The sequence below is a fragment of the Chaetodon trifascialis genome, chromosome 2, assembly GCF_039877785.1.
Source record: "Chaetodon trifascialis isolate fChaTrf1 chromosome 2, fChaTrf1.hap1, whole genome shotgun sequence".
NCBI classification, from domain to species: Eukaryota; Metazoa; Chordata; class Actinopteri; order Chaetodontiformes; family Chaetodontidae; genus Chaetodon; species Chaetodon trifascialis.
Genome location: NC_092057.1, coordinates 21,132,589 through 21,691,758, shown reverse-complemented (window position 1 = coordinate 21,691,758; position 559,170 = coordinate 21,132,589). Strand labels below are relative to the sequence as shown.

Here is a 559,170-nt window from a genome sequence, read left to right as displayed (position 1 = left end):
TCAGGTTTAACACCCCGTCCCTGTCGTTAACCCAAACACTGGCTCATCACTCATTCCCGCCACACTTCAGTTAGAGAGCAAAGGGGGGGAGGAAAGGAGGGGGACAATGGGGGACAATGGAGATGTCACTGCGGGTGGGGGTGTGGTAGTGGTTGGGTGACGTTTGGGTATCAGAGACGGTGAGAGTTTGTATCAGTAGTGTTTTGACAGCAATTCTAAACATTATAGACATGATCTGATATAACTAACCAGTCTGTAATTTACCTTGCAGGGAGCTTCCACTGAGGAAAGCTGGCATCAGTGTTTCATTAAAGAGCTTGAGTGAGAGCAGTTACATTATTAAGCTCCTGTCCCAGATGTTTCATCAAATAAAGCCTACAACACTTTCTACTACAGCATTGTTTGAGCCAGAGCAGGAGCATGTGCGAGATGAGACGTGACTCCTGTGCTAGCAGCAGTTGTTCATAGTGATAGAGGGTGCAGATGGGTTACAGATCAAGTGTCGTAGTAAAAAACTAGAAGTGAAATCTACTCTGGGGATGAACAGCAAATTATGTTCCCTGGTGTGGTGTTTGGAGGACGAAGGAGAGCGCAGACTGAAGGCTCCTTTACACACTGCAACTTCGGGCTGTCTGAGACAAAAGTTGACAATCATGAGGGAAAAGTGGTGAAATCTTTGCTCACCAGTGCAGAACAGCACTCCTACATTGCTCTGTGAGACGGCCCATTTGGAGCTTTAGTGACCAAGAACAGACCAGGTCAGAAGTCTGACAGCGTCACAAATTTAGGATTCTCAACCCACTTTTAGAAATCAGCTAATCTGAATTTGACACCATTCATTGCAGGCCTTACACTGACACCGCACAGTCTGCACAGGCCCATTTTGTGACATGAAATAAAGTCACGTGATCATTGTTGTCGCACAGTCTAAAGAAGAAGACCTTGTCCAAAATGTCCCACTGATGTTCCATTGGGTTGAGATCTGGTCTTTACAAAGGCAGTTCACATGTTCTTAATACCATCAATCCCTTCAGTGACCCCTCCCGTACTGTGTGGACACATCTGCATTCACTGAAGGCCCCTGAAAATCAATTTTCTCTGTCAGCTCCTCGTTCTGATCAGGTCACATGAAAACAGTTTTGGTGAGAGGTGAGAGATTTCTGTACTTGTGTTTTTCTCCTCGCTCTTCTCATTAGTGTGAAGCTCAGATTGTGTTTCCATGCATGTATCAGACTCTCAGAAGTATGATGATAGTTGTGGGGTTGTATGAGTTTGTTGGCTGCTGTCAGTAAAATCTGAAAAATCAAACAACACCCACTCATTCCTGATAAAGCAAATGATTTATTTAGTAAACTCTTACTAAATATAACCTAACGATAACTTTGATTGCTGCTTATTTTGGTTTTCCCTTTTATTTGTCCCCTGTCTGTATGTGATATTAACATTAGATCCAAATGGAGTCGGGGGTGGGAAAGGAAACACTCGCATCAGAGCAGGGGCATCTGGCCTCCACGTCATTGTCTTTACACAAAAACAGAAATGATTTGTTCCGTTAGTCAAAAAAAGAGGGAAATTACACTTGAAGGTGCTGTTATTTGTTAATTTAAACACATAAGATGAAAAAAATCTCAAAGAATAGACACTAAGAGAGAAAATGAACGCACTATTCTCTTACCACGGTTGTTCATGCATTGGTGACTCTGGTCATCTGAGGGAGGAACTGCTTCTGCCTGCAGTGTAATGGATTCTCACACCACTAGATAGCAGTAGTTTACACCACTGACAACTTAACCAGTCCACTCAGTTAATACACAGCACTCCACACCAACCGCTTAATGAATGAATAAATGAATGAACTTTAAGAGGTTTTAAAGAGCCTCAAAGAGAGAGGGTTTGTACATTACCTTACTCAACTAAATCAGCAAAATTAACAAAAATGTAATTCGTTAAAAAAAAATAAATAAATAAATAATGAGGTTTAAGTAATTTGATGTGTTACTCTGATTGAATGCTTGTAGTAACTATGAAAGTATAAAAAATGAATCATCTTACATGGTCTGAGAAGCCTAATCATGCTCATAGACTCCACATTATTACATTTATTAGTCAAGTTGCCAAATAATACTAATGTGACTTGAAGTGTCTTTGCTAATATTACAAAATGAAATGATAACAGGTAGGAAACGGTTTCTAGTTTTTAAAAAGCCACTATTCATAAAGGGCTTACAAGCAGAAACTAATGGCTGTGTTAACATCAATAATTGATATATTAGTGTTCTATTCATCACTTTAATAATTTGAAATTTTGTGTTGTCGTGTTGTGAAACATTTCACTGGGAGGTGTTCACCTTTTCTATTTTGTCATTATAATTGCAATTTTAAATGTTGCCAATTCATTAATAAATATTTATGGATTTCTGACTTTCTAAAAAGCCACTGAATCTGCAGTTGAAACTATTAGTAAGTCGTAAATAACTCAATTTTGGTCCAAATTGTCTGCAGTCCTTTTCTAGAAATGAACAGTCTAACCTGTGAAATGTAGTTTTCACAATCTGGTGACCCAAAGTTGAAGGTATTAATGGCTAAGAACTGATCTATAAAGCATCACTAAATTATTTATAAATCATTAAAAAAATCATTAGATACATTGGTCACACACTACTGTATGATTGTAATAATTATTGCAATAAAAAAATTAATTATTCCATTTTCTAAATGCAGCTGTCCAACTAAAGAAGTGTTTGTGTTAGCAAAGCAGCGTTAAAGCTGAGCAAAGGCTAGCGTCTGTCTCACCACCGCACATGAGGCAGGTGTTTGTGCAGGTTTACATGTTGTTCTTACAGCTATAGTGCAGCGATAATAAAGTGAACTGGGGACTGTAAACAAGTAAATTAATCAACTGAGCCACATTTCAGTGTTCTTTTGACTTTGTCTACCATAATTAAAATTAGCCATGGCAGATGTTAGCAAAACAGGTTTATAGTCTAATTTTGGTATTCCCACAGATTCATTAATGATAGAGCAGTTTTTGTTGCCATGTTGTCGTGTGTCTGTATTATTGTGCAGGTTTGGTGAGACGGAGCTGGCGCCCATGATGCAGTCTTTCCATTAGCCATTAGCCCATTAGCCCGTTAGCGCTCAGGCTGTTGGAACAGCTTGAATGTGTGATGCTAATGCTTCAGGGATCCAACCCAAACTGGAGCCTTGGCAAAAGGCCAAATAGGAGGAGTGGTGCAACAACTTCCTGTACCTATCTTCCCCGGCTCTCTCATATTATCACCTCACACTCCTCTCTCATTGTTCTGTCTTGTTTGTCTGCTGTGAATTCCTTTAAGATGCGAGTGCTTTAGCATCTTTAAGCTACACTTTTCATGGGACGAGCAGCTCTGTTTCATCCTCATGCCATATGTTAGTAAGCAAGACTAATGAACATGTCTATCCAAATGTGGTGGAGACATTTTTCTCCTTCAGTTCACTCGCCGTTGCCCACTGCAGTTTATCCCCGGTTTGTTTTCCGAGCATTTCTCATAAAAGTGATTTATCAAAAACACTTAATACCGAACTGCCGATGTTTCATCCTGAATGATTCCAAAGGCTGCTGAAGCCGGTGGTTTTTATGGCCTGTGCTGAAAAGGGTACCTCTCGGGGGCAGGTTGTGTTAGCTTCTTGTAAAGTAGTAAGACACACACACTCTCACACACAAACATACACATACACTCTACCCCCGTTGGTGTTGACTGGGGATGGGCGGTGGGGAAATGTCAGGAGGAATGGAGGTCATTGCCTTCCAAAGGGATAAACACACATTCCACATGGCTCCCTACTGTGTTATCATTTACTGCCCTATCAGACACGTTTTGCCGCCTCTGAATGTATTTATATTTATAAACATATTCTTTATTTATTTTCTCCGAGGCCACTGGGCGGAGGAAATGATTCTGAAATCTAACATTTGGAGAGCCATCGTGACTGCCAGGATGCAATTTGTGTTCTATCTCCGTGGAAGAAAGGGGGCCGTGACGCCCCGGGGCGGCCATTTCCTTCCCTGCAGTGACATTTTTAACAGGGTGCCTGCAGGACACTGGGGCGCAGCCTGAGCCACGCGCTCCTCGTCATGGCAGACGGCCTGCGCACCGCACCGTGGACACACTGACTGTCTTTCTGAGGCCCTTACTCTGACTCAATATGCTGGACCCAAGTTGGCTTCAAAAGGCTAAGGATGCAGCAAAGAATCTCTATGGGTTTAAAGGATTTGCAGGTCATTCTGTGTGTGTGAGTGCATTTTGTGGGCGGTTTATAAGTTTCGTGAGCTTGTTAGAAGTATAAAACGAATGTCAAGTGAGTTCTGTTCACACAGGTAGGTCAAAAACTCATCGAATCCATGAAAACGAGTGCCCCCGTCGCCCCGTCTGATTTTCTCGCCAGCTCAGGACGCTTCATTCGTTTTCTTTGTCACCTCGCCGTGTTCCCCGTCTGTAAACAGACCTCCATCAGCGGCCAGGAGACTTTAATGGCCGCAGTTGCTTCTTTTCATTAACAATGATATATGCCAGTTTTGTGTGAGTTCCCTGTTCCTGCCTATATTTATCAAAGCAACATTAGGAGTGTATCAGCATCAATTTGCCATCATGAAGCATGGAGCTGCATTCCACTCATGTGTGACCATTATACTAATGAGGTTAATGGTTCAGCTGTGCTTACCATAAGATGGATGCCCCCCAGTGGAACCTGCCCCTTTGTGCGCGTGTTGTTGTGTGCATCTGCGAGCTTGTCGCTGTGTGTCTTTGCTTTCGCGGTGCATAGAATGCGATAAAATGAGAAGGCAACTTTTTATTCTTTTCCCACAAACATTTCATTTCCATCAGCACCTCAGCTCTCTTAGCTGGAGCCTCATTATCAGTCAGAGGTATGTATGGCGCTCTCCATCGTCCGGAATTATCTTTGAACTTTGCTAACTAATGTGATGAACTAATGACTTCTTGCAGACTATTACAAGGGGGCGAATTACTGGTGTCTATTTTTTGCTAATTACAAATGGTAAAACCAGTGAAGCCTTTTATAAGCTAGGATACTGTTTATGTCCTGCCACATGCTATTCAGTCTAAAAGTGAAACAACCCTCAGGATTGAGATTGCACCATTTCTTTAACAGATGGGATGCCCCAGCCATCTGTATTTTTTTTTTCTCCAGCATTTTAAGTGTGTTTAGGTTGACAAATGCTCTATCTGACTCAACACAGTCTACCTGCTAACTCTTCCTCAGCTGCTTTAAAGCTACATGAGGGGTATTGAGAGATATGAGCCCCACAGTTCAAACAAAATGAGCAGAAAGTGATTAAACTAATAAACACGTTTGTTATTGATTTTAACATCTTGACATAAACAATTATGAGGGCTCAGATTCGTTTGTTTTCGTTTGTTTGTAATTTCAATTTCTGCATCCACAATGGTATCGTGGGCCAAGACTTGTTTGCACACAACCCCAAAACCACAGTATTGCTTCTTAATTAGATTTACAGGATATTAAAAACACAGTAGGTGCTCCTAAACGATGATCATTGGAGACAGAGAAGAAATAGCAGGCTATCATACATCTTTTTTATATTGCTAGTCGAACCGTGGCAATATCTGTTTTTGTTTTTATAAATGTATTCAATTACCACCACCAATCTCCCAAAATATGAAAAATGTCAAATTAAGAGCGCAAATTTGGAAATACATGCCGCTGACTGTTATCAGTTTTATCATCTTCAGAATGGTGCTTTAATGAACAAAACGAAGTTGGCCTCATTTACTGTTAATGCAGTCAAATGCTTTTTCTCAGTGGGTGCTGCCCAATAAGCTGAGGAGAGGAAGGGCATTGGGTCTCTGGAGGGGTACAACTTTAATTGGATGATCTGAAAGTCCTTTTTCCCAATTCCAAATGTAAACAATGCGTGTCATGGCACATCTACCACCAAATGAAGAAAGCTCCTGAAAATGCCTCTCAGAAGTTTAACAGTCTTATTTCTTTTTGGTATTTTTTTTTTATGTTGGTTTTTTTTTTTTTCCTGTCTTTTTATAGAAACACACATCCATGTGTTTTGTCTTGTTGTCTGGAAAATGGCAAAGCAGGTAGAGAACAAGAGGCAGGACCCGGCCCACTCACTCAATCAGTTAACACGTCTGCAGGTCTTTAGCCTACGGTTGGACGACTGAGTGTTTTGACGTATGTGGATCTTTTTGGATACATCAGTTGGGGAATGAGGAGGATGAACAGGAACATGGGCTGCAGCCAGTGTTTATTTTTACTACTGATTAACCTGCAGAGGATTTTATTTATTTATCAATTTGTCATTAAGGTCTGTGAAATGCCTAAAAATTGTGGAAAAATGACCACCACAGCTCTCCAGAGCCCTGAGTGATGTCCTCAATCTGTTTTGTCCTACCAACAGCCTAAAACCCAAAGACATTCAATTCACAGTGACTTAAAAAGAAAAGCTGTAAATCCTCACAAGAAGCTGGAACATGCAGAAAAATAATGAATAAAATAAAATAAATAAATAAATAAATAAATAAATAAATAAATAAATAAATAAATAAATAAATAAATAAATAGCTCATCAAATGATTTTAATTAAATTGATAAACAATTGATTGACTATTACTACAAGCTCTATTTGCTTAACTTTTTTCTTTTTATTTTGTCTTTTTTTTTTATTCCATTAATATTCCCTTTTGTGGGAAGACTTGGATTACTGCATGAGTCAGTGTTTGGAAGCACTGAATTATTGATTAGATTCACCAATAGCAGTTTTGTTCTGTATAGCCTATAAAAATAATACAAATAATAATACATCATTATTATTATTGTTAGAATTATTATTATTATTATTATTGGTGACACCAATAAGAATTGGAGTTAAGTTATATTAAGATTGATATTAACCGAATGTAAGATATTATAGTGAAAAAGATGTAAAAGCTACATGTTAAGTGTAAAACCACATACATACATTCACTGAGAGAAGAGAAAATTGTCTGAGATCTGAGATATTAGATTTACCTCACTGATATCTCATATTACAGATTTAAATGAACTTTTCTTATTCTATAGCATCACAAAATTATTTTTAAAATGTCCTGATTGGGGAGCTTTGGTTTGAAAGTGACATAAACATGAATTGGCTACAGAAATGTGTGTGAAAATATATAGTTATCATCAGTCAGTGGTAAAGGTTAATCTTATTTGTGCATATACATGCATGCACATATACATATTCTACATGCTGCAATGTATATTAAAAACTGCCTTAAATTTACTGTATCTTGTGTTTACACAGCTACTTTAGCTTTAGTAATGTTTACACAAATTATCTTCTTAGAATTCCTCTTATTTTACATCTAGAAGTATAAATCCATCATTTCCTGAACATACCTCCTGTAATAAAATAACAAAAATGGAAAGCCAATTTTCAAGTTCCTGTGGCTTAAAATTGTGTATTTCATTGTGGCCCTTTAAATGGAAATCAATGAAAAAATGGGAAACCATTGTTGAAGGTGCATCCTGTCAATTTTATAAGGCAACTTGTCCACTGATGGCAGAAGAGACAAAACAGGAGAAAATGCTCTATAATCAGTTAACTACCAGCTGCAGCTGCTGTCTCAAACCTTCATTTGCATTTTTCTCTTCATGTTATGCAGGCTGAACACATACTTGAGCACCACAGCCAAGAATCAAACCCTGAGCCAAATAAAGATGAACAACACGAACAGTCTCTATATGAATGCATTTTGAAATTCAAAGTGTGGATTTGAGATCTCAGCACCTACGTTTGCTGTGCTGTGGGACGATTCAGCTTCACAGACTCTTCTCCTCCGGCTTCTCAAGGGCTGGAAACTTTGTGCCAGCTGGAATGCAACGCCAAAGCGGATAAATTATAGAATACAGACAGAAAAAAAAGCAATGCGCAGACATTTAAAAAAACCTTCATGTTCAACATTGTACTATAAAATCATAGCTAGATGTATGAGTAGCTATTGTGAAGAAAAAGACGTGTTCGTTCGCAGAAAAACACTGGTTTCACTGAGGATAACAACAAATGTCTCCTGTGCTGATGTGTTGCTCTCCTTGTCTACATATGGGTGATAATATTGGGCCTTTAAGTTTGTTTCCCAGTGCCTCAGCGAATGTGTTGAGGAGCTGAGCTAAAGAGTGCTGAGGCAGTGAGTTAGCTTAGCCGACCCTTGGGCCTTTAAAGCTGCTGAGCGCAGCACAGCACTTTGTGCACACACACACACACACACACACACACACACACACACGCATACACACGGCCCTGATAGCACATAAAAAGTTTTCAACCCCTGAAAACACTCGTGTATGCACAGCTCTATCTCAGCTGAGTAATTTAACAAGACTTATATCAACGTCTCAAGGATGTGAAATATGCAATCGACAGACAACCAATTGTACAGGAAGAAAAGTGTTCCATAAAGTTCACACTGGTGCCTGCTTTATTGGCTCTTCTAGGATCAGTGAAACTCATAGCCAATGGGAGCGCTGGAACACAGACGGCATATTAATTCATCGCTATTCGTTAGGACCTCCGCATGTGCTAAAGATGGTAATCTTAAGTAATTTGTTAGTGCTGCATCGGCGCTTTGACTTTTTAGAAAGCTACTTGACAGCAGCGTTAGCCCCTGGGCTCCCGTCTCGGAAAAAAACGATGCTCCAATTTGCAATTCATACACATTGGGGGAAATGTTTAATTCCATGGCCGTTATTCAACTCAGTTCATTAATTAAAGAAAAAACGCTACCATTCTCTTCCCTGCTTTCCCGCCATCTTTTTGATGAGCTTTCTTCAGGAGTAATTGAGTCCGTTAATTAGACAGAATTAGGCTCTAATTATTCCAAAGGCCCAGTGCCGGGGGAGAGAAGAAACCAAATGTGCCATATTTCACTGCCTCGCCACTCCAACAGCTCTCACTGAATCCCCTTTAACTCTCTTTGATGTCCCCTACACCGCCGGTTTCACAGGAAATGGATTAGATATCAGGCCCCTTAATTCTGCCGCTCTGCTCAACAGGAGAGCTCTTTTGACATTTGTGCTCACTTCTGCCTGATTTCAAGCCTGTGCTGCAGTAAATGCATTTCATTACAATGGGGTGTTTTATTTTCTCCAGCTCACTCTTTATGTTATATTAAAGGGGACGGGCATCCGTCTTGTTTATGTCCTCGCTCAGCCTCTCAGTCAGTGGCAGTCCTTTGCTATATCACATTTTTACGACCTTACCTTTAAGCGGCTCTTTGTCACGCCGAGCCTTGGATTTAAAGATACTGAATTAATCCTTTGCAGCAATATTCAAAAGATAAGCCCTCTACTGTATGTGCATCACATATTGCTGCCGTTCTAGGAAAAACCTGGTCTGCTTAATAGATGCTCTCAACACCTAAGCGAGATTGTCAAGCTAAAAATAAACCATTTTCTTCTTTTTTTCATAATTTTTCCGCAAGATCGGTGTCCTGCTTGTGCAAATAAAATCATGCGCACACAAATTCTGGAGTCTGAAGCAGCCTTATGTCCGCCTAACTTCTTCTAAAGGTTCACACCTGTTGTAGTTATCAAACTAAAAAGAAACTTTCTTCTCTTAATTTGGGAAAATCTGACATTTTTCAGTGGGGTTATTCCCATTTTTATGCTCTATGTTCACAGCTGGATGTGTAAACACTCACAGCCCAGAACCCTTGAAATGCCTTGAAGTCAGTCAGCCTTTGCTTTAATGTAATTATTGATTTTCATTATCATTAATTGAAAGATCCCAGAAAAAAACAAGACACTGCAGTCTCCACTCGCTCTTCTTCCTGCGTTAATCTAAGCAGTGCTTTATTAATGGTGTAATATCATCTCTGCTCTCTGCCCATTCAAAGGCCAGACAGTAACAATGCAGCACTTTAACACCAAAACAACCAGGACACACACACACACACACACACACACACACACACACACACACACACACACACACACACACACACACACACACACACAGGAGCCAACCCACACACAGCTGCTCTGCTGGAGTCTCATGCAGATGTTGAATTGGACAGACCACCCTGAAGTGCAGGGGCAGACAGTACCACGAGTTACACTGCCGCCAAACCTGCCGTGATGGATCGGCCCGCTCTCATGCCAACTACGATGAGCAAGACATGGCTCGCTCCCATTGGTCCATCTCTGAGCGTTAATGGTGGTTCCCAGATTGTAGCATGAAAAGGCCCTTTAGCTGCTCTCATAAATATGGTAAAGAGGTAAAAAAAAAGAAAGAAAATAAGACTGATCCATCACAGGCGTTATGAAGGTTTGCACACACAGGCTCAGAATATAACCGCCAGTGATATTGTAACCAGGAAGAATATAATAATAATGGTTATTGATGGAATAAAGTACACGTTTGATATTATACGTTTTCTGATTCAGAAAAGGTGCGATCCTTCCTCCAGAGTCAAAAGTCTACAGTGAAGCTTGTATATCAGCCTTTTATAGTGCTTTGGCTCTCTGATCCAAGCTTTCCCTTATGTTCAAGGGTAAAACTGTCGCCCAGTATGAAAACAGCCATAAACCAAGCATTGTTCAGAGGTATTTTCCTCCATTTTCAGATGCCAGATGCTGCATGCTATATGAAATGCCCCCGTCGTATTTTTCACTGTGACAGCGCCATAGCTTACTCTAAGGGGACTGGGGTTAGTTTATCCTCAACTGGTGTATTACTCTTTGAATGTCTCTAAGTTAAACTGCTGGTGACAGCTTATCAGTCAATGTAATGCACAATGCCTCTATGTGTGGGGAGCAGGGGAGTAATTCAATATCCCTATATGATTCAAGGCAAAAAGAGGGAAAAAGAGATTTATGCCTCCAACGGTGGCGAGGGACATTAATGTTGGCGGAGTCTGAACTTCCCGCAAGAAAAATCTATCCCAGGCATCACTCTTCCATTTGTAATTTATTCTAATATTAAATTGTGTTTACCAGCAAAGACAAATGGAGAACTCAAACAGATGCAAATCTGGGGGAGCACGGGGATAGGAAAATAAGGACAGTAAATAATATTAATATTTTTACTTTTTTTGTGCGCTTTGTGCTGAACACAGTTCTTTTCTGTTTAGTCTGCTGAGATTTCTTGGTTTGGACTTTTCTTCACTGACAGACAGAACATACGGGCTCTCTTTTCTCCATGAAGTTGTCCCTTGTTGTTCCTCTCTGTTTGTTCATTTTGTATTCACTTTGTTTTTGCAACTTTGCGAGGCCATGCTCTTTCACAAGTGGCCCCCATCTCTGCATTAGCCATGAAATCCCACTGCCATGACCTCTGACCCGCAGCTAAGCCCTTTCCCCAACACCAGCCACATAATAAACATGAGTATCGGGGAGCACATCGCTGTGGAGCTTCGAGTTCATGTGCTGCTGCATGCCTGCACAACTTAACAATTCTCCGTATGTGTTTTCTCTGTCCTGCTGCATGTAATCCGATTCAAAACTTTGCATGTGCATCCACCAAAAACTGACAGTGGACTGAAATAGCGCACGGAGGCCGACGGCACATACCGACACACAGCACACCAGACTTCTCCATCACTTCCAAACGTGAATTTCTGACATTTTTTTTAATCCGCCACACCTCCGAGTTTATGAGCCGGGTCAAGATTGTTCGTCTCATTGGAGTGACCTTCTCGCCTCTCACGATTTCTGACTCACAGGGAGTCAGAAGCGATAAGAATGGGTCCGTTTGAAAAGCTGCACCTGTTCCACCACATGTACGAGCAAGACGGCCTGATAATCTATTTTTACATACAACTTAGGCATAATTGGAATAACAGTGCAAAACTAGACAACAGCACAGGATATGTCTACATGCTTTAACATGAGCATGATGAACTTAAAATTTAGTTCATTGGTCTGCTGTCGTTTGTTGATGATAACCCCTTAAATCTTTCTGTCTCAATCATTCATATTTGAATCAATGGAAAATAATTCACTCATATAAAGGATTTCATGGCCCCACCTTCTATTAAGGCCCTCCAAAGTGTTTATTAGACAGTGGATGAGTCATTGATTAAGGGTCATGATCAGGTCTGCAGTTCGTGATCACCTGGTGATATTCTATTTTTCTTATTGTCATGAGATCTTATGAAAAGACCAAAACCACCAACGATTTGATCACTAACAAGTACTGTCCATGTATCCAAGACAAGAAATATCTAATTCCTCCACTGTTTTCCAAAAACTATTAAAAAGACATCGCTGCGAAACACTGCTGCACCGGGTGAAATGTTCCCTCATTACAGTGAACACAGGCACTGTAGTTCATTTTGAGCCAAGCCCACACAGTCACTACAGCACCAAATGTGTATTTATCCACAGTTGAAAATAGTCCCCAACAAATGCACTAGTTATTGTCACTAGTGTTGTCCGCTCAGGTCTTGATAGTGTTGGGCTTTTCCCGGCAAAAATAAAAACCTTGTCTTAGCCTCATCTTTTATCCTTTACTTAATTGTCCAGACGCTACAATAATGAAGGGATTGAAAGGGTTTTTGGTCAGGATGCACTAGAGCGGTCAAACAATCCAGAAGAAGTCTTCCTGATCAGATAAAGAGCTAAAACCTGGCTGCCGTACACAAGCCCAGCCAGAAGACCACACAAAGTTGTGAGGTGTGTTTTATATCAAAGTACACATACACATTTCATTATGTGAATCTACATTCATTCAGTGTCCTGAAAAACACGAAACACTCACAAACCCAACAGCAGGATAAAGAAAGTAGGCTGAGATACTCAAATGATACAGCTAGACACACATGCAAAAACACACTCAGACGCGCGCACACACAACCTACTCAGTGAGTATACAGGTGTTTGTAAGCAGAGCAACATAAGCTGTGCGGTCCCTCTCAGCAGCTGATGAAACACAGCCAGCCTCCGCCTTTGAGAGTCAGAGATGAACTCCACATAATCAGATTAACTAGCTTTCCTTATCTAAACATCTACAAGTGTTACTGACCTAAACTAATGCCACCTTATAGCCTGAGAAAAATCAACACCCGGGCTCATGCTCTTTAAAGTGGCCATTGTCCATTTACAGGCCATTTAAAATAATCGTGGTTAATACAGATTGTTTCCAGAGGACTTTCTGTCGAGCATGCCTGGAAGGAAAGCAGATACTCTCTTAATCCAGCTGCCACAGAAGCATCATTAATTCCCTTAATGAACCTGTAACCTGAGAGATGTTAACCTGTGAACTTGTCATCCTGAACACACATTTTGCGGTGAATCACAAAAACAGGCTTATCTCTCCTTCGTAAGGAGCTGGCTTTGTTTTCCGGGGAGATATGAGCACGCTGCGGTCACGGCCGTTAGTGAAGGCATTAGCAGAGTGCTGCAGCCAAGCTGCTTCCTGCCACGCAGGGTTACGGTGTCACGCCTTGAGCTCTGATTGAGTTACAGTCCAGAGAGAGAAGGTCACGGTGCCTCTCCTACACGGCTGCCACTCACATTTGCCCAGACTCCAGAGGAACAAACACTCTCATATGTGGAAATTACACTCGCACACACCTTATACTCCCTCAAGAAAACCTGAGGTCATTTGAAACTGGTTTGTGTGTATAGGTTGCTTGTTCGGGGGTGTTTTACAATGGTGCCATGTTAGATCAGAGTGGAGTTATTGCAGTTATTTTGAATACTGAGTAAAATGTGTCCATAGCAGCCATTATCTTCAATCTACTATTTCTAGATTTGTACTCTTGTATGCTTATTCTTTGAGTTAAGGAAATGCTCTAGTCAAAACTGCACTCTTCACACTATAAAACAACGCTCACAGTTTTTGCCTGGAAAGGAAAGGTAGCTCTGTGAAGTTCATAGCTTGCTTTACAAAGACACAGTGAACCACACTGAAAAAACAATTTCCTTAGAAACTTCCCAAATTCTAACGTTCGTCTCTGTAATAAGTATATTCAACGGTAATGGTGCGTTCACGTCACTTCAGATCATAATTACAAGCAGCCAAGTGGGAATAACCGTCCTCCTCCAAGTTGTAATTACAAGTCAGAGGCATCTTCAGTTTTTGACAGAGATAACATTTCCCACTCTGCTAAAAGCACAAGTGTTAGCAAACCGCTGGCAACATGGCGGCAAAGCCTCCATCACTGGCAGTCATGTTTAAATAAAATCCAGCATTAGAGCACAAGAGTTAGTTTGGCTAATTTCAAAGGAGCTACACTACTACAAATGTAAGACAACAAAAGAAGCTAATTTATGCTACTAAATGATGTCACTGCAACATTTGGAATGATAAAGAGTCAGAATATGTTCTGCTCGCTCATTGTGTGCATGCAGCTTACAGCTTCGGTTTGTGGCGAGCACTAACTGTGGTTGGACTCAACGTTTCCTAACGTTGGTTGTCACTGGTTAATCACACGAGTGGGACAAAGAAGCTGTATGAAGCCATGTCCTGGCTGAAATATTGGAACATACCAAGCATGTGAGTAGACAGAGAAGTGGATGCTGTGGTAACAGTTTGAGGAGTTTCTGGAGATATTTTGATTTTCAGGGTGAAATTAGTTGCTAAACCAAATTGGAGCTGACAGCTACGAAAGCAAATTTTGTAGAGTCACCTCGTCAGCCCACAGACAGTGAACGTTCGATACTGAAAACAGATTTTTGGTGAAATATTCACTTTAATAGTAATTCTGCTAATGTTATACTGTTTTTTTACTTAGCAAAGTTATGTAGCTGCTTCTGATTACACATCATTGGCATTTGAAAAATGTGGCTGAGCTTATTTTGATAAATGAAAATAAAGGGTTTGCAGAAAAATACATCTACTATATATATTCCTCAAAGTAAGGTATTGAAAAAAGTATGTATATTATAAGGGCCATGAAGATAAAGCTTGGTGATAAAAGCCACCAGTGGCACGGCTCTGCAGTTCAGCTCCGTGAGAATTATTATTATTAGGAAAAATAGCAGGAGAAGCGTGACATTGTCACCTCGTAGGAACTGGGTCAGAGTGGAAAGAACGATAAACACAGCTTCCAGTTTCCCACCAACAATCAATGGTTAATTCTTTTAACCATGATATTTCCCTAACCTAAACTAAGTAGCTCTTTTAGCAATGATGTTTCCCGTATTTTAATGAAGCTGTTGTGCCTACACCTTACCAATCCACAGAGGTGGCAGATCTCAAAACATCATACGAATCATTTTTCCAATGGTTATATGTGTTTTGGGCCGCAGTGACAAACAACATATTATCATTTTATTTGGAGGATTTGTTTGTTGGTCGTTGTGTGAGGACCTGGGCCTCCACGTTAAAATAAAGCTGTCAGCAAACATTGGTTTACTCCGCGGTCGAACAAATACGCCATAAAACATCTGCATGTGCTCACACAGAAAAGAGGCCTGCAAATTCTCACACTCGCATAGCTGTACCTGCACATGCGCACCCACACAAATACGCCCACACACAATCAGATGATTGAGTTCTCTTCCCTTAATAAACCACTGATTCAGCATAAGTATAACCATTGATTGGTGACTTAATTCCCAATTCAAATTATCATCCTGGGTCCCTATCCAAGGTTGACATGAGCCTTGAGCTTTGGTGCGACTAAATTATACTCCACTCCCTGTTAGCCACCCCCACCCGACTCTCTCTCTCTCTCTCTCTCTCTCTCTCTCTCACACACACACACACACACACACACACACAGGCTCCCAGTTCCCCCATCTTTCTTCCCTGTATACCTCTCTCTCAGTGCAGCCCAGGTGCTGATACAAGCAGAAATCCTCCACGCCCCATCGCTCCCAGAACACATACGCACTTACAGACACACACACATACAAAGTAAGCACACACAAATACACACACACACACACACACACACACACACACACACACACACACACACACCCCTCCATTCACTATACCTCTCCAGAAAAGCCGAGGGGAGGCAGCATTCGTCTCCTCTCTATTTGCTGTGTTAGCATGGACGCAATATGAAACACGGGCACACTGTAGTTTTTCTGTAGAGGGACGGTGCTGCTGCTGCTGCATGCTGGCTGGAGTGTGTGTGTGGTGGTGACAGGGAGGAAATAAGAGATTATCACAGTGATGCATTGGTGGCTGTAGTCTTAAGTCACCCAAGGTTGTGGCCCTTCTCTCTCAATGAGGATGTAGTGGCGAATAACAGCGCTTTGTCAGTCCAAAGACAGAGAGGGGTGAAGGAGACAGAGGAGAAAAGACAAGCAGAGGAAGAGTGAAAAGTAGTAAACAAGAGAAAGGAGGCAAAAGAGGAAGAGGAGGAGTGGATTGAGTCTGCTATTGTCTCTGCTTCATCAATATCCTCTTATATAAATGTCAGCTGTACCATTTCCCTCATCACTGTTTCACCACCCCACTGGCTTTATCCTCTGGTACAAGGGGAGGGACATCACTCTCTCTCATCTCTCTTTATCGTTTTTCTCCCACCCCACTCCCTAAATCGCTTTACTTTCTCCCCGTTTTTCCCTTCGTTTCTCTCCGCCGTGCTTCTTTCCCTCCTTTCCCTCTCTCCCTCTCCATGTGCTTTCTCTCTTTCTCATTCTTTATCTCTCCTTCCCTCCCTCCCTCCCTCCCTCCTGTCTCTTTGCCTCTCATGGCGATGCGTCACTAGCCTGCCCCCATGAAACAAGTCAATTTTCTGCCAGCTCGGCGGATGAATAAATCTCCCTGGCTCTGCTCAGAGCGATGGGGATATTTATCTAAGTGGAGTGTGTCCTCTTCGGCTCAACGCCACCGACTTCTCGTCTAAGGCCCCCCTTTTTTTAACAGGGGCAGAAGGAGATGGAGAAAGCAATTGCTAAGGAGGGATGTGAAAGGTAAAAGAGGTAAATGAAAGCACAAGAGAGAGGGAGAAAGAGGTAGAAGTGGGTGATTAGAGGGCAGAAACAAAGAGATCACAGCATGGAGAGAGAGGGGGAGAGAATTAAGGGGTGAGAAATATGAAAACGATAGATAGAGGGGGGAAATAAAGGAGCTGCCTCGAACAAAGCCTATAAAGCAGCAGTGCGGCGGAGAAGTGAGGCAGGGGCATTAGTCGAGCCTGCTCGGGTTTAAACGGCAGGAACAGGCACAGATCTGGATGAATGGCAGCCCTCTTCCTTCAGGCCACTCTCATCTGTTCTGGAGAGAGAGAGAGACAGAAGCAGGTTATTGGGCTCACCAGTGAAAAACACCGCACGGTGAGACGGAGAGGAAGACACAACAACAGCAGGACATGAAAGAAAGGATGAGTGTGAGCTTCAAAGCTATGACTGACAGATGAGGGAGATTTTTCCTCCATAATAATAGTGGGAAAAAGAGTGAGGGTGCATGGCAGGCAGCAGCAGTAGAAAGCTGCATGTGTTGCACTGATTAGCAGGATAATCAGCGCGAGGTGAACCCGTCTGGGCTCAACTCATATCTCTTAAATTTTTAATGCAGTGTTGTATTTTGCAGTGTAACAAGTCTGAAGATTTAAAAAGCTTTGGGCAGCAGCAGGCGTATTTGCAGGAAGGAGGGGGGTCTTTCTAGCTACTTGCCACAGCATTAAAGCAAAGTAAATAGCTGTTGTGTCTCATTACCATTCATTTTTAAAGGGGACTGTTAGTATAATGAATGCCTGTGCTATCTACTCGGGGTCCTCCTCCTCCTTCAGTATTAAGAAGAGTAATACTATCTTTCATGCTAGATAAAGTGCAAGCAAATATTTCTCTTGCAATTAAAATGGTCAATTTTGCTTATGCACAACGGGCACCATGCAACACCAAGTTTTGGACTTAATTACCTACGATAACAGTGTGATATATTGGGTATACGGTTCTTTGCTGGGAGAGCATGATACAAAACAAGACGCTTTTAATAAACTCATAAAGACAAGCCCAGGCCCTGTGGAGCATATAATGTGTGTGTGTGGGGGAGTGTGCAGTCTTTAATTTGTTTGCACACAAAAAGACTCAAGATGAGCACCTGCATCTACACGGTCACACACAAAAAGTCACAAAGAGGGATTTTTGAATGTGAAACGAGCTCTCAGTTCTGAATGTTCATATCTTTTTCCCTTTTTTTATGTTTTAGTGTCACTCAACCATTTTGAATCCTTGTGTAACCAACCAACGCTGACACGGTTTTCAATTATATCAGGGTTAAAGGTTGAGAACCCGCCTCGCCCTTCTTGCCGCAGGTTTTCTGTTGTTTATGTTCTTACCAATGATTGTCGCCATCAGTGCTTTTATGGAGGATGCCATCAAGTCCTTTTTAAATTGCTTGTAAAATTAGTGCTGATTCTGTTGAATCTGTCATGGCAAATGCTGGATAATCTGCCGTTTCTCACAGATCAATTCTTTTTCTCACATTAGATAGAATACAAGCACATTTCCCCATTAATTGTTTAAAGGACCGGTTCACCAGAATTACAAAAAGACAAATTTGCTATCATTTATTTCTAGTGGAATTACACCATGCACATATATTTATTTGTTGAGGGTTTTTCTCTTAATTTTTTGCCTCTGTACCAATAAAATGAAGGTGTATGGAATTGTGCTTAAAGCTCTGAAAGACTACATTAAAAAAATTCTCTCTTGAAGTTATTTCTCAGTTGCTCTGTATCTGTTTTCATTGGAACTATTTTCAACCAAAGAAATAGTCCCTACGAAACTGTTGGCGGCTTGTTTAGTTGATTATCCAGAGACACTGTTTCTTGAGATGAATGAATTTTTTTAAACATGATTTTTCAAAGCTGTGATCGTCACAGTTTAAGTTCCCTTCACCTCCATTTTAGAGAGTGGTGTCAGAATATCTCGAAACCTTGACAAATAAAACCAAAACTGGCTGCGTGTCTTGATGTCACCAGCTGTAAGTGAGAAAATATGTTTTTTGTAATTTAATTTTTACACATCAAAGTGAAATTATTTATTATCATGCGGGCACACCCAGGCAGCACATATGTTTCCTCATGGTACATGTTTAAGAGGGCACTATAGGTTGCCATGTGTAATATTTATGGTGTCACTGCATTAGCATGATGAATGCAGGCACTTTTTATTAGAGACAAATGGAAGCTATTGTGACACAATTATGGCAGAAACAATAACAGCGCTGTGTGAGTCACTCCATGATTGATAATACATCAGGGGGGATTCAGTGGTGTTGGGTTTAACCAGGCTTTCCCTGAGGGGTTTTCCATTGGCATTAGTCAGGCAAATCCCTTTGTCAGCCTCTCCCCTTGCCATTTTTATTCATAAGCATTTGGCCCTAAGAAAGACATCAAACCAAGAATACAACGAGAGGTCAACATCGTCTTTGCGCAATGTTAACCTCTGCATTGATGAAGCTAATTCACATTTCCTCAGTCCAGCCTACGGGGGTTCAGGAGAGGAGGGGGAGCAGAGGGAGGCAGCAGGGTGTGTGTGTGCATGTGTGTGTGTGTGTGTGTGTGTGTGTGTGTGTGTGTGTGTGTATATGCATGCATGTATGTGTGTCTGCTTGTGCCTCTCTGTGTGTCAGCGGCCACTTTGCAGTGAGTCATCCTGTTGACCTGGGCCCCTCCACATGGGGTTTGCATTGATAGCGTTTGCTGAAAGGAGGGGAAAGTGAATGTTGTCCGAGCTCATTGAAATGACAATGGGGGCATATGGTTGTGTGTGTGCTGGTGTATGGTCATGGCAGCCACCATATTCCTCTGTGCAGGGTTGCCAGGTGCTTCATGAACGGACCCACTGAGAGTCGACAAATCATACACATTTGCAACAGACTGGCTTGTGGCTCTTCAGCCCACCGGGGGGTTCTCTGTGGCTGTCGGCCTCTTTTGCTTTCTTTCTTTCCGTCTGTGCTTTCTCCTCTCTACCTCTGATCAAAATTATGCAACAAACCATAACAATTAAAAAAAAGAAGAAAACACACTTGAGATGACTGTCAAGCAGAGCCACCATTCATTATCTGTTTATCCTCCTAATCAGAGCCCCCTACTTTGAACACTGTAAAAACCCCACAGAGAACAAGAGAATAAAGATAACCTGATGTAGTAGCATCCCCTCCCACACAAAGCCACTTCTTCTGTCATGAATAGTCAGCTCCACCCTAATGACTATTCAATACAGTCTGCAGGCTGCAGATGAACGGCCAATCCACAGCAGCATCTGCTGCGGGCCTAACTCGCCAGACGCCAGCCTTGTAAGAGGGCCATTGCAGGCTAATTGAAAGACAGAGGCCATCTCTCAAAGACAATGTTTGTGTGTGTGTGCGTGTGTGTGTGTGTGTGTGTGTGTGTGTTGACAGAAAGAGGAGTGAGAGAGAGAAACGAAAAGACACTTGACAAAGGATGGAGAGAATGAAGAAGAGGGGCTGAGGAGGAGAAAGAGAGACATTCCTCTCCTCACAGAAAGAACAGCTGACCTGTCAGCATTTGTTCCCAGGCGGCCATATTGGAAAAACCCCTGTGGGCATTGAATTAACACAACCCAAACCCACTTCATGTAATTAGAGTGGCCTTGTGGTCTTATCTTATTTTAAATACATGTTTGAGTCTTAGAGGCTGTGATTTGGTTCAGAAAAACAGACGCCAGACGAAGCTCCTTTTTCAAACGATTAAAGCTTGAACTGATATCTTGGATGGATCACAGGCCAGAAAATGTTGAGCGGGTAATTGCGGCCTGCAATAAACAGTTGGTGATAAATAATAACATCCAGCTTGATCTATAATTTTACATACAAGTAATCAACAGAAATGCAGCTGGTATTTACACGTCTGAAGGTGACAAATTGGATTTTCTGTTGTTTTTCACCTCAAGGTCTCTTTATCCTCCTTTGCAAGTCTTTGCGTCAACAAAAAAAAAAAAAAAAACAGCCTCTACAAACGAAAACCGAGGGATTGCTGTCATAATTCTCCCCAGTTCTCCTCGGGCAGTTTTTATTACCAAAGGCAGTGAATAATCTTTTCCACCCTGGCCATCCCAAATAACACAATCCTTCAGCATCACTGCTTACTGTGCTTTATGGTGAAGTGTAGATGAGAAAGGAAGAACATTCAGATGAAGCACTATCTACTGCTGCTCTGTGGCATTCATAGTGCAGTGGAGGGATTCATCAGCAGCCTGTGAACGCAGAGAAGCAAAAGGGGAAAGTGTTCACAGTGGCTGCTGTATAATTGTTAAACTGGTGGCTTTTTAAATGAAGAGAACAGATTGAGGGAGGACGAACAAAAAGGAGGTGAGAGCGGTTGAAATTGGCGTGGCGTGGACTCATATCTGATGGCCACATATGTGCCGTTTCAAAGCGTGCTTTCTGTAAATTAGGAATGCTTATGTTCAAGCTGCGCCAACAAGTGTACAGGCCCCAAACCACACCAGTATGATCAGGGGCATGCAGCCAGTCTGTTACTGGCTGGCAGGGCAGGCGAGTGCAAGAGGAGCAACTGCTCCACCAGGTAAGACACAGAAAACAGATCTGATGGGGTGCAGGTTCAGTTTTTATTGTCATCATGAGGGGAAAAGAATGTTGCCATGCTCTTGGCATTAAAACACTGGTGTCAAACTATTTATTGAGTGAATGCTTCTGTATAGAGTCCACAGCAGTGAGTGTGTTTTGCATTACTTCAGCCACAGACCCATGAAAAGGTTTCTTTAAGGAGAGAGTAGCTCTGCATTAGACACTCCCCATGGGGTAACTTCAGCACTTCTTGTGTTTCTTTGGAGACTGTGCACCTGTTTTTGCTTTTCCTTGCATGAGGATAATGTCATGACTTGTTAATTTATTGAGTGCTGTGTTGGACTCAATTTTTCTGTTTCTTTTTATTTATTTTGCAGTTTGTGTGGGTTTGAAAGCAGAGTCGACCTTTTTTCTAACAATCAAACCTTATGAAAGACAACAATTTTCTTTTTAGTTTGCTGACAGGCAGAGTGCAGCTGATCGTTTGTTTTTTAAGGGTTAGTTCACCAAAAATAAACATATGTAGGTATATTTGTCAGTGGTTAAAAGTTAGTAAGTGCAGTATAATTTTGAGGTACTTTGGTTTTTCTGTTTCTTCCTGCTTTACCATTTAGAGGGAAATATTGTCTCTTCTGTATGCTATCACAATATTATCTCTAACTATCTATTATGATAATGAAGACTGAACAAATATTGAACAAATTAGTTAAAATTAGTTCCGCCACAGCTGGCTACAACATTAAAATGCTGCATCATGTTAATGCAGTAATGAGTACTTTTACTTTTAATATTTCAAGTACAATTTGATGATAACATTTGAATTATTTCAGCTGAGTCAAATTTGGAATGCAGACAGTTAGTTTTGGGTTTATCCTCTGAGGTCGTCTCACAGATTTCTGCCTCTTACTAAATACAATGGAAATTAAGAAAATTTTGTTTGTGGTGCCAATAAATGAAAATTTGCAATTAAAATAACAGAAATAGAACACAACATGTTTGTCCCAGTACCAGAGCCTGATCTCACGCTGAGCAGTTATTATTGTGTCTATTTCTTTGGTAGAAACTTGTTCCAGAATAATAGACATATTTGCCAAAGTACCATTCAAGCCGTTCATCTATGTTTCAGCTGATTTAACCTTAAGTTATGTTTTGCCTCTGTTAAAGCAATGTTTAACATTGTGTAACTTTTGCAAAACAGTGGCCACAAGTACCGATTATGAGATGGAGGTGATGATGTTAATAAGTGCTAAAATGTTGTGTAATAGTCACAGAAGAAGAGAAAAGTCAGCAAAGTGACCCTATGATGTTACAGCTAACATTAGCCGCGATAAGCTACTGCGTCATACCAGACCAAGTTTGGCTGCAGCTGCAAAACCCTGAGTGCGTGTCCAAAGGTGAGTTTCATTGCTTATGACTGACTTTTCATTTGTCAGAAGGTGAATGAGTTATTTATTCTTTCAAAAGTGACATAGTCTCTCTTTAAAGTATTTTTTTGTGTTTCATTCCTGCTCGCCGCCATTATTTTGCTTGTATTCCGAACCATGTAATTATGGTACTGAATATCATATAGCTGCACACATAGCTGCATGGCACTGGAAGTAAATCAGAGAAATTTTTTTTTGGATTTGGTTGAACTAACCCTTTAACCAGACAGCAAAGCCCTCTAAACCCTGGAGAAAACAGTTTGCTGAGGTGCACAGTGCCGTCCACGTGTATCACAGTGATAATGGTGCTGCTTATGATCTGCTGTTCCAGCAGCACTGGCACTGGGAGGCAGGGAAAGCCGGGCCGTCAGGGATTTGTCAGAGGCCTGTTATTACATCTCTAGTCACATAAAATATGGCTGCCTCTCCAGAGATCCAACAGCTAGATAAATCCACTCTCTTCCAACCAGACTGGCCCCCGCGACAAAACCAGCCAATGGTGTACCTCAGCCAGTGACCTCTGGTAATGACATGTGATTTATACAGTATATGTTTTAAACTGAGAGACACATCTGACACATCTCACCCCCCCTCTCTGTATCTATATCTGGTGTCATGTGAGATAACAGGCAGGCCTTTGGGAGAGGGGAGACATGACACCCATCTTTGGGGTCTCACAAAATGGCTACAATGTGGATAGTTTCCCCTGCAGCTGTCTAAACGCAGTCTAAGCCTGCAGTGAGCGCTGTGTCTCCTCCTGCATGAGGTCACTAACACATATTGCAGGATGGCACTTTAAGCTAAGATACCGCAGCGTGGACGGCCTAAATCAACACCTGGTTGTGAAGAGAAAAGGGGCTCTTGTGTTCTTTAAATGCATTTAAGTGGCAGATTATGGGCATTGTAAAAATGGAAACGAACACTGGTGGATGATGATTAACCAGAGCTTCTCAGGGTTCATTAATCATAACTACAAACAAACAAAAAAAAAGCCAAATAAACACCAGAAGGCATTAGTATGAGAGTGAATACTGTATCAGAGAGTCATTTTCCAGACAGGCAGTGATGTGTCTGTACTGTCCCCTGCCAGGAAACGTCCCCTGCACAGTCTAGTAGCTTAAGAGATTAAGTTCTGTGGCTAAAGGAGAGCTGAGAGGCAGGCCGTGTCGTTGACCTTGGCAAGCGAGACACAGAGATGATGACACCACCACAAATATCTGTCTTTAATAAACAAGCACTGAACCTCAGCACCGCTGGCTGGAAACAAACACCTTTGACGTTAAAGTGAAAACATGTTGTTTTAGATAAGATGGACCAACCTCTGTGCCATTTAATGCAATTTACTGTTTGGTTATTTAGAACATTTGCCAAATTCTAAAGCAATACTGTATATAATGTTAATGCTCTTTCATCTGTATCTTTGTTACTGTGTTATAAATGTGTTTGAATGATGAAACATTATCTGTTTATTAGCATTCAGTAAGGTAGGCTGTAATACAATTGTTTAAATACAACATGAAGTGTTTTTTTTATTATTATTTCAGTTTTTTCATGCAGCCACATTTTATTTTCCCTCATAAATCCTAATGTATGCATTCATGGAATGTCATTTTGAGAGCATCTATGTAAGCTTTTTAAATTATACTATTAATTTGTTGGATTTTGGTGTTTCCTCCTTTCTTTCTGGCCTCCTCCAGTGTGTTTTTAATCCTGTTACCTTCTCTTGAAAATGGCTTTATAAAAATAATTTGGGAGTCGAAAGAAACTCCTGGCTAAATAGAGAGAAACATGCTCCAAAGTTGGTCATATTTCAACACAACACCCACAGAGCAGTTACCTCTGAAATTAGATCTGACCCCCACCAGCAGCAAATATAAACTGCTTGCTTTTTTCCCCTCATAACCCAATAAAATTCACCCGGACACATAACTTCAGAAGACCTTTGCAAACTGACATTCAGAGATCTTTCTTCGCTTTTTTCAAATTAAAACTCAAATAAATACATGAACGTTTGGGTGAAATCCAGGTGTCACTCTGTCTGTCTGCTCTATTAAAAGGAATGTGATGCGGAGGAAAGCTGATAGCAGGCTGTGGTATAAATCAAATGTCTTTTTTTCCGTTGTTTTCAGTCCTGTCTCATATGAGCCACTGAAGTCTGTACATGATGTTAAGGCTGAATGGCTTAAGCAGCGTGACATCACTGGACTGATTAAATACAGTCAATAAAAAAACAACAGAATAATATAGGAGGCATTTAAATACCTAACCAGGCTAAATACAAATAGTGGAATAGTGGTGACCATGCATTTATTTACCCACCCACCCCACACACACACACTCACTATCTCTCATCATCATCATCATCATCATCATCATCATCATCACTGATGGGTCCATTAGTGACGTGAAGCTAATCTTTACATTATTAACTTAAAACATCGTGAACATTCATTCGTTCATTCATTGAGGTGAATAAATATATAGTAAAAAAACGCATTATTATATCAGTATCTACAACAACAACCACAACAAAATACCATAATAATAATAATAATAATAATAATAATAATAATAATATAGGGCTTAAAAATTGCCTTTTCCACAGTATAATTATTGGCAACTCTATAAATATAAAGACAAAATTAAAACTCAATTGTCATGATACGAAAAACTCCCATTTTCCTTTCTCTTGAACGGCATTTACTTTGTTTTTTCCTCAGATTAAAAAAATCCTCGGCGTAAATTCGGTTCTTTTATGCAAATCGCCCGTCGCCAAATTTTTTCCCCCGACCAGCAGCAAAATAAACTCATCATGTCTAACCTGGAGGACGCGGGGAAATTTGAGAGGAGATGAAATATTTCTCGGATGATATAAAAGGAGCCCTTTCGCCTGAGTTATGGCCCGGTTTTGGCGTTGCTGAGAGGGATGCATGCTGCTCCTTCTCCTCCGCCCCAGAGGAGGTATCATCAGAGCTGATATATGGCCCAGCTCTACATTACCTTTACAAAAACAAAGGATCATCCACGCTTTGGGTCGAGGAAAATATCCTTCTGACATCTAACACAACACCTGAGCCGACTTGTCTTTTTGGCAACATCCGGATAATCCAAATACTTTTCAAATAAAAGACTAGCAACTCCTGCGGAACTAAAACCAAAGTTTTACGCATAAAAACGCTTAAACGGGCTGCGGATTGTAATCTCTCTCCCCCTCATCTCCCTCTTTCTCAATCTCTCTCTCTCTCTTTCTCTCTCTCTCTCTCTCTCTCTCTCTCTCTCTCTCTCTGCTTCCCCTCATTTACCCCACATACCTATTCTGGTATCTCACCACACGACTAAATTAGACCAAAGATGATAAGAGCACAAAGCATTATAATTCCTCCGGGCTCCTCCTCCTTCCAGCCATGCGTCCTAATTAATGGGACACCCCCAGTCGCAAAAAGCCCCGCACTGGACTGCAACATAGTCAAAGAGTGAAAGGGAAGAGGGCGAAAGTGCCACTGGAGATAATTGATTACCTACCAATCAATGATAACTTGTTAGTAATCGTCAACTCTTTGGACCTCGCCATTTTCAGAGAGGCATCTCACTCCTGCGGACTTGCTGCTCCCGAGGATCGACACTTTGAAGACATCCCATTTTGGAATAAGATTTTCTTTTCTTCGTCCTCTCCTCCGTGTCTTTGTTTTTGTTTTCACCTCCTCACTGTTATGTGAGTTTTTTTTTTTTTTTCCTCAATAGCCTCCCTCGTTTTTAACCTGAGTATTTCAACGAAGTCCTGCATAAAACTCTGCACACAACCGATGATGACATCCAAAGAAGTGGCCAAATGTGATGCAGTGGAAAACAGGAGGCGAAGTCCGCTGGACCACTTGCCGCCTCCTGCCAACTCCAACAAGCCGCTGACCCCCTTCAGCATCGAGGACATCCTCAACAAACCGTCTGTGAAACGAAGTTACACAATTTGCGGCACGGCTCATCTAATTTCGTCCTCTGAGAAGCACCGTCCGTCCAGCATCCCTCTGTCCAGCCGGGCTCTCCTCACCCAAACCTCCCCGCTCTGCGCGCTAGAGGAGCTGGCCAGCAAGACCTTCAAAGGGCTGGAAGTCAGCGTTTTACAGGCTGCGGAAGGTACATCCACACGCCAAGAAACACAACTGAAATACACCTTTTCATAATTTCATATTGGGCATTTTCTCTTTCTCTCTCTCGTTTAATTCATTGGCCTGCACCTGCCAGAAAATCACCGTTTGGTTCCACATTACATTTTGCACCTTGACATGCAATCCATTCATTAAACGTGCTTGTTTAACAGTAGGAGCAAAACATTTCTTTTCTATTCGCGAATGAATATTTTTCCTCTAAAAATGCCCCATCGAACAAAGGCGTGTTGATGTTCTGGGCTGCTCCCAAACGAAATAAATCCCCACCGCTTTTCTTTAATATTAGGGTCTCGTGTGTGTGGTGCTCAATATTTCCCAGTGGTGTCTGTGTAATATTCTTGTAATTGCCCGTTCCCACACGAGCTGGAGGCTTTACTGTTTCATATATAGTGTCACTTTCATTGTTATTTTTGCGTTAGGATCACCTTTACGCGCACGCTGCAGCGGTGCGGAGGAAGCCCCGCACCTGCAGGATTCAATGATTTTCACTCAGCCTCTGTCTCTCCCTCACAGGCCGGGACGGGATGACTCTGTTCGGCCAGAGGAGCACCCCGAAGAAGCGTCGGAAGTCTCGAACGGCTTTCACCAATCACCAAATCTACGAGCTGGAGAAGCGCTTCCTGTACCAGAAGTACCTGTCCCCGGCCGACCGGGACCAGATCGCACAGCAGCTGGGCCTGACAAACGCGCAGGTCATCACGTGGTTTCAGAACCGGAGGGCCAAGCTAAAACGGGACCTGGAGGAGATGAAGGCCGACGTGGAGTCGGCAAAGGCCATCGGCCAGGTCCCCTTGGACAAGCTCGCCAAGCTGGCGGACCTGGAGAAATGCGCCAACGGCACGCTGGGCCACCCGCGAGGCGAGTCCCCCGCGCGGGGCGGCCAGCAGGAGCACGAGCTCGCTCAGAAACTGCGGACGTCGCCGCTGTCTCCGTTCTCAGACCACACAACTAGTAAAGAGTGCTCAGAGGACGAGGACGTGGAGATTGATGTGGATGACTGATGGCGCAGCATGGGGCTGGAAGGTCGACAAACACAAAAAGACGTTGAAAAAATCCCACCGAGGACTTGTAACTTACTGCTTATATTGTATACCATATCTCAGAACATGTACCAAAATGTATGACTTTTATATCGGCACAGATAGACCTATTCATAGTGAAGCATGAACACAGAACAAGAAATATGCAGTGGTATTTTACAATGCATTCATTAGCAAACTGTTACTTCTTGCAATCAAAGCAATATGGTCTAAAAGGACATGAGTAACTTATTTTTTTTATACTATAGGCCAACACACACACACACACACACACACACACACACACACACACACACACACACACACACACACACACACACACACACACCTGTTCCATCGCTTTTCCCGGAAGGCCTATACCCTCACACGCCACTATGAAAGTGCTCCAGTTTTTCATATTGTTTGCATGTAGATGCATGATTTGATTTGTGATCATTATCTATTTATTTTTACCTTATTATTTTTTTTTATTTAATTGTTTTTTGTGTTTTCTGTGAGCCAAATCGCCATTAAGTCACTTTGTCACTGCCGTCTCTCCTCCTCTTCCTCCTCCTCCTCATATGACTGTGACCCTCGACTTCAGCTCATATTCTGCGTCCCTATGCTGCAGTGCATGATGATGATGATGATGATGATGATGATCGGAAAGGCAAACTCGGACATTCACAGTTATGCGTTTTATGGGAATGCTCAAAACGATGGCGACAAACAAAAATGAACATTGCGGTGATTTTGACGAGCTATATGCTACTTTTTAGATTTATTGTTTGGATACAATAGATTTACAGTTATAAATTTGTTATGTTTTGTACACCTGTAAGTGCCTTTCTAAAATCAGGACATTATTTGAAAACCAATGCACAGACTGTAATGTATATAGGCTACATGGGAATAAAATGGCTTTTCTGAATATATCTTTTATGTTGTAATTCTTGAATTAATATCGAGGTTTTGACTGTGGATATAATAGCCCGAGCTTTTTTCTCTCCTTTTTTTTCTACTCAAGACTTTAATCATTTCAGAAACACGCTCTGGTTGCCAGATCTGGGCGTGTATAAGCCGATGAAAAGCGGCCTATTTAGAGTTATTATACTGAACTATTTTGTCCCTTTGTGTCCTTTTCTATTAGGATGCTCTAAACATTTTGTGGCCCGGAATCTCACATCTCCTTTCACATCCTAAATGCGTATCGTGGCTTCTTGACCCTTAGACGTGTTTCTCCATTCGTGGCAAAAATTTATGTGAGAAACACAAATCTGGTGCCGGGGGGAAAAAGACGAGGATGCCACAAAAACACAAAGTTTTGGGCCAGTTTCTCCGGGCTTTTATAGACCTTTTTTGTTCTGCGGGACTGGGCCGTAATTTTGAGCGTAAAGCATGAAAAGTGGGGACAAATGAGCAGCGTTCCCTGATGGGACGAGCCACAAAGGAGCAGGGCCGGTCCCCCGCAGGCAGCAATACTGAGACAAGTGTGTCCCACCGCACAAAAAGGACGCAAACGTTTGGAGGCCATATGGTTTTTGAAATTTCCTCACAATTTCAGACAATTTGATGGATTGAGTTAACCCTCCTTTTAAACAGTTTAACTGGGCGCGAACAAAGGCCATAATGCCTACATAGACTCTCCCTTCATGAGGGCATCTGCGGCTGTTAATGTCTAGCCCTTTTCTTTGCCTGGCGTTTTGAACAAGTCAATGAATTACAATGAAACTGCCCCTTTTTTGTGAGCCGCTTGTGTTTCTCCGCTTTTTAGCTCTGGAAGAATATGTTTGACTTCTGTCCAAGAAGGTTTTCTAAACAAGAAATGGATTTTGTTGGAAGTGTTTTTAATGTTAAGTAGGGAGCCATAAAGAGTTTCGACTGTGACATTTATGCCAAAGTCTGGTTAGGGAGTCCTTTGTTTGTTTTCTTCTCATCTCTTTTTTTTACCCACTTCTTCTTCTGCCTCTTTATTTCTTTTGTCTTTAAGGAGTTTAATGAAGCTGAAAACATGGCGATGTGAGAAAGAGAGGAACTCTAAAGGCTAGCTCCCGTTTAACTCTCTTTGTTCAAAGAAATGATAAGTAGGCCTGTCGTCCTGTGACTTCTCTAACACTGATGCCTTATTTTATTTTCTGCTTCTTTTTTTTTCTTTTTTAGTGAAGACAACCTGAATAAGTTTACAGACCTGTAAGCTGTTAATATGGCTGAAGCTATTGTTGAGTCTCTGTAGGAAAATTTGTCCTAATAAAATGTAAAATTCACTTACACTTTACCTTTACCCCACTTTAGCATTCATAAGCAGTGTATTGCTCAGTATATTTCAGTACATTATTATGAATAAATGGTTTATAACATATAATGCGTTAGAAGGCAGATAAAAGTGTTTCTTCATGCATTTTTCAACAACTCTAACCCCTGTGGACACCTCTGAGTGGGTGCTGCCGGATGAACAGTTGTTATAATACAGAATATGTCTTCATAGGAGAAGTTATAATTGTTGACAAATACTGTACATCAATAAACGCTTAAAATGCCCTCAGATCTGCTTAAAACTGCGTTGCAGTGTGTTTATACAGTAATTTATTAGAGTGGTTATGTATTGCCGGTAAATGCTGTGAATCGAAGCTAAGCCTTGATTTTTAGGGTATCCCCAAATATGAAGATGTCGATTTAAAAGGTATTCCAAAAAAACGGATCCTTTGTTTTTGAGACGTATATCACAACACTGTGCGTGCGCGCGCGCGCGTGTGTGTTCGTGCGTACGGTTGTGCGTCCTTCTGTCTTCAGCCTCTTCTGAATCAAGCATATTTATGAAGGGAGAGAGTGTTAAGGCAGACTAAGTTTATGGATTTCACTTGCTTATTTTATGAGGGCTTGTCAGGCGGGCCCGGTGATAAGTAATACTACAGTCTGTGGGACCACTTCGTGGTAATTAATCTGGAGGTCTTAAGTGTATTTCAGTATTTCACTTCAAGATGGAAAAAAAAAAATCACTACTTCAATCGTCCGGAAAATTGAAGTTTGATGCATGAGTCCCTACTGAAACAATAGTACAGCCCTCTCTCTTTTCATCTGTTCCCCTCCCCTATTTTATCCCTCTCTCTCTCTCCCTTTCTCTCTCTCTCTCTCTCTCTCTCTGTGTGTGTGTGTGTCTGTGTGTGTGTCTCTTGTTGTTTGCACCTTGTGGAAAACAGTCTCAGGTGCCAAATGTGAAGTAATATTTGAGACACTGTTGGAGTGACAGCATTTAAGACAAGCCATAAAATAAATTAATTAGGTTAGTGCTTCTAGTTTGTCTTCTCAAACATAGAAGATATATGGCCCATCAGTGTATTATTGTTATTATCATATTATCATTATTATTATAATTATTACTGAATAAGTATAAAAAGGAGATCAGTGAATTATATTTGCCTGGATTGCCTGAATTGTAGAGTTTTAATCATAGCCTTCCTGTGGAGCCAGTTAATACTTCAAACTTCAATTTTACGGGCGATTGAACTAAGCATGTTCCTGACAGAATTGATGTATGTATTAATTTCCTTTAAGTGTTGATTAATTAGGCTGTGCTGAAGGCTCAAATGGAACAGTTTGTTCGGAAATTTGCATATTAATCAAATTCTAGTTGATCATTCAAATAATCTGGGCTGTGTGATTTTTGGGGATATATCTTGGAAACATATCAGTAAACATGTGCATGTATTTATATTCTCTATTACTGCTGCTGCTTCTGCAAACCCTCAGGAAGAGTCTCACTGACCATTTGGACCAAATTGTTCGTCCAGTTTTGTGGATCCAGAACAAGAGAGGCGAAAGGGAAACAGATTAATTATTCTATTTTGAACATTTTTGCACTTTTAATTAGATTTAAAAATAAAAAGGAATAAATAAACAGGCAGGAAGATTCCAGACTGTCTTTAATCTGCCTTGCTGCTACAGTCTTGGCATCAGTAGGCTTCAGATTACTGACAGATTGAGTTTGAGGGATGATAAACACTCGTTAGGCTGCACAATGATGAGAATGATTTTTATAAATGTTAAAGTAGCTTCTAACTAGACACTGTGAGAAGTCAGAGAGGCAAACCAAAGGCTGAAGGTGCACAGTCTGCAGGTTTGAGGGATTAAATGAATCTTTAAATATTTTTGATGATAAGCATCATCCTTTGCTGGTTAAGATCTACAGTGAATATGGTCAAAACTGCACCAGCATTGTAAAATTAGTATTTGTCATCAGGGATGTAATGTGACAGAAAATCCTGCAGATATAATCCTACATACACAAGTCATTAGCAGCACATAAATATTATTCCAAATAAATATTCTGGGTAAATATGGGTGTAGGGTGTAGACAAGAAATAAAGAAGGCAAACATGTTACAATTATGAGGTAACATTACTAAATATAAGCGATGGGGAATTAGTTGCAGAGCAAACACACCAAAATAAACAGACAAATGGATGAATAAAGTGAAATGAAGCTGAGGAGTCCCTGATGGCACTCATCTGAAAGCACATCTAAAGCTGATGGAGTCATTCTTTAAATCATGCGTCAGACCAAAACATACTGGATATGACAAACTGTTAATGTTCAGACTGTGACGTGAAATTCTGAAGAACATAAACGAGAAAAACAGGAAGGAGCTGGAAAAGGAAGTAATGCAGTGCAGATGCTGACAAGCTTCAAACTCCAGTCAGCTGCTTGGCCATGGAGGAGAGAGATAAGCAGAGACACCTGCTGGTGATCACGAGACACTGGAATCCACTACAGTGAGCAGTTAACCAGCCATGGTGTGTGTGTGTGTGTGTGTGTGTGTGTGTGTGTGTGTGTGTGTGTGTGTGTGTGTGTGTGTGTGTGTGTGTGTGTGTGTGTGTGTGTGTGTGTGTGTGTGTGTGTGTGTGTGTGTGTGCATGTGTGTCACACTGTGGGGACTCACCTTCCTTATGGGGACAAACTGCAGGTCCCTGTAATGTAAATCATTACATTTTAGGGTGGAGACCAAGGTTAAGGACAAGGTAAGGGTTAGGATAGGGCAGGTGGTGGTTATGGATATGGTTAGGTTAAGTGTCCAAGGAATGAATGTATGTCTAGGTAATGTTCCCAAAAATGGTGGAAACAACACTGTGTGTGCATGTGTGTGTATGAATTTTGAAAAATGAAATACATTTAACTTAAATACATTTTATACACAATCCTCAACACACATTTTGATTTTCCTTTCTCTCTCTGTCGCTCTCTCTCAAATTTGCTTTATTTGCCGGTCATATGTACGATAATTAGACAGATTGTACAAGATGTACAATGTAACAATCTAAGGGAAATGTAACATAAGTATAAAGACAAAAAACAGTTTGCACATAAGTTACAAAGGAAAAACAAGAACAAGATCTTATTTTACTTACTTGGACAGCTCTGACAGATTTCATTGCTCCCATGTCAGTTTTTTATCAACGAAAATACTGAATTTTGTTTTGATAAAAATTCTCAGTAAGTGGATGTGGGTAATAATTTGGTTCTTACTTCTTAATGCAGGCTCCAGTAAAGATATGTCAGTCTGTTTCCGCTATTGCTCTCTCTGTAAAAAAGCGGAAAAGAAAAGGTTTATTAGACTTCTCATAAACCTATTATAGGGTCAATAATGCCATGTTCAGGATAGTAACAGTTCTCTGCTCTTACTTTCCACCCATACTGTGCCACATTAAATTACACATATGGACCCATAATGAAACCTTCTGCACTCATAGTGGACCCTCACAAGCTCCATGCAACATTTACACATTTGCATATTTCAAGTTCTAACCTACTATCAAGCTGTGTTTGAAAAAAGTACTAACTGAAGTAAAATTACCCCACATTACTCCACAAGTACAAGCTCTTTATTTATATGTCATTTAAACCTTAATTAAAAGTGAGAGGGCAGAGATATTATCACCAAAATGTAGTAAAAGTATAAAAGATAATGCACAGAATGTTTCAGAATGTTACAGTATTGGATTATTATTAATGCAACTTGTAAGCAGAACGTTAAGGCTGTAGCTGGGTGAGAATGAGCTCATTTTGACTTTGGTACTTTATATGCTGGGTAAGTTAGCTCTGTAACAAAATAATTTAAAAGATGATGATATGCTTTTGTGTATAAAATACTGAGCTTTAAAGTAGGCTTTCAGTGAGTACAGCTGTCAAATAAATGAAGTGGGGATAAAAGCAGTGTAATGGAAAAAAGTCCAATATTTCCCTCTGACATGTATTGAAGCAGTAAAGCACCAGTACCTCAGAATTATACATAAGAACACTTTGTGTATTCATTTTTTTTATTATTCAAAACACCAACATTATGACTGTCTTCAGCTTGGTTGGAAATGCTTCTCTGCTGAAGAGAGAAAGCAATAAACAGTGTAAGAAGATTGCGTCTTAATTGCTGCAGGGTTTGTGCATCTCTTTGAGGAAGCTTCATGTTTTCAGACTGATCAGCACACAACAGAGAGGAGCAACAGTGTTTCCCCGATACAATAAAAGCAGTGTTTTGAGAGCCTGAGCTGCATGTGTGCAGTCACAGCTCTGAACACCTAACCTGCGCAGAGCTCATAGACGACAGTCAGGGCACATGCGCATTCTCGCGCAACATCAGCGCTCCTCGGCACTCTTCCGTCACAGTCGTGACGTCATCAATGTTGGCGGTATTTTGAAAACGAAGCGACTGTTGTGGTGGTCCGCGTCGTGGAAAAAACACGGTGAAAAATACAAATTATGGTAAGACTACACGTCCTTTGACTAACTCTCGGAGTGCAGATAACTACACAATAATGAAGAGTGCGATGTTTTCAAAGAATATCGACCCTGCTAACGAAAACTAGCTAGCTAGCTAAAGTTTTCATTTCCCAGTCACGAGCCGTTTAGCTGACAGGTAGTGAGAGCTAACGTTAACTCATGCACTGCGCCAACTTTATCTGAGCTGTACTCACTTTTCAAAGACGTACCCAAATCAAAGTCGAAAGCTTTTTACCTTTTATGTGTCCGTGTTCAGGCTGAGGTGAAGCTCGGTTGTCAGGAGGCAGCGGAGCTGTCAGAGGCCGCTCGGAGCGAGCTGTTCGACCTGTGTGAGGACCAGTTTGCTCAGCTGGAAAAGGTAAAACCATGTTTGGACGTGACCCTTCCTTTCCAACCAGTCACTGGATGTACACAGATGGTACAAACTGCAGACTGTGTCTCTCTTACTGTGTGTGTTGCAGCTCCAGAATGAGATTATACTGTGTGAACCAGATTTCTGTGAGAATCCGCAAGAGCAGGTGAGATGATCCCAGCGTTACTGATATACACGGAAAACTCAAAAGTGGAAAATGTCAAGAAAGTTTAAATGTCCTTATTTGCTCTTTTTAAGGTATCGTGGTCACACGAGATGAGAGATGACAAAATTATTCAAATAAATGACCTAGACAACACTTTTCAGTTGCAAAGTTACAAACCATAAACGTTATCTTCAAAACTTCAAGTTGTTTCATTTATATATCCCTCAACATGTAAACAAGCACAATAAACAACACAGTAATACAATTGAAAACAATAGAAGTATTGATACTAGTATAGTATTGATAGAACACAATAAAAAGTTAATGTGAAAAGAAAAAACAAACAGGAACACAAGAAAGGAGAGCAGTGAAGGGGTAACATGAAGGGCTGTACAGGAAGCATAGAGCCAGTTTACGATGAAGGATGTTTCAGTTATTATCTTAAGCATAATGTTGATCAGAGGCATTTATAGAGGCAAGCAAGACTACATGTTTATCTGACGAATGAATGATGACGATGGAATTCCGGACAGAATACAAAAAGCTCATCAGACTTCGCTGTTCAAACACCACCACGCTGAAACCCTCTGTGCATTAAGGGAAAACACCATAAAGCAAAATGGGAGAGAGCTGTCAAACGTCTCCCAGTGGTGCTGCAAATGTCAATAATGAGCAATAAATGTGTTTCATCTGTTAACAACACAGTATTTCAGTGTTGGTTCATCCATAAGCATCAGATACTACCACACAGCTTCACTCTGACTCGTACCTCATCTCCACTGGCCAGAGTTTAGCTGAACCTGTCCTCAAGCCGACCGAATTTTTGCTCTTAAAAATGTTGTCAGGCACGTTGTTTTTCATTTATACAACGTGATATTTGTGCATGTAAAGAACTTCATTCAATAAGCAATCAGAAACATAAATATCCTTCTCAAGCGTGTTGTGTGTCTAATCTGTGCATTTTGAATATTCGTCTCTAATAGTCAGTAAACCGGCTGATGGCAACAGAAGCTGAGCTGAAGCAGTGGCTGACAGTGGAGCCAAAATGTAAGTCCTTCATTCACACTGTGATAAAAGCTGTAACCGTAATGTAATACAAGTGCTTACGGCTGAAGTATGAATATCACAAATCAGCACCATAGCTTTATGCCACAGTTACAGTTTAATGCCAGAAGAAACGATTTAGACTGGTGTGACAAACATTACTGTTTAATCAAGGTTTTATTCTGTGACTGGTTCAAATTGTGATTTCAGTGTTTCGAATAAAATTGTATTTGTTATATCTGCTGTATCTCATGTTTGTTGGTGAAAAGTTGCGTTTGTAAAATGCATACAGAATATTTGTTTATTTATTTTGTCCCATCCAGTACTGGCAGCAAATTCAGAAGTTTTGCTTCAAGCTGGAAAAGAGGAGGTATGTCTGTGTGAAATACAGCATGGCTTACTGAAGCTCCTTATTTTACTGCCTTGCTCTACTTATGCAGTCTATTTTTCCATGTTGTTGTCCACAGATGTTGAAGCTATGCTCTGAACTTGAGATGATTGTTTCCTGCTATGAAGCAAAGAGAGACAAACTGAGAGAAACCAAAAAACTGTACGTAACCTTTTAGTCAAAGTGCATTTGTTTTCTTCTGTATTGTTCTGAAGTTGATGTTTTTCAGTGAGCAGAAGTGGCTGGAAGAGAAGACACAGGCGCTGATGGCTGCCAGTGATCATGTTGAACGGCTTAAAATGGAAAAGGAGAAATTATCAGAGCACAGGTGAGTTTGAAGGCAAAGTCGCGCTAAACCAGAGCAGTTCAAGTTTTGAGGTGTATCACAGAAATGTGGAACGAGGGAAAAAATGAAGTTCTACAAACATTAACAAAATGTGAATGTACTCAAACTTTTAAAGCATGAAAAAATGTGTGTATGAACCAAGATTGTGTGTGTGTGTGTGTGTGTGTGTGTGTCTGTCTGTCTGTCTGTCTGTCTGTCTGTCTGTCTGTCTGTCTGTCTGTCTGTGTAGACTGTGTGTATTACTAATGTTGTGTGGACATAAATGGCACATTGTGGGGACTCGCCTTCCTTATGAGGCCAAAAATGTCAATATTTAATTTTTACAACATCCATTGGGGGCCATAATGATGCTAGTTGCAGTTGGTTTTCCAGGTTTGGGTCCGTCAGACTTTAGGGGGACAGAATCTTTGCAAGAGTTGGTTTTGAAAAGGACTGCTTAGAAGTTGTTGCTTTGCAGCTCAATGGTTTTGTGTTGTACATTGCATGTGAGCCAGTTCCACATTGAACAGCTGCAAACATGCTCAGTTCCTTTTAGTTACTTTTCATGTCCTGAAACCTCTCACGAAATAAATGAAGGGATTTTCACACTTAGCATCATATCCAGCTTAGCACGTTGGCAGCTTGAGATTGGCCTCTGTCATCACTGTGAGTGAGTCCCCACAGACTAACGTAGGCACACTTGCTTCCTTTTTCCTTCAACAAAAAAATAATCATTTGCTGATTTCTCTTGGAAAGCGTGACAGTCACTATGATGCACTGACGTGACATCAACCACTATGTGCATTTTGCTTTCAGGGAGCACCTGGAAGGACATTCCTGACATTTTCTTTATCACTGAAAAAAATGGTTGTATAGAGAATTTTAAGTAGCTTTTTTTTTTATTTATGATTTTCCTTGCGGGCCAGATGAAATGGTCTTGCAGGCCAGATACGGCCCGGAAGCCAGAGGTTTCCCAACCATGATGTAAGTCATTAAAATTTTAGGGTGAAAACTCTGGTTAAGGTTAGGGCTAGTTACTGGTTATGTTTATGTTTATGGTTATGATTATGTTAAGTCTCCAGGAAATGAGTCTATGACTATGTAATGTCTTCAAAAGTGACATGGGACCCTGTTTGTATGTGGGTGTGTTTGTTTCCACAGTGTATTGCAGGACACCAAGGAGAAAATCCATAAAATGAAGGTCTATGGGGAAAGGTTGATGGAATCTCTCGGGGACATACTGGAGAACCACATCCCTCTCCCACAGGATAAATCCAGCACAAACAACAACAAGAAGAAGAAGGTGCGCTGACCTGCATTTTGTGTTTGATGATCGTCTGTGCTTTTGCAGCCTGTTTAGTCATCTGTGCTGTTTCTACTTCAGTGCAGTTTACCATCTTTTATTTTCACTTTCAGAACGTGACCCAGGAGTTAGATGAAGACTTGATTTCACTTAATGAAATTCTTGAGGTGGGTTTTGATGCACTACATACTTAGCTTTGATAACCAATAAATTGTCCTTGCTTTGAGTGAAAGTAGTCAATATCAGAAATCAGAATCAGAAAGTTTCATAGGAAAGTAGCTTTTCATATACAATGGATTTGTCTTTGTGTTGTGGTGCATCATGGTCAAAATACACAAAGTACAGTGGCCTGCAAATGCTTGGTCATAATTTCTGTTCCTGCGAACAGCTACACAAGTAAACAATGACCTGATTGACCTATTCTTCCTTGCGAAAGGCTCGAGTTCTGTGAGATTCTTGGGTCGTCTTGCTTGCACTGCTCTTTTGAGGTCCATCCACAGATTTTCAGCTATGTTTAGGTCGGAGGACTATGAAGGCCAGAGCAAAACCTTTCCCTCGAGATACAATGTAATTCAATAATTATGGCTTAAATAGGACAGATATCATTAAAAACTGTTAAAAAAGCCTAAACTTCACATAACAGTGAACATTCATGGATGCATCTGCACAGGCCATGTCCTTTGAAAGACAGGACGCAGGTCCTTTTTCACTGCAGATATTTTGACATAAGTTTGCATGTTCTTCCCGTGCATGCGTGGGTTCTCTCCGGGTACTCCGGCTTCCTCCCACAGACCAAAAACATGCTCATTAGGTTAATTGATGACTCTAAATTGTCCGTAGGTGTGAGTGTGAGTGTGAATGGTTGTTTGTCCTTGCATGTGGCCCTGCAATCGGCTGGCGACCGGTTCAGGGTGTACCCCGCCTCTCGCCCATTGTAGCTGGGATAGGCTCCAGCCCCCCGCAACCCCGAAAGGGATAGGCGGTATAGATAATGGATGGATATTTTGACATACAGTCAGTCAATATGTCTACAGGGAAAGGGGTCTGCAGGGATGCAGAAACTGTCCGGTCCACATGTACTGTATCTGACAAAGAAGGTGCTCCTTCATGTGTTTGTCGTTGCTATATTATTGCTGTAATGCCAGATATAACCACCAAGACTATACTATAACTAACTGCATTTTTGATTGGAGTGAATTGTTATATATCACAGTCCCCATCCCTCTCATTCCCATACAGTATGTTAATGTTCTGCTGGCCATGGTAAATATCATGTGCACAAAACATGCAGAATTTAAGTGTGGGGCAGTACTTTTGTTACATCATCTCTGTCCTTGCATCTCTTTCCAGAGTGTTTCGAGTGTAGACAGAAATACAAACCAAAATCTATTAAACTATCTGTGTAAATGCCTGCCTGCATATTTTATAAATTGCATTATCTTGCACCTCTACTTAACCAGTGTCCCACTGTTTTCTGTACCCTGGCAGCTTCTTATGAACAAGGTCTTGAACACACCACACGACCCCTATGTGACGATAGACAGCACATTCTGGCCACCGTACATAGAAATGCTGCTCCGCTATGGTATTGCAGTGAGGCACCAAGAGAATAACTTCAAGATTCGCCTGGAAACCTTTTATTGAGAAGGCTGTGGTGCATTAGGCATCTCAAGCACCACTTATCTGCTAGTGTTTCTAATTTCAGTACTATTATATATATATTTATGTTTGCTGATATGAGGACTAACTGTGCTGGGAAAGCAGTTGGGCTAGTGATTTACTGTAATGCATATGTGTATTACATTTAGGCTTCGCATACATATTTGTTGGGTTAGGAACTGTTTGTTTGTACAGAGTAACCATAGTCCTTTGAAAATTCACAGAACAAATTCAAGTTATGAGAGTATTCAAATGTGTTATTAAGTAGTTTTTTTTGTTTTTTGGGGGGGTGTTCTTGGACAAATTCATGTTTTTTCATGTAAACTCACTAACTTTCAGAGTTAAAGTCCTCTGAACTGCAAACTGTATTTGATCCTATTTTCATTGGCAAGGTTTAATCTGCAATGAGCAATGTGTGTCAATATTTATCTGTGTTCTTCAACTTGACTTTCTGATGCCATCACATACCCCAGCGCTGTTCTGTAAATATGTACATTTTGTTTCTTTTTTTTTTTTTTTCTTGTATATATTTTCCTTGTTCATGTTCAATAAACTGGGGAACTGCAGATGTTGTGTTCAGAGACAAAATCCATGTAATCAATGATTATTGGTTATCCAGGCAATGAGGAGTCATCTCTCCAGTCCAAATTATTTCCGGGGAGTGATGTGTAAACCTTTGGCATAGATAATTACTTTTTTTTTATTTTTTTTATGAAAATGTGAAAGTTAATTCATAAGAATGTACGTCAGAGCTGTCGTCCAATCCGGTGCGGCCGCCGCGTCAGCGTTAGAATGCCTGTGGGCGGAGAGGGGATTCCGGTTCCGGGTGTTTTCATATCCCACTCGGAGGCGTTCAACCTTCTGATTATGGTCTTTTATCGGAAACTTCTTTCGACTAACGACTGATTGAAGTAGAGTTGCTTTTATTAAGGAAGTCCATCTTAAGCCGCGAATATGACGACCCGTTCGGAGAGGGAGAAGGCCCAGAAACTGAACGAGCAGCACCAGGCCATCCTGTCCAAAATGCTGAGAGAGGAAGACAACAAGTACTGCGCCGACTGCGAGGCGAAAGGTGCGACATTCACACTATCGAAAATATCACATTTTACCACACAAAACTAATATTTTCACTCATAATTCGCCGCTAACGGTGATAAACAACGTAGCATATGCGGTAGTTAGCTTAGCAAAGCTAACTCGCTAGTGTGGAACTGGCTCAGGCGAGTCAGCTGACACCTCTTCCCCTTCAGCTAAACTAAGTGGCTAACCAGGAAGCTAACTTCTCTAAATCTATATAAGCTCCCCACGGTGCCTCTCCCTCACCACCGCCTTCAGCGCAGCTGTCGGCGCCTACAAGGGTGAAACAAAGCGTGGCAGCTCCCTCAAATGGTCCCAACTCTTATGTTCATGTCAGCTCATTGTTAAAGAATGCAGACCTTGCTTTTGGCACTTAAAGTCACTACAGGATCGTGTATGTTTTCATGTTATGGTTTTCCGTCAGACGTCTTTCCGCGTTCAAATCATAGTCTGCTTTTATGGCTTTCTCAGGTCCAAGATGGGCGTCCTGGAATCTGGGAGTATTTATCTGCATCCGGTGTGCTGGCATCCACAGGAACCTGGGAGTACACATATCCAGAGTTAAATCAGTCAACCTGGACCAATGGACCTCGGAACAAATCCAGGTACTGTTTCCATGTTGATGCACTTCAGTGGTTCAATTCCAGAAGAAGACGATGCCTCTTATCACATGAATATTAAATCAGTAGTTCTTATTTGTATGCGACACAAGGAGACTGATTTCATCTTCCTTTTACTTGTGCTTAGTTGTCCTCTACTGACAGCCAGCCTTTCTATTTTGTGCCTCATACCTGTGAAAATATTGCAAAATTCCACTTTTTCCTCGTTTTACTCCCAATGATTTAGCTCTCACTAGGCTTCAAACACACTGGATTCAACACTTCCCATAATGCAAATTGACAGTGTCTGTCAGTATGCTGCATTGATGTCATGTAGAAGTCACCATGATTACCAGGGTTCAATTTGGAAATGACTGTTAACATGAATATCCAAGTCAACTGCAACTACAACACTTTTCTGAAAGCCCCTCCACACACACCCCCACCCACCCATATTCTGCTTGACATACACAAACTCCACACCCCCAGGTTGTAACACAGGCTTTCGATTAAATGTTTCTAACTCCTAAACCCAATCCAAGACAGCCATGATGACATCATACACCTCCCATACCCAACAAAAGCTTCACTCGAGCCCAGACGACAGCCTACCACTGCTCACAGACTGAGTAGTCCTCCCCAAGATAAGCAAAGGAATCCCCATGTTTAAATTCAATGGAGGGCCCCTTGAAATATTTCAGTATCTAAATATGAACAGCGTCTGTCCTTTTTCAGAGTATACAGGATATGGGTAACACCAAGGCCAGGCAGCTTTATGAGGCCAACCTTCCAGAAAGCTTCAGAAGACCTCAAACAGACCAGTATCCTTCACTATCAGCACTATTATATATGTGTGTGTGTGTGTGTGTGTGTGTGTGTGTGTGTGTGTGTGTGTGTGTGTGTGTGTGTGTGTGTGTGTGTGTGTGTGTGTGTGTAAAGGATATTTGTTTTGGCCTGTTTGTTGTTTTCCCTTAACTCTGACCTTAGAGCTGTGGAATTCTTCATCAGGGATAAATATGAGAAGAAGAAATACTACAGCAAGAATGTGACCAATGGGAACAGTGTATGTATCACTTCATTTTTCTCATACTATAAAAGCCTGTAAAAGCAGCACACACACTTTAACAGAAGGGTGGTCCAGGATTTCTGTTGTTCGGTAATTACTGTTTTGTTTTTTATGTTTTTTTATGTTGTTATGTTATGTTTTCCTCCGCTGCGTCTCTGATGTCTGCCGCCCCTCTCGCTCCTTTCCTGATATTTTATTTTGATCAATCCAGACATTTTGGAACAGTGGAAAGACTGGCCGAGAAGGTTTTATTAAGTTTTATTTTATATTCAATATCGCAGCAGTTTCTGGTTTTGAAAAAGGATCTTACAATTTAACAAAAAGGTCTCTCTCTCTGATTGGATCCATAATGCTGTCAAACACTTAGAATAACAATCTGAGCCTGTCAGCGGCTGCAGCAAACCCTTTTAGTGGACGTAGTTTGCCGGTGTGCAAACACCTGGAGGGATCACATTGCAGCCTATTTCACAGCTGCCTGCTGTTGCACTCAGTTTCAAACACTGTTGTGCCCTTTAGTCACCGAACACCCAAAAACATGGAAAAATAGGGTCCATAATCACAGATGATATTTGAGAAGAATTTGTCCTGTTTGTCTGGGACGTGGAAATCTTCCAGGACACGTTGACCGGCACCGGGAAACTCTGGATGGGTTTAAGCTGGCGTCAGTTCTTCTGTTTGTCACGTTGAGTGTCTTTTGTTTTTTTCAGCCCAAAGATGGTAAGAAGGAGAGGGAGCCAGACAGAGTGAGCAAGGTGTCATCCTACACGAAGGTAAGTGTCTCACATTCACTCCTTTGTGAGTTGTAGAAACATGACGTCCAGCATTGTTTTCAGTGCTTTTTTAAAACAAATTTCTGTTTTTATAGAGTGAAGAGTCGAGGCCACTTCCCAAAATCAGCCCTGCTAAGGCTTCAGAACCCTCTGTGAACCTGCTAGGCCTCGGTGAGAGTCTTCATGCTTCTTGTATCACTGTATAATAAAAGTCATCTGAAATGTGTCACATGAATGGTGCTGACTGAGATATTCAGGGAATCAGGCTAAATAAGGTTTCAGCTTGTAATCGTTTTCTTTTTATTGCCACTTCTGCAGATCTAATAAATGATTGAATGACTATGAACGCATCCAGCTGGGAGTTTTGAGTTGTTATGGGCTCACGGTGCCGTGTAATTCTTGATTACTGATATTCACACTGATATTTAGTATGTATATAACATTTATGAACCACAGACTATTGGAATTTTGCTGTATACACGATGAGCGCGGGGTGCCTGCAGCTGGCTTGGTGTAGCATGCTGGTGCTGTGGCACGTCATGGCAGTGATGTAAACCTTTTCAAGGCGTCATCACAGCAGGGGGGAGCTGTACTGAACTGAGATGTTGTGGTCCAGCGTGGACAAACCATGACAGTCTCATCTTCAGCTGGTGTCACCTCTGTAAACTTGTCCCTGTGTGTAAAGCGTCGGGTTTTCAAAGGCTCACCGTGTTCCCCTTTTTCAGTTTGTAGCGTCTGTGTGACATAGAGGACCTTTACAAGTTATTTTTTTCAAAGATAGCTGGAGGAAATGCTAAAGCTGCTGACTCTGTGGTTTGCTACCAAGATTTGCGACTGACTAGCAACTTCTTGTTTTGTACATTTAAGTTTTTGGAGGATCAGTGTTTAATGTTACCAGGAAAATCAGTGAACTGGTTCGATGAAGAGGGACAAGCGCCAGTTTGATGCATTATTGAAGGAGGAGGCGTCTGATCACAGCTGAGTGATTCCTCTGAGCTCATTCTGGTTTTCAGGTCTGGCTTTGCTCGTGGATCCGTCGCTGGATCACTTGCAGCAGTGTACAAGTAGCAGTTATGTGGATGTTTCTGCCTTGACACGCATGCAGTTGTGCTTCTATTCAAGTGTTCTCATGGTCAAATGGTGGTGTAGAGCAATATGTTATTGCCTGTGTGTGCATCTGTGTACGTGTCCGTCTGTCTTTTCAACGAGAGAGAGCTCTGATATAATTGAACATCGTAGGAATAATGTTTTTGTTTACAGTGTAAAAGAAAACGATACGTTTATGGTACTGATTGGCATCGAGGAGCTTTACATTATTTGGATTCATTGTTTTTTGTGGTCAATGAGCTGATAAGGGTAAGCTGATTAATTCTTTATTGTTCAAACGTTACACTTACTGTGTGGGCAGATCTGCAGCTCTGGGAGGGCACCGCAGTTCAACGAATATACAGACAGCACATATTCTCTCATTAACAAACACAAGCAGTTACTTATTGTAGAAGGATTTTATTCATGGTCTTTCATCAGTTCTCAGTGAATTCAGGTAGAATATTATTGGAACTCATCTGTGAGTTAAGCTCTGTTCTGAAATAGTCCCACAGGGTTGTTTGTTCTCACAGTGTAAGCATATTTTCTACCTCTAAAACCGTCTTTTTCACCGTTCTGTCACAGACGCACCGGCAGCTGCATCAACTAACAATGGTAGCACGAGCACAAGCCAGAACAACAACGACCTGGATATATTTGGCCCCATGGTGTCCAACCCCCTCCCTGCGTCCACATCCGCAGCTCAGTTTTCTCAGGTAAAACCATGCAAGAGGCCCCTCGTCCAGACTTGGTGCTAACTTCTTAATATTGCTAAGTAGAGCTTGACTGTAATGGCTGTCTAGCTGTGAAACTGAAACGAAGCGTGCAGTAAAAAATCTAAAGTGAAATGATAACCATCAACATCAATAGCACACAAGACAGCAACAGCAGTGCTGAGAGAACATGAAGATGAACGCAGCTAATGAGGCAATCATTATAAACAGGGCTGCGACCAGTCATCATTGTCAGCGGCAATTCATTTGTTATTGGTTTGATTAATCGTTCAACGTACAGCGGTGATAAATGACCTTCATCGGGGTCTTCATAACCCGTAAGTGATGTCTTGTGTTTATAAACATGAACCCAAAGATATTTTACAGTGTTATGGATTCACCTTCTGATAATTGACTCTTCAATTAGTAGAGTAATTGTTTGCTTTTTAATATTGTTCGCTGTGCTCTCAAAAGCCTTGTCCAGCTTTTCTTTATTTACTGCATCTACTCAACGAAAACGGCTCTGCATGAAGTTGCCTTTTGTCTGCTGTAACTTACCCTGCTGCTGCATTACCAAGCAAGTCTGAATTTAGTTATTTATGCAAACCATAAAAATACGTTTCTATTACATAAAATATCCACTGGTGACACCACTTTGTCACTGCTGTGTCATGGCACGGATAGTATTGGAAAATAACTTTCTGTCAGGTGTAGAGCATTTAATCACCACCTCACCGCCTCATGGCTGCACCAGCTGCTAACATCCTGCCAACAGGCCGCAACTGAAAGGTGCAGCGTCATTATGCAGGCCAGGCCATTATCGCCCCATTTCTAAATGAATAAAACATGACAACAACAGCTGACGGCTGTTTGCCGTTGTGGTAACCAGGTCGTAAACTTGCTCTCATGTCATGCTGTGCACTCTCACAGCTATGTGAGAAGTGTCTCGTATTTAATCATCAAAGCTTTGTTGATGGTAATTTGCTGGTTCAGTTTGCTGGGTCGTGTCAGGGCAGCACACAGGGAGTCAAAGCAGATGTGTGAGGACTATTTTCTTATTTCATGAGTAAAACGGCCAAAGTTTAAGCTGCTGATGTTTCATCTTAAACAAGTTATTTCACACTTTCTCTGTTATTTCATGCTTTCATCAACAATTTTTCAGAAAGTGGACTTGTGTTTCCTCCTCTCAGGTGAGCTCCAGTAACGTGGCCAGTACTCCCACACAAGCTCCAGCAGCTCCAGCAGCAGCAGGAGGAGTCAGCTCAGGGTCAGGACAGGGAGACCTGGACTTGTTCAGTGACAGCAGTAGCACCACTAAAACTGACGACATGGCCAAGAAGCCCCTGTCCAAGGACTCCATCCTGTCCCTGTATGGAACCAACAGCATGTCCCAACAGGCCCCCGCTGGTGAGGACGCTGTACTGTGAAATGCTGCATAAGTCCTTTTTTTGTGCTGTTGTCTTGTTCATAAGACATAATAATTTTCTGATTGTTGAATCTCATCTTATCTACATTACTTCTCTCGATACATTGAGAAATGAAATGATTTTTTTTATGTTAAATACTGTCTAAACATAAGATATTTGATTTAAATCAGGAACTATCTGATCAAAGTCTGAGCCAGAGAGATTATGAGTGGTCTGTACCAAAACATATTGAGGTTTGATAACAAACCCTACCTCCTTCACAAATGAACGTAGAAATTATAGAAAACACATGTTCCTTGTAACTCCAGAGCTGCTTGATGAGCCACTGTTTGGTAGTTTGGTGTGTGTGACATGGTGACTGCTGGGAATCTCATACCTTGGCTCCAGTTCACTGACAAGACGCTGAAATCCCATATTATATAAATAATACGGCTGGTCACTAAAAGCAGTGTGCTGGGTCAGAGCTCCTGTTAGTGCAGTGTTTCCCCTGTAGTTTTACAGGCTGCGTGGGACCCCAGTCAGGCCAAAAGAATCACGTTTTTAAGCCTTAAATTACCGCCTCTGTGTGGCGCTGCTCCAAAACATGAGTCAACCTCAGCGGTGTTGCCTGACGTGATGAGAGTGCCACGACCAGCGTTTCCCTGACATTCATCCTGCAGTGCCGTCAGTGCCACACAGTCATGAGTACCCTCTGCAGCGAGCCGTCGCAAACTCCTTCAACTCTGCGTTGTGTTGTTTTTTTTCAGACATTTGATCACATTGCTTGTGTTAAAGGAGCTACTTTTCACTCCCCTTGACAATTACACAGAGCGTAGTTTGCAGCCTGCTCTACTTTTCTCATCATCACTCATCCTAAAATATCTCCAAACTGCTGACATTACTGCACGCTCAGCTGACGAGGTTAATGCCATGTTGCCGTGAAGCGGTATCGGGTGCGGTAATGTCAGAGTGGTTTTATAAGTACAAGTACATGTGCAAAGTATCAGTCCTGCTGCTGGCATCGGGTCATCCATACTTTTCATTAAGCTAACCTCCCAAAATATGAACAAATGTAGGCTAAAAGTCCCAGCTCAAGGTGTAGCCCACGGCTAACTCACATAACATTTTCTGTTTACATCCCCCCAAAACCTCCAGATTATGGAACCTGAAAATGAACGCTGAGATCTGTGGATGTGGTGAACAGAATCCACAAGGATCCAGTAGATGCTTGTTTGTCCTAACACTGTCCTACAGAGCTTTCCTAACTTCCTGCCTGACAAACAGGCGCTTTAAACACAGCTCAGTATTTAACTTTAAAAAGCATTCGTTTTGGAAATCCACGGCTCACATTAAAATACTGAAGGTTAGATTTGTACCCATAACATTCTTTCCTCCGTCCTCCTCTCCCCTCAGCTGGCATGTTCATGGGCCCCTCCCAGATGCAGTTTCCTGTCCAGGCCACTGCTGGTTATCAGGCCTTCCCTGGCATGGGCACGGCCATGCCGCCTACAACCGTCATGGGTGCCATGATGGCTCAGAGCGGGGCAGCCATGATGGGGCCCAGTCCGGGTATGATGGTTGGGATGACAATGCCTAATGGTTTCATGGGGAACGCCCCAGCCACCGGCGTGATGGGCATGGCGCCAAGGATGATGGGACCGCAGGCCGGTGCGATGCCTGCGGGCATGATGCCTGCTCAGGGCATGTACGCCATCCAGCCCGGGCAACAGGCTCCATGGAACATGGGTCAGGTATGTTGACATCGTAAGAGATCATTTAAAAAGCAGCTGCACGCTAATAATAAACTGACGTTGAGCGTCCTGCTCGAGTCTGTGGCACATGTGTGCTTAATTTCACACCCAGCATAGTGCTTTACTATGCAGGGCGTGGACCGAGCATCCACCAGCCACCAGATGGCAGCACATGTAGGGCTTTGAAACAGAGGCTGTGCCCCAAACTCTTACTGTATAATGATAGTATGCTCTAATGTTAATTGTCTCTCTGTCGTCCTCAGGTGAATCAGCAGATGTCAGGGTTGACTCTGAACGGTGCAGGTGGCCAGATGGCCTTCGGGCAGCCTCCATCAGCTATGGGTGGGTGGGCCGCCACTGGATCTGGCCAGACTCTGAGCACGCAGCTATGGAAGTGAACCTTCGAGCAGGTTGATGGTCGGGCAGAGTAAGAGTCGAGGTTGCAGAAAGTGCAAAATATATCTTGCGCTGCTCTGCGCCTCGCTATGAACTGATGCCCTTTTCCATCACGGACCAGCCTTCAGAACATGAAAATTGTATCTCTTTTTTCCCATCTCCCTTTCTCTGTCTCTCTTTCTCTCTATTGTGTGAGTGAATTGGGAGTCATACAGGATTACAGCCTGGCAGTTTCTGCCTGTCGTATGGTTTTTGATCATAACTCTTATTTTCCTTTTTTGGAAAAAAATTACAAGGAAATAACAGTCCCAACAAAAATGATATCGACATATCAGAAAAGCTGCAGGACCAGTTACACAAGCTTTTATTGTATCACTGTATCATTATAAGATTATAGTACATTTAAATGAATAGTATTTAACGGGAGAAGATATGACTATCAAGTCTGTCAGTACTACTCCCAAATGTACAGCGCTGTATAACCTTCTTTTAAAGTACTTGTGGTTCCCCTGTAAAATTAAAGTGATAATAAATGACTTGCTTTGATGTGTCTTCTATGATTTAAGTGCAGCACAGCTGTTAAAGACTCAGTATGAAATTTTATGTTTGAGGTTTGGTGTTAAACCTTTCAAAGGCCATTAGAGGGCTTTCACTTGCATCTCACGCTCGTTAGCAGGCAGCAGATTTTACATTTTAGTGTCAAGTTATTTGTGTCAACCACAACAAACTGAACAGAGGGAATGAATAGTGCGTCTTTTTTATGTCATTGTAATGCTCAATCCTGTGTTGGTAGAGAATGTAGATCAAACCATTATGAAAGGACGAGTCATGTATTTGTGCCGGTGTAATGACCGAAACACACCTTTATCTTTGACACCTGATCGAGGTTTCTGTTGAGGCGCTGGCTAACTGGCGCAGTGAGTGTTGTTATCTGAACAACAGATCAATTGTTAAACAGAACTCTTCCTCTTTAGTCTGCAGAAAAGGGATCTGAACATTCACTTTTATTGTTTCAAATGGCACAGTACACAAGATCTTGGTTAATGAACAAGGTCTACAGATAACACAATGTATTTGTTGTTAGCAGAAAGTGAAAACACAACATGAAGCAAACTAAACGTGAGCCACTACAAATCATGAGGAGAACCTCATTTGAAACTCCATGTTGAAGTGCAGCTTCTGAGGTTTGATGGTGAGCACAGCCACAGCGTACTGAAAGCATGTCGTTTCTATGCTGAAGAAAGTCCATTACTGCTGCTGCCCTCTAGATGGCAGCATACTCCTGGGAAAAGCCTATCAGCACAGAAAAGCCGCATACTACAAATATGATCCCACAGAATTGATTTGCAGAAGTTGCTCATTTAAGAGTTTTGTGGATCGAGATGACACACCCACCCAGTGAGTTCCTGTGCCGTCACACTCTGTTTGTGGAGAACAGTGGCCTCTTTAGGGTTAACTGATGTCAGAGTTGCTTATTTGCTCTTTGTGCACTCTTGTTGAGTTGAGTAGTGTACCATCATTGTTCCCCCTGCCAGCATTCGTCCCTCTGACATCACTTCGAAAGGTTTTGCTTGGCATTGTCCTTAAATTTAAAATATACAGCACCACACAGCAACACCTGCATTAAATACCATGTCATAACTCATGATGTCAACACAAAACTGAGCTTTTTTTGTGCTATTAAGAGATTCTCAAATACATGTTTTAAACGCAGCAGTCCTTAACCTGTTAGCCAACTTTTTTACTGGGTGTTTTCATCAAACTGACTAACTGATTGACTATTGAGAAAGAGTCCTGATTTATGATGCTCATTTTGGAAGGCGTCTGCGTACAGAGATGATTTCAGATGTGAAAAATGTCCTTGTGGTTTTGGTTTTCACAAGGTGCAGCAAATGTCTTTCTATGGGTTTGAAAATGAGTCTCAGCTGTTGTTACAATGTGACACTCATTCACATAAATGATGCGCTCATTCTTAAATGTGCAGGAAACCAGCACATGATGGCAGTATGGCATTAACTTTTAGAAGAAAAAGGGAGTTGCCCAGTTGAGACTGTGACCATCTTGAATGCTGTCTATACCATATTTTACATATCTGCTTTAGTTCTCCTGATTTGAATTCGTTTTCTCTCGTTCTTTTGGAGCTTTTTCCTCTTCCTGACATTTGTTAGAAAGTTGTGCGCACAGAACATCAAGTTTTATTATCACTGCTGTCCTTTTTTTTTCTTTTTTATGGCTGGTGCAATGAATGCTCTTTTGTTCAAGTTAATTGTGAGTCTTTGAGGCACATTCACACAAACTTTAAGAATTTGGAAAATTGGAGTCAGACTACGTGTTTACAGTCCAGTAGCAGTTTTGCAGGGAAAATGTGCCTCACTGTGCCTCCGAGCAGCAGAGCTTTCACTGGGCTGTTGCCCTGTGAGCTCTGGGTATCTTGATTGGGATTTCAACAGAATATGTTTCTTTAAACTCATACTCTATCAAACTTTGGGTTTCTCCACCCAGTGCATAGTGGGATATGGTCCAGTGCACATCCACCCAGCCCATGGGAAGCCTTATGAGAGGATGTGATCACTTTTACAGTCACTTCAGAAAAATGCAACAGGGTTAAACCTATTGTTTGTATGAGCTCACTCTGTTGTGGTGATGTGGGTTGTATATACATTGAATGCTCCTGTAAACACTTTGCCCTGCCCAAGCAGCTCTATCTGGGACTACGTGCTCTTGGAATTGTATGTAGGGTGTGGTTCCTTAAACCAGCCCTACCTGTTAAACCCCCACCTTTCAGCCATCCTGCACTGCCCAGGCGGAACCGGATGCTTTCTTATTAAAACAGGAGATGGTACTCTGTAATTTAACACTGGGAATGGACTGACAGTGTGCTTACACAGGAGGACCAAACTCAAAGCCATGCAAATGGGGGAAAAATTTCATCTCTCTCATGCTTGGCAGGGCCTGAGAGCCCCTGAAGTGTATTTGGTCTTGTTCCACTCTCTACATCTCAACTGCTCCTACGCCTCGCTGCAGCTCCAGCACAGTTTGAAAAGTTTCACAGTAAGGTTTGATGCCATACAGCGTCTGAGACCTTTAGCAAAGAGGTTAGGCATTCCTCTCCGCTTGTGTGTCAAACCTAACACTGCTCCAGAATAGAGTCCGCCAGCCGAGTGAAGAATGTTCCTTCTCTCTGCAGCCCCGTAATGGACTTTTTGACCCTGAGACATCAACATTCCTGCAGATACCGACATCAGCCTCCGGTCTTACTGTTACAGACATGACTTATAACTAAACACTTCACTGATATGAAAGCTTAATGTTCACTCTGAAATACAGCAGGCCCACATTCAAGGGGAATTTTCTGAGTAGTCTTTTTACATGCTTTGATTGAATCAATAATACTTTAAATTGGCTTACTAGCAGAAATAGCTGATACCGATATATGATTCACTCCCTTGCGGCTGTAGATTAGAAGACTAATGCCACTCTAATATCTGTACACTAAATATGACGCTACTGTCAGCAGCTGCTTATCTTATCAGATCACAAAGGCTGGAATGTGTGGGACACACCTGTCTCTGTCCAGATGTATCAAAATCCACCTACTATACAAACTAACACTAAATATGTTCCCAAAAAGCCCAAATATTCCCATCACCATTCTGCTTTTTTCTGTGTAATTCCGAAGCTCACTGCACTGAATAAATTGTCAACATACTGTGACAGTGTTTACAGATGAGGGATTTAGTTGGAAGAAAAGCAAAGAGGGAAAGTCCCTGCTGCTTCCACAGTATCAATGTCAAGGCAGACAGAGTCCAAACTGTCCAAACGACGGCGCTTTTATGTTCAAACCGTGAACTTGTCATTAACCGATCAATGAACTCTCTATATGGCAATTATCTAATGACATCAAACCAGTGACATCTTCTTTTCCTCTCTGCTCTCACTCTTCGCTGGCCTCAGGCTAGCCATGGATGGCAGACAGCCATGAAAGGGAGAATATGCAGACATGATTACTGGCAACTTGGCACCATCATTTATTCCTTTGTGCGACCACATGCAGACAGTTGGCATATTTATGCTGCAGTAATAAACTGACAACTACTTAGTGTCAGCCTTGTTGCTTTCTTGTCAGCCACCCCATCTCCTCTTATCTATAAATGCATTGTCAACCAGTATTTCCTTATAGTTTATTGTTTTGTGATGACAGCAATTAAAGTGAACCAAATCCTCCAGCCACTCCCTCTTCCAGTTAAGATTTAGCATGACACACAAGACAATAATCAGACCATCATATTGTAGATTCAATAAAAGGAAAAAAGCAGGTCTGGTGTTTCTGAAATCCATCACTAGCTCATTCGTTTTGTCCGGGCTGAGCTGCTCTCAAACAGACTTGGATTGGGAAAAATCGCACAGCAACCTCCACATCTGAAAACTGAAGCTTACACAAAGAGCCAAAAAATGTAGTTCGTCAAATGGCCACTTGAGGCTGCCTTTAAAGACGAGTCAATCCCCATAGACCCCCATGTTAAAATGTCCAACGTTTTGGTCTCTATAGCTGATTTCCCTGTTCTTGACAACTGTACACGGGGAATTTTTATACAACTCATTGAAATTATTGTGAGGGTGAACATTTTGCTTAATTATGGGCGTGGTTGCATTGATGGACAGCTAGCTGCTAGGTTTCAGCAACCAGGCTTCATTCAGCTCACCCCCGCTCCTCCCACGCTCCACCTCTTTGCCCATTTTTGGTTTAGCGGCGAGTTTGGCGGAGTCAGGCACTGCCAAGATGGTGTCGGCTCATTTACAGAGAGCCTAATATTGGCTCTTCACAAACCTGTGGGTGACATCACAAAGAAAGTGCCCATGTTTGCACGGTCATGAAGGTGAGTGATAAAAAAGGAAGCATCATGGCACATTTTAAACATGGGAAAATACTTAAAAAGACAAAATAATACATATATCTCAAATGTCAGAAAGTGATACCACTGATGAACTCACAGGGTTTGACATTGGTTTGCACATAATCATATGTTTAGTTATTGTTTTGCACATTCTGTCTTGACAGGCCCGCTGGGTTTAACACTGATCCCTTGAAAATGGTTCACCATGTCTTTTTATGATATTTGCTTTGGGTTTTCATGTCAAATATTGAGCTCAACTCGAAGGCCTTTGTCATCAGCTATTATAACTACTATTATAACAGTGTGGGGGGGATGCTGATGTGCAACAAAATGAGTCCAAATATGGGTGAGTGAAGCTCCTCAGAGGGGGTTGGATTTTGCAATTTGATCTTCACTCTAATCTCTCTCCTCTCCAAAACCAACATGACACCATCATTTAAGAATTATGATCTCTTGACAGGATTTCACTGTAATTTCAGAGGCTGTAACTGCTGACCTGTACAGAGTGCAAAGACTCTTCCTCTCTGCCTCTCTATCTTCCACAAGCAAACAAATGCCACATGAGCAGAACTATGTCCTGCCTCTCATCAGAACATACGTGAAGGCACCAGCAGCCGAGGAGCCCCATCCTTCATGACACGTTATCATAACGGCTCATTGGTCATTTGCTATCAGTCAAAGTTCATAAAAGCGGCCAAAGTGCCGTACAGATAGCACCTGTCTCCACAATGACCCTCTTTGTTTGCTTGGTTAGCGTTTGCATTCTCACTCAGTATTTCCATCCTGGGCTATGTGTTCTTGTTACTAAGTGACAGGAGCTACACAGACACGGCTTCATGTAACACAGTGTTGAAAGCCTCCAGGGCAAAGATTAGTCAACCTTTGGGTGTGCCTTATTTGAAAAAACCTCCTCAGGCAAACCCTGAGGTCATTCTCTGTATTTGTTCACATAATCGGTCCTTCTCATCAAGTTCTCTTTCTTTGAGCCCTCAGAGCATCAAGTTCAGCACGGCTTTCTCAGCGCTCTTTTCTCTCAATCCTAATGCTTTCCACACTGGAGCTGTTAACCATTGTTCACCCTTTCCTGACAACAGCCCTCTTACATAACACACATTTCCGCAACTCCACATCCCACCTCCCGGAATGTAATGCAGTTGCCATGACAGCCATGTAAACAGAGTGATGTTATTGAAAAAGATGGAGGCACTCAAAAAGACCACTAAGTCCCAAAACAACACAACTTGTAGTCACCAGCAGTTTTATTTTTCAGACGGGTCATACACAGATAAACACACACACACACAGGTCAGCCATTTATTCCACATAATGTTTCATATCTAAACTTTAGCACAGCTTCACTTTCAACAGTCTCAGTTTTCTCATTCTCAGGGTTTTTTTCTTTTCAGTACAGTTTCACTCATCTTGTGTAACAGCTTTTATTGGTCAAACTGTGTGTGCGTGTGTGTGTGTGTGTGTGTGTGTGTGTGTGTGTGTGTGTGTGTGTGTGTGTGTGTGTTTGTGTGTGTGTGCGTCTGAGAACAGCCTGTCCTGCCAGTTGGATCTCCTAGCTGGAAGTGCGCACAGTGGTGGTTGTGACTGTGGTCTTTGAGCCCCCTGTAAAAAAGAAGGAAAAAAACATGATGACCGAGCCTGAAGCTTTTATTACACTGCCTGCACTTTTGTTATGTAATGTCTGTTTTAAAACATATGGCACTTACCTGTACTAAGGGTTCTATAGTGAGGAAGAGGGAAGAGAAAAATAGAGAAAACAATCAGCGAGAAGGCATGTGCATCATTTTCTTTTTTTAAAAAAGAGTGCATTTGGTCTCATAATGGCCTCATAAATCCATGACTCTGTGTCATTGTCTCTACCTGGACTCCTCTGTCTCCAGCAGGCTCCTGTAGGTTGCGATCTCCTGCTCTAGCCTGGTCTTGATGTCCAGCAGCATCCTGTAGTCCTGGCCCTGCTGCTCGATGCTTGAGCGCACGTTGGCGAGTTCTGCCTCAAGCATGTTGATCGTGTTCTGGAAGCCGGCGAGCATGGCGCTGTATCGAGCCTCAGTTTCTGCCAGTGTGTTCTCCAGAGCCCCTTTCTGTTAGAGATGGGGAGGGAAAGGGAGCTGAATTCATGCTTGTGTCACATACAGTTTGTTGTTCATACATGCAAAGCAGTTTACGTTTGTACATCCTTTGTGATGGTTCTAACAATTTAAAGCTATAGTCTGGAACCACCGGCCACACCCTGGATTATATACGTCACACAGACACAAAGGGTGCCTGTGTTTGCATAGCATTTTCCATTCATTTATGAGGAGATAATTAGATGAGACGTTACGTATAAGGTTTTGAATGTATGAGCCTTTCAGCTGCTCCGCCATTGTTACACAGCAGCAGTGTGCTGTTCTTGCAGGGAGTGTTAAATGATTTGCTCCAGCTGGGCACAGATAATCCATGGGAGTACAACCTTTGGGTCATCCAGTTCAGCATTCCTTCAGCTTTCTTCGAGCTCTTTTATGTCTTCCAGAGTTTGAGCAGATGTCTGTGAAATGCTTTCTTCAGCAAGAGCCCTTCCCTCCCTTCTCCAAAGCGCCCATCACGCTTATCTTTCCCCCCCCTTCATTCTTTCAATGAAGTCCCCCCCCCACCCTCCCTTCTTTCTCCCTCTACTTCTGTCTGCTTTTTTCTTTTTCCCCTGACAAGACAGCGATCTGGGAATTTTGCTCTTATAAGGCAAGAGCAGTGAGATGTGAACAGATGTTTTGTTTTGTTTTTTCTCACCATGCTGAGCTGAGACTGCAGCTCTATCTCCAGGCCCTGCAGTGTGCGCCGCAGGTCACTGATCTCTGTCTTGGATGTCTGGATTGACTCTGTGCTGCTGGCCACCTCCTTGGTCAAAACTGCCGACTAGAGCGAGAAACAAAGACACACTTGTGAAGAAGAAGTCTTGGTGATTACTCATCTTAGTTTCAAAGAAAATTATGTTTAATTGCAGGTTAGACTCTTGACGAAGTAAACCCAGTCATTTGCAACGTGTGGGATATGATGCCATTGTTTATGGAAAAACCTTCTCACCTTCTCATTGAACCAGGATTCTTGGTCGCGACGATGTTTTTCAGTGATGGATTCGTACTGGGCGCGGATGTCCTCCAGGACTTTGTTGAGGTCTTGCTGGGGTGCGGCATCTACCTCCACGTTGACTGTGCCAGTAAGCTGAGCGCGCATTGCTGCCAGCTCCTGAACATCCAAGGGGAGAAAGAAGTCAGCATGAAGATTTATTTGCAGGCTTTTGAACAGTTCTACAGGTGTGATGAAGCTGCTATTGTCATAGCAAACGGTATTTATCCTAGCTAGAGGATGTGCATCAGTCACCTCTGCATGATTCTTCTTGAGGTAAGCCAGCTCATCCTGCAGGCCCTCGATCTGCATCTCCAGGTCAGCCTTAGTCAGAGTGGTCTGGTCCAGCAGCCGGCGCAGGTTGGCGATGTCAGCCTCAACTGACTGGCGCATCATCAGCTCGTGATCATATCTAATTAGTTTGGGGAGTCGAGAAGACTGATATGAGACAAGTTTAACCCTCAAGCCCTCCTGTCTGACATTAATGAGGTGAAGATAGGTCCAAGGATGAAGATTCATACTTACTTGGTTTTGAAGTCATCGGCAGCCAGTTTAGAGTTGTCGATCTGAAGGAGGATGTTGGCATTGCCAATGGTGGCGGCAGCGATCTTCAGAGAAGAACAACAATGGGAATTAGTCAGTAGGCAAAAGTCTCAGTTAATAGTGCAGTTAGATACAGCAGCATAGACTGGTTTTGATTTACATCTGTTGCTAGAATTACACACAAATCTATCAGTTAGTGGCTTCCCATGCAGAGCTGCATCAGCAGCATCAGCCTTTGAAGTCATATTACCATTAACAGTATTCCCCTTCACACTTGACAACCGTTTCTTGGTTTGGTCATTTACAACTCATAAACCATTAACTGTTCATCAGAAGACCAAGGATTCAGGAGCGCATGGGATCATGCAGACACTAGTTATGTCTCTACCCTTTTAAATCTCTCTCTTGGTAATCATTAACAGCACAGCAAACATCTGACTTGTCTGGTATTTAAACTGTTGAAGCAATCATCCACTATACCTTGTCCTTCAGGTCATTGATAATGGCCCAGTAGTTGCTGTAGTCTCTCTCTGCTGCAGGGCCCTTCTGCTCGTAGTACTCTCTGATCTGAGTCTCCAGCTTGGCGTTGGCTGCCTCCAGAGAGCGGACCTTTTCCAGGTAGGATGCCAGGCGGTCATTCAGGTTTTGCATGGTGGCCTTCTCGTTCAGGTGCACGTTGCTCTGGTCCACAGCACTGGACAAATCGAACCCACCGCTGCTGAACCCCATGCCACCTCCAAACCCGGAGGAGACGGTGCGGATGGAGGAAGAGGAGATACGGGGGGCTCCTCTTACACCGAATGCTGACACACTGTGAGCCTTGTGCGGAGCAGCACTTGATGTGTAGCTACGGCTCTGCCTGGTGATCATGCTGGGACCACTGATGGTGCTCTGGCTGTAAAACATGATGGCTGGTTGTCTGCTGGTCAAGACAGGACACGAGGAGAGAAGACCGTTATACAGCTGTAGACTCTAGCAGGACTGTGGAGCTTGATAGAGGGAGGCAGGCTCTTGATATAGTGCTGGACCTGGGGCGGGCCTCGCTGGGAGGAGGGAAGTGGAGAGGGAAGGAGGGAGTTTTCCTTTTCAGTTCAGCCACTGGCTTGGCAGAACCCCCATTTGTTTTCCTTTGAGGACCAGGGTTCGGTTTCTTTCCACTCCTGTGAGGAAACTGTTATGGAATGTGTGTGTGTGTGTGTGTGTGTGTGTGTGTGTGTGTGTGTGTGTGTGTGTGTGTGTGTGTGTGTGTGTGTGTGTGTGTGTGCGTACGTGCGTGCATGCGTGCGTGCGTGTGTGTGTGCCCATCTGCATGCATGATTTGTGGATTTCTTCATAAATACCTGAGGATCTAGTCTTGATCTCACTAGTAATTTGGTATCTTTGAGCAAGCAGAAAAGGCCTGCAGTTATTGTTTTAGCGTCCCGTCATAAGTCCACATAAGCACTTTTCAGATAACAAATTTCGTCAGCGCTCTTTTGTTAGAAATCACCCATGATTATAAGATCACATTACTGTCGGCTTAATAAAGACAAAACATTTAATTTCAAAGTGATTATGTATCTTAATCAATATATACAGACATACTGGCTTAAAGAATTACTTGTCGTCTTGTGAAATAACTATGTGTTGCAGCATTAGGGTTAGGGTCTGGGTTGTTGCTTCATGTTAGCAGCAACATGGTGTTACAGAGTGAGCAATTATGTTAAGTTATTGAGAAATGCTAATTAATAGAAGACAGTTGAAATTACAACCTTTGCTGTTTAATTAGGTGCTAATTTTATGTGAATGGTATTGCGGTCAACCAGATAAAATAAGCCTGTAATTAATTAAGTCGTTATGCACTGACTGCTGCATGAAGACTTTGTAGCCTCGAACAACGAACCAGCAGTGTTTTCCATATTTTCAGTCAAACCCATTTAAGGATTCCTCAGCCCCCATTGTTCACCATATCACACACATCACATCCCCCCTCAGTCCTGTATCCTGTGTGTGTGTGTGTGTGTGTGTGTGTGTGTGTGTGTGTGTGTGTGTGTGTGTGTGTGTGTGTGTGTGTGTGTGTGTGTGTGTGTGTGTGCGTGTGTGTGCGCGCGCATGCGTGTGTGTGTGTGTCTTTAGTTCTTTTTGTTGGTTTTGGCCCGTGTCATGGGCTGTGTGAGGGAAGAGGCAGACTGCCTCAAGGGATTCTGTGTGGTTTCTGTGTTCACATACACAAGCAAACGTGTGGGTGGTTGGGTGTGCATGCATGTGTGTTTTGTGTGTGTGTCCTTATCTCAGTGTTGAGCTTTGGTCTATTTCCATGCTCTTATAGCGTAACATCTGGTGTCAGTTGGGGGGAGGCGAGGTAGGTACGCTGGGTCAGCTCTCAGTCAGAGGGAGAAGTGAATCATGCTTCTTACATGTATGTACAGTGTGTATACCTCACTGCTTTACATAATGTAGGCCTACCAAAGACCATTTGGGATTTTGATTATAGATATGTGTACACAAATCAGAGGACTGTTTCTTTTAATAAGATAAACTGAAGCCCATTTCACATTTAAACTTCTTGTCTGCAAGCCAGAAACACATATTGTTGACTTTTCCTGTACTTTTAACTATGGTGTACTGTCTGCAAATACTTTCTTCAGTTAATCACTTGGATCACTGTACTGCAACTTTTCTAAGTAACAACTAAGTTTTATGTAATATTCATTTAATATAATACAGTAGGATTATTGAAAAAGATGTTTGCTCCGAGGCGATTTATCGCAATGACACTGAGCTGTATATCCAATACTGTCTGATATGACTTAAGACATTATGCAGAGAGCTGGAGGACAGTGTTTTTCTGAACTGACCCACACACCAAAGAATTAGGGAAGATTCTCTGATGATAGAACAGTAAAAGAGAAATGTATCTTCATTTTATTAGCAAGATGCTATGTTTGTATGAATTTTCATGATGGATGTCGTGTCAGATTTTGGAAGGAGGTTAGGTTGCTTCAAGCTTTCCTGCTTGTTAATAAACTCTGCTGTACAGTCTGCTGGTACTTTTTCCAAAGACATTTGGTTTCTTCATTGTTTACCTCCTTCTGCAGTATAACAAGCTAACAAGGATGCCAAACTGACGGCTTCAGCTGCCTTCGTCGGTCACTTGACATTCGCTTTGGCGGTCATAGTGGGCCTCTGAGAGTCTCCCACAATGAGCTTTGTGCCAGGTGATGCTTAGCTTAGCATAAAGATTGGAAGTCGAAGGAAATAGTTAGCCTGGCTCTGTTGAAAGGTCCTGGAGTTTGGTCGACACTGTGAGACCGCCAAGCAACCGGTGGAGAATTCAGTGGTAACTGCAACTGACCAAAACTGCTTCCTGTCTTTATGCTATGCTAAACTAAGCTAACCGGTTACAGGTTACAGGCTCTAGCTTCATATTTAGCATACAGTCATGAGAGTGGTAAGAAAGTGTAATGACGTTTCCCAAATTGCCCAACTATTCCCTTAAGCAGCCCACACAAGTCGAAGTATGTGTGTGCACTGCAGCCAAACTCATTCCTGTCAAGACCTTTTTAGACTTCTGAACATAGCTTGCTTCACTGAACGTCTTTTTAAGGGAAACCATTTTTCTAACAGGACATAAATAATTGCAAAAGGTTTTGCTTTTGTGATTTGAAGAGTTGAAACAGTCAAATATCTTATAAATATTACCGAAGACCAAAATGTTCAATATGTGGGTCCCAGGTTGCTCTTGCCTTGGTTGGAGTTAAAAACAAGTCAAGTTTATTTGTGTAGCCCTTCATCACTGTTATGTATGGTTTCTGTGGGCCTGTGAGCACCCACATTATGAAAACAGTGACTGAAAAATGACTCCTCTAAACTAAGACCCTCGCTGAGAACAAGACAAAACTCCCACCAGGAGCTCAGAGGGGGAAAATAAACAAAGCCATTTGAGGTGCAGTCAGGTGTCCTGTTGGTGCAGAAAGGGACAAAGACCTTGGAGACCTTAGTACAATGTTTACTGCTTGACGTCCACAACAGAAGATTAAGTACGACGATCCAGGATCCAGCAAAAGAATTCATCACAGGTCGAACAAACCTTTTTGTGCTGAGACTTCCTTGTGTGGCAGCTGAATCTGTGCCAGTCATATCACATGTGCTGAGAAATACCTGGCTTCCTGGGTTGTCAGCTGTAAAATATATTGCCTGACTTTATCACTGTGTCAAAGCAGAGCAGATGTCACTGGACACCATAGATGGGTGTTTTCACTGAAACGATCCTTCTGACTCATACATACGGTTGACTGAAATCTTCTCTACAATCTTACAAGAAACTCTACCACTTTTTCCTTTTCAGATCTTTTATTTGTAGCAATGCAACCATTTTCAGTTATATTGTAATTACAATGGTGAGTGAGTAAGACATGTAATGACTGTGTGTTTACAGCTTCTCATGAGAGCTTCAAGCCCATATTAAGGTACTTTTTGGTGCCTGGACAGAGTCTATGATACTGAATACAGTGAGAATAAATGTATCATTTATTTATTTTGTCTAATCATTGATGTAGACTGTTAAATCCAATTATTTTTTTAAGCCTGTCCATCATCTGAGTTTCTTGTGTGTTATGAGAAATAATCTCCCCCCTTCTGAAGATAAAGATAAGATAAACTGAATGTAAGGACGCTCAATAAACAGACTTCAACCTTTAGTGAAGGAGGTTGCATGACACTTTTTGCACTTCGATGGTGCAACTCATTAATTCTTGTGTAATGTGTACTCGTAAATCAGTAACAGGTTCTTTATGACAAGGTGGCACTGAATTATTCATTATACTGAGATACACACACACACACACATATATATATATATATATATATATATATATACACACACACACACACACACACACACACACACACACACACACACACACACCACATATACTTTATCTGTGATCATCTGTTCTGGTCTGAGTTTCCTTCTGTCATTAGTAAAGAATAGAGGGATTGTTTCCATTCAATGCAAAAACAAAGAGGAGACATTTCAGGAAGTCCACTCTTCTTTTTTCTTTCCCCCTTGGACATACAGACCGCTTTAAAGTTACCATAGTCTCAAAACAACTTCAAAATAATCCACTGTTTGTTTACCACGTAGCAACTGGCAGATTGTAGGTGTCACCATTCATACTTGAATCTCGTCTATTGTCTTGAGGTCAGGATGGTCTGGATTCCTGCAGCTGAGCGCAGATGAACTCACCATGCTCGCCATCAGTTTAGAGGTGCAGTGGGAATGAGAGTTGGCTGGTGTTCCATGTCTTTCGCAAACTGGTTGGTACATCATTTCACGTCAAGATAACACATCAGCACATCTTTGTTCTTTGTTTTAGCACCTTGATGTTTGTCAGTGCTGCTGGCACATGTAGAGCTCATGCACCGACCAGCAATATGCAGCTGTCAAGTCCACATGTTAAATTAGGCGTAAGAGCTGTACTGTTACTTCATTATCCATTTGTTTTTCATCAGTTTGTTTTTCATAGTGCAAGTTTTGTTCATTTAAGGGGATTGTGCATAAAAAATTAGCAACAATTAAGTGCTTTTTTACTGAGTTTGGGTGTCCAACCAATTCATTTTGACGAATTTTAATGGACTGACAAATGCTGAAACATTTTTTTGTCCTCATCAACGACCTCAAAGTTTTTAGCCATGCTAGCGGCACGGCTTCAGAGATGGCAATGTCAGGGTGTCAGACCAAATTTGAATTGGTCCAATTACTTGGTTTCCTTTCCAGTACCTGCAAAAAAGGGACATTTCCATCATCAGCCTCAGCTGTACTTTGTGGTTAGCACTACTTATCAAATGTTAGCATGCTAACATGTTAAACTAAGACAATGAACATGGTAAACATTATACCAGCTTAACATCAGGACATTAGTATCGTGACATTAGCATTTAGCTAAGCATAAGTAAATTAAAGAAATAAGTTATGAGATTTTTAGGTTTTTCTATTTCCCATGGAGAACTGTCTTGTTTATTGTCTCTGTTTCAGGGAAAACAAACAACAAACAGCACTGTACTTTTTCAGTAACCACTAAGCAGCCCGTAGCACCACATTCTGGAAAAACTGGCTCAGGAGTTAACCAGGACTGACCTCTGTTACTCTGTACATTTGTCTGGGCCAATAAAAGACCTCAATAAAAGAGAGCTTGCACTCTCTGAGTGTTTGATAGTGTTCAGTGAATCAATTCCAAAGTTACACAACTTTTAATGAAAAGCTAAATTCACCCTGTTGCTCAATAATCAACCATTTAAGAAAGTTTTAAGAAACTTTTTGAAAAGTGCAGCTTACAGACCGACAGATGTAATGGTGCACTGCAAGAGCAGCTCTGTGCAGAGTTAGTAACAATGAATCACAGATGTGAGCCTGTATGGAGTAACACGCTCCTGGGAGCCTCCTCTCAATGTACCACACCCCACCACAGGCATTATCTCATCCTCTGTGTGTGTGTGTGTGTGTGTGTGTGTGTGTGTGTCTGTGTGTGTGTGTGTCTGTGTGTCTGTGTGTCTGTGTGTGCATGTGTCATGGTGTGACATATTGATGTTGGATGTTGGTTCTATCGATGTGGGAACAGTTCCTGTGGAGAGAGTTAAACATTGACCTGCACATTAAATGAGCAGCTGTTGGTATTGACTCTTTGTAGACTCTGTGAACATTTAGAAGTTTGTTGTGTCAGTAAACCTACCGTTGCTCATTTCAACAGTACCATATATAAGGATGTATTAGAAGAAAGCTCAAGTAGTAGTAAATCAAGTAGTGATGGGCAGTGCTAAAGGGTGTATGTGCTAAAGAAAGGTGTCATATTATGGCGTTACTTTATGGGATTTCACACAGCACAAATAAATACCACATTTAGAATAAAAGTTCCTCAAGTAAACGCTGTCAGTATGTAACCTGGGCTGCTCTGCAGTTGTTCCACTTAATTCGAACTTTAAACCGTTCATTAAGTATGTAAAGAACAATAACAGTTACTGAAGAATAAACCATTTCCTCCACACACTTTTAAAAACCATCAGCAAGCATGTTCTGAGCCGACCAACTATGTGCTACAGACAAGTGAGGTTTAGATATGGAAAGAAACTGCTAGAAATGAAAAAAGAATAAAAACATAATGCAATAAATAGGGCTTGATATATGACAGATTATCACACAGCCACACCCTTCCTGCACAGCAGATTTCTGAGCTCTGCAGGTGAGATTCAAAGCCAAAGTGCACCATCTAGTGATAGTCACTGCAAAAACTGCTTACCGTGGACATGGAGCCTGTATTCTGTGCAGGAGTCACAAGTGAATCACCATGCCACACCCAAGGGAGCTGTGAAAGTTGTGCAAACTGAGACCTCATATATATGACCTCATCAGATCGTCACAGTGTAGAAAAAAAGAAGTACTTTACTCCGGTACTGTGCCTAAGTACAAATATACTTCTACTCCACCAGATCTCAGAGGAAAATATTGTATTTTCACTCCATTTCCTTTGTATGGTGGCTTTAGTTACTAGTTACTTAACAGGTCACATTTTTTCATAGCCTTCTTGTCCAGAGAAAACTGTGTAGCTCCAAATTTGTGATTTTGAATGCAAATGTTTCTGAAGGATTAAGTGTTTCCTTAAGGCTTGAGAAAAGTCTCCTTTTTCAGCTAAGTAAAGTATTCAAAATCCTCTTGGATTAGCTGGAAAATGCATCGTCACAAAGCTGAAAACAGGCTGTTTTTCGGAGCTCATGAAAAGTTGACTTGTTAGAGATACGTGGTTCTCATGGGACAGCAACAATACAAACACGATGATCTTACAGAAAATGATGCACTGCTGTAGAATAAACTACCCAACAGCCTTCAACATCTACAGCAGCAAAATGCCACATACACATGGATGCAGCATGCATACATACATAACATACGTAATGAGTACTTTTACTTTGATACTTTAAGTACATTTTGCTGATAATACCTACGTGCTTTTAATTTGTAGTGGAATGTATTCACAGTGTGACACAAAGGATCTGAATACTTGTTCCACCACTTAATGTCAACAGGTTACAAGGCTTTTTAAACTCAACTGAATGTTCCCAGATGTGTTACACACACACACACACACACACACACACACACACACACACACACACACACACACAGAGGATGAGATAATGCCTGTGGCTGTCCAGTACACACAACTGCACATGCATGCAACACGCATGAAAGCAAACAGCTGCAGAATGTGTGTGTGAATTGCTGAAGCGGTATGGACTGAGGGAGTGAGCAAAAAAAGAGAGACACTGCAGCCATTCTTGTACTTGTTCTTGTACTCAGCAGCAGATCATTTTCGGTCCACTTCGATGCCTCTGCCTGCTGTTCCATTTTCAAAGTCAAAGGAAGTGGGCGTGGAGAGCTGACGGGAGGTGGTGAGTGTGTGCTTGGTCCGGATTGGTCCGAGTGTTGTAACTTTCTTGGGTCATATATCCTGGGCTATTTTTCCTTTAGCGCACATGCATCTCTAAACGCTGGTGACATTTTAAGCACATTTTCACCACTGCAGGATAAACGAAACCCAGTTTATAAGATAATATGGCAGCAACACACTGACTGACAGCGTAACCTGCCCTCTTTTATTTCATCACAGAACTAAACACCAGTTTAGTTCTGTGCCTCATGGACCACACCTTTTTCTTCAACTGCTTTCATTGTGATCTGAGGGATCATCTCTTTGATTCATCTGTGATTACCTTAAATGAGGACTGATAACATTGTCAATAATACAGAGGTTCATTTTTTCACCTAGGCATCAAATTATTTGAACTATGAGATAAAGTTCATTCATGACAGTGCATCAATGGAGAGTGAGCAACAGGTCCATGCTACTTGTATAATAAACTGCTTGTTTACTGTCTGTGTACACTAGTTTTGTGCATGTATTTGTCTTGCATAGAAAGTGACTACTAACCTGAGCATTTTTATACATATTATCAATTTAGGTATATTAGTAAAATTGCTTTCACATTGACATTAATGTACTTTTTATTAATCTGTGTAAAAATTCTCCACTCCAAGTCTCCACTGTTATTTAATGTTTAAATATAATAATAGGCAGAAAATGTAACAAAATGCCCTAAAATACAGTTACCTGAAGCATATGTCATTATATTGACCCTGTTTGCACCATCATTAGTACATAAGGAAGTGTTACTACACCAGAAGTTCTTCTCACTAAACATATCATCACCCCTGATTATCTTGAACAGAGCATTTCCGCCAGTATGCCGGTGTGGCACAGAGGAGGCAGGTGGAGCAACATTTCTGAGAGAACAAAAGACCTGAGGTGAGGAAAATGTTTTGGGTAACAGTTGTTTTACAAGCCAGTCGTGACTATCAGTTCACGGCACTGCTGTGAGGCCCACACGGCTTTGGAGAAAGAATGCGAAACTTGCAAAACTCTCAAGGACACGCTGGTTTGGGTTGAACAGCTATGAAAAAAATGATTCTGGTCAAAGAATTGGTTCTGAGGCGATACTTTTGCTCCAGTACAGGGAGGTCACAACAGTGGACGTGTTTGGCTCTGATAATTAACAAATGTCTTAAAACGAAACATAAATCTTAAATCTTACAAGCCAGTCTTGTGGAATAGCTCTCATATTTATATGGTTATACGTGGTATTCAGAGAACCATAGTTATTACCACAAACTAAACTGCCATTCACTGACCATTTAAGCTAATGCATCTCATGACACAGCGATGAATTCACAAACACAAAAAGGGAAATACATAAAGGTACCCAGATATATTGACAAGTCATAATGCAGTAACTAGCTGAACTCAGTCAACACCAACCACATTTTGGATACATATACACATGTTGGTTTGTGGAGGGCTTCTGCAATCTTTCTCATTTTTCCTTTTGTCTCTACATTTATGAACAGGACTCATTCTGGATGAATGTCAGTTTTTCACACTGGTGCTCACTTTCAAGAGGAAAGGAGGATGCATGCGATGCAATGTTTGCATATTGGACCCTCACCTGGCATGAAATCCACATTACAAAAAAACAACATCTTTATAGTGGACAGCAAACAACACTGCAACAACCAATCAAAAAATTATTCTCAGCATTAGCTACAACCCTGGCTGCCTCAGGGAACAGAGCCCTCGGTAATGTGGCTGCTGAGTAAAAGGTCTATTTGATTTTTGCCCCCTATAAGTCATGATAATCATTTAATATTTTGTCTTGCCTTTTTGTCATCACAGCTCAGTATCTCTAAGTCAAGTCAAGGACTTGAAACAGGCAATTTTCAGGAATTAAATGTGTCACATCCTGCAGATGCAATCAAACCATCAGTCATCGTATTTTTTCAAGCCTCACAGTGCATGTCAGCATGACAGCTGACTGATGAAGCTGCTAAATGATGACAGAGGACAGCAGTCAGGCAGTCTGGCTATGTTGTTCAAAGAGATAAGCAGCAAAAACAACAACAAGGTGATCATTTTCTGCTGGCATGGAGAGGTGCTTCTGTCATGAGCAATTCTCGTCACAAAGCAATGTTAGAACATTTGAATAAATTGATGTCAGACTTTTATAAGTTGAGATAGATTATCATGGATGGTTTCACAGTATTTCCATAGATTGCCAGATTTAAAGAAAGGTCTGGGACAGCAGTGAGTGCAGGTTTACCAGTGAAACATGTTGGGTTTGTCAGGAACTTGTCAGGCTTGTCTTGGGAGGGACTCCCCCCCTTGAAAAACAACTATGCTTTCTGTTGTACTGATTAAATCTCAGTGTCCAAGTAGGCTATTGGACAATCAGAGAATTGTTTCTTTTGTGTGAAGAACAATGAATGAATAAAAATGGCCTCCGCTGAGAGAGAAGCTTTTCCAGTCGTCAGTTTAATTATTTCATTTATTCATCACAAATATAAATAATGCTGTAGACACTGTAAGTTTAGGCAGTTCTGTGTTTTTGTAATGTTAATTGTATGTAAAAACACAACGATGTGCAGGCTTTTAAGCTCGTCTAATTAAGCGGTATGTTCACAGATTTCACAGGTTGCTTGCATGAGGTGCGTGTGATGAAAATATTACCCAACAAAGTTGTATTTCCTACACACCTTGAAGTATGTGGTGGTGCAGCCATGTGACGTTAGACCAAGGAATGACATGATGTGATGGTGGAATAGGTTAGTTAACGTGCCTGCCAACAGACAAGGTAGTTCAAATAACTATCCATGCACATGGGAGCTAGCAGAGATATGTTTTTAGTTTGTTGTTAGTATGTAATGTGTAGAATTGTTCCTTCTAACAGGATCTTTGTGTTCAGCTTCTCCTGTTTGATGTGAAAGATGAATGTAGATTACAGAACATGATTACGTACAATCTGTCTGACTTCAGTCACTTTTTAGGTTAGATTAGATTCAACTGAGTTATTTCAGACATGCCGTTAGCATCAAACCAGAAGGGCAAGAACAGATAGTATTATTTACAGGTAGTAGTGGACAGTGGAGAGCAGCATGTAAACAAATTATTATATCTGTGTGTACATGTACAGTATACTGTATCAGATATGTTACATAGAGGTGAAGTGAGCAGAGTTACTAACACAGCATGGAATATGTTTCCTTACTGTATGTTAATATCTGATGTGTGTCGGTACATGTAGATGCAGCACAGTGTGTTCTGCATACTTTTTGTTTCCTCTCACCTCTCCGGGTATGATTAGAGTAGTTTCTTGTAAGACTGGGCACTGTTGGGTGTTGAATAAAGATATACATTCCTTCATTAATACAAGTATACTGTGTAATTCTGGATCAACCCAATGTTGAATGTCTTCCCTAAAGCTTATGTGGCAAAAATAACCCTTGGCCCCTCAAGTTTCACTGAGGTGAAACTGTCACTGGTATGTGCCATTTCTGTCACTGCTGTGAGTGCACATTTTACAAGATGGTTACACATTGCAGTTTCTTCTATAGGAACACTGGCAGGAAATCAATATATATTTGTGTCTCCAAACCTGCTTTCAAGCAACAAAGAAGGCACTAATCACTAGCTGCTTCAGGTTTAAGACTCCAGAGAGTAATACACTGAGGAGTATTCAAAGAATGTCCTGTCATTGAGAAACAGTAAAAAGTGGAATCACAAGTTCAACCTGAAAAAAGGTGGACGAGCCCCTATTAACCATTCACCTCGCCCATGCTGATGGAGAGATTGCATTGAGGAGTAGGGGGTAGTCTGTCAGCCACATTCTTCTCTTTCAGCTACCCCTCCTGGCCCTTCCCACTTATTCATGTGTGACCACTATATAACCAAGGAGACCAAAGTGATGCTTACAACTGCAGGTTAGCTCCTCGAATCCTACCTCATCCAGATCCAGACCTCCCAGCATGTCTTTCAGCAGCAGATCCTATGGTCAGAAGACCCTGAGTGTCTACGGCGGGGCAGGCGGCCGTGGCACACGCATCTCCTCATCTCAGATGGGCTACGCATCGGCCCCCGGAGGCTTCAACCTGTCCGATGGCCTGGACCTCCATGTTGGGGCCAATGAGAAGGCCACCATGCAGAACCTGAATGACCGTCTGTCCTCCTACCTGGAGAAGGTGCGCACCCTGGAGAAGGAGAATGACCGCCTGGACAAGCAGATCAGAGACTGGTACCAGACCAGAACTGTCATCTGCCACGACTACACCCACTACTTTGCCATCATCGATGACCTAAAGGACAAGGTAAGAGGAAGGAGACAGATATGTGTGTTATAACTTCCTTTTAACTCCCTGTTCTCATCTGTCTGATGTTAACGTTCAGAACTAAGAGTGTGTATGTGCTGGGCAGTGAAAGCTGACATTTGAGTAGGCTCTTATCCTTTCAAGAAGCTCATAACACAGAGAGCAGGGAAGAGGAAATTATTGTGACTGACACACTAGATTCATTCCAACTGTGCATCACATCCAGCCGTGTTACGGTGAGAATTACAAAAGGATGTACTGACAGTTTACAGCTGAGTCTGACTGCATCTTTCAGCTATTTGGTATCACAAGCCAATGTCTCACAGTTTCAATTTTGCGCAGTTTCTTTGCAGTTTTGCTGCATGTGTATTTTTTCTTCTTTTAAGATTAAAAAATGTTCTACATATGATTCTGTTGATGTATATGCTCACATTTTTGTGTCATGAGTAATGTTACATTCCAACTCTTTAAGCACCAAACAATGGTTTGCTTTTCTCCTCCTCAGATTCGTATTGCCTCCAGGCTCAATGCCAAGACCATCCTGGACATTGACAATGCAAAACTGGCTGCCGATGATTTTAAAATGAAGTTAGTGCGTTCTCTGCATGCTTACGCCCCTGTCCCTCTCTGCCCCGCCACATAAGTGAAACTTCACATGTGCATCAGAGCATGAACTCATGCCTAACGACAACTTCAAATCTTGACAATGCACTGAAACCTCTCTGACCTGCGGTCCCCTCAGGTATGAGAACGAGCTGGCCATGAGGATGGCTGTGGAGGGAGACATCGCCGGACTGAAGAAGGTGCTGGACGAGATGAACCTGGCCAGAATGGATCTGGAGAGTCAGTACGAGGGCCTGAAGGAAGAGATCATCATGCTCAAGAGGAATCACGAAGAGGTGAGAGCGTAGATGAGCGTTCAATGCAGTTTCACAAGCAGCAAAATTAATCAGTTTGCATCTGTCAACACCCCAATACACACAGGCCAACACCCACTCTGTGTATGCACATAACATATATGTTACTACACTGGTGACTGATCAAACACTGCTCCTCATCATCCATCTTTTCAGCAGCAGGGAGCTAAACACAACAGCTCTTCACTGTAAGACAAAGTTGTCACCATTCATCATGGCCATATATCATGGCCTCAGCGGGTCAGAATTGGCACACATGACCTCTGCCTGACCTCTAATAACACTGAGGAAATTCCATGTTTGGTTAATGTTTTCATAAACGGGTCCACTGCCTTCTCCCTTGTCCCAGCACTGCACCCCTTCTCTCTGCACACTTCCTTGTATTCTTCTCTCTCCATTAGCTCATTGCTTCTGTTTGTCTTATACACACTCAGGCACGCTGAACTCCACCACCCCACACACAATTCACACAGATCAAAGAACCAAAACCATGCAAGCAAAGCAGTACAAAAAGAATTCATTGGATATTCTTGTTGTAATATTAAAAAACTAGTGACTGATTTTAAGTTACTGCACCGGCTGACTGAGGCTTTGTCCTTCACCCCTGCAGGACTTGGCACTGCTGAGGAGTCAGATGGGCGGCCAGGTCAATGTGGCCGTGGATGCCCCTCCCTCTACAGACCTGAACCAGGTTATGTCAGATATCAGGGAACACTACGAGAGCGCAATCTGCAAGAACCGCAAAGACCTTGAGGCGTGGTACCAGAACAAGGTGAGTTACAACTGCTTGGACGACAGCCACTTCAGCAGCCTTTAGGGTTCAGCTGCACCCATTTATCTTAATAGCGTGTCAGTAATGATTGTTGGGTAATGCTTTGTTGTCTGTAATGTTTTTCTGATCTGTCCAGGTCGCTGCAGTCGAGCAGGATGTGATCACACAGTCAGAGAGTCTGTTGACGACCCGCACAGAGATTAAGGACCTGAAGAGCACCCTCCAGAGGCTTCAGATTGAACTGCAGTCCCATTTGAGCATGGTATGTCTATTACATTTGACACCATGATGCTGTTATACATATTTACAACACTGAAAGAACTTAATAATCAAATAATTTTATAGAAATTCAATAATTCACTCTCTTGCCAAGAAGATTGATATTGGCCATGCACATAAGGGTAATCCCAAAGCACACAGAACACATGATGCTAGTTACACGCTCACACCAGCAGGCCTCGCAGCAGATTTGGAATGAAGAAATTACATCTCTGCATTTTAATCACTGTTTTAATCACTGACTGCCTTCTCACCTAACGACTTTGTCCTCTGACCACAACAGAAAGCATCTTTGGAGGGCACCCTAGCAGAAACTCAGGCACGCTACTCTGCTCAGCTGGCAAGCCTACAGAACATGGTCACAAGCCTGGAGACTCAGCTGTCCCAGCTCCACGCCAACATCGCCAGCAACAAGCAGGAATACGACATACTGCTGGACCTCAAGACCCGCCTGGAGATGGAGATCGCAGAGTACAGGAGGTTGCTGGATGGGGAGGATGACAGGTGAGGCACCGACTGGACAGGGGATTAGAGATTACAGAGAAAAAACATTTAAACGAACATTTACAGACAATGCACAGTAGATGTGTTCTGGACTAATGATTTCTTCTTTCTTTTTCTCTCCTCTGCCAGTTCAAAACAAGGTAGGACATTTTTCATGTGAATATAATTCTCAGTTTATCATCAAAACAACAGATTTCAACTTGATTTAAAACATGTGATTTGCTCATGATTGCTGTTGCATTTCTTTTCCTCAGTGGTCACAAAGGTCATCACACTGGTGCAGACAGTTGTGGATGGAAGGGTGGTCGAGAGCAGCAAGACTGTTGACGTGGACGTGGATCAGATTGAGTCATAAATTGGCAGCATTAGCAAAAATTAATAAAGATCCTGCAGTTGAATTAAACTTCTTTGTGTGTTGTAATTTTATAATGAATAGAATATTCACTGGTGAATGGGTGTTTTTGTATCCTACACATCAGATCTGGTTGCCATGAGCTTTAACATATTCATCAATGTATTGTTAAAATTGCATTAATTTTAGTTATTAGTTTTTTAGTTATACAACAAATTGTAAGAATGGTTAAGAACATCTAGAATCTCATCTAGTAGACTTAGACTGATAAGGTGGCTATAGGCTATAGGCTATAGCAGGCATGTCAAACTCATTCCACAAAGGGCCGTGTGGCTGCAGGTTTTCCTCCAACCAATTAAGAGCACACAGTCTGACCAATCAGCTGTCTGAAGACTGAGATCAGCTAATAAAATGAGTCAAGTCTGGTGTGCTGCTGCTCGGTTGGAAAGAAAACCTTCAGCCACTCGGCCCTTTGTGGAATGAGTTTGACATGCCTGGGCTATAGGCTATAGGCGTGGCAAGTCAACCTTCCTGCCAATTTGTCTTGTGGCCAACTACGGTACTGCAACCAAAAAAATCTCCATTGGTTCAGAAACCGAGACCGCCATTATAAAAGAGAGGTCAGAGAAACTATTGATAAGACTCATCAAAGTACAAACAAAGTCTTTAGACCACTAATTTTTTTAAAACCCTCACATTTTAATATTGTTTGTACTATAGCCTATAAAAGCTAAACACTCACTGGGCTCCGTCTGGTATCAGTTTAATGTGTGTGGCCAAACGTTAGCTGATGTAGCTTCATTGAGTGTAAGAAGATAAGGAAAAAAAAATGGCAGTAGGGACTGGGACCTATCCCAAAATGCATTTGATGAAAATCAAGCAAACCCTACTGACAAGTTGTCAGTCCAGTCTGACAACTTGTCAACACCCAGACAGTCAAGTTCATGTTCACATATTGCACATATGTGAGCATGAACGTGGTCCACAGGAGAAAGCAGATTCTAACCCAGGACAGTTGTTGTGAAGCACTAAGGCTACAGTTACACATTGTAGGTACACTGGCACTCTTCAATTTTTTGAAATGGTTTTGAATCTTTAGTTATTAGAGAGAGAAAAAAATCCTGCGAGCGTACAGTTTGTGAACACATGCTCTGCTTCAGAGCTGTTCAAGTGTGGTGGTGTATTGCTGAACACTGTGTAGCCTCCTGAGCTTCCTGGTGTCTCAGAGAAAATTCTTCTAAAGTCACAGCCTCAATTTCTCTGTCTTTTTACATCAAGGACATACAGTAATGTGGCTGGCACTGCTGCAGCCTCTAGCTTTTATGATTTCAGGTTTTACACACATAAGATAATGTCAGATAATCATATTGCAGACCTACCAAACACTTAAAACAACTTTTGTCAGGATGAAGGTGAAATATGTAATTCCAAAAGACCTTTGGTTCATGCCAAAACAATGCCCTATAATGACATTATCTGGAATTAAGACACAAATGAGTCAAACAAATAGGACAAAAAAAGGTAGTTAGCACACTATGAGACTTTTATTGCATTCACATGTGTATGTGAAGGAATTATTGGGTTCAGATATTGTGCTTGTGGCCCTCAGTTGTTGCTTCTTGTGTTGCGTGAGGCCAGTTATGAGGTGGTGGTGGAAGAGGAGGACACCACTTTGCCGTCCTTCAGTTCCTGTGTGACCACTATCACCTTGGAAGAGGTGGTGGAACTTGAACTGCTGTTGATACTGTGGAGCGAGAGAGTGCTTGCATTAAAAAATCAGTGTTATGCTTCAATTTACAGACCTAGTTATTAGTTTGTGATGAAAGGACAAAATTGTTCTTTTCAGGCAAATTACCTGCCGCCTCCGTCCAGAAGCCTCCTGTATTCTGCAATCTCCATCTCCAGTCGTGTCTTGATGTCGAGCAGCATTTTGTACTCTTGGCTCTGGTTTTCTATGTCAGCACGCAGGCATGACAGCTGTTCCTCCAGGCCTGTCACCTGCATCTGGAGGGCTTGGAGCTGCATGGAATACCGTGCCTCTGTGTCAGCCAGAGTGCCCTCCAGGGCCGCTTTCTGGAGGAGGAAGGTGAAGAAAAGAGTGACAGAGAAGAGAAAGCATGAATAAAGTGAAAAATAATGGACATATCACTTGTACTTCACTGAGGATGGGATAGGTAGAGGATGTAAAGGAAAAGATTTGCATCATCATTTACCATGCTAAGCTGTGACTGTAGCTCGATCTCCAGGCCCTGCAATGTGCGACGGATCTCAGAGATTTCTGACTTGGACGTTTGGAGATTTTCTGTGCTGACTGCCACCTCCTTGTTCAGCTCATCACTCTGCAGTAGACATGGAAAAATATCAGTGTCATGAATAATGATACACATTTGAGTCTATAGGCAATGAGAAATCAGGCAATAGATATCACCACCAGGGTTTAGTCCAGTCTTACCTTGGCTTGGAACCAGGCTTCAAGTTCTTTGTTGTTCTTGGCAGCCAGGGCCTCATATTGTTCACGGACCTCAGCCAAAATTGCGGATAAGTCTTGCTGTGGTGCTGTATCCACCTCCACGTTGATCTGTCCACTCATCTGGCTCCTCATGGCTGCTAGTTCCTGTTGAATAAGAGGAGTTTGGTAAAAGGTGGATGGTTGCTGAGTTGTTTGAGTAGATTTTATTCTACATCCGAGACAGCAAATACATTGCAAATCCACTCAGAGGGCCGTTAAGGCTTCGCTACCCACCTCCTCGTGGTTCTTTTTGAGGAAGATCAGCTCCTCCTTCAGGCCTTCTATCTGCATCTCTAGGTCTGATCTGGCCAGTGTCAGCTCATCCAACAGTCTCTTCAGACCGGCGATATCTGCCTCCACTGATTGACGCATGGCTAGCTCATTCTCATACCTGTGAGGTAGCAAAAAGTCAGACATTTGCACATCTGCCATGTACTGCTTCAAAGTAGTTGTTCAGTTTTTCCATATTGCTATCAGACACTTTTTCTCTCATCCTGTTACTTACTTTGTTCTGAAGTCGTCTGCAGCCAGTTTTGCGTTGTCAATGGCCAGATAGATGCCTCCATTTACACGAGTGGCATCCTGGATCTGTGTGATGAGGCAATGTTTCATTTTACATGATTAGTATAATTATTTCATCAAACACTTTCCAACTGCAAGCAGACTTTGTAAATATTAAATTATGCTGTCAAACACACTTCACAAAGACAGTAATGGTGCCTCTTACAATCACTACCTACAAAATCATGTATATGTATTGTCGCTTGGGCTAAGTTCAAGTTCCAATGCATCATTTTAAACATATTCATCTGATCGTTGCATTATCTGATAAACTGCAGTGTGACATGCTTTGATATCTCATTCAGGAATCAGCAGTCTTGTGACATACCTTTCCCTGCAGGTCAGCAATGGTGGCCTCATAAGCTGAGTAGTCACGGGTGGTGGGGGAGGTCTTGCTCTCCAAGAACTGGCGGATCTTGAGCTCCAGCTCAGCGTTGGCCTTCTCAAGGCTGCGCACCTTCTCCAGGTAGGAGGCCAGGCGGTCGTTCAGGTTCTGCATGGTGGCCTTCTCATTGACTGAAATATCAACGCCTGCACCGGCACAGCCGCCTGCACCCCCTCCCATGACGAAAGAATAACTGCTGCCTGCACCACCGCCATAACCACCGCCATAACCACCGCCATATCCACCGCCATAACAACCAGAACCAACAGAGGCAATGGAAACTTTTGATCCAATGCCACCTGCGCCACCATGTATACTTCTAGCATATGACCTTTGCACACCTCCAACTGAACCAACGATTCCACTGCCTCCGAAGGAACGTCCGGAAGTCATGGTGCCTACTCTCATTGACATTGTGAGGACTTCTGAGAAGATCTGTCTGCCTTGGAGAGCGTGAGATGGACTGAGATGCACAGATCTGCCTCTGTCCCCTTTTTATCCTGCACAAGGCGGCTGCTGCTGCCTCTGCAGTGGGTGGGGGCATGCATGAAGAGAGGCGGAAGGGAGGAGCATTACCTTAAGTGGCTCCTCTGCCCCACCCATCACAAACTGTTCAGGTTCGTTTCAAGGAAAAAGCCGGATTAAACTTGATCCTATTTTGTTTGGTACTTTACTGAATTCAAACCTCACAACTACCTGCAAACATTATAGCTTCATTATCCATTCATCCATTATTCCCATGCTCCACATTAATGTGTATGAAGACAGGGCATCCATGTGAACTTTTATCTTTTATTCCTACAACGTATAATGGAAATTGTACAGCAGCCACGCCCGTTACTGTACTGCTTTGGGTTACTTATCCAGTCAAATCCCTCAGGCTTTCAACTTTGTCAGTATTCTGACATGTCTTTATTGAATTTCTGTCATAACTGTTGAGCAACACTGTCATACATGCTGGCCAAACCTGTTACATCACCAAGGCAACAAGCATTGCAAACAGTGTGAAATAGATGTTTGATTTTTTTTCACTTGACTCTCTGCCAGCACGTCTTCTGACACACATCTTTGTCATATCTCTTTTTATTGTCTTGCATGAAGTATTGGCGGTTTTGTTTTTCATAGTTTCAGTTGTTTTCCCCATCTTATAGTTAAAATCATAAACGTTTTCTTACGTTTTGCTCAACAACAGCCTGCAGGGTTGCCAGTTAGAAGCGTTTTTTATAGCCTGGCATGATGTCAGCCAATACCTGGCCTTATTCAAGTGTGGGCAGAGCAATGCTTGAAAGCTCACCACAGATGTGCCTGCATGTTCTTTATTTTGCTTGGAAGTGTACTTTGGCATGTGCATCATAGCCAAACAAGAACAAGCTCTCACTTGTTTGCGTCTTTTCATTTCATCAGTATTTCTTAGACTGTTCCCAGAGGAATCTGCACAACCGTCTGCCATGAAGCATATGGACTGATTGATTAAATGACAAAAAAGCACAGGCACTTTTTTTACTCCTTCAACTGCTGTTTTGGATTCATTTTCAAATACTGACAATTATAAGAATGATTTATATATTATTTCAGACATTTTGCTTGTGGCTGTGTCAAGTAAAGAGTTGTTTTAGCTCAAACTAAGAAGTGACTATTACAAAATGTGCACTTACTATCCACAGCTTTGTGTAGGACAAACCATTTCTTTGATTTTACTGTTGCTTTTCACTTTGAGGTTCAAAACTCATCTTGTGCATGTGCTAAACATGCCAATACTGAAGTAAAGCTGGGTAAGTAATGTCCCAGATATTGATTGGTTTGAGACCCCAGTAATACATGAGTGAAGACATTTTTGTCTCTTTGGATAATTTTCACCCCAACACAACTTCTTGTGCGTACACACTGTAGTAAAGCTCTGTACAGCTCAGTTGCACTTCATTCAGTCTCACTGTTCCATTTGAAGATGCCCACACTCATTCTTTTTGGATTCATGCATAAGTTTTCCTGCTGGTATTTCACAGCTCAGCTGAGTTGCAAAAAATGAAACCCTGCCCTTTAACTTTACAGTAGCACTACAAAGAGGTGAACATCATTGTCTCTTAACATTTGGACTATTTCAAACACTTAGCTCCCAGTCTAACTTAGCAAATATATACACTTTGCAAGACTAGCAGAGTCAAGTAACACTGTGAGTATGCGTTCCCATAATACAGCGTAATGCAACACAGTCTGTGCACATTTCTGTAACCAGACATTCTTGTGATAGAATAAGGGTGCGGCACTCGTGGAAAGGTTTAAACAGAGCACATAACTGCAAAACACTCTGGTTGAGTTACTTAATGTTTAATTTGCTTTAAGTTCATGTCAGAACCAAAAGAATTATTATAAATGACATGTTAATGTGTGAGAGACCTCAGACACACAACACTGTGAAAGAGGAAAGAAGAAGAAAGAGTGGGTCATGTTTCATGAGATTTGATGCAACTTGTAAATTGCTAAGTCAGAAAAATAAAAAAGAATCTCTGAAAGTATAAAGAGCATTATTGAAATACACTTTATTAGTTACTGGCTGTTCAGAGATTATGCAAAGCATGACTGAATCATTTTTCCTCAGGCAAGAGGCAACAATAGCAACAGCCCAGCCAAAATATCTCACGCTGTCAGTGAGGCTTCTCACACTGCTCTGCAGGTCATACATGAACTGCATGATTTGCTTTTCCTGAAGTTAAATTTATGACATTGTCTAAAAGAACATTAAAAGTTAAAATGTGTTTTTAGCTATTTTCTTTGATTGAACTGATATCTGCTCAGCACAAAGGTCCTGAAATAAACAAGGCTTCTTTTTTCAGTGACACTAGCAAAATGCATCTGCTTGGGCGGCTGTGGCTCAGGAGGTGGTCGTCATCTTCAGAGGGTCAGTGGTTTGATCCCTGACCTCGGCAGTCTGTATGTCAAAGTATCCCTGGGCAAGATCCTGAACCCCACATTGCCCCCGATGCTGTGCCATCGGTGGGTGAAATGGGTCCATGCAGACTTGTGTTGTAAATGCACTTGAAGTGGTCGTCAGACTAGAAAAGCACTATATAAATACAGTCCATTCAGCATTTAAAATCATATCATGCACTTAATTAGTAGTATGCAACAGTTGGCATGTTAGCATTAGTACATGCCAACTTTAGTGTTTGCTGTTAACATACTAAGGTTCAGCATGTAATGATTAGCATGTTCGTGATGTCAACACTGAGATGTGGTAAAGCTTTAATGCAGGTGTCAGGCAGTTGCCATGGCATTTTCACAGACATTTATGGTCCACAGAGGATGAATCCTCCTTGGGTTTAATCACTGCCAGGAGAGGAACGCCATTGGCCCGCAGGCCACACTTTGAGACACTATGATATTAAGTTCAATAAGATGACCTGTGCTTTCTGTATAGCTCTGAATTGTACAAGTGGCAAAGATCATTTCAGTTCGCACCAGTTACTCAAAGGGACACATTCACAGTCTTTCCCTGTTTTTCACACTGAGGTTACCAAACCAACACGTGATAGCACTGGTTTCAACTGACTGAATGAAAGAAGTTTAGCACATTTTCAAAAGAGTCATCAACATTAAAACTTCTGAACTTCTTTAAGAAAATAATGTCGGGTTTGCCTTTTTATTAATAAAATCAGTGTAAATATTTGCTGCAGGACTGCTGTCACAGGCCCCCTTTAATGATGGTAGGAGCAAGAGAAGCAGGATTCCTGCCAAAGTCAATGAACATCTCTTTGGTCTTAGACATGTTCAGTTGTGTCAAAGACTGTTCACACCAACTGGCAAATTCCTCCACTGACTCTGTTCCTGATTGTGCAAAATCTTAACCATTACTAAGTCTTCCACATACAATCATTTGTATCCAAGACAGATGAAAGTGGGGAAAGGACACAGGCCTGAAGAGTCCCTGTGGAAGATGAGAGTGTACTAAAAAGAGAGCCCTTTACTCAATCTCTCAAAACATCACTTGAACAATCTTGTGGGCTCCAATTTGTCCTGTGTCATAACTAAAATCTTGCTTTTAACAACTGGTTCACAGGTTTTCATTACAGGGAGGCTTGAGCCAGGGAGCCATAATCATTGAATGACCATGGTGATCTGACTTTAGCCGCTACAGTAGATTCCTTCCATCTGCTGGTCCAAAGGCAGACTGGAGATTACCCCCACTGCAGTCAGGACCAGGACTTTTCCTCTCCTTGATAAGGCTGAAGATTCACCTGCTGTGTCTTCATCAGTCTGTGACTTACAGCCCTCTATGCTGCCTCGCAACTCAGAGAGTTCATGATTAAAATTGTGTGCATCAAACCTTAAATAAAGCGTATTTAACTCCTCTGCCAGTTCAGTGTCAGACACACCGGAGCGCTCCATGTTTCTCTTGCTGTTCTGCATTCCAGTAATGGATGCGTGCCTTTCCAGGCTGCATGTCAGCTGCCATTTCTCAGCTCCACTTTATACTTCAGTTTAGCTAATTTTAGCAGGATTGGGCTTGCTGCTCAGGCACCTTCAGGTGAGACTGTGGTTGTACAGCACTGAGTGTGATGCAGGGCAGTGGTGTTTCATTCACCAGCTCGGCATTTATATTCTTCTCTTGTTTCAGGATTTTTGAGGTAAAGCATGAAAGTGTTGCAGACTTTATATGTATGTTGTTTCTGCACTGTTACCTGTGTAACACATTGCCTTACAGGCTTTTCTTCGTCAGTATGCTCCCTTGGTGTAATCAACATACATTTCATATATAAAATAGATGTAAATTCATTTAAAAAGAAAATGAATTTATTCCTACAATATTCTGCAACAAACGCATAGCATGCACGCTTTTGTGCTCTTGCAAAAAAGAGGAACAGAGTGGTGCTTTATGTGAGCGATTAATGATGATTGTGTGGGTGTGGGATGTGTGGTGTTGAGTAAGGTGTGACTGCCTTTCATGTGTGAAGCAAAGAATGAATGAGGTATTCAGGCTTTTAATTGAGAAACTCCTCCAACGTCTTTATTTTCCATTCACCAAAAGACACTATCAGCTTTCCAGAATATGGGATTTAAAAATCTATTCAAACCTCAGTGAGGCTAACTGATTTATGCTCTGTATCTTGCAGATAACAGTCTGCTATGCAGGGAACATGGTGTGTGTGGGAGCTGTGCTTGCAGTTCAACTTGTAGGGCTTTTGGCAAAAAACCATATCAGCAATTGTCATAAGTCTTTTTTGTCACTTTTATTGTGTCACACACCCCATCTCACTTTCCATGCGAATGGAAATGACTTCTCAGAAGGCCCGTTCAGTTCTGAGTATGAAGTGCCACGCAGGCACAAATAAGAATGCAGCTTGAGGTGAAAGCTAGAACAGTATGCTCAAAATGTGCTGTGACAAGAAAAATAGCTTGCAGTGCTTTTACCTGGGCGTGTAACTGGCTTGCATGGGCCAGCGTACAACACCATCCCACTTTCTATGTCACGTAGGTGAGGGAATTAGAGCAGCCATGACTCACTGCAGCATCAGGTGCCTCAGTGTTTATTTTATTTCAGGCCCGGGCTGGTTTCTGTCTTGCTCTGCCCTGCAGGTATTGGCCACACCCTTTACTGCCAGGTATGACTGAGAGAGCTGGAAAGTTACAGCAGAGAGTTCGAGAAGAACTCTGCAGAGCAGCAGAGCAGCACAGTTAGTGTGCATGCGCCGACCGTGCATGCAGCCTGTTGCAGTTGCTCCTGTTTGTTTCCTTAGTTTTACAAACTTTTTTGCTCTATTCTTTATTTCAAACTGTACATTTCCTCCCTCTGAATGGCCCTTCTCTCAGTTTATATATTTGGTTATCTGCATATATATTTTGTATATATATTTTGTTTTTTTCTCTTTTAATTGCATATACATGTTTATCTCTTGTTACATGTTTATGTCTTCATTCTCTTCTATATCTCTTCTATCTCTTCTTCATCTCTTCTACTTCTTCTATTCTTTTAAAGAGCACTGTAACGAAAACAATTTCCCCTGTGATCAATAAAGTGTATCTGATTCTGATTCTGATTCAGCTTTTCTGTCCGCAACAAGATAAAAGTAACTGATATGCTAAATCAAAAACTTTGATACTCTGAGTGAACTTAACCGAACTGAATGAAGAGCCTATGTGCACACATTAAGCACTCAATTGCTTGAGGTTCGGTCATCATTAAGATAATTGAGGTCAGATAATTGAGGTCATCTGGGGGAAAACTTACTTTTCCTCATGTGATACTCACAACCATAAGGCCACATGCCCTACTGTCTTTTCTGTTCGTGACTCAATTATCTACCCTGTAACTGCAATAGCAAAAAGCACCATAGAGGAATTTTCCCCTCCTATATGTCAACATTTTACTTTTACAATTAAGCATGAAGTTCGACGTCAGGGTTTCACCTTAAAATGTGACTTTCTGTATGTATGTTCGGTAAGTGCAAGTTGAAAGGGTCCAACAATGATACACACTGTTTTCTTTAAACTGATTTTGTCCTGTCTAGTCATGCAGAATGATTAAGATTGTCAAGTCTAGACAGTGAGTCAAATGAATCCAGTCCTCTTTGCCTAAACTTGATATTGCTTTGCTGCACAAAGCTGCTGAAACTGTGTATTTCAGAGTCAGTAATTACATGTAACAACACTGATGATGAATAGCAACATTGTGTTCACAGGGTGCAGCACAAAAGCAGAGAATGGATGGTGAGTCATTCTGACCAAGAGATTAAATTCCTGGGCAGGTGAATCGCTGATGTTTGGATGATTGGAGATCTCAAGTCTCCCCTCAGTTGAACCTCATCTCAACGGTGACTATAAACCTCATCCAACCAAATCTGTGCTTATATGGAGAAAACATTCTGTTCTTCTCTGCATGTTTCTGTGAAAACCACACACTATCACACATGATTATCTTTTCGACAATGCTCAACATGGTGTTAATATTGTGCCTTAATTTGATGGTATTTGCAGACCATTGTTCATTGTCCTGTTAGTTAGTTAAAATTATTGCGATTCTAAATGTATCTTGTGCAGCAACAATATGTTTCCACTTAAGCTAAGTAAAGTTACACAAACCAGTAAAGCTGCATGGAGACTTCTCTTCATAGAGAAGGACAAAGTGACACCTGCTGGTCATGAGTGAAAATACATTGTAAATAAGACATGCCACTTAATGATTGTGCTTTATTGTAGAGTATCATTTTGAGTTTTGCCAGTGTCAGCACAGGAAAAATACAGGAGACAGCAACTTTGAGCTCATCCAATGAAAATATCATCGAGTTTTTATCATTTTCACAACCCCTGTTTCATTTGTATGTCCAAAAGTGATGCTTTTAGCGACTGAGTTTTGCTTTGATTAGCTTTTGCTAACAAAAAATCCACGTATCCAATCAACTTTTCTGAACTGTAACACACATTTACAATTAAGAATGCACACCTTCCTCCTTGATTTCTTGCTTTTAATCGTATATTTATCAGAGGGAGCATAAAAAGAAGGAAAGAGCATCACTTGCAGGCTTGCAACATGATTGGAATCAAAAGGAAAGACAGAACATGCCACAGTAACCCCCTAAAAAAGCCACTGACTCTTGTAAATCATTCATTAGGCAGGCATTATAGGGCTCAATCAAGAACATTTGAGTGCCAAATCAGTGCAAAAATGTAAGTTTAGTGGCAGCAGAGGTGAGCAGAGGTGTTACTGAATGTCCTCCACTTGGGTGTCAACGCTGGAGGACACCACCTTTCCATCAATAATCTCCTCCACGATGGTCTTCACCCTCCTCTCGACGTGGGGTTTACGCTCTGCAGAGGTGGAGGGCAGACATGATGCATCATGTGATTCAATGCAAGGAGCCTAATTCATTTTGTTTGATTAATGAATGATTTGGGATTCTTACCTTCCACGACCTTCTGGATGACGACGGCCCTGTGGAGAGAGGAAACATCATTTTAAAACGGACTTCATTGTTGGCCAGTGACTTTCACTTTAAATGGTTGGGGTTAGAGTTAGAAATGAAACACTTAATGTCTGACTTTTTGTGTTCATATTGCAGCTCTCCATCCAGCAGCCTCCTGTACTCTGCGATCTCCAGTTCCAGCCTCATCTTGATGTCCAGCAGCAGGTTGTAGTCGGTTCGCTGCTGCTCCAGGGAAGCTCTCAGCTGCTGCAGCTCTGTCTCCAGCGTGTTGATGCTCAGCTGCAGCTGGCTGAGCTGAATGCTGTATCGACTCTTGGCTTCCTCCACACTCTGCTGCAAGCACTGAATCTGCAGGACAGATGGGAATGATGTTAGGAAAGCTGTGAGCTTCAGAGAAAGGAAGTGCCCTGACAGGAAATTATAAAGCTGCGATCATTTCTCCTGTTCATTCTGGCCATTGAAACACAACAGGAAAAGCCACAGTTATTCTGTGCAAAAGTTAATATGAGGCTTCAGCAGATTTAGTCAAATCCAGTCTTTATCTTCCAAAGTTACAGTCCAATTTGCACTAAAAAGACAGCAATTTTGGAAGACATCCACTTGACTTGATTAAGGCTGCATTCAGAGTTACTTGAACCCAGTGTGGAAAAAACACAGCCCTCTCATTGACTTGAATGGAGCCAGTCCATCGACGGTCAGCCGGTAACAAAGTTGAACCGAGGTCAGCTTTTTACTGCAACACAAGGGGCTGAGCTGCCCAATCAAATGTGTGCAAGCACACATTCATGGCAGACTACTTTGAAACTTATTTTTTACTGTTTGCCTGGTGATCGTCATGACAAAAAGAAACTTTCCTAATGTGCATTAACCCTACAAGGTGAAAGTGTGCATTCCCCCATTTCGTCTCCGGCCTACCTCTGTGAGGACACTTTGACGATTGATCTCTAAGCTCTGGTAGGTCCTCTTCAGCTCTGACAGCTCTGAGTGAAACGTCTTCACCTCTGTTGAACTTGAGATGATTTGTGTCTGGAGAGTACCCGCCTTTACACACACACACACACACACACACACACAGACACACACACACACACACACACACACACACACACACACAATAAATCCAGTGGCATTGTCATCTGTCAATCTTTTCATTGTAGTTTTTATTCAATCGTTTGTTTTTGAATTTCCCATCTCACCTTAGCTTTGTACCATTTCTCCAGCTCCCCCTTGCTCTTCATCGCCGCAGCTTCATACTCCTCCCTCATCTCCTCCAGGACCTTCAACAGGTCTTCAGACTCTCCGCTGTCCACCTCTACATTAACTGAGCCAGTCTGCTGGAGCCTCAGCAGGCGCATCTCCTGCAATGAGGACAAGGGGTGCACCTTTCAGTCTCCACCAATAGGTGGCAACATTGTACTTGAAAACAGATGACAACGGAGCAATCCCTCCGCAGCTGAGTGCTTCTCACCTCCTCATGGTTGCTCTTGACGAACGCCAGGTCCTCTTTCAGACCCTCTACCTGCATCTCCAGGTCACTGATGGCGAGAGTCATGCTGTCCCGGACCCCTCGGAGACGAGTCACATCAGCCTCCACATTCACGCGCATGTTCAACTCTGTCTCATACCTACAGTGGGAAGCAAGGTGCAGTTAACAATTACATCTTCAGTCTTTGTGCTTTTCAGACCATAGTTGTGTTCAGATTTGGTTGATGTGAAGCAAAATAAAATGATTGGAGGGTGTGAATGTGGATTTTAGCTTGAACCTACTTCATTTTAAAGTCCTCTGCAGCCAGTTGAGCATTGTCAATCTGCAGGAGGACACTCTGGTTCTCTGAACGCTTCCTCTGGATCTAAATGGAGAGAAATGAGAAAACAGGTCTCCATTCATGATGTCTGATATAATCACTGCCATCCCCAACTGAGCAACTGAGAATTATGACTAATAAAATCTCAGCAGTAAACCGTCCTCGTTTGCAGGCCACATATATGTCTTTCAATGTGTTTCTGGTTGACTGTAAATTGTAAAATGTGAGCGGTACCTGAGCAGCAAGATCATGGATGGTGGCGAAGTAGGAGGTGTAGTCCCTGGCGACACTGGGAGACATCTTCTCATAGAACTCTCTGATCTGCAACTCCAGCTTCCTGTTGGCTGCCTCCAGGGAGCGCACCTGTACACACAACCAGAGGGTGGCGTCATGCCATGACAGGTGACACATGAGAGGTGACAGAATGTGACGGCCACATAAAGTACCTCAGTTCTGCCGGCTGGCACTTGGAAACAAATTTCTTTTTCTTTTCTTTTTTTTCATTGTTCCATTTTCTTTCTTTCTTTCTTTCTTTCTTTCTTTCTTTCTTTCTTTCTTTCTTTCTTTCTCTGTGAGTAAGTATGCTGACACGTGAGGTTACTGCAGCTTTATGTTAAGGAGGTAATGGGTCATATCTTTAGTGACTGGTAAGTAGGTTAGCTCTGGAGTTCACTTATTCATTTGTTGTCATTGTTTTGGCTGTTGTAGACCACACACACACACACACACACACACACACACACACACACACACACACACACACACACACACACACACACACACACACACACACACACACACACACTAACCCAAGTCTTCACCCTGAAAATATAACGATTTCATTTATTTGATTTATGGGGACTTGCCTTTTGTCCCCATAAGGAATCCTAACAATGTAACGTAATGCACACATGTTATTGTCTACTTCCTGTCGTGAAGTCTATTGACTGCATCCTATCCGACCTGATTCTTTGTTAGTGATGGAAAAATACTCAGATCCTTTCGCTAATGCTTTACTGTGTTTAAAAAGAAGTTATGTAAGTAAAATCAACCAAATGTACCTAAAGAATCAAAAGTCTTGGTGCTTTATCTTAAACTAAAATGATGGTTCGTGTAAGATGGATGGATGGATGGATGGATGGATGGATGGATGGATGGATGGATGGATGGATGGATGGATGGATGGATGAGTTTCTGTGGATTTTGTCTCTCATCACTTCCACCGAAAATGCATTCGGACAGGGTTTTTAAATGAAGAAAACATCTTTCAGTGTTCTTACTGGTGTCTGACTATTGTTTTAAGACAGACTTGAAAAATGATGAAGACCCTTTGAAGTTTACCATTTGTGGGTGTGTCCCTGTATATACAAGGTATGAACGTATGCGTGCGTTTAAAGAGAGATCATGTAATGTCCTGCGCATTCATCAGGTGGAGGCAGCAGTTTGATGAGAAGCAAACTGAGTCACTGCTAAAATGTGTTTGCACTTATTTTGATGAAGGTTAATCAGCATTTTTCCTATAATCACACTGCAGGTCTAACAAAGATTCAGAGGGTTGAGCAGCGCCGGCAAGAGTGTGTGTTCAAGGCTTAAAGAAAAGCACAATATAGTTTGAGTGTTGCAGAGCAGCAGATTATACATATAGTCATCATCATCATCATCATCATCATCATCATGTCTTACCTTGTTCAGGTAGGAGGCCAGGCGGTCGTTGAGGTTTTGCATGGTCACCTTCTCGTTGTTGATCACCGCACTCTCGCCGTAGGACATTGACCCGGAGGAGAAGACTGACTGGGAGATGCGGGTCCCGCTGCCTCCCGCGCCTCCGTACACGCTGCCCGCGCGCTTCTGGAAGGTCCCGGTGGAGATGCGGGTCTGGCCGGACCCGACCAGCTGCAGCCCTCCGGTCACGTTGAGGGTGCTGGCGCTGGAGACGCTGCGGGCGCTGGAGATGCTGCGCGCGCTGTAGCTGCTGCTTTTGCGAGAGACAGACATGATGAGAGCTGGAGGTGGAGTTGAGCTGCAGGTGATGAGCAGAGATGGAGAGTCTCCGAGGAGTGACGGCGCCGTAGACAACTTGGCATTTTATAGAGCTCAGAGAGAGAGAGACAGCGTCTGGTCCCATGCCACAACAATGCGCGGAATGCAGATAATGTTTTTAACCTGATAGGTGTGTACAGTAGTCATAATGAACTATGGAAGACAACTTGAACATCTCGTTTTGCAGCTTAATGGCTGACTCGCTGATATGAAGCCAGTCATAATGATAATTGTTGTTGTTTTCCCTTCCTCAGTTATACTTAGGCTGGAGTCGTGCACTACTATCTAATTAAACGTCTGCTCAGGCATTTTAACAACGCACAGTGTTCAGAGCCTCCTGTGTTTGAGAGAATTGATTTAAAGCAACTCTGTGTCACCTTTGATCAAAGAATTCACACAACCTTCCGCTTACGCATGAACAGTTGGATTCATAAGAAGTAAAAGGAAACCTTATTAGTTAATTGACTACGTTCAAGGTTTCTGCAGTTGCAGCCTGTTTGGTGTGGTATGACCAGTAGCTTATGGTGGCTGATGCATACGTTTTGCAAATGTAATGAAGTAATGCAGATAGATGTTTCTGTGTAACTGGCATTACCGAGTCAGTTATCTGACTGTTTTGGGGCAACTATTACACTCTGTTTTAGCATTTACTATTTTCCTTTAACTGTTGACTGTGGCTGATGTTCAGATACAGTTACTCATATTTGCTTTAGAAATATTTCTGACAAACTGCAGATGTGCATATAGATCCCCTAAGCAAGTGTAACAGCAGCAGTAATACCATGAATATATGTTTTTCTGCTGTCTGCTGTTCAGCTACATTAAGAATGTGAGCAACTTTCCTGCCCTCAGATATCCTGCAGCTGCATCAAAAACAACTGTGCCTATTGATGAGATTCATCCAGACCACAGAAGCGAGTGACTTCATAATGACAATACTACTTTGGATTTGCATAACGTGCAGATGGCAAAGGAATACTTGGAAGCCAAGTTTTTAACCACAGACCAGTTCTTTGAAGTGATTCCTGTTTTCCTTTGAATGGATAAAGATAGTTATTTTCATGTGAAGCAGAGGGAGGAGGCTAATGAGTTAAGAGATGTTGACACAATAAACCATTTAGTAAATGTCTCCAAACATGACAGTGATCTCAACGGCCAACTCCCACCCAACACACACACACACACACACACACACAAAACACTGTGTCACGCCTTTTTCTTTAGAAGCTTATCTAACATGCGGCCACATTAAAACATCCTGAAGTGACTGACACAAGAATGTAAAAATCATGTTAATCTTCTGGACCGCACCCTTCAGTGGAGAGTGTCCAATAGCACCATGCACGCCAATGCCAACACAGGCTGTAGTTAAAATGTGTTCTTATTATCATAATGATCATTTTTCTTTTAATGTAAAACTTAAATGACAACAGATCTCAGCAATGTGTTATCAATCAAATCACGATCAATAATTAAGTTGTTATGAAGAGCAATGTTTAGATCACCGTCTCAATAAATGGATGGTGTTCAACCATTTCCTTTATTTTTTCGAGCAGTGAACCAATCAACCCAACATTTCTTCTGTAGAGGCCGTCTGCTCTGAAAGCTTTGTTGTGAGTCAGGATTAATGGTCTTCAGTGTCTGAGTCTTATGCAGTTCTGATTGTAAGTGCAGAGGACTGATAAAACATCAGTCACTGCCCTTTTTTTTTTCAAACTTTTTTTTCAGGACCAAAGAAATGAAAGTTAAATCAAGGAGACAAACAGCTACGGCGGCAGCAGCGCTGACGATGAAGCCATTGTGGTTTTGCTGACACCACTACACAACCACAAATTCACTCATACAGAAAGTAATAGACTCGTCTTAACCTTTCACCAGTCTTACAAGTTTAAAAAAAAAAGTGTCTGAGTTGACACATAGCTGAGAGGACACGTCCATGGAAATAAACAAAAAGCAGCGATGAGCATCTGCTGCTGGCCTCCTGATAAAGCCTGAGCCTGGCCTGAGCAACAGGTCGGAGGAACGAGCCGTCTGTAGGATGTGGTGTCTGGGACTTAATCAGATTTTACTGATGGGTGTGTGTCACATAAATGCCAAATTCTATGGCCTGTAATTGTCTTTCCGCTACAGGATTATAGCCCTAATGACTGAAGTCAAAGCTGACAAGTAACATTCCAACAAGATCATGTCTCAGGTACAAGGGTTTAAGCTGCAGTAAGGCTGCCCAGATTTGCTCATTAGTCCTGTGGCATTATCCTCAGGTGAGCAATGGCTCGCCGGCCCGTCCATTGTTTTCCATTGTGCTATTGTTACCTCCACTCGTATGGATAAAAAAATAAACCAAAGTGTTGCATATGATCACAGGTCATTGCCACAAGGTCAATCCAGCTGACAGGTGTTGCTTTAGAAAAACAGATAATAGATAATATTTCAAGGCTGCGTTCAAGTCGCCTCAGGTTTTCTAAACATGTATGTGCATCACGTATTGCCAGTGGAAACTGGACACGCAGCGACTGGGCCACAAATCTATACAGTATGTAAACAGGGCTAATGTCAAGCTCGCTCTGAAGTATTTTAACGAAAAGGTCACCCGGAAAGTCAAAGGCGAAGGCAATAATCACCTGCAACCAATCATTACACACGTTTTGTTTTGTTTTTTTTAACCCTCATCATCACCAGCTCTGCTTTCTAACAAAAAGAAAAACAACTCCGGCCGTGTGACCTGAAGACTGGAGAGCAAAATAATTTCTCTGTGTCTTGCTCCAGCTTGTGTGACCTGTAAAAGTAAGTGCTACAAATTGAAGGAACACAACAGAACGGAAAACAACTAAACCAGTGTTGCAAAATAATGGGCTAATGCCCTCATTAATGAATAAGAAAATTCTTGTGGTATCCCTTTGCCTGACCACACTAAAATAGCATAATACTGATAGTTTAACCTCCCACCAAAGTGCTGATATTTTTCCTCTACATATGATTTTCTATTATACTTCCCTGTTCCACTGTTCAATGAAAGCTGAAGTTGACTGTTATCCATCTCCTACCCCCATCCTTAATTATCAATGCAAATAAGTAAGCAGGTATGTATGTATGTATGTATGTGTGTGTGTGTGTGTGTGTGTGTGTGTATGTATGTGTGTGTGTGTGTGTGTGTGTGTGTGTGTGTGTGTGTGTATGTATGTATGTATGTGTGTATGTGTGTGTGTGTGTGTGTGTGTGTGTGTGCGTGTGTGTGTATGTATGTATGTGTGTGTGTGTGTGTGTGTGTGTGTGTGTGTGTGTGTGTGTGTGTGTGTGTGTGTGTATGTATGTATGTATGTGTGTATGTGTGTGTGTGTGTGTGTGTGTGTGTGTGTGTGTGTGTGTGTGTGTGTGTATGCATGTATGCATGTATGTATGTGTGTATGTGTGTATGTGTGTTTGTTTGTATGTATGTATGTATGTATGTATGTGTGTGTGTGTGTGTGTGTGTGTGTGTGTGTGTCTGTGTGTATGTGTGTGTGTGTGTGTGTGTGTGTGTGTGTGTGTGTGTGTGTGTATGTATGCATGTATGTATGTATGTATGTGAAAGCAAGTGTGTACAAACATAAGGGAGTGCACAGTATGAGTATGTAAAGATACACATAATAGCCTAATTTCATCTGCACTTTGTTGTTATTGTTTTTTGGAGTTTATTTATTTACATATATATTCTCTGGGATTATTTTTTATATAAACGTTTGATTTGTATATTTCAAAATTCTGTTTATACTGCATACTACATATTTTTCTTTATATACATGAAAAGGTTAAAAAGAAGGGGGGAAAGACAGAAAAGGGGTATCGAGGTTGAGATGGTTTAAAATTGTATCTGTAATGTCAAGACTGCACTGTTTTTATCTTTTTGGATTACTTGTAAACATTGGCAATGTTTTGATTGTATGCAATACCTCTGAAAATAAAAAAAAAATTGAAAAGAAAATTAAGTGCTAATGTTTAGAGGGGAGATATCTGAGTCAGGGAAGCAGCTGATAACTGAGGAAGACCAGGAGCTGCCTCTGTAGCCAAGCCGTCCAGCCAGTGGCTTCATAGTCACATCAGATCCTCTGTATTGGTCTCCAAAGGAGTACTGCGTTTCTTATGTAAACACATTGACTCGTTTTATTGTTATTGCAGTGCAAAAAAGCATAATAATGGGTTTGTGGATGTAGTGGTCCATCGTTTCCTCTACGCACATCCTCCCAATGCATCCGTCCACCAATCAATCAGCGAACACTGTTATCTGTCTTTGATTTTAGGCCATATTTCTTGCACCAAACTCATGGTATAAAAGAGCTGATCTGCTCCACGAGCACCAGAGACATCAGATTCGCTGGATTTTCTTGTGCACGTATTTGATATTCTCTTCATACAGGTAAAAAGGTGACTTCTCTTGTTCATTTTCAAGCAGAATTATATGAAGTAAATATAACTTTTCCTTTTCTTCTTGCACACAGACATGTCAGGCAAAGTTTTTGTGGTGTGTGCACTGCTGGTTGCACTGCTAGTATCCAGTGCGGCCTCCTCACCAGGAGAGGCGAAGGAGACTAACATACTACAGCAGCTTCTCGCCAAGAGGGAAAAAGTGAGAGTCTTGACTGGCATACAGGAACCAGCACCTCGGGCTCACTCTGCACGGGCGGAGAGACGGGCACACCTATCAGAGGATGAACGCGAGATTATGACCAAGCAAATAATGCAAGCCATTTCAGGTATGCAATGCGTCGGGGCGTGAAAGTTTTTCTCTGGCTGTTTCGTCCCGCATGTGTCATTTAGACAAATGTGTGGGCAGAGATCCAGGAAGATGCTCAGATCTGTTTAATGAATCCTTGTGTGTGGTTCATGTAGGACTGGTTTGTTCACAGAGATGATGAACTCGGAGTGCCTGTCAGATAGGGACTACCAGGGCTGGGTAGACTTTGGACGCCGGGAGACAGAGTGAGACACAACAAAGCCGACAGCGACCCAAGGCCACAGACTTGCGGCTTTTTGTTCAGATTTTATATAAAGTCGATGTTTTACTTCCCCTGCAACTTTATAAATAAACTCATTTGCAGAATTATCACAAGAGTCAGATGCTCATTCATCGCTGTCACGGGGTAATAATGCAGACATGTCAAACTGTCCTGGATGGAAATGCAAAGTTTTATTCACAGGTGGTAAAATTCATACACACGCTGACATATAGAGCTGTGATGCTAACACAGAGCAGAGCATACAGCAGTGCAGAGAAACAGTGGTTTGGTTGATTTAAGTCTCAACACAAATTATCACAATCTGTGCTGATGATTTCTTCCCTTTTGAATCCACAGTATCCTATGCCTTTTTGCTATGGCTGATAGCTCAGAAAGATTTCAAAGAAAAATGCTGTTTAAATAAGTATGACCGCTCTTCTGCCTGTCTTTAATTAAGGATTCCCGTTGACATCATGGGAGAATTCACTTTGACATTGATTTCATTCCAGCAAGTTCAAAATTCCTGATGACATGAAACACAACACGCTTTTTTAGTGGACAGTACAGTAAACATACATATTGCTTCACTGTCTTTGATGCAGCATGGCAAACCTGATTTGGTTTTGGTGAGAGGTTTGGCTGAGGATAAAGTCCACAAGGTCAGAAACAGCCAACAGGTGATGCGGCACTGTATGCCGCCATGACAACATGTACCATGTGGAAGCAGGTGAGGAACTGTCGGACAGACAGCTAAGTGATATAAACATTATCAACATTTTTCGGTTCAGTCGATGTGTCTTATGTCCCGCTTTGGGGCAGATGTCATCACAATGCTTCTTCATCAATTTCTCAAGTGTTTCATTCAGTGTCTTATGTACAACATGCTTTTCTCAGTGTAGCAGCTAATAAGCAGGAAAACCAAAGTGTGTTTTAGTGCATTTGAAAGTTCTTCAGTGTGACAGCATTGGTTTGGTTTGTGGTTTCAACTAACAATAACTTACTGCACGTCTCCCAGATGACAACGTCATTATATACACATACTGTCAGTGATGATCTACTGAAACTAAAACTAAAAGAAACGACAGGTGACGAGGTCCTTTAAAACTAACGGCGGGGAAAATGTGTAAAATGACAAGCACGAAACACAGAATAAAAATATGTTTTTCTTCATGGTGATTCTTTTTTTCAGTGTAAAAAGAAGCCATTTCTGCAGGGTGCGGTCAGACAGACTGGTGGTCAGGTGATCAGGTGATTGTCCTGAGATGAAATGTCACACACATGCGCATATGTGCGCGCATACACACACACACACACACACACACACACACACACACACACACACACACACACACACACACACACACACACACACACACACACACACACACACACACACACACACACACACTATAACTACTGTACACATATTCATAGAAAAGAACATTACTGTACACGACAGACAACTTAAAGTATGGCTCTCGCACATTCTGTGGCTTTTGTTTTCAAGACCTCAGAGCTGTGGCGCCCTGACCTGCTCTGTGGAAATCACATGGCTGGATGCAAAGTCACTACGGTGAATGAGGGAGGAGCTCAGTGGTGAACAGCCCTCGTCAAAGTTTCAGAGGACGCCCAACTGCTTCTCTCTCTCCGCTTCATTGTGGCCCGTCATCCCCCAAGCTACCACTCTGTGCAGCCCCAGACTGTGAAGCTTCTTCACCAAGTTCAAACTGAAAATGTTCTTCCTTCCCTCTTTGTCCAGTGATGAGCCTCCACCTTTGTCTTTTGTTGTGGACTGTGAAGGTTTTGTACACTGGCTGTCATGCTGGTGGTGGTGGGGATAAGGAGAGGCTGAGATGCCACGCTCTTGCAGCAGCTGCAGGAGTCCCAGTGATGACGCGGTTACTTTTGTGGTGGTGGTGGTGGTGGTGGTGGTCTGGCCTCCGAGGCCAAAGTGCTGCTCGTAGGACGGTGGTGAAGTGCTCACGAGCTCACAGTTCCGACAAGATGGCAGGCTGAGAGAGTGAAGGCTGCCAAAAGGAAGCAAAATAATAATTAAAAACAAAAATCAAACACAGTGGATAAGAAAATGAAGCAGCTCCTTGTTGCACAAGCATGCAAACTCATACATAAATAATGAAAAACAAGACAATGTTTCAGTCGGTTCAGTTGTTAGTGTCTGTCATTGCTGTAAGATGGATAAACATGTTAGAGATGAAACAGGATCTGGTGGTTTGCTGAGGTGCAAACCTACAAAAGGTCAAGAGACATTAAAACAGAGTGTCACAAGCCAAGAAAAAGAAAAAACAAGTTAGGTCAGATGTAATTGCTACGCAGCTATAAGTGTTAGCAGCAGAGGAAGGGTGTGTTTCACAGAAGTATGGTCCAACAGCATTTCAGTTAGGTCACAGCAAATGTGTTACATCTCAGCCGCCGACTTTACACAAAGAAACTCAGGCAGAGCAGGCTTCTTAAATGATTAAGCAAAACATGAAGCAAGCACGGTGCTGTGCGTCTGTCATGTTGAAATCAGGCACTCATGTTATGTCCATGACTCTCGGCTCTTACTTTGCCCCGAGGTCCCCTTTTAGAGTTGAAGAAAGAGCCTCGACAGACGTTTTCTGCCACTGAGGAAGTACGGGGCAGAAGTTAAGAGGGAGAAAAAGCTGAATGAAAGAGAGGAAAACTGGAATATTCACACTTGCGAGTGAAAGTGACACTGAAAATAAAAATAAAGTTAATGAACATAGAAAACTGTTTTTCAGGAGTCCCTTTCTCAGAGTTTTGCAGTAACTCAGGTCCAACGCAACAAAAAAAAAAAAATCAAGGTCAAGCTCAACTTTAACTTTATAATCCTGTGAAAAATAGACAAAGACAACATAACATGCTCAAAAACAAAGCCACTGGTACGGCATATTGAATGTCAATAATATCTATATTCTTACCTAGTGGAGAAGGAGGGGATGGGAAGGGAGGGTTGGAGGACTTTGCAGGTGGTGATGGTATGTGTGGGAGAGGTCTGAGGGAGGTTGGGACCGGATGGAGAGACTGTGAGGTCATGGAAGGAGAAAAGGCATGTTAAACTACACATGAAGAAAACTACACTGAATGAATTAAGCCAGAAACTAAAGTTAAGTTACACAATGAATGGAACACAAGCAAAACAAAATTGAATGTCGAGGAGGAGAGAAAGCCAGAAACATGGATTTTAGAGGGTATTTAATGACATGAATAGGCATGAGAAAGCTATGCGCACAGTGTGTTTACATGTGTCCTACCCATGCCATGTGCTCCGGAGAGGTGCGACAAGTCGGGTTCATCCTCCTCCAGGTCGTTCAGACTGTAGACGTGCTGTATGTCCACCTCGAGCTCCCTGAAGTCTTTGGTCAGGACGCCCGGACGTGGATGCAGGATGCCTCCCAGGTTTGGTTTGGCCAACTGCTGCCACTGGTGCAGAGTCACCGAGCCTGATGATGAGAGTCAGAGGGTGTTGTGATACGCTTAAATGTTATCTATACTGTCAGAAATAACTACAATTTATCATTCTTAGTCAGTTGTGTAATCAGTCTTTACCTTCCAGAGGTTTGACGATCTGCAGGCGGTCTGGCAGGTAGGACCTAGACCCTCCTGATGAGCTGCAGGAGTGCCGTGAGCTGCCATTGGAGTAATTGGTGCCTGTCGATGCTGCTGGGCTGGAGGCCAGGCTCTCATTTGGTGTCAGGAAGCCACTGGAGCCCTCGCCCTCCTCACAGTTTGCCGCCAAGGCATGTAGCTTACGCTCACGCTCCACTTCAAAGAAAGGTCGCTCAGAAGAGTGGCTCTGCTGCCTGGCTGACAGGTTGCGCAAGGCGGCCTCGAGGTCCTGGCCTCCTGGTGTGCCTGGCTGGCCCAGACGCTTTGGCCCCCTGTGGTCAATACACGTGATAATGTTTTAACTGCTTCAGCGCCGTAGAACTTAAAGTGGGTTAATCATTAGAAAGACATTTGACTTCTAATCAAGTTTTGTAAAAATACCAAATGTGTATAAAATGATCAAAAAGGGATCTGAAATTTCACACTCAAACACCTGTTGTCTTCTTTCTGAGCATTGTTGGAGCTGGGCTTGTCCTCCAGAGTAAGGCTGGCATTATCTGAGCCATAGTAGCTGGTCCGGGGGGTGCTGGTACAACTGGAGCAGGTGGACACCGGACTGGAGCCGGGCAGTCCTGGGGAGTGGCACCGAGACCGCAGCCTCACAGCTTTGTTCACCACCTTGACAGTTTCAAACACGCGCCATGGGTGGTTCCTACCAGGGGAAACACAGAATGAGCGGCAAGTAAAACATTACTAAAGCTGATTGTAGGCCCTATATGTAAAATGTTGAGATGGAAGATGGGATGCTAACTGTTGTCCTATACAGGGGTGTCATAACCTTTCAGGTTGTTGGGGTACACCCCCCTTAAACTGAAAGACATAATGGGTGGAAGCTGAATCCATATTAGGATTATCTTAAAGGACTAGTGTGTAAAGTTTAGGTGGATTGAGTGGAAGAATATGGCAGGAATGAAGTATAATATTCAGAAGTATATATTCATCATTGGTGTAAAATCACCTGAAAATAAGAATGATACTTTTGTTATCTTAGTATGAGTTCTTTATATCTACAGAGGGAGGGGGTCCTCTTCCACAGCATCCACCATGTTGCACCACCATATTTCTAAAGTTTCTCAGAATGGACAAACCAAACTCTAGAGTGAGCCTTTTGTGTTTTGAGTGGCCGCTGTAGGTTCTCCTCCACGCTCGGAAGGGAAGGGTGAGGCGAGGGGTATTCAGTTAGTTGCAATCTGCAACCTCGCCACAAGATGCCACTAAATCCGACCCACTGGTCACTGGGACACATGAGCACAGTTCACATGTCCACCCACCCTCCAGGGATGTATTACAATGTACTCCAATTCCCCGTGTGACTTTGAATGAGGACAACTTTATGTTTTTTGGATCATTGGTGCTGCCACCAGGTGTGCTCTGGAGGAAAAAGGTCACCTTTGTGCAGCATGTATGTTCTATTTCAGTGCAAGTAAAAACACTGTAGGTTTGCACAGCCTTTTAAAACATTTTTCAAAATGCAGTATTTCTCTGTAACATTCAAAATTCATGACTAGATAAGCAACAGTCAAAGCTTAAGCTTGGAAAAGAAGATATTGGGTGTTGCCTGGCAACATAAACAAAAAACTCCAAAACTGTCATTATATTTTAATTCAGATGTTGCTAAAGCCTGATCAGTGAACAGAAATGATTGACAGATGGTGTATGTGTCTTATTATAGGCCTCTGGGTATGCTCTTTGATATATAAACATATAAATATTTATTGCTGGGCTGCACGGTGGAGCAGCAGGTAGCGGGCGTGCCTCACAGCAAGAAGGTTGGTTAGGTTAATTGGTGACTCTAAAATTGCCCCTAGGTGTGAGTGTGAGCGTGCATGGTTGTCTGTCTGTGTATATGTTGTCCTGCGATCGACTGGCGACCAGTCCAGGGTGTACCCCGCCTCTCACCCATTGACAGCTAGGATAGCAGCCCCCCCACAGCAGCCCCCCCACAACCCCGAAAAGGATAGGCAGCATAGAAAATGGATGGATGGATATTTATTGCTTTATTTGCTGTGATTGATGTATGTTACTTAATGTACCTTACCCCCACTTTTTTCACTTTTTTATATATAATATATAATGTACACTTTTGAAAAACCACAAATCATAAACAAGACATCTGAGCAGTACAGATGTTGATCTGCTGTCTCCTCACAAGTTGCATCCTGTTAGTTCAATAATCGATTAGATTATTATTATCTCAGTCAGATGGGTTGGATCAACTTGAGTCAAGTCAAGCCATATATTTATCCAATGACTGTTCTCCTGACATGCAGACAATAGCAGTAGTAGTCATCTTGGATTTCTTCCAGTTACATCAGACGCCAACAGACGATTTCTCAGTGGAGCAGAAAGTCTTAAAACAGCTTTCCACATATGAGAGAGCGCACAAACAATCGCAGACTCACTTGTACTCCGAGGGAGCCGGGGTGTCCAGGCCTTTGCGGAAGGTGCCCTCTATCTCAGCCGCCAGTGAGTCCATGGGGAGGACAGAGGCCAGCGCAGTGTACCGCTGCACCGTGCTGTTGGGGAGGCTCTTATTCCGCAAGTTCTTGATGTCCTCTCGGGCCTCGTGGAGCATGTCCTCACACTCTGAGTACTTGTCCCGCAGGTCCTGGAGCTGCAGACAGGTGGGGACACATTTTAAAAATGGCAGCTCCAAAAGCAGCACCTGTACACGCTGGTGGAGGCCTAACGACAGACAACCGTGTCTTGACTTCCTCCAAGCCTCCATAAGGTTGATCAGAGCTCTGGTATGCACTGGTTGGTTGCGTGGGGAATGTTGTCCAGTAACATTTAAGCATTTAAGCATTTTATTTATCTTCTGCTTTGGCATTAAATTATTTACTAGATGTTTATCTAAAATTGTGCTTTGGTAAATGCCAACAGCAACCGTCAATGACAGAAGGCTGGCTTTTTTAAAACGACACAAAAGCATGCTTCAGGTGTCCATAGTCTGATTGCAGCCATTTGGAAAAGAAAACAAAACAGAGCTTAAATAAGAATGTGAGAGGATCCTGCGCCAACTCTAAGTGAGTTTATTTTGTCTTGCCTCTGACTTCAGTTTGAGCTGGCTCTCACGGGAAGCACTCAGGTTTTGGTTCAGCTCCTCGTTCTCATGGGTGAGCTAGAGAGACAGAGAGAAAATCAGAGGAGTTTTACTCTGATGTGACATAAGTCCATTCGTGGAGAACATGTTAACATTTGACAGCAAAGATAAGTATTCATAGTGATCTATTACATAACGAGTATAACTGATAAAGTCAAGAACGGCTTTATATAAGCTCCGTGAGGGCACCTTGACTGGAGAACTTGTGTGTGTTTATCTCTCACCCCTTTGCAACGGGCCTGCAGGTCCACAATCTGAGCGAGCAGCGAGCTGATCTCCTCCTGCTGTCGGAGAGAGTCCTCCACCTTCCTCGCTAGCTCCTCTGACAGGTCCACCACCTGCTTATTAACAGAGGCTGAAACACACAAGTCCTGTCAATACACCTGTAACTGATGGTCAGTGCCTTATTTTCACATCATGAAACAAGACCGTAACACTTACACAGCTCTTCCACACACACCATCATCAGCTCCTGTTCTTGCTCCTCATAGTTGGTCGTCTCTGTTGTGAGCTCGTTGGCCTGTGGAAATAACATCAGTGACAAAATGTCATACTTTTAAAGTTCTAGTAAGTGACACTGCTAGTAAACTTTGCAGTGTTGCATACCTCCAATCGCAGTTTGCGGTTCTCGTCCTCCAAACCCTTCAGTTTCTGCTGCAGGAAGTCATAGTGGACGAAGTTGCTGAGAGAACTGCATGATTCATTCCTCTTTATTCTGCAACGAGAAAAGAAACATTCGTCTGTATTTTACATTTACTCATCTAAGCAGAAACAAATTTCATGCAGCCATTTGTGAACTGAGGGAGTGGTAAAAATGTACTTTAACATGGTTAAATAAGCTGCTGCAAAGAAAAGAAATTCAAACAGAACAGTAATGAATCGAGATAATCATTAACTGCTGAGGGCAAAGAGTTCAGCACAAAGCTTAGCTGGAAACTTGGAGGATCAGTGGAGATGTTGTGATGTTTACTGGCACACAGACTCCGAGCACTGAGACGTTTAGCAATCTCTTTTTTATCACTGAAGAACTGTAACTGTGTTAGACTGCAGCACAAATCATTGGTTTCTGTCTATTTCTGACATATCAAAAATGTGCAACACTGTTTATTGATGGTACAGTCAGAGGTTGCTCTATATGTTTTGAATGGGAAATTGGGTGTATTTTCTGTTTAAATGTGGTTATTGCTCCAGGAGTGCTAGGTAGCATGACATATTATTTTGAAGGATATCGATATGGACAAAGTTACAGACCCACACTTTGTTTTGAAACTAAACTAATTTATGATACGTTTTTTGGGAGGCTAAATACTCACATTGGTGTCACTCCTAAACATCTATGTATTCTATCTATGTAGCTAACCGCAGCCCGTTCTGTCTCGTAATATCAGTCAGCACCTCAAGAGGCGATTCACAACCTCTGTTTGCTTTGTTAGTCAAAGTGATATGCTGCCCTCTATTTGTTTGGAGTGACCTTCGACAGGTGACCAATTCTTACACCCAGTACCTTTAAGGTTAGGGGCCAAGCAAGTAGTGCTTATGGCTTATGGTTTATCTTATCTCAATCTTAAATGTCCCCTAAGTGAATGTAAGTCTATGTAATGTCCCACAACTGATGAAGACAAACATGTTTGTGTATGTGTGTGTAAACTCACGGCGACTGTGATTCGGCGTTCTCGATCTCTTCAGTGCTCGCATAGAACTGAAGGAGGTCGTCTCGCATCGACAGCTCGTGACGAAGTTGAGCGATCTAGAAAAATGCAGTAAGTTAACATCACTTGAGCTCAGTGGACTGTCTCAGCATCACATCGGTAACACAACTCAGATCATGTTTTTAGGTACGACTGCACGAGTGTGTATGAGCAGAGCTGCAGCGACTAACCCGTTAATGGTCAACTGTTAAATCCACTGGAAACTAATTTTGATAATCAATCGATCAGTTTGAGGGATTTTTCAAGAAAATAAAGTCTAAATTTTCTGATTCAAGCTTCTTAAATGTGAATATTTATCCCCTCCTCTATGACAGTAAACTGAATGTCTTTAAGGTTGTGAACAAAACAAGACATTTGAGCATGTCATCTTGGGATCTGGGAAAAGCCGATCAACCCTTTTCACCATTTTCTAACATTTTATAGACCAAAATGATCGAAAAATATCTACAGACTAATCAGCAATGAAGACAATCATTAGCTGCAGCCTTAATACCTCTTCCTTTGCAATTTCAAGCTGTTCATCCAGTATTTCATTGCGTGCCGTCAGCTCTTGGTTCTGCTTCAGGAGGGACTGACCGATGCGCGCTGCTAATTCCAGATCCCGTTCTTTCTGCAAAGTGATCGGCAAACATTTATCTTTCTGAACAACGTCTAACAACATAGCACATTCATATTTTTGGCAGGTACACAATCATTGTTTTAGTGAGGAAATCACAATTGCAGTTACATTTCTTAAACCAAATTTAATTGACTTTCTTGTGATTTCACTGACAGAAACCTGAGTGCTGAAAAGGGTGACAAACAGCGATGGTCAGTGAGGCAGATAATTTAATCCCCTCTAATCCCAGCCATCAGCTGTGTGTCTCTCTCTTACCTCCTCCAGCAGGTGGGTGACTGCCTTGATGTCATGATACGTCTTGGTGACCTGGCCCACTCTGTCTGAGCACAGCACTGAGGGAGGAGGGAGAGGGATTTAATGAATGGAGGAAGACACAGAGCTGCAAAACACACTCAGATGACACTGAAACAGCACAGCCCTGCTGACTGTTTATCATGAGATCAACATAAATAAAGTATTTCTACTTTTCAACCAGCTCCTGAACAAGCCAGAGTAGAGGAGCACAGTTTTTATTTCAACTTTTTTAACTCTGAATTTATTTATTAAGATGATATTGCTGTTTCTGCACAGTGGCAATGCCATTAGCAATGGCAATTTTACAACATGGCGACAAGTCACTTGTCCGGTTAATTTTCTGTTATCAGTTTCTGGTTGTCTGTTGCATTTCTGACAAAAATGAATTACGGATTATAAATATTTATAGACTACCCACACAAACATGCCCTTGTAACATACTTAATATTTAACATTAACCAACAATAACACACAGTATTCTTTGTATGAATGAGCGCCTTGAATAGATGTTGTTTCTGCTTTAAGTTTATCTCCATGTGGTCAGCCAGATACTGATCCTCTTAGCTTGAGCCTTTTTAGCCAGATAAGACGCCAATAAAGACCTCGTTCTCCTGGACACCAATATAGCTGGATGGGAGAGACTGCCAGGGCTGAACTGACAAGGTGTTCACACCAGCATGGAAGGGATAACAGAGACTGGCTGCTGACCTGCAGCTTTGTTTACATCCTGGAGAATAGTTTGTTTGTGTCCACTTCAGAGTCAGTAAGGTTAAGACGTGTGGAAGGTCAATGAGTCATTTCACTTCAGATGGGCCTCGTATTGACACAACATTTGAAGCCATTTATGAACTATGTGTAGGCCAAACACTGAACTATAATTATATCATTTGGGATTTGTTAATCACCCAAATTTCTTCAGACAAACACAAAACAAAGTTTATTCATCTATGAAGGATGTTAAGTTATAAATAATAATTGTAGGTTTAAAGCTTTAGGAGCAGAACTCACTGACTTGAGATCCATCACGCGATTCTGAAAGACGCAGCATACCTCTAAACCAAAATCTGTTGTGTAATCTTACTTTGGTAGAAAGCTTAGCTGGATTTAAAAGATGGGAAGTTGCCATACAGCAAAGTAATTAGATTGAGGTCCTTAAATTTGGCCTGGAAACACAGTGATTGCGTCGCTGTATCAGTGTCTAATCAGCCTAATGGAAAGAACCTAACCTTGGGCTGAACTAAAGCATTGTAAACTATCCCGCAGCTGCCCATGAATTTTAAAACATTACATCACGTCCATGGCACTGTGAGGTGATTTACTGTAAGGCAGAGGTCATCTTTCCATCGACGCGGCGCTGATTAAAGAGTAACACACAACAGAAGAGTGATAGTGAAAACATTTGAACACATTTTTGCCAGAAAAGTGAGAGCAGAGCAGCAAACAGTAATGGGCATCATGTGACACGGTTGCTCCTGCAAAAGCTCAGTCTGTGACAGCAAGATGACAAAAGTGACAAATGATGTGGGAAACTCTTCTAATTTAATTTCAGAGCTCAGTGTGGATCATCTAACAGGTCTGCTGATGCGACAGCAGGTCAAATTACCTTCAACACTGAATAATTAAATTAAAAACATAATTAAATTAATGAGCCCTGACATTGGAAAAGCCAACTGAGAAAATTGAATATTAAATTCTAAATCATTTTAAAGTCAGCGTGGACACAAGGTGCTCAGAAAAATGGACTTTCAAACATCTACATTCGTTCACTCCTGAGCAAACTCCATGTGCTGATGAAGATCCCGTCTTACACAACCTCCTGCAGACTGAATCACATATGATTACATTCAAGTAGCAGTCTTCTTGACTACTAAAGCTCTAACTGTGCAATTATCAAAATGCATTTTGTAAATTAACAAAGGTTCATAATAGCTCAACTTCCTTAAATCCTGTTGTACTTAAAGAGGATTGCAGCACTTATGATCAAAGCAAAGTCAGCAGCAGGACTGTCAGCGGCTTTCAGGTACTGTGTGTACAGATCCAAAATAATCCAGTTCACAACAAAGATGAATATTACGCTAAAGTACTACTGCTGTTCTATTATTTACGAGGAGTATGCTGTTGTAATTCTTAATTAAATAAGCAGCATGCGACTTTAGAAAATGTAGTATTTTGGGTGGCTTATTTGCACTTGAATGAATGCAATCCTTCAGTGAGCACCTAAACCGTACATCTAAGCTGAAAAACCTGCTCCATTTCCTCTTGACCTCACTGCCCGAGCAGAGAGCAGATCAAAGGAAGCGACGCCGCTGTGCCAGCGAGAGGTTTTAGGGTTTGGGGTGAGCTAAATCCAGGCAGCTGAACCCTGAACTTCTGGCCTAATACTGTACCGATGGATGAACCTGGCTCACTTTGGTATACTTCTGACGTCTGTTGTGTTGTGGGGATCAGACAGACAGGGATCAGCTCCAAGGATAACTTTCATATTGATCCCCTATTGATCTCCATTATCCTGAAGGTGCAGACTTGACAGGATTGGTGGGAGCTAAATTTTGTCTCACAGAGCTTCATACTATAAACCTGTCGGGACATTTTTTTTCTCATCACCGATGGATTTTAGCCTAAAGATGCAGGCAGTACAGACATATCAACACAACACACAGCACAGGCAACCACATATCTGAGGAAAAACAACTGAAGTGCATGTGCACTTAAAGGCATCCAATTTATTTATCTTATTACATAACAGAGGGGCTAAAAATTTGTCCAGAGTGTCCTGTTTCTCTGGAGTGGTGCCCATGTCGCAGTGTTAGTGCGGGTGGCAGCCACATGCCCATTATACAAAGACCGGCCCGCACAGAGGAGGCATAGAGGATCCTGCACAATCCCTGCTCACATGAACCGCTCTGCCTAAGCACAAGAACACCTTTTAAACCTTAGATGTACGAGCTTATTCTTAGTAATAAACGTATCTATTTGATAAATACTGCAACAAGATTAAAATGTGCCAGTACAAACTACTCTACACTATCTTATTTTGGGCACATATTCATTGAGATGTATGAAAAGACTAGTAGCAGATAACAATACTGGACTGAAACTAGGGCAGCAGCACAGTTAATATACTGTACCTGCAGTCTTTGTTCTGAACCACAGACCACAAAGTAATGGGTTTGGAAACATTCAACAGCAGTCATTTGTCAGAGGAGCATTCAGGTCATTCCTTCAATCTCATTTAAACAACTCAATTATCTTTGTTTACAAAAGCTCCGTTCCCCTTTGAGAGTCAAACTACGTCAGGAGCAGAGAGATCCCCAAACATGGAAACTGTAGCATTAAAATGCCATTGCCTAATTCTCTCACCTCCATATAATAACAAAAGTACAAGAGAAAACACAAATTCATGACACCACTGATGAAAACTGAGCACAGGGCTCGAATGTGCTGCTGCAGCATGTGTGGACACACACACACTCACAGGCTCTGTGACCTTCACCGCACTATGAGGGAACATTCAAGCTGGACATATTTACAAAACTTTACACATCTTGGAGCACTTTCATGTTGAACTAAAGGAGTCTTATGGACAGAGCTGGAAAAACAAGCATTTTGTGAATGGTAGCCATCGTTTGCGTGATGTACCCTCAGTGACATCACTGCACCCTGCAGAACACGCAGTGTCACTATAAAGTATTAAAGCGCTTAGATAACCAATATGTTGTGCAACAAAACACACCGAGAGCAACATCTGATTTGCAGGGCAGAAGGATCACAACTACAACACTTGAGACTTACATCTAATTTCTCTTCAAGTATGGCCTCTGCAGATCTCTGATCAGTCTCTAGTGCATGTCTCCTGCTATCCTCTGCCTCATCACACACTGCCTTATCTCACCTTGTGTCACCTCCCGGCAAAGGCTGTTGTTGCTGTTGTTATTATTGCTATTGCTGTTGTGGCATTTCTTCTCCTCCGCCACTGCTTCATCAGCAAGGCTGGAAGAGCTCTTCTCTTCTTCCTCCTCTTCAGATGCTGAGGAGCTCCACACCTCCATGGTGACCGGTGAAAAACTGTCCTCCATCTCTCTGTCCATCGGTTAAATCCCTCGCTCTTCCAGCTCTACTGTGTGTTCGCTGTGCTGTGGCACACGAGTTGTGCCTCTGCCATCATTTTGCTGGCCTGTGTGTCGGGGAGAACAGTATCCACCAGCCTAGGCGAGAGGGTGTATACACCTGTGTTTGTGTGCACAAGAGAATCTGAGCTACTTGCTGTTAATATATAATCCCTCAGCCTGTAAGGGCCATCTGTCGTCATGCCTGCCTCCGTTCACCTGGCCACGTTGGACTACCGGGTAGAAAAAGAGGGGAGGAAGAGGAGGAGGGGTGATGGAGGAAGAAAATTCTAAACTGCAAGCCACAGAAGCTGATGTTGATCACACTGACGTTGTCCAAGCACAAAAAGATAAGTATCATATGGCTGCAACTGAGAAAATAATCCAGGATGGGAGAGCTGATGCAGTAGAAAAGGATGCTGCATTAAGCCCACCCACCCCTGTCAAGTCGAGGGAGATGGTAGGTTCCAGTGGCTGTTCTTGTTCTGCACACATACGTAACAGCAGAGAGAAGGCTCTGCGTAACACTGGTGCAGACAGAGCCACACCCACTTTACAGGGGTCTGATGGAAGCCACAGAGTGAATCCATGTTATGATGTGTTTTCACTGGGATTATTGAGGGTGAACCACAAGAAAACAGACCCAATTTTTAGGCCACCTATTCATCTATACTGAAATAATGGTTCATTTTGTGCAATACTTAAAGAGTGAGTTGATGCTTGTAAGAATAATTAATAATAACAGAATTATTTAGAATAAATAAATAATAATTAACATGTTTATTATGGTTCCACAAAGATAGCTCTTCACCTTGCATCATTTCATTCCAATTAAATCCCATCAGGACAAAGGAAGTACCAGTCAATCTTTCATCATACTGCATTGCGCTGAGATGATCCACAGTCACTCTACACCCAGTCACCACATCCACTGTCTTGTCTCTGTCCATCCTGTGCCCTTGCAGTTGCTACTCTAGACACAGCAGGTTTCTAATAATTAAATTTTAATCTCCTCATTAATTTTTCACTCACAAACAGACTCTTTCCAGGTCAAAAGTCTCACGCAAGAGACAATTGAGACACAACTTTCACTATCTGTTAGCTCCCAGCTTCTTCCTGTGTTCTGTTAGTCCCTGCAGAATAAAATCATGTCGCAATTGACCGGAATGGTTCCACCGGTTGAGGTTAACAAGACAGTACTGTAACAACATAACGAAAAATACTGACGGAAAATAGGTTATAAGGAAGTGATGTGTCAAGTACTTTGCCCACAATGACAAGCAAAGACATGACAAGGGCTTCTTCTGTGAGTCACATCCCACTAATAAAGTCAACACTCCAGTCCAGCACTTTGATTGTCCCTCTCTAGACACATCACCTGGATGACTGATAGGAATCAATAAGAAGGCAAAAACTTACAGTTTTAGTAAAATCTCAACTCAACCCACTACTGTAACTCAGTGCGAGGATATAACAAGCACCATGCCACCAGTGCACGTCTATGCAACCTGAGAGCTGATATCACTGGCCAACATGTGCCCGAGGAAACACCCTGACAGGTGATGTGCCACATTGGTTTGGCCCATCGTGTCTACAGAAATCCAGCAATATATCACATTGTTCTCATATTTCTGATCTAATAAACAACATCATTTATGAAAGATCAGACATGCTCTGCCTGCAGTCTGCCAACTCCCCATTACAAGAGTGCAACATGCTGCAGGCAGTGTTTAGAATTTAACGAGGCAAGTGAGCTCCCTCTGCAGCAGCGCACGTCTGGGTCGATGCAGGAGTGTTTCCCATCTACTCCTTGTTATATGTCATTAATGTTTTTTGTGTGGATTAAAAAGGCTAAAAAGCTTCCCTCGATGAAATGTGATAGCTGACGGGAACAAGTCAGCGGTGGGTTCATCATTATGAGCGATCAATCGGCTGGTGTGCCCCAGATTGTGCATGGCACTGATGCATGTGGAGATTTCTACATAACACTGACAAATATTTAGGACTAGCTGTAATAGAAACCATTATAGAAATCATAGAAAGGACTGGAAGTGTGGTGTAGTGGAAGACTGGAATTAAAACAGATGGGAAGAGGGAAGCAGTGACCTCAACGAAAGAATACTAAAAACAAACAACACCATATGCCACCTGCCAAAAAGAGTCACACCGCAGCCTGGCACAGCATGGCACAGTCTGCGTGGATCCAGTTAGTCTGTCCTGGTCCTGATAGGTACATGTGACCTGGCATCACCTATCTAGCATTATGAGGAAGCAGCCATACAATCACATGAAATCCTATCACTCTACAGTGAGGTCATCAGGAGGAAGAAATACCTTGGAATAAAGTTTCTGTTACAAAGATTATGTGACCACAAAGCAAAGTTTCTTCACCTTTTAAGATATCACTTCAAAGCAAATATTTGCACAATGAAAACAAGAAAAAGTGTGCACACTGTACACTCCCTTAAGTACAATGGTGCAACTTAATGGATGTACCATTAAACTGCATGTAGGGAGCTACAGTGTGCGGCACTTTTTCCATGTTTTCACCGCTGTCTTCTATTGGTCCAGCACCTGCCTTTTATGGTATTTGGTTGTGTGCAGCTACTGTGGAATGTTAGACATTTGTACATTAGCGCAGTGTTTAATGTTATATGTTGCTGGCCAAACCACCACTTTACTGCCTTTGCATCATGAATGTCAAACTGTTTCGACGGGTGACTCTGACTATATAATCCATTACTAAAAAGGATCCTATCTAACAACAACAGAGCAGGACCTCTAACACTCACTGACTGACCCTCCATTTTTAGTCCCAGTGAGGATCACAGGTCACAGCAATGATGAAAAATGATCACTCATGCACACGGGTAGCAACATAAGCTGGTATCACCACACGAGTCTAGACAACCTATGCTACGAACTTCAAATCCTTTTTGGGTTGCTGCAGCAACTGATTTGCCAACAATGTCATCCACTGAGATATGCCGTCTGCGGCGCTCCAGCGGAAACTGCTTAAGAGGCCAAGTGACGGCAGGTTAATCAGCTTGGAGACATCTGACATCTGTGACTCAAATGTGAGTGTGTGGAGGAAGATTAGGCTTCACACACTCTGGTCATAACACACACGCACGCACGCGCACACACACACATGCGCACACACACACACACACACACACACACACACACACACACACACACACACACACACACACACACACACACACACACACACACTTAAGTCCATAAAATGTCAGAAAATATTGAAAAATGTCCACCACAATTTCCTACCACCCACAGCATCATCAGCTTGCTTGTAATCCCTAAACAACACTTCACCCCTAAAAATAATCTGTTTGTTACAAAATAAGATAACAAAAAACAGCAAATCTGTCAAATTGAGAAGCTGGAACTAAAAAATATGCAGATTATTCTCTGTTCAGAGACCAGCGCATTAATCGTATAATTGGTTCACCTCTAGCAGTTAACGAAACGTGGCAAACCCTAAAAATACTAGAAAACCCTGATTCCAAAGAAGTTGGGACTCTGTGCAAAACAAATGTAAAAACAGAACGCAGTCACTTACAAATGAACTGTGTTTATTAACCATCATTTTATGGAGTGTTCCCAAGCCCAGCGTTGGGAAAGTTCACTTTCTACATGAACTAGTTCAAAGTTCAGTTCACAAATTTTAAAATGAACTAGTTCAGTTCATAGTTCATAATTCAAAATTTGGAACTAAGCTCAGGCTGCACGGTGGCGCAGCAGGTAGTGCATGTGCCTCACAGCAAGAAGGTTGCCGGTTCAATCCCCGGGTCAGGCATGGCCTTTCTGTGTGAAGTTTGCATGTTCTTCCCATGCATGTGTGGGTTCTCTCCGGGTACTCCGGCTTCCTCCCACAGACCAAAAACATGCTCATTAGGTTAATTGATGACTCTAAAATTGTCCGTAGGTGTGAGTGTGAGTGTGAATGTTTGTTTGCATGTGGCCCTGCAATCGGCTGGTGACCGGTTCAGGGTGTACCCCGCCTCTCGCCCATTGTAGCTGGGATAGGCTCCAGCCCCCCGCAACCCCAAAAGGGATAGGCGGTATAGATAATGGATGGATGGAACTAAGTTCACCGTTCCAAAAATGGACTCATTCATAGTTCTCTTCTTTTTTTCCTTATGTTGCTGCGAGCTATTACTTTTCAAAATTATTGCCACAGCCCATATAGGACCACAGACAGCAATTATTTTTTCAGTTTTAACACTGTAACTATGCGTCAGATTTCAACTTCATATCCAGTTTTGAATCCTTATCCAACCAGAGATTTCATTAGCATTGAGGGGACAGCATTTCCCCATTGCAGCTTTAACGCTTTGTTGCTGTCCATTCAGTCCACACTGGTAGCAGCTGCAGCTTTCACCCCATGTGACTCAAGTACGGATTTTCTTTTTTGAAAGCCGGCAGGCAAAGTTTGCACAGAAATGTAAGATTTTTACCATCCTCACCGACCTTGTCATGAAACTCGTTTGGAAGACTCTATCTGACACTCTATTGAACGAAGCTGAACTGAGAGATCGTGTCGTTCACAGACACCAGAATGAACGAGATCACAGTAATGTTCATCAGGCAGTAATACAGTATGTTCAGTTCACGTTCGTCCAAAATATGAACGAGTTCATGAACTATCACTCAATGAACGCGTTCAGGCACAACACTGCCCAAGCCCATGTCGTAATATCCTTAACACAACCATGTGTTTCACAAAGTGGTGAACCTCGCTCCACAACTTTCCCAGTCTTTAGCTGCTCCTGTCCCAACTTGTTTGAAATATGTTGCTGTCATCAAATGAGAATGAGCACGCATTTATAAAAAACAATGAAGTTGATTTTCAAATGATTATATGACAAAAAGGATTACAAAATGACCACAGTTTGTTTGATTTGTATTTTACACAGCGTCCCAACTTTGGTGGCATCAGGGCTGTGTATCGATCTTGCAATTGGAGGTGCAACCTTTAAAAGAGGAGCTGGTCAGCAACACAGTGGAGCCTCTGGCGAAATAAGCACATGATGAATCAGGAATACAAACACTGAAATTCACTGATGAAGTGAACAATATCTTGACACCCTGATTGATTTTCCTTTTTAAATTTATAGAAATCATAAATGAGGAGATGTGCAATGGGTGAAGAGGAGTTTACAGCCCATAGTTAAGGAAACAAGCTTTGACACAATGAAGTTCAGCAACTCAGTATTAGCTGCTGTGTGTTTTTTTTTAATGTTTTCACCAAACTGTGATGATACTGAGCAACACTATAGGTACGTCCTCTCATTTATGGTCATCCATCCATACATCCATCCATTGTCTCTACCCGACTATCGATTTTCGGGGTTGCGTTCATTTATGGTCATGTTCCTTTTAAATTTGTTTGTAAATTTGTTCAAGTATCTGCAACATCCAAAGCTGTGATGGTCCACTTCTGAGCCAACCATCAAAAGTGACACGTTAACAAAGTTCACAAGTGCAAAGACTGAATTCATAAAATGAAAGCCAAGAATGACAGCAGTGAACTGTTGGGACACCACCCGGTCGCATATTTACTTCCCTGTGAACTCTCACTGTGGTTACACCCAACAGATTCTCAGATAAACAGGAGTTACAGCTGGTATTCATCTACTAAATGAAGCCATCCGTGATTTTGCTCAGCTGTACATCTTGGAACTTGAAGCCCAGTATGAAGGCAACAATACAGCAAAAAATAATTAAATAAAAAACTATATGTATGACAAAACTGCAAGTACATGCCCTAAAATGAGGTTCCTCACCAGATTGTAACATCACGCACAGTCCACGGAGTCATCTAATATTTCATATGAAAGGTCAAAAGGTCATTTGGGGAACATGAAGTGAGGCTTCATTTCAATAAAACCCACCCAGCTGGACACAGGTAATCCTATCGCAACACACTCGACTGTATATCAACAGAAAATACAACAGTACTCACAGAAGTACTTGAGCGTCTCTTCAATCTGCTCATGTGTGAGTCCCAGAGCGACATCTGGTGGCAGCAGAGGGGTGTGCAGCCAGTCGTCATTGTCGTATCCAAACACAGCGTCTGCTCGAAGAGTGTAGTTGGGCTGACCCTCTGATAGGAGGCTCACTATCTCCAACTCCGGCAGGTCTGAACAAAGGTCTGAGTGTGTGAGAGTGGTTGTTAGTACATGTGTGTATTTGTGTGTTTGTGTAAAGATTCATGGCCGTTTGGGTTCATGTATGACGAAAGACAAAGAAAGAGAAAAGAAGCAGCTCTTTAACAACCACAGCCAGGCTGACATGTCACTTACAAAGGCACACTGCCCTCTACTGATACATTTATGAACCTGCACTGTTCTCTTAATCACAAGTGTCAACTATTAAAAACAGAATTAGCCATTGCTGGTTAGTAACAACATATAAGTGATGAGTTTTCTTTGTGACTTGCCTGTTAATGTTGACACATCCTGGCAGGGCTGTTGTCCCACATCCCTGAGGTTCCCAGATGAAGCAAGATGAAGAGGCTGTGGGGCCACATCCAGGGCCCCCGGCACCTCCCCCTGCCCCTCATGGAGGGAGAAGGCTGACGGGGAGTCCAGGTGGGCCTGTGGGGGCCAGGAGGGGGAAGAAAGAGGAGCAGGAGCAAAAGAAGAGGGGGGAGAGGAGGCAGGGTGGGACAGCTTGACTGGGGCTGAAGGGTTCAGGGTGAAGGCAAACTCAGAGCTGGGTGTCCGGCTGTGGGACTGAGGCCGTCCGGCGGTTCAGGGAGAAACGCAGGATTCAGAGCCACAAGGCCTCAGGCTCAGATCAGCTGAGAAGGTAATGACTAGAGAAATACAAAGAGGAAGAGCGGGAAGACGGGAGAACAGAAACATTAGAGTATTAACAGAGCTATGTGCACGAATGTCTTTTATATATATTTTTTGCTTTTCACATACAGTACTGCATGTCTGGACTGCAACATCATGTAACAACAGGTTGTTTTCAATTTATCAGATTTTCCATCCAGTAAATATATCCATCAAAAGTTTTTGTTTTTTTTCACCATGGCCAATTTAACAGCCCTTCTCTTTCACACTGTACATCTGTAATAAAACAGTGAGGACGAAAAATTAGCAACTCCAGTGACGCATGATATGTACGCTGCATACTGTCATCCTCTCCTCAGTTGACATTTTAAAGGTGCAGTATGTAATGCCTGCGACACACTGCCTGTCTCTACCTGTGAGCGACTGCGACCTCGCTGCACTGCTGACGCAGACAGTGTTGCTGTAGCAGCGCTGCTGCCAGCCCCATCTTTCCACATTGAGCTTGCCTTTGATGATGGTCATCAGTAATGATGATGATCTATTTTTGCTGAGACCGGTGGAAAAAACATGCTTGACTTCAAATCTAGGTGATGTGCTGCTGCTGACACACGAGCCGCACTGCTCATGTGGGCTGTGTGTCCCCACCTGTCAGATTCATACTCCATGCAAATAGGGGGCAGCATATCACCAGAGTAATCGCTAACTGCTGCTAACTGTAGCTGCCGTTAGCAAGTTAGTTCAGTTAGTTGTATAGCTAGCAGCCCTATTAGCCGGTGTTTACACTTCTAGCACAGGAGCTTTGGACCATCAGGAGGAGGAAATTCTCAGACTCAGCGTGGGCGGAGCCAGCAAGGATTGGGTACCAGAACCAAGGCCAGGCAAACAGAACTGGGTTCAGCAGCCTCCCAGTGAATACTGTACGGCCAAACCAGGAATGGACACAGAGCAATGGAGGCCAGTTTGACAACAGGGAATAGAGTATGGAGGTGATTTACAGCAGCTCCGACCAGGAGGCCGGAGATGACAAAGAAACAATGGGCTCAAGCAGGGACAGGACAGGCGTGAAGCAGGACAGAAGCAAGAGGGAGGTCAGGCGTCAGAGAGCGTCCACCTCCAGAGGCCTGAGCAGGGGCTACGACAGGGCCAGCCCCATGGTGGCAGGAGCCAAACCAGGCTAGAAAACCACGTTGGTGTTGTTGGACAATAGGGTGACTACGGCGTCTTTAGGTACAAAGCAGTATTATGAGACAGGAAGGACAGAGGCTAGCTGGTTAGCATATTAGCTTCAGCAGAAATCTCTGCAACACAGCACACTGACGTCTTTCACATAACTTCACAACTGATATTACTTCAAATTCTGTTGATTATCTTAGTTCATTTTAGAATATTATGAACTAAAAATCTTACTGAGTGCTGTTTGAGGGTAAATTTTTCACAAGCAGCTCTCAAATTGAAGTGACACTTAAAAGCCAACATAGGGACAATACACTGAACAACACTTGTTGCCTAGGCTGCAGTTTCATAAACATCTAATCATGTAAGTGATTGAGATTCATTTATTTTTCAAGAGATCTGAACTCTCCCAGCATCAAGCCTTTTACTTGATCAAAGAGCCTGTTCACTCCGAACAAAGCGGGGCTTGGCCCCCCCTCTGTGCTTCAGGGTCACAAAGATAGAGTTACCACTGCCTGGCGCAACACACAGATCGAGTTCTTCAGCGTAACTGTACCACTCCTTTTAACACACACAGCATGAGGCAGTACATGCTATATGAATTACACACAGCACCATTAACACCAGTCGCTACAGACAGGGAGAGTGTGTCTACACAGAGTCGTCTCTGACATAATGCAGCCATTTACACCATGCCACCAGTTTTAAATATTGCTCAATAACATGCACAGATGGAAAAGAAAAATCCTGTATGTTGTCAGATTTACAATCTTTGCATTGGACCTGTTCATTTTTAGGTACACCAAGCTAAAACTAATACAGTCTAACACACCCAATCTGTATCAAGGAGGGCACGCTGAATAACAGAAGCGCCTCTCTGTATAATGCAATACAGTTCAACAGCACCACAAACTACAGCCTCTAAAGTGATCATACAGTTGAATTAACACTTCTGTAAAACAGTTACAAACCAAAAGTGAGCATCATGACCTTCATGAAGGTTGGATTTCTTGCAGGATTGTTTCATCAGACTGCATTTGTTTTAGCTGGTGTACCTAATAAACTTGTTCTCAAAGATAGTGAACAATAGATACTAAATATAAACATGTTCTCACTCAGTTCAAAAAGCTGCGTATCATTATTATAATAATGTTCCTCTAATGAATTTGAGGCTTCAGGCTTTACCCAGACGGGTAACAAAAGGACACTTGATACTTTGACCCAGTTATCACAGTCAATAAAAAACGCTGGGTAGAGGGCAAAGGGTTACGCCCAATTACAACAACAAACACTAGCCTGTCCATAGTAAGTACAGTGTTAGCGCCTGCACATATGCACATCTGCAGCTGTGGACGTACACCCACCTGCTTACACCCCATCCCCCCAAGCACCAGGGTCACCATCACCACCAGAAGCCCTTTAATTCTCTCTGTCTTTGTTGCTCTCTGCTGCAATGTACTATCCAATCAGCTGAGTGCGCTGGTTTGCGGCCAACACTTCGCCATCAATCCTCTCCCTCTTATAGATGTCAGCACAGCACATGCACACACTTGAGCTTTTTACATTCACCCCATCAGACTAGCCATTTCTGCCAGTAATCTGTGTGTGTTGTGAGGAGAGTTAAACTAACCAACAAGACAATAACATTCACTCAATGTAGATTCAGTTTGTGGGTATAAAAATATCTTAATTTCACATGCACACAAAACAAAAGCCATTTACTCATGGAGAGAAAACAACGGGCACATCCAAGCTTTTCACTCTGAACTCTGTCAGTGCCAATTTAGCAGTGAGTGAAACACACGGTTTGTTAACCATGCGGCCATGCGAGACCCTGTCAGCCACTTAGGGGTGACGCTAGGGGACGCGGTTATTAGCCATCTTTTTAGCGTGAGAGTCAGGATGCCAGTGGGAGAAAAAACTGTACTATTTACTAGCTGAGTAATCAGCAAGATCATCATTTGTATAGAACATAATGGAGCTGCAGAGTAGATTAGTGCGCCAGCCTGTGTCCACAAACAGCACGATAACTGGCCAAAACAGACTTAAAATGCCATGGGGGGTTTTCAAAAGTTTACTGTAACCAGAATCAACGTGACATTAATCTACTAAAATAATAAGAAAATGAATCACATGTGCTTCAGTAAGAAAGGCTGGTGGTTCATGCTACAGTAGTGCCATGAATTCACAGCTGAGCTGACACCAAGTTGCAGAAAACCGTGCCTTTGACCTTGGAGCCTGGACTGAACCTGAGCTGAACTCAAAAAGAGTGTTTGAAAAGCTCGACGTTGGTGCTCCGTGCAAACAATGTTCTTCCAGGAGGGTGTGTACAGTACGTGAGCAGAGGCACACAGTGCAGAGAGAGAGCCGGAGCGAGGAGGGGGAGGGAGAGAGACGATGCACTGAAGGAGGAGTGCATTTGAGACATGGGTACTTAGTTACTTAGTACTTTTCTTTTAACCTATTCTACAACCAGCTGAAGGGGTCTACATCTGTGGACCTATCACTGCAAAGTAAGCAAGTAATTCATTCATGCAGCAAAGTCCAAATCATCTACCATGACTGGGTCATCGAAGCAGTGTTGATCTTTAACCTATAGAAATCAGAAAAATATAACTACAACAGCATACCTTGAAACCCCAAATGAAATATAGTGCCACTCGGGTAACAGAGATATGTTGAGCAAATGCTTTCTAAAGCTGATAAATTTGTATCCTACAATTTGGCATTTTTCCTATACTAGCCTGAAATTAAAAGGTTTGCAGACAGGGCAAAGACCTTGTTTGAGAAGAGCTTCACTGTAGCTGTAACAATCTGTTTAAAGGCAATTTTAAGGAAATTTTCATTAATTGAATGAATAGCTGGCAGTCAACATACCCTTGGCTCTGGAAGGAAAGTTAAAAGCATCCTGTTTCATCTCATCTGAACCCAAACAAGCAGGCAGCGAAAGCTTGCTTTCATAACTTAAAGGGCAGCGTGCATCCATTCTCCAGGGTTACTAATGTAACAGGAGAGCTAACAGTACCGAATAAAAAAAGAGACTGCCTTTGAATTTGTTTGCTTCTTCAAAACCTACGAGAACATCTGAACGATAACAGTAACAGTAAGCAGGGTCTGAAAGTACTTTAAAGCCTTGGACGGCGAATGAAGTCACTTAACTCCAGCATGCACCACATTACACAGGCTTTCAGGACACTGGAGAATAATGCTCACATGGTCTGCATAACTGCAGCCATTTAATGATTAGAGCGTTTTACAGGCTGGGCTAAGCAGCTCTGCATTACAGAAAGGCTTTGAGATATTACTCGGTGCAGTTTAGCATAAACCACTTTTGAAGAACATCTCATGTCATAATAAAGAGTAACCGCCTGACTCTACTGTGTGACATTACAAAGCCAGTGCGACACAAAATCACTGAATCTTTCTTTAGGCAACTTCTGCAAAAATGAGATCCAAACTTCAGGCTGGATTAAACATTTGAACCTAATCACCTCAGAGGATCAGATGACCTGACAGAGCGTCTACAGTATGTTATAGTTCAGAGATAAGCAGACGTGCTTCAGATCACGATCGGAGTCCACAAACAGTTCATAATACCTGCAACCCACTAGCATTCAAGACATTTATGGACCAATCAAGCTGCAATATGATGTTTAACAGATGCTGCTTAACCATCTGCGCTGGCAACCAATACAACATTCTGCTGCTCAGGTTACAATATCTGTGACAGTCACACAGGACTGAGCAATCACACTGACCCTTTATTTTATTTTATTTTAATCCAAGCAAGGCGGGCGCAAAAGTAGGAATAAATTAGGAGTGGGGTTAAAAAGATGTATAGTGAATTCTCTCTGAACACTCTAAATGCCATAAAAACCCTTACATTCAGTAAGATTTGCAGATAACTGGAGCCCAACAGAGAAATCGGCAAGATCTGCTCCTTTGTGTCATACAGGTACAGTCATACATGTCAGCCATTAAATACCAAGAAACTCAAGTACATGTCCACCAGGTTATTGTTCAACTATAAGACCTTTTCTTGGCTGCATTTGTTTGAGAGAGCCTTATTAAGAAATGTTTCTTTAAGTAATGGGTTGTGTAAAGAAAATTACATCGCCCGATAATTATCAGAGCATTTAAACTCTCTAGTGTAAATGTATCTCAACTTCCTCAAATTCCTGTATCAGTTGGGATACATTCAAACAACAACAAACCATGGTCTGCTCCCAGTGACCGTTACAACGCTTGAATGACATCACGCACTCAGTTACTCTGAAGTGCCGTTCAGTGACAGATTATAAGAACGGCTTGGTTAACCATCAACAGTTACAGTAAGTTTCCATAAAAGGACAGCTTTATTAGTCACTCTGAGATATCAATCATAAAGGTGATTAAAGGAACAGTTTAGACATGGGAGCTGGACGAGGATTTCACACTCTAACACACAGCAGCACAGCCTGATAGCATCTTGCCACAAGGCCATGGATGAGTTTCGTAACTATGTTGTAAAATTATATGCGTACTGATATTTGTTCTAATATTAATAACGTCTTTCTTATAATATCAGACTCAGGTCAGCGCAACGCAAACATGAAGCCTGTATAATGACAAAAGACAGGATGTGATGAATGATACAAAACAAATATTGAAGTCTGCCACATTAAAGAGAGCTGAAAGGCCTACTGGGAGAGGGTCTGATGAAGATGAGGTCACAAATGGAGAATGGGAGGAAAGAGTAGGGCTGCAACTAATGATTATTTTAAATAGTCTGTCACGTTTTGAGTGTATCGGTTAACTATCAGTGACAACGACCCTCAAAGGACGGAAAACAGAAGGGTTTGTTTGCTTGAATAAGGCTCTATTATAATTCCACAATACTATGTCCTGACAGACATGATATTTGATATAAACTTTTTTAAAATAACACTAATAGGGTGGAATTCAATACTATAAATAAGCAATTGTGCACAGTATGAAACCATCAAATTTCATACCACAATATACGGTGAAAGTGGTATACCGCTGCAGGCCTGGTAGGAGGAGAACAAACAAAAAAAACAGCTCAACAGCTAGAAAGTGTCAGGCATAGAGATGAAATAGAGAAACAGGAGAAAAAGAGCATGGGAAACAAACAACAGGCCGCATACACAGGACCTAAACATGAGCAAGAATGTCACCCTGACAACTGGGGGAGCTATATCTGGACAGTCCAACCCACGTGAAGAGAAAGTGGTCACAAAACCCCAAAAACCAAACACTCACTCTCTGAAGGGCAATCTGCTGCGTTCAGTCAACACGTGGTCGTTCAGATCTGCTCCAGGGGGAGCACGTACAGGGCAAACACCAGCGCCATATTCCAACTTAATCACCATTTAGAGCTTTGAGATTTGGGCTTTGAGGTTCACACTCAGAGTTCAAGTGTACAACAGAGAGCCAGCCTGCTGACTTACTGACTAACGTAACCTTTAAAGCAGAAATGGACTGACAGATCAGGAGGCAAGGTTGAAATGATTATTCAATACTGCAAAGTCCCATCAATATCGTCAGAGGACCTTGTGTGTGCCCAGTCAGACTGGATTTAGACTTTAAAGAGTGCCTTTATGTCACTAAAACAACAGGTGATTTCAGGCGGGGCAGTAGACTTAAGACGACCTAAAGATTTAAAGCCCTTTCTGAATCAGATCAATCAATTTGTCATCATTCATCATCAAGTCAGGTTATCTTTTTAATTTCAAAGAAAGTCTTTTGTCTGACCTCAGCAGCAAACTTCCCTGAGCTGCACGTGTAGGTGACGCCTGGAGGAACGGAGGCCAAACCACACACAGCATTAACTATCTCAACTTTCTATCATGTTAAACTGTAGCTCAGCTGCACTGCGTACACACACTATGAAATGACAGGAAACACTTCTGTACACTTTGGGGCCATTCTCAACTTCACAAACCCTGTTAGGGATGGACACGAGATGACTTACTCATACTTACTGAACTGGAAAAAATCTGTATTCACACTTCACACCACTTCTGTTTCTTTGTTTGTTTGTTGAGTCAGCTGTAACAACAGGTCAATATGGCATCCCTCGACCATGGATGATAGTACCTTATGTCCCATCATGTGACTGTTCGAATTAATTGCTAGGCGTTCTCATGTGTTGTGATAAGAAACAGGTGAACACAAACCAACAACACGTCTCTCAATCCAGAGATTAATACTGAAATGAAACTGTCTTGATACATCAAATCAGCATAAATATATTATATATATACATATATGTATACATTCATATATATACACATATATTCTTTCTTCATTTCTTTTCTTTTTTTTTAAAGTTTAAGTTTTGTAGTCATGTTGACACGAGGAAGGGAGAAAAACGAACAGGTAGAGGTTTCTGTGCTGATCAAGGCTAACCATCACAGACTGAGGACAGCATGCTAAATGCTAAAGACACTGGACAGGCCAGAAAGCTACAGAATGAACAGAAAAACACACTTACTGTGCTGCCGCAGTAGTTATCTGTGTACACAGGGTACTGGCTCCTTTGCTGTGTTTCCATCAAATTTAACGCTCTCTGCTGCTAGTGCTGCTTTACCGGCCGGCTTCTGCCCTGTCCCGAGTGTGTCCTGTCAGAAAAAGAGAGGGAGAAAGCAACAGTGAGGCAGGGTGGAGGTGGGGCTGAAGGGGGAGGAGGAGGAAGAGGAGGAGGGACGTTGAGAGAAAAGGCGTGCTGGTTCATCATGACCGACGCAATTTAAAAGAAGAGTGAGACAGAGGCCTCGCTCGGTTTATAGCAGCAGCAGGTGAGGAGTTCCTTCTTCCTCATGGACACACTGATTTGCATCAGACAAACACTGTAAAGCTTCCTGGCAGTATACTGTATTATTCAAATTAAATTTCCGCCTATAGTCTAGCCTTTAGCACAGCAACAATGCCAAAGATGTCCCAGCACTACCAGTCGCTGATTTACAGACAGCAATCAGTGATTAGTTACCAGCTATCTAAGTATTTGTATACCTTGATAATCGTCGGGCCTTACTTTGTCTCGCATGTCTACACTTGGAGGGCGATTGGCAGTTTCTCGATGGCAACTTAAGACTGCATCCTGAGAAAGATAAAGACTCAGACACTGCCTGACAGGCACCAGCAGTGGAGTGTACAGAAACTAGTTGAACTCACAGCTCACAGAGGCCGACGCTTTTTGTTAAAGCTGGCTTAACTCAATGCTGGGGGGAACAACATCACATTGTGCTGGTTCAGTCATAATAACAAATAATGAAAAAGAACACAGAAAAGATGTGATCAGAAAACAAAGACCAACTCTATCTGTATCTCCTCCCATATGCTTCAAGCAGTTTATCATATTAATGTAGAGAAAGTTAATTTTCCAACTTTTAAAATCTGAAAAAAATGACATTTGTAGGTCATTCTGGTGTGCATGTTTATATTACAGTTTATGTGCGTCTTATCTAAGGAGCGCTTGTTTACTAAAAAAGGGCATTGTAGTGATATTTCACTTGCTCTGAAATAGCAGCAAGGCCACCGCCCACTCTCTTATCCGACATGTAACCTGATTCAGCCATGATATCACAGGAAACAGCTAAAATATCCATTACATCATACAAGATGTTGTTCAAAAAGTAAGGAGATTAAATTGCTCAATTCTGCTCAACTCTGTGAGCTGATTTTGTACTTTAAAGGAACTACCTCTATGTTGCACACACACACACACACACACACACACACACATTCAATGATTTCAAATAACAGAAAATTATATCTTACAGTAACATGCAGCATTTGGACAGAGAGCTGATTCAGACACTCATAATGGCAATTTTGCTTGTGTTTATAGGATTGTGGCATTTAACAGAGTTGTTTGTTTATGTATTTATTAAAAGAACTGGTCCTCTCATCACTGTTTGTCTGCCCAGTGTACAAAATGCCCAATCAGGATTTGACACGAATCACATGTTACTTGGCCAGCTGTGCGAACATTATCTGACAAACTGCAGATTTGTTTGGACATCGTCAACGGACAAAACATAAACTAAGCAACATGCTGGCCCGTACTCGCTGTGTCCCCAGAATAAACCTCCTTTATACAATCATGTGTTCACAAAGCAGTGAACCTCCCTCCATCCTCGCTTGTGAACGGCTGAGCCTTTCCAGGATGCCCTTTTTATACCCAATCATGATACTGTCACCTGTTACCAGTGAACCTGTTTACCTGTGGAATGTTCCAAACAGGTGTTTCTGGAGGATTCCACATCTTTCCCAGGCATAGACTGCTTTTCAAGTTAGCTGGCCTGTGCCATCCTTCAATCCGACTGTTTAGCCTTCTGGCTCATTAGCTGGTCGTCACCTGCGACAGCATTGAATCCTATTTAATACTGTTAAGAAGAGCTGTGTGAATCTAGCTTTTAACACCACTATCACTACCCTGTCACAGGTTATAGTTAGCAAAACGCTGGACTCAGTTTGTTATCTCCAGGTCGGGATGCAGAGGAAAATCATGTCATTCTTTTAAAAAAACAATAATAGAAATCCTCAGCCCTGTACTCAGCCAGACGTAGATAGTGCAAGAGGTCGTTATCTTAGGTGAGATTTGTAGGGATAGGCTGTTTTCCAGCATGGAAAATGTAGGACGCAGCAGACACTGCTATGTGTCTCATGTACTCACACTGCGTCCTATGCACTGTGTTTGGAAACACAGCTCATCTGTGGCTTTACTGTCTACATTCATTTCCATTGTGGATATTGTTTCTTTACATGAATTTGTGCCCCTTAATTTTTTTTTTTTTGCCAGAAGCAAACAAGATTTAGCTGTTTTTCAAGAAAAATGGCAGCTGTGTAGGAGATGTTTTTTTTTTTTTTCAATAGCAGTAACAGCATGAAAATCTAAGTAAATATACTGTATTTACCCTAATATAAAGTGGATTCTGTGAAGTTTTAAAATAATCTCCCCAAAGTCTTGAGATGCATATGTCCAATTTTTAATTTTTTTTCTGGCTTGCATGAAGCCTGTGCATACAAAATACGCCATATGGATGTGTTAACAGGTTAAAAACTGGACTTTCATTGGAGGGATAAATGAAATAGAGTCTAATATTGACATAATTAGTGTTTAAAATCAAAAACTGTCTGATCTGATCTCTGAACTCTGTATTCAATACACGCTGTTCCAATACACAGCTCTGTTAATAACTGCAGCTTAAAAATATTTGTACTCGTTTTGTTTTTATTCATGTTAAAAACATATTTTCTACTATAAGTGAAAAGTTGTATGAAGGTTAAGAGACTCAAACAAAGTGGAGAGGCCGAGCAGAGACAGATGCACTGCTCTTTCCCCTTGGCTGTATGGCCTGAAGGGTGATCACAGCTTCTTCCTCCACAGTGTATCATCCCTGGACCTCAATTTAGTCTGTGTGAGGGTCCAAACGGTTTTCCACTGAGCCTAAATGATGCCAGTCCCCTGTTTTGACAGAGGAGGGGCTGAAGAAAAGGCGACTGAATAAAGTGAGTGTGTTTAACATGTTAGTGTAAAGGCACAAAAGCGTCGTATAAAACTCAAAATGTCAGGTGCTGAGGACTGACCACTGTCTCTTTACTTTAAGTCCATCAGTCCAACATTACCGCTAGCTATCGTTAGCTATCATGACAGACAGCGTAACTAGCGAAAGGTCAAGAGTACGGACCTGAGCTAGCTTTGTATTATTAGCATTATTATTATTATGCTTTATTCACACGTACGCCAATTGTCACCAAAGTCTTGATTAAATGCTAGTCAAAGGGTTAAGTGTTCAGAGGATGTTAAAAATGGGACAACTTGAATCTCCTCACCGACACTTCCACCCCCGGAGGATTCCCACCCCGCAGCGCTATGGAAACTTCCCCTCACCAAGCTGACAGTTCAAGACACAAACACTGGTCTACAAGAGAAAGGTCTGAGGACTGACAGCAAGAGGTGAAGAGAGAGGAACAGATGAAACTTACATTTTCACTTCATTCGTGTCTGTTCTGGGTCGTAGTCCGCGCTGAAGTTTCCCTCCGCAAACTTGGGTCTCAGCTGTCATTACGGCAGGTCTGCCCTGCGTTCCATTTGGTCATCTTGAAAGCGAGGCATCATGGGAGACGTAGTTCTCCAACGGAATACAATTTGGTATCAAATAACACCAGAGATTGTAAACAGTAAACCATTTTTGACAAACTTGAACCTCTGACACTGTCTATTACACACCCAAAAGTCCACATGAAGGTGTTGGCAGTAGTCATTACCTCATACATGTTTCTACTGTGTGTAATATACAAGAAAGAGTGAGGGACTCCTGGGCATTAAGAGGGTCTATAGTAGCAACTGGTCACATGCAAAGTATTTTGAGGCAGAGAAATCACAACACACCCTGTTGATATTTTTGGTTGTCCTATCTGACACGCATCAAGCCTGAGTGTGTGACAGCTGACAAACTCTCAGAGCTAACTGAAATATCCAAACAATTTAAGTGTTACACTGCTAATGAATGAAGATTAGTTATCATTTAGCAGATTCATTGTATGAAACAGAGGTGTTGATAAAGTTTTCATACATCTCAGTCAGACACCTTTCCATTCTCAACATCGGCCTTTACCAGCTTAACATCGGCCTGCTTGCTTTGTGTGCCAATTAAAGAACATCTGCAGTTATTTTCAGCAGCCTCTCTTACTTTATCTGAATCTTCTCAAACTGGAAAGGACACCCACATGTGACTGGACCAAATGCTGAGCTATTTTAACCCTGAGAGCCAGTCACCCAGCGTCTGAGAATGTGCACAGGCATACAATTGTGTGTAGAGAGTTGACTGACTGTGAGAGTCTCTGTCTACCTCTAGTGGTAAACATCTGAATGAAAAGAGGGATTGTAGTCATCATTATCATCTGGATCGAAGGTTTCTCGCTCAATTATGTGTTAAATGTTGTGTATAACCTTATTAAATCCATAAAAGATCTCATTTCAGATATTTCAGATACAAAACTACTACAATTAAGATGGTAGATTTGTCTTATGTAACACTTTATATATTACTCCATTAAATGCTGCCCTGCATTTGACAAAATAATGATGCCTGTTGTGATTGGAAGCTCCAGACAAGCATGTAAGTGGACCTTGAGTGCTGGTTCAAAGCTCAACTTCTAAGGCAAGAAGTTCAGTGATGTTTAACAGTATTGTATATGTGCTTAAAATAATGTCAAATTTACAACTCTCCTTGAGAAGTGAGAAATCTCCACATAGACAGTGTGACACGATCAAAAGCTCCAGACTTAACTGCTGTTTCCACAGTCAAAAATTAACCGTCAAGCTCAGCTTCTCTGTGGCTTTGGAAAATCCTGCAGCTCTCAGGGTAAATCTGGTCAAATTTATAGATATTTAAGTAAATGCTACAGCTGCTAAAACACATCTTTACACTCAGAGACCAGAGTGTCTCTCTCCTGGTACGGGTGGTCAACTGCTGTTCTACTGTCCATTGTTCCAAATCATTCCTCAGTGGACAGCCAACACTACAGTGTATGTGTCTTCCATTTGTAAGTGATGATTAATAATTTACAGCAGTCTCCATCAATCCAGTGAGCTAGTGATCTGCTCCAGGCCACTTCCTCTCCCAAGGACAATGGGACCATTTCCTGTGGGGTGCGCGGCAGTGGAGGGAACAGGCGAGCATTGTCAAGCACGGACATCATATCAGCATGTCCTGCCCTTGGAATGAAAGACAGATTCGATCATACAGTGAGATTCATGGTCTGTTTGCTGGGAGGTTACAGGGCAAGACACGAGCCAAGTCTGCCAGACACCACAGGAGACATCTTATTGACCCCTGCCAAGAGGACATGCAAAAAAAAACTTGTTTGGAGCAGTGTTGGGCTTTATAAATAAATCAAAGATGTGGCATATTACTGACACAGATAAAAAGAAAGAGAACAACAAGATAATTTCCGATTCATAAGTTCATGAGAGTAAGCAAGCAGCCTGTAATTTAGTGAGAGAGAGAAGTGTTTTTACATAAAAATGACTGTTTAATAAAAGAAATGATCATCAAAAGCTAAACACTGAATTAGTGCTGAAACCAAAAAGATAGGTGTCTTTGAGAGTCAGCATGAGCTAAAGTCCCACACGAATCCCACTCTTTTAATTCCTGGCTAATTTTCAAAAGAAAGAGGCTGCTGTGTTCAAAACAATGACACCATTCATGTCGGTGCTGGCCCTGTGTCCACTATCCATCTGAGAAAGCTAAAACAAGTCAAAGATGTGCAAAATGCAAGAAAGAGTAACAGTTCTGAGAGTATGAAGCTATGAAGGCACTGTCACATTCAATGAATAGTCCAATAAACATCAAACCCTCGAGCAACACATGAAAACCTAAGAGTGTAATTTGGCCCTGAAGCTGTTTTTAAAGAGAAAGGCCTGTCAGTCCACACATTCACTCCACCAAACATAATGGCCTATACCAGCAGTGGTCCAGCACGCCTTGTCTTCCTCCATCCCTGTCTCTTTTATTCGAGGAGGCACAGATGATGACTGTCACAATGGCCACACAGGACAGAGCTGTGACAATATGGCCCGAGGCAGGACATAATATACAGCCTGACCTATCTGAGTCCGTCACCCAGTCTGAGTGTGTCACACAGGCAGCGAGACAAGGCTCTGTTACTGTGTGACATTTAAGTGCACTGCTGTAGGTAGAGGGATTTCTTTCTTTTCGCCTTTGTAGCTCTGAAATGAGTCAGCAAAAACCAGACAAACACATCTTTTGCTACCTGGAGTATTTTTCAAATTCTCCATCAGTGATTGCTTTGTGCAGGGAGGAGCACTGACATGTCACCGTGGTGCTCAGGCACTCGCCCAGTCAGTCCCTGACGCATAAAATGAACATATAGCAGTTTAGCTGTCATTTAAAAAAAAAAAAAAAAAAATCATTTTAGTTATGGGACATCACTAGACCTCCAATATATGTATTCAGTGGAAATCTCATTTCTACATTTTTTGGCTTCTTTAAAGCTTTTATAAACTGTGGATGTGTTTATGAATATTTGCTGACTTGCTATTGCATCACAGGAAAAACTGTGGGGTGTTTTCACCAAATGCTTTAAAGGTATTAATCCTAAGCCAGGCCTTCACATTGCTAAACCTTAAAAGGAAAGTACAGGTTACCTAGCTGAAATCATTAGTCAATTAATCAATGAGTAAGAAGATTTTGAGTCAACAATTTTAACAACAGATTAATTGATTAAGTCATTTTTTTAGCAGGAATTCCTTGACTGCACCTCTCCTGTAAACTGAAAAGAAGCATTTGAATACATCAACTAAACAATTAACTAATTTATAATCAACACATCAGTCGATATAGAAAATAATGTTAGTTTTAATCATTTTTATGTTTGTCATTTTACTAATTTCACAGCCCAGTTTAAATGAAGCAACTATAAATCATGAATGAACTCTCGTATCTACAACGAAACTGTGAAAAGCCATCTAACTTTCATGTAATAAATAAAGTCTCCAAATCTCAATTCAGTGTCAAGTCACGTGTTAACACAAACTACACCTTCATAATAAACGATAACAATAGAAAAGAACAGGGAAACATGTCTGCCTTCCCCTCCCCGGCAACACCTCCAAAGAAATTAAGAAAGAGAGAGACTTTGTCAAACACATGACACAAACACACATCATCGGTTGTGAGTGTTTCCGTGTAAAAAGCGTGAGCGGCCCCTCTGACAGCGTATTGTTTCCCGGCTGCTGTGACTCATTTCGCCGTCTGGTTTCGAGCTGTGATCAAGGAGTGGTCGAGTCGTCACACAGGTGCACGATCTTTGAATCAAGAAACAAGATCACAATATCGACATGCTTGAGCCACTCGGGTCATTGTAACGCCACATTTGACCCGTGCTGTACAATCTGCTGAACATTCAGGTCTGATGCTCCTTTAACTCAAGTGTCTGTCACGAGCCTCAGACTCGTGCTGCTGTGTGTTGATGTGGGCTTTATAATAAGTGGAATATGGGCTCGCTTGTTTATATCCTCATGTCAACCTTTGGCATGGTTCTTTAAGGTCTCACATTAAAGTTTAGTATGACATTATGACGTTCCCTCCGGTGGTTTTAGAGACATAGCCGTCATGTCACTGTGTATTTCATGGACTCCAGCCTCCCCCCTCCACACCCCCCCGCTGTGTGGAGCTGTGGCAGGGTGGGGTCGGGGTGAGGGAGGCGGAGTCTGGGCTGAGGTGACGCTCCTTTTACTCATTTTTGTTCAGAGGACTGTCGGCCACCAGCAACAGCCGTGGAGAGAGAGAGAAGTGGGAAGAAATCCAGACAAGTGTCCCATCCCGAGGAAAGCAGCTCTGATCTGGACTAAACTAAAAAGCTTCCGTGTGTTTCGACAGGTAGGCTCAGAGTCACTGGACCTTTACTTTCTCCCACCGGTTTTAAACTGCTCACAGTGTCTTTGTCAGCGACGTCTGCTTTTTTTCATTCTTTAAGCGTACAGTAGTTTCTGTCCTGCTTCCTTTCATAAGTGTGTATCTGTGTGTGTGAAGGTTAACGTTTGCTGACTTTTGCCACCTTTTGCTTACCTGGGTGTAAATCCAGCCGTATGTTTGGAATTCATTTCCGCATGCCTGCTGTGTCGGAGTCGAGCGCGAGCTCTCCAGCCCCGAAAGTTCGCGTTTCATATTTACGTGAAACTAACTGTTTTTCCCGTCCACGGTGTCGAAGAGCTCTTTCTGCTAAAACATAGCGATGTTTTTCGCCCCAGTATCGACTCTTAAACTTGACGTCACTTATCGGAGTGGCGTTCCGAAGCGAAGGTTCAGATATATGCGCGCGCGTGAGTCCGCGACCGAGAGGCAGGTGAAGAGAAAAAGGCAATACCATCTTTCTAATAATGTGGACAATGTCTTTGTATTTAAAGAGAGAGCTGTAGAATCTGTGTCAGAGTCTTCCACGTAACACTTTATGACATGTGTTGGCAAGACAACAACAAAACATTTATTGTTCCGGCTAACTCATCTTACAGCCCGCACTCATGTAGAGCTGAATTAATTATTAGTCAAGCCACAGAAACTTCATGGACAGCTATTTTTTCAACAGGTTTGTCATTAAAGTCATTTCTTAAAGTAGAAGTGCCAAAAAATGTACTGGTTCTAATCTCGTGGATATAAAGTGGACTGGATTTTAATATCTGTTTTAATCAGATAATAGAATAGGATAGATTTGAGTTTTGGACTGTTGGTTGGACAAACCAAGCAATGTGAAGATGTCATCCTCACATGCAGACCAGCGATCGGTCAAGAAGTTATTAAGCAAATTGACTGATAATGAAAAAAAAACATTAGCGGCAGCTCCAAGTTTATTTGAGGTCAAAAATAATAGTAATACCAGGAGCTAATTGTGCACGAAGTTCTTGTTCACACACATCTGTAATGTATGACAGAGAATAATGAATCATATCTCTAAAATCTGTTGCTGTACCTCCCATCCACTCTCACACAGCTGTCCATGCCAGCAGTGATGAGTCCAGGTGTTGCCAAATCTTCCATGATGTCATTACCTTAGTTTGCAGTTTGCAGGTGCTCGGGACTTGACGGGACAGCAGGTCCTCAGTCCTTCTTGGTGCCCGCTGGACAGCAAACTTCCTTCATTTGCTTACACGAGTAAATCCACTGAAACCAGAATCCATTTTAAATGACTTTCATCCGCTTTTTTTCTTATCCGATTAAGTCATTTGCAGTGTCCTCTGTAGCCAACTTTAATATCTGTTTAAGTCAAATTTGACATGGGTCGCATCAGAATTAGAAGTTAAACAGCTTTACTTCAAAACTGAGCCTCTGCCTCTTGGCCCATTAAACACATCACCTGTTTTTCTCTCACTCGAATTATCAGCAAGTGACGCCACCACAAAGCACCACCAAGAACAGCGCTGAACAAGTTCGTGGAGTCCAACTTGTTTCTAGATCAATGCGTCCAGCTGAGGCTGCTGAATGTGTGTCAGGTTGAAGAGGACAGGGTGCCAATACTTTCTGCCAGCCAGGCCTCCACACAGCTCGCCCCGGGTCCGTGTCATCAAGCAGTGCAGCAGCAGACAGCACCCTGGTTGGAAAGCTGTTCATGTGTGCCCTCAGGGAAGAGCGTGGATGGGTGGTGGTGGTGGTGGGGGGGGGACTTACAGTAGATTTTGCAGCTACAGCTGTGGTGACACGGTGATAATCTCCCCCCTCCTGCTTAATTCCGTGATACTGTCCTACATTAGCAGAGCAAGAGGCCAGGAGATCCTTCAGTTTATAAATAGGTCTACACTTTGCGAAGGGGATTACTGTATGGCATATATCCTGACCCCCTTGTTTAGCTTGGAGGATTTCTTTTTCTGTGGATTCGCGGCCTCACCTTGTCTCTGTCTGCGTTCAGTGGTGCCTTGCTGAGTTCTTTCCAGGGTCTCAGCTGCAGCCACTCGGCACACACGTCGTGTGACCTGTTCTGTGTTTGAGTGTCAGCCTGTCTCTGTGTTTTACTGTTCCCATGGAGAACAGGACGCACAGAGATAGAGTTTCCCAACAGCTACGATACGGGTCTTTGTGGCTGGAGTCAAAAGAGAGGTGGCGTGACGGCATCAGCATCTCCGAGGGGTTAACTTCCGGGGGCTTTAGAGGAAATGTTGTCGTCAAACTAACGCAGACTTATTCAAGCACGCAGCCTCCCAGCGCTTCAATATTATTAACCTTGACCAAAGAACTACTATCAAGAAATCCCAGTGGTTGATTTCCTTTTAAAACCGATGACCTAAGCTCAGTAAGCAGGTGCAGCTGAACACTAGATCTCCAGAGAAGGGGCTAATTAAATTAAGCCAGAGAATTTTGAGTGTCTTTGTTTCGGATGAACAGGGTAATTAAATATTGGCAGGATCGTCCGAAAACATCCTCCCATGCAAACGATATCTGCTGTCACTGACAAACGATAGAGTCAGAAGCTTCTAGCGGAGCACAGCGGCATAATGCTGAGCAAGTGAAGCTGGCACTGCCCAGCTGAACCCTACCCATGACAGTCACTGACATGAATTATTCACCTTCAGCAGTTCTCTCGGTTGGCTCGAATGAGGACAAGAAAATGTCCCTTACTTAAAATGTCAAAGGCCTAATGGCTGTTTCTTCCCGTCACTTGTGCTTAAAAGCTGTGTGAATGTCTGCCAGGTTGGTCATTTGAAGACAGCTCCGATCACAGCTCTGTCCAAAAACACCCATGCATCAGTCTAACAGCCTGCAGGAAATGGCTGAATCCTGCTGTTTTCTTCATGAATACATTACCATTGATAATTTTTTCATTACTGACGGCGTATCCACGCGGGGAGGGAGTGAACTCGATTCCAGCACTGACTCAAAAGATAAAGTTTTCACAGTTGGATGATTTGGCTGAGTTGTACTTCTCAGCATAGTGACTCTGATGAGTCCTGTGGTGTCTGTTTTTCTCCTCCTCCTCCTCCTCCTCCTCCCTGTCCCTTAATTACACTTCTATGAGAGATTGAGGAAAGTGAGGGCAGCAAGGGTGTGGTTGCAATGGAAAGAAAGTCACCAGGGAAGCGTGACTTGTTAGATACACAACATGAAGAACGTCAGTGTCTCACAAGAAAGTAAAGTTTGCTTACTCTGACTGTGGAGTGAAAATCTCACAACTCAGTTTTGGGTTGTTTTCGATGTTTCACTGCTTTTGAGGGATTTCATGCTCTCATGGGCTGAGAAAGTTGTGCAACCCTGGGGCCTGTGAATACTTTACAAAATGCCAGATAAGCTGAGAAATGCATGGGCGTTTCAGACAATCGAGGCTGTGAGTCTTCCCTTTTCCTCTCTGCCTTGTTCCTTTTAGGAGTTGACATTTTGGAGGTTTGGAGGTCCATGAGACAAATGACACGACTGTTTTTAAATAATACTCACTTTCACTCTTCAGGTAATCAGATTTTCTTCTTCTTTTTTTGTCTAATTTTAGATGTAAGAACAAAATGTGAACTTGAAATGAGGAGCGCTGTATTCTTTTGGGTTCCTTCAGACTTTTTGCCCCACTCTCCAAAGCACCCCCCCCTCCCCTCCACACTCCCTCATGCCTCTAATCTCTCTGAAAAATTAATCATCTGTCACATCGCCTCAGTGCTCAGCCGCACACCGATGCGTAGCAGTGTCAGCTCAAGAACTGCCTCCCTGTCAGGCCTTTTAAACAGGGCTTTGGATGCAGCGTTGACCACCAAACTTGGCCCGTGAACACACGGGGGCCATCTTGATGTGCTTCAGCCTTTTTGGTTGCATCCAGTGGGGACACTTGAGACCCGGTTTCCTTTTCACTGTGACAGCAGTCAATGGGACAATGCCGCTACTCTTTTCCTCTCTACCCTAAACAAAGTGACACAGAGGCTCTCTGTGCTGTGTCAGAGACTTAGTTCATCCTCTTCCTTCCTACCATCAACCAAACAACATGGAGAGGGGAACATCCTACTGACTGCAGAGACCACATCACTGCCTGAAAAACACTTTGCCCCCCCAAAAAACCAAGTAATCGGCCATGAAATGTTCACATGCTGGATTAGATTTATTTTTTTTAAGTAGAACGAAGTCTAGTTATGTGATTTCCTTATCTTTTATGATGTATTGCTCTACTGATACAGAAGGTAATCTCTGGACATCACCAGTTCCTCCCACAGTGTCTGATAAGTGATGGACCAATCTGTGAACTTTGTTGCTTTCCAAATGAGGGTTTATGAGCACACAGGGTCCACCCCTTTTCACTCTTTCCCTCCTTTATCAGCTTCGTGTAATCTGATCCTGCTCCGCACTCGGGCACCTCCTCCGAGACTGCTCACATTTCCTTTGATTCACAGTGAGATCCCACAGGGAGTAAACAACTGCACAAGTTTACAGCCAACAATACGACATCCACTGGCTTAATTCAACTCATTAAACTAGCTGCAGTAAATCAGCCGACAGATCTAGGGCCATTATCCATCCTGCTGCTTATTTTATTTATTGGCATGCTGACTGTGGTTGACTGTGATGTTGGCAATTTTTCCCGATCAGGCAAGGAAAGGGAGCACGCTGTGCTGTGTCTGCCACGTTTAGACAAATTCAGTTTGTGTGTTGCTCAAGTGCAGACCAGCCGTATCTCATTGTCTGTTCTTTCTCTGTGGGCTCTTGGCATGACAGCATTGCTATGGTCTGGATTTTATCAACTGCCTGTTACAGTCAATTGACAAATGCTCTCTCACTCAGAGTGAGCACTTTTTCCAGAGAGTGCACGTCGAGCTGCGTTCTTCCTGAACTCTGCGCGTTATGTGATACAGCTTGCAGTAGTTTGTCACCACAGTTGTGCGTCTACAGCATGTAGAAGCACTCGGGAAAGTCCAGCTTCTCCCTATAAACTTCCCCTCTTTGACCGGACAGCCCAGCAGTATTGGTGAGTCAGATAATGTTGACCACCACTTCCTGTCACCCACCACAATAAATCCATTAGCTGTGCACCACTTCACATCCTGCCTTATTGATTTATAACAAACAGCTATCTAGTTAGCCCCTGCTGCCTCCATTACAGTGCCATAACAGCTATTGTTGGACGAGTGGGGGGAAAAGGGATGTGCGGTTTGGGGACCAAGAAGGTTAGAGGGATGATGTTAAGATGAATCCCGTTGGGAAAGCTGAACCCCTGACTCTGTGGAGAAGAGCAGCCTGTCAGCTCTGCAGGCTCAGCTGGCTGCAGAGGCCATTTACTGTGTCAGGAGGATTGGGCCCTGTGAGTGCAGGGTGTTGTGTTAGAGAAACAGTTTATTGGAAGAGGAGTGTGTGTTGCATGTCAGGGGACATATATGTGACAGTGGGTGTATGTGTGTCGGGGGGCTGGGTGGGGGGAGGGCAAGCTGATACGTCCAATAGTGCAGATGGTGCAGGAAGCTTTACAGATGTGTGGCAACATAATCTGCTTTATTTGCATGTCAGCCTAAACATGACATCAGCAAGCCTGTTAGAAATCACAGACCAAATGAGGTTAAGTGTCTGCAACAAAGCCGTGATGATCTGAGCGTCACGAGAAAGAGGTGCAATTAACACGGACAAATGATGACCTCTTGCTGCAATTCAAAAAACATCTGAATTAAAGGAATAACTTGATATTTTTCTTGCCATCCGTCGTGTAAAAAGATTGGTTGCACTCCCATGTACGGTAAATATGAAGCCAGGAGGCGGTTAGCTTAGCTTAGTTTAGCTTAGTGTAAAAACGGCCCCTTAGTTGTGCGGGGGGTTACGTGCAGGACAATTTCCGTTCGTTTTATACGGATGAAACAAGCAAGATATGACATGTAAATTAGCGTTTTGACAGAACCTCATTTGTTGTTTCCTCCTGTTTCCAGTCTTTATGCTAAGCTAAGCTAAGCTAAGCTAATTGGCAGCTCATGCACGCTTCATATTTAACTGACGGCAGAGAGTGGCGTCTCTTGTAACGCATGGCAAGGAGGTGAATAAGTGTACTTCCTTGCCTTTACACTTAATGCTAATTTCGCTCCGTTAATCTACTCATGCAGGCCCGTAAAAGCCAAGCAGAGTCTTGTGACATGTTACTTACACCCCTGCCTGCCAGACAGGCATGAGGTTAAACAACAAATCACTGCAAACTCTGTAACGTATGTTGGGAGCCAGTCTGGAATACGACCAGAAAACATCTCCAGCCCTGTGGGCCTCTTCCCTGACCTGATTCATTCCTGCTGTGACACAAAGAGGAGCTTAGGCCAGCCAAGTCAAAATCTGGCTTACTGGAATGTTTTTCATATCTTACTGAGTTTCTAACTGCATCGCTTCTTAATTATTGGATGGATAATGTGGAGAATAAAGCACCTGATCTCCCGTTTAGCCCCTCTAGCCATTAGGTGTATTCAGCCTCGCCCAGTTCGCTCATACATCCATGCTCTCTGCTACCACGCCCTTGTTGAGATCCTGTCACTGCTGGGGAGACACTCCCTGTCTGACATGCCAGTGGAGAGGGGGCGGGATAGGAAACCTGTTCTTATGATTGAGAACAGAGTTATTCATCTATTGTCAGGTAGCAATGTCCTCACCATCTCTGTTTGAGCAATGTGTGAGTGAGTCTGTGAGTAAGTTTAGAGGAGTTTAGTGTTAGATGAGTGGGAAGGTGTGCTTTTTTCCAGCACAAGATTTACACATGGACACAGGACAGGACTGAATACACTTTGTCAGTGTGGAATGTCGCACCAGCGTTTCAGCGAACAGTATCCATCTCTGCTTTTCTGTTGCAACTCGTTCACTGGCAGCTTTCGCTGATCCACATTCCTGGTTTCGCTGTGCAGGCAGGGTTGGTTTTTTTTTTTTTTTTTTTGGAATAAGACCCCTGAAGTCATCCACAGAAGCTGTTGCTTAACATAAAATGGGAGGTCATGGGTGTGAAATGTGTGTGTTTTCCTGAGTAAAAAGTGTGGTTTCAATGTTGCTGAGCATTTGTGTGGGTGGATGATGAGTAGTGGTAGTGAAGATGATGACAGAGCAAGGTACAGTGAGAGTGAAAGGATGAGTCACTCATTAACTGGAAGAGGACGAAGTCCAGTCACAGATACTCGTCCAGGTACGCGATGCAACCGACAGCTTTCAGTCAACACTGAACAACGGGGGAGGGGTCACTCGACAGGCCCTGATTCTCTGATTTCATGTTTTGTTTTTCTCTAAGTTGTTCCTCAGCTTTAGTTTTTACTTGCTGCATATTATTTTTAATCAAATTTTTCAATGATTTTGTCGGATTTTCTTGGCTTTGGCCACAGCCATGAGCATTGTGAGGAAAGAAAGAAAGAAAGAAAGAAAGAAAGAAAGAAAGAAAGAAAGAAAGAAAGAAAGAAAGAAAGAAAGAAAGAAAAAGAGGCAAATTATGAGAAGACCCAAGAGGCAACTTATCAGCAAACAAGTAAGCATAGCTTCAGACGTCCGATGGGTCAGCAGATAAAACCCACACAGCGCAGTGCCTTTCGGTTACCCAGGCGATATGCGGGGCGTGTCGCGGCATTGCAACAGTTGGCTGAACCCATCGCCTCGCCCAGGAAAACAAAGACTACACAAACACTGTCCCTGATTTACTGACAACAGGAAAGTTCTGCGTGGATGTGCCGTTCATGCTGTCGTTCTGCTTAAAACAAAACAGTCGTGTGGGCTTTGATATTTTTTTTTTTTTATCAGTGGTGTCTGTGCCTTCACTAGTGGATCAATAAAATGTTTTTATTTTGTCTAATTTATGTCAGTTTTATTCCCATTGCCATGTTGATCAGGGGGCAGCAGGCAGTCGCTTACCTTCCTGAACAAACCCTCTTGCCTGCATTTAATAAGAGGCCACACCTTTACTTAGAAAGGTAGGAAGACTCAGAGGTTATGAGCATAGTTTCTGTGTATGCCCTTATGAGTCATTGCATTATCTGTGAAGTAGCATGTAGCTGCAAGCACAGACAGTCCTCTGGGGCCTGGTCCTGCAGGATCTCATGCCAGACTGACTACTGAATCTGAGCTGCTCCTCCACGTGAAAGTGAGAGTCACCCAATTGGACATGTTGGGGCCTTACAAGAACATCAGGTTCAGGTGAAGCTCTTTCGAACACGTGCTTATTGACACCAAATTACACATGCAGACCCAAAAGCATGTGAGGACTTGCAAGGGAGCTGTTAGTCCGTCAAAATGGCACAGAGAAGACTCAGGATAGACACAAACCAGTGAGGAACATGCAGTTTGGCATTTGGCTGGTGTGCGCACACACACACACACACACACACACACACACACACACACACACACACACACACACACACACACACACACACACACACACACACACAGTTGTCAGTTTCTTCTTAATGCAAACTGTGTTGTAAAACAAAACCCCCTGCCTAAAACAAGAGAGACGCGCACACAACTGCACACAGGTATGCACACACAGTGTGATGCCTGGGGGGTGGGGGTGGGGGGTGGGCTGGGTCAGCTAAGGGACTGAAACACAGCAAGACACATCCTTATGCAAAGCCAGAGGGTAAAAAGACGAGGGAGTGGTGCTTTTGCCAATACACCATGAGCAGCTCCAGTGGCAGGCAGCGAGACAAAGCCGTCCATCTTTGTACAAATTCCTTTCCTCCAAACCCACAGGGCTCTGATTACAGTACGCACTACGTCGTTAAGTTGTGCGAATACGAAAGTGTTCCATGAAGTTGAATGTGAGCAGAAGTAGAGGTGATAATTGAAGTGTTTATAGCTTATTTTGTGCCAGCTCAGCAGCTTGACTTAGCTCTGACTTGTTTTATTAGTTGTCAAGACAGAGATAAGCATAGTTGCTTACTGCAAGAATCATGTTGTAATCTGCAACCAGCTGTCATACAAAGGATGCCAGTCTTTTTCCCTCCTGTGTGTCTGTTAAAGCCTTGGTTTGTTGACTTTGCTGTACCTTCAGTGCATCTGTAGAAATCTGCAACCACACTCTTACATGTATAGTACAAACAGAAGAGCACAGTGCACCCTTGCACCCCGAACAGTCAAACATCTGAAAACACTTGTAACGCAGCACAGTGAATGCATTGTGCTGTATCGGCCGTATGTCACATGCAGCGGCAAGCCACTAGTATGAATACAGAACTTTTTCTGTGATGAAGGGGATTTATGCGGTGGATGACATTCAGGCTGCAGAAACTCAGTGATAGAAAACATCCATGTTAGGACTGTGAGAGGTTATTTTGGGTCCATGGAGCCTCAAAACAAGGAAGTACAGCAGGATAGTCTAAGTGTTGACACTCAGAGGGGAAGCATTTAATTGTAAAGTACATGAAAATCGTAAGCACAGCAGAGGAGCGGAGGTGTTGGACAAACTTACACCATCCAGTCAGTGGCAGCTAATGTTGTCTTTGATACCACATTTAAAATGATACAAGCTCCATTTATCAGACATTCAACAGTATCAAAAGTACTGCAGCTACAAGAAAAACAGATCTCCAATCACATTTTCAACTGAGGGCTGCGCAGGTGAAACAACAGGGGAGGAAATCAGCTGGTCCTCAAACTGTGGAGCTGTGTGTGTGGAGCACTGTTAAAATACAACAAAATTTAAGTTGCAGGCGTTTTCGTGGAGGTTTAGGCTTATGTGTGTGATGAGGAGTATTGCAATCTACACACACACACACCCACACTCAGTCACCCAGTGGAGTCGAAACCTGACGAGCAGGTTCCTGTTTGCCATGCGTCAGCAGCAGGCTGCTCCCACGGCTGTATGGGCGGAGGCCTGGGGTGAAAGGTCACTTGGAGTGGATAGCATTCCTGACTTACAGCTGTCTCTCAGCCCACTTCACCCTCACTACCCCATGAGCCTCTGCTGCTGCTCTGTGTTGTCATTTCCAGGGCAGCGTGCATGACTGCGAGGGGAGGCGGGGGTCATCTGATGAACTCTGTTGGCATTTATAATGAAGGGAGCAGAGACTTTGCTGAAATATTCATTAATTCATGACATGTAGTGACGTTCATCTTCATTAGAACAGAAGGAACGTTTGACTGCCTCTTCACTGTGGCTCTCTTTGTGTTTTTTAGGTTTTGCTCTTTCGTTGTTCTGATAGCGGGAGGCAAGGATGGCAATGCAGAGTAAGTGATTCCCAATGCAGCTTCTTGCTTTTAAACATTTTCATGTATTTTACTGTCAGGTTTAATTTCCTCTCTCTACGTTTCTGCGAGCTCTGTTTTAATTATGTAGTGATGTTATGCTGATTTTAGATGTAGCTTGTGCATTTTCATCTTCACTTTTGTCTTCATCACCTCGTCCCACAGTACTCTTAAAGGAGACTGTTGAACATTTTGTCATGACCTTTCCTACTTCCAACTATTGTTTTCATGTATTTATATTGAGGTCATTTCCTCAGAACAAAAGATAACTAAAGATTACTTCTGCAAAACATTTCCCTCATGTGGCGTAGAAGTCAAACACTGAAGCCCTGAGGAGAAAAATGGCAGCACCACTAAATATCCTCACTATCTGTTTGTCAAGCATGTCAATAAACTTTCCACCATTGCTCTCTTTGTGCTTGGCAGTGGGTGAGCCTGATAACGGCGTGGTGAAGGTGGCGGAGTGGCAACAGAGGATGTATGGCATAGACTCAGGCATCCAATCCGGAGCCACCACAGTCAGAGACGATGACGGAGAGTACACCACCTCCAAGCACTACACCATGACCACCACTGTCACAACAGAAGAGCCTGGTAAGACAACAAGCGAGGGTCGAACCAGGCAAAGTGCATATACTCTGTCCTTTGCCTTAATTGACTGACTTATGTTGTCCTCATTATTGTCTCCCATCTCGATAGACATGGAGGCCCTGTACACTACGAGAGCCCAGCGGGTGCGGGCTGCAATGTTCCCAGAGACTCTGGAGGCAGGCACCACCATCTTGTCAACCCAGACAGACCCGTCCCAGATGACCAACGTCCAGAAGCTGGCCGAGCCCTCCCAGATGCTCAAGACAGCCATCATCCATCTGATTAACTACCAGGACGATGCTGAGCTGGCCACACGCGCCGTGCCTGAGCTCACCAAACTGCTCAACGATGAAGACCAGGTGAGAACGCACAGCCTGTACACACACACACGAGGTCTTAAGAGAGAATTCTGTCGCACGTAATGATGAACAACAAACCTGATATTAAAAATTATTAAAAAATCAACTCTTTATGCCCCTTTTCTGTCATCAGGTGGTCGTCAGCAAGGCAGCACAGATTGTCAACCAGCTCACACGCAAGGAGGCTTCACGGCGTGCGCTGATGCAGTCCCCGCAGATGGTGTCAGCGGTGGTGCGGGCGATGCAGAACACCAGCGACATGGAGACGGCACGAGCCACGGCCAGCATCCTCCATAACCTGTCCCACCAGAGAGAGGGCCTGCTCTCCATCTTCAAGTCTGGAGGCATCCCTGCTTTGGTCCGCATGCTCAGGTACCATGAGACGAAGAGAAAGAGAGATGATGTATCGAGGAATTTATTTGACTTACGTATGTTGGGAAAATGTGTTCTTTCTTACAGTGTAGGAATGAAAGGGAAATAATACAGAAAACATTTTTTGGCAATGTTAATGCAATTTCTAGGCCAATTTTGCTGTTTCACAGAAGTCTCTGGGGGGTATTTGACAGTGCAGCTACAGTGCAGGTCAGATGAGGCAAAAAATAAGAGCCTTTGACTCAGCAGTTTGTAGCTGATTGCAGACTCAAGTAGAAGTAAATGACACGGGTGGAAAACAAAAAAAGCAAACAGAAAAACACTTGTCACTTTGTTTTTGTGAACCTGCCTGTCTCTCTCCCTCAGCTCTCCCATGGAGTCTGTGCTCTTCTACGCCATCACCACGCTCCACAACCTGCTGCTGCACCAGGAAGGAGCAAAGATGGCCGTCCGCCTGGCCGACGGCCTGCAGAGGATGGTCCCCCTGCTGAATAAGAGCAACCCCAAGTTCCTGGCCATCACCACAGACTGCCTGCAGCTGCTGTCCTATGGCAACCAGGAGAGCAAGGTGTGTGTGCGTTAGGACACGTGATACAATGGCTGCTATGCTTCATAACAGCCCAGTATTGTAATTTGAGACTGTTCCAGTTGTCGAGCTTGTGCGTGCATGTGTTTTGTTTTGGGTGTGGCATGTGAACAGAGTTGTTCAGGTGCTGGCGCAGCGGGGGTGTGGGTGTGGTTATATGTTGAGAGTAGTAAAATGAGTGAAGATTAACTGGTGTTTGTCTGCCTGGACAGGTCACAGCTTTGTCAGAGTTGTGTATTGGAAACTATAAAGTGTTCGAGAATAAGTTATTTTCACTGCATCTGCACATTGAACAGCCACAGACTCACACAGCCTCTCTCTCTCACAGCTCATCATCCTTGCCAACAGAGGTCCTGAGGGTCTAGTTCACATCATGAGAAATTACAACTATGAGAAGCTGCTGTGGACAACGAGCCGTGTGCTCAAAGTCCTCTCTGTGTGCCCCAGCAACAAACCCGCCATTGTAGAGGCCGGTATGTAAGACATGTTTTCTGTGTAGCACGCACCTGCACATGTACAAGGCAGTCGTACAGGTGTGTCAGCTTTTTGAATGGTTGCTCATGGCTTCTTGTCAACCGCACAGCTTCATGATAATTAATGATAATAAAAAACTTTATTCATACAGCATCTTTCTTACATAAGTTGCAGTCCAAAGTGCTTTACATAGAAAAACATTGAAGATAAAAACAGGGATAGAAAACTATTGTAAAATAACCCACTTGATAATGATAGTGAAAATAAGTATGAAAATGGAATAAAGAGAAGGCATAACAAAAGATGGGAGATAAAATCAAGTGAATACTAGTAAAGGTAAAAATAGAGCACATAGAATGAATATAGAACAATGTAAAAGAAGTGCTGTAGTGTGTTGGTGTGAGGCGAAGCACAAACGTTTCAGACCTGTATCAGGAAGTCACAGCTAGTGAAAGGCTCAAGTGTAAAGATCTGTTTTTAGCTTTGTGGGCTGTGTGTTCCAGAGCTTTGGAGCGTAATTGACAAAGGCTGCATCCCTGGTTTACTTTCAGTTGTTGCTGGGAACCTTCAATAAACCAGCAGCAAAAGTGTCACAGTGTTCTTGCAGGCAAAGGGAGTTAGCAATGTAGCTTGGTCCTAGTCCATTAAGGGCTTTGTATCTAAAGAGGAGGACCTTTAAATCAATCCTGAATGTTACGGGAAGCCAGTGCAGAGCAGCTACAACTGGACTAATGTGCTCTCTCCTCCTGCTTCTGGTTAATAGCTGAGCTGCAGAGTTTTGAATGAGCTGAAGTTCATAACAGGACAGTGTATGAGATGTTGCTGCGAGCTGAGTCATCTGACTTCTCTGTTCCCTGCAGGTGGGATGCAGGCTCTGGGTAAACACCTCACCGGCTCCAGCCAGCGTCTGATGCAGAACTGTCTGTGGACACTCAGGAACCTCTCTGATGCTGCCACCAAGGAGGTCTGTGTCCACAAAATGAGATTTTTTTTCTTTAGTTTCTCATAATTCAGCGCATGAGGACCTTTCTGAAGTCGTTCTGTCTCTGTTTCCAGGAGGGCATGGACAGCCTGCTGCAGGTGCTGGTGGGCCTGCTCAGTTCAGACGACCTCAACATGCTCACTTGCGCCACGGGCATCCTGTCAAACCTGACATGCAACAATGCCCACAATAAAACTCTGGTCACCCAGAGCAACGGGGTGGAGTCACTGATCCACGCCATATTGCGTGCTGGCGAGAAGGAGGATGTGACCGAGCCTGCTGTTTGCGCTCTGCGCCACCTGACTTCACGCCACCAACAGGCTGAGCTGGCACAAAACGCTGTGAGGAAACACTACGGCATCCCCGCCATCGTCAAGCTGCTCAACCAACCCTACTACTGGCCCGTCATCAAGGTAGAGAGGAGGAGGGAGGGAAGGGCGCTGCGACAGCTTTGACTCAAATGTGGGTCAATGAGATTTTGAGCATTTGAAATGACATTCAAATATCATTTCCAAACTGTGGTTGCTCACCCATTGTAAACCAGTGCGGAAAAATGCGTGAAAAACTAAGTTAATTAATACATGATCATTTCACAAGGTCAAAATCTCATTGATACTGGCCCTAACTGGCCCTTAAATGAGCTCATATGTTACTCTAGATTGAGGAGTTAATGGGTTTGTTCCAAACAGAAAGACTCAGGGAAAGTGGGGAGAAGCAGACAGATGGACAGAGATGATGGCAGATCCGGCAGATAGCCAGAGTCTCCATCAGCCTGAAAGAGCATGAAATGCACATGACAGCAGGAACAGCATGTTTTACAAGAGCAGGTTTCAGGGGACAAAAGTATCACTGCATATTTCTAAGGGAGATGCTTGAAGTTGTTTGTGAGCCTTGTTTTACCTGCTGACCAATAACAATGACCGGTGTCATGTCCTCTCCTCCATGCCTGAAGGCTGTGGTTGGCCTGATCCGCAACCTGGCCCTGTGCCCAGAGAACCAGGCCCCTCTGAGGGACGCAGGAGTGATCCCCCGTCTGGTCAACCTGCTGCTCAAAGCCCACCAGGATGCCCAGAAACACGGTTCATCCGCCCAGCAGACATACCAGGTACACGAGGGGCCAGTTTGAAAGGATGCTTAAGGTCGCTGATTAACTCCTGTGCATGTTTGAAGGGGTTTAAATTGGCAGCTGTGAATTATTTATGTATTTCTGTATCTTTGAGTAACATGTGTTCTTTTCATCCTGCCCCTCAGGATGGAGTGAGGATGGAGGAGATTGTGGAGGGCTGCACTGGAGCTCTGCACATCCTGGCCAGAGATCCCATCAACAGAGCAGAGATCGCCAACCTGCAGACCATTCCTCTGTTTGTTCAGGTAAAGGAGGAGGCAGAAGCTCTCACACTTCCTTGTCTTGATGACTAACTTCCTTGTGTTTTGTCTGATTGTTTTGCTCATTTCCCTCCCCCTCCAGCTCCTCTACTCTCCAGTGGACAACGTGAAGCGCGTGGCGGCCGGCGTCCTGTGCGAGTTGGCCCTGGACAAACCGTCAGCTGAGCTCATCGACAGCGAGGGAGCGTCGGCTCCACTGATGGAGCTGCTGCACTCCAACAACGAGGGCATTGGTAGGACACGGAGATAATGCACTGCGATGAGCTTACCGGAATGTAGCCTTTAGTCATAGGTGGAAAGCAACAGAGTCGATTTACTCAAGTGCTGTGCTGCTTACTGTAAGTGCAGTTTCCAGGCTGTACTTTTACTCCACGACACTTCAGGATGGCATATTGCAACCTGTATTTAAAGAGTATAATACAAGCCTGAAATGGGATGAAATGGTGGAGTTTAAAGTACCTGCACAGGCAGCTTGAGTGTGTACAATATTCACATAATTAGTACAACTTAATACGTTGATAATTTAACAGGCTTCTACAGATATTACTTTATATTCAGACAATATGTTTTGCATCAGAAAAACTTGTGCTATTACTGATTTCTTGATTGACACCACTCCTATTTCTGTACAGTAAATATGAAGCTAAAGCCAGCAGCCAGTTAGCTCAGCTTTATTCACGTAAAAGCTTTGATTTTTGTATAGATTAAACAAACAAGCGGCACAGTGTTAACTAGTGAGCTTCAGAGGTGCTGGTAGGTGTATTTTGTGAGCTTTGCAGAAAGCCAGGTTTCCCCCCTGTTGACTTTATGCTAAGCTAAGCTAACCAGCCACCTGTCCCAGTTTTAAATTTAACAACCATGAGAGGGGAATCTTCTCATCTAACTCTCAGTGAGGAAGTGAACAAGCTTGTTTCCCAAAACATGAAACTACTTAGCAGTAGGTGATGGTGCAGTCCAGACTAAAAACGTGGATTTGATCTGTTTCCCTTTCAACATTATAGCACTGAATAACTGAAAGGAGTGGGAGGTTATTGTGCATTGCTGAATGTGTCCTGATGCTTTTCCCCCTCAGCCACTTATGCTGCAGCTGTGCTCTTCCGCATCTCCGAGGACAAGAACTCCGACTATAAGAAGCGAGTGTCTGTGGAGCTCACACACTCTCTGTTCAAACACGACGCCGCTGCCTGGGAGATGGTGAGTGTCTGGCGCCCTCCACTGCCAGGACGTGACAACCGAGCATTAAAGTAGATTTTTACACATTTTATTTATTCCCCTCAGCTCTCTGGGTTTACATCTTACTCATCTCAGCACTTTTCTATAATGCTGAGAGCAGTTATAAAGTGCAAACTGAGAAGCAATTGTTTTTCAGAAACTTTGTTATATAGTCTATTTTAATGATGCTTAAAGGACTATTAATAAGCTGTCCATATAGTAGTGTTGACTTAATTTGACCTTTGCCTTCTCATGACCTCTCCTCAGGCCCACAACAGCATCCCCATGGATGGACCCTATGCAGATGGTGAGTAGCTATGGCTGAAATGTGCACATGTAGCACATTCCTCAGCACCGGTTCACTCCACCACATGGTGCGAGCACCGTGTTTAAGTGCTGTAATGTGCTAACAGGTTGCCTCCCTGCTGCAGCCCACAGATTCAGTTGGCCATCCTCACTTGGAAGCAAAATAAATAGTTGTTTTAGTTCAACAAGCGCTCTGAGACGAGGCCTAGCTAGCATTGATTTTTTTTACAGTTTCTCTTACTTTCAAATGGTCCGTCAGCCACAGACTTGGCCTCTGATCTGTCCTCTCCTACAGTGACATACTTAACCTCAGAGCCTGATTCTTGTGTTTTTCCCATCAGCCTTTGTTTTATTCTCACATCTTTCTCTCACTACGTCCCTGCCTCATTGCCAAGTCTAAAAGCTTTTCTCTCAATCAGTCTCCTTCCTGGTGTTTTCCTTATCTGTGTTTGAATCTTTCTCTTAATTCCCGTCCTTTCCGTCTCTTGACTTCTCTCCTTGTATGGCCTTGGTATTTTTGGTCTCCTCTCAGAGCAGAGACTCGAAAGGAAAAGGGATTAGCTTCTCCTCTCTGTGATCGCTGCGATCCAAAAATGTGCCTCAGATGTTGAATGATGTCCACGAGCTTGTACGGTTTTCTGTGCTGCTGCTGCTGCTGCTGCTATGCAGTAAATATACCAAGCATAAGGGAAGTTAATGACATGCAATCTGTTGGTCCAGTGTGTAACAAGTTTAAAAAAAGAAAACATGCTGTAATCTCTTGCAGAGCTGGATGCCAATTTCCAAGGCTATGGAGGATATGGAGCTGACATGCCCATGGATGTCATGGAAGGAACGATGATGCCAGACGATTACACAGGCAGCGTCTACGACAGACAAGTGTGTCCTGAATACTGACCTAAAGGTCAGTACATGCAAACGTTACCTCAGCCAGTCAGGATGCGCTGGTGTCAATTTAAATCCCCTTTAAATTCTCAATAACATTAAATACTGATTCCTGAAGAAGAGGCCATTCGGTCAGTGGTTTGGTCAGACTTCAACTGGGTTTATGTTCTGTGGTTTTGTTATGTTTAATTAAGAAAAGATGGAAGGAGAACCAAAACATTTCTGCTTGTGAATGAAGACTTTTCACAAAAAAATAAGTAAGCTGATGACATGTTTGTTACATTTGCTGTGATAGCAGAAATGAATGTTTCTGACCCTGAAGTGGTCGGTAACATTTTAAAGGTCTTCCAAACATAAGAATTTAAATCAGAGCAGTTATTTCACTCATTGGAAAAAAAAAAATAGATGTTTCATCTGCAAAAAGACCAGGAGTCATTTACATCCACATGCATACACAGACGAGAATGGATAGAAATCACTGGGTACACTTTATGCATCTTCTTTGACCTTAATAGGAAGTCAAGCTCATTTCCAATTTATTTCCTCCATTTATGAGATTAAGTAGAATTTACCTTCAGGAGAAATTTCCATCTCATCACATGATAAGAAAAGACTCTGCGTCTGGAATGCTTCTTCTGTCACTGATTGGTGTCGTGAAGTATGACATCACCATTTTCCTGCCCGCTGCAAAGCCAGTGAGAGGAGGTCAGACAAAAACACAGACAGACAAAGAGATGAAAGTGAGAAGAGCCTTTGTCGTGTTCGTGTGGCAGCTCGTCGCTCACAGTGAGGAGCTTGATTGATAAAGCAGGTGTTCAGGGTCTTTAAAGCCTGACGGTTGAGAAGCAAGTTTCTCATCATGTCTTTGTCCTCTTCACACAGAGCCAGAGGAGAAGGAAAGGGAGCGGAGGAGCTGATGTGGGACGCAATGGGACAAAGAAGAGAATATAGTTGTCAGTAGAGATTATTCCCTCTGCTCTCAGCCTGGTGTAATATATGCAATTATCACTGAGTACGGGACTCATCATCTTAACAGGGCTCAACTTTGTTTTCTAGCATAATTTTGCTGATTATAATTGTGACAGTGACGATGCTTGTAGGTTTCTGTTAGAGAACCTTTTAAAAGTGCGTGAGTGCATGCATGTGAGGGTGTGTGTGTGCGTGCGTGCGTGCGTGCGTGTGTGTGCGCGTGTGTTCATGCTTTTGGGTGGGTATTCTATGCCAAAGAGATTTTATTTTGTGATGATAATCATGTAGCTTTTTTTTGTTGTTAAGAAAAAGAAAAAAAAAAGGAGGATGATAGTTGAAAACACTGCCAGAGGTGGCTCAACGTGCACGGTGCACCTGCTCACCGCTCTGTTTCTTTCTTAACGCCTTTGTAACAGACACTGCTGTCTATGCTGTATTTTCGACACTATATACTGTCAAGTTTCTCCCGCTGTGATCAACACTTTAGAGTCAGTGGCACTAATTCAGTAGGAGTGAACAAACGAGGAGATGTGGAGGTCTCTGACGGACCTTTGAGAGAGCGGTGCAGGGCTGCCCGCCCCCCCTCCTTCCAGCTCTTCTGTAATCAGCTGACATGTGGATTACTTTTTTTTGGAGTGTAACGTTTGTTTTTAGGAATAATTTCTCATCTTTTCTAAGTTATTTACTGGGAAAGGTTTGCATTATCCGGCATTAGCAGAATATTAACAAAGATGTCTTTCCTTATCAACTGAATTTTGAAGAAAAGATGGTATGTGACTGTAATCATCTGCAGGAGAACATCAGCGTGGTTTTACAGACGTGATCAGCCGATTGACTCAACAGCGAGTCAACACATGAGATAATGTAGTCGGGGACAACCCTACAGCTGGAGCAAACTACTGACAGGGAAATTTGTCTTTCTACTTAATAAGAGTTTTTACTGAAATTTTGTTTAATAAAAATAAAGGATATATTAAACATATTATGGTTTCCACTGTTATTGACTTAAAAATCAGAAATGATTTCCCTGTTTTCCAATCCACTGCAGCATCCATTAAACTGCAATCACACCCATAATAAAGGCTCAAAATGTTTGCCATCTATCCCATAATATGCAGTTACTGTCCTTCAACTCCTTTGTTTACCATCCTGCATTATTTATCATTCATCAGTTTCATTTGCTAAAGTCTTAATGGTGTTAAATAGTAAAGTATGACAGATTTGCATCGTATGAAAACAGAAGAATTCATAGAAAATGTTTCCCAGAGAATCTGACTGGCTCAAACATCTCATGGATGTGATGCAGTCAAGTTCATATTTAGTCTTTGAAGCAGCTCGAACTTCTGTGAATCAGGTGGTAAATATTTATGCTTTACATCCACATCTGTGGGCTGCACGGTGGCGCAGCAGGTAGTGCACGTGCCTCACAGCAAGAAGGTTGCCGGTTCGATCCCCGGGTCAGGCGGGGCCTTTCTGTGTGAAGTTTGCATGTTCTTCCCGTGCATGCGTGGGTTCTCTCCGGGTACTCCGGCTTCCTCCCACAGACCAAAAACATGTTCATTAGGTTAATTGATGACTCTAAAATTGTCCGTAGATGTGAGTGTGAATGTTTGTTTGCATGTGGCCCTGCAATCAGCTGGCGACCGGTTCAGGGTGTACCCCGCCTCTCACCCACTGTAGCTGGGATAGGCGGCATAGATAATGGATGGATGGATCCACATCTGTCTCACTTTTTGTCTCTTTCTCACTCACTAATTTTGTCTGAGCTGGTCAAAGTATTTTTTTTTTTTTTTGCTTTTATTCATGTTATAATAATTATTTTTCTCTAAAAGAAGCCAAACCTCAGCTCAAAGCAACTCGCTCCCCGGCTCTTCTCTCTCTGTACCCCACACTGCCTCTGTGGCTCTGCTGGATGTTTGGCAGCATTTTAATAAGAAAAGACGTTTCTATTGTCTGTCTGTCTGTCTGTCTGTCTGTCTGTCTGTCTGTCTGTCTGTCTGTCTGTCTGTCTGTCTGTCTGTCTGTCTGTGTCTCTTTCTCTCTTGGGTGCTGACATGTCCATACTCATCCTGCCAGTTGTTTGTCATTTACCAGGTCAGTGCAGCAGGTGACAAAGATGTGATGCGTTTGAGGCTCTCCCATTAGCATCAGTGACCTACTGAAGGAGAGTCAATAATGGAAAATACAAGATGAAGAAAGTGATGATTAAGTGTGAGTTATTAAAACTGACAAACAAATTTAACAGAAAGCTAATTTTTTTCCTTGTTACGTACGGACAGTTAGTGTAGCTCCAGCTAGTCAACAGATTACAATTATGCAATTTTTGCATAGCGACTGTGTGGTTTTATTCAGATTCATCATCATCATCATCATCATCATCATCATCATCATCATCATCATCGATACCATGTCCAGATATAAAATAGATTAACTGTCAATGGCCAGTCGAAACAGACACATCATGCAGACACAGTACACAGCATGACATTACATGTGAGTGGAGGACAGAGAAGATTTGATAACATACTTTGGAAAGATTATTGCTTGATTTCAACCTTCATCCCTTTATTACAGCCGTCCCTCACTGGAGTAGAACAGAGTACAGAAAGTGTGTGATGCTCGACAACATTTTGAGCATTATTCAATTAATTCCATGTGTCCGTACATTCATTCATGCAATATAGAAAATATAATAATAATAATAATGATAATCCTTTATATGACTGAAGAGGCCATGGCAGTACCTATTGTTTTTAGAGACATTTGCTCATCAATGCTTGTTGTTATTGAGCTGCTTCTCTACAGTATTCAATGTTTTTGTTCTAATCTGTTTGCACACATCATTTATCATAATATAAGATCTTCAAACACCAAAATTCACCTTTTAATGCCTTTCTACACACTTTTAATAATAATAATAAATAAAAAACATTTCACAAGGGTTCACAGGTTTTGGGGTAAATATCCTCAGGTTGCCTTTTGGACCCTGCACCTCTCTGTTCAGGCCCAGAAACACCATCCACTCTGGCTGGAGGCTGAAGACTGTAGATGAGCTTCAGACAGGAGAGAAAGTCTCATGCCTGCGTCCACCGAAGCCTTAGATCACATTGTCAAACATGTGCATGGACTGCATGATGTTTTCATCCTGGAGGAGGAACAAGGGCACAAACTACTGAGAAAGCTGCAGGTGGGAACAGAGGTTTTGTCAGTAAATGTGTACGTGAAACAGTTCAGAACATTTGAGGCAGAAGACCTTTTGGCACGTCTCCAAGAACTCCTCCATGGTGACCACTCCGTCATTGTTCCTGTCCATTTTCTGGAAGAGGCAACAGGCGGGTACAGATGTTTCAAAGACACGCTGTGGACTTTTCTTACGTTTAGATTCAGTTTTCTCTCCAAATGCAAAGTTTTGTTAACCTGAATTATTTCCATTCATGTTTGTTAGCTAGCAGTCTTGTTTGTTGCCTTTTGTCAGCAGATCACTACATTTCTTACCACATTAACACCAACGACTTATGTTCATTGTGTTCATTGTGCAGGTGCAAACAAATCAGGGACCTGTCAGAAACGTTACAGGATGCCTTTAAGAAGAAGAATAAACCTGCAGAGTTTTAGGTTCTCATTTTCTGTGTAGAGCGTGTGCAGACTTGAACCTGCCTGTCCTGTCCTGTCCTGTCCTGTCCTGTCGTTAAACCATCAGCACTTCCCTGACAAAACACAGTGTACCAGTAATGTACGAGGGACTGCTCAGTAGCTCTGGTGATACGTGAAACACGGCTGAACACTTAAGTAAATACAACCTGTGTCAAAGCACAATTTAAAGTTAAAACAATCTTTAAACTGACGTTCAAGTGACACTTTGTAAAAGGAAATACGACATGCTTTTGTCATTTCAAACCGATTTATTGGCTCGCTTTGTGTTTGGATGATTTACGAGTTATTACCTGGAAGAAGTTGTCAACATGATCCTTGGGAGCACTATCCTGCATGTTGGGGTAGGTATACTTCCCCATCATGTCATAGATGGAGTGCATGATATCTGTCATCTCCTGCACAGACAGAGGGGAGGACGAGACATGAGGACAAATCAAAAGTCATCCAGAGCTGCCAACACAACACAAGACACAGCTTTCATACGAGCACAGAGAGAAGGAGAGAACGGTTGGAGCACCTCTCTGGTGATGCAGCCGTCTTTGTTGAGATCGTACAGATTAAAAGCCCAGTTGAGTTTATCAGTGATGGAGCCTCTCAAGATGATGGACAGACTTACAACAAAGTCCTACAGCAAGACAAAGAGATGCGATTTGATCAGGAAGGTGATAGTAACATCAGAAGGAGTGAGTCAACAGGGAAAATGAAAGTGGTTAAAATTCAACCTTTTGTGTGCATCCTGGAAGAAAATCCAGATGAAAAATGTATCTTAAGTGTGTGCATGTGTTTGATAAATGAGCTTCACATAAGTAGACATACAGGAGTCTAGAGTAGTGAGAAAGATTGTAACAACTAATAAAAATGCTTTACAATAAATCAACAGAGTGAAAGTAGAAGGATTCTTTGAAGAGAGGGAACTGAAGGAGGTAAAAACATCTGGCTGGACAGCCGAGAGCGAAGGGATGGAGGAGTCACCTCGAAGCTGACCGACCCGTTGTTGTTGGTGTCAAAAGCATCAAACAGGAAATGAGCGTACATGCTTGAATCTGGAAGAAAGAGAAAATAAAGTGACCCTCGATGTCTCCGAGTGACAAGCACTTAAACAAAACACGCACGAACACAACGCACAAACAAGAATTAGGTAAGAGTGAGACAGACACACGAAGTCACACGTAAGCTACAAATATACGTGTTGTCCTGCTTTTGGCTCTAAAAGCAAAGCTGTTTTTTTTACAAAGAGTTCCTGTTCCTGGTTTGACCGCATACATTTTCATCCAAAGCAAAGACTAAAGCAGATGATTTGTCTGATGAGCACATCTTAGATTGAACTGAACCATGAATATCAGCTGGTGTGGAGTTCGACTGGAATAAAGACCTGCAAACGATCACCTGTCTCTGGGTCTGGACTCACTGAAGACGTAAGATGCAGGATCTTGCCTCACATAAGCTCCTACTGGTTAGAGAACAGCTCCTATTTGGACTATTTATTTTTTAGTAACATGAATGTTTTATCAACATTAAAAACATGAGTTGAAGGAAGAAGATCTGACAGACCTCCCTGAGGGAAGAACTGGGAGTAGATGCTTTTAAAAGTCTCTTCATTGACCACACCACTGGGACACTCCTGCAGCAATGAAACAAATAGATGTGTGTCAATGCAAAAACACATACACACACTTTCTGATGCTTTTAAATAATCTTAAAATGCATATTGTGTATAAACACTCCATGTGCATGGTCATTCAGAGTAAATAAATAAAAAAACCAGTTGCATCTATGACTGACGTTTTTGAATCCTCGGTAGAGGACCTGCAGCTCTTTCTTGCTGAAGTTGGTCTGCTGGACGAGCTGGTCGAGCCCCTCCGGTCTGTAACACACTGTCGACAGTTTAGCCTCATCCGTCAGACTTCCTGCATGGAGGGATGGAGAGAAATGAAAGAGTCACTCCCATGAGACACACACAGTCTGCACGAGACGCCTTGTCCATTGAAACAGGAGACAGTGGTGACAATAAAGAAGAGGGAAGTGAGAGTTAAAAAGGTCATTTTCTCAGTGACTAAACAGCATGAAGAAGAGTCTGAATGATGATGAGCTTGTCTCTCCTGAAACACTTGCTTTGTTCAGATGAGGAGCTGGAGCCAGAGCGATAGCAGGGGATCAGTTTGAGGAACCGCTGCTTTAGGGTCTTTTTATTGGGTTTGGATGGTGGATTACCTGGAAACAACCAATCACAGCAGAGATTAGAGGCAGATAGAGTAGCCCACATAGGGAAACAGCATGTTAAACGGATAAAGCACGGGCCAGACAACACTCAAATACTTTGAATGACTTTTCCATGCAACTTAAGGCACGCAAATTAGTTTGCTGACCTGGCTTTGAACCAGTGTGACCCATCAGATCAAAGCTGTTTGGAGAGCGTTCAGCGTGTCATTCAGAGTGGGCTGGAAATGTCACATATCAGTCAGCTTTCAAGTTCTGTGCTGTCAGATACACCATGGAAGGAAGTAATGTTTTTATCTAGAGATAGATCTGTCCACTAATAAATACACTGAATCTAGTCTGATGTTAAATTCAAATATTTAAACTCAACCTATTTGCTCAACAGCAGCTTGTCTGATTCAAATAAGGTGGAGATGAGTGATTTTAAAGTGGGTGTGCCAGCACAACTGGAAAAGAGGCCATTTTTGAAATTTAGTTCAAAATCTTGGTCAGTATTAATGATGATATGGGACTTTTAAACAGAGTTGGCTGGCTGCTCTGCTCAGTGGTGCTTTGAGCTAAATGCTAATGTGAGCATGCTAGCATGTTATGAAATGACTAATAACCAGCACCCCCATGACATTTTCTTCATGGGCAACTTGACCTATGTTAAAATGCCCAAAGTCACGCTGACTCATAGTGTCATATGTATTCTTTATTCTCTCTTTCCAGCTCGTCACTGAGGCTAGACAATGTTTGAACAGAGCTCCATGTTTTTTTACGGCTGCACCAGTCAATCAAATGAAAATAAGATAAACTGAGCATCACTTTAGACACATTTCTCCAAAAAGTAGCCTGACATTGTTGGTACCTTTGGAAACTTTCTACTCGAACTAAAGTTCTGTGAGTCTGACCAAAGTTGGGCTTCACAGCATGAGCTTCTAAAGACTGACCGAGCAGCAGTTCAGTGAGGTTTAAAGTGTTATAAGATCAGACAGGAGAGCTGAGAAAGATACACAAACACACACACACACACACACACACACACACACACACACACACACACACACACACACACACACACACACACACACACACTCCTTGCTGTAACAATATAGAGACCAGACCAGGATCTGCACCTCCAACCAACCATCAAACAGAATATGGCTGATACTGACTGAATACCACTGAAATGTACATGTCATCTTCAACAGGAGGACATGTCTATTATCAGTGATTAACTAATCAGCATGTTCACACTCAATTATTCATCAAACCTCCAGCCACTAAATATCACACATTACGCACCGCTTTTCGCTCTTCTCTCTTTGAATAATAATTTGGTCATGGAGACATTTTATCAGCTAAATGAACAATATCTATATCTTATCTCAGTGTCTGCATCAAACAGAATCAGGTGGCAAAACTTTTTCTGTATCCTCTAACAGTACCTGTTGACAGCGTGCCAGTCAGCCAGCTGTAAAAGTGTCTGGCCATCTTCAGCAGCCCCTGCTGCCTCTTTCTCTGCTCCATGCTGACTGTTTCAGGGTCAGCTCTGGCTCCTCTGCCGGGCTCTGGAATCACGTTCCAATCATCCTTTCAGTGCATCTGATGAGCTTCTTTGTCTGCAGATGTCTTTGTCCTTTTAGAGACGAGGTTCAGTCATTCTCTGTCTGTCAATTAGCTCCTCCGTGTCTTTGAGCTCCAACACTTCTTTGCTGTCTTCTTATTTTGTTTGTTGCCCTTTTTGAAATCAGTCTTTCTCTGTAAATGTCAGCTGATAACCTGCTCCAAAGATGATATGTGGCTGCAGCAACTGTCTTCATCAAGCTGATTACTGAACAAAACATTTGCATTTCCCTTTCCAATCCCAGCTCACCTCCTCCTCCTCCTCCTCCTCCTCCTCCTCCTCCTCCTCCTCCTCCTCCTCCTCTCCCGTAGGAGCACCAGAGGGTCGACACACCTGCTACAGTTAAACACAAACTTCCCCATCGTCCATCATTTCCCGCATCTGATCTGAGGCTTGCCTGCTCCTAAATTCTCTTTGTGCTCTGTTTGAAGGTCTCACTTGCTTTTCAGCTGCTGTGAGCATCTTGTTTTGTAGTCTCTATCATCCAAAGCCAAACACAGAGACTTTATATTGACCCAAAACAACCCGAGAATAAAGAGATGTGGTCGATGTGAGGAGCTGGACAACAGACACTATGCTGACATGAACTCACATAAACCAGTTATTTATTTTACAACCTTATATCAATTAAATGCATTTCAAATGACTCCTAAATGCATCCTGGTGCCTGGCGGTGATGGTGTACACTAATGCAAAATTAGGTGAAAGACTGTATTATTTTGTCAATTATAAGGTTAATCTCCAGACGATCGTGTAATGTTCCTGCCACTAGAGGGCAGTGTTGAACTAGAGTCAGACGTTCAAGACCTCAGACTCACACAAGAGAACAGATACACAGGCAGGAAGTTGTTACGGAGACACAGTGTTCAGCACATTTCAAATCAGACTTATTTTCACACCCTAAGAAACAGTTAAGTGTTTGAAAAATGGTCATCGGTAAAGTAAACAAGGATTACACTGCAGTGATACACACACAGCAGCAGCAGCAGCGCAGGTTGAAACATTCACACCTGAGAAATGTCGGAAAAAACAAAAGACTCATTCTGATCAGCTTCAGCACAGGGACTCAGTGTCTCACCGAGCACATCAGAAGCATTTCCTTCTTGTCAAAAATGAAAGTCGAGCTTGCCGACGGTGTGCAAACAGCTTCTGTAAGTGAGCATGAATTATGGCTATGATTTCATTCTGTGAGAACTGAGCAGTTTCTGCCTTTGTGTACAATATGTCAATTAAACTATCAAATACAGCAGCTGCACAGCTCTGGAAAAACAAACAAGGCTTTACAGACACACACACACACACACACACACACACACACACACACACACACACACACACACACACACACACACACACACAGAGGCAGTGATGATGACGCAAACATCTCAGCTTTGATGCAGAAAAATGAAACTGTAAAATGCTTTTGCTCTAAACTGGAGAATCATTTTGCAGAGAGACAGACACAACAAAACAACTTCCCTGCTGTTTTATTTCTTTTCTTGTCGATATTTTCAGACGTGACAGGGTGCAGGATAAATTTTATAAGTTACTGAAGTGTTTTCTCAGGGCAGCAGCGTGATGTGACTCATGTGCGCAGTAATTCGACAAACACGGGGCTGGAGGTTGTTCTTAGAGAGACAACGGCTTATAAACGTCTTCCTCAGCTGCTTGTATGAATTATATAGGATCAAAAACATTAGATGGACTGAATGTGTAAAGGATTGTGTTCACGCTGTTCATACAATAAGAGCAAATGCAACATACATCAGTGGGTAAACTCTCTAACTTTACGTAACCTTTAAAGTGTCTCACAGCATAAAACCAACATGTTCGATGAATGAATAACGCAGACTCAGCAGTTACTTCAGCAGGGGCTGAGATCATCCAGCAGCCTCTCTTCATTTCTGGAGACCCTCTGGGTGACTTTGATCGCATGAATCAATTCCAACAAATACAGCCCGCTGAGGCAGATCAATACGCTCCTCCCTGCTGTTATTAACACATGCAAAGACTCTTTAATCGACCGGTGCAAACAGCTCAAAACTGTGGGTGGAGAAAAGTCAGAGACTCTGAGAGAAATAAAGAAATTCATTCTTTTGGTACATCTTTACGAGACGTTCCAGGGGGTTTGTAAGTTATTTATAAAATCCTGAACCCCTGGAGCGAGTTTAGGAGCGCAGCATTAATCGGAGGGCAGACCTAATCAATCAGAATATTTGTAGGCAAACTTCTGAGGAGGGTCGAATCAATGGGCTTTCAATCAGGGATCAGCGAGGCAAGTTTATGGCAAGAAAAAAAGCATCTGAAAATACTGACATGGGAGATTACTCACAGCGGAGAGGCATCATTTTCTTAGAAAAATGACCTACTGTAGGCTATACTTTAATAAATCCATCCTTTTCAGACACGTTTCTCTCATATACGTCCAAATCCATTATAGGACGGACAAACTTTTCTTCCCAAAAGTTTTCCTTCTTGAAAATGAGCCAAAAAGAACAAGCATGTGTGAGTGAATTAAGCAGAGAAGGAGTTTTTGGTTTATATATGTGAACACAGAACTTGTCAATCCATTGTCAGAGATTATTATGCATCTGTAAAGTAAAAGCAAATGAAACCCGAACATCTTTTCCTCATTCACCAGTAGCATTTTGTGGTTTCTTGAGCGGTCGTGGCAGTTTAAGTATGCAGCAAAAAATAAATGTTCGTAAGCTAATGCTGCCTGGGCAGTGGCCTCCGTGCTTACCGTAATCCTCAGAAGGACACGGTTCAGATTATAGATGTCCATCTCATACAATCCAGGGACACACACACACAGACACATCTCAGTTCACACACTCGTTCTCGTCCGCTGGTGATTGTTACACAGGTTTCTTTGAATTGGTTTCACCTCATGTGTCCTCACACAGAGACGTCACCTCATCCTTTGGATAGGATCAGCTTTGATTATTTGTTACACAACTCTGATCTTAATACAAAACTCTTCATCAGTCCAGACTACAGCCAATTCCATTTGGCACATACAACATAAATCTATTTGGCTCTGAGGGGGTTTTATGTTGAAATCAGCTCTGTCACCGTGTTATATAAATGGAATAGTTATGTTACCAGTGTTGACTGTTTTTGAAGCATTAGGGAAGAGCCCCTGGAGAGCTCCACAAAAATGTCATGACTCAGAATTTATCTGTGCTGTCATGCAAACACACACGCACACGGAAAAGTAGGTCTGTTCAGTCATAAACGCACAAGCTGCAGCTGCACAAGACGCTGTCAGCACTGAATTTGGACAGAAACATGCATCTTAAAGGAATAGTTGTTGGAGATGATTGATTGATTCCACTCTCATGTCTGTACAGTAAGTGTGAAGCTATAACCAGCAGCTGCTTAGCTTAGCTTAGCTTAGCACAAAGACTGGAAACAGGGGGCTGGAGCCTTGCTGTGCCAAGTGGTAACAAAGTCCACCATACAAAAATCAAAGTGCAATCAGAAAGTAGCAGGTCTTTGTCACTTAACAACCTGTAACACCATAGTTTGGTTATTGTACTTTGATTTTTGTACAGACAAAACAAACGAGATGTAAAGTGTTAATTAGCCAGCTGTAGAGATGCTGCTCGGTGGGTTTTGTTGCCGGGCTGTTGGATGGAGCCAGGCTCGCAGTTTCCCCCCAGTTTCCAGTTTTTATGCTAAGCTACGCTAACTAAGGGCTTACGGTAGCTTCAGCAGGGAAGAAAGTAAGTGGATTTCCCAAAGTGTCGAGCCATCCCTTTAAAAAGAAAAAAGCAAAGCTGTCTCTCCACATGCCTTCATGGCTCAGCCGCAGCACAGCAGCACTCAGTCAGGGTCACCGTAACATGTGAAGTGCGGTGTAGAAAGTGATGACTTGAATAACATGTAGTATCTATAATGTATGAGCAGGCAGGAGTAAACAACGTGAGGATTTCAGCAGCTTTACAGCACAGCAGCTGCACATGAAGACCATTTTCTGCTCAGTCTGAATGGCTTCAGCTGATAAATCTTGCATTTGTCACAGACTTTTCCCATAGGCAGCTGTTGTTGGTTTCTTCATCAATGCATTCAACATAAGTGTGTTTATTTGGCAGATTAAATATTAAGGTGAACAGTAAAGGCTGCAGTTGTGCCAGTTTGTGCCTCGGGCTGTCGAGCACTACAGCGTCCCTGCGCAGCTTCACTCTTATGTAAAAAGGTTTGTTTGTGTCTCCTGAACTCCCCCTAAAGCCTCTGTGTTCATGCACCTGTTCACTGTTTGGTTAACCTGCTGCTGAATGGATATCACGTTAGCTATTGTGCAAGCAACAACCATGAGTTAAATACAACTTAATCTTTTGACCGCGTGTCCATTTTAAAGGCATTTAAACGGGAGCAGCTCTGACAGCAGTTATTTTTATAGCCTTCACTTATTTAGTTACGTTTGAAGGAAAAGGCTATTTCAGGAAGTTGTCACAAGATTGTCAGACCGACTTTACAAAGCACTAAGTGTGTGTGTGTGTGCGTGTGTGTGTGTGTGTGTGTGTGTGTGTGTGTGTGTGTGTGTGTGTGTGTGTGTGTGTGTGTGTGTGCGTGTGTGTGTGTGTGCGTGCGTGCGTGCGTGCGTGCATGGATGCTTGTGCTTGTTAGAGACAGACAGACAACGCTGATGTTGACTGAGCTCTAAAGAGGTTTGTCTTCCCAAGCACTCATGAGGAAAATAAAACAGTGAAGAGTCTTACAGAGAGAGGAGCCTCACTCATCTAATTAAGCTATAGCACACACACACACACACACACACACACACACACACACACACACACACACACACAACACACACTGACAGGTATAATTTTACATGAGAAGAAACAGATGACGCTCCTCTTTTCTTAGATTTCTTCTGTTCTGCTCTCTCCTCGCCGCCTCAGGCCATATTAGTGAGTTTATCCATTAATGCCCCCACAAGACACCATTCATGTGCATCTTTGAGACTTTGTTGTTGTCCTCATGTTTTTGCACTGCATTAGAAACTAACATGCTAAGATAATACGCCCAACATTGTACAGTTTATCTGTTAGTCCATCACAATTCTCTCAAATCCCAAAGTGAAATCTTAAATTTGCTTGTTGTGACTGACCAGCTGGTCAAAACGCAAAGATGCGATGAAAAACAATGGAAAAAAAGGAAGAAATTACTCTGCAGCTGCAACCGGTCATTACAGGCCATTCCATTGCTTCACTTCCAGTCATTTCACTGTAGATGTGATTCAAACATTCAGTCCTGACAGCCATGTGGAGCTTTACACCAACACTCAACCTCCTCTCCTCACTCACACACATCATTTCACAAAGCTTCTGTGTGTTCATGTCCCTGTTGACCTGACCTGCATGATGCTGGGGCAGCTGGTGACCTATGGATGATACAACCTGGCTGTTTTTAGGTTTTTAGATTTTTATTTGCAACAGCTAGACTAGACTAAAGCAATGCTCAGCAGTTCATCTTGAGGTGAAGTGCCAAATAAATCGTCTGTAAAATCAAATCTCCAGTTCACTTAGAGATCGAACTGAGGCTGCTGCAGCTGAGTCCATCTCCACACACACACACGCACACACACACACACACACACACACACACACACACACACACACACACACTGACTTTGAACACCGGCTGGTTTGCAGCAGCTACTGTCAGCTGATGAAACAGGATTGTGAGGTATTAGATATTAGTGTATTTTTTGACGGAGCAAACCAACCAAAGCAAACTTTCATGAGCGCACAGTGACTGGAAATCGAAGCCAGGTCAGCAAACAGCAGTAAATCAAGCAACGGTTCCCAGAAAAAGATGACAGAAAGTGATACCTGTGAGAGGGTCGTAGGATCTGTCCAGCTCTCTGGAGTCAGACAAACTCTGCTCCTGACTCCTGGATTTCATGTTTGTTTCAGTTCTTACCAGACCAGCGCGCTGAACCTGCCCGATCTGTGTGCGCGTCGGAGCCGCAGGCTGTCTACGACCTCTGCGACTTCATGCCTGTTTGCATGTCACTTTCCTGCAAGCATCAGCCTGTTTGCGCTGCAGACTGGTCGAAGATCAGAGGCAAAAAAGCGCCAAAGTCCGTGGAAAAGCTCTCCCGCCTGTGTCCGTGCGCGCCCCGGTCCAAACTGTACTCTCTCCTCCTCCCGCTCAGCATCCGTGCGCTCTCACATCCACACTTTGCGCCTCACAGTCACTATGAGAGGCTTCTGTGGGGTTTGGCTTCAGGTGTGAAGAGGATCCACGGTGGCTAATTTGGAGGAATCTGATGACTTTGCTGATTGTCCAAAAATCCAAAAATGACAAAGAGTCCGTCTGTCAACCGGAGCATCTGCATGTGTCCAGGAGTGAACAGAGGGAGCGAGAAAGCGTCAGTGCTGGAATGTAACTAAGTACATTTACTCAAGTACTGTCTTCACATAGTACTTCGACTTCACCACATCTCAGAGGCGAATACTGTACATCTGTCTGACAGCTTTGGTGACCAGTTCAAATTACATGCAGAACACATGAAGAGTTTTTAAAATATGATGTTCTGTGATAAATTCAACGACTCAACAGTTGATACAAGTACCGCTGAAATGATTGGTTCACTAATCAATAAGTCGATTGAAAGAAAATGAACGGGCAACTGCCATTTTTCATGTAAATGGTTCCAGCTTCAAAAATGTGAACACTTGCTGCTTTCCTTTGAATTATTTGAATAATCTAATTTCATTTGTCGTGATTTTGAGGTTTGGACTGCTGGTTGGATGTTTTGTCTGTGAGTTTCATTTTTGCTTTGCGTGTTTTTCCTTTCATGCATACTGTCTGAAGGAGCCAGAGAATGAAGATTTTCATTGTCACTGTTCACTGTTGTCATTGTTCACTGTAATGGTTGTGCATATGACAATAAAGTACTTGAAATTTGAAACCAGTTGCAGAAGTTCAAAATGAACCAACTCGAACAGTAAAAGCCAGATTTTACATCAATGCATGAGTAATAATAATGTAATAATATAATACATACTAGCAAAACTAGTATTGTATTGCATTGAGTACTTTTACTTTTAATAAGTTAAGTACATTTCCCTGATTATACTTAACAAGCTTTTACTTTGGCAACGTTTTAAATGCAGAACTTTACACTCACTTTTATTTATTTATTTAATAATTTATTTGATTTATACAATGTGGTATTAGTACTTTTACTTGATCTGAATACTTCCTCCACCACGGCAAACCATTCTAGCTGAAAGGAGAGAGGAAGAGGAGTGATGAAGCAAGACAAGGAGCATGACAGACAGACAGACAGACAGACAGACAGACAGACAGACAGACAGACAGACAGACAGACAGACAGACAGACAGACAGACAGAGGGAGTGTATATCTGCTGATCTATGCTTCACTGATGGATGGTCTCACCTTGGCTCGGGACTTGAGCAGCTTTGGCTTGGTACGGAGAAGTAATACCTGCGGATCAATACCCTGTCAGCTCCTCGCCCTTGAGCTGGTTGAGGAGAGTTAACAGATGACTCACTCATATTTCAGAAATGGAAGCACCAAGGTCGTGATTATTAAAAAAAATCATTTGAATATTAAATCCATAAAAACACACCATAAGCTGGCTTGAGACAGAGGAGGACGCAGGCTGATTTATGGGATAAACTTCAAGATTTCCACGGCTTTGTTTCCCACCAGAACCGTCCATTTCAAACACTCTAACTTGTAATACTGTGGGCTTTTCTGGGACATCATCAAGGTTCCAGGTAAGGGTGCAGCTGAGTGGCTTTTTCATATATACTGAAGTTTTTATTTGAGATTTTAAAATCTGTATTTCTGCTTTTCCTTCAACTGCAATTAAAGTAAGTCATTTTAGACAGACATGAATTGAGCTGCAACCAGTCGTACTGTTACTATCCAGAGGACAGGCCATTAAAGTTTAAACCTCTTTTTATCTCATAATGGCTCAGAGTCCTAAAGAAAAGATGGCCACCAAGCTGGTTTCTTGCTTGGTTGTTGGAGGGGCTGCATGCCAGCAGCTCTGTGACGCTGTACTAAGGCACAGCAGCTTTGAGCTAGATGTTACAGTAATTACAATGCCAAAGCCCCCCTGTTCATGTGCCTCAGGTCCCTCAGATGTGTGTCTGAAGCAAATGTTGTGGTGATCTACTGAATAGTTGTCAACATATTTTAATCAAGTCTATCAAAGTTAACCTGATCATAAATGTTTGTAAAACCAACCTGCTGGTGGCTCTGGATGGAAGTCAGAGGACCATCAGTGTCATCAGGATTTATCCTCTTGAGACCATGAATGTCTCCACCAATAGTTGTTGAGACATTTCATTGTTCAAAAAACAAAAATGTCAACCTCATGGTGAAGAGGAAAAGTCAGGGTCTTGCCAGAGTTGGTGGAATTCATCTTATGGGGAACATGAACGTCTGTGGAAAATTTCATGGAAATCCACCCTGTAGCTTTTAAGATATCTCAGTCTGGACCAAAGAGGTGGATGGATTTACCATCCATAGAGCTTATGTGCTTTGCCTTGCCTCAAACTGCCACACAGAAAAATGTAATTGGAGAAAAGAGAACTCCCATTGCCGGGAAGATCTGAATAATGCTTGATGGGGATAAACAGGGTGGTGTAGCTTCTTTAAAGACAGGCAGACAGGTGAGGGATTATTGTGTTCCTCAACAGAAGACCGATGGGAAGGAGAGAAAACGTCTATCAGCTGCAGGAGGAAGAGCAACACAAAGAAAAAGAAAAGACAAGGGGGGACACAAAAGAAGCCCGGTGAAGTAAACAGAATCAAAGAGAGGGACAGCGGCTCGTCTGAAAAGGCTAGCGAGGCAAATCTGTGACAGAAAGAAGGAAAAAAATTGAAAAAAGAGACACAGAAGAAGGCAGAGGAGACTCAGCGGAGAGGTATTTGAATATATAATGTGCCGTGGGACGGTTAAATCTCACAGTATTGATGGTGTTTATCTCCCACAGGGGTTTACCGTGAAGTTTAGCGTTGCTGCAGGCTGGAAAGTGGAGCTGACAGATAACCAATAATGAGCTCCCATTGATGCTTGAAAGTTATGCAGGGTGTGGAGCCATGATACAGGTGACAAATAACACACACACGCGCACACAAACAGGTGAGCTGGCTGTTAGTGCCACTTTGTGCTGTTCGTATCTTTGGAAAGAGGCCGTTTGAGTCGGTTCACTCTGCACAGACACAGATACAGGTGAGGATGCACAGATAAAGAGATGAAGGGATGACGGGGGGGGGCTGGGGGGGTTCAGGCGAGGCAAAGTAGGCAATCTCCCCTCAAATGAATATTTGATGAGAAAGCTGATATGCTTAAATGAAACGTTATAAATACACAGCAGCGTTAATGGGTTGTCACAGTGAAACACACGGGCTTGGCTCTGAGCATCTAAGCTGTCATCAGCGCGCACGCACACACACACACACACACACACACACACACACACACACACACACACACACACACACACTGCACAGATTATATCAGGGAGTTGATATACTGCCCAATGTACAATATAGCCAACAAAATTAGAGGATTTAGAATAGATTCACGTCAGTGGATTGAGATCCACCATATTAAAAAGACATTGCACAAAGTGATCTCTAGAACCCACAAACACACTCTTCTCCTCCGCTCTCAAGCACGCCAGAGCTGACGCACATGCACGCTCAGAGCCCACGTTCCATGTATTATTCCCAGCACATACAAAAGCACATTATCGTCTCTGGAAATGGATCTTTGCACCAACATGACGCTTGCGTGTCCATTAGAGGCTTATCTGTGTCGTTTTCCTCAGCACTCAGTCCCACACTTCCAATTAGGTCTGTGAGAGATGGACAAACACAAAAGCAAAGACAGAAAAAGAGCCTGTTATCATTAATGTGTATGATCCCGCTGCTGTTGCATTAGAGGAGCCGACAGGTGTCTTTCATGTCCAAACCCATCGAATGCAGATGAATGAGCGCGTGCTTTTGTGCCTGTAAAACTTATGGTAATGCAGTCATGATGACTTCAAGTGCTTCAGGACTCGATGGACTCGATGGACGACTGCTGAACGTTTTACTCTGAGACTCTTGTATTGTCACTCAGTTGGAGCTGGACCAACTCTCTCAAATGTCTTTGTTTTATAATTAATGGCAGGCGGTCCCTGCTGTGCTACCTTCCAGTCAAACAAAGGCAGGTTCATCAGGGTTGTCTAATTTTAGGCTCAAGCATCTACGGCTTTTACACCAGTTTCTCTCTCAGCTGCTCAGGAATTGGTATCTGTATTTCAATCTCTTGATGTTCAACAGATCTCTTACTGATAATCACAGTCTCTGAAACATCTTTTGCTTTCGTCCTTATCCTGTAGTTCAACCAACCTTAAAGAAAAACAAACTCAGATGCCTCACATTTCTGCATACATATGACCATTTCAGGGAACTTTAATTTGTTCAGGTTTTGGGGAGATTTGTTCCAATTTATCCATAATTCAGATCAGATTTTAGAGCAAAGTGCTGAACTCTGGCTTCTTAAAGTGGCCAATGGGACATTAGCATCAGTTTAAACATTTCAATGGTGTGTTTGTATTAATTGTGTGGTGTCAGATAATTTGTGGAAATTCAGCTGACTGCAAATTTGTTTGGGAACAATCTCCACTCAAGCGCTTTATCAAGTGAAATGATGTTCATGATGTCATGTAGTATATATATAGTATAGTAGTCTTGATTCAGTGTATCATGCATCTTTACAATTCATTACAAATGCAAAGTCCCTCACTCACCACTGCATTCTTTATGATCTTGTAGGTTGGACATCTCTGACTATTCGCAGGCAACAGCACTGGTACATTTTCATTTATGAAGCAATATTGGGCAAACTTCCAGCCAACCTCTGTAACCTTCTCTGTGTCAGCTCTGTTAATTACCAGCTACGCTCCTCCAAGTAGTTACTTTTCAATGTACCCTGGGTTTTAACTGATTTGAGGAAAACTGCCTTTTCCTACCATGCCCCATGGGCTTGGAATAATCTGCAGAAGGACCTTAGATCGGAAACACTCATATCAATTAATACATTTAAGGGCATCATAAAGAATGTGGAGACATGTGCTTGTTTTTCTTGAGAGGTCTGCTCCGCTATGTTTTAATAGTTGTTCTTGTTGTTTTATTGTGGAATATTGTATGTTTTTGTTTGTTTGGTTGGTTGGTTGATATGTCATATGTGTTGCATTTTAATATGTTCTGACTGGCTGCTACCTTGGCCAGGTCTCTCTTGTAAAAGAGATTTTGAATCTCAATGGGATTTCCTGGTTAAATAAAGGTAATAATAATAATAATATACAACATGAAATCAAAGGACCAACGGTAAACTCTTCTTTCAGCAACTATTATCCACACACTTCCTCAAGGTGTGTTGAAGGCTTCTGATGCTACCAGTATGCAGATAATGCACATTCATCTACCACTGAAACCCACCAATCAGAAGCGTTCTCCTCCTCCAAACGTGTGAACTGTTGAGTGAACTTTTGTAACGCACAGTGAAAACAGCTTCCACAAATACGGGACAAATTTGGTAAGAAAATGCAGATCTGCCACTGACTGCTGCTCGCTACTCCGAGCAACTTCTGACAAACAAAAGATTCAGCTGGTGGTGTCTGTGTGAGCCTGGGGGTGCAGGCTTCATTAGGAAGTAGCTTGAGGAGAAAGTTTATCAGAGATACAGTACTCGCTAATTAGTTTCACCACAGGAGGGGGCAGGGGGGTAGACCGAGGAACAGCAAGACCGAGGGAAAACCAAGAGGAGAAGAGCTGCAGACACTGCCAGCTTCAGCAGCCGTGACCTGAGGCTTCCCGTTTATTCACCTCTCAGATAAATATGGAATTCATTGATTTAAGTGTTCAGTCGAGGTGCACTCACAGAATATTGATTCTTTTCTATGAACTCTCATTTTTGCACTGCACTGCTGCCACATATTCATTGAGTAAACAGAGGCGTGTGTGTCCCATTTTCACACTGAAAGTCTTGTTCACACAGTTTAGTAACTCAGAAGTGGAATTCAGCACACACACGACCACGTTAAGTCTTTGTGTGTTCAGACTGTTCACCATGTATGTGTATAGAAACATCTGATAATGAAATGCATCGGCGTGTGTAATCTGATGTAATCACCTCACACCTCCTCTGACGGCTAGCCTCACGTTATCGACTATCTCACCTGAGATGTTTTACCCACAATCCTTTGACCTCAACTCCTACAGACGTCTTTAAATAAGGGACAAAAAAAGTCCCCCAGAAATCTGAAAAATGTCTCATGAACATGGTTCACTTGTGAAGGTGTCCTCTGTGTATTATGCAGATGTAGGGGACTTTTTTTGTAAGACAACACAACAGACTGATTACCTTTAAATCAGGGACAGTGAACATAGTAGTAAACATAGAAACGTCTTGTCCAAATCAAGTATCAGTGTGCGGTAACTATGTCAAACATAGTTATTTTTTCTTCTTGAGGAAATTATCCTTTTAACCTTAGTTACGATTTTTTACTTTTGTAAATGTTGGTGGTGTTTATCAATTTGAAGGTGTTTTCACTCTCTGTCCTATCAGACGTCTTTTAAACCTGCAATAACTTGCAAAAACAAGTTATGAATGGCAGCATTAACATTCATTTGGAGTCGTGTCTCTGGCCAGCCGGTGAAAGTAAGTCCAATATTCGTTCTCTTAACTCTGTTTTTGGTCTCCATCAACCTCTGAGGGAAATATCCGTCTCTTTAGCGGCTACATGCTCCACTGATGTTCACCAGCTAGTCGCTAACTGAGTATGTCTTACAGTTTTTTTTGTAGATGTAGGTGCTTGTTCTTTGCAAGTTCATCATTAATAATGATCTTTTTCACATTTTCACAGCATTCTTCCAAAAATAGCTTGTAGTCACTTAAAGGTTCATGTTGAGCAGAGCTATGCTGAGACATGCATGAGGTATCAAACACTGTCTGTGCACACAAAAACAGACCACGACAGATATTTGCCTCAGGCTTTGGTGGAGGCCAAAACAGCTAAAAGGGAAGTGAACATGGACTCAGGGAGACACGAATTCAAATGATTGACAAGGTTCCTCTGAACCTGCAGGATGTTTGTGTTGACTGGCTTGTTCTGCTGCCCCGAAGTGGCCAGAAAATCAATTCATGCAGCTTTAAAGTTGACATACCGTTCCCTGGTTTTGTTGTTAAGTTGTTGAAACTCAGGTGAACCTTTTAACATTTTAATGACATCACTGATTATGTGTGCGTATACATAAGGCTGCATTTGACACTTGAGTTTAACTTACCTTAAAAATGAGTGTGGTCAGAGCATCGGCGATACAATAAGACCACTGCAGCTCAGTGTGCAGTCATCACACCCAAACACAGTTCATCAACTCAAAGTAATCTGCTTGACTTTTTACTCAAGAGGTCACATGTGCTCGACAGCGGCCAAGAAAAAAATGATCAGAGACAAAGGCATTTGTTATCAAAGACCGAATTCATCCAATGAGAAGTCATCCGTCACTTCTGCAGCAAGCGGGGGTAAGAAATCAAGTCTCCCACTGACGTCCAATGTGTCAGCAGAGGACTCTGTGTGTGTGTGTGTGTGTGTGTGTGTGTGTGTGTGTGTGTGTGTGTGTGTGTGTGTGTGTGTGTGTGTGTGTGTGTGTGTGGTTGCAGAGCTTATGTACAAAGAGAGCGTTAGCCTTGATGTTACAATATTGATGTTTCTTGACTGAATGGTCAAAAGAGGAAGCACTAGTTGAGTAGTAGGAAACCAACCTTTATTTAAAAAACAAAACATAAATATACCTACAGGAGTTAGCCATGAAAGAAACAAGACCCTACACTTGAAGAAATTGCATAATTCAGCTCTGCTTCCAGTCTAAAAACAATAATGAATGAGAAAGAGCCAGGATGCATCAAAAGGCTGAATAGATGATTCTTTTCTTTCTTTACAAAACTGACCTCATGCGCCAGAGAAACACCAGCAATAATCCCCTGTATGATGTTTAACCATTGTCTGAATATAACACTTCCCTCACCATGTTCAGATGAATTTGTTCAACAAATGGAAAAACGACTTAGCATGTAAATAGAAAATACTCGTTTTGAACACAGAGAATTAAGTTAGCATTCACACAAGCAGCCGCAAAGAAAGACTTAATGCTCTAATCACAGAGGACTTACTGGAAGATTCAAACTTAAACAGGCTCAAGGGTCACAAGGTTAAAAACAACTGAATACACTACGTGAAAACCAAACCTTCACGTATCAGTTAACAGTCCAGCCAATACTGCACACAAAGAACCAGTGTAACACGGGCCCTTCCTGTCAGTTATCACGCACGAACGACCATGAAGGAAGCAAGTCTGGAGAGTTTTCAGGTCTTTCCTTAAGGTGCATCCAGCCTGAAAGTGTCTGTTTCCGTCATTCAGTTCACAGGAGGGACAGAGGACGAGGAATTAAGACGAATGGCGGAGAGAACAATGGAGGATTGTACTGGTTTGGTGTTTGGATTTTACAGTGTATGTGGAAGTATGTGTTAATGTCCACACGCACAAAAATGTACTGTATACGTCCATCTGAAGGGAGGAGCAGGCTGGCTGTGTGTGTGTGTGTGTGTGTGTGTGTGTGTGTGTGTGTTTATCTCAGGAGATGGTGGAGAACTCTTTGAGCAGGACGTCCTGACTCAGTGTGTTCAGAGAGACATTCTTCCTCACATTCAGACTGATGGAGCGCACCTGGAGGCACAGACAGACAGACAGACAGACAGACAGAGCAGATGCTGTAGTTTAACGGTTTCTTACTCAGAGGCAGCTAATTTCTGTTCACTCTCAATGACAGGAAGCATTTCCTCAGCTGTTACTGCTGCACAAACACCTTGTTTATTGTAAGCAGCAGCAGCGATCACAGTCATGTTGCAGCAGCAGATATAACCACTGTCAGGTGCTCAGGGACATAAAATCTGGGTTTGCTCCTTTTAAAAAGCTTTATAATTTACAGAGCATCCTGTGAGCTGTGAGGGTGACTTGATGTGGAGTGACACTGCAGGGAAGGGTGGATTCATTTGGGGAGTCTTAGCAGACCACATTAAACCCTCAACACCCACAGTGCAGTGCTCTATCTGTCTTACCAGCTCCTTGAAGAAGGCAGCCTCTTTGGGCTGCTCCGAGTATCTCTCAAACTGGTCCAAACCATCCTGCAGTTTGAGCGTCAGCGTGTCATAGTTGGACCGAACGACCTCCAACACCTAACAGGGCGAGAGACGAGGAACGCAACATTAACACAACTCCCTGACTGCATAAAGCCGAGCGGTTAATGCACTGCACAGTGAAGACCAACTCGTCTTTAATACTTTACATTTATATTCATGAGGGATCATATGGCAGGTAGCATCACATCTGGTTCCTCCTCATTTTAAGGTCAGACGGTGAATACAATCCAGCTAACAGAGTAAAGTGAGTGTGTGTCCTGTGTGCACAGGACACACTTGCCTGAAGTAAAGCTCAGCTGAGATAAGAGGGTGAGCTGAAATCAGAGCTAATTATGCAGAGATTCTCCACACTTCCGCCCCTGCCATCCCCCCATTCAGCCGTGAAATAGCCCCTAACCAGACCTTTTCCATTATTTTATTAATGCGCCTTCGACACTCCACACAGCATGAAACATTCACAATGAACGCACGAGCCGCACTTTGTCACGCGTCTCAGAGAAGCTCTATAAGCACACACACGCCTCTCAAACGAGTTCAGCTTTCATCCAGATAAACATACAGATGTTCGGCCACGAGCTGGTCTTATTCAGTTAATGCACTCACATTTCCTCCTTCAGCCCTGACCGTACGTCTACTATACCGCTGAATCACCAGGTTAAAATTTATTAACAGAGGCTTAGCAGCAGGAAAGCATTCCTCTTCCTTTCATTTTCATCTAATAAATCTGCAGCTCTGCTCAGGGAAAAAAATGCTGTTGTTTTTATTTCAACCTCTGATGGTACACTGATGAAAAATTCATACACACATCTCTCTCTGCCTCCTCCTCCCTCACAGCTCTCCATCACCCTCTGTGGAAATGTGAAGGTAGGTTTGAATGATAACCTCAACCAATGTGTGTTTAGCTTTTTTTTTTCCTCACCGGCAGCGAACGGAGAGGACGGAAGAGATGAAAGGAGGAGGGGGGGGGACGGGGAGAAAGCTTGAGTTATGACACACTGGTTGGTTGGATGGGAAAAAATGAAAAATTGAGGAAAAGTAAATGGGGAATTCAACAGTCAAAAGACAGAAGAGATGTAACCTTTACCACCTTACACTCGACTCAGCGGAGTGACTTTCTGCATCGCTGAGCAGACATGTCTGTGTGCACGCAGTTGTCATTGTGTTTGAGAAGCGGATCTAAAAGCAGCCTCGTGTCCTGAAGTGTGTTTTCACTCTGAGACAGTGTTGTGTGTGACAGACAGACAGACAGACAGACAGACAGACAGACAGACAGACAGACAGACAGACAGACGGCAGCTCGTTTTAATGCTGTGTGTTTCTGGAGGCCATCCATCTTCTAGTGTCACTAAAGCAAATGAAGACGCTTCAGGCGGATGGAGTGCAGGTGGCTACTGTGTGTGCGTGTGTTGAGCATGTGTGTCATAAGACAGAGGGAAAGAAATGCACGGTTTCACAATTCATAAAAAAATGAAGAGAGAGAGACACACATGAAGAGCTTATCTGAAGAAATGACGGACCAAAGCTCAACACATCATCTGTTCTTCTCTACCTCCGTTCTGTCCCATGACACAGGTCTGAGTCTACAGCTGAGCGCCGCCCCTGCAGAGCTCCTCTGGTTACATTAGCGTTCATCAGTGGGACTCAAGGAGCCACAGGCTGCTTTTTTGGATGAATTTAAACAAGACTTTTGAGTCTGTTTGCTGTGAGTATGACCCTGTTCAGCCTGAGGTAAGACAGAAGTTGCCTTTTATTCACGTAAAAGCTCTCGCTGTGGTTCACTCCGCTCTCTGCTGCCCTTTTTCAAAGTGCAACCTACATTTTATGAACTCCGAGATGAGTCAAGTACATTGTCTGCTAAATGAACAAAGTCCATTTGAAGCAGACGACAGCAGGGAGATAACACTGAATGGGTGAGGGGGGTAGAGGGAAGTGAAACAAGAGGCCCCCAGCGGGACAGCTGGTTTATGATCTGCCTTAAACCCTGGACCACCAAGGCGTGCCGCGTATTTTATCATTTCAGTCATAAAAATGATTAGTGGCATGAGAGCAGACCAAAATTAACAAGAATACTGGTGTCAGCCCTTAATAAGTCCTCCACATAACAGATGTCCAGATCAAGGTTTTGTCCCCCATCTGAGTCATATAATAATGACCATCTGTCTTGATCCAGGATCTGTATTTTCCAACCTGTTATAACAACAGTAAACAAATGACAATCCACTGATAATGGGATGTTGGACAGCTGAATAAATTATCTGCATCACAGTTTTTCCATTGATGACCTCCAATAAAAATCTGCATAGAGAGGAGTGTCAGTGTGGAACCGTTGTGTCAGATGGTTTGGACAGGATGCAGACAGCCTCTCGCTGAAGCACTGTGTCAGTGTGGATATCTTCATTTAACCTGCTGCCGACTGTTTGTCTTTGCAAAATGCAGCTCCACAGTTCAATCCCAGCGCTGAGCGTGAGGATGGACAGATGAGAAAATATTTGGGGACACAGAATGAACACAGTCTATTTTAACTGCCAGTTTTAATATCTGTCAACAGCTGCGTGCTAGTTAATGTTAGCCTAAAGGGCTATAATGTTTACCACGGTCGACTTATCTCTCTCATTAACTACTGTACTGTACTGTACTGTACTGACGTCACCATCCACAGTTCAACTCCTCAAACATGTTGGAAATGACTGGGGCAGCTCCGATGAGTCTCGGAGCAGTTCAGGAGGTTTAAGACTGGATCTGTAATCCCCTCACATTACCAGATATTCTGGGCCGAACACTGGTACCCACCAAGTTCCCCGAGCAGATATCTCCTCCAACTGTGGGGACTCAGTCAGCCCAACTCCTGTAGCCTGAGCCTGGCTTAAGAGCACGTTGATTTGAGGTCCTCAGCTTTATTTTGGTTCACTCCCAGCACTCTCATCAGGTCATTTTCAGGCACAGCAGCCAAGTGAGTCAAAGAATGAGCTCTAAAACTCCATTATAGCATTTAGCAGCTAAAGAGACAGATATTACCCTCAAGAGTTGGCGGAGACCAAAAAACAGAGCTAAAAGAGAGCGAACATTTGACTTCAATACTGGAAATTTGTCAGCTGGCCAGAAACGTGACTCCAAATTAATGTTGCTTTGTATCTGCTTGATGTGTAATTAAGTAAGAGTTTGCAACCCACCCCCTTTCTCAACATGTTGTTCTGCTGCCCCCAAGAGGCCAAAAAAGGGGTCTAGAAGGTTTAAAAAAGCCGTCTAATGAGATAGAAAAATTGAAAACACCTTTAAGATGAACAGCATCAACATTTTAAATACAAAATAATAATAATAAATAGACAAAGGTACTTGATCTAATGAGAAGGATGTAAATATCACAAGCAGAATATTGTATAAAACCACCGGCAGCTCCCGGGTGCCAGAGCTAACTTCTACCTTCCCTCTTTGTTGTGAATAAATCTAGCAGATAAAAGCAGAGGTAATTGGAGAGGATAATGACCAAATCCATCACTTGCTTATCAGCTTGTAAAAAACAGGACTCTTCCGGCTGTTTTCCTATCCTCACTGATTCGACATAAATAATAAAGTCTTAAATGGAGCTCACAGCGCTTGTATCGGTGACGTTCAGCCTCCTTCCACACTGAAGCTTCTCCACTAATGATGAAGGAAGAACTCAGTGTGTCAGATGTTGTCCAGGTGCTTAATGGCTCAACTCTCCCTCTGCCTTTGTGTGTTTGTGGGACCGTTGTTGTGTGGATAAACTGAGATTATGTCTACGGTCGCAGGCACCAGAGAAACGGCAACATTTACAGTGTTTTTAATATATGCTTAAAAATCGAAATAATTGAAGTTTTCTTTTTTGGGTGATGCTTCCTTTAAAAGTACTGTGAGAGGTGAATACTGCGTATGTCTCAGTGTGTCCAGAAGTGAACATGTGTGTCACCATCTGCCCCGTACAGTGTAAAAAGCTTCATATTTGCTGTGAACAGCGTCCTCCCACCTGCCTGACCTGTGTGTAGCTGATCAGCCATGACGAGTGTGAAGCTCGGTCACGTGTGATAACGACTGCTCTTCCAGGTGTCTCATCACAAAGAGCAATGTCTGACTCATCCCACAGCGGGAACTACTTCTTGATGAATGGACGTTCTTTCAAAATAAAATGCAGCGAATCCCCTCCCCACACTTTAAAGTACTGAATGAGAGCGGAAAAGGAGGAAAAGTGTGTTTACCTGTTCTTCTGACAGTTGGGAGATGTGGTTCACTGCAGCATACGACTCAATCTTGGGGTTAAAATGGTTGATGATGGCCCTTAAACACAAACACACAAACACCTCTGAAATGAAGCAGAATGGACATTTTCATCAAAGGACCCACACTGTATCTCTCAATCTAGATGCAGACCCGAACATTACAGGCATATGTGACTGTTACGCATCTCATTCCAAAACCATGAGCATTAATCTGCTGTTCTATCAGTCTTCTTTTGGGAGGAATCCACCAGATTTTGGAACCTGCCTGCAGGGATTTTCTCCCTCAAGAGCATTAGGGAGGACAGCCATGTCCTCCCTAATGCTCTGTCAATACTCTGCCTGGACGCATCACCCATGAGTAGGATGGCTTTGAGATCACAAAGTGTCTTTTTCATACACGGTGCTTTAGGTGCGTTTTCAATTTGCTAACTTTTTTAGGCTTCAAGACAAACGTTGCATTAGAGGAAAGGATCTGAGGTCTCATTTATTACCGCTGAGTAAGCACAAAACAGTACACGAACGAGCCATCAGCCACTTCTCACACTAAAGTTGTGATCTATTAAAGCAGACAGAGCAGGAAAACTTTGACCCGTGTGTATGAACACTGGCACTGCAGATTGCACTTGTCGTGAGCCATAACTACTCCATAATCCTTTCAGTTTCAAAACATACGGGTCAACTCAAATCTTAAATCACTGGTCATTCAGTATTTCATCAGCGCTGTCTCACCTTCTCATTTCCAGCCCCGGGGGGCCGGACTGCACAGTGGCTAACTGATGAAATAATCATCATTGGTTGTGGAAATGTGCGTGTGCAGAGAGCAGGCTGAGGCTGAGGCACACGTTTTCAGGTTGACTAGAAGAGAACGTTGCCTTCAGGTGTGCATATGCACAGTTTTAGTCTGACTTCATTTTTGGCACATGTCATTTTTGAGTTTTGTGCGCTGATGCACTTTTATTATGAATAAATGAGATCCCAGATGTGTTGGACCCACAATGAACACATGAAACAAACAACAGAAGTATTTCTGCTATATTTCTAGTTCTAGTTCTACTTGTTTGAGCTTCTTCACAGTCGTTTAATGGCACCCGACCAGAGAATCAGTTTATCACAATGACAAAACTCCACATATCTGCACAACAGCAGTTGACTGAGACGCGTGATGACTGGTTAGTTGGTCTGTGGGACTCCTGACCCACTCATTTCCTTCCTCCAAAACGCACAAACGCACACAGCAGATTGTGCCCGGTCGCCACATGAAGCATGCAGGAGCCTTTGGTAACTGCGGGCTCACAAAGGAGCCAACACACACACCAAATATCAACCTGAGCATCCAAACAAGCTGATGGGTTGATTCGGCCTGTGAAGGGAGGCAGGCGCAAAACAGAGGAGGAAGTAGAATTACCACCTCGTGGTAGTATGTTGGGAGTTTTATCTACAGTATTTTTAACCATTAGTGAAGTGTTTGTTCCACTTCTAGACCCCAGATGTGTTTTAGCAAAGTATTACAGGCGTGCTGGCGCTGCAGATCCATGACATAGTACATTCACATCAACAAGTTGTACATACAAAGAAGATGTACAATGAAAACTGAGCTTTTCCAAAACTGTGGATGAAGTGGACAAAAAGTGAAATGCCAGCTTGGTGGTTTAATGAGTCCAGGGGAGAGCGGAGCTTCAGCAAAGCAATGATGTTAGCCTGCCCGGTCACGGCCACGGCCACAGGGTGTGATGCAGTAAACAGACAATCTTTTGTGGCCTCTAACTTTTACAGCACAACTGCTGCTATTATACTGCCTTTATTTGTCAGACAATGTCACGGTCAGGAAATAATGATCAGCAGTGCAGCCAAGCAGCCCAGGAATGGCACAATTTATGAGCCGCAGTCACATCCTTATTTCATACTCTGTCACTGTCTAACACCAGAAACAGTCCGTCAATGACAGTTAGATGGCTTAGTGTGGAAATAATTACTCGGTGGTGTACCATGAAGATTTCCCTGAACTGGAACTGAGGGTCCAAGCCCAAACCACAAAAAACAGCCTCAAACCAAAAACACACAAGAGACAGAGACAGAGCTCTCCATTTACTTTTGGTTATGTCTAAAATTGCAGCCAGCATGGACTATTGTTGATGTGTGTGTGTGGCAGTCTGGAAAAGACATTTGAGTGGTTACATCTTGTTTAGGAGCAAACTAATAATATGACAATATAGAAGGTGCAAAGGTTTACGGTTATTATTGTGAAAATATTTGACAAGCAAACTTCTAAGGGACGGCAATTACAGACAGGCTGTTCAGCACCAAAACACATTTCTGTTCAATTCTTCCTCGATGCCTGAGCACACCAGGGAGTTTCACATGAACATTCAGAGGCAATCTTTTCCAGCATTAGTATAGATTTAGATGAAATAAACTGCTTTATCTCTCCAATGCAGGAGGATGCAATAAGCACAGCTGTGAAATGAAATGGCTTATTTTGTACGGTCTTAGAGTCTTAGGTCTTATATCAAATAAATTATAGTGAAAGAAATGCAGAGTTTTCCATACTGATAATTCTGCTGTCATTTCCATGAGGCAAGCCAGCACATGGAGGAATGAACAGATGGGAGAAAAAACCAATGGGTGCCTTCATCTGAGTTTGTAGGTTCTTTATATCTCGCTGTCTTCGTTCATTTATTCATCTGTTCTTTCAAATATTATTCTTTCAATCTTCCTGCTTCCCACCTTCCCTTCAACCCTTGTGATTGCCCATTAAAGCAGTGGAGTCTGCCCCATCAGGAGCCCAGCTGAGTGGGCAAATCCTCGGAGAGTACCCTGCTCGTACAGGCGCCCTCGGGGGCCTCCAAGCCAGGGTGACCTCAGAGGATCATCTTCTCAGAGAAGATGGAGAAGGAAAGACAGATTACGGGGGGAAATGGAGGAAGAGAGGCCGGGTACAGCATGTGTGTGGACTGGAGCGGGGTTGGGTGAAGGAGATTAAGTCTTAAAAATTATCCAATCGAGGGGCCTCAGGGAGGAATTGGAGGAAGGAGAACAAAAGGAACAGGCTGGGGAGGGAGACCTTAAACTACACTTCCAAAGACTTAACTTCATTCACTTCATTCTGACCTTTCTCCATCACATCACGTTCTTACTTACAGTTCCCTTCACTCCAATGACTCCTTTCTCCTTCTTAGGGTACAGTACATATATGTGTGTGTGTGTGTGTGTGTGTGTGTGTGTGTGTGTGTGTGTGTGTGTGTGTGTGTGTTTTTACCGAACATTGACGAGGGCGTGTGTAACCTTGCTGGCTGCCTCCTTCCACTGGCCCGTGTTGGTTGATACTCGCAGAACTGCAAGACAGAGAATGACAAACAAAAACAGTTTAATGTGTTTTCAACCAAGTTTTGGGGCTCTAATTAACAATTTTAGGTGTCAATTAATGTGATGATTTTTGGTGCTTATGGAGTTTCTACTAACGTACCCATACAGTAGAGGTTGTCGAAGACCTGGTGCATTCGTACGATTTCATAGTAGAGCTCATCGTAGCTGTTGGAGGTGGGCAGGAATGTGTCGCCGTATGTTATGAACATGTTGAACAGGTTCACTACCTGGATAAGAAGATGCACATTAGATGATAAATGCCTTCACTCTGAAACAAAAAGGAACATCACAGGACAAACAAGAGAAGAAAAACAAACCAAAAATAGGTTTTCTAAAGGGAAATCAAATTTAAACTGCATCAGATTCTGCATACGCAGCCTCTTTGGCCTCTTCTGTCTCCTCTGGCAAACTAATAAAGAGAGTTTAGACTCGGGAGTTATCGGAGTCACACACACAGCTGGCCTACAAGCAGCACCACTGATACAGCATCTGGCAGCAGACACATCCCTGCGAAACTAATTTCCATTGTGGGTTGTGCTCCATCAAGGTCCTGTGTGCATGTTTTGTGAGTGTGTGTGTGTGTGTGTGTGTGTGTGTGTGTTTCTCACCAGTAAGGCCAAATGAAAGATGTTGTGCTTGGCCAGCAGTGTGGTCTCATTTGACAGCAGGAACTTCAGCAGGTTGATGAGAGCTGTGCAGAGGGAGACATGCACACATTAATGAAATAATCTGGAGTGCTGATGGTCGTCTACCAGCGGAGGCATGTGGCAGCACTCTGCTCTGCTCACTGTGCATCTTTATTAAAGTAGATAATGGAAACACAGGAGGGGGGGGCGGCTTTCAACACCAAATCAACTCCTGTCACAAGCTGTTATGGAGAAAAACAAAACCAAGTGTAACCCCCCCACACAAGAACCCCCCCACACACACAAAAAAAAAAAAGTTTTTAACACATCCATTGCTTTAATTTGGCTCATTTTTTTCTCTCCAGTCTTATTTCATGGTATGCTACCATCACCACCAGGAGGACAGGGTCGGTGTCATTCAGGGAATTAAGCTGGTTATCGGTCTGATTAGAGGAATTTGTATTCTAATGACACACAGCGCGATGGGGCCATTACAAGCTGAAATGCGATCCTATTGTGTGTTGACCAGGCTGAAAACAAGGCCACCAGGATGCATTGTGCTTTCTTTAGAGACTCATTATCCAATCTCAATGATGCAATACATTTCCAAAACAACAGGCCCAGTGACTTTAGAGGGAAATTAGCTTTGTTTTCGAGAAGCGGTACCCATTTACTCCACTCTTAGAAGTAAATGCCAGCAAAAACAAAACCTGAGTTAAAATTATGCGTATTTGAAAAATAAGTAGAAACACGTCCTCAGACACATCAAACTTCCAGAACAGTTTAACAAGTTTGTAAGGACCACATAAATCAGTAGACACTGTAAAAAAGGCAACATTATCCCTAACTTTAATTTTCTTGTTTGGTGTAAAAGGTAGAGCAGCAACTTCCATACAGAGTATGTCCTGAAGTAAGGTGTGTGAGCTGTGCTTTGAATTAAAAAGAGTTGTGAAGTGTGAGGAGCTATTTCAGGCGTTCCCGAAGTAAATGTCCCATTCTTTGTTCTCAGGCAGTGTTGTGTAACTCACACTTTAGAAAATATTTGGTTATTTGATAGAAAGTCAAAGCCACAAGCCTGCCGACATAAAAACATTTACATTTTGGGCCACCTGTGGATGGATTCACCAACGATGGAGCCATCTTTTGTTCACATATTCAACGACTAAGTGTTTTGATTTTGATGGCGCTCTGATTCATGATTGGCTCCTTCTCCACACCAACGGCAGCCGAGGATCACAGGCATTGTAGTGTTTAGAGTTGTCTGCCGTTCCCAACGAGATTTCTCAGAAAGACAAGTTGAAATAACGAAAACTTGTGTGACTATCAGTAAATAATGTTATATTTTGCTCCTTCACTTTCTTTGCTCTCTCATGACCGCTTCCTCTCTCTCTCTCAATGACTCTCTAGCTCACTCCACCACTGCTGCTCCTTGTTTCTCAGTCTCTCTCTCTCTGATACTTTCTTGTTCTTTGAATGAAGCGATACACAAGTTGTAGCTTCCGCAGTGTCTCCGTTTGCCCAATCCTGCACCTTTGGAAAGTACTGCAACTATCACACAGGAAGTCTGTGGTTCCTACAGGTTCAGCTTTTGAGTTCCTCAAAAGGTTCTTGGTTCCCTGGGCTAAGTTCCTGCTAATCTCATCATTCTGATAGAAATGAAACAAAGAGAAGGGTTGGTATCTTTACCTGACCACAGCTCTCTCCATGTGTAGTGTAACCTGATTCTGCACTTCTTCTGGTAACACAGGAGTTTGTGGATGATCTGCACACAGCGCCTGCACAGCAAATGAACACATAACACTGTGGTGACGGAGCTGGTTGGTAGATGAGACCAGAGGAATGTGCATGTGTGGTGTGCACGTGTTCTCACAAGTATAAATCCATGGGGAAATCCTTCATCATATGAGTAACAATAAACTCCACCATCAGATCTAGACAAAGGGATTCAGACAAAGAGAGAGAAAAAATAACGGTTAAACCTCAAATATCACTGGACGCAACGACGCAACATGAAGGGAACAAAAATGTAACAAGCAAAAACAAACAAAGCTACCCAGGAAATTAAACGTGCCAGTAAATGTGCTGGGAAATGTCAATAAATATGATCTAAAATATAAATCAATGACATCTGCACAAACAATTCCTAAAATATTTCTAGAGTTTGTTAAGAATGAATCAATTAACTTCTCTTTACTGTGTCATGCTTTTAACTTGAGGATGCATGGGGCCTACAGGACGCCACGAATTCATACAAGGCAGTACAGCGAGATAAGCATTGCCATGAGAAATTATAGATCAGAGGTTACAGCTAACTAACCGGCCTTCAAAAATATCAAACGTCAGAGTCTCTGCTCCTTTGAGTCCACAGTTTACAGTTCTAAATGTTCCTCATACCTAGAACAGCACACACCAGCGGCCGTGAAGGGATGTTCTTGTCCACGGCTTTTTTTCTGTGCCTCATGGGCTGAAAAATACATGAAAAATGGAAACAAGTCAGTATGTAAATATATATAGAAATTAGTGCTGTCAATCGATTAAAATATTTAATCATGATTAGTCTCATGAAAGTCATAGTTAACTCACGATTAATCGCAAATTAATCGCACAGTTTTATCTATTCTAAATGTCCCATTAATTATCATTTTAATACTGTTATCAACATGGAAAAGTGGATAGGCTTGCTTTGTGCAAATGTTTTTTTTATTGAAAACAATGTGTAGTGTTATATTTCACACTAACATTCTCACTTTGAGCAGTCATTCACATTTGAATCAATCAAGCTCACACAACACTGTCAATAAACAGATAAAACAGAAAAAAATAAATGCTTGGTTACAAAAAAGCCCCTTCAACAACCCTTTCTAAGGGATCAAAACAGGGTGATACAAGATAAAGTTACAAAGGTCACAACATTGTAAACTAGGACTCAGCCTATAGTGCAGTTAAACCATGGCTTAAACTTTCCTTTCTGAAGTTTCCTCTGAACATACAAGCAGTCAGACTGTGAAGCTCTTCTGTTTATTCACCAGAGGCTTATCAACGCCGCCTCTTATTTCTCTCCAGAAAGAATGAACATTACTTGGCTATGGCTGCAGTAAGCTTGTTCTTAGTTACGGTATCCATATGCCTCTGTCCAAAGCCATCCATTGTCGCCTGGTTTTGACACGGAGGCGGTGGAGAAATTGCATTCGGCGTGTGTTTGGCCATCAGGTGGTATTTCAGACTGGATGTGCTACGGTGATAATTCAGTTCACACCAACAATACACACAGATAACTTTGGTCTTGTCAGTCGACCCATCTGGCAACTTTTTGAAACTAAGCTTTCAGAATCTTGTTCACATCCATTTCGGCGTTTCGCGCTTGACATCCACACAAACCGGTAGCCTACTTTTTTTTTTTTACAGCTAGCGAGCCTATTATTTTGTTTCCGGTTTACAATCAGATCCTGTAGTTTTTGTAACGTTCCTAGCAGTGGCCACAGCTTATAAAAAACTACAAGTTCACTAGGTCACAAAGAGCGTTAATCGCGCGCTAAAAAAAATGACGCTGTTAAAATTGATTTGCGTTAACGCGTTAATAACGCGATATTTTTGACAGCACTACTATAAATACTTTGTACTGCACGTGATGAAAAAGGCCAAGTGTATCAGCATATAACCTGTATTGGCTGATATCAGTTTTGATAAGCAATATTGTAGAATACAATATTTCAAATGTCAAATTGAGCAAACATGATAAAGCACCACGGTCTTCACCATGGAACGTGTTTACATGCACTTAAGTAGCCATGTTACAGTCCGTCTCCTCCAGACCTGCACCTGCTTTTCTCCTGGAAACTGTTGATTTCTCTCCATGTTGACATTTTTATCTTGTTTCTGCTCACTTTCACTCATCAACCAGGAACTCACCATTCTGTGGAGGTTGACTCTGAAGTTCATGTTGTCATCGTGAAGAAAGGCATCAGCGTACTGGTCCTATCACACACACACATGCACACACACACACACACACACGCTGGTGAAGTCAGAATAAAGACGATCTGTGGAGAAACGCTGCAGCAGTGTGGCTGCTTCCTACCTCAGCAATGCATGTGAGGATGATTAGGCACAGTCTGGCACTGTTGAGGCGATGCTCGTCTGGAAACACACAAATATGAGACTCTTAGCAAGTAGAAAGAAATCTGAGAGCTTTTCTCTGTTTTTTAGGAGAATAAAGCCTAAAACAAAAGACTGTTATAAAGTGCGATAACAACTGTGGGATTGAAGAGAACAGCTTTTATTTGCCACCACTGTCTAAGACAACTACGTGAGGACACTTAAGGACAAGAAAAAGTGACAGAATGAAGAATTACAGGAAGGTAGTGTGACAGAGACTAAGAGGAAGAGGGCATGAAGGTTTCTCTTTACCTTTCGTATCCTGCATTACAATGGAGGCATACTTGAGGAAGGTGATGAGAAGGTTGCTGGTCTGCAGGTTGGGATCCAGAGGCAGCTCTGGGTTGTTCATCACTACACAGCAGATAAAACAAATAAAACATCAATCACACATAATCATCATCATCATAACTGCAGTTACAATCGAATCAATTTTTCTAATTATTATGGAGAAGGAGGACATACGTGAAGTAAACAGAAAGACGGATTATAATTGTGTTCAGTCAAACTCATAGAACTGTGCAGTCTGTTGCCAATCAGCTATTCCAGCCTAAGCCCAAACCCTAACCCTATTACAGAAAGTAATGTCCCATTATCGTAGCTACTGCAGCTTGCTGTGTTCTCTAGACACGCATCTTCATCCCTTTAAAAATCTCTGCTTGCTGAAACATACAGCTTGTTTCATGGATAAATGATGAGCTGGTCATTTCTATCCCTCCCTCTCTCCCCCCGACCATTTGTTTCCTTCTTCCTCAGATCACGGCAGGTTCAAAGAAAGATTTTACACTGTCAAAAAACATAACGTCACAGGTGGCTTTACTGTGGAAGGAAAGAGCTCATTTCTGGCATGTGACTGCAAGCATGTGTGTGCAATCATTTCTGATTTGAGTGGACAGTCCTCTAAGTGCTGAAGCTCCCATGACATGGCATAATGCACGTTGCATATGAAACTTTCATCTGTATTTGAAGCCGGAGGTTAATATTTTATACAGACAATGACTCTTCGGTTTGAAGCAGCAGGGAAAGATCTGGACTGAGAGAAAACGATGCACCTTTTAACAGTTACAGTGTGTGTGCACGCCAAATGACCTGATTTGATGCTAGCTGCAACATTTACCTTCCATGAAACCTCTAGTGGCAGCCAGTTGAAAGAGATAATAAGTACCTGGGATGGTACAATAATCTGCTTATTAAATTAGAAATGCTATTTATTACATCCAAGCATTGCTCTTCCATCAGACAACCTTTAAAATCTATTGAATATTTGGAAAGGCTCTGTACTCACATAAGCAAAAACACTGTTAGGATTAAAGTGAGGCACAGAAGCAGCGATCCTTGATGCCACAAATCCTTCTATTCCAATTTCTGACCTTCAGGTGTTTTGACAGGATCAGTATTTCCAGCTCAGTTCAGTGCAGTTTCAAAGGTAAGGCTGTGGTATAAAGCATATGTAAACACACAGAGCTGACAAGACAAGGTTAAAGCTGTCCTCTCCGGTAAGCTCTGCTGTCCTTTGAGGTGAAAAATACTATGACTGAAAACTGAAGGCAGTATTTGAAGTTAGAAGATGTAGTTTCTATGACAACTACCAGATGATGCCTCCAAAAATAAAATACAAATCAAATAAAAAGACTATTTAATGAACTGGGAAATCCTTGTTTCTTTCTAAAAAACTTGCTCTCCGCGGTGAGAAGAAAACCCTGACACAGTCTTGAACACTTCCCTTCAGAAACCAGTGGGTGACGTCACAGACATCTGTCAATGTCTCCCTCAACAAAGAAATGAAAAGGTTGACTTACTGTCTAGGGAGGGTGGTGTTGTGCCAAGTGGTGTCGGTGTAGTTGGAGTAGGGGTGGTAGGTGTGGTTGCGATGTCAATCTCAGGGTGGCTCTATTGACAGACAGAAGACGTGTGTGAACTGTCATTAACAGAGAAGTGATGTGCCGCCACAGCACAGAGAGGGCAGGAGGTTTACATGAGGACTGAGAGAGGAGGACAGGCTGCCTTTGATTAGAGACTGGGGGAGTGTTTACCTCTGGTGGAGCAAAACATTTCCACAAAATGGTACATTAATCAATGCTGCTAATTTATCTTGAGATTTCTAACTAATCACAGCATTGCAAAAAGCAGCAGAGTGGCTCAATGGCCTCAGAGCAGAAGCTGGTCCGGAGGCACTGTTCAGCGGCTGCCATCCTAATCGCATTTGACCCCATCTTCACTCTGCAGTTAGTGAGGCCGAATGGCTCAAACCCTGAATCTGAATGTCCCCACAGAGACTCGTAAAGCAGAAAAAGCTGAATATTGGTGGTTCTCACATTGAGTGCACCTTTAAAGAAATATGTACTACAGCAGCACAACATCACTATATGTCAACAGATCAAACAAGGCATCAAACACTCAGAAGAGACACAATGTCCATCTCCTCCTCTATTCTACAACTGCACCGATAGGCTGATTAATCAATTATTAATTGATTAGATATAAAAAAAATATATTTTTGACCTTTTGAAGACTAAACGATCAATTGAGAAAATAAACTGCAGATTAACGGCTAGTGAAAATACTCGTTAGTTGTAGCTCTAATCGACTTTAACCACCGTCTTGTAGTTTTGCTCGTCATTATTAGATGTCAGATCACATCACAGATGCCATAACTGACAGACTACTAGAGAGCAAAAGAACAAAAAATCTTTTATCAGTGTTTCACAGCAACATGGCAAGCGAGGAAGAAGAAACAAAGACTGAGGATTTTAAGAACAAAAAAAAAAACTTCAACAAATATTTGGTTATCCCTGACTTGCCATAAAAATGTAATTGTTCACAGTGTATTGTAACTGATGAATGTGAAGTTCAAACTATGAACTAATCTGCCAGAGCTCTTATTTTGGAACACCCACAAATCTCCTCTGAGCAAAAAATACTCTTTCCACTCGATAAACCTTCTTTTGGGTGAACATGCACCTTTAGGGGCTTTTGCACAATCAATATGTGTAAGAGGAAAATTAGCTCCAATTGGACGCTTAACATCCAAAAACCAAGAACCAAAGTCCCGTTTCTTACCTGTGCTAATACAGTGATGAAGTTGCGGTTAAGGTGCACAGCCTCATAGAGCGCCAGCAGAATGGCCTCATTTGTCCTTGAGAGGAAAGAAATTAGTAGTCAGAGTCAGCTCATTCATTCATCAAGCAAATCTTCACATAACATTAGACGCAAAAAGCTTTCGACTTTGCTCCAGTCAAGCACAAGAAACAAGTGGAGGGGCAGCGCGGTGTTTAAGGTTTATTAGCAACGGCTTCAGGCATCAGCACGTGGCTTTTTTTTCATTTTCTCTATCATTAACCACTGGACAATGTGTGGCACTACTAATACATCATTTTCCAAATATCTTCACACTCAATTTTAACATTGATAAACAAGCTGGCATTAAAAGATGTCAAACAACAGTAAACACTGTTCACAAATACAAATAACTGGCTGCATTGTTATAATCATCATCCCCAGTGCTTTCGTTTTTTTTCAGTTTACTCTACAATACGATGACAGCAAACATGTTCATTGGGACTTTTCACACATTGACAGAACAGAGCACAAGCAAAAACACGGCAGTGGTAATGAAGTGGAGAGCAATGCAATTAAAACTGACTGATGGGTAAGAACTTAAATCACTTTGCGCTTACTGTACAGAGAGTTTCTCATCAGCATCTGCGATAAACATGCTGCCCACCTGTGCACAGGAGAAGGATCAAGCTATCAGTGTTGACAAAAGCAGTCATAGAGCTGCAGCTGAAACTCTTTTGAAAAGCAAATGTATCCTCATGGAAGAACCAGCAATCAATTTAAAATATAACTACTGCAAAAATATGAAGTGAGAATAAGATCGTACCATACTAGTGAAGGTGGAGAAGAACCCACCCTGGTTCTCCTCCTCTTTGTCTTTGTACTGCCTGAAAGGAAAAAGACAAGAGAAAAGAAAAGATGGACAGGAAGTGGGATGTGAGGGAAAAAAGTGGAGCAAATGACAAATGAATTGGTTCCATGAAGGGCCACACAAAGACGGAGGCAGAGATAGAGTGTATGTTTTCACTCCAGCACAGCACTTGTAACCTAACACACATTTATCTAACATCTCATTCTACTCCCGTCAATTTATTATCTAAGGGCCATTCAGTTTATACACAAAAACAATGAACTGTATGGAGCCTCCATCCATCACTTTGATGTGTCTGTCTATGCACGCAGACAGACGAGATCTCCTGCACAAACACCATTTTAATTTCCAAACCTTGCCTCATCCAGCAGAAAAAAAGAAAAAGCTATTACCGACTGCCAAGGAAAACTGTCAGATATAAATAACTACAACTACTGTATAAAGGCCCTGCTTTTCAGGAGAATAGAAATAGAATATCTAAGGCAGACATCAAAGTAAACTGATGACGCCAGTGGCCTCAGCGCACCACGCAGCGCATCATGAAAAGCATGTTTTTGACACTTGGACATTTTTGGATCTCACCTGTTATATTCTGTCAGAGCTTGGTGGACAACCACACCCATTCCCTGGGAAAGAAAACATCCAATGAAACCTTTGATATTCTGCCTGATGTGAGGGCCATTTATATTTATTACTCTGCAGTGAAGAAGGTACACAGACAGCTCGTGACAACATACTTACATCTAGTGTTGGTTCATCATCCACAATGGAGAGCTTCACAATGTATGGATTCACAGACTAATAAACAGAAAACCAGTGCAATCAGAACGGTTTAATATTTGACACAAATATATATCAGTACTTAATTGATCCTGACGGGACGTCTCCTCTGATTTTTGCCTACAATACACACACTCCCAACAGAGTACAGATCAGAGTCTGATCACACATACTCTATGTGATGTGAGACCAGTCCATCTCTATTAGCTGGATTTTAAGCAGTATTTTTCATGCTGCAGCCACACTTAAAATAAAAAATGTCTTTTTGAAATTTTGGAATACACATTTTACCAGAGTACATGCAAACACAGCTCCTGGTGTCAATGCACACTTTGTTTGGGTATGAGAGTACATCCAAAACCTCACCCCCCCCATCCTTTCATCCCCTCTCTTACTGCCACTGCAGGAAGTAACTGGACAGGGAAGTGAATTGGAAGTCATTTCATTTGCTTCTCTGTCATCAAAATGTAGGAGGGTCTCTTTGATACTTGATGTAGGTATCTAATGTTTTTTTGTACATCTGGCGCAAAATAGAAATGTTGTGTTTAGCTTTCAGCAGCATAAATATCTGGCTCACACACTGTGGGAAAGGATTTACTCCACAGTTTCTGTGCCCCCCTGCTGCTCAAAAGGCTTTTCTATCGACAAAACAAGTACAGGCCCATGTGAGTATATGTACACACCTCGTATTTCCTGTAGTTGACCAGCAGGGCCAGGAGGACCACTGCATCATAACCATGCTGCCCTCTACTGGACACATCTGACAGAATCTGAGGAGGGGAGAGAGGGAGAACAGAGATGATGAAGTGGAAAGAAATAAAATAACATGAAAATCCCAGAACTAGAGCAGACATAGCCTTCAACTAATCACTTACCTGTAGAATGGCTTCAAAGATGCTGTTGATCATCACATATTCCAGGATGGTGTTCTGACTGATATTGTCTGTCACCTGTAAACACATTATTTCCACAGGTTTGTGATAATATAAGATAAAATGAAACTTAATTAATCCTACACAGGGGAAACTGCATTGTCACAGACAGCAAGGAATAAATGAGAGACAATAATAACAATAAAAAAAGATACAGAATAAAAATCAACTATATATATGCGCATGATATACAAGATTATGAGAATACTATTGCCATATTGAATTGCACATGAGTCAGATATGGATAATAAACACAGTGTTTGTTTGTGTGATGTTTCTAACAAGCATCTCTCAAAGTCTACTGCTGAAACGATCTGTCTCACCGTCACTAAACACAGCAGCAGTTTGAGGCAAAGACTCTTCAGACTCTCTGAGCCATCTCCACAAAGAAGGGTGTCCAGTCTCTCCATCAGGTCCTGCAGGAGACACAGACATGAATGAACATGAATTTCACCCCTCTCATCCCCTCTCAAAGTATTCTCCGCACACCTTCATCCTTTGCTCGGCCTTGTCAAACCCCATGAGCATGTTGATGATGTCAAAGCCAGACGCAGACTTGTTCTTCTGGTGAACCCCCCGGAAAAGTGCACAGAGAGTCTGGGGGACAGAGGCATGAGAAGAGCACAGGCATTGCTTAAAGAGTGAATCCTGTGAAATGTTCCACATAAACACAGAAGTACATTCCAGTTCTTGGAGCTATAGCAGGGACACAAAACCGAGCCCGTGACTCGCTGACGCGCTACAACTCATCTATGAAAATCTAGGTGATCTTCCTGAGCTTTAATTACCTGAAGGGCATTGACCACTTTGATCTGGTGCTCCTCTCCCAGAGCCTGAACGCAATGGTGGAATAAAGAGTTGATGTTGTCCTGGATACGCTGAACCTCCTCCCCATCGACACTCTCCAACTTGGACTCCAGGTACTCTAGGTTCACCTAAAACATGGTGGAAGGACAGAGGTTGTCAAAACTGCACCATCTACGCGGGACAACTTTCACAGTCCTATACTGTGAGCTAATCTGTGCAGCATTTGTTTGGACTGTATCTGATTTATGGCTGTCACTACTTCCTGTAAGTGAGGTTCAACAGGTGTTTTTCTAGGCAGGACCCACCTAATAAGGATTTCTGGAAACTCTACATACATATGAAAATGTCTTATTTCTCCGATGTACTGCAAACTGTGGACATTTTCTTCACTAATTCAATATTCAGGCCTGATACTGTCCATATGTCTCATTAGCTTTCCCGCTACCTTTGCTTTACATACCAAAACAATACAGTGAGTGTTTTCTAATATGCAGAACACATCTCTAGTGAACATGCTGTTGGTCAAGAATTCTGCTCTTTCACTTTACCTTCATAAGAAAAAGCTCATCCCAGAAGCGAGGGTTGTTTTTGGCTGGGTCCTCTTTCTAAATCACAGAAAAAGACGGGACTTAATTCACACCAGAGCACTGTTTCATTTCTCGTTACCCTGCGTCACTGACATGCCCCCATTGTGATACTCACTGCAAAAATCTCATCATACATCAGCACCACTTTCTCTTTCAAGGGTTTCTTAGAGGACGACGTCCTCCTCAGCAGCCCTGCCTTCTTCTCCACCTGAGACATGACTAAGTCTGAGGAAAGAGACAGAGTCACTTAGGTAAGGGTGCACACAAATGATGTAAAGATAAAAAAGGCGTTAATCCTCAAGATTTCTTCTATTCTATGGATTCGTTAAAGCATAAGGTGAACGATATTCTACATTATGTTATACTCAACAAATCCCCTGGAAAAAAAAAAAAATGAAAGAAATAATTGTTAGTGAGTCCCTCAGTACTTTCTGACTTCTCCAACATGTCTGCGGCTCTCTGGCCCAGTTTCATCATAGTGTGTTTGACTGGGAGTGTTTTCAGCCATAGATTTGGTGCAGTGACTTCTACACAGCATGAAGACGTGAATGTGGAGTTGACTCAAAATAAACTACAGTGGCCCTGTTCATCATTATAGAGAAATATGTCAGCCAGTGCAACAATGTGGCTCATTAAGCGTTTTTAATAGCTTTTGGACAACCATACTGGACTATGGCACAGAGGAATAATGAGGCTTTGGCTACACAGGCGACGCTTGTTGGTAGAATAAATTCAATGATGCTGCGTTCACTGACTACTGAACACATAACTTATGGCCACCACACCTGTCCCACCTTAAGACTGCTTTCGTAGCAAACAGACACGCCTGTCATTACTCCCTTTACTGCATGACATAATTGGCCAGGTCACCAGGAACTGTCACCTGCTAGAGGACATAATTATCTCTGTTTTACTACTGTTTCTTTACTGTTTTATTCTATTCTAGTAACTTCCATACTTCCACTGTTTATAATCGGCTGGTCAAGTGAGAGATTTCAGTCAAAGTGACATAACTTGAACACCGCTCACTCTTGCACGTAAACGTTTAGGTTAACAAAATGTTGGAACAATTAGCGTCGTCCAAGCACATGAACGAAAGCAGTATTAGTGTGGCTAAGTCATAATCAGGTGACATTTGCTTAAATTGATGGCACATGATGTTAACAGCTAACGTTAGCTAGCCTAAGTGTAAGTTGGGATGGGCTGCTAGTCAATTAGCTGCCATTAGCTAACTGACTCATCGTTAGCTAACTGGCTTCAACTTACTAATTAACAACTAAAAACGACGTGGTCACGTTGACAAGCAGGTATTGTTGTCCAGTCGACACTCGATGACCAGCTACTTTATTAGCAATTAGGTAACCGAACATAAATCTACTAAAATTTAACGCTAAAGCTAACGCTACCTAGCTAATACCTGTCAGACAAGAATTGTAACACCGATTTAGCGAAAGCGATTTAAGAGTGCAATTACTCATAATATTACGGTATTACATTATTTAGGCGGGTACAGCTTAACTATGAGTGTAGTTTGTTCTTACCTCAATTAAAGTCAAATCTATGTCTTAAATGTGGTTCATGAATCCTTGTGACTACACTAGCTTCTGCTAGCATACTGCTATCAATAGCCTCCTGCTGGTCCTCAGGGTCTTAGCACCCCTCCGATATCCATCCTTTCCTCTCACAGCTGGCATGCCACTTGTTGACCCCACACATCGCAAATTGTCGGCAAAGGGCTGTGATATGATCACTTGTTCCTGAGTTGAAACACACAAAGGGGTAGAAGGTAAGTGACATTTCTGTTTGAGCTGTCCACCTCCTTAGATAACTACTGCATAACAGGAGCTTTAACTACAGCAGATTGTGGAAAGAACATGCGTGGTACAATGTCTTGCATCTTGCTGCTATCTGCTGTGTGTGTGTGTGTGTGTGTGTGTGTGTGTGTGTGTGTGTGTGTGTGTGTGTGTGTGTGTGTGTGTGTGTGTGTGTGTGCTTAGGGGTGAAAGAGGCACATGCTTTGGTTTAAAGCACTACCTAAATGCAATTCAATTAGGTGCCCTGTACTGTACATCACTATTGAATGGAACTATTATTAAAAAGGAAAATCAGTATAAAGAAGCCAGATCTTCAATGTCGTCTTCATCCTCATACGCCCTTCATCTTCCTCCTCCCAGTCAGAGGAGAGTGCCTCCTTATCAGAAGAGATGTAGATTTGGAGATTGGGATCATCATTGTGGACAGGCCTGATTGCTTCAGGGAGGCCGTCTTCTGCTGAATGTTCAAAGATGCAGTTTACACCTCTCGAGGGGAACAAAGTTAAAACACCAGAAAACCTTATTTCAAATTTTAAATATCTATAACTAGGACCGTAGTAAACATCACTATCACTATCGCACCAGCACACGAGAGGCCCTTTTTAACAGGAATATCATATATTATGCTGTTTTTTAACAGAGTGAGAATATTTTAGTGCAGCATTTATGTGACACTTGACAAAATAAAAATTACAAGTATATTTATATTGAGTGAGCGTTTTAAATTAAAAATCTACATTTTTCTGTCTGGAAACTAAACATGATTGAAAGCATAATAATATATCAGCCTGTTTCACAGGTGTTTACACTCAAGCTTCATACAGCACCGAGAACCTTTACAACCCACATTTACAAGCTGTAAGACGCACAACAACACAATGTGGGCTGATGGAGGAATCACCTGCCAGCTCGGTGCTGTTTTAATGTTACAGTGCTGTTAAAATATATCAAAACTGTATTACTGGATACATTTTTTGGCTCATTTGTGTTGACACAACAAGGTGCATAAGCTGCAGAAGCTGACTGATTGTTAGTAGTGTCTCTGACCTACCTCTAACTTCTCAGCTAGTTTTAGCTTTAGTGCTTTGTGAAGTCCTCTTAGACCAAGAACTTAAAGTCAGGACTGACACGCACTGACATATATAACATTTGTAAATGAATGCACTTAGATAATGAATTGCACAGCGTTTTTTTTCTCCAGTTTAAAGCATCCGCCGATGCTTCTGTGTTTTGACCTCGTGAGTTCCTTGGTAAATTAACTTAACCATCAAGGGTGCAATATTTCTGGTAACGACTACATGGAGCACCTCAATTTCTGAAATAAATGAGACGAGCTCTGCTTTTCCCATGTCATTAGACAGAGAAGGAGATGAGGCAAGAGAGTGAAAGGAAAATCAGACTGTAATGAGAGACGTAGAAGAATAGCAGCCGAGAGTGAAAGAGAACATTAACTGACACACAGAGAGGGGCAGGTAGGCAAAGTGGTTGTTTTTAACTTTAGTTTTTTTAACTTGAAAGTTAGCTAATGGCAGCCTGAAGCTCTTAGCTCATGTTTTATTGTGTGAAGAAAAAGAAACAGCTCACACTTACGGAGGATAGAGGATGAGCCACTGTGGAGATATCAGTGTTAGCTCTTTATGCCGGAGCGCATTGTGATTTATGTGTTATGAGAACACAAACACAGAGACACAGAGACCAGCGGGAGTGCCAATACAAGTTCATCAAGATTAAACACATCGCATAACTCTTCTCCGACACAACTTTACTCCCCAGACATTTTCTGCTTCTTTAACTTCACTGGATTGGTATCTTTTAGAAAATGTAGCTTGATGCCTGTGAATCATCTTTGTGGTTCTGTCAGCTGGTTATGAGAGAAAGCTTCCTGCAGCTGATGCAAAACGTGAATGTTTTATCTGAGAAACGTGGCAGACAGACTGTCTTGAAAGTAACAGAGAGGTGCGTGTCTTGAAGTGACTCAACATATTGTCAATAGATGACTAATTCACAGGGTTTACCACAGGACAACAACGTCATATCATAGTGCAGCATTGATGCTTACGGATTAATTAACTCTTTTTTTGACCAGGATATAAACAATATGAAGTTATTTTATATAAAGTGTCAAAGGCCACTTATAAGTTGACTCAAGTTTGCATGTTTATCAGCAGCTGATAACAGTAGGATGAGAGATACAGACTCAACCGGTTTGCATTGATGTTACTGTAACCACGTCATCTGTTCTCATTAGTATATTTAAGACTTCTGGGCAGTTGGAGTTGAAGATTTGTAGGAGGAGAGTGGAAGAGAAGATACTGATGAAAGAAAGAGAACAGAAGGATAACAAGTCCTACAAATGCAAAGAAAGCAACTTGAGCTGGATCCATGAAATCATGAAGTGCATGTTCTTCATCTTTTTGGGACTCACAAATGTTTCTGAATGCCCCCCCAAAAAAGAGCTTGGCAGTGTCAGCTATGAGGTGATCACTGAAATGGCATAAGAGTCAGAGTGAGTCTGCTTCTGTGTGGTGGTGAGAGTTTTCATCAGGTTGTTCCAGCTTCACTTCAAGCCCAGGAGACCGTCTGAGTTTCCGCCAGCTGGAGGCCAATGACAGAATTGTTGTTGGCGCTCTTGAGCTGCACCAGCTATGACAGGAGAAGCTCCTTCTACCTTAGACGTAGCTTTAATGTGCGAATCTGTTCCACGAGCAGCGCTCTGGAGCAATGGTTTGCAACTTACTCCTTGGGGCTTTCCCATTCAAGCTCTCTATTCAAGGAGCGGATCAATAGGTGAAAGCGTTTAACCACCGTGTAGCAGAAAAAACCCACCAGGCTTCTGTGCCTTAAAGAGCAGATTTGAGACGCATGTGGATGCCCAGCAGCACAGCTTGAAGCTTGTCTGATCACTCCGCTTCACTGACAGCTTCCAACCGACTGCAGACAGGCGGGACTGCACAGGAGGGGATTGTTTCAAGGTGAGAAGAGGAGGAGTGAAGTGCTGCATATCAGTCAGTAAAGAATTGGGAAATGGGAAGAAAAGCACCTAGAGCTTTACTCTTTATTGTACATCTTCCTCTCACAAAGGAGTACTGCTCGGCTTGTGAGAAGACACTGTTAAATGTCCTCTGTGGCTTTGGACCTCTCTGAAGTCTGTAAAATAAACCCTGATGATGTCATCAGGATCATCTTAGCCTTAGATTGGCGACGAAGAGCCTGTGTAGCAGACTGTGGGTGTGGAGTGTGAAAGACGCCATGAGACACCACAGAGCTGCATTATGGGATCCATAGAGTCCTGTTTTTTCAAGTTTGACCCATACGAGGGACCTAAAAGTCAGGTTATCTCAGCCTTTGCTACAGCATTGTTGTTTTTAACCTGTCTCTCACTGGCATGTCACTAACTAGTAAACAATTAACAATGTAGTCCTCTAAAGAGTGCTGTATGTGTTTATAGTTCCTTTCAAAAGTACAAAGTGTAATCACCCATGTGTGAGTGCTCTTTCAGCAAATGTATTGACCAGAGTGAACTCCTCACCCCACCCCTCCCTTTCCAAACCTGTAGGAGAACTTGTGAAAAATGCAAAAAGTATTCTCTAGAGCCAGTGTTTGGTTGGCCCGTTCTCATTGTCAGGTCATTATACACTATTGAAAACATACTTGTGAATATTATATTCCACTTCTGCCATATCCTGCCATGGATCCCCATAAATCGTACACACGGGTATTTTGCAGTCGTTGCACAGGTAATAACATTTCTTGCATTTAAAGGACTTCATATACCTTCAAACACAGATCAACTCTGCCTGCTGCACAGATCCTTTTCTCACCTGGAGAACACTGGGAGCACCGTGAGGGTCATGCTTTTTGACTTCTGCAGTGCTTTCAGCATAATCCATCCATCACTGCTCAGGGGGATGTTGGAAGGAGCTGGAGTGGACTCCCACCTGGCTGCGTGGACCATCAACTACCTCAGCAACAGACCACAGTGTGTGAGGCTTCACAGCTGTGTGTCTGATGTGGTAGTTTGCAGCACGGGGCTCTGCGGGGGATAGCTGTCACCTCCAGAAGCTCTCTGATGATAAAGCGCTGTTAAGAACACGTTATGACTCTGTGGTGGCATCTGCAGTCTTTTACACAGTGGTCTGCTTTGGTTGTGGGAGCTCAGACTGGGACAGGAAAAGACTGAACAAACTGGTCAGGAGAGCTGGCTCTGTCCTGGACAGCCTTCTGGACAACATCAAGGAGGTGGGTGACAGGAGGATGTTAGCCAGGCTGACATTGAACACAGACAACCCCTCTCACCCCCTGCATGAGATGGTGGGGGGCTTAAGCAACAGACTGCTGCATCCACTGAGTAAGAAGAATGCTATGACAGCTGTCAGACTGTTTAACGCCAACATTATTTAACATAGCACTGTGTTGATGTTTCACACCACAAACCTATGTGTAACACTACTCCATTATTTAACATATATTATATGTTAATTATATGTCAGTTACATCTGTGCATCTTATCCTGTGCAATATTACATATTTTTACTGTATTTGTACTATGTATTTTGTACCGTGTTATATATTTTTGACCGTGCAATAGTAGAGACACTGGATTTTATTTGTCATATTTTACTTATGAGCAATTCAGAATTTTCCACTCTGAAATTGACATTCTTCACAAGACAATGTTTTCTTTACTCTTTTTCATACAATGGACATAGCCTCTATAGTTGATTTTATTTTGTATCTTTATATTGTGTTCTTTTTCCACCTCTTATTTTCATTCTTGTAAATTTCCCCAGAGTGGGATCAATAATGTTTTACACTTATCTTAAATCCAGAGAAGGTATACATTCTGCGCTTTAGTCTTTTATTCTTGGACTCCCAACTGTCTTGTCATAACCACAGAGAAAAATGAAATTAAAGTGTTCAGAATCTGACCAAAATACAGAAACACTGACCTGCATCAGCTCTCTTAAGCAGCTGTGTGGCAAGGATTATAAATTCACCAAAGACACAAGCTTTTAAAGTGAAAATGTATCTTTTTATTGGTACCATACATTAATTATCAAGGGCAGAAACTAACCAAATCAAAAAATATATATCAAACGATGATTTTTCTACAGGGATTGGAGAAGGTACAAGTCACCAGTCAAACTCAATCATAACTTGCTGGAATCGACTGTAACGAAATGGAAATGTACAAAACAATAAACAGAGCTTCATCAGACTTAACAGACTCAGCATTGCTACCAGATGTGCCGACTGAACTTAATGTTAAGCTGGCTTCAGAAGATGTTTGGACGATTGATGGTGTCCTTCTGTATGAAATGAAGGTAATTAAAACAAAAACTCATCTTTAAAAAATCTGTCACTGGTTAACTAAAATTCAGTGAGCACATTCACTTGACATCAAGCTGAATGTTGCAGTACACAAAACTGTGATGAATGTTAAGTGAAAGAATCACTTCATGTAAAGAGGAAATACATGAGTTAATTTCTAAACTTTCCAAAATAAATATAAAGGAAATCAACAGTAAAACTGTCACTCCATGGTGCCATTGTACCCCCGGGGGTTTTGTAATTGAATTTACACAAGTTTTAAAAAAGAGGGAGGAGGAAAGAGCAGGTGGGAAGATAGAGGGGACGGGTTCATGAGTGTTTTTTCTCCTTTTTCCTATTTTTGTTTCTTTACATTAGATCGGGATGGCTTTAGGTAAATCTAAGTAAGAATACATTTTATTACAGTCAGACAGAACTTTGCTACTACCTTAAATATACAAGCACAAATACACAAAAATTTAAATCTCCAAAAAAAAAGGAACAAAAAGACAAAATAAAAACATCCACACTAAATTATTTCTCTTTTATCAACATAAAAGATAAAAACAATATATTTTAGAGGGAGGAGGGATAAAAGTCCTGTGTTGCTCCTTGGTCTGTAGCTTTTCAGTATTGGTAGAAAATAAAAAAGTAACAATTGAAATGAAGGCGTTTAATACAAATTAAAAAACATTCTAGGGAAATATATACTGTATAAAAACTCTTAAAATGTGTAATTGTGTGTATGTGCGTGTGTGTGTTGTAAATGCTCTCTGGTTGAAAGACTGCATCCATTGTAGTCTAACCAGAGATGGCTCGGGCACTAGGGGACTCAAAATCCTTCAATCATTATGTTTGTGTGTGTGTGTGTGCGCGTGTGTGTGTGTCTATGTGTATAGTTTCCCTAGTGCCACATTTCAGCTCCTCTACTAGTGTGTGAATTTCAATGGTTTTATAGACTGACTCTAAATTCTGGTCCGTCTGCTTCAGCAAAGCCACAAATAAGCTCAGGCTGCTCTTTACTCTCCTCACACATTTCACACGCACGCACACACACATATACTCTATTAAGAAACGTCACGAGTGACTTTTGCGTCAACAGAGCGCAGACCAGAACTGAGAGCCATGTTGAGAGATTGGGTGGACAAGTGGTCCCTAAGCAACTCGCCACCGTGTCAAAGCCCCGCTGCCGACATCCCCTCCACCCCGCCACTTCCTACATGTGTACTTCAGTATGGATAGTTTAGTGTGCACAAATCCCTGCGCCTCCTTGGTCAGGTCTACCCGGATCGTTGTCCAAACTGAAAACTAGCAAGAGCAAATGGGACATTTTGAGAGTGAGATGAGGGAAGAGGAGACAGAGATGGGACACAGTGCCTAAAAATGAGGAAGTCACAGCAATGATGACAACTTGTAAAACTTCCTGACATTGTCTGCGACATACTGAGCTCCCTCGGGCCAGCTGGGTGTGATGACTGAGCTCTACAGTGATGTCTGGGTTGGCGAGCGGGCGATGGACTGTTGGTGTTGCACTCATGGCTGTAGGGGTGGGGTGGGGGCTTTGCAGAGTGACACAGAGGGGTTTGTGTTGAAGTTGCGGGGCTCTGGGCTCTACTGCGAGGCCTGTGAGGTGGGGTTGTCGCTCTTGCTCTCCTGGCTGGAGGGGGCCTTGTTGTTCCAGGGCGAGTTGGAGCCCAGCGCCGGAGAGTTGTTGAAGCTGTCCTCGTCATCTATGCCATTGGCCGCGTCGAACTGTGTGTTCTCCAGCCGCGTGATCAGACGCTCGTCCTCGTCACCGAACTCCCCTCCCATCAGTGTGGGCTCTCCCACCACCATCACATCCTGCAGAGACGCAAAACAGACGCAGGACAATTAATGTTGTTTTAGTGGGTGGGGGGTCGTGTCAAAGAGAGCGTGTACTGATTCCGGTGTTAATATATGTAGACATTTATTTCACATTAAATTAAAAGGGGGATTGCTTGTTACAGCTACTTTACGTACACAGCGTTGCAGGACATCATCAAATACAACCTCTCTGGTAAAGAACTGCAGTTGAAGCGCATCACAATGTCAACCCAGCATCATGCGACAACTGGATCTGTTTTGTTGTACATTATTTTGTGCCACTGTGTTCTGCTTTGAACGCCTTAATCTGAACTTAATGGTGATGTTTCTGTCAGAGGTGTAATAGCAGAGGACTGACACTAGATAGCAGTGATGTACTCACTGGTACTTGGCTGGACAGAGGGAAGCCACTGCCTGGGCTCTTCTTTTTGTTGTTGTTGTTGTTGTTAGTTCCTCCTCCTCCGCTGATGGTGCTGCCACCTGACATCTTCCGCTTCCGCCGTTTGTTTGGGGCCTGTCTTGATGGCTCAGCTGCAGAGAGGGGATGAAGAGTTTCAGATATATTTACTGTGGCTGTTTACGTGCCCGTGTGTGCATGTCGCTTGCCTACCTGGTGGTGCCACCATCCTCTGCCATTTCTGGAAGAGGCAGGTCTTGAGGCAGTCTCTGGGGCTGAGGCTGTATGTCTTGTGTCTGGACATCAGCTCCTGCATGGGCTCCAGAATCACACACAGCTGGAGGATGGAACAAAGAGAGCAGCAGGTTAGAGATTACACAGTGCTTAAGATCATTAGAGATGCTCCAATTGATTGAGCACCATGATTATCAGCTGGTGTTCCCTGCAAATGACTTCATCTGCAGGCTTGAAATTCTCAGATCAGATAACCTGATTATAAAATACGGGAAGCAAACAAATAAACACGACTCAAGTGTTTTTACAGAGCAGCCACATCACAGCATCTCCATCTCTACTGCAGAGGCAAGCAGTTTATGTTCCTATCAATTCCCCCATGGGCTTGAGGCGGTGCTGCTGACTGCTTTGAACTGTGTAGAACTGCACATGCAGACAGATAGACAGCGTTTTTGGACTGCAAGTACAACTCTGCTACAGGCTCACAAAACATTTGAGAGTTTTTTGTTTTATGTAAACTGTGTGAGAGAAATTGTCAGAATCTGATTCAGAGCAGCTGCCTCTGGCCACACAGCTTCAAAGTTAGTTTCTGCTTCAAAAACAACAAGAATGGGAGGACTCGAGATGCAACAAGTGCTGGGCTGCAATACTGAATCTGTGCGAGCACTGAGGAATATGGTGATATTTTGTAGCAGTGACCCCAATTCAGAAAACCACATGCACCGCTTTTTGACTTTTGTAGCAACTCTTATGCACCAGCTTCTGTGTCTTGGTAGAATACAAGACAGACCTCAACTAAAGCACATTAATCAGTCTCAAAAGCCATGTTGTGGATAACATTTACACTGCAGGGTCACAAATAAGTAAATGGTCATCAACTGCTTCATCAAAATCAACTGTGAAAGTTTCTTCAAAGCTTCAACTAAACTATGACTGGACTCTTATCAAGACACAATGCGGAGAAAAACATTCAGGAGCTGTGTCATTCTACAGGGAAGATGCATCTGAATGTGCTCCACTCACTCGGAGGTAGTTAAGGGTGGAGTTCGACAGGCCACATCTTGTTATGTTTTTGGACAACTGGTCCAGCATCTGTGGGTCCTGGGCCTGAGACATGAACAGGAAACGGATTACAAAGCTGACACTCACACACATCATTATACACATCAGTCAAGTATATCAAGCCATTCCCCCTGCTCTGTATGCACTCACATGCATGGCCAGTATACTGCGGGGGATGAGTTCACGGTGTTGTCTGATGCTGAAGTGCCACGTCTTTATCCGCATCATGTCGTCAAACATGAACTCCAGGTACAAGCGCCCTTCTACGCACACCTGCGGCAGTTCAGAGGGCTGGCGTCAGTGTACAGATAATGAACTCTATGCAGAGATGGCTACAGGCTGCACCTCTGGCCACAGATGTAAAGCAAACATTACATGTTTATGACTGGGCTGAGTAAGTCTGGGTGATCACACTGCTGAGGAAAGACTTCTGAACCATGAAGTGACTTGCCACCACCTTGCAAGGGTGCTTAATGCTATAATAACTAGAGACACAAACACACACCTGTGTGAACATGGGCTTTCCATTCTGGGTGACCATGGTGCACTGATCACAGTCGAGGGAGACAAAGTTGTTGTGGAAGGACTCCTTGGGGTGTTTCAGCACATAGTAGAGCTCAGTGGCACCGCCCTCAAATATACTCCGGAAGTACCTTGGAATCAACGTCCGGCCAATTGCTTCAGAGGAGGAGTGAACACGACAGGTGTGTCAGACAGGAAGAAATGTTACAGTATGCAGTCTGAAGATTTAAAGTGTGACTTTGTTTCTTACTGTAGCGTTTGGGTCCATCCTCCAAACAGAAAGTAATGGTCAACATGGCATCATCCTCAAAGAACTCTGTAGTAAATGCATCCCACCACAGGTTATCACACTCCTACAGGACACACAGGGGAAAAAAATCACCAGTTACTCAGACAATTAGTGGACTGTAGTTGAGTGTGTGTGTCAGTATAATTGTCTACAAACCTCTGTCCAGTTCTGTAGCCGTTTGTTGAGTTCAAATATTCTGTAGTCTGTCTGGTTGCCGTATGGTGTGTGCCTCCTGCTCCAACATAGAAAGACAGGTGGAGGAGAAAGCAAAAGCAGGATGGGGTGGAGAACAGTTAGTGATCTTTCTGATCACAGCCATGTCCAAGCTCTCACAGCTTCTGTACTTTTAAAACTGTTTCTCTATCTAGTTTAGCTTTGTCAAAGACTAAAATGTAAAATCTCTATTAAGGGTGAGATAAGAGCACAACCTCTCACGACCTTATCTTTACTGGTGTTATTAGAGCCATTTTCACACCAGCTAGAGATAACGGGAAATAATGCACCCTTACCCTATTCCTGGCTCCAGGTATGTGGGAGGATACATTGGGGTGGGACTGGAGAGACAAGAGACGGAGAGATGATTACATTCAGCAATAGTGCTAATATGCCCTCCCTCCTTGTCTTTACAGCCCCGGGATGCAAGCCAAACATGGCACAAATTGGATGATACAATAAGACAGTAAATAATAAACACACACACACACACACTCACACTCACACACACACACACACTCACACACACACACACTCACACACACTCACACACACACACACACACACACACACACACACACACACACACACACACACACACACACACACACACACACACACACACACACACACACACACACACACACACACACACACACACACACACACACACACGAACTGTAGCTTACTACTAAAAGAGAAGCTGTGAAGCACAGCACACAATCCTGCAGAGGGATACTCTCTAAGGTTACTGACCCACACATGTCAAATCAATAGCAGTATTTCACATTAGCCTCATACAGCTGGTCCACAATTTTCACTTTAGTCATTGTAACTCAACAGGCATTTACCAAGATAATGAGTGGTGTTAATGGTAGCAGACTGAACACTACAATACAGCAATAATTGGATTAAACTGTCACCAAATGACAGAAGATTGCTAAAATAACACCAATAGACATTCCTGCACAAAATCATTTTTAAAAACTTGCTGTGGTAGCATGCGTTATATACTGTATGTTACACTTACATGAAGTGTTTCATATTGAGCACCTGATTCTGGGATGTCACATTGTGCAGTTAGAGGAGGAGTGTGAGTGTCCTGTTAGTCCACCTCACTGGACAAATATAACTCTGTACCTGGATTTCATCGCATTTCTAACAAGTAAAAAATGACAGCTGTTCTGTCAAACTATGCACTCAAACCAGTTTCTTGGTACGTTTGCAAAGAGAAATAGGCATCTGCGACTAATTGTTGTAGACATTTCACTCTCTGTACAATTCAAATTCACCTTACAGAACTGCTTGTTCTCATTATCATCTAAACTACTGTTTACAGTTTGCTGATTGGTCAGACTACCAGGCGGCAAGCTGAGTCGATTACAAGTGGATGATTTCAAGACCAACAACTCATTGTGGAAACAAAACTCACGTTGTTCAGGCTGGATTTACAAAGCCATATAAACACGGTATGCAATCATACGAACACCTGTAAAAGATGTTCAAAGGTTAAAACCGTGAAGACTCTAAAACACACAGACAGAAAACTCACCCCACGTCTCTGTCGAGCATGGTGCCGGGGTGGAAAGGGGGAAAAGTGCTACCGTTAGGGGGCTCCTTGGGGGAGTACAGCTTGAATGACTTGGAGGAACAGCCTGGAAAAGAGGCGAGAAAAAATAAAGCACATCAATGTTAGCTTCAATTTTATATTACAGGTTCAGAAGTTACTATCTTGATCAGTGTGACAACAAAAGCAGACAAAACATGATCAATACGTCACATTAGGTAATAAATGTCATGTGTATTAATCCATGCTGGCCCTGGTGTAAAAAATACATAAACTAGAAGCCAAAAAGAAAGAACATGAATGAGAGACCATAGAAGATGGTACCTTTTGCTACATCATTGTGGAAAAGTGTGGTATTTATAATGGTATTAATGTTTATTTATTTATTCACTGGTTACAAAGACTGACTGTATCATGTGAGGGTGAAGGCACATGCAGTCCTAACTGGTCAGTATGGCCCAGTTTCAGTTGGCTGCACTCACCCACAGGTCATCCCCAATACACCAATCCTGTTTCATTAAGAACCAAAACAACAACGGGATGAGGAGGGAGCAGCCTGTAAACAACGCACTCCTGCTACAGAAACAGCCCTCCACCTAAATACCAAACAGACCAATACTGACTCAATTCACACCCCCATAAAAAAAAATACAGATGGATGAATCTCTGTCTCTCTCTCTCTCTCTCTCTCACACACACACTCACACACTCACACACACACACACACACACACACACACACACACACACACACACACACACACACACACACACACACACACACACACAGCTCCAATCCTTGTTCAACTCTAATTGCCCAGCTCTCCTATAAAGGCCATCCAGGCGTGGCGGCCTCCAGGTCATGACCCCTGCCGTCACCATCGTGAAGCCCCACCTCATTAATGTCTCTCTGTCTTGTCTCTGCATATTAAAACGTCTATCTGAGGCTGTGTGTGCATGTCTGAAAGAGAGATGAGTATCAGAGACTCAGAGAAATAAGCTTTAGTTGTATTAATGTAAACAAAATGTGATCTGAGAAGACAGCAGCTATGTTATATATATACATTTCAAGTATGTGGTAAGACAATTAAAAGTAAAACAGCCTCTCCTCTGTGACAAGATGTTAAAATAAAAATTAAAACAAAAACAGGTGTTTTCCAACATTATGAACTCATTTTCAAAAGTTTTCTTGCTGTATTTAGATTGAAGACAGTGACACAAACATGCATATATTAACGGAGAGACTGAGGTGAGATGGACATACAACCCAGCCCAACGCTGACCTTAGAGGGTCGAAGTGATTCACATTAGATTGGTGCTCCTGAAACCTCATGTACGTTCACATCCATTTCATATCAATCTTCTCTTAAATAATGACAACACGGGATGGAAGTTACATCCCTTCTGGTTTCTGTAAGGTTCCTCCTGCATGTATTAGAGTAGCTACATGGCCTCATCATAGCTATTACAGAAGAGTGAATAAATAATAAATCAACAAGAGAAGTTCTCCATGAGGAGAAGCACAGATCTTCAAAACGAGACTTGCATGCAAAATGCCACACAGCCTCATCCATTTGAAACCATGCCTTCACTCTGTGCAAAATCAAGTTGTTTACTGTACAAGCCAGCACTGCTATGCTATGGGCTGGAGGCACCATCAGAGAAAAACAAATGGGACTGATAAATAAATAAATAATCGATGGTTATGTGTCCATTAGTTGTTGAGAGCTCCATTAGCTCCTCTCCTCTCCTGTTAGCGGTTAATGACAGGCAGTCACAATCACATCAGCTGGACTCCACTTCCTCCGCAGGGAATGGTGCTCCTCTCTCTTACACAGTTCACTATAAACATATACACAGCAAACATGCTCACATCATCCTGACTGTGTGATGGGAAGCCAACCTCAGGAGCAAATCTGAGCTCGACTGTGTAGTGCCACGGATGTAAAATACACCCTGAACATTTGCTGTCATGAACTCCGGACACAAAAATCAATTCAGCATTAACGTACCAAGTTTCCTCTAAATAAGAATAACCTGTAGTGGTTTTGGACTCCTGCCACTCCAGACTGCCACCATGATTGCTAAGGGGGACAAGTAGCCTATCCAAATGCCATATTGACCAAGGCTGGATTTTACTGAACCATTAACCCACTTTAACTAACTTTTCGTACAAAAAACGACACGAACCTCCGTTTCCTTGGGTTTAGTGACACTTAAAAAGCCTTTTTCAGCCTCAGTGTAGCTCATAACATTAATAGTCAAAGCACATATGACATGGAGTTGTCCGATTACAAAGGCAATTAGAAAGGCACAAGCGCATAATGCTAACACTTAGCTGTTAGCTAGGCTAAAATGTTACACACAGGTGATTTCGGGGCGAGAATGAACTTGGCTATGTAATACCAACAACCACTCATATTAACCAGAGACACAGCCATGTAAATACAGACTAAACACGACCAATATCCACGACATCTTCAACCACCAAAGCGTTGACTGTATACAACACTGCCTTGTAGGCCAAGCTAACGTTAGCAAGCCAGAAAACAGTGGGTAGCCAGTTAGCTGAGGTTAGCCGTATTGCTAACGCCTTAGCGTTAAATCCCTTTTCAACGAGAAATCACCGAAATAACACGCAAAATTGCACCCGCGGCAGCTCGAAACCCACATTTAATCATCACGGCAGACAGGCATTTCAGTTTAAGTGCGCGTTTGGGAAAAGCGGACCTTTACCTGCAAAGAAGTCCAATCAGAAAATTGATGTTTACAGATCCGTGATGATAGACCGTGTGTACGCTCCGTGCGTAAAGACGGATAGGCCCGCTGGACGGCGGTTGGCTGGACGCAACGTACCAACACAATACGTCCCTCTGAACAGGATCAATGAAAAAATCTCCTCAAACCGCGAGACTGGAAGGGAAAAGGCCTAAATTGCGGGAGTCGGTCGGTTATGTTTTGTCCCGCATGAGGCCTTGTCAGTGGGCTGAAGCCTGCTGTGGGTTTACATACGGACCCAGATGAGCCCTTTGTTCACGGGAGGACATGAACAATAGCTGTAGGCCCTCCTCCTCCTCCTCTCCCTCCGCAATGCATTTGCTCCTCTCTCCTCTGCCCAGCACCGCCAGCCGCCCTCTCCCCCCCTCTACTTCTACTCCTCCTCCTCCTCCTCCTCCTCCCCCCACTAATGCACAACTGCACATAAAGGTTGTCTGGTAAGCATTTTTTTTCTTCCTTCCTCCTCCCTTCATCCCATCCCTTCCTTGTAACTGACACAGATGAGAATTAGCCTAATGCAGCCAAGTGGAAGTGTGTGAGTGGAAATGAAGATCATGCTGACTGCAAAGCAATTTTCATGTTTGCCTAATTAGTGCACATCAGCTTGCTGCAAACAGCTGAAGTGAGACAGTGACAGCCAAGACCCTGGTCATATGCATTATTATACACTGCAAGTCCATGCAGTGTGATGCATAAACAGCTGATGTAGCAGCCTGATCAGTCAAAAGGAGATTAAGATCTTCTAAATTAGCTTCCATGTAACGATAACAGACTTGGACTGTTTACAATTAATTGTGTCTTTGAGTTTGCACACTGAACTGTCTCCAAGGTAGGCCAGTAAATCCATTACCATTGGGAATTTCTCTCTCTCTCTCCACACACACACACACACACACACACACACACACACACACACACACACACACACACACACACACACACACACACACACAAAGCACTGAGCCAAAAGGAGAATCTCATAGGCCTCTAAATCTTCTTAAATCGCATCAAATTATAATCAGATATTCAGATCACAGCCAGCGAGGACTCACCCATATGGCCAAAGTTGGGATATAAAAAGAACAAGAAGTATTAGATCAGTAGTTTTTCATATGTTTATGCATGTGGATGTCATAATATTTGCCAATCTGAGATACATTATTCATCCCTAAAGGAAGAAGTGACTGGGACAGGCGATCTCATATCAAGGTTAAAAACTGTTTTTCTTTCAGACGCTCAAGTTCTTTCCCCTGGCTCGATTATTTAAGGACGCTGCAGCCACCAGCATGAACACAGCTGTGATTTATTCACTACCCTTGTACACAGGGAGCGAAAACACAATGTTTCATAAATGATTTATTTGCAAATTAAGCTGGTCTTGGGAGCCGCTCTGTTGAAAGTTAACAGGCTTTCACAGAGGCTGCCGTGCAGCTGAACACCAGCACTGATAGGTAATATTATTATTACTGTTATTATTACAACATAATTCAGCATTAGTTTGGTTCAAGTAGAATTATTTTCAGGAGGTGACCCACAGATAAAGGGTGTGTACATATGTATACGGAAGTCTGATTCAGAAGCATGTATATTCCACAGTAATTGTGTGGAGGAACAACTTTTTCAAATGTATTTTATAGATGAGGAGTGGTCCGATTCATTTGTAGAATCTGTTTCACTGCAGGGTCCTCAAGGTGGTGCAGCTGATGATTTTGGATATTTCAAGCATGATGTTTTGGATTTTTTTCATACTTTATTGTAAAAGTGCATATGAAATTTCCAATTGCTTACGTTGTTTACAATATTTATGTTATTTTGCTATTATAAAGAAAGCAAAAAAAATTGTTCCATTCATAATTATGTGAAAAGGAACATGCTAAAAATGTCAACGTATTACCAGAATGAAGGCAAAAATAATTCATGTAAACACTTGAGCTGTATTGATGTAAATACAATAAATGGGATGACCGCCTCACTGATTTAATCCATCATTAATTTAATCATTTAATCCATCCGTTAAAAATTCCTTCCACTGCTCTATCTGTCAAATTCCAGTGAAACACTCCGGGCACCTGTTTCACTGTGGGCCATTGTTTCCAATATTCTGACATTTCTGAGACAGTAAAGTCAGGTATGATGATCTATCATTGCATGTTGTTCATCTTTACTTTCCTGCTGTCTCCTAACAGAAGGTGTCACTCTCTATCAGCATATTTGCAGATCTTCTCTGGCTGGATGTGAAATCTATGAACATAACTCCAAACTCTTTTTTTTGCAAAATGAAAACACTTTGCACACTCCCATGCTGGGAGAGATCTTGAGGATGGTGAAGCGCAGTGTCTCCCAGAGCCAGACGCATAGAGAGGATAAGCTGCTCTGCGGCCCGTCTCTCACCCGACCGCCAACAAACATGCTCGGGCTGAGTTTGTGTCTACTGGTTTGACCACGGTAAGCTTGTGACTTGAGCACTTCACAGCTCACGAGGCTCCTGTCAGTCTCTTGGCGGCATCTTTGTGTGTCTAGTACCAGGGGGAGGTGTAGTCAGTAGTAGCTTAGAGTGTCTGTTGTGGGTGACTTATGTGGATTTGCCTATCTTACATTCACTGGCCCCTGTAGCCATGGCAACACGAGCAGTCAATGCTGTCACAACCGGAGTGAGGCAAAGAATCATCCATGGAAATGGACACACAAGGGTTAATCCTGTGTGTGTATGTGTGTGTGTGTGTGCGTGTCTCCAAAGCTCGCCCATTGAAATGGTACATGACGGGGTTAATCCCCACTGTGTGTATGTGTGTGTGTGAGTGTGTGTGTGGTGATGGAGAGGAGGTGGGGGTGGGAGGTGTGTCAGGATAAGGCTTGAAGGGCTTACACACACCGTCTCTTTCGCTCTCAGGCATAGGGCAGGCCTTATCTTCAGCCAGCACCCCAACCAGCGGGTCTCACACACACACACACACACACACACACGCACACGCACGTAGCCGCCTAACCTTCACTTCACCAGCTGGCCTCATTTTCCGACTTGCAGTCACACATTCACACCTAAAGCCATAAATCCATGTACAATAAGTGATTAAAGCTGGAGCATGCGGTGGCTGAATAAACTCCCTAAAGTGCGCGCTGTGATGTTTTTCACTAAGCTTACACTTAAACCTACAAGTGCAACTTGTTTAATTCACCTTTGTCAAAGTCACAGAAAAGAGGGGGGGGCGAGCCAGACCTGTACTGCATTTCTCTGAACACCCACAGACCAAGAGATACATTGAGAAAAAACATCGGTTTCGGCTGTTTTGATTAGCTTGACCTAGGAGTGGGGTGGCGGGGGGGTTTGTTGCTGAATCAGCTGTGAGGAAGACGGCGAGGAAAAGGTCAGAAAGAGAGACTTACCTCCTTCAGTTTCTAGCTGTTCTGACATTGCCATTCTGTCACCCACGGATGCACTTTCACAGCTACATACTGATCTAACTCAAAGACTTGGTCTCTGTTTTCATGCCTCTCCCTCTCTCTGATATCTCCCATGTCCAGACTGCCAGGCTCAGGGGCACGAGGAGGGGGGAGAAGGATGCCTACAGTGTGTGTGTGTGTGCACGCGCGCGTCTGTGTTTCTGTGCGTGCTCTCATGCACACGTCGCCTTGTGTATGTGCAAATGTGTGCAGCCTGCCACTTCCACTCACTAGTCAACAGGAAACTGAACGGCACACACATCTGCCAGCGTTCTGATAACAACCGTCCCAGTCGCCCTCCCTTCAACACAGTCTCAAACACTGATCTGGGAACAGCCTCGTCTTGGCTTGAGTGTATTAACAGCCCTGACTAAAATGATCCCACAGCTTAAAGATGAGGGGTAACTTGTAATGAGAGTCACATCAGTTAATAGCTGTTTTTTTCCCCCAACCAGGAATAAAAACAAAACCACTCCTGTTTTCATAGATTGCATTCACTGCATTTCTTAACTCAGGGGTCACACCAAATCTACTGTTTAATAGCATTTTACCTCTCCTTGACAATAAAGACAGACATACTGTGCTGTAAGCACATCAGTAGCACAGACAGTCCCACTCCCTCACACAGAAGCTGAATGGAGACCTTTCCAGTGGTCCCTGTCTGCCAGATTTGATACGTTTGGCAGCTCAGCTCTTTAAACTCTTATTGGATCAGATGGAGGGACAGAGATCTATCTGTCTGATTTAGCTCTGATAAAAGATCCAAAGGACAAGCTGCCACAAACGGAGAACATTGGCCGGCTTCAGAGGAAGAAGTCTGTGAGTCAGAATCACCCACACTTATCTGCTGTGGTACTTGTACTTTATTTTACTCATGTACTTCCATTTTGTGCTACTTTATACTTCTACTGCAGTGCTTTTCAGAGGCGACAGTGTGCTTTTAAACAACATGTGCTGACAGACACTGTACTGACTGAATACAAAGCATATATGACTGAAATATGATGCACTGTTAGAGATTAAGATGATCTTCACCTCGGCCAAGTACAACAATAAAATGCACATTAGGCCTACACGTTTAGTAGAGCTGGGCAATGTGACGGTGTATCCAGTAGAGTAGCCTTTACTGTCCGACAAAGCCGAAGTGCATAACTACACGTTTAGTCAAAATAGTCAAGACCACATCTGACTTGGTGACATTTGTTTTAACATGTAAATAATTATGTTCACGTTTTTACCAAAATTTGCCTCTTTTTTTTACTTTTCTTTCTTTTACTGCTGTCTGCCTTTGTGGGGCAGTATGTCCAGACAATGTGACGTTTGTGTACTGCTGCAGGTTTTGACCTGATGAAAACTTTGCTCTGCAGCTCAAACCTGCGTGTTATCATAGACCATATCCACATCACTAAAATGAGATTAAATTCTGGGCTTATATCTCCGCAGTCATGCCACAGCTGTGCATCATTCATCAATAATTAAGCTTTTAACATTACATATTAATAATTGCAGTTGTCATTCAATTTATTTATACACAGCACTTTTCTGGGAACCACTCTTTAATGAACCCAAAAAATAATCATATGCATAATTCTATCAAATTTAAATCTCCCAACTCTATTTCTGTTTGTGTGCAGTGGACTTTAAAGGGTTTTTTAATGAAACCTTTCAAACTGATCGAGATAACAGGATCTCCATATCTCCTTAACTCACCTAAAAGCGAGTCTGCCAGCTTTGATTATCATAACAGACGTTGTCTCAGCTGTTTGGGTTGTTTTGTGGTTGCTTTATCAAAACATCCATTAGAATTAAAAGTTACGCTTAAATACTCATAGTACAAGATTTATGACAATACTTGATTTTTATATAATTTTTGCATTAATGTGAAAAAATACCTTGTTATGTGATTTATTAAATTCCCTGATTCTCTAAACTCATTTCCATGTGATTATTCTATACATAAGTGTTTCTCAACTGCAGAAAATTCAGCAGATGTTGCAGAAATGTACCATGTAGCAGCAAATGATGTGTAGCATGACGGCAGTGATTTTCTCTGTCTCACTCACCCCGATTGATAAGATATGACAAAACACTCATCAAGGAAGTCCTTTTGAGTTCCGAGCACTTCTTCGTTTTATACTTGCACATTTTTTACAGCTTTAATTGAAGGACTGTTGCCTGTAATGAATAATTTTAAGATTGTTGTGGTGCCTCCTTTACTTAGAACACGTCCTTTGCGTATAAAAGCACAGTAAGTTCACATAAAAGAACAACAATCCAAGCTGTTATGCAAATGATGCTGCACCAAATAATCATTCTCCACTTGATTTACAGTCAGGACACCCTGCGTCAGTATGGGAGGGGGGAAGAAATTCTAACTGACCTACAATCAGAAGTTGTCCTTTGATAGCAGCGCCCTCTTGTGGCCACACTGAGCCAGTGTGTTTGTTTTCATGCTGTCCAACAGTATCCTCTCACTCACTGGGTGAGTTCCCTACTCAGGATTTTCTCTGGCAGGCGAACACAGACACACTGCAACAAGGGAACTTCAGTGGCGAGCGCGTCACATGTTCATATACAGGCCAATGGGTGAGGGGATTAAATGAAAAAAAGGCTCTATGGTGACCAGATTGTCATTAATATATATTATCTGTGTTGCATAAAAGCATTCCCAAAAACATGACATGTAGACATGTTCTAATAGCAACTTAATAATCAGCATTTCTAAGCCACCATCCTCTGATCCCCCCCCCCCCCCCGTGACATTTTGCAGGTGGCCCAGCCTTTAAGCATGTGTGTGTGTGTGTGTTACTGTCAGATGTGTGTGTGTGTGGTGGCGCTGGTGTCAGCTGACAGCTGTGTGAGGGGAGATGACAGTGCCCTGATGCTGCGTTCTCTGTTCTCTGGGAGCCATTTTGTCTGTCTCTGATCTCAGAGTCAGGTCCCCCCCACCCCCCCCACCCCCCCAGCCAATCACGTCAGCGCTCAGCCTTGCAGAAAACATAGAACACAGTCTGATCTCTTTCTCACTCTGTCTCACCCTCTCTCCCTCCCACCCACCCAGTCCTCCTGCACTCCTACAGTGCTCATCTCCCACTTGCCTCTCTGTTCTTGGCTCTTCTGCTCTCTGCCTCCTCCCCCCCTGCCCCCCCATCACCTCTCTTCTCTCCTGTTTTCTCTCTTTCTCGCCAACCTCCCTGCTCCTCCTGCTCTTCCTCTCTCTTAATCGGCTCACTCCCCTCTCTCTTCTCCTCCGTCACACCCTCCTCCTCTTCAGGCTCTCTTGTTGTGCAACCCGTTTCTAAACAGCTCAGCCTTTGTGCGTTTTTGTCTGTTGCCATTTCAGCCAGGCTGCAGTCTTTACTCATTTTCCTCCAATCAGGGACACCATGTGACTCTCTGCATGAGAGGGCACAGTCCCTTCCCCCTTCTCTCCTCCCTCTCTCTCTCTCTCTCTCTCTCTCCCCTTCTCCCTCTCCTCCCTCCTTACCACCCCTCCCCTCCTCCCCTCATCTAGCCAGCCAGCCAGGCAACATACGCTAGCAATCACAGGAGTCAAAGAGAAAGAGGGAGTGAGGGGCAGGAGAAGGAAGGATGAAGGTATATACACAGTGCATAAGGAAACACTGTGGGGTGGGGGAGTAGGATGGAGGTGAAGGAGCAGGGGGGTGAGGAGGGGGTGTGATGTTAGGTCTGGGCAGGTCAGTGCAGGGTCTGTAAGCTGAAAACATCTGTAGCAGCACTGTATCGTCCCTGCTTTTGGTGAATGTATAGCTCATCCACGCTCACTCTGCTCCACTGTTTATGTCATCCACATGTTGGGGCACATGCTGCGCGTGTGTGTACATCCACACACACTCACGCACAAACTTTGAGGCCACACAAGAAGGGGGAGGATCCTTCAGTGTTCAACACGGCCCTGGAATGTAAACAAGGGAGAATGAGAGAAAGAGACGGGGGACGACGGGAGAAAGACTGGAGTTTCCTCTGTTATTTCATGTTATATGATTTTCTGTCATAATTACACAGAATAGCATCTCTCGCTAAGCGGTTTAATGTATAATGAAAGTGGAGGGAGATAACTTGGCAGCATCACTGCGGTGTCAAGCTTTGGGTTCATTTGAAGTTGACATACTTTAATGAATGGAGGTGATTGTCCCATATTCGGAGGCAGTGTTTACATTGGCTTTAGTTGCGTCATGTTTGCATGATAAAATAGACACGAATGACAGTGATGTTTCTCATATTTCACTTGGTCTTTGGGTGAAGTTTAACCATCACTTGTGTCATCCTTTTAAAGTTCAGGTTTTGAAAAATGTTCAGTGAGGCCGGCTAATGAAGGCTGCACTCTCCTTCTTCTCCTTGAGAAAGCTGGAGAAAAACAGCGAAGGGGAGACTCCGTAAAGCAGAGAAACGCAGGCGAAAAGAAAGGGGAACACCAGTGAGAACAATATGAGAGCAAAAGTGGAGCGCACCAGAGTGCGGTCATAACGTCTTTTTGGAAATTTCCATGACCACGTTGATTAAGTATGCAATCTGACCGCAAGATAGCTAAGGCCCGGTTCTAAACAAACGCTCCCGCCTCTGCTGTGCAGGCTTGTTTAACGGCTGAGGTGGCAGCGTTTGCCTTCATAGCACGGGGCGCTGCGCAGAGATTGAAAACACACGCGCACTCACTCACTCACTCACACACACACACACACACACACACACACACACACACACACACACACACACACACACACACACACACACAAACTCTTGTGTGCATGCCATCAAATTTAACACTGGTACACCACATTTCTCTGTGCCATTGTGTGTTCAAGACAAATTGTCATCTGCTGTGTCTAGAGGGTTTGTCCTTGCTGATACCAAATCTGTCTGGTTTGATCACAGCGCCAATCTCTCTCTCTCTTTTCCACGTTTCTAGATCCTTCTGCTTCAATCATGTGTCATTCTATCATCCGCCGTCATCTGTAATGTGCTGTAACTGTGGACGATCAGGAGGAGTTGGCATTGTCTCTTAATTTGCTCCTCCCAAACTTTCCGCCTTAACATAAAAATCTGTCAGCTAAAGAGTTTCCAAACCGCGAAAAACATGGGACCAGTTAGTGTTTCCATCTTTCTAATGATTAAAGTCGAGACTGGCACCAGTGTAATCTGATCCTGGATGAGTGGTTGGCTAAATTTCTCTATCCGCATCCCGGCTGTTTGAGGGCTGACCACAGCTTCCACTGTGGCCTGGTAGGCAGGAGAGAGAGGAGGCCACGTCAGGGTGATACAGCACCCCCCCACACACACATACACACACACACACACACACACACACACACACACACACACACACACACACACACACACACACACACAGCAACTCTCTCACACTTCCTCCTCTCCTGCTGCTGTATATTGTATGACAGTACATTCTGAGTACATCTATCATGATTATGAATACATTTTCAGCTGTAGGATTATATTTCATGTCCTGCACGTCTTATGAGGAGTGCAACATAAATCGCTGTAACACTTAATATACTGCCTGAGGCTCAGCAGTGCAGGTTTTACTTCTAGACCTTGATTCTTCTTTTCCTTTCCTCCTCTGTCTGATTATAGTCAATAAGATGAGAAGAATTATCTGTTTGCTGTCGGGCGCTTAGCACCCAAACACAACAGTTTGGGCGCTGCAGGGAGTTCCTCGGCGGTGACACAAGTTGCACTCCTCTCAATATGGTGGTCTAATATGACAGACATAACTCTCTCCAGGTCGCTCTCGGCTTCCTGATGCCCGGTGGCTGTCAATCAACCTTAACCAAAGGAAAAATAGTGACTGTGGAGTTGTTTTGTTATCATGCTGTCGATTTTGCTTTTAAGATTGGATTGAAAGCGGGTCATCCGTCTGATACTCCCTCTCCGAAAAAAGCAAAACCAAAAACCAGTGGTGGGTCAAGACAAGACAGAGGCACAAGGGGAAGTAGATCTGATGCACAAATGGTGATGCTAGTGATTGTAACATGTGAGATAAGATCAGTACTCTGCCCCTCAGGTATGCACTCACTGACCTCCTTCTGCGAACTCAAGAAGAAAGGACTTGTGGGTAGAAGGAAACTCCCTAACAAAGCCATTATACAACAGTGAGAGTAGGAGTTACGTCTTTACAAGACACTAAAACTGATGCACCGCTGACAGCCAAACAGATGTGGTTATGCTGCATTTTTGTGTGTCAGTGACAACAACTGAACGACAAGTACGCACCCTAAATGACATGCTCCCGTTTGAGCTGCGAAACATCAAACATTCATTAATAACTTCTGCGAGGGAAGAGGTGCAGAATCAATCATGGAAGCCTTTGATCCAAGCCAGCGACCTTTGCCCTTTAAATGTCACACTTTGATCCTTCTTTTTCTCCTCTGCTAACTCTGCGCGAGCAGCGAGTCAGTTCGGCACAGGACGTCCACGGTGGATAAGTGAGTGTAACATCTGTGCTGACCTTAAAAGAACTCTGTTGTTAAAGCGGGCCATCAGTCAGAAATCAGCAGCAGCAGCAGCCAGAACAAAAACAAACTGGCGGAGGAAGAGAAGAAGAAGAAGAAGTACTGCTGGTGCCATGACAAAGATCTTTTTCTCTGAATCGCCAAGCTAAGCAATAAGAAGCACTTTGTTGTCACACTGAAAAGAAACATGTTGATCCATCTATTCTAGTACGTTCTTTGCTCTCCATCCTCTCAGCCATCACAGAGGGCGACCTCCCATGAGCCTTTGCAAACAGAGCCCCAGGGCCCCGGGGCACCTCTCTCGCTGCCTCTCTCTGCCCCAGTCACGCCACGGCAGCGACTGCACTCACCAAGCAAAATACAACAACAACAACAACAACAACGACCAGAGAAAGTCAGCGGCTGACAGCAGCAGCAGCAGCGGCAGCGGCGGCGGGGCTGTCGTTAACGGCAACCGTCACCACGGCAGCTACTTACCAGGACACGCGCAGCCGCCCACGGACATCTTCTCACATGTCTGGTGTGAATCCGATCAGAATGATGGTGGTGCTTCTGTTATCCCTGCTCTCTTCCTCTCTCCTCTTTCTCACCAGTCACTGCTGCCGCCACTGAGGCTGCTCACATGAGCGTCTGTTATCCCCACGGTTCACACACGCGCACACACACACACACACACACACACACACACACACACACACACACACACACACAGATAGACACACACAGACACACACACCACCAGGGAGCAAAGGGAGGGAGGGAGGGAGAGAGGGAGGGAGGAGAGAGTGACGACGAGGGAGGAAAAGAGAGAAAGAGGGGAAGAAAAGGTTAAAAAAAGAGCACACACACAAAGGATCGGATTCTCTCAGTTGTAGCTGTACACTGTGAATCACACCGTGTGTGTGTGCGTGTGTGTGTGTGTGTGTGTTATAGAGTGAAAAGAATTCTGTTCCTGCCTCTGCTCTGCCCTCACCCTCATCAGCCCTGCAAATTACAGCTCAGGTGGGAGGAGAGAGGGAGAAAGAGAGGAAGAGAGAGGGAGGGAGTGAGAGGCTGAGTGCACGAGAGAGAGGGAGGGAGAGAGAGAGAGAGAGAGAGAGAGAAGGAGAGAGGGAGGGAGGGAGGGAAGGAGGGAGAGAGAGAGAGAGAGGGAGAGCATGTGTGTGTGCTTGAGCGAGGAAGGCAGAGAGAGAGTGGACTGTCAAAGTGACCTGAGAGGCAGATTTGAGAGAATAACAACCATGTGATGTGGGTCCTTTTTTCCCCTTTAAATATGGACAGGCTGTTTTTCACCGCTGCCGCTACAATGACACACACACACACACACACACACACACACACACACACACACACACACGTACAGAAGTGCACACATTAAGGTTTAAATGATCTTCAGGAAATCTGCGTGTGTGTATGTGTGTGTGCTGCAGCCGTCTGAGTGGCTTGTTACCATCCAGCGTAAGTCTGCTACATGGCAGGGAGGGCAGAGAGGGGGAGGAAAAGGGAGGAAGAGAGAGGAGGGGGCGATTGACGTGCCTCCATTCTCTCGTTCTCTGTCGTCTCCCTTTCTCGCTCATTCACTCTCTCGCTCCGTTAGTCTTTCTGTCTGCAGTATGCCACACAGTGTTGCTCTCTCGCTTCACTCATCTTCCTGTCTACTCGGCCATTTATCTCTCCTGCCCCCCCCCCCCCCCCCCCATCTCTCTCCCTGGCTGTCTCGGTCTCTCCTTATTACTCTTTCTTCCATCCTACCTTTCCCTCCCACTGTCTCCATTGTGCTCCAATCTTTCTTCCATCACTATGTCATTTGTCTTTCGCTGTTGGTGCACAAGTTTGCATGCACAAGTGTGTGTGTGTGTGTGTGTGTGTGTGTGTGTGTGTGTGTGTGTGTGAGAGAGAGATTATATGTTTTTCGTAAAATTCCTCTGAAATACAGAACTACATTATAGTCCAAAAAACAGACAGAAAGTGAGCAGCACCGATACCAATGGACCTGTTTCTCTATTACCATGAATGTGAGCACTGTAGTTTACGAGTCCTTCCCTTGCACATTGTCCAGCTGCTGTATACCCTGTTAGAAAAACCAGCATAGACCAGCAAAGCTAGCCACCAGCAAAACCAGCATGGGGTATGCTGGTTATACCAGCACATGTTGTGTTTTGATGCTAGTGACCAGCATTCCATGCTGGTTATGCTGGTCCAGCATAGCTATGTTGACTCATCAATCCATCAATCCATCATAAACCAGCATAGACCAGCATGGAAGTGATGCTGGTCTATGCTGGTTTTTCCAACAGGGTATACTGACCACAAGTTACTGTCACACCAAATGTGTATTAATCCACTTCTGAAAATAGTCCCCAACAGGATAGGGCCTTTTATAAAAAAAGATTAAGGTCTTCAGTAGGAACCAACTGCTTTAAGGAAGTAAAAAATTATTAAGAGACTCAATTAAAGTAGTGGTTCCTAAACTGGAAGCAGCAAAAGCGATGCCAAGATAAATCTGAAGAGTCATGAGATGACTGAGGGAATAGTTCAGCATTTTGGGGAATGCTCTTATTTCCATCCTAGATGAGGAAATTCATAAGAAAATTGACACCACTCTCATGTAAACATGAAGCTACCACCAGCACCCAGTTAGCTTAGCCTAAGATCCAGGAACTGCACCTGGCCAAAAAATAGTACAACCACAAAATATTGTGTTTATACCTTTAACAGATGAAACAAACAGTATGTAATTTGTTTATTTGTGAGTTTTAGTCTTGTAGATGGATTTTGTTTCCTTGGCACAGAGCCAGTCTTTATGCTAAGCTAAGCTAGCCGCTGTTTGCAGCTTCACGTTTAACACACAGACATCAAAGCCCTCACCTGATTCTCGGCACAAACCCGTATAAGTGTAATTCCCCAAGATGTCACACTATTCTGCTACAGGATAGTTGGACACCTATGACATGGGGTGACGGGTAGACGTTGCATCAGTTTGAACCTCTGCTTCAGGCACCACATGTATTTACAGACCCCGCTCGTTCAGAGATTTTCACAATCTTCAAACCATTTCAAAGTCATGACCCTGACTGAGCCCACAGCCTCCATCAGAACACACATGTTCACACATCAAGAGCCTATATGATGTACATTACAGTCCACACACACGTGCACATAGCTGAGATAGAAAGCTAAATATAGTAATATATATACACTATAGACGTCTTGTGCTGTTTCCCTCCAAAATGACATCACAGAGGGTCTCTCTTTACATGCAACAAGGAACACAAGTCTGCATAGATCGCCTCCCCCACATATTTCTACTTGCTTTTTTTTAAAGACACTTGCTCTTTGTCTCCCTCCCTCTCTTCCTCACCCTCTGTCTCATTAGGCAGTATCTCATTTTGAGGAGGAGAGCGTTAAGCCAATCAGAGAGGGGAAGAAAGAGCAGCGGAAGGAGGGAGATGGAGAGGGGAGAGAGAAGGAGAGGTTGCAGGAGGAAGAGGGCAGAGATGGAGAGTGAGGGAGAGACGGAGGAAAAGAGAGGGCGATGGATGGATGGAGAGAGAGAGAGGTAGGGAGGGAGGGAGAAAGAGAATAAATAGCTCTGGCGCACTCGTCCCCCATTACCCCGGGAGGGCACTGTCGCCATGGCAATGTGGCAGAAAAAGGATAGCACAAGCATGATGAGCTTCTACACACACACACACACACACACACACACACACACACACACACACACACACACACACACACACACACACACACACACACACACACACACACACACTTAAAAACTGCGACCCACACATATATCTGGCCACATTAACAGTTTCAAAGAGACAGTTTTCACAAGTTCATACTTTCAAGATGATGTGTGCGCAAAACACACTGTCTTACACCTTACCATAATTATTTATATACAAGCACACACACACATTAACAGTTTGCCACATAGCAGATAGTCAGATCCCACATAACACAGATGAAGAACAGACTGAAAGCTGCAGAGGCTAAAGTATAAAAGGCAGACAGCAAACACAAATCAAGAAGGTGAGGATAAGGCATCAGACGAAAACCACAAAGGGGAACAGGAGAGCAACGTTTGGAGCTGATCGTCTATCACAGTGTCCTGATGTGCTGCCTGGAAAGCACAATGTAAGATATGGCCACCAATCAAAGGTCACTCCAAACAAAGCAGCATGTCACCAGAGTAAATGTTAACTGCTGCTGGCTATGCTCATTGCTGTAGCTAATAGCAACCTTTAGCACGTTAGCTCAGTTAGCCGTGCAGCTAGCAGCCACAGTAGTTGAGCGAGTCTGCCTGGAATGGGAGCTCAGAGCACCGGGGAGCGTTGGTGTTTACACCATGGGCACGGGTCAAACACTGCCAGACTGGAACCAAAAACAGCCTCTGCAGGCTGAAGGCCAGTTTGACGGCAAGGAGTAAAGTACAAAGGTGATTTACAGTGGCTCCTACCAGTACTCTGACTCCAGGGACAATGAAGACATGGCAGGTGGGACCAGGAGGGGCATGAAGCGGGAGAGGAGGGAGAGAAGTTGGGCATCAGCAGCATGAGGAGCCAGATTATTTTCACATCTAATATGGTGAGTTAAGGGTTTATTTTGACCAAACTAGAGTTGGTAATTGTTGGAACAGTGGAAAGACAAACCAAGATGGTTTTAGTGAGGTTTGATTTGTGTTGTCCAGTTTGAATTCAGTGTGTTTTATGATGAGAGAAGAAGTGGCTCGTCTTAGTTTGGAAAATGAGAGAAACTTGAATTCAGAAGGTGTGAAACACAGCAAAGTCTCCGCTAACATACATCTCCCAGCTGAAACCACAGGGGGAGGCCTGAGCTACTATTTGACTATTGCCTCTTCTGGTACAAAGTATTGTTATGAGACAGCACAGGCAGAGGCTAGCAGGTTAGCATGCTAACTTCAGCTTCTGTCTCTCCAACACTATAGATAGACATCTTTGCAATAATGTCACAGCTGTTACTTCTTCACATTCTGTTAATATGTTCATGTTTTTAATGTCTTGAACTAAAAGGAAATTTCTGCCTCTGCTAAATGCCAGCTAGTCGATAGCTGTGTCTTCTGCTGTTTGCTGCTGGACAGGTAGTGTACACTAGGGTTTGAGCCTGCTGCTGCTGCTGGAAATAATGCTGACCAGAGCAGTGAGAGTGAATCTGAACCGCTAGATTGCAAAACACTGAGCTGAATGATGCTAAACCATAGTCAAGAGCCTACAGCCATACTCTCAGCTCTGTTAGGCACTGAGTTTTTAGCAAAATGCTCCAGTGACATTCTCACAATGACAATGTTGAAAAGTTGATGTTTTTCTGATAAAATGTTTTCTTTTCTTAGGTTAGCATGCTAGCATGCTAATAGTCTCTAATTAGCAATAAACACAAGTACAGCTGAGGCTGACGGTAATGTCATAAACAGCACAGTTTTTACCTGATGGTGGAGCTATATGAAACGTCAGGAGATCAGTTATTACAATCCATTCAGAGGGGCACATGAATATCCCAGTAGATGTCCAAAAATGTCAATCTTAACCACAAATGCTAACCTCATGGTGGCACGAGAGGAAAAGTCAGGGAATCACCAAAGTCAGTAGGATTCATCCTCCGGGGACCATGAATGACCTGTAATACATTTCAGTGGAATCCATCAAATGGTAGCTGATATAGGCTATTTAAGCGTGGACCAACCGACAAGCCACGCTGCCATCCACAGAGCAAAGCTGCTAGCATGGATAAAATAATGATTTGTGGCGCTTTAAGTCAAAGTGTGTTTCAGATTTTGAGTTATCCAACCTAATCAATCCAAGGTACATAACAGCCCTTGCTGGACTCCCTTTATATCTCTGTAATCCCTGTGACCTGGACCAGCAATGTGCTTTGACTCCTGGCAGGATCACAGACAAAGTTCAGCTCCCAGGTCAATTATGTTGAAGGATTTGTACTTTGTCAGTGAACTAACTATGTCCGCCACAAACAAATCTGTTACAGAATTTAAATTATGTAAGAGCCAACAAATTGACGACTTGTGGAGAAACACTACTGAAAAATGTTGCCCCACAGAGTAAAATAAATCACCTAAAGTCAGTGGACTGGAGTTAAAAATGGCTTTCATGCCTTTGTTGCAACACACTCATCTTGAAAAGTTGTTTGGATGGCAAATGTGGTGGTTAATTAGCTCAGGAAATCTTGTGTACATCCAGCCTGAGGGCAAAGCAGAGAATGAAAGAGGCTGTTCTGAGCCAGCCAGCCCTCTGTAAACTCTTATGTAAGGCAGAATCTGCATCCTGTTTCTCTCAGCTACATTATTGATGCAGGCTTGTGTTACCACGCTGACTGTGTTTGTGTGCATACGTGCTCGTGAACGTGTACACCTGTAAGTCGCTACCTCTTGCCCAATAATCTCTCACCTCTGCTGTTCAGTAGAGAGGCTGGTCTCCTCCAGCTGACGTCTTGTCACTTCATCTCCTCTCTGTCCACGTCTCTGCATGCTCTCTTGTTCTTTCTTCACTTCCTTTCTTTTTCCCACTTGTATTAATCTAAGTCCTCTTCCTCCTCCTCCTCCTCCTCTTCTGTCTTTCAAGCCCTCATTTCTCACTAACAGATGTTCTCTGCACCATGTGGGGGGACATTCCTCTTCTCTGTGCTATGAAAGCTGAAGAAAAAGAAGACTTACTTCAAGTAAAGAAATCTGAGGATGATGGCAGCACAACTAACTCAGCAGTCTCAAAGTAACGCATGTGTGCCCTGCTGTCCCCTGCTGTCCCCTGCCGTCCCCTGTAGGGAAGGTGTCAAGTTAAAGTTCAGAGTGCTTTTGCCTTTTTATAACACACTGCTCCCAGTGTTACACAATATCTGAAGGGTCACAGAAGTGCATACATACACGTGCGAAATGTTGCATGACTGAGCAGCTGAGATGACTGGAAGCCATATAGAAAAACACACACACACGTGCGCGCACAAACACACACACACACACACACACACACACACACACACACACACACACACACACACACACACACACACACACAACAGCAGCAGCAGCAGCAAGTGTGAGGGAAGCAGGAGAGCATAAACCTGACTCCAGACCTCATGGGTTCTTTAAAAATTCAAACATGCCAAAAGAGCACCGTGGGAGTCCTCCTACAGGTCAAGAGTGAGGAAGGGATGAGAAGCAGAGGGAAGGGGGGGCGGTGAGAGACATGAAAGTAAAACAGGAGGGGGAGGTCGGACGAATGAGAGTAAAGTCTGGCACTGTGTGGAGCTTTAGAGAATGAGGGAAAGTATCTGCTTATGAGTGAGTGACTGAGGGAGTATTTTACATTTCCAACCAAAAAGGGGACAGTGGATGGGGAGTGGGTTAAATATATGTGTGTCCCAGTGTGTGCGGGGCCATGTACCGACATGGTAGCTTGGCACTGGATGCTGCAGTAAGGTGACCCACTTACACAGAACTCCCCCCCTCCTGAACACACACACACACACACACACACACACACACACACACACACACACACACACACACACACACACACACACACACAATTACACTTACACATGTCTCTGCACACTCCTGAACACACTCGCACCTCACCCGCTGGAGACTGGAGGATGCTTTGGCCCCATTTCAGACAGTAATGTGTTTCAAGAGTTGTGGGAGTTGAGACAGGAGGTGATGTGTGTGTGTGCATGGTGGGGGTGAAGAGAGATGTAGCAACAGTACAGAAGATATGGGATTAAAGGACAAAGCAAAGGAAACAAAGCAAGGAAAGCAGACAGAGGTCACTCAGCAGATGTACTGTAGGTAAGATTTATATAGGAAGTACGTGCCAGTTAGTCCTCTAGATCAAAATAAATGACCAGGCATCGCGTGGTAGCTCATTAAAGTCTGTGTGTATGTGAGAATATTTCCCTCCCAACTAATCTAATACAGCCATTGACTCTGTGTACCACCGTGACATTCAGCAGAAAGGTCAGCTCCTCGCTGGTATGCAAGAGATAACGGGCCAGACACATTCATGGTCGTCCACAGAAAAACAGTCAGATTATACAAGGTAACAACATACAAATCAAGAGGTGAGGAACCTGAATTTATAATGCCTCCATCTCGTTCATGTATGAATATCTGATTGGCATTCATTGGGGATATGCAGCTTGCATAGAGCAATCAGCTCACTGGGAATTAACTCATTCATAACTTTAGAGCTCAAACAAAGTCAGTAAGTGTGAGCAGAACTTAATGGGAGATGTGTAATATCACCATCTAGTGGAAAAAATAAATTACAGCAGCTTTATCTAGATTGTTTGCTGAACAGGATATTTCCACCTACCAACAGGAAGCAGTACAAGAAAGATTTCCCCTCAAAATCTATTAGTGCCTGTCATCAGTTAGTATCTCTCAGTTTAAGTTGCTGTAGAAGTGCAACATTTTAAATGGCTTCCTGCAGTGAGGGGGAAACTCTGCTGAGTACATTGTGACGACAGCATGACAACTACTGCACATTTTAAAAAAGAAAATGAAAAGACACTAGAAAAAGAACAGATAGCCCACATTATGTGTCTTCTCCCAGAAGTTACCAGTCAATCAGTGGAAACTGTATATATAATGTCTTATAATGTCTTCAGGTCTGAGAAATAACCCTGATGATGTCACTAGGGTTACTCTGGATTGTGCTTGGAGATTTCAAATATATTACAGAAAAAAGGAGTCAGGATCTCTGAGTTAGATCAGCCCAGATCAAACTGGATTTTTGTTTTATTTCATTCTTCAGAGTGTTAGCTTCCAAGGCTAACACAACACACTGGCTCCACTCCATGTTTCCCTTTTCCCACTAGTCATTGCATATCTACTTGCAACAACATGTACATGCAATGACGCAGATGACTGGCAGTCAGAGAGAACAGGAAATTTCTTCATGAATTCCATCTGACTATAAACAAACCCAACCAGAGCCTGAAGCTTCAAACAGAACAAAACAGCATAATGGTCATGTAAGGTGGAAGAACTCTTACATCAGTTCTACCAGTGTACTAAAATAACACAGTACCGCTTTAAAGGAAAAGTTGGACATGTTGGAAAATGAGAGTTACATTAGAAGATTCATAATATAGAGGTGCTGTGTGTGGATTTTGTTAAATTTGGATAGAGCTGGGCCACGTTGTGCAGACCAAGTGTTCACTTATTTAAATGGGATTTTTGTTCTATGTCACACAACCAGAGGTGTTAACCACTGCTGATCAGCTTCACCTAATAAGGGTGTGACTGGAGGTTTGGTGCGAAGTGTAAACAAGATGTCAGTTTTTCAAGCTGGACTGGTAGGACCAGGTTCATGCTACAAAAAAAACAAAAAAAAATCTGATTCATCCTTAAAGGACAAACACTCAGATTCCCGTAGAAGCCTTTTACTGTATAGTGGAACAACTTCTGCATCACTGCTCAGCTGGCAACAGGCTAGTGTAATGGGTGCTACAGTAGGCGATGAGAGCAAAACACTAGTCTGCTGTGCTGAATATGTAAATGTAATCAACCATCCAGAGACCATCATATGATTTGTCAGTGGAGCATGAGGTTTGGTGCTCTTGTGGGTCTTCATCAACTCGAGGGAGAAATGCAAAGCACAGGTAAAAATGCTGTTTCAGACAGCTGTGTTTATTATCCAGAACTTTAGAATAATTATTCATCAAACATCAGGTGGCACAGTGTGGAGCTGCATGGGGTGAAGTGCAAACAAAAAAAGGATTCATTGTGAAGCAGCAATGGTTGTGATTCATGTGACTGCAATGTACAAGTAATGAGGGGGGCCTCAGCAATACGGTGCATCATGTGAACACAAGCGATAAATGCATTCAATCATAGTGATCTAACGCACAGTACAAATGCTTTCAGGGGCCTGAACACATTTTAACAAATGACTTACATGTGGACCTCAGTAGGTGCCCCTTCAAGTGAAACGAGGCGGCTGCGCTGTTGTTAGGCTCCAACAGTACACCATAAGGTGGAGGGTGCGCGCACACACAAATCCAGTAAGTCAACACATCAATATTGCCATGTCTGAACATGCAGATAATCTGTTCGTTCTGGTGATGAGGCAGACCACAGGAAGCAGACACACTCTTTGCTTTGCCATAAAACACCTCTTCAAACATTGGCCGTATTGTTGCCACTTATTATTAGAACAAGTGCCCTCATGCTTTCATGATATTCTCAGCAATTATAAGATGGGAGATAACGGAGCGCTCGGGTGGATTCAGCAGCCTCACAGAGTGTTCTCTCCACCTTCAAGAGAACTCCCAGCTACACTATTAGTGCTCTCTCCATTAAAGCCTCCTGCCATTAAAGGGAAAACACATCCAAACAAATCATTTATTCCAAGTGAGGCAGCCAGAGCAGCATCTGACAGTTTTATCCACATTTTGCTTCAGATTTTTAGAAACTATCCTCTAGTTTATTAATTGATATAATTGAATGTTGTAAAATATATCATATATCAATAGAATAGGCTCCATATCTATGTATAATCCCATGTATATAAAACCTGAAGTGATATTGTGTCTGGGTTATTGCTGCTGTCTGTTGTCAATCAGCTCCATGTTCAACGTCAGTAGATATTGCCGTCCTTTGGTCGCTAGATGTCGCTTTTGAGCAGTTAATAAATTAGATAAAAATTTGAATCCTTGTATCAAAAGTTCTACGAGCCATAATTCTGGTTTGCGTGACTTAATTGAGACTATCAACCGGCTACAAAAGTGGCCGAAAACAGTACTTACATGAGTTGACGCAGATATGTGAGAAACTGGTCCTTTAATCGGGAGATTTATTCTTGTAAAAGATTCAACAAATAATCTATACAAACATGAAGTCCTGGTTATTCGCAGGGAAACAAATCCAGTATAGTTTCAGGAGGAAAGTACCGTAATTAATACATTCGCGATACATTCAGCCGATCTCGGATCTGATTTCTACTCATCTCCTTACTCTCACTAATGAAATTCGCGCTTTCAATCTGATCCCAGGTCGGCGCTCTCTGCGCGCTTCCACGCGGTGACCACGTGTCTCTGTCCGGCCTGCCAGCGGACCATGTGGAGCAGCAAGATGGCGGCGCGGTGGAGGGGGAAAGACGGGAATTTAAATGCCGGCAACAGCGACTTTCTGGCGAGCAACACCCCCAATGAGGTACCGGTTTGCTTATTTTAGTTAGTTAGTCATCAAAATAGCAGCTCACGAGTGGGTTTCGGCGTTTTGATTGGAGACATTTCGCCGGCGGGCGAGGCCACATGCCGACATGGCGACACGTGGCTGTAACAGGGTAGAGGTACTACTGAGACAGTGAGCAGAGAGCTGGCTGATAACTGCTCCACCTGTCTGCTGTTTGGACCATGGGGCTACGGAAATGTTAATGTCATGTTAGCTCATGTCGCTACACCTCCGCTGATGTTGAACAGCATCTCCACAGTCAGAGATGATGCGTTCAAGTGAAAGCTGACAAAGACTCCGGCTCATTTCCTCTCTAGTACAAGATGTTCAGATGAGGCTGCGCCTTCAGCGGCGTCTGCTCACGACACTGTCCGCTTTCGGTCATTGTTCTTCAACAGTACTCTTAACTTTGCCGTCCTTGTTTTCAGGCTTCCAGCTTGATTTTACGTTGGCAGATGGATAAACTGTCCCCCTGTCACAGAGGAGCAGAACATGTCTCAGTGCAGTAACACAGTCTCTTAGAGCTCCTGTTGTAGCTTGGTTGAGGTGGTATTCAGGTTGTGACCCCTCCACCAGCTCCCTGCTGAACTTACTTTCACCGTCTTGTCCTTAGAAAATGCTGTTAGTGAGTCATAGCTCTTTGACAGCCTGTCTGATGGTTTCATATGTACACACGTGCAGTTTAATTCTAGGCCATGCGTATGAATGAGGCTGCACATCATCCTCCAGCTTTATGTTTGATACGTCTAAGTTCTACTCAGTTTGTGAAGTTCATATGGCTTCTTGATTAAGCAAAAATTCACAAAAATAAACTTTAATCACTTCCTTGTTTAAGTGATGATAGTAAACTAAACAATTATAGACTAGATGATAAATAGATCAAAAGTCTTTGGTCTGTACTCAATAAAATCATTACTTGTGTCGCAATATATATTTTTTTTAAGTCTTTTTCATTATAATTTATATAGAGATTTCTCTATCAGTTTATTTATTTATTTGCTCGGTGCTCAATAAACATGGAATAAGCTTCAGCTCCATGTTTTTCCACAGTTGTGTGAGGCATTGTCAGAATTGGCAGCTCTTCCTGTTTATGCAGAGAAAGTTAATTTCGAGTCCTGTGCGTCATCTTCGGGTCGCACCCAGAGGAAGGACGTGTATTGCAAGAGGCAGAGGCGGACCAGATCAATGTGCATGCAAATCACTGCACATGGCCGTCATATAACGTTTGTGTGTTTGTGTCTCTGCAGTTGGTCCCGAGTCAATGCGATGTGGAAGGCATGGAGATGGACTCGCGCGCCTGCGTGGATCACTCGATCCTGGCCATTTTTGAAGACTCTACTGTGACATCAGAGGTCAGAGCTCATCACAGTGAACCATTTGAAGGAGTAGCCCGGGACTGTAGACTTTGTACATAGTTCAGAGTTTGTTGACACTTTCTGTGTTGACTCTCGCTCAGAGTCCAATGTTGACGCTCACAAAATGAATGTGTGTTATACATCAATAAGTTTGAATTCTGTTGACTCTTCTCAGGATAAGAGGGAGGTAGACGAAGAGAGTGAGAACCTGCTGTCTGCCCTGACTGAGATGCTGGACAGTGTTGGAGATGATGACGGCACTCTGTCCCCCTTCGACACCCTGCCAGACACCAAGCTTCTCGCCCACCCGGAGTGCAGGGAAAACTCAGTGGTGGGTGCACACTGAGGAATAAGAGACACAAGTATGAAAGTAATAACTGGAATAAAATGCATTGCCCAAAATCCAGTCTATTGCAGTGCAGCAGGACTTCCAGTTTAAATTCTAAATAGCTATGAGCAGCTGATGATGATCACATGAATTTGCCTGATAGAAATCAAGACCTTATCAAGACATGGTGTTGTATAATTGCTTAGATAAAGAGGAGCCACATGCTTTGACAAACTGGACTGAACAGGCACGAAAACGGGAGTGAAATACTCACAAAAGAGACTTGTATAAAATAAAATGTCATGTCCCATTATTAACCTTTTTTGCTCATCTCAATGTCTTTTTTTGTCTCTTCTCTTTAGGAACTTTCACTTGCTGAAAGACTAAGACCAAGATCCAAATCACCGAACATAACATTGACCATTAAGATTGATGGAGAAAAGGACAATGAGAGCAAAACAGGGAGAAAGAGCAAACAAAGTCAAACACTGTTTCACTCCAAAAGTAAGAAAGCGGAGTCTGAAGTGGAGGTCTTCACCTCAACATCTCTCGTCAACCTGGTGAAGATCATGCACCCCTACTGCCTGAAGCTGCACGTGGAAGAGGAGGGTGACAAACTGAGGAGGGATCACACGATATTCTCTCAGGAAGAGGTGTGGAAGTATGAGACACCCGCCGAAGAGAGCGACGAGGAGATAAATGTCGTGTCTGATGACGAGGTGACTGTGGAAGAGACAAAGGAGAAAGAAGAGGGAGATGAGGAAAGTGGTCGTGGCAAACTCTTGAAGAGTGTGTTGCTGAACGGGAACTCATCCAGATATCCACCAGCCAGAGAGAAGAAAAGGGTGAGCTTTGGCCCCGTTCAAGTGGCTCCCTTTGATGAATCAGTGGAAAGGGGATTGAACGAGAAAAACCCAACAGGTGGGCACACACGTCAGACTGTGTCGGTTCCACTGAACAGCACAAAAGCACTTGAAAACCCCGCCGTCTCAGCACTTGAACCCCAACAATCGCCCTCACGAATGAACAGTAACAAAGCCGGCGTCCCGCCTCCTAAAGGTGAGACAAAGGCCAAGTCGCTCAGCCTGCAGCAGTACAGACAGCTGCGCCAAAAGAGACAGCCCCTAGTGGAGAAACAGGGCAACCACACCACCAAGTGGCCCTCTGTTTCTGAGGCCCCCAAGGAGCTGACCCCCATCCTCTGTTTAAAGGGACAAACACAAAACAGCTGTGGGCCAAAGACAGCACAGCATTGTCCAGACGATTGTGGAAGTGGTGCTGATCTGCTCCACAGACCTCAAACTCCTGCTTACAAGACCCATCGCACTTCTCCTCCGCCCAGGCCTCACCCCTCAGAGGTGAAACCATCCACTCCTCTACGTCGCAGCGGATTAAAGCGACAAAGGACTGAAGACAAAGTCATCTCACCTGCCAGTCCACTGCCAGGTATCACGGATAACCCGAACGTCACTGTGCCTCAAAGCAAAAGAAGTCCAGTAAAGAAACCAGCCCTGCTCAGTAGTGATCCCCCAAATCCCGTCCTCCTCCCCATGCCTGTTAGCCAGACAACATCAGCATCCGCTGACCTGTCCTCCTCAGTGTCCTCAGTGGAGTTCCTCAACAGAGACTCCAACCTCGACAGCACCAGGCACTTTCCAAAAATCCCAAATCAATCCTCAGGCCCATCTCCTCAACAACAGCCATCCTCTTTAATGCCAAAGCCTGAGGCGCTGTCAGTGAACCAGGACTGCACTGCCCAGTTTCAGGACATTAAGATGAGGTTGACAAAGATAGCTTCAGGCGTCTCCTCTAGATCTTCAGCCTTGTGCCCAAGCGCAACACAGATGGAACCATCATCAGAGTGCGAGGAACGACAGCCTCAGAAATGCAGTCTGAGCCCGACAGAAGAAACCGAGCTGGAACCAAAGACTCCTCTGTCACCAAGCCCAGACCCAGTGAGGCAGTGTCCTTCCTCCTGTTCAGCCTTCAGTCAGCCACCTGCTCCCATGGACGCTCCCACACCAGTGGAGGAGACATTGCCGGGGTTTCTTCACAGGAAATCCCAGCACGAGGAAGCATCGCTGACTCTTCAGTTAGACTGCACGGTGCAGAGTGCAGCAGCTGACTCAGGTAAACTGTTGACACATAGCCGCTCAGTCTGACACAATGAAGGCACCAAAGCTACATATTCACCTTCCAAAGTGATCTGTTCATGTCTGATTTGCTCTGCTTTAGGAATCGAAGCGCCTGATCTGACCAGCCTGCTGGAGCAGTTTGAGGAAACGCAAGGTGAGTGATCAGATTACTGATAACACTGTATTATTGGATGTTCATGCCCCGTCTCATGAAACCTCTCCTTATGCTTCATCGTCCAGCCAAAGAGGAGAGGGTGGAGTCCAAACTTGTTAGCACTACCTCACCTCCAAACCTCCAAACAGATGGACACTTGGACAGAACTGAATCTGGAGGAACAGAAAAAGCCTCTACGTCACCACTGACCCCCCCTGTAGACCCACTTAAGCCTTTAAGCACCTCAGAATCACCCGGGACTCCGGAAACCCTCAGGGATTTACCTCATCTTCAAAGGTTGGAGGGTGTGGACATCCCAGAGCCCCTTGGCACTGAAATCATTCTCAGCACTAATCAACCAGATCTGCCAGCAAGACGCAGAAATCCTCCATCCAAGGCCATTCAGATAATCGACCCCCGTCCTCTACCGTGCAAGAAGACGCACAGTAGCTTCTCGGAGTTCCCCGCTGCTCTCGCTTCTCCTCACATGTATTCATCTATATCCTGTGATCACGACTACTGCGCACCTCCAGACCGCTCACTTGCAATTGCTACTCAGCGTAGCAAAGCCTCAAAACTCAAGGATATTTCTAAAACCACTGATGGGTTACTGATGACCACCCATGACTCTCTAAGTGCTGCTGCCGAATGCAAAAAGCAGACCTCCACCGCTGAAGTTCACCCAACCATCAGAGCCGTTCATGACTCTGTGACGCAGCAGCTCTCTGAGGAACCCAGGACCAGATCAGAGACAAACCCAGCATCGGACAAAGCTGTGCTGTCAGACAGCGCCGCCACAGAAAAAGACTGTGGTTGTGCAGCTGAAGACAAGACGGCCCCGTGCACCCTCCCTACACCTCCACCCAGCCCTCCCATCAGAGGGAGGCACAAAGGGAGGTATCGGCGAAGATCTCCTCGTTCTGACTCCAGTTCCAGCTCTTGTTCCTCCTCCTCGTCGTCGTCGTCCAGCTCTGCATCTCCCTCTCCAAAAAGACAAAAGTAATCATCTTCTGTAATCGATGTTCAGTATTAGTCTTTATTTGTCCCCTGTGTGCATCACTCCTAACTGTCCGTTTGTCCATCTCGCAGGCGACGTCACAAGCGGTCAGACAGCAGCTCATGTTCGCCGTCCCCCTCCCGCTCCATTTCCCGCTCCCCTCCTCGGCGCTACAGGTGGTCTTATTCTGGATCAAGATGCGGCAGGTCAAGATCCAGATCCTGGTCCCACTCTAGGTCCCCATCCAGATCCCGATCACCATCCCCGCGGTTCTGCAACAGGCAGTGGAGAGATGTTTGCAGGTCAGTTGATGTTGTGAGTTTTCCATGTAGACGTTCGATAAAAGGAAAATAAAATGTAGGCGTTCCCTTAAATGTCAGTTTTTTATTTTGTTATTTTTTTGCGTCTCTTCTGGCTTCACCGATTTAACAGGAGTGATCTCAGTGTTTGTCTTCCTCTCATCCAAACTCCCAACAGCAGCAGAGAGTCCAGCAAGCTCAGGAGAGAGCATGAGATGAGGATTCAGAAACTTAAAGCCATAGTGAGTAAACCATTACTGACATGTCAGCTGATGTGCTCCTGTTGTTACTGGTCGTTCAGTGAGTGGTGTGTAACACAAGAAATCGTGCTGTACAGGATGAGCGCAGGGTGGTGTATGTCGGCCGCATCTGCAGGTCCATGACACACCATGAACTGAGGGAGCGCTTCTCTCAGTTCGGAGAGGTAGAATGTGTGTCGCTTCACTTCAGAGAAAGAGGGTACGTACGCACAATCAACACTCAGCTTTCAATGTCTCATTGCTTTTCCTGTGTTTTTTTGTACCATCAGTCTGTATTTGTCAGTATTAAAATCCCGTGCCTTTGGTTTCCACAGTGACCACTACGGCTTTGTCACATTCTACAACATGGACGACGCTTTTGCCGCCATCGATAACGGCAGCAAACTACGGAGGCCCGACGAGCTGCCGTTTGACCTCTGCTTCGGTGGAAGAAGGCAGTTCTGTAATTCAGACTACGCTGATCTAGGTGAGACTCAGACCCGCAAACAAAGTCAAGCTGCTGTGCTGAAAGTTGTAGTTGTTTAAGTGCCTGGCGTACCCTGTCAAAGCCCCCCGTTACCTGGTCAAGTCATTGAACATAACAGTGAGCCCGTAAATGTGCCTCTCTTCCTCAGATGCAAACAGAGATGCAGAGCCGTCTCCTGCCAAGAACAGGTTTGAGGACCTTGACTTTGATCAGCTGCTGAAACAGGCCCAGAGAGGATTAAAGAGGTAGCAGAGCTGTGCGGGACGAGCAGAACACCAAGGTGGATGCGGCAGAGATGAAAAGAACCTCATTCGTGAACCTCAGAGCCTTGTGCTCACATTTATGTAGCAGACTTTTGTATGTTAGTATTTTTTGCATGTTTTGACTCATAGAGGGCCAGTGTGTAGGATTTAGGGGCATCTCTCAGCAGAAAAGGAATATAATCTTCACAATGTTTTCATTAGTTTATAATCACGAAAATAAGGATCATGGTTTCGTTACTGGGTGGAAGAATGTGGGTGGATCTGTAATGTGATAGCAATCGCTTCAGGGTGTCGGTCAGGACGCTGTTTGATGTTCAGGTGAGAGTGGGAAAAGGGGATGCAGAATCCAGGTGTTTCGTTAAGGATGTTTATCAGTCCAAAACTAATTCTACAGAGTCACACTGAAAGCAATGGCGAGGTGTTGCAGAGTCCAGCAAAATCAGCAGGTCCTTCTGATTATTTCTCAGTGCTGTTGTCGTTATCAACATAATCAGGAAGTCTGGGTTATTGTAGTCCATTGTATGGGTGTTGCATTCACGAGGGCTCTCCTTCAGGGTCCCATAGGCGTTGACGATAAATTCAGCCAAAGTAGGGTGAAATGTTGTCTTACAGCCGAAGTGGCTAAACCTCTTCATGAGGGCAGCGTACGTCTGAGTGAGATGAAGTTGATAGCCCTCATCTACCTCCCCTGTCTGTGATCTTGTCTGGTATATTAAGCAATGTGAAACCCGACAGCGTCTTATCACGCTGGACGCCATGGTACAGGAGCCTGTCTGGACCTTCAACCTCGAGGGGATTCTCAACCAGGCAGCTGGGAAACTCACTTTCGAGCTTTGGATGAAAGAATTGAAGCCGATTGTTGAGCAACATTATTATGGACGCACACACATGCGCTCTCTGAGGCCTGGCCTTTTTTCCCATTACATTATATCTGCAGAGGGAGCAGCTCCTCTTCCTCAGAGGCCACAGACACCTGACACTGGATGCAGAGAGTTTTTCACTTTGCCACTGTAGGTTCTCCTACACGCTCTGAAAGGGAGGGTGATGTGAGGGGTGTTCAGCTGGTTGCAGTGTGCAGATTCACAACTAGATGCCACTAAATTCTGCACACTGGTCCTTCGGTGTGCATGCAGTTTTTGATGTGTACGCTTAATACATATGAATTTGTAGCATTATTAATTTGATGACATATTTTAGTGAAATCCACTAAAGTTTTTTTTGCATTCCATAACACTGATAAAGTTTTATATATTTGTATATAAATAAATAAAGACTGTTTACTGTTTCCTGATGAGCTGTTATCTTTATTTTAGGCGGTTTATTAAATCCAACACAACCGTACCAGTGAGCGGGCCAGCACAGCACCATCGCAGTGCTTTGGTCAGTCAAACTGCTGAGCAGCACAAAGTCTGACCTACAGTCTGCATCTGACCTGACCTTTTTGTGGTAGTCACTCCAGACGGAGTTCTCCCTCATCAGCATCTGGCCAGTTTGTTCTGCAGGCTCCTAATTTTCAAGTCAACCTCATGACTTTTTAAAATCTAGATTAGCTCTGGCTTTACACATCCCAGTCTGTTTAGCCTTTTTTTTTTTTTTATCCACATTTGGATCCTTGAAGTGACATGGTTGTCCAATGTGCTTTTAATGGACCCTTCTCATGGCAGACAATGAATTGTTGAACACAGGTGTAACTAATAATTAGAGATGTACTCCAATTAAGTGTGCCACTACTGAGGCCTTATTGTATCCTCTGTGGCTCATTGTCATGTCTTTCTAGATACAAGGACACTGTCCCTTTAAGACGTTCAGCCGGTAGTCCGACGCCAGCGTGCGTCTGATTCTGCAGTGAAGTCCAGTCATCATCAAGAGAGCCACCTTTCTTATTCGCTCAGAGTGTTTACAACTTCAGACTTGAGGCCATGCTAGCACCATGTTCCGCAGTGTGACACTGACTGGTCTGCGCAGGCGTGACAGGACGGAGCGATAAAAGCCACTCTGGTGTCCACAAACATGACTGACACTCGCGCTGCGTCTGAGCTTCTGTCGGAGTTTTAGCAAACTGGAAACTGGAAAGCGACGGCAGCTCAACATTACAGTCATCGTGAACCATGTCGACACCGGGCAGTGCCAAGGGGCCAGCTCAGACCAGGACGAGGCCGTTCATCAGTGGCGTGGTGGAAGGTGAGCAGGGTGGACCACCAGGGCTCAGGTCCCGGTGGTCCAACACCCAAACGAGGCTGCCAGCTAACTGCATGCAGTTCAGAGATAGTTTGTTGAAATGTTGGCGGGATGTCCATCATTTCTGTTAAAGTGGTATCATTTGGTGCATAACTTGACCTTTGCTTGCAGGTTTTTATGGGCGGCCATGGACTATGGAGCAAAGGACCGAGCTGTTTAAAAGGTATGTGGCCTGTGAGTCCGCTGGAAACAGTCTGACCTGAAGATGACATGTGCTTCATGTTGGCTGTCGTGTCATACTGATGTTTATATAAGTCCAGCTGGCTCCAGGAAGTAATCTTAGCAGCAAACATGAGTTGATCTGTAGTCTCTGTGGTGTTTAGCTCGATCAGATCTCCCCTGAGCTTAGTTTCATTTTTTCAAGGCCCTTTAAAATTGTTGGATTAATAAGGCCTGATCTTATGTAAAATGCAGACTGATTTATTGGACTCTGTAACAGCTGATGTGCTGCTTGATGTGAGTGTTCATTGGTGTTGTTTCACAGGGAACAGAAGTGGGGTTTGAACACATACCTGTATGCCCCAAAGGATGACTACAAACACAGGATGTACTGGAGGGACCTGTACTGTGCCGAGGAGGCAGGTGAGTTTCACCCCTTCACATGCTGACCTGAGACCAGCCAGTAGTCAAAAACGCACAGGACTGTCAAACAGCCAATCTACTTCTTCACTTTGATTAGAACTGTGTAAGAGAATTAGTTGATGTGTGCCACCATTGTCTTTGACAATGCTTGGCTGTCTACCTGGATATCAGTATTTTCACCATAGTGTAACCTGCAAAATCTGTGCACACCTGTATAGAGACAGGTGCATGGGAGTGAAATATAAAAAATGCTCCAGCACATTGTCAACACTTCAAATACATGTATCAAGAAGCTGCTGCCCAGCGAGGGTGGCACTTACAGCGGGGGGAAATAATACAGCATTTATCGAGGGTGTTTCTGTAACAGGGAGAACAGTTTGTTTTTTATACAGTTTGGTTTCTCATCTCTTATTCTTTTCCTAGAACAACTCATCGCCCTCATATCAGCAGCCAAACAGCACGATGTCGAGTTCGTCTATGCGATCTCTCCCGGCCTGGACATTACGTTTTCCAACCCCAAAGAGGTTGCCGCCCTGAAGAGGAAGCTGGACCAGGTAGGCCTTATGGCTCTCTGTGGGATTGTTCTGGACTCCACGTTACTTTATATGAAACAGCAGTAAAGTGGAAGCGACTGATGCGCTGCAGGCAGGTCACCAGGCAGCTGATGGCACTGACACTGCTGCAGGTGATGGCTTTAACCCCGGTGGAATAACCCTTTCTTGTGAGAGAACGTCCCGAGCAAATGAAGCGAACCCCTTCAGTGACCCTGTTGCATTGTGCATATTTTAAAGCTGCTTAAAATCTAACTTTATTATCCACAAAGGAAATTCACAGAATGATCTCACTCTGTCCTCTTTGTCTCTCAGGTGAAGGAGTTTGGCTGCAGGTCCTTCTCTTTGCTGTTTGATGACATCGAGAGTGAGATGTGTCCAGCTGATAAGCAGGCCTTCAGCTCCTTCGCCCACGCTCAGGTGGCCATCACTAATGCAGTGTACCAGCACCTGGGAGAACCCGAGACCTTCCTCTTCTGTCCTACAGGTCAGGAAGTGGAGTGGCCTCTAAAGAACGAGCATGCTGTAGTTTAGCTTTCTTAGTTCCATTGAACACAGCCTGCGTGATACCTCTGTTTTACAGAATGTTTTCCATCATTCACACGTGTTCTGTCCCTGTAACTCCAGATTATTGTGCTGCATTCTGCACTCCCAGTGTGTCCCAGTCCGCTTACCTCCACACTGTGGGAGAGAAGCTGCTGCCTGGGATAGACATACTGTGGACTGGTGAGGCTGCGCTGAGCCACAATCTCACTGTGAACCGCTGTGGTTGTGTTTTAAGGGACAGTTTCCTGACGCTTTTTTTTTTTTTTTTGTAATTTGTATTCTTCAGGTCCTAAAGTGGTGTCCCACAAAATCTCAGTGGAGTCCATAGAAGAGGTGTCCTCTGTCTTGAAGAGGGCACCAGTCATCTGGGACAATATCCACGCTAACGACTATGACCCCCAAAGGCTTTTCCTCGGACCCTATAAGGTATAAAGACTGCATAATGATCATTTTAGATGTCGCTGTGTGCTCCAGTCTGGCCCCGGGAGCTGCATCCTGAAGTAATAACATGATCACTTCTCATCAGGACCGTCCCACTGAGCTGATCCCCAAACTGAGAGGAGTGCTCACCAACCCCAACTGTGAGTTCTTCCCAAACTTTGTGGCCATCCACACTTTGGCTACGTGGTGCAAAGCAACAGCTGATGGAGGACAGAGGGATGTGGAAATGGGTGAGCATGAAGTTTTTCTTTTAAAAGGATGAATAGAATTACGCTCTCTGTGCTGCCTTTTATTGTATCCAGCAGCTTTGGTATGTATGCAGAACAAATTTGACTTTGCTCATTTACAGCTGTCGGAAATATGTGATAGCTTTTGAAATGCTGGGAGTCTGATTTTAAAGTGAAGATCTGTGCCCAAAGCGTGGAACATGGAATTGTACAGTCTGTGCATTGTCTCAGTGTCTCTGACCTCCATCACCAGGCGATGAGGAGCAGGACCCCTGCTACAGCCCCCAGAAAGCCCTGACCCTGGCCCTCACTGACTGGCTGCAAGAGTTTCTGATGACCGATCAACCTGGAGGTAGAGAGTCATGAAAGAACACTTTTAAAGATATCAAAAGGCACAGATGGGGTGGGTGATACACTCAGACAAGGTCAGTCATCGCCCTGTTGATCCGTCCTGGTCCCTGTCGTCCTCCAGCTCGTCTCAAGAAGGAGTCGTCAGATGAGGAGCCCATGCAGACAGACATGGGAGAGAGCTCCTATGTTCCTGGACCTGATGAGAACCCACTGTACACAGCGGAGCCCCTGACCCTGAACGACCTGAAGCTGCTGTCGGACCTCTTCTACCTGCCGTACGAACACGGGCCGACGGCCAGGACCATGCTGCAGGAGCTGGACTGGCTCAAGAACAACAGTCAGGCTGTTGTCACAGGGACCGACGAGGTAGTGCTGTGTGTTTATGCCTTTTCAAAAAGCTCATAATGTGACTGATGGTCTCCATCCACTATATTTATGCTTATCGTGTTCTTCAGACAGCGCAGTGGTGCTCAAGAGCGCAGCAGTTTGATGGCATGTGCGAGGCGGTGGTGCAGATGTTCAACCGTCTGTCAAACACGCCGAACCGCAGCGTTCTGTACGACCTCTACAACTACATCTGTGACATCAAGAGCGGGGTCGGTCTGGCTCGAGCCTACGTGAAAACACTAGGTGAGAAAATCTGTCTCCTAATGATCAGACCACACGGGGTATTATGTCAAGGAGGTAGGATGTTGGAGGAAAGGCTGCTGTAGGCATGTTGAAGGAGAAGAAGTTTGAATCTCTGATATGCTTCTTATTTCTCCTACAACAAGCTTACTTAGATGGTTGGTGAACTGCAAAGAAACCAAACCAGGGTACTACTGTGTGCTTTCATCACTCAGCATCTGATGTTTGTTCGCAGTTCCACTTCATGTCGTGATGCAGAAGAACATCCCAACATACAAACCCGAAAAAGTTTCTGGTTCAAACAGGTGTTTTTTCCACAACTTTCCCAGTCTTTAGTTGCTCCTGTCCCAGCCTGTTTAAAATGTGTTGCTGCATCAGATTCAGAATAAGCTACAAAAATCAATGAAGTTGATGAGATCAAACATGAAATATGTTGTCTTTGTGCTGTCTTCAGTTGAACATATGTCAAAAAGAATTGGCAAGTTATCACATTCTGTTTGATTTATGTTTCCCAACTTTTTTTGGATTTTGTCTTCTAAGTGGTGATTATATCTGTAATCTAAGAGAAAGTTGTACATAAGTGCAAGTTATTGATGTATTCAAACATATAAGCTCTGACCCTAAACACTCAACAAGTCACATTCCTGACTTTACAGTACATCAGTATGTCATTGGTCCACATTTGCAGATACAGTAAATGGCCACAGAAACCCTGGAAGTATTACAGTATTACACTACAGTATATCCTGAAGGCAGAGACTGTCTTCAAGTGGGACTCCATGAGAACAAGCAGAATCTCAATAAGCAGCTGGAGCAACCAGGACAAGATCCTGATGGTTGTTAGGAACATTGGTCGGTGGAACACTGGCAACACTGTCGCCTTACAGCTAGGAGGTCCTGGGTTCGATTCCCGCCTGGGGCGCTGTGGGCGTGTCCTCCACCTCATCTCGAGAGGAAAGGGGCCTTCCTATGTGGAGTTTGCGTGCTCACCTGGGGGATCCTCCATTTAAAAAAAATGAAACCCCCCTCTATAAAATATGCATTAAGATCACCACCAGAATGGTGATGAAAAAGAAACTGGGTCCCTGGGCGCCGGTCGGATGGCAGCCCACCACCCCTGGTCTGCCGCGGAGGAAGGACCACCAGGATGGGTCAAAAGCGGAGTAGAAATTTCACCAAGCATGGTGTGTGTGCATGTAGTGTGACAATAAAGGATGTCTTCTGTTTTCTTCTTCTTCCATTCAATCCTGATGGATATGCTTTCATATTGTTATTTCATATATCTGTCACATATTGATATTGTTTTCAGGAAGCTGCAGAGGTGCCAGGCAGGCTTGCCAGGGCCAGTCTGTCTGCCTGCCTGAGTCATCACAGCCGTTTGGATTTATGCCGAATAATCTGCTGAATCCGCCTTATTATGTGGCTCATCTTTACCCCCATTTATGATTAATTTAAATCGATTAAAGGTATCCTGCTTAACCTTCAAATGTTGATTTGTGTTTGCTTTCCGTAGGAGGGCAGCATCAATCCTCAGCCCAGCTAATGAACGATGATCCTGAACCCTGGGGCTTCAGAGGAGGCCTCTCTGGAGAGTTCCAGGTAACTTCTAAAGACAAGTGTGTCATTAATTGGTCAAGGCATCTAGTAAATACCTTCTTTTAAGTGTTATTATCGCATCTGTGACTTTTCAGTGTGGGTCTTCACTGTACATTTGTACTTGCAGAGGATGCTGCCTTGCCACGGAAGCAGGGACCTGTTCAGACGCCCTCCCATGACGGAGGTTTACTGCATACGGCCATACTGCCCTGAGGACAAGGTTAGGACGACAGGCCCTCAGACTTTGTGATATGTTTTTGTTTCCATTCAGCAGTGATTTTACACAGCATTGTTCTCTCTCCTAGATGGAAGTGCAAAGGATATTTGAGCAGATGCAGAGCGCAGGAGGGGGCAAAGTCCCCCTGATGACGCAGCCTCCACTTATATGTGACTGGTAAGAAAGAGTCAGATTTCTCTCCGAACTGTTTACGCCCTCGTGTCTCTGTTAACATTCCCTCTGCCTCGCTGCAGCCTGCCAGCAGGCGAGCTCTCCCCTTCCCCTCAGTGCGCTCTTGTCCTAGAGGATGAAATTGGGGTGTGTGGTTACGCCCTGGCTCTCACAGACGCCAAACCAGCAGCAGCAAAGATTCAGGTGATCCAATGCTCCATCTAATCATTCTCCAGAGCAGGACATGAGGGGAAAAATGCAGCATGACCATGAGTATTGTATTCTCTCTCCTACCTTTAGAGGGCAGTAAGCGATTCAGTGTGGAAGGAATTCCCCTCCCTGGTTACTGTACAAGTGCTTCCCCGGGTCACCGATCCCTCTCCAGCAAAGCGCATGATTGGTCGGCTGTTTTCGTCCATCAGGAGCAGTGGTAGGTCGAGACCTGTGAGACCTTGCACAATGCCTTTGATAATTCTTAGTGTTCAGTAATGGTCACAGCAGCATTTGTGAGGTGGGACATTCACAGCAGCATCAGTTTGTTCCTGCAGATGCAGACATTTTTTTTTTTTACAAAAAAGTAACTGTGATGGCAGTCAGAGCGGTGTGATCTCTCAACCCTGACCAGTTTTCAGCAGAAGTATGCTTCGTTTTGTGGAAAAGGGAAAAAAAAACTGTAGCGATCATAACAAACAGATGGCACAGTACAAACATCATCTTGATTTCCTTTTTCCAAAACTTTCCAGGTTCCAGAGGAGTTTTCTGTGAGTTGAGGCAAAGCGATCAGAGGATGCTCGACTTGTATGCCAAACTTGGCTGCTTCAAACCCATAAAAATGGCCGGTCTACCTCAAAACATTGTTGCCATGGGAACAAGCCTGTGAACAAGGTCCGTGACAAGGATTTAGGTCAGGTTTGAAATGTTTTGAGCTACTGGGACGAACCTGTTGTGTGAATAATCACGACCTTTGTCAAACTGAAATGTTATTTTCAATCAGGCCATGTGATTCTTTGTATAATTTAGCCGCCATCACTCTTTGTCAATCCTCCAACATGACAGTAGTCAAAGAACGCTTGATGAATCTGTGAAACATTGTATGATGATTAAAAAGTATATCACTACTGATTTTATAGACATGAAAATTGTAAAGTGTATAAGTGTTATTTTTTTAGATAAATATGTCGAGCATACGTTTCTGATCTGTTGTATATATCAAACAGTGAGGTCACTGTTGGTCGCAGACATTTAAAAAAGTAATACAACAAAACATTCAAACAAGAGTAGATATTTTATTTGACAGGATACAAAAGGAGTATATGAATTAGTAATCTTTAAATAAAACAGCTGGTGTTTCACTTGTTCTCTGCCTTGAGATGCAAATGATATTCAGTTCGTTAACTTGAGTCAACATGTGAGGTGGACCTGCTCAGAAACATATCACATGTGGTTCATTGGTTTATGAAGCAGACGTTGATATGTGTGAAGCGACATCAGCCATTATATCAGTATGAATCAAAAAGAGTTCAGTGTGTTGAGGTCAGATAGAACACAAGAGAAGCCATGAGTACGTTTAACATTTCAAGTAATTTAAGGACATTCATCTCTTTTTTTTTTAATGTTTTATTATGTTTCATCTTGTTCCCCTGAGTGTCTGACCAGCAGAGTTTGGCTGCAGGAGAAGAGAGCCACGTTACCTGAAGTTTGATAGACTGACACCGATGCAGGATGCATTCACTTGAGGGAAAAGTGTTTGTCCTGCTTTTCTTAAATGCAGAGATTGTTATCACAAGGTTCAGAGAAAAGACTTTTTCTGAAATAATAAGATACCTGAAAATCCCAAGAGCAGCCCTTGTTTAGTTGAAGGCTCGAGTTCAAAATGTTTCGTATGTTGAGAAAATCCAGTTTTCTTTTGGTTTTGGTTTTGAGACATTGGGAGACACGGGTGTATGTAATACAGGCGGTAGAGTGTCAGGCTGATGAGCAGCAGCCGCCGTGCTCCATGCTGCTCAGAGCTTCATGCAGGATTGTGAGGTATTTCGTTTATTCAGAAAAACGGAGCAGGGCAGGTTTTTCTCCATGGAAACTTTTCTCATTAACTTTTTAATGAAACAGGGAAACACTTCTTCCTCAGTCAATGCATTACGCTTCTGTTTGATGACAGCTACAGAAGTGTTTTTTCTTTTACCCCGACTCCTCTGGAATATCAGTAGTTTGTAATCAAACAATGTTTAGCTCAAAGTTTAGATAAAAAATATCAATCTACCAGCAGTGATATGGAGACGTTAAGACTTTAAAACGTTAAAATTGTTATCCGGTGGTGACTGATGAGTGTAGCTCGTCACAGACTGACTGAACTGGTCTATCGCTAGTATCTGTCCTCCCTTGGTGGTGGTGGTGGTGTGACATTCTCCTCCCCTTTTACCTTCTCTTCCTCCTCTCAATCATCATACTAAATAATTATAAAATATCTAACTTTGGGTCATACGACATTATTGCACAGTAGGACTGAAAGCGGAATACAATACTAAAGACTCACAACAAGAACAGTGTTGCATGTATAGAGTCTACATCTTTTAAACATGGAGGACCCCTGCAGATGTTGCCTTCAGGAACATGTGCGCCTTCTGTTGTGTCTTTGTCAGATAAACTCCAGCCCTTCATACTTCACATCCCCTATCTTTGTCTCAGGCATCAGTACCTGACCATCTAGTGTAAAGGCAATGATGTAGGTGGCAATCCTGCCTGCATCCTCCTCAGACTTCAGGGCCAGAATGATCTGATCGTCTGTGTCTGGAACAAATTTAAAGGAGGAGAAGCCGTGGGTTGGGTTGAGCGGTCCAACGTGCTGTACTGATGCAGAGCTGAAATCTGCAGGGCAGGACAGGAGAAGGTTGGTGGCGCGACGCTCATCTGCAGTCTCTTCGTAGTGCTCGTGACTGGCACGGCGAGGGAGGAAGAACCAGTGCTGGAGACGCTCGCTCCACACTGCGGATTCATGGATAAGGTAGCCTGTAGAACCAGGAGATTTATAGGAGACAAAATAAATAAGAGGGTAAGGACATATGTGAGAAAAATCTGTTCCCCTGGTGTCAATAATAAGATGTGACTCCCACCCAGACATTGTTGTATGTGGCCTATAAAGAGGAACCTAAAAAAGTGGTCAGGACCTGGTGGTTGGATCCCTGTTGCACTCCGCAGGGCATCGTAGTATGGAACCCAGTTCTCGTGCTCCACGTCACCGTGGTAGCCAACAACTTTCACCCACTCTGGGTTGTTGTTGACAACTACCCCGGAGGTCGTGGTCCACTCCTTCCCCAGGCCGCCAACATACAGGTGCTCATCCTTCACCGCCAGCCACTCTGCCTTGAATCCTTCACACAAAACAAGGTCCAATTAGTGAGAAGTAACGACTGCTGAGCTTTCCGAAGCTACAAAGTCGCTGTAGGTTCTGTGTTGCCAAATGTTTCTACTGATCTTCCAACTACAGTGCACAAGAAACACTGACATGATCTGAGACAGACTGCAGTGGCTGTCTTTGGGTTACATTTCTACGTTTCTTTACACGTATGCAACAGATACAGGGTAAGATGTCTACTGCAGACTGACCTTTGGAGACTGAGCCGTCACCATCAGGTAATATAACCCAGGGAATAGCCTGGCTGCCCTCGATCCTGTACACCACACCTGTACGGTCGTCCACACTGTACAGGTGACCATTGAACACCACCAGCTCAGACAGCTCCATACCTGCAGCACAGTTAGTCAGTCAAACATTGAGGCAGCTCACATGCTGATATAACACAGACATGGTGGATATGTGAGAAGTATGACAGAGCAGTGTGTATTTCCGTCTGCCTCTACCTCGTCCTTTCTCAGAAAGATGACTCTCCAGAGTGACTGTCTCGTCCCACTCCACCTCGAGTCTGTCTGCACTATCTGAAACAGTCAGGTAGCCTCTTTTCATGTAGCTGAACCACGTCTGATCTTTAGAGCTACGAGACGCCGTGTCCAGGTCTGCAATCACAGCGATGCGGTAACGGATTCCATGCTTGGTCTTCACTGGTGGGCTTAAAGGGTATGTGTCATTGTAAGGTTTTTCCCTTTTCTGGTGACGGGGGAGGCTCCGTGCAGTTTGTCTGCTCGTGTCCCTGAAGATGTCATCCTCACCTTCCCTGTGTATCTGCAAACTGTGAACCCTGTTGCGGTAGTAGCCTCTGGTAGCAGTGTCTCTGTCCCCTACTGTCCGGTGCAGGTAAAGCATGAGCACTAAAGCCAGCAGGGTCGCCACAGTGATCGCTCGCCACTTAGGGTGGAAGCGTGAGTCTGAGGTAGTAGCATGTGTCATGGACGCCAAGGCCAGGGGAAGGCCTCGGACGGCAACACCGAAGGAGGTCATGGGAGTATCGTCTTCATCCTCACTCGCAGGCTTGGACTGGGGGTGACGACCACTATAGCCTGGAACTGAAAACAGAGAGCCGCATTAGCCAAGCAGCACAATGTCGGATGTGCTATGACAAAACTAACAAAAAGAGGAAACTGCAATTACAAAAACTGTAAGACAAGAAGTCCTGCAATTATTTTCAGCACACAAATCAAAACATTATTTGTAACTGCTTGTTATGGTGAATTCAATCAAAAATCTTTATGAAGCTTGACTACAAAACACTGAACACAATAGCAGGGGAGGATGAAAGAATGAAGACGGGGGAGGAGAACAACATGGTGGAAAAATGGGCTGTTGTTCCTATTGTTCTTTATTCACAACAGAGCTTTGTTGTGCTGTTCAAGCAAAACCTTCAATATGCATACTGAGTAGGTAGCGGGCACGTCCAACTTCCTCAGGACATTATATAATTAACCTCCCTTGGACGTTATATAATTAACCTTTAATAAACCTTGCTCTGTTCTGACGTGAATGCCAAATTATTTTATCTTCCTGAGGCCCAAAGACATTTGTTTGTAGACTAAAACTGCATATCACTTATCACTTCAATGAAGTTCACAGACTGAACTCACATGGATTTACTCACAACTAAACTTTGCTGTATTTTTCTCATCAGATCAACGTAGACTTGGCTGTGTTGAGCCATTGTCTACTTTCGTTTGAGTAACAAGTGGGCTTTTCAATCATTTGAGGCACAGAGCTGGTATAGCATGCAAACAGACACCCTGCCTGTTGAAATACGAGAGGTGTGTGAGAACATGAGTGCCAAGGTGACCCTCAACCTTTCTTTTGTCAAGGGCAACCAACAGGTATGGTAAATAAGCTTCAGCACAATTGTCATAGAGCTCCCTGAACCGCACTGCACTGAATCATAGAATGTGGTTTCTCCCTGCATAAAATATTGTATATGTAAAACTGTCATCTCTGATGGGCCTCTCTTGGGTGCTGAAAACAAATCTTGAAACATTACCTCCCTTCAACATCAGTGCAACAAAACCACATGCAGTGCTTCAGGCCTTTATTCCTGCAGTTCAGACAGCAATTTCCTTAAAAAATAGACCACTTCCCTTGTAATTGCAAATGACAGCTTGAGACTGAAATGTATGATTGTGCCATAATATTGCACAAAGTTAGCACGATAACAATGGCAGCTTCAAAATGAAAGGGATCTTGAGCTGTGGATGGTAACGCAACTCTAAATTACACATTTATGGTGGAGCTGAAGCAATATCTTGGTGGGACTGACATAGCAGAGCACTTATGTAATTACACAGATAAATTAACACCATTTAGCAACCCAAACTATATGTCACAACAACCTCAACCAAATGCTTGTCCCTGATGTCAGCCTAAGGAAACTGCTAAGCCCGATTCAGCGACCACGTTCTCAAAGATATCAGTGTTAACACAAAATATCTGCCGAGAGGCTGCTTGGTACGACTGAAGTGGACCACATAATCTTCCATCACATAAAGCTGCACAGCATTACTTTCCCCCTCTGCCTCTTCAGCCGTTTTCTAATCAAGTTCACACTCCTCGACTGGCATGCTCTTTAACACACACACATACACACACACATTAAATTGGCAAACTCTTGGCCACCAAATAATGCCCTTATTGTCAGCATTACATGCATGGCTCCTCTTTCCCATCCCTCCACAGCCCAGACCCAAACACAGGCTCGCTGTAAGCTACATGAAGAATTCAATTATTCACCCTTCCGCCGCCTCTTCTCTCCCGAACACGCTGTAACCATCATGTTGTTCTCCTTTGCATGCATTCCATAACGCACAACATCCCTTCAGCCCTCAGTCCCACATGAATAACTGATCTCTGTCTCAGCAAGTCTCCTCCTTTTGTCTCCAGTGCACTACCTCAAGTTTCTACCTCTTGTCGCAGAGCCAAGACAGAAAGGCAGGCATTGCCTAAAGTAAAACAAAGAAATTGGTCTTTCAGGAAGAACAGGTTGGAAATGTAAACTAAAGATGTAAAGGTGCACCATGTCTAAGAGTTTTAAAATAAGCAGGATGAGGAATGAGCAAGGCGTGGCAAGTACTGATTAGTGGTGGTGAGCACACTGAATCTTGAACAAAGAGTTCTGAAACCAGTGCGCGAAGGCTGAATGTGTTTTGAATGTATGGTTGGGTGTCATTACACGAAATAAGCCCTAATCCGCGACATGTTTCGAATACATCCAAGTCTCCATTAAGTGTCATTGAAGATGTGTGTGTGTGTGTGTGTGTGTGTGTGTGTGTGTGTGTGTGTGTGTGTGTGTGTGTGAGAGAGAGAGAGAGAGAGAGAGAGAGAGAGAGAGAGAGAGAGAGAGAGAGAGAGAGAGAGAGAGAGAGAGAGAAATTGTTTCCAAGAGATCAAGAATGAGTGTTTGACGCTTTCCACATGTCCAGCTCTGACAGAGATGCAGAAGTGAATATTATGGTATGGCTAAATCCACCTGGCAGGTCAAACAGGGAATCACCTGTCAAAGAGCGCCGCCACAGTGGAAATGTTTGTGTGTCTTCTGCTGTTTTTTTTTTTTTAGGACCGCTTAGCACGACTGTACTGAACTGACAAAGACAAGACAACAGGCGTTCGTCCTTCTCCTCATGAAGGACCATATGGGTCTGGCTGCGGAGACATTTCTGCTGTGAAAGTCGCTGTACTGAACTCTCACAGTCCTGCCTGTGTTCACAGAGAGCCACGAAGGCAAACAGACACGGAGTCAGTCAAGCACCCGGCAACACTTGAAACTTTGACCGGCTGCCACTAAAGTGAACAAAACGTTGAATATGAAAACTATTTGAAGCGCACGAAAGTTAAAGGCTTTAACGTCGATGTTCTTTGGCACAAGAGAGTTGTCAGTTCGCTCAGCGCTTGTTTATATAAGAGCTGAAACACACCGTTTCCATTTAAAATGTTAGCCACGGTGCTAGCCTCAGCTAAGCTCGCCATGTCATGCTGCTAGCTTTAACCTTTGCCGGGCTAATGTTGGTGTTATCGACGGGCTAAGTCACTGGACTTGACGCTGAATTAAGACTTTATTTGGTGATTCATCTCGGGAGTTTTGACTTACCTTTTACAGAAGGTCTTCAAGTCCGCCTGGATGCTCATGTTTCATGGACTGTTTGGTTAGCAGTTTCTTGGAGATTAGCTCCTCCTGCGCGCTGACTCTGGACCAGCTGAACAGGTCGTCGTACACGTTCAGCTGCTCCCCACGCACCGACTGTCAAACACTGCTTTACTACTCGGATATATGTATTGTAATTATCTGTATGGCCTATATTTAGTACACTCTCATTGGTATAAAGAGGAAGACAAACACAACACCTCTCAAATACACCCACATCAAATCATCACTTACACAAACAATCACAACCGTCACAGAAAATCTCAAATACAATTTATTGTGATGATTCTCTTTATAATCTACAATCATGGTTCACAGAACATTTTGTGTAAACAGTAATGCAAACAGTGTAACATACTAGAAAGGGGGCAATAAGTAACAATGTGCATCAGGTGACTTCAGTCCCATTTCTTCTTTAAAATCTTGCATGTGCATTTCAGTATCAGTGTTCTATTGTATTAGAATAAGAAGCGCAAATATATAGATTTGATAAGCGTCATTTATCAAGTGTGCACAAATCATAAAAGTTCCCTGGGTGAGATATCAGCTACATTCATTTTGTATGATATGTTAGTACTCTTGAAATAATTCTTGTCCTTCCCGTGGACTTTAAAGTTGTGATGTAGATTGTCACAGGGGAAAAAAAAAAACACAAAGCAGACAGACCCAGACTTTAACAAAACATTGAAAATATGCCAAAACTAACCATCAGCTCTACAACCTTTTGTATGCCAGTGCAACAATATTTCCTGATAATAACACTGTGCATTATGGTTGTTAAATAATCTGCTTCCAACTAAATATGAGCAGGTTTAGCTCTGGTTTAATTTTTAAATTATCATCCTTGACTGAAGTGACTGGGTTTCAGGCACACAAAGTTTTCATAACAAGTGTGGTTGGACCCTATGAAGTGTATTTTGAACATTTTCTGACCGCAGCATCTACAGTAGACAGAGATATAACTGATGAAACAGTAAATTAGATGGTCAAAGCAATCCACACCACCTAATTGTTGATCAATCAAAATGGAAAGAAACTGTACATTTACCATCGTACAAACCTGAAATAATGCATATTTTAGCAGTGCTGGTGCACTACGACTCTGCTCACAGGTGAATGTTGATACAGAGACATGATGATACCAGATGATGGATCAACAGCCGCCGCCACCTCAGCTCTTCCCCATCATCTTCAAGAGCAGCTGCAGAGGAAGAAAAGAATTAAAACACTGTTTTTCTAAGTGCCTACCATGCCATCACCTTAAAGACTAAGAAAATAAGTACTACAGTCTGTAAATATATACTAGAGAGAGAGAGAGAGAGAGAGAGAGATATTCAGGAAAATAGCATCAGCTTTCATCATGGCCTTTTTGTTGTGTTTTGTGTGTGTGTACCTTTGTTAGTTGATACTCCTCATCTACCAGTTGCTCAATGATATTGAAGTGGTCTGTGTTCGCCACATCCTCCATGGTCACATTAAGTCCTGACGCCTCCAAAGTCTTTAAAACCAGAAGAAAGAAGTGAGAAAGTAGTACATATACACAACTTTTTCAAAAATTGATGTATTTACACACTAAAATTTGAAACTGAATTTGTCAGTTTCTGAAACTGTAAAACTGACAAGACATTGACAAACAGTTCAGACTTGATGAATAGCAATAATGAAACTTTGCAGTTTAATCAGTGATTGACAGATTTGTGTTCTCACCAGAACTGCAAAAAAAACAGACTTAAATGTGTCGGCAAAGAATTGTTGCTTTTCTCTGTTTTACATCATTCTACAGAGTGTGTTTGGGTTTTGTACAAAACGACAGATTCAAAGACATCACCCTGGGCTCAAAGCATTTTTATAAAGTAAAACTTTAATAACATATAATCATCTGATTAATTGATTATAAAAGTAATAATAAGTTTCAATCTTAAAAAGGCCCCTCAAGGAGTTTTGGACTACTACTGCAATATTTTTAAGAGTGGGTTCCCACTTTGTTTGGATTGTTAAAAAGGACACACGAACACAAGATTCATTCCTGCCACCACGACTGTGCTGGGCGACAGCAGAAACAAAGAAACAGCAATGAAGAAGAAGATTACAGGCTGTCAAGAAATATTTCCTTTGATACTCTGATCAAAATAGTGTTCACACTTTAACAGCAGTACTGACTTTGTAGTATTCTTCCGACTGCTTGCGAAACTCCGGCGAGTCGTTCTCACCAATGGCCACAATGATGTGACAGCTGGAGGAGGAGAGTTTGAGCTGAGGGACCAGCTTGATGGGGCTGTTCTTCACCGCCACCTCCCTGCCAACAGGACACAACCAGTGGACAGAGGAGTCAAATACTGGCTGGCACGGAAGACCAGCAGAGGACAATTGCAGACACACACACACACAAACACACCACACACACACACACAGAGTTCTCCTCCACAAAGACAATCACAACACTCTTGTCTCTTCCACACGATGCTCTCTACAGAACGCTCTCTCCACAGGTCATACAGATGAATTATCGCAGGGTTTCTGACCTTATCTGGATCATGACCTCATTTTTAGATCTGACCACTTTTACCAAATGTCAAAAAAAAATGCTGATTCATTCAGACTCACATTCTCAGAAGTCTCTAACAAGCGTATTTTGACATCGAGTAGCTCTGTTTGTACATCAAGTAACTGTTCCCAAAGTTGAGAAGCTCTGGCTTACTGTGAGTAATCAGGTCAAGGAAGCAGACTGAATTATCTGTTTACATTTTGTCAAAGTCTGAATACAGCAAAGCCCTGTTTATCTGGTCGGTAATCAGATTATACCCCTACCCTTGCAAGAGCACACCACCGATTTAGCACTGTAGTCCTATTACATCGCTGTACTCATGATGGACAGTTAAGAATGAAAATCGATGCAGCTAAACCAGAGATATCTTATTTTATTTGACATATTGTGCAACCTTGCAAAACCTCCTACGTTACCCACAATGCAACTCAACCACCAACAGTCCGGTCAGATAATTGGATGTGTTATGCTAGTAGCAGCTTGTAAAGCATTGACCCGCTAGCCTCAAACAGAGATGTGAAGCGTGGAGCTGGAAATCTGTCTTTCTAACGCCACACAACATGATATTTTTCATCTTCTACCTTGTAGTTTTCAGCCTCATGTGACATCACCTTTTGTGCAGCTCCGTCTGCAGCCACAAAAAGCTTTATATAACTTTTTTGGGATATAATATGGAGTAGTGCTAAACAAGACCTGGAAACAGAGTGTGATGCATTAAACTGGTGGAGTTGGTTGCACGCACTGCAGTAAGGAACGTACTCTGTCATCTTCAGAGGCTCGTTGACGGTGGTGGACAGGATGGGCAGGAGGTCATATATGCCACTGACAAGGAAAGCACCTAGAAGACAATTAGAGAGAAACCATTAAAAGACAAAAGTGTATTAGCAATGCCGCCTTTAAACCTTGTATTTCTTCTTCAGTCCTATACTTTCATAGTTTGTCTCTCATCATGCGGCTGAGCTCTGTCACATCTGTAACGAGTTCCTCTTACCTTTGAACTGAGGAGTGATGCTATACTGTGACCAGTCAGTGGAGAGGACCATTGCAGCCAGATGAGCCCCAGCAGAGTGGCCACACAGGTACAGACCACTGAGGGAGAGATCAATAGTTGATTAAAAACAAATAAAGACACAGTGGAGTACACTGTGATAGTGGGAACAGGAAAGTGCACTTTAAAGTAATGCATTCATAAACTAACTTTAAAGGTCCAGTGTGTTGGATTAGGAGGATCTATTGAAAATAGTCACAATTATGTTTGCATTAGTCTACAATCACCTGAAAATAAAAATTGCTGTGTTTTCATTACCTTACAATGATTTTTTAAATATCTATCAAGGGAACAAGTCCTCTTCCACAGAGTCCATCACGTTTCTACAGAAGCCCAGAATGACAACCAGACTTTGGCTCTACAAAGGGAATTTTGCCTTTTTGGCAGCTGCTGTAGGGGACAGTGAGACGAGGGGTATTCAGCTGGATGCTGCCTCACCGCTAGATGCCACTAAATCCTGCACACTGGACCTTTAAGCAGGGGGATACTGATAAAACAAACATGGGTACCTGATGTGAGAATACTGCTGAACAACAGACACAACACTCCTCCGCACCTGAGACACCATCAGGTCCATGTTACCTGAAAAGGAAGTGAAAGGGGCACAGGCAGAGGGCTGACATTCCCTGTTCATCTTCAGAAACACTTATTTATCCCAGAGGAACAGAAACTAGTAGTCAGAAATGAAAAGATTCTACCTTTGGGAGCGATGTCATAGTCCACGGCAACGACCACTACACCTTTATCAACGAGTGGAACAGCCATGAATCCTGATTCCTCCTTGCTGCAAACATAAAGCATAACCATGAGAAACCTGGATGACATATCAAAATCTGCAATGTGGAAGAGAGCATGACGCCGTACCTTAACAACTGCCAGTAGCCTCCATGTATGTAAATAACAAGGTGGACATCTGAAACAAAGGGAAGCCTGTTAATCCTCACACGTTATCTATGATTCTTCATATTTGAAGCATGACAAAGGGCTGGGGCTTTGGCTTCATGGCAGTCATGTGTCCGTACCCAAAGAGTTGGTCCTGGGTATGTAGACATCCAGCTTCTCTCCATCTCCCTCCCCATATGGCACATTGAGCAAGGTTTGAGCCAGACCACGGGCACGCTCGGTACCTGGACACACCCATTGTCAAAGCATGATATTCTAGTGGACACTAGGAGTAAACAGAGTGATGATGTATGCAGTGAGATAATATAAAAGAGTCTACTATCAAAGACTCTGTCATATCGTTTATACTGCTAGCTCTACTTTGCAGTATTGCTCCTGCATTAGGTCATTGTGCACAATGCTGCAAGATGAATCCTGGATTTAGGATCAATTCGATGAAGCTTCTTGATTTGTTCTGAATTCACTGACTTGGACAAAAACCACACAAAAGCAAACAGTTTCTCAGGGGTCCCATGGGAGCTCGTGAGGCTGACCATGAACAGCAACGTCCCCAATGCAAGTCTGACTGGAACATATGCTGCAGGTCATCCCCGGTCCCTGCCTGTCATCTCCCTGCTGTCAGCTCTCTTATAAAAGGCATCAAATAAAAAGTAAAACATATTTCATGATCTCACTTTTATTTGTGCAGAAACGCGTTTAATTAGAGTCCAAATTCTGTGCAACAGAACCTCAGATTAAAGCGGAATGAATTATATTTTACCAGCCTGTCTTTTCTCACTCCAAATGTTTTCTTCTATTTTATAAACACTGTACAATATTTTTCCAAACACCTCCGCTCCTCTGCCGACCTCATTCAGGCGGCTTTCTGCGTGCTGAGCATCTAGCTTTAAAAACCACACCGACCTTCCTTCAGAGCCCTCTCGTGAGCCTTGATCACGTCGTCTGCCGCCATCCTGCGCGACCACCGGCTGGGTGAATACTGCCTCTCGAGCTCCTGTCACACGGGAAGACTGCTGTCAACCGGGCGGCCATTAAAACACCCACAACAACCACCGAGCGCCAGCGACACACACACCGTCAGCACGGTGAACAGCCCCCCCCGCCATAAGTAAGCCTCTGCGTCACTCTGTCACCGTAGCTTCATTATTACGTTAACAATAGCAACAATGAAAGGGTAACGTCACATTATTCACTCACAGCTGGCTAAGAGTAGCCTAGTTTTCCCGTAAAGCTAGCAGAGAGAAAAGGGGAAATGGAAGTCAAAGTCAGACTCTTACATCTTCGCTCATTTGAGTCCAGTGCAGCATTTTTTTCTCCTAAAGTGATTAAAACTTGTCGACAAGTCCGAAGAAATCCAAGTTAGTGCTCTGCCGGGCGCACACTTTGACTGACAGGAGGTGAAAAATAAACCAATGGAAATGCTTCGCCAAGTAAGAGGAGGGACACTGCAAACCTGTTACGGCTGGAGGCAAGCTGGCATGAACTAGAGCTTATCTGAATAACCAAACGTTTGATAAAGGAGGGCACAGTTCAGCTGCTTCCCAGGGAGGGGGGGTCAGGGCCTTTTGATGGAAAACTACAAACATACAGGTAATGGCTGTGCACGTGTGGTGCTCAAAGAAAGTTTCAGTGCAATGGTGAAGCAGGTAAAACACTGCAAAATGCATGTTAGTGTTTGCTGATCTGTGGTTAAAAAACAAACAAACAAACAAAAAAAACCTACTAAAGGAACATATCAGCTGGCGTGGCAGTTTCTCCCATTAGCAATATCATTTTTCAATGCATTCTTTTATTGTATTTCATTTGAATACATAACATATGTGGACACTGTTGTTTTGCACATATCATCTGTTCTTCCGACATGCAATACAGAAAATATTATGAGAGGTATTTTTAGTATTTGAGAAACCTTTTAAAATGCACCAACATCCTGGAAATACTGTATCTGTGTGAGCATCCATATCAACAAAGGGAATATGTTCTGGTGAGGCAATAGGCTACGTGTACATTACACAACCAGTGTGCTACACTGCCCAGTGTAGTTTGGCCTCACCTTCAACATCATGGACAAAAGCAGTAAATACATTTTAACAGTTCACCCACTGCAATGTACTTTTTTCATGGCAAAGAGGCAAAACATAAACAGTATCACCCAACTATCAATTTTATGTCAAAGTAAATTCAATATATTCTTCTGAGGAATTACCATGCTAAACCAGGTGTCTTTCACTGTGAAAAGCACAGATGTCAACCCTATCAACTGTTTCCAAATACTGTCATGTCAGAAATTATTGGTTTTTGTAAGAAACCAAGTCTATTATTCATTATCTGTCCACAAACTGAGACATTCTGGAAAGACCATTGTCCATGTAGAGGATGTTTTATTCCACTGCTCCCTGAACAATCTCACTTTTGTAAAACTTTACATTACTCTTGGCATATTCTCCCTTTTTCTAACTTTCTCCACGGCCCTGCTCTTTTCAAATGTTTTAAGTCTGAGTTCTGTCTCGCATTGATTCAAATAAGCTCTTGTGCTGTCTGACTGTTTTCATTGTTGTTCGTTTTTCCCACACGCAAAAGGCAAACAGCAGGACGTGTGACGCCCTGTAGTCTGATTGGACAGTAATGGCGCCGGCGCAGTCTGTCATCACATCTTTGTGGAAGCTGATAGGTTCAAAGGTTCACGTGACTTTACGCGTAATGGTATAACTTTAGCTAAAGCAGCTGGGCACCGCCGGCGCGCCAGATTTAAGTTTTTGTTGCCTAGGACGTTTCCCGGAGAAATTAGATTAGTAATTTATTTTTATTTAACTGTCTTTTTGAATATTGCGTTATTAAATAAAAATGGACTGCGTGGATTTTCCAAGAGTTCTTCCAAATTCACCGAGGAAAGCGCGGGGACAGATTCAGGTTCGTGTCTGACTGATGTCCGCAGGCTAATGTTATTGTCTTAATGTTACACCAAAGCCTCGACGAACAAAGCTTAAGTTAATTTAGGTAAACAGGACATAATGTTAGCTAACGTTAGGTGTGTGTGTTTGTGTTTATGTGTTTCGGCCTCTGAATCGTTAACTTTACTGTCTTCATCAGACTAACAGCCGCTCTGTTGTTTGCAGGTCATCTTTGGACCGATGTTTTCAGGCAAAAGGTGAGTTATTCGCCCACAAACATGACAGCAGCAGGTATATTTACAGGTGCAGTCAGTTAGTGTTGTTGATTTTCAATGTTTAAAGTGATGTTTAAACGACATTGTTGCCACATACTCCACCCAGACTTCAACATCCCGCCAAATTCCGTGCATTGTTTACCCAGCTCCTATCTGTGAATCATATGGTGCAAAGAGGACAGCTGCTATGCAGTATGCTTTGTTTGTAGGACATTTTGGGACCATTTGCAGTGATTATGACACATTATACTAAACAATATTACACAGTCATCTTTACCTCAAGCTTATGGTGTAGTAGCATGCTGTATGAATGAGTGTGAGAGAGGCACTCATAATACACATTGTGTTTTCCTGTACAAAATGCACAGATGGGTTTCACTGATGTTAACTGAATGACTGTCATTTACTTTGCAGCACAGAACTGATGCGAAGGGTGCGCCGTTTCCAAATAGCCCAGTACAAGTGCTTGGTGATCAAATATGCCAAGGACATCCGTTACTCTGACACAGGCATGGCCACACATGACAAGTGAGTCACCTCTTCCACATTTACAGGAAAATGCTCATTTCTGTGCTTACGGCTGTAATGAAGCTGGGAAAGGAAGCCATTTGCTCATTATTTTGAATGTGTTCACAGCTACTTGTACAATTTTTCTGCAGTACAGCACAAGGTGGATGAGCTGTCACTAGAAACATGAATTTCATTTGTTTGCTAATAAGTACAAAAATAGAGCAGACAAGAGCAAATTGGAGCCGGTGTGAATGTGCTGAAAGGACATCTATAAGTACAGTGGTTAAGCGCTTTATTTTGAAGGGAATACAAGCGAGAATTGCATTAGTAGCTGCTGAAATTGGGCACACGGGAAGAAACAGTGTCTCTCACCAACCTGATTCGTTTTTCCTACTCGAATGATGACCTCTAGTGGTGAGATCTCTTGGTGGACGAAGATTTTCCTGTCAGTCATTATTTTGGCAGATTTTTGAATAAAGCAGAAATTATTTCCCCGATACATTTTGAACATCAAAGGACAGATCAAGTAAAGTAACAACCCAGTACACATTTCCCCTCTGAAAGTCATGTTTTTCCCTCCATCCTGTCCATCTTGTAGGAACACAATGGAAGCCGTTCCAGCCAATTGTTTAGCAGATGTGCGGTCTCTGGCGTTGCAAGCCTGTGTCATTGGAATTGATGAGGGACAATTTGTAAGTGCATATATTTACTTTTATATTTTAATTTCCTGCCCTGAACTGCTGTTAACCTGCACAGAGACCAGAATGTCTTACGCCACACCAGTGAGGGATGGGAATTCAGTGGGATGAATTCCTCGCTAACGTTATCTGTGCTTCTTTTGTGTTGTTGTAGTTTCCAGACACAGTGGCGTTTTGTGAGGAGATGGCCAATCTAGGAAAGACAATCATTGTAGCTGCCTTGGATGGAACCTTCCAGAGAAAGGTGAGTACATGTGTTTGTTTCCACTTGTCAGTATGCTGTTGGCAAACAGTCACACAGAGCACCACTGTGGGTGTAGACACAACAAAATGTGCAAAACAAGAAACACTTTTAAAGAAGCACTGTGAGCAGTCTGCATGAGCAGCAGTAGAACAAGACAGTTCAATGTTCTCATTGTTCCACACAATAATGCAGCTGCTCTGTCCAGATAATCTAATACCGTCATTCATTCAGTGATACTGACTGCTTTTCTGCTGTCCTTTCCATTCTTGTAGCCATTTGGAAACATCCTGAACCTCGTCCCTCTTGCAGAGAGCGTAGTGAAGCTCAACGCCGTGTGCATGCAGTGTTACAAAGAGGCTGCCTACACCAAGAGAATAGGAGCAGAGCAGGAGGTGAGAGGCAAACCGGAGTCTTGAATAAGTAAACCATCTCAAACCGTCTCCTTTCATTAAATCTTTGTAACCACTCAACTGTTGTTTGTGCCCCAGGTGGAGGTGATTGGTGGAGCTGATAAGTATCAGGCAGCGTGCAGGAAGTGTTATGGAGGTCTGATGGTGGACAAAGAGAACAGCGCTCCTTTCAGGCATGAAACTCCACAACAGGTCACTGCAGGAAAACTCATGGACTCTGGGATTCCCAGGAAGCTGTTCACCTCTCTTCACCTCTGAGGAAGACTTGTTGCCAAGAGATCCAGAAAGCAAATGTGCAAATTTGTGTGTGTATGTATGTGTGTGTGCGTGGGTGGGTGGGGGAGCGTAAGTGTTGAGCCTTTGCTTGGTGTCCAATAGGTGTGATGTATTCTGTTTTTCAAAGTTTTTACTTGATAGTCATGGCAGTGCACTTGATGATAACTCAGAACTCACTGCCACAGGTTTCACTGCAGTATCTGTCGGTATTATTTTGTCAAATATTTGGTTTTAAACTATTTTTAATAAGGAAAATGTACTGTCTGCCATTATTCATTATGGAGAGTTCGACTCACGTTTCACTACCTATAGCAGGTCAGGGGTGGCGTTGAGTAAAATGTATGGTTTGAAGACAAATCTGACTTGGCTTTCTCCTTTGCTCACTTAAACTTCAATGTTTTAAGTCTGTACACCAATGGTGGGATATGTAATTCAATGCCCTCACTACAGAGGACCAAAATAACCTGTTTAAATCCCAGCAGGCTCCAAGGCTGTGCAGCGAGCTGGCAGGCTGGAATGGAAAGTATATCCTCTATTACATCAGAGCTGTACTACTGCAGTACGTGAATGTAGCATTATCCTCAATAAGACTGAACATCCAGTGAATGATTTTATTCCATAGAGCAAAGTTGTCAATGAGACTGCCTTTGGTGCTTCTGACACCGTAACATGAAAGGACAAAAGCAAAAGGGGGACTTCACAACTGAACGGTCAAATAAAAGTACTTGGAAACAGAATAGAAAAACAAACCAAGCCAACCAAAGTCTGACCAGTGTTTTGTGCCTCTCTTTATAAAACATTTGTAGAATCACAAACCATAAGCACAAATCATTCCAGCCTCCTCACCGCTAAACATGAAGCTAAATGAAAGGTCAAATAATCACAAAATATCAAATTCATTCACTCAGCAAATATTTCTGAGTGTGTGACTTAATGTACATTTCAACAGTGTCCCAGAATCTAGGCTCGTGTTACCTTTACAATACTAGAATGGAACATTTTAGGCAATTTAAAAATAACTGCAAGCTGCACTCTTCACCATCAGAAGCATATACAGATTTTGAATTTACTAGAGTATGAAAATCAACTTTAAGCAAAAAAAATCACTCAGGCACAGCGGTGAGGGCAGCTGTGATACACAGCTGTTTAACCTAAATATGTCAGTATTTCGTCATGGCACATTATTCAATTTTCTTTCCCCCAAAAACCCTTCAAAGTTTCATTTCTCACCTTAAGGCACAAATGACAAATCAAGAGCTGTGTTTTTCACACATTTGGCTTCAGTAGCTTACGCACATCTTTTCTTCTAAAGGACAAAGATAATGTCTTTCCACTAGTACAAATGTCATCAATGTGGCACCATAAGTGTCATGCTTCATAAATAATACCGCATTCAACTTCTGCTTTGTCATGGAGAGATCTGAAGTCCACCGTGCAGCAATTACCAACATCTGACATTCAGCCAATTTTTGAGTGCCACTTTAGCTGAGCTGCAACAGCTAAAACTGCATCCAGATAAGATGTTAAACTGACAGACGGGTTAGTGTCAGGCACAGAGCTACAGAGTAAACCAAGGACAGATGCTTGATTCTCACCAAAGCAGGCTGAGGCGTTAATCTGTCATCGGTAAAGACATACCCGCAGCAGTCTGCCTTCAACAGTTTAGATAATGGAGCCTGTAAACTGGAGATAAACATCAGGGTTTTAAACTAAATGTCACAAAGATCTTGGAGGAAGTGTGAGGCCGCTCTCTCCACAGGCTGAAGAGGAAGCATTGCTGGTCGTTAATAAGTTACGCTTCAGTATGAGGACATGTTCAACGGATAAACCTGTTCAATAAGTGCATGGTTATCTACACACTCCTCCCTCCTGACTATCTGACTGTTAACTACAGGTTTAAAGGGTAGAGAGCCTCCACAGATTGGCACACGTAACCCGTTGTCAAATTAGTTATATTTTCCATGAGTTAAAGAAAATGAGGGTTTTTGTGGTTTCTTATGCCACTATCAACAACACATTTTGACTAGAGTGCTCTTAAAAACAACTATTTGGGACGAGGTGGACAGGAGGCATCATTACCGTGCCACAAAAGATTGGAAAACTTTCTTCCAAGGCTGATTTTATGGTTATATGGCTCACAACCCTAACTGCATGATTTCTACAGAGCTCACATTTTACAAAAAACAATCACAGGAGGACATTTGGCTTTATAGTGGTCTTCTCCCACTGAACTCGACTCAAACAAAACTATTTGTTAATTTAATACATCCAAAACTACTTAAAGGTCCTCGAGACAAATGCACCAAAGGGGGGAAATCCACTAAACCAAACAAGAAAAGGAGGCACACACAGCCATTAAAATGGCAGCTTTGCATAGTGAAATCTATGTACAAATGCACATTCTCTGGTTCCAACAGAGAGTAAAGAGGAACACAGTAAGTGTTGGCTTCTTCTCCTCGGAGCGGTCACAGGTATTCTTTATAACATCACATTATAAGACCTTTGACCTCCTGGGTACATTCCAACTACCTCCCCCCTTCAGGATCAGCCCATTTGAGGTAAAAGTTGCATCTTTGTACACAGGTCTATGGTCAGATTACCCAATCATCAGCGCTAATCTCAGCAGTCAGCCTGATGTCTTAAGACCTGACCACAGACTGTTTGACGTAAACCACAGTGTCCCCCGTCTCTAACTTTGCGGTTGCACTGCTCAGGTTCTCAAATCTGACAACATTTGGGAAAGTGTGTTAAATCAAATGTAAAACCACATCAATATGATATAGCTCTTTGTCTGCGCAGTGCAACTACAAGTCGTTTACCAACAGATGACCTGGAACACCACCCTCCCTTTGTCTGTGAACTCCCTTCGCCTCAGTAGCTGGGCGGCTGGTAGCCGGCGTCTCCTTGCGGTTGGGGGTTTGGGGTGAAAGGAGGCTGCTGGTGCATGTCGGGCACATTGCTGGGATAGGCTGTGTAAGTGGTAGGGGTGTAGGTAGTGGGGATGTAGGAGGTGGGGGCATAGGTTGGGGGGTAGGGGGTGTGGTGATCTGGAGGAGGCTCCGAGTAGGTTGGGATAGTAACTTCATGAACGCCACGGCGGAAACGACCCAAGGCAAAATAGGTCAGGATTCCCTGCACAATGGAAGAAAAATGTCTGTTACTTTAAGGCTGCTGCAGCATTTCAATGAATAACTTTGATTGGTTTCACTTCATGCCAGAGTCCAAATACATTTTCAGAAACTAGGACAGGTAATGCAGCAAAATGACGTTTAATCTGTCAATCCACAGTATTCTAACATTACTGATGAGTAATGTGGTTAAATGCAGGGTTATCTTAACAAGTCTTCTGAATGGAGCACGCAGTGGTGGCGGGAAGCTCCAACATAAGATTTGAAAGCCACCTAAAGCAGATCTTTGCAAAAACAAGATGTGCTGTCAGAAAAATGAAGTCTTGACGACAAACAATAGGTCAGCAGTGTCTTCAGCAGCGTTCAAGAGCCAAAATAAGGAGGAGTTTGACATTGTAAATATGCTTTTGAGCTTTATTGCTGAGAATTAGGTGAGAAGATCACGACTACTCTCGTGGCTCTGTTGAAAACAAAGCTACAGCCTGCAGCTATTTAGCTTATCTTGTCTTACGTATAATAAAAAATGGAAACAAGGGGAAACAGCTGGTCAAATGCTGTTCAAAGGTAACAAAATCTGTCGATGAATGTTATATTGCCTTTGCTTAATGTGTACAAAAATCAAACTGCAGGAAGGAGGAAGACAAACATTCAAGAGTGCCGTTGATCTTCTCATCTAACTCTCAGCGAGAGAGCAAATGAGCATATTTCCCAAAATGTCAGACTATTGCTTTTATATGGGAAATATCAATTTGTCAATATAAAAAGCTATGATATTCTTCAAACTAGAAAATATCAAGAAACAAAGTATGGATCTTTATCTTCATTAGCAAAATGCACCAATAATCAATAACCTGAATGTGGAAGACACTTGACTGGCCAGCAATCGTCTTACAGGCCTTCTTACGCAAACTAGAGCTCAGGTGGAGATAAAGACACTAAAATCGGAGCTGTTTTTAGTGAAAAGAAGACAACAGCGGTCGTGCTCACCCAGGTGGCGATAGAGAAGAATGAGAAGGCCACAGTGGCGCGTGCAGCGTCCATGGGGATACCTCTGACATCATGCGTGCGACCCCACTGACTGGCCAACAGGCAGAAACACACAAACCACAGGAAGGTCCACACCCCTAGAAAACACACAGACACACAGATGCACAAACACAACACACAGATATGAATGCTTGTTTTGGTTGCATGAAAAGATAATCAAGTGCTCGGCTGAAACCCCTGATATGAAAAGTGAATTCCTGCGAAAAACACACAAAAGAACAGAACAGTGTAAAAGAGCGCTCAAGTTTCCATCTGCTCAAATGACCGCAAGCTGTTCTCCAAACGGCCACTTCTTTGTTTCCTTGAACAAACGGATGACTGTGAACTGCGTCGTGTACAGCCGATAAATGTTTCATTTCATCAAAATCTTTCTTGTCATCTTCACCATGCTGCTCACTCATCGTCTACTGTGTGCAATGATGAATAACACATCAGGAAAACAGGCGGCGGTCTGTCCCACATTACGCCGATACGCAGAGGCTTTGTGTATGATGGGGTTCTGAAACTGAAACTGAAAGGAAAGCACTGACAGCAGGAGACAACCGCTCAGGGTACCATTACTAAAGTTGTGGCAAAAATGAAATAAGTCGCTTCACTACTGCTAATTATCATCTTCACACAACCGCTTATATCACCATAATCACCAGTGAAGAAAAGCATCCTCTAAATGTCTTTCCATAACTTCCAGTATTCATATCTTCAAGTAGAATCATCCTTATGTAAGAAAAAAACAGATAGCACCATTAACCTGAAAATGTACCTGTCCCTGAACGTCACACAACTTAAATCCTTCACAAGCTTATTGCTTATCAGCTTATAAAAGCAAAATGGTGAGCGTGTTAGCAAACAGTTGTCTCAATTCACTCTTCATGTAGCTTTGTTTCTGGTCTCCACCAACTCCTGAGGGAAATATCTGGCTCTTAAGGAGCTCAATGCTCCACTTTCACCAGTGCGTCGCTAACTTTGTCTGTCTGTTGTTCAGTGCTGAGCAGGTCGTGTGCAAAGGGTTTTTAATGCTTCTTCTCTGAAACAGCTGGCTGCTGTGGCTGGAACGGAGGTTGGAAAGAGTGGTGAGGCTGAACCAAAATGGTAAAGTTGTGGGCTGTAACACTTCAACAATGAGCTAAAAGAAGCGAAAGCTCTGCAGAGTAGATAGACAATTCATGTGCATCTTCAAAGCTTTTACAAACAAACAAAGAAACCACTTTAATGCTCCTGCTCACCTGAGAATCCCAGGTCTGCCATGACAGCATACTTCCTCTCCTGTGCATTGCTCATGAAAGGCACATAAACATCCAACACCAGGAAGGCCACACATGCCAGGAAGGCAATCACCCCGATGCCGACAGCATACTGACAGGCCGAGTCATTCTGGTTGAAGATGCACTTCGCCTCAGCACTGTGGGCAGTGTTGATGTATCCCTCTGTTGTGATGCAGGCAAACACCACCATGGCAAAAATCTACATTGAAACAGAGAAAAAGAGAGGGTGACCTTCAGTAAATTGCAAAGACACAAGAGGAACTGTGTGGCTAAAAGAACATGCTGCTGGCTTTTTAAGTTTACCCATTAACTTCACACTGCGCGCTTCACATAACTGCTAAACATTTTGAGACTGATGTCCGACCGTTCAGGCTGTGTTTGGTTTCCATTCTACTAGCAGAGACTTCAAACTTGTTCAGAAATAGGTAGCACACTTTATCAAGTCTAATGAAAGTTCAGTAAGAGCAGAGACCATGACGAGAACTCTTCCTCTGTGGTGCATTCAAATGAACTTGGACATCTGATACTTGGATCTGCTTCCAACAAGTACTGCAATCAGGAGCTCCGCTGTTACAGAATCAACCACTGAATATAACAAACACTATTTGTTTATTTGTTTTTTTTATCACAGTGCTTAAGCAGGGAACTTTCAACGACCAGGAGTTTCTTGAACGCACCAACAAGCAGCAGTGCTCAAACAGTCCCTGCTGGAATATGCATTACCACAGGACAAATTTAGCAGACATCCTCGGGTTTAGTTTGTCTACTGAAACAACGTTCGGAGAAGAGACTACTAAATTCATCAGACTCAAAGGATGTGACATAACATTCTAAAAACCTCTCAAGAACCTGTATCCATTTCAACTATTTCTACAAATTGGCCAAAATTTGTAATTATTACACGAAACATAGTGACACACAGTGTGATCACAAACATCTCTTATCTTATTGCGGACTCTTGAGACACTCCGCCGGCTCTTGTGCTCGTCTTGTGTCTCCAAAGTGAAGAGTGTGAACAGTTTCACTGACTGTCCCATGGTCTGCTGCTGTCTGCTCTGGTTACCCACCTAACCATGTGACCTACTTCTGAGTGCAGCTGCCTGCCATGTGACTCCAGAGATGCCACCGACTCCCTAACAACACTCATAATGAGATGTGGGAGGAGGATAGAGAGGGACTGTTAAATGAGTGGGAAGTAGGATGAGGTGAGAGGGCAGGTGGAGAAATAGGCCACAACGCTGCTGATGGGATGAGACAGAAAGTACGGAAAACTACAGACGACAGAGACACTGGGGAAGTGAATGTGGGGAGTTCCAAAACACAAGACAACAGTTAGTGAAGCAGACTGACGTTTCTGTACATCAAGGACAGATGAAAGTGTCTGTTTCAAATTCACTTTTTTAAAATGTGAATATAAATTGCTGTTTCTGACATTTTATTCTTTGTGAAGTAAAATCCTCTTCAGGATCCCTAATAATTACCTGGTTTTCATAACCTGATCATGGCAGGCACTTTGTGCAGGAAGTCAGCCAATTAAGGGAACTCAGGATCCAAGTACCATTTTGCATCTTAACATTACAATAGGCCAATGGCCCAACATGAAGTTGCAGATTCACATTTTTTTGTGGCTTGCTGCTCTTGATTTACCACACATATACTGGAAATATACAATTTCAATGCAGTATTTAGTCATTAAAGAACATGGCTTTTACCGTTGTGCCGTTGGGGAACGGTGATGTGATTCAACAGATGACTCTTGTGCCACAGGTGCTGGCTCGTTGAAGCGAGATTAAAAATGGCCAGAGGTACACGGTGATCTAGCCAGCATGACTTTGAGCTGAGCACAGCTGCAGTTGGTACGTGTGTGCGGTTGAGAGGGGGATCAGTGGCACACATTCACATTCAGGCTAAAAGAGAGGGTCAGCGGGGGAGAGGTATCACCTTACCTGCCCATCAGCCCCTGTTTACCAGTGACACACACATAATCTGTCTCACACAGTTTCCCAAATGCATGCACACAAACACTCAGCAGCTGAGGCAACCAAGGGCACATTCTGTGCTCAGGCCTCATCCACCACACTGGATATGCTCCACTATCAAGATGTGTTTTCTCAGTCGACACTAATGAGCGAGTGGCCTGACAAATAGTCTCAGCAATGCTTGATAGGAGTCTGTAAGGAGGTGATAGCATCCGATAAAACTCCCTTTCAATGGGGATCAAAAACTTAGGACAGATAAAACAGCTCGATCTGAGTGCTCAGTCACTCTGGATTAGACAACTGTAGCCTTTAATGGAAGCCATAACCTGTCTGGTTGAGATTCATTCTGGACTTTCCAGATCACTGTTCAAACCACAAAGACAAGTCTGTGCCTTGAGATTTGCCTAGCAACATGTGATCAACAGTGCACAGAAGTTTCCCTGGTACATGAATTCCCCTCTATGCAAATCCACGTTGTCTGTGAAACCACTTAATGATGACAACTATTCCTATTATAGCCTGTTATCTATTTAAAACGCTGCAGAAGTAGGTGATTTCTTATCACCTGGCTTTAGAGGTTACATGAATTGAATCCTCCTGTGTGTAGCTGCTGTCTGCTGAGCTCAGATTTGATGTTACAGACTACACATTGACATTATCACACATCACGCAGTTAGTTGGCCTTCTAGAAGTGGACGAGTCTCATAGTGTGTCTCACAGTTTTCTGTCTTTTGTCCTCTGACAACAGCAGTGTTGACCTGTGTTGTCCCCGAGCTGCTGTCATGCACCAGCTGCATGCAACATGACGCCCCGCACAGGCGCTGCTATAGTGGCCCTCATTGAACCGCTCCACAGAGGCAGTTTGTTTACGGGCCCAGACGCACCTGCTCAAAAACCGCGGTGGACATTATTTCTGCCTCTTTTGAGAAAAACATAAAAGTTCTGCACAGACTCACTCTCCACTCACCCAGCTGAGCAGGCGCACGATGGTTTGTGGTTGCCGGACAAACTTGGAGAAGTCGAAGCCTCCTCCAGCGAGCGAAACCCCGTACGCACTTGCACCGCCCGTCTCCTCCATGTCTTTCCCGTTCAGCCGATTCCTCTGGAGCTCTTCGTGTGGTGAACCGACCAGACACGGCAGCGTACCAGCTCAAACTAAACCTTATCAGCCACCAGCCCCGCAGTGCGGCCGCTCCTACTGGCGAAGACGAGGGAGCCACCCAGAGGCTCTGCGCCGTCCTGCCGCGCGTCAGAGGGCGGAGCTGGCCGCCCAGGAACTGAGGAAGACTGCTAGCACTATTTCACCACCCAGTACACTTCAGAGATAGATTATGCCATTATTCATACTAAAAAGACAGCACAGAGCATCATGAGTAGATGTTTATTTCTGTGTTTACAGAGCAAACAGTTTGAACCCTCAGGGCGCCTCAACTGGTTCATCCTCCAACGTCTTCCTCTCTTCCTCAGCGTGGGGCCACTCATCCACAGAAACTTCAGATGCCTGAGGAGAGAGCAGGCACACACAGTACTAGAGGTTGGCTGCTTGCGCGTGATTAGTTGATTGATTTCAGTCATTTATTTGATCTCACCTGATCAAATTCAGCACCTCTGGCTGTCTTCACCACATCTGCGTCTTCATCGTACTCTGACAAATCCTGCAAGGAGAGAGACTTGAAGAGCTCCGTGTCATGAGATAATGCAGTGCAGTGCTCAGGCTGAATGATGGAGATGCAGAAATATTAACTGACCAGCTCGCCTTCATACGCAGCTACCATCCTGTCCATCTCCAAGCCCAACCTGAGGAGAGGAAAAGCCACTTGTCACATATACAGCCGGCTGGAGACGGGCAGCGTTTGTCAAAGGCGCAGCTGTAAACACTCTTACAGTCCTATAATAATGATAATAATACTTTATTTGTGCAGCACCTGTCATGCAGTAATTGTAGCTGAAAGTGTTACAATAAAGAAATCACTTGCACCAAGTGCTTCACATAAAAAAGCGAACATAAAAACAATTATTAAAATAAAATAATGTAAAACAAGATGGAGAATAAAACCCACTGTGTTCTTGTTTAGTGTAGCATGAATGTAACACAGGCCCAACTGAAATGAACTATTCTTTTGAACATTTAAAATTGAGCTTCAGTTCCTTGGTCACCAGTGGAGGTTAAGTTATGTGACCTGCTGGTCCAATGCATCTACCACATCTCCAGCTCAGCTCCCTTCTCTCCACATACCCACACGTTTACTGTCAGTCTACATTGTTAAGCTGTCTAACAAAAGCAAAAATGCTAAAATACCTGTGAACAAGAGGCCTTAACAAAATTAGGGTCTGTTGGAAGGTGTAACGTATGTCATTACTGCTTTAATTCATGTGTGACCATAAATAAACAAGATTAATCAGATTTTACGTTATTTCCACTGCACTTTTTCACCAATCGTTTGCCATTGTTTGTTTTTAACTGCAACAGTGCCAACGTGTGTCATGGACCCTTTGTGTCAGTGACATGTTTTGCCTCGCCTCAGCGTGAAAAGGTCATATTTTCATTACGCGGTTAAGTTAGTGATTATAAATGTCTAACGTCAGATTACACTTTCAAAAGATAGCTTACTGAGAAAGACTTCAGATGATGGTCCCCAAACGACTTGGTCAGGTTAATGAAAGCGTCATGGTTTGGATTAAAATAACATACTTACATGATGTAAGTTAAATACGTTACATGAGTTGTCTTACATATGTACATAAGTCTACACTGACTTTTGGTTTCACACAGGACATGAACAGTTGTTTCCTGAGTGAAGGCTCTGTGTCTGACCCATCCATCCATTCTGGTGTCCTCCATACGCAGGCTTTGCTGCTCTTTTTACTCTTTGCTCATGAGCTGCCACTGCATCATCATACACATGTACATTTCACACCTGAGGCAAAACATGCCACTGACACAATATTATGGCCATTGTAATTCTTTCTCAGTAAAATATAAAAAGAAAAACTGACTGAGGACAAAGTGGCACAGTTCTCTTCACAAGAGGAAGTAACGGCTTCATGCCATGGTCATCATTTTTCAAGGTATTAAACAGAATTAAACAGAGAAACGGACTCACAGAGTCGTCTCTTCATACTGCCTCTGCCCTGAAATGAGAGCAAAAACAATCATTCACAGTAGCAATGAGGAGTTAGCCACACCACATAAGAACCAGGACTCTGGAAGGATGGAAACACTGAACTCACTGAACACCACTCCAATCGCACAACAAACAGAGACCAGGAGCACCAGGACTGTGAAACATCCAAAGACAGTTGCCACCAACAAGAGAGGGAGACGATTCAGCCCTGGAGGAACAGGAAGATGAAGATGAAACCAGCTGTCTCCTGTCACAGGGATGTTTCACTGAAGTCAACAGGAGTGTTGTTGGCTACCGTCTTTATCCAGATAGTGCCTTCTGCTGCTAATGGTGGTGGTGTTGTCAAAGCTGTCTGACACTTCGCAGTGGTACATCCCAGTGCTGCTCCTCCCTACCGACAGCAGCAGTATAGACTGTTTTGGAGGCTGGTTGACCACATAGTAGAAGCTTCCTCGGTCATGTAGAAGGGTTTTGTTGAGGAACCACTGGTATCGTGGAAGAGATCCCTCGGCCACCTTGCAGTAGAACCTTAAGCCGATCACAGCATAGTTCTCTCCAGTGTCATAGTCATAATGCATCATCACAGGCCCACCAACCGGCACTGTTGGAGGTATTATGCATCAAAAAGAGACATCAAGGATGAACGTTAAAAAAAGCAGTGTGTACCAGAGTGTTAATCCCTGTTGCACATACCAACTTCAAGGGGAATCTCTTCACTGTATGCAACCCGGCCTCCATTGTTTGCCTGGCACCAGAACCATCCCAAGTGCTGGCCCAAGACCAGTGCAACCTTAAATGTGGCCTTTCTCTCTTCAGTCGTCATATTTTCAACCATTTCTGTCCTGTTGTAAAGTGAAAAGATGATAGGGGGAGTCCCTTTTGTTGACTGACAGGTCACCATGGCAGAATAGATGTGGGAAGGCTCCTTTAACACCGTGAAGGTGATCTCAGGGTTTGACACCATTTCTGAGGGAATGGGATGTAAGAGATTGTTATTTTGTTCAAAGACACCATGGCATATCTGTAAAATCTGAACCTGAGAGGTTACTCACAACAGATGACAGCTAACCTTTGACTGTGATCACAACTTCAGAGCTGTTGGTGGTGAAGACCTTTGTTTTGTTGAACTGGTTGGTAGCAAAACACACGTAGGAGCCGCTGTCTTTAGAAGTAGTTCTGAGGGTGACACAGGTAATCATTTCACTCACTGGATGTTTGTTCAGGGAAATGAATCATAGAAGAATCGAGATGCAACAAGCCTGCTTATGTCTTTCTGTATTTTTCAGTGTAAAACAACATACCGACACTTTTAGATTTCTACTTGTCTACAGATTAAAGAAACAAGATACAACACCTCAATTAGTGAGCTTTATAGGTAGCTGTATTTTTGAACTCTGTATAATAAATCTGCTCACAACACCGAAGCAACCACGTAGTCATGCAGTAACGGCTGTCCAGAGACAACCTCAATGGGCTTCCACTGACCTGTTGATCAAGAGATGGCCATTGTGAGACTGAAAGACAAGCTGGCCGTTCAGCAGCCACTTGTAGGAGACATGATTTCCAGCAGTCAGTGCACATCGCATCTCCAGTGTCTCCCCCTCAAAGAACTCCACTGGACCTGAGATCTCAATCTTTGCGCCTTTCACTGGCTCTGCAGGACAGGCACAGCAACAGACTGGGATCCCCCTCTTATTTCAAACCAACAGTTAGTCTTTTTGGAAACATGAAAAACAAAGAAAGGTAATGTTCTGTGTGCTTTTATGATTCCTTTGTTATGGCAGACCTGTTTCTCTGTTAGTTTAACAGGTGACTCTTTCCTTTAACTTAACCGTAAAGAAAAGTGTCACATACTGTCACAAAAAATATCCTTACTGAAGATGCACGCCTTACACTTGACAATAACATGCACTTTGAGAAATGTGTTTCTCACTGAGCTGAACTTTTACAAACATACATGCCCATAATGATCTAGGTCAGTGTTTCCCAACCACTGTGCCGTGGCACATAAGTGTGCCGTGAGAAATCATCAGGTGTGCCGTGGAAGATTATCCGATATCACCTGACTGATGCTCTGAGGCTTAGAGCACCAGTGCAAGGAAGGTGAAAATCTTCCTGTGTGTCTTTCTTCAATTCCTGCAAGAATATCAGCTGCGTGTTCAACTAAACAGGCCCAGGTTTCACACTCGGTAAGTAAATTGAGTGAATTGAGACTAGATTTTCATTATATTTCAATAAAAATACTTTTGTGACATTTTTGTTTGGTGGTGTGCCTTCTAATGTAAAATATGTGCCGTGGCTCAAAAAGGTTGGGAAACACTGATCTAGGTTAACTGTTACAGGGAAGGCAAGCACGTACAATATGTCATATATCCCTGATAATAAAGAGACTCACCGATAACCTTCAGGTGGTGTATGTTGCTGACAGTGGGCTCTATGTTAGAGTTGTTCTGTGCTTTGGCCACACACTCCAGGTTCCCATCATGGTAAGCTTTGATTACCAGGGGGAAGGATGCATTCTCCCCAGCCAGGGAGGTGTACTCACCCAATATCTTGTCATGTTTACCTTCTCTAGAAGAAGTAGATAATCACAGGGATTTTCTCTCAGTACTTACTATTTAATGCAGTGGATATATTTAACATAAACAAACGCTCACTTGAATAACTGCAGCAGGATAGTTTCGTTATTTGGGTAGGTCAGCAGTTGACAATTCAGTTCTATAACGTCTCCCACCATAGCCTTTGATGGGCCAAACAGTTCAGGAACACCCAGAAGTGACTGACCTATCACAAAATGAAGTTAATAAAACTGCACAAACACTCAACACAATGAATCAAGAGAGCTACAAATTGTATTGAGTATACATTAACCAACACACGCTCAAACAAGTGACTTACTGCTCGCCTTGCTACAGTAGCACGACCCTGTAGAGAGGGAAAAGAAATCCATAGTAGTTAGCAAGAGTTTCCAGTTATGAAGTTGTGAAATGCAAAGCGTTCTGCAGTGCTGCATGTGTTGATAGCTTACCCAGTACGACCACAAAGAGGGACGCGAGCATTCTTGAAGAAAAAATTGTTGCCTTGAATACAACTGTATGCGTGTTCTTACACTATGCTGTGTAATGCAGAGTTTTGACAGTTTGGAATTGAGGGCTGAAGCACTGTGGGTGCCACACACACACACACACACACACACACACACACACACACACACACACACACACACACACACACACGCATGCACTTAGAAACATGTGCAAATAGCTGATAGTGTTACACTACACCTCCCTGCCGTACCCTCCCTCTCTGGAACATCATAAGATCAATTCCTTGAGGAGTTTCTGACATCGACACTGAAAAATGTGAATATCAGAACAACATCAGACGTCAGACGCTTTGCAAAGAAGAGATGGAAGTGTGATCAACAATCATTTTTTTCAATGGTTTAATTAAAAAACAACAACACATCATTTAGAATTAGAATTTTTATTCGCAAAAAAAACTCCCAACAACAACAACATGACAGTATACATCAGTTTTGCTGAAAATTATCTTATTCTTTTTAGCTGAACGCTCCACCAGTTTCTTATAAGCAACTTACACAGCTCAGGAAAAGTCATGATTGTCGTATCTTCAGAACAACAAACAAACAGCTACATATTTACAATGAAATGATGACATGTTGATGGGGTGCAGGTTCCTCCTGTGTCATACCGGGACCTCAACACTCTAAAACAGAGAGAGAGAACAGTCATCATGTCTTTATCATGCATACAGTTCAGTGCATGAATTTACAGTTACATATGTATCAGTTCCTTTCTAAGAAACTGCAGGAAACCAAGGGACCTGTAAAGTAAAGGATCTCTGGACAGCATGTGACATTTCACTGATTGAAACTCATTGTTTAAATGCAGTGTTGCCATGTGTTGTCCTGGCCTGTATACCTGATTCTGAACGTCGCATTCTGTAGAGGAAGCATCGGTTTGTTTGCCCCCTGACACGGATGTGGGCGCAGAGAGAGGAAGTGCTTCATAACTGGAACTGGAAGGCATAAACAGTGTTGAATGGGTTGATTTGAGTTGCAGAACAATAAACTTTCTATGGGCCACAAAGAAAAGACTTACTTTGTTGAAGCAATGTGGGTGTGAGCTGTGAAAGAAATGAACGGTGGAGATGTAAGAACATTTAACATAAACTCTGTTACACATTTCCAGTCAATTCATGTCTCCCTCATACACACACAGACACACACACCTTGCTCACGGTCAAACATCCTGTACACACAGACAACACCCACTGCCAGTGTCAGAAGAAGGAAGCAGCAGAACGCGATGGTAATGACCTCTATGGTGGTGATGGCAACCTCTGTGAAAGAGAAGAGACAAGGCCAGTGAAGTGTTACATACTGCAGAGGCAACATGTAATGCAGGTGAATATTCCATATGTGCTTTTTACTTGGTGGTGTTTCAGTGGAAGATGTTGCTCGAGGCATGGAGTTAAGGATCCCGTCTGATCAAGAGTAAAAGGTGTGATGTGGAAAAGAGCACAGAGAACCCACCAAAGAGGACATATAAACAAGTGGATGAATGCGATACGTTACGATGAATCTAGATTAAAAATATGTCTGTTGAGGCACTAAGACTGGAAACTGGAAGAAACAGTTAGCATCGCTCTGTACAAACGTAACAAAATCCAGCTGCTAGTGCCACTAAAGCTCACTAATTAACATGTTATAACTTGTTCGTTTAACCCATACAAATAATGTAGTAATTAGTGTAAAAACAACAATTTGCCATTTTACAGAGGACTATGTGCCAACTATTTCCTGGCCATGAATTTTACGAATCTCACTTAACCTATATTATTAGCCTAAACCTAACCAACAATCCCCCTAAACAAACCCCACCAATGAAGGCAATCAGAGGCAGAGTAGGGTGGGTCATTGTTTCAACATAGCAAGGTTTGTAATTTAGCTTCCTGGCCAGCAGTGTAATTTGGAGTGTCCACTGGTTTCCCCGTCTTTCCAGTCCTCATGCTAAGCTAAGCTAACAGACTGCTGGCTGTAGCTGAATATTTATCATAGAGATTCAATACCAACATGAATCCAATTGTCGAACCCTTGGTAAGCAAGCAAAGGAGCATATTTCCCAAAATGTCAAATATTTTTTTAGGATTACTTTTAATTTGACACCTAGTCTTGATTTTTTCACCTGTGACCCGGACCAGCACGGCTGCACTCTCCACCCATGGCTCAGACTCATAGCTGTCCCGTGCCCGGCAGCGGTAATACCCAGACTCCTCCGTGCCAAGCTTGGTCAGAAAGAGGGTTCGTCTATGGTCGGCTAGGGCATAGTGAGACAGGATGGGGTGAATGTGGGAGTCCACGTATGTCTCAGAGGGAAGGACAGAGTCGTTCAAGAGCCAGGAGACATAAGGGAAAGTTCCTCTGCTGACCTGACAGCTCAGCCTGGCTGCAGCCATTTTGGAGTTAGCTGTGAAGAGATATTCAACCTCCACTTTTACATCACCTCCAACTGGGACTGGACGAACAGAGGGGAGCAGAATGAGAGGAAGACTATAAGAGCGGAACTAAAGGGGAGCGGTCACAGAAAGACACATTTCCTTCACATGTGTAACTCATACCCACTACCAGAGTCACAGGCTCACTCATCAACTCCTGCACCTCAGTGTTCACCCTGCATCGCGCCACACCCATGTCCAACCCTGGCACCATGGCGACGGGGAACCAGGTAGCGAGGGATTCAGTTGCTGTGGCAGATCCCACTTCTCCATCGTCTAATAAAAGAGAGAAGTTGACCGGAGGACTGCCTCTTGTTGTCCAACAGGTCACGTTGCCACGATAACTGGCTCCCTCTTTGGAGATGGAGAAGGAGACCCTTGGTTTTGAAACGTAGACTGAAGGAGGAATGAAGGGGGGAGATGAACATGGATGACACAGTACATGTTACATGAATCAGGAGTATGTGGACAATGATTGTGTAATTCTGGTTCAGGCCAACCCCATCCAAAACACAGACTGTGAGCAGACATTATCTCCCAGCAGCAACACTGGATCTGAAGTGAATTTCTGCATCCTGGTTCCAAAATCTTGCAGAAATCCCTCCCAGAATAGAGGGAGGTGATTTTAGCAGCACTTTAATGCCCATGGTCTTGGAATGAGATGAACAATGTCTCACTGTCCACATGATTTTGGCCATGTACTGGAAGGACTGATGCAATATCTCAGATCTAAAGAAGAGTCTAAAAATATCAGCTTTTTTTCTTGCTGGATGAAACTTAGTTCATCTTAATTTAATGCATTAGCATGTTAACATTTACAAATTAGCGCTAAAGACAGGGTACAGATGAGGCTGATGATTAAATTTCATGCAAATCCATCAAATGGATGTTGAGCCATTTCAGTCTGGGCAACAGTGGTGGAACTACCAAAGAATGATGTTGCCATCACTGCTAGCATGGTTAAAAATAACCATGAGTTATTCAGTACCCCCACCTTCTCACCAGTCTTCAGTGTTTATTTTCTGTTGTCACATACCTTTAACTGTCACGTGGAAGTCTGTGCTGCTGGAAACCCTTGTGGTGTCCTGCACCCTGGACCAAGCCCTGCAATAATAGGACCCAGCATGCTCTGGAGTCGCCTTCTCCATCACTAACTTGTTGCCAGTGAGGTGGAGGAAGGGAGAGGTTGAAGATGTTACTTCCTTCTTGTTAAAAAACCAGGTGTAGGAAAGGTGGGAGCCCTTTGTGACGTTGCAGCTCAATACTAAGGGTGACCCCTCGTATACGACGGGGGGGAAGGGTTCAGAAGTCACGCTGGGCTTTGATACTGGAGCTAGAAGTCAGGGAATGGTAGATGATTTGGGAGAAGAGGAAGAGGTCAGAGGTCAGGTTTAGAAATGTTTGTCTTCTGTAAAGTAATAAAACTTTAAAGCTCTAAAAGATGAATGCTCTCTATGCCTGTTTGTGTCTTTTACTCACTAACGACACTCAGCTCGATGCTGTTGCTCACTCCTGCGCTTCCTCCTGCTGTTGCCTTGCATTGGTATGACCCCTCTGATGTTGCAGTGACCTTCAGGAAGAATGGTGCAGGTTGGTCCCTTTCGAGAGCAGTGTCTGTGGCGAACAGGACACCTCCGTCCCTCATCAGCTCGTAGGCGACTGGCAGAGAGGAGTCAGGTGCAATACACCGGAAAGCCACCCTCGAGCCGAGGAAGGCCTTGTCGGGACCAGTCAGCACTGGGTGAAGAGAGTTTGACCCGTCTGAAGAAAGAAATTAAATACAGAGAGTTTGGATGGAGCTCAAATTTACCCATAGACACCGAATTATTGTATGAATGTTATGTGATCAAAGAACAAAAGCTCTGGACTTAAACAGAGCAAATATCTGACAAGTTGTGGACAAACAAAAGATCTCTCAGCAAACTGAGCTCCATATCTTAAGCCCCACTTTAGCAAACTCACTTATCTCGACGAACAAACTTGCCAGAGCTAAAAAAAAAAAAATCAACAGCACGTTTAGTGAGAATATTAGTCCAGTCATTGACTTATTTATGTCATTATTTTAAATAAAATTCAACTAACTCACCCAAAATTGGCAACAGATTGAGAGTCTGTAGATTCTTCATAACAGTGCTCTGTATTAGTCTTTGACATGGTCTCTCTAGCTCAGTTCAGTGTGTGCATGTGTGGATCCATGTACGTAAAAGCTGGGGGTGTGACATGTGTGCTGCGAGTAGATAACGTATTACGCTTAATGTCATCACACATCTGTGCAATGCTGAACACAAATAAAGCTTTACAAAATGCACATACCACAAAAGTTTAATGAGCAGGATATTTGGGAAACATTCAAAGTTAATTGAGTACAGTCAAAGTGACACTGGAACACAACTATATACAATGACCATCGTAGAAATGCTGAGCAAAATTGCATTCACATGAATAAATTACTGGTTTACTGAGAAAGAAAAAATAAAAAGTTCAAAAACTGGCTATAACTTAACAAACATACAAGGTATTCAAGTCAAGACCATAACAATTGACTGCAGGTGACGACGATTAAGGTTAAATTAAGACCCTTGCAGAAAAAGGTCACAGCTTTGCATCTTATCTTTGCATCTAGAGCAACTGGAAAAGTGGAAGTTTATCATGATTTTATTTTCAGCCACCCACAGGCCCCCACCCAGCTGTGGTTGACCAAAGCCAGGCATTATTTTGGAGTGGAAGTTTTTGGATGGACGAGCTGACATCACTTTGGATACGTGTTGGGGGGGTCCTCTTGTATGGCTGGAGGATGGACTCTGTGGGTGTTTCTCTGACGTCTGAGCATCGTGGCATGCTGCTTCACCAGAAAACGCTTATCTGAGCTGCTCTGTGAGGAAAAGATGCACAAATTTATGGACACAACATGCAAACAGTAGACAAGCATGTCACCCTAATGGATCCCAGAGGGTGTAAGCTGGGTGTAACTCAAATATCCCCTTATCTTCCCTCTGTGACTAATTTATAAGTGACAAAGTTGTCTGATGACATTTGACTTACCATAACCAGCATGTCTTTCAGTCTCTCAATGGCCTTCTGATTGGCTCGTCCCCGTGACACATATGAGGTTAAGATGATACTAAGGAAACAGAGACCAGATGAAAGTACTGCACATCTGTCTTAAAACTGCTTGTATTCATTGTATTCACACACAACATGTATGCAGCTGTACGTATGCTGCTTCTCATTCTCTGTAGTCTCTTTGCATACTTACACCTCAGCTAGTATGAGCGGCAGAGCGAAGGCCTCAGAGGACAGGTAGCGGAGAGCGGTCTGTGCTGGGCGTGGGAGACTGGCTACACACACTCCTGTCACATTAAACACAGTTTCTCCATTTCCAAATGGACCACAGGAGGACCTGGAAGGGAACACATGGGAGAAGTAAAATATGAATCAGATCTTTGTTTGTAGTTCAAAAATAGTTTTTTATGCTAACAAATAAAGAAACAAATAGGGTGCATTGAAAATGAAGTATACAACTCAGTAAAAGTTTGCAGTAAAGAGTACATGTTTATGTCCGCTGTGACTTCTTGCAGGTAGAAGTTGTAGCTCAGTGTGGCTGCAGCCATGAGGAGACCGAGCAGCAACATGAAGTGGAATAAGACAGAGGAGCTGGAGGCTCGAAACATCCTCTGCTCTGCCGCACAGCACCGCAGGAGCGTGAACTGAAGATGTGTTAGAGAGAGAGACATGGACATTGTTGGAAAATGTTCAAACATAGTTGATGTTCACTCGTGCTTCTTGGTCATCTGCCACTGCAGAACCATGTACACAGACTGGGGGAAACAAGGAGAGACAGAAAAATAGGGATCGGAATTTTCCAAACCATTTCAGGACAGACGCACAGAAAGATAAACATGAATTTCAAGAATGAGACAAATACATCAGTGTTGATAACTTAAAGTAACAGTAAACAGTACTTCATTGTTTCTTGCCCTGAGTTGGAGAAGATCAGTGCCACTCTCTGTCCCAAGATAACAAAATGTGCCTACAGGCACCTCTGAAGCTCACTTGGTAATACATTGTTTCTTGTTTGTTTAACAAGTGTAGAAACATCCTTATGTGACAGACTAATGCTGACGGGTACAGTCCCATTGCTTGATGACAAGAAAACCCCAAGAAGTCAATGCACCTTCTCTAGAAATGGTCCTGAGCACAACCCCCCATAAAACTGCCTTTTTGATACTTTGGCTTTTGTATGGATTAAACAAATGGGATAAAAAATGTGAATCAGTGAGCTTTAGAGGTGCTGGTAGACAGATGTAGTCACCTTTGGACAGAGCCAGGCCAGCTGTTTACCATACAAATATGAGAGTGGTACCATCTCCTTTTACTAAACAAATAATAACATTCAGCTGAATGTCAGAGCATTGGTTTATGAATGTCTATTTCATTCATTGTAAGCACATGTACTATCATGTATTTGAGGTTGTTTGTTTTATTATTTTACAAGAAATTCTATAATAATAAGTCAATCTTTTGAGGTCATTATTATAAGACATTTTGTGACATTCATGCCAGTACAGGATGTTGAACTGGATTTAGACATTCAGAGACACAAAGGGAGTGAGAGACACTTGAACAGCTCATGTGATGGTCAATAACTCTTATGTTCCAGGCAACCTTTTTGATGTAGAACGTGGCCATCAGCATGACAGTTCCTATCAGAGGCAGCAGAGGGCAGTAGTAGACTCCCACCCAGGACACTGTCTGACTGTACACCAGGTCCAAGACATTGAATGGGATCAGAAAGCGCTGTTTGCCTGACAATCGAGCCAGCAAGGAAGAGGGGTACTTCTCCTGCACTAACCTGTCAGACGGAGAAAGACAGTTCGCACAGAAAGTTCATGGATCTTCAATATGAAGGATAACTGAGCTTCACTCTTTCCTTAGTATAGCTAAACAATCAGAGAGACATCAGAGAGAGACGTTAATCTTTCCATTCAAACCACAACGCTGACTAAGACAGAAAGCGACTGCTGATCTGAAGTAAACCCACTTCCTGGGGTAGTCCACGAGAAAGGCGCTATAGAAAGTGGCGAGGAAGTTGAAGATAGACAGCTTGTACATCTCTCGACCGAACCTGTTCTCCAAGCACTGAAAAACATAAAGTAAAGAAGCACACAAATGAAAAGGCCTGTTAAAAAATACTTGATGTCTCATTAAAGCTCGGGCTGGAGGACCCTGAAGCATAAATCTCCCTCTCAACTCACTCGATCGTGTTCTGTTGTCGTGAAGACGAAAAATAAGTAGATCCCCAGTGAGGCCAGCTTCAAGAAGATGCTCCTGGTGAAAAGCCAGAGTGAGTCCATGCAGGGTGCATGTGTCAGTCACAGTCACATTGTGGGGACTCGCTTTCTTTATGGGGACAAAGCGCAGGTCCCCAATAACATAAATCATTAAAGCTGAAGACTTGGGTTAAGGTTTGGGTAACGTCAGGATCAGGGTTAGGGTAAGTCTCCAGGAAATGAACGCAAGTGTACGTAATCTCTGCAAAATTGTGTGTGTGTGTGTGTGTGCATGTGCATGTGCACGTGCACGTGCAGGCACCCTTGTGTGTGTGTATATAGTAGGCTGTCCCGTGTTTACCTCTGTGTGCACTTTACCTCACAAGCGTGGCATTGACCTGCATGGTGAAAGAGTAGTCTTCAAAAGATGAGATCTTGCGGAAAATGTGAGGGAGGAACAGGTTGACAAAGGTGATGGTGATGGGAGGAAGGTACTGGAGGAACAGACTGACCAACCAGTGGTGCTCACTCTAAGAAACACAGCCCAGGGTGTCAGATGTGAAGACCTACTCACTAAATCCACGACACACTGTAACAAAACCAGATGATCAGCGTCAGAGTCTCACCTCCTTCTGTGATGTTGTCGTGGCAAAGTAGATAAGGTAGAAGGCTCCAGCCAGCAGAGACAGAACGAGCAGGTTGAAGATGAACCTGAGCAGGTAGAGACGCACCCTCTGTCCAAGCGTCCTCTGAGCCGCACGCAGGGAGAAACTCTGCTCCTCCAGGAACAGCTGAGGACCAGTGGAAAGAAATAACCTCTGTGGCTGTCTACATGTCACTGTTTTCACTCAATCAAAACATAAGATAAACTAGAATCATACAGTATATCCACAAAGCAGGAGCCCAGAGAAAAGGCTTAATCAGAAGAACGGGATAGTAATACCTCTTCACAATGGGTTTTGTACATTTGTACATACATAAATGTGCTTTGTTAGCAGGGTGGGAAACTATTTGGTCACCCATCCACAGTGGCTGGTGAATACCATTTTTCTCAGCTAATGTTAATGCAAATGAACAGCAGAAAACTATTCGCTTGAAATAAATGTGTAAAATGTTATATTGTTCATGAGATCACAGGTTTGAGTCTCAATGTGAGAATTAACATATAGGTGACAGATTAAAGGAAAGCTTGACGAGCAGACAAACATAATCAATGCATGTGTTTCCTTACAGGGCATGAGGATGTGAACAATATGCTGCGACCTTGGTCAGGAGGTTTTTCCATTAATGTGTCTCTTAACATTAGATACTACGTGAAACAGCCAAAGTGGGAAATGACAGATTCACTGTGTGCTCTCAGAAGTGACCAGCATTTGGCCAGTGACTGCGGTGAATTAGAGGAGTGTTATTGTGCCTGCAGGTACTCTGTGTGCATCCACTCACCTTCAGATCGTTTCTGATGAAGCTGTGTTTGAGAGTAGCAGAAGCAGGGTCCTGGATGGTGAAGTCCCAACCACAAAAAATCTTATAACTCACGTTCATACTGTAACGCTTCCCGAGCATCCAGGTGTGCTTGTAGCCCACGATCGTTCTGTCAGAGGAATTTACACATGAGCAGATTCAATGGCTGTTGAAATGTTTTGTTGCAGCTGCAGTTGTATCTAACTGACCTGCGGACCACCATGATGAGACTGAGGAGGAGGATGGTGAGGATTCCAGCCAGGTACAGCAGAGGTGTATTCAAGCACGGCAAATTCAGGGAACCGCGGGTATAGAAGCCAAAGAAGACTGGAGAACGATCCAGGTAGCCCTGTCGAAAGGAGGAGAGAAATTAGACTATGCTGAACACACATATAGAAAACACACAGCACACAAACACACGCACAAACCCTTACCGATCCCAGGAAGAAATCCAAAAAAGAGTCATTGCCTCCAAACCTCAAAGGTTCTGTAAAATCACGGAGAACAACACGACAGTGTTTCTGCAGGAGTCTACTTTGAGTTGTGGTTAATTTAGTGTAATCTGTCATTACAGCTGACTCACTACTGCTGTTGCTCCTCCCATAAAATGTTGTAGGCCCCAGAATGAAACTCAGCATAAGAGCGCAGTGCAGTAGGTTCAAGAAAACCAGATATCTGAGGAAAACAAAGTAAGCCTTCACGCCAACTCCAAACCTGCCTGAAACAGATCAGTGAGCATTAGGATCTTCACTGTGCAACATGTGTCGTGGTACATAGTGGAAATCAACAAATCAGGTCCTTATCATGTACTTCTGGCCAGTCATACCTTCAATGGCGTGGAGAGTGTGCCGCCATGGCAACAGGCCTGAAAGAGCTCCTCCCATCTGAACCCAAACTCTCTTCCTGTTGATGCTCTGGCTCCGCTTCCAGGACTCCCAAAAACCAATATTGCTGATTTGCATCTTCCTCCTGTCCCTAATTAGCAGTGTAAATATGATATTTAATAAATGCTTTTTTTAAAATATCATTTTAATATCATTTAATATCATTAACACAAAATTTGATGTGAAAACACAACATAGATATGTACTAAAATACTAACTTTAACTCAAGTGCTTGGCAGAATGTGATGACAGGATGTACTTAAATACAGAGTTGACATGATTTAAACAAACTGGCCACCACTCGCTTCATTTTATGAATTTATGGGACAAAAAATGTTGGGATTAAATCAGGATACAGCAGGTATAAACATAAAACACAGTGGCAGGTCAGTCAATTAAAAAAGATCATCTTTGTATTATGATATGTATTGTGCTGGAGTAAGTGACAGCATGGCCCTTTTCCACCAGAATATCCCAGTAAGATGTAGAATGAGAGGAAGCAGAATGGGGGAGTGTGTAACAGGCTCTCACACCTGGCGTCTCTCTTCCCCTGAATACACACGACCAGGTTCCTGAGTGGCTGTGTAGATGCCTTGTCCTTGGGTCCTCTGGACAGGTGGCCATTTCTGATCTCCGCCGGCTCTGGGCCACCCTGGTAGGCCTCGGGCTCTCCCAAAAGACCCTTTGCGTTCTGCTGGAGCCGGATGGCCTGGATGCTGGGCAGCTGATCAAATATCTCTGTCTGATAGTACTCACAGGAGTCTGACGACAGGGAGGAACCGATGCTCTCATCTGAGGTGAGAACGACACATACATGTAGATTACAGTGCCTGTTTACATACAGTGTGTTTTAGGTCCAATCACATTTGAGAAGTTCACCAGCAGCTATTTGACAACTGTGCTTAAAAAAAAAAAGAAAAAGAAAAAGATGGTTGTCAATTAATTCTTGTCCATTGATTGACTGATTAATCAGCTAATCAATTCAACTTCTGTGGCCCTGACTTATAATCTGAATATGTTTTTGACATTTATTTACAGAACCAGTTTGCTTCCTTCCTGTTTTTCTCTTGCCTCTGTATGCAGCATCAGTAGTGTATTTTAACATCAACAACATGTTAAAATCCATTGATCATGCAAGTATATTCTTTTTAATCACACCTTAATGTGACAAAAAGATGTGAGAGCAAAAATAAAACATGAATTAGGCCTGAGCAGGGCTGACACCTTGACATCCAGCACTGTTTAAAGTATCAAAACTGTATGTTTGATTCCAGCTATTGGCTGTGTGGAGGTTGCATGTTATTCTAGAGTATCATCTGGTCTGCTCCATAAGTGGAAAAATATGTATTGTACAGTACGTCAGATGATTTGACAGTGGGTCTGTGTTAGACATAGGGCAGAAACATATTCTATTCACAAAAAATGAGCCAATCATGGCTCTTCATGTCATTTGGTTGTAAACTGTTTGCAAAGGTGCAGTATAGAAAATGTACTGTAAGTGCATCACTCAGTATAATCCCACACATACCGTAAGTAAAGACAGCCTTGAACAACCAAGATGTCGTCTCTCCCTCACATTCAGTACAGTATAGATGGCAAATTCACAGCCACATTGGTATACTTTCTTTACCTGACAGGAGTCTCATGAAGTGGACATTATCGTGCCCCTCCATTTTTTCTCCCTGCACTTCCTCTTTAGAAAAAAGATGTCCAAACACCAGTCTTCTTGCTTCACATAAAACAAAAGTCAGCAAACATGTCCGCCAACGCTCCACCTTAAAGTTCTGAAAAAAGTACTTCCGCAGTCTGCATCAGAACAGCCTGCTTTGCACCTCGCAGTCGATGCCACACTGAAGTGAAGGCTCCTGAGCGGCTGATCTGGGGTTAGTGTTGTTCCTCAAAATCCTGTTGATGCGGCTCGCTCGCTGGCAGGTGGAACAGATGCACAGTCTGTCCTCACATAGACTGACTGTGACCAAATTTGACAGCTCACAGGATATCACGTGACAGGATGAAGGAACAGACGGTGCTTTCGTGGCTGAAAATAACACAAATAATTTCACAACAGATGTGTTGAGATTGACAGCATCATGTTATTCTCTCCCGCTCATGTACGATCTAATGATTAATACTGCAACCTGATCTGTTTTCAGGTGACCTTGTCTGTGACATCAAGTAAGGAACAATGCTTAATAAACATTTGGTTTGAAATTAAACTGTAAATTTGGATTATGAACAGAATTTGCCACCATTATTACATATCAGTGTAAGATATGAGAAGCAGTGCCAAACCTGAAAGTCACATTGCCTTTAAAGTTACAGGAATAATCAGGTAATCAGGCGAGTGATCATCATCTGCCTTTTCCCACTGAATCCATAGACACTATATGTGCCTGACAGAAGCAGGCAGACTTGACATGTTCTACACTGGGCGGTGTTTGATCATTTGGAAACTGATGTCTAATGTATGACATGATGTAGCAGAAAGGCTCTTTCATCACTCTTGCTACACCACAAAGACATTTGAGGCTTTCAGTCAGCACCATTTACGTAGAAACATGAGCAGGGGTGTTGTTTCTTATGTGCTATTACCATATGCTTAGTTTCAATTCTGGTGAGGCTTACAAGTACAGATATACTTGCGTCAAAGTGTACTAAAAGCAAATATGTATGTATGTATGTATGTATGTATGTAGTATTTTATCTTATAGCAGGTTGAGGTAAAGCTAAAGGGATTTCAAGAATATTTAACTCTACTTTGTTGACGTTCTTAGACAAACCTCTTGCACAACCATTACCCTGACAGCATGGATGCACCAAAAGAAATGGGGCCACTTGCTTTTTATATCCATCTCCAGTAGCAATCTATAACTAAATAATATGCTTATTGAACATAAACTATAAAAACGAAAAAAGAAAAAGATAATATTTTAATTTCTTTGGACTTTTTTGGAGTCATATACAGGTATGTTTGGTGATATGTATGTTGATGTACAATGTCAAATCTCTGTTAGATCATGTGATATGCGCTTCCTGACTAATAGCGTGCCCTGGGGCCCGTCCAAACTACCTTACGCCACTGTGCCGGTGAGTCAAGAGGAAGGGCCCTTCAGTTTTTCCACACAGGTATGACTGTCTGCTTTTAGGCTTCACCACCATCTGTCTTCATCGCGTGTTATGCAATGTCTTCCTTTACTCTCAGTTGAGTTCATTTACTGTCTGTGTAGACTCTCCATATGTAGGTTACGTAACCATTTATGTTTCATTGATTAAAACACTGACCGTCACGATAAACTACGTTTAGACCGCGAAGGAGTGCTTTCATAATGTTTGAATAGACAAACACCGGCAGAAGGATTTCAAACCTGAATAGGACTGAACCAAGACTCGCAACTCTGCGGGGTTAAAATTTACGTTATCTCGTAATTACTTTAGGGTCATACCGCTGAATAAGTTCTGTTTATGGCTGTATTGTGGAAAAAGAGAATCTCAACACAGGAACTTCCTATGTCACTGAAGTTTTAGCTGTCGGCTTTGCTGTGTCATACTGAAAAAGTAGAAACTTCCATCCCTCTGAGAAAATGGTTTCTCCCCCATCGTCCGGTTGCGCGTGCAGACTATTTTGACTGACATAGTTGCGAGCACAGACTTAACGAGTTTGTCAAGTTGCTGAACGGGTGAGTGGACTTTTTCTGGCAGTCTTTGTCCATGCGTTAAGCCGTTGCTTCGTTTCATTTAGCCACCCCACCCCAGATTTGTAAAGCCGCAGATGTGTTGCTTCCTCTAAAACAAAATGTTGTCAACTTAATGAAACTCAGTGACAGGTTGAGAAGCTCGCAGCCTGCCATTGGTCGTCTCTTAGTTAACATGTAAGCTAGTCGACAGCAGACAACAACACAGGAGAGGTGAGTGTTTTTAAAAGGAACAAACACGTTTATTTCACCCCGCGTCGCTCTGACGTTGTTCAGCAGAAAAACCCAAGTAATCACACTTTCACATTTTTGTGTGAATGAGCTTTTGTCGTCTATTGTGCACCGGCCGGCTGGTTTGTTGTAGTTACTGGAGCTCTTTCTTGTGCTGCCTCCTGTCCTTAACGTAGATAGATGTTTTTGCCTCATCTGTCTTAGCAGAGAGGCTTCCAGTTTCTCTCATGTAGCCAACGCTGAACCTATAATTTTGTGTCTTTTTTCTGAATCAAGGCGGAGAGGCATGCAGTATTATGGGCCTCAGAGTGCAGTAACAGTGTAATTGTGTATGTCCATGCATGCCTGACTGTGTTAGGCACAGCAGAGGCGTGTGAACTGCACGCACTTTTTCGCCATTGTCTGCCCTCACTCATCCTTCTCTCTAAGTAACCTGCGTTTCTTATTTTCTTTTTTAATATCTGCCTTGCTCCATAAACAGTTTACAGCCTTTGCTTCCTTTGTACAAACCCCCAAATTGGAGGTTTGCTGCTTTAATTCCCCCCCCCCCCCCCCCCCCCCCCCCCAGGCAATCTGTGATTCCTAACTCATAACATGAGGGTATTAAAATATAAGTATCTGTGCTGCAAAGTTTACCACCACTCTGGTGGTTCTTTCTCAGCACCCTGGGACCTGATTGCCAGGCAGTTGCTGAAAGCTGTCAGTGGACAGATCCCTGCAGACCCCTCCCTTCCCTTTTCCCCCATGCCTCACCCTCATCTGTGCTGACAACTGCCTTCTGTTTTTTGTTTTCTCCACTGGAAAAAGTCTATCCACTTATGTGATGTGAGACAGTTTTTTCCTTTGTGGACAGGGATGCTCCCCTTGTATCTAGATGATACTGCTCCTCTGTACATCCTGGTCCTGGTTTATGTCATACTACTTATTTCCTTGTTACAGGCAACAATGGTCTCTTAACTTGTAACCCAATTTAAACTCACATTGAACCAATCTGTATTCTGTTCAGCCCTTCTTTGTTTTTCCAGCATATTTTGTTTGGCAGTAGTGCAGCTCAACTCTGACCCCCTGTCAGGCTGTGTAGACGGCTTGTCCCACCCCCACAATATCCTGCTCAGGCTGTACAGTCTCAGAGGACTGCTTCAATATTTGTAATCACATGTATGCTCATTGAAATAAGACCCAGTGAGTCACCATGGGGCTAAATGCAGAATGTTAGAGAATGACCAGCCACCGCAGCAGTGCAGTGGTGCGTAAAAGCCGTTGTGTTTGCTGCTGTGCCCTGCAGGAGTGAGAAACTGCAACCCTGACTTCAAATCAAAAAGACATCAGCTAAAACAAATATATGGAAGGACCTTGATTTTTAAGGAAAGTGTAACCCGATCCTGGAAACCTCAGTTAATGAGAAAAGTATGTTTGAGAGAGAAAAGAACAGATGTGTGCAGTGGATTGCTGCAACAGGGCCTGAAAAGAAAGCTGAATAGAAGGATCAATGTTGATGGTGGTAGAGGCACATATTTAAGCCATTCAGTCATTTATGCAGTGTGTTGGCTGATATTCAGAGCTGCACCCTGCTTCACGCATGCAGATGACATTATATTCACTCAAGATCAGAACCAAGAAGACCTCCACCCTAAGCAAAAGTCCAAGTCTCTGTTGTGGTGCCTAAAATACTCACATATTGACTGATAGAAGAAGACAGTGTTTGTTGTCATTCACCCAGGACACATTACAGAGGGCACTTGCATTAAGCAGACACAAGCAACCGCTTCGATCTGTGATGTGGTGGATGCTTTTATCGCCTTGCAGAGAGTGCACAGTGTGCGCTGTGGGTGTAGGAGCTCTTTCTGGTAACTGAAATTTACCAGCTTGGTTGTGGCTAAGCAATGGTTCAGTTTAGGTTTAAGGGGAGGCTTGGTAACAGGACTTGCCCAGAATGAGACAAACCCTTGTTTACCCCTTAGGTCTGTGTGTAGTTCGAGGGTTTGTTTAGTGCTGATCTTTTCCAGGTTCTGCTTAATGAATGAATGTCTGTGGGATCAAGTAGCTGCTCTCCGCATAGGTAAAAATGAATGAGAAATACTACTTTGTACCACAGAGTTTTAAACCCTCAGAAAACCCTCATCCTGAAGATGTTTTTAAAACATACAAAATCCTAAGAGGCACATCACTATTTGGAAACACTGTTTCTGCTCTGGATACATGTAAACAGGAAGTGGATCTGATGTTTCACTGAACCTAATCTATTCTCACAGTGAACCTTCTACGTACTGTACATTAATTACAACATGTTGGGTAGTTGGACCAGACATTTAAAGGTGTTTTTCCTGCTTTTGAGAAAAGCTGCCTCCTGATCCCATAGACATCCACTAACTGAGTTAAACTAAATGTCAAATAATCAATAATCACGATAAGATTTTCAAACAACATTTGATGTCAATAGTTGAAAACATGATTTCGACATGTAAACTTTCAAACTGCATGCAGTGGAAAAAAGTCTTTATTTTGGCACATTAATGCAGAAATCCTCCTCACTCCACCATAAGTAGTTCCTTTTTTTTCTTTTTTTTTCCTAGATGTTTATTCATCCATTCAGATTATTTTGGGGGGTGTAACATAAAGGCCCTACAGCTTGCATCTGATTGTACAGCCCTGTGTCGCAGAATGATTCATGAGTGAACCTTGAAACCCTTGAAATCTTGTGGGGAAAAAAAAAAAATCTATACAAAGTCCTGCTCATTGGTTTGCATCATTTCCCACAATGACCTCATAAACACAACAGAGCCATAACAGTATAAACAGTTTAGTAAAATCCATCTGTTTCATGTCCTGTTATTTCCTCTCAACCGTAACTGTGAGGTATGTGGATATATTTTCAGCTATCAGCTATTTTTTTTTAAATGCCCAAATATGATGTTCAAAGAGCAATCATAAGGCAAAAGTTATAGCTCTTGACTGTGTTTTATTTACCCACAGTCTCTGTCCTGCCTTATGAAGACAGGCTTGACTAAATCTGCTGAAGAGATTTTATTAGCCACTAATGAATATCTGGACTCAATTTCCTTGAAATCCCAAACGCTTGTCTAATTTTGTTTAATGACCTCTGTGATCATGTTTAAAACAACAGGACATGTCCTCCCTGGTGCTTTGATGAAAGTTTATGTGCAGTTGTTGCATGTAACTGAGGACAGATTTTTTTGGACTGAAGTGTGTCTTCAAAGTACACACAAACACACAGGAACCAACGTGCTTCCTCCAATCCTCCATTGTGACACATGGTGACTGTAAACAGTGACAAAGCATCATTCTGTGTCTGATCATGAATATTCATGGCACTTGTGACAATGTGCCATCTGACTCTGACCACAGTCCCGATCACAAGCAGTGTTACAATGGAGCTCTCATGAGTTCAGGCAAAATGACGTAATCCATCATGAGTCAGTGTCACTTCACGCTTTTTGTAAAGGCCAGTGAATGTTGACATCATGCAAAAATGGATGCATTTTCATGTGCCCTTCGGTAATTTTAATATATCAGACCTCATTTACAATTTTATCCTTGATGCAAATCACATGTTAATGCAAGGTGTAAATGGGACCTGAGGCTGGAAGTGCCAGTCACTCATCATGTTTGCAGTACTCAAGCTTTGTTTCCTCTGTGCAGTTAAAAGTGTGCACAGGACATGCATCGACATGACAAGATGGTTCAAATTCCAAGTGTGCTGGCATTTCTCCCTTACCTCTAACTCACTCACTTCCCTCTGTCCCGCCTCCTCCCCCTTTTTCCTGTCGTCTCTCAGGTAGAGGAATAAACGCCATGGTGGGAGTGGACTGCAGGTCTGAGCAGGTGAGGGTGTGAACCCTCTGCAATAGGTCGACAAAGACCGACGGCCGGACAGATCGAGACTGTCAGAGAAGAAGAATGGCTAGGAATGTTAACTTTGACCTGAGCCACCCTCTCATGGAAGCTGGACTGGAGTAAGTGTTTGAGTAGTGCTCTCTTCATGGCCCTCTTCATGTTCCTCCTGTTTTAGCTGTTTTCCTGTTTGGTTGGCTGTTCCGAGCTGTCAGCTTACCTAACGATACTTAGCAGGACGGCCGTGGGGAGGGGAGGAAAATAAGAAACCAGCCCAGATGACAGGATTAGCAGTGCTCTTTGATGTCTTGTTAGACAACAAACGGGAAGGCAGATCATAACAATTACTGTGTTATGTGTGTCCCAGGGTTTTCATTGATGTTTTTAAACTATGTGAACAACTACGAACCTCCACTTCTCGTCCTTATAAAAAAAGATGCATATTTGTTTTGTTTTATTTGTCAACTTGTTTTATTTGTTGTGCGTGCGCATGTGCGTGTGTGTGTGTGCATGTGCGTGCGTGTGTGTTTTCCATTGAAAAAAGAACGGGAATGATTGGCCTTCTTTTGGCCCTCCCCCTGTGTTATCAGTGTAAAAGTGAACTGGACTTGCCCTACTTTCTTGTGTTTTCTTCCCTTCTTGCTTTGAGACAGAAACAGTCAGTCCAGTTGCCTTTGACTTACAGTACATCTAGCGCAGGAAGACAGTTGCACAGAAGGCAGTCTGGGCTCCACTGCTCACAAATACATGGAAGTGACTTCTTAGACTCTTCCTTGGCTGTTTGGTTGCAGTTTCCCCTCATGAGAGTACTGGTGACTGAGTCAGAAGGTCATTGTGTTTTATTTGTAGCACTCTGGGTCTGTATTGAACTGTGTCTCTGGATCTAACCGTCAGTGTTTCTGACCCTGTATCACCCTCTTTTCTGTCTTTGTATTTGTCCTCATGTGCTCGTGTCCCTTTGTCAGGAGCCCAGTGGACGAAGAAGGTGTTCATGACTCATTTAACCAGTTGATAGCAGAGCAGAGTCAGAATGGAGAACTGTCCGATGCATTCGAGCTGCAGCAGCTGCAAAGAGACCTGGACGAGGAAGGTCGAGGTACTCTGTGTTTGAGAGCACATCGATGCATGTCTGCATGTGGAGGGCTGAATTTATGCAAGAGCTACTGTATATCATGATATAAGTCTAGATATCTGGGATTATTGGTATTGTGAGATGGTTTAAATGTCATTTACTGGTCTTAGAAGCTATAAAACAATGATGTGATGCACTTTTTGAACTGATTTAACGCTTCTAGCTGAGTAAAATGAACAGTTTGTCTCTGTGTCTGTCCACTAAATCCTTGCAGTGTCATCATTTTTAATTTTGTCTTTCTTTCTCAGAGGTTGCATTGTTTTTCATGTGTTGTTTTTTGCTTTAAATTTCACAGATGATGTGGGCTACCTGACCAGACCTGGACAGGAGTTTAGTGGAAGTAGGCCAGGGCGAAGGGACGTGGAATGGGAGGATAATGAAAGACAAATAGAGCCCCTGATAAGTGAACGCTGGTCCTTGGCCACCTTGAAGGTCCTGTCCTCCATGCCCAGTCGCACCATTGGTGAGTCCTGCCAAAGGCCCATGAAAATTCAGATGCAGAGATGAGAATACATAGAGAGAGAGAATCATGAAGTGGCTTAGATAGGTTTAGAGTTTCACGACATAGGAAACACTGGATGTTCATTGTTGGTGTTGTTGAAAGTACCCTTATCGTACCATAGTTGACCAATAAAGCGCAGTACTGGTTAGCATGTGTTGGTCCCCTGGAACCTGAACCTGGCTGTAGTGGTGCCATGTGCACATGCTGAGCTCCAGTGTAAAAGACAAGCTCGTCCGATAACAGACGTGTCAGCTGCAGAGTTTCATGAGGAAGCAGTTTGTCTGTCGTCTTCCTGTCAGCGTTTGTGCAGGTCATGTGCTTCAGCATGTTGATGAAGATGGTTTAATAGCTGTTATCTGATTTCTTGAGCTGTACCGCATAATCATTGTGCTGGTTTGACTTTCAACACGAGGAACAAATTGCGAGATAATTGTTTATCTTTCAGTAGTTCCCTCCTGCAGACAGCTCCATAAAGTCATTTGAATCTAGCTATAAATCATTTTTTGTCATGAAGTGATTATTTCATTCAAAACTATGAAAGACAGAGAGGTAGAGATGACGAATCCTGAAGCTGTTGTCTTAAGGTGCCACAAGAAGTTGGAGAAATCAGTGTTGGTCACGCAGTAAATGCTGATGATCGCATCTCTGAACAGCCTGATCTAAATCTGTCTCTGTCAGGTCGCAGCAGGGGAGCCATCATCTCTCAGTACTACAACAGGACCATGCAGCTCCGCAGACGCAGGCAGAGCAGACCTTCCATCCGAGACTTCTCTCGCTCTGCCAGACCCAGCATACGAGGCTACGGCATGGAGGCAGACAGTACGGACGCAGAGGGCTTAGAGGGTGAGGAGAATAAGATACTAGATTACAGCCACATCTGTGTTGTTTTCTGAGTTTATAATGTAAGCGATGCTGCCCCTGTGTGTGTGTTACAGTGAGTAAGAGGGAACGCTTGGTGAACAACCTGCAGAACCTGTCCGTGAGCGACAGAGTCAGGATGCTCAAAGCGATGCCTCTCAATGTGGCTGAGAAGAGTGAACTCAGGTACACCTTTTTCTGACATCTTTCTTCTTTGTTATTCCTATTCACGTTACTTGTGATCCTTATGTGTCTGTCTGAATGTCTCTGTCTGCAGGAGGTTAGCTCTACAAAAAGAGAGCCGCTCACAATCTGGCAGTAAGATCCCCTGTTGCAGTCGACTCAAATATTACATCATCATTGTAAGTCACTCACACCATCAGAGACACCTTTCTGTCCTCTACTGTCTTCTTTTTTATAGGGATTCAGCAGTACTGTTGTCAGTGCTTGCTAACCAGCACTAAAGTAAATGAAATCTAATGAAGGTGAAGAGAAGCAGGTGGAGTAACAAAGATGCTTGTTTGACAGGTAGCTGTCTGAGTAGTCGACCTTTGAGCACAGCGGAAACACAGGGCCAGTTTCAGTTTGTGGTCACCATCTTAGATGATTTCATCACGTCATCTGTCTAGACATAATGACCTCACGATTGTTCCTGTTTTAAGACACAGTTGATGGAATGTTTACTGAAGGAGTGTGAGCTCTTGTGGACATGTCGATTAATATCAATTCTCTCAAATGATATATGGACACAGGAGAAGACAGCACAACACATTCTTCTCTCCGGCTGTTGTTGGGTGTCAGTGGTTTGTACAGGATGTAGGTGTTGTTATCAAGCCAACGCAATCGCCCTGTTGCCCAAGCATTTACGGTTCTGAGAGTGTGAGTCACAGATTTCAGACTCTCAAAAGCTAAACAGCTAACACATGTGAACACTTTGCCTGGATCGGCTGCATTGTGAGTCATTTTTAGTACAACACGGACAAGTTTCTGTGTCCCTATTTCTTTCTTCTTTACTAGTTATATAGTAATATATAACTATATTACTAATATATATATAATACAATGCATTTCTCCCCCCTTGTTTCCACACTGTGTCCCCCCCAGGCTGTAAGACACAGTTGGTACAGCTGGCTGTCCTTCCTGCACTCCCTCCAGCTGTGGCAAGTGGCGCTCAAGAGAGTGAGCGGGCGTTTTGGCACGGGCGTCCTCTCGTACTTCCTGTTCCTTAAGACCCTGCTCTTCTTCAACCTCTTCCTGCTCGTGGTGACCGGTGCTTTCCTGGTTCTGCCTCAGGCCGTGCACCCTCCAGTGCTGCCGGCGGGGAGAGCCTCCTTCTTTGGACTGGAGCTCCTCACCGGAGCGGTAAGCTGTGGTTTTACTGCAACACCTCTGACTCACTATGAGGACTCCACTTTGACACTCTCCTAATCCTTGATGTGTGTTTAGAAGCTTTCCACCTGCATGATGAATGTCCAATGAGGCGGCCATCTTTGACCTGTTCCCCTCCACTAACAACTTGTTTTGCTTGTTGTTTCTTCACTTGGATATTTGAGCTTTACTGTGCACAATGGCTTGACACTAGAGGGCAGAAGCTTCTCTGTGCTCACCTCAAATCTCAGTTCAAGACGTTCAAAACTAGTTTGGAAACCCATTATGGTTCAATATGCATCTTGTGCAAGTGTGATCTGTTAAGGAGGAGGCATGTTGTGTCTAGCAGTTAAACTTTTGAAATGAAGAATATTTGCATGTTGACAGATTCTGTATTTATCAACAAGGAAGAAGGAGTAGATTTATATTTTTAGAGTTGTGAACCAGTTGATTTTGCAGGAAAAAATATTTTGTTATGTTTAAACATATCTGGAGGGGATTAAGTCTAAATAACTAACGTTACATAAATGCCTGTCTGTCTCTGTCCTTTTGTCTCAGGGTTATTTCTCGGACACAGTGATGTACTATGGATACTACTGTAACTACACTCTGAGTAAGGGCTGCAGGGATGATGTTGGTGGACAGAATGTCTCTGTGTCCAATGGAACGGGTCTGGACTGTGTGTCGAAGCACCACTCTTACAACATGCCCCTTGCATACTTCTTCACCATAGGAGTGGCTTTCTTCATTACGTGTATCATCCTCGTGTACAGGTACAAAGTGTATTTAGAAAGTAAAAGAAAAGTGCGCCTCTGTACAGATGCAACTGGCTTTAAATGCGATGACACTTGGTGAGGCATATTAATGTGTGATATCAACCAACAGCATGTCAAAGTCATTCGGTCAGAGCTTCCGAATCGACAAGTCTCACAGTATCTTGGCCATGAAGGCCTTCTGCTCCTGGGACTTCAAGGTCATTAAGAAAACCTCTGTCAGGCTCATGTCTGAGAATATCTGCATCCAGCTCAAGGTACATGTGAACACACACACACACACACACACACACACACACACACTTGAATCTATAAACACATCCTCCCTCTTTTTGTATCCTTCTCTGTCGTGTAATTGGCAGACAGGAATGTGATGACCTTATACATTCTTTTGCTCCTTTGTTCCTCTGTACCCCTCACAATATACCCTGTCTGTCCCTCTCTCCCCCTTTTCCTCATTCAAATGATTTCTCTCTCTCCTTCCTTCACCCTCTCCAGGAGCTGCTAGCAGAGGTGAATCATAAGAATATCAAGAATACTGTGTGCCAGAAGCTGTGGAGACTGATGGTTCATGGCCTGGCATGGTCTATCTGCATAGCAAGCACCACTGCCTGTGTGCTTGGTATTTACTACTTCTCTGATTTCATGCACCAGGTGAGGCGGGGTGGTTTCAGGGTCCGCAGTCAGCATTTTATGAAGTTTCAATATATTTATTGGAGGATGCTCAGACTTCAGGCTGCATTTGTTGTCCTTTGTTGCACATTCTTTGGTCTTTCTGTTTATTAAAGAAGCCATTAAAGTCACCATTAATGCATCCTGCTAGATCAAAAAACCCACTAATCAACTGTGTGGTCGCTTGCTACAAAACTATACCACCTGAACATCTCTTTCTCTATCCTATATGAAGGGCTTGACAAATCTGTGACAAATAAATAGAGGTGATTTCTGGCAGCTGGGAGGTGGCAGAACAACCAGCAGTCACGTCAAAGAGCCCATCATCCAGTTCTTGTTCTCTGTACCCAACAGAGCCTCCAGCAAAGTACTCGCAGTGCCATCCAGGACCCCTTGCTGAATGAGGCCAGCCTGCTGGCTCTCCCCGTGGTGGTGTCCCTGATCAACCTGCTGCTGCCCGGCCTGTTCAACCTTGCAGCCTGGATGGAGGACTATGAGTCGCCATCTATACGCACATATGTCGCCATCGGCAGGTACGAGCGGAGGGACGGGATGTTCTAAATTCAAGGATGTCAGAATTTAAGAAGGTGCAGAGCCGATGGTTTTGGTTGGTGACGTGCTGTTTGCTGTCTGCCTTTTCAGAAACTTGATGTTGAAAGTCAGTGTGCTTGGAGTCCTGTGCTACCACTGGCTGGGTCGGGTGGCTGCTGACCCGACTAGTATCGGATTGAAGGTAACATAAATGATGAGACGCCATTTTCACGCTCATACATACTGTCACAGCTGAGTTGAGGAATTTTAATAATGGTTATTTGACTGTATGTGGTATTTCTTAAATGGCTGTTTCTGCGCTCTGTCTCCAGTGCTGGGAGAGTTTTGTCGGGCAGGAGCTTTATCGTTTCCTACTCATGGACTTCATCTTCACTCTGCTTGACACCTTGTTTGGAGAGTTTCTTTGGAGGTTGGTTATTTAAAAAAGTCCTTTGTCTTAATTTCTCACCATGTTTCTCAATGGAAATTATTTTCTGGAATCATACATATCAGTAGATAGCGTTAACTTCCATTTCACCAGTGCACTCAATACCTTTTATTACATTCTTTCAAATCTTTAGTACATATGGATGTAAACTGCAACTTGACTGGTTGGTGGAGGCATAAAACCACTAGGCTGAGGCTCTAGTTTTATTTGTCACTTTTGCTATATTGTATTAAATCCTCTCATTTGTCATTCCGTCATCTGCAGGTTGTTCTCTGAGAGGGTGTTGAAGAGGAGGAGGAAGCCGGTGTTTGATATCGCCAGGAACGTCCTTGAACTCATCTATGGACAGACGCTGGCCTGGTACAAAGCTTACAGTTCACATATACACACAGTTCTGTTAGAGTGTTTCTGGGTAATGACAGTGAACCTCGTGTTTTTCAGGCTGGGCGTTCTCTTCACTCCTCTCCTGCCTGCCGTGCAGATTCTCAAACTCTTGCTGCTCTTCTACATTAAGAAGGTGCTTAAATGGAAAACAATTGAAATGTTCAAAACAAAAGCTTGAACTGAAATTTCTGTAACAGTAAATTTTGTATTAATTGATCCTTTAATTTTTGTTGTTCTGTGTTAGTGTTATGGTCCAAATGATCCTCTGTGAAGGTGTGTTTTCATTAACTCCCTGCCATTAAACAGATTCACATTTCAGCCAACTGCATCCCATTTACACCTGGCAACATTTACAACCTGCTCATGAGTAATTTGAGGTGGCAGCAAATCAGCCCCAGACTCCCTCAACAAATCAATGAGTTTTGTGAGCTGTTGTGTAAGGAAAAAAATTATAGACTTTGTTAAAGTGTCCTCAACATTCTGTTGAATCACAAGTCATTGTTATGTTTTTTTTTATTATTTTGGGCTTTTTAGCCTTTATGATAGAGACATCTGAAGGTGCGATAGGAAAGGGGGCAGAGAGAGGTGACGTCACGCAGCAAATGAGCCACAGGTGGGAGTTGAACCTGTGGCCACTGCATAAGTCTGACAGCCTCAATACATGGAGTGCACACTCTACCAACTGAGCTATAGGGGCGCCCAAGTCATTGTTATGTTGTGTCAGGATGCCAGCACATTGTACGGATTGAGTTTCCAACTTTTTATGCAACAGTTGTTTAAGCTCTGATGTCTTCAGCGTGACAGTTGCGACCTCGGAAGCAGTAGTGAGACAACAGAAGCCCAGTGGACCGCTGGTTCGGTTAGACTTCACTGTCTTCTGACGGTTGTGATGGAGCCTTTGACCCCAGCCTCTGTGTTTTTGTTCTCCCCACAGAGCAGTGTGATGATGAACTGTCAGGCCCCCAGGAAGCCATACAGAGTCAGCCAAATGACCACCATCTTCATCACCCTCCTCTGCTTCCCCTCCTTCCTCGGTGCTTCTGTGTGTGTCACATACACCATGTGGAGGTACGTGTGCACACAAAAAACAACATTCAGGCATTTTATTGAGTTATGTGCTGTTATGCCTGTAACTTAATAGACACACTGTTTTACATCAGTCAAACTATGTCTGAGCTGTCCTGTCATTAGATTTTATTGGCCAATCAAAAATAACTTCTTGGCCATGGTAAAATTTACCTGACAAAGGTGAAATAAATGAGGATTGTGCTGCGAGCAGTTCGTCACAGTCTGTCCTCTGTCCTCAGTATCACGCCCTCCTCCTCCTGCGGTCCCTTCCGTGGGCTCAAAACGATGTTCCAGGCGGGGAAGCGCTGGGTGGAGCAACTGGAGAAAGATAATCCCAACCTGTCCCTGCTGGCCAGGGCTCACTCCTACCTGGTGGAACACCCTTTCTTCCTGTTTGTGGGAGCAGGCATCTTCCTGTGAGTGCACACACATAACTACAGCCACAGCACTGTAGTCCAGTGTTAAGGCAGATTAGAGACCCAGTATGTGCTGAATCTGTCTTGAAGCAGACAGCTGTATACACCATCATGTTGATCTAATGCCCTGTCTTCTCTTCCCATCAGGATAGTCATTTACTTCCACAGTCAGGTGGTGGACGGTCAAAGGAAGATCATCGGTTTACTACAGGAGCAGATCAAAAATGTAAGACTGTGTATTCAGCTCTGTTTCTGAATCTGTGTCTTCATAAAGATGATGATAAAACATGATGATAAATGTGATGAATCTGGTTCAGCTTCCTCTTCTCATCTCTCTGCTCAGGAGGGAGAGGACAAGAAGTTTCTGATCACTCGCCTGCAGTCGATCCATGAGCGAAAACGAACTCCTGCTCGACGGCTCACAAGTCAGGTCGGTGTCTGTTGCTGTGGTGCTTTACAACACCTCTTTTAGCTGAAGCTCAACAATATCAATACACGGACCTCCTGTGTTTTCATTTCTCTTCTAGGACTCCAGCTGTTGAGATGATCCCCGATTCTCTGAATGCTCAGATCTGGAGAAATCTTAAATCTGTGTGGCTATAACTGGAATAATAGCCAGGGAAGGACAACTGTACTGCATCAGGACGTTTTAAAATTTGCAGAGGATTTTAATGGCTGCAGCGTTTTGTAGAGAGAACACGAAACAAAGCTGTCTGCTTCATGCAGTGCCGTTTAGAGATGAAATACCTGGACTCCAACTTTAGACAGTCAGATGTTACAGATGGACAGCGTAACCAGAGAAATCTCAAAGCTGATTATCAGTTTATGTAGATTTCAGTCATCTCTCGTAGAAGCACTTTTCAGATCGACTGTGAACAGTTTTTGTTTTATTCTCATTTCTGGTGCAGAGACATTATGTAGTCTACAAAGTTTTTAAAATGCTTTTAATCTTTAAACTATCAGTGTGTATGTTGTAGATAAACATTGGATGTTGTGGGTGTGATCATGATAATACTGGAAATGAGCCTGTTTTTTTGTTTTGTTTTAGGGTTTAAACTACTACTGTATTGTCATACTTTTATAATTAAATTATGTTTTATCATATCAGCTTGTATTAGTATTTATTGGTGCGTATGGAAGTTGTGGGGACGGCGACAGCACATGGAAATATTTGTTACAAACTCAACAGCCGAGAAAACAATGTGGACATAATTTGTACTGTTAGCATACATTTTTTTTTCCACAAACATGCAAATAAAAAAGTAAAATGTATGGAAACACTGATGCAGTAGCAAACTATATCTGACTGAAAGACATATAAAAGATATTTCCAGTAGAAAAATAAATGTACAAGCACTTATAAGTAAGTAACAAAGTAATAATCTTAATCTTTGTACCTTTTTATTAGTAAATATTACCCATTAAATTATTATTTTTCCAAAATGAGAAAAAGCAGCATATTTGGTGGAGGGTAGAAACAGCAGCACCATCGATGGACCTCTGATTGTAATAGTTAGAGCTGACAGAAGAGAGCACCAAATCCCCACAAAACAAACTGGGAGGTGTTTTCAATCCAGTGCTTTCCCATCAAAACTAGAACCCACACTACACAAACGTTGGGACACTGTACAAGACAGAAATCAAATGTTTTACACTGCGTCCCAACTTTTCTGGAGTCTGGGTTGTATTTTAGATTTTCTTTGAACCACCATGACAGTCTCAACTGCACACACATACTGTACGGTGCACATTTACTGTACATATACACGCTGTACCCACCTTCCGTTGTATTTGTGTACACCTCACAATAATAGCATATCTACAGTATATATCTGTCTATGTGTTAAAACAAGGAGCATGTGATCCCATATGTTCTGTTTAAACAGCTCAAACCTTCTGGTTTGATTGTATTTGACTCAACAATGTCTCAAAACTCATCAGGCACTTGCAAATGTTTGAGTCGTTCAGCTTGTTCGTGGCTTATGGAGGACGATGTTTGGAAGTGGACAGTTTTCTCTTTCGAGTTCATGCTGCTGTTGTCTTCCATTCATTCGCTGAACGGCTCACAGACGGTAACATTGCTGCACTTCAAAGAAAAGCAGCTCAGTTGCCGTTATTGAGCATGCCCAGTAGCGTCCTGGGATCCATCCCCTGCTGCTGGGCCATCTTCTGCACGTCAAAGCCCATGTGCTTCAGGAACTGGATCACGCTCATCTCCTGTCCCGTCAGCTGGTCGCGAATCGTCGGGCAGGAGGGATTGCAGTGAGGCCACGGGCAGCTGTCGATCAAATGCCGAGGGCAACCCCTCACAGGCGGGGTCTTGTGCTTCTGGTGGTTGTGGCTGCCGTTGATGTGGTTGCTGTCCTGGAGGCTTCGGTCCCAGCAGTGGAGGGCGCGGGGCAGGGAGGTCCCTTTCACCTGAATGTCCATCCAGTGGCTGCAGAGGCAGGAGGACAGGTCGTGATGGAGGGCCGGAGGAGAAGGAACACAAGATGAGCAGATAAGTTTATGACAAGACCTCCCAAATTGTCTATGAGAATCATGTGACATGTACAATAAAATCAAATAATTATGGGCACTTTCATGATGATTTAAATTGACGGATTTCAATAATCGAGTTACAAAAATTTAAGAATGATAAATTAGCTGATATTCATTTATCAGCATAAGCACATAATATAAAGTATATTCCAATGACACTAAATATGACTGCGTGCACTTGTGCTGATAGTCATCCTACATGCTGAGTCTGCAGCAGAGTAAGCTGTTAACAGAGAAAAGTCCAGTGATCAAAGTTTCTTGAATTAAAAGTTGTGATTCACTTACGTTCGAGTAATGAGTTCATGTGACAGACAGGCTGGAGCAAACATGGCCCTGCAATTCACAGTCACAGTCAACAGAACAGTCTTTCTTTTCTTTACAGGATCTTGTGTGTGTGTGTGTGTGTGTGTGTGTGTGTGTGTGTGTGTGTGTGTGTGTGTGTGTCTGTGTGTGTGTGTCAGTCTTACGGGACATCACGTAGCGTGCTCCTCAGCTCTTGTCCCAGGTTCTGTATGTACCTCCACTGGCCCTCGTGGACGGGCTGTCCGGTCAGGTGGATGTTGTCCACCGTCAGCTGGGCCTCGTCAAACAGCCACTGCACCACAAACACCGGGCCTGGACAGGACAGAGGACACACTGCAGGTCAGACTTCAGATGACACACACCAGCATCTGTCTTTCTCATCAGGGGGCTTCGTCACTCACTTTTTAACGTGGGGTAGACTTTATATCCAAAGAAACAGTTCCACTCCTCTCCCACATGAGCCTGTCTGCAGCTCTCTGGCACCAAGCCGCCCCAGTACCTGCACAGCAGCAAAGAATCAGCATTCTTCAAAATCTGTGCTCTTTAGTCTCCCTTCAGTCCATCCGCCTGTCCTCTCAGGTGTGCGTCTGCCCTACCTGATGCCTCTCTTTATGGCCTCAGTGGGGGCACAGCTGATGGTATCCAGGCAGTCTGTGAATTTGTACTGTTTGTTGTCCAGGAACCAGCCAGAGTCAGCCAGACCCCTGACCTGCACCCCCCGGTGGCCCTGTGACTCCAGCTGCTCTGCAACGAGGTCCACGTTCAGGAGGACGCCTGTACCACCCGCACTGTTAGCAGGAAGAGTGGGGTCAGAGGGAGCACCTGAATCATCATCTTTGGTAAAACACATACACACAGTACAGAAGGTGACACACATACATACACACACACACACACACACACACACACACACACACACACACACACACACACACACACACACACACACACACACACACAGTGAACTGAACTGACCTGCTTCCTGCCAGGAGCAGGACCTTGGCGTTGTCCAGACCTTTTGTCAGCAGCTCGTTCACCACCTCCTTAATGATCAGAGAGCCCATGAATGCATAATCACCTGAGAACAAAAATGTTTGAATTTATAGTCACATGACACGCTTCTCACGACAACGACTGACTCCATATCAGCATCATACAGCTGCTGAAAACACAAGTAAAGCTCACAACCCCTTCTTTCCATTCAGAATTTCAAAAAAGGTCTATTTCAAAAAATAAAAGTAGGAGTATCATATTTTATGTATGTATTGTGTGTGCTTGGTTTACAGGGCTATTAATGCAAAAACACGTTCAAGTCCAAGTGGCTCCTGACTGATTACATTAGATTATACTCAGCTTCTTTTTTGTTCAAAGCTGCTGCAGTTAGAAAGGAGACATTCAAGGGATTTCTCAGTTAATCATATAGGATGCACAGCACTTGCACAGCTTCTATCCCGTTGCGGTATATATAAACCTGCCAAGTGCTTAAAAGCAACACAATATAATGAGGAAGTCAGATAAAGCTGAGGGGGAAGTTCAGGTGATATGAGGAAGGCACAGACGAGGAGCTCCCAGATCATAAGGTCTCTGTGTCTGTGGCCTCTGATCTCTTCCCTCTTTATCTCTACCTTTAATAGCTAGTGCATCAATAAAGCTTTTCATATCCCCAGGTAGATCTACAAGCTCACAGACTGGTTTATTGTCTTACTGTGATCTGTCTTCGGCGTGGCTCCGCTCCACACATCACTGGAGCAGTACGGGATGAAGCTGCAGGAGAGAGCGAGAGAGAGAGACAGAGAGAGAGAGAGAGAGAGAGAGAGAGAGAGAGAGAGAGAGAGAGAGAGAGAGCGAGAGAATCACATTTAAAATCAGAGCAGTGTTATTTGAGCCAGTCAGCTGACAGCCCACAGTTATGACAGGCGCACAAATAAAAGCCGAGCTGCAGGTGTGATGGTGGAGCGGACACTGGTCATCATTTTTGGTCTATGAAGTGTGTGAAAGGATGTAGGAAAAGTATACTACATGTCTTATGTGTACTAATTGTAACTGAAAGTAGCTATACTAGAATGGAAATGTACCCAAATAATCCCTTTCAGAGCGCTAAATAATTAGAAATATATAATACATTAACTTTTGTAGATTGTCCAGGTGAAGCTGAGTAAAGTAATGATCTTATGTATATTATATATAATATCTCATTAATCTAATATCATAGTTACAGACATTGGAAAAGTCACACAAAGCAACAGTATGTCAAAAAATATAGAAATAATTGTTTTGTTGTTTTTACTAAAACAATATGATTCCCATCAGTTATTTTCTCCAAAGATGCAACTTTGCCAGAAAGAAAGCAAAGAAAATGAGAAACAGAGACACAAGCTCTTACACCATGTTGGCGTTCCACCAGTGAGGGTTTTCCTCCGGTTGAGGAGACAGAATTCCTGTTCCTGTGAAACAGAGTAAGAAACATCAAACACTCGCTTCAGACGTCCTCACCATGGAGTCAAAGCGCTCCAGTAAGAGTAAGACGAGTTAAAATCTTTTAGGCTTCTTGCTAAAATTCCCAAACCTTGACGTACAGTGGTGTGTTTTTGTATAGGCTGGGGTGTGTGTGTGTGTGTGTGTGTGTGTGTGTGTGTGTGTGTGTGTGTGTGTGTGTGTTTTCCCTGCGGTCAATAAGTCATTAACTATCCCAGCTTTGGTCAGCAATTACATGCAGCCATTGAGGAGCTCTGGCTACTGCACCGGCCACCGGTGTAAAGTATGCACAGAGAGGGTGGTGGAGAGAGGGAGCCATAAACAAACAAGGAGCCCCTGAAGGCTGGAGGGAAGGAACCAGAGAGTTTGACTTTTGAAGATGAATGCAAACTCAGCTGAAAAGGAAACACAAACATGAATCTATGAATCTCGTTCATTCAGGACTTGTTTTTCTTCCTTGTGGGGAAAGCAAGAGCCCGGTGGGGCAGTGCAGAGATTTTGCAAATGCTGCGCAGACACTTTCATGCATCTTTCTGTGTCTGTGCACGAGAGATCGTGTACATGGACTGTGATGCACTCCATGCAGGAACGTGTCTTCTCACCTGTTCTGGTTTGCGGCCACTTGGTGGAGCTCATCAGTCTCCTCATGGTCTCGTACCTGCTGTCACAGGTCTGCCTGTTGAAACAGTACCATCCACCTGAACATCACACACACACACACACACACACGCACACGCTTGTTAACAGATCACACATTGCGTTTCGCCTCCATCTGTGTGCTGGTCTGTATCCGTTTAATGCTCACCTTCTAAGAACAGCAGCCACCTCTTGCTGCCTTTAGACTCCTTGATGTAGTACCTGTGTGAAAACACAAAAACTGTGAATGTCTCTCTCTCTCTCTCTCTCTCTCTTTCACACACACACACGCACACACGCACACACCACACACACACACACACACACACACACACACACACACACACACACACACACACACACACACACACACACACACACACACACACACACACAGATGCATATGTACACAACACAAGCTCCACAGGAGGGATGCTACCTTTGATCCGCACATGAAAGTTTTGGCTCTGACTGCACAGCTAAAAATCTCTGCAGGAGACTGTTTAGAGGCTTTCAGAGCTTGAAATGGTTATTTAAAAAAAAAAAAAAGAGTAGAGGAAACTCTTCATGTTGTTGGCAGCATACACACACCCTCTCACACATGCACACAGAGGCTTAACAGCATGGGTGGTATATGGAAAGTTCCCTGTTATCCACACAGCCAAAGTCTTTTATTTGATTGGTGACTTAGTCCTCTTACAGTTGCATTCTTGTATATTTACTACATATTTGTGACTTAAAGTCCTGTTTGCTGCACTGCCTCATCTGATAAAGGAGTAAGGACATAATCCTTTTCGTCCATAACATCAAAGTACTGAGATTTATTCCACATAGATGCTATAAACCTTTAGGTGACTAAACCTTAAGATCACAGTGAGTCCCTTGCTCTCGTCAGAAACAGTACCATGTGATGCTGCAGTGATGTGCAGGAGGCACAGCGACTGAAGTCTGAGCATAAACGTGTTTGTTTAGAGGTGGTTCACTTGTTGACACTGTGCAGCCTATAAAAGGACTCAAGCATGAATCAGTCAAAGCTGCAGTCTCACGAGGACACCCGCTCGCGGTCTGTAGTGAGATGACTGCTTTTAAATGTAAGTCACTGGAGACATGAAATGATTCACACTTGATTGTTCTGTTTCTTCCACTGGAGAAAAACACCTGTTCAAGGCAAACGCTTTTAAAACAGTCATTGGTTATATTAATCTCGCTCCATATTGTAAATATCAGACCCAACAACTTTGGTCCATCCAGTTTAAATGAACTCATCCCTGCAGGGCAAAAAAAAAGAAATGCCTCTCTGTCGGGTGCGCGCATGCTCTCCGTCTCATCTATAGTGCTCAGCGGCAGCGCGCACTGCGTTCCCTCTGATCTGGTCCCTGGATCCATTTTGGTTACATCCGGACTGACAATGAACTGAAGGGCACTTTACTAAACCGCCAGAGTAACGCAAACTGGATGTTTGGTGAAGCAGAGCACCACTTAGACCGTGCGCATTCATGTCAAACCAATCTCTAACCTGCATGCAAAACGATGACAGGTCTTTGAAGTGGCATGCTATAAGTTACTGACAAAGTAAAGAGACAGTTCACTCACCCCGCAGGTGACCCGTCATTGCAAGTCACGGATACATTCTTCAAAAAGTGCAGCTTCATGTCTTGGTCCAGCTTCTGCGCAGAACACGGGTACAGTGACTGCGCCAGGTTCTTTATCTGCACCATGAAGCTGTCCATGTTTCCCTCCACGGCTGTAAAGTCTAACGGGAAGCTCTCTGCTCCGTCCACCCGCTCCCTGTTGGACGCAGGCTGCTGCACCCGCCGGGCTTGCGCCCGACCGCCGGCCGCTCTCTTCGCCTCCACCGGTGCGCTCATATGGATGAAGAGCAGCAGCAAGCAGGAGCGCACCGCGGACAGCCCGGCCAAGCCTCTCAACACTCCACGGTTCTGCATGTCTAACTGTTATTGGAAAAACCTGTCTCAAGTGTGCGCGCGAGGGCTTTGAGTAAAGCACAACATATCCTAAGACTGGTCAGAAAAGTGAGAAGTTCTTTGAAGACGCACGGACTCTTGGAAGCTGTCGCTCGTGGAAGGAGTGCGGGATGAACGCAGGTTAAGGTTCTCCATGATGCCTTCAGATATAGGGAGCTGCTTTTAAAAAAAAATCACCCAAAAGCACGCGCCGTCCCTACATCATTACAGTCCTGAAATCATGAGCAGCCAAAAAGGCGTCATTACGCGCGGAGAAGTCCCTGAATTCAGCGCAGCTTCACGGTCGGCTCTTGGTTCAGGTCCTCAAAAGCTGCGGACGAAGTGGAATTTTATTTGAAGTCCCCCTCCCCACCGCCCCCTTCCTGCCCCCAGCCCCGCGTGCTTCTCACTCTCGCGGGCCAATCGTTATTATCGTTGGCTGATGCTTCTCTCGGGGCGTCGGTCTCACACCAAGCGCGCGCGCATGCCTGGCACGCCCCTTCGCTCGGTGCGCTCATGCGGTCGGCGCCTTTGATGTTGTGTCATCATATGACCACGCTGCCTTTGAAGTGTCTGTGGTTGAGTATGGTGTGTGAGGGGAACGTCGCAGGGGGACAGGCCGCGGAGGGTCACACCATGCCGCCCAGCAGAAACAAGTCTCCGCGGAGTCACATGCTCATGCTCCTTTTGTTCGTAGCTGCTGGAGATAATCTGACAAAGATGAGTTAGTTACTTAGCCTATGGGGCGTTTAGGAGGTTTGTGGGTGAGATAAGATCAATGGAAGGCTTTGAATCATGACTGTGGCCTGTGTGGATATGCAGATCTTCTTGAGTTACACACAGAAGGTGTCACACACACACACACACACACACACACACACACACACACACACACACACACACACACACACACACACACACACACCTATTAACACCTATTCCTAAAAGCCCAGACCATCCTTTGAATGGGTCAAATAAAGGTTGTTGCATCAAATCACTGAGTGAACTCTACAGGCTTCATTCATATGCAGCTTTGCCAGCTGCTCACGGTGGATGGTCAGCACCCTGACAGCAGATCCTTCCTCATCATCATCGCTGTGTATCAGGACATTTTCAGCAGACGGATATGTTGAGGAGAACACTTAAGCCTTGACAGACGTGGTTTGCTGAGCACATGCTGCCTTTTCTGATGTCGTCTCAGCCTCTGGTCCTGTTTAACACTCTCCGTCTGTCTCATCATGATTTTCCTCACAGTGCCGACCGAGGCTTCACAGCAGCCCACCACACTGCTGGCTTTGAATGCCGGGGAAGCGTATAGGTTTTGACGCTTGGCCCTAACTTCACTGTTCTCCTTCTTCACTTCTTACTCATCTTCATTGTTGATGCGAGCAGTTAAAGGCTTCTCTGGTTTGAACTTTATCTGGTCCACAGATCATAATTTCTTCCGGAGATGACTCTTCCTTTAAAACCCGCACCATTTTCCTTCTGTGGTCACACTGACTCCTGATTTTATCACTGAACAGCCTCACTTTGACTTAACTTTCCCTCAGAAATATGACAATATTTCCACATAGCAGCTTGACAGCATATTGGTAACACAGCCTGGTCTCTTTATTTGCCTCATCCTCATCTAAAGCACCTTCTTTAATCCATTCTAAATCTAATATGTACTGATGTAAGTCATAAAAACTCCTGCTGACTACTGGTGAAAATGTTCAAATCAGTATTTAAAACCAGCCCAGCATCCATCTTTAAGTCTGACATTCAGCAACATACTGCCTTTACTTTTTCAGAATCAGAAAAAGCTTTATTGCCAAGTACGATTTTACACATACCAGCAATTTGTTTTGGTAAAGTTGGTGCATGAAAAATCTTCTAGAAATAAGCTATTAAAATTTTTGTTAGCTGACTTTGATAAGCTTCAGGGTTTTACAAGAAAGGAAACCCTGTTTAAAAGTGTGTTTGTTTGCCATTCGTTAAGCTGTAACTCAAGGTATTTTGTATGAAAATGTTGCATAAAAGTCGACAAACTCCCAGCACAGATGCCTTCATGTGTCTGGGCAGTTTTGAAGTTTCTAGCCTGCTGAGTGAGGAAGGAAACTGATTGTTTGTTTGTTTATTCAGACGGTGGCAATTTCCCCCCAGAACTGAGAACTGTATTCACCTCTGTCTCTCTCTCTCCTTCCCAGGTGGAGTCTGACTCTGAATGTTGCTGAAGTGGTCAGTCAGTCAGTCAGTCAGTCAGTTGCATGTTCTCTGACGCTCTGACCTCACACCTCTCCAGCTGTTGGCACCACGTGTCCTGGTGTCTGTCCAGTCTGATTCCAGCTTTGATCCGGTTTGATTCTTGCTGAGAGAAAGAATGAGAGAACTAGAAATTTTGACTGAACCTCATGAGGGTTATTGACATTTTAATGAAATTCTAAAAATTGGATTTGCAAATCAAGGATTACACAAGCAGAGATGACTAATTAAAAGTATGAGACACCACTTCCTGTGTAAAGGTGTCCCACTATGGCTTTCTCAGTCTCCTATATGTTACCTCTCTTTTTGGAGACACATAAAGTGCACTCTTACACTGAACCAGTACATGTATGTATGTTAAATTTGGGAAAGATGTTTCCCCAATTGGTGTTTTGATGCTCATAGAGCATACCTGTGCTGTATGGAGGCAAGACATCATGTTTCTCTTCTCATTTATTCAAGTTTATTTATCATTTCTAATAGATTTAAAGCTACATTGATACATGAAGTGAAATAAGCATCATTTACATTTGTGACTTATGTTGATTTTTTTTCATATTTATAATACATTACAGGGCATGTCAGATGTCTTGGGGATTATTTTTTCAGCAGACCATTGCTTCAGCATTGAGATCTGTGGATGGTTCAAAATTACTGTGACATTGTTTCAGGCACAGAAGGGAAAAAGTGAGACACACTGACGTTTATAAACTGTAACTTTCAATACTGTGAGCACCGCCAACTTCTTCTTCTTTTTTCAAGTTGTTTTCCCTCCCCCACAGAAATTGCCTCCTATAATTTCGGTGAATTGACCCTTTAAATCCCGATTGTAACGAGTCGATAAAGTTTATTCAAATAAACACTGTGACGTCACGACAGACAATGGCTGCCAGTGGTACAGCTGTAACGGTTCTCACTCCAAATGGGAGAAGACAGACAGTTAAAGTGTCTCCAAACACACCGTTATTGCAGGTAACTTGCTTTGGAAGAACGTTTCGTGTTTTCTGTCGTGGACGGTTAGTTTCATGTGGTTGCCTTGCTCGAAAACCGGAGCAAACTGTTCTCCTCCGAGTTAGCTTATTTGGCTAACTGTAGTTAGCCAGTGACAGTTCAGTTTCTGTGTTTGTGCGGGTGAAATCAAATTACCTTGATGATTAAGTGGCAACATGTAATCTGTGAGTTTCCTTTTATATTTGTCATCTGAAGGTGCTGGAGGATGTCTGCAAAAAGCATGGATTTAACCCGGACGACCACGGGTTGAAGTGAGTATCAGTTGGTTGATGTAGCTTTTACAATACTGACATTTCAGCGAAATTAACATTATCAGCTTCTAATTGCTGGCCTGAGTCTGGTGTGTGTGTGTGTGTGTGTGTGTGTGTGTGTGTGTGTGTGTGTGTGTGTGTGTGTGTGTGTGTGTGTGTGTGTGTGTGTGTGTTACTGAATTGGCTAGAGTATGCTGTGTGTGTGTGTGTTTTACTGAATTGGCTAGAGTATGCTGTGTGTGTGTGTGAGATGTGAAGTCTGAGAGGTTAACAGGAGCGAACACTTGCCTGTTGTATATATCTCCATATATATATCTCCATATATCTCCTTGCTGTTATATATCTCCAAACTATTTTAGGGGAAGTATTTAACAGTAGGGTTGAATCCAAGCTCTGAATCTTACCTGTTGTTTAGAAAAACAAATGTCATTTTGGCTTTATAGTGCGTTTAATTATATTTGAACTATCAAAGGTTAGCAAGTGTTTGTTTTCTTTTTTTAATTCTGTAACGCTGCCTTCACTTCAACAAAAGAATGAAGTCAATGTGACAATCATTCCTTACTTTAATCACCCCCAGGAATGATATAATGTTTTAATAACCCGAGAACCCAGCAGCTCTAGAAGAGAGGTGTTTTCTCAGTGTTCTTTATTTTAATATTATTAATAATTTGATTTGATTGACCCATCATGCTCACATGTCTCTCCTCTGTCGTCAACTGTTAACAGGTTTCAGAGAACTACTGTTGACCTGACGCTGCCATGGAGGTTTGCCAACCTGCCCAACAATGCCAAGCTAGAAATGGTGACGGGTACAAGGAAACAGGCTGTAGCTGACAGCCAGGTTAGTTAAAACAAAGTGTGTGTGTGTGTGTGTGTGTGTGTGTGTGTGTGTGTTTGTGTGTGTGTGTTTGTGAGAGAGAGGCCGAGAGAGATAACAGTGTCAAACTGCAGGCTGACCACATAACAAATATGCATTAAGTCATCAGTGTATGCGTGAAGCACAGTATGTAAGAGTACACTGGTAGCACAAGTATAGTAGCTTGAATATCAGGTGTGACTTTGTGAAAGAGAAAAATCTAAGCTTTTCACATAAATATAGTTTTTAACTTGAGGAACGTAAATGTTGTTTGTTTTTCTTTCCGAAGTAATGAACAAACACTGCAACACATTGAACTGTATTGAAGATATTCTGTATATTAAATATAATGATAACTTCATGGTTTTGTTTGGCTTTCAAACCACAATCATTGGCTGTGCTTTCCTACTTAATACATGTCCCAAATCCACATTAATGCATATTTATGAGCTTGGATTCCATTTATGTTCAGTAATTATTCCTTTGGCATCTATGTGTGAAGGCACAGCTGACTGAATCAAACATCACAACATTTTAACTCACGCTTTCATTATTCAAACACTCATGTTTTTTTGTTTTGGTGTTTTCATTGCTGACATGTGGACTCTGAAAAGAAATAATAATATTAACATTATTATTAATTACAAATGAGGATTTCACTCAGTTCAAAACATTGTATTTCATAACTGTGATGTAGTTTTCACTGTGGACCGAGAGCATGTCTCAGTGTGGTGCTGTCCCACCAAGAGCCTCCAGAACAGCTTCAGTGCTTCTCATCAGAGATACTTCAAGTGTCCGTACTCTACATTCTTTCAAAAGAAATGCACTCGTTTGGTGTCATGAGGTTGGTGGAGAGTGCTATCTAACACATCAGCCAAAATCTCCTATAGGTGCCTCGTCTGGTTGAGATCTTGTCACTGTGAAGGCCACAGCGTAGCATTCACATCATTTTCATACTCTTCAACCTCTCGAGCCCTGTAAAGCATCTGCGTTCATTTGATTACTGCTTTGTTCAGGTTTTTCCTTTAATTTCTTACTCCTCTGTATCACAGTATGATGATTAGGGCTGGACTTTGCAAGAAAATTATCTAAGCTTCACTGGATTATGAAGAGCTTTAACTTCCACAAAGTTAAGTATGCACAGGTGAGATGAATCCCTTCTAACAGAGTGCAGGGAATCTGATCCACACGGACACATGTGCTATGATAGTGTCAGACAGCCCTCAATTGGCAAAAGACATAACAGTTGAAAGAGGAAATATCTGCAGGGAAGAAAGGAAATACCTCTGCTTCAATAACACAACACAAAGTATAGTGATCCTGGCGCCAGAGCATCAGTATTGTATCACACGAAACCATATTAAGATTTGTCCCATCCATAACGATATTTGGGGGAAAAAAATCAGCTCAAAAATGTGACTTTATATTGCAAATCAAATATATTTGGTATGTCTGTCAGATATATGTGAGTTTTTATTGTCAGTACCTGGAAATTCATAAATTCTTCGTCTGTGTTGCTGCGTTTGCTCTGACCTGATCTGTATCCAAAAACACACTTTGTTGTAGCTGAGCTGTAGTTTCCTATGACATCATGCCATTATAATCTGAGCAGTAAAATAACGGCTGGGTTTGATCTGTTGTTCTTGTTCATTTGATGGATGGTTGACTGTTGATACCTCACAGAATTTATATACTCACACACCACACACACACATTCAGGCTCTCCCAAGATTTACCTCAGCCAGACTGGTGTGTGAGAGCGTTTTGTGTTTGGCTGTTGACAGCCAAGGTGCTCTTTTCATCTCTCCTGGTGTGCCGACATACATCATCCTTTCTTTACTGAACAACGTGGTTGTTCAGTAAACATAAACAACTCTTATAATGACTCAGAGAGAGAAAGAACAGCAAGGACCTGCCCTGATGCCTGGTGTTACTCATTTCCAGACTGAGGTAGGCCCACATGTGCAGCTTAATCAAGTTCGATTATCAAAGAATTTTCTTCCTGCACGATGGCTCAAGACTGTAGAGCCAAGGACTTAACAACGGCAACCTAGAGAGATTTTGATACTTAGTGTAGTGAGTGTCCTTCCTGCAATTTACATCGCCTTTTTTTTTTTTTTTTTTTGTATTTTATAGTATTTAAGAGCAATTAATATTGTGAGAAAGTTTAAAGGAAAGAGTCAGTGGGACACGTAAACGTGTATAGCATATACATACTGTGTATACCATGAGGTTTGACACCCAGCTCAGGAGGTGTGGGTGATCGTTGTTCATCATTCAGACCTGTTATTGGTTCCTCAGCGTATCAAGTGAGTTTGTGGTCTCTGATGTATGTTTAAACTACAGTTGTGTGTCACCATGGTTTCATGTCGCTCAGATTCGGATTGCACTGCAGATGGAGGACGGCTCTCGGCTCCAGGGTTCCTTCTCCAGTGGACAGAGTCTTTGGGAACTGCTCGCACATTTTCCTCAGATCAGGTGTGTGTATGAGTATGTGCACATGTGCAAAGTTTATTTGTGTGGGTGGGCTCTTGCGCATCTATCATTCCAAGGACCAAATAGAAGCAATGTGAGGACATTTTTGGAAAGTGAAGACATTTTTTCCAGTCTTCACAGGACTGAACAAAGGTTAAAACTCTGTTTTAAATACTACAATACCCATGAACTTCAGCTGCCTTTGCTGTGGACGAGAATCCAGTGTGAGGCGTCATTTGGAGCAGTAGAGAATTCAAAACCCTTTCGTGTTGTTAATTTGGTGTTGCAGTTGCAAAAAGAAACCAAAAAACCCCACAGTGCCGTAGTTTCATCCAAAGTCGAACCTGAATTTAAAAGCGAATTTATTTAACCTCCGGACTGTGAAATCCTTTTCACAATACTGTGGTTTTATCCACCTGCCATTGTCTATGGAGAAATTTAATCAGGCTTTTATCATCTTTGCAACTCTATTCAATGTTATTGTTAATCGATTTTCAGATGAATTGTATACTGATGATATGATGCTATCATGTTATCAAATTTCTGTCCATATCGATGAATGGATTAGTCCAAATGAATGATGCTGAGCAAGCTGTACATAATAAACTAACAACTAACAGTGTTAGTTACTGAGGTTTTTGTTCATACATATGAAGAGTGTGGCCACTGCAGGAACATGGTAGGGCAAGGCGATTAATCAAATGTTATTTTCAATTTTCAATTTTTGCTTCCATCCATTCAGAAAACAGGATAATTGAGATCAAACGATTGCTGTGCCACGTTCTCTTTCACAGTGAGGCTTTCCTTTACAGCAGTGTGCTCTCACCCCTCGCTAAATGCCCGAACCCACTGTCAGCCAGTTTTGGCATGTTGAGTCCAGCTTTAGCCAAGATGATAGGTAGACAGCCTTTGGTCAACGAGAAAGGTCAAAACAAATCAGCTGTTAGGCGGGAAGATGCATGCACACAGCAAGTGCATGCTCACACACTCACTCAAGGGTGGTCATTACACACTGTGGCAGTCCCATAATCTGCTATTAGAAAAGTTCAAGAAATGACCGATGTTTTCAAAGTCAGTGAGTAATTGTGTTAAATAGTTGGAATCTCAGTATTAATCAAAATAATCCTGCTAACGCGCGCGCGCGTGTGTGCATGCCTTTACTCTGCAGCAGGCCAGAAAGCGAGGGTGACCATTGTGTAGGAATGAACGCAGGCCACCACTGTGTTAGATAACCTCCTTTCTTCTCGTCACTCCTCTACTGTGGTTTAAACTTTCCCACACATTACCACCACTCACTCAAACACACACACACGCAGCTGTTAGTCAGTAGTTCCAGCTGTGCGGTCCCAGGTGCTCGTGCATCCGTCCAGCCCTCATCTCATCTCTATTAAATGACATCACTCCATATCCTGACCCTTTTCGAGGGAAGTTATGCTTCCATGAAATTAATATTAGCTCCACACCGGCGTAAAAGCTCCAGGAATGTTGTGAAGCGGAGGGGGAAGCTTTGATTTTCAGAATTGAGGAGAACAATAGTAAAACATTTATGGTTCAATTAGTTTCTACACAGGATTGTGCACACATGGTTTGCACATGCAGCGAGCGTGCCACTGCATCACATGAGGTTTTATTGTAAAATCGCAGAACTGATTTCCTTGAACAAGGGAAAGTCACTTCTGTGTTTAGTTTTGTCACCGTTAAAGCAAATAAAAATCATTGGCCCATGATTTTAATGTCTGTTTTTCCTGCCTTCACCACCTTATTACAGTGCGTCGCAGCTGTCTGAGTCAGGATCCACCCCTGTGTGTGTTTACATGAGAGACGAGGTATGCAGTGTTCGCTAACTCTCCCTTTTTCAAGAGATGAAAGTGAGTTTTATGGTAACAAAGCTGTGTGTGTGCGTGTGTGTGTGTGTGTGTGTAGGTGAGTGGGGAAGAAGCACTCAAGAAGGCCACTCTGAAGTCTCTGGGTCTTACAGGAGGAAGTGCCATCATCAGGTCGGCTGCATGTGTTCAAGCTGATTTGATTAATGTGTACAAACAGCATAAACAATCACAAGACAATTTTAAGTTGAACGTTTACTGTATGTTTTCTAATAAAGCCATTGTTTCCATTTCTGTTTAAGGTTTTTACTCAAAAACAACAAAGCACAGGGAGAGGATGGCAGGGGAGCCACTGAAACAGCTGCTATGCCGACCACACATGTTGCCAAGGAAGCCGCATTCACATCTCAGCCAGATCCCGCTCCGTCACACGTGGAGATGTCAACAACAGAGGTACCGAGGAAAAATTTCAGCCCCGATAATCCAGTGGAAACCCACCCTGCGCCACCTCCCACTGTTGCCACAAGCACACTTCCTGTTCAACTGGAAGAGGTTCCAAACTCCCAGGATGCAGCTGGGCCAAAGTTTACTCCCATTGAGAGAGGAACACCAGAGGATGATGGCGAGAAAGCAGGGCCCTCAGGACTGAACTCCCACCCATCTACGCCCTCCTCCTCCGCCGCTCCCTCAGCTCCCTTCATTCCCTTCTCCGGAGGCGGTCAGCGCCTCGGGGGTCCCCGGGGAGGTGCAACAGGACGCTCGCTGTCTTCATCCTCATCATCCTCATCTCTTTCAGCTCTCACTGCTGCAGTAGAATCACCCAAAGCCAAGAAAGCCAAATCCAGCCATGGTTCTAGCACCAAGGTGAGCCGTTTGACTACAAGAAGGGCAAGCGACGGAAGTCCAAATATCTCATTTTAGAATAAGTAAATGGTCTTTTTTTATCCAAGAGAAATCATCTTTCAAAGGACAATTTACATTTTCAGATTATTAGATCTTTAGAAAACAATCTCCGCACGGCTCATCCAGCAGTTACAGTCTGCCTGGTCGTCATGAAATTGCAGACGTTAACGTTTCCATTTTTTCAGCATTCCCACCACTTCTTGTCCAAGTTGGCTTAAAAAGTGATGATCTTCACTTTATATGATTGAAAGCTGCACAGCTAAATTGACCTTGTGTTGAGATCGCTTTTCCAACTGTTGTTTCCAAGATCAAGAATAACTTCCAACCTCAGACTGTGGGTCAAAGTATGATTGTCAATCCGTTTTACAGCTCGAGCAGAGAAGAGATAGATCAAAAGAGCACATGGCATGGTCAGTGCGTCACATGCACATGAGGCTACCAGGACGCTCATCGCACTTTTAAGATCAACTGATGTTGATGGCAGTGAGCCAATTTTAATGCCACCTTCAAGCAATGGTATCAAGCTTTTGAGATTGAAAGTTCCTTCCTGACTGTAGAAACTGACGGAGCAATTCCTCCACGAGGAACTGAGTATAAATTGTTCCTTTTGTGTTCCTTTCATAGCGTCAAACCACTGCCGGTCAGCCAGACGAGGACATGGAACAGGGGGAGGAGTTCTTGGAGGTAAACCCATTTGTTTCTGGTCAGAAGTTTCTCACCTTTAGCACGTTACCTGTTTATTTCAGTTTTATCTGCTGTGTCCATCCCTTCATTCACCGGCTGTCTCCCTGCAGCCAGTAGAGAGGGAGCCTCTCATCTACCATCTGGACTCGATGTCCCATCACTCCGACTACCACGGGGATCTGCCGGACGAGTTCTTTGAAGTGACGGTGGATGATGTGCGCAAGCGTTTCGCCCAGCTGAAGAGTGAGAGGTGGGAGAAGGAAGCGAATGGAGACGGATGAGTGACGTTGGGGTTAGAGGACTGTGTGTGATATTTAGTATAAATACCTTGTTGCTGCAGAAACACGTCTGGATCAGATGTGTTCCTGCACTGTTTGTAACAGATAATTAGTCAGTTTGGCATTTGGTCCTGTGGTGTTGTGTCGATGTATAACCCTTAATTGCAGAATACCATAGCAATGATGAGAGGCCATAGGCAGGGAGAATGCCGGGCATCACTGCGTGCGTTTTGAAGTTTTTTTGTTTGTTTGTTTTTTAATTTATTATGAGTTTGAAGTTTTTATTTATTTATGAGCTCTTCTTCAAAACAGATGCGGACAAGTTTACTCTGCGCTCTCTGGATGTGGCCGCAGCAGACCACAGCTGCTGAGACATTGTGTGTGTTTGTAAACATGTTCTCATTTATAAGACACCACGCACACTACAAAAGCTTCTAAATAGGGCATCCAGGGAGCAATTAGTGAGCCTGTTCTGGGTAGACGTTTATCTTCCAGCCATCGACCAAACGCCGTCAGGTTGAGACCACACCGCGTACGTCCTTTAATCTCCGTCGACACGGACTTAGCTGGCTGCCTCATGGCTGCGCTACTACCGTGTCAATGACTGCAATTACCGAGGGGTGGAATTAAGCCGACCACAGCAATTCATCTCGTGCCTCTGACGCGCATGCACGGCCACACACGAGTCAGGGTAGAGGGTGAAGCTTTTCCTGCTCGTCTTCCCCATTGTCGACTCCCACAGTCTCCTTTTTATTTCATTCTAACCGTCTTGTCTCCTTCTCCTTCGTTCCACCAGGAAGTTTCTGGAAGAGGCCCCGCTGATGACTAAATCTCTGAGAGAAGCACAGCTAAAGGAGAAGATGGAAAGATATCCCAAAGTGAGCACGAGTGACAGCTGCATAACCGCAATCCTGTTTTTAAATGTGTGTGTTTTTAGGAGATATACAGACATTGAATAACCTGCTGCCACCCTGTGTCTCCAGGTGGTCCTGAGGGTCCAGTTTCCAGACAGACATGTTCTACAAGGCTTCTTCAGGCCTCTGGAGACAGGTGTGTGTGTGTGTGTGTGTGTGTGTGTGTGTGTGTGTGTGTGTGTGTGTGTGTGTGTGTGTGTGTGTGTGTGTGTGTGTGTGTGTGTGTGTGTGTCTGTGTGTGTGTGTGTGTCTGTGTCTGTGTGTGTGTGTGTGTGTGTGTGTGTGTGTCTGTGTGTGTGTGTGTGTGTGTGTGTGTGTGTGTGTGTGTGTGCGCACACGTGTGCGTGCGTGTGTGTGGAGAGTGTTGATTTCAGCTGGCTAGCCACAGGTATGGTTGCAATGTTAAAGCTGCTTGCGGCTCTCTCACCACATTTATGACTGTAGCCACACCAGAGTGACAGAGACGGCAGGAATGAGACAGGTCTGTAATTCCATGGATTAGATCCACCTCACCCCAACAGCAACACGACAACCAGCAGATCAACAAATCTGAGGGAAATTCCATCTGAAAAATGAATTATACTCCTCACAGTGACTGATGAAGGTGTTCTGTGTTTGTTTTGTGTCCAGTTGGTGCTGTGAGGCATTTTGTGAGGAGTCACTTGGAGGATCCTCAGCTCAGTTTCTACCTGTGTAAGTGTCGTTTATTTTTCCCCCGAATGAATCGCAACATCATCCGCCATGGAAATGCAGCCCTGTAGCTCCTTTGTGATGTTATGAAACTTAATTTCTGTGCTTTCACAGTTGTAGATCATTTCTCTCAGCTGTGATTCTAACCTGACCAGCACTGGATTTCGAAAACTGACACCATTGATACTTAATAGACAACCTTGATTCCACAAAAGTTGGCACGCTGTGTAAAACATAAATAGAACAGAATGTGATAGCTTGATAATCCTTTCTGACATTTGCACAATTGAGAACAGTACAAAGACAATATATTGAATGTTTGACCTCATCAGCTTCATTGATTTTTGTAGATATCTGCTTATTCTGACTTTGATGCAGCAACACGTTGGGACAGGGCCAACTAAACTGGGAAAGCTGTGGAATGCTCCAGAAACACCTGTTTGGAACATTCCACAGGTAAACAGGCTCACTGGTAACAGGTGAGGTTTGTATAATAATTGTGTAAAGGATATTAATACATGGGCTCAGGAACAGTTTGTGAAACTTCATTTAGAAATGATTTCATCCTGTGTTTATTTATGTTTTGCACAGCGGCCCAACCTTTTTGGAATCAGGGTCTTAAAAACATTTCTGTTGTGTTTTTAAGTGTCTCCTGAATGAGACATTTTACAGGTGAAAGATAAACTTAATGGAGACTTAAACATAGTTACTGAAATTTCTTGTTCATTATAGCTAATATATACACGAGTACAAACATAGATGTGATAAGCTAACGTCGGTTGATTTATCTCTTTCCTCATCAGAAGTAACTGCTGAGATCGGAGCTTCAATAGGGCGAGAAACGAGTGTCGTACCACTTTCTCTCGTTCAGCTTAGACTGGCTAGGCTGCAGGTTTCATAACCAATAGAAATGATGGTCAGAGCTACCTTAGCTGCATTAAACTGGAATCATCTTTTGAAATTCAGTTCATGTAGAGTATTTGTCGATGTGGACAAGACGTTAGAAAGCTGCATTAGTTTTAGATGAATGATCATCTTCCGTTAGAAAAGCTGACAAATGTCTGCAAACGTTGTCGTTCTCTCCGTTTTAAATTCGCTTTGTTTGGTTTATCTTAAGTGTCAGTCATGGCTTCAGTGCAGATTTCAGCTCATTTCTGCCCTTCTTGTTTTTGCTGTAAACCTTCTTTCAGTCATCACCCCCCCAAAAACCATTCTGAGTGACCCTTCAGCCACACTGTTCCAGGTAAGAGCCCTCACGCTGCCATTCAAGTCTTGAGGCAACACTGTTTTAAACCACAATAATAAACAGAATGATTTCACTCAAACAAGCCACATCACAGTCAAACTCCAGAAAACAACAACTACAAAACTCTGGCTTCCCATCTTTGAAACGATCTCAATGCACACACACGCACGCACACACAGAGACTGTAAAATGCATCGGCTGGTCCCTCTCTCCTCTTCAAAGCCCCACCACATTCCCGTTCTCCCTCTCTTCTCTTGCTCCTACACACTCTCACACTTGTTCCCCCTCTCCACTGTCCTTGACCCCAGCTGGGCTTGATTTTTCCCAGACTGGCACATGGGGTTAATACAGGCCTCGCTTTGATCTTGACACACACACACACACACATACATGCAGGCACACAGGCGTACACAGAGCGATGGCAGCCTCGATGCTTTGTTGCCTTCAGAGTTCAGAGCTATTGGAATAATGAACGAGTTGAGAGTGGAGATACAATGAAAATGAATGAGCTGATCAGTCTATACCCAGACGGCGTCACCTGCTCTCCTTGTTCTTCCATTTTTAGATACATTATTTCATTGTCCTGTTTCTCTTTTGACACTTTGACTCGACCTTAAGTCGACGAAAGAAGGAGAGGAGGAACGAAGGGGAGGAAGAGAAAGTAGTTTGAAGTGATATCCTGTTGTGATGATGAACGAGATTCACCTCCTCAGAGGGACTGCTACAAAAGATAACCATCCTCAAAAGCAAGTGTGTGTGTGTGTGTGTGCGCGCGCGCGCGCGCGCGTGTGTGCGTGCGTGCGTGTGTGTGCGCGCACATGTCCTTTTGGTGCCATGGTCTCTCTGAACCAAATGTGATGTTCTGATGGAAGTCGCCGTCTCTCTTTGTTTTTTTATCTTTTTGTCCCTTGCTGAACTCTCCCTGCCTGTTTATCACGACACGTCCCTCTCCTGTACCCCAACGCCAGCTTTCTCTCTTTTCCTCTCATTGACCCCCCCCATCCACTTCCACCACCACCACCACTGTCCCTCTCTCCAGCCCTCTCTTGTGCCTCCCCCTCCCCTCACCCCCATGTCTCTATCCATTAGGGACTTAAAAGCATTAAAGTGCACAAAAACAAAATCTTTAATCCCCTTGGTGTCATGTCTCACACACACACACACACACACACACACACACACACACACACAGTCTGGCTCTCTTTTCCCTGTCTATACATCAATCTGTCTCTCTCTCTCTCTCACACACACACACACACACACACACACACACACACACACACTCAAGGAATCTTTAATCTTTTTTGTCACGTCACATAGACATGAGTGCACATGCATATGTACACACACACACTCTCTCTCTCTCTCTCTCTCTCTCTCTCTCTCTCTCTCTCTCTCTCTCTCTCTCTCTCTCTCTTTCTCTCTCTCTCTCTCTCTCGCTCTCTTGCTCTCTCTCTCACACACACACACACACAGACACACACTTTAATCACTTTGTGTCATGTCAGGAAAGGAATGCCTCCCAACCCAGAAGCCCTTTGATACCAGGCGTCCCCTCCCTCATCCGTCTCTCCCTCTGTCTTCCATCAGGATCCGTTCTTCCGCTCTCCCTCTCTCCATTTCTCTCTTATATGTTTTTTTACACTCTCTCTCTCTCTCTCTCTCTCTCTCTCTCTCTCTCTCTCTCTCTCTCTCTCTCTCTCTCTCTCTCTCTCTCTCTCTCTCTCTCTCTCTCTCTCACACACACACACACACACACACACACACACAGGTCTTGTCCAGTTGCCCTGTCTCATCCCAAATGGAAGTGCCACTGCCAGAGGGAGCAGGATAGCAGGAACGCCCGTTGTTCCACTGTAACACATTGTTTCCTGCTCACAGGGCTGCGATAATAGCAATTAGGCCAGTGTGTCCCAATTTAGCCACAAGCTAGTAAGGGGGGCAGAGAGAGAGAAAGGACAGTGTGTGTAAGATGGGTTGTAGTGGAGGGTAAAGCTGCCTAATCCCAGTGACAGCCATGCTGCCATCTCTTTTTACACTGTTGGTTTGAGACAGTGGAGGGCTGAGCTACATGGAAAATGTTACACTGATGGCACTCGCACTGCAGCTAACCGTTATTTCCACGACCGATTAGTCAGCCTTGATTTTCAGACAGAGTTAAACAAAAGCAGCTCCTCATTTCAAGCAGGTGACTATTGATTTTCCTGGCTGAAACAGAGAATGACACTGGCAGATTTAGTTACCTGTTGCTCAGTCATTTAGGTCATTTAGCTAAGTTAAGGTGCATGAAGTGATTCAAAATGACTTTTTAGTGTTTCAGGTTTTAAAACAAGAATCTTGTAAAATGGGTCTTAAATGTGATGCCATGTGAAAAGACTGAAGAATATTCTTAATACATGCAAGAACTATGTTTTAGTCTCTAATTTCTCAGAACATAGTGAGAAATGGCCCACTCAATATCCCAGAGCCCAGGTTCATGCACAATTTCTTGTTTTGTCCGACCAAATAAAAAACTCAAATATAATCCATTTATACTGATATCAGACTGAGAAAAGCAGCAAATTCCCACATCTGAGAAGCCAAAGCTGAAAAGTTGGCTTATGGTTGCCGTCTGTTTAAAGGCTGTTAAGTTGGATGCAGTTAAGTGTGGGAAAATCAGAGTATTACTTTGGACAAGATTAGAATAGATACACAAAATAGCACAATTCAGGCTTCATCAAATGTATCATATCTGCGACGAGATGCTGTGAGTGTTTTATTACAATGATCTAGAAGAGCAGAGAGCGACTAACTGGTGGGGAAAGAGCCCAATATGGATTCACTTGATGTTCCAGACAAAGAGAACATCACATCAATGTCTTCTACAAGACATGGTGCCAACCTCCCAGCCTTTACTGACACTGATCAAACGGGCCAAAGTTGTGTAAGAAGATAAATGGACACAACAAAATAAAACCTAAATACACAAACAAATCCATGACAAGGTTATTAAAAACACATCAGGGGGAGGATAAAGAACATATTCAAGGCTCACAATAGCAAGGGATTCAGGCTCAGACGCCTCCCAACAAAAAGGAGAAAGAGGGAAAAGGGGGCAGCGCATTGATCCGTGTCTGTCGTGACAGCAGTGATTCCATTTCATGCTGCGTTTTTCACCCTTGACTTTCTGTGGTCGAAGCATGCTCTGTAAGCCATCTCGTCTGTGGAGACCCTCTGTAGGAGGAGGCTTCCTCTGCTGTTACACACTGCGTCTGCGCTCAGTGTAAAGAGAGAAGTCAGCCTTTTGGTTTACATTTATTTAATATGTCATTTATTTGATCATATTCATGTGAAGGCTGTTATACGTTTGAGGATATTATTCAGTGGAGCGAAGGAAATAAAAGCAGAAATTCCTCGTGGTATTTCTCTTGAGAATGAAGTTGAGGTTTGTCCCCGTTGGTGGTTTTTGGCCACATGATGACCACCAGCTGAAAGTTAGTTTACCACGACATCATAACTTCTGCTCACAATGCTCTCCTGTGTCGCTCGTGTGTTTCTGTGAATGTGCACGAGTAGAATACTGCAGGGGTTTTTTTTTGTTTTTTTTTTCTTTAACTAATTTTGTTGTTGTGTACTTTCTATTAGACTCACAGACATGCACCCTCTTAGCCTGTCTGCGTTTCTGCCTCCATAATTGTACGCTTGATAATATCAGCCTGCCACCGGTCCATTATAACCATTAAGACGTTTACCGGAGAGAAGTGTTGTGCTTCAGGGGTGAAAGTGTTTTCTCTAACCATTTGATTGGAGCTCATTTTGTGGTGTACTTCAAAGAACCACGGTTGCTGGTTCAGATCCCCAAGCAATGAATCATCTTAAAAAATGAACTTGACTTTGGCTTGGATGTGGCGGCACCGCTTGGTTTGCGTGTAGCTGGAGGCAGTTTTGTTTAGATTTTTCCATGTTTTGCAGAAATTGACTTGTGTGCCAAACATTTTTGATGGCTTCTGTTCACTTCTCCACTTTCTCTCTCCGTGTCTGCAGGCCGACCTGTTTCCTGGTGCACTGGTGTACTTTGGCTCCGACGTTAAGACAGGTTTTTGTCTCTGGTTCTTTTCTTTCATATGCTGATTTTGAATTTAGATACTGGTGCATTACTGAGGAATGTAATATAACAAAACAATAGTTTACATTGTGTGACAGTGTGTGTGTGTGTGTGTGTGTGTGTGTGTGTGTGTGTGTGTGTGTGTGTGTTTCTGCCACAGACTTTTACATAAAGAGCGACCTGCGTGAATCCTCTGTCTCGGCCATGCAAGCAAATGAGTCCATTGCAAGGTATGTGTACGTCTGTGTACGTCTGTGTGTGTCTGTGTGTGTCTGTGTGTGTGTGTTTAAATGTGTCCTGCCGTGCGTGCATTTGGGTGTGTATGTGCACTTGTATCCCGCGGCAACCAGCCTATTTTCCTGTCACAAAGCTGTCATCATTGGAATCCCTTTGAGGTTCTGCCTAAACAGCAGGTGCCCCCATGCGCCCTCATTTCCTCCACACACGCACACACATAAACACACACTCACACAAACCATTTTCCAGTCCTTCTAAAGATAGAGCCCATTTCCCAAAAGTGACCCCCATCTGTTGTCCTTTTGCTTCTTCAACAAGGTCATCACTCCTCCTCTGTTTCAGATCTTGATCTCACTTGGTTATTCCACTTCTGCCACAGACCTTCATGCAAAACAATGCTGCTTTAAATAGAACAAATAGTCATTTCTCAAGAAAACCAAAAACAGCAAACAGCAAGCTGCTGTTCTCCAAAGTGGCTTTCCTGGTGCCACATTTTTTAACGTTTTAACCTTTGTTTTTTCTTACCCCTCCTCAGCTGTATGCCCCGGTCCCCTTTACCCTCTTCCAGCTCTGCGGGCTTCGAGGAGCCTCCGTGTCGCCCAGAGCCGAGGGCGGACACCAGTGGATGCACGCAGGGCGAGCAGGACCCGCCTGCACACACACAGGCTGCTAAACCTACCAGATCTGATGCAGGCAAGGTGCCCAAGTGGCTCAAGCTTCCAGGTGAGGAGGGGACGGGATGTAGAGCACACGCACGAACACGTACTCATTTCAGTCACTTCCACAACTGAAATTGGTTTCATTTAGTCCGATGAGTGTGAAGAAAGTTGGATGATGAGTCTCCACTTCCGCCCACTGCAAAAAAAAGGGAACCAAAATATCCCTTATATTGCTGCTAAAGGCGCTGCAAAAGGTCAAAGGTCAACTTCACTGTGACCTCATAATGTTCTGTAGAAACACTTTTCTGGCCACTATTCAAAACCAGAACTCAGAAGAGATTGTGACCATACTTCACATTTGGTCAGACACTGGATTGATGACTCTAATCTTTGGTGTCCGCCTTCAAACTGTGCTGATTGTTTAGGTCTTCTGTGCTGTCGGGTCTAAGATGTGTGTGAAGCCTCCACGTTTTACAATCTGTAGCTTCTTTGCAGCACCATCCATATTTGAAGCACTGTGGTCATCATTGAGCTTCAGGTGATTGTCGTTGCTTCATGTGATGAAGCTCTCCATCATCCTCTGTGCTGCTCTGGAACGATAGTCTCTAAGTGAAGACAGCATGTTTCTCACTGGAATATATTTGTACATACACACGTAAAGTAGTGTATGTAGTGAGAACTTCCTTTTCACCAAAACTTAATATCTTTAATTAAATACCTTCAAAGTCTTCACTACATATATCATATGAGTCTGGACAGACGTGGATGTAAATGCAACTTGACTGGTTGGCAGAGGCATAAAACCGCGAGGCGGTAAGTCTAGTTGGAAAAAGTGAAACATGTAATATATCCATTAAAACACAACATGCAGCTCGTCTGCCAGTCAGTTCCTGTTGGAGGGGACGGAGTGATTTTCTCTGGCTGTTTTCCAGACGACAGTCTTTTTGAGCTCTTCATCATGACATTCTGTGACAACAGTCACACTTGGCTGGTTGGCAGATGATGCCGTCCTCGGTCCATTTCCAAGCAGGAGATGTTTTCGCTTGTCAGGAATTTATTTCCTTCATGGCAGCAAAACAATGTTACACAAGCCACCAGAAACTCCTCAAAGTCAAGCTGGGCTTTATGAATACTTGTCGGGCTGACTAAGTGTTACAGATACACTATAAAAAGACTTGAAGAAACTTGCTAGCCGAGCAATAATTTAGGCTACAAACAAACCATCATGCAACACTCTGCATAGGAGCAGATATTACGCCAGAACAGAAAAATCTGGTGTTGTGAGTATGCCTTTGTTTAGTCTTTAAATATAATGAGACTGACACTTTGTCAAATGGAACTTGCAGGAAGAGTAATGATTGTCTTATGTTCACGCCAATACTTCAGCTCATAGAGATCACTTTCTTGACAGCTGACCATCGTCAGACTGCTTTATTAGCTTATTCAAACATTGATCTACTGCCACAAAATCTTGTGGCTGGTCTGCTTTACTTTCACACCACAAACAAACCACACCAGGGTCCATGTTGAAGACCCACCTTTTCAGGCGGTCTCGGTACAGTTGTTCAGTCTGCACTGGAGGTCGATTGACAGCTTTCACAGCAGCTCAAACGAACCCAACCAAACAAGCAAACACCCCAGAGTTCACGTGAACCGCACCAAACAGGTTAGATGTGAAAGCATCCTTACACACCAAACACAGAAACAAGTTCTTCGCCCCTCCAGCCACCCTCCTCCAAGATCACTTCCTTTTTTTCTGTAGAGAAAGAACAGTGTGGTCAGCACACACACACATGCACACAAACCCCAAAACCACAGTCAATAGGAAATGGCCCCTTTTTGAAAGCAGAATTCCTCATGACTCAGAAGATAAGGATGCATGTTAGGATGGACCAATTAGTTCAGGATGGTCACCCCCTCCAGCCCAGGAGACCACTACAGACACTCAGAGAGCCCAGGGAGAGAGCCCGCCGCTGGGCCACATCACACAGCACAAGCCCCTGTGGTCTGTCCAGGCACGGCGCTTTTCTGCCGCTCTATTGTGGTGTTTCTGGTGGTCACTGTATTGATGTTTTTGTTTAGAATAATGCTCCCTTTTCTCCCTCTTTCTGTCTTGTTTGTGTTTTTGTGCGTGTTTTATTTCTGGCTGATCTCTGTGTGTGTCCATGTGCATCTTTTTAAAAAAGTTGTGGCTGCTTTCTCTTTCATGAGGAAAGTTAAAAGAAAGAGTGAGGGGAGGGGAGCTGAATTGGGAGTTATAGACTCCATGTGTGGAGCCCTACAGTACAGAGGACACACACACACACACACACACACACACACACACACACACACACACACACACACACACACACACACACTGACAAAGACTGTTTATAAATCACTGAGGATGTTCGGTAGTTTAACCTGTCTTATTGGGGGGGGGTGTTATGTGCTGGACTGTTTCTTGGCCTTGCACAGTGACAGCATATTTAATCGACACACATCAGAGTGGTATTGATCTTCTTATCAAGCCTGCAGAAAGAATAGAACGTGCTTTGAGGCATTTCGCAAAATCTCAATGATTCCTTTAAATTGTGTTAAAAACTGTGACTGTCAACATGTATTGATTACTGATTGTAAATTTATTTCCTTTTTCCCTCACAGGTAAGAAATAAGGCGGCTGCTGTGTGTTTATGGGAGGACTTACCACAACAGACGTCTGACGAGCTGCTTGTAGACTGAGTAGAGCACTTACAGCTTTGCTGACCTTTGATAAAGGCTCAACTTTTGACCACCGTGGATTTAATCCAGCGTGGAAGAAGCCTGCACTTGACTAGGTTTTAAAACGGTCAAAACATTGAGATGAATAACGGCGAATTGTGAATATTTCATTGCTACGAAGATGTGTTTCATTCCGGTTGGAGGAAAGAGTGCTGAAGAGGTTGTTTTTATTCACCGGGGGGGGATGCAGTGCCAAGTGAATAAAGGTTGTTGTACTAAAAACGTATATTGTCTTGTGTTGAAGCATATGCATCCTCAACAGTTTTAGCATTTTAGCTGTGTGTTGGAAGAAGCAGAAATCCATACCATAAGGTTTTGATCTCTTACAGTAAATAACCTGCAGTCTACAGCAACAGAAGTGATGACGTCTCCCACTTCAGCAGGACACTGACATTCTTATGTGTTACTCAACCTCGCAGGGCTGACCTTGTACATGCTGTCACCATTTGCTGGCAGTCCTTGGACAGAAAGTGTTACAGGTTTACACAGTAACTCCATATTTAGTCAAAATTAAGGCTGGAATCTGATGTTTTGGCATCTTACCATGTCAAAAAGTATTATGCTATGGAAATGTAGCATTTTCAGGGAAAACACTATGTAAAATTTAAACTAATGTCAAAACAGACCTAACCAGAATTACTGCTTCACTTTACTGAAGACAAAGTTACTTTTTACAGAGGACTCATAGAGAGCTTCATCACACGGTGCAACGACAATCACCAGAAGCTCAATATCAGCAGAACCAACCCGAAAACATAACGCCTCCGACATGAAAGCCAAACTCCTCTGACAGCAGCTGTGTAAGCTTGGGGCTTCACCACCGGCCTTTGCTAACTGCAGCAGCTAACGCAAGACCGCTACATCATGCGAAAGCTAAACAGCCATAGCTAGCCTTAGTGTGAGCTAAAACTAAACTTTTTTAAACTTTTTTTTATAAATAAAAAACAAATCCATTTCGATGAACCCAAATCTTTGTGAGTCTGTTTGTTATTCCACATAACTAAAAAAAGTCAGTGCTGTTGCTAAATCCAGTCATACGATGGACAGTGAAACTGCTCAAGCTAACTAGCTTAGCAGGGACCAGTAACCACCATGACAGCATATGGCTCTAATGAAAATGATGCTCTTTGGAGCTGTTCAGCTACTTAAAACTCTTGAATTTAATTGTATTAAATTGAAGCAGCAGCATATTATCTCATCATATTCCTACGATGAGAAAAATTTAAAAATACATTTTGCTCCTTGCATTCCCAAAACATTATCTGGATTTCTTTTACATATTATGTAGCTTTTTTCCTCACCATCACTGTTTATATATCACAGTATATGTTAAAAGAAACTGTATTTTCTTTTCCAGGACAATGGCAGAAAGTCAGGAGAAACAATGATGGGTTGTATATGAGGTTACACCTGACTCACGTGGGCTGATCCATCCGTCTGTCACAGCCATAGCAGAGGCCCTGTGTGTGTGTGTGTGTGTGTGTGTGTGTGTGTGCTGCTCCGTGAATGGCGGTGTTACAGAGCAGCTCAGCGTTTTGCAGGTGCCTCCCTGGAACACGACCACAGCTTTAATCAGAACCTCATGATAACACAAATTCACACAGCCTCTGACTCTCACATGCTCTGACTGATCTGACCGTCCGCAGGTAATGGTAGAATAAACAAGCAGCACGCAGCCATTTTTTTCATGTTGTCACCATCACACACACATACACACACACTCTCTTTCAGCTGCAGGAGGAACTTCAAAAAGAGGCCGAACAGAGGGGAGCAGGACCCTGTGTGGTGTGTGTATGTGTGTGTATGTGCTGTGGGAGTAAGAGGGAGGAGTGCATTCCATCCACTTCTGTCTCTCTCTCTCTCTCTCTCTCCCCCCCTCTCACACACACACACACACACACACTAGACACACATTCTGTCTCCCTCTTGCAAATTAATTACTTCCAACTGCCCCTGGAGTCTTTGATGCCAAATAACACGATGGGCATTCACAGCAGAGCGGCTGTTCATGGAGTGTCTGTTGGTTGTGTGTCAGTCAGGATGTTTAACTCACAGCAAAACTACTTTTTCATGATTATTTGAAGTCAAAATACTCAAAAGTCACTGCCTGCTCATAGCTAGTCTTTTGCTTGTTATGCAGACAGTTACCAGTTGGACATTCAAAGGCTGTAATGAAAGCTGTGGTGTCAGCACACAGGGCCTCTGCCTGTTTTGGCTGCAGTGCTGCTGCCTTGCTCCAACACTGGCCCCTGGTGGCAGATGTTGCAACATCAAGTGGCACCCCAAGACCACAGCTGCCTCAGTGAGAAGAGAGGAGCAGCGAGTAATGTTCCTTTAAAAATGTCTTCTGTTTCTATGGCAAAAGCTTTCAGTTAAAAAGTAAAAAAAAAAAAAAAGAAAAGAATTCATGGTTGGAATATGTGTACATTCTAATAAATTAATGAGGTTTTTAATACAAGATCTTAAGAATTTGAGATCAAATATTATTGGACGGTTCAAAGACTTTAGGGCTGCACAACATTAAAGGATGCTTTTGTTTTTTTCTTTAGCTCTTATGGTGCTCATGGAGCTACAGTCTTGTGTACGTTGTTCATCCTTAAAGCATTTTGTAACCCATCAATTGATGAGTTAGATCATCTCGCAGTCGGTGATGCCATACAGACCTTAACTAGAATGGCAGTTAAACCTTCACACCAATATCAACATTTGGAGGGTTCATAGATCTAACACCTGTTAGATCTATGAAACGCCTGTTTTAAAGACAGACAGCCCACACTGTGTGTTAGAGGCTGTTCAATGAATAGTTTTACAGTTTATAGTGCTCGATGACTCAGGATCAGTTTGACGTGTGTTTAGAGTTTCAGTCTCTGTGACAGCTGAGGTACAGATTGATATCTTTGGATGGGAAATGCATCATGCTGCTCGTCATATTTCAGAGAAAAAGAAGCACAGAGTCTCTCTTTATGATCCCTTGCAGCTGATGCAATGCTTTTTAAATCCTGTATTGACACAGTGTGTTATGACTGGAGCTTCTGCACTGATGTAACACCAGCGTACATCTAGTGTCTGGTGTATTTAAATGTCAAACAGCAGGACGCTGATACAGTACAGTGCCCCTAGAATAAAGGGGCCACAGTCTGTTTCTCTCATGTATTGTATTATCAATGTACAGTATATGAATCACAAAAGTTATCAAGGCCCAAAAGTGGCACAGGAAATAAATACACAAATGATGAAAGTGATCATGGCTAAATTATTATTCATATCATTCATATTTCCCCTCAAAATAAAAACAAGGTCATCTGTATGTAGTGATTTATTTATAATATATTTGTCGCTTCCTCATTTATTTTTAAACATATATTTACTCTGAATGTCTACATATTCACGTTTCTATTTATTCATTCATCATCTCCATTAAAGTATTAGAGCATAGATACAGTGCAGACCTTGTACGTTCATTACAGACCATGTCACACGTCGCCTTTAGGACATGACTTCCATACAGCTGTTAAGTATATTTTTAGATTGATGAATGTGTGAACTGTGTAGGAGCAGAGAGGCTGTCACACACCTGCAGGTGGAGACAGAGACCTGAGGACAGCAGAGGACCGCTGACTGCAGCTGATCCTGAGATGGGAGGATTGTTCATACATGGACCCACTGTTGACACTCTGCTGTGACATTAGTTAGACATACAAGAGGTGAATTAGTGATGAGGAGGACATGTGAGTTTTTACAGGACTAGCAGGTGCTTTTATTGTACAGGTGACATCAGTTCCTAAAAAAGACAACTATCTGTGGAGTTCAGGATTAGCTTTAATGAGATCAAGTCCACTTTTATCAAACTCGTCTTTAGTTGCAGCAGGCAGCTGTTTTCAGATTTTCTGGACACTACATGCCCAGAAGCAAAGCGCAGACAGACACAGTTAGCAGCTATAGCTGGTGAACATAGTGGAGCGTTTAGCAGCTAATTTCTCTCAGGAGTGGGTGAGACTAAAACAGATTTACATTGTGACAGTATGAAATAAATCACGACATGAATAAAATGTACACATAACCAAAAGTATTAGTAGGTAGGGGCTTATATCATATTAAAAATTCAATTTTTTAAAACTCTGTTTTATTTCACAATTAATTGGTTCTTTTTTATTTCACAATGTATAAATTATTTTTCAACACTGTGGAGTTCCTTTGATGAGGCCAGCATGTGAATGAATTATTGCCTCTTGTGTTGGTTGCATACATTGTAATCATAATAAGGTAACAGGATTGATGCTGATACGCTCCAGTGACTCACTAAGTAAATCACTGAAGTGTGATTTATGGACCTAAAAACCTTTTAAAGTTCCTCTCCTGGCAGTGAATACACATATAAAACCTCATCTCTGCTCATCAAAATAACATATTTAGAGGTTTTTCCATTAAAAAAAAAATCCCTTTGTGTCTTAAAGTGGCTTAAATGTAACTCTACACCCTTTCCTTCATTTAGTATGAGTGGATCTATGAATACGCCTCTATCCCCACCCACCCCTCCACCACCTGCAGCTCCACCATACCTACTCACCTTCAACTCTGCTCATCAAACACACAAACACACTTTCTGGCAGAAAGCCCTGAAGGAAACCTTCTCCCTTATTTTGCTAACACTGGCATCTTATGAGGATGACCTTTATCATAACACGCTTTCCTCATGAATAACCCCAAAGTTTTCTGTCAGAATTCTCATAATTAATGTAGCCATCATCTAACTCAGCAGCTCAGCCATCTGACAAACTGTTTTTGAGGAACATTTGCTGTAACTTTCTTTGTCAACATCCCGAAGTCATATAAAAAGTCCTGTCAGCATGTGAACCATCATGTAGCTTGGCAGGCTAGCGCTGGCTCATCAAGCACACTGCGGATCTGTTTGGACACAGTCAACAGCTGAAAGAGGAGAACAATAAACTTAGCAGCATGTTGGCCTGTACCCCATGTGTCCCCAGGATAAATAGATAGAACAGCGTCGGGCTTCAGTGGAAATTTTGTGGCAAAATCATCCGCTTTTCAAAAATGTGTAGATTACCTTCCAATACATGGAAACACATCTCTGCCGTCGATTCGAAAATATTGAAACTTAGTTAGCAAAATATGATACGTAGCTACACCTGGCTTCTCCTCTGATACCCCTCGTTTCACTGTAGCCCCACCCTGCAGGACGAGACTGGTTCATCAAGTATGTTACATACGAAAGCCTGGCTGTCATTGATACACTGTCTTCCCAAGGTATGCTCATGACATGTCTTGTAGCATATTTAAAACACCTTATGGACATCTTAACAAGGTTGAAAGCTTGATTTTCATTGGAGGAGGTCTTTAGTACAGTATTTTCATTGCTCAGATGTTCCCACTCTCTGGTCATGGCATTAAAACACTCCCAGCTATATAATCCAATAAGTGTCCCCTGACTATCATGTATCGGCCGTGATCTGTTCATGTCCTGACATCAGTGGTACAGTTATCTTTGCGTGTGTGTGTGTGTGTGTGTGCCCCAACCCCACGCCCAACCACATATACACATCCCTCCGACACTCATGTGGTGGTGGCCCAACCCTAAATAACTTCCATTCTGGTCAGTGGCAGCACCCCCTCCTCACAGCACAGCAAGGGACAGTGAGGAAGGAGAAAGTGTGAGAGGAAGAGTGTGTGACAGAGGGAACTTAAGACGATTAGAGCTGATAGTGTCTTCGACTCATGTGGTCACATGGATTCACATGACGAGCTTGTAAAGCAACAGATAACAAAACGAGCGTGTCTGGATAATTGATCCAAGAAGATTCACCATGAGATTCTGAATCTGGACTGGACCGAGTCAGCTGAAGGGGTGGAGTTGACCAGGTTCTGCTGTGGCTCTGCAACAGCTATTGACTAGAAGAAGAAGAAGAACTGGCTCACAGTTGTCAGTCGGACTTAAAGGATCTACAGGTTCTCATAACAGAACGAACATTCTCTGAAAACACATGTCCAGTGAGGCGGATCTTTCAACCCATCTTTCCTGTTTTGCTAGATATTTGTGACGGATGAGTCAGTGTGATCTGAGAGATCACACACAGACAGAAAGGTGAGTGTGTCTGCCAGCCTGGCCAGCTTGGGCTCTTCCAGAAGATCTCAAAGACAGATTTCCACCGTGTTTATCATGCGTTCTCTTTGAGAAATGCTCTGATTCATCAACACAGAAATAGAGTTTCAGGAAGTCCCCACCGAGTGTGTAAGCACAGCAGAAAGAGCGGAGTGCGACCCTGCAGGGGTGGAGACGGAATAATGCACACAAAACCTAGAGTCTACCCATCCCACACAAGGTAACACATTGAAGCACCTGAGCATCCCGACGTCCTGACACATGTTCATCAAGGACGCTGGAGGTTTCCCCACAGTTTGAGCAGAAGAGCAGAGTTTTAAACTTTTTGCTTTTCCTGGACAGACTGTGTCAAGACGCTGGATGACACAGTGTCTAGGCTGGACGTGATCTCTGAGTGTCACTATCACATCTGTTGCACCAGAACTGCTGGAAATCTGTGTGAGGTCCTGAACTTTACCTCCTGAAGATCTCACTGTAGAATATCTATTTCTCAGACTGTCCCACACTCACCCAGCCATGGATTCACAGGGTGGTCCTTACCTCAACAAGAGGGCCCTCTGCTCACCTCTGGGCGCTGCCCGCCTCTGCCAGTTAGCTATGGGCTGTGCTGTGATTGCCATGGTAACCCACAGTGCCGGCTTCAGCGGCTCACATGGTGTGTTCTGCATGGCGGCGTGGTGCTTCTGCTTCGCCATGACGGTTGTGGTGTTTTTCCTGGATGCCACTCGTCTCTACAGCTGCCTGCCCATATCCTGGGACAACCTCACGGTCACCTGTGCTGCCTTTGCGTCGCTCATGTAAGTCACCTGTTCAGGTGTGACTCTCATCATCAGTTGATTTAGTGGTGCTGATGTTCAAGTGATGAGCCCAAAGCGAAGTGTCGCCTGATTTTGTGATTCCCATCAGGTCTATAGTGCGTTTTACTGTCTTTCAGCTCATTGTTTTGGTTTTATGGACCACAATTTTATTGCTTTGGTTCACTCTCACAGCTTTGTTTCCAGCAGCAGAGCTAAAAGGAGAGTGAAAATTAGATTTACATTCATCAGGTGGACACATCTAAATAAATTATAGTGTTGTTTTGTAACTGCTGGATTTGTCAATACGCAACTGTTAGCTACCACCTTATAAGGTGATAATACATGCCGCCCAAGTGGCCAAAGAAATCAATCAGTGCAGGTTTAAGTACAAAATAATTTCAATTTAAGGTCCACATACTAAATGAAATGTTCCTGTCTTCTCCTGCAGGTATGTGACCGCCTCTGTGGTCTACCCACTCTTCTTTGTCCGATCTGAGTGCCCTTACGCCGGCTGCGATGTCCGAAATTTCCGAATCGCAGTGACCATCTGTTCCATCCTTGGCACTGTGGCCTACGGGGCTGAAGTGGCCTTGTGCCGAGCCAGGCCAGGCCAGGCAGTGGTGGGCTATATGGCCACCGTCTCTGGCCTCCTCAAAGTCGTTCAGGGCTTTGTGGCCTGCATCATCTTTGGAGCTCTCGCCAACAGGAGCGAATATTCTCGTTATGTTGCCACAATCTACTGTGTCGTCGTCTACGCTTTCTGCTTTGCTCTGACTGCACTGGTGGTCATAATGACTGTGTGTGGGCGGACCAAGGCGGTGCGCTGCTTGTCCTTTGACCGCTTCGTGGTGGTGTGCACCCTCCTGGAAGTTCTGCTCTATCTGAGTGCATCAGTGGTGTGGCCAGTGTTCTGCTTTGACACAAAATACGGCTCTCCATGGAGACCGTCATCTTGCCCTCAGGGGAAGTGTCCCTGGGACAGTAAGGTAGTGGTGGCGGTGTTCTCCATTGTCAACTTTGGACTGTATGTGGCCGACCTGATCTACTCCCAGAGGATACGATTTGTCTCCTCACACATGCCCACAAACTCAAGAGTGTAGAGTCATATGGAAGCATATCTTGCATCACTGGCTTAACAGGTTTAAGTTATTTATGCATCTGATTCACTGTTCATGATTTTGTTGTTATTTGATATTGAAAGACACAGAAAATGTTGAGGGGGAGAGATGGATACAAGTGAAAGCTCCCAGGTCCAGGACATCAATGGTGCTGCTTGCAGTCTGCTGCTGAGGCACCCAGACACCCAGAATTCAATGTGAAAGCACTGCGGAATGTGAACGAGGAATTTCACCACTCAACCCCTCTGCCACACCCCACCGAGGTGACACCCCATCTCTTTAACTCACCCCTGCTGCCCTCTGAGAGCTTTTGGCATCAAGCCTCACCCAAGCAGCCAGGGCTCACTGGTATGTCCTGCCAAATCCTCATAAACCAAGACACTCCTGCTATTCTTGACCTGCAGCATAACACACACACTTACTCACTGCTTGTACTTCTGCTCAAATAATACATAAATGTCTTGAAAATAAATAGTAAATCTGGCATTGGCATCCGTGGCATCCCTGTCATCTGCAAACCCCACTCCAGAGATCGACGCACATTACCCAGGCTGCCAAAAATAAACACGAGCTGCCAGCACTCATACTGAGGTCATGAGACAGCATTTATAAGAGGCTGGTGTCTTTAAAACCTCTCTATGAAATGCTTCCTTCAGTCTATGATGAAAAAGTAGAGCCTGTTTCTTTCCACAGCACTGCTGAGATGACACACTGTTTGAACTGCCAGTGCCACGTCTCAAAACACACAATTGCACAATTTGAACATGGTCAGTGTGACCGAGGACAGCGTGCACATTTTTACACATGGTCTTTGTTGTTCGATGGGTTTTATACAAATTAAGATACTAAACAAACATATTTTCAGCTGCAAGTCTCCAGAAATAGATACTGGTACATAGTTATACATAGATTTAAACGCTGATGTAATCAGTATTTTATATTCAAAATAGATCAAATGACTATGTCTGAAGCATAGAGAGTGCTTTGACATCTTTCAGCTCATTGCAGTTTGATTTTATTGACACAACTTTACTGTTTTGAGTCACCCACTGAGCACTACCTGCTCAGCCTCAAACAGCTGACAGACAAGCAACTAGGTGATGAACCTAGTGGCCACACAAGCACAAGTGTTGTTCAGGCAGTGTATAACTCCATCCTAGTGTGAATTGATACACCACTGTCCCTGCACACTGTGGGGGTAAAGCAGGAGAGACTGAGGCCTCTCTGGCTGCCATCCTCTCTGTCAGCACTTTTGTCTTCTTATTCCACAAGAATAAAACAGGAGAGGACATCTGGCTGCCACGGTTTAGCTTTACCCGTCTCTCCTTGTCCTCTTCCTTTTCTCTTGATTAAGATTTCTCTCTCTCCTCTCACTCTCTCTCCAGATTTTCACCCTCCCTCCCTCTGTTTCTCTCTCATACATCATCCTCCTCTCCATCCTTCACTCCTCTCTGCTTTGGTCACCTCGTGAATCTCATCTCTGTAATCCAGGATCAATGTATTTTCCTGTCACATCTGTGAGTGCTATGGATGTATTATATTAAGTCCTCGTGAAGCCACTGTACCACATACGTAAAGCAAAACTGTCTTGGTGCTCAGCAGCAAATCCAACACCAGTTGGCTGCTCTTGTATCCAAATCTGTCTAAGATCACAGAGAACGTCACTGTGTGTCTTAGAGATTTACTATTTCAGACACTGGGCCAATTTTTGTAAATTATCACGCAAATACAAGTAAATAACATGACGGAAAGAGCAGATGAACAGTGGATTTTAAGGGTGTTTATGTAAATTGGTGGTGATTTTTGCAGCAATAAATACCGCTGTGTTGTTGAACTAACGGATTTATCCCGTGTGTGTGTTTGTTGCTTATGAAAGCATTTTCATCCTCTGATAAATACTGCAGAATTCTTTCGAACACGAGGCCCTCTGGAAGCGGCGCTCTGTACACTTGCACTCTTATCCTGACTAATATTTCAGAAGTAGGATGTAACATCAGTGGGATATGTCAGAGCCCAGAGAAAGCTACCACTGAAAGTGATGGACAGTACTGCCACAGAGCATCTGTAGCTCCATTAAGCCCCATGTACTCCCTGCTCCTCTGCAGAGCCCCATTTAGCAGCTGTTCCATGTTGGGCACTCATTTTACTTCTCACTCCCTGCGGGCCTCTGTCTTAAACATAGCTGTGTTTCTACACACACACACACACACACACACACACACACACACACACACACACACACACACACACACACACACACACACACACACACACACACACACAGCCTTCGGTGTATGAACTCTTCTGACAGAGATGAGCTGCGACAGGTGTCCATCATAACCGTCCCTTCCTGATTCTCCAGCCGGGGGGACATGGAGAGACAGGGGACTGCTGGCTGGCTGTCGTGACTAATCTCTGGTGGCGTATGTTGCTGATGTCAGCTTCCCCCCCATAGCTCTTGGCTCTTGTTTTGCCAAATGTTGGGTGGAACATTGTTGAAGGCTAAATCTTTGGTCCCAGTGGATTTGAATCTATGCCAGCCCCCCTAGCTTCACATCATGTAGGAAGCTACTGTACAAGAGGAACTGTGGAGGCACTGCCAGCACACACAGTGCAGAATGAGACCTGGGGTTTTACTTTTAACAATTCCAGGGGTGGACAAAACAATAGAAACATCGAACAATATGAGTTCAAACAACATCAATTTTTATTAGACGTGGTCTTTTGGGATTTTAGTGTTCACTAACAAGGACCTCTGAGTGTAACCTATTGCTATCGTTTTTCAGCTCATTTTTATCAGTTATGTTATCAGACATTTTTTTTGCATCTGATACATCCAGTTTCACTGATTGTAATATTTGATTTTTCTCAAGAATATAGGTATATAAAATGAAGTAAATATAGGATGCAACCAGTTTCAGCTTTTATTAAAACTGATAGGAAATTGGTAGACTTGGAAGACTAGGAAGATAAAGAAACTTAGATTTATACTTTGTGGTTCCCCCGACAAAGAAATATCTCAAAATCATTAAAAAAAATCATAAAAAAGCAATCTTCTTTGGATTATAATAAACGTCGAACCCCTTTATATAATCCTGTGATACACTGAAATATTATCATCTATGGGCATATTACACTGATGTGTAGTGAGGCCTTTCTCTGTTTGTATGTTGATTGAAAGTCTATGGTCAGCATTGCTATGGTTTGGAAAACAAAACTCTGATAAATAGATTCACAATGGTGTGAGACAAATGTAATTGTGTTCGTCCAAGGATTTTTTTGCAGTAGACAAACACAGCCCCCCTTCACGCTCATTTCCACCTGAAGGTCAAAGTACAGAGACGACCAGCCTGGCAACCTTTTAGTACTGCGTCACCATGTTGATGGAAACTAGTGAGCCAACAAAAGAGAGCACAATCATCAAATATCCTCCTGCGACCTTCTGGCCACAGTTTGCCCTCTCCAACCTTCTGACTACCTCCACCCATCAGAAACAAAGAAGAAAATCTCTGTTATCTAACTGGGTAATTGCATGCACTCTCTAATACCTGCTGAACTGAGGGTAGTAATCCAAATGAAGTATGCCATATTGTACAGCTTCTGTTCTTCTCGTGTTCCCTTGGTATTTTCATTCTGATTTGTCCGTGAGATTTCGTGGTGTACTTTGGGAAATCCTTTATTAGTTTTGGGCTTTTGCATAAAGTTGATAGCTGACATTACACGGCTGCCTTCACGTCTCTGCTGTCATTTCTTTTGTATTCATTTGTATTCCTTCTTGTCTCCGACTCATTCTTGTCACTCATTCTTGTCTCAGACTGCAGGAGGGAGACGTATGCACACTTGGGAAAGATTTTCTCTCTGTGATATTAAATATGCACATCTCTCACTCAGCAAAGCTACTTCTCTCTCTCTCTCTCTCTGGCATTTTCTCAATCCAGCTCTCTTGTTCTTACAATGTCAAGCACACACGCACGCACACAATTGTACTTCTATCCTTGCGAGGACCGTCATTGACATAAATGCATTCAGTTGTCCCTTATTCTAACCTTAACCATCACAACTCAATTCCTAACCCTGACCCTAACCTAAACCTAATCCTAACCTAACCCTTAAAGCCAGGTCTTAACTGGCAAACAGCTCTTTGAAGGTCTGTCCCAAAGTGAAGACCGGCCTAACTGTCCTCATTTTCCAAAAATGTCCTCACTCCCAATGTCTTAAACTCAAATTGGTTCCCATAAAGATACACACACACACACACACACACACACACACACACACACACACACACACACACACACACACACACACACACACACACACGCACACACCTCTGGGCCCTAATCACTGCAAGCAACAAATTGTTGTGAACGCTTCACCTAAATCCGCTTGTTGTTGTGTGGCAAAAAGAAGAAGAAGAAAAAGATTTGTGCACTGTGGTATTTTTAATAAATCTCTTGGGGTTTTGTCAGAAAAAGAAAGACCAAATGAGTGTTGTCACGCCTCAGCACACCTGCCAAGTCTGAGTGATAGATAGTACAGAGGCAGGCAGTGGTAAATTGACTTTGCGTTGTGTGTGTGTGTGTGTGTGTGTGTGTGTGTGTGTGTGTGTGTGTGTGTGTGTGTGTGAGACCAAGTGTGAGACCAAGAGCAGAGTTGCAAGGATACGTCAATGAAATTTTCAGCTTGTTTGAGATTAGGTTCGGAGAACAGTTTTGTGGGTAATTATTCTGCAAACTGATGCAACAAGGGGAAGGGGACACTGTGCCGTGGCCCCTCATTCACTGCTCCGTCTGTTATTATTATGAACTTTGTAACATCAGAAGGGAATGAACTGTCATACTGTTCCCTAAAATGTTGTGTTTTATTCTGACAAAGAGCACACACACACACACTAGGCGAGATAATGTGACATCTTTCACTTCAAAACCTCCTCTTCTGACAATATTTGAACAAACTAGATTTATTAAATCGTAAATAAGGGGTAAAATCAGGTGGAATTCAAAATTCTTTCCTGAGGAAGAGTTTACATTTTGAAATTATGCACAAAAAAGAAAGAACAATCAAGACATTCAGTATTTCTCCATACAGACTGATGAAACATATGACTGAACAATTAAATATACTTGTATTTATTCTCACAGTATTTCAAAGATCCTAGCAAAGGCCCTGAGCACATGACAGAAAGGACTATTTCAAGGTGTTGGCGTGTACACCTGTAAGTCAGAGAATAAACTGACACTCTGCCCAGCCTACTGAAGAGGAAGTATACTAACAGCTGGTGCTGTTGAAGAGCCATGCATTCTGTGTTATATATAGACAGCAGCATACGCAACCCCTCAATCTGCATTCCTGTCCAACAGCACTGTGAGAAAATAAACGGTATGAGGTCCCTCAAAGGAGACATACAGTACCTCTTGTGAAGTGTAAATTTAGTTTGGCATGGCATGGTATGGCATGAGAAACACAGGGAGGAAGAGGCAGGCAGATAGACAGGAGGGTCAGGCCTATTAAAATATGCAGAGGGGGGATTTTAGCATCAAACTGACAGATACAGGCCAAGTTCATGGTTAATTTTGAGAATATGCATTGGTGAGGTACCAAGGGATAGGCAGGCAAACTGTATTCGAGTGCCGTGGCTCATTAGTGTACACACCATCTGATTCTGCTTTATTTCAGATTCTATCAAATCTAAGGGGAGAGGAAGAAGCGCTGGTCTACGGTCTCCTCTTAGAATAACAACCCTTCATTCAAATGCAGGTCCCTCAAATATCACAAGCCACTTCTGGTACCCTCAAGTGTTTTGGTGAGTCATCTTCAAATCGCAATACATTTGCATTCAACATAATGAACTCTGAACATGTGCCCAAATCATTCTGGTGGAAGATTTTTCTGTTGGCATGTAAAAAGGTGACATGTTGTCTCCACGAATAAATCACAAGAAAGAGGCAGTGATTTCTGGTGTATCACGAAAACTGCATCTACAGTGTATAAATCACATCTAAAGGTTTTTATAGTATTTCAATACAGAAATCATTGGATCAATTTTAAATTAAGGTTAAGATAAGTGCCATAACAACTAAGATCACTTTTGTGTGGACATGAAAGCTGAAATTATTTGTCAATTGATGAGTCAGTTCACAGAAAATGTATTGGCAATTAATTTGATAGGTGATTAATTGCTTAAATCATAGCAATCCCATTGACATCACACAATCTCTTTTTCAAGGGAGCCGAGATAGCAGCATTACAATGTTTCTAACCACAGACATACAAACATTAAAAGCACCGAAACAAAACATATATTATCAGCTCAGAGAATCATATATAGAAGAAGACAGACAGGAGAAAGTGGATTAAGCAAAAGAAGCAATTAAAAATTACAGATGAATTTACCAAAAAACCTTTCACTACATTTTAAATTCCCTAACTGGGATCAGATCTGTCTGCAAGTGGTCCCAGGTTATATACATAAATATGTACTAGTGAATGAGTGTGCACAAGGACAATAAAGGCTACTGAACACTGCCATATAGAGTGCAATGGTGAGTAAGAGCTTTGCAGCCAAACTTCATAGAGCTGTGGTACACTGTATCCAGCAGATGCAAGCAGTGAACAGGCATGCATGAACAACAGATCACCTTAGTAAAGTAGTGGAAGGAACGTAGCTTCAACCAATTTTTTTTATGGCAACAGAGGAAAAGCAGGATTTTTTTCTAAAATAAAAACTGAGCTTGAACTTCAGTTTCATTACTGAGTTTTCACTGTGAGGTTTAAAAGTTAAGCAATCATCAATTAAATACCTAGATACTTGTAGTGTGACACCAATTCAATCTGACTGCCCTGCAAGGTTACAATGTGAGGATGAAAAGTGATGAAAAGTTTTTTTTTTTATGGAGCATTCAACACAAGTTTCAGATCAGACAACCATAATTCTACAAAGGCCAGCAGTCTGCTCAGACAATATTGAGCAGCCATTGCTACATAACATGTGAGAATTTGCTGCTTTTCTTTCTCATATGTGATTGAATATTTTTGGTGTTTTGTAATCTTAGACAAGGCATGTAATTTAAAACATCTCACATTTAACTATAAAGAATTGTGATTTCACTTGTTTTACTGTTTTCTGACATTTTAATGATACGATTAATCAATTAATAAATCAAATATCGAGCAGATTGATCAATAGGCAGAACATTGTTTACTGCATGATATGAGGTGTGAATCCCAGGTCGAGTCTAATCATCAGTGATAACTCATGTATTCATGTTTGATTTCCATCAAGTATGAGAGATTTCTCCTTTTTTTTTTTTTTTTTTCACTGTTAACCTATTTGTTCTCTTTTTGTAAACCTGTTTACTCGATTGTATCATGTGTACAAATCTTCAGATTAAGGTGGATATATCATTTATTCAGAGAGTCTAGGGACTGAGGTATTGATTGCACCCTACTGACTGATCAAGGCATTAAGGTATCAAGATTCATTTATTTATCATTTTATAATACAGGCTTGTACCGAAAAATGTTTAATGCTACACACACAGAACATATATACAAATATCTATATTAGAATAGAGTTTAAAAAAGAATAGAACAATTTATATCTTTACAATTACTTACATACATATACTTAGACACATAAATCTATACATACAGCTAGAAAGTAGGTACAGCATGTGCAAAGTCTATTTCCCTGAAAGTGACTGAGCTCTCATAGTTTTGTGGTGTAAACATTCAAAATAATCTGTATTCAGGATGGAACTGATGGAAAGGCTCGGCCTGGGATGAAAAGATGACTTGAATGAGGTCTCTAAGTGATATTATGTGGACAGTATATCTTTTATAGATGTAGCCAGTTTATAAGACAGTGGTTTTAGTAATGAGACAGCACAGACAGGAATAGGCTATTTTGAAACAGCTCTGGGTTGATTTTGTAAATGGTGCAAACATATGTTAGACGGTGGTTTTACTATCTATCTATCTATCTATCTATCTATCTATCTATCTATCTATCTATCTATCTATCTATCTATCTATCTATCTATCTATCTATCTATCATGTATTGATCTTTGGTTTGGCTGTAGATATGAATGAATGCGTGAATACTGAGGTGGTGAGGTAGGGCCTCAGTTTTCATAAAAGGCACTGCTGCACATTTACATTGTCAAAGTACAGCATGTTCTGATGCTATACTGGAGGATTAGCTCTCCTCTCCACCCACACACTTCAAGTCCCATCTAACCGTGTGGAATTCATCATACACGGTCTGAATAGAAACTGTCAGTGCTGACTTTGGCCAATATAAACATAACCTACTCTACACCTCACGGTTCATATACTTGACCTACATTTTGCCGTGGCAGCTTCGTCGCGCTTCCACACATAGGACTGATGCAACTGGGCGTGACGGAGGGTAAAAACCCGCCCAAATGCTGTGATACAGTTTCTCAATAGTCAGAAGCTCACAGTGTCTCTGTCGTGATTGGCTAGCGTAGCTGTCCGTTACAGTTATGGGGGCAGTTTAAGGTCGGTTAAAAAAAGGAAGCCACGTTGACACAAAGTGGTATTTTCAGTTTTTTTCTGCTGCAGGGAAATAACGGTCACGACGCAAACTTATATCCGTTAAGTCAGGAACGTCAGTCGAAACGTGTGGAAAGGTAACTGCCTCCTCGTTACTTGAATTTATCGTGTTTCTCATTCATTTCTGGTTGTGAAACCTAGCTAACAGGGCAGCTAGCCGAGGACAGGTGGCTACCAGCTAACTAGCTAGGAAATGCTATAATCATCCATCAGCATCAATTAGAGCGCTAGTGTTAGCACTGGATGAATTCATGACTTATTAGCAAACAGTGGACAGTGTGTAACAAGGCTAATGTGAAGGATTTTGTGGTAAATAATGAACAATAACGTTATAACTTCAGCTGGAAAGCAAAGCATTAAGTTACCCTAGAAAGTTTTTTCATGCATTTGAATTTGGTTTGAATGCAGAGCCCACAGCTGTAAATCAGCAAATGTGCCCATATCCCAGTAAAGTCACCCATGGGTGCTGCCAGACTGTCAGAGGAGGTGTTTCATCATCATTCACAGTCTGTGGGCCAGCTCCAGGACTTTTCTCTAGATTACATCATCACCAATGCCTGTCTCTGTACTTTTCATTTTAAGGAAAGACCTCATAAAATTACCAAACTATGAAGTTAACAACCTAGGTCAGAAGAAAACTGTGACATGCATGTTGTATGGTTGGCTGTTGTGGGATGTTTGCTCATAAATTTGGTCCACTGACTGGATTTTCCAGGCCAGAGAAGCCACATCATCTAACAGGATGAGTGTTGGATTCATTGGAGCGGGCCAGCTGGCTCACGCACTGGTGAAAGGGTTCACGGCTGCAGGTGAGGCCACTTTCTTTATTGTGCAACCTTTGCCTTCAACCACTGATGTCAAATCATACACAGCTGATTTTGGGCAGGATCAGGATAAAATGCAGTCACACCTACACATACACTGTATACTGTATGAACACATTTCTGCCTGGCCTGCAGAGTTGCACAACTCGACTCATTACTATGTGCACAGAGCTATTTTCACAAATCCTATTCATGACCCGAGAATTCTAATTTATTAAATGTTAATGACTTTTCCTGTGCTTCTTTTGTTGTATGTATTGAAGGTAGATAGTTCTTTATCTGTTTCCTACCAGCTGCTGTAGCATGATGTCAGTTTTCCTTCTGGGGATCAGTAAGGTCTTATCTTACAGTTGTCATTTCCCACCTTGCACATCCTCATACCTCACTCTCCACCCCCTCCTGTCTCCCTCCCCAGGTGTGATTGCTACCCACAGGATTACAGCCAGCTCCCCAGACACAGACCTGCCCACTGTGTCGGGGCTGAGGGTGAGAAGCTGAGATTCTGCTTTTGTATGTTATGGGAAGTGAAATAGAAACACTGGTGTAAGCATGCATGTGTGCAAGCGTGGGCTTGCCCAAGAGGAGCATGCAAGATGCAAGTTGCTGTCCTAACACCTGTTCGTCATCATTACCAATTCCATTTCCTTCTGCAGAAAATGGGGGTGAACCTGACAACAAGCAACAAAGAGGCCGTCAACAAGAGTGATGTGCTCTTCCTGGCCGTGAAACCTCACATCATCCCTTTTGTTCTGGATGAGATTGGGCCGGACATTGAGGACCGTCATCTCATCGTCTCCTGTGCAGCAGGCGTCACCATCAACTCAATAGAGAAGGTCGGCCTCTATCACTATCTCTCTCTGGCTTTGGAATCCACAGTTATCAATCTGCTGAAGTTTCACAGGCTCTTCATGACTCCATCTGTAGTGTGCAGTTTGTAGTATTGTTTTGGTCCTCTTGTGAATTTCCATAATTATTTTGTGTCAAGTCTTTCCCCTCTTCTCCTCAAGCATTTCCATCCTCTAATTTATTTTCTCTCATCCTCCCTACCTCAGATTAAGTTAAATCAAGTGTTGTTATGCTAACATGTGAAAGACTTGTTTTACATCCTCCTCGACACACACCTGTCCCCTGTTCCTGTTCTTGTGATTTCACAGAAGCTGCTTCAGTACCGTTCGGCTCCTAAAGTCATGAGGTGTATGACGAATACTCCGGTGGTGGTGAGAGAAGGAGCTACAGTGTACGCCACTGGGACACATGCAGAGGTAAAGTGGAGGGGAAGCAAGAGTCCTATGAATGAGTTAATTATGTATATGTTTCTTTGACTAATTCTCCCATAGCATTACCAGCATGTTGTCTTCCTTCTTTCAGGTGGAGGACGGCAAGTTGCTGGAGCAGCTGATGGCCAGTGTGGGTTTCTGCACTGAGGTGGAGGAGGACCTCATTGATGCTGTCACTGGGCTGAGTGGCAGTGGACCTGCCTATGTAAGTGAATTCAGGCCTGTGTGTTTGTCACAAACAGGCGTATATGAGGTGTGATGATTCCACCCAGGATCAGACTAAAAGGTGCTGCAGAGAAAGGTTTGGGCCGTTGCTGTGTGGTCTGGTGTTGGAGGAATAGTCTGTGTCATCCGTTATCATAAAAGCACTGGTGATTAAACTTTTTGTCAGCAGTCACAGGATTTATTCAAATTTTGTGCCAGCTATCTTGCAATTTCTGTATCAGCAAAGCTATCATCGTTTTCTTTTTTCTTTTAAACTCTTCTTTTTCCACTCAGAGACCTATTTGTTTTCATGTAGGAATGATCTGATGTGTTGTGTTTTTGGAAGACTGGTTGCCATTACTTCATCTTCAGGTGTTGGGCTTCACAGCAAGATCCTAAATTAATGTTTATTTTTATTATCAATCACTTGTTTTTTGATGAATAATTTAATTTAAAAATGTCATAAACAATGACATTTAAATAAACCATGCCTCAAAATGATGAAGTGTTATCTGACAAAGTCAAAAACTGTATTCATTGTAACAGGAAACAGACAAAAGTATGCTAATCTTCATAGCTGTAAGCAGTACATCTTTGGTATTTTTACTTGATGAGTTACTTAAATGGGTTTTTGGTGTGTTGGTTGACTTAGCCGATTAAACAGTAGGTCTGGCTGGTTATATGTTGACTCGATGTTTTCAGGCTTGAGTTGTAGACAAGAAAAACTGCAGCAGGGAGTAGAGATCAAATGTGTGCCAGGCTTTTCCTGTGTCAGGATACACTTCTCTCTAATGAATGTGTCCAGTAGAAAACATATGACGGAGCCCAGCTTTGGTAATGGCTTGTATTGTCATGTGTGTATTTCAAAATCTCAGTCGTTTTTGCTTTGTAAAATGCTCACGTCAAACAGAGGTGTGCAGTGGTTGAGGAAATAAAGAATAATCGTCGGTGGGTTTTATCTGCTGTATGCAGGTAGTTTGGAGTATAGGCTTGAAAGTGTCTGAATATATTTTTGCCCATCCTAACCCCGAAGAGGCAGTGAGGTAACTTTTAATTAAGTGGATGTCGGTGTTAAAGAGTCAACTTGCCTTTCTGCCTCATACTCTGCAGACTGGAGGCTAAATAATAAGGAAGAAGCAAAGGAAGCTGGGCTGAGCATCGGTCTGTGGAATCAAATTCTTCATCAATCAGACTGTTAGGTTTACATTTGTTGAATTTGTGATGACATTGCTCCCTAAAGGGATAACTTGTAACTGTGTGTGTGTGTGTGTGTGTGTGTGTGTGTGTGTGTGTGTGTGTGTGTGTGTGTGTGTGTGTGTGTGTGTGTGTGTGTGTGTGTGTGTGTGTAAACAGGCGTTCACAGCCCTGGATGCTCTCGCAGATGGAGGAGTGAAGATGGGTCTGCCCAGGAGACTGGCAGTCAGACTTGGAGCTCAGGCCCTATTGGTCAGTTATATTTAGTGTGTGTGTGTGTGTGTGTGTGTGTGTGTGTGTGTGTGTGTGTGTGTGTGTGTGTGTGTGTGTGTGTGTGTGTGTGTGTGTGTGTGTGTGTGTGTGTGTGTGTGTGTGTGTGTGTGAGAGAGAGAATGAGAGTGTGTGTGTGTGTTATTTATGTGTCTTTCACTGCGTCTGTTCTCAATATTAAGTCCACTGGTCCTCAGCGTATTTGGAGGCGGAAAACACAGTCGAATTGAGTAGCTGTTTTCAATGTACCCAGCATTACAGCATTACTTCTAACCGCTGATGTAAACTTACAGAAAATGATGAAATTCCAGAAAAATAAAAGCCCGTGGGGTATTCTGATTTGCCTAAAAACTGAAGATTAAAAAGATAAATTTTCAACATGCCCGGTCGACGTGCGTCATCGAAGAAAGGTAAAAACAGGAATGTCTCGTTGCTGCTGTATTCAGCATGAGTAATAAAACTCAAATGTTGCTTAATTTTGTTAATGCAGACACTGTTTTAATCACAATTTGGCAAAAAAGATTACTCGAAATGATTCACTGCAAACAGTTTTTGTAATCGTGGCAGCTGCTTCAGGCTCTATCTTCTGCTCACCGCTCACTGTGTTCAGCTCCGTTGTGCATTTTTATGAGCCGTCTTCTGTGTTTAGCCTTTTTCTGCAGGAGTCTTTTCAGATGTTGTTATTTGTTGTAGACAGTAAATACTCTTGGTCTGAGTGTCTCCTCTTGTTTGCACATTTGTCTGCGGGTAACACTCACCAAAGGCACGATAGTTGCATGGTCATGTTTGTCTGTTGTAAGTCAGGAAGCTGCCTGGAGGATCTTTTACGCATTTTAGTGCCTGTACGTCAGATTAGATTTCATTTCCTGGAGGAACTTTATCTTTAATTCTATATTCTAATGCATATTTGCACTATTTGTGCACTACTACTACTGCTCAGGATAGTTCGCTGTATCAGCAATCCATGACTATGTAGGCATAAACGATAAACTGTCTGTCATATGAATCAGTTATCTACCTGCATTTTTTAAGTTTGTCGTCATGTTCCTGTTCCTCTTCAGGGAGCAGCTAAGATGCTGCTGGACTCGGAGCAGCACCCGGGCCAGCTGAAGGACAACGTTTGCTCCCCAGGGGGCGCCACCATCCATGCCCTGCACGTCATGGAGAGTGGTGGCTTCCGAAGCCTCCTGATCAATGCAGTAGAGGCTTCGTGCATTAGGACACGGTGAGACAGTTGCACCTGTAATGGCACCATCACCAAGACAAATCTGAGTATTCCACTTCGAAGGGCTGCTACACAGGGATTATTTAGAAATAATTCCATATTATAAATCTGTTGTTTTATGTAAAGATAAATACTAAACCAATATGAATATTTCAAGCATGCAGTTCTCTCTTGGTCTTATTTAAGTGACCCCACTTACCTTCCTAACGCCAACATTGAGATACTGTTGACTCACACACACACACACACACACACACACACACACACACACACACACACACACACACACAAAAACCTACAGTCTAGTATCTACCACTACATTGTCTCGTCCTCTAACAGGGAGCTGCAGTTTCTGGCAGACCAGGAGCGCATCTCTCCAGCAGCCATTAAGAAAACTACGCTGGACAAGGTGCTTCAGCAGCCCGGAGTCGCAGTCAGCGGAGTGGCTAATGGGAGCGGCAGATCGGGGCTCAACCTGTTCAACACTCGCAGCCCTGGAATCAAGAAGAACTGAGTGCACAGGGGCAGGCGCACACACAAACACATTACAGGTTTAAAGGTATACTATGCAGGATGTTCCTAAAAGACAATGTGTAGACTCAAAAGTGCAAAATCATCACTTGAAGCCCCTAGAAGTGTGTGGCAGTGTCTGTATTTGCAGAGACCCTGCCCTCTGCCTGTATGGTCTTATTTTGCTGAGGTCAGGACATTTCTGGGCTGCAGCCTTTGGGCAGAGAGTGTGCAGCCCCCAGCCAGTGACAGCACATAGGTGAGGTCGGGACTTTCTAAAAATTTAGCAGCCAGGTGCCAGACCATAAGCGGCACACATCCTTGAGGAAACTATGAAAATGATGGAAACGGTGAAAGAAATGCCGATATAGCGAGGAAAAACCCCAAGCTGACAAAGCTCACTCCAAGGGTGAGTCTTTCACTCACTGGTGAGCACTGAAGGAGAGGATGGGGAGGAAGAGTGACGCAGAGTTGGCCAGTTTTGTGTTGGACAGGTAGGTGCTGGTGGTTGGCTAAGTTAGATTGCTGAAGTATTGGCTTTTCCATTGCAACAAACGTTATGTTCCTCCAATAGTACTTTGTGTTTCTGGTGGCATTGAGCCAAATTTGAATGTTGCATTTACAAACAGTAACTGACATTTCCTGCATAATATACCTTTCAGTGTACTGACATGTACACATGTGGACATACTCAAATCCTCTGCAGCTGTTCAGCCAAACAATCAAAAAGTGGACACAGGACTGGTCTGAAATCCAAATTGGCATAATTGCCAAATTATTTATTCATACTTGAGTTAAATGTGAACCGTGGACCCGGTGGTGTCACCACCACAGTGCACACAAGCACAGGTGTATTCTGGGTGCATTGCTCACAGTTATAGCCTTATGTTGTGATGCAGGATTATTGTCTACACATACACACTGAAGAGCAAAAGTGCATTTACAATCTGTTGTCTGTCTGTGTTCGGGCTCTAGACCATCTAAGCCTGTTAAATGGTAATGACCCAGTGGGCCATCATGGGATCCTGGTACACACCACCAGGCAGCAGATGGCTGCTGGGATACCATCAAACTCGTAATGTATCCTGTTAATGTCTTTTTTTGTTGTTGTTAAATGAAGCCACAATGTAAATCTTCATGCACCCCTCCTTTTATTTGTGCAAATATTTTTGTTTGGCCAACAGTGTTTTACTGTTAGCAAAGACTGAATATGGATTGAACAAAACAAATGGATAACTTCATCTTTGGTTGTTTTTGATTGTTGTAGATGAACATTATTGTCTTCACAGATAATATACCTTCCTAACAGTGTTGTAATGGGGTTTCTAGCACATAAAGAAGATTGTGCCTTTTGTGGACAGAAAATATAATTTCTCACATATGAAGGTCATTCCGAGCTTTAAAACACCTCTGACAGCATTATCCTCAGATCCCTGTGTTCATGTGTTTGTTTTTGTCGTACTTAAGGACATTGTGCGTCTTAAACCCCAAATCTTTAACTGTTCTCTTGAACCCCCTGTCTTGTCACCACAAAGGCACACTTTACATTTTCTTTCATAAGGGAATGTGACATTGTTACCTGAGAAGTGCTACAACACATTCATCTACACAATGAAACACTCGGAGAATATATTCCTATAGATTATGATGTAAAAGAATTACATCAGCCTTCAATCCGTCCTAATTTTGTACTGTTCTATATATTTTTATCCCCATGTAACATGTTATGAACTGTTTTGTTTGGCATAACAACCACAGAGTTGTTTTGCCAGTCAAAAAGTCAATATTAAAGAATCCGAATCGAATACTTTTGTGGAGTCTGGTTTGACTGCTCTGGTTTTGAAGAGTTGTTTTGTGTCTGTTATTTCAGCTCTGCTTGTTGTCAGAGCTCTGTTCATCATGTTTCCTTGTTATTGATTTGGTTATATTTTGAAGTTTCCCTTTGACAAGGAGCAACCGCTCTTGATCAGCGAGTAGTTAACATGCACCCTGGCCTGCAGATGGCACCCTATGACCCATTTGTACCTCATCTAAAATTAAATTACCCTCTTCACATCATTGCCAGTTGAGAGTGACTTAAACAACATTAACACTGGACTAACATCAAATGTACCCACACCACCTCACTTAGCTATAGTGCTGCAGTCACATGTCACTCACTCATCATTCAAAACTCTAGCCATGTCTTGTTTTGTCTCCTCTGGTATGTCACTGCCTGTTGAGTCTTTCTAATCAGGTTCCTCCTCTCCCAAAATCTGTATGTATGCACATATGGGATCATGGATGTCTGCAGATCCAGCTGTGTCCTCTTCAGTAGTACCCATACCATTGAGCAAAAAACAAGAACTCCAGAAACATTGTTAAGCATTGATTGTTGTTTTGTCAGTCTATTAGAAAATGTATATAATGTTTCATTGTTGTAGGTGGTCGAGGTGGACTTTAAACTCCTTTATATGCAGTTTGGTGGTCCAGTGGTTCTCAAACAAAGGGTCAGACACCTCCAGGGGGTCACAAGATAAACCTGAGGATTCATGAGATGATTCATGGGAGAGGACAGAAGAAAAAAAGTTCTTCTGCACAACTCTATCATTTTTGGGCCTCGAAAAGTTCATTAAATGAAGCCATCTGAGAAGTTTAGATGGGAAATCAAGCTCTTTCGAAATGGCTAAGAACTCATAAGTATCTGAAATGGGACAAGGCCCCAACTAGACACTGCTTTTTCTGTAAGAGATGACAAGCCAGACAGATTAGGAGCCACTGGTTAAGTATTTGCATGCATGCATTGTGTTGTATAATCATTTTATGTTTAGTGTGAAGTATATCGTATCATAAAATAGAAATTCTCATGTAGTGAGAGGTAAAGTACCTCACTATTGCGCGTCAGTATACTGAAGAACAATATTGAGGCACTTGTATTTTGAGTAAATATTACTTTCCTTTTGTTTTCCTGCAAGCTTAGAAACTAAATATCAATGAGTTCTGACTGAGTGTGATAGAGGACAGAAGCGCAGTTACATTTGGGGATGTTATGAGATTGCAGTAGCTACAGCAGACCTGAAGTCTGAAGTACTTTGTAGATATTTGGGCCCATTCCTGCGCTCCGGGCTTCTGCATTTTGGATTAACAGATGCCACTTTGTGTTAGAATGAGATAGGCCTGCGGGTCTATTCAGGCAATACACAGGTGCATAATGGTGAAGTAAAACCGATGGAAGAAAAATGATGGTTTGTGAGGAGACATGTCCTCATTATAATTGAACAATTTATAGCTGCTGTAGGATTAGTTTATTTTCCTTAAACTAATACACACACCAGTGTCCCTTGATTAAATTGTGGGCCCGCATGCTCTTAGGGCACTCGGGCTGTTTATTTGTGCGTGCAATGGTTTTTCCTCCGCTGCTGAAGTGTCTCGGTAATCCCTCTTTTATTCCAAAAGGTTATTCTCCGCTTGCTCCTGCCTCTGTCTGTTAAGATTAGCCAGACTTCCATTTGCCTCTCATTATTAGACTTGTGTTACCTTTCGTTGGTTGGGCAGCTCTGAACACATCTCTTCCACCTGAGGTGAAGAGGATGTGCTCTGTGTCAATCATCTTGACACCGGCAGAAGGTCTAAGATGGCAGTTCAATGGCACATAATCCTGAGTGGAAAGTTTCGACTGTGTGTATGTGTGAGAGTATGAGTGTGTGTGTGTGTGTGTGTGTGTGTGTGTGTGTGTGTGTGTGTGTGTGTGTGTGTGTGTGTGTGTGTGTGTTTGCTCCACCCCAGCATGGGATTTCTATCCACAGGTAGGCCAGATGCTGCCTGTCATCTCCATTCAATCAATGTAATCACTGACCTTTGCAGGAACATGGTTGTTTGCATATCGTATCAAGGCCAGGAGGAGTGCCAGAAACCAACACGAGTGAGTAGATGGAAGAGCTTCGTCTGTCTTTCTCTCCTCCATCAGCACCAGCAAACATCCGCCCAATCCTCTCTAGGATGAAAAACTCAGATGAGCTAAGAAAGAGGTGTTTGTGGACATTCAGTCTCCCATGTTCCTCCCTTTCACTGTTTGTGCACCATTGTGTTGTCAGTGTGTGTGAGAGACACCCGTGCACATGTGTGATCTCCAGGCTGATACAGTATCAGCTTGGTGCAGCTGTCTGGTGAAACGGTTGTGGAAAGAGGAAGCTGTGTCAGTTACCACACATTCAGTGAATCTGCAGTATTGGCATCCCCTTCATGCCATCTTGCAATGCACAAACTTAGCAGTCCTGCAGAGACGCACCTTTGGTGGACTGATGCTTATCTGGGGATCAGACAGACAGAGAGGTGTGTGGGAGTGGCTGAATATTTTCTGTCTTGTGTACAGTGGTGGAACAAATATTCAGGTCTGTTACTAACATAAAAGGAGCAATGCATGTACGTAACAGTGCTCCACTGCAACTGCTTGTGGAATATTACAGAAGTTTAAGTACAGACGAATCATCAGCATAATATGCAGGATTCAAGTATCAGAAGTAAAAGCAATCATTTGTTACTGTGTAATTGATTAGATGGATTCTTATTAATGATGGACATAAAAGCAACATTTTTCTGTTGTATGTAGTCAAGGTGAACTTTCCAAGCAGTTGAGCAGTTTTGTTTTTTAAAAAAAAAACGATGCTGTGCTGATTTGGCAGAATGATTCATTTCAGATTAAAGTAATACTGGATGATGATTATCAATGCCATAAGCATCACTTTCATAACTACTCTGACTACTTTATGTACTGCTGTGTATCCTATAAATATACATCATGATGACATTCCTTATTATAATCTGAATCTCCAAATAGTGACTACAGCTGTCAAATAAATATAGTAAAAAGTACCATATTTATTGGGAAATGTAGTGGAGCAGAAATTAGTGCAAAATGGAAATACTCAAATTATAAAAGTACGATGTTGGGATGTTAGCGTCATTCATCAGCAGGCTCCCCATAAAATAACACATCTTCCTCTCTTATCAAGTCTTTGCTGATAAAACGTCTGGAGCTCCTTCGGATGAGAAATTCCTAAAATTGCTTTTTGAGATGCTTTGAAAATTTGCTAATAGACCCTGAAAACACAATTTTAAACCTCATCCAACAATGACTTAACAGGCTGTATGATTACATTTGGGCTTGATAGAGCTATTTCTTTAAAAAAAAAAAAAAAAAAAAACGTAGCCAAATGTGATATTTCACTTCCAGCAGCCTGGTAGAGATTCACTTTGATTTCTTAAAGGTCTGTGAACACACAAGTGTTGTTATCAGCTGTTGAATATGTAAAACTGGCTATTTATGTACTGAGAAGCATTATCTGGAACAAGGCTGCAAATACTGGTTGAGTGCTTTCTTGTATCGAAAGTCATTAGTTCCTCAGAAATGGAAATAACGTCTAGATAAACCATTGTACGCCAGGCCTAATAGTCTGTCTGGAAATTGAATTGTAAGGATAGATTGTGTACGATGTCGGCTGTAATCACTTTCCAGAGGTTTACAGCACTGTTTGTTTTCTTCAATCTTTCAGTGAGCTTCAGAATTAAAAACCAATTGAAAAAGTGGGATTTATTTTAAAGTTGTCATGTAGCCAACCAGACATTAAAAACTGCAGGTGGCTGCCAAATTGTAAAATTACAGATTTTTTTAAAACAAGAACAACCAAACATGGATGTTAATCCTATAAAAACGAGATTTTGATCCCTGCTGTTTTGTGTATATAACAATCTTCACAACTTTATGGCCTCAAGAAAAATGGGAAACATCTACTGTGCAGTTTTTTGTGACAGTGAAGAAGCTCCTCTTTTTTTTTAAACAGCATTATCATGTCCGTCTTTTAGAGGAGGCACAGCAGTGATACATGTATATAAAGATGAGAAACTTTCTCAAGCCAGAACTTAACATTGAGTTCAGTGTTTTTATTTCTGTTACTTTTTCAAAAAAAAAAAAAGTTTTCTGTTTCACCACTTTCAAATGGCATACAGCTCAAATATAGAGCTGTAAAAAGTCAAATGTGGGGGGAAATGCAGACATTATCTTCAACTCTGGCGTCGTATATAACTTACAAATGTCTAAATTCGCGACGTGCTGATGGTAATCAGTAAGAATGACAGCATCAGATGGTTTTATTTCCTCACTGTGTGCTATTGTTGGAGCCAATCAGCACTTCAAATGTGAGCTCTAACTTTAGGCATTTGCATGGAGGAGGGGCTGTCCTGTCACACACTCACTGTTGTTACGACAGTCCATCACACAGTAGTAGTGTCTCATGTCTCTTTAAATGTGGGTTGCGTTGATCCTTCATGAATGAAACCATGTGATCCAAACATCATTTGACGTCTGGCGCCTCTGACCATAGACTAAAACAAGCGAGGAAGGAGTGGATATATCTAGAGCTGTGAGAAGGCGTGAGCGGAAAAAAAAAAACATTTCTCCAACTGTCTCTGTCTACACCGGGCCGACCAACCATCGACGAACCCCGACCTTCGAAGGAGCGGTGGGTGAAAGGCGCCGGCTTGACTTCTGGTGAGTCACGTTTAACGAAATCAAACCTGAAATGCCTTAAAAAGTGCTGAATGTAGAGGTGTTGTTTTGCTGAGTGTGCACGATGACCGCCGCTCCATGCAGTTACAGTGCGGACGCGCTTATGTCGCCGCTTATGCCGCTGAGCGCTGCCGCTGCGCTGTCCTGTGGCTGCCGTTTAAAGGGCAGCAGGCTGGTAGTGCTGAATCATCACGATCCGGTCGTCATCCGGACTCATGCATGCTGTTCCGAGACCGGCTCGGTCGCTCTAACGACCACGCCGACCGGCCACCCGGCTCTTTCGTAATAACACAGACAAAGGGGGTGTACGCAGCGTGCGCCTGTCAAGCTTAAAAAAAGAAGCCATGTGTCGGAATTAGAAGACCGTGCGGGGAGTTCGAGAGCAGGTCGGCTCTCTGTGCCGCTGGTATGGACGGGGATTCCCTGGTGTTGTGGCTACTAAATAGCAAGATATTCAGACACTGTGAAAGTGAGTCGAGCTAGGGGGGAGAGCACTACCGTAGACTAACTTAAGACGGCGGAAACCCTCGATAACAACACTTAACCTCCACGTTAGCTTCCCCGACTGTCCTCTCGCTGCGGGGTGCTGAAGCGGCAGCGGCGGACACAGACCGGCAGCCTTCCGCTGTCGCTTCACAGACCGGCTCGTCGGTTGCCTCTTCACAGGTAAGATGGCCAGTCAGGTGTTCGGCTGTGAAGTGTGCTGGGCTTTTATTTTGTTTTTCACTGAGTCTTGGTGTAACATTTTGTCCGCTCGCCGCTTGCTCAGTTGGCGGCGTGACATAAGTGAAACATAATGACTAAAAGCCGCGGCGACAACAATAAGCGAGCGGCAGCTGTCACTGTGCTGTGTTTACCTGTCAAACGTCCAGCGGCTCGCTGGAGTCATGGATCCCCGCTGCTGGAGAGCGCGCAGCCGTGACTCTGCTGGAGCGGCTGTTTTGACATTTGCTTTGTGTCAGACGCTGTTCTCCGACAGGCCTTCAGTCCGTCTATGTTAACACCGGCTGAGAAATTGTACACTTAAGTGACTTCCGCTGTCCGTATTAAACGGTCTATTTCCCGGCGTGCCCGGTTGTACACCGGCTGGGCTCGCGGCAGAGATGCTGATTCATCACAACGTTGTTATTTCTCAACGTTTGCGCGAGCAGAGCGGAGGCATGAGGGAGCCATGGCAACATGGCACCGGCGGCAGGCGGGCGGACAAAGGTCTGGCGCGAGGGAAGGAAGAGCTCGGTATATTATTGGGGGCTTGGCGCTGAAATAAAGAGGCCCGGTCTTTTATTGGATGTTGACGTATTTTGGGGGATAATTAGAGCTCGTGTGGGCTGAGGAATGGGTGTTTTAAAGGACATTGGTGTGTAGTCAGGCTGAAAATACCTATCCAGTCAAAGTGTATTCAAAGCAAATGGGAGGAATGTGCACACAGACATGATGAGTATCATTCTGTAAATTATTCAGCTGCTTAACCTGGTTTTGCTTTGGGGGATGACTTGAATAAAGCATTTTCCAAGTCACGAGCAGTCAATCAAACATACTTGATACCTTGCAGTGACCTCACTCTGTTTGTGAGATGCTTGACTGAAAGGCTACAAATCAAACATTAGCCTTGTGCGTAAATGTCATGAAATGTATTTGGACAAACACAAAGAAAAGCTGGGGGGGGGGGGGCACACACATCCTCATGGCAGTTACTGTGAAGCATTGATTGCTGATGATCCCTCACAGACACTTGCGCTAAAAAAAGAAAGCACCTCAATGAACTTTAATGCGTTGCAACGGAATATCCTCTGATTGATCTCTTGTAGATGGGCCATTATCTGCTGCCTGGTAGCAACCTATGAGCACTGCAACTCTTCCACACTGAAGAGTGATAGGGAGGCTCTGTGGGCTCAAGAAAAACAGAAACTTCACCCCCTAATGACTCCATATCAGCAGCTTTAGTTAGAGTCAGCACTCTGCAGAGTGTATCAAAAGTATGTAGTAAGCAAGTTGGCAAGTACTGTAATAGAGGGTCATAATGATGAAACAGTTGTATCAGTATTAGAGAGAAGAGCCCCCCCAACCCCCCCCACTGTCTCTCTCTCTCTCTCTCTCTCTCACACACACATACACACACACACTTTTCCCCATTTACTTTTCTCATTGCATGTACGTGCACATACACACACACACTTGCACACAACCAAGGGGCTAAACTTTTTATACTTGGTATCAGTATTTAATCAGTGCTTGAAGTGCATTTCTCTGTCAAGTACTTTCCCCATCCTTCCCTGGTGTTCACGGTAATTGAACGCTGACCAATGCTTATGTGTGCAACTTTGCTGATGGTGGCGGAGCGGCGAGGCGCGCGGAGCAAGAGGGATGAAGGAAGAGGGAGGAAGAATGAGAGATGGGATTTGCGGAGAGATTGAGAACAAGGACCTTTTTGTCTTCAAGGCATTCCCCTGAAAATGCTGAGGCGAAGCAAATGCGCTCTCGCTTGACAGATGGCGTTTTCACTTGTTACTTACCACAGCTACTTTCTTTGCCTTGTCGTGTGCACGTGTGTGTGTGTGTGCGCATGTGAGAGAGCGTGTGAAGAGAGCAGGAGATATAAAACGCCTCTAAGATGCTAAGATCTAGTTGCTCTAGGGGCCGTGTGTGTAAGCACCAAGGTTAAAAACAGTGTGTGAGCGTTTCTAGCTGCACTTGCGAGATGCAGAAGGAAGATGTAGCAATGGGAAGTGATTTTACTATCAGTTGGCCATTACAACATTTTGCTCTTGTCCGTTGGTTCCTTTCCATCATTAACAATGTCTGACCTGTGGCTTCTCTCTTCAGGGGGAAGTCCGAAGTAATGAGCGTAACATCTCTGCTTTACCACATCTGAGGAATGTGCTTGTGTGTGAGTGATCATATGAAGCTGTTTGATTCTGTGCGTGCGCAGGGGTCAAGTTGATGTAACACCGTGTAAAACCTCCTCTTGGCGTGTGAGGAAAGACGGATGGGGCGGCAGCTGCTGTCAAAGTGTTCATCCTTCTGGAAGCAAGTGATGCACTCATGTTGAGAGCTGAAACTATTGATTGATTTATTGATTGGTCAATTAGCAAAAATCCTAAAAAAATCACTGGCTCCAGCTTTTCAAATGGGAATATTTTTACTTTTCACTCTCTTATTACAATAAATTGAATACCTGGATTTGACACTCTTTGAATATGTCAGCATTGGCTTTAGGACATTTTTCACTACTGGTTATTGTATTTTGGCCAATTAGGTATTGAGGAAATAGCTTTCAGATTAATCAGATTAATAAATAACAATCGTTATTTGAAACCCTACTCATTTATGAGTATTGTCTTAAAAACTTTGTCTGCTTTATGTTTTATTTTGGATTGCAACTGATTATCTAGTTTTATTAGATGATTGCATTACTTGTAAGTAATAGACTTTAAAGGTTTTTTAATCAGTGTTTAATCTTCTCTGAGCGCAGAGCGGCCATACAAGAACTTTGCCTTTAATTGTCACCCAGGAAATATTTCATTAAAGAATAAGCAAACAAGACTAAGAATCTCAGAAAGAATTCAGTACCAACTTCTGCTACAGTGCCATGGACACGTTCAGGTTGGTACCAGCTTGGTTTCCCAGCCTTAACTGTCAGTGAGGCGTTCACTCCAGTCTGAAATGTCGAGGTGGTGGTTTATAACAGGGCTATGGGACTGGATTGCACTAGATTGCGCAGGTGTTCACAATATTGTGTCCACCTCCTGTGCATGTGTTTGTTTGTGTATGCTTGTGTGTGAGAGTTTGGTGTTTGCAGAGATCATTTCTGAGTAGCGTCAACATGTTTATGATCTTGTTTACTACTGGGATCCATTTCAGAAAAGTCTTGTTATGCTTGCAAATTTCTGTGAGTGAGAGAGAAGAAAAGAGAGAGAAGTAAAAGCAGGAATAAAAGACGGAATTGGAGAGAGGGTGAGAGAGAGAGGCGGAGAGAAAGGGAAGCAGTGGGGCAGATCAATAGTTGAGTGTTTTTTCTCCACAGTAATGATGAAATATGGTGTAAGCAGATCTGGTGCATAATCATTGCTGTGCTCCACTGTTTTTCCTGCTTCCATGTGAGTGTGCTGCTTGTCCTTGTGTTCTTTTGACTTTGTGTGTGTATGTGTGTCAAATGTGCCCTACCTCCACAAGTGTCTCCTCCTTATTTACATAACCTCCCCGAGAACCAAAAAAACATATGAAATCAAGATAAATCCCATTGCAACACGCCTAAGAAGTCAGAAGGATAAGAAATGGAAAAGAAGTTCAGATTCAGCTCAAATTCCTGATCGAACCTCCTGCCCTGACATGGTTGTGGTGCGTTCAAATGACAGTATTACAAAGCTGATTCGCTGGATCAATAGTCGCTTTGTGATCAGCACTCTTTGAGTCCAGTTCTCATGTTTTCCCTCCCGATGACCTCTGGGTTTATTTGGTTTTGGTTTAGTTTTTGAGAAGGCTCCCGTTCAAGGAGGCTATTCACCCCCCCCCCCCCCCCCCCCACACACACACACACACACCCACTTCGTAAAGCAGAGCAGTAGTTTTGTTTTGCATGCAGTGTTGAGATACTGAGAATGTAGCTGTGGAGATGCAAGGCTCTGGTAACAAGACTATCCGTACCAGGAGTTGTCCACCAGTTGCATCATCTCTATGCGCCAAATTGCCGCATTTTCTAACTGCAGTGTGACGATCCCAGAATTACATGACGGTATGAATTTCTGAACCTCTTAAATAAAAAATAAAATAAAAAAACACAGTGTGGATCAATGCCATGGAGCAAAGGGAGGGAACAAAGATACGCGTGTGCCTCAAATGTGGTGCCGGCTCTTTGGATTCACCTGTGGCATTGAATTATTTCTATGCAACAACAGTCCTCCACCGGGGATTAATTTCCCTCTTCTCATTGAAGCCTAGTTTGGAAACTCCACATCAGAGCTGTTCTCCAGCAAAATAGCATGGAGTCAGGTTTAACTTTCCAACCATTTTGAACTAGTACTCTTGTTTAAGGTAATGCCTGTTGATCTTCTCTGGATGCTGATTCTATTTCAGTTTTCTAATACTGACAACTCAAACATGTCAGGAGCCTTTTTACTCACCCTCATCCATCTGTTTGGCTTTTGTTGTCAAAGCTAACGAGGCCTGAAGCTAATGATTATTTTCTTTGTCGATTAATCTTAGTCGTTTCATTTAATCGATCAGTTGTTTAGTTCCATTTACTATCAAAGTGGATGAAGGAAACCTGAAAATATTCACCATTAAGAAACTTGAATCAGTCAGTTTTTGGGCCATATTGGTTAAAAATATGTAACCATTAATCAGAATTATTGCTGATGAATTTTCTGTTTGATTGATCGATTAATCAGCCGATAATGTCAGCTCTAAAGCTGACGAATCTGGACGAGGAAAACCAGTTTTTTTTTTAGTGGTACCTTCTCAGTGATGTAGAAAATGAGTTTCCTTTTGATTTCTATCTGGAAATCACGCAATATATTATCAGGGTAAAAACAGAAATACATGTGGATGACGCACAAACACTAAGTTGGCTGTTCACATACGAAACACTGAAGTCAGCCACTTTCTTCCAGGAAGCATTTGGGATGAGGAGGAAGCCTTTTATCAGGGTAAACTTCAGGTTCTTAACATTTCTTTCTCCTGGTTTTAATCATTTCTTTCTTCTGGATTTAATCATTTCTTTCTTCTGGATTTGTAATCCTCTGGAGGATGAACTAATGTTTGGCATGACGCGCAGAGAAATAACTGACTGTACGAAGGAAGAGAGACATTACAGACTGTGGACATGCTCACACACTATTGTCCTGTGTGTGTGTGTGTGTGTGTGTGTGTGTGTGTGTGTGTGTGTGTGTGTGTGTGTGTTCATTTCTGGTCTGAGAGAAGCTTCTGATGATATTTCCTCATTAAATGTGACTGATGCTTACATCCCCACTCAAACTTTCGTCTTTGTCTCGGGTTAGCATTGCTGTTCCATCGTGTGGGGGAGGTAAACCCAACACGCCGTTTAACTCATCGCCGTCTCCCTCGCAGCCCTCTGTGTGTTATTCACACACAAAGACTCAGCCAACTTAACCTATGGTACACGCTTTCTCTCCTCTTAAAAAAAAGAAGCACTTATGAAAAAAAAAAAAAGGGAGCCGGCGCTCAATTGCCTGACAGTGCACTTTTTTTGCTTGTGTTGGGAAATTTGTCATCACACTCCGACTTACTACCTGGAATGGGAAAAACGTGTCGACGCCAGGACTTTTTCTCGCCTTTAATAACACACTTGCACAAACACTGTCTTGCGCGCGCTCAACCAGCCCACACACACAGACACACAAAACCCTTTTTGAACTCTCAGAAAAGTGTGAAAGTGATCACTCTTCTTTCTCCATATATTATGTTTATGAGGGGCCAGACTCTTGCTCCCTCTTTCCCTGTGTTTTCCTCCTCTGCTCCCCTCTCTGTCTGTGTTATCATGCTTATTTCACGCTCTGCATACCTCTCAGTTAATAGCTTCCTGCTCTTTCTCCACACACACACACACACACACACACACACACACGCACACACACACACACACACACACACACACACACACACACACACACACACGCACACACACACACACACACACACACACACACACGGCTCATACGGGTGTCTTTTCTCCCCCCTCTGTCTCCCCTTCCTCACCCTGTCTCCATGGCCCTGTATCTCCGCTGTGAGCCTGCCCCCTCTCTATACACAGGTTGCCATTATCGCAGATCTGATTCCTAATTCTCAATTAGCCTCCACACAGTGCTCGTCGTTAATTATTTACCAACTCCCTCAACACCCTCGGCCCACGCTAGATCAATGAGTGCGAGTGCTGCTCCCTCTTTCTTTAAAAAAGGCAAGGTGGCGAGAGTTTTGTGGCGCTCTGAGGTTTTAATTCACGCTCCCTACATTTCTGCTCTCTTCATGTCTTTCCATCATGTCCTCTCTGTGTCTCACAGTGTGTCTTTGCTGCCACGCTCGCCATCCTTTGTGTTCTCCGTTATTGCTCAGAGAGTTGCCTGAGGGAGGAGGCGCAGTTAAGGCAGTTGTTATGTTGGGATTATTCAATAAAGACAGACTGCATCACAAACGGCTTGTGACTCTTACAATCTATTCTTGATCATTCTCTATATGCTAGCTTGTTTATGCTCGCGTACACCCACACACACCAGCCCCCAGGTCGTTTTTGAAGCGCTTAATCTGGCTGTTTATTTTCCTCTGTGTGTTTGTGTGTCTGTGCAGCATGCCACCAGCTTTTAAGTAGGAAGTCTCTTTCTAAGAAATTCCTCTCTGTGCGGCGGTAGTGGCTGGAGCAAAAGGTTCTCTCAAACAAGATTAATTAGAGCTCTGTCTGAAGCCAGCCACACACACACACACACACACACACACACACACACACACACACACACACACACACACACACACACACACACACACACAAACATCATCCTGCTTGTCTGCACTACATGAACAGAAAGGAGTTGTGCTGTATGTCCTGTGCCGTTTCTTGTGCTCTTTAATCTGTCTTTATAAGCCCTGTGATCACTGTGTTCACCCTCTGCCACACTATTACTCTCGTTTTCATCCTTTCTGCAGGACTTGATTTGTCAACAAGATAGGATGAGGCTTTTTTTCTCTGTGTGTGTGTGTGTGTGTGTGTGTGTGTGTGTGTGTGTGTGTGTGTGTGTGTGTGTGTGTGTGTGTGTGTGTCAGACAGAGCAGAAGGTCTGGGGAGAGAGAGATGGTCAGCAGTAGTTTCATTGCACTGGATCAGCTTCACAACTTTTGTAATTGGAGGTTTTAGTCGTGGTCGTTGCTGAGTTCAGGGTTTTTTTTCGACCACAATCCCCCTCCATCCATTCCTCTCTCCCTGGTCCTATCTCTCTCTCTCTCTCTCTCTCTCTCTCTCTCTCTCTCTCTCCCTCTCCCCCCTCTACACCCACCCCCCCACACCCAACAGCTAAGCTCTTACAAATGTGTTGAGGATGCATTTTCACCCAAACGCTTTCCCACCCCCTCTTCTTTCCTCCTTCTCTGCCCCCCCGTCCTGTTCCTCCTCATGTGCGTTCCTCCCTCCACCCCCCCCACTCACTCGCCTCTCTCTTTTTCCTCTCTTCTTTCTCCCTTGTCATTTGCAACCCCCACCTCGTCCTCCCTCCATACTCAGCATTTTTCTCGGTTGTGGGTGTGATGTCTCTGCTGTAACGCTAATCAGCTCTGGAGACGTCAGCATTCTTGTGGCCCTCCTTCACCCCCCCCTTCCTTTTTTCTTACCTAGTCTGCCTTCACCTTGCTTTCCTACCAAATCCTCGGCCTCTTTTATCTTCACTGTCTTATCGTTTCTTCTCCTCTCACCGTATTTTGCTCCACCACATCTCACCTCTTCTTCCATCCCTGTCCCCATGTCCCGTCCTCTGTGTGTGTGTGTGTGTGTGTGTGTGTGTGTGTGTGTGTGTGTGTGTGTGTGTGTGTGTGTGTGTGTTGTCTCTCCACTGTAACCGTAAGCAGCTCTGCTCTTGAGTTGTCAGCGTTCTTTTGGTTGCTCCATAAAAATACAGCCTGCCACAGCAAAAAAGCTGTCTGTTGTAGCAACAGCGACTGTGGCATTGACCACACTGCAGCGACCACCCCACAAGCATTATGGGAAGGACACCTCTGGCACTTTGCGTGTGTGTGTATGTGTGTCTGGGTACATACGGCCAAGATGAATGCCAATGCCTTTACTCAGCAGATGATCTTTGACCTGGGTGACTTACACATGGCCTGAACGCACACACGCACACACACGCGCACACACACACACAAACCAGCTTATTACAGTTTAATGCTGTGGTGCAGGTCAAGTCTGTTGTTGTCTAACCTTGATGAAATAGGTCCCAAACAGAAAGTGCTGTCCTGCTCCCCGAGTGTACTAATACCAACTACTAACACCAATAGCACTACTCTAGCTATAACTATTATGATGATAAAGTGGATCTGCACAGTTTACAGCTTAAACAACTAGTCAATTAGTCAATTTTAGTGCAAAGTTATATGCTTCTAGCTCCCAAAATTTGAAAAGTCTTCTATGATAGTAAACTTTTTACTGTTTTTCACCACAACATTTTGTACGATTAATCGCTTTATTGAAACAATTATTGTTTTTTGCCTTTATTGGACAGAGAAAAGACAAGAAATGAGCAAATAGTGAGAGGGGAAGGACCTAATAATTTGCAGATTAATCGATCACAAAGGTAGCCACAAATATAATCTTTTTCTTAACTCATCAGTATGACTTAGTTGGATTAGCTGATCATCAGATTCATCAGTTACTGTTCTTTTTTGTTCATAGCCAAATCTGGGACATTTTGTATTATGAAATTTTTTTTATCTTTAATGTACAAACCGCAGACATTGATGAATGAGTATTACAGCAAAGGACATGCCATTAAAAGTAGACATCTGCAAAAGCTGAAAATGACTATTCAGGGAATTATCCGTATGGATGGTGAAATACCTGTCCCTTCTGTGCACCTGCAGTAGTTCTGTTTGCCAACTAAAAACTCCCTCACATCTTAAATATGTGTTGTCAGTAAGGAATAAAACCTCTGAACCATGCATGTACAGTACGATCAATTTCCACACGCATCAAGCACTCTTTAGCACTTTAAACATAACTACATTGACCCGTTTGTGTACTTGCAGCCGACCGTTTTATGTGTGTGTTTTATTGTGCCCCACTGGTATGGTGGCAGGGGACTGTGTGTGTGTGTGCATGTGTGTATGCGCTTGTGGGCATGCTTTTTGTTTGTATGTAGATGTGGTTGGGGGGGAGGGGGTTGGGGTTTGGGCACAGGGGAAATAAACCAGTGCCTGGCAGGAAAACAGCCTCCTTTTTGCCCTCTCTGTTTTCCCTCCTCCCCGCTCTCTTCACCGCCCCCACCCCCAACAGCCACCCCCAGTCTTCTCGTCTTTGATCCATCTATTGTGCAATGATGCACCTCCAGCTGTGGGAGGCTGCATCACAACAAAACGCAAGAGCGACATTTATTTGAGAAGAGCTCTAAATATACACAGTTGATTGAAATACCATTTGCAACTTACTGACCCTGACTCCCTGAACGAAGCAGAGCTGTTGCTCCATCAAAGTATACCATCGCTTTTTTCCCGTGTTCTTCATCATTTCATGGAATTTTTGAGTGCTGTGCGTGCGATGCGCGGCATGTGCCTGCACAATTACTTGTACGTGCTTGTAGCGTACGCTTTTCTTTGATCTACAGCTATTTATAACTGTAGGTTTTTTGGCAGCGCTTGCACAAACACTTGCGCACCCTTGCAGACAGACAGGCGGAGGTGCATTGTGGGGGAGGCTCACTGGCACACTCAGTGCCAGGCCTTTTCACAGAAAAGAATAAGAATGAAACGAGAACAGACGCGTTGCCTCATGTCACTTAAATGTCATCAGTTCCCTAAACAAGGAGCTTTATAAATTACCCAACTTGTGAATGACTGAAGAAATATAACTTACTTCCAAATGAGCTTTTTGCTTAAAACTTTAAACTGACCCTGGTGTGAAACGTAAGAGAGTATAAATACATACAGACAGACAGCAGGCTGATTCAGGAGTATCAGGTGTGGTGACAGCTACATGTCACTGGGCAACCAATCACAAGCATTGTTCTGTCATTGTGGAAAAGGGAGGTAGAGGGTAAGGGGTGCAAAAACAGAGATGAGTTGGGGGATTCATAAAAAATGACAGTGAAAAGAAATTTGTGTAGCAGTAGGGGAGAGAGAGAGAGAAAGAGAGAGAGAGAGAGAGAGAGAGAGAGAGAGAGAGAGAGAGAGAGAGAGAGAGAGAGAGAGAATCTGCTGAGTCATCATGACTGGTCTCATGATGATCGCTCAGCAGCAGCAACAATAGCCGCACTTTATCGAACACACACACATAGACACGCAGACACACGCAGGTCTGAGAGATGAGAACCAGACCAACGCACAATACAAAGCGTCTCATTGAGAGCTAGTGGAGATGCTCGTCTGTGGAGCTGTGTGCTCTAAGGACTGATCTCATCTTTTGCACTTCCAGGCTCCCTCTTTGTTGACTTCTGATTCACACTGCTTTGTGTCCATCCTTTTGTCTCTTGTTTCCACTCAGCTACAAACGCTTAGACGTCGTTTGATTTGTTTTGCCTTCATATTCATCCCTAGTAGGTGTATGTCTGAAGCTGTCTTTCTACATCTCTCCAGTCTCTTTGCTGCTGTCTTCAGAAAGGTGTGCGTATGTGTGTGTTTGTGTGTGGTCGGGCTCTAACAGTTGGTTTTCCCCTGGAGTCCTTCCCACAAATTTTTACCACTTCCTCTTCTTTCACATTCATTTCATTCCTATTGGCCTAAACCCAACCAATAAGAGTTTAACAGCACAAAGGTAGTGGGCACTGTCAGTGTAACCACCAGGAAACAGGAAGTCAGGGAAATTCTAAGAAAAGTTTGTTTGTCACTTTCACTCATGCACCGTGACACTGATGCGTAATGCTTGAACATGCTCACACCACAGTGCTCCAGCAGTAGCTTTTCATTTGGTGTGTCTTCACTGGTCCAGGTGGGTAATGACACCTTTTTCCTGATCTAAACTAAGCATTACTGTTCCTTAACACAGCGATGGTCTTTTTTTTAATAATTACTTACTTTGTTCACTGGCTTTCCGGAGAACTTCAGCTGTCTTTTATGATGTGTCTTTGCTCACATCTCTCTTTGGTCTCCGCAGGTCTGTTCAGAAGAGCAAGGCTCTTGTGGCATGACGACGACTAACAAAGGAAATAAAGCCTTGAAGGTAAGAGAGAGCACGTCTTACACTGAATTCTCTATATTTGTCAGGTTGTGCCTCTGCCTCACTCCCCCTCTTCCTCCTGTTTCATCCAGGTGAAGCGTGAGCCGGGGGAGAATGGCACCAGCCTCACAGATGAGGAGCTGGTGACCATGTCGGTGCGGGAGCTGAACCAGCACCTCCGAGGGCTCTCCAAAGAAGAGATCCTGCAGCTGAAACAACGGCGGCGCACCTTGAAGAACCGGGGCTACGCCGCCAGCTGCCGGGTGAAGCGGGTCACCCAGAAGGAGGAGCTGGAGAAGCAGAAGGCCCAGCTGCAGCAGGAGGTGGACAAACTGGCCAATGAGAATGCTTCGATGCGCGTTGAGCTGGACGCTCTGAGGTCTAAGTACGAGGCATTACAGACGTTTGCCAGGACCGTGGCACGGAGCCCCAATGTCGGGGTTGGGGTTCGGGGTGGAGGGGGAGGAGGAGGGGGAGGGGTGCCATCATCAGTCATTGGTCCACTCATACCGGGGAAGGTGGCAACAGCAACGAGCGTGATCACAATAGTGAAATCAAAAACAGATGCACGGTCTTGAGGGAGGGAAAGATAGATGAGGGTGGAGTTCAGCTGCAGCAGAGTAATTCCTCTTCTCTGCCTGCCACCTCTCCTCCACCTGCACTGACTTCAAACAGCGGGGCGGTCTTGATCACATCGCCTCAGCGTGTTCCTGTCACCTGTCTCTCAGATCAGTGCAGATGAAGGAAAGGATGGAAGCAGAGGAAGACCGTTGAGAGCATAGAGATGCAGCCCTTGGTCAGCGCATGATCATTCAGCACAGGACAGATACACAGGGTTCCTACAGTCACTGAAAAAGTCAAAGAATTTGAGATTAGTTTTATTCCAGGCCAGGGAGGAAAAAAAAAACATAAATGCCCAAAACACTCTGGAGAAATCATTCAATTTCTTTCAGTTGTCATTTACATCAGTCAAGTGTTCAGTGTGGAGTTTTACTGCTGGTAGATCTCTAGATATCTGTAAGTGCATAATAATCCCGTCACACATTTCCACACTAGATTTGAGGTGGTATCCTGCCTGAACCAAGATGTATTAGAATCAGAAAGATGCTATCACTGTATTAGTTATAGGAAAGTCCTTGGATGAGACTGACACAGACAGAGTTGGGTTCCTGAGTTCCAGAAAGAAAACACAAGATTTCTTGTGAGCTGCACAGAAGTCCCATCTTGCTCCACCCGGCCAAGAACTTTTTCAGAAAAGTACTATAGAAAAATATATATTACACAATGGTGGTAACTGTATTTCTACTGTTTTGTACTGTGTTGTCATTCACATGAGGTCCAAAGTGTATTCTCTGTGTGTCAATTGTTATATATCAGGAATTCTGTGAAATTCTGTGCCGCGTGTTCGTTTTGGTATTGCTATATTTAGTTAGCTGTACTTTTTCTACGGTCTCTTCACTTTCTATGTCCAACTCTCTCACTCTACCTAACTTTTTCTCTGACTTTCCATTTTTCAATTACAACTGGATCTAACAGAAAGAAGGGGGGGTGGGCGGCAATTGATATTTACCAACAAAAAAAGAAGAGGATAAAGTTATTGAAAGCCAGTGACCTTATCTCAGTTTGTAAGAATTTTCAGGGAAATGAACGCCAGAGCTGAAGAGATAAAGTCCGAATTCCTCTCAAGATATATTGAAGATAATTGGAAGGGCAAGTGCCTTGGTTTCCCGCTGAAGAAGTCAAGAGGACACGAAAAACTGTGGAGATTCAATGCAGGTGTTTGCTTATACCTGTGCTTAATGGGATGCACTGACCAATCAGGAATCAGGTTGCAGCAGCATTTAACTCTTGCTGTGCATTGTTGAGCTGTGTCGTGCCCATCAGGATTAATAATGCTAATAACACCCATTTATGTGACTTGGCAGTTCTTTGACTTCAAGGGGAAAAAAACAAAAGCAGTCTGCAGAAAAGGAGTCTGTTTTCATCCCAGTTTCCTTTGCACAGAATACGCTTTTTGCAAAGGTGAAGTCCACATATCTGCTATGTTAATCTCTTGGTTCACATGTTCTAGAATTTGATTGGCTACTGACTCAGAAATCTAGGTTATTATACCCACAGCATCATTTCTTGCCTCGAATCAAAGTGGTTTATTTGCCATTCCTCTTGCTTTCAACCACAAAGCTCGACGTGCGAGCGCAAAATGTGATTACTGACAGTGCAGTCAGCTCGCGAAGATGTTTCTTTGGGATTTCCAGTCACACAAATGGGATGTCATTTCACATGAGTTTTACCATAAAAGTAGTCTTATGTGGTGTTCTATACTCAAAGAATCTTTGTCTATGTATGGTAGAGTCTGGAATTTTATAAAGACAATTATCTTTGCATTGTTTGTAACGACCTGTAAAAAAAAAAAAAAAAAAAAAAAAGGTATAACAAAGTCTGTTTGATATACAGTATCTCTCTATTTTGCAATTGTACCAAAAGTGGCTTAACTACTGAATAGCTTTGTTTTTCTCTAGTGACTAGGCACGTGTGTGTAACCGTGAACTAGCGTGTGGTGTGCTGTGTAGGTATGTGACGAGGTAACTATGGCGTTCACTATTTCATGGATATGACTTTGATCATCGTTTAATTTCAGGCTGAAGCGGGTGATGACACTGCGGGTAACTGCGCTCTTTCTCTAATCATAAAATCTTTGTCCTCCTGGCCCCGTTGCTCAGCTCCAGCACTGCAGACGTCTTATTTGCACTTATGATTTGTACATTGTACTTTCTTTGGCAGACCCATTTTCCATATTTCCGAACAAGCCTTTGTGGCTTTCTTTTGGTCCGTGCGGCGCTCAAAGCTCATTATTGCAGATAAAATGCCTTCAGGTCATCTGGCGAGGTAACAGATCAACAATGGGCCTGCATGGCTGCATCAAGCCTATTCCTTCAATAAGTTGTTTTGTAGTGGGTGATGAAGGTATTTGTTTTTGCTGTGTTCATTTTATATTGTTATGTGTATATATAATGTTGTTCCTGTTTTGTTTTGGAGCTGTCCTGTAAGTGTCAGGAAAGTGCAGCAAATCTGTTTATGTATTTGGTGTTTTAAGAAGTGAAAAAAATCTATTTGCTATTTAATGGTTTGTCTGTCTAAGAGTTAGGTTTACCTTATAAAGTACAATTGTCTCAAACTGTTCTTTAAGGGAGGGAAATCTGATTTGAATTGAGCCATTTCCTGAGATAGAAACAATTTAAAAGGATAGAAAAACAGTAGATTCGTGCAGCCTTTTACCTGCACCGCTTCTTTTCCACTGTGAAGAAGAAGAGGTGAGCGAGCCCACTGCTATGCAGTTATGAGGACAAGCGAGGCACGAAAGCGAAGGCACTGGAAGGGTTTGAGGTTTTAAAATATGATTTCTCCATTATCTTTACACTGATAACCTTGCACGTTCAGTCAACTGTGAAATCAGAGAGCTACAAATGTCAAATGGAAATGTCTGATACATTACCACCAGACTCCATGGTGTTCAGCTACAAGCAGATATTAGGTGTCACACCCAGTATATTTCGATATGTGCTCTGTATTTTAAAAACCATGTCCTGTTTTGTTTGGTCAGAATGCTTTAATTTGACTTTCTACTGGATTTTTTTTCATATGTATGTTCTTTCTCTGTGTCACTCTGTTGCTTCCCGTCTGTCTTTACATTTGCTTGTTGAATGATGTTTTTTGCTGGCAAGTCCTGTGTTGTGTGTGTAGTCACGGTGGTAGAAAATAAGAAGAAACGCACGACTTCTGCTAAGATTAGCTCGTGTCAAGCTGAAGAAAAATATGAAGCTTCTCAGTGCTGTCAAAATGTACATGCTGTATGTGCCACTGTCGGACAATGTGTTTCCACCTAGTCTGTATTTTGATGCTCCTCTTGTTTAAAAATGATGCATAATGTGTAAATGTGTTAACATGGTGGCTTCTGCTAATAGACCTCTCTAATTATGCAAACTGTGTAGGGCAAACTTAGACCTCCTACCACACAGGAGCGGTGATGCTATCGTAGCCGTTGTGTCAACTTGTTTGTTTTATAATTGCAGGTACAGCGTGATGTGACGACGTTAAAGAGCTTATATACGTAGTTTATACTTGGTTATAAATGCCAGCACCGGTTTGTCTGTCTCTGTTTAAATCAGACTGTTTTTTCAATGTTGCTTAACAATTAACTGTGAAAGCATGGAATCAAATATGTTTTATCCATTTCCAATTGACAAAAAGACTGAATGCAAAATATACTGTAGCCGTCATGCAGAGCCTGCTGCTGAACTGAACGATACTGCTTTTATCTTCCTGACTTGAATATTTTGTGGTTGTAGAAGGGTCCGAGTGTGAAGTCCCCAAACTGAAACATTACAGTTTCTTCTTAATTTTCACTCAGCAGGCATGATTAGCTGACAACTGTGACCTTTAGTGGTTATCAGACAGGGCAGTTGAGTGGCTTTTCATAAGAGTTTAAGAGCTGACTGACCTTATTTTCTGCTTGCCGTACAGAGGTCATGCCCTCCTTATGAAAAAGCATTTCATCACAAGCAACTGCACCTAAACCACAGCTATGAATATTTTACAGAGGCAGAAAGGAGTGGTGGAGACACATCTGATAAAACGCTCAATCATGTCCCACTCCACTTATCGTATCCCTCTTTATGAAGTGTCAGCGAGTTGACTCAGCGGGCTTTCCAGGCCCTTCTTCAAAACATCCGCTTCTTTTCTAAGATGCAAATCATTAACTCCTTATCTTGCTGCTTGGCCAATCACTATGTGTCGTCATTCAGTTGTTTTCCTGTCTACTGAATCATGCCACCGCGCTCTAAGAGCCCTTTCACCCACCTCCAATTCCGATCGATGAGAGTAAATGAAGCAAGGATTGCTTTGATCGTTTGGTGTTTTCATCAATAACAATGTTTGCTTTGCCTCCCAGGTTCCCTCCTTCCTCCTGCCGCTCTCTCTGCGGCCCCTGTCAGCTGTTCAGCCTCTAACATCACATTCTTACCCAGGTTTATCTTCCACATCACACTTATTTGTATTTTGACTTTTCATTTTGACTCTTAATTTTACTCCTGATACCATTTTCTCCCCCATCAAACCACACATGTCTGCTGGTGAGCGTTCGGCCAGGTTACTCATGAGAACTGGGATAATTTTGTGTTTCTGAAGTATATAATGGTCAGTCTAAAGCTATAGAAAAGTAGTGAGTTGGTGTGAATACGGCATAGCCGATTCAGAAAAGCCCTTGTACTAGAAGATTCTGTGTTTTGTAATATTTCTGTATGGGGTGTAATAAATTATTCTATGACAGTGCTTTCTATGGGAAAATACTTAAAATGTGACAGTCTTTGTAAGTATTTATCTTCAACTAAATTATTGTACTTTTTTTTTTTGCAATTTGTAGATACATAAGTGATGATGACAAGGTATTGGTAATCATGGAATTAACTGTTTCATCATCAGTCTGAAGCATCTTTTAATTTATTGATGTATATACTGTATGTTTGTTGATAAACAGCTTACTTTATTTTGTATATGACCAATAAACATGTTTTGAAATGGAACGGTTTTTTTATGTCTTGTGCAATTGAAGAAGATAGTAATATTATATAGAAATAATAGTTTTTAACATATATAGTTGAAGCTTTTACTTCAAGTTAAAGTCCAAGATGAACAAAGCTAACCACACTAATGTGCATCAGGAGTCAGTCTGTCATCAAGTATCTAAACAATACAAAACAATCATTTGTGAAAGAAAATCATGGTTTAAAAGACCATGGAACATACATTTTTCCAGTTGCATATCACTAGTTATTTTACATTCAATTTGTGGGGTGCCAATGGGCCAAAATTCAAGACTGCACAATTTGCACTATACATTTTTATTTTCTCCATCATTTAAGGCTACACATCTGTCTACTGGTCTGTTTAGCCAGTCGAGTCTGTAGGTGGCAGCATCCAGTTGTCCACAGCTCCATTCGTCTCGAGCAGCTTCGCATGCTGTGAAAACATGGAGCGCCGTCACTGTTTCATCGATGTTAATACAAGCGACGCAGTCACATCGTTGACAAATAGAACGCGGGATTATTCGTTTAGTTAATGTGGTGTTATTCTTTGCGCACTGAAGTTATGAGTTGTGTTTTAAATGGTTACATGTGTTGTTTACGTTGGTAAATCCGTGTTCATGCTGTAAATCCACTCCGGGTTTTGACAGCGTTTCCAACTGTCACTGTCGATGCGGGAGGAGAGGCGGGTAAAATGTAAACACTCATCTGTGCTGATGGAACCGCTTTGTTTGGTAGCTTTCTACACTTTATTGTGTTACTGTTTTATCAGACGTAGCTAGCACTGCAGAGCTGCTCTACTTTTCTCCACTCATGTGTCTTTTATTAAGCATTATTAGCTTTACCGGCAGTTCGTTATTAACCGCTAACCATACCAGCGACGGCTAGCCGGTTGCTAGCTAGCTAGCTAGTAAGCTAGGGTTAGCTCAGCTCATCAGCTAGCATATCACCCAGATAACGTTAACATATCAACGTTAGTTAGCCCGCAGACTACCAGACGTCCTTCCTACCATATCCTGATGCAACTTGATGGAGGACTACGACAAGTTTGTGCAGCATCGTCTCTCCCTTTTGAGGAAAAGTGAGGAGGAACACCACAAACCTTCACCTGCATCCTCTCTCATCCTCTTCTATGGACGACCCATCCTTCCTCCCCTGGTATGAGCTCAGTTTGATAATATTTCTGTTAAAATCCTCATTATCGAGGGTTTTTAACCTTAGCTAACAGCAGATGCCATAAACACTACTGTAGACTGTACCGCTTTGCTGTCTCTTTTTTGTGTGATTACATTGGACTGTGCAGTCATGGTGGAGCTGCTAGTTTTTGTGGAAAAGTGTTGGAACAGTTAGTTTATCGGCAGAAGTATTAACAGCTTATATTATTGATGTGGATGTGGAGGTAGAGGTTGCCAAACAAAGAAAGTCACACATTCTTCCCCTACTCAGGGAATGGACATTTTATAGTCCAGTCAAGTAATGGGTTACTCAGAAAAAATGGATGATGAAAATAATCATTAGGGCCTGTTCTGTTGTTCATCATACATGACATCCTGTGTCTGCTTTGTGGTGATAACAGCTCTCAGGGGAGCAGAGGGAGGACATGCAGCGCCACAGAGATGCAGCGCAGAAAGCTGCTGTCCACAGAAAGATGAAGGGTGACCCAAGAATGGCCTTCGTGCAAACTATCCTACACAGTGTTCAGGTGATATCCTCTTGGCGATGCTAATATGTTCCTGTATTTGTATTTGTATTTCTGCATTACTGCAGTTATGCTTAAGAGTAACTTCTCTACTAACATATACTAGTTCTTTTGAATGAATAGTCATTGTCAGACATTATTTTCTTTCATGTGATGTTTTCTCATGCCCCACTTGGTTTTGATCAAATGAGGAAACTTTTTCCATGATCTCTTCATATTTGTTATAATTTCCTCATGTGTTTTGCAGCTGAGGAAGACGCCAACACTGGAGGAGTTGCTTCAAGAATCTGAGATTACCACAAAATCTTCATATTCCCACAACGCCAGTGGTGAATCAGTGTCGCAGAGCAATTTTTCCATAGGATCAAAAGATAGGCTCTTGCTCTCACCACCACCTGAAAGGAAACAGAAGGATGGTGTTTCTCTTCCTCTCCTGACATCAACCACACAGAGTGCCTTTTTCGCCTCTAACTTGACACCTCAGCAAAGTTACCAGGAAGGATGCCTCATTGATCAACATTGCAACCAACAGGGGTCACAGCCAAGTTTCCTTAATAGTGTGAGTCACCAGTCAGTATCCTCAGGTTACGTGACCTATGAGAATGTTGAAAACACCACCAATATCTCTGGGAGTGTTGATGCTGGGAGAGAGAGCCATGGCATTGGCTCCCACGAAGGAGCTTATAATACAGGTGGCTTTTTCCTTCACAGCACCTCAAACACAATCGCAAAGATGCCAGACATTATCAGCCACCCTCCCATAGATGGAGAGGAATTGGAGAGGAGTGGACTGGAATCATCCTTTAGGAATGACTTTATAGTAGAGGAAGACGTCTGTTGCTCTTCACTCCAGGAGGGCTCTATCATATGTGACCACTTACCAGTAATGAAATCTGAAAACAGTCACTTGGACAGGGCAGAGTGTGAAGGTAACCTTCCCGTTACTACAGTAGTTGACCTTGACATAGATCACAGTTTGGACAGAACTGAAGGGCCAGTCTCTTCATCAGAAAACAGTCACATTTCAGGCACTCCAGAGTCCCCACAGATATTGGGCACCCGTTGCTGTCCAACAGCAGAGCTGCATATTCAGCACTACCCCACAGAAACAGAACCAGCAGGCATCCATATAGATGAAGCAGAGCCATCTAAGGAGCCTTATCGCCTGAGCCTCCAGGCCCTGCTGAAGAAATCTCAGGAGTATCGGCGGCGCCAGCGGATGCTTAGGAACCAAGCCAAAAACACTAAAATCCAGGAGAGGACCCAAGAACAGCGAAGAGAAAGGGCGGAGGAGCACAGCCTCTCTGATAAGGAGAATAACGAGTTCCCTTACAAGGGCACTGTGACTGCAGAGGGGAAGAAAACTAAAGAGAGGAGAGGCACTTTAATCCCGTCTGTGGAAACGTCTCCAAAGAAATCCTGGGAAAAAGAGAAGATGATTGAGAGTGATTTTTTTGGGAAAAAGGCAAACTTTAAATCTGAAAACACACATTTAACAGGACATGGGAATAGTAAGGAAATGACTAATGTTGAGGAAGAAGCTACTTTGAAAAATAATAAGCTGAACATTTCACAAGAGGTCATAACAGAGCCGAAACAAATCAGCGCCTTTCCCCAGCAGCAAGACACGTCGAGTGAAACCTTGCCTGCTCAGGAACCTTTTTACTTGACCAACTGTCTCACAGGTTTTCATCAAGGCGAAGGTAAATGTTACACTATCCCTGCCCCTAAATTCTGTAGGAGTCCTGTTCACTGCAAAAGCAAAGGCAGTCTGCAAGATGAAGAAGCTGCTGATGGGGCCAAGACCTCAAAGAGGACAGGTTTGGTCAATACAGGTTTAAATGAAGACCATAAGGTTGAAGAAGTTAACCTGCAACATCAAAACGCTCACACAGCAGTTCCTTCTGTGAATGTCATGGTTCAAGGTGATGTAACAAGCGTTTCAGCCAAGAGTTCACAGCACATAGATCAGCTTGAGTCCAACCTGTCCGGTCTCAAAGTACTGATATCAGATCTGGAGTCCACACTGGCAGAAAACTTGGGGAATCACAGCCAAACTGAGAGCAACACGCAAAGTGAGTTCAGTTTGGAAGATGTCAAGCACTCTGACGAGATTAAAAATGAACAACATATGCAGCTTCATCAAAGTGACTGTGACTATGGGGAGGATGATGAGGATCGCAGTGATGCAGAGCAAGACCAAAAGTACAAAGAGTGGCCGAGAAGACAATCATTCGACAATTTCAAGAACATGGATGAAGATACAAGACCTGAACCACACATCGGTCCTCTCATAGTGCATGGGAAAGAAACTGAGGCAGTTGACTTAACTGAACTCAGGTCAGTCAAACCTTTAGCCACGGAGAGAGCAGAGGAAAAGGGGACATGTAATGAAGGACTTCCAAGCAGTTATGGACAGCATGGCGGCTGTAGAAAGCAGCAGCCCCCAGCTAAATGTATCTTCTCGTTAGCACAGCAGCTGCGAATTCCCGACATATTCAGAAATGTTCCATCTGAAACCACAGCTCCACATAACGTCTCAGTGCTTTCAGATACCAGTAGCTGTCCAGTGGAAAGGAGGGATGAGACAGCTGTAGAGGGTCATGACTTTACCCACCTGCCATCGCTCAACCAGTCATATGATGTGGACGCACCGTCTGGTCTGTGGTTCCTCGAAGGGTCAGGGGTCAGTTTGGGCTCCAAAGGTCATCTTGTTCAGGAGAAACATCTGACCCCAGAGAGTGGGGGTGAAGGTCAGGGCGGGGTATCCAAGGTCAAACGGAGACTGCTCATGCACGTGATGGAGGAGACACGGGAAAGGAGAACAGATGCCAGCAGAGGAGCAAGATCAGCAGTCAGACCCAACTCCAGCACTCCCAGAGGTGAGACCAGGCAGACAGAGGGACAGCAATGCCAGATATGAGCCAATCAAATGAAAATATAAGTAGATGAATAGGAAATGAATTGAATCAGACTTTGTATTACCAAATAAAATATATAATATTGGGATTGGATTTGGATTGGGAACCAAAACCTGATCGGGTGTGCTGTTGAAAGAGAACCCAGTACGCTCCGTGCCCTCCCAGACACGTGGTTGTAAACCTCATAGCAGGACCTTTACTGTATGACTCCAGATTTTGTCTTGCCAACAGTTCTCATTCATACATTTTGTGACCACGTATTGTCAAATTTACTGGTTTTAGCTGCAGTGCGGCAATATGAAGGCCATGGCAGTCAAAAAGACAAGCAGGAACAGCTGAAAGAGACCCATGCTGCTCAGGTCAGAGCCCTGCAAGAGGAGCAAAGGAGGCAACAGGAAGAACTGCTGCAGGTGAGACAATGGGGATAAGTGATTGGTATTTTTGGGTGAATAATTAGATTTATAAGACACATCTGAAAGTAAAGAAAATGTTACGATTGAAATATGTGAAGCCAGGTGCCAATTGCTGCTCTTCCTGTGATAATACAAATGTAATTCTATCCTCTTCAGGCTATGTGCAAATCAGTCTTGTACATTTTGTACTGTACCCAGAACAGCTCATAAGACAGTGTTGCAGAAGGACATTTGAATATGACACATAACTGGTTCACATAAAGCATGTCGCCCCCTTCTCTTTTGTCACAAGGCCAACGTGCAGCAAGAAAAACAGGCTTTGTTAATGGTATTTTATCTCTGTATATAGATACTTCTTTCTATTACAGAACCGTTCAACTATTTTATATATGTGGTTTCACTTTTGATTGCATTGTCATTTTTGACTTTTAAAGAATGTGTCCATTTGATATTTTAGATTTTTTTATACCGTCCTCAGGTAACATAAAAAAAACAAATCCACTGACTTTACTAACAAAGCCTCATATTGCTTCTATAGCTGATATACTCTGGCCTGTGAACTGTGTCTAAAAGCTAGTCAATCCCATATACACACTGTCTTCCTACCAAAAATACTTACAAGCACACTAAATTGGCTGAAAATCAGGGTGCAAAAATCAGTAGATCTTGAAAAGTCTGAAAAAAAATGCCCAAAGGCCTTAGAGAGTATTAAGTCTGAAATTTCATCTGCTCTTGAATAGTTTTTCTTGCTTGTTGTTGACAGTGACATGAGTTAAAGGTTTTGGTGCGACATTGGATTGTGCCAGCCAAGTAGTTAAATTACTTTTAATTCATCCATTAATTTTCTCCTGCTTATCTGGGTCCAGGTATTGTCATATACAACTCATAAGTACTAACAAAATGATATATGATGATATATATGATATACATGTCAATAAATTCCTAGCTTATAAATAATTGTAGGCCTTACTGTCCTTAGAGGTTTTCTGTCATTCTTTGACAGGTGTGACCATGAAAATGGTATTAAATTGCATTCTGTTTGGTGTTAAGCTCACTTAAATTTAATTTGATCAATACAACAGCACTGCAGAAGCCCTGCAAATAGTCCCCAATGGAGGCACTATTTATTCCTGTTTGAGCCACGTTTGCTAAAACTAGGGTGCCGAGCTGTTTTAGGAAGTTATTAGGCCTTTGTTATTAACAAAGTCTCCAGCTGTGGAGGCTGCGTGGAGAGAGATGACAGTAAATAAGGGAGGGAGAGATACAACAAGGTCCCCAGCCACAGTTGATCTTGGGAGGTTGCGGTTCATGGTCTTAATCCCTGTAAAAATACAGTGGAGCCCCATGGGATTTGTTGACAGTAAGGCAAAGATAAAACACCAATAGCTATACCCTTTAAATCCTCTCTTTACTTATCATGCAATAGTGTCCCTTTCCTTGAGCCTCCAAACAACAATAAGTAAAACTACTGGACATTTACCAGACATTTTTATATATTGATATGCTCCTAACAGTAATATTGATATTTACTCCATTCATTCGGTCCACTTCTTACATTAAATTGCATTACATGTCGCTCTGCAGACTGTGCAAGTCCTGTACCATAACCGTAATTCACTCCTTTGGCTCCACCCAAAGTCACCTGTGGGAAATTAAGAGGAATATTTCCATCTTTTTAAATAGGTTTTGAGACTTTCTAAGCAATTCACAAAGCCTTGATAGTATAACATTGACCCTTAATGCTCTTTTGAAACTAGAAACAGCCCTTTGAAAGGCTCTGGCTCTGTTCCACGTGTGCACACATACACACACATGTTGTCGCCCTACCTGTTAAGAGTGTGCTTCAGGAGACCGGGGTCGTGGGCAGACTACAGACATCTGCTCATTACAAGAGACCTTCAGACTCTCCCCAGTAAAAAAACACACAGGGATTCTACCATAAATGTTTCATTACATCCCTAAGAGGCGGGCTGGCATGGTCGCCTGTTTCTGCGTGCGTGCATGTGTGCATGTGCACACACATACACTCTCACTCACACACACAGACACACACATGCAAGACTTCAAGGACGCCTGCTGTTCTCTGGCAAGCAGTTCCTGTTTCTTCAGCTTGTGTCTGTATTTGTTCTTGGCCGGTGTCCTTGCCCTATTAATCACAGTCTCTGTTTAATTTATGTATCCTTAACAACAATATAATTAACATAAGCTGTTTAATAAGAAAGACTCCTTTTCGACTCCCCTCTGTCTTTCCATCATTTGTGATGTGATGAGAGAGCGAGTTGGCTGGACTATGGTAGAGGGAGGAGGGAACCGAGGGGATTGACACAGAAAAGGAAAGGATAATTTGTTTAATTCATGAGCGTCTGTGGTTAAGTGCCAGATCGTCCCACCGAGTGCCACCACTAATGGTCCCTTCTCCTCCCCTTTTTTCCCTTCTCCACGCATCCCTCTCTTTGTTTTGTTTCATACCTCCTCCAACGTCGTTTTTACTCTCTGGTCGTATTAATTTTCTCCGTCTCGCCTGTCTCATCATCCCCGTCATCCCTCTCCTCGCCCTATGCTCCCTCTCTTCATCTCATCCCTCTTGCCTCTGTGCCCCATCTCTCCCCTCCTGTCTCATCCTCTCTACCCTCAATTAATTTCTTCCTCCTGCTTCATTTGCTGTCCTTTCCAATTCAATATTTTCCAACCTTGCCTGCTCCCAAATGCACGCATGCGTGCCCACACACACACACACACACACACACGCACTTCTCGTCCTATTCCTTCCCTCCACCCTCATGTCTCCTTTTCTTGTCTCTCTCTCTGTCTGTCTCTCTGTCAGGCGTTGGCAGTGCGTTACCGTCTCCTCCAGAGCGTGTCCTTCCCTTGCTCCATGTCAAGCTCACGTTTTGGGGACACGTTGACCTTTTCTACACCCTCTCAGGTATTACCGTCACATTTGTTCACTAACGTCAGTGACGCGAAAAGCTTGTCCTGCTTCTCCTTGTAGCCACAAGATTTTTCTTCATCACCAGTTAGCTGACACTCAGGTGAAACAGATACTTCCCCCTTGATGTCTTAATCCGTATCCCTGTCATCTGTTATTGCTCTCTAACGTGTGTGAGTACAGCAGCTCAGCTTCAGTTAGGCTACAGTTGTTGAACAAACACGTCCCTTTAATGCAACAGCTTTGGAATCAACAAGTGAATGACAGCACATCATCTGCTTATTATTCCTTTTTATAATGATGAGCTGTGAGTCCACTTTCATTGATGCGCTAAACAGATGCCAACCAAAAGACCTTGAGAATCTGCGTGGGAAATTAATGGGTTGTCATTGATGGAATTAGCATTCTCCTCTCTCTTCCCCTCTGGCCCTCATTATTCACCCCTCTCATCACTCGTTCCCCCCGCGTCCTCCTCTTCCTCAGCCTTTCAGCATACTGTCAGAGCGCTACCGCCCCCTGCTGTTAGCAGCTGTCAAAGGTTTTTTGACTCGCAGGCTGCTGAAGACTGAGAAAGTGGCGCAGCTGGTGCGCACCATCAGGGTGAGTAGAAATCGCACTGTTACGTCTGTCTCAAGCAGCACTTTGCCTTATTTTCAAAAACTGTTTGTATACACTGCGTGTGTGTCTGTGTGTGTGTGTGTTTTGGGCGTGCAGGACACACAGCAGTTCCTGCGGGCCCTCCAGCAGCAGAGCCCTGGCAGAGGAGAGCGCTGTAGCAGACAGGACCTTTTGTTGCAAGAGAGAGTCACTCTGCAGGTATTGAAGCAAACACGTGTCATAAACATCTGTTAACCTCTCTCCTCGTCTCTTCTACGGTGCCAACTGAGCATTTATTCCCTCCATTAGCAGTTACCACAACAGATACTGTGATTACACACATTCATTCAAGCCATCGTCTGCTCTGTAACTGTTTCATCCTCCAGCTGCGCGCAGCACGTTACGAGGTCAGCGACATATTCTTCAGCCTGTCAGCCAGAGAGAGGATGCAGCTGATCAGCTGGGATAGAGAGCTGGCCCAGGAGAGAGAGCTCAGACGACGGGTAACCTTTCCAGAAGCTCTGTGCGAGCTGAAAAAAATCATATACGCTGGAGAAGTGTTGGTTTCTCACTGTAGATAGTGAAGCAAATACAAATAATGCCAACAAAGACACTAACAGAATTATACAGTATGTAAGGAAAGCTCTGTAATGGTTTGGTTAGAGCTGAATATTACATTAAAACATTTGCATCACAGTCAGGTAACACAACTCAGAAACTCCAATATCTAATGACAGCTGTTCTGATCCCGTCATAATTATTCAAATTCCAAATACCATTATGCTTTTAGTGCTGTCCAGACCTCTCAGGGTACCAACATCTCACACTGCTTCATGATGAGTGTGGTGGGTAATAACATTGCTTTATTTTTCCTGTGCAGTTGAATTAACTTCTGAAAGTGGGCAGAGAGGACTGAAATATTGATTTTGTCCTGGACATTTCCTTTCTATTAACACATGATACACATGTTGTGAGTACTACAGGAGACTAAGAGGGTGGTGCAAAGACTAATGTGCTCTGTGCATATGTTTGTTTCTTTGTGTGTGTGTGTGTGTGTGTGTGTGTGTGTGTGTGTGTGTGTGTGTGTGTGTGTGTGTGTGTGTGTGTGTGTGTGTGTGTGTGTGTGTGTGTGTGTTTGTTCAGAGTGGACTCACAGGCCGACCCAGAGGAAAGAGTTCTCTGTCAGCTGCAACAAAGAAATCGCTGGAGAGAAAGAGAGGAATGATGTGAGCTTTCAGTGGTCCTGCTGTCTTTAGGGCTCTGTGTAGCTGCACTGCTCTTGTGTTGTACGTGCATTTGGACACATTAATCATCAGTACAGTCACAATACAGGATGAATCCCTGCACATCAGCGCGAAGCTCAAAACAGGGCCTCAGATCTGATGACGACCCAGATCCCAAAGTCGCAATGCAGCATGAACCCAATGTGAAAACACAACTTTTATTAGTGGCTTTTTCCTTATATAGTTTTTTAATGCAATTAAAATTCTAGATAAACCCCCTAACACACACACATATTCACAAGCCTATGGCTGAAACCTGTCTTCTCTTTCCTCCAGGATCCAGAAAAAGGCGGCAGGAAGGCACAGGGGAGTTGTGACGGTGGCTGGACACATCACTGGACTCTCTGCCAAGCAGCTGCAGGAACCCAAACGAGGACAGTTCGGAGCAAATCCTCAGAGGGTCCCCAAGAGCACTTACTCCTCTAGACCCCGATGACACTCTCTTAATTGGCCCCAGTGAGGACTCCTAATAAGGCCTCTAGCGATTACATGAATATTGTATGACTAATCATTTGAGAGTTTCCGAATCCAGATTTGACACAAAGTGATGCCTCTTGCTGATGAATCCATCATTGTGTTTCACGTCTAGTGTGCTGTGACATTTTTACACTCTACAACCAGGGTGGAATTTACGGTTCCACTCTCAGTCAGTCAGAGTAGTTTGTCATTGAATGGATGCTTAGGAGGGACTGAAACACCACTGCAGCTGCTCTGTCAGTAACAGAAAGTCTGCTGCCAGTATTCAGTGTACTAATGTTGCAGATGCTAGTGGGAAAAAATGTTAGCAAAAACACTTCGATGTCCTTTAGCTGAACTTTTAAATCTCTGTGCACTGTACCTCAAAGACATTTGGATGACTCACAGCTGACATTATGACATAGACCTATGGCAGGAAAAGCTCAGTTATAAAGAATAACACTAATGAAGGCTTCATTCCATTTGGATTTTGCAGAAAGCCGGTGGTTCCCAACCTGGTAGATCCAATGTTGTTTCAAGATGGATCTTGGTAGTGAGATGATCGGCGCAGGAAAGCAACAAAGATACAAACAGCATATGAAGATTTTACCTCCTCTTCCCTCTAAAAACTACTCATATAAATCTGTGTGTAGGCAAAAAATGTCTCCTGTGAAAAGGGCTCGTTGACCAGGTAATAACACTGGGTGACAGTGTTTTTCCAGTTGCCTGAGGTTAACTCTACATTGTGGGATGGACATTTAATTATTCAGTTTCTTCAAAGTTATGTGCCTAATTCATTGCCACCAGAAACAGGCCATCTTCAGATGTATTAGCACATTTTGAATTCTGTTAGTATTGTAGGACAGCGTGCTCGCTCCAGTTGCATATTGTAGTGTTACTGTACTGCTAACACTTGAATAGTGTGTAATTCCCCAGTGTTGCCTTAAATATTTTTCTTAGCGTATTGGGGGTCACATGTCAGCCAAAACACATGTTAACTTAACAATATTGACTTTGCTTTATGTATTATTTATTTGTATGTGGTTGGTTAATAAATGTTTCTTAACGCTTGAAATTTGTTGTGAAGTTTTTGAAAGCTGGGACTTGATAAAAGGCATTTACAGACCCCCCCGCAGCAGGGGGCGCTGCTGGCCGTTTGCGCTCGTGCGTACACAGGCAATTTCCGCCCCGGCTGTTCGCTGGTGTGTGAGCAGTGTTTTAAATAGCTGCTGCTCAGCTGATGGCAGAAAACAGGATGGCAGAGGAGGCAGATAATGGTCTGTCTTCACGGGCGGAGAGGAAGGCGTTGGAAAAGGCGAAAATACTACAACGAGAAAGCGAGAGGAAGATTTTCAGACAGGTAAAATAAGGCGACAGCACACGTGGAGCCTGTTTCTCCCGCTAGCTGGATGTTTCAAGCTAGCTGGCTAAAGTAGCAGTAGTGTTTCTAAGCAGGTGTATCTGACCAGGTTTTCTCTCCTCCTGTGAACTGAAGGTTGGACGAGTTTTGAAGAAACCGGAGGCTGAGCGGTCAGAGGAGGAGGCCGCTGTGTTACTGCTGCACAGAGAAACTGTGGAGGAGCTCTGCAAGAGACAAGTCCGCAGAAATGTGATTAAGAGGAAGCAGGAGGAGGTGAGACTGTCAGGCCCAGTAATTGTTAGCTATTACACTAACTGGTTAGGTGAGATTTCAGCTGCAGTGGGTCATAATAAGATGGTATAAGAGCCAAGACAGTTTTCGGTTGACAAAAATGACAAAGGAGTAATAATAACGATACCACAATGAAGAACCTTATGTAGTCAAAAGTAAGTCACTAATTCATGCAGTCACACACATTAAACTTCTTATGTTTCCTGTACTGCCTGCAGGTGTTTGATGATGCTGATGAGCTGAGAAGTAAAGTCAGGCAGCTCGCTGTGGCAGTCAAACAAGCAAAACACCTGGTGGTTTACACCGGAGCCGGTATCAGCACGGTATGTCAATGTTTGCATATTGTCTTCCTTTTTCCTTTCCAAACTGCCGCTGGACTGATGATGTGTTCCCTTTCAGGCAGCCTCCATTCCAGACTACAGGGGCCCTAACGGGGTATGGACACAGCTGCAGAAGGGACGCACGGTCAGGTGAGATGTGTAGTCTTTCATCTCTCGTGATATTAGCTGCATTTGCTTTTCTCATCAGTTAAACTCCAACTGCTGTTATCCTTCTTGTTTCTTTACAAACAGCTCATCTGACCTGAGTAAAGCTGAGCCGACCCTCACGCACATGTGCATTAGGATGCTACATAAGGAAGAGTTGGTAAGTGAGAATGGAAAAATAATTTCGACTGATACAGATGTTCCACTAGTATTTATGCATGCATGCTCTCTGTGTGTGTTTGTGTGTCCATACAGGTAAAGCATGTTGTTTCTCAGAACTGTGACGGACTTCACTTGCGTAGTGGTCTACCCAGACATGCCCTGTCTGAGCTCCATGGAAACATGTTTATTGAGGTGAGACACACAAAGAATACAATCTAGTCCAGGGCTCTCATTTATAAGCAGTGCGTGGGATCCATACTAAAAGTTTACGTGCGCGCAAAAGCTGAAAATAGCATGCACAAAAAAAGAAATCTGACTTAAGAAACCGTGCTCACGCACTCCCACAGGCAATGTTCCCTTTATAAATGACAGTCCACCTGGAAATGTGTGCTCATGGAACAGCCTCATATCCCACTCTCCGCATTCAACCGTAAATGGCCAATGCAAAGCACCGCATGAATGCTGATGCACAGAAATAAGCCTGCTGATCTATGGTACAGTTTGGTGAATCATGGCAACATTTAAGAGGAAGGACAGGGAAAAGCAATTTCTCTGACACAGAAACTGGAGTGCTTATGGGTGAGGTGGAGGTCAGAAATATTGTTTGGTGGCCACAGCAGCAGAGTCAAAAACAAAAGAAAATGCAGGGAGTGACACCACGTTTCTGCTGTGGTTTCTGTGTGATTAGCTCACACCTCCTCACACGTATTGTCTTATTTAAAACAAAAAGGGAGAAAAAGAGAAGAATCCAAGCGAAAGAACTGATCAGGATTTCCCTACATACAGATACTCATACAGAGACTGTTTTTTGATTGTGCACCGTTGTGGGAAACTGTTCCCCAAAGAAACTTACTCTCACATGCTGTTTTTTATCCTTTACCCAGGTGTGTACATCCTGTTCCCCGGTCAGAGAGTACGTGCGTTTATTTGACGTGACGGAGCGGACCTCGCTGCACCGGCATGGGACAGGCCGCAGGTGCAGCCACTGTGGCGGCGAACTCAGGGATACCATCGTGCACTTCGGGGAGCGTGGGACCCTGGAGCAACCGCTCAACTGGAAAGGAGCTGCAGAGGCTGCCATGATGGCAGATGTTATTCTCTGCTTGGGCTCCAGTCTGAAGGTGGGTTTTGTGAACGAGAGTCGTGTGGTTCACTAACATAGATTATGATGTTTGACAATGTTGAGTTTTTTCTAAACATCTACATGGACTGCTCACAGAACTGATTCAGTCATATTATGTTGACATGCTCCAGATCAGGTGACACATTAGTCAAGACTCAGCTTTCCTTATTGTAATAAAGTCTAAATACTGTGTAGAACATAGTTAATTAAACAGTTATAGGTTTTATATGATTTGTATTTGATGTATTTTTCTTGTTGCATCTTCACTGTCATGGGCTGTCTTCTCCTCTCTCTTCTAGGTGCTGAAGAAATATGCTTGTCTCTGGTCCATGAACAGACCAGCAAGCAAAAGGCCCAAGCTCTACATTGTGAACCTCCAGGTACACTTAGTTTTGACATTTTAGGTCAATAAGATTCATATAATGTTCTGGCTGCTTGACAGCTGATTACGTGGCTGTGCTTTTGTTCCAGTGGACACCAAAAGATGATATGGCCGTGCTGAAAATTCATGGCAAGTGTGATGATGTCATGAGCCTCCTCATGGAGGAGCTGAACATTCAGATTCCTGTGTATGACAGGTAAGGAATGAATGAAAAATGCCATTTTAACCATTTTACGCCACAGCCCTGGTCACAGTGTGCACCAATTTAACAATATATACCAAAAAATAAGAATTTCTTTGTATTCATATATCAAACTCCAACCATATTTTCCTCCTGTAAAAAACACAGGAGTTCAAATTGAACGTTATGCCCTGCCGGCGTATCCTGTTTGACTCAGAAATACATCACAATACACAAGCTAGATGCTCTTGAAATGCCCTTTTGTCTGGACTTTAAAGGGTCTGATACTCATACTGATACTCAGACAATACTTGGGTTATGGAATATCCTAAATTATAGAAATGGCTATCTACATTGGGAATATCCTGACTATGCTCTTTCTCACACACACACACACACACACACACACACACACACACACACACACACACACACACAGAGTCCAGTTTTTTGACTCCAAGCTCAGTGTCCTTCATTCTGTCTCATCAGGGCGAAGGACCCCATCTTCAGTCTAGCCACACCTCTGCAGCCAGAGGAGGTGGACAGCCACACTCGTGAGGTCTTATCACCCTCTCATGGGCAGGAGGACTGCTTACCTGAGCCTCGGGAGCAGGCAGAAGAAGCCACAGCTGTGCAGGGCGGCTGGTTTGGTCGAGGCTATGGAAAAGGAAGGAAGAAGAAAAAAGCTGCATAATCAAGGAAATCTTATTAGCATGTACGATGGGTGGGTCAATCCCAGTCCCAGAGTTGGACTTTCAATTTTATGGTGCTGTTCCTCATTGGTATTCAGTCAGATGCTCTGTGTGCGTGTGCGTGTGTGTGTGTGTGTGTGTGTGTGTGTGGTGGGGGGGTTAAGTGTGAGTGGTTTCCATTTGAAAATGGCTCTTTGCATCATGATATTATTGTATACAATATACACTTTTTAATAACAGCAAGATCTAAAAGTAGCTTTGGTTACGCTACTTTTATGGCAGCTAAGCTAGCTGTAGAGCTAAATATTAGCCCAGTACAGCCAGCAGAGCCAGCATAGCCTGCAAGACGAAGGAAGAAAACTTATACAGTTATTGTCAGTATCTCAAACACCCTGTAGGCTTTAAAAGTGAAAAAACATTTTCTTGTTGACACTCGACAAATGCTGTCAGCTGTATCATCAATCCATCCATTTTCTATACCGCCTATCCCTTTCGGGGTTCAGCTGTATCAGTCACAGTGAATCTGAGGGTTGGCAAGTTTCGATGAAAAGGCATCAAAAGGCCCAATGAAAGTTTTGAAATCAGTCGTGCTGCTTTATCAGTTTCTCTGCTGGCCCTCTGGCTGCTCAGTGTAACACAAGCACTGGTACTTTGACAGCATAAAGCCTACAGGTGGTGAATAATCCTCAGACCTAAGATTTTTGGTGGCCATCACTTTCACCTCTGTTAAACGTGTATTTTTTGTCAAGATGGTATTTGGTGCAGTAAGTAATGTGCGACATGCCACTGTTTTGAGTATTACCTAGATGGGCATGGAAATGCTGAAATGCTGGTATCTAAAGTACTGTGTAGTACATGCTCATTTGATGTGGTATCTTTCAGTGGATCCCAGGTGACTTGGTGTTTAGAAGTGGCAAATGCCAGCAGCAGCATGCCAATGGCCACTTTTCAGTTTCTGTGCAGCCTCAGCTTTTACTGAGAAGAGATTTAAATAGAGGTCAAACGTTTTCTACAAGTCTTGCTGAGAGTAAATTTTATTTTTGTAGTCTTTTACAGACATTTAAAAACATGCATTGTTGAATGTACTTTTTTTAAACATACAGTAGCTTTGTTGTGTTGTTTATTTTAAAGGTATTTTTGTTTGACTTAAATTATTTCCTGAACTCACAGTCATCCTCCACTCTGCTCTCACTTACCCTCAGGTTTGCAGGCTATGTAGTACAGCTACTACTATACCATAGTTTACTGAAGTTGCTGAGTTTGCCTATGTTTACATTTTTTATTTCAACTTTCCTGCAGAATATGCAGAAACTGCTGTCACTACTTTGTCAACAACAGAGTAAGAAGGAAAGGTGATTTTTTTTTTTTGCTTAGATTTTGATTAGTTGTTAATGTCAAGTACTGTAACTTACTGTTTACTTAAATGATTGGAAACAAACAACAACAACCAAATATGTGTCTTTATTAATTTGTCTCAGGAAGATGCAGCGTTATTAATAATCTCATCTTGTACCCTATAGTGTTAGAAGGTTTAAAAGACCACGCTAACCATGATCAACTAATGTTCAGCATTCCTAAAAGTCAAGACTCCTTGGTTTTTCACTGTATTTTGTAAAAAAAAAAAAAAAAAAAAAAAAGGCTCAATGTGATACAGTAAAGTGTTCCTCATTTGAAGTTTTGTGCCTTGATAATCTGCATTTTCAAAATACTGGTCCTTGCTTTAACTGGTGAATTAATGTTAGGAATGGTTGTACCTAGATTTGTATTTTTTATTTTTTTTATTTTTTTTTAATTTGTACCAAGTGTTTGATTTATTCAAGAAAGAATATATTTCTGTGATATACACTAGGTAAGTATAGAACATAAAACACTTAGTCTGTCTAGGATTATTGAAGCATATGACAGCCTATTTAAATACCGTACGTGTGTTCAGGAATTCTGCTATTTGACTTGTTTTACTGCAGCTCGCTCCCCAGGACTTCATAGAGTGACATAAAAATAATTGAGCTGCATCAGTGATGGAAGAAGTAATTGAAGTAAAATTGTAGCAGTACCATGATATACAAAACAGTCCATTACCAGGTGACGTGCTGCATTTCATTGTTTGCGTTTCATCATCCAGGACAGAAATAGTTTGTCAAAAACTTAGTTGCAAAAAAAGATTCTTCTTGAGTAAAAATAAAAATAGTCAAAAGTACTCATGCAGCACAGTGGACATTGTCAGAGTTCTAATATACTGTATGTTTCTTCAGCATATCTTGTAAAACAATCATACGAGATATTGACCTGCAAAGTAACTTGGAGGAGTAAAAAGACTCAAACCCTCCGGAATGTAGAGGAGTACAAGTGTAGAGCAGCAGGAAACAGAAATACTCAACAAATAACTGTAAAGTGCACATTCGTACATTCCACTGTCAGTTTGTTTATAGGTTGTATTCTATCACGTGACCGGGCTGATTATGCAATCATCACGTCAGCGTGAGAGGATTCATCCGATATGACGTAGTCTTGGAGGCGTTGGCTGGTGTAACTGTCTGTTCTGGTAAACCTGAGACGTCCTATAAAATAATCTTTTAGCGAAACCGGATTCGGCCAAGTCATATAGTTTTAGCTGTTGTTTTTATTTGTGTTGCCACACAGAAATTTGCCTATCGAAATGATCAAAAACGGTCACCACGCCAGCAGCGACCAGCGGGATGAAGCCGGGTGCAGTATGCCGGGTGGTTCAGTGTGCAGCCCGGAGAAAAGGAAGCGCGTTGTTCGGTTGTGGTGTGACGGCTGGTGAGTTTCTGTGTCTTAAGCCACTGGCTTAATGTCGATTCTGATTTATACACTGTCTTCATAGTTCGTTATCTTATGCGCGGTCATTATGTACTTACTTATTAACCTAAGCTAAGACCAATGGTGGATTTAGCATGCTAATGCTAGCTAACCTAGCTACTCGTATTAGCAGTTAGTAACTTAGTAACAGGGGTTACAGTTCCATCTTCCATAAAAATGACCAAGGTTAGTTCTCATACAAACACTAGTCTCTTTTTTTTATTCACGTTAGGAGCCCAGATGAAACAACTGAATGATTTTAAAGTAACAGTTATTAATGATAATGTTTTTTTTTTTTAACTGATGAGCCTTAGTTCCTTATTTGTTCTCATTAAGAGAACAAATTACATAAAGGTCTTCTAGTGCACTGGTTGCAGTCATATACTTATTACCAGTTTTTATGGCATGGATGAGGGACAAGGTTTTCGTTCAGACAGTCTCACTGCCAAATAGTAAGGCTGTGGAGATGAATGATATTGTGAAATGTGTGTGAAACTATGAACTGAAAGTGAACACCTGTGAAGCAATGCTGCCTACACAGATGTCGGAGATGTGACTTAAATTTCCTTCAGCTGGCCTGGAGGAGGAATGGTTAGGCTGCTTTTATAAGCATCTCGTGTGGAAATGGTGGAATCGTCCAAACCCTGTCTGCTGTCTGTGGACATAATCCCTCACTCTACACTTTTTCATGTGTGAAAGCCTGCTAATTCCTCCAAGGTTGCCTAAGGTAACAGTGTTTTTAGTTTGATGCCTGTTGGGTTGGGCAATGTTGGTAGGTAAAACTTATCTTAAGATCACTCAAGGACAGTCATTTACTCTATATGTCTGTCCGCGTGTGCATGGCACAGCCATATCTTGTCGTTGTTGCTGTTATTTTAACTTTGCTGTCACACCATTGTGCTACAAGGGAAAGACTAGACATGAAGACATGATTCAGCTGCAGATGAGGAGACAACTGGACCTCCTGGACTCACTTGCTGCACAAAGAGGCACTGATTGCTAGTTTGACATGGCCCATCTCATGGTAGTTATAAATAACTAACATAGTCGACATGATCAGTGTGATGCAAAAGCAGCATGTAGGTGAGGTAGACAGGGGTTCCCTCTTTTTGGGTGGTTAGAGGGGGATGTAGAAGGCGAAGTATATACTTAATGACAGATCAGATATTATAAGACAAGGGAGAGAATGAGGAGCAGATGGGGCAAAGGGCAAATATCAAACACAGTCAAGTATAAATGTCACAAACCCAAATAAATACCCAGCTGCCTGGACAAGTTATCAGGTTCAAGGGAGCCGTGGTGGTCTGTGATACAGTCAGAGGATCTCCAACCAGTGTACTTAGAAAAAATACTTAAGTGTCTATACTTAGTTAACTCTGCCAGGAGGCACTAGATTGTGTAATGCATTTCAGCGCTATAAGAGGTATTTTGTTAATAGATTTTGCCTCAATCTACTTACATTTTAGAGATTTAGAGCTGCAAAACATCAGGAAAATAATAATAATTTCTCTCTCAGATTTCTAAAACTATCATGAAAGTGTTACTCAGGACTGCTAAATCGTTAAAGGGCAAACTGATCTGAATATCAGTCACTCTGAAGAAGATGTATTTACAGCTGGGGGCATAGTGTCTAACTGATCCTGACCAGGCCAGGTGAGGGGGATTATTGTTAAGGGAATTCAGATTAGCAGCTTGCGGTAATGTCATTATAGACGGGAGGTCTGCTCACTGGAAGTACAACGACAAATGGGGTCTTTTATTAATGTGGTCTGATCTGTTGGAAACAAACTACAGATTCAGAAGTGTTAAAGTGAAACAGAGGCCTAAAGATCAGAGAAATGGAACTGGAAATAAAAAGTCAGTGGTTTGAATGCATGCATGAACTGGGGAAGTGAGTGGGTACTTTTTGGGGTATTTTTTTTAACTGAGGTGTCACTATCTGCAGTATGTGGTTGAACTGGACCATCCTGACACATGATTGTTTTGAGACCTTAGAAATGTGAAGCTGCAGGGTGCTGAACACAAGCACAGTCTCTTGAAAACCTGAATAAACTTCAGTGGAAATGGGCAACATCCTCATATTATAGGACTCAGAGATGAGACTGTTCTTGAATGTAACTAGAAATGCCATTATTATTTTCTTTTTTCTTGTGGTTGAATTGATTAAATTAAATATGTTGCAATAAGGGAGAACTCACATTTACTCCTGTTTTGAAAAGGCAAACCAATAGAAAACAGCAATTGCAGAAGTTACTAAATGGCAGAAAGCAAGTTAACACTGGCACATTGTACACACGGTCTCTCTGACCTTTCTCCCAGTAACCTTCAGCATTTTCACTCACCATGCTAAAAGGTCGACCAGTCTGTGTTTTGGGATATGAACTGTTTGATTTAAAGAACACGTTTTCTCGGCAGAGGCCACGCACTGTGCTCTTCTGTGCAAGGCTGCCATAAAAAGAGAATAGAGTTAAGGTAATGTTAAACAATAAAGCAAGTAGAAAGGGCCAGTCATATCTATCCTGCTAAGGCGGCTTTGAAAGACATTTAAAAGACAATAGATGTGCTCATTGTTAAAGCCTCCTCGTCTACTACTGTGCGTGTTTATATCTCTTTTTTCCAGTGTAAGCTTTTGTTTGAGTGCTTACAGTATCTGTTTTCCACGCTCATGACATTGCTGTCTCTGCTGTGTCTCCACAGCTATGACATGGTGCACTACGGTCACTCCAACCAGCTGCGGCAGGCCAAAGCCATGGGAGATTACCTCATAGTCGGAGTGCATACAGATGGTACGACTGCCACATACGTGAACACATCCCGCTATGGATGTTTCTGGTCAACTTTATTAGTCATTAGATCAGACATTAATCATTTGTTACAGTAGACAAAAACTGAGATATGTTCTGGAGAGCGATGAAGCCTTATACAAAGTCCTCTGCCAATGCAACGAGAATTTATTCAAGTATATTAAACGATAATATCAGACAATAAGACAAAGCAAACAAGAAGAGCAAGAGAAGGTAAAAGAAACATGAAAAGGAACTCACAATAACAAAATCAAAGAGAAGATAGAGAAATTAAATAGACAATTATTATGCCCCATCAATGGGGTTGTTACTGGTCCAGATAGAGGATCTGGTAGTTGTGTATATTGAGTATGACAGTAAGCTATACTAAATGACCTGCACAATTGTAGGGTAGCTGTGTGAGAACAAGTGACACAAAGTCAAAGGAGACCTGTTAGTGTGAGGACCACCACTTTCATTATCCATGACTTACTTTTACTTGTGACCTTATGTGGCCTGCCCATTTTTTTCAGTCTTCACAAACAATCACCAAACCAGATCACTTTCACTTTGTTGGACTGAAAGCTTATTCGTCAGCATGAAGTAAAACACATTGTTTCAACCTGCTATGTCATATATATTTTATTCATAATATAATTTGGAAGAATTAGCTTGTTACACAATAATAAGCCTATGCCATGGGAAAGTGTGTAATACTGTAACTGATCAGAAGAGTCTCCACTGTGCACTCTGTGCTTTTGGATCTATGTAAGTGATGTGCCAGAAGTAACAATAGATCACTTCTTGTTTCTGTCAAAGCGGAGATTTCCAAGCACAAGGGTCCTCCAGTCTTCACTCAGGAAGAACGCTACAAGATGGTGCGAGCTATCAAATGGGTGGATGAGATAGTAGAAGGAGCCCCTTACGTCACCACCCTGGAGACTCTGGACAAATACAACTGTGACTTCTGTGTGCACGGAGGTGAGCCGGTGGACGGCTGCTTTTTGAATTCTCTTTCTTGTTATGTGTTATTTCTGTGGGAGAGTCCTACTGATGCACATGATGTGAATAAGCCTCCAGATGTGATGGTGGACTTGTGCTATTGTTTATGTTTACCAGACGACATCACACTGACGGTAGATGGTAAAGACACATATGAAGAGGTGAAGCATGCAGGCCGCTACCGGGAATGTAAGCGCACACAGGGCGTCTCCACCACTGACCTGGTGGGACGAATGCTTCTGATGACCAAAGCCCATCACAGCAACATGGTGAGTAAAGCTGCGTTTATACTTGACACAAAGGGTTTACATCATCATTTTTGCTGAATGTACGATGTCGAGTTTCATCCAATGGGGACTTAAAGCAGTGATGTTGGAGGACTGGCTACAACGTCCGCTGGTCCTGATGTGTGGTCAGTTTTTTAATGATGATGCCTATCAGTGACCGTGGCAATGTGGATACGCATCATAGCCACATTGTAACCTCTTAACGAACAACTATAAAGTGTCTGTGTGCGTTTTGCCTCATTATACAGTGTATGAGCAATGGTTTGTTTGTTTGTTTTGGTGTTGATCTCATCCTTTTTTTCTCTAATAATTTCTGCAGGATAACCCAGATTACCAGCAGCATACAGACAACTTTGGCAAAGTAAGTAGTATGGTTTCTATTTTAGTCAAACCTCATCAGATTAATGAATCCTGATCATAAAGGGTATTTGTCAGCAGTGGAACATCTTTCCCAAAGTGGGATGCCACCTAGCCTTTATTACATTTTCCCAGTGAAATGCAGGTGTCTTTTGTTGTGTTCAAGGGTCCTAAAGGCCACAGTCCATGGACAGGAGTGTCTCAGTTCCTCCAGACGTCCCAGAAGATCATCCAGTTTGCCTCAGGAACGGAGCCTCAGCCCGGAGACACCATCATCTATGTGGCTGGGGCATTCGACCTCTTCCGTATCCCTATCATGCAGAAATAACCAAAACTGAGTTATGAACACTGGAAGAAATCATTTCTGTGGTGCATGCTGTTGTTGAGGCCTTGACCCCAAATTCCTTGCAGACATTGGCCATGTTGACTTCCTGGAGATGGTCTACAAGCAGGCGGAGAGGCCCTACATCATCGTGGGGCTGCACTTTGACCAGGTACACCTAACTACAGGCATACACACACATCTCAGCAAAAATTCACAAAAAGGTGAGAAATTCATCCGTCCCAGCTGTGTCAGCGGTTTTCAGGAGCAACATTTGGAACAAGTTAACACAAGAGCAGCTCAGACTGTTACGGTTAGACAAGAAAGAAGCTCCTATTATTAACTGTCTTCAGCCACATTGGTCACACTACTTTGAACCTTGCCATACTACTACTTTACGACTGTCCCTTTCGATTCATGTATGTCGGCCAAAAATCTAAAAGGTAAAAATGTAAAAGTACTAAATGATCTCTTCTTTTACAACAGGAAGTGAATCGCTACAAGGGGAAGAACTATCCAATCATGAACATCCATGAAAGAACACTGAGTGTCCTGGCATGTCGGGTGAGTTCACACGCGCACACACGCGCACACACGCGCACACACGCGCACCTCTAAATGTTCAGCACAGTGGGTGCTGCAGGCTGAACTTGGCTCTGCTCCCTCCATTCCTGCTGGTCAGCTATCAGTCTAGAACAATGAGTCTCTGTGCCCCCATCTGCACTGTGTGTGTTTGTGTTCAAGTTAAACCAATTTTTGAGAACATTACACAAACCAATCATGTTACACAACCCTAAAACCACTAAATCACTGTGGTCTGCCATCAGGTTTACTCAATGCCTGATGATGTGGCACAGAATTAGCCAGAATTTAAGCAGTGAACGGCAAAAAAACACCTTCACCTTTGAGCTGTCTTGTACCCAAACATGCTTGTCAGTTAAACATCAATATTTTGACATTCAAGTAAAATAAACTGAACTGAAAAGTTTGATGGATAGAAAATTCATTTATGACCATGAATCTGTTTTTTTTCTTACTCTCCTCTCCTCTCTCTGTAGTATGTGTCGGAGGTGGTGATTGGTGCACCGTATGCAGTGGGCAAAGACCTGTTGGATCATTTTAAGGTGAGTTAGCTTTGTATGACTTTACCTTTGGTCATGTTGTGCTTTTGTGTAAATTACAGCCAGTGAGTTGTGACTTTTATGGCACAATTGTGAACAGAAGTCCATCACTTTTTGCTTTTGACAGTGTAGGCAGAACAGTGGATCACTGTGTGGTTGCTTAATTTATTTTATGTAAGTTGTAAATGACAAAAAGGGCCCAATACTGAACCTTGTGGCGACCCCTTGTGGACAGAAGCCAGCAACTTGAACACATTCAGATCTGACAGGTACCCTGAGGAACGGTTAACAAATCGATATCACAGCCCTTTCCTTCAAATATTGTGATTCTCAGTTTGACAGTCCTTAGATTAATGAATAAAAAAGTGCTCCATGTTTATCTATTATGCTCATCAAGAATATCATTTATACCTGTGTACATGACAGGTGCTTTAACCAGGTGTGGTTGTGTAACTGTGCAGGTGGACCTGGTGTGTCATGGCAAGACGGAGGTGTTTCCAGACAAGGATGCATCAGACCCCTACGCTGTGAGTACAGAGTCCTCGTGTCATGCCTCTTGCCTCCGATCAAAGTGCAGCAGCACCTGCACGATTATGCTGCATTTATGTTACACGTGTTTATATTTGAGTTTAAGGTCAAAATTGGTGGTCAGCCGTTTAATTGGGCCAATCTTCTGGCATTTGGAGATAATTGCCATCATCAGATGTCTGGGCTCATGAGTCTGATTAAAACCGAACATGTCTGCAGGCACATCTATAGGCAGCCTTGTCAGGAAACTTAGACTTCAGTTCCGGGCTTTCAAAGCTAAAGACATTTAATTGGCCATTCTTAACATACACAATGTTTGCTGTCTGGAAAATTAGACTGAGTAAATGTGAATAACATTAGTTGGGAGTTGCAACAGTAGCAACGCTTCAAATAGCTAAACTAGCTTACAAGGTTTGAGAAACTGTTGTATGGACGTCCCCAGCTCCCACTCCTACACCCGACGAACCGGGGTTATGGTTTGTGGAAAACTTTTTTTTTTCTTTGACATCTGACCACGTATAAGTGGGATAACGGCTGAGGACTTAATGGACAAAGTGGAGGCCAGAGTGCATCAGATTGTGTGCATTATTGCTCCAATATAACTTTATAGAAGTATCCTGATTGGCCTCAGAGGGCCACCGTAGTGTTTAAATGTGAGTGTCTTATTGCCCCATGCTGGCCTTTTAACATTGCTGTAATTGGTTCAAGGGTGGACCTCATCATCCACTGTGGATGACAGGGGAGCCTTAGCCTTACGTTACACTGATGTAGCCATTTCTGTTCTGCCCTCAGGAGCCAAGGAAGAGGGGGATATTCAGGACCATCGACAGTGGCAACAATCTCACCACTGATGACATTGTCCAGAGGATCATTGAAAACAGGTCAGGGACATCCGTATTATCTTCGTCTGCGTTTCACTTCTCTCTGTGCACATTACTTTGACTCATTTTTTATAGTTTAATTTTTTTATATATCAAGTTTGTTCATGTCAACTTGCGTGTCCTCAGGCTGCAGTATGAAGCCAGGAACCAGAAGAAGGAGGCCAGGGAGGTAGCGGTGATTGAGGCGATGAAGAGGAGAGAGCAGCAGGACCAGAGTGAAGCTGCGGCCCAGGCTGCTCACTAGTGAGACCCCAGATCTGGTTCCTTGTCTGACTTACTCATCCTGGTACACACAGCTTTAAGAGGGTGGACTCATCTGATCCAGACCGATCCGTCCATGTTGTCCTAAACTGGGCCTGGCTGGGTGAAATCATCTGGGAGAGGGCCAGTCGGTCTCTATCAACTGGGTACTGAATCCTGCTTTGAATATTTGGTGAAGCAGTGTGTCATACACGCTGCTGGGTTAGCACCTCTCTGTCTTCATCTCCAGACTACTGCAGCCTAATGGGATTAGAATACATCTGCCTTGACAAGAACCCAAAGAATCCACACACGTAACATACTACGATTTCACCTGCAACGTCCCTTTAAACCCACACAGATATGTTTAACGTTATCTTCTCCCATGTATTGTTTTTGCCCCTGAAATCACTCACTATATGTTCCTGTATATGTGTAGAAGTGGGATGTTAAGTTTGTAGTAATTCATAACTTAACAAAATGTTAACGTCGTTGTCACTTATGTTTTTAGTTTTTAAACCATGTTAGTTTTTAATAATCATTGTTGGCAGTGACATCAGTAAACCTGAATTTGATCTGTTTTTTAACACTTTTAGAAATCTGAGATTGATTTTCATTTCTCTCATTGTGTTTTAATCCATCCATCCGAAAAACATTATTGCAATCTTAAATCATCTGTGAAGTAGACTCCTCAGTCTTTAACTGTGCATTTGGATCTGAATTTGCACCGTGTGTGTGTGTGTGTGTGTGTGTGTGTGTGTGTGTGTGTGTGTGTGTGTGTGTGTGTGTGTGTGTGTGTGTGTGTGTGTGTGTGTGTGTGTGTGTGTGTGTGTGTGTGTGTGTGTGTTGAACGAGGTTAGTGGGTGAGTGTTTGCACTGTAAATGACAGTAGTGCCTCATTCTCAGAGCTATACTGTAACTAATTTTAAGGGCTGTGAATTGTGTGAACAAGTACCAGTTTGTCTCTCCAGCTGTCAGTACAGTTGTCCGTCTGTCCTCTCCTCTGCTTTGGAGAAGTGTTTTAGATAACTGAATGTCCTCTTTCCTCTTTCCTCCTTCAACTGTCAAGCTGCTTCTGCAATCTTTTGCAGGTTGTGGAGGGTCACAGCCTGCTTTTCTTGTTGTTACATGGGCATACTACTTGGAGGTAAACTGTTGATCATGCGAGACAGTGTGTGTGTTTATAAAGTGTGTGTTGGTTGGAAGGTGGGATGGTGGCACGCTGAGAAATGAATACGTGTCTAAATATTAGATGCTGGGCATTTTCACAGCCTTTTAATCACTATTACTGCAATGTGTAAATTTCCCTTTTAATAAATAAATTGGTAATATGGAAAAGTGTCATCTGATGTGTGTTTTACAGCAGTAGCATGATGTGTGCAGCCTGATGACAGAGATCTTTGTTGGATCAGCACACGTTCACGGCTCACTGAGTCACTGAAATGAGGCCGCAGCCACTCAGAAAACTGCTAAATCCGAGCGGTCCTCTCTCATTCACACTGCTCTCAGATTGAAACAAAAACTGCAAACCGTCATTACAGCGTCATTACAAACACAAAGAGCCTTTAATCCGCCGACCCGGAGGAGCTGCTGCGGTGAGGATCCCGTCACTCAGCTGATGGACATTGCAGACCATAGACTTTGTCCTCTTCAGGACGCCTGGACAAACAGAAGATGTTAAGGTCTCATTCTCCACATACCTTTGGCTTAAGCAGTTCGCAGTAGTTTTACACTGCTGTGGTTTGTAGGGAATGAAAAGAGAAGAGAAACATTTAGGGGCCTCTCAAGGGCCCAGAAGAGACCCATTTGTAAACCACAGCAGTCGGTAGAAATGGCTGTGTTTTAAATGCTTTTGTTTGTTATATTGTCCAAATGTGGACAGTGGACATTCAGTGGTCCGAGAGAAATTAATTTTAATTGAATTTAAATACTGGTGAGGATTATTTTAGTGCAGTGGCTCCTAAACTGGGCATAGGAACCCCCAAGGAGTCACCAGAGGATTAAACAGATAAGAAAGAAAAAAATCCTTTCTCAAATTTGTATTATTATTTTCTTTTCTTGTGAAACACTGACAACAAAATCCTTCAAATGAGTCAAATCCCAGAAGAAATAAGCACTGGTTGAATCATGTCCACCACAGGCATTTGACTGGCTGATAAAGCCTCCTGTCAGGGCTGTGTGGGTGTGCGCAGACTGTACTGGCTTAATGGCCTTCTGTCTGTGTGTGTGTGACTTTTGTTGCAGGACAAGTTCAAACCTTACTCTCATTAGGATGTGGGCTTTGGTGACATCACACACTGTAACACACACTGTTCACAGTGTAACCTGAGCAGCTCCAATCATAACCTGTGTAGGTATGCAGGAGCCTTAATCTAAACGGCTGCACCGTTTAATAAATTAAGTAGAATCAAGTTACCTGTGCGTAATAGAGGAAATGTACTCAGTTACTTCGCACTCCTGCGTGGAAACACAGGCGGTATGTTTAGATTTCGGAGCACGCACAGGTGAAATCCTCGCACTCAGCACTTCTGGCCCCGGCACGTCACTTCCCAGGGAAGTCCAAAAACGTTTCCATCTGGCAGGAGCAGCAGTGGGAGGAGGCGCTTTCTGGATTATGTGGGGTCTTTGCCAAGGCGGTAGAGCGGAGTTTGAACCGCTGCGGCGCACACTGACTTCATAGTTTGGTGTTTTCACGGCGGAGGACAGTCGTTGAAAAGTGACCACCCGTTAAAATCTGCCACTTTGAGCGATGCGTAAAACCAATTCTGTTCTGTCCGGACGCTTTGACGCACAACAAGTTTGAAGGATGTTTCGGAGATGGCCTTAACTTTTTTTTTTTTTCTTGAGACTTTTCTGCTCAGTAACCCTGCAATTTGCGGCGTAGCAGGAGAGCTCGGAGCATGCAGCCTGTAGGGACAAAGTCGGGTTGATCCCAGTCTGGACTGCCTGCGTTTGTTTTCCTCTCAGGCCGAGGTCTAAGAGGAGATGAGCGCTCAGGATGGGGCTGTGCCTCGGTACCGAAATCACAGAGGAGAAGAAGGCGAGGATACACAGCGCCAAAATAGACAGAGACCTGTACGAGTACGCCAAGCGGGAGATGAATGTGGTCAAAATACTCCTACTAGGTGAGACTGACATGATACTGATGTAAACTCACCTTAAACTCACCTGGTAGAAGTTTGTCCACGGGGCTGGTCGGTACCTGAGTGTGTGCACATGTATTGGATGGTATATGGACTGCACTGTGTCTCTAACTGGATATTTCCCAGTGGATGACACCATTAAAGCCTCATGAAGGTCCCCCTGCAGGCTGCAGAATTTTGATTTGCTCACAAGTCCTCCACAGGATCCACTGTTTAACTGAAGCCACTGCAGATTCAATGATAATGCCTGACCACAGCTGAGTAGATGCAAGTTTATTGTGTTTTATCTCCGAGACACTAAAAAAAAGATTAACCATTATTCAAACGTCCCCAGGTGCAGCAGAGAGCGGGAAAAGTACTTTGGTCAAACAGATGAAGATCATCCACAGTAATGGATTCACCAAGCAAGAACTCACCAGCTTCAAGGTTGGAAACACACACACACACACACACACACACACACACACACACACACACACACACACACACACACACTCTCTCTCTCTCTCTCTCTCTCTCTCTCTCTCTCTCTCTCTCACACACACACACACACACACACACACACACACACACACTCGCACACAATCAGACTACAGCCTGGTTCACAACACCTGATGTTTTAACAGATAACAGTCTATAAGCGTATGGTGAGCTTTGTTATGGACTCCAGCAGAAGAGGGCTGGATCAGAATCACATGTCCTCTGGGGACGGTGTGTGCACATGTATGGGGCGCGGTGTAAAACTTATAAAAGTCTTCAATGGATTGATGTGTGATTTGTTTAGGTTGTCATCTTGGTTTGGAATGGAGGAATAGAGCAAGTTCAGTGTTTGCTGCAGGCAAACCTCCAGTGAAAGTTAGATGACATTAAAGATGAGGCAGCGGTGATGGAGGTGAACAGGAGATGAGGATGGAAAAGGAGGCGATGCTTAGTTCCTGTGGGGGACAGAGATTTCTCATGATACCCAGGGTCAGATCCAAGTTGGTATGTAGTGGTTTGGCTCGCATTTGCTCTTCCCTGTGTGTGTGTGTGTGTGTGTGTGTGTGTGTGTGTGTGTGTGTGTGTGTGTGTGTGTGTGTTGTAAGCGACTGAAAGCCAAATTCCTCTGTTGTATTAGGGGTTGGGATGGGGTGGGGAGAATGGAAATGGTTCAACACACACGCACACACACTCACACACACCAGTTTCACCCCATCAGCTTGTTTTCACTGAGGGCTTATCTTCTTCCACATCCCCCTCCTTTAACCTCTTTCCATATTTTTATTCTCCTCCTCTCCTCCCTTTCTCCTTTGCTATTCTGCCGCTTTTACATAAGCATTTACATAATGAATATGTGATGACAGAAAAGGCTGTTTTCTGTCTTCACCGTGCCTCAGATACCTGCTCTATAATAACAGCCCTGTCAGATGAAGATGGTGCAGTTTGAACCCACCTTAACACAATTCCCCCTCTTTTTAGTTTGTGAAACAGACTATAAACCTGAAAACAGGCTCCAAATGAAGCTGCTAGACTTATATATAGTATATATTTACACAGTGGGCTGGTGTTTGTGTGTGTGATCATCTTTTGTGCAACAGATAATATCTGTGTCGTGGAAATATGCAAAACACCATCAAAATGCATTCAGACTTCAGCAGTTGCTCATTGGCCAGGATTATGCACTCACACTGATATGACATATGAAGGTTGCAGTTGTTTGCACAGGCAGCTGGGATGTTTGAATGCATTCCTAGATATTAAAGACGCTTCAGCTCCCTCTCTGCACTCCTCTCTCCCTCTTCTGCTGCTCATGGCTCCTAACAGTCACCTTATCTGCAGCTCACTCCTGTCAACACAGGCGTCTTGCTTTCTGTTATTGGACTGTGCTGGAGAAAGAAGGTGAACCTCTGAGCAGGTCAGTTTATGCTTTAATCAGTTTGAGCAGGGTTGATATCAAACCTTTTCGTGTTTTTGGTGCTGAACAAAATGTGTGGCAACAACTGTCTAGTACCAAATGTTGGTGTTGAATGGTCTGATTCATAATCACGTTAGCTTTGTCTTTGATCAGATAGTTCCTAATTCAAATACACATTTTGACCGTTTTAGACTTTATTTCCTTGAGGCAAAGTTCTTGTATGAATGTGTTCAGACAGCATTTAACATTTGAGAGCTTTGACTTTTTTGTTGTTGTTAAATTGGTTAAAATTTCAAAGTTATGGAAAAGAAGTATTGTTTTGAAAACTTAGGTACTATATTGCCATTAGTATCAACAAGACTGAGAGTCACAGCCACAGGACTCAATTAGCTAAATGCTAAAGCTAGCATGCTAACATGCTAACAATAACAATGCTAACATGATGATGTTTAGCAGGTATAATGTTTACTGTGTTCACCATCTTAGCTTTGTGTGTTAGCATGCTAACTTGCTAATTAGCAGTAAAGTTGAGTCACTACTTATTTTCATTGTTCAGAAGGGCGCTTAAAAAATGATTTCCTGCATCACTTGAATACAGTTACACACAAAAATGATATAAACAAGCAAAAAATATTGTAATGTTCAGGAGAACAGCCTGGTTTTTGCTGCTCTATCTATGCACGGTAGATGTCAGAACCTTCTTATGCTGCATCTCTACAACTATGTAATCAGTCCACTAAGATATTTTCCCTGTGCAAGCATGCAGACAACACATGTTTAATGCCAGCAGTTAAATGCCTTTTGTTGTCTCTCCTGTCAGTTGGGTTTGCCTTTGTTCTCAGGTGACGCCCTTATTTTCAAGTGGAAAAATGACACTAACGCACAAACACGCCCTTGCCTGACCATCCCCAGCCTCCCACAGCAAACACAGACGCACCCTCCCCTGTGCACACACACACACTCACACTCACAGTCCCATATATATGAGCTCATTGTTGTTTATCAGGCTAGTGTGCATGTTGTTCCACACGTGTTTGTTTCTATTACGTCTTACCTGCTATTGTCAACAAGTGTCTGTGTGTCCACCAGTGCGGCAGTAAAACATCTCCACCCTGCCTTGAACTGAGCAGACTACCCTCTGCTCCACACTATCCCTTCTCTCAGATTTCCCCTGAAGGCACGGAGAGATAACTCCATCTCTTTATTTTTCTGTCTGGCTTTTTGTGGGCCTGCCAGCCAGGTTTGTATTGCATTAGGACCATGACAGGACAGCCTGTGTGAGAGAAATAAGGGGAGGAAAGGTAGGAAGGGGGCTCCTCTTTGTCTCATCCCTCCTTTATTTGCAGCCCGAGGCCGTGGTGTTGTTTTTACAGTGGATCGGCTGATGGACCGAGATTTTTCCCTTCATTCTCTTCCAATACACACAACGCTATGTCAACAAAAGCAATGTGTGTGTGTGCGTGCGTGCGTGCGTGTGTGTGTGTGTGCACGCGCGCGCGCATGCACACAGGTCAGCGTAGCAATGGATTTACATTAATGAGCGGTATTTGTATTTTTCGGCCTGGAGTCTCTTTGTTGATTCAGGTGTTTGAGTGTCTCATCATGAAAAATGTGATGAATCTGGACCTTTTCTCACCTGGAACAGCTGCGAGGTTTTGGTTCCAATCAACAGAGCCTCAAACATACAAACACACACACACACACACGCGCGCTAAGTTATACATCATTAGCAGAACAGTTTGTGGTTAAAGATTAAATGTCAGGTCACCGCCAGTCCAGCCACATTCTTTGTTGTAGTGTTTTTGTAGCAAAAGCTCCGACACAAGACAACTGCTAACTACTGTTAGATTTCTGTGTTCGGGGAGTCGATCCAAACAGCAAGCTGGAAAAGAACAATAGTTCAGTGTATCTGGATGGACTTAGAGATTGCACCGTTGTAATGGGAGTTGTAATCTCTCCACTGACATCACAGTTCCCACATTGCTTTAAACTGCACTGGGGATGGTGGTGGGAGTATTAATAGCCAACAGGAAAATAAGGGTTAGAAAGGTGTTCGGCAATGCTGTCTGTTGGACTTCCTTTCAAACTGACTGACTCCCACCCCAACACACACACACACACACACACACACACACACACACACACACACACACACACACACACACATACAGATAAAAACACGGTGTCTTTTTACTGAATGCTTTTCCAGGGAGGTGACGTATGGCTGATGGTGGATTCAGATTACCATACAATTACACACCTGTGGCCCCAGGCAGCTGTGTGTGTGTGTGTGTGTGTGTGTGTGTGTGTGTGTGTGTGTGTGTGTGTGTGTGTGTGTGTGTGTGTGTGTGTGTGTGTGTGTGCGTGCGTGCGTGCGTGCGTGCGTGCGTGTGTGTAGTGTTTGTTTATTACAGGTGGTGTTGCCTTGTAGAGGAAAATGAGTTTAGTTGCAACAAGCTTGTTGGTCAGCTGCTCTGAATGTTACTCAATATGGATTTAGAGCAACAGCTACATTTCTTTTTATACTCATGAAGGGTTTAGCCATGGCCTCCTCTCTCCTCCCTCTGTGCCTCCCACTTTTATTGTCGACACTGAAGTAAGCCTTGAGTCAGACAAGGAGGAACTTGGAAACAATTGATAAGGAGGATGAAGGTGGAGGGAGGAGGGAAGGAAGGAAGGAAGGAAGGAAGAATGAAGCAACTGAAGACAGAGACAGGAGTACAGCAACTGTATCAGAGACACGAGAGGGGCAGTTGTTTCATTTATCCAGGGGTGGGCAGATGACCAGCAACACCTGTACAGTAGAATGCAGTTTAATAAATCCAATAAATGCTGCATTTGTGTGGCATTTCTTTACAGGTGTCCCACAGCAGGTGTCCTGTGGAGCTTTCTTGTAATCAAAGAAAGGTTCTATTTACATCCAGTGTTTCTCCCCAAAATGCATTGTGTGTATGCTTGAGATCGTATGAGTGTATCATTATAAAACATGCAAACATTGCAGAGCTGATTTCTTAAATATTTTCTATCCTGCACATGTTACTGCCAAGTTTCAATCAGTGAAACCAACAGCAGAATACAAATCGCACCGCCTGCATGTTTGTGCGTGTGCATCGCTGTGTAAGACAAACAAAAGAGAGACCTGCTCATAAAAACATTGCTTCTTGGTTCTCAGTAGCTTTTTGCACTGGGGTTTGGTGAAACATAATTTCTAAAGCAGACACAAGTGTCCGTCGGGACAGATTCCTCCATACTGTGACTTTACTGGACTGGAAGAACAGCATCCACCTGAGAGGTTGCTATACTTTGAATTAAGAAAGTCAGATCCTAACAACAAGCCTGGATAAATCCACTATGAAACTGCACATTTAGTGAAAGTGTCATAAAAAGCTCTAATGCCCTCTTGAAAACAATACAACCTAAAGTGTAGCCTGTTAAATATGAAGCCCAGTTAAATATGTGTTGTGTGTAACTGCATTGACCCTGAAAGCGCCCACACACTCACACTGGTGCTTTCACTTATGCTGCCCGATTACCTTTATCCTCATGTTAGTTTTATTGCACTTATTAGGGCAGGACAGCCTCCTCTTATCAGTCTTTTGTTGGTCCATAGAGTTCTGTGACGTTGTTTACCTCTTAGCATAGTTGCGCAGTGTCAACCTGATAAGAGGTCAGCCAGGGTAACTGAAAAACAACATTCAGTAGGTAGCTGCTATCATGTGATGCCATCAGTGCCCATGCCCATCTTGTTATATGTTGAAAGCTGCTGCTCACATCGTGCTAGCAATGTGGCTCTAGGTTGGTCGGTCCACAACTTTGGTCCAGACTGAAATAACAGCTCTCAAAAGGGTCACCATGAAATTTTCCTTTTCTTCCTCTGCCACCAGCACGTCCAAATGTTTGGCTTTTAGCAAATAACTCAAAAACTGCTGGATATATTACTTCATGTTTAGGGCTAAAATAGCAGATGTTAGCATGCTGACGTGCTAACCTAAAATGGTGAATATGAGCAGGTTAGCATGCTGACATTAGCATTAAGCTCAAAGCACTGTTCTGCTGAAGTACAGCCTCTTTGAAGGCTGTCATGGCTGTAGTCTCTCAGTCTTGTTCAGCAGCGTCTTACTTCTCATGCAGTTGCAACTTTCATACTCTAAAGACTTTATCGTGCCAGATTCAGACTACATGATATCAACACAATAATAGCCTTGACAGACGCAAGGCTCCAGGTATGGAAATGGGCATCAACATGACAATGATCATTTTACAGTGGACAACAAACAATGTGGGACGCCCCACCACATCACAACAAAAAGACTAGCACGTCAGAATATTTTTGCCCTCTCTCGCTTAGTATGACAAATTCCACAATGTGTCATGTGACTTTGACCAGTATGAGCACAGGCTGCTCCTCTGCACCGACTATAAACACGGTGAAGTGAAAGGGGCATGATGTTGGTGCTGTGAGGTGCTACTGGGAAACAGAGGAAAAGCTGCCCTTGTTCCTTCTGTTAGGCTTTTTCCCAACAACAACAAGACAGCCAGTATCATACACACCACTTCAGACCTCACCAACTGGCTGAATTTTAGTCATGTTTATGGTTAGAAAACGTGCACCATAAAGATCCAATATCCAGTTCTTTGTTCTTAAGAGCATAAGAATGTGTAATTGTTATGCAATTGCATATCTGAGCAGATGACAAATGCACAAAGCAGCTTATTTCTGACACAAATCAATACCGCGCTGTCAGCAAAGGTTCTCCTTAAAGAGACTAATTTGTTCTTAATGCCGTGGCGTCAGCAGTCCTCTGCCCCGCTCGTGTCTTAATATCACCTCCCTGAGTTATCTCACCTGACACGTTTCACCAGGAGCCACACATCACAGTCTGAACGCTGAGACACACACACAGAGAAGAGCGACCAGACTGTGACAGAATCGTGATGGAATGTGAAGCTTATCTTTAGTTGGCAGGAGAGTGATTGAGACTATAACTAACACACACGCACGCGCGCACACACACGGTACAGTCAGTCTCTTACACTCTCAATAGCCTTTTTCACTGGTCCATTAGGTGTGATGGATAGAAGCACACAAAAATACAGTATGCCCCACATATACATACATACATGTACATATATGCACATGGTGCAGCATGCTCAAGTACTTTGAACATGGTGGCGTGTTCAAGGCCTGCCGGTTTAAATTTGATTATTAATAATTGCTCGAGGGCCCACAGTGGAATTGTCAGTCTCTCATTCTGCTAAAAAAAATCACCCTGTGTTAATGTCCACATTGCAACAACCATGAAAGCTTAAGCTACAAAGGATCATGCTCAGATACACTTCAGGTATCTTAAAGCTGCACTCATCAAAACCCCAATCAGTGCAGCTTTAAATGCAGCAGCTACAGATCGTATCCAAAGCAGACCGCAGCTTCTTACATTATTGAACACGTACTTCAAAACTTCTTGATCAGCACTGGTTTCCATTCATCCCAGTAAAACATTAAAATCAAGTCTATGCTTACTGCACCCAGTCAAGAGAGAGTCTGGCACATAATCCCCCGTAAAACCACAATGTGTCATATGTACGCTCAATATCTGTACGGATTAAACAAACGTGTGAACTGGTGTTTCCCCGTTTCCAGTCTTTCTGCCAAGCTGAGCTAACTGTCTGCTGGCTTCAGCTTCATGTTTAACCTGCAGACACCAGAGTAGTATTGGTCCTCTCATTATCATCATCTCCTCTTCTCATCAGGAAAAAAAGCAGATAAACACATATCTGAAAATGTGGAACTACATTCCTGTTCCTTCAAGTTTATGAGGAACTCTTTTGAAAAGTCGTCCTTGTTGATGTAGTTCCCCCCCGAGCACTGTGCATTTTTTGGTCTCATATGGCAAACCAGGCTTTTGTCTGCAGTTGTGTTTTGTCCCGTTGCTGCAGCTTTTCATGAACTTAACCTGTGAACTTTGATCTTTGGCAGCCTGCAGTGCTGGATAACCTCCTGACCTCCATGAAGTTTGTCCTCCACGGCATGGGCGTCCTCCGAATCAACCTGGCCAACCACAGGAACAAGGTAGTGTGTCTGCCTGTCTTTACGTCAGCCTGTCCATCTTTCTATCTGCTGTCTTGCACCTTTCTTTTTGTGTTTTTCATCTCAATCAGCCTCTTTCTTCTCTAGCTTTCTCTTTGTCTTTCTCACTCTGTGCCTCCAGTGTTCACATTTATCCTGAGCTGCATGCTTCCTGTTTTCCTGCACTGCACCCAGACCTCCACTAGAGAGCAGCACCTCAGCACTGCAGCCTCGACTGCTGCATCCAGCACCACACACACAAACAAACACGTGTACAGCAACAGTTTGTTTTCATGTGGCAGACCAGAAAGTTAGATGGTGGGTGGGTGGTTTGATTGTGAGCTGCAATTTGATTTAAACTTTATTATCAAAGATATAGCTTGTGCACTACCCACCCACACATCACTTCCTGCTTGGAGATGATGACCAAAATATTTCCTCTATTAAATGTCAGTGGGGTGTGTCTGTGTGCATATCTCATTTGTGCATGTGTAATGATCACCAAGTCTAGAGAGCAGAGACAGACTCCTCAACTTTTCTCTCATTACATCCTTTTTTCCATCTGACCTGCGCTCCTCCCTGACTCCGTCCATCCGTCCATATATCTGTCTCTGTGTCGTCTCGCAGGTCCACGCCCATTCTGTCCTGTCGTGTGGGCGGTGCTTTGATGAGGAACAGGTGCTGTTTCCTTTCCTGAGCCACGCCCTGTCCTGTCTGTGGGTCGACCAGGGGGTGAGGGCAGCGGCGGCAAGGGGATACGAGTATGAGCTCAATGACTCAGCACTGTAGTGAGTACTCTTGCAGCACACACTCACGCTGTGCTGAGGAGATGCAGGGGTCTAATTAGCAGCTGATGCTCGGCCATGTGTTCGCTGTCACTGGGAATCGGAGTCCGGAGAGTGGGAAGGAAAGCCAGGGGAGGCAAAACCAAGTAAACTAATTACGTTCGTAGCGCCATGTATGTCCATGGCTGTTATATGCATCCATATACAGTCTTAAAAATCCAGGCATTTGTTCGTTTTGTACTGGTTTTGGCTGTTTGCATACAACAGCAGAGCAATTCGACCAAAAAAATGTATCAAGCTCAGAGGAATAAATAAATGTGATCACACAGCATGTTTAAAAATGTGCATATTTAAGAAATTCAACCATGTGCGGGCACAGTAATGAAGGTGAAGAAGTGAAGATGAAGATTGAAAATAAGAAACAAGTGTAGAGGGGGCGGCGTGTGTGATGCAGAAGTAAGACAGAGCTGGAACCCACCAGGAGGCCGTCTGTTCTCATCCTCTACGCCAGCAAGAGGCCTCAGCTGTGGGGTTATCTACACCGACAGGCCGCCTGGTTCCCACTGAGAACTGCCGTACATCACCATCACCCTCTGCTCTCCTCAGACACACACACACACACACACACACACACACACACACACACACACACACACACACACACACACACACACACACACACACACACATACATACATACACAGATGTTCGTGCTTCTATACTTGTAAGGACACTTATTGACATAATGCACTTTCTAGACCATTACCTTAACCTTAAAGGGAAATTCCAGTTTAGTACAACTCATCTTGTGTAGTTAGGCTACAGCTGTCCTCAGTCCTATCATAAACAATACTGTATTCACCAAGTTAGCTGCAAACGTGTCAATGTTGCGAAAAGGAGATCAGACACACTTGTGGTCATCATTATTCTACTTACCTGTTCACGTTTGCCCTATCTGCTTTATGTCGCGATGATGTCAATGTTCAGTGTATGGTTTGTTCTACTGCCCCCATGTGCCCACAAATCAATTAACAGCCTTTTTATGAATTCAGGACACGTCTGAATGTACCCCTCTCTCTCTAAAACTCACAATGGTCCTCACAAAGACAGAAGTACAAAACAGACACTCGCATGTAGTCTGCGCTCTGGCATCTGGCAGGCAGTGTGTTTTTTTAAGCAGCAGGATGTGTGTCGCTGTCCAAGAACCTGATTCAAAACGACTAGTTGAGAATGTCACAGCCAGTTCAGGTAGCTGGAGACGTCACTGTGTGTGTGTGTGTGTGTGTGTGTGTGTGTGTGTGTGTGTGTGTGTGTGTGTGTGTGTGTGTGTGTGTTAGGAAAAAGATCACATCTCACTAAGTGCACGCACACACACACACGATACAGTTGATTACACTAACTGTGTTAATAGCTAATCTGTGTTTGAAAGCTTAGCCTCAGTGTGTTATTATGGTAAACCACAGTGTGAATATTCATCGTGATGAGCCTCTGTGCCCCTTGGGGCTCCAGGCTTATCACTGCACACCCTACCCACTGCCAGGCAGCTGACACAGCCATGACACACACACACCCACACACACATTCCCACACACACACACACACACACACACACACACACACACACACACACACAATGTACGAGTATACACACCCGCAACTGATACCTGATTTTATTCTCTTTTGATCTCAAGTTTGTGTGCAGCCCATTAAATGTGCCCTCTTTTTCTTTCCCCTCTCATTTCTCCTCTGCATTTCACCTTTTTGCACCCTTCTTTCTCTCCTTCCCTCTCTTCCTCCTCCTCCTCTTCCTCATAGTTTCTTTGAGAACATGACCCGCATTACTTCTCCAGATTACGTGCCCACAGAGACAGATGTTCTGCGAGTGCGACTGAGGACGACTGGTGTGATCGAGACCCAGTTCAAAGTCAAGCACCTTGTTTTCAGGTACACACCTTTCTCTTTTTATTAAGACGTAATTCTGCAGAATAAAGGTGCTTTTTAGCACTGACTCACTCAGAGCTGCTGCCATCAGGACTTTTCCAGGAGCACGCCATACCAACTTACTTCACTTCTTTACTGGTGATATTCTTATCTCTGTCTACAGCCATGTGATAGGCCTGAGATGTGAGATGGGGATCGGCAGCTTCATTCGATACGTCAATAGAGCGTCTATCAGTTGGCTTTACATTCATCTACTGGCTGCGCTCACACACACATTGAAAAGCAGCAGTGGCTTGGTCTTATCAGTGGAGAAGCAGAGGGCAGGTATCTGAGCCCTGGAGGCTCATGTCAGATGACCATATTCATCTCTGATCAATGAGCCGGTGTCACATAATACCGACTTCTTTATCATCTTGGAAGGGCTGAACTCATTTCCTGAAGGAGCTGATGGCCGTGACAGGGCAAGAGATGATAATGAACGTGATTTCTCTCCAGGCTGACTGATGCAGAACAAACCGACATCAAACGCCAACACTAAAACAGTCATAATGTGGAAGGAAAACGAATTGTTATGATGTTGCGTGAGGCTCATTTAGTGTTTTTTTTTTTTTTTTTATACCATCAATTTTGGTCATTTTTTTATGTGATGAATTGAGCTTTAAGTCTGAGTTGAAGTGGTTGAACTGAGAAATGTCAGTGTCAGCTGCAGTGTGAGCACTGAAAGTAGTTGGATGTTCAAAGTTTCATAACAGTCCATCACAGGTTTTCCTGTAGAAATGGATAAACCATGATTCCACCATTTTGGCAAAGCAGCAGCTCGACGCATGTACTTTCCATCAAACGATTTCCTCTTGGGCAGTGATTTCTGATTGAGTTTTCAGCAAACACTGAACATTTATGGGCCGTAGAGATGTCAAAGTCAAGTGTGTTGGCTCATAATGACGGCCTGTGGATTGTGGGTGATTTTGCACAGTTTGGTTTCATTGGAAAGGTAATGGTCCATGCAGGGTTAACAGGCATACATGCAGCACTACACACATTTCATTGAGTGTGTGTGTGTTTTAGTGTCTGTCAGCAGTGTGTGTATCTATCATATCAAGAAAATCAGATTACTTTCTCAGGAAGGTCTCTTCAGTCATCCTACCACAATAACAACCTGTCCCTCATCCGTACTCAACATTACATCTCACGTGGAATAAAACACATTACCTCAGCTTTTCATAAGATCTCTGTTTAGCATATAAACACTGTAGAGCGTCTCACTTTGTCAGCAGATGACTTCAGTCTGGGGCATTTGTGTCACATCTAAATGCTTCTTGTACGTCTCTGGATGCTGCTGACTTGCATGTGCTTTTGCATGTGATGCCGTTTGACTCGATCTGACAGTAGAAGTATTTCACATCCGGAAAAAGTTTCATGAGCAAAGAAACGCTTTGATCATAGTCGTATCTCTTGTCCCGTGCAGATAAACTCTGCTTTTTCCTTGCAGTCTTACTGTTTGCGTCACTGAGTCACTCAGAAATGAATGTTTTTGCCTTTTTTTTTTTAAGTTTGTGAGTGAGTGCGTTCTTTTCCCCCTGTGAGCCATTGTGATGGTGACGTCACCAGAAGGTGACAGTGTCAGATCTGAGTCCCAGGTGGTGCTGCAGGGCGGAGCCCAGCCTCCCCTCTCACACACCCTCTCTCTTATCTGCCTGAATTTCTGAGCAGATAAGTAATTGGGTATAGCTGATTGACACACAGCACCAGGCGTGTGGATGGATGTGAAACCCTTGGGGTTGATGAATAGCTTAGCATAAATTGATGTAATTATTTCAAACTTGACAACAAAAGGCACATTAAAGGGATTTGTAGGAGTAGGTGGTTTGTGTTTGTCAGGAAGAGGGAGAAAAAAGAGCAAGTATGCAGTGCGAATAATTTCCATTCAGACATAGACGGTACATAGTTCTACTAACTAAAAGATGAATTAGTTCCTTAATTATAGGTAGAGACACTGGATTTTGTATTCAGAAAGTCTTAAAATAGTTTTAACATTTGAATAATACAGTGTTCATTCAGCTGAGTAAATACAGAGGCTGTAACACAATGTGGGAGCGTCTCACTCACTTCAGTGACTCTCTCTCTCTCTCTCTCTCTCTCTCTCTCTCTCTCTCTCTCTCTCTCTCTCTCTCTCTCTCTCTCTCTCTCTCATTGGCTGATACTCAAGGTTTCTCATCTGAGCCAGCATCTGCGCCCTGCACTCCTACTTTTATCTTTTATTACAGAAGAATTCTGTTGATGAACAATTCTGCTGTATGTTGACGTCTCTTTTTAAATGATTCTCGCTCTTTCAGTATTAATGTCTTTACTGAATCTGCAGATTTCAAGTCATCAGCTAAAGCGGCTTAAAAATGCCGGCCATAAGCCTCGTTAGGTCTGTATACATGTATACCATGTATCACCGACATTCCCAGGTGGATTCTGGCCCTGGGACCTCTGTTGCATGTCATCAACCCCGTCGCTCTTCACTTGTTCCCCCTCTCTTTAGACTGTTTTCTGTCATGTCAAATGAAAACAGTAAAGCCCTGTTCTATAATTTGCACCAAATTAAAAAGTTCTTTTCAGGGAAATGTAATAGAAAGGAAAGAAAATTTGCTAGAAAATGAGGGTCCATGCTTTAAAGCATTTCTCTCCATATCTGAGAAACTCCAGTGAGGTTTTGAAGGGAGTTTGTGAAGCAGAGGAATCTGAGCAATCTGTCACAGAAAAATAAACAGTTAAAAATGAAAACATAAACAATGCACAAGACCTTCACAGTGTTTAACATCAAACTTAAGTTCCTTCTGTGCACCAGGGATACTCTGAATAATGAAATGTTCACGATTTGCATAATACACATCGACGGGAAAACATAATGGTCCCACATAGTGCGATGGTGTGATATCAGTCTTGTCTGCCTCAGTGCTGCTGCACAGAAAAGTGGACTGTTAGCTTCACCCGCCCCTCCCTCACCTGTGTTTAGATCAGCATGTGGAGGATGAGAGAAACTAATTAACGTGCTCGTAGCCACATTCTCTGGAAATGGAAACGTTTTTGCAGAATGATGTTCAAACACGACCACCAGTGATGCTCCGCTAGTTACTGCGACTCATGAGGTTAACGGTCAAGCGAAGTGTGGAATTAGCTAGTTGCTAAATTTCTGAGTACACCCAATGTTTGAGATGAGTCATCTCAGATATTTTAATGTTGACACACATTCAGCACATAACAAATACAGAGAATTTATGCTAAGATATGCTAATTGCATGTTGCATACTTCATGTGCAGACTGGTATCAATCATCTCATCCAACTTTTGGATAAAACATACATACACATACAATATAATTCCCAAAATGTGGAACTGTTCTTGTAGGATGGCTAAGATGTAATACAGGAAGTTGTGCGCTAAATGTTGTTGACAGTAAACGAAACGCTAAAATGATTCTCCCTCTATCCATCTGTTTTTTCTACCCTTCTGTGTCTTCTCTTCCTTCCATGTGTCTGTTCATCGTTGCCGTCGCGTGCTCTGTGCATGTGCTCCTTGGATGGGGCGTTAAGGTAGACTGATCATCGTTTGTCATTCTCTGTTGGAAAGTCAATTTAAAGTTGTTCTCTGGTGTTGAGGCTCCTGTTACCCTCATGAAAAAATCGTATTTCATGTCAGTTTTGATCGTATTAATCAACAAAGGAACAAACGCAGTCGTCTTCTCCTCACAGACAGAAACCTCACAGCCAGAATCATCTATAGATAAGCGACCGTCCAGGTGTCGTCACCCCCTTATTGAAACACTTAATCAACCGTGGAAGCGATGGCAGTCTTTCATCAACCCATCACTTTTCCATGTCTGTGTGTGCAGGCTTGTGTGTGTGTGTGTTTGCATGCAAATGAGGAAAGTGTGTATGTGTGTGTGGAAGAGCGCACAACTTTACACCCAGACAGCCTAGTTTGCATACAGACATCCTGTCTGACCTCTGACCCCTCAGTGTAATAAGAATCTGGGTCTTTTCCTGCATCATTAACATCAACTGCTCTGATAATTATAATTACAACAGTGCAGATGAGGCTGAACATTATGGGGCAGAATGGCAGGCGTAGAGGAAGGGGAGGAGGAAGGAATGATGTAAACTGAAGAGGAGGTTTTCATTCAGACCGGTCTTGCTTGAGCTTTTTAGCATTGTTAAAGACGGCTGACTAGCTTTTTCCAGAGCTCTGGAGCGCATCACTCCTGGAGTTCGTGCAAGCCTTTGTGTCTGCGTGAAGATGATAGCTACAGGTAGATTACATCTAAAAGATGTGCCAGGTGGACTTGTAACAGTGGCATATGGAGTAAAATGCAGGCTGTTTATGACTGCTGAACAAAACGTGCCGTTGAACTTAAATTTCACCTTTGGATTCTGTGGAGCCTTAAGTCCACGTGTGAACAGGAATCACTCGTATTATAGTTCCAAATTCCAATCGAGGGATCGCAGTGTTGGTGTGCTGGTCTGTCACTGGCGCCATAGTCAGATCAAAATGTGTCCAACTCTTTTGTTACCAAACTAATAACACTCCCCACAGCCTCAGCTACACTTCCTGTTTAGTGCTAATCAGAAAATGTTAGCATGCTACTATGATGGTGAACGTGGTAAGCAGCATCATACCTGCTAAACACTGGGACTCGTTGGTATTTCGTATGGTTGTGCGTGGTTTTCAGGACAGATCAGTGCCCTGTGCCCGTCACAGCCTGAGCTCTGAGTGCACACTCGGTTTGATGAGAGTAACAATTGGCCAATGAGTGGGCTAGTTTTATTTCTAAAGCTTTGAAAATTAGGCAAACCAGACTGAAAAATCTGAAAATCTGCAGGGAAGTCGCAGTTGTTATTAAGATGGCTGTTGATCACATGTGCTTGTGAGTATATTTGAACGTCCTGCGCCAGGCTTCAATGTCCAGGGAAAATTTCCAACATAAATCTTCTCCTTCTACCACCATCGCTGTTTGTTCCCCTCCTTGTGCATCTGTGTTTCCTCGTGTTCGTTTCCCCTCTCAATAAAGAGCTGCATTGACACGATGGGTGCTGTAATGGAAGGTGGGAGATGGCACATCTGGTTTTGAAAACGGATGAAGTGGGACGCCCTGATCTGTGTCTCTTTCTCTCTGTTTCTCTGCTCTTATTCCTGTTGTATTTTTCCCTCTCGTCCTTTTGGAGGACATTGACCTTTACGCTCTTCGTGCTGCCGTGTTATGATTGTCTCAGGAAAAATATTGCGATTGTCTTGGGGAAAATTGAAAAAGGGGGAGCCTGGTCTGCAGGGACTCTTTGTGCGTATGTGTGTGTGAGATAGAGAGAGTGTGAAACACATATTTTAGGAATATCTGACCTTATCCAAAACTAATACAATCTGTCATTGATCAGAGTTACCCCTCAGTGCTACAGTAGGCAACAGCATCAGTATGCAAGGTCATGAACACACACAAATAACAGCCTGACACTTTTCTACTGGAAATTGAATCCTGATAAAAGATTAAGGATGTCAGTCACAGTGAGATGTCCACAACACACACACACACACACACACACACACACACACACACACACACACACGCACACACACACACACACACACACACAGCCTAAATACAGCACTGCCCTCAGTTTCTGGTGAATGATAAATTAACAGATTTTCTCCTCTTTATTAGTGTAACATCACACGGGGGATGATGACAGCAGACAGCAGAGATCTAGACTAAAATGTCTTAAATGTAATATTATGTACAATGTCGTGTTAATGTCTTCCCAGATTAAACAGAAAAGATATTTTGTTATCTGAGCAGCAAAGGAAGGTCACAAATTGTCACATTTAAGAGCAGAATAGGGGCAAAATGGCCTTTTTTTGGATACTCAACATCTGAACGGTGGCTTTTTCTCTGTGACATGACCACCGCTGTGTGTGTGTGTGTGTGTGTGTGTGTGTGTGTGTGTGTGTACGTGTGTGTGTTTACTCTTGAAGATCCCTGATTGGCCTGCTAAATCAGGAGCACCTGGGCCCGACTCAGTGTGGATCTCTCATATTCCTCTACACAGCTGTTGTTGCTCCTCGCCCTTGGTTTTCCTCTCACCCACAGTTGTTTTTGTTCATTTATCCAGTTGATATTTCACAGTCTTTTCCCACTTTCGTTGTGGCCCTGTTGGCAGGGTTACAATAATATAGACATTTTGACTCACCACAGTGCAAAAAGCCCGGGTGTACTCAATAATATTAACAATGGCCGTTCTCTTCAAGTGTTCCAGTATCTGTGAGCCAGCATGCACAACACAAGGCCCTGCATGTGGCACACCTAAGCAGGATCCAGCCATCATTATTGTGCTTAATTACACCTGCCTTTTTCTGTTATAGCTCTCTTTTTTTTCTGCTGCTATCGGCTGTGTTCATGGTGGGGTTAACCTGTGCCCCTGCACACACGGGTAATTTCAGTTCAGACCTGCTCAGGTTGATGTTGGACAGAGCTATTCTGGAAATGACTGAGTCCTTCAAACTCCATGAACTTATGAGAATAATAAAGATGTACAAAAAACACAAGTCTGTGTTTAACAGCTCCAACAACAGAAAGTCCAACTGCTGTGCAACTCTCCAGCAGTCAGTGATGACACAAAATGATGAAGCTGAAGTCTCAGCTTTCTGCTGGCTGTAGCAAACTGTTTGTTACTGTTAAACAAGTATTAGCGAATGAGTCAACCAGAGTGATTTCTCAGCCGATAAGTGATGGAGACGTCAGTCAAGCACAGTGTGCGCACAGCAGCACAGCCATGATGGAAGCTCTAATCAGTGACATGAGTTAAAACACCTGTGTGGGTGAAGCACGCGTGTGACATCAGGTTGATGAAGTGTAAGGTGAATTTGTTGTACTGCCCTTTTAATACATGACAATGACATCCTTTGCCAAAAATAAACAAAAGTGATGGAGATACTTTTTTCTTACACAGCAGTGTTGTTTATCTTAGACAATGTGTAGGCATCTGTAGGTGTGAGGAAGAAAAAGCCTACATGCCTCCTCATGCTCAGCTGTAGCACCACACAACATTCAGTTCACACATAAACTCTTGTCTCATGCAGAGGCCTGGCCCGTTCTCAAATCCAGTGACAGTGTCAGTAACAACAGCAAGATTAAATGTTTCAGCCATGTTCACCTGAGTGTGGTGGAGCATGTAAACCCGCCGTACATACAGTCAGCAGGTTGCTAGATGCACTCCTCTGAATCAGTGCTGAGGCTGTGTGTGCTGGATGTGTATATACAAGTATTTGCTTACTTCTTTGCTGTATCAGCTGTATCAGGTGATAATGAATTATGTCAATGTTGTGATTAGAGTTATTTCCAGGCAGCCTTAAACTGTTTCAGATGTTTTCTCTTTGTGCGTCTCATATTTTTTGTTCATTTTTCTCTCTGTGGGTAGGATGTACGATGTTGGAGGCCAGAGGACTGAGCGGAGGAAGTGGATTGGTTGTTTCGAGGATGTCAGGGCGGTGCTGTTCGTGGTGTCACTCAGCGGTTACGACATGACCCTGGTGGAAGACCCCTCCATGGTACAGCCTGCGCTCAATCCCTCCCTCGCGAATGTTCATGTTCTACATTGAAAGCAACCGGAGACCACTTGTCAAGTCCCACCCAATCAGATTATGTTCTATCCTCGTAGAGCAAGTTTGAGCAGTGATAAAGGATGTGGTCCCTGTGCTCCTCTGCAGCTGTCTGATGGTGTTACTGTCTTCTCTCTGCAGAATCGTCTTCAGGAGAGCATGAAGCTTTTCTCTGCCATCTGTAACAACGTCTTCTTCCGCAGCACATCCATGGTGAGACATTTATCAGTCACCCACCCCCTCCACCTCTGGAGGAAAGGTGCAGTCAGACAAACAAAAATGCTCATTTGAAAAGAATCTTTATGCAGTTTCATGGGAGGCTTTGTGAACAGAGGAATGAGGAATCAAAAATGTGAAGTTACAACAATTATGTCTTTATTATTCCCTTGTATATTTTTATTTTTAGTGGTGAAATGATCAAGAAATTAGAAATTAAACAAGAGTGCCATGCTAGCACCTAGGAGGCTGGTCTTGGGCTCAGTGGTGCTTTGAGCTAACACAAGCGTCAGAAATGCTAAGATGCCACTATTGTCGCAGCACAACTAGTACAGGAGTAATGATTTACCCAGCGAGAGTAAGTAATTAACACCATGTGACTGTACAGTACCTGACAGGTACATATGCTGAGTGTCTTTTCCCATCACAGGCTCATATGATCTAAGACCCCTCTTGCTGATGTTAGGCTGACATCCAGCAGGTATACTGCTTATCATCTTCACCATCCTAGTTCACTGTGTTAGCCTGCTAACCTGTTAATTGGAACTGTTTTGACCATTTTTCACCTGACAGTGGCACGATGAAAAGTAGGAGTATGGCCATAGTCATTACAATTAATCCTGAGAGCGACGGGAATGGTTGCACCAAATTTCATTGCAATCCATTCAGCAGTTGTTGAAACTTGTCACTTGTCACTTGCCACAAATGTCAATGCAATGGCGGCGCTAGAGGACAAATCAGATTACTAGGTTTCATCCTCTGGGGACCATGGGTGTCTTTTCTAGATTTCCTGGCAGTCCATCTAATAGCTGTTGAGATATATCAGCCTGGACCAAAGTGGTCGACTGACCGATGCTGCCATCCGAGCTGTGGTACAGAGGGTCAGCTGTTAGTCATAGGGTCAGTGGTTTGATCCCCAGCTCCTCCTGCCTCAGCTGTACTTGCTGTTTATTGCTAATTAAAGAATGCTAGCATGTTAAAACACTAAACTAGGATGGTGAACATCTTACCTGCTGAACATCAGCACGTTAACACTGTCAGTGTCGACATGCTGTAGCATTCACCTCAGAGCACCACTGAGTATAAATAAAGCCTCACAGAGCCAACTCAACTGATCAGCTGGTGTCAATACCTTCATTTCAAAATCCCAAGAAAGGTGGAGACAGCAGGCTGCAGGTGAAGCGGGTGGGAACCACAGTTCAGTTTGACAGTTCAGCTGGTGGATGGAATACATGGAGGAGCAGAGGAGACGCAAGCAAAACCTCTTTGTAGCTCTCCATTTGTTCTCCATGACACCATGAGACGAGAATAACACTAATGTGTTTTAGAAATGCTCTTTCCGCACACGCACGCACACAAACAGGACCCAGCCTCAACCCTTTTGTCTCCCAGTCCTCTGTCACTCATAATTAAACAGCAAGTTGTAATTAGTGTGAGCTTTGCCGAGGTGACATTTTCCCCTCTCTGTGTTTTTCCATTCCTCTTTCCGGTAAATGATCCCATTAAAACAAGCGTGTAACGAGCTTGTTCAATTTATTCCACTTAACTCATATTTAAAGTCCACTTAAAATACAAGTCACTGCACGCTGATGCAAGTATCAGCTGCTTTTAACTCTCACTGCGATCATCATGTCTTACAAGCCTGTATTGAAAGAAAACTCCAATCTCTGACCAAATGAAGGCACTCGGTCACAGTTTTGATATATTGAGATGCTGAGGATAAATGGGCCTAATTTACAGTTGGCAGCAATAATAAGACAGAGACATTGCAGTGTTACACCAAAGTCTCTCATTCAGTAAATTCTTCCTTTGTTTAAACCATAAAGAAATGTTATTTAAGGCTTCATTACAGCCAAATGGGCAATTAAATGTCTGTGTGTGACGTGTTTATGTGCAGGGTTGTGTGTGGGCCTGCACGTTAGCGCAGCTAACAGGCTCATTAAACAAAAGTGTTTAATGATACCTTTTTGTACGTGGGAGGGAAATTTGTAACCTCCACCTCAATTAACTATTCACTGTAGCCGGTCAGTGATAATTACACACCAAGGTGTTGCTCTGGATCGTGTTCATTGAAAATCTGCTTCACCTCATCCCCCCCTCATTATTAGCAGGGGCTTTTTTTCTGCGCTTGGTTTTTGCAATCAAACAGGCCGGAAAGGAGGGAGCTCGGCCGTAGTTTTAATTGGTTGACTACAAAGCTAAAAGTGCATGTGAAACACGGTGGCAACCGAGCAGAAGTTGTGTGCAGAGGCAGGAAGAGAAGAGAAAGATAGAGATTTATGGAAGCAGCAGCAGAGCTCGCTGAGCGCCTGCACTGGAGACTACGTGTGTGATCGATTGCACACTGATGAGTGGAGCGGGATCATTGATCCGCCGGCATCACACCGTGCATTTGTCAACACAGCTATTGATTTTCACATTTTGCTTAAATATCTGGAAAGTGACAATAAATGTGACTAAAGTATTTGAATCTGATTTATTGGTTTCATCGTTTGGTTGGTTATTGCAGCGCTACAGGTGGGAGTCACCAAATCAAATCAACATTTTCTTTTGCTTTCCCATTGATTTTCCTTTCCTGCCGGAGGGGAAGCCCTTTGACAAGTGATGCCGCTCGTGCTCTCAGCTGATTGTGTCTTTTGCGTGTGCTTGTATTGCAGATTTTGTTCATGAACAAGATTGACCTTTTTCAGGACAAGATTTTAAACTCTGGGCGACATCTGCGGTTATACCTGCCACAGTTTAAAGGTAGGACCGACGTTGGTTACTTGTGTCTTTTTTTGGTGTTTTACATGTACAAGTGTTCGCATGGACACCCAAGACACAAACACCACAGCTGCAGCAGTCAAACAATTGTGTAACATTATTTCTTACATGTTTAATTGCACTCAGTGGCCACTTTATTATAAGTACACCTGTAAAATCTAATGCAATCCAATCCAAAAAAGGTTCTTAAGACACAGCTCATCAGAGACAGACCATAATGAGCAGTGAAACAGACTTCATGTTCTGACCATGTTCCTCTGCCAGCTCTCCCCTGCCTGTTTCTACAGCTAATGGTAATGCACCTGAACGTAACTGTGCACTTTGCCTTTTACCTTAATTCTGCTTCACATGGAGCTCTGCACGTTGTGGCGCTGTGTAAATTGGGTTTGTACCACACATCAACAGACCATTTTGGGCTGAGCATCATGAATATTACGCTGTAACCTGTTTTAGTAAAACAGTAAAGTAAATGAATCAAACAAAACAAACCACGCAAAACGTCCAAGTTAAACATGTGACTGTTTCCAACATCAGGAAAACTATTAAGCTAAAATATCTTGCCGGTTATTGAATTTGAAGAATAAATTACTTTCAGCCATAAAAACCCATTAATATCAACAGGAAGGACTTGTGTGCACAGTTCAAAATACAAAAACAGACTGATAATAAGTTCTCCTCTTTTACACACACACACACACACACACACACACACACACACACACACACACACACACACACACACACACTGACGTGTTATTTTTGGGGGGCTTTTTGTGTCTGCTCCGCTCAGCGTGTGGAGCTCATCAGGGGCTGTGTCCTCTCTGCTCTCATGCAAATGTCAATATAAATGCTAAATCTCTTGGGATTGGGGTCCACCAGCAGAGCAAGCCTCCATTTCACACTGACCTCAGATGTGATGACTGCAGTCTCATACAGATGTATCCAACCTTTAGCGTTTGATGTGCCACCACAGTCCTGTCACCCCTTCAACAACACTGAGCCGTCTTAGTCCAACACCACATATGACACCATTAATTAAATAAAAGTGGACGTTGTGACAACAGAGGCTGCATGTTTGAACCATAACTATATTTTTATTACTTTAGCTTTCTATTTCCACTGCTCTGCTTGCTTGAATACATTTACTTAATGTGTGTGTGTGTGTGTGTGTGTGTGTGTGTGTGTGTGTGTGTGTGTACACGTATATATAAAAAGTGTAGAATACATTAATATAAGTACTGTGTTGCCTGGGCTGCTCGTCATGCTTCAGATGTTGATGAGTTGGGATTTGGGAAAAGGGAAACCCCCTCCAGACTTCTCAAATCATTTCATCTATTTATTTTATTTTGTATCTTTTATATTGTGTCTTTGTTCAACTTGTTCGTTTTTTTCTACCTCTCCTTTTTATCACTCACAGGGGCATTTTCCTGCAGAACCAGTACTTTTACTTTGATGCTTTAAGTACTTTTTACTGATCATGCTTCTGTACTTCAGTAAGATTCTGAATGCAGTTCAAGAGGATCTGAACACTTCTTCCACCACTGCTTAGTAACACAAAGTTATTTTCTTCTTAAACACAAATATATGAATCATAATTTCTAGTTTTTCAAGCAGAACTACTTCACAGTCTCTCCACGTGCCCCCTGGTGTCGGACCCCTGTGCACATTTTAGAGACAAACCACATGTTGACCTGTAAAGCCTGAAACTTCTAATCTCTCCTGCAGGCGCGGACTGCGATGTGGACTCGGCCGCCCGCTTCATCGCCGCCACCTTTGTCTCGCTCAACAGCACACCCAGCAAACTCATCTACCACCACTTCACCACAGCGACTGACACCTCCAGCATCCAGGTGGTCTTCCAGGTGGTCATGGACACGATAATCAAAGAGAACCTGGAGGCCGTGTCGCTGCTGTAACTGCCGGCAGAGGTCTGGGACTTCACTGGACATTTTAAAAGACTGAAATAGAATCACAACATGAACATCTGCTGCAAACCTATAGCCTCTGATGCTCTGTGCCACTGTGCGTTTCATGCTCTGTGATGCTTGATTCCATGTAGCTTAGAAAAGAGGTTTAACAATACATTGGAGGAGATGGACCACTTGGCTGCTCCTTCGTCGTGGGGTTGAGCCCTAAAATGTTGCCTTGAGGAATGGGCATTGTTATTTTTGTACTGTACCACAAAATCAGATGAATGGTGATGTTACTTTTCGAGGACTTGATATATGCACATGCCATTTATTTGCCCATCTCTTCCTGTGCGTGTGTGTGTGGGCAGGACGCAGAAGACACGAGGATTTACTGTTTGTTCGTTGCTTCCTCGGCGCTGGGTTCACTCGTGCATACCATCCTGTGTTTTCCGCTCATCAATCACTGTTTCTCCGCTGTGCACATCCCGTGCGTCACACCCTCCTAATGAGCTGGTGATCACTGTAAAATCACCCCACTTTTTGTTTACTCATCCTGAGCTGAAATCACACACACACTGCGTTCATTTTAATGTGTGTCCTCGCTCGGGCCCCTGACTCTTACCAGTCAGCCACGATGCTGGGAAAATGTAGTATTAGCTATGAGGAAAGGTGAATCGAAAGAAACATCCCCGAAGCCTCTAACTTGTGTTTAATTTCCTTCCTCTCACCTCTGATGATTGTTGCTCCAGTATCTGACACACACTCATAAACCCTGATTTGTCAACCAGGATGATGCTTCCAACATGTAATTTGTGTGGCATTGACTCTGCTGGGGTCTGACTGTTTCGAAGGCTCCCCTGAGCAACTGACTGTGTTATCACCAGCTCCTCTCTGACTCTCGTAATAAACAAGATATGGTAATGACTGATATGGATACTGAAGGTGAAAGAAAAGAGAAAAACACCCCCAAGTGCCTTATGATGAAGTGCTTTTGCTGTTGTGTACTGTAATTTAAATGTGTGAAATTTCTGTGTATTTTTCCTTTTTTTCCACTCTCAGAATAATCCTTTGTATTTCATATTGTATCTTTAGTTTAAGCCTTATACACCATGTTCTTATTTTATGGTTTGTGCTTTGTATTGTACTGAAACTGCAATACAAAATAAATGTAACAGACTGACAGCCTTAATGTGACATCATATTTCAGTTTTCTTTTAATGTAAATGCATAAAAGTATCTGGATCACTTATGTTTCCCCCACAAGTTGAATATTTAAAGACATAGTTAAGCCACACAACAGGTTACCAGTGTTTGTTCATTTTAATAGATAAAATAAATAAAAAGTACTTTCCAGGAAATCTGCTCTGCAGTCAACTTTCTGGACATTTAATACACGTTGGCAACGGCGGGTACATGTCAGGGTAAAACAGTAAAGGTGGGAAGTCATCTGGAAAGAAGATGGTTTCAACTAACATCTCTCATACTATTTTTTTCTTTTTTTTCTTTAATATTCTTGTCTATGCAACCAAAGCAAAAACTGAACAATGTGTTGTTTTAAATAAGAGAACATTCAGAGTCTGCGGCGCTCCATCACCGACAATGATCGGGTTTTCCTTTGCGCACCTTCCCCCAACCCTCACACACTCATCCATCCCTCATTCCTTTCCTTCACTTTTCGTTTCCAGAGAAGCGCTCCCGGGGCTCGATGGAGGACCAGGACTGTCTCTGCCGGTCTGACCGGGACTCACGCGGACAGGCAGTCCAGGGAGTCCAGGGTGAGGAAGACGTCCGCCTTGCACTGGAAGGTGCCCGTCCCGTCCCGCAGCAGCTCGCAGCTCCTCAGGTTGGGAGAGATGTCCTTGACGCAGATGGCCTGCACGGCGTGAGCGTAGGAATAACAGCAGACAATTGGATCAGTAACCTATTGGACAAATCCCATATTTTCATTTCTTTCTACATTTTTGGCGTTTTCTGTAGATGATTACAATGTCGATATTTTCTTTAGTTTAACTGTTAACTCTGTCATTATCTGTCAATGCTGCTGCTGCGCTTTGACGTGCAGCGCTTTGCGCCTTTACGCATGATTTATTAAACTTACGCCATTTTTGATCTCAGCTGTTTATTTCGTTGTCTTTAAGAAAGCAAAACAAAACTGCTGTCTAACTTCTGAGTGAGGTTTGTTTCTTTAAAACCTTTCTAACTTTAAATATTTAAGTAATGCTGTTATGATGCTGAAAGGAAAGCAACTTTTACGCGCGTCTCTCCATTTCATCCTCGGTGTAACAAAAGAAACAGAAGCCCCTCAAACAGGAATAAAGTTTGTAGGATCTTAACTGTACTCACCATGCTTTTGAGGATGGAGATCTGCTTGTTAGTCTCTGGAATCACGTTGTTACCTGCTGTCTCCCCGCTCTCCATCAGCGTGTCTTCGGACTCGGACCTCCGGACGTACGGCGACCTCCTGATACCGGACAGCAAACCGGAGGCGCGACCCACCGAGTAGTAACTGGGCCCGGTTGACTGCTTGTACCAGGCTTCGACTGGATGGCAGGAGATGAGCAGAGACACTGCAACGCACACCACGGCAAACCTGACTGACCTCTCCATGTCGGGAACCGTGCTGGAACTTTGTAGGCAGAGGAAAGCGGCGCGTTTGTCGTCTGTTCTCGGTCAGAGGCTGACTTCACGTTTCTCTGGGTGTTTGGAAAACTTTCTGTTGCTTATATAGGCTGACTGGGCGACGTTATCGTGACCCCGGACGTTCGTCAAATCAAAATTGAGGTGGGTGGATGATTATCCGGTGTGTGTGTGTGTGTGTGTGTGTGTGTGTGTGTGTGTGTGTGTGTGTGGTATACAGTATGAGGGGGTTGGAGATGTATAGGGACGTCAGCCCTTCTGACGCTTGTAGAGGTAAAAGTGAAATGGATTAACATCAGCAGATCAGATTAGACACAGTCATAAGTGGTCAAAACTCAAAGCATCCAGATAGCTTATGAGTTCATGAGGAGCTGCTTCTGTGTTTCACTAATTTGACATTTAGATTAAAAAATTCCTGACTGTCTAAAAACATCTCCAACATAAAAAAAACAACTTCACCAAAACAACTTCTAGTCTGACACCAAAAAGTCAGCTGATAAAACGAAGAGATTTGGATTCAGTTTGTCAGGAAAAGCACACATGAAATGCATGAAAGCCATGCAATTGTCAGCGCTTACTCACTGAATGTGGCAGAAGGTGTACAACTAAGCAGAATCTGTGTGCATGGCTTCAAAACACGAGTGAAAATGGACAGATTAGGAGTAAAGGAAAACTACTAAAGCAGATCAATAAACACAAGTAACTTATCGACTGATCCAAATTGTTCCAAAAGCCGTCTACATGGACGACTGCAAATCAGTCTTACTTCAAAGTGGAGCTCTGAGGAATCAATAAAACCCTTTTCCTGATTGATTCGTTGACCTCACCGGTCATGCGTCATAAACTGTAAACCGCAGATCAGCAGGACAACAACAACAGTGATTTGACTAAAGCAAAGATGGGTCCATTTCTACATTTGTTTCAATTAAATAATAACAAAACAGTGTGTAACCACATTGCCTCTCTGTGAAACAGGTTTATGAGGAGGTCTGGATGATGGGAAATGTACCTTTAAATGTATAGAAAGAGATAAGACGGACCACTCACATGAATGATGAAATTATCTGCTAACATAAAGAAGAAGGATACTATACCGGAAACAAAGTTAGAAATCAAGGTGATTCAAGTTCAGTTTATTTTAAAGCACTAAAAGCAACAATCTCATACAAAAATACAAATAAATGTCATTTATTTTATCAGAGAAATGTGTTCATGTATGTGGACCTCATGTCAATCAAGATGAGTAAAAGTACCATTAGAGTCCATTGTAGAGGGGTCTGCAGTGTGGCTCTAGTTTGTCCTCCAGGACGTAGTCAGGTCCACAGACCCAGGGGTCCCCTGTCTGCCACTGCCACTTCTGCAGACTCTGCCTCAGGCTCTGCAGCACGCTGCTGTAGGACGGGTCTGACGCCAGGTTCCTGCTTTCCAGAGGGTCCGCCCTGTGTTGGTGAAGCATTTGTTCCAATTCAAACATCAGAACACACTCAGTGCCAGAGCCAAGATTTCACAAGCACTGACGTCTCCATGTTCCATATCATAGGTATCCAAATTTCTTTCCAGGAAACTTGCTAGAAAATGAACAGTAAACCACTGACAATAAAATAAAGCTTATACATATTTATTTATTTTGTTGCTTTTAAATATAAAGAGTCTATCAGAGTCTAATCAGCCTAAGACTCCTCAGTGGAAGCTACAGCTCTGAACAGTCCAGAGAAAACCACAAGCAAGCCTTTCAACCTGAATGATAAAGAAATCTTCCTGACTGTGACTGTGATGACTGACGATGGTTTAAAATCTGGTTCAACTCGAAAGTTTAACGGCCTTTCAAAGCTAATTCAGGATTTAAACATGATGTCTGGAAGCAGTTCTAGCCCCCTTTTATCTTTTTATTAGTGTTTCAGTTCAAAAACAAGATTTTAAGTGTTCCTATGAATTTCAGGCATTTCTAGTCACATATTACATAATTAAGGACATCAAATAGTAAATAATTGAATATATTGACAATATTAATAATGTTGTGATAACTCTGCTCTGATATTTATCTGTGCATCATTTCTTCTCCTGAGCTGAAACATGCTGAACACTGAACAACGTGAGCGTCAGCAGCTGGAACACACCTGGTGTCGTACAGCTCCCAGCGCTCTCTGTAGTAATACTGCTCCAGGCTCTTGAACCAGTGTGTGGGCTCACTCAGGCGGGTGCGGTTCAGCAGGTCCTGGAAGGTGGGGGACACGTACAGGTCCTGGTCGATGGGGAAGGGCATGCGGTAGTGTAGGTTGTGGAGAAGGTGGTACGCCCCCTGGTGGACAGAGCGGGTTGGGTAGTACATGGTGACCTGCAATCAAAATGAAAGTCGGGCAGTCAGGGCCTTGTGTTTGGTTCCTTCATGAAAGTCTGTGTCTGACGGTCAGTGGCGATGAAGGCCTGTCTGAAAGCTCCCAGACCTCGTGGAGGGACTGGCTGGCGTAGACTGTGTGCCAGCTGCTGGGCTCAGTGACCAGAGCGGGCAGTAAGGAGCGACCGGTGAGGTGGACCAGGGCGGCGGGGCTGCTGGGGAGGCTGTAGGACGGGTAGGGAACAGAGAACCAGTCCAGAATGGTGGGAGTGATGTCTGCCATAAAAGAGGAGGAGAAAAGGAGGAAAAGACTGAGAAAATATAACAAACTACTACTAATCTGACACAAAATGTTTCATTTCAATTTAATGTTAGTATTCATTCGTATCAATTATAGTAAGTCTTAAATACTGCACACATGCTCATAATTAGAACAACGTTTCCAGTAGTTTGTGAACAGAGGGACATCTTCATATTTACAAGTCACTGTCAAATGAAAACCATGATTATAGAAATTTGTAGATTTTGTATTTTTCAGCTGAGTTGAAGGATCAAAGTGTTCCTCTATGGGTTGAGAAAAATCTACTTTTTCAAGAAAAATAAATCATTTAAAAACCCACTGGAGCATCTTAAAAAAGCACCAAAGCTAAAAACAGGGGTGTTTCTCTTATCTCACAAAAGGTTGACATTATGGAGATACATGGTTTTCACAGGTTTTCACATTTCTGTTAATGCCTCACACACTTCATCTTCATCACTCTTACTAGTTCTGTGCTTGAATACTTGCCACAGTAACGTTGTATTCAATGTGTTGTAACTATGTACTGCAGACGTGTATCACAGCTGTTTCTACTATTTGTCGTTACTGTTGTTTAATTGCTGTTAGTTTCAGAGCTGCAGTTAATTCACACCCTTCACTTTGTCTTTTCCATCCGCTGCTCATGCATCATTGATAAGTCTCCCTCTTGTGGCCGATGGAGCACATCAGATAAACACACTGACCAAAGCAGTAACAAGATGATTAATGACTATTTCTGTCACACAAAATTATGTTGACTGTTCCTGAGATTTTAAAAACTTTTTAGCCAGTGAAAATCCTTGAAATCAAAGTATTTGAGAATGAGAAAAATCGCTTTTTGGTTGAACTGCTCCCAACTCCTTCCTCGCTGAGGCAATGACCTGTGATGAGGGCTAGACAGAAGCATTTATTGTGTCATTTTAAGGAGCCACAAGCTGCTGCTATGGACACTGCTCCCGCTGTGAAACTTTATGGTGTATATTTGAAACAAAGAAAAGCCTTCCCAGCCTCTTTCTGCCACCCATCTCTCACCCAGCAGGCTGACGTAGGCCTGGCTGGTGTCTCCCCATCGCTGTCTGTGCTCTGGAGAGGACACCAGCATCGGCTCCGCCGTCCCGGAGTGATACAGGTTGGTTCTGCCATTCGGGAAGGGGATGCCGTTATCAGAGCTGTAGATGACCAGAGTGTCGTTCTCATAACCAGCGTCCTTGAGCTCCTGAAGAACCAAACCAATACCTGCAGAGGAGATTTACACCATCATAGCTGAGCGTTTTACAAGAATGGCTTCTCTGCACCCTCCTTTTTTGTGCATGTGTAGCCGTTGTTACACACCTTGGTCCAGCCTGCTCACCGTGGTGTACTGTGCTGCCAAGTCAGCCCGAGCTGCAGGTGTGTCCGGCACAAAGGCAGGAACCTGAAGTACACAAAATGAGGACAGGTCAGATTAATACGTATTAGAGGCGCTGTGATTTGATTCACAGCTCAAACTGGGTGTCTTTCAGATGTATTTCATTACAATTATCAATAAGGAAAAATCTTACAATTTGTTATTATGTTGCAAATGTCGTAAAGTTTAACATCAGCGTTTCTTATGATTGGCTGAAATAAAAATATGCAAAAGTGTTTTTAAATATCAATTTATATAATACAAAAGTCATTTTACAACAGCTCATCTTGTTTTCCAATGAGAAAGTAATTTCTTTCACCATATGAAAACTTGAAATCTTTATATCACTGACCTTCACCTGCTCCGGCGTGTAATATTCGGGTGTCCAGTCAGGTATTCTACCCATCCCCATTTCACCATTCCCAAACTTCTCGCAGAACGCTCCGTACTGGGGCTGCGAGTGTCCACAGCGGTGAGTGTCGTGGAAGGCAACATAAAGTAAAAACGGCCTCTCCTCGTCCTTTATATCGTCCTTCTTCTCGTCTTTCTTTTGCCTTCGTCCAAAGGCTTCCTCCTTATGGGTCTGGAAAAACTTGCGGACCAGGAGTTTGATGCGAGTGATGTTCCTCCCCACCTGGAGGACAGAGCTGTTCTCCTCAGTGTAGGCAAAATCAAAAGGGTATACAGATCCAGGACCGACATGCTTCTTCCCAATTATACCTGTGAGCAAGAGAAAGTAAAAAAAAAAACAGAGGGGAAGGAAAGGTGATAAGAAACAAGAGTGTGTGTGAGAGTGCACTTGAAATAAACTGAGGGGGGTACTATGAAACAAGTTCGACGTAGCCTGGCTTTCTCCATCCGCTTCAGTCAAGAACAGGTTGTTATGATGGAGAGCTATGGAGAATATAAAAACATATTACGCTGAGAGGAAGGCTGGCAGAGTTACTGATGTGTAAATGTCTAAGTTAATATTTATTTTAGCACTCTCAGTGCTTAATGTTTATTTCTGGAATGAAAACTGCACTTTTAAACTTTAAATTTAATACAGCATATTTAAATATTACACACAGGTATTGCCTTCAGGTCCTCTTATGAATGATACGTGGACTCACTTTAGTTTTTGGTTGAATAAAAGTTAAATTAATTTCATTGATTGAATACTATCTCCGACACTGTGCCTTCACCATTTTTCATTTAGTTCACGGAAAATATGCTGCGTAAAAATTGTGTCGATATGAAGCAAACGGAAAAAAAGATTTTCTACACCACCAACTGGGTGCACGTTGGCTCCACATATGGTTTACACATATAATGTGTTCCCTCAGCCATATCTCTAATAGAGAAGGTCATCAGGAAAAGAAAGAGTGGAGCCTTTCTTACTGGTTTCAATCCCAAACTCTGAGCATAACCTCCTCCTGAGCACATTAGGTGTGCAGCATCAGTTACCATGGCGATGTAGTCAAGTTTGTGATGTTAGAAAAACTGATTTTCAGCTCAGCGACCCTCGCTAACCCATAAGTCTGCAGTGCATCCCTCTGGTCTCTGTTCTGACCTGTGTGTATGTTGGCCTCTCCGAGGAGCAGCGGCAGGCTTTGAACTCCTTCAAACGAGTTGAAGTGATGAACACCCTGATGAAGGCCGTACATGCCGTTCTGGTGCTGAAAACACAGATCAAACAGACTGTGAGCCCGTGCACAAATGAGAGCCATCCATCTGTGTGTGTGTGTGCGTGTGTGTGTGTGTGTGTGCGTGTGTGTGTGTGTGTGTGTGTGTGTGTGTGTGTGTGTGTGTGTGTGTGTGTGTGTGTGTGTGTGTGTGTGTGTGTGTGTGCGTGCGTGCGTGTGTGTGTGTGTTTACCTGCGGCAGGCCGGTGAGGATGGTGGAGCGGCTGGGGGAGCAGCTGCTGACGGAGGTGAAGGCGTTGCTGAACACCAGGCTGCGCTGGGCCAGAGAGCGCAGGTGGGGGGTGTGGACCACAGAGTTGTTGTACACCTCCGTCTCAAAACCTGCATCATCAGCTGCACGAGGGGAAAGACAAGTTTCTTAGCTCTTATGCTGCATATTAAAAAGAGAGAATGACGAGAGATAAGCAGCTCTCCACATTAGTAAGACTGGGCTGGTGGTTGGTTTGTCTGCCTGCACAAAGTTTGTAAAAAGCATTAGATAGGAAATCATGTGCTCTACGCATGGCCACGAAGACATATTCTGCAGACCTATGTTCAATTAAATACATAAATCTTAAATAAATGCAACCTTCAGGACGGCTGTGATGTAGTTTGTGGTGCTGTTGAACTGTAATGGATGTTTCTGTTATTTTGTCCCCCTCTCATGTCAGTGAGGTGAGGCTGAAGGACAGAAACAGCTCTCTGTGTCAGGATTTATTGCAGGTTTAGCCAGGCGCCGACTTGTTGTTGCAGTTCACTCACCAATGATCAGAAGGACGTTTCTCCTCTTTGACTCTCCGATGCGACATGATGCCAAAATAAGAAAGAACAACTCAAGCAGCATGATGATGGTGATCAGCTCTCTTCACTTTACCCCAAATCCTCTGCCGCGCACTCTCACAGTCTGCTGTGTTTGCTGTGAAGCATTTCATGTGGGTCCAACACAATTACATCCGGTGAGTAAAATAAATGGACTCCTCAAAATGAACGCATAAAATGATAAGTGGAGCTTCGGGTCTTCCGCAAACAACTTAAGCCCCGCCCATCCGTAGTCACATGGTAGAGGTCACGTGAGCAGAGACAACAGGAACTTGTGCCTCGCGCTTCATCAGCGAAATGACAGATTTTGAGAAGTGGTTTTAGTAAAAGGAACAACAGAAAAAGAGGCGAAAAGCCCAGGAGAAGCAGTGAATGGTGACCGAGAAGAAGACGCGAGGATGGGTGAGACTTTCTCTTCTCTTCTGCTGCTTTTCTGTCTCGTTCTCTGCTCTTATTTCTGTTTTTTTTCTGTTCCATTCTGTTATGTTGTGCAGCATTGTCTATTCTGTTCTGTTGTGTCGTTGCACTTTATTCTGTCAGTACCAGTCAATGTCAGATGAATGTTCTAGCCGACATGACATGAACGCATTCTTGGACACAATGGGAGATAAATAAATGTCACACTGTCGGATGTCTGCCGGTAACTCACCTAACACCGAGGAATGTGTGAGTGGATGTGTCTTTGTCAGGGAGATGTCTGACTATGAGCTGATGGTGGAGAATAGGTGCTGGCTGTTGTCGCAGGACAGAGGCAGGTGTGCAGCGCTGAGCTGTCACGTGACTATCATATGATTCCACAGCTCCATCTGTCCGCAGGTGTTAAAATACTGAAGAACCAGTGATGTGTCGTCAGTGGTTCTCATCTGTGTGACCTCGCAGCTTCCAAGCTTCCTAACTGATGACCTTTTGTTGTTCCTCTCCGTGACGCACAGGTCACAGCATGCATCTGACGACATGGCGTGCACTTTCATTGACGTGCTGTGTGTTTGTCCAGAGAAACGCACGGACACACTGACACGTGCGTGTGCACAGACACTGACTGCTGGGCCTGCAGGCAAAGACGAGGCAAAGCAAAGCCACAACAGGAAACAAGCAGCACTTTGCAAAAGCCAATGAGTGACATTTAAAGCAGAGGAGGAAACTTAATCGCTTTGTGTAAGCAGCTTTTATTCTGGAATCAGCCTGCTCATGCACACTTTTGAATATACAGAACACCATTTTTCCTGTGTGCACGCTCTGCTGTCTCTTCATCATTTCCACTGTGATCTTCCTCTCCAGGTTCTCCCTCCTCTCCTCTAATCTCTGAGCGATGGAGCAGCCTCTGCTGCGACGGGGCTGCTGCTCCTACAGCACCCTGAAGGCCTGGCTGCCCGTCCTCTCCTGGCTGCCCAGGTACAAGCTGCAGTGGCTTCAGATGGACCTGCTGGCTGGCCTCACCGTCGGCCTCACCACTGTACCGCAGGCGCTGGCTTATGCTGAAGTAGCCGGCCTTCCCGTGCAGGTGAATCCCAGCTGGGTTTATCTGTGAATGTTTGTCTTTTGGATTCAACTCTTTCCTTCGTTCTTTATTTGAATCACTATTAGCTTCCACTAAGTGGTTGCTCGTCTGCTAGCGTGCATCTCCTCCATGTTTTTGACTGCGGAGAGTTGAAGTCAGGAGGTCACTGATCAACAACATCTTCTATCATTCTGATAATGCTTTAGCTTTCACTTAGAGATCATCTTTATTTATTGATCCAATGTGAGGACTTGCTGCGTATCGTCTGTCTTAGATCACTGCAAATTGAGAGTGTGAAACAGACTCGGCACACTGAAATCATCCAAATGAAAGAAGAAACATATTTTGAGTGGAGGGGGACTTTAATCTGTGATGACAGTAATCATTAGTTGCAGCTCTCTTCATCAATTGATCTGAAGCGTTTCTCTCCACAGTACGGCCTCTACTCTGCCTTCATGGGGGGGTTCGTTTACACCCTCCTGGGGACCTCTAAGGATGTGACACTGGGTCCCACGGCCATCATGTCCCTCCTGTGCTTCTCGGTGGTGGGGGGGCAGCCACACCGAGCCGTGCTGCTCAGCCTCCTCTGTGGACTCATCCAGGCTGTAATGGCATTACTGAGACTGGGTGAGAGGAGAGCCGCTGAGGTCATGTGGAAACCTTGTGACAGCAGTTGTGGTGGATTTCTTAATTTGCTCGTGATGTTTGGTGATTGCGGGTGAACTTACAGAAGGCATTTTTAGCAAGAAATACTTTTTATTCACAATGTGACACTTTGTTTTAACCGGTAGCAGTGATATTTTAATGTTACAATGATTGGGGTTGTTTAGGAAAGGGAGTCATGTTCAAAGTTACAAAACTTAAAGACTGTGAAGAAACAGGACATTGGTTTGTGAGTGCAGAGGAACCACTTCCTGCCACCACATCTACGACTTCCTCTGTGTAACCACACACAAGTTCTGTGAACTCTGTGGTTCTCAACCATGCGTTTATTGTTCAAATTACATTTCATGATTCTGGACGTCATTCGTTACTTTGCATCCTCTGCAGGCTTCCTGCTGGACTTCATCTCTTTTCCTGTAATAAAAGGCTTCACTTGTGCTGCTGCGGTAACCATTGGCTTTGGCCAGGTCAAGGTGAGAGTTAACCACATGCACACAGTGGTCACACACACACACACACACACACACACACACACACACACACACACCCTCATTACCTTATGATCGTGCTCAACAGTGACTCCACTTCCACTTTTCAAAGTTATACACAGTGTTATCGCTTCACATCTAAAACTAATAATATGCACATTGAAAACAGCGAGTGGTTGCACACACAAAGAACCAAGCAAAGAAAATCTCTGGAATAATCATGTAATAATAATCATGTATTGTTAGAAATGACAGGTCCTGAAGCTTTTTCAAATCATTGACCAGGACAATATTATGGACCAACATCAACACTTTGGCATATAAGTAAAAGCAAACAGCAGAACAGAAACAGCAAATGTTTGAGGACACAGTGTCTCTATTAGATCGTTAGTCCGACACGGAGCGCAATCTCACTTCTTTGTGTAAAAAAGAAACGGCTGATACGTGTTTTTTCAAACTTTCAAATATTGATGAGGGGTGGATTTGTCATTTCTAGTATTTCAAGTGAACTTACATAACATTTGAAAGAAGGAATAACACATTCTTGCTCTTAACACACCCTTTTCAGTCGCATACACAAAGGGGCTTCAGCCTTGCTTGGTCTGGCATGACGAGCAGTGCATGGTGACTAATGTTGGCAAACATTAGAGCCATTTCTGTACAGTGGATAGTACTGATTCAGTTTTCAGGCTTTTCTTTTCATTTAGCTTTTATCTTTATCTTGTCTCCGTTGCTTGTGACCTCTGTCCAGCAAAGTCACATAGGTTCACTTTAAGTGGAGTTTTGTGACGTTTGTGAAAGGCACTATGTTGATACCTTGGCCAGATCAGATCAGACCTCTTGTGTGTCTGTGGTTTCATCTGATGACAGTCCTGTTGTTTCTACTTCTAGAATATTCTGGGACTTCAGGGTGTTCCCCACGAGTTCTTCCTGGAGGTTTACTACACCTTCCACAAGGTCCCAGAGGCCAGGATCGGTGATGTGGTGCTGGGTCTGCTCTGTATCGCTCTGCTGGTCATGTTGTTGTGTATGAAGACGAGTCTGGGCTCTGACGACGCTCCCTACTCCAACTTCTCCAGAGCTGCCAGGAAACTAGTGTGGACTGTTGCTACCAGTCAGTACCTGTGTGTGTGTGTGTGTGTGTGTGTGTGTGTGTGTGTGTGTGTGTGTGTGTGTGTGTGTGTGTGTGTGTGTGTGTGTGTGTGTGTGTGTGTGTGTGTGTGTGTGTGTGTGTGTGTGTGTGTGTGTGTGTGTGTGTGTGTGTGTGGTTATATGTCACATGCTGTACACTGATTAGTGTGAAAGTGTATAAATCTGAATTTTACAGTCTGCACTACTTTTTAGACCCACTTTTCTACAACCTTCCTCTTTCCTCCATTTTCTTCCTCCCTGTCTTGGTCAGTGCGTAACGCTCTGGTGGTCGTGGCTGCATCCTTAGTAGCATTTTCCTGGGATGCTTACGGCCATCACGTGTTTACCATCACTGGGAAAACTTCCCAGGGGCTCCCGCCATTCAGGCCTCCACCCACCTCGGACACCACAGCCAACGGCACCATTGTCTCCTTTGGAGAGATTGTAGAGGTGAGGAGGAGGGAGACGAAGGGGCTGCATGGTGAAGGCAGGGATTCTTTGTGCTAAATGCTGGAGTTGCAACTTTCACTTCCCAAAATGTTTCCAGCTTGAAGCAAGAGGAGCTGATTGCCTGTCCGCCTCTTCTCTGTGTGTTTTGTGCAGGACTTTGGAGGAGGGCTTGCTGTGATTCCCTTCATGGGTCTGTTGGAGAGCGTCGCTATAGCTAAAGCTTTTGGTAAGTGTTTTTAGCCACACGAGCAGCATGACTCTAAAGATGGCAACGTCAGTGCAGGTCGGTCAGTCCATCACTTTGGTTCAGACTGAAATATCTCTGCAGCTACTGGAGGGCTTTGTACATGAAGCTTTGTACACACATTCATGCCCCCTTTGGATGAATTGTAATAACATTGGTGATCCATTCATTTTCCTTCTGGTGCCACCATCAGGCCAAAATTGTAATTTATTCAATTGCTTTATGACAAGATACCTGCAAAACTAATGACATTCTCATCAGCCTCAGTTGGACTTTGTTAGATTTCTAAAATGTTAGCATGATGATGTGCTAATCTATCATGGTAAACATATCAGCATGTCATCATTGTCACTCATTCATTCATCATTTTGCTGAAAGCACCACTGTGCTGGAGTGCAGCCTCACAGAGCTGCTCACGTGGCTGTAGACCTTTCAGCTCCGTTGTCACATACAGATTTTATGTAAACTGTTTCTAAGACGTGTCACGTGACGTGTTTTATACATGCATGCCTCTGCTGCCACTCTGAAGCCCTTGGACTCTGTTTATCACTCGGCCTTGAGATTCATCACTGGAGATAGTTATGACACCCATCACTGTGACCTGTATACTAAGGTTGGGTGGCCCTCTCTCAGTGTAAGACGGGAAAGACACCGGGTTTTATTTATTTATAAAGCTCTTATGGGTCTTTTACCTTCCTACATTAGTTCAATGCTCTCTTTCAATGTGGGTTCTTATCATACTCGGTCCAGTGATTGGATCATGCTGCAGGTGCTATCTGTTTTTACTGAACTTGGAAAATCCAGTTTTTCATATTGCACGAACAACATGCAGAGCCATTTAAAGCTTTCCACTTTTTTATCCATAGGGCAATTTAAATCCTTAATTGGTTCATACTTTGCTTCTAGGTGCTCCAGTTTTACTTGATTAATGGTTTGCATTTTTACTGTTTTTACTCATTGTTGTTGCTTTTATTTATCTTATTTATTTCCAATGGGTCCTTCTTCTATGGCTTTTATTGCTTTTTCCTCTTACTCATTTTTATGTAAGTTTTATGTCTTTGGCTTTTTCCATGTCTAAGTGCTTTTGTTTTTATTGTTTGACTCGCCTACATTGTAAATGAGGTCTCTACCTCAATGTATTTTCCAAGTTAAAATAAAGGTTGAATGAATGAATGAACGTTACATTATACCAGCATTAAATACTCAAGGCAGCAAAAGAGTGAGTGTTTCATCAGACTGTTAACTGTTTTTAACTTCCTGTTTCTCCTCAGCCAGTCAGAACAGCTACAGAATTGATGCCAACCAGGAGCTGCTGGCAATCGGCGTGACGAACATCATGGGTTCCTTTGTGTCTGCCTACCCGGTCACTGGCAGCTTTGGGAGGTGTGTGTGTGTGTGTGTATGTATGTGTGTGTGTGTGTGTGTGTGTGTGTGTGTGTGTGTGTGTGTGTGTGTGTGTGTGTGTGTGTGTGTGTGTGTGTGTGTGTGTGTGTGTGTGCGCGTGCGTGCGTGCGTGCGTGCATGCGTGCGTGTGTGTGTGCATGTGAGAGAGAGCTCAGATATTTACAGTGTCATGTTTTCTCCTCACATCCAGGACAGCGGTGAACAGTCAGACGGGTGTTTGCACTCCAGCTGGAGGGATCATCACCAGTGAGTCCTGACCCTTCCACTTTTCTCTATCTCTTCTGCCCTCTTGTGGTGGTCTGTGGTATCAGATATTCTCCCTTTACTTTCATTTCTTTCATCTTTCCAATCTGTCTCCTCTGTTGAGAAGTGTTGCCATGGAGGTCAAAGGTAGAAGTGTTAAAGGAAACACCAAAGACATGACAACATCCAGCATGTGGACATAAACAGCTTAAGATTCATATTAATCTGACTTTACCCACTCTCCACCAACATACTCTTGCTCTAAGGGATGACAGAAACGATAAAACAAAAGTTCTGTGTTTATCAAAATAACACAATATAGTAATCTGTTGACAGGTTTGCATATTTTCCCTTTTCAGTTAAACATCACATAGATAGCTGATGCTTTTTCTGTCTTTCTGCTGTGTCTTCTTGCAGGTGTGATAGTGTTGCTTTCCCTGGCGTTCCTCATGCCGGCCTTCTACTACATCCCCAAAGCTTCTCTGGCTGCCGTTATCATCTGCGCGGTCGCTCCCATGGTGGATTACCGTGTAGTGGCTAACATGTGGAGGATACGCAGTAGGTGTCAGCTCAGTTTTTGACTCCGATGTGTGTCTCACATGTAGTAGTTTGTTTGAGTGTGGTCACCTGCTCGTGTATCTTCCGCAGAGCTGGACCTGCTGCCTTTTGTTGTGACATTCCTGATGAGTTTCTGGCAGGTGCAGTACGGCATCGTAGGAGGTGTAGCTGTATCTGGAGCCCTGCTCCTGTACAACATAGCAAGACCACAGATAAAGGTACCATAATATTCTGTACAGGACTGTGTGTGTGAGAGTCAACTGTGAAACACATTTAGCCTTTCAATGCCAGCACACAAACGCTTGTGCTCTGCTTGTTTTCTGTAAAGGCACAATGGTCAGTTGCTGTGTTAGAAGCATTGTTTCTGGTTTCATGCATCCAGATGATTGAATCTACCACTCACCTGCCAACGTGGAGTTGAATTAAAAAATAGAGTGCTGCTTGTTGTCATCCTCTTGAACACAGCCCACAGTTTGATGATGGCTTCAGTAGCCAGAAATCTCTGATCATGAGGACATGTTTTGCAGACTGAATGTATGTTACACGACCTTGCTCTTCTTCTGTCAAGTCCAAGAATTCACAAGTTCCACCGTAAAACTCAGCTGTCCTTTTGAAGAACGGCTACTATAAAGTCTGCTATAGCGGTTATGTCTCTATAGCGGACTTTATGTTGTATCCTTTTATTGTCTATTTGTTCTATTCATGCCATTGTAACAAGTGAATTTCTCCGGGATCAATAAAGTCTTATCTTGGCATAAGATAAAAAGTTTGAGGAAAACTGTGGGAAACAAAAAGACCAAAGAGCTGCCGTCGTTTGTTGGATGTCATGATGTTTTTACGGTGCGAGGGTAAAAGCTGTGTTGGGGGTGTGCGCCTGTCGTGTGCAGGTGTCTGATCACGGTATGTTGGTGATGAAGTTGGGCAGTGGACTCAGCTTTCCTGCCACAGAGTACCTCAGCCACATCATACACACTCAGGCTCTGCAGGGTAAGATTTGTCTGTCTGCTTAAAGAACACGCATGAAACAGTAACCACCTCCTGTCTTTCAGTTTTTCCTCTCACTTACTCTCCCCTTAACGTCTCTCTGCCAGCGTCTCCTCCTCGGTCAGTGGTTCTGGATTGCCACCATGTCAGCATCATAGATTACTCCGTGGTCAGCGAGCTCAGGGACCTGCTGAGGCAGTTCAAACTGCGAGAAGTGCAACTGGTCTTTTCCAGATTGCAGGTATGACTTTCTCTTTCTACCTCACAGAGTTTAATTAAAGCTTTTCTTCCAACAAGAGTGCTGTTGTTCACTGAGATTTTTGTTTGAGGTCAGAATTCATCTCTTGTAACCCCCACTTGGGGGCTTGGGACACTGTAGAACAGAAAATCAAACAGTTGGATCAAATGTGACATATACTCAGTTGAAAACAGAACAAAGACAATATACTGAATGTTTGACCTCATCAACTTCAGTGATTTTTGTAAATATCTGCTTATTCTGAGTTTGATGCAACAACATGTTTTAAACAAGTTGGGACAGGAGCAACTAAAGACTGGGGAAGTTGTTTAATGTTCCAGAAACACCTGTTTGGATCATTCCACAGGTAAACAGGTTGATTGGTAACAGGTGATAGTATCATGATTGAGTATGAAAGGGGTGTCCTGGAAAGGCTCAGTCGTTCACAAGTGAGGATGGAGCGAGGTTCACCACTTTGTGAACACATGATTGGATTAAGGATAATAATACATGGACTCTGTGCACAACAAAGCAAAAATGTATATTCTTCCCTGTGTTTTGTCCTGTTTTTCTCACCCACTCCGTCTCTGCCTTCCTCCCACCTGTAGCCCTCTGTTCTGAAGGTTCTGGAAGCAGCTGACCTGCAGGGCCTCAGGTACGCAGACAGTGTGGAGGCAGCGCTGCAGATGGAGTCAGGAAACTCGTTAATCACTACTGATTCTGACTGGCATTTCTGACCGGGGATTATGGGGCTGTTATGAAGTTGAAAAGTGATGAACTACCTCCAAAAACTGACGTCCCGTCTGTTTGGTGTATGGCGGCTGCCAGTGGTCGAGTGATGTCTCTCAAAATGAAAGTGTTGAGCTGAACTTTCTACCTGCTAAACTGGAACTGGAATGACTGGAAATGATTGTGGAAGGTCTGAGATTACAACACTATATTACCATTGCGAAACAATGTGGGACCAGAAGTCTAAGACTATGTTTTTTATGCTGTTGAGGGACATTATGCATTTTGTATGATTGAGGAGATAATGGGAGAAATAATATTACTGAAATATGTAGATTTTTTACTAACAGAGGTCTCCCTCTCTTTTATTCTGAAGGTGGTAGGTGAGCTTCCAAAGACCAAATCTGAGTTCACAGATTAAGAACAGGGAAGACAGGCGTATGATGATGAATAGAATAGAGCAAAGCTGACAAATGCCACCAATTGTTATGAGTCATTTTATTTATCCATGTAAAAGGAAAGGCAAGGTGATTGATTTCTCTTATTTTTATATTGGTAAAGAAATGTTACCAATTGATGATGTTTTAATTGATTCATCACAACAACACTTGATTGTTTGACACTTGATTGAATTACATTATTAATCAAAGTCACCACATCTATACAAGGACTTTTACTGAATAAAAGTTTACATTTTATATGTATGCATGTGTTTGTGTGTTTGTGCATGCAGAAATGTTTGTTTTGTAATGAAGTCACATATTGTACAGGAAGTATATCAACATCTAATTTGTCAGGTTGTCAAATATATAATACACATGTACTATACAAATCCATGTTCCCAAGGGGAATAGCTGCAGTAGTGTCTTCAACAAAACAAATGCACAAAGTCCATTTACAAAAATCATAGCAGATCTCTTACGCCACATATTAAGACTGATTCTTCCATGATCAGCATGAGTGTCAAAAAAGACATTTCTGGTGTTTCCACATGACAAACCACAAATCCAATCTATGTATGATATAATCTATGCATAAACAGTGAGTGAGAAAAGCTATTTGCAGTATTTTCATACTGAAAAGCAACTTCAGACAACCTACAGTCATGAGGCTGTATTTGCATTATATTTGTAATTAAATTAGAAACCTCTTTAAATCTTTGATTCAGTGTTGTAAAACATTCACAACAGTGCATTCTTTTCACAGGCACTGCAAAAATCTGTTGCTTTTATCAAACCATTAAGGATACAAATTAGATTTTCTATACAAGCCTGCATTTGATAAAGACCACAAAGTAGTCAAAATTTCGACATTATTTTGAAAAAATAATAAGAGCGCTTTCACCACACCTAGTGTATAATGGACAAGTCATATTGACTGTAAATTACAGAGAAGATTAAAGTCAAAAAGCTCAACCATGAGCCGTATCACGCACACACAAGGGTGAACTGTGTGAACTGTGGATCACTTGAAACTGTATTTTATCATCGTGACAATGTATTATCCCTGGGCTGTGCCCAGTTTTACTATTTATTCACCAGGCTGTTACAGGAAACGTTGCTGATCAGATGTGGACTGTCTGGCTTCCTGTTCCACTCACCTCTCTAACAGGGCTTTCATCAGTTCTGTATGATAATATTTTATTTTATTTTATTTTAGATGTAATTTAATCTGAATTGTGGTCTGTATTAGGCTTTTATTAGCATTACTTTGCTAAAACGTGAGATGCCGTCATACATACTGTATATGTAGTCATTATATCTTAATATTCACTTTCCTCTTAATCAGAGTTGTCAAAGTTGATGTCAGTTAAAAACACAGCATGACTCAATAATGAACAACTGAAAATGTGTCTCAACAGGACAAGCACTTTTGAATCTCCCATATTTCCATGTACCAATCTGAGTTGTGAAACATTTGAATCAAAATGTGAGTTTTCCTTGACTTTTGATTTTGATTGTCATCATTAACATCAAGAGTGGGATGAATTCTAAGCATATTGGTGACACCCCCTGACTTTTCCTCTAACAACGTCATCAGGTTAAAATTGATTTATTCCATTACTTTGATCTATGATATAATAGGTGCCATGCAGTCCTGACGAAACAGTTTAATTGTGTGTTGGGGTGATAAACTCATAAAAATAGTACAATAATAAAAGTCTACTACAACATTGAAGATCAAATTAAGTACGAACGTACGTACGTACATACATAATGATAGTCATTGCCAGTAATAATGATAAGATATGACATATCAGTATGATAATAAAACACTAAATCAAACAGTGGACATGAGCTCATCCAATGTATGACACTGTTGTTACATGCAGTTTAAGTGAGCTGCTCTTAATTTTAAAGACACCTGTTTGATTCATAATAAATAGAATAAATAACACAGAAATGTAAGATGGTCATAATAGTCATAATAGCTTAGGTGAGATGTCCAGTGCCAGTTTAACTCATGCATGGTGGCAAGTGTTGAGATCATCACACGGTTGATATCTTTTGAGACAGATGTGCAACTTGAATGTCCATACTTCTTCTTCGAACATTTATTTGACAAAATAACCCTAGAGTAAGATTTGAAATGAAAACTGTGATTAACGGCTCTGAAAAGTCACTGGACCTTAAGTTAAGATTAATTGGTCAAACTACTTTCTCCTCCTCTCCCCTGTGCTCAGAAACTCACTGTGTTCTGTGGCATTTCAGTCACTGCTGTTAACAGTTAAAAATGGACTAGTTGGTACACACAGTGAGACTGGAATGTGCAAACTTAAGAAAGCCAAGGTCACCATTATATGCCTACACTGACGTGAGATTGATTGTGGGACCATAAAACTTTATACAGTATTGACTCAGGTCTTGGTGGGTGTGTGGCTATTCTCCTTGAATTGCATTATTTAGTGTTATTTGGATTAATAAGTAACTCTTCTGATGTAATTGTTTCAATACTGTCTTTACCTTTCATCAATGATTGCTTCATCTGGTCTCTTGAACACACAGACGGGCCTATAAATTCTCACGCTCTCCTCCTGCATTCCCGCACACTCTCTCCGAGGTAAAACTGGCAAAGCAACACATTTCATGCATGGCAGCACAATCTGAAAATGTGATTTTAAGACATCTCTTTTGTCTTTTTCAGCAGGTTTTGTGTCGTGGATGTGGTCGAAAATGGAGGTCTCTGGGGGTCTGTTGTTCCTCCTAATTTTTCCAATTTTTATGGGAAGCACTTCAGGTAAGCCATCTGTTATCATTGTCATCTTGGGTTAGACATTTTGACACATGACACGCAAATCAAATCTGTTGGCACCAACAACACTGGATTGCTTTTTAGAAAGTGCTTTACAACACAGCTCTCTGGTGGAAGGGCTACCGTGCGAGGTGCCTCCTGCTAATCAAGAGTGATAACCATTCATGCACACTCACAAGCCGATGGCACAGAATTGGCATTAATTTGATGTTCAGCATCTTGCCCAATGATTCTTTGACATGCAGACATGTAGGGGCCAGGGATCGAACCACCGATCTGATTAGTGGATGAACGCTCTCCCTTCTGAGCCCCACTGGGATGGATTACACAGATAACATCCACATAAATATGAACTTATTGACTTAAATTTCCTCAGTGATTCCCTCAAATGTAATTTCTCCAGAAGCAGATTTGAGATAAAGCATTTTATTTGGCACTACCAGTGTTGCATATTCATTGGGCTATAACATCCTCACCATACTTGCACATGATTTCACATTTCTAATATAAAACCAATCATAGATTCACAGAAATTTTCAGTGAAATAAAATAAATTTCTGCGAGCCTGGACAATGCTTTGTTCAATGCCTTTGTAACAATAATTCATCTTGAGACAGCTGCAGTATTAGGAGACTACATAAAAACTCACATTTCAGTTTCTGTTTTAATTATGTCCTGGAAAATACATAAAAATTACGCAAATATAAGCTTTTAACTAGAAACCATTTTGCAATGGGTTTACACTGGCCACGGTGCCCATCAACATGTTGACCCATGACCCATGTAGTCACTACCACAATATTACATAAGTACTCAATACTCATGGGTTGGACCACACACATCAATGACTTTCAATTTCAATCGCAATTACACACCTGTAAAGTCTGTGACCCTATTTCATGGACAAAACCATACCACAGACATACAGACATGTAAAGACCTGTCAAAGTCCTGACCAGTGGCTTATGGTAAATAGTGGTAATGTCTTGGAAAGGTAGATATCTATCAATAATTTGGAAATATGCAATAGCTTGGAAATGCTCCTATAATTTGCAAAACCCTGCATCAGACTATCTTCTATGCTTCACACAGGGACACAGGTCACCAGTTGTGGTTCTTGTCATGATGAAGCCACCTGCCAGGAGTCACAAGAAAGAGGCGACTCTTTCATCAACCACAAATTCTACTGTGTCTGTAAAGATGGCTTTGTAGGAAATGGCCTCACCTGTTATAACACAAAACTCTGCAGTGACGCTTCTTGCTGTAGCCAAGGTTATCACTGGTCACCAGAAAGCGGCTGTGTGGACACTGACGAGTGCTCCCTCCCAGACTCACCCTGCACACCATCTCTGGTTTGCCGAAACACCCCAGGCTCCTTTGAATGCCTGGAGCCTTCCTCTAGTGTTAGATTAGAGCCCTCTGCCCGATCTGTTCAGTTCGCCTGTGGACAAACTGTGTGTCCTTCAGGCATGGACTGCATCAGGGTTAATGGCAGTCTGGACTGTGCTGACCCCTGTAAGTACTACACTGTACTGGATGATGACTGGCGTTCAACGAATAACACATCAACTCAGATCTTACACTGTGACCGTTATACTAACTGGCAAGGCTGGTATAGGATGTTTCTTGGGCAAACCAGTGCTCATATTCCAGAGTGGTGTGTAGGTAATAATAGGTGTGGAACCAGTGCTCCTCTTTGGATGACAGAGCCTCATCCCACACAGCCAGGTGACATTGTACGTCGTGCTGTGTGTAGTACCTGGGCAGGTAGCTGCTGTTACTTTGAACCACACAACATCCATGTCAAGTTCTGCTATGGCAACTACTACGTCTACAAACTTGAGAGGACTCCCGCATGTGACCTCGCATACTGTGCAGGTATTTTTTGATTTTGATTTGATTTGTTTTTTTAATTTAGCTTCCCAGCCCCACTTACAAGCTTAACAGGGTAGTGTAAGATGCTGGAATGACCTGGACTTTTAAAGCTAACTTTTCCAGGCCTTAAAAAAAAAGAAAGAAGGAAAAAATGTACTGAGCAGGTATATATGGGAGCTTTGTATGTATGTATGTGTTAAAATCAGAGTACATCACAAACATCAGCAGTTTCAGTCCAGGCTATTATGGAATCTTTGTCATCCTAAAGCTGTGAACAGTTGTTTAAATTTAGACACGTCAGGCCAGACGGTGTGTGTGCGCGTGCGTGCGTGCGTGCGTGCGTGCGTGCGTGTGTGTGTGCATGTGCGTGTGTTTGAAAGCAGCAGTGGACTGTGGGCCGACACATGATGAGTTGGCCAAAAAAAAAAAAACCTTCCTCGTTTCGACAGTTTGTTTTGGTTAAGTTTTATTCCAACACAAATGAGTATAAAAACTTAAAGTTTAATACGCATGTCAACTGGTTATGCGAGATGTCTGATTTTTGTGCGTGTGTTGTATTGTGTATTTCCAAATTCTTGTGTTATTGGTGTTTACAGAAGGGCCATTTTGTGTGTGTGTGTGTGAGAGAGAGAGAGAGAGAGAGAGAGAGAGAGAGAGAGAGAGAGAGAGAGAGAGAAATCAAATGAACAATCAAACTGTTTCTTTATTAAAATCTAAAATTAATTCATTTATACATTTATTAATATGCCATACCATATGTCTGTATGCTCTTTAACAAAGACAAAGTATTTCAGCATGAAAGCATTTGTTTTTAATGTGTGACAGCGTCCTGTATCATAACTACATCTCTGACGTTTGTAACAAACCAAACCGTGTGAAAATCGGGTAAAAATTATAGGAGTTAGGAAGCGTCAGTCAATGAGTCGTCTACGTATATTATGTCTATGGTAAATGCTGCCTGGAGCTGTTAACTTATTGGTTGCGCTTTGAAAGGTCAGCGGCAAACAAGGTCAAAGTTCAAGTAATTTGAACTTTGAGCGCAGTGGTAAGCGGCAGATCCGAGCGGTGCGCCACGCTGAGGGTAGCGGTGCCGCTTAGTTGGGCGCCAGCGCTCTCTCCATAGGGAAACAATGGGACAGCCAGCGCAAAGCGTTTTTACCGCTGATCATGTGTAGGGGCCTTTAGTCGGGCGCCAGCACTCTCTCCATAGGAAGACAATGGGACAGCCGGCGCAAAGCGTTTTTACTGCTGATCATGTGTAGGGGCCTTTACACTGTAACAACAATATCAACATTTAACTGTCTTAAACTAGGGTAGAAGGTATTTTATTGTGCAGTATCTCATTGTTTTTCATTGTAAACAGAGTCAGACCCCGAATTTTCTTCAACCACACCTTATCCAAGACCAGGAAACTCTACTGCTGACATGATCGACACCCCCACACCAAATGTGAATGACACGCCATCACCTCCCTACTTCACAACCATCGCTTATCCAAGACCAGGAAACTCTACTGCTGACATGATCGACACCCCCACACCAAATGTGAATGACACGCCATCACCTCCCTACTTCACCACCATCGCTTATCCAAGACCAGGAAACTCTACTGCTGACACGATCAGCATCCCCACACCAAATGTGAATGACACGCCATCACCTCCCTACTTCACCACCATCACTCCCAATACAACAGTGAATGACAGCGCAGCAGTTGAGGGCCAGGTCCGACTGGCCAATGGAGGAAACGGCTCTTGCTCAGGTAGAGTAGAGATCTTCCACCATGGACAGTGGGGGACGGTGTGTGATGATTACTGGGACATGAGTGATGCTCAGGTGGTGTGTAGACAGATGGGCTGTGGCGCTGCTCGTTATGCACTACAGTATGCAGCTTTTGGACAGGGCAGTGGACCCATTTGGTTGGACGATGTCTGGTGTTATGGCAATGAAACATCGATAACAGACTGCAGACATCGAGGCCTCGGGATCCACGACTGTGGTCACAATGAAGATGCCAGTGTTGTATGTGGAGGTAAAATGTTTACATATATTTAAAATACACTCTAATTTTTAGTGCTCACATTTAACTAGAAAATGCTTTCATCAGTAAATTTCAATATTTGCCACACACAATCAATGATAATGTAATCAGTGATATCACTAATAAAGAAGAGAGGGGGCTTTTCTCATTAATGCTGGTGGCAGTGCAGGCTGCAGTTGTCTGGTGACTTCATAGAGATTTTGCTTTCACGTCAACCAGACTTCAACAGCACAGCTTTGCCACCCACACCATCACCTCCCTACTTCACCACCATCACTCCCAATACAACAGTGAATGACAGCGCAGCAGTTGATGGCCAGGTCCGACTGGCCAATGGAGGAAACGGCTCTTGTTCTGGTAGAATAGAGATCTTCCACTATGGACAGTGGGGGACGGTGTGTGACGATGGGTGGGACCTGATTGATGCTCAGGTGGTGTGTAGACAGCTGGGTTGTGGCAGGGCCCTGTCGGCACCAACGTCTGGACGGTTTGGACAGGGCAGGGGGCCCATCTGGATGGATGATGTCAGGTGCACAGGCAGCGAATCAAAGCTCAGTGAGTGCAGACACCGAGGGCTTGGATCTCATGACTGCAGTCACCAAGAAGATGCTGGTGTCGTCTGTGAAGGTAAATACAAATTTGTACAGTCAAAGTCAATGAAGTCTCACTGTGTAACATACTGTCTATGGTGCAACATTGAGCTGAGAGGATTGTTGTCACCACTTACTGGAAAAATGTGAAATGAAATGTGTCATCTTTAAGCAGAAAGCTGCTGTATGTAGCTCCTCAAAACATCCTCATCTTCATGAAGTCCATCTTTCATTTGTGTGTCATATTAACAGTATTATGATGCTTGTTTTGTGTCAGCTGGTTCACCAATGAGGCTGGTCAACTCTGGTGACCGCTGCTCTGGCAGAGTGGAGGTGTACCATCATGGGCTGTGGGGGACAGTGTGTGACGATGGGTGGGACATGAATGATGCCAACGTGGTGTGTAGACAGATGGGCTGTGGCGCTGCTCGTTATGCACTACAGTATGCAGCTTTTGGACAGGGCAGTGGACCCATCTGGTTGGACGAGGTCAGTTGTTACGGCAATGAACCATCGTTAACAGACTGCAGACATCAAGGCCTCGGGGTCCACAACTGTGGTCACAATGAAGATGCCAGTGTTGTATGTGGAGGTAAAATGTTTACATATATTTAAAATACACTCTAATTTTTAGTGCTCACATTTAACTAGAAAATGCTTTCATCAGTAAATTTCAATATTTGCCACACACAATCAATGATAATGTAATCAGTGATATCACTAATAAAGAAGAGAGGGGGCTTTTCTCATTAATGCTGGTGGCAGTGCAGGCTGCAGTTGTCTGGTGACTTCATAGAGATTTTGCTTTCACGTCAACCAGACTTCAACAGCACAGCTTTGCCACCCACACCATCACCTCCCTACTTCACCACCATCACTCCCAATACAACAGTGAATGACAGCGCAGCAGTTGATGGCCAGGTCCGACTGGCCAATGGAGGAAACGGCTCTTGTTCTGGTAGAATAGAGATCTTCCACTATGGACAGTGGGGGACGGTGTGTGACGATGGGTGGGACCTGATTGATGCTCAGGTGGTGTGTAAACAGCTGGGTTGTGGCAGGGCCCTGTCGGCACCAACGTCTGGACGGTTTGGACAGGGCAGGGGGCCCATCTGGATGGATGATGTCAGGTGCACAGGCAGCGAATCAAAGCTCAGTGAGTGCAGACACCGAGGGCTTGGATCTCATGACTGCAGTCACCAAGAAGATGCTGGTGTCGTCTGTGAAGGTAAATACAAATTTGTACAGTCAAAGTCAATGAAGTCTCACTGTGTAACATACTGTCTATGGTGCAACATTGAGCTGAGAGGATTGTTGTCACCACTTACTGGAAAAATGTGAAATGAAATGTGTCATCTTTAAGTAGAAAGCTGCTGTATGTAGCTCCTCAAAACATCCTCATCTTCATGAAGTCCATCTTTCATTTGTGTGTCATATTAACAGTATTATGATGCTTGTTTTGTGTCAGCTGGTTCACCAATGAGGCTGGTCAACTCTGGTGACCGCTGCTCTGGCAGAGTGGAGGTGTACCATCATGGGCTGTGGGGGACAGTGTGTGACGATGGGTGGGACATGAATGATGCCAACGTGGTGTGTAGACAGATGGGCTGTGGCGCTGCTCGTTATGCACTACAGTATGCAGCTTTTGGACAGGGCAGTGGACCCATCTGGTTGGACGATGTCAGTTGTTACGGCAATGAACCATCGTTAACAGACTGCAGACATCAAGGCCTCGGGGTCCACAACTGTGGTCACAATGAAGATGCCAGTGTTGTATGTGAATGTAGGTGTCCTTTTCTATTTAATAATGTTTTGAGATAACATAGTAAAATTACATGCATACTGAGGTGAGGGTTTATGGAGGTTCTCACTGTGGTATTTTCATCTCTCACACTTTTATTCTGTGACCTTGTATCTTTTTCCTTAGCACACCGCCCTCCACTCCAACCGTCTTACTTTCTTTGTGGCCGTGATAAAATCCAGGTAGGGCTCCATTCGAGTGACTTCGCTGCCTCTGGTTTGAACCCATTTTCTGGCAACCTAGCAGTCCTTAACTGCTCTTGGACCAGAGTGAATAATGGTGTCGTGTGGTACGAAGTGGACGTCGTGGAAGGTGCCTGTGGAAACACACTGAGGGTAATTACTGTTTTTGTTTGTTTGTTTGTTTTTTTGCTGTAATTACAAGTATGTCTATCGAAATAATTTTGCCTTGTCCTGTTGTTCTCTTTACTTTAAACAATCTACCTCTGTGCCCCCTTTTTTAAGCTGTGGACGCATTGAATCTTCACCAGCTCTGCACATCTCCAATGTATTACATTACTATCTTTTGTCTTATTTATGGTTCCATTCAAGGTATCATAGTGCTACTGCTGTGGTTATCTATAAATTCCATATTAGCATTAGCTGCAAATCAGTTCAACATGAAGATGTTACAGCAAATTAATATTTAATTGTATTTCCATACTTTTTCTTGCACACATCTTGTGATGCACTTAAACACATAATAAGGGATATAAGGTGGGGTCAGCAAGTGCATTCACCCATGTCACCCAGACAGGGCATAATTCAGGCCCAGCTCGTGTTCAACAAGCATGTTGGTCCATGTGTCGCCCCCTCTTCTCTGCAGCATCAGTGATGCTCTCTTCCAGTGCAGTCCTGTGATGGCAAGGAGCTTGAAAGCCCTGTAGGGACTGGCTGGCAAAGTCTCTGCAGCCAGTCCTGATTAGTATACATGTACACAGTCAGGTGAGGTCACAGAATAATCAAGTTTCTGTGACCTTTCCACACTTCTTTGATCAGGACCATTTGACCAGTGTTTAGACTACCCTTTGGATGGAGCAAGCAGTGTATGAAGGTTCTGGCTAGCATGGGGTGGCTCCTGACTGGCACCTCCTGCGTCTCCCCTGATGATGATCCTGTGCACCACTCGCTCAACCCTCAAGCATCTTGTTTTGGCCTGGTGGATCTTCAGGCCACATGTTTTTTTTTACTAATCTCATACACAAATTGCACATAATATTTAGACTGTAACCAACCAGGCTATTGGTCCACAAACGGGAAATCTCTTTTCACTTACTCTTCTTGCAGGGATGTTGGATCAGGAGGAACTGGCAGGGACTATTCATTATCCTACAGTGTCTTAAATCCAGGACAGGACATGGCAGTTTCTCTAACCAATTGGTCATGCTGCTGCTCATAGCACATCCTCGCAAGCTGATGTAATCGTTTGGCTGATTGATAATTTTACCGTCCTCTGTCTTTCAGACCAACAGCACACATGCCATCTACTCCAATAGTTTATTTATCTACCCAACGAATGCATCCTTTGTTGTTCCTGTGAGTCTTCCCTTCTCCTGTGCATATCCCCTGGACACAGACGTTAGCCTGAATTCACCTATCAGACCCCAGCCGTAAGTAGCCTTTCATTGACTGTTCGAATGTAACTGGTTGTAAAATGATGAAGTGCCTATGTCTACAATTAAAATTTAAGGTAAACCTATTTAAAAGTGGTGTAGTTTATGTCTTGATTTGAACAGTTCATTTGCTGTCTGTGTCTTTTTGGATATTACCACTAAGAGTCACCAAAGTCACTTTCACATCCTCACACTGAACAGCATGTTGTAAGACACAAAATGGTAACACTGGCTATTATGGTTTAGCATTATTTATTCAGGAATCAAGATCTCTTTTGAAGGAGAAATGTTATAAAAATTACATGAGTCAGTCACACAAAGTAATCATCACACACAAGCAAACTATTTCAAACAATCGCACACTTTATGAAAAAAAAATCTCTCACCAGATAAAAGCTAACCTAACAGGTATTACTATCTTTAATTTTTGTTCGTTTTGCAGATGATAAGAAGTTGATTTGAGTCATTGTTATCAACTTTGACCTTAACAAAAGGTGTTAAATGATGTGCTGAATCCAGTGGCACTTTGGCAAATGCCATCCAATGGTTTGGAGTTAGTGGCAGCAGCATAGTGGATGTGTCTTCCATAATCCAGTATACATAATTTGGTGGACTGTGTGATGTTTTGCCTGTTTTAAAGGGGGAAGCGAGCCCTGTTTCAGTATAAGAACTGAATTTGATCTCAGAATTTTTGAGCAAAGTGATCAAGTTGTTAAACAATCTGCTATCCAAACAAATTCCCACCCACTCACAATGTTGTACTGTAAAGTTGATTGTGCCATTCTAGTTAGCAGTTTGTGCCCTTATTGTGGTTTAAAGAACAGAGCATGGTGCACCACAACAGCACAAGAACTCCCGAAACCTCAGGCACCGCAGCGAGGATGTATCTGTAAAGCTAAAAGAACATTTTTATCTTGTTGCCCAAAGGAATATGACCATAACAAGATGGAGAGAACTTACATACAATACAATTTTATCTTTTTAACAGGCAGTACGGTGGCATTTCAGGCACCGGTTCCAAAGTCAGAGCCTACATGAGGCTGTACCGCAGTGCCGATTACAATGCACCTTATCCACCAGGCCCAGTCACCCTGCCATTGGGCACACCGCTCTTCGTGAAAGTCGATGTGGACAAGAGAGATCCAGTCTTTGCGCTTGTTCTGGAAGCCTGCTACGCCACTCCCTCATCCAACCCTCATGATTTCGATCAGCACTTTTTCATTCAGAACAAGTAGGTGCCCCTCTTGACCCTCAGCAGGTGGTTTGTGCAGTAGTGTGGAAATGGCAAAAAGTTAAATGCATAGTGATGACCCTCCTCAATGTCTTTGCCAGGTGTGCCACTGACCGCAGACAGGTGTCAGTGATTGAGAGCGGCAGGTCCCTCCAGGCTCGTTTCTCTGCCCTGTTCTTCCTGCAGCGTGGGAACAACATTTACCTTCATTGTGACCTCAGCCTGTGTGACCGAAGGGTCTCCCGCTGTGTTCCAGTAAGTCACACATTTACTTATTCAATAGCATCGTCAATCCATAATCTATGCAATTTAGACACTGAGTTTTGATGGTTCCTCTTTTTCCCCACCCTCTCCCACCACATAGTCGTGCAGAAACAGGATGCATCGCTCTGTTTCTAGCTCTACGCCTCTGAAAACCCTCAGCATTGGACCAATCAATTGTGAGTATGAATTGCAATGTGGTTTCAGGGCTGATGTCTCAACATAATGGACTATATGGACTATTACCTCTCTTTTTCATTTTCAGGGAAAAAGTCACCTGAGTGAGCTGGCAACATACAGTCCATCCATACATTTTCTATACCCGACCATCCCTTTTCGGGGAGCCTATCCCAGCTGTCAACAGGCGAGAGGCGGGGTACACCCTGAACCAGTCGCAACATACAGTAATAATACAAATTCCATATTGTATTATTTTGCTCCAAAATTCATGACGCATAAAATTATAAAAATTTAATAAATAACTCTAACCACTCTTTGTATCATTTGTCATTTGTCAAGATCTGGCTATTCTATCGCCCACGAGTTGATCCAGAATGCAGACATTTCCAAAATATCATAGTGTATAAAGTACATTAATTTCCTCATAATATGACCTATTTCAAAAACTAGAAGAAAAAAGACGAAAATATATCTACATTGGATGAAAAAGGATGAATACATAATACATTATGACACATTACAAAAGTTAGAGGAGGTGAAAACTATTTACAGAGTAGATATTAAATACACCCATCTTATTAAGGAACAGGAGGAAAAGGGGGTTTTGCCAGGAGGGTTTTATTGGCTCAACTTTACCTACATGCAAGGTCACCAGCAGGCACAGAGAAGCAATGTACGTCAGACATACAAGCACAAGTTGCAAAAAAAGACTCTTTCAGCCCATGTGGCTCCAAGGAGCTGAGAGTATGATAATGGGTTAGGAGTGACTCTCTCAGACCCTCTGAATTTAAGGGAGGAGGCAGAACTGTGGCTTCTTTCCTCGGAGTGCCTGGCAGTAGCACATGTTGTCATTACTTATGACTGTGTTATGTTCAGCTGTTCTCAGCTTCAGATTACCCTTTGTTTTACATAGGTTCAGATGACATGTTAGATGATGACATAGATGACGTGTGTAGACATACAATTAATAAACTCTCAAAGTTTATACTTTTTACCCGTGCGAAGGAGGCAAAACTCATTAGTACCATAAGAGTTAGAGCAATGTGGACAGCTACTGCCTGTATAGTTTCCATCCTCGTGGCTGATGTTAATTAAGTCCCTTGTATTCTTTCCCCTTTATAACAAACACTTGACAAAGATGTAGAGATACTCTACAAAAAAAAGGGTCACTTTTTAGTAAATGCCAGTGCTATTTGATAATGTTCTTAACCTTTCTGGAAATACTATTATAGTATAAATCTCAGTGTAGAGTAATGCAGTTATAAAAACCTCTGGAGGCCTAAACATAAAACACAAAACTACACCATCAATACATTTCTTAAAGAACAAAAAGTTCCAAAACAGGATTATTGTTGAAAATGTATCTTTCTCCCACAGAACAATAAATAAATGAGCATAATTATGAGCAAAGCCCATGCTTGTCCCTTCAGTCCGCAAATAGTTCTTATTCAACATAACACAATGAGAACTCAAAATAAATTCAGTAACAATCATTAAAAATTCCACTTTTTTCATTTCTAAAAAATATTGCATGGCCTCAAGACGACTTTAAAGTGGAATGTTTGTATGTAAATTTTCCATGTCAATAGTTAACAAAAATGAGCCCATGAAAACGGGTCTCTCCTACATTAGATAGTGAAGTTCTTACAGTATTTTTAACTAAGTGATCAACAAACTTACTCACTGGTTTGGATAAACTGCTGTTCCCTGAAACAGTAAGTCTCCCTGGTGGACTGACAAGTCAACAGGATGAAGGAGTGACAGGAAGTTCTGTCTCTGTCAATGATAAACTGTTCACTCGGGTTGTTACACAGCCTGTCGGCCTTTGTAACATAATCAGTGGTATTGAACAGCTTTTCTTTTTAAAGATATTTGTTAAAGTGCAATAGCATAGATTATTCTTTAGATCTAGAAACAGATTTTCTATGTTATAGTGTAAAATATGCCGCTGATATGATCAAATGTAAAAACAAACAGAAACCATGACACATTGCTTTGGTACAGACTGAAATTGATTTTACTATTTGATGAAATGCCATTAAATTTGGCACCATGGTGGACAAAGGGTGAATCTGAATGACTTCAGCGAGCCCCAGACTTTAACTGTGGCGCCACCATGAGGTTGACTTTTGAGCTTCATTGTGAAATATCTCAACTTTTGGCATAAGGCCTCTCACAAACTAAGCAAAATCTTGTGTGTTGATATTAGGCTGAATCTGTTATCCACCTTTTTCAAATGCTGTCCATATGTGCAAGAAAATGTATTTTATTAAACTGGATTTCTGACGTGCCCGGCAAGTTCTTTGACTGTCTGACATACTTTACACACTCAAAAGAACAATTTTTAACGTACATTGAGTGTATACAGTATAGGTGTGTATGTGTCTTCTAATATAAATTCATATTGTTACATTTCTTATTATATTATTATTATTATTTTTTATCATTATTTGCTTTCACTACTTCATTTGTATCTTGTACCTGAATCTTTGCTATTTGGAGTTTGGTTAGTTTGTGTTCTTGCTTTCATAACTCTAACTACCAAGAGAGCTCAACATGTTGCAGGTTAAGAAAACACACAACATGCAAATACACACACCACAAACAAATAAAAAAAAACAAAAAACAAAAACCATCTCAATCAATTTGACAGGACATGCACTGCAAATACACACTTCACAACCAACCTGACTAACAGGCTGTAAATACACAATCACACTGCCACCATACATAACCTCTGAGGCAGTTTTATCATTGGAAACAAACTGTGCTGTGCATCAGACGGAGATCTGATCTCCCTCAGTGCAGGCATCCCGTCCATGTGAAAAGCCAATAACATGCTCAAACCCATTTTCATCATATACTCATCCATGAGACCATACAAGTTTAAGCCAATAAAAGGCCTTGCTGGCTGTCAGGAATGACTGGTTTAATTTCACATTCAGCAAAACTCAGCAACAGCATGTGTGTGATCTCGCCTCAGACTTAAAGTAATGAGTGGATTGGGAAAGTGCAGTATGTGGGTGTGCTGCTAAAAAGCGTCCCCAGTGCAGCTGTAGCAGTAGTACAGTAGTAGTGAAATGACCCGAAATTTCATTTAGTTAGACTTTAGTAGACTTTGGCCCATGGTGCCAAACTGGTGTGAGTTCAGTGAATTGGTGATTAACCTCTGTGTTGTCGCTGCCCACCCTCCAGCTGAAGGTCACAGTATACTCCCCGCTCTGCTATCGAGGAAACTCATAATAATGACCCGTGTATGGATGAGGCGTCTTTTGATTGACATGCATGAGGCCCAATAGAATGGATTGCTGACGCAGTGGGGCGGGGCAACGATTGACCAACGTTTCCCAGTCGCTTTGAGGGCTGTTGGGGTTAATTTCCGCCCAGCGGTGGACGTTCAGCAGTAGCCCTGAACTTTTCTTCGCTGACAGACGTCGTCATGTCCAACAACAATGCCAGCAATAACTTAGTTATCGCTCAGAGGGCCGTGAAGCAGCTCCGGCTAGAGGCCAGTATCAGGAGGATCAAGGTACGAACCCCTCAACACTGACACACAAACACGGAAGACTGAGCCGACCTCCTGTTGAATGGCGGAGACACACAGACTGGACTCTTACATCATAGGCTCAGCAAAGTGGCCCCCAAAGTTAGACACGAACTGCTTTCTGGTCGACTAAACCGCAGCGACGAGCGAGCACATTTCTCCAGTGTTTTAACGGCGACGAACAGTTGTGTAACTGTGTGTTTTGGAAAAGCGTAACCGCTTCAAAGTGTCAGCGTATCGAGAGAAGTGACGCGGCCGGACGAATGAAAGCGGCTCCGGGCTGCTCCAACCTTTAAAGGGAACAGGTGGACGCTATCTCTCAAAGAGTCACGTAGTAGATACACCCGGCCGTGTATAGCGCCGTTGCTTGCAAATTTCATGCAAAATGGTGCCAGTTAGGCTTTGTGCGTAAATGACAGGATGGGTAGAGTAAGAGTCTGACAGCAGGTCAGCCGGAGCGCCATAGAAAGTGCACATGTGATGGGCTGTTTATGTTTCCTCTCACACACGCCATCATCAGATGTCTGCCTCTGCAGGTGTCCCAGGCCGCTGCTGAGCTGAGGAACTTCTGTCTGCAAAATGCCTCCAAGGACCCTCTCCTGGTGGGGGTCCCTTCCAGTGATAATCCCTTCAGACCCCCCAAGTCCTGCTCCCTGTTCTGAGGTAGGCCTGTTTTTCCCTTCATTTAGGCTTCAGCTGGAGAGGTCTTATGTTTCATATGACATGATTTTATTGAACCCGACATTGATTTTCAAGTCTTAACTCGCCTTTGTTTTGGTTTGGGCCTTCACCTGATGATTTTCATCGCAGATTAATCTGCAAGTTCTTCATTGTTTTATCTCTAAAATGTCAGAGAACATTAAGGGAAAATCAATTTAGCACAAGTACTAGGAGCCTGAAACTGAAGCAGCTAAAAGGGATTCAGACATGGTTGATTGTATTATGTTCACCTGTGCTGTGATGTACAATGTCTGCTGTGGAAAAGATCAATAACTGTTTTTTTTTTTTAAATATTTGTTATTAATTTGAACTGCGTCCCAATTATCTGTCAATTCTTCTTATTCTCTGTCTACAGCAGAGAGACAGGTGGAGGATTTCTGAATTCATCCGTCGAAGGCTTTCTTCACTTCTACTGGATGTCGCTGTGGATTGAACCAGCAGCTCCTCTTGGGATGATGCGGCATGGGACTGATGGGTTCGGGGGAGGGAGCTTTTCTCTTGTTTGCCAAAACTAATGGTATCATAACTCCCATCTGTTACATTAAAACAGGGCCAAACTCTACACCTTAGGAAAAAAAATGTTATTGACACTAACTTGACTACTTGACTAATAATTAAGCCATTTTGGTTTACCTAGTACTTACCATGTCCGGTCTGTATTTACTGACCTAATGGAGCCTGTCTCCAGTCAGTGAAAGTCAGCCCATGTGATTGGCTACTGAAAATGCAACTTGTGTTTTGTGTGAAACAATCAGCATTAATTTAAACCAGGTGCTGTTGAAGAATAAGAGCATGTTGTGTTATATGTACACTATATTTCATATTGTGGCCAACAGACATACTGATAGCTTTTGAGCTAAACTGATATGTCTTAAACTATCCATGCGTTTGTGACAATGGGAAAGATGTTACTACTGCTCTAAGGTTCATCATGGTACAGACTTTAACTCTATCAGTGTGATTGTCAAATGACCTTTCATCCTGCCTTTTTTCTGTATATATTTAACAGCCCGTTGAGGCTGCTTTTATTAGCCTGTCCTTTCTTAAATTAAAATAATACTCATCAGGCAGGCCTTACACTGTTTGGGTAGCGCCACCTGGCAGCAAATTTAATGGATATCACTTTAAATACACAAAGTGCCAAACAGCATGTTCATGTGTCTGTTCAAAACATCCAAATATTGTTTGTATTGAATGAATCATGCTGCAGTGACTTGTTGCATTAATGGTTTTCCACACCGGAAACATATTCCAATCAACCAAAACTTTTACTGCTGTTAGCCTGTATCTTTCTTAACTTTGCTACTGTCGGTAAACTTTGAGAAATTAAATTACTTTTTCAGACACTGATGAATTGTTATGTGTGAGTTTTGAATATCAGCTGTTCTTTTAAAGCTGTTCTGAGACTTCATGACTCAAACACTTTCAGTTTATTGTTCCTACCAGAATACATGAACAGGCCGGAGAAGATGTTACATCGAGGCTGCAGCCTCTTTGATTTCATTGATCATTCACTGTGAGGTGTTCCATTGTCAGAATAAAAGCACAAAGACTGAAGGATCTGCAAGAATAAACATCTCCAAGAGTATCATTTGTATAGAGCCACCTGGATCAGGTAATAAAATGAATGGGGTGATTGTTTGTAGGCCAGTGAACTGCTGGAGTAAATTTACTTAATCAAATAATGGCTGGTGGACTCTTGGCCACACTGTCATAACTACATGATAACAGAAGCACCATTGATGCTGCATATTCACGTGAATCGCACTTTGGGGCTGCTCCACCCATGTTCTTGAAAACAAAACAATGCCATGATCAAATTCGCTTGATCACATGCTGACATGAATTCTGGGACCTAAATCTCACTCCACAGCTCTGATTACATTGGCTGAGGATGTTTGGGTGTGTCCCCGGAATTATCTGGTGTGTTCATCATGGATATTTCTTTAAATTTGGCCCACAACACCTTCATAAAGGACCTTATATATAACGTTAATACTATCAAACCTGTGGACAAGTTTAGGGAGGAAGCAGTCTGGATAATTTAAAACCTTTACAAGCTTCCATCTTTAACCCATTGTCAGTGGTAATTAGCAGAAGTGCCATCACCTGGGAATATAAGAGGCAGCATCTGTATGAGGAGGTTTTACTGCTCAGGTAAGGCACCAGAAACTGAACTGTTCCATTGTTAAAAGTAATGTTTGTCGTTTAAGTATTAAAGTAGCATTGCAGAGAAGTTGGAGTACATACTGCGTTGATCCTGCTGTGCAGACCAGTTACATCTGCATCTCAGTCGAAGTCTCTGTGTTGCTAATATGTGAACATGGCACCCAGATGGCATCCAGGTTTGGTCAGAGGAGAGGTGGAAGACACCCAAAGCGCTCAGGTATCACTGTGACCTTTTCCCTGAAATACAGTTACATGAAGCAAAAACTGAGGCCACTTACCTCCACCTTTCTGTCTTAGCTTATGCCCCCTTTCCTGCTCCTCTTATCTACAGCAGACTCCTGTCGGCTGAGGGATCCCAGCCCTCTGTATGAGCCCTCTGACAGCGCCTCCTGGTGGACTGACAGGGAGGAGCACAGAGAGCAAAGACAATCTCTCAGGGTGGGTAAAATGAAGCCAATGATTAGCTCTTGTAAATCTGGAGGAAAAAACTAAACCTATTGTTCCGCAGGAGCAACTAAAAGAGACGGATGAGCATGTGGCGAGGCTTCAGGACATGCTGAAATGTGAACAGGCCAAAGTAAGTTGAATAAGCAGGGGTCACCTGAGGAGCTTATTATGCATATGCAACAGTGCAACAATTGCATGAACGTTGCCTAATTTCTTCCCTCTTGCCAGAGCACTCGTCTGCAGCTGCGGAGTAACCAGCAGGAGGCAGAGCTCAGGCGTCGAGAGCAGCACAGCAACCGACTGAAGGAGCGACTGTCACAGCTGACTGACAGACACGGTGACAAAGGACCCTGTGAGACTCGCTCAGCTGTGTTGCAGTTAAAATTCACTGGATATTTCACACACAGCTGCTTGCTTATGTACAAATGTTTCCTGAAACCACTCAGCAGTTAACATCCTGCATTTTTCTATCCAGCCATAGAGGTGTTGAACTTTCCGCCTGGAGGTAAAGGCAAGAGAGAGCAGCCAATCAAATCATTCAGGTCTACCGCAAAGTAGGCCGCCTGCTGTTATTGCTTTCTGATTATTGCTGATTACATGTGTTCTCTGTCTCGTTCTAATCATTGATTTCTCTCTCCATCTCATAGACGAGAAGAGGGAACTCTGCATCTGATGCTGGAGCGCAGAGAAGCGGAGCTCAGAGAGACAACGAAGCTGCGCCACAGCCTCACCACCTTACTTCATGCGCTCAGAGTCGACATGGAGCATGTGAGTCAAAGCAGAAAGCTTTTGTATTTAAGGCCAGTGTTGCTCAATAACTAGCATTGATCACTGGCCCAGGAGACAGTCATTTTGACAAAACTATCTCAACACAAGGTCTATTTCGTATTTGTTCCAGAGCTTTCAATTGCATCAAACGATCTTCCTCAGCAGATGCTGCTGTAGAGTCGGGTCAGGCGGTCAAAGCAGAGATAGAACAGAAGTCCATTTATTAGCCATTCTGCAGCTTGAAGGTTCATTCAAACATTCATTTATTGAACATTTGAGCCACGGTGGACGAGACGTTGTTCAAATGACACCTGGGAATCTTTGCATGATCTTCGCCATCTGAATGCGAAGATCATGCAAAGCTGTTAAAAGCCAAGCAGCAGCCTATGGGCCTGAAAATGAAGCCAACGAAGAAGTGCCGAAAACTGCAGTTCCTCAAATGGCCACTTGAGGCTGGCTCCAAAAGGGAGTCAATCCCCATAGACTCCCATACTGACATGCCCAACTTAACAGCAGAAATAAAGATGATTACATCCTGGTACAACAGTACAACAGTTTTGGTCTCTATAGCTAATTTCCTGGTTCATAACAACTCAGGATTATTTTTGAAGTTATAATGTTGAATCTAAGATGAATTATTCCACATAACGAATTCAGTCTAACCTTTTTTAAGACCCTGTCTGATGTGGTGGATGTTCAACATGAAGACCAGACTGAAGACAAAAGGCTGGATCAAGCTGAGATGGTGCTTGGTGACCATGTAACAGGAGGTGTGGTTCAGGGTTGGAGGCAGGTGCAGAGAAGAGTGGTTGACATCCTTGCCAAAGGCAAACACCCAGGTTGAACAATCTTTAGAGTGATGCTTTGATGAATATATCAAGAATTATGCTTTCGTCTTCGGGACTGCATAATGTGGTCTTTCTTGACTGTTCAGGCCACATTGGTGCTGGTACCGACCATGACAAGCTCCTGGCTCAGCTCGAAACTGACCTGAAAGAGAGTCAGCAACTCGTCAGATTACAACAGCAACTGCTGCAGGTATGATCGTCCATCACACACTTCCTCATGAGAACTTTTTCTAGTTTCACACTTCAAAATATTCTCCTTGGTTTGTGTCTGCAGGACAGCCTTGCTTCACCTGTCCTGTCTGAACTAGCTGATTCCTACTTTCTGGAAGAGTGGGAACGACTTCAGATGCGCTGGGCAGAGCTCGATCATCAGAAGAGGACTTTTGAGAGGGAGAGGCAGTCCTTCACCGATGCTGCCATTCGACTAAGCCATGAGGTGGGAAGATAATGAGGTCGAGTCTGAAAGTATGATCACTGCTTGGATCATACTTTTGGTTCCTGCTGCGTTGAAAATGATTAAAACGAATAGGGTAAGGCTGGCAAGTGCAACAGCTAAGCAGCTATTGTGAGAGTATGCGTGTATTCCTCATACAGAAGAGCACAGTATGCTGGCTTAAAGGGCTGCTTTCTATTCTCATTGCTATATTTTGTGTTCACAGCGTCAGGAGTTTGAGCAACAGAAGGCCTCTCTCCTGAAGCAGCAGTATCTGTGTGACTCACCTCTGTTTCGTAAGGGAGCACCGAGCAACAACACGACAGACAGCACTGCCCTCAGTGAGTCAAATTAATGGGTGGAGTGGTGGGAGACTTATGTTTTTAATGTGGTGAAATAATTTTACTACAAATGTGTAAATGCTCCAGACTTCTCAGGTTTGGGGCCCACCAGCGTATCGGGCTGCCTTCCCATTACTCCATCTTCCACCAAGTCAGGGACAGCTGCTGTTTGTGGATTTCATCAGGGAAGAGTCAGAGTTGAAACTCCCAGCACTCCTGATCTCTACTCTGCCCTCAATCTGTCATACAACTGCAGGTTAGTCAGCGCCTGCTGTCACAGTGATGCATGAAGAGGGAAAAAACATCTTTACCTGTTTACATAAATGTATCCAAAGCCTTCGTTGCTCTGTTAGTGCTTTGGATGAGTAGAATCTGGCCTTGTGTGATGCTGAGGCAGAATATACAGCTACTGGATTCTTCATATAGCAGCCATTACAACTCGTATACATAGTTTTTTCTCCAGTTTGGGCCAAATTATTCTGTCAAATGTTTACAGTTACAACCTGAGACAGGAAGTTAATATGCAGGCACTGGAGTTTAACACACTATGTTTAAGTCTGATGAAAAGCACTTCAGTGATACTTCCTGTTTGATCTTAAAAGCTGACATGGGTTTCATGTCCTTGCCATCACCACAGCTATTACTTTACCATCTGTCATTCCTCTCCTCTCCCTCAGAACCAATGAGGTTGATCACCAGTCGGAGACATGGGACAGCCAAGCAGATGGGATGATGCGCTCCCCACAGGCTCCACACTTTGACAATGATTTTGACGATAGGTGGTGATTTAAAAAAAAAAACATATTGTACTTTATTCCCACTTTTAAAAATAATCAATAAAGACTGAGTGTTTTTTTTTTGTTTTTGTTTTTTACCATACTTAATCTTTTTTTTTTTCCACATTTGGACACACTGCTGTTTGAAAACCAATGAAAATGGATTTTGCCAGTTGAGAAATTATAGGTCTACTGAGGATGCAGGATGATAAGAACAGACTTTCTTCACACACCCATGTGCTGCTTCCATGCAAATGAAATATGTATATGGTGAAAAGTTTTACAAACTGTGCAGTGTTACAATATATAATGCATGTGTGATAACCCATCAGGTTGTAACACTGCAAATATTTAACCTCAACAAATGAACATCTATTTTGCTTTGAGCCATTTTAACTGGATCATATACAGCTGTCAGATGATGCTTGCTTAGTAAAAACAGACAGGTTAGGCCTCCATTTCTGACCTCCTTTCTCTTCCACTACTTTCAAGCTCACTTCAAGCTCTTTCATTTCCACTAATCTCTCCGGGAAGCTGAAATATGATGCAGTTATATGAAGACACACAAGGTGGTACTGCCCCCTCAGATACAGACTGGACCTGCTCCGTTTGAATCCTATTATATCTGAAAGATGACAAAATATATGAGCAACAGAAAGAAGCTCTGCATGTTATAGACGCCCTGTTTCTTCAAATCTGTGCAAAGCATCCTCCTGTGTAGGAGCCAATCATCCACACGAGCAGGACTCAGCACCACAGAGGCAAACAGAACTTAATGAGCAGCACAGCTGATCTGCTCACTGACAGGACACTACATATGGGCTCCATTAACTCAGTAGTGTAGCAGACATACAGATGGGTGACAAAGGAAAGTCCAGTCCTGTATGGAAGCATCTGTATGTACCATTTCTCCAGTCACTTAGATTTGTCCATTTCATCTGCCTTCAGTTTTAAAGGTTTTTGCTTGCTTCATCTCACTAAACCAATTCTTAATGACAGAGGTAAATATTAGGAAAAAAACAGGGCATGCAATAGTGCAGGAGGGGGCAGGATGGCTTCACTCAACTAGCTGCGTTGGTGAGAGGTAATCTCACTTGCACGTGAAATGCATGAGCTCATATGATTGGCTGCCAGGGCGGGGAATAAGCCTGTAATCACCACTTGTGTTCAATTACCAATCAAAACTTTGTTAGCGAGCTAGAGACGTGTTTGTTGTTTTTATCGTTATCACAAAGGCAGCAGCTCAATCAGCTCAGGGAGTCTGAGAGACAAGAAGGACATTTCACCGAGGAGCTGGACTGAACGGCATGGTTTGGGGACTCTGTCATCACGTGCCACATTTCATGGAGTCGGACAGCAACGGTTTCCAGCCCTGGAGGGACTACATAGGATTGTCTGACACAATCCGAGAGATCCTGGGTGGGAACACCGCCACTGAGTTCCCACTGGCCGCCTCCAAGGCGCCGCAATCGGATTCGGATGAGCTGTGCAAGGCCCTGATGTCTTTACGCATTAACGCAGTGTGTCAGAGTGGTGACCTTGGCGCAGGATGCGCACCAGATGTACCAGGTGGATCCACACTGCCTTGGCGTATGGCTCATCAGCGTCCACCTGATGGTTTGTGGTACAAGTCAGACTCCTTCCCTGCTGATACACCAAACACGGTGGATGTGAAGCTGGTACCAAGACCGGCGGGCGGCCGGTGGCCAAAAGAGCGCAAGAAGCCCACTCGTTATAAACCACTGGATCCGTCTTCTGAGCGCATGTTCTGCAGCTTCTGCAAGCACAACGGGGAGTCCGAGCTGGTGTTCGGATCCCACTGTCTGAAGAACCAGGCCGGAGAAGTTTTGTGTCCCTATCTGCGGCAGTACGTGTGTCCTCTGTGCGGGGCCACGGGGCCCAGAGCTCACACCAAGCGCTTCTGTCCGAAAGTGGATCTGGCCTACAGCTCAGTGTACACCAAGTCCAGGCGCTGAGCCAACAGGTGGCAGGCAGCAGACAGGCAGAGTGTGACTTTTGTTCTTTAACACGCGTGTTTTTGCTTTTGCGTTTTGGCATGCTTTGGTACGTTTGTTGCCTTCTGATCAAGCTGATTGGAGTTCATTTCAGCTGCTCTTATTGTCGGCCTGGCCTCCTCCAGCCGCGTCCGCTTGGGGCTTGGATTTTGTGGGATAATTTCAACGACTGTCCGATTACGTTTAGGAGGAGGAAAAAAAACGTTTCAAGGGAAAATGTATGTTTGTGTCACATATTTTTAAAACGTGGCCATCTGATGTCCAGTTCCATATCTCCAGTCTATGCATTGAAGGATTAAACACTATCAACCCTTTTCTAAGAACTCATCAGTCAGAATACGACAGCTCGTAAACATCATGTGACCTAATCAGCGTTTTAAATTTTTAAAAAATATGAGTGACTTGTTCTGAGGTGTAAATACCTGTTCTTGAGGCATGTTATTTTATTTTGTTTGTTATTTTATTATGCATGTGGCCCTTTTGATAATCCCATATCTGTTCATCTGACTTTTATGGAAAAAAAATGTGTGACAGTTTGTGTGTGAATATTCTTGTATTCCAGTTATAAATGTTTAAATTGGCAGCGTCTGTGTATTCTTTGCCCTCACTCTGAAGTTTACAGAGCTCAAGGCAGCCTTGTGGGTCAGATTTACCTGTGGATATAACACTAAAGACAGATGAGACTACAGAATAAAACTCAGATCACTGACTTACACAACACCACACAGCTTTTATTTGGGGGGAACCAAAACAACCAAACCAGCAAACAACGTTCCAGCTGCTGGTGATGTGAGAACAGTGAAGGTGAATTAACTGTGAAAGAATCAAATGTTTGTACATTGGCACAAGTGCTTTCATTACCCACTATCCACTGGGGCAATGGTAAGATCAGGGTGCCATGGACTTGAACCAAACCCTCAACTTATTGAGCTTCTTGAACTTTTGCTGCTGCGGCGCAGGTTCTCCAGCACTCTGTGAGTGGCCATGACCGTCCGACTAGAAGAGAGCAACCAGAGGACATGCGAGTAGGACAGACTGAGGCAGGCTGTATGTGTTCAGTAAAGATAAATGAGTGATGGAGGAAAAATAAATGATTTATGGGTGTGTGTGGTGGTAAAGGTGGCTCAATGTGAGCACACGTTTTTAATCCATTCCAGCACTTTTAGAGGTTCAGCTCAGTTTTACTGAAGCAAATCTGTATATTCCTTTTTATATTAAACTATTTTGTCTGCCTTTTTCTTTTCAAACAACTAATTAAGGTTAGTTCTAGTAGCCCCTCAGATCATCCAGATGTCAGTCAGGTAGATTTACTTTTTTTTTTTTTCTTCAGATCTGTTGCTCCAGAGTGGGCACAGTCTATTATGTTTACTACTAAACCCAGAGAGTATCAGGCTGTTACATGTCGGAGACAAGGTGCCAAGCAGTCTACGGCTGACAGAGCCGATGACACACTCCAGCCAATTAGAGCGCAGAGGTGGGTGTGAGGGGGAGGAAAACTGACCAATGGTAATACAAGTCAAAAGTTCAGCACTGGGAAGAGGAAAGAGCAGGAGCTGGATGCAGAGTATGGTTAGAAAAGAAGGACTTAGAAGGAGATAAAAGGATAAAAACATATTGTAGAAAACAGAAATAGAGAAACATTTACTAACTTTAGAGAGGAGAGCTCTCTGATGAGCCCACAGACCAGGTCTGTAGCGTCATGATAGTGTGAGGAACCAAGATCTTCCTCCCTTTCCATCACCCCCTCCTCACTGGATGGGAAGACAGTAAATACTTGGATGGATATAAAGAAGTTGTGCAAGCTTGCAACAAGTCCTAAATTTGAATTTGTTAATTTCACAGGAGAGCTTAAATGAGTATACGCGTTCATTTCTATGACAGATGTTAACCAGCTAAATGTTAATCAGTGTTAAAATGTAATACTTTACTCTGTCTCGTATTTTTTTTTTTTTTGTTTACAACCTGTTGATTGGTAGGTTGTTTGTCTCAGTGAAAGAAGACACCACTGAGTTCCCCAAACCTCAAATGAGCTAAACCCTGAGACTGTTTACTCTTATCTGAAAGCCAGTCTACAAAGGCTCACCTGCTACCCTGACCCTCTCCCTCTTCTCACCACTGTCAGGGTTCTTTGGGATTTAACCCCCTTCCCTACTTTCTTACCTCAGAGCGATGGCGTTCAGCTGAGAGTCCGACACATAATCCAAGTGCCCAGATCCAAACGGGTCAGTCTGAGGATGCACAGCAGTCAAATTAAATGGATCACAGTGTGCAACAAGTCATTTTGGTAAAGGTGTAAGCTACACAGTAAAATAAACTTCAGTATAAATCAATTTTCAACATCTTCATCGCTTTTGTTCAGACTGTCAGCAACAGAAATTCAGAAGCAACTTTCTGGTTCATAGTTTAAGTATTTTGCTTTAAATGCTTATTTAACATGTGATTGCCCTGTAAAGCTAGTTAAGTATTCATCTTAATATGAATTATTTGAGTTGCTGCATTTGATAAATTGTGATTCAATATGGGACTGCACCTAAGCAATTCTTTTCAGGATCAATTAATCTGTATTCATTTTTTTGTTCAGTTGTTTAAGCTGACAAAATGTTAGGAAACAGTGATAAATGGCCACCAGTTGTTTAGGGTCATCAAATTATTAATTGTCCAACAATCCAATATGCAAATATATAAAATTTATGATCATATAAGAGGGAGACGAGCAGCAAATCATTTGAGAAAATGGAACCATCAAATATTTGGTGTTATCTCTGGATATAGGGTTGAAATGACAGAAATTCATGTTGATCATAGAATTGTTTCAGCATTTATTTGCAGTACTTCTCTTGCTGGTGTATTAGTCATTAGTCACTGCACGGTACGTGAAGTGGCAAAGGGATGAAACCACATGCAAAACACGGAGAAACCACATTAATGAAGAAGAAAATATGACTTCAGCAACACTGACTGAAAGACATGAGGGCATGTCTGTATAACACAAAACGACAGGGGTTTGAATTAACACCTCTGACAGTCTCAACAAAATACTTGACATTATGAGCTTCACTGAACTGCTATTTAAAGTTCTGGTAATAGCACTCACACTGTCTTTCCTCTCTGAGCCACCGGGTGACACTGCAGCCTCGCAGAGCTCCACATAGCCACAGCTGAGTCCTCCTGACCGGCTGTCTGTGGATGAAGCACCTGCTTCAGCACCGTCACCGTCCTCATCGTCACAAGTCAGCTCTCCCGTCTTCTCATCTCTCATCCTGATGATAGCGTTCTCCTGCACAGGGGCAGCCTCCATTGCATCCTGGTCCTCAGTTTCCATTGGATTAGAGTAAAAACTGATGGTAGGACTTTGGTCTGCTACCTCTGATCCATCTCCCCCGTCTTTCATTTGTTCCTGAGGTTTATCAGCCATACTCTCAGCTGTATGTCCATCTAGTTCCTGCTGCTCCGGGTTCCCCAAAAGCTCCTCCTCTGCAGATGGATCTGACTTTGTGCCACCAGTTTGCTCCAGAGCAGGCACCATGTCTCCTTCGGCCTCCCCACTCTCTCCTTTTGCGTAGCCTGGATCACACACAGTAGTGGTCCCATTTGAGGTAGTGACAGCAATGCAGACTTCAGTTTGTGCCCTGTGTGTAAACATTATTATTTTATTATTATTGTCAAGGGGTAAGTAACAAATTGCATTTAATCTTGTACATTTGGAGTGGGTTTTTTTTTTTTGTCAATGGTTTCATTCAAACATTACTTAGGTTTTACAGTTCAGAGTACACATGTTGTTGACACATGACACACCTCCTTCCACTACTGGTTGTAGCCATGATAATCCAAAAATGAAACTAAAAGTGGAACTAAAAATGTAAAACATTTAACATGTAGTTTGGATTCCTCATTACATTATTCTCACCTGTCATCTCCTCCACAGTGACTGGACTGAAGTGTCATCTCTGCCTTTTCCTGCTCTGTGAGAACGGGCAGCGAGAAAGGTAATTGGGGTGAAGATATAATCTCTTCCTGAGCCACAAGGTCTGCCGTGTTATTACAAATCTGCTTGTCAGCTCTCTTTGGTCCGTTCTGACTGTTTTCACGCTTTTGTGTCTGTAGGAAGTGACTCCGCTCCTTCTCTGTCAGACCACACATGCCCATCCGTCGCTTCTTTTTGGCCGGTAACCCTGCTGCTGCCTCCTGTCTGACGTCCTTGACATCAGTCATGTACACACTGCTGCGCTCTTCATGGCTGGGTTCTTGGTTTCTCTCCAAGTTGCACAGAGAGTTCTCCTTTGCACACAGTTGCTCCTCTAAAGCAGTTGCACAGAATCCATCACCCTGGAGTTGATCATTGCATGTTTGACATGGAGATCTGTTACAGTCCTCTGTAGTTATTTCCTCCTTGCCCTTTCCACTGTGCTTGGCTTCATTATTGGTGACTCTGAAGACCCCTATCTTACAATCATTATTGGGACTGGTGACTGTAGTCTCTTCTTGCACTTCAAGAGCTACAACCATCACATTTTTTGAGGAAACATTTGTGGAACCCCCGTGTTCTTCTTCTGTGGTGGGATCTTGTTTGGTGAGACAAGACTGTTCTGCTGCCTGGGGTTGTTGAGCTGAAATCATAGCAGATTCCTGAGGAGGGGGCTGGTGGCACTGCAGCAGTGTGGCATCTACTGTATCATTTCTTTCAGTGTCCTGAAAAAAAGAAAGAAAAAAATAATGACTAGTCAACACTTTGGCTTGAGAAGATGTAAATGTAGGTCCTGTTTCAATCACCTAAATTACCTGTTGATGGAGAGTGCCATGAACATCATCAGTACCGGATGTTTCATCACTTGGACATTCCCTCTTCCTTGACCTGAGTGACCACGGATGGGCTGGAGCTAAGCTTTCTTAACACAATTAATCAAAGATGCAAATAGGAAATCATTGTTGCTGATTAAGATTGAAAAATATCTGAAATCATTCTTTTTGGTCGATACTTTACAAAAACATGTAGCCAGAAACCTTGGTGTAATATTTGGCAGTGACATTTCATTTGAAAAACAAATTACAAAAGTTGTTCTGTCTTGTTTTTGTCTTCTTAGAAGACAGTCCTATCAGCCCTGATGCAGCCTCTCTTCACTGGCTACCAATGAGTTTCAGAACTGATTTTAAGATTTTTTTCAGATTACCTTTTAAGCACTTCATGGTTTATTCTTAATTATATGTTGTCTGTATGTCTGTTAAATCACTTCTCAAAATGCAGCATTGAAAAAAAGTTCTTTTATTAATGGTAAAACCATTGTTTTAATTCGAACATGTCTTATCTGTTTTATTGTTATCGTCGTTCTTCGTGTCGGGTATTTCATTCCTTTTATTTTGTATCATTTTAAGTGTCTGATCTTACTGCCCTCTGTCTACAAATGTTTTAATCCCGTTTCAACCATGTAAAGCACCGTAACAGTTGTATATAAAGTAGAATCATGTAATTTAGTTTTAAAGTAAGGGCGTATAAAAAACTAATAAAAATAATCATATTTATAATTTGTGTTCAACAGTGGCACATCAAAGTTAACCCACACTGGCACAATAGCATCTACTTTACCACTGCTGGTGTTATTCGCTTTTCCTTTGGTCATCTCTGTTTCCTAAAGGACATAGAGAAGTTAACTTAATTAAAAACATGTCAACATAGAAAAATTATAGCCTGTAACTTCAGTGTGGTTGTTCAGTATCTTTAGGGTTAGCTTAACGTTATAATGAGGTTTGAACGATTTGTGACATTAAGCTAACAGCTAACATCAAAAAGTGACAGTGGACTGAAGAAATTTGAAGATATGACTTGAATGCTGAGAGTACTCTTCAAATAACCAACTTTGTGCTAATTAAGTGCATTCCCACGAACTACCACACCGTTACAAAATGTCACTTCATATTTTTCCCACGGTCATACATCCACCCACCTGAATCGTGGACTGACACACTACGCCGATGCTTTACGTTAGTAATGGGCGTGTTTCGTCTCGCCGTAAAGCACGGTGTGCGTTGCCATTGGAGACGCAATGTAGGAAGTAAATTCCATAGCTTGCCGTTGTTGTTTTTGCTATTCGGACTAAACGTTAAAATATACTTATCTGTTTTTATATGTTCTGTCATTTCTTGTATTTTTTCTGAACAGTTGGCGACTTGAATAACCGACCCAACTAGCTGTAACAGCACCACCACAGTCCGTGAAACTCACGGTAAGGTAAATAGCTTGCCTGTACACTCATTCGCTACGTAAAAATATAATCGTATGCTGTGCTAGCTGTTAGCTAACATGATTAAAGAAGCTAACTCGCTACAAGGCACTTGGAACAGTTTGAAGTATTACACAAAATGGCACAAAGCGGTTACTACTGAGGACAATACTGTCTACAGCGTTATGTGCGCTTGCCGTGGATACTGTCAGTTATCGACACGTTCATCACCATTTCTCCGTTTAATTGGCTAAAGTAACTGAATCCTCGTTAACTTTTAGGTATTAAGAGTCAATGAGTCGCAGTCGAAACCCACCACCCCGGGGTCAAGGGGCAGTGCGAGCCAAACAGGTAACACTCGTCATATCTGATAATGACATGTGTGAATGATGACTGCTGTAAATATGTCAACAACAGCTATGATTCAGCAACTCTTCCCTTGTGTCCGCATCGCTGTGTCCCAGATGGGGCTGCTTCTTGACCTGTCCCCAGATGGAGGCATGAACGATGAGGGAAATGATGAAGAGCTGGAGGCAGAGCTGCTGAATCTGGTGGGAGGAGGTGGGGGAGGAGGGAGATCACAAGGGAGGAAAGGTGAAGGCAAAGGTGAGCAAGAAACTTCTTTCCATCATCTTATGTGTAGACATCTACCAGTTTAAAGTACAGTTTCCCACTTTCTGTCTCCTCTGTATGCTCATGCTTAAATTCTGACATGCTGTACATGATTCAGTGCTGTTTGTGATGTGTTTGTCGATGTCCAGCTCCTGTTCCCATGGCTGAAATAGAGCGAATGGCAGCTCTTTGTATGAAAGACCTGGATGACGAGGAAATGGATGATGACGATTTAGATGATGATGATGATCTGCTGGTAACACACACACCGCTTTTATCTTCTTTAGAGCTGGAACAATTTGTGGATTGATTGATTAGTTGACATAGAATTTATTTTGAACTGTTCTGATATTGGATTAATAACGTCAGTCATTTTTCAGGTGCTAACATTTCATTGACTGGCCATAACTTCTCCAATCTGCTGAATTTGCCAGTAAATGTAATATCTTTGGGCTTTGGATTTAATTTCAAGACATTGCCTTGGTGTCTCAGAAATTGTGATGGAAAATAGCCACTATTTTTTAAGCTTAGCTGTTGAGTGTTTTTGAATATCTGGATTTTCCCCTGAACTGTATAAATGTTTGTGTCTCCCTACATAGGCCGAGCTGAATGAGGTTTTAGAGGATGATGAAGAGCAAGCTCCTGCTCCCACCCCCTCTGCCGTCACACCGACTGCTCCCAAAGTGAGCGCCACATCCCACTCTTCTCCTGTTGCTCCCAGTGGTGCAACTGGGTTGGAGTCCCGTCTATTGGAGCGCATTGAAATGTATAAGACAGCCATTTCCAATGCCAAGGCTGCAGGGGAGACGAGCAAAGTTCGAAGATATGACCGTGGGTTAAAGGTAAAATGGAGAAGAAAAAGAGGAAATGTCTTGTGCATCTTCAGTTGATTCCCAGACTTTGTTTCATTCAAACATGTTGACATTTTTAAATGTATCCCTCTTGATATTGTTGAAGTTGTGAAGTTGCTCTCTGAAATGTTGAAAACCTGTGTTTGTGACTTTGTTCTTCTTGAAATTTAGACACTGCAGTCCATGTTGACATCGGTCAGGAAAGGCAAACCAGTCAATGAGGAGGAGATCCCGCCTCCTGTTGCTCTTGGTGGAAAGCCCAACGCCACGGCTGAGTCTGAATCGATCAAGGAACGAGAGCTGCCTCAGCCCACGCTGATGCCCTCTCCTCCCACAAATCTGAAACCGCTAAGGGAGGCTGTGCCGACGGCTCCCAATACAAAACCGCTCCATCTGACCCCTCCCCAAAAGCCTGCTGTTGCCATCACCCCAGAAACACCTGCCATCTCTCCTCTCACCCCCAGCCAGCCTGATGCACAGCACTCAGGTAAACACACACACAATAACATACAGAGTAGTCTGTGGGTGTCTTTACAAGTACTCTCTTCTTCTCTGTACTGTGTACTTAACGTAGTATAAGAATAAAGATGTGGTGATACTGATCCTTTAATCCTCTAATAAACACTTAAAATTCATCGACTCATTCATCCAATGAAAGTGTCACCACTCAAAGCGATTAAATGATTGCTAGTTCTTCTATTTATTTCAGTTGGACAAAACAGCTGAAACGATTAGTTGATTAATGGATTAGTAGATTTATGTGATGACTGTACTGCAGTACAATCATAATGTCAAACTTAATATCTTTATCTCTGCTAGTGAATACTCTGTTGCTCCTTCCATCCAGCATGTTTGTGTTTCATGCTGTCTTCTCACAGTAAACATAATACATGTTTACTGCTGTGACTCTTTAAGAGTTGCTTACATTTCTGCATTAACTGCTGATCAAATAGCAATAAGCAACATGGATGTGTATTATACACTATATGATCAAACTTGATTGATTAATTAACTAAATGGGTCTTTTTTTTAAAGCAGCCATTATCAAAAACAACAAACCTCCACTATATAATGGATATTCCTCCTTTTGTCACTGCTCATAGATGCAGTCTCTGGTCCTCCTGAGCATTTCAACAGGTCTTCTTTTTCTATTTTTTTCTTTGTCTCTTTTTGTCACACACACGTATTTCACCATTCAGCGGTGAAACAGGCAGTATTGTCCAGACAGAGGGAGTACAAGATGGCTGCCATACATGCCAAACAGAGCGGCAACATTGACCAGGCCAAACAGCACTACCTTACTGCCAAGGTAACAGAACTGATGTCAGCGTGATCACATGAATTCATCTGTTTGGTTCTGTGTATAGAATAAGTCAGACCTTAATGATTTGACCTCCCCTCATGCAGAAGTTGGACGTGCTGGTGGAGGCGCTGGACAGAGATGAACCAGTAGACCTGAGCTTGCTACCTCCTCCTCCCGGTCAGTGTAACCACTTTGATGAAATACTTTGCCTAAAGTGTTTGTTTTGATCACTCACTCATTATAGCCTGATTTCTTTAGAGAAAAGTTTTTACTCTGATTCCTTCACAAAGAATGGAGCTCTCAAGAGTGGTGTCAAGTTCCTGGTGCAATTAAGTTGATTGAAAGATGGAACCATTTAATCCATTGTATGCATTTCTCAAACACATATCTTTCTACTGAAATGATAATGAAAGCACTGTTTATAAGCATGTCTCAGACCCACATCCAAGCCTTCTCAGTTTTAGCTGGCTGTACTTCTACTCTGTCAGGGCAGCTAATGCTGTATGTGGAGATCAAAAAAGAAAAAGCGGAGAGGCATTGAAGCACATTTTTTTGAGTTAAACTGTGGGGCAGGTCATTTGAGAAATGATTGGAAATAGGAAAAACACATATTCAAACTGTGTTCAACCCCTTTCTCTTACTCCTTCATCCTCCTTACTTCCTCTTCAGTGCAGTTGTTCTTTGCTGATCTTGTCAACATTTTTATTAATGATATCATACATTCTCTGCACGAGATGTGCACAGTACTGTGCAACACTATTGGTTGACCTTTCCAATGGTTTTCCGTACTATGACCTCTCTTGGTTTGGATGATAATAATGTGTCTTATATGTCTGACAGAACACAGGTGATCAATACTAGTGGTCTCACATCAACCTCCCTTTTAAAAACGAAGTGGGGGGGACACAAGACTCTGTGCTTGGTCCATTATTATTTAAAATTAATTGTACCTAAAACAATAAATTTATTTAAAACTTACTTAAAATATCTATTTTTGTCTTGTATGCACATGGCTCTTTTACAATTCAAGCCATATGTAGATTACAGTGTGCTTACCATGTTCTTCAGACATCACTGTATAACCTCAAACTTGTACTGAATGCTGATGAGACAAAATATGTCCTACGCTTAGTAACGCATAGTTACTTCCTGTCTTCATTCCAATCTTCCTGCCTCTGTACATATTATGGCACTGAAATTGAAATTGTTAAATTTTTCATAAATGCACTTCTTAGATTTCCTGGAATTTGGTTAGATAGCTGTCTGACTTTGAAACCTCACGTGGAACACCTGGCACATTCTATACAGAAGATAAAAATGTGGCTCTTATTTCAGAATAAAGCTGTCATTTTTGTTTATAAATGGTACTGGCTAATTCTTGGTACACCACAGGTAAAGATTGGACTTTGGAAGACTGCCAACCAAAATATTGCACCATATAAATAGAATGAATTACAAATTTACAAAGGTTTATTGTGTGTCTTATTTACTCTGCTAATCTCATTAAATGAAGGCTATAACAACAATAACCCATCTCCACCCCTCCCCTTATATCTGATCATCTGCAGGAGACGTAGTAGCAGAACACTGTGCATCTCCTCCTGCTCAGTCTTCCTCTAAACCTGCTGCCCCTGCTGCTCCTGCACCCACGCAGGTGGCCACTACCGGTAAGACCCCGATAGCCCTGATCCTTTCTTCTGACTAGAGTGCAGCATAGGGCTGACTATAAAAATGTTGCACATTGAATTTAGAAAATAAAGTGTGTGTGTGTGTGTGTGTGTGTGTGTGTGTGTGTGCGTGTGTGCGTGTGTGCGTGTGCGTGTGCGTGTGTGTGTGCGCCCTGCAAAGATTTGCCTGCTCCCAGCAGCTTGGCAGAAGCCCTGCAGCAGAGGATGGACATATACAAGTCAGCAGCAGAGGGAGCCAAGAGCAAAGGAGATGATCGCAAGGCCCGCATGCACCAGCGCATTGTCAAGGTACACACCATGCGCTATGTTCAAAGCCCCACAATTATTTTCCAAAATCCAATGTATTATGTGTTCTTACCGCTGAACCTAAATCAAAAAAGGCATTGGATATTCTCAAAGATACAGCTGTTTGTGATGCACCTCTGTGCTGCTGTTTGGTGCTGTGTTTTTCTCATTTCCCTAAATAACTGCTCTGTGACTCACTTTATTTTGATTGGACAAATCCTCTGTTGCCTTGACTGTAACTACCACTATTGCTCATTTTAGCTACCAGAGTAACCTGCAATAATGTCCGCCTTGTTCTCGGAGGATTGTTGAAAGGCTTTGTGCCAAAAATAGGAAACCTCTAAATTAAGTGGATTTGGCTGAGGCACGATACAACAAGAATGTGAAAGAAATGTCAAAAAATAGGTGTAGGGTATGAATATTGCTTTTGTGTGCTTTTGCGCTTTTATCTCAGCTTGTGTTTGTCTTTAAGTAGGATGGGAATGGAAAATTGGTGAGGTTGTGTCCTTGCAAATAGGCTTTATTTTTCCTGGTTTACAGTGCTAAAGTTACATGCATCGACTGTCACAGAGTAATAATAGCAGTATGTAATGAGTAAGAGTATCCCAAGGTGCAATTTTCCTTTTAGTAAGTGATTTATCAATCATCTCCTCTTACAGCAATACCAGGATGCCATCAGAGCTCACAAAGCTGGACGACCAGTCAGCTTGTCAGACCTACCTGTGCCACCAGGTAACTTTCTCCAGGTGCATTTCAGGATAGCCTGCACTATATAGGTACAGTCAGTCATTGTGTGTGTTACTTTTCTAGGCTGTCCACCACTTCAGGGCTCAGAGGGGGGTGGACAGAACTTCATGGGTGTCCTGGAAACAGCTATGAAAATAGCTAATCAGGATGCAGATGGAGAAGATGAAGAAGAGGATGAGCATAGAGAGGGTGCCAAGGTAAAAAAATAAAGAAATAATGAAGGCAGTACCAAATGGTCAACTTGTTATTGTGCAGCCAAGGAATGTGGTTGGTTGCCTTTTAACCAAAGCTAGCAATGTTTTATTGTTTGCCATCCCAGTGTCTGTGGCAGATTATTAAATTATCACTGTTGTTTTCTCTGCAGCACCTCCTGCTTATCACCTTAGCTTCATGCTCGTAATCACAGATTCTTTGGTTATTTATGTCACTGTTAAATTTAGTCAAGACTTAGCTGTTGAAGTAGTTCAAAGTGTTAAACAAGCTCACAAGTGCCTCAAGCTGTTGAAGTTTAAGAGATCAATACTGTACCTTGAAGTCTGCATGTAGGCTCACTGCATTTGTCTGACAATCCCTAAACTCATATTTTCTCTGTCCTCAGCCTGCAATGCGTCCACCTGCCCAGAAAGCGAAGTCTCCAGCTCCTCCAGCCCCTGGAGGCTCCTCAGCGCTAAAGCTGGGACCTAAAGGTGTGTTCAGAGTGTGGGTGTGTGAATGTACACGTCCGCCTGCACATGCAAAATGTGTCATATGAAGTGTCTGAGTGTCACCTGCGGCAGCTTCACTTCTTTTTCTCTTAATTATCCTTGTAGCTCAGCAGCAAGTTGATTTCTTGTTGCTAAGGCGACAGGCTTTTTTGCGTGCAGCACTGCGCTCCAAACAGATGAAGGTAAGCTGTGGATCTTTATTCTTTTTTTTCCTTGCTGTAGATAGATTCCCTGCCATCTCAGTATTTCTGTCGATGCTGCTGCTGGTTGTTTTATAGTGTTGAACATCAGTTGTATTGCTGTGTTTTGACTGATGTGTCTGCTCGCTGTTTGGGTTTGTGAAGGACATGACTGGAGCAGCGCAGCACCTCAGACATGCCAAGGGACTGGACCCCATGATCACAGCTGCCAAGTCTGGCCTGCCTGTTGATATCAGCAAGGTTATAGATATATTCTCATGTGCAAATGAATGACCTACTAGAAGATACAGAGCAAGTGCAAGCATGTGTGTGTGTGTGTGTGTGTGTGTGTGTGTGTGTGTGTGTGTGTGTGTGTGTGTGTGTGTGTGTGTGTGTGTGTGTGTGTGTGTGTGTGTGTGTTGAACGTGTCACAGGAGCAACCAAATGTGTGAGGTGTTCACACAAAGTGTGACAGAAATAGAAGATGGGTGGAAGGAAACATGGGGTGAGATCAAAACACCTTTGTGCTCCTCCTGGTCTCACCTTCTGTGTGTGTGTGTGTGTGTGTGTGTGTGTGTGTGTGTGTGTGTGTGTGTGTGTGTGTGTGTGTGTGTGTGTGTGTGTGTGTGTGTGTGTGTGTGTGTGTGTGAGCCGTGATCTGCATATTTTCAGTGTCATTCCACTATTGATATTTCATATAGTTGCCACTAGTCCCCTGTGAATTTCTTTCATATTGCCTCACTTTTATTTAACATCTTTGCTTCATGTGTTTCTGTCTGTATCACCGTCCCACAGTGAAACTACCAGGAATATTATGCTTGTGCCTCTGTTAGTTCATCTTCCTGCCCGTCTGCAGAGTATCGTACAAGCTTAGAAACAGATATTCATAATTTCTGGGGGAACAGCTCATCACATTTTGGTGCACCTGTATCTGGGATTCTCATTGCAAATCATGAAGGAATATTTGGAAGATTGAAAAAATCAGTTCACTTTCAGTTGCATTGGCGCTAGTTATGTTGTTTGGCCTAACAGCAAGTTGGCAGATATGGGATCTCTTGAGTGCCATCTTGTTTTTATTTTATGTCTGAGATTTCCTTTTTCCATAACACGCTTTTTTTTTGTTTGTTTGTTTCTCACCACATTTGTAATTGTGTCGTTCCTTACAGATTCCCAGCGCTCCAGTCAGTGAGGAGGACTACTCCCTGGCTCGCTCCCGCACCTCCCCTCTCTCCCCTCGCTCCAGGGAGCAGTACCACGGCCTCATGGATCTTTTGCGGAAGCAGCATGAGGTGAGGACACTCTCCCTTCTCCTGTTATGTACATTCTATATGAAAGTGCACCTCCTACATCTTGCTAAATCTTAAGGTAAAGCAGTTCTGATTATGGCATCAAAGACTGTTCGTGTCTTTTTGTGCAGCTTTTTAAAATAGAAGTTTAAAATCAGAATTGTTCTCTATCTTACTGTCTTTGGCTATTGTCCGTTTTCTTACCCACGCCTTCTTTTGTTGTGTATCTTGATCTACAGAAATGTCTGGGCTACACTCAACAGTTCATACAAATGGGCAGTGTGGCTGAGGCTCTGAGGTAAGAGACATACCTCATTTATTATGTTTTTATTCCACACGTTATCTGCAGCTGTGATGGAATTTAAAATCCATATTTCTGCTGCTAGAAGTTGAGTTTGATCATTAAATCTACAGAGCGAGGCATAAAATGACAAATACCATCAGTATTTGATAGAGTCCAAATTATCAAATTGTGTGTGCATTGTTTCTGCCACACAGTCTGATTTTACTGTTTTTCTCCACAGAGCACCTTGTCACCTCATCATTATACATACAGTGCAGCTTTCATGGCATGCTGCATATTTACCGTATTTTCATATTTTCACATATAATTTACCTTTCATGTATCACACATTCCACTTTTTCTTTGGCGTTCCTGAAGAGTCAGTCTAGCTTCCTTTTTCTTCACATATGCTTTGAAAAATATTTTAATTTCCTAAAAACAGAACATTTCATTTTCACAGATCACGCTCTGAAATTTTTGGTCCAAAATGTAAAAAAATGTGAGAATAAATGTGTTGGTTCCAGCAAATAGAGCTGTTTGGCGTACTGCAGCGACTGCCTGTGCAGAAATCAAAGCTGTGGAGTTTCAGGCGCCGGGCCATCCTGTAAGACCTGAGTATGAGATATGATCATTTGTGAGCGAGGACAAACTCTGTCTCTCCCCAGGTTTGAGAAGCTGGCTGAGGAGTGTATGAAGAGCATAGAGATACTGAAGAACGCCCACGCCAAGGGCCAGCCAGTCCCCAAGTGCCGCACAGAGGAGAGGACTTTCAACACTCTCAAGTCAGCACCAAAGTCATAGTTAATGGATAATATTGTGTTGTAATCTCATTGAATGGCATGTGCTCCAGAAAGACAGAAAGAGTCAGCATTGTTTAACCATGGTTGTGGCTCTAGGGATGATTGTCCACCACTTTGGTCCAGAATGAAAGATCTTAACCACTATTGGATGGATTGCTGTCAATTTTTGTACAAACATTCATGGTTTCCGCAGGATGAATAGTGATTACGTTTCTTCTGACGCCATTATATTCATTAGTATACAACACTGCAGTCTTAAGAATTCAAACCAACCATTCAAACCACCATTCAAACCTCACTGAGTGTGGAAGTGTGTTTATGTGCGTTCACCTGTAGAAATCCTGTCTTCCTTTACTTGCGTGTAATCAACTCTGGTTGCATAATCGTCGCATCCCATTTGGTGGATTTTTTTTAATCCCATGGATTTGTGACAGCTAAAGGATGGCAGCAATTATTTGAATTTTTTTTTGGCAGTCCATCCTGGTGTTAACATCCCTGAAACACTGACTCAAATGGAACTTCAACAGTTGGGAATTATGAGATATTGGAGGCTTTAAAACTGAGCCGAATTTATATTTGATTATGAAGAATCTGCATTGGTTGTTTAATTTTGAAAACTTTTTTTTTTTTTTAAGACAAGAGGATTGCGTTCCCTGACTGGAGAGGTAGATGAGTCAGAGTGACTCACTGTGACTCACTCTGGCTCTGCTCCAGTATCATACCAAGCTAACAGCTAGGTGACTCTGGCAGTGACTCATTCAACAGTCGGGATTGTTTGGCTCTCGGTGATGCTGACGGGTGGCTGTCTGTCGCTCGTGGTGCAGTTTCTGAATGGTCATGACTCCTGTTTTTGTTTTGTAGGATCTACTCCAACCTGACTCCTAATGAGCTGATTCTGTACATCATCAGAGGCATCAACCTACCAGCTCCCTCAGGTACCGAAGGCAGGTCTGCATCTTTGAAATAACCAGGCGGTAACGTGTCAAGTGTATGTTCACTCCCACCTCCCCCTCTGCCTTCAGGTGTCTCAGCTAACGATCTGGATGCCAGTGTGAAGTTTGAGTTTCCTTTTCCCAGCACGGTATGAATCTTTCACACTCAGTGGATAGATTATGGATATTTCTCTCTGTTTATATCTAGATGTGTTTTAATGTATTCATTTATGTGTGTGTAGGAGGAGGCTCAGAGGGACAAAACCAGCACAGTAAAGAACACCAGCAGTCCAGAGTTTAAAGAGCAGTTCAAACTCAACATCAACCGCAGCCACCGAGGCTTCAAACGAGTGGTCCAGTCCAAAGGTGTCAAGTTTGAAATCATCCACAAGGGGTAAAAACCACAATGGCTTTGGGGCAATACAGGCAGAAGCTCCCATTTATCTCCATGATTTGTGCTGTGAATGTGATGTCTGTAATGGATTTGTCAGTTGTGTTCTTCTCTCTCTGTATTCGCAGAGGCCTGTTTAAGACAGACAAAGTGGTGGGCACTGCTCAGCTGAAGCTAGAGGCTCTAGAAAACCACTGTGACGTCAGAGAGATCATAGATGTGAGTGATGAAAACGCATACACATCAATGCATACTCGCATGTACACACCAGGAGCTGGATGTAAAAACGTGTTTACACCTCTTCACACACATAAACTGGTGTTTATAAAGGTAGAATGTGCGGTGACAACATCGCTGTGAGTGACATGACGAGGTGACATATTACACATCTGGCCCCAGATCTGTCTAACTGTGTATGTGTTATGCAGGTTATGGATGGACGTAAAGCTACAGGTGGCAAGTTGGAGGTGAGGGTGAAGATCAGAGAGCCGCTATCAGGAGTTGATCTTCAGCCGGTGACAGAAAAGTGGCTGGTTCTCGATCCTGTGTCCTCCCTTTCTCCTCCAGAGAGACAAAAGGAACGGGTGAGTAGAGTTTTCAATTCGCCTGACCTGCATGTGTGTAGACTGTGGCAGGTAAGTGAAGCAGAACAAATCCCTGTCTTTGTGTCTGAGTGGGATTCCCTCAGAGGACGCAGGAAGAACATGCACACAAAGGCTCCAGCTGGCCAGGTCGGGTTTGCACTCTGTGTGACCGAAAAAATGAAGTTCTGTGCAGAACACTGGTCCACACAGAACTTCACACAACTACTTCATTTTTTTTTTGTATCTAACAAAGTGCAGCACCATGAATGCCTTCGAGGAGAGTTGGAAAATATGCAATGTTACATTAAATGGCACCTGACTGGAGAAGCAGCACCACAGATGTTTATCTGAACGAATCAACTCCTCATACTGACAAAACAGTAGTGCAGAGTCTCTGTAAAGTCAGACAATGTGTGTCTTATCACAGAAGGCTTTCACCCCGCCTAAGTATATCCATTTGTAAGAGCTTTAAACCTGTTTGCCTTTAGAAGACAGGTCGTACAAACTGGTTTGTTTTGAGCAGAACCTGCCTTCTGTCAGGATGTGAGCTGCTGCCCTCTGAATGCAGGAGTAACAAAAGCTAACCCCATTGGTATGAAAATATATTGAAAGTGTCAGTTAAGTGAAGTCTCGGTGTGTGAGTGTGTGTTTGTGTTTGTTTGACTCAGGCTCCATCTCCTCGGTCTAAACCCAAGCATGAAGCGAGCAGCAGGAGCAGTCATCCCGACAACTCTCCTCCACAGTACAAACTCCACAGCTTCAGCCTCCTCAACTATGACAGGGAACGGCTGGAGAGAAAGGTGTGTGCTTATGTGGTCTAAGCCAGTCTACAACATCCACTTGTCTAACAGTTGTAATGGACCCTGAAGGCACGAAGGTCTCGTCAGTCATTGCATCGTCTGTCTCTCAGATGGCAGAGTACCGAAAGACAAGACGGGATCCCCCATCTGACCTCATCCATCAACACAAAGAGGTCACACACAGACTGCAGTGGCAGAAGACACAGCTGGAGCGAGCCTCTCCTGCTCTGCTGACAGGTAACACACACGCACGTGTATCTATGTATGCGTGTACATTACTAACCCATGTGAGTGTATATCTCTCATTTTTCAAGCATTTAACCCTCATTTCTCTTCACCACTTCTGCAGAGTATGAAAATGTGCTGCGGCGCTTAGCCCAAGGACTTGCTGACTCTGTGAAGAAATACTCCAGCCAAGGCAACAGGGTGAGTACGGGATCAGGGTTGACTGTCGATGTCAGTGTGATCGTTGCTGCTCACTTGTGTGTGGGTGTTTGTGTGTGTGCACGTTGAGTCTTATTGTGTAAAGTTTGAATTCTCTTTTTATAGGATGTTGCTAAGGATGTGCTGGGCAGGTTAAAGATGGTAGAAGGGGAGGTAAGGCCTGCTGTGTACTGTCTGTACAGAAAATGTTTTATCATTATCATCATCATCATGTATGAGCGTGTATACAATGTATGTGTGTGTTTGTGTGTCTTTTCTCTGTGCTCCAGCTGGAATCGCTGAAAAGGAAACGTGCTGGATGAGAAGAGAGTAAGGAGAGTGGAGACATGGCTGAAATACTGTTATATCATCTCTCTCTCTCTCTCTCTCTCTATCTCTCTCTCTCTCTCTCTCTCTCTCTCTCTTTCTCTCTCTCTCTCTCTCTCTCATACACACTCGTATACAAACACTACAGTGGGGTACTTGAAGCACGTTTAGCATCCTGTGCTGCTCATGTCCATGACAAACGCATGAAGCAACCTGATAATTCTGTCAGCTCGTCATGTACCTTGTGTCACTTGTGGTTCGTTGCCTGCCGCAGTAATTAGGAAACTACAAAGGGACACAGAAAGTAAAGCAAGCATTAAAACATGTTAAACAGCTAAAGGAGAGGCAGGTTTATTTGCACTCAAACAACTACAGAAAGCTGCTTCAGAAGTATGGCTTTACAGATGTTTTATCTGCACTCTGGTAATTGATTTTTTTTTTTTTTCCCATTTTACCTTTGAGAACTGTTGGTGAAGAGATTTGTCAGAAGACTTCTATGTTTGACACCAACTCAGTCTTTTGGTGTCCACAGATGACCAAAAAAATGTGTGTATGCAAATGTGTGTGTGCATTCTGAAGTGTGTTTAACCAGTGGAGGTGTTTTTAACCCCTTTTCCCATATTTTATGTGTGTAATGAGCTTAATCTAATCTGTCTGCTCCAGTGTTCCCAGATTACAGTAATCTGCTCCGTTTGGAGTGGTGTGATATGGGAATAAAAAAAAATGGGGCTTCGGGGCGCTGCAGCCTACATCCCATAATGAGGGATTAGTGTTTGTGTCACCAAGGAGACGACTAGATCAGACGTAGAGTCGCCTTTGGGGCTGGGGAGAGGGGGTGTTAACGGCGTGCCGTGAATGCAGTCGAAGCTTAGCTCTGCAAAAGGATTGCTTCTTCTTCATCAGCTGTTTCTTCTTTGTTGTCTGCTTCATCTTCACTTTCTTCACACTAATTCCTTCACATATTCATAGATTATTCGGAGTCTCGAGTAATAGGCTGCTCCTCTTGGATTTTCTTTAAACTGCTAAACAATATTAAGTCCATTGTGCTGTCGATTAGAAAATAATTAACAGCTGCTGCGTCACTGTGCCGCTATTTTCCTCAGATTTTGGCACACGCAGTTTACGAAACCAGTGTCTGTCCCACAGAGCTCACCAGAGGCAGCACGGTGGATGCTGAACAGTCTGCCCACAGAAAGACATCCCAGTGCAGTATGTGTCAGTAAGGCTGGGTAATTGCTCTTTTCTATTTCTGTTCCCCCATGGACGTCTCTGTCACAGTCATTCCTCTCTACTATACACTTTTTTTTTTGGACTGTGAAGTCAAGGGGACAACATTCAGACAAACCTGATATTTTTTGGAAAATGCGATGAGTGCATGCGCCTTGAAATTCATAATTTTGCCACCCCAGCACTCGATGTACATCAACAGTAACGTGGCACACATTGCTGCCATGTGCTCTGCTCTGTAGTGCTCTGACAGATGTTTCCTCTGTGTTTGACAGCCTGCTAACCTGCAGCAGATGCTGCTGATTGCATGCAGCCAGGGTGTAGCGCTCTGCTTTAAACGGGCCTCACTGAATGTTTTTATTTGACTCTTCACTGTGGATGATGTCTGTTAACTCCACTAATAGTTTTTTGGTCATGTGACGCAGCGGAGGATCATGTGTCTGCTCTAATCCACCCACTGCCTCACCCCATTAGCAAATAATCCTGGTTAAAGTTGACCTGATGTGGACATCCATAGTCTGTGTTGATTTTTATGTAACAACCCTGCCCCCATGTTTTTTGTTTTTTTTTTATCTATTAGGAGAGGATTTCTTCTGACTCTTATGGCACTTTTGATCAGTTCATATTGTTTTAGATGGGTTAGGATGAGAGTTATAGCCATGACATAGCCTTTAGTTTAGTATGGGATGGCATTTAAAGGAGTACACCAGTGTGCTTGCACCTTTTAGCTCCCTAACTACAAGTGCTGTGTATTTAACATTTCTGCTGACAGATTTTCATGCGGGACAGTTCCAGGTTGGATGCATTTTCCAAGCAGCCAGTAGTTTCCATTCATTTCCGTACAGTGCGAAAATCATTTAGCAGACACATGAAACTTTTGGGCCAAACAGTTCAGCCCGCTGAGTTGTGCAATCCATCACAATAATCATGAGGTCTGCATTCATGTTTGGCAGTGTTGCATTATGCAGTAGTGCAGTTTAAATGCAGACATATTTATAAAACTGCATTAACAAAAAATACGAAGATCATGTAAATTTGACAAAAAATGCAGACTCGGTGGAATTTTAAGTCTGCTCAGTGGTTTTCACTGTGTTTGGGAAATAATTGAAACTGTTCAGAAAGTTCAGCAGCTAATGTTTCATTGTTGATTACTTTGCTGATTATATTTTGACCATCACTCCAGATCTCAGAGGTATTTAGTTTCCTGTTGCACAAGACAAAGAAATGCAGCAGCCCTCATGATTCAGAAGCTACAGAGAGGAAACATTTGCTGTTTTGGCTTGAAGTTTGTTTTTCATGTTCATTTCTTAAACACAGCAACATGTTTTGCAGACAGGACCAGCTGTGATGTGAACTATATGTGGTTTGCAGTGCAGCCCTCACATGTTTTAACGCTGTTAAACGCACACACAAAAGCTGCAACTGCGCAGCACCCCGTTCTTTCACTCCAAAACCTTTAACCCCATGTCACCACAGACACACACACACGCACACACTCCCTCCACATCACCCCACTCCTGGAGTAACCTCGTGGCCTCAGAGGCTGTCCCGTTGTCGTGGCAACAAGCTCATCAGCATTCAGGCTGGTTTTCAGATGGTCAGGACCCGGGAAGAGGAACATATTGTCTAAGTTGTCCTGCTGGTGACTCACACTCCTTTCTCACATTTACAGGACACCACACACACTCTGTTTCATTTGTTCTCATTTTGATTTCTTATTTTGTTTTCTTTTTTACCCTACCCTGCAATCAGACTACACTCCCTTTAAAAGGAGAAATTTTGGTGGATTGTCCTGATCAGCTGCAGTACATGTATTCATCTGGGCTTGGGAAAATACTATCATTGAACGTACGACATTTTGTAATCTGTGAAGTCATGTAAGGGCAATCAGTATAAATGTAATATTTATATACTGTAAATCTACAGCATAATATGCACTGTCTCTATTTTTAAGTGTAAGTCATGATGATTTGTGCAGCTCAAAAAGGGGAATGTATGAAGGCCTGATTGTTTAGGCTTTATTATCTAATGTATGAGCTCGGTGTTAATGTGAATAAAATGGTGAAAAAGCAAAGAGTTTGAGTGTTCATTGAAGTGAAAAATGCTGACCAGGCTTTTTTTTTAAACAACTTCAAAACCATAGTCATGTTTGTATCTGCTGGACACTCAATGACTTTTCCTTATTATAAGCATGATTTGAAACCACAGAAAATTAAGATGACTTCTGTTTGGAGTAAATTATAGTTAAGCACAATGTATTTTCAGATGACCTACATCTGTGATTAGTGTTGGAAGAACTTTTTATGCAATATATCCACCCAAAACCCCCTGAAAGACACACAGATGCAGGGGTCTGCGTCTAGAAGTCCCTTTTTTAGTTGGAATATGTGTGTTCATGCAATTCAACACGAAACGTGAAATAGACTTTGGTGAAATATCAGTGATTTATGCTCATTTCTGGATTTTGTCTCCATCAAATGTGCACACTCAGATTGTGTCAAAGGGAAGGATTAACGCTTCAGTACTTTTCTTTTCTTTTCTTTTCTTTTCTTTTCTTTTCTTTTCTAATATAATAATTAAATCTATTTATTCACACACGCAGCAGTCAGGGTATAGGAGGAAGTACAGCCAGTGTCACCAAAAGACAAAGGTTAAAACAATGAAATGTAAGACAGAAATAGACGCATCTTTTTTCAGACAATGCTTGCTGCTTTTTTTTCGGGGGGGGGGGGGGGGGGGGGCTTAGGGCTTTGGTGTTATGCTAATAACGTATTTGAATGTGAAATTTCCCCCGACAAAGAGGGGAAAGATGAGAGGGGGGATGGTGCACGGAGACAGAAAAGCGAGTCTTGGTAAAATTGGACAACGCGCGAGACTTTGGTGGGCGTGGACACGGAGCGAGGGCTTCCTGCTCGGGTGAACACGTGGTTCCGTGTCTGCCTGCCTGTCTGTCAGTGTGTGAAGGTCTTCAGCCCTTCTCTCACTCCCCTCCCCTGTTTATCCTCTCGTACTGCACAGCGGACCTTCTCCTCTCTTTACTCCCTCCCACCCGCACCTCCACCTCCTGCTACACTACTCGTCTTCTGGTCGCGACGGTTCCCGGGACTGCCGACAGCCAGGCCGCGACCGGTCACTTCAGCGTGTATCCGCTCAGAGAGAGAGAGGGGGAGAGAGAGTGTGTGAGGGGGGAAGAGTGTGCGTGTGTGTGTGTGAGTGTGTGTGTGAGAGAGAGTGAGTGAGTGAGTGAGTGAGTGCGTGTGCGCGCACCCGCAACCGGTCCATCCGTGTTATTTCTCCCACTATCCCGCCTCGTTGTTCGGTCATGACGCTAGAAGCGATCCGCTACCGGGCCGGGTCTCTGCAGATCCTCAACCAGCTGCTGCTGCCACACCAGACCGTGTACGATGAGATCCGCTCGGTGCAGGACGCTTACGAGGCCATTAAGTCCATGAAGGTACGGAGCTCCCTTCTCTTTCTCCACCCCTTTTCACCCTTTCTCTCCCGCTTCCCAGCCGACCCGCACGCCCGCTGCAGTGTGCATTCATCCCCGCCATCAGTGTGTTTTTTGTGTCGGCTCTTTTGTGCTCTCACCGCTGCACGCATGTGTTGCCATATGCTCGCCGTCGTGCTCCCGTTGTCGGCCTGTATTTTTGTTTTGGCTGCACCTGCAGCACCCGCCAGCTACCCACAACTCCCCGATTATCCACCCCCCCAAAAAACCCATCCTTTATAGTTTTCACATTATCATGTGCAAGCGCGGCGAACAGGGTACCCGCACACAGCCACCCACCCATGAAATATGCCCTCCTCCTCCTCGTTCTTTGGGAGAGATTATTGATGAATTATTAATGACCTTTGCCAGGCTTTTTTGTTCGCGTCTTGGTCTTGAGCTGCACTCAGTGACACCTCCGGCTCGTTTCTCCCTCCATACCTGAAGTCCTGACAGAGGGAGGAGTTCAGACAGACACGCGTTGTTCAAGTTGAGCAGGGAACATTTTCACATGTCCACTTAGTGCCGCTCAGCACATATTTCACTCTTTTGTCTTCCCAGATGCACACACACACACACACACACACACACACACACACACACACACACACACACACACACACAGCAGCTGCACGTTTGATCCTGTGTGTGTGTGTCAGTGAAGGAATGTGCCATAAGCAGTGTGGGGGTGATGTCATGATAAGGGAGTCTAATGGCAGAGAGAGAAGCGACTCCAAGACAGATGATATCACTTCAGTCAAAGATGTCGTGAGAACTTTTGGCTCAGTGATCATTGCCTTACATCTCTGTGGTGGAAAGAGATTAATAACCCTCCTGAAAACTGGGAAAGAGAAGGACCGCCGTGCGATGCTGACTCTCCTCTTCCTTCTGCTACAGGTGCGGGGCGCCCCTGCCATCGCCATCGTCGGCTGCCTCAGCCTGGCCGTGGAGTTGCGGGCAGGCGCGGGAGGTGATGACCCCGTGACCTTCATCAGGGAGTCTCTGTGTCACCTGACCTCAGCCCGGCCCACCGCTGTCAACATGGGCCGCGCCGCCCGCGAGCTGATGGAGTTTGCTGAGAACGAGAGCATGGAGAAGAACTCGGAGCAGCTCAGAGAAAGGTGGGCTGGTTGGAGGGGGGGGGCTCAGAGCTGACGCCGGGCTCTGGGCAGCTTGACCTGCTCGTCGTTGGTCAGTTGCTTTGTTGTCATTTGATTTGCTGATTGAAGGATAGGTGCACGCACAACTTCCTAATGCAATTTTAATGAAGGTGATGCAGGACATGTGCTTCCTGCTGTTGCATGAAGAGACACATTTCAAAGCTCAACTCAAAGCCAGTGTGAGACATCAGCATGTTGGTTTAGTCAAACAGAAGTTATGTCTTCCCTCCAATGTTCCCTCTTTTTGTCACTGTCTGTCCACCTGGAGCTCAGCAAGGAAACCCCGTCTGGGGAAAGAAAAAGGCAACATTTTGCACTAAAAGGACAGTAAACATCCTGCTTCTCCTTTTTTTATTCATCATACCGATTAATGCGGATCAAAATCTTTTCTATATTTCTACACTTGTTTTGTTTGCCTGTGTGCACGGCAGTGTAATTTAGCTTCGGCCAATAATGATTTAGTTAATGGTACCCTCTGGGGTTTGGGATCACTCGTAGCTCATGGAGCCCTGTGGGTCCCTGATTTGTGTCTGTTCTTGCACACAAAGACGCAACGCACATTCCTCCCAGTGCTTCCACACTGTTCCCCTGATCTACTGGTGGAAGTTATGTGCCAAAAAAAAACTCAGCAGTACACCAGCAAAGGCAGCGAAGAAGAAAACTGTCTGCAAGTAAACAGGGATGTAAACAATGCTGACTTCAGACTTTAAAGCAGCTTTTCAAGTGTTAAATGAGGATAGAAATGTCTTTGCATTTGAACAACATTTGTTTAGCCTCAAGGATACAAACTGCGTGTTTTGTTCACAGAAACTTTGTTTTCAAGAAAACTCCACAGGACACCTTTAAGGCCGCTCTGTCAAATAAGTAAACCTGAAAGGATCTAAACCTTTGCCACGTTAGCTGCCGCTGGAGCACTCCCTCATTCAACACCAGCTGCAGGTGGTTTGTTTTTTTATTTTTTTAGTTGTGAGTGAACAGATCACATACTTTGTGAAATCTGAGAAGCCCATATAAACAAATAAATGTCATTGCAGCTTAAGTGTCAGCGTGAAAATGAAACACCTTGAGGAGTGTGGAATATAACGGGACTGTAGTTCAGAGCTGCACAAACAGGAAATGAGCAGAACATATAGGGTGAGGACAGATGTTGGTTTCAGGGCAATACACCAGATTGTGTGTTGGTCAAATCTGGCCAATTGATATCAGCTCAAATACTGATCTTCTATAGTGGATCAGGTATGTGACCACTCCTCATTCAGAACAGTCTCTTTGTTAAAGTTTCTGCGATCAGTCACAGTCATCCAGTCACAGCGGGCGCCCGACTGCACGCCACAGCAGTCCCTCCCCTCGTGTTACCTCACATAACCGTGATTCAGAGCAGAGAGGTGAACAGATTTTCAATTTAGGAAAAAGAAAAGCGAGTGGAATCAATATTGACAGGCGCCCTGAGTTGAGGGATCACAATCGGTATCTGGAAAGAACTCCCCATACCGACTGTGAGTGCATTTCCTCCTTTCAAAGGCAGCACATGTGGTGCTGGGTGATGAGTCTGTGCAGCTCAAAGTCCCAGTGCAGCGTCGTGGATGGATCGGGTTAGTTGCTCTGAGTTAATTATGTTTTACTTTGAAACTAATATACTACAGCAACATAGCAGACCATGCATTGCTTTGCTTAGCATCGTTTGTTTGAGAAACAACAGGACAAACAGAAACATACTGTAACTGCAGACTTGATGGACACATTAAGTCCACAGCGGCAGACGGAGCCTCTTCTCAATTCCCACCTCTTGTGGCCCCCCTTCTACAGTGTAATTGCCTGGATCGAAGACATGCTGGAGCGTGACGTCAATGACAACAGGAAGATCGGTAACTATGGTGCCCAGCACATCCTGTCTGGCGTCCCGAGGGACTCTGTGACCATCCTCACACACTGCAACACCGGCTCGCTGGCCACAGCTGGATATGGGACCGCACTCGGTGAGACTGGAGCCATGGGTGTGAATAAGAAAAGGAGGTGATGTTGAAACATTTGTGGGGCTGTTACTGTAATAATAACTGCGTGTGTAGGTGTGGTGAGAAGCCTCCATGCACTGGGCCGGCTGAAGCGCGTGTACTGCACGGAGACGAGGCCGTACAACCAGGGATCCAGGCTGACGGCCTATGAGGCGGTCGCAGAAGGAATCCCTGCTACACTCATCACAGACAGCATGGCAGCGCTCACCATGAGAGAAATGGACATCACAGGTGTGTGTTTGCGTGTGTGTGCATGTGTGTGTGTGTGTGTGTGTGTGTGTGTGTGTGTGTGTGTGTGTGTGTGTGTGTGTGTGTGTGTGTGTGTTGCATCACATCTTTTCCCTTTTTATCCAGTCTGTTGTTTGCACTTACTTACTTCACATGGTCTCCCTCTCAGCTGTGGTGGTGGGTGCAGATAGGGTGGTTGCCAACGGTGACACAGCCAACAAGGTGGGCACGTACCAGCTGGCCATCGCCGCAAAGCACCATGGGATTCCCTTCTATGTGGCGGCACCCAGCACGTCGTGCGACTTGAGCCTGGAGAGCGGCAGGGACATCATCATCGAAGTGCGCCCCCCTGAGGAGCTCACCAGTATAAATGGAGTCCCCATTGCTGCCCCTGGTGAGACGTGTGTGCTGTTGGTGTTTTTTGTAAAGGAAAAAATGGCAGGAATGGGTACAAACAAAAAAAAAAAAACAGCGAGTTCAGTAGAGGACTGGGAGCGAGGGGAGAATGTCAGGCTTGCAGAGATGGATGAGTGTGGCCCAGTTCCAAAGTCTGCCCTGGACCCTGAACCCTCACAGTGTCTGACCGACGTCACATGCAGTGCAAGTGCCCGAGTAAAAAAAAAAAAAAAAAAGGTGCAAGGGCACCAAAGCTGCACTTTGTGTTTCATTAGGCTCCACTTTTCACAAAGTGCTTGCTGCTGCCTGCCTGTAAACTTGTTTTTGGGAGCTTTTTGTCGCATTTTTGATGTCTTTATAAGACAGTGACATTAGAGAGATGACAAGAAATTAAGTGAGAGAGACAAAGATCCCAGGCCAGACACAAACAGAGAATCTGCAGTTCGTGGTCAGTTCCTTATATCTCTAGGCCATCAGGGTGTCCCCTGCCAGTGTTTTTAATATCTGAATTCTATGAATTGTGGGAAAGTTCCCCAAGAAAGTCTGCAAATCTGCAGACTTACAAAATGTGTTCAGAAAGGGGTTTTCAAAAAGCCACCACTGACTTTGTCGGAGCCCACGAGTCTGTAAAAGCAGACACTGAAGTCGTGTTTTAGGTGAGTTTGTCAGGGGTGAATTGAGTCATTTGATCTCTAATTATGTTGCCAGAGCAGAGTGGTGCTCAGTGACATCACAGTAATTAAAGCACACTCGTTTAATGAGCTCACTGGCCCCCGGAGGGGAGATGTGCTCGTGCATTGCTCTCTTTAACTTCCCTCTCACACCCTTCTCTGGTCGTACCTGTAAACAGTATTTCAGAGTGCTGTTATAAGGGCGCCATTATGACATGTTCCTTCATTACCATAAGCGGAGGCACTGCAGTTTACTGTGGAGTCGATCACACGCACACCACCCTGCTGCTGTAAAACAAATGCACTTTACTGCTGTTTGAGTCATTTGCTACAGACTACAGTGCAAAGCTGTTTTTGGAAATTACCGAGCCTTGTTTTAAAATGAAAGTCTCCAGTCGTGACGTGTTTCAGAGATTAACATTGTGGAAGTGCTGAACGACGGAGATCGTGATCCCCTTTCAGCTTCACGATATGACTCTGATGTGCTTCTCATTGGTGTCGCTGTGTCACTCACTGCCGTTTCCCGCTGTGTAGGCATCGAGGTGTGGAACCCGGCGTTTGACGTGACCCCTCACCAGCTCATCACAGGAGGCATCATCACAGAGCTGGGAGTCTTCCTCCCCTCCGAGCTCCAGGCGGCGCTCACCGGCCGCCTCACTGCCCTCTAAAGCCACTCAGCCCCTCCCGCTGGTCCGTGTGCACCACTCCACCTTAATGTCACACACAGAGAGACACTCACTTCATCACAGAACACAAACACACAGTCATGGTTGTGGTTTAATTTGATTTTGGTCGACACACGGTCACTGTTACATGTCAGAGGTGCACACAGATGAAAATGTGTTTTTCAGTCTCTTACTCACACACACACACACACACACACACACACACACACACACACACACACACACACACACACACACATACGAAGTCACTGCAGGAGTCAAGCAGACACACGTGCAGTCCCCCTTTTCCTTTACGTCCCTCATCGTTATCTGTGGTCTCTCCATCCCACCTTTTCCCCAGTTTTCCGTTCCGTCTTTCACTCTCTCTTGCTGCCTCTTTCTCTTTCTAAATGGCTTCTTTGACAAGGAATAGTGCTCAGCTGCACTCGATCCCATAAATTCTATTTGGCAAAGAATTTTTATGAGTCGTTACTGAGGTAATTTTTCAGGGCTTGGTCAAAACTACAAACAAAAAAAACGTACCAAAATTCGAAGTGGCAGGACTGATTTTTATTTTTGTTTTCAACAGTAGTGGTTCTTATCAGCCATGGTTTCCAAAATGCTGCTACCCACTTGTAAATATACATATCCTTGCTGGTAGTCTGTACATATGTAGAAAACTAACCCCTGCTAGTCAAAGGTACTGCTATTTTAACCAAATATATGGTTATTTAAAATTTAAAGTTGACATCAAAAATGTTATATTAACATTTAATTTCTTTGATTCTGTGTAGAAACCTTTTGTAGAGGAATAATCCAAATTTATAGCTCATAGATTTTCACAACGAGAGAAATTTTTAGTGATGTGACAAATCAGTATTTCACTCTTTTTACCCCGTGCGGCGAAATTTTGAACAAATGGATTTTCTTGATTGGTCCTCGTTAGTCAGCTGAAGCCTATGACCATACATGGCTGTGTTTATACCTCACTCCTTATTTGCATTTTGCTTTTCCCAGTTGTGCTGTATCATACCACACTTGTATTCTCATAATGTACTTATATATATGTAACCATACTTATGTCAGCACCATATAAATATCCACCGTACTGCACAGGACGCTCTGGAAGAAAAGTCTTTTAAAGGGAAATTGTGTCACTTTTGCCATAACAGCTTTTGCTGTGAGCTCAGAGGTCTGCCATGCTGTTGTGTTTCTGTAATACAGGCGTCACGATTAAAGGCATAACTCGCCCCAAAATAAAGATTTGGTCATCTGCTTGCTTGCATGACAGTCAAGGCTTTACTTCCGTTGCTTCTTCTTGTTTAGTCAGGCTTATCCAAAATGATTTTTCAGTAACAGGTCGATATTTTACAGCTAAGAAAAATGTCAAAAAACAACTAAGCTCTCTTTATGTCTATATTTCTGTGTATTCAACCAGAGCAGAGCAATGCAAGGAAGGCTGATTATTGGACTTTTAAGCTGCAATCAATATTTTTATATTAACAATGGAAGAAATGACTGCATGTAATGTGAAAGGTGTCACTCGGCTCTTCAGTCACTGTCAGCTCTGTGGAGCCTTTTAGCTTCTTTCAGCTCATTGTTTTGCTTTTAAGTAATGTTAGTGTTTTGCTTCACGCTCTCGTCGTCTCTTTTCGTCATAAAACCCAGCTGTTGTCATTGAAAAGCTCTGTACACCACCTGCTGAGCGCCATGCTGCAGAGACTAACTTCATAAGTGTTTGCTAATGTGTCCACCTTAACAACTTTATAAGGCGCTGATATGTCAGCCTTGTATTGCCAGCTTCTTGCACTGCCCCCAAGTGGCCAAAGATATTTGAATGCAGGTTTAATGAGCCTCTGTGTTGCCATGATGGAGTGTGTAACAGTGATTACTCAGAAGTCTAAAGCCATACGCACTTCAGGACTTATCAAAACCTTGATGTGTGGTTGTGCAGCAGATGACTTCATGCCTTTATTTTGGGGTGAACTTTTCCTGTGAGACTGGGGGGTCTTTTTCACACTGCAGTATCCATCTCTGCGACACATAGCGTGATGCCAACAACAATCAGAATGTAATTCTCAACTGAGATGGACTTCCTTTGTTTGGGGCTGTGATCAGGACAGACTTCAGACACTCAGTCACTTCTTGCCTTTGTGCTCTGTTCAGAATGTGTTTCGACTGTTTGGATTAATCCTCTTTTCATAACTGAAATGCCCATCAGACCACTCCATGGGCGGCTGAAGACAGGTAGACATTATGGACCACACAAAAACTTTTCTCCATAGTTATTGGCTCACATTTCTAATCCTGTTAGCCATGAGTTTGTCTCTTATTGAAGCTGAAGATGGTGGAACAGGATCGAAGAGCAGAAAAAAATAAATCCCATAAAGTTGGAGATGATTTGAAAAGAATGAGTCAGTTAAATTTACTTAGTTGTTTGCAAGCAAAAAAAGCCAATGCCATTGGTTGCAGCTTTGTAAATGTGAATATTTGCTCTTTTGCTCAGTGTTATGTCACTGTTAAAGGAATATCTTTGGGCTTTTGACTGTTGGTCAGACGAAATTTGAAGATGTCGCCTGGAGCTCTGGGAAATTTGCAACATTTCTCATTTTCTGATAAAAGAAACAAAAGAAATGTTGTTCTATTAATCAGTAAGACAACGACTATAAACTGTAGGCATGAATGATAATGAACCAGTTTTAAAACCTGACAGTGACCTCATATTTACTCGGAATCAGGCTGAACTCATGAACGCTGATTGAAGTCATGTTCAGAATCTCGTCATTCCCAGGTTTTGTGTGTGAAAGGTGTGTTACTGAGTTTCTGCAGTTTTGTCACCTGGCCAATGATCCTATAATGCCTTTGTTGTTTTAAGAGGCTCCACAGAAAAGTCCCAGATATAGATCTTTATGGGACACACCTACTCACTGTACTGAATGTCACAGGGCCACGCTCGGGGCCCACACTGCTCACTGCCTTACAGGTGCAGCACCAGTATAGCTCGCTGATCAGAACCGGAGAGACAGCAGACCCTCAGTCCTTCCTTCACATGTGTTTGTATCATGTAGCCAGTCTGCCATCTCCTCAAACTCACTGGAGAGAATCTCACTGAAAAGCTGACGGTAACCAGACTCCTGAGGCAGCAGTTTGATTCGCTGTGAGTCTGAAAATGGTTGCCCTCAGAAACTCATACCGCACCACTACAGCACGCTGTGTCTCCACCGTTTTGCATTAACATGCACACTGGTGTCCTGGTTGTGTGTTGTGCATGTAAATGTCTAAGAATGGTCAAGGAAACCTAGATAGGCCCTTATCCCTGATGTTAGTCAACTGAATCTGGTAGCTTGAGTACTCCAATAGAAACCAGGATCATGTGACATGTAAAAACACCTGATCCAGGTTTCTCTGCCAGGTGTGCAAGTGTGTCACTAACTGAAGTTACATAGTAGTTAATCAGTAAAACAAAAAATACAATGGTTGTCGCTCTCTTCATCCATTCAGTTGGAAAACCGCAGTACTAATGTACATAAACATACTCAGTGACTCGTGTGCTTGATGACACACAGGTCTGGCCACATAATACGCTAATCTCCTTCTGACCTTGCATATTGCCCTTGTGGACTTTGTCATTCGCTTCATTGTTTCAATAGGTGATAAATACACTAAGTTATGTACTCTACAGGACCACTGAGAGGAAGAAAACAGCGTAAACAAAGCTTAATGTCACTAATGACTGCAGTATTCAGAGTGTCGTCGCCCATATTTTGCTGTAATATAAGCTCACTTCGTCCTTTGCTTTCATCTTCCTCCTCCACTTGTCTTCTGTCCAGCCATCAAACCTCAACTCACAAAGATGCTGTTGGGTCACACGAGCGTAAAAGACACTTGCGTATTTGAATTTTTTTTTTTCTTCTTTTGTACAGTTCAAGACATCACGTGTTTGGGGGCAAATTAAGAGAGTGTTCCAGGCATATGTAGCAACTTTGTGGCCATCAGACCCGCCACGTATTATTTCTTTCTAAATCTTTAAGAGGTATGAGATTTTTGTTCGTCTGTACATCATGATTATAGGTGTTTGGCTGTGGTTTGTTGTTTTATTTCATGACATTGTGATTCCTAGTGACTAGGCCATTAGTACACCACACTGGGGAGGCCTCCTCAACCATACACACTACCTCTCCGTCTGCCTACACGGACTCAAACACTGAAATGCATGAACACAAGCGCTCGACGTGCCAGGCTGAAGCAGAGCAGATTGACAGATTGTGGAAAAACAAAACTAATCTGGACTGAAATTTAACACATCTCTCAAATGTTTGTAACTGGAACTCATAGTGAAAAATAATTTGTGGCGGTGCTTTTAGTTTGCCAAAGTAGCCTAGTTTCAGGCAAGTGTGTTACGTTGGGTTGCAGCTGAATCTGTCTGAATCACACTATGTTTTTTACACCACACTTTTGAAGACGCAGCAATATAGTACTGTATTTAAAAAGATGTTCTACCAACTTCCCCTTGAGATGTCCAGCACATGCCTAATAATCAGGTGCCAAAATTCAGCGCCACTTGCCACGTATTTTCCACATTGATTTGACAAATAAAAGCAAGTGCTTATATATTATTCTCAATGATTAGTGTGGCCTGCAGTTACCGTGGAAGGAGAGTTGTTCAGATGGCCTCTTTAAGTGCAAGTATGTTATTGTTGTTATTGATAATCACTTGATCTGGGTTTATTTTGTAACATGTGGAAATAGTTCAAAACTGGATTTTTTTTATATATACGTATATGAATATAATGCTGTAAAGTGCAGTCATGAATTACAAGATTTCTCTTTCACATCAATACAGTAAAAAGAATAAAACCACAGTGAAATGAGTTGTTTTTGACCATCTCAAACGCAGTTATGTCAGGCTGTCACGGAGACTCCTGTAGGTGGCGGTAATGCAATAACGGAGGACAACAACCACAATTGAAAGCAAAGAGGAAGAACAGCGCTGTGTACTTCCGGTTAGCAAAAATGGCTCAGGGTTCGCAGAAGTTTAAAGCTCAGCGGCCAGGAGCCTCAAAGAAACCCCAACAAAACAAACAGAAAGGACCGAAGAAAGGAGGTAAGAACTAAATCTTTCCTGTTATCCAGCGAGTTGCTGAAAAAAGGTGTCGAAACTATTTTTTAGTCAAATAACATCAACATGTGACCAGCACGAACACAGCTGAGCACGTTGTTAAAGATGCTCATGTTTGAATCGTTGAACTTTCCAGCAGAAACTGTGACAACATGACTTCATAGCTATTGTGCCTTGTCCTTCAAATATTATAATATTCTAAACAGACTGAACGAAAACCTAATGGTAAAGGTGGATGTTATTTACCTACCATAGGTGCCTACCTACCTGTTAGCTTCCTGTTAAAGGTAACTTACCCAATTGTTTAACTCGAACATAGCCTTTTAAACTCAGATGTTTTGGATATTTGCTCAGGATTGAATACCTGTGTCTTACCTGCTTTGCAGTGTTTGTCTAATATTGTGTAGTAGGACTTGGACATGGAGCTTAGATTTGTATAATATTAAGTCTTCCAGTCTAAATATTCACTCAGGTGTCAGTTTATCGGGTGCGTGCTTTGCTAAACGTGGTGCAGTCTAATGCAGCAGTCCTGCAATAGATCCCACCTTCATGAAAGTTGATAATGTTAAGAGTCTGGTCTGAAATATTATTGTGTTATACTAGCAAATTTATTAGTGATGTATACTTCTTTTCGTAAAGGGAGAGTCATTGCACCTAAGAAGGCTCAAGTGGTTCAGCAGCAGAAGCTGAAGAAGGTGAGGACAGTTGCACAGTGGCACTTTCTTTCAGCCCTTCATCAATCTGAAGAATTAGTAACAATGAACACATCAGTGATCTTGACTTATTATGTGGATGTAATTTGACAACCTCTGCTGTTCCCTGAAGGGTCTGGAGGTTGCCATCAGGAACAAGATTGAGCAGGAGGTGACCCAGAAGGCAAGCTCATCCCTCCACAAGCCACTGAGTGTGCTGAAAGGGTCCGAAGGTAAAGGCAAGCCAGGAGCAGCCCGTCCAGGATCCAGCACCAAATAGGACCTGATACACAACCATGCAACTACAGACCCGAAGCTGACTGTGCTAAACTTAAGGTGTTAGTCCTGGGATCACTGAGAGACGCTGACCCCGTGTTTCAGATTTAAGATTTGTGCCAGCTGTCCGGTTGTTTTTGAATCCTGAATGTTTCACCTGACTTCAGGCATGTAGAAAAGTCAAATAGTCCTTATTGTACAAATGCCAGTCATGTGTTATTCAGTTTACAAAGAAATTTTCAAAATTAGAGAACATGCGTTCTGGATAAATACGCCACTGGGCCATATAAATTCCACAAACCTCCACTAGGGGGCACCACAGGACTTTGTTGACTCTCACTGAGTTCCCTCAGTGAACCATAATTTGATATGCCCTTTGGTTTGGACCACCATAAATCATTCTGTGATGTAATTATATGACTGTACAGAAAACAATTAAAGGAGGAAAAGTGAAAGGAGAAAGTGGCTTCATATAATGTTTGATGGTTTTAAAATAAATTGTTTTTTGTTTTTTGTTTTTTTTTTCCAAGAAAGATCATTGTTAAGGAAGTGGGCATTTTTTGTCATCCAGCAACAGTTTCAGAAGCCAAATGATTTCAGAAGACCAAACAGAATAGAAGACTTTAGCGTAATAAATGCTCAGAGAAGTGCTTCTGCACATGGACAGTGTTGACAGTCACTGGTGGCTTTCCCAGATAAGCTCATATGTGTCAGTGAGCTCAAGCTGCTGGTCTTTCTGATGCAGCTACATGAGGAGCCCAGTGCTCCCACGGGCGGGAGGAAACAGTAACAGTGTTTGTTTACACTGTAGGATTCAGTAACATTATTCTGAGAGTGCATTAATATCCACAGAATGAGCCTGGTCAAGACCAAGTGTGGTGTTTTAAGAGTGTTCAGTACTCTAGTAGAGCGATGTTGTCAGACTCCTGTTGAAAAGTTTAAGAAAAAAGGTTTGGAATCAGCGCAGTACAACCAGAGATATCAAATGTTGTATTTCACCTACATTCACCACAATGCAACTCAACCAGGTCTCAACAGGTCGATCAGAGATTCGGGTGTGTTATGCTTAAAATGGCTCCACATCCTCAGATTATCTTTCATTTGCAAACTTGAAGTCTTCAGCCCAGCCGTCGCTGACTCCAGAGAAAAAATGAAATAAAAATAAAATTTGAATATTCCCCTTTAATAAATGTTTTGCTATTGTATGATAACACTGTGATGCACCATTGCACCCTGCTTTAAAGTAAGCCGCTGCTATATTGGACTCAAAAGCCAAGGTGAAGCCGTTCAGCTGAGGCGTGCCGCAGGGTGTTTGTCTTCAGTAAACACCACCATCTAAGGAAGTGGACCTGATTTTTATCAAGGCCACTAAGTTAGACCAGCACTGTGATCACAAGCCAGACGGTGATATGGCTGAACACTAAACTGTTTTAATGTCAACATACACTCTTAAGCAGCCTGTGCCAGAACAAGTTTATCAAGCTTCTGTATGAGAACATATTTCTGTACAGTATGTATGCAAATAAACACTGATTACTGTCATTAAATACCACATACTCCCTTTCACAAGGTATTTATTTAAATCCTTTGCGAATGGTACTTGTAGCTTATTCAGTCCAGAAGCACAATGTAGTTGCATCTACATAAGTTTCATACTTGAGGTTCCTATGTGAGTCTCTTTTACAATGTCTACAACTCAGTGTCATTACAATAACAGCATCATGCATACAGCGCACAAGGACAGCACTACCATATAGAAAACAATCACAAAACAAACTAGTTGATTAAAATAACTAAAGTATAGCTAAAATGTAAAAATAGCTAAAATACAAGACTCGTCAGCACTTATGTCTAAAGCATGTCTGCGGTTATCAGCAGTGTATGTTTAGAAAGCCTTAATGGCCTCCGTGCAGTGAGGGGAGCGCAGGAACCTGGGGAAGGAGTCTTTGGCCATCAAATTGTAGATCCTCTGCTGTGCCGTCTCGAATGTGCCGGCACACAGAGAATCCGTCACACTCAACAAGGCCTCTCGGGTCTCAGCGTCCAGGTTTACCTGAGGGGAAAACAGGTAATGAGAAGATTTCTTTTCCTGACTGCACACATCACCAGATCCCATTCATCATTTTCATGAAGTGTTCATACACTTCCTGCAGTCTTAATGCTCCTCGCTCCTCTTCTATCACACTATCCTCTCCACTAACCTCCTGCGGGGCATCAGGGGTGATAAACTGGCTGTAGATGCTGCCGGCTTTGGTCTTTGATGGAGAAACCCTGTAGTCCTCACAGGCCAACCAGAACTTGAGGTTCTCCTCACTGAACTCTGAACGCAGGAAGCCACGAAACGCCTGCAGACCATCTGGGAGAGAGAAGAATGAAAGAGAAGGAGAGGAGGACGAGCCAGAGGGAGGGGATAAAACAAATCAAGACGAGTCAATGTGAGAAAAAGATGAATGCATCTCCGGCCATATATTCAACCAAAACGCCAGGTCAGAACCTTTCATGCTTTCTTGGCTCTTTGATGCAGCAGAAATAAACCCAGAAAGCATCTCCTCCCTGTGGCTCTGTCACGGAAAACATAAAACATGTTCTGTAGTGAAATTAACTGAACAGTGATCGAAAATTATGACCGCTGCTTAAAGTGATACTCCACTGATTCAGAGACAACAAAGGGTCAATATTAAAACACCACAGGTCAGGAAGTCCTGACTTTTAGTCCTGACTAGCACTGGATACACTGTTACGTCAAGGGGAATATTATCAAGGATCAATATATTAGACGTGGACTTATTTTTTCAATTTTTATACAACCCCAATTCCAAAAATAAAAACAGAAAGAATAATGGAATCACTGACTGACTGAAGTGTTCCTGAGTCCATGTCATAATCTTCCTTGGCATCAGTGTTGTATGTACAGACAGTACTACAAGATAGAAATACAAAACTACCTGCTGTGCAAGCTTAACACTGCTTTTTGTTATATTTTTGTTGTTTTTACATACTTATGCGGGGGGGGGGGGGGGGGGGGTCAGTAGACTTTTTAGACCATTTTAATAGGAGAAGCACCAGTGTTACTTATAAGATTAATGACAGCTCTGTTCTTGGTGTCCCAGTAACCCACGACTGTCAGTTTAATTCAGACATCGTTCATTTTGTTATTTAAACTTCTGCGTTTCCATATGGCCTCTGTTAAAAATGTGTTGTTGAAAGAATGAACTCACATTTGAAGTGGTAAACAAAGAAATACAGACAAAATGCTTTCTTACTTTTGGTGTTTAGCAGAGTTTCCAGGTCCTGAAAAGCTTTTCCATCCTGAACCCTGAGAAGAGAGACAGAAACAATTCAGTGTTGCTGTTGTTGTCGGATGAGTGGGTTACTATTGGTTTGAAACATGGGTTTCAGTGGGCTTACTTGTGGTTCTTGTGGTGCGTCTCTGCCAGATGGCTTAACTTCACTCGCATCCCTTTGGCCCTGAAACATACAGGTGCAGTTAATAATACAAACTCTGCAAGCAGGGAATCACATAATCACACAGAAAACATGATGACCCAGTTGCATACTTACTTCTCCAGGCATGAGGAGGGCAGGGAGGAGAGCCCCTTACACATGGAGGCGTGTAGTTTGAGAAAACCTGCAAAGGGAAAATGAGCAGAGCGAGCTGTATTTGACCACAGTAGAAGATTTCCTCTGAGTTTTTCAGTCAGTCAGTCAGTCAGTCAGTCAACTTCCCAAAGTACAGTGTACTGCTCTTATATACTCTACCTGTTTGCCATCTGTCAGTCTGCTCCCCTCAGACCAGCAGGTGTCACAGAGAGAGAGAGAGAGAGAGAGAGAGAGAGGACGAGAGAGGCGGTGTACGTGCTTACAGGCCATGTATCCTGTCAACAGGAGACACAAAGCATGTCAGCACATATAATTGGGAAATTAAAGCAAGGTGACTTCCTGTGTGTGTGTGTGTGTGTGTGTGTGTGTATATGTGTGTGTGTGGTCAAGGATCATTTATTCTGAAAAGTCAGTCATAAACAAAACCTAGATTGGCCTTTTCGAGTGTTACGCTCAAGAGAACAGAGCGATGAGGGAGGAGCAGGTGTGCAGGTGACACCTCTCCTCTCAGAGAGTCAGAGACCTGCAGGATGGAGAAGTGAGAGCTGAATGTTGATGGATACGGCTGTGGACCAAATGGGAAAAAAACACCTGATCTTCCTCCTCTTTCTTCTTAATCTACCATCTCTTTTGTTCTGATTGTTCTGAGGCTCTCTGCAGTCAATGCTTATCTGTATATCATGACGTGATGTCATTACTTATAAAGGGGGAAAGCTTCTCTGTACTCACCTTGAATTTGTGAGCATTTTGTGGCATCGCAACCAGACTGGAAGCTAATTATAGCCTCATATTCAACTCACACAGGTGTAATGTGGGAAAAATGAAGGCTCTTGAATTTGAATGATTTCTAGGCACTTGTTGCAATAACAAACACTCTGCAAATACTCACAAGAAAAGGTCCTGTCTCAAAATGTCTTTTCTTTTTTCTTTTGCCGTTTTCTGTAATAATGCATCATTTATTTATAAGAACAACAACATTTTAGAGACTTTCTGCAAAGTGTCCGGTCAGAGGTTTCTGAGGTGGAGGACTGATGACTATTTACTACTGTCCAGATCCTGATTAAGGATCTTTGCTCTCTCTTTACCGTATTCATCATTAACCAGCAATGTAAATAAGCAGCTGATACAGGACATGGTTAAGAGTTATGGCTCGTAGCTGGTGATCAGCCGCTTCATCCTCTCACACGGACCTGACAGTCCTGGCCTCGGCTGGCTGGCTGGCTGGCTGGCTCCGCCGCTGGGGGACGGCTGTTTCTCTCGCTTCCTGCTTCCTCAACAAGACTCGCTGAGGAATCTGCATGACCGAGCGATCGATAGTGGTGAACACTGATCCTCCGTGGACCCGCAGAGCCCAGAAGGAGCTTCTTGGTGTCAAATCCGGTTCCAGTACGGACTCAGATCCAGTGAACTGAGCGAACCTGCTGTTCCTGTCGTCCTGATCCTCTGCATCCCGCCATGGGCGGCGGGTCGGTTTGGAGGTAAACACACAGCGAGTCAAAAATGGTCTGGAGGGTTTTATTATTTGACCATAACAGCGTGCAGGGAGTGTGAGGATGAGGTGCGTTTGTTGTTCTCGCCTGCGTGGATCAGCCTGCGCCAGTCTGCGCGCGCCTGAGCTGGGATGCCTTACCGCATTATCAATATATCGAAATCGATCGATCATTTCGCCAAACGTGAGTCATCGCTGCCCTCCGCAGAGTGTTTGTAACGCAAGAAATGACACGCAGAGAAATAAAATTCTGTCAGTTTCAGTGATGAGGACCGATGATGAGGGTGCGCACAGAAACATCATCTCAGTCCAAAGCAGAAGGTTTCCTCTGATACAATATGACCTTTAAAACAGCCTATTCAACTTTCACTGCGCTGACAGGCGGCTGTCCTCATGCTCTGTTCTGCTAACAGACAAAGTCACAGGATCACACTGTACAAGCAGCCAGATATAAAGTCATCCTATTCAGTCTCAGCGCCTTCTTTCTTCTGCATAAGTCTGGCTGTGATCCATTCAACCAGAAGGTGACATTTTCCCAGTGTCCCCAAAAACTGTGTGTGCATTTGAAATATTTTTGTCTTATTTTCTCTCCTAAAGGGGAACTCCTCTGGTTTAGCACACTGAAGCCTGCTTACAGGGCATGTGGATGACTACTGCTTATGTGTGGTTGAATAAAACTAAAGTGTTATAACTGGTATAAACGGTAAACATATCAAACAAATCGAATGTCTCAATAAAATGGTTACATTATACATGGTCTGCTGTGACTGTGTGAAGACAGTGTATTCCCAGATTAATTGGATTATACCATGAATTATAATCCCCGTGCAGCACTGTCCGTTCCTTATCTCTGTTTGAAGCTTGAGGCTCGAAGCTACATGGGCTGATAGAAGCATAACTCAGCGAAATCTCCAACCGAACTGTTGGCAGAGAGTTGCATGGTTGGGAAATGTAGACACCAGGTTTTGAGAAGAGAGAAGAATGGCAAGAAACAGTGATGATTAATGACTCTGCTGCTTCAGTTTTGCTAAATCAGCGGAGTTCTCTTTTACCGACCCCTCAAAATCACCTCGTGACCTGTTGTGGTTTGGATTAGATCAATAATGCTCTTTGCCTTAGATGCCTTTTTTTTCAAACTCCTTGAACTTTGGTAGACGGAAAGACTGTCCTGTGTCAGACTGTGCTGATTGAATTGATGGCCTTCTTTCTCATCAGCTGACTGACTGGAACCAGTTATGAGACCCCACTGGACGTGGTTCCCTTGGGCACGCTGCCAGGACAGCAGATCCCCTGGTCTGGACAAGGACAGGGAAAAGCGCTGGGCTGAGCTGTTCCATCAGCTGGACCTCAACAAAGATGGATACGTCGACATCCTTGAACTGCGGAAAGGGCTGGCAGGCCGAGGCCTTTCCAGAAGCTCCCTGGAGAGGGTAAGACAGCTGGACACCTGTCGCACACACACCTGTTTGTTCATTATGTGGGGGGAATATTAAATATATAATATATCACATTAAACAAATACAGTTGTTAATATTACAAAAACTCCCCAGCATCAGTATTTAGATTTATAAGATAAGATAAGATAAGATAAGATAAGATAAGATAAGACTTTTTTGGTTCCCATGCCAGGGATATTCTCTTGTTCAACAGACTAAAAAGGAGAGGTAGGAAACATATATTGGCAAAAAAAAGTTGTTGGTCAGTGGAGTTAGGGCTGGTCATCTGATATCAGTGTCACCATCAATCCATTATCTATACCGCCTATCCCTTTCGGGGTTGCGGGGGGCTGGAGCCTATCCCAGCTACAATGGGTGAGAGGCGGGGTACACCCTGAACCGGTCACCAGCCGATTGCAGGGCCACATTCAAGGACAAACAAACATTCACACTCACACTCACACCTACGGACAATTTAGAGTCATCAATTAACCTAATGAGCATGTTTTTGGTCTGTGGGAGGAAGCCGGAGTACCCGGAGAGAACCCACGCAAACGCAACATGCAAACTTCACACAGAAAGGCCCCGCCTGACCCGGGGATCGAACCGGCAACCTTCTTGCTGTGAGGCACACGCACTACCTGCTGCGCCACCGTGCAGCCACACCATCAATCAATCAATCAATCAATCAATCAATCAATCAATCAATCAATCAATCAATCAATCAATCAACTGATAAATGGTCCCTTTGTTTTCTACTAAAACTGTGATAAATGAGCCAGCATGCGCAGAGGGCTTCCTTTCTGATTCCTAGAGTACCTCAGCTGTTATTCTTGCTTGAAAATTAAACTGGAACAGTTTACAACCATTTGTTGCTAAACTAGTGACAGGGCTGCTGCTTAAACCAGTCATGTGGTCTAACCTGTTGTGTGTGTGTGTGTGTGTGTGTGTGTGTGTGTGTGTGTGTGTGTGTGTGTGAGAGAGAGAGAGAGAGAGAGAGAGAGAGAGAGAGAGAGAGAGAGAGAGAGAGAGAGGTGTTTACAGGGATTTTCTTCTAATAATAAATCAGAATCCAGTGATCTCTCCCGTCCACGTTAAACATCCAGGGATGGCCTGTGAGATCCTTCCCATTTCTCATGATGAAGCTGATCTTGTTTGTGCAGCAGCAGAAGGACATCAACAGCATAGCTTCACTGTGAATACACACAGTCTGTCACTCTCAGTCTGTTTGTTTTGGCAGAAAGTGTGAGGGTCACCAAGAAGCCTCACTGCCACTTCCTCCTGTGCTGCCCCCCCCCCTCTCTCTCTCTCTCTCTCTCTCTCTCTCTAAGTAGAGTTAGAGTGTGTGTGTGTGTGTGTGTGTGTGTGTGTGTGTGTGTGTGTGTGTGTGTGTGTGTGTGTGTGTGTGTGTGGGCAGCATTCTGTCTATTTTTGTATAAGGAGCAGGGTTTGTAAGATGAGAGTGATGACCTTTCTCTGGGTCCTACTCTTGATCTCTCTTCTCATATGGATCACTGTCCAGACTGTCAAGTCTTGGGCCCACGTTTCCAAAACGTCCAGGAAAAATTTTCAGGAATAGGACTGGGTCAGAGGTGCATCTGTATCTTTTCCACAATTCCACTTTTCCACTACTACTACTACTAATAATAATAATAATTATCATCATCATCATCATCATGCTGTGGCATTATTTCTCCAACAGATGACAGAGCAGTATTCACAAACCTTGATGTTGTGGTATTTCATGTTTGGGTCACCTCTCTTGTATTTGTGCTGATAGACCAGGCCAACGTATGGCATTGTGCAGAATTAGTCATAGACTGCCTTCAATATAATCCAATGACATGCTGTGATGTCTAATGTTCCGGTGTGGACACGGCCAAGCAAACAGACAGATTCATGCATATTAGTGTTTCAGACTGGGATTTATGGAGCGTCTTTTGCACTTGTGTTTACAAGCTACCTTCTGTCTAACTGTAACTTTGTCACTGACCAAATATCTGCCACATGCCATACATGTGCCTTTCATTGCCTGCTCTAACTGTCTGTGTTTGCAGCTCGTGAAGGCCGGGGACACCAATCAGGATGGAGTCCTGGACTTGGAAGAGTTCATGCAGTATCTTCGCACTCATGAAAAACAGCTCAAAATCATGTTCAGGAGACTGGACCGGAACAATGACGGTCTGTAGCAGCCCACAGTACAGACTCAGTAATAACTGATGGTACTATTACTTTAAAATGTTTATCTTAACCCAAAAAAACCCACGGTGACACAAATCCTTTGAATGTCCTGGAAAGGTCCTCATACAGCTTTATCCTTGGCTTTAACTCATGAAGTCCCTAAGTGACACATACTGAACATCCTGATTGGTCATGTGACAGGTCATGTGATTTTGTGTTCCCATAACAACATTTCCAAGATGTCTGTGTGCCAGGTTAACACATGTGACCGAACTAGCTAAATTTAAAAAGCTTGTTTTTTGTTGCTAAAGGTAAGATTCAAGCCATTAAAGAATTCTAATGCTTACATAACATGTCCTTTATTACATTTATCCTGTTGTGAAAACGTTTCTTGAGCAAACTGATATAAAACAAATCAGATAAATATCACACATATATGTCACATCGGGCCTTTAACCTTAAACTTGTCACGGAAAACCTAATGTGACATATTATTATGATCTGCTCGGTTAATTTGGCTGATTCAATTCAATCCCCCATAATTTTCCTTGAAGGAGAAATGGGTCCGGGTTCTTATGGGTTAAGATGAAAAACTTTCTCCATACTCTCATTTCTCTCTCTCTCTCTCTCACTGTGTGTGACGGTGGATCTCTGCAGGTCAGATAGATGCAGCGGAGATCCAGCACTCTCTGCAGACCATCGGTGTGAGCATTAGCCTGGAGGATGCCACCAGGATCCTGCAAAGGTCTGCTAACAGTCTGTCGACGTCTGATGTAACAACGCATTCTAGATCTAAAGTATCAACATCCACAGAATATAAAAACCTGTCGTGGATGTTAACAGCGCTCTCAGCGCTGAAAATGAATCTGCATTACCCTCCTATATTTACATGGAGGCTGATAGTTTCTTACCTTGGTAGAGGCTTCAGTGGCATCTTTTTGCTTTGTAATGAACTGCTCTCTGCTTCACTGGCTTGCAATGTAGTTCAGAAGCCTTGAATATAGACTCTGATTATAGATTGTGGTAAAATAAGAAGAGTATCATACAGTGTTATACTTCCAAGGCATTAAAGGAGTCCTCCTTCCTTGTAAACATGAGTAAATGATGGATCCTACCTACCCTCTGTAACTCGGTGGGTACCTGCTCTATGAATTTCAGAACTTATTCGTGTGTTTGTTCCTCAGAATGGACAAAGACGGCACCATGACCATTGACTGGAACGAATGGCGAGACTACTTCCTGTTTAACCCTCTCAGGAACATGGAGGACGTGGCACGCTACTGGAAACGTTCAATGGTGAGGTCACACACACACTTAAAAACTCACACACCTTGAACAGGATCAACATTGTGAATCTTTACATAACGACAGGTTCTGTCACCTCAAACTGACAGACTTGTGTCCTTTTTGATGTTCCAACTCTGTCTTTCTTCCCCTTTATTATCATAATTTCTGATCCTGACCTAACAACCACGGGCCCAGTAGATGTTGGATATAGGTGAGCAGCTGACAGTCCCAGATGAATTCTCTGAAGAGGAGAAGAAGTCTGGCTATGTGTGGCGGCAGCTGATGGCGGGAGCCATGGCTGGGTCTGTATCTCGGACTGGGACTGCCCCCTTAGATCGCCTCAAAGTCTTCCGACAGGTCAGTGAGGGACAGTTATGATTCCATCACTCCGAACCGAACGATCATTGAATGTGTTGCTGCTTATGTGTGGAGTTCAGGTTATGTTGGTTTGTGGCAGAGACGGGATGAACCTTGAGCCATTACTGCCTCTCTCACTCTGACTCTGCAGGTTCACGGCTCCACTGATTTTAAAGGGAATGCGCGGAGCAGCTTTCAGTTCATGCTGAAGGAAGGGGGACTGCAATCACTGTGGAGGGGCAATGGAATCAATGTTCTTAAAATTGCTCCAGAAACTGCCATCAAGTTCACAGCTTATGAACAGGTGAGACATTCCCTTATTGCTTTTTGTTGTTGTTGTTGTTGTTGTTTTTTGGACTCTATCTTAATGTTTCTCTCTTCCTCCTACATCTTACTTTCTTTCAAGAAAAATGATACTAGTCTTACGTCTGCAGAAGCTAGTTAGTTCAGACTGGCTGGTTACCATGGCAACGGCGACAAGAAGACTCCCGGAAGTCTCAGCTCCTGGCTGACTAGTCTGAGACGTAACCCCTTGTATGAACCACTGCGAGATGTTTTTTCCATGTTCTGTTTTTGAACAGATTGAACAACAAAATATGATGTGTTAATTGGTGAGATTGTTGGCGGGTGGGTTCTGTTACCTGTGGACAGAGCCAAGCTAGCTGTCTCCACCTGTCTCCAGTCTTTAGGCTAAGATAAGCTGGCTGGCTGTTGGTTGTCGCATCATATTTATTGCACAGAAGAGAGTGATCAACCTCCTCATCTAACGCTCAGCAAGCATATAATCAGTTTTCCCAAAATGTTGAATTATGTCTTGAAGAAGCAAGTTTGTTTTTTCTCATCCATCTGTGATTAGAACTCCCTCAAAGTATGTTAACTTTATTCTTTCCTTTGCTTTATAACTCGGCATAGATCAAGAGTGTGATGCGGGGCGGTAATGAAAGCAGAAATCTGATGATTCATGAGAGGTTTGTTGCCGGCTCTTTGGCTGGAGCTACAGCTCAGACAGTCATCTACCCAATGGAGGTAATATCAGGGTCATACACACATAGAAACATTCATATAGCTTCAAGAGAACACACTTTCTGGGTTGTATGACAAGTGAAATGCGTGATGTATTTTCTCTTTCTGTTCCTCCTTGTTCTTCTTCCCACCTTTTCTCTACAGGTGCTGAAGACCCGTCTCACACTAAGAAAGACAGGCCAGTACTCAGGAATAGCAGACTGTGCCAAGCAGATCATGCAGAGAGAGGGTGTCACAGCCTTCTATAAGGGCTATTTACCCAACATGCTGAGTATTGTCCCTTACGCCGGCATCGACCTGGCTGTCTATGAGGTCAGACAGACATGAAAGCACACAGCTTTCATAGTGCATCTGCTTAGTGTTTGCCTTCTTCTCACTCCCTCTCTTCCACAGACTCTGAAGTTTGCCTGGCTGAACAGGAACAGAGGTTTGGCTGACCCAGGGGTCTCGGTGCTGGTCGGCTGCGGTGCCATTTCCAGCACCTGTGGACAGCTAGCAAGTTACCCGCTGGCCCTGATCCGCACACGAATGCAGGCACAAGGTCAGGATATTTCTTTATACTTTTCCTTTAATGTGTCACCCGTGTGCGCAAATAAACATTTTGCAAGCCCTAACATTAAAACTGTGAATAAAGGACACCAGCAATGATTTAGCCAAATTAATATAAACTGTGTATGCTGTAAGTTAATGTTATTTTCATAAGAACATCACCACATTTGTAGTTAATGAGACAGAAAAAATGCAAAACCACCAGGATGATCTCTTAACTTAGCTATACAAACATACACAGGAGAGACAACCAAACATGGCTTCTCTGCACGAGCACCTCCTGCAGTCAGTTTTGCAGAGTCATGTCATGAGAGACCAGGATGTGTCGATGGAGCTCATCTTTTTTCTTTTCCCTCAGCTTCAGTGAAGGGAGCCCCAAAACCCTCAATGTTGGCCTTGCTCCACAACATCGTGACAAAGGAGGGTGTGGCCGGACTTTATCGAGGAATTTCCCCCAACCTGCTGAAAGTCATCCCGGCTGTCAGTGTGTCCTACGTCGTCTACGAATACACGAGGATAGTCCTGGGAGTGGACATTGAGGGTAGGAGGAATGGGAAACCTGTGGAAAAAGGTTAAATGGTCTGTGGTGGCTTTTAACTGCAAGCACGTACAGGTCTATTGGCATGAGGATTTGGGCTTTGGACTGTGCATCATACTTGGTTGTATGATCAAAAGTCTTGAGTTTTCAACATGAGGATGATAGGATGGAAAATGAGCCATGGAAGAAAAAGAGAAAAACAACACATCATCATTACACATAATCTGTTGCTCACAGTTGGACCTCACATGAACTGCTGTGATGAGTTTCTCATGTGATAAATTGCACTGCAACGCATGCCAGCAGTCGTGTGAAAGCTAATCAACTAGCCTCCTGCTACTGTTTGGTGTGACAGATGAAGACTTGCATGAACTTGCCTGAGAACGAACAGAACCAAACATGCTATGTTACATTCCTACAGTATTATCTTTTCTCCTAGGTGGTATATAGAGAAGACAAAGGATTTGTACAAGGACTGATCCAATTTCCTGTTCTGTAAGTGAGGGGACCCCAAGGTCGCTGCACACCAGTGTGGTTACAGAGTCAGGACTTTGATTGACTTGTCTTAAAGCAATGTTACAAATACTAAAGTACAGAAACAAACAATAAAACGACAACTGAATATTACTGAACCTAACTATTGAATGACAACTGAACTGGCTGATGGTGAAAAAAGGAAATGACACTGTCACATCTTTTTTTCTGTAAAGGTTACTACTGAGTAAAGCTTAAAAAATGACTTCAGGAGTGAAACTGTCAAAGCCATATCAAGAGACATAAAGGACTCGTGATACCCTCTAATGCAAAATTCTCATGATCCTATGCAGAAAGGTGTGTTTGTGTCTGTTTTCTTATGCTTGAAATACACTACAGGGTCCAGTGCCACACAGTATTTTCATAGACTGTATGTGCACAATGTCCAGGTTTAAGACTATGGCAAAGAGTTAACTCTGTATCATGAAACAATAAGAGGTGAGATGTAATGCTAATGAGCATTTTTGATCTGTCAGTATTTATTATGGAGTGTGCAAATAAAAGCATGCCTGATGCCGCTGTCGGTAAATAAATGCCATTGAGTTTTTTTTTCTGAAGAACTGAAATGCTGAAAACATGCAGCTTTCCCCACTTTGGTCTCAGCCCTGTTGCATTCAGTTGCCAGGACGTCATTTATTAGCTACAGTTACAATGCTACTAATTGTAAAATAGTTTCTAAATAATAATTGGCTTCATGCACGTAGGCAATTAAGAAGTCTAGCTAGACGGTATAAATACAGGTTTGTACTCAAGCAGCCAGCCCAACTCCAGGCCACGAGGTGGCGATATTTTTTTTACTTTATATCAACACCCAAACGTATAAGGAAGAGTATAAAGAAGAAGAAAAAGAAGAAGAAAAGAAGAAGAGAGCCCGGGTGTTGAAGGTTCAGTGATTGGCTATTTTAAGCAGGGAAGCTCGCCGGCGTGGTAAGCAGCCTCGCTCACATTGGTGCTCCCCGTGCGCTCCTGTTTAGCCTTCCCGCTTCTGCGCAGCTCGACCCGGCTAAAGCTATTCAGCTGTGTCTGTTTGCCCCTTGTGAGAAGCATGTCTGATTACGGCGGTTTGCCGACGAACGGAGTCGGTGCTGGGATGAAAAAAGACGCTTTCGCTGATGCTGTACAACGAGCCAGACAGGTAACTCAAGAGCTCTTCTACAGGAGAAGGAAACCGGCGAGGTAGTTGGATGGTGGGAAACTGGAGCTAGCTTAATTACCCGTGACGTTAGCTTGAGTTAACTAGCTAGCGAGCGAACTAGCTAATGGCAGTGCCATTTGTCTGACACGCTTGCAAGGTTGAGTGATCTGTTGGAAATGTTTGGGGTGGATTGAGCAACAGCGGCAACGTCCTTTTCTCTAAATCTCTAATTCTTTCATTCAAGTAAATGAACTTATTACCACCGAAAGGCCGTGTTTAAGTTAAATGGACTAGCTAGCTACTTCAGCTAAGTTAGCTAGCTAGCTAGCTAGGTTAGTGAATATAACAGTTATCCGTTAACCGATGATTAAGTTTCATCTTCAATTTGTGAAACTCCATTTTGAAGAAATGAAACAACAAACACCAACATTTTTGTAACATTATGATTGTCACGCAGTGAGGTCAACCGACTGTCTTGGTGTATTATATTGATGAGTAGCGTTAAATGGACAAAATGATGTTTCTAAGTAATTAACTTGGTGACTAACATTTCTCACCGCCTGTTTCTTCCCCGGTCAGTGGCACGAGTGTGAGGCTACCTTGTAGATCTTTGTAGTCACCAAGGGTAGCATTATTGAATAATATATATTTTTGTCTTTATCTAATTAGTTACTCAAAACCTTAAGGTGACAACTAGTTTAGTAAGAGGAACAAAAAATCAACAGCGATATAAAATTTTGCCTCAAATTAGAGTATGTTGGCGTTTTTAAATGTAATTTAGCAAGTAAAACAGTGAATCTATGAACAAAACTGTAGCAGACAAATTTTCTGTCAGCTGATAAATCAGTTAATTCAGCTTTAATCAAGATGCTGAGAAGGTGTTGTTGTGGTGGTTGTATCTCATTTTAGTCTCTCCATTTTCACTCCTGTAGAAATTTAAAGGGTACTCAAGCAATTTTATTATAGCACTTCCATAAAATTGAGTCACTTGTGGGACAGATTTAAAAACGAAAGGTAAAAATTGTTGCAGTAGAGACAGACATCCTGACTTTTTGTCCACAGTATTGTTCAAGCCCCAAAAAGACTAGATCCCACACTCCCCAAATTGCAACTCATTACCATCTTTCATCCAACCACCCCCCTCCTTGGTAAATGTCCATGTCTTCTAAACTGCAGACCTCCAACTAAGGCTTTCTGCTCTAAATTTGCTGTCTCCAGGCCCAGATGACATCATCAGTGTGATGCACCTCATGAGTAAACTGATCTCCTTGGGTCACTGTAAATGATGTGATCTTTCTTTCTTTGTATGAAATCACAATTATAGAGAAGCATATGTCCAAAAGGTCTGCTACTTATGATGGTGATATTTAAATGCTCTTACCAAAACTTGTTTCCACTTGTTTCATCCGGTGTGTGTCTATCCAGATTGCAGCTAAAATTGGTGGAGACGGTGTTACCTCAGTGAGCAACAATGGCGGTGCTGAGAGCTATCCATTCGCAGCACAGAAAAGATCCCTGGAAGAAGCAGGTTAAAAAAAAAGCACAAACAGCCACTTTGTCTGCATTTGTTTATCCACATTGTAAGACTCACTTTTTCTTTTGTTTTCAGATGAACCCGATGCTAAGAAGGTAGCATCTCAGAGCGAAATAGATTCCGCATTGTGTACGTTAAATACACACATTGGTCCTATTACAAAGACTCGCTCGGCTTGTTTTCCAAACACTCACCACTCTTTCCTTCTCTTACAGCCATTGGAGCTCAGCTGGCTGCCCTCTCCCAACAAAGGTATACTGTCTAGTTATTTTTAGCGTTTCTTTTACGAAAACACTTTTGGTGCTTGTTGTGACAGAGATGCGATTCTTTTATACATCTTTTTTTTTTTTTTTTTTTTTTTTAACACTTGTCTGCAGCGTTAGACCCTCCACAATAACAGAAGAGTACAGGGTACCTGATAGCATGGTTGGTCTCAGTGAGTACATGCACATACGTTTCCTCAGCCATACACATGATGCCTGCATTGCTGCATTACTTGTGTTCAAACTAACATTTTCATGTCTTTGCTGTCTGAAGTCATTGGCCGAGGAGGTGAACAGATTAACAAAATACAGCAGGATTCTGGCTGCAAGGTCCAGATTGCGCACGGTGAGCTATGTGCTAACCCCAGACAAGTCAACACATTTTAAAGTATTTTCCAGCTGCTCTTGGATTGATACATATTTTCATATTCATTCACAGACAGTGCCGGTCTTTCAGACAGAAGCGTTTCTTTGACCGGGTCACCAGATGCCGTGCAGTAAGTTGGTGTTTAAGACAATGTTTTTCTGAATTTTCAGTGCAACTACTTCACTCAACTTTCAAAGACAAAATTTGAAATAACACTATTAAATTTAAACTCTAGAGACTGATGGAGAAATTACATGATATAAAATCTTACAACTGTGTCCTGTTAACTTGTACATCGGCACTTAATCATCTCTACCCCATAAACAACAGATTGGTGGATGTCTGCAGGGTTTTAACAGTCTGAGAAGCTCACATCAGGGCACAGCCAGACCAAAAAAATGAAATGTTAGGATTTCCTTTTTGTTTTACTTCTGAGAATGGTTATGAAAATTTGTATTTAGGTTAACGAGTGGCAAGAACTAGGCTTTTGGCACATTTTTCATCTTTTTGAAAGGAGGTGCTACTTGATCCCCTAGCAAAGCCAAGCATTGCCTGTTCAAAGTCTGTTGCTGCTGTGGCATCCTGTAGGTGCAGCTGGAGCTTCTTGTGCTGCCTGTAATAAGTCAGATTAGTGACTAAATGGTTTGTATGCCACATTAGTCTTGTGCTCAATCATTTCATCACCCTTCTTTCATTTGAATTTGCTACCAGGAGAGCCAAGGCACTAATTGATGACATAGTGTCAAGGGGTCATGAGTCGACCAATGGGCAAGCAGGATCCATGCAGGAGATGATCATCCCTGCAGGCAAAGCCGGCCTTATTATAGGCAAAGGAGGAGAGACCATCAAACAGCTGCAGGTGAGAATCATAGTGTTAGTACAGTACAAATATTGAAAAGAAAATGATATTAGGAAAAAAGTTTTGCGCTGATTTGTTATCACCTAATAGGAGGATGCACTGTAACCAGTAAACAGTGTAACATGCTCATATTGGGATTAGTTGCCTTTGCTGTGTGTGTAATCAAATGGAATATGTCACCTGCAAAATCCTAGGAGCGGGCTGGAGTTAAAATGATTCTTATTCAAGATGGATCCCAGCCACCCAACATTGATAAACCCCTGCGCATCATTGGAGACCCCTACAAAGTGCAGGTTCTCTTGAAACAAATGTCCTACTTAACCAAAATTTTCATTCCCCTATTTACTGTTCAAATCCTCATGTCTTCCTTTCTTCTTTGTGCTGTCTTTTTATTTTTTTTTAAAGCAAGCAAAGGAGATGGTTAATGAGATTCTACGAGACAGGGATCATGCAGGTTTTGGAGACCGGAATGAATACGGATCAAGGATGGGAGGGGGAGGGGGAGGTGGCATTGACGTAAGTAAACTGTTTCAATACAAGAAGAGAAGTTATGACTAGCTGCTGTAGTAAAGACCTTTTTTCTTAGCTGTAGAATAATGTGTGAATGTATTCTGCATGTGTGTGTGATTCTACAGATAGCTGTGCCCCGCCACTCTGTGGGAGTTGTAATTGGCCGAAGTGGAGAGATGATAAAGAAGATTCAGAGTGATGCTGGAGTGAAGATACAGTTTAAACCAGGTGAGCGCTCCAAACATTTTCTGGATGTTAAAACTGCATTGAATTTTTTTTGTACTATTTTGTAAAGAAAAGGTCACTTTGTTAAATTTTCTTGTATTTAGCTTAATTATACAATTGTGTGTTGGCATTTCAACTTTTACGTCTGCAGCAAGTTAAATTCGAATATTGACCAGTTGTGAAGAAATATTGATCCACATTGTTACGACATCAGTGATTTTAAAAATCAGTCATTTGGAGTGGCTGGTATGGAAATTTTTCTCCTTCCAATTGATCCTTTTTGTTCCCATCTCTATACAAATCCCCACTAATAAACCAATGTGTCCTTTTGTCATTCCGTACAGATGATGGTACAGGTCCTGAAAAAATTGCCCATATTATGGGTCCACCAGACCAGTGTCAGCATGCTGCCTCAATCATCACTGATCTGCTACAGAGCATCCGTGCCCGTGAGGAGGGTGGACAGGGGGTAGGTACAGAGTGCAGAGGCTGGCTTTTGATTTCTTTTTAAGTGTTGATCTTGATTCCTTAATGGATGATAGAGCACAAAAAGACAGGGATTTGCTGTTGAGGAGTTAAACCTAATGTGAGGCATGTTTCCTCCACAGGGCCCCCCAGGTCCTGGTTCAGGGATGCCGCCAGGTGGGCGAGGACGGGGTAGAGGCCAGGGGAGCTGGGGTCCTCCAGGAGGAGAGATGACTTTCTCCATTCCCGCTCACAAATGTGGGCTTGTCATTGGCAGAGGAGGAGAAAACGTCAAATCCATCAACCAACAGACAGGTGCATTTGTGGAGATATCCCGCCAGCCTCCACCAAATGGTGACCCAAACTTCAAACTGTTCACCATCCGGGGGTCCCCACAACAGATTGACCATGCAAAGCAGCTCATAGAAGAGAAGATTGAGGTACGTTCAGGTGACTCACGGAGCAGATGGGGAATACACATTTCAAAAGATAACACACACTCTTTGCTAATTTGTAGTTTGAATGGCTTCTTCCTGTCTTTTCCAGGCTCCATTGTGTCCAGTGGGTGGTGGTTCTGGCCCAGGAGGCCCAGCTGGTCCAATGGGTCCCTATAATCCTAACCCCTATAATGCAGGGCCTCCTGCTGGTGCTCCTCAGTAAGTACAACCGACAAACAACACTTGATTGCAGGAATTTTTATTTGTTTATTTTTTTTAATTTTTTTAATTTTTTTTTCCCCATCAGAAGAGACTGGTATGAATAAGCTCTTTGTGAATAAATGGTTCTGTTCCTCTCTGCAGTGGAGCTGCACCTGGTGGCCCCCAGTTCTGTCCTCAGGGTTGGGGAAATACATACCAGCAGTGGCAAGCCCCAGGTCCACATGACCCCAGTGAGTAACTTTATAAGAGAAGACTTTATTGATCCCATACCGGGGAAATTCACTTGTTATAACAGCAGAAAGAAACGGAGAGGTAGAAAACAGAGCAAGTGCAACAAATAGGTTGTTTGCATATGATTAAATCAAATTGAATTAAATCAGCGTTAACAGTTTTGCCTAAAACCGGTGAACATGAATACACTTACCCTGTCTTGTTTAGCGACGATCCACGTCTTTAGTGGAACTTTAGTGAAAGTTGTATGCTTCCATACTTTCGTCTGCTTTCATGTGTTTTCTAGAGTAGAACGTCCGATTGAGCAGGTAGTTGGTTTTATCTCCTCCCTCATTAGCAGGAAAAACATTCAGTTCAGCTGAAAAATCGCTCCTTGACTTAATTTAAGGGTCACATCCAACATATGTTCTGATTTTCTGTGTGTACCTTTCTCTCATAATTTCATATAAACTAGCCCAGTAAAACCCTTCCCTCATCTCATCTCCACTTATTAGGTAAGGCAGCTGCAGACCCGAATGCAGCGTGGGCAGCCTATTATGCACAGTATTATGGCCAACAGCCAGGGGGTGCCATGGCAGCCCAGACTCCAGGAGCCGCTGCAGCAGCAGCACCAGGAGATCAGAGCCAAGCAGCACAGGCCTCTGGAGGGCAGCCAGACTACACTAAAGCCTGGGAGGAGTACTACAAGAAGATGGGCATGAGTATGTACTGAGACAGTCAAAAATACTTTCTTAAACTGTGAGCTTTAACCATAAGGTTCTGTCTGAGATCAAACCGAGTATTGCTTATATTACATTTAGTACTATTAAAGTAATCAGTCATACTGATGTCTGTAGAATACCATGCAATGAAACATGACTCTGTATATAAAGTGTGTTGTGTGTTTCTCCAGCCCAGCCAGGTGGAGGGGCTCCAGCTGCTCCAGCTGCAGCAGCGGCAGCAGCAGCAGCAGGAGGAGCTGCAGCTGGAGGCCAGCAGGACTACAGCGCTGCCTGGGCTGAGTACTACAGACAGCAGGCTGCCTACTATGGACAGGGAGGGCAGGTGCCTGGACAGGCAGCTGCTCCACAGCAGGGACAGCAGGTAGCACATCCATGACAAGTATCCAAAATTAAACTTGAAGCTAACGAGTTTGAGTAAGCTAAAAACAAATGCCTGCCAAGAACACATTTAAAATAACAAATAACATTTTTTATAGAAACGTTTCCACGACTAACCTAAAATACCTTTTTGTGTTTTAAATAGAGATACTGTGACAGGGTCAATATAAAGAGCAGATGTTGATATGAATCACTCACATTTTTATCTTTGTGTTTATTTGATCAGTCTTCAGTCAAAGCTGTGCATTGTTCAACAGGAACAAAGTTTAAGAACATGTAAAAACCAAATGCATTCAAATTTTGTTTGTAAGTGTGATGGATACTGTACTATTAGCACTGTTTTGCACTTGACAGCTGTTAATTGGTGATCCTGCATGCAACCATGGGTGTATTCATGTACTTTACACACCAGTCTGAGAGAATTTTCATATTTCTGTATAAAGCAAAGACTGATTAACTTAAATTTTGTCTGTGATGTGTCATTTCAGGCCCAGTAAACGAGTGGCTTGGTCTGTTGGGTGGTTGCGATGGCTCTCTGGACTTGTTTGTTTTTTCTATCAAGAGATTTCCTTTTTGGCTTTAATAAGACAAGACCATGGTTTATTCATCCACCCAGACATTTTATATTCCCAACTTATTGTTGTTTTTTTAATGTCAAAATTGAAGAAAGGAAAAAGGGAACACATTTTGCCCATGCATTGAACAAAGCACTAAATAAATACTTGGGTTACAGTTCAGTTTGCCCATAAATCAGTTTCCACCTCACCCACTCCTTGTTATACATCTGATCCTTTTTTTAAAATGTGAAATAATGAGCGTCTTTGCTTGCAAGCTAGCACAACAGCATCTCAACACTGACTGACATTTCAGTAGTTTTTCCACTATCAATTTCCTGAAGGTGAAAACGGTCTAGCAGTATTTTGAATATATTCAGATATTATGTTTATAAGAAAAAAAACACAGAAATGTTGGTCGTCTCCTTTTCTTGTCCTTGGTACTTTTTTTTTTTTTTTTTTTTAATCTTCATTTTTAAGAACATTCCCAGTTGCAGGTCGATTTCTCCCTGCTGTCAAGATTTTAGTTTTAATTTTATTCATTGTAATTATTTTCCTTAAGGGGGTCGTGTGTGTCTGTATACTGTATGCCACTGAACAGTAAGTTGGTTGTAACAAGGCACTAGCTTGTCCTACTGTATGTAGGTTGGTTGTGTGTGCATGTGTGTTTGTGTGCTTGACTGCCCTCTGTTTAATTTCTTATTTGTTGGAGTTTTTTTTGTCCCAATAGGTTCCGTTACTGTATGCTGATTTTTTTAATCTTATTTTTACAGCTTGTTTTTAAATACTTAAATAAAAACGTTCAAATAACCAATTTCTTTCTTTGTGTGGTCATCAGCGTTGTGTGTGGGAGTTGGTTGCTCACCATTTTAGACCTAATGCAAACGTCGTATCAGATGAAACGGCATGTTTGTCTGATTCTTCATGATAATTCTCATGCTGGGAGTCACACCATGTAACAGACCTACTGAAACCCTTCAATGGTGGCTTTATACAGGATGTGGCCTCTGAGGTGCCCTACCTTTGTTTTGGTTGTGATGGATGTATCCACCGGCGAGTGAGGGCAGTCTCGTGCAGTCTGTGGGCCAATCGCGACGCTTCTGCCTTGAACGAGGACAGCAGTTCAGTGGGAGATGGCGCCCAGCTCGAAATCCGAAAAGGACGATAGCAAACAAAAAACTCAAAGAAGACACAAAGACCATGTCGTGAAGCTTCTAATGCGTGGGAAGGTGAGCATGAAGCCACAAAATTTAACATAAAACACGAAAAGAGTGGTTCAGAAATGATGCGAGGTTGCTTCAGTAAAAGCCTCCTTGTCTCCAGTAGCTTCTGTGGCTAGGTTAGCTGCTAACCAGCTCGGAAGCTAACTAACGTCTAATAGCAGACAGGTGGCTAATTAGCTAACGTTAATGCGACAAAGTATGAAACGGTGAGTGTTACCTGCTTTCTACCAGTGTTTCCCGGCATTTGGCACTCTTGGTGTCGTTCGCTAGCAGGCCCATAGATATCCAAATGTAAATGAACAGTGTTAGCATCGTAGCTATTAAAGCCAGTGGTATACACCTTCATATCAGTCGCCGTAGGCTTCAGCTATTCCACAGCAGCAACTTGTAGTACTCAACAGCTCATAAATGCAACCTCAACTCCCGGGTTTAACGTTAATCACTGAACCATTTCACCTTAAAGAAAACTGATCTGCGTGTGCGCAATCCTTTTAAATACTCAAGTGTGTTAATACTGTGCAGGGCGTTGGATGAAGCTGTGTAGTATGAAAAGGCTTTTTGCAGGACCATTACAAACCCTTTTTCTTTTGCTTCATGTTCATTATGTATTTGTTTATTCTGTTTTCTATGTCCGCTCTCTTAACTGTTTTCCAGCTGTCAGGACAGTTTTCACAACGCCTGTTCAGGAAGCTGCCACCTCGAGTGTGTGTCCCATTAAAGAACATTGTCAGTGAGGAATTCCTGAGAGCAGGGTCAGTATGTGTCTGTTTAATACATAGATTTGTTGTCATTAAGTACCTTGTCTTATACAGTGGACTGCAGTACATCTGGTTGAGCTCACTGAGAGTCACTCTCAGTGCCAATACTAATTTGATGTTCACTGTATCAGGTTGGTGCATACCTCCCTGCTTGTGTCCACGATGTTCAGAGTGAGGATTTCCCATATGTGATGTTGTTCAGGTTGAGACGTGTATGACAGTGGTGCCTCACTTTTTTTTGCTTTTAGACATATCTTTCTTGGTTTCACTAAATGCGGCCGCTACGTTCTGTCCTACACCAGCGACTGTGGAGAAGATGATGATTTCTCTTTCTACACTTACCATCTGTACTGGTGGGAGTTCAACCTGCACAGTAGACTCAAACAGGTAAAGGAAAGGAAGTGTACTCACTAGAACCTCATTGAGTTCCATCCAACAGATTCACATGTCAACAGAGGACAAATTACATGCAATAGCATGTCCAGCTGTGAGAATTACAACAGGAGACCTTAGATAAGTCAACTTCATGTCAAGATATCCTCTCCTTTATCTCTTGTCTGCTTTTTCTCTTTAGGTCCATCATGTACGTCTCTTTGCAGGAGAGGAAATCTACAGCGACCTGTACCTGACTGTATGTGAGTGGCCAAATGACCACTCCAAAATTGTCATCTTTGGCTTCAAGTAAGGAATGATAAGCATGTCAATCAGCAGCCATATGGAGCTGATTCAGTTTAAACTAGAGTAATGTAATTGTAGTGTCCAAGTAATGAGAAGTAATTTTCTACCTGGCAGCACACGCAGTTCAAGCTCCGTCCTGATGAATTTAATGATGAGCGATGAAAACAACAGAGACATCTACATCACCATCGCCTCCATGCCTCCTCCTAAACCTTGCTCTCACTGCTGCCCCGTTCCTTCAGCCACTACCATACGCACAGGTAAACACACGCGCGCGCGCGCACACACACACACACACACACACACACACACACACACACACACACACACACACACACACACACACACACACACACACACACACACACACACACACACACACACACACACACACACACACACACACACGCTACACTGGTCTTTCTGTCTCATTCACTCTCTCATTTGAGCTCATCCTTTTCTCTCCACAGGAAGTGGTGAGTGTCTCGAGCATGGCTATGTGCTCAACAGCAGGTACCAGGTGGTGTACCCGTTCCCCACTTTTCAGCCAGCCTTCCAGCTGAAGAAGGACCAGGTCATCCTGTTAAATACAAGCTACTCTCTGGTGGCCTGTGGCATCTCACTCTGCCCAGGTAACACACACACACACACAGCAATAGTCAAATAAGCACATTTCCTTATCCTTGTCTGCTTCTTATGACTAAAATCGTCATCATACAGTATGTTAGACTTTGTCTCCAGATAAGTAACGCTGCCTGCTTGTCTCCAGAGTGCAGTGGAAAAGGGTCAGATTGGGGCAGTGCCAAATTGGTTCCACTGTGTCACACTGATGAAGCTAAAATGATGAATTGTTTTTTCTGATGCTCATTTTCATTCTCATTAAAGCTGCAGTAGGTAATTTGTATAAAAGTAATTTTTTGTTGTATTTGCTAAAACTGTCCCTATGCCCAGACAGCAGAACATGAAACATGTAATCTGTGGGGGAAAAAAAAACGGCTCCATTGGTCCCACCTACTGCTCCTACTGCGATTTGCAAGAACCCACTGCGCCTGACACAAAACAACCAATCACAGCCAGAGGAGTGTCTGAGGGAGTGTCTGACATCTGTCAATCACTACTCACACACGAACCGCCCCCTCCCTCCGCTCATGCTGGCAGCTGCCACTCAGTCAAACAGCTCTGTGAGTGGCGTCTAGTGAAAGCTATGGTGGAGCAACAGCCACCCTCAAAGGAGAAACTGCCCATACCACCACTGCCAACAACAGCATACGGCTGAGACAACGAATAACCATAAAGCTAATATGATGATTGTTACAGTAACAATCCCCAGTGCGTATGGTATGTTAGCAACTGACGTAGTGGTTGGGCAGAGATGGCTTGTTTCGGATGCTAAGGCTAACGTTACTGGTTGTCGTGGCAGACGCTGTGGGGAGGAGGGGCTTGGAGGCAGGGCATGAGTGCAGCAGAGAGGGAGGGGGTGTGATGTGGAACTTGTGTTGGTTCAAATTTTCAGGCTGTCTGCTCTCTTCTCGATCTTACATACTGCAGCTTTAATCCACACCTGTAAGATTTTTTTATCATCGGGCTGACGTTGTTTAGCCTGATTTCAGCATTAGGTTGTTTTTCAGTTCCCTCTTTGTCTCTTGCAGGTAAGCAGGGTCAGTCGTCACAGATCCTTTACACAATGAGAGCAGCCGTGTCAAGTCAAGCCTCTCCTGCTTTTTCCTCCACCTCCTTGGCCTCTTCTTCCTCGCTACCTCAGGGTTCCCCAGAGAGCCAACTGCCACCTAACAGGCCCACTCCAATACCCTCCTCTCCTAGCCAGTCACAAGCAGCCGTGCGAGCCCGGGAGTTTGCAGCTGACCTCTTCAGGCGGGCCCAGGGAGGAGGAGGAGGAGGTGGAGGAGGAGGAGGGGGGAAAGAAAATGAAGGCCAGGCAGAAAGGAGAACAGCTGATGGTGGTGAAAAGCAGGCAGCACAGATAACAGGAGACAAAGGGATAAATGTAGAGAGGAGGACAGAGGAGGATTATTTCATAGAGAGAACGGTGGAGGAGAGACGGACTACTTTACCACAAGCATCAACATCGGGTGGGAGTCATAGTTTGCCACAGTCTTCTGACCTAGTGATGTCTCCTGCCTCCTCTTCCTCATCACTTTCATCTCCTCCGACCCCGTCCTCATCCCAGGAGGCCGGCTCCAGTGAGCCTGGATATGTGAATTATTCACGCCTACACTATCGCCTCCAACAGCCAGGGGCAGCGGAGCAGAATACTGGAGGTGAGAGAAAGAGGAGGACACCTAGTACGAGAGATTTTAAATAGTCTGAAGCTGCTGACCTGCATTTGTCCTCTCTGTTTCTGTCTCCAGGTTATGAAGATGATAAAGTTCAGCTCCCTTTCACAGTCACTGACCTTAAAGGACGAAACCTGCAGCTGGTCACTGGGCCACACAATGGACAGGTGTGTGTTTGAGTGTATCTGTAACTGTAAATTTAGAAATATTGGAATATATGTGTCGAGGTGTCCTACCTGTCCTGGAGATACTGGAATCAACAGTCAGTAATCAGCTGAAGATATTCGTGTCAGAGCACTGCATCAGTCTGCTTTTACAGACAATCCTAGCAACGTTTCAACTGATACGTTATGTTATTTCTTTCATTTCTAGTTTAGATAAGAACCATTCACATTCATAGACGTCTTTCATACAGTTGGTCATTCTTTAGTGGGCATGTCAGTTTTGGTTAATGTTGCTTTTATTAGCCCTGCAGCCATTAACCAGTAAGTGACTGGCTGATTTTGTGCTGAGGAACATGCTGGACTGCATCTCGCAGCCAGTTGTGTTTTTGGAAGATTTTAATGTCCTGGACTAAGAAATAAGAGACATTCAAAACAAACATTATGTGTGTTTGTGGGATCTATTTTCCCATGTTTCTGTCTAAATGACAGATGTGGGCAATGATATGGGAAATTGTTACAGTATTGAGCGAGAGCGATGCAGCTGTAAGCCACGAAACGGGCTGTAGTGTAATTCCTCCCTGCGATTGTACACCATCAGTGCACATCCACTAAAAGTGTTTGTTTTAGGCTTTGGCAGGCTCAGATTGTTTTTCAGTGTTTGACAGCAGTATAGAAAGGATCCATACAGAGACAGACCCTTAAAGCTCACCGAAATTGGCTTGGATCATGTTTCCACTGTTACAACAATCACCTCCAACTGTGGTTTGGTCAAAATAAACACTTAATTCACCAAATTAGGAGAGGAGTGACAGAGAGGGCAGTGAGGGAAACAGTGAGTCAGGACAGAATAGTTTAGCTCTTTCTTTGGAATTGTTTTCACCAGATATTATGACTGAAGGGATTCAGATATGTTAGACTCCAGCAGATTTCAATAATGGCCTGTACCTGTCTGTGACTTCTGTGCCAGAACCTGCATTCATCAACCACATTAACTAAAAAGAAGGAAATTCACATGTGTAAATAGTCAGGGTTTGTTTGGTAACTCTTGGTACCTCGACAGTGTTTTTGTACGTCTAAACCTGCGTGATCTGTCTTGCAGAGTGTGTGTGTGGAGCAGTTGACTCTAGACTTTGAGTATCTTATCAATGAGGTCATCAGGAGCGATGCTGCCTGGGGCCCTCAGTTCTGCTCCTTCAGCGACTATGATGTTGTGATATTAGAGGTCAGTACACGCACACGCGCTCACACTATGACATCACTCCTGACACTGGTTTTTCTGCAGCACTTCTTCATATCAAAGAACTGTTCTGGGTTGCAAACTGTTGTTGTCAGGTGGAGGAGGTGTTCGGGTGCTAGTCTCTTCAGATCTGCACTCTTTGGATTGACTGTGCTTTACTTTCAGAAATATGCTTAAATATACTTAACTCCTATCTTGTGTTACATACTGTATTTTCTACACTGTGATTTTTAACTTTCATGTTTCTGAGCTGACTAAAAACCAACACAGAGGAACATTTTGACCTGTTGATAATGTGTGCTTGATGTATATCAGGTGTGTCCTGAAACCAACACTGTGATGATCAACATTGGTCTGCTGTTACTGGCATTCTCCAACTCAGATGAGGAGCACTGCAGGTATGTGTCCTAAATACACCCAAAGCCTTTTTGAACTCTGCATCTGCCACTCTCCTCTGTGCCCGCTCAGTCTGGTATTCATTGTTTTTGTTCCCAGGCCAAACACCTACCATTCCAACCTGCAGGTCAGCTGGGACCTAAACACAGGCATGTGTTGCACTGTGGGCGTTGGTGACCTGACAGAAGTCAAGGGTCAGACCAGGTGAGTTGCCACATCCTCACATACACAAACACTCACACACCATTTGTCGCCCTTTTTTCTTGTTATGCTCTGTTTAGTTGTGTTGTGGTGAAGGTGTTAATCTTAATCCCTCCTGTCAGTGGGAGTGTGTGGAGTTCTTACAGGAAGTCCTGTGTGAACACAGTGATGAAGTGGTTGGTTCCAGAGAGCAGCTCCCGCTACATTAATCGCATGACCAATGAAGCACTACACAAAGGTGAGTTGCAGCCCTGGGTTCCAGTAAAGGTGGGAGCTGTGTAAAACGTAAATAAAAACAGAATGAAGTCATTTTTAAATGGACTGACAGCAGTTTTACAAAGTGTTCTAGAGTTCATGTACTTATCTCCTTTATCCAGTCATGTGTTCACAAAGTTGTGAACCTCGCTCCATCCCTGCTTGTGAATGACTGAGCCTTTCCAGGACACCCCTTTCATACCCAGTCATAATACTACCACCTGTTACCAGTGAACCTGTTTACCTGTGGAATGTTCCAAACAGTCTTTTATTGTTCCTCTCCCAACTTGTTTGAATCATGTTGCTGCATCAGATTCAGAATAAGATATTTACAAAAATCACTGAAGTTGATGAGGTCAAACATTTAATAATGTCTTTGTACTGTTTTCAGTTGAGTAAATGTCAAAAAGTTTTAGTAAATGTGTCCCAAGATTTTGGAATTGGGGTTGTATCCACATATCTACCACAGACCCTCTAAGAGAGACCAAACACGGTCTCAGAATGTTGTCCATATGTCAGTCTATGAGGGTTCTGGTTCATCTAGGTCAAAGGGAAAATATGAGGTCAAATATCACTGGATTTCTTCTTCAAGTGTCAGATCTGTATCAGCTGGGGAGTATTTTGTGTACAACGGAATTGAATGTGTTTCAAATGCATGTGAAAAACACAGGTGTTAGCAGAAAGGGCAGAAAAATGAGCCACAGTCAGGTCATAGTTATGAGAATCTTTTGCTCTATAGCACATGCTGCATGCAGAACCTTTTGTTGTCTTAGTTTCAGAAATGTTCTTAAATTGACGCAGGTTTTTATAAAATACAGCCAAATGTAGCTAAAAGGCTTGGATTGGATACAGCCCTGATCTTGTTTGCGAGTAAGTGTGTGATGAAGGGCAAACATTTGCTTGCTAGACATTTTTTCCGCATCATATATCAGTATGTTACCAATAATGATTCATCTTTAGACTTTTCACAACAGAAAAGGCACAGGTGGGAATAATGTCGTCAGTGGCTGCTCTGTTTCTTTAATGCCTAGTCCACATGTACACATCATAGGTACTTTTTAAAACTGGTTAAACTGGGTCCTCCTCAGAAACCCTGTTTTTACAAACCAACATGCCACAATATAACCCTAAAGTCATGTTGGCCAATCACAATGAAAAAAAGCTATTTCCATTGGGTCTGTGTCATGGGAGTGTTGCATCACGCAGCATGAACTCTGCAGTGCATTCTGACGCCTCTGGTCCAGGGAGAGGATTCAGTAACGTGTAAACATGTTTGTTTATGCAGATCATTATAAATCAAATTCAAACGTCTCGTCTTCTCACCCGTAGGCTCATCCCTGCAAGTGTTGGCAGATAGTGACCGGTGTACCTGGATTGTATTATGAAGAAAGAAGAGTACCACGAGTGTCAGTGCAGCAGCAACAAAAGCACACACACAGATACACGTCGACCGGGCCTCATCGTCAGCATGGAGCTCGACCTTAATCTCAGCAGAACTGCACACGTTCAGCGGCTCGGCTTTGGTAACATGTAGTTAAAACACGTGTCAAATTGAAACTGAACAAAGAATGCTCTCCATGAATTACTGTAAAGATGAAGTTTTTTTTTTAGGTTGTCTGTGTTTAATTTTACACGTTTTATCCTTTTTTTGTAATTGTGTATCATTGCAACCACCAAAACCAAGAGCTGGACTGAACAAAGACTTAGTTTATACATTTAGGTTTTTTATACATAAATGTGTACTGTTATTGTAGTGCGAATGTGTATGCGCGTGTGTGTCTTTCAATGAATGTATGCAATATCTGCACTTGTGTAATGTTCATTAGAGGATTTCCACCGGAGGATAAGTGTGTGTGTGTGTGTGTGTGTGTGTGTGTGTGTGTGTGTGTGTGTGTGTGTGTGTGCGCACGCACACGCGCATGCGCGGGCATGTTTCATGTGTATGTACCATTTGATAGATTCTGCTGCTTCTGAATGAGTTGTTTCCTCACCCAGCCTGGACCTGTTCTGTCTGGCTGTGTTGAATCATAAGGCTGCAGTATTTAAAATGAGACAAACTAAACCCAATCAAGCATCACTTGACTCTTGGCATCTTTTTTAAAACGTGTCATGGAGGTAGAGGGTTGTTGGAGTCACCTGCTCAGCTGGTTGACATCATTCTGTATGTTTACTGGCATGGAAGTAAGACTATGTTCTCTTGGGATATTTTGTTAAAATAAAATGTTCAAATGTCTTTTGGTGCATGTGTTGTGTTTAGAGCAGGACACGTTAACCCGCTTGTTAAAGCCCTTTTCAGCGATGCTCTCTGCCAGCTGATGGCCTCGTGTCAGTGAACCTCCAGGTCGCAGTTGCATCATGGTGCTTGGACCCTGATATACTTCCTCGCAAGTCAATTCGTCCTTTATTTCTCTGAAATTACTGCATCATTTTATCCCCTCAAACGTCTAAACCTTATTCAGATAAAACAAGGAAGATAAATGAGTCCTTGGTTTAACTGGTTTAACTTTTTTTTGAAAAAATAAAAATAAAACTTCTTTCAGATCCTGATGATCAATAAAATATTTCTTGTTTAGTCTCTCTGTGCGGCATGGTACCAAATGGCCGGTCCGTGGTCATATGGTTGGGAAGCGCCGCTTTAGACTTGTTTTTAAAGAGACACTCCACCAATTTTACACATAAAATTCAGTTGACCTGCCATGAGGAAACCTGATCATTTCATCAAGGTAAACTGTGCTTGGGTTTGAGACTTTAGAAGACAACCTGCATTACTAACTGGAGATGAGAGCTTTGGCAGAAGTGGGCATTTAGCAGGCAGCGAGGTTCTTAGACACGTTGTCACACTGCATTATGGGCAATGTAGGATCCAGTGGTTTTGGAGCTGCTTGAACCAAACTAGGGACTAAAAGTGTATCTCAAGTTCAAGTGCAATACTTAATCCTGGAATTCCCCTGTCCAAAAGGTTGGGGACCTCTGGTGTAGGTGATGTAATTACTAAGACAAAGTAGAGGTGGTCCCATGAAGAAAAAGATTCTGGCACAAGTTTTGAGAGCAATCACATCGTTTTAGTTAACAGTGAGAATAAAGCTGCAAACAGGTTTAAGTACAAAGGTCTTCAGAAGAACACTAAGAGAACCTCATTTAGAAAAGGATCAGCAGCACAAGCTAAGGACAAAATCCAAGTCCCATTTTTTTTTAATAGTGACATCGCAGTTAGCAGGATTTTTTTTTTTTCTTTTCTTTTTAAAGTCAGATTTTTGAAATATACCCTTGTTTTCTATTTAGTGCTCTTTGGTGGGATCTGGGTGGTCAGACCATCCTGAAGGACATCCCACTACCACCATTATAATTTCTATTTTTTTCCCTCAGTCCAACACTCATGTTGATAAAATCAACATCAACATCTGCTCATGCCATGTGAGAGGCTGCTGGCTGAGCATGTGCTCTTTGGAAAGGGTTCATCGAGACAGTCGCCATATTCACAAGCTTGGTCCATCATCATCACCACCATCACAATAAAAATATAGCTCAATAATCTGGATGGTGGACACACCACGACATATTTTCTTAAGGCAATAATGGTTAAACAACATACAAATAGTTTGGATATATGACAGTTTTCACAAAAGGTACAGAATATAGGTTATCTGCAAAATGCTCAACATTGATACCCTGAAAATAAACATCTAGTTTTACACTACAAAAACTTGGAGATAGCTGTAGCTGGTACATCTAAGTGGCACAAAGGCAGTCATGGATATGGTGTATGCTCAATCAGGTGGGATAAACTTTGGCCTTGTCCTGTGGCCCATTCGGGTTGCACTGCATCATGAAGGTCTGTGTAGTGGGTTAGCACTTGAGCCATCTGTCTGTGCAGTGTGTGTGTGTGTGTGTGTGTGTGTGTGTGTGTGAATAAAAGAGAGATTATGAGCATGAATGAAGGATGAGTAGATAACAAGGATGGATGAGGAACAGCAAATGGGCAGAACTACAACGAGGCTTGACTGTCACCATCTCAGATTTGTTTTTTCACGTCTACTAAAAGTTCATGACAACACCAAGACGACTTCACAAGACCTCCATTTATTAATCCACCAATACAGAATATATAGAACACAAGCTTGTTCAAGCTAGAAATCTCTCAAAGGCACAGGGTATCAGTTAATTGGCCAAATTCATAATGAAACATTCAGAACATAAAAAAGTCAAATATGGCATCCACAAACAGCTGTCAATCAACATCCATGTGCTAAAAAAAATCCATGATGCAGTATCATTCCAGATGCTACTCTGAGGTTAAAAAAATGTATATTTCAGACAATGCCATTCATTAAAGTCCAGCTCCCCTGCATAGTCATTGCTTTAAAAGGCAAGGTGAGTGATATTTGTGAATATAGAGCACAATTAAGAACACTGGAGTCTTATCATCTCTCCACAGCAATCAGGTCAGTGGTTAAGGCGGGCAGGAGGGAATCAAGAATATATATAGCTATACTGTATACAGTTTGCTGGGCTGGGCAGGAGTGGCTACTGACATGTAGCTAGTGGACAGAGGGAAGGCACAGGGAGGCAAGGGCTGTAAATGATCAGGTGAAGGCAAAGAGAAAAAGAATGGCAACACAAAAGTACAGAATATAAAATTGGCTAAGGGCTCTCCCACTCTCACATGTTTGCAAAGGCATACACCAACACACTCAGCACCAAACATCACCTGTTTGCAGACCACAAGCATAGGATGACAGAATGGGATGACATGACGTTAAACTTAAAGCTAATGTGTGTGTGTGTGTGTGTGTGTGTGTGTGTGTGTGTGTGTGTGTGTGTGTGTGTGTGTGTGACAATTACATGAACATGTGACTAAGGTGGTGTGCTGTGGGTCTCAGCCAGAGTGTGCAGACTTAAACTAGTCCTGGGCTGCTTGGCGGGCGGCTCCATCGGCTCCTTCTCATCGTCAACAGCACTCAGGGAGCTGGACTGCAGCACCAGCTCTCCTGTCTCGTCATCGCTCTCTTCTTCCTCATCTTCCTCTTCTTCTTCTGATGGAAAATGAAAAATGGGCAAGTCATTGGATGACAAACTTGAAACTATTTGTGAGCAGAACCACACTGAAATTACCTTTCTCCAGGTCTGGAGAGATCCGGCATTTGATGGTGCTGGCAAACTGTAACACAGAGTAAGGATTGGACGTTTTTAAACTTGTATCATCAGGTGCACACTGAACCATATGAGCGGCTGTGTTAGCAGACACATACCTCTCCCATGACTGCAATGGGTGTCACGCCTTTAGCCTGGGCCACCCTGTGTTCTATCAGGTAGTACATGTATTCATCATACAGCAAGCGGATCAGGTGAAAAGAGCCAAAACTGGCAGCACTGCGCAGAGTCAGGTCCCGGATTACCATAGAACTGGTGAGACAGTAGTGAATATACAGAGAATGAGCTTCAACATGAAATCAAATATTCTTATATATATATGACATGTTCCTTTCCCGCCTCACCTATAGAAGGACCAGTTGAGCAGAAAGACCTTGGCAGCCTTTGGTAAGGTGGCGGGGTTGTGCTCGTAGGGCTTCAGGGCCTGAGAGACAACACCGTCCAGCCAGGTAGCCCACTGCTCCAGGGAGTTTTGCTGCTGCAGAGTCATTTTAAAGTCTTGCTCCAGCCGCTGCACCACACGGTCTTCACACTGACACACCCAGGATGCCTGCTCCTGAGGGGGACATGGGTGGAGAGTGTCAGGGCTCTGCTCCACCTCATCTAAAACTATACAGTAAAAGCCGAGAAGAAGTAAAGGAGAGAGACAGTAGGACAAACCTGTACATTAGTGAAATCAACCCGGTTGAGGTCTGAGAGCATCTGGTTGATCTGGGCTGAGTTCTGGAGGACAGCGCGGGCTGCCTGGGCCAGGTGGTTCAGGCTGGTGTAGCGGCGCAGCGTCTGGGAGAAAGAGCCTACACACACCACCTGAAGAAAAGAAGCAGGAGTGATAATAAGATAGCGTATGTCAGGAAGGAGGCACAAATAAGGCTCAGTTCACACTGGGAAGTCAAGTTCATCTTGGGTTTTCCGATCACAGGAAGACAGCAAAGAAACACATAAATGCAAACCAAGGAGACTGTGAGATCCTATCAAATCTGATAAAAAGTGGTCACTTGAAAGACTGAAGATAAACAATCACCTTTATGCGAACCATCTCCTCTGGGATGTTCATCATGGCGCCTGTCAACCAATTCTCCAGACTCTTGGCAAAGTTACGGATGGCCTGAGTTAAGGCACCTGAGGCAGGGGTGGTGGTGACGTAGAGAGGAGAAAGAGACAGAAAGGGTTTGTGTTTATATTTAAACATGCAGGTGGGACGTATGTGACGCCTGAAAAGCTCAATAAGTATAATGGTGCCATTCCTGACTTGTGTATCAGGTGTGGAGAGGAGAAGGGGACACTCTTCCATTGTATCTGGAAATGCAATAAAGTTCAACAATTCTGGCGGGAGATTAAACAAGCTTTAGAGACTATACTAGGTATAAAAGTTGTTCTTGACCCTAAACTGTTTATTCTAGGTTTATATCCTGATAGACATCATATGTCTAGAAAAATAATCACTGCCATGGATTTATGTTTACTGCTTGCAAAAAGAGTCATAGCACTCTCATGGAAGAGTACCAGTAAACCAAAATTCATTAACTGGATTAAGGAAATGTCCACAACTTTACCTATGGAGAAGATTACTTACATTATAAAGGGGAAACTATCACTATTTCAAAACATTTGGGGTCCTTTTATAGAATATATGGAGAGTGTGGATTTAAGGGGTGTGGGGAGTGGGGCGGATGAGGTGTAGTTACCAGTGATCCTCTGCAGTGTCCTAAAACAATTTCTTTTCTTTTAATATTTGATTTTTTTTCATCTGTGTGAATTGTGAATTTGAGTTTGTATTTCTGAACCATGCACAATAGTGAAATAATTTGGGCTAACCCTTGATAAAATAGAGAAACCTTTGGTGTTTTAATTGTTGTTGCTTTCTTGTTTAGGGTTTGTTTTTGTTTTTCTTGTTTGTTTGTTTGTTTTTTCTTTTTCTCTTTCCTTTTTTCATAAACTTTGTACTTTCAGCTAAGTGTTGCTCTATGTTAACTCGTAGATATCTGACTTGTAAGGAAAGATGATTTGAATGCTGGACAATAATTTAGCTGCTCTTGATGTTTCCTTTGATGTGAGAGAACTCTTATTTTTGTATACTATTGGAAGCATTTTGAAAACCCAATAAAGATAATGTTGGAAAAAAAACATGCAGGTGTTCAGTAGAAGGTAAAACACCTGAACCTGCCCACAGACTGACAGACCAGTGTTCCCTCACTGTTTCAGCCGGCCATGCTCCAAATCTGTCAACAACAGTTTTGCATACAGGACTCTTATGGACATTACCAACTTACTAGGGATGGGTCTCAGAACATCAGGGATGAGCATCTCCACCAGAGTCTGGTAGAGCATGTTGTCGCACTCTTTGGTCCAGTGCAGCACCGGCTCATACTTGCAAAGGACCACCAGGCATGATTTGGGCAGACGCTTCTCAGACTCATTGTGCCTGCAGGAGAAGACAGATCATTCATACTCAGTTCCAGCAGCGGACGAGATATTTGTGCATGTACTTCATTCATCTGATTGTTTCAGTGCCACTTGCAGGTTGAGTGATTCCGTGTCACTGCTCTGGCTGAACCTCCAGAAGGATTTCCACAGTGTCTCCACAAGAGTGAACTGAAGGTTGACCATCACATCCAGAATGGCCTGTGGGGATCACACATGATACCACAGAGGTGTCTAAACTGTCTTCACACCCCTAGCGTAATGACTGCTTGACATTTTCATCCGAGAGAATGTTCCACTTAACATTTATGTGCTATACAACGACTTCACTTCAATCTCACATCAGATACGAGCAGGCTTTAAACAGTAAGGACATCAAGGACTATGACATGTGTGTGTGGACAGAGAACAAAACCAACTTCTTAACCAGAGTATCATAACCAGTATGCCTGTCCTGCTTACCTCACAGTGTTCTCTGTAGAGAGTCTGAAAGGCCTTGAGGTGTTCTAAAAGGATCCCGTCAGGCAGGGTTCGATCTTGCAGATCGATGTCCACAAACTCTGGCAGTGGCCTTGATGCTTCTACACAAGATGCAGCAGCAGAGAGACAGAGGAAGCACAGATGGGAAGATGTTCAGCTCAACGTGTCGGATCCAATCTTCATCACAATCTGACTTCTTTGAAAGAAAATCAAAAACAAGAGAGTGTGTATTGCTACTCACCCAGAAACTGCTGATACTGTTGCACCTGTGCCGAAATGTCACAGAGTGCCGTTCCCTGCTGCTGCCCCAAGCCACCTGACGTCCCATTGGTGATCCCCTGACTCTTCTGAACTGGCTTTATCCTATTGGACAGAGTATCCATCAATCAGGGACACATAGAGAAAGGGTCACAGGCGGGAGTTGCACTTATTCGCTATTCACTTTTGGCACAACAATATGTCTGTGTGCAAATTAAACCTATAGCCAAGGGGATACAAGTATGTGGCATACCTGTTCTTCTGTGAGAAAGGCTGCTGCCTCATCGCCATGTGCTGTTGTTCATCCATCAGTCTGAGCAGAGGGGAACCTGATTTGATCCTCAGGCCATAGTAGTGGTACTTAGAATTCCCTCTGAAACACGAACATGATGAGTTATGACAAAGCCCTAAGATGCTCATCCATCAAAATCAATGTGTGTGCGTGTGTTTGTGTGTACCTGGTCCCTAATCTCCGTGTCCGTAGCCCCATGAAGACAGACCTGATGAGTTTGCCAAAGGATGCAGCATTAACAGGTTCCAGTTTCTGCTCCTGGCAGTGCAGCAGGTAGTGGTAGTAGAGGGTGCAGCGAGGTAGGCTCACCCCCTCCGCCCCCTCATAGTTATCACACAGCCACTGCACCTGGACGATGGACAATGGACGCAGAATTAGAATTTCATTCTTCCATTATAACCGCTATATACAAGTATATATGCACACACACAGAAACATACATTAAGAATTTTTCACGGTGAACTTGAGTACTCACAGTAGCAGGTGGGGCACGAGAGTTAGGGCTGGAGTAGCTCTGTCCTCCTCCTCCACCTGCAGCTGCTCCTGCTCCTCCTCCTAACACATAACCTCCCTGAATGACATAGCCCCCTCCACCCCCAGCAGTTCCACCGCTATTGGCTCCTGCTGTTGCCACAGAAACTGGCTGCGAGGTCACAGAGCCAGTGATGTCTGACTCAGAGCTGGGCGTGGCCTCGTAGTAAGTGGAAGAGGAGGTGGGAGTGGTCTGGGAGTAGAGGGGTGAGTCGGAGAAAGGGTAGCTGCTCGATCGACTGGACAGGAAAAGACGTGTACGTACACACACACACACACACACACACACGTGTTACCAGGCAAGTCGCAAGGTGTGTGTAATTGATTGTGTGTGGGCATGTCTGTGAGATATGCAACATGCACACGGAGCAGCTTCCTCTCTACTCACATGGTGGACGTGGTAAAAGTTGCATCTCCTCCTCCATCCACGTATACCTGACCAGAGTACACATGCTCCACCTGCAAAACGAGGCAAACAGGCCATCTAAAGCAGCATTCTCTGATCATTTTTACCACTTGGGGCCAAACACAACAAGCTGCAAAACAGCTGTCAATTCACGCATCCAGCAGACACGCAGCAGCGTTAGCATTCATTTGGAGTTGTGTTTGTGTGTATCTGACGAATGTCCAATATCCACACTCGTTTGGTTCTGTTTTTGGTCGCCTCCAGCTCTTCTGGGTAATATCTGACATTTTATCTGCTAAGTGCTCCACAACTACTACTACTACTACTATCTGTGTGTCATTTATCAGGGCATGTAGTGTATTGTGGGTTTTTAGAGCTTTTTGGCTGAAAACAGCTGCCTCTGCTGCTCAGAGCAACACCAAGTGATGGGAGTGAACCCAAACACTGAATATGGTGGCTGTAAAAACTAAAACAATGAGATGCTAAAATGCTCCATAAAAGTAAGGTGAGGTGCAGCGTGGGGAATTAAGTCTCTGCGGTTCCATCACTACAGGCGACCCCTTTCACTTTACATGTAGACATGTGATCTATTGCATATATAATACAAAATTTTTAGCTTTGTCTTACCACACATCTAGCTTGAAGCAAACAGCAATGAACAGAGTGAGACAGCTCAACATCATTACTCTTATACAGTTCACAAATGGAAGCCAAGTTATTGACTGTATATTAATGGTAGACAAGGTAGTTTAAAGATGGGTAGGTATTATTAAATTTAACTTGGAAGACAAAGAAGTGGCAGGATTGTAGTCATTGCCATTGAAGATGACTGGAAGAAAGGTCACGACCTGCAGTGCTCAGTACTCAGGTACATCTCAGACAGCCTGAGGAGGCCGTAGTGAGAGGGAGTGACTTACACGAAGTAATGAAAGAGGAGGAATGTGAGAAGACATGCATCTTACATCCCTCTGTTTCTATTTTCCTGCAACACTGAACAGAGGCAATACTAATGCATACGCCATCACACTACCTTTACACTTTAACTACACGTATCTATTGTCTTACATGATAAACAGAAATGTCTTGTATGTCTGTTTACCTCCTGGTTAATGTGCACAGACTGGAGGTTGTTGATGTGGCCACTCTGAATCCTCTTGGCTGCCTGCGACACTGCTTGCAACACTGACCTCTGCTGGTGAGTAAAGCCACAGGGACTGATATAACTTAGGGTGCTCGACTATTTCTTGTGACTTGCTCCTACAGTCTCAAAAAACAAATCCATCCCATTTGTGTGCATCTTACCTGCTGGGTGGTCTGGACTGGTTGGACCACCTGAGTAGGAACACCAGGAGCAGGTGGGCTGGAGTCGGACAGGCTGTCGTTGGAGTGAACAGAGCCCTCTAGGGATGACGGGGAGGGTGAGAAGTTTCGTTAGATGATCGAACAAATCCCAATAGAAAAACCAGCCACCATTAGCACAAATTCAGTACTCACGACATACTGCTTCCAAATTGTAATAACAGCCACCGCAGAACATCCTGCTACAAAGGTTTTTTTTGTTCACCTGAGGAGGGACTGATCATGAGGAGAAGAAAGAGTGTGTGTGCGTGTGTGTGTGTGTGTGTGTGTGTGTGTGTGTGTGTGTGTGTCCTTTCATCCTTATATCTTGCATGCAGAAGCACAGCCTTGGACAGCTAATCTCCCCAGATGGAGAGAGAAATCACTCCATCTCGTAAACATGAGATCAGATGAGAGAGGAAAATGAGAGACACATGAGGGATGATGGATAGGGGGAGAAAACAGAGGATGGATGGTTGGAGGGTGGGTGGGGGAGAGGGTCATATAAGTATCTTTCATGTGAGGTGACTGTTGTGTATTGTCCAGCACTCACTATGCTGCTGTTACTTCAACCTGTGTTAAATGCTGCAAAAATATCTAGTTCACTTCACACACTTCAGCCAGCACAACTCACAGCACATCCCACCACTCAGTTTGGTTTAGCATTATGATATGTTGTTAGAAAATGACAACCAGTCTCTCCTCAAATGTTTGGAACTTTTGACTCTGTCACTGTTCTTTAACCATAATCAGCCACCCATAAAACAGGTATACATACATAATAATATATAATACACATACAGTACATATTTTTTCAATTTTCATCCCATGGTATTGTAGGTAGCTAATAGACTTTGAGAAATTGTCACAGACATCTGTGTTTCATTTTGTTTTTAACCATTTATAGGCAATAAAATCAGTTGATTAAGATATCAAAAAGATGTGTTAATTGCTAATGAAAATAATCCTAGCTGTAGTCTTAAATATACATTTTAATACAGTATATACATATATATAATATTCTATAATACTACTATAATACTATAATATATATTCTATGTTACATGACACCTTCTGTTTTGTGTTGTTCAAAAGAAGGTTGTTACGTATTAAAACCTTGTGTCTGTGTATAGTTATACTGTATTCAATGTAAAGTCTAGTCTAGACATATAGAACAAAAAAAGCACTACATCGACAGTGTATCCTCTTACATGAAGCAGGATCACGATGTAGGCTTCATAACTGCACTGAGTAGAGCCCAGCTCTTTCCACTGCAGTCTTTGCTCAAGACATGAGGGAACACCAAGTGTTAACAAGCGCAGTTATTCAGCTAACTTAGTTGTCCCACTTCAAGAAAATGAGACGAGCCCCAGGCCTGTGACTCTTTCATTCTGGGTGAGAGTGCACAGTGTTACTTGATACTAGCAGGCAAAAAGATCTATGAATAGACAGTCCTAAAATAAACATAGAGAGACACCAGTGTTGGGGTCAGTTCTCTGTCTATTCATCGTGTTAACCCCATATTTTAAAATATTACATGATTTTCTTATGACTGATTTTTAATTCAGGACACATTTTTACAGAGCGATGGCCTAAATGAAGTTAAACTACTATCTGGAATAGGTCAAAGCCCTGTAAGCACACATTACATCAGTATCATGGGTACAGCCTTATCTATTTTTTTGTTCCGCTACAGGAATTGCAAACTTAATGTCATTTGATGTCATACAATTAAAAACAAACAAACAAACAACATAATCCTACCACCAAATCCTACCACCAACTATAACAGCAAAAGCAGCCGAGCACAAGTGAAGTCAGGTTTCATCCATCAGCTCCCACGTTTGGGACTATGCAACCTAGCAACCCAGTCCATCAGCTTATTTTGTCCTCATAATGTATGAACTCCCTGACCAGACAGCCAAACTACATCAGTGGTTTTTTTGCTCCTAATGAGACTTACGTAGACCTCTGCTTCTCTTTTTTCTAGCCATCTAATCTTAAAGATGGAATGAAACTCAGCAGGGCAGAAAGCCTGCAACCTACATGAGCAAGAAACACTGAGTTAACACACATCATCACCATAACTAATAACTGTTACATGCAGATTGATATGCACAAATGTAGTCACATGATTCCTAAAATGTCTGTGGAACATATTTTAGTGCCATCTGAGGCCGCAGCTATTGAGGACCAGCGCCAAACTACATGCCAATTCCTAAAAATTGCTGCTGTTAAAATGTTGATGACTAAGTGAAATCATGGCTTGGAATAAAGATAAGAAAGTGGCTGTGCCCTTGATACACATTTAAGAGCAAAAATGATTACCAAGGTCAACTAATATAGAGTGAACTGATTGCAATGTTGATTATTGCTTTGTGGTGATGGTTATTTATCAAATAGAAATAATGAATTGTTTATTGTATAAGATGAAATAGCAAAAACGCCTGTATCAATTTCCCAGAGCCCAAGGTGATTCAAAGTTGCATTTCCAAGACATCATGATGGGCCCTGGCAACTTGAGACAAGCATGAAAGCATTTAAAGATGTGCAGGCAAAGATTCACAGACTCTCCTCTGCACCGTGTGGAAGCCAGAATCCATCACTAAGTACTAGACAAACTGTCGGCCTCCAACCATGATCCGACCTGTTGCTTGCACCCTACATACAGACCTGTGGGACAAACTGAAGCTTCCTCAGAACGCATGTCATGCTCTTGCACATGTGAACTAGAAAGTGTGTGTTGTGTGTGTGAGTGCAGTGTGCATTATGTAGGTGTTTGTCTGTCATTCAGCAGTCTCTCACCTGTTACGGTTACTATGATGTACTGAGGCGAGCTGCTCTGACCATTGCTCTTCTGGACTGCAGAGTGCTGGATTTCAGGGGTGACATAGTGCTGCGTGGGGGTGGTCAGGACCACTGCCTTCTGGCTCTGGGCCTGGGTGGGCGGTGCTTGAGAACAAAGTGCATCCTGTCCTGTTTTTGAGGCGGCAGCTGATTGGTTAGCTGCTGCGATGGTTCCAGAGGTCGGTGTGATCTCGGACAGGAAATGCGCCGCCTTTGTGGGTGTGGTGGCAGCAGGTGTTGCTATGGTTACTGTGTTGGCCTGCTGAGGCTGAAGGTCCTCTGAGTATCCAGAAGTTGCCATGGCAACCAATGCTTTGAGGAACTTGTTCTGTGGATAAAGAGAGACGGCGCTCATTAATAAAGGAGCTGCAAACATAACAGCGTTTTCGGTAGGTCTGTAGAAGACTTAAGGGTATGTATGTGAAGGGGATTTGGGGTCCTCCCTCAAGAAAATGTATGTAAATATTTCAATAACAAATATGAAATTTCACATAATTCTGTCCCATTATTATCACCATATCTGTGTACAAAGAGTTGGAAAAGTTAGAGCAAATAATAAATACATTAGACCCAAAAAGCTAAAAAAACAAAACTTATTTAAAAAAAGTCCACTGGGGACAAACTACAATCCGCCCGGTTTGAGGCTCTCCACGCTGAGTTTACATTGATTCATTGATTTGTCTTAGGTGTTGATCCCCAAAACAGCATGGGTGCTGCGCCTCAGCCTTTTAATGACAGAGAAAACCCTACAAAAACATGCAGCAACACACTTCAGGGTAAATTATTTCTCCTATGTTTTGGCCACACAGAGACCTGGTGTGTGTATGCTCACGTGTGTGTGCTCGTGTGTGCGCGCTCGTGTGTGTAACATAAACCAGAGAAGGAAGTAAGGCTTTTGTCTGAGACTAAGCAGTAGTCAAGAGCTTTTCCTGTTTGGTGCAGTATAAAACAGCGCGGTGTCAACCATCATAATGGATCAAGGTTCACTGACTGCGACGACAGTGTTTCACGAGAAATGAAACAAGGGAAATACATTTACTGACTAACTAAAGATGAAAATAAACGCGACTAAGGACAGTCCCTGTACTGAAATATTTAGCATTGGTTCCAGTGTCAGTCCGGACTTTAGGCCATCCCACTGGAAGATAAGCCACTCCTGCGTAAACCAACACGGCAAGCAAGACAATCAGATGATCATCGGCACACCGTGTACACGGGAGTGACCTGCTGTGCCCAATGTCAGACCAAAAACTTTTTCAAAGTCACAAAAACATTAAGAAACATACTACGCTCACACCCCAGCATGTAGCGCTCATAAACGACTGAGCCGCGTGAGCAGTTTCGTGTTCCCCTCCATATCTAATGTTTCTGGATAGCTGGCTCGAAAAGTGAATTGAGAGCGCGAGAGTGATAGCTTCCCCCGCTAGCAGCTCACGTTGAGTTGTGACGTTTCAGCGAGCTAGCGAGCTGCTAGTTACTCGTGTTAGACAGTCAGCAAACCTGTGACCACGCCACCATTCACGTCTCATGAGGCTCTTATCATAGTCGAAACAGTAAGAAACAGCCTGAACATTAAAAAAAATGGCAAAAAAAAGTACAACTGACGCTACATCACACCCGCCATCTTGTGCTCTTATCAAAGATCTGACATCGCCATAACAACGTTTGGACTGAAGCTAACAACCACTTTGATCGCGGACACTCGACCAACGTCACGTTCGCGCTGACGACTGTACACACAAGCACACGTATGCAATTAAGACAAAATAAATAAGAACTCTTATATATTTTACTTTTTCACCTCTAGTTTATCCCAGTATTGTCCTTTTAAGTCGTTCAAGTTTTTTTTCCTTAGATTTACGTTGTTATTGTTGACTCCCGTTGCTTGGTTCTTGTCGCCAGGACTACCGTGACTATGGCGCCTTGCCTTCACCGGGGCAACTGTTGCTACCCTCTTGTCCTCGCTCCGCCCGTTACTCAATGCTGATTGGCAGACCTGGGAGGTGGCCGCGGCGTCAGGAAAATAGCCGATCGTTGATTGGTGAACGGGCCGTGTCTGTCAGTTTCACCAGGGCTTCACGTCAAATGACGACTCTAATGGTACTTTTTGATTGCTCTGAATGTCAAACAGATAGATGGAAAATCAGAATCAGAGCCCGAACTGGCTTTTTGGAAGGAATTTGACTCCGGCTATTCATTGCTCTTAAAGTAACTGCTAGCACAGGAACAGACATACAGCAAAGAACAATGACAGGTCATTAAAGATAGAGAATAATGAATGGTCACGATTATATTTATGTGTGTGTGTGTGTGTGTGTGTGTGTGTGTGTGTGTGTGTGTGTGTGTGTGTGTGTGTGTGTGTGTGTGTGTGTGTAGTGCAAAGAAGTATTGGCTGTTGAATGAACATGTGTATACTGTGTGGGATGGAGGATTATTTGCAGATGATGGGATTATCCGTGGTATTTTGTATAATTGATGGAATGTGGTGTCATGAGTGTCATCCGTTTCACAAAAAAATGTTGCTGCCACGTCTTATCTCTGCTCCCTCTATAGGCTCATATGAATAATTAATATGTACAACATTCAGAAGTTCACAATTGATTTGAGTCACTGCAGGATCACTCATTGGCCTCTGAAATCTCTCTGCAGTGTTAATTGGTGTACTTGTGTGTGACGCAAGAAAACATATAGTCCCCTTGTTATCATTGGGGTGAATGGATAGTGCTCTCCATCCAATGCATGGCAAAGCAGACAATGAGATGGAGATTATGCTGGTGACACACAACACAACGCAGCCCAACTGATGTAAGGGACAGAAAGGCCAAGAAAAGGTCACAGGTGATGAGATACCCAAGAGCTCTGTTGACATCGCCTCTGGCATCATTTGCTACTTAATCACAACTTTTCTTTTTCCCTATGTGCATTGTTTTCCCTAAAGGTCTCCAGTCTTATCTCTGGGTATGACAAAGACAGGAGGTGAGTTGAGGTCCTTGTCTGAGATGCTGAGGTCTATATAAGATAGGGGTTGTCCAGTCAGAAACACAAACTGAACAGACACCTCAAGCAGTTTCCAGCCTTTGAGACACTGAGGGCATATTTTCTCTCTCACCATGTGGAAGGCAGCACTCTTGACCCTGTGCTTGTTGGTGGCATTGGTAGACAGGGTGCGGTCCAATGATGATCACCCTTCATTCTATGGGGTGAAACTGTGCGGAAGAGAGTTCATACGAGCTGTCATCTTTACCTGCGGCGGTTCTCGTTGGAGGAGAAGTGTGGGAGACTTAGGTAAGAACGCGTGCGTGTATGAGAATATAGATACAAGTTTACCTTTTATGATGTGCCACATTTTCCTTGGTTCAAGATGTAATATTACAAGATTTACCCTTGCTTTTTATCAGCTCTTATTGGAGAAGAGGCTTTCAACCAATGGAACACAAATCCCATTACTGAACTTACCAGCAAGCAGGATCCTGCAGCGTCCCAAGCATGGAGAGATCAAGCATCAAATGTGGCATCTGTGGCTGCTGGATTCAGCCGCTCGGCTCGCTTGCCAATCTCAAACGAGGTGCTGGAGGCTCTACGGAGTGCAGATAGGAAAGGACGAGATGTAGTGGTCGGACTCTCCAACGCCTGCTGCAAGTGGGGCTGTAGCAAGAGTGAAATCAGTTCTCTGTGCTGAACCATGTTTGTTAAATACATGCTACTCTCTACTTTTTTCTGATGTGACTCCTTCATTTCTTCACAGTTAGAATTCTAAATAATCCACATCCCATCCAACTCACCATCCATGTGACTGTTGATACAGGAATGTGTTTGTGTATCCAAAACTGTTTCACTGACTGATCTGTTTAATAAAGTACTGTGTATTTGGTATGAAGGTCTCTGTTCCTCTAACAAAAAAGATACTAAAATGATGTTTCATGGTGTTAGCGCACTTCCACTTTTTTTTCAAACTCTAGTTTCAAAAATAGTTTTGACAAGGATTTCGAAATGAAAGGAAGTGGCGATGAACTTATTTACAAAGCGCTGAAATCCAGCAGAGCAAAGCTGCAACATGTTGCCTCTGTGGAGCTTCTGTTGTTGGACTTTAGTTGTTTATTTCAGTATGTTCATGGGTAATTCTTCATCCTACTAACAGAGATAAATTATCCCAGCCATACTGACACATTGTCATAAAAACTGAGCTTCACAGTAGTAGTCAGCCTAATGTTAAATCTACTGGTGTTCATGATATTGTGTCCACGCCCTGTATCCGTTCATACAGATCAGTTACACAGCAACATGCTGGAGGAATTTGAAGCTGACGCCATCTGGTGGTCAGAAATGAAGCACATCATAAAACGATGCATAAAACATGTCTGTTCATAGAACGACAAGTATGTCATGCATTTTATTACTTAACGCAATTGTAAGACAACAGCAACCACTGATACATGGTGTGTACGATATAGGTTGTAAACTCAGTATCTTAACTGTTAGCTAAGAAACACAGTTACCTTGCGCACAGTCTTTCACTACGGAAGCCGAATACGATCAAACGGATCACCCGGCTTGATTGCAAGGCATGCAATCTCTGTCACATACCAGCTAACACAGCAACCGCACAGATCCACTGAGATCAGAAGTTTGTATTTAGCTACGCAGATCGCAGTCATATTTTATTTAATGTTAGTTGTTACAGCGTAGCTGCATTTTTGTCTATAGAAATATAGATCTACCGCATCGGAGTGACCAGGTAAAACCTTTCGCGGTACTTTCAAGATGATGCTAGCTAGCCATGCTAGTGGTAGCTGCCGGGGTTGATATGCGACTGCTCTGTTATGACTATTAATGCGCTGCATTTGCGCCGTCGTTGTTGCTTTGATTAGAAACACTGCTTGACAGCGCAACAGGGCGTCCCGGTCGTTGCCGTAAGATATTGTTTTACAGCTGTTTATTGTGTGTATCTTGTATGTGTTAAGTATCGTAGCGATGCTAAGCTAGCTTGCTATCTGTATCAGGCAGACATTTGCGCCTGTACCGTCTGGGCCTAATGTGGAAAAGGCTGGTTAGATCGCGGTTGATACTTGGTTTTGCTACTTGTTCATGCAATTGTAACTTAATGAAGACTACTGCGTAATGGTCCGGTTGGCTTTCAAGAAGCCAGAAACGGGTATGTTCATAAACATTAACGCTTTCATGGCAGTGTTTTGCTCAAGTGTAGTCTCACTTACAATGAATGTAGAATTCTGTCTATGGATAAGATTCACGTAGCTAATTGTGCGGTAGCTGTATAGCAAACGCTAATATTTCATTAACTGTTGCTATTAGTAACGGCAGCCATCACATTCTGTTCGTTAGCTCCATCAGTAATCGTTACTGCGTAGCTCATGCTGCTTCTACGTGATTTGAGTAGCAACGTTTTGGAGTGCTGAGGTCACAGGTGGGGCTGTGCGTGTAGTTCCTAAACAGATAATGTGTGTTGTTGCGTGCTGTAGGATGGAGTGGCAGCCAGATGAACAGGGTCTGCAGCAAGTGCTTCAACTACTCAAGGACTCCCAGTCACCAGACACAGCAACACAGAGAGCTGTGCAAGAAGTATCCTTATGTCTGAGTGTGTGTGTTTGATAGATATTGAGAGAACAAGGTGTGACATTTTGCTTCTTCCATGAGTGCTTTTGTACCAAAGTGGATGACAGAGAAACTGACGGGGTGTGTTGTCATGCGCATCTGGCTTGTCAAACAGGAACACAACGTATTGGAAGGTGTGTGAGCTTTTGCTCTGTGTGTTTGGATGGTTGATCTCCTTAACAGAGTCTGCAGAAACTGGAGCAACTCAACCAGTTTCCAGATTTCAACAACTATCTCATCTTTGTCCTCACGAGCCTCAAATCCGAGGGTATGTACGTGCACGTCTAAAATGACCCCTGCAAATATTTCTGTTGCTGTTTCCCATTTTTAAAATGTATTCATATTCTGCCTCTCTGCTGCTTTCCTTTTAAAGATGAGCCCACTCGCTCTCTGAGCGGTCTGATCCTGAAGAACAATGTTAAGGCTCACTACCAAAACTTCCCTCCCAATGTGGCTGACTTTATCAAACGAGAATGCCTCAACAACATCGGAGACCCTTCACCGCTTATCAGAGCGACGATCGGTGGGTGTTTGAGTGAGAAAGACAAAGCTGCTGTTGGCTGCGCTTTCTAGCTGGTGTGAGTCAGACTGCTCTGTAGGTGGTTAAATTTTTGCAGGTGATGTGGCTGTGTGGGAGCCAGCGCTGCATTTTCAAGATGTTTTGCATGAGTGAATGCGATGATGAGTTAAGTTATTAGTTACTTGTGAATTTTAAGGCCTGATTCATTTTCATGTAACCTTTTTATTTTCTGCCATAAAGGTATCCTGATCACGACCATAGCCTCTAAAGGAGAGCTGCAGACCTGGCCGGAACTGTTGCCTCAGCTCTGCAATCTGCTCAACTCAGAGGACTATAACACCTGCGAGGTCAGGCTCACCTGCGTGCACGCAGAAATACCTTTTTAATGTTAATGTGATACGTAGATTTATATCTGTTGCTTTTGTCCTCATCACTCTTTCTTTCTGACTTTCTCTGCTTTTCAGGGTTCCTTTGGGGCGTTGCAAAAGATCTGCGAGGATTCCTCAGAGTTGTTGGACAGTGATGCCCTGAACAGACCTCTCAACATCATGATCCCCAAATTCCTACAGTTTTTCAAGCACTGCAGCCCCAAGATCAGGTCAGTAAAGGGCCAGTCTTCTGCTTTCTCACTGTCTCTGCCGGCACTTTGTCTCTCCTCCTCAGCTTTTCCACTGTGACTCTCCCTGTTAAAATCCTCGTTATAGATCCCACTTGCTTGTCTCTCACAGGTCCCATGCTATAGCGTGTGTGAACCAGTTCATCATTGGTCGAGCTCAAGCTCTAATGGATAACATTGATACCTTCATTGAGGTGAGCACCTTGGAATTATGTCATGGTTTCATTTCTGTTTTTTAAAGATGTACCATCATCCCATTTTACTTATAAGACTCAGCTTTTGGCCCTCTCAGAGCTGCGCTATGGAACAATGCATCTGTCTGTTAAAGATGTTGTTTTTTACTGATCTTTGTTAGGGATAAGTTCCATATTTCAACTTGATTAACTCTATCTGGCTTTATCTACTGTAAGCTGTGTTTGTGCAGTAGTTGGTATCTGCTACTTGAGATGAGGCAATGCAGGAAGTTGCCTATAATGTAGAAGAGGAGAGATTATTTACTGAACCCTGAAACCCTGTTCGAGTCAATGTCAAGAGATGAATGTGGCACAACAGATTAAAGTGCATGTTGTGCGGAGGTTGCTTCTATTAACTCTCTCAATCTATTTCTGCCCCATTTCTTGCCTCCCCTTCTCTCCCACCCCCTTTCTGTCCTTGCCTATCCCTCCTCAGAGTCTGTTTGCGCTGGCTGGTGATGAGGACAGTGAAGTGCGAAAGAACGTGTGCAGGGCTTTGGTCATGCTGCTGGAAGTCCGCATTGACCGCCTCATCCCACACATGCACAGCATCATCCAGGTGAGGGTGGGACTTGATCTCACAGACCATATAAAACAGACAGCACGTGGTGTTCCCTTCGTTCTTCCTCGTCATCATCAGCACCACTTCTTGTCTGTCACCAGTACATGCTGCAGCGGACACAGGACCCAGATGAGAACGTGGCTCTGGAGGCCTGTGAGTTCTGGCTAACTCTGGCTGAACAGCCCATCTGTAAAGAGGCCCTGTCTGGCCACTTGGTCCAGTAAGTGCTCACATGCCAACATGTTGTTGGACCTTAAAATCAAGTGTTGTATGAATTTCATCTGTGTAGTAATGTGGTTGTTTCTCTCTTTTTTTCAGACTGATTCCTATCCTGGTGAATGGGATGAAATACTCTGAGATTGACATTATTCTTCTCAAGGTGAGCCCCCGTCCCCCCGGATAAACCACATATTCCTCGTACAGACCTCCTGCCTTACCTGTGTTCATTCTGCGTTCCCCTTTCTCTCTGATGTTCTCCAGGGCGATGTTGAAGAGGATGAGGCGGTTCCTGACAGCGAGCAAGACATCAAGCCTCGCTTCCACAAGTCCCGCACTGTCACTCTGCAGCATGAAGGAGGGGAGGGCGAGGAGGGGGAGGACATCGATGAAGACGAGGACGATGATGACGATACGCTGTCTGACTGGAACCTAAGTAAGTTCCAGGCAGACGGGCAGGGCTCGCTTTCTTGGACTTTAAACAATGTTTTTTTGAGCAAGGCCTTACTGTTTTGAGTTTTGTGTAGTTTTCCAAACCATAACAGAGAGCATTATTGCAGTTTCAAAGTTATGTGATGCTGATGCTGATTTTCCCCCTTCAGGAAAGTGTTCGGCCGCGGCTCTGGACGTTCTTGCCAATGTCTTTCGCGAGGAGCTGCTTCCACATCTCCTGCCCCTGCTCAAAGGCCTGCTTTTCCACCCTGACTGGGTCATCAAAGAGTCTGGCATCCTAGTGCTGGGAGCTATTGCTGAGGGTGAGACACAGTACCTACTATTAAAATACAGTACAGTATATATGAAGAGACAGTGGTAAAGGAACTATTTCCTGGACCTTTAAGGTGTTCTGTAATTGTTGAATATGTCTTATATTTTTTTGTATGATATGAAGAACAGAACTTTTTCTCATTTTCACCACAGTGATGAACAAATAGTTTTATAGGTGCATTGTATGCTGATTAGGTTCTATTGGGACAGAGCCAAGCTAGCTTTCCCCCTGTTTCTTGTGTCTATGCTATGCTAAGCTAACAAACTGCTAGTTGTAGCTTTATATTACATGTGCAGATGTGAAAATAGTATCTTCTCACTCTTGGCGAGAAAGCAAATACATTTATTTCCCAAAATGTTGCACTTTTCCTTCTAAAGTGTGTACAATTGTTTTGTCCCTCCAGGCTGTATGCAGGGCATGGTACCTTACTTGCCTGAGCTCATCCCCCACCTCATCCAGTGTTTGTGCGACAAGAAGGCCCTGGTGCGCTCCATCGCCTGCTGGACCCTCAGCCGCTACGCCCACTGGGTGGTCAGCCAGCCCCCTGACGCTCACCTCAAACCGCTCATGACTGAGCTGCTCAAACGTATCCTGGATGGCAATAAGAGGGTACAGGAAGCTGCATGCAGGTACAGCTCTCAGTTCTTCCATGTGTTCTCCTCGCCTGTGTTTTTTCACTTTCTGCTCATACATTCCTCTAACGCGTCTTGTTTCTCCTGCAGCGCGTTTGCCACCTTGGAGGAGGAGGCGTGTACGGAGCTGGTGCCTTACCTGAGCTTCATCCTGGACACGCTGGTTTTTGCTTTTGGGAAGTACCAACATAAGAACCTGCTCATCCTCTATGACGCTATAGGAACACTGGCGGACTCTGTGGGCCACCATCTCAACCAGCCTGTGAGCACAAAATGCACACACACACTGCCATGTTTTGTGTATCACGTATTGAATTGTTCTATTGTGCTAAAAGAACAAGTGAATCACAGGCTGAACACACACGCTGGTTTTTTAGGAATACATACAGAAGCTGATGCCACCGCTGATAGCCAAGTGGAACGAGCTGAAGGATGAAGATAAAGATCTGTTTCCTCTGCTCGAGTGTCTGTCGTCTGTAGCCACGGCACTGCAGAGCGGCTTCCTCCCATACTGTGAGCCCGTCTACCAGCGATGCGTCACCCTGGTCCAGAAGACACTGGCTCAGGCCATGGTGAGCCACACACGCTTGCTCGCTCACGTGGACTTTACTGTTTATGTTTCTGCAGCTTTCCATAAATGACACTTAATCCCACTTTCATCCCACTGTCCACCGTTTCTCTCCACTTTCTCTTCGCTGTGTGTGTGTGTATCAGATGTACAGTCAGCAGCCAGACCAGTACGAAGCACCTGACAAGGACTTCATGATCGTGGCCCTGGATCTCTTAAGTGGTTTGGCTGAGGGACTTGGGGGACACGTGGACACACTTGTGGCCCGCAGTAACATCATGACTCTGCTTTTCCAGTGCATGCAGGTGAGGAGAGCCCCCTGTGTGTGTGTTCATGCACTGTTTGTAATGTTATCTCAGTGATAGAAGTCCCCCTACAGTCTTATCTGGGCTGTATTTGTTAATGCTGATGCAAACTGAACATTTCATTAGTGCCGCCTTTCATTACATGTATTCAACTGATGAACTACAGGGTGGCTTTTATTGTGAAGCAGTCACAGGAAGTGCACTGTATTTGCCACAGATTTTAGCCACAGTGAGCCGCTAGGTGTGCCACAGGACAGCTTTTCAGGTCTGTCAACGGTGTGTGTTCACATTTCTCTCTGTCTCTCTGTCTCTTTTGTCCCAGGATACGATGCCTGAAGTAAGACAGAGTTCATTTGCTCTACTGGGCGACTTGACCAAGGCCTGCTTCCCTCATGTCAAACCATGTATTGGTAATTATCTCATTATGTCTTTCTCACAAACACTCATACAGCACACAACACACCCTTTTTCATATGTCTAATATGATGATGACATTTGTGTGTCCTGCAGCTGAATTCATGCCAATCCTCGGGACAAATCTGAACCCAGAGTTCATCTCTGTCTGCAATAATGCTACCTGGGCCATAGGAGAGATCTGCATGCAGATGGGTGAGCTGCAGCACATCTGTTTCCACGCTCCTGCTCTTGAATATGAGATTTATTGTCCTGATGTGTGTGTCTGCCTTTATTTATCAGGAGTGGAGATGCAGCCGTACATCGCTATGGTTCTGAACCAGCTGGTTGAAATTATTAATCGACCCAACACCCCCAAGACCCTGCTGGAGAACACTGGTATGATGAATACGCAGATATTTTTTAGACTTGTTTTTTTAGACAGATGTTTGTAGTTATATGCTTGGACTGACTTGAAAATCAGAGCAGATTACAGTCAAAAAGGCATTAGCTGGTCACATGGGAGAAACTGGTACACATTAGTTTAACAGTGATCCTTTCCTTTACCAGCAATCACCATCGGCCGGCTGGGCTATGTGTGTCCTCAGGAGGTTGCTGCCATGCTGCCGCAGTTTATCCGACCTTGGTGAGCGGCCTTGTAATCTCTTTTTCTGTGCATTTCATTCCCCAGCGCCATGACATTTCTGTGGTGTTATTTGATTAACAACATGTGCACATACACAGGCAGCAATGGCAGCTGTATTATATCACACGTAGCACAGCACTGTGGTCTGACCACAGCTCATGGTATCCATCCTCTTTCTCCTCTCTTTCCATTCTGCACATCATTACGTTAGCTTATCGGGACTTGGAAGACACATTTGTTCATTTTTCTCCCCTCATCAGAGGATTCTCTGTTCAGATTTTTCTCATTTTTTCCTCTTTGCATTTTTGTCTGATCACATTGCTGCAGAGCACAATCAGAGATTTTAAAGGCTGCAGTGTTGACATTCTTTAAATACATCCTTGGAATGATTGGAATCGGCGAGTAGTGCGACTGAAACGCTGCAGCCTGAGTCTGCTCAAGCTTTGAGTATGACATGTTCTCTCGTCAACAAGATAAGAGAGTTGAATTCTTAGCAGTGACAGCTTCAAGTTGAACAGCTGCTAACTGGTTAATAATTGCATGCTGCAGGTGCACATCTCTGCGGAACATCAGAGACAATGAGGAGAAAGACTCTGCCTTCCGCGGGATTTGCATGATGATTGGTGTGAACCCAGGAGGCGTGGTGCAGGTGAGACGCTGTACACTGCAGGCTTCAAGTCCATGCTGTTCGAGTCTGTAATCGGTTGCAAAGTCGCAGATGTTTTAAGACTCGTCTCTGCTCTTCCTCTGCATTTGCTCAGGACTTCATCTTCTTCTGTGACGCAGTGGCCTCGTGGGTGAATCCTAAAGACGATTTGAGAGACATGTTCTACAAGGTGAGTGGCTCGATCAGGGTTAGGAACAAAGTCGGGGTCATATTGAGGAGCAAGTTCTTGTGTTTACACGAGCAGTCCCATCCAGAGGCTGATTTTAATTCACCGTGATGAGACTCTCGCATTCTTCATTCCCCTCTCCCCCCGCTGTGTGAGTCACTGCGAGGGACCTCGAGCGAAGCAGAGTGTACTCGTCTCACTTTTCTGCTGTGAAGCTCGGCAGCACAGACACTGCTCTTGTACTGCGGAGAAAGGAAGTGAACACACTCCCCCTCAGGAGTTGCCATATAAATGCCAAAATGCTCTGCATGCAAATTTTGAGTCAAATTCGCTGCAAAATCCACTCATGCATGTACAATAATGGAGGATTTCTGTAATGCTTCTCTAATATTCCTGTTGGGAAATTTAACCAGTGTGTTGACAGCCGGGGGAATTCATTGTCGGCCAAATGAATCCGGTGAACAAGCCTGTTCTGTGTCTCTGTGTCTGTTTGAGTTGACAGTGACTCACATGTTCACAGAGTTCGTGGCACTTTATTTTCCTAAAATGAGGAAAATATACACTCACTCTTCTCTTGCTGCTCTGTGATGAGACGTGCTCTGGTTTGGTTGCAGCAGTTAGTCCCGCTTCTTGACACCATCAGCATTTTGAAGCAACACATTTTGAAGCCACAAAATGCTGCCAGCGTGGCAATTAAACACTGGGAACATTTGGAAAGCACTGTGGGTATGATGCATATCAAATTTACTCTGTGTTTGAGGCTTAGAATATACTTACAGTCCATGGCTGGGGGGCCAGGACAAACACTTGCAGTAGGGGCCCTTATTTGACCCCCATCTCCCACTCTGTGTGCATTGTATATGTAGTTTTTCGCTTGAACTTATGAAATAAATGTTGATTGCACAGTGTAATGGCTGCAGAATAATGACGCTGTCAGCATTAAGACTGGTTCCCTATGAGCCTTGCTTGCACTCTGTCACAGGTACGCTCACCTGGGAAAAAGAACGCTGGATTTCAGGCTGGCTGGGTAGATCGACTTATTCATATGAAAATGATCAAACATAATACGTTATCACCATCTGTCTTACAAGTTCTTTAATTTTGTAAAAGCATAAAATAACCCAATATCTACATATCATAGGAAAACAAAGTGGTGCGTTTCTCTTTGTGACAGCAGCGTCTACACTAATAGCACATGGAAATATTTTAGGGGGAAAAGCTGTCTGTTTCCAGTTTAATAAAGTCTACATGTCGATGAGAGTGTTGGCATAACAAAGAGAGATAATATGTCAGTTTAAAAATATCTTAATGCTGCTCTGCAGAATCTGCACAATATGAGCTAAACTGTCAAAGGTCATGAAACTAGATTTTGACACCATCCACAAGACAGGGCTGGACAGGGCCTGCGTTAGCTGATGCTGTACTTCAGTGGTCAAAATTCAATAGCATAACAAAAACACCTGATTAGCACTGAATGTGGGGCTTTTGAGGACCCTGAAGTCAAGGGGCCTTTGCCTGGCCTTGTTGCAGTCAGTTAAACATTCAGGACTCCGTTGCTTTTATGAGACCTGGTTTTGATATAAGAACAATTAGGGAGCTGTTGAAGGATCACATGGTTGAAGAAGCAGTTATCAGCTCCCAGCCTTAGCTGTAAAAGCGGTAATCTGTGGCCCGACTGCTAAGGAGGTTTAAGATGACTTGAGGGTGTGCCTGAAATTCACGTCTCCCCTTCTGTCCTCTGCCGCGTCCTGCAGATCCTGCACGGGTTTAAGGAGCAGGTTGGGGAAGAGAACTGGCAGCAGTTCTCAGAGCAGTTCCCCCCACTGCTGAAGGAGAGACTGGCAGCCTGCTACGGCGTTTAGATCCTCTACACCCACCCAAGAGGTAAGCCCACACACATCATGTTTAAACCTCCAATCAAAGGTCTCTGAATGTCTTCGCTGAAGTTAACGTCTCTGTGTCCGCTCTCCTTAGGTGAGCCAGCAGGAGGAGGGTGAATGGGAAACTCATCCATCTGTGTATTGCACTGCCCAGATCTGGGGGGAGGGAGAGGGACGCTATTGGCCGCTCCCCCTGACGGACGGCCCCCACGCCCTATGTGTTTGTCCATAGAGGGAGGGTGGGCGGGTGGGAGGGAGGGACAGAGGGACACCTCTAGATTAACTAGGCAGGGACCCGACACAGAAAAACTAACTGGTAGGGACAGCTAGAGAGGGACAGAGAGAAGGACATGGAGGAGAGATGGAGGGACAGACAAGTTGGGAAAGAGGGAGGCAGGCAAAGAGACCAGCACAAAGAAAGTTCAGGGAAAGCAAGGGAGGGAAATCAGTAGCAAAGCAGGGAAAAAGAGCGACAGAAAGGTCTGTTACTTGGCTGGGTGGACAGGGACAGTTGAGATTTTAATGGGATTCTTAAACTTAAGAGTAACAAATAGCCTGACCGACCGACCGACCGACAGACAGACCAACGTACACAGACTCACACATACACTTGCACATGCTGTACATGCAGTACATGGAACTGACTGTGGGTGGCACTATTATTTAGACTTTTTGAGACCTACTACATGTAGTTAGGGACAAACAGGCAGGTGTCTAAACTCTGTTCATTTTCTGGGTGATATCTTTCTTTTTCCGGGGAATAGGATTCAATATAAATTACTTCATCTGTAGTCACTGAATTCTACTTAACTGTAAGATAGTCTTGCTACTCGCATCCGTGTTTCCTACCTTCATTTTTGACCAGAGTGCTGCTTCACAGAGCTATCCATCTATCAGACATATTCCTGTCAGATTTTCTACCTGATCAGAAGAGAGAAGAAGAAAAAATAAGAGCAAGTGTCTTTCCTTGTGGCTTCACAGAAACCATTCCTGTAGGAAGGGAGGATTAGGGCTAACACATTTGTTTTCTCACCAGAGGGGATGAAATCATTGAAAGAAATCACATCCTTAGTTGTCTCTTTGAGATTTGTGTGTGTATGTGTGTATGTGTGTGTTTGTGCGTGTGCGCGTGTGTGCATGTGCAGTTTGTAAATCTTTACTTCGGCATTCTGTGTTAACAGTGTGTGAAATGTATTGTTTTTGATATGGTACCGAGCTAAAACTTGACTCCCACTGCAATGTCCTTGGCACCTGTTAACTGTGACCAAGTGTTTGTGTTTGTGTGTGTGCGTGCGTGCGTGCGTGCGTGCAAGGGTGAGTGTATTTGTTTCTGTCTACATTCGTACTGATATCCATTTGATGCCATATTGATATCTTAAGTAAAACAGTGATTGGCAGTGTCATTGTGATCTTTATAATGTTTTAAAAATGGTCCATATTCTCTTTTTTTTGTCTTTTTTTTTTTGCTGCTACTGAGAAGTTTTGTTTCTATAGTGGACTTAAATTCGCACAATTAACGCAAAAAAATATTTGAATTAATGCTATTTTCAGTGACTGTTGTTTTTGCACTTTTTATTTTATTTTATTTGACCTTTTTTCTTTTTGTATGGACATTTTTTTAACCTCACCCATATGATATGTCTTGACCCTAATGTCAGTGTTTGTCATACTGTGTTGCACTGTGAAATTAAGTGTCTTTGACTGGCAAAAATATCACAATACTAAATGGCAAATAAAAACAACTTTGTGAAACTGGGACTAATCCGCACTTTTACAATGACTAACTTTGCCATATTGCTGAGGTGTGTGTGTACGTGTGTGAGATCCTGCATGTGTGGGAGATCCTGCATGAATAGGCGCGCATGAGTACTGTACCTTTTTTGCCTGTGAGCATGTATTGGATAGTTAGACGCCGTTCATGTGATGTGTGCACAGTAGGGGTGCAAATTGATATTTGTGTGGAAGGGTTTGTAGCCTGCCCCAGCCTACTTTGTGTGCATGTTCTGTGTCTGTTTTCACTGTGTGTGTGCGTGTGAGAGTGTGTGTGTGCAGTGGTGTATGTTTGACGTATATTTCAGAGTAATACGACGGCCCTTTACACACCAACACACCACCTCAATTCACAATGAGAGCACAGTATACTTAA

General features: G+C 43.2%; 49 protein-coding genes and 1 pseudogene across 76 annotated transcripts; 31 read left to right on the top strand and 19 right to left on the bottom strand.

The window, feature by feature from the left end:
• The first annotated feature begins 26,456 nt into the window (after positions 1–26,456).
• On the top strand, positions 26,457–28,647 carry lbx1b (ladybird homeobox 1b). The gene is made up of 2 exons (XM_070986590.1): positions 26,457–27,033; positions 27,579–28,647. The coding sequence occupies exons 1-2, from the start codon at positions 26,706–26,708 to the stop codon at positions 28,064–28,066; spliced, it is 816 nt and encodes a 271-aa protein (XP_070842691.1). The 5' UTR covers positions 26,457–26,705; the 3' UTR covers positions 28,067–28,647.
• Positions 28,648–34,734: 6,087 nt separating this feature from the next.
• cenpk (centromere protein K) lies at positions 34,735–40,674 on the top strand. The gene is made up of 10 exons (XM_070985969.1): positions 34,735–34,834; positions 35,109–35,210; positions 35,314–35,370; positions 36,354–36,417; positions 36,738–36,784; positions 36,882–36,964; positions 37,032–37,130; positions 38,289–38,430; positions 38,544–38,597; positions 39,919–40,674. Exons 1-10 carry the CDS (start codon positions 34,832–34,834, stop codon positions 40,072–40,074), a joined length of 807 nt encoding a protein of 268 aa, XP_070842070.1. The 5' UTR covers positions 34,735–34,831; the 3' UTR covers positions 40,075–40,674.
• Positions 40,675–40,878: 204 nt separating this feature from the next.
• Positions 40,879–49,227, top strand: LOC139339254 (stromal membrane-associated protein 1-like). The gene is made up of 10 exons (XM_070974792.1): positions 40,879–41,161; positions 41,638–41,771; positions 42,501–42,586; positions 42,753–42,828; positions 43,539–43,601; positions 43,697–43,772; positions 45,273–45,403; positions 46,591–46,807; positions 48,220–48,557; positions 48,821–49,227. Exons 1-10 carry the CDS (start codon positions 41,044–41,046, stop codon positions 48,953–48,955), a joined length of 1,374 nt encoding a protein of 457 aa, XP_070830893.1. The 5' UTR covers positions 40,879–41,043; the 3' UTR covers positions 48,956–49,227.
• Positions 49,228–55,267: 6,040 nt separating this feature from the next.
• On the bottom strand, positions 55,268–58,490 carry krt94 (keratin 94). The gene is made up of 8 exons (XM_070974800.1): positions 57,986–58,490; positions 57,488–57,570; positions 57,218–57,374; positions 56,921–57,082; positions 56,627–56,752; positions 55,721–55,941; positions 55,567–55,580; positions 55,268–55,462 (listed from the first exon to the last, which is right to left on the bottom strand). Exons 1-8 carry the CDS (start codon positions 58,409–58,411, stop codon positions 55,413–55,415), a joined length of 1,239 nt encoding a protein of 412 aa, XP_070830901.1. The 5' UTR covers positions 58,412–58,490; the 3' UTR covers positions 55,268–55,412.
• Positions 58,491–69,839: 11,349 nt separating this feature from the next.
• On the top strand, positions 69,840–73,093 carry krt98 (keratin 98). Its single transcript, XM_070985227.1, has 8 exons — positions 69,840–70,232; positions 70,738–70,820; positions 70,975–71,131; positions 71,760–71,921; positions 72,058–72,183; positions 72,484–72,704; positions 72,834–72,844; positions 72,959–73,093. The coding sequence occupies exons 1-8, from the start codon at positions 69,894–69,896 to the stop codon at positions 73,057–73,059; spliced, it is 1,200 nt and encodes a 399-aa protein (XP_070841328.1). The 5' UTR covers positions 69,840–69,893; the 3' UTR covers positions 73,060–73,093.
• Positions 73,094–74,678: 1,585 nt separating this feature from the next.
• LOC139338949 (keratin, type I cytoskeletal 13-like) lies at positions 74,679–77,000 on the bottom strand. Its single transcript, XM_070974315.1, has 7 exons — positions 76,455–77,000; positions 76,071–76,153; positions 75,800–75,956; positions 75,509–75,670; positions 75,270–75,395; positions 74,912–75,129; positions 74,679–74,800 (listed from the first exon to the last, which is right to left on the bottom strand). The coding sequence occupies exons 1-7, from the start codon at positions 76,923–76,925 to the stop codon at positions 74,695–74,697; spliced, it is 1,323 nt and encodes a 440-aa protein (XP_070830416.1). The 5' UTR covers positions 76,926–77,000; the 3' UTR covers positions 74,679–74,694.
• Positions 77,001–83,681: 6,681 nt separating this feature from the next.
• LOC139338942 (keratin, type I cytoskeletal 13-like) lies at positions 83,682–88,300 on the bottom strand. The gene is made up of 9 exons (XM_070974300.1): positions 87,916–88,300; positions 86,467–86,595; positions 86,195–86,277; positions 85,896–86,052; positions 85,624–85,785; positions 85,343–85,468; positions 84,543–84,775; positions 84,407–84,435; positions 83,682–84,311 (listed from the first exon to the last, which is right to left on the bottom strand). Exons 1-9 carry the CDS (start codon positions 88,225–88,227, stop codon positions 84,205–84,207), a joined length of 1,338 nt encoding a protein of 445 aa, XP_070830401.1. The 5' UTR covers positions 88,228–88,300; the 3' UTR covers positions 83,682–84,204.
• A 4,449-nt stretch (positions 88,301–92,749) lies between these two features.
• On the top strand, positions 92,750–93,232 carry LOC139337293 (gastrin/cholecystokinin-like peptide). Its single transcript, XM_070971823.1, has 2 exons — positions 92,750–93,002; positions 93,156–93,232. The coding sequence occupies exons 1-2, from the start codon at positions 92,750–92,752 to the stop codon at positions 93,230–93,232; spliced, it is 330 nt and encodes a 109-aa protein (XP_070827924.1).
• Positions 93,233–93,876: 644 nt separating this feature from the next.
• hap1 (huntingtin associated protein 1) lies at positions 93,877–106,941 on the bottom strand. Of its 4 annotated transcripts, XM_070973321.1 has the most exons (15): positions 106,493–106,941; positions 102,562–102,638; positions 102,181–102,297; positions 101,631–101,725; positions 100,585–100,693; positions 100,420–100,498; positions 100,203–100,333; positions 99,922–99,996; positions 99,278–99,489; positions 97,309–97,527; positions 96,816–97,147; positions 96,521–96,709; positions 96,188–96,290; positions 95,811–95,869; positions 93,877–95,272 (listed from the first exon to the last, which is right to left on the bottom strand). In XM_070973321.1, exons 1-14 carry the CDS (start codon positions 106,686–106,688, stop codon positions 95,830–95,832), a joined length of 1,974 nt encoding a protein of 657 aa, XP_070829422.1. In that variant the 5' UTR covers positions 106,689–106,941; the 3' UTR covers positions 93,877–95,272; positions 95,811–95,829. The 4 variants fall into 4 exon arrangements, with proteins under 4 accessions (XP_070829422.1, XP_070829414.1, XP_070829431.1 ...); XM_070973313.1 differs by lacking the exon at positions 95,811–95,869; XM_070973330.1 differs by lacking the exon at positions 96,188–96,290.
• Positions 106,942–128,978: 22,037 nt separating this feature from the next.
• On the top strand, positions 128,979–148,480 carry jupa (junction plakoglobin a). Of its 2 annotated transcripts, none has more exons than XM_070973358.1 (16): positions 128,979–129,123; positions 139,315–139,365; positions 139,810–139,977; positions 140,083–140,333; positions 140,467–140,705; positions 141,072–141,273; positions 141,620–141,764; positions 142,626–142,729; positions 142,822–143,160; positions 143,700–143,852; positions 143,999–144,118; positions 144,216–144,366; positions 145,206–145,327; positions 145,613–145,652; positions 146,418–146,555; positions 147,419–148,480. In XM_070973358.1, exons 2-15 carry the CDS (start codon positions 139,353–139,355, stop codon positions 146,546–146,548), a joined length of 2,178 nt encoding a protein of 725 aa, XP_070829459.1. In that variant the 5' UTR covers positions 128,979–129,123; positions 139,315–139,352; the 3' UTR covers positions 146,549–146,555; positions 147,419–148,480. The 2 variants fall into 2 exon arrangements, with proteins under 2 accessions (XP_070829459.1, XP_070829450.1); XM_070973349.1 differs by having other exon boundaries at positions 129,005–129,125; positions 139,318–139,365.
• A 1,341-nt stretch (positions 148,481–149,821) lies between these two features.
• On the bottom strand, positions 149,822–161,390 carry LOC139346605 (A-type potassium channel modulatory protein KCNIP2-like). 3 transcript variants are annotated; one of them, XM_070985772.1, is made up of 9 exons: positions 160,829–161,390; positions 153,272–153,370; positions 152,942–153,066; positions 152,711–152,780; positions 152,132–152,202; positions 151,677–151,784; positions 151,450–151,554; positions 150,759–150,821; positions 149,822–150,650 (listed from the first exon to the last, which is right to left on the bottom strand). In XM_070985772.1, exons 1-9 carry the CDS (start codon positions 160,899–160,901, stop codon positions 150,603–150,605), a joined length of 762 nt encoding a protein of 253 aa, XP_070841873.1. In that variant the 5' UTR covers positions 160,902–161,390; the 3' UTR covers positions 149,822–150,602. The 3 variants fall into 3 exon arrangements, with proteins under 3 accessions (XP_070841873.1, XP_070841865.1, XP_070841883.1); XM_070985764.1 differs by having other exon boundaries at positions 149,831–150,650; positions 152,942–153,062; positions 153,268–153,370; positions 160,829–161,190; XM_070985782.1 differs by lacking the exons at positions 153,272–153,370; positions 160,829–161,390 and adding an exon at positions 154,807–155,117 and having other exon boundaries at positions 149,831–150,650.
• Positions 161,391–168,780: 7,390 nt separating this feature from the next.
• armh3 (armadillo like helical domain containing 3) lies at positions 168,781–191,292 on the bottom strand. The gene is made up of 26 exons (XM_070986249.1): positions 191,190–191,292; positions 189,764–189,873; positions 189,610–189,666; positions 189,043–189,189; positions 188,744–188,851; positions 188,578–188,670; positions 188,198–188,272; positions 188,006–188,092; positions 187,284–187,340; positions 187,125–187,168; positions 186,498–186,558; positions 186,292–186,338; positions 185,675–185,750; positions 184,414–184,504; positions 182,867–182,968; positions 182,538–182,596; positions 182,369–182,434; positions 180,854–180,923; positions 180,330–180,390; positions 180,146–180,234; positions 178,442–178,524; positions 177,934–178,060; positions 177,727–177,802; positions 174,450–174,528; positions 170,155–170,271; positions 168,781–169,762 (listed from the first exon to the last, which is right to left on the bottom strand). Exons 2-26 carry the CDS (start codon positions 189,863–189,865, stop codon positions 169,670–169,672), a joined length of 2,067 nt encoding a protein of 688 aa, XP_070842350.1. The 5' UTR covers positions 189,866–189,873; positions 191,190–191,292; the 3' UTR covers positions 168,781–169,669.
• Positions 191,293–197,729: 6,437 nt separating this feature from the next.
• Positions 197,730–216,543, bottom strand: ldb1b (LIM-domain binding 1b). 3 transcript variants are annotated; one of them, XM_070974984.1, is made up of 11 exons: positions 216,085–216,543; positions 202,887–202,989; positions 201,631–201,675; positions 201,278–201,353; positions 201,083–201,185; positions 200,816–200,988; positions 200,461–200,583; positions 200,272–200,355; positions 199,228–199,351; positions 199,000–199,148; positions 197,730–198,614 (listed from the first exon to the last, which is right to left on the bottom strand). In XM_070974984.1, the coding sequence occupies exons 1-11, from the start codon at positions 216,110–216,112 to the stop codon at positions 198,384–198,386; spliced, it is 1,239 nt and encodes a 412-aa protein (XP_070831085.1). In that variant the 5' UTR covers positions 216,113–216,543; the 3' UTR covers positions 197,730–198,383. The 3 variants fall into 3 exon arrangements, with proteins under 3 accessions (XP_070831085.1, XP_070831078.1, XP_070831094.1); XM_070974977.1 differs by lacking the exon at positions 216,085–216,543 and adding an exon at positions 209,063–209,180; XM_070974993.1 differs by lacking the exon at positions 216,085–216,543 and adding an exon at positions 205,637–206,091.
• A 10,152-nt stretch (positions 216,544–226,695) lies between these two features.
• Positions 226,696–234,366, top strand: LOC139349944 (peroxisome proliferator-activated receptor gamma coactivator-related protein 1-like). Of its 2 annotated transcripts, none has more exons than XM_070991019.1 (11): positions 226,696–226,798; positions 228,067–228,171; positions 228,350–228,505; positions 228,865–230,632; positions 230,738–230,791; positions 230,878–231,790; positions 231,881–232,090; positions 232,266–232,329; positions 232,425–232,546; positions 232,662–232,813; positions 232,962–234,366. In XM_070991019.1, exons 1-11 carry the CDS (start codon positions 226,703–226,705, stop codon positions 233,060–233,062), a joined length of 3,741 nt encoding a protein of 1,246 aa, XP_070847120.1. In that variant the 5' UTR covers positions 226,696–226,702; the 3' UTR covers positions 233,063–234,366. The 2 variants fall into 2 exon arrangements, with proteins under 2 accessions (XP_070847120.1, XP_070847128.1); XM_070991027.1 differs by having other exon boundaries at positions 232,269–232,329; positions 232,962–233,154.
• A 552-nt stretch (positions 234,367–234,918) lies between these two features.
• On the top strand, positions 234,919–241,990 carry ogal (O-GlcNAcase like). The gene is made up of 17 exons (XM_070979104.1): positions 234,919–235,257; positions 235,426–235,477; positions 235,799–235,896; positions 236,320–236,450; positions 236,763–236,934; positions 237,075–237,173; positions 237,280–237,419; positions 237,520–237,664; positions 237,915–238,013; positions 238,134–238,378; positions 238,468–238,642; positions 240,153–240,238; positions 240,363–240,455; positions 240,541–240,629; positions 240,707–240,827; positions 240,924–241,053; positions 241,367–241,990. The coding sequence occupies exons 1-17, from the start codon at positions 235,185–235,187 to the stop codon at positions 241,501–241,503; spliced, it is 2,085 nt and encodes a 694-aa protein (XP_070835205.1). The 5' UTR covers positions 234,919–235,184; the 3' UTR covers positions 241,504–241,990.
• cant1b (calcium activated nucleotidase 1b) lies at positions 241,892–248,416 on the bottom strand. 2 transcript variants are annotated; one of them, XM_070979124.1, is made up of 5 exons: positions 248,135–248,416; positions 244,482–245,081; positions 244,227–244,367; positions 243,788–243,991; positions 241,892–243,629 (listed from the first exon to the last, which is right to left on the bottom strand). In XM_070979124.1, exons 2-5 carry the CDS (start codon positions 245,014–245,016, stop codon positions 243,259–243,261), a joined length of 1,251 nt encoding a protein of 416 aa, XP_070835225.1. In that variant the 5' UTR covers positions 245,017–245,081; positions 248,135–248,416; the 3' UTR covers positions 241,892–243,258. The 2 variants fall into 2 exon arrangements, with proteins under 2 accessions (XP_070835225.1, XP_070835217.1); XM_070979116.1 differs by lacking the exon at positions 248,135–248,416 and adding an exon at positions 246,781–247,069.
• Positions 248,417–248,439: 23 nt separating this feature from the next.
• Positions 248,440–254,090, bottom strand: afmid (arylformamidase). The gene is made up of 11 exons (XM_070974608.1): positions 253,962–254,090; positions 253,588–253,678; positions 252,804–252,908; positions 252,646–252,694; positions 252,480–252,565; positions 252,291–252,363; positions 251,725–251,822; positions 251,493–251,571; positions 250,349–250,484; positions 249,582–249,686; positions 248,440–249,389 (listed from the first exon to the last, which is right to left on the bottom strand). Exons 1-11 carry the CDS (start codon positions 253,989–253,991, stop codon positions 249,360–249,362), a joined length of 882 nt encoding a protein of 293 aa, XP_070830709.1. The 5' UTR covers positions 253,992–254,090; the 3' UTR covers positions 248,440–249,359.
• A 1,400-nt stretch (positions 254,091–255,490) lies between these two features.
• tk1 (thymidine kinase 1, soluble) lies at positions 255,491–258,332 on the top strand. Its single transcript, XM_070974620.1, has 7 exons — positions 255,491–255,594; positions 255,801–255,832; positions 256,265–256,378; positions 256,959–257,052; positions 257,213–257,302; positions 257,575–257,694; positions 257,791–258,332. Exons 1-7 carry the CDS (start codon positions 255,529–255,531, stop codon positions 257,968–257,970), a joined length of 696 nt encoding a protein of 231 aa, XP_070830721.1. The 5' UTR covers positions 255,491–255,528; the 3' UTR covers positions 257,971–258,332.
• A 430-nt stretch (positions 258,333–258,762) lies between these two features.
• syngr2b (synaptogyrin 2b) lies at positions 258,763–266,607 on the bottom strand. Its single transcript, XM_070980067.1, has 4 exons — positions 266,372–266,607; positions 263,387–263,624; positions 262,104–262,240; positions 258,763–261,120 (listed from the first exon to the last, which is right to left on the bottom strand). The coding sequence occupies exons 1-4, from the start codon at positions 266,480–266,482 to the stop codon at positions 260,860–260,862; spliced, it is 747 nt and encodes a 248-aa protein (XP_070836168.1). The 5' UTR covers positions 266,483–266,607; the 3' UTR covers positions 258,763–260,859.
• Positions 266,608–266,772: 165 nt separating this feature from the next.
• Positions 266,773–271,731, bottom strand: LOC139342771 (platelet endothelial cell adhesion molecule). Its single transcript, XM_070980055.1, has 13 exons — positions 271,558–271,731; positions 271,428–271,454; positions 271,187–271,313; positions 270,925–271,100; positions 270,015–270,183; positions 269,599–269,705; positions 269,223–269,495; positions 268,825–269,130; positions 268,636–268,737; positions 268,509–268,536; positions 267,153–267,201; positions 266,994–267,059; positions 266,773–266,905 (listed from the first exon to the last, which is right to left on the bottom strand). Exons 1-13 carry the CDS (start codon positions 271,586–271,588, stop codon positions 266,822–266,824), a joined length of 1,545 nt encoding a protein of 514 aa, XP_070836156.1. The 5' UTR covers positions 271,589–271,731; the 3' UTR covers positions 266,773–266,821.
• Positions 271,732–272,002: 271 nt separating this feature from the next.
• LOC139342756 (Fc receptor-like protein 5) lies at positions 272,003–276,210 on the bottom strand. Of its 2 annotated transcripts, XM_070980036.1 has the most exons (11): positions 276,136–276,210; positions 276,012–276,038; positions 275,529–275,810; positions 275,086–275,382; positions 274,173–274,445; positions 273,740–274,069; positions 272,985–273,038; positions 272,784–272,894; positions 272,654–272,678; positions 272,474–272,570; positions 272,003–272,258 (listed from the first exon to the last, which is right to left on the bottom strand). In XM_070980036.1, the coding sequence occupies exons 1-11, from the start codon at positions 276,173–276,175 to the stop codon at positions 272,238–272,240; spliced, it is 1,557 nt and encodes a 518-aa protein (XP_070836137.1). In that variant the 5' UTR covers positions 276,176–276,210; the 3' UTR covers positions 272,003–272,237. The 2 variants fall into 2 exon arrangements, with proteins under 2 accessions (XP_070836137.1, XP_070836144.1); XM_070980043.1 differs by lacking the exon at positions 272,985–273,038.
• A 257-nt stretch (positions 276,211–276,467) lies between these two features.
• tmc8 (transmembrane channel-like 8) lies at positions 276,468–283,581 on the bottom strand. The gene is made up of 16 exons (XM_070980023.1): positions 283,295–283,581; positions 282,198–282,456; positions 281,607–281,755; positions 281,364–281,498; positions 281,215–281,267; positions 280,990–281,129; positions 280,763–280,910; positions 279,946–280,110; positions 279,698–279,849; positions 279,305–279,377; positions 279,091–279,188; positions 278,715–278,901; positions 277,599–277,756; positions 277,306–277,449; positions 277,092–277,170; positions 276,468–276,921 (listed from the first exon to the last, which is right to left on the bottom strand). The coding sequence occupies exons 1-16, from the start codon at positions 283,335–283,337 to the stop codon at positions 276,799–276,801; spliced, it is 2,106 nt and encodes a 701-aa protein (XP_070836124.1). The 5' UTR covers positions 283,338–283,581; the 3' UTR covers positions 276,468–276,798.
• A 1,714-nt stretch (positions 283,582–285,295) lies between these two features.
• On the top strand, positions 285,296–298,695 carry tmc6b (transmembrane channel-like 6b). 2 transcript variants are annotated; one of them, XM_070974582.1, is made up of 21 exons: positions 285,296–285,341; positions 289,384–289,561; positions 290,405–290,535; positions 290,867–291,034; positions 291,752–291,916; positions 292,009–292,117; positions 292,209–292,293; positions 293,036–293,293; positions 293,858–294,072; positions 294,185–294,329; positions 294,571–294,726; positions 295,099–295,277; positions 295,387–295,477; positions 295,608–295,705; positions 295,988–296,083; positions 296,165–296,240; positions 297,042–297,175; positions 297,415–297,591; positions 297,739–297,817; positions 297,935–298,021; positions 298,119–298,695. In XM_070974582.1, the coding sequence occupies exons 2-21, from the start codon at positions 289,506–289,508 to the stop codon at positions 298,131–298,133; spliced, it is 2,520 nt and encodes an 839-aa protein (XP_070830683.1). In that variant the 5' UTR covers positions 285,296–285,341; positions 289,384–289,505; the 3' UTR covers positions 298,134–298,695. The 2 variants fall into 2 exon arrangements, with proteins under 2 accessions (XP_070830683.1, XP_070830673.1); XM_070974572.1 differs by lacking the exons at positions 285,296–285,341; positions 298,119–298,695 and having other exon boundaries at positions 289,370–289,561; positions 297,935–298,078.
• Positions 298,696–299,017: 322 nt separating this feature from the next.
• notum1b (notum, palmitoleoyl-protein carboxylesterase b) lies at positions 299,018–305,806 on the bottom strand. The gene is made up of 11 exons (XM_070974595.1): positions 305,140–305,806; positions 303,716–303,768; positions 303,513–303,608; positions 302,819–302,879; positions 302,141–302,199; positions 301,411–301,513; positions 301,032–301,223; positions 300,837–300,934; positions 300,600–300,747; positions 300,418–300,465; positions 299,018–300,028 (listed from the first exon to the last, which is right to left on the bottom strand). The coding sequence occupies exons 1-11, from the start codon at positions 305,490–305,492 to the stop codon at positions 299,695–299,697; spliced, it is 1,545 nt and encodes a 514-aa protein (XP_070830696.1). The 5' UTR covers positions 305,493–305,806; the 3' UTR covers positions 299,018–299,694.
• Positions 305,807–308,617: 2,811 nt separating this feature from the next.
• Positions 308,618–326,853, top strand: aspscr1 (ASPSCR1 tether for SLC2A4, UBX domain containing). The gene is made up of 17 exons (XM_070988654.1): positions 308,618–308,726; positions 308,961–309,016; positions 309,743–309,857; positions 312,250–312,350; positions 314,116–314,173; positions 314,271–314,344; positions 314,473–315,034; positions 315,698–315,757; positions 315,868–316,007; positions 316,832–316,913; positions 317,019–317,085; positions 317,580–317,642; positions 318,830–318,882; positions 322,909–322,960; positions 323,130–323,199; positions 323,742–323,929; positions 326,512–326,853. The coding sequence occupies exons 1-17, from the start codon at positions 308,637–308,639 to the stop codon at positions 326,520–326,522; spliced, it is 1,842 nt and encodes a 613-aa protein (XP_070844755.1). The 5' UTR covers positions 308,618–308,636; the 3' UTR covers positions 326,523–326,853.
• Positions 326,854–333,262: 6,409 nt separating this feature from the next.
• Positions 333,263–334,643, top strand: LOC139348375 (myeloid-associated differentiation marker-like protein 2). Its single transcript, XM_070988399.1, has 2 exons — positions 333,263–333,543; positions 333,992–334,643. The coding sequence occupies exons 1-2, from the start codon at positions 333,263–333,265 to the stop codon at positions 334,641–334,643; spliced, it is 933 nt and encodes a 310-aa protein (XP_070844500.1).
• An 8,520-nt stretch (positions 334,644–343,163) lies between these two features.
• pycr1b (pyrroline-5-carboxylate reductase 1b) lies at positions 343,164–350,548 on the top strand. The gene is made up of 9 exons (XM_070988244.1): positions 343,164–343,316; positions 343,955–344,048; positions 344,479–344,549; positions 344,717–344,896; positions 345,218–345,325; positions 345,432–345,545; positions 346,898–346,990; positions 348,070–348,233; positions 348,573–350,548. Exons 2-9 carry the CDS (start codon positions 343,982–343,984, stop codon positions 348,745–348,747), a joined length of 972 nt encoding a protein of 323 aa, XP_070844345.1. The 5' UTR covers positions 343,164–343,316; positions 343,955–343,981; the 3' UTR covers positions 348,748–350,548.
• A 4,476-nt stretch (positions 350,549–355,024) lies between these two features.
• mafgb (v-maf avian musculoaponeurotic fibrosarcoma oncogene homolog Gb) lies at positions 355,025–372,721 on the top strand. 3 transcript variants are annotated; one of them, XM_070982191.1, is made up of 3 exons: positions 355,025–355,269; positions 367,088–367,153; positions 367,243–372,721. In XM_070982191.1, the coding sequence occupies exons 2-3, from the start codon at positions 367,118–367,120 to the stop codon at positions 367,726–367,728; spliced, it is 522 nt and encodes a 173-aa protein (XP_070838292.1). In that variant the 5' UTR covers positions 355,025–355,269; positions 367,088–367,117; the 3' UTR covers positions 367,729–372,721. The 3 variants fall into 3 exon arrangements, with proteins under 3 accessions (XP_070838292.1, XP_070838293.1, XP_070838291.1); XM_070982192.1 differs by lacking the exon at positions 355,025–355,269 and adding an exon at positions 355,476–355,953; XM_070982190.1 differs by lacking the exon at positions 355,025–355,269 and adding an exon at positions 366,858–366,922.
• A 439-nt stretch (positions 372,722–373,160) lies between these two features.
• On the top strand, positions 373,161–384,099 carry cp110 (centriolar coiled-coil protein 110). The gene is made up of 10 exons (XM_070977490.1): positions 373,161–373,887; positions 374,306–374,431; positions 374,676–377,310; positions 377,632–377,759; positions 380,587–380,688; positions 381,175–381,291; positions 381,406–381,507; positions 381,675–381,791; positions 382,432–382,514; positions 382,848–384,099. Exons 1-10 carry the CDS (start codon positions 373,759–373,761, stop codon positions 383,005–383,007), a joined length of 3,699 nt encoding a protein of 1,232 aa, XP_070833591.1. The 5' UTR covers positions 373,161–373,758; the 3' UTR covers positions 383,008–384,099.
• Positions 384,100–384,199: 100 nt separating this feature from the next.
• Positions 384,200–389,377, top strand: sirt7 (sirtuin 7). Its single transcript, XM_070980117.1, has 10 exons — positions 384,200–384,387; positions 384,523–384,660; positions 384,897–385,001; positions 385,078–385,148; positions 385,251–385,323; positions 385,419–385,517; positions 386,210–386,446; positions 386,748–386,828; positions 386,920–387,026; positions 387,501–389,377. The coding sequence occupies exons 1-10, from the start codon at positions 384,268–384,270 to the stop codon at positions 387,703–387,705; spliced, it is 1,236 nt and encodes a 411-aa protein (XP_070836218.1). The 5' UTR covers positions 384,200–384,267; the 3' UTR covers positions 387,706–389,377.
• An 810-nt stretch (positions 389,378–390,187) lies between these two features.
• Positions 390,188–398,736, top strand: pcyt2 (phosphate cytidylyltransferase 2, ethanolamine). Of its 2 annotated transcripts, XM_070989438.1 has the most exons (13): positions 390,188–390,245; positions 390,344–390,484; positions 393,221–393,309; positions 394,126–394,287; positions 394,426–394,577; positions 394,915–394,956; positions 395,119–395,257; positions 395,364–395,446; positions 395,761–395,838; positions 396,333–396,398; positions 396,857–396,922; positions 397,716–397,804; positions 397,931–398,736. In XM_070989438.1, the coding sequence occupies exons 2-13, from the start codon at positions 390,360–390,362 to the stop codon at positions 398,046–398,048; spliced, it is 1,209 nt and encodes a 402-aa protein (XP_070845539.1). In that variant the 5' UTR covers positions 390,188–390,245; positions 390,344–390,359; the 3' UTR covers positions 398,049–398,736. The 2 variants fall into 2 exon arrangements, with proteins under 2 accessions (XP_070845539.1, XP_070845531.1); XM_070989430.1 differs by having other exon boundaries at positions 390,203–390,484.
• A 1,897-nt stretch (positions 398,737–400,633) lies between these two features.
• gnav1 (guanine nucleotide binding protein (G protein) alpha v1) lies at positions 400,634–425,678 on the top strand. The gene is made up of 9 exons (XM_070986190.1): positions 400,634–401,169; positions 401,522–401,613; positions 409,059–409,151; positions 409,776–409,936; positions 411,749–411,877; positions 419,326–419,455; positions 419,648–419,719; positions 422,380–422,467; positions 424,211–425,678. Exons 1-9 carry the CDS (start codon positions 401,043–401,045, stop codon positions 424,399–424,401), a joined length of 1,083 nt encoding a protein of 360 aa, XP_070842291.1. The 5' UTR covers positions 400,634–401,042; the 3' UTR covers positions 424,402–425,678.
• npb (neuropeptide B) lies at positions 425,583–427,138 on the bottom strand. Its single transcript, XM_070986201.1, has 2 exons — positions 426,739–427,138; positions 425,583–426,268 (listed from the first exon to the last, which is right to left on the bottom strand). Exons 1-2 carry the CDS (start codon positions 427,000–427,002, stop codon positions 426,140–426,142), a joined length of 393 nt encoding a protein of 130 aa, XP_070842302.1. The 5' UTR covers positions 427,003–427,138; the 3' UTR covers positions 425,583–426,139.
• A 1,001-nt stretch (positions 427,139–428,139) lies between these two features.
• sgsh (N-sulfoglucosamine sulfohydrolase (sulfamidase)) lies at positions 428,140–433,753 on the bottom strand. The gene is made up of 9 exons (XM_070986176.1): positions 433,479–433,753; positions 432,910–433,070; positions 432,605–432,710; positions 431,405–431,772; positions 430,998–431,079; positions 430,698–430,901; positions 429,477–429,643; positions 429,150–429,367; positions 428,140–428,471 (listed from the first exon to the last, which is right to left on the bottom strand). Exons 1-9 carry the CDS (start codon positions 433,558–433,560, stop codon positions 428,288–428,290), a joined length of 1,572 nt encoding a protein of 523 aa, XP_070842277.1. The 5' UTR covers positions 433,561–433,753; the 3' UTR covers positions 428,140–428,287.
• A 39-nt stretch (positions 433,754–433,792) lies between these two features.
• Positions 433,793–442,868, top strand: slc26a11 (solute carrier family 26 member 11). The gene is made up of 15 exons (XM_070986172.1): positions 433,793–433,937; positions 434,468–434,690; positions 434,814–435,036; positions 435,468–435,660; positions 436,084–436,169; positions 437,076–437,298; positions 437,587–437,765; positions 437,919–437,991; positions 439,281–439,392; positions 439,604–439,659; positions 440,074–440,214; positions 440,305–440,432; positions 441,102–441,201; positions 441,306–441,439; positions 442,045–442,868. The coding sequence occupies exons 3-15, from the start codon at positions 434,845–434,847 to the stop codon at positions 442,171–442,173; spliced, it is 1,746 nt and encodes a 581-aa protein (XP_070842273.1). The 5' UTR covers positions 433,793–433,937; positions 434,468–434,690; positions 434,814–434,844; the 3' UTR covers positions 442,174–442,868.
• Positions 442,869–446,886: 4,018 nt separating this feature from the next.
• LOC139337286 (uncharacterized) lies at positions 446,887–455,113 on the top strand (annotated as a pseudogene).
• A 3,266-nt stretch (positions 455,114–458,379) lies between these two features.
• LOC139346816 (guanine nucleotide-binding protein G(I)/G(S)/G(O) subunit gamma-10) lies at positions 458,380–460,329 on the top strand. Of its 5 annotated transcripts, none has more exons than XM_070986150.1 (3): positions 458,380–458,537; positions 459,089–459,215; positions 459,639–460,329. In XM_070986150.1, exons 1-2 carry the CDS (start codon positions 458,448–458,450, stop codon positions 459,212–459,214), a joined length of 216 nt encoding a protein of 71 aa, XP_070842251.1. In that variant the 5' UTR covers positions 458,380–458,447; the 3' UTR covers position 459,215; positions 459,639–460,329. The 5 variants fall into 5 exon arrangements, with proteins under 5 accessions (XP_070842251.1, XP_070842242.1, XP_070842224.1 ...); XM_070986141.1 differs by having other exon boundaries at positions 459,631–460,329; XM_070986123.1 differs by having other exon boundaries at positions 459,628–460,329.
• Positions 460,330–461,606: 1,277 nt separating this feature from the next.
• LOC139337278 (afadin- and alpha-actinin-binding protein) lies at positions 461,607–465,064 on the top strand. The gene is made up of 12 exons (XM_070971801.1): positions 461,607–461,658; positions 461,773–461,879; positions 461,950–462,018; positions 462,117–462,240; positions 462,364–462,442; positions 462,536–462,656; positions 463,330–463,483; positions 463,591–463,694; positions 463,779–463,940; positions 464,164–464,278; positions 464,366–464,534; positions 464,956–465,064. The coding sequence occupies exons 1-12, from the start codon at positions 461,607–461,609 to the stop codon at positions 465,062–465,064; spliced, it is 1,365 nt and encodes a 454-aa protein (XP_070827902.1).
• Positions 465,065–466,358: 1,294 nt separating this feature from the next.
• nanos3 (nanos homolog 3) lies at positions 466,359–467,030 on the top strand. The gene has a single exon (XM_070987881.1). The coding sequence runs from the start codon at positions 466,362–466,364 to the stop codon at positions 467,028–467,030; it is 669 nt and encodes a 222-aa protein (XP_070843982.1). The 5' UTR covers positions 466,359–466,361.
• A 751-nt stretch (positions 467,031–467,781) lies between these two features.
• LOC139346809 (uncharacterized) lies at positions 467,782–473,043 on the bottom strand. The gene is made up of 8 exons (XM_070986109.1): positions 473,009–473,043; positions 472,651–472,693; positions 471,849–471,955; positions 470,977–471,758; positions 470,164–470,698; positions 469,230–469,297; positions 468,719–468,820; positions 467,782–468,065 (listed from the first exon to the last, which is right to left on the bottom strand). The coding sequence occupies exons 2-8, from the start codon at positions 472,682–472,684 to the stop codon at positions 467,987–467,989; spliced, it is 1,707 nt and encodes a 568-aa protein (XP_070842210.1). The 5' UTR covers positions 472,685–472,693; positions 473,009–473,043; the 3' UTR covers positions 467,782–467,986.
• A 25-nt stretch (positions 473,044–473,068) lies between these two features.
• Positions 473,069–488,799, top strand: cc2d1a (coiled-coil and C2 domain containing 1A). 4 transcript variants are annotated; one of them, XM_070986097.1, is made up of 28 exons: positions 473,086–473,287; positions 473,566–473,635; positions 473,749–473,890; positions 474,046–474,152; positions 474,496–474,738; positions 474,919–475,234; positions 475,947–476,056; positions 476,155–476,227; positions 477,619–477,717; positions 477,899–478,026; positions 478,683–478,755; positions 478,834–478,967; positions 479,369–479,456; positions 479,580–479,656; positions 479,819–479,914; positions 480,820–480,942; positions 481,179–481,237; positions 481,888–482,004; positions 482,884–482,957; positions 483,045–483,103; positions 483,197–483,348; positions 483,474–483,564; positions 483,774–483,929; positions 484,598–484,729; positions 484,840–484,966; positions 485,079–485,155; positions 485,279–485,326; positions 485,443–488,799. In XM_070986097.1, the coding sequence occupies exons 2-28, from the start codon at positions 473,579–473,581 to the stop codon at positions 485,473–485,475; spliced, it is 2,991 nt and encodes a 996-aa protein (XP_070842198.1). In that variant the 5' UTR covers positions 473,086–473,287; positions 473,566–473,578; the 3' UTR covers positions 485,476–488,799. The 4 variants fall into 4 exon arrangements, with proteins under 4 accessions (XP_070842190.1, XP_070842181.1, XP_070842198.1 ...); XM_070986089.1 differs by lacking the exons at positions 485,279–485,326; positions 485,443–488,799 and having other exon boundaries at positions 473,069–473,109; positions 473,224–473,292; positions 485,079–485,263; XM_070986080.1 differs by lacking the exons at positions 485,279–485,326; positions 485,443–488,799 and having other exon boundaries at positions 473,079–473,109; positions 473,224–473,287; positions 485,079–485,263.
• An 841-nt stretch (positions 488,800–489,640) lies between these two features.
• Positions 489,641–500,199, top strand: mri1 (methylthioribose-1-phosphate isomerase 1). The gene is made up of 6 exons (XM_070983690.1): positions 489,641–490,160; positions 491,094–491,317; positions 493,163–493,332; positions 493,423–493,599; positions 493,766–493,990; positions 495,198–500,199. The coding sequence occupies exons 1-6, from the start codon at positions 490,029–490,031 to the stop codon at positions 495,329–495,331; spliced, it is 1,062 nt and encodes a 353-aa protein (XP_070839791.1). The 5' UTR covers positions 489,641–490,028; the 3' UTR covers positions 495,332–500,199.
• Positions 500,200–500,323: 124 nt separating this feature from the next.
• c2h19orf53 (chromosome 2 C19orf53 homolog) lies at positions 500,324–502,978 on the top strand. Its single transcript, XM_070978183.1, has 3 exons — positions 500,324–500,432; positions 501,087–501,142; positions 501,273–502,978. The coding sequence occupies exons 1-3, from the start codon at positions 500,342–500,344 to the stop codon at positions 501,417–501,419; spliced, it is 294 nt and encodes a 97-aa protein (XP_070834284.1). The 5' UTR covers positions 500,324–500,341; the 3' UTR covers positions 501,420–502,978.
• On the bottom strand, positions 502,961–506,837 carry LOC139341593 (regulator of G-protein signaling 5). 2 transcript variants are annotated; one of them, XM_070978163.1, is made up of 7 exons: positions 506,206–506,837; positions 505,175–505,290; positions 504,977–505,043; positions 504,824–504,883; positions 504,679–504,731; positions 503,617–503,771; positions 502,961–503,468 (listed from the first exon to the last, which is right to left on the bottom strand). In XM_070978163.1, exons 3-7 carry the CDS (start codon positions 505,018–505,020, stop codon positions 503,301–503,303), a joined length of 480 nt encoding a protein of 159 aa, XP_070834264.1. In that variant the 5' UTR covers positions 505,021–505,043; positions 505,175–505,290; positions 506,206–506,837; the 3' UTR covers positions 502,961–503,300. The 2 variants fall into 2 exon arrangements, with proteins under 2 accessions (XP_070834264.1, XP_070834273.1); XM_070978172.1 differs by lacking the exons at positions 505,175–505,290; positions 506,206–506,837 and having other exon boundaries at positions 503,242–503,468; positions 504,977–505,120.
• Positions 506,189–514,942, top strand: LOC139341581 (mitochondrial adenyl nucleotide antiporter SLC25A23-like). Of its 2 annotated transcripts, XM_070978144.1 has the most exons (11): positions 506,189–506,493; positions 507,720–507,934; positions 509,998–510,121; positions 510,779–510,866; positions 511,306–511,417; positions 511,607–511,765; positions 511,917–512,069; positions 512,678–512,791; positions 512,933–513,100; positions 513,182–513,329; positions 513,696–514,942. In XM_070978144.1, the coding sequence occupies exons 2-11, from the start codon at positions 507,740–507,742 to the stop codon at positions 513,911–513,913; spliced, it is 1,479 nt and encodes a 492-aa protein (XP_070834245.1). In that variant the 5' UTR covers positions 506,189–506,493; positions 507,720–507,739; the 3' UTR covers positions 513,914–514,942. The 2 variants fall into 2 exon arrangements, with proteins under 2 accessions (XP_070834245.1, XP_070834252.1); XM_070978151.1 differs by lacking the exons at positions 506,189–506,493; positions 507,720–507,934; positions 509,998–510,121 and having other exon boundaries at positions 510,778–510,877.
• A 366-nt stretch (positions 514,943–515,308) lies between these two features.
• On the top strand, positions 515,309–523,123 carry khsrp (KH-type splicing regulatory protein). 2 transcript variants are annotated; one of them, XM_070975374.1, is made up of 18 exons: positions 515,309–515,544; positions 516,970–517,072; positions 517,154–517,207; positions 517,294–517,330; positions 517,456–517,514; positions 517,616–517,687; positions 517,781–517,838; positions 518,420–518,567; positions 518,762–518,860; positions 518,973–519,083; positions 519,203–519,305; positions 519,647–519,771; positions 519,911–520,207; positions 520,314–520,423; positions 520,568–520,656; positions 521,152–521,358; positions 521,550–521,740; positions 522,246–523,123. In XM_070975374.1, the coding sequence occupies exons 1-18, from the start codon at positions 515,455–515,457 to the stop codon at positions 522,252–522,254; spliced, it is 1,962 nt and encodes a 653-aa protein (XP_070831475.1). In that variant the 5' UTR covers positions 515,309–515,454; the 3' UTR covers positions 522,255–523,123. The 2 variants fall into 2 exon arrangements, with proteins under 2 accessions (XP_070831475.1, XP_070831467.1); XM_070975366.1 differs by lacking the exon at positions 522,246–523,123 and having other exon boundaries at positions 515,327–515,544; positions 521,550–522,217.
• A 54-nt stretch (positions 523,124–523,177) lies between these two features.
• dcaf15 (DDB1 and CUL4 associated factor 15) lies at positions 523,178–531,750 on the top strand. Its single transcript, XM_070975353.1, has 13 exons — positions 523,178–523,540; positions 524,189–524,286; positions 524,541–524,679; positions 524,867–524,973; positions 525,085–525,230; positions 525,441–525,602; positions 526,620–527,249; positions 527,340–527,431; positions 528,528–528,650; positions 528,981–529,063; positions 529,161–529,265; positions 529,385–529,500; positions 530,847–531,750. The coding sequence occupies exons 1-13, from the start codon at positions 523,445–523,447 to the stop codon at positions 530,900–530,902; spliced, it is 1,953 nt and encodes a 650-aa protein (XP_070831454.1). The 5' UTR covers positions 523,178–523,444; the 3' UTR covers positions 530,903–531,750.
• An 807-nt stretch (positions 531,751–532,557) lies between these two features.
• On the bottom strand, positions 532,558–545,184 carry rfx1b (regulatory factor X, 1b (influences HLA class II expression)). Of its 2 annotated transcripts, none has more exons than XM_070977502.1 (18): positions 545,046–545,184; positions 543,203–543,572; positions 540,362–540,459; positions 540,159–540,251; positions 539,042–539,112; positions 538,598–538,892; positions 538,289–538,470; positions 538,084–538,203; positions 537,814–537,935; positions 537,555–537,673; positions 537,190–537,293; positions 536,942–537,093; positions 535,693–535,790; positions 535,329–535,478; positions 535,013–535,224; positions 534,767–534,920; positions 534,630–534,675; positions 532,558–534,550 (listed from the first exon to the last, which is right to left on the bottom strand). In XM_070977502.1, exons 2-18 carry the CDS (start codon positions 543,543–543,545, stop codon positions 534,372–534,374), a joined length of 2,538 nt encoding a protein of 845 aa, XP_070833603.1. In that variant the 5' UTR covers positions 543,546–543,572; positions 545,046–545,184; the 3' UTR covers positions 532,558–534,371. The 2 variants fall into 2 exon arrangements, with proteins under 2 accessions (XP_070833603.1, XP_070833612.1); XM_070977511.1 differs by having other exon boundaries at positions 533,582–534,550; positions 540,159–540,248; positions 545,046–545,165.
• Positions 545,185–546,312: 1,128 nt separating this feature from the next.
• On the top strand, positions 546,313–547,039 carry rln3b (relaxin 3b). The gene is made up of 2 exons (XM_070986287.1): positions 546,313–546,529; positions 546,643–547,039. Exons 1-2 carry the CDS (start codon positions 546,355–546,357, stop codon positions 546,921–546,923), a joined length of 456 nt encoding a protein of 151 aa, XP_070842388.1. The 5' UTR covers positions 546,313–546,354; the 3' UTR covers positions 546,924–547,039.
• Positions 547,040–547,797: 758 nt separating this feature from the next.
• Positions 547,798–558,776, top strand: tnpo2b (transportin 2b). Of its 2 annotated transcripts, XM_070979803.1 has the most exons (24): positions 547,798–547,979; positions 548,722–548,821; positions 549,047–549,122; positions 549,228–549,377; positions 549,615–549,721; positions 549,839–549,972; positions 550,103–550,184; positions 550,660–550,782; positions 550,887–551,005; positions 551,104–551,164; positions 551,266–551,437; positions 551,604–551,756; positions 552,171–552,396; positions 552,490–552,661; positions 552,777–552,971; positions 553,114–553,272; positions 553,595–553,682; positions 553,783–553,881; positions 553,969–554,064; positions 554,236–554,311; positions 554,861–554,960; positions 555,073–555,147; positions 556,899–557,028; positions 557,119–558,776. In XM_070979803.1, exons 2-23 carry the CDS (start codon positions 548,723–548,725, stop codon positions 557,004–557,006), a joined length of 2,670 nt encoding a protein of 889 aa, XP_070835904.1. In that variant the 5' UTR covers positions 547,798–547,979; position 548,722; the 3' UTR covers positions 557,007–557,028; positions 557,119–558,776. The 2 variants fall into 2 exon arrangements, with proteins under 2 accessions (XP_070835904.1, XP_070835894.1); XM_070979793.1 differs by having other exon boundaries at positions 547,853–547,979; positions 553,783–554,064.
• The last annotated feature ends 394 nt before the right edge of the window (positions 558,777–559,170 follow it).

Bases quoted from the DNA above. Each gene is read 5' to 3' on its own strand.
- lbx1b (XM_070986590.1), top strand. From the start codon at position 26,706: ATGATGACATCCAAAGAAGTGGCCAAATGTGATGCAGTGGAAAACAGG. The intron at 27,034-27,578 runs GTACATCCACAC...TCTCCCTCACAG, and splicing joins CGTTTTACAGGCTGCGGAAG to GCCGGGACGGGATGACTCTG.
- cenpk (XM_070985969.1), top strand. The intron at 36,418-36,737 runs GTAAGTCCTTCA...TGTCCCATCCAG, and splicing joins GCTGACAGTGGAGCCAAAAT to TACTGGCAGCAAATTCAGAA. The intron at 36,785-36,881 runs GTATGTCTGTGT...TGTTGTCCACAG, and splicing joins TTCAAGCTGGAAAAGAGGAG to ATGTTGAAGCTATGCTCTGA.
- LOC139339254 (XM_070974792.1), top strand. From the start codon at position 41,044: ATGACGACCCGTTCGGAGAGGGAGAAGGCCCAGAAACTGAACGAGCAG. The intron at 42,587-42,752 runs GTATCCTTCACT...CTCTGACCTTAG, and splicing joins AGAAGACCTCAAACAGACCA to AGCTGTGGAATTCTTCATCA. The intron at 43,602-43,696 runs GTAAGTGTCTCA...CTGTTTTTATAG, and splicing joins AGGTGTCATCCTACACGAAG to AGTGAAGAGTCGAGGCCACT.
- krt94 (XM_070974800.1), bottom strand. From the start codon at position 58,411: ATGTTTTACAGCCAGAGCACCATCAGTGGTCCCAGCATGATCACCAGG. The intron at 57,083-57,217 runs GTGACTGATGCA...TTGGATGTTCAG, and splicing joins TCAAGAAGAATCATGCAGAG to GAGCTGGCAGCAATGCGCGC. The intron at 56,753-56,920 runs GTGAGAAGGTTT...TTCTCGCTCTAG, and splicing joins AATCCTGGTTCAATGAGAAG to TCGGCAGTTTTGACCAAGGA.
- krt98 (XM_070985227.1), top strand. From the start codon at position 69,894: ATGTCTTTCAGCAGCAGATCCTATGGTCAGAAGACCCTGAGTGTCTAC. The intron at 70,821-70,974 runs GTTAGTGCGTTC...CGGTCCCCTCAG, and splicing joins GCCGATGATTTTAAAATGAA to GTATGAGAACGAGCTGGCCA. The intron at 71,922-72,057 runs GTGAGTTACAAC...TGATCTGTCCAG, and splicing joins AGGCGTGGTACCAGAACAAG to GTCGCTGCAGTCGAGCAGGA.
- LOC139338949 (XM_070974315.1), bottom strand. From the start codon at position 76,925: ATGTCAATGAGAGTAGGCACCATGACTTCCGGACGTTCCTTCGGAGGC. The intron at 75,671-75,799 runs GTGGGTAGCGAA...CTTATTCAACAG, and splicing joins TCAAAAAGAACCACGAGGAG to GAACTAGCAGCCATGAGGAG. The intron at 75,396-75,508 runs GTAAGACTGGAC...TGTCTACTGCAG, and splicing joins AAGCCTGGTTCCAAGCCAAG to AGTGATGAGCTGAACAAGGA.
- LOC139338942 (XM_070974300.1), bottom strand. From the start codon at position 88,227: ATGTCTGTCTCTCGCAAAAGCAGCAGCTACAGCGCGCGCAGCATCTCC. The intron at 86,596-87,915 runs GTAAGACATGAT...TTGTGTGTACAG, and splicing joins TGGCCTCCTACCTGAACAAG to GTGCGCTCCCTGGAGGCAGC. The intron at 86,053-86,194 runs GTAGGTTCAAGC...TTCCCACTGTAG, and splicing joins GCAGAGGACTTTAAAATGAA to GTATGAGACAGAGTTGAACA.
- LOC139337293 (XM_070971823.1), top strand. From the start codon at position 92,750: ATGTCAGGCAAAGTTTTTGTGGTGTGTGCACTGCTGGTTGCACTGCTA. The intron at 93,003-93,155 runs GTATGCAATGCG...GTTTGTTCACAG, and splicing joins AATAATGCAAGCCATTTCAG to AGATGATGAACTCGGAGTGC.
- hap1 (XM_070973313.1), bottom strand. From the start codon at position 106,688: ATGGACAGAGAGATGGAGGACAGTTTTTCACCGGTCACCATGGAGGTG. The intron at 100,694-101,630 runs GTGAGTTTACAC...TTCTCGTTGCAG, and splicing joins AACGCCGAATCACAGTCGCC to AATAAAGAGGAATGAATCAT. The intron at 96,291-96,520 runs GTAGGACACATG...ATGACCTCACAG, and splicing joins CTCCGGAGCACATGGCATGG to TCTCTCCATCCGGTCCCAAC.
- jupa (XM_070973358.1), top strand. The intron at 142,730-142,821 runs GTCTGTGTCCAC...CTCTGTTTCCAG, and splicing joins CTGATGCTGCCACCAAGGAG to GAGGGCATGGACAGCCTGCT. The intron at 143,853-143,998 runs GTACACGAGGGG...CCTGCCCCTCAG, and splicing joins CCGCCCAGCAGACATACCAG to GATGGAGTGAGGATGGAGGA.
- LOC139346605 (XM_070985772.1), bottom strand. From the start codon at position 160,901: ATGAAATCCAGGAGTCAGGAGCAGAGTTTGTCTGACTCCAGAGAGCTG. The intron at 151,555-151,676 runs GTGCTCCAACCG...CTGTCTGTGCAG, and splicing joins ACGGCTGCATCACCAGAGAG to GAGATGACAGATATCATGCA. The intron at 150,651-150,758 runs GTCTTCTGCCTC...TTCCTCCTCCAG, and splicing joins TCTTGGAGACGTGCCAAAAG to GATGAAAACATCATGCAGTC.
- armh3 (XM_070986249.1), bottom strand. From the start codon at position 189,865: ATGTCTCAGGTGGAGAAGAAGGCAGGGCTGCTGAGGAGGACGTCGTCC. The intron at 188,852-189,042 runs GTAATTAAAGCT...TCTGTCCCCCAG, and splicing joins AAGTGGTCAATGCCCTTCAG to ACTCTCTGTGCACTTTTCCG. The intron at 180,924-182,368 runs GTGAGTTCCTGG...TGTATTTTTCAG, and splicing joins GAGTCAACCTCCACAGAATG to CCCATGAGGCACAGAAAAAA.
- ldb1b (XM_070974977.1), bottom strand. From the start codon at position 209,096: ATGGCAATGTCAGAACAGCTAGAAACTGAAGGAG. The intron at 200,989-201,082 runs GTAAGAAACAAA...CCTCCTCTGAAG, and splicing joins GGATGGACCCAAACGCTACA to CAATTGGCCGGACGTTGATT. The intron at 198,615-198,999 runs GTGAGTACATCA...GCGTCTCTGCAG, and splicing joins CTCTGTCCAGCCAAGTACCA to GATGTGATGGTGGTGGGAGA.
- LOC139349944 (XM_070991019.1), top strand. From the start codon at position 226,703: ATGTGGAGCAGCAAGATGGCGGCGCGGTGGAGGGGGAAAGACGGGAAT. The intron at 228,172-228,349 runs GTCAGAGCTCAT...GACTCTTCTCAG, and splicing joins ACTCTACTGTGACATCAGAG to GATAAGAGGGAGGTAGACGA. The intron at 230,633-230,737 runs GTAAACTGTTGA...GCTCTGCTTTAG, and splicing joins GAGTGCAGCAGCTGACTCAG to GAATCGAAGCGCCTGATCTG.
- ogal (XM_070979104.1), top strand. From the start codon at position 235,185: ATGTCGACACCGGGCAGTGCCAAGGGGCCAGCTCAGACCAGGACGAGG. The intron at 236,935-237,074 runs GTCAGGAAGTGG...CTGTAACTCCAG, and splicing joins CTTCCTCTTCTGTCCTACAG to ATTATTGTGCTGCATTCTGC. The intron at 238,014-238,133 runs GTAGAGAGTCAT...GTCGTCCTCCAG, and splicing joins GATGACCGATCAACCTGGAG to CTCGTCTCAAGAAGGAGTCG.
- cant1b (XM_070979116.1), bottom strand. From the start codon at position 246,844: ATGCATGCAAAGGAGAACAACATGATGGTTACAGCGTGTTCGGGAGAG. The intron at 244,368-244,481 runs GTAGAGGCAGAC...ACTGTGCTGCAG, and splicing joins TCTTTCTGAGAAAGGACGAG to GTATGGAGCTGTCTGAGCTG. The intron at 243,630-243,787 runs GTCCTGACCACT...CTGGTTCTACAG, and splicing joins AACAGGGATCCAACCACCAG to GCTACCTTATCCATGAATCC.
- afmid (XM_070974608.1), bottom strand. From the start codon at position 253,991: ATGCTGCACTGGACTCAAATGAGCGAAGAT. The intron at 252,909-253,587 runs GTCGGTGTGGTT...GGGTGTGTCCAG, and splicing joins CGAGAGGGCTCTGAAGGAAG to GTACCGAGCGTGCCCGTGGT. The intron at 252,566-252,645 runs GTACGGCGTCAT...TTATGTTTGCAG, and splicing joins GGCTACTGGCAGTTGTTAAG to CAAGGAGGAATCAGGATTCA.
- tk1 (XM_070974620.1), top strand. From the start codon at position 255,529: ATGGACTGCGTGGATTTTCCAAGAGTTCTTCCAAATTCACCGAGGAAA. The intron at 255,833-256,264 runs GTGAGTTATTCG...TTTACTTTGCAG, and splicing joins CCGATGTTTTCAGGCAAAAG to CACAGAACTGATGCGAAGGG. The intron at 257,303-257,574 runs GTGAGTACATGT...CCATTCTTGTAG, and splicing joins ATGGAACCTTCCAGAGAAAG to CCATTTGGAAACATCCTGAA.
- syngr2b (XM_070980067.1), bottom strand. From the start codon at position 266,482: ATGGAGGAGACGGGCGGTGCAAGTGCGTACGGGGTTTCGCTCGCTGGA. The intron at 262,241-263,386 runs GTGAGCAGGAGC...TGTGTTTTCTAG, and splicing joins GGCAGACCTGGGATTCTCAG to GGGTGTGGACCTTCCTGTGG. The intron at 261,121-262,103 runs GTGAGCACGACC...TCCATTGTGCAG, and splicing joins TCTTCTCTATCGCCACCTGG to GGAATCCTGACCTATTTTGC.
- LOC139342771 (XM_070980055.1), bottom strand. From the start codon at position 271,588: ATGCTCGCGTCCCTCTTTGTGGTCGTACTGG. The intron at 269,706-270,014 runs GTCAGTGGAAGC...TGTCACCCTCAG, and splicing joins GGCCATCTCTTGATCAACAG to AACTACTTCTAAAGACAGCG. The intron at 266,906-266,993 runs GTGAGATCAAAT...CTCTCTCCTCAG, and splicing joins GAGGTGCTGAATTTGATCAG to GCATCTGAAGTTTCTGTGGA.
- LOC139342756 (XM_070980036.1), bottom strand. From the start codon at position 276,175: ATGAAGAATCTACAGACTCTCAATCTGTTGCCAATTTTGG. The intron at 275,811-276,011 runs GTGAGTTTGCTA...TTCTTTCTTCAG, and splicing joins AAGTTTGTTCGTCGAGATAA to ACGGGTCAAACTCTCTTCAC. The intron at 274,070-274,172 runs GTATGAGTTACA...CTGTTCGTCCAG, and splicing joins GCCTGTGACTCTGGTAGTGG to TCCCAGTTGGAGGTGATGTA.
- tmc8 (XM_070980023.1), bottom strand. From the start codon at position 283,337: ATGGAGGGGCACGATAATGTCCACTTCATGAGACTCCTGTCAG. The intron at 279,378-279,697 runs GTAAAGTGCACA...GCTTTTCACCAG, and splicing joins GTCAATGCCACGCTTGTGAG to GAGCATCTTCTTGAAGCTGG. The intron at 278,902-279,090 runs GTGGGTTTACTT...TCCGTCTGACAG, and splicing joins CTCGTGGACTACCCCAGGAA to GTTAGTGCAGGAGAAGTACC.
- tmc6b (XM_070974572.1), top strand. From the start codon at position 289,506: ATGGCTAGGAATGTTAACTTTGACCTGAGCCACCCTCTCATGGAAGCT. The intron at 293,294-293,857 runs GTAAGCTGTGGT...CTTTTGTCTCAG, and splicing joins TGGAGCTCCTCACCGGAGCG to GGTTATTTCTCGGACACAGT. The intron at 296,241-297,041 runs GTGCTTAAATGG...TTCTCCCCACAG, and splicing joins TGCTCTTCTACATTAAGAAG to AGCAGTGTGATGATGAACTG.
- notum1b (XM_070974595.1), bottom strand. From the start codon at position 305,492: ATGCAGAACCGTGGAGTGTTGAGAGGCTTGGCCGGGCTGTCCGCGGTG. The intron at 303,609-303,715 runs GTGAGCATTAAA...TGTGATGTTCAG, and splicing joins GTGGCTGCTGTTCTTAGAAG to GTGGATGGTACTGTTTCAAC. The intron at 300,466-300,599 runs GTAAGACTGACA...TGTGAATTGCAG, and splicing joins AGCACGCTACGTGATGTCCC to GGCCATGTTTGCTCCAGCCT.
- aspscr1 (XM_070988654.1), top strand. From the start codon at position 308,637: ATGGCTGCCAGTGGTACAGCTGTAACGGTTCTCACTCCAAATGGGAGA. The intron at 318,883-322,908 runs GTAAGAGCCCTC...CCGTGTCTGCAG, and splicing joins CTTCAGCCACACTGTTCCAG to GCCGACCTGTTTCCTGGTGC. The intron at 322,961-323,129 runs GTTTTTGTCTCT...TTTCTGCCACAG, and splicing joins TGGCTCCGACGTTAAGACAG to ACTTTTACATAAAGAGCGAC.
- LOC139348375 (XM_070988399.1), top strand. From the start codon at position 333,263: ATGGATTCACAGGGTGGTCCTTACCTCAACAAGAGGGCCCTCTGCTCA. The intron at 333,544-333,991 runs GTAAGTCACCTG...CTTCTCCTGCAG, and splicing joins GCTGCCTTTGCGTCGCTCAT to GTATGTGACCGCCTCTGTGG.
- pycr1b (XM_070988244.1), top strand. From the start codon at position 343,982: ATGAGTGTTGGATTCATTGGAGCGGGCCAGCTGGCTCACGCACTGGTG. The intron at 344,049-344,478 runs GTGAGGCCACTT...CTCCCTCCCCAG, and splicing joins GAAAGGGTTCACGGCTGCAG to GTGTGATTGCTACCCACAGG. The intron at 345,326-345,431 runs GTAAAGTGGAGG...TCCTTCTTTCAG, and splicing joins CCACTGGGACACATGCAGAG to GTGGAGGACGGCAAGTTGCT.
- mafgb (XM_070982190.1), top strand. From the start codon at position 366,863: ATGCTCACACCACAGTGCTCCAGCAGTAGCTTTTCATTTGGTGTGTCT. The intron at 366,923-367,087 runs GTGGGTAATGAC...TGGTCTCCGCAG, and splicing joins GTGTGTCTTCACTGGTCCAG to GTCTGTTCAGAAGAGCAAGG. The intron at 367,154-367,242 runs GTAAGAGAGAGC...TGTTTCATCCAG, and splicing joins AAGGAAATAAAGCCTTGAAG to GTGAAGCGTGAGCCGGGGGA.
- cp110 (XM_070977490.1), top strand. From the start codon at position 373,759: ATGGAGGACTACGACAAGTTTGTGCAGCATCGTCTCTCCCTTTTGAGG. The intron at 381,508-381,674 runs GTATTGAAGCAA...TTCATCCTCCAG, and splicing joins AAGAGAGAGTCACTCTGCAG to CTGCGCGCAGCACGTTACGA. The intron at 382,515-382,847 runs GTGAGCTTTCAG...TCTTTCCTCCAG, and splicing joins GAGAGAAAGAGAGGAATGAT to GATCCAGAAAAAGGCGGCAG.
- sirt7 (XM_070980117.1), top strand. From the start codon at position 384,268: ATGGCAGAAAACAGGATGGCAGAGGAGGCAGATAATGGTCTGTCTTCA. The intron at 385,149-385,250 runs GTGAGATGTGTA...CTTTACAAACAG, and splicing joins CAGAAGGGACGCACGGTCAG to CTCATCTGACCTGAGTAAAG. The intron at 387,027-387,500 runs GTAAGGAATGAA...CTGTCTCATCAG, and splicing joins CAGATTCCTGTGTATGACAG to GGCGAAGGACCCCATCTTCA.
- pcyt2 (XM_070989438.1), top strand. From the start codon at position 390,360: ATGATCAAAAACGGTCACCACGCCAGCAGCGACCAGCGGGATGAAGCC. The intron at 395,258-395,363 runs GTATCCCTATCA...AATTCCTTGCAG, and splicing joins TGGGGCATTCGACCTCTTCC to ACATTGGCCATGTTGACTTC. The intron at 396,399-396,856 runs GTGAGTTAGCTT...GTAACTGTGCAG, and splicing joins ACCTGTTGGATCATTTTAAG to GTGGACCTGGTGTGTCATGG.
- gnav1 (XM_070986190.1), top strand. From the start codon at position 401,043: ATGGGGCTGTGCCTCGGTACCGAAATCACAGAGGAGAAGAAGGCGAGG. The intron at 401,614-409,058 runs GTTGGAAACACA...GATCTTTGGCAG, and splicing joins AAGAACTCACCAGCTTCAAG to CCTGCAGTGCTGGATAACCT. The intron at 411,878-419,325 runs GTACACACCTTT...CTCTGTGGGTAG, and splicing joins GTCAAGCACCTTGTTTTCAG to GATGTACGATGTTGGAGGCC.
- npb (XM_070986201.1), bottom strand. From the start codon at position 427,002: ATGGAGAGGTCAGTCAGGTTTGCCGTGGTGTGCGTTGCAGTGTCTCTG. The intron at 426,269-426,738 runs GTGAGTACAGTT...CACGCCGTGCAG, and splicing joins TCTCCATCCTCAAAAGCATG to GCCATCTGCGTCAAGGACAT.
- sgsh (XM_070986176.1), bottom strand. From the start codon at position 433,560: ATGCTGCTTGAGTTGTTCTTTCTTATTTTGGCATCATGTCGCATCGGA. The intron at 430,902-430,997 runs GTGTGTAACAAC...TCTCCTCTGCAG, and splicing joins GGTGAGCAGGCTGGACCAAG to GTATTGGTTTGGTTCTTCAG. The intron at 429,368-429,476 runs GTCTGGGAGCTT...TTTTGATTGCAG, and splicing joins CCAGCCAGTCCCTCCACGAG to GTCACCATGTACTACCCAAC.
- slc26a11 (XM_070986172.1), top strand. From the start codon at position 434,845: ATGGAGCAGCCTCTGCTGCGACGGGGCTGCTGCTCCTACAGCACCCTG. The intron at 436,170-437,075 runs GTGAGAGTTAAC...TTCTACTTCTAG, and splicing joins TTGGCTTTGGCCAGGTCAAG to AATATTCTGGGACTTCAGGG. The intron at 440,433-441,101 runs GTACCATAATAT...TGTCGTGTGCAG, and splicing joins TAGCAAGACCACAGATAAAG to GTGTCTGATCACGGTATGTT.
- LOC139346816 (XM_070986150.1), top strand. From the start codon at position 458,448: ATGTCCAACAACAATGCCAGCAATAACTTAGTTATCGCTCAGAGGGCC. The intron at 458,538-459,088 runs GTACGAACCCCT...CTGCCTCTGCAG, and splicing joins CCAGTATCAGGAGGATCAAG to GTGTCCCAGGCCGCTGCTGA.
- LOC139337278 (XM_070971801.1), top strand. From the start codon at position 461,607: ATGGCATCCAGGTTTGGTCAGAGGAGAGGTGGAAGACACCCAAAGCGC. The intron at 462,241-462,363 runs GTGAGACTCGCT...TTTTCTATCCAG, and splicing joins ACACGGTGACAAAGGACCCT to CCATAGAGGTGTTGAACTTT. The intron at 462,443-462,535 runs GTAGGCCGCCTG...TCCATCTCATAG, and splicing joins TCATTCAGGTCTACCGCAAA to ACGAGAAGAGGGAACTCTGC.
- nanos3 (XM_070987881.1), top strand. From the start codon at position 466,362: ATGGTTTGGGGACTCTGTCATCACGTGCCACATTTCATGGAGTCGGAC.
- LOC139346809 (XM_070986109.1), bottom strand. From the start codon at position 472,684: ATGACCAAAGGAAAAGCGAATAACACCAGCAGTG. The intron at 469,298-470,163 runs GTGAGTGCTATT...GTGCATCCTCAG, and splicing joins GCTCAGAGAGGAAAGACAGT to ACTGACCCGTTTGGATCTGG. The intron at 468,821-469,229 runs GTAAGAAAGTAG...CTTCCCATCCAG, and splicing joins CTGAACGCCATCGCTCTGAG to TGAGGAGGGGGTGATGGAAA.
- cc2d1a (XM_070986089.1), top strand. From the start codon at position 473,579: ATGAGTCGCAGTCGAAACCCACCACCCCGGGGTCAAGGGGCAGTGCGA. The intron at 474,153-474,495 runs GTAACACACACA...CTCCCTACATAG, and splicing joins ATGATGATGATGATCTGCTG to GCCGAGCTGAATGAGGTTTT. The intron at 483,930-484,597 runs GTGAGTAGAGTT...TGTTTGACTCAG, and splicing joins CAGAGAGACAAAAGGAACGG to GCTCCATCTCCTCGGTCTAA.
- mri1 (XM_070983690.1), top strand. From the start codon at position 490,029: ATGACGCTAGAAGCGATCCGCTACCGGGCCGGGTCTCTGCAGATCCTC. The intron at 491,318-493,162 runs GTGGGCTGGTTG...CCCCTTCTACAG, and splicing joins TCGGAGCAGCTCAGAGAAAG to TGTAATTGCCTGGATCGAAG. The intron at 493,333-493,422 runs GTGAGACTGGAG...CTGCGTGTGTAG, and splicing joins TGGATATGGGACCGCACTCG to GTGTGGTGAGAAGCCTCCAT.
- c2h19orf53 (XM_070978183.1), top strand. From the start codon at position 500,342: ATGGCTCAGGGTTCGCAGAAGTTTAAAGCTCAGCGGCCAGGAGCCTCA. The intron at 500,433-501,086 runs GTAAGAACTAAA...CTTTTCGTAAAG, and splicing joins GAAAGGACCGAAGAAAGGAG to GGAGAGTCATTGCACCTAAG. The intron at 501,143-501,272 runs GTGAGGACAGTT...TGTTCCCTGAAG, and splicing joins AGCAGCAGAAGCTGAAGAAG to GGTCTGGAGGTTGCCATCAG.
- LOC139341593 (XM_070978163.1), bottom strand. From the start codon at position 505,020: ATGTGTAAGGGGCTCTCCTCCCTGCCCTCCTCATGCCTGGAGAA. The intron at 504,884-504,976 runs GTAAGTATGCAA...TGTATGTTTCAG, and splicing joins CCCTCCTCATGCCTGGAGAA to GGCCAAAGGGATGCGAGTGA. The intron at 503,772-504,678 runs GTAAGAAAGCAT...TCTCTCTCCCAG, and splicing joins AACTCTGCTAAACACCAAAA to ATGGTCTGCAGGCGTTTCGT.
- LOC139341581 (XM_070978144.1), top strand. From the start codon at position 507,740: ATGAGACCCCACTGGACGTGGTTCCCTTGGGCACGCTGCCAGGACAGC. The intron at 512,070-512,677 runs GTGAGACATTCC...AACTCGGCATAG, and splicing joins AGTTCACAGCTTATGAACAG to ATCAAGAGTGTGATGCGGGG. The intron at 513,330-513,695 runs GTCAGGATATTT...CTTTTCCCTCAG, and splicing joins CACACGAATGCAGGCACAAG to CTTCAGTGAAGGGAGCCCCA.
- khsrp (XM_070975366.1), top strand. From the start codon at position 515,455: ATGTCTGATTACGGCGGTTTGCCGACGAACGGAGTCGGTGCTGGGATG. The intron at 517,688-517,780 runs GTGAGCTATGTG...ATTCATTCACAG, and splicing joins CAAGGTCCAGATTGCGCACG to ACAGTGCCGGTCTTTCAGAC. The intron at 519,084-519,202 runs GTAAGTAAACTG...GTGATTCTACAG, and splicing joins GAGGGGGAGGTGGCATTGAC to ATAGCTGTGCCCCGCCACTC.
- dcaf15 (XM_070975353.1), top strand. From the start codon at position 523,445: ATGGCGCCCAGCTCGAAATCCGAAAAGGACGATAGCAAACAAAAAACT. The intron at 527,432-528,527 runs GTGTGTGTTTGA...TCTGTCTTGCAG, and splicing joins CTGGGCCACACAATGGACAG to AGTGTGTGTGTGGAGCAGTT. The intron at 529,064-529,160 runs GTATGTGTCCTA...TTTTGTTCCCAG, and splicing joins TCAGATGAGGAGCACTGCAG to GCCAAACACCTACCATTCCA.
- rfx1b (XM_070977502.1), bottom strand. From the start codon at position 543,545: ATGGCAACTTCTGGATACTCAGAGGACCTTCAGCCTCAGCAGGCCAAC. The intron at 539,113-540,158 runs GTAAACAGACAT...CTCGTTTTGCAG, and splicing joins CTGTGCACATTAACCAGGAG to GTGGAGCATGTGTACTCTGG. The intron at 535,225-535,328 runs GTTTGTCCTACT...TGTCCCCCTCAG, and splicing joins TTGATTTCACTAATGTACAG to GAGCAGGCATCCTGGGTGTG.
- rln3b (XM_070986287.1), top strand. From the start codon at position 546,355: ATGTGGAAGGCAGCACTCTTGACCCTGTGCTTGTTGGTGGCATTGGTA. The intron at 546,530-546,642 runs GTAAGAACGCGT...GCTTTTTATCAG, and splicing joins GAGAAGTGTGGGAGACTTAG to CTCTTATTGGAGAAGAGGCT.
- tnpo2b (XM_070979793.1), top strand. From the start codon at position 548,723: ATGGAGTGGCAGCCAGATGAACAGGGTCTGCAGCAAGTGCTTCAACTA. The intron at 549,378-549,614 runs GTGGGTGTTTGA...TCTGCCATAAAG, and splicing joins GCTTATCAGAGCGACGATCG to GTATCCTGATCACGACCATA. The intron at 551,438-551,603 runs GTAAGTTCCAGG...TTCCCCCTTCAG, and splicing joins GCTGTCTGACTGGAACCTAA to GAAAGTGTTCGGCCGCGGCT.